The 576,716-nt window shown below is 45.5% G+C and overlaps 2 protein-coding genes across 2 annotated transcripts; one reads left to right on the top strand and one right to left on the bottom strand.

Moving 5' to 3' along the window:
• Positions 1–110,960: 110,960 nt before the first annotated feature.
• Positions 110,961–422,697, bottom strand: IPPK (inositol-pentakisphosphate 2-kinase). The gene is made up of 13 exons (XM_086938932.1): positions 422,482–422,697; positions 370,101–370,148; positions 326,375–326,470; positions 288,156–288,222; positions 269,121–269,242; positions 245,000–245,089; positions 235,673–235,731; positions 225,013–225,085; positions 221,760–222,039; positions 193,887–194,037; positions 160,836–160,941; positions 140,279–140,358; positions 110,961–112,029 (listed from the first exon to the last, which is right to left on the bottom strand). The coding sequence occupies exons 1-13, from the start codon at positions 422,560–422,562 to the stop codon at positions 111,807–111,809; spliced, it is 1,476 nt and encodes a 491-aa protein (XP_086795058.1). The 5' UTR covers positions 422,563–422,697; the 3' UTR covers positions 110,961–111,806.
• Positions 302,379–309,109, top strand: LOC147692738 (uncharacterized). The gene has a single exon (XM_086938931.1). It carries the CDS (start codon positions 305,149–305,151, stop codon positions 306,877–306,879), a length of 1,731 nt encoding a protein of 576 aa, XP_086795057.1. The 5' UTR covers positions 302,379–305,148; the 3' UTR covers positions 306,880–309,109.
• Positions 422,698–576,716: the final 154,019 nt, after the last annotated feature.

The raw sequence follows: 576,716 nt of genomic DNA, 5'->3' as shown, positions 1-576,716 counted from the left end.
TCAAGCCCTCATTCTGTATATTCTGATCTCCGTTTAACATTGAGGAGTCTTTGATCTAAATTTAGCTGCAGTGGAGGCTGTTCCTACTGCAAGTCGATAGTTAGCGTTGGTAGTCTTCACTAGGGCCAGAGAATTAAAGGTCCGCTAGAGGTACCGGCAACTTCACATACGCCGTTCTTGCCATACAGTACAAAGATAACTATTCATTTTGCCCATGAAGCACCAATTTGGGTTCTAATGCCATTAAAATTATTACATGATTCAGTCTAAAACCATAAAAATTATTAAAAGCATACAACATTTCTTAAAAGTCAATTTTTTTTACAATTCTTAAAATGTATGCCCATTCATATATCTTATATAACTGAGAAACAACAGAAGTTTACTAACGCCAAATACAATAAGTTGGTAACTGTCAGATTTTAAGATTCTGAGCTACTCTAAGTAGCTCCTGATGTTCAAATTTCTGCACAAGGGCTTAATCCACGTACTTCTGGGGGTAGCATATGCTGCACAAAAGAATAGAACATGCACAATATCCTTGTTGACACCTAGTGTACACAGTGAGCATTTAGGATCACTTGCCATCAATTGAGACTTTGCCTGTTTAGCTGTAAAAACATTAACTTGTAATATCTCATACCTGAATTTCATATAGAGTGACTTTGCCAACTGCGGTTCAATCTCATCTAAAACGGGCTTTAAGCGCGGGATCAGTTTAAAAGACAGAAATTGGGTAGTCAATTTCCTATCTCGGGATTTCAAGTGACTTTGTGCGTTAAAAATTCCCAATATATAGACCTAATCTCTCTCTTTGAGTCAGGGGTCAGCAGGCTCGGGGTTGCCCAATAGCGGCTAAAACCTCAGTTGTGAGCCATTTACGGATGTGGGCCAACCAGGGAAGAGTGACTAATACATCCAAATGCAGTAACCCCCTCAGGGCCTGCCTGTAAATCTCTAATTCCTCAGTTGTCCAAATTCTAATCCAATAGCCTCCATACAGAAAGGTGTTCTTGTCTTTTTATCCCAATATCGTATATAAGAGGGATCATCGGGGTATTTTTAGGCAAACGTGTAACCATTCTCAAGATTTTATTTTCCCCTTTGGTAAGAGGCTGAATATTTTCTCCTCCCCACAGCTCAGATCCATAGAGTATAGCAGATTGAGCTCTACATTTATAAACTTCTAATGTGGGAGTAATGGCCTTTGATAAGGTACAATGCTATTTCTTCACTATAGGAATAGAGTTCTGCATTAGGATTGTAGTTGACTTATTTATTTGGGACTTTCATGTGATTTTTGAGTCAAGTGCAACACCTAGATATACAAAGTTGGGGACACATTCCAAAAGAACCCCATTCAATACTAAGTTTCAGTGTGGATTGATAGCCATGTATTTGGTTTTATTAGGGTTTATCTCAAGTCCTTTTATCTTACAGTAATTATCAAGGCCATCAAGTAAGTTTTGGAGACCCCTAGGTGTTTGCGACAACAATATTGTATTCTCTGCAAAGGTAAGGGTGAAAATGTGGATACCTCCGAACTTGGGGTAATCGTGCAAAGCTGAGCGTAGGTGCTCTACCGTGTCATTTACGTATAATATGAACAAGGTTGGCACCAGGACGCAGCCCTGGTGCACACCTTTCCTAATCGGGATTTCCTCTGTCAGCTCCTCTCCTGGGCTCCAGCGAAAGTTTGCAGAATTCCCTTCATGAAGCCTTATAATCTGGTCTAGAATCTTCTCTGGGACTCCCTGATTCTATAACAATCTCCATAAAAGATCTCTGGGGATGGAATCAAAAGCTGCCTTCAAATCTATGAAGGCAACATATAGGTATCCATGCTTTATCTTGGTATACTTCCAAGCTATACTAAAAAGGCTGAATACTTGAACAATTGTGCTTATTCTCTGTCTGAAGCCGGCCTGACAAGGCGAGAGGATGTCTTTTTCTTCCATCCAAGCATTTAACGTGGCCAAAATTTGTTTGGCATACACCTTTTGGGTAATGTCTATCAGACTGATGGGCCTGTAGTTCGCTGGATTGTCCCTACTACTCTTTTTGTGGATAGGGACAATCTCAGCCCCCTTTCAGGTTTCTGGGATAGGCTCCCCCCTGGCTATTGCGTTGCACAATTGATTCATGTATGGAGCCCAAACATCTGGGGCGTGTTTCAGAAGGTCACCGGGGATTTTGGTGTCGGTATTTGGTTTCATTAGGGTTTATCTCAAGTGTTTTTAGCTTACAGTAATTATCAAGGCTATCAAGTAAGTTTTGGAGACCCCTAGGTGTTTGCGACAACAATATTGTATCGTCTGCAAAGGTAAGGGTGCAAATGTGGATACCTCCGAGCTTGGGGGAATCGTGCAAAGCTGAGTGTAGGTGCTCTGCCATGTCATTTACGTATAATAGGAACAAGGTTGGTGCCAGGACGCCGCCTGGTGTACACCTTTCCTAATCGGGATTTCCTCTGTCAGCTCCTCTCCTGGGCTCCAGCGAAAGTTTGCAAAATTCCCTTCATGAAGCCTTATAATCTGGTCTAGAATCTTCTCTGGGACTCCTTGATTCTGTAACAATCTCCATAAAAGATCCCCGGGGATGGAATCAAAAGCTGCCTTCAAATCTATGAAGGCAACATATAGGTATCCATGTTTTATCTTGGTATACTTCCAAGCTATACTAAAAAGTCTGAATACTTGATCAATTGTGCTCATTCTCTGCCTGAAGCCGGCCTGACAAGGTGAGAGGATGTCTTTCTCTTCCATCCAAGCATTTAACTTGGCCAGAATTTGTTTGGCATGCACCTTTTGGGTAATGTCTATCGGACTGATGGGCCTATAGTTCGCTGGATTGTCCCTACTAATCTTTTTGTGGATAGAGACAATCTCAGCCCCCTTCCAGGTTTCTTGGATAGGCTCTCCACTGGCTATTGCGTTGCACAATTGATTCATGTATGGAGCCCAAACATCTGGGGTGTGTTTCAGAAGGTCATCTGGGATTTCATCAGGACTGGCTTTAAGGTGGCTATAGCTTGCTCAGCATCCTCTAGGCTGAATTGGAGGTGTGTGATATGTGCTTCAGGCAAGGACACCTCAGTGAGGACTCGTAAGTCTGGGGCGAGTATGTCTGGTGCGGCGTAGAGCATGGAAAAATGGTTATGCCATGTCCCGGGGTTCAAGAAGTGGTCAGTGGTCACCTTATTCACTTTATTCCCATTAGCGAGTAATTTTTAACCCTGGGCGTAGTGTGCGGAGTGGGGCTACGCGGAGCTACGCGAAGTGGGCACAAAACTACGCCCACCCGGGCACCCTGCGTAGCCCCACTACGCGCCGCCCGCCTCCCTCCCGCCCTCCCTAAATACTGTAATAAAAGGATAGAAAGTTTTTAAAAACACTTACCTTGTCCGCCGCGTCCCCGGGGCTCCCTGTCGCCGTCCCTGGATTCGCGCCGTCATTTCGAATACTAATGCGCATGCGCGGGCGCCCGCGCATGCGCATTTCTCGTTAAAACGATCATCACTACGAGATCTAGCATTGCAGCGCACACCAAAAGCAGCTACATACGCAACCCTTAGACAGTACCTTACTGATTGTATATATGATCCAGTACCAGGTGAAGGTTCAATGCTCATATACTCATTACGTTTAAGACGCGTTGCAAACTATTTGAGTATCCTACCGGACATGAAAAATCACTTAGATAAAATATACCACTTCGTTAGAACGGGGGAGGGACCAGGAAGTGTTCACGAGGCCATGGCAAATAGAAAGGTGGAGCTACAACGTATGCTCTTACAGTTTTTGATAAATTGTTTGATCAGGGAGCGAGACCAGGAAGATAAAGGAGTAACTACAGTCATGATAAACTGGAGTGAGAATATAGCTGCTGGTAAACATGAAACGCAGAAGTCAGTGGAAAGTATGTACAGGAAAATTCGTAAAGAAATTCTTGAGTTACACAAGAAAGAACAGGCCGAGAAAGAGGATGATGAAGCCTCAGAGGACGATGAAATAGTAACAGGGGACACCAGTAAAATAAATTACGTAGGTTGGGCAAGACCCTTCGATAGACCCATACGCCTGGATTACAATAGACGTTCTCCCTCTCCAATACCAGAACGATATTCTCTTGAGCATTTATTCCAAGCTACCGTCCAAGCACTGAAAAACAGAGTAGGGAGTAGCGAACTTAGTACTATGCATGAACAGGAACTAGCCCGGTCAGCAGTCCAATGGGCCTGTAATTCTAACATATACAAGGACGATATAGTAGCACAAACATTTTTGAGCCTTCCTCAGGAAGAACAGCGCTTAGCTGGTATTTACATGACCCAGCATCTCATCACTTTGTATGAGAGTCAACATTCCGATCCGGGTCCCTTGTATAAAATACTGGATGATCTACTCCTGGAAAGATGGAGAGACTTAGGTACCGAATTAATTAATGTCATCCTAGATCAACATCATAAGTACTTGACCTTTCTGACCTCACACGTAGTTCCTGCCCCACATCGAGAAAGAAAGACCTTTTTTATAGACCGACAGAATCCCCTACGAGAGGTTCATCCCGTTAGAACTGACGCGGGTGTGCTTCAACGAGTATACGTTTACACACCCTTGACGAAAATGGAATTATTGGAAATGAAAAAATTACTGCCCTGTCACGATAAAGACCCAGCAGGGTTCCACCGTGAATTAAAAGACATGCTCCGTATGGGGGAGTATACATACGCCAATTTAATTAAAATGTTAAAAGTACTGTTGTCAGCAGGTATTTATGAAAAACTCAAAGAGAAAGAGTGGGAAGTGGGAGAGAAAAAGATTAACTGGACAGAATTAGAAAACGAAGATAATACACGAACCCCGGGTACTGGTCTCGGGGATAAGGCTAAAGAATTACCAGAGTTATTGATACAGGTTCTGCCGAGATTATTGACTACTAAAAAGGAAGATTGGGATGCTATTTCAGCCTGCAAACAGAAACAAGAAGACACTAGTGATTTTTATTCTAGATTTGAAAAATGTTTTCTTATTAATAGTGGCCTGAAGACAAGTAGTGAATCGTACCCACATCTTTTTGTGACCAAATTAGTTGAGAATTCCTCACCACAGATTAAAAATAGAGTACTGAAGGTTGAGAGTACTTGGCAAGCTAATAGCCCTTCCCAAATGTTACAAATGTTACAGTATCACCAGAACAGGATTAGAGAAGAACAAGAACACGAAAAGAGACGCATGAAAGACACGAAAATGAAAGTGCTAGTTGCGCAATCAGTTCCAGCCGCGGATGGTCAGAGAAAGGGCGCGGCACCTGTCAAAGGGAACTGCAACTACTGCAAGCAGCCAGGTCACTATATAAATGAATGTGCTGTCCTGAAACACAATATAGCCACAGGCAAGACGAAAGAAAGACCGCGTCCTCCTAGACAGGAACACATCCCACAAAACGCGCAAACTCCACAGAACGCACAACAGACAGTGGCTGTGCCCCAACCCATTGCTGCCACACAACATGTCACGCAACAAATGTACCAGTATGCACAGTCAGATTACCCAGATTATCAACAGTATTCATGAAACAGCCTAGAGAGGGAGGTTGGCTTGCCCCTTATTGAGGTTCCTGTAGATCAAGAAGGTCCCTATGTACATAGTCAGGTTTTAGGGAAAGACAGAAAGTTTCTGATTGATACAGGGGCGAGCAGAACTACCATCAGTCATGACGAGGTTCCAGGGGCACCCCTCTCAGGCTCACAGAATATTTCCCTGGGATTTTCAGGAAAGCCTATTGTTAATGAAGTGTCAAAACCAGTCTCACTAGAAGTTGGTCCATTGTCCGCACTACAGACTTGTTGCTTACGAAATCATGTCCAGAAAACTTGCTTGGTATAAAAACGTTGAAAGAACTAGGAGCAGTGATTTGTTGTTCTCCGGAAGGAGTGAGATTGTTTTTACGTGATTTTAAAGGACATTATGTGTTAAGAGATTTTGATCCCAGACTTCAGAATGTACCACAGCATTTATGGGCGCAAGGTCCGACTGATGTAGGTTACATGCACATTACACCATACCGTGTCACACTCAAGCCAGGAGTTGTACTACCACAAATCCGACAATACAAGTTACCACCTGAGGCTGTAGTTGCCTTACTGAAAATTGTTGACGAACTCATTGCACAAGGGGGGTATGCACCTGTTACAACGCATTTTTTACAACGCACTACCACTACAACGCAGGCATTACAACGCATACCATTACAACGCATTGCGCTGGGGGGCGCTCTAGGATAAGAGGTAAGTTTAATTTACTATCCAACACCTTCCCTAGGGTCCACGGGGACTGGAGTTAGAATAGTAAATTATACTTACCACTATCCAGCACCCCAAAGCGCTATGCGTTGTAATGGTATGCGTTGTGAATACCGCGTTGTAATGGTATGCGGAGTAAAAGTATGCGTTGTAACGTCATACATCCCACAAGGGGTGCTTGTAGAAACTGACTCCAATGTATGTAATTCTCCTATCATTCCGATCCTTAAATGGACTGACCCGAATGCACCACCGGTCTATAGACTGGTGATTGACCTCCGAGAATTGAACAAATGCATAATACCCCAGTACCCAGTGGTCCCAGACATTTCTTCCCTATTGACTGCAATTGATTCCGAAGCAGCGTTCTTCACTGTAGTTGATCTCAAGAACGCCTTCTTTAGTGTCCCAATCCATCCGGAAAGCCAGTACCTCTTCGGATTCTGTTTAAATGGCCGAAGCTTCAAATTTGCAAGGACTCCTCAAGGGTTCACAGAAAGCCCTAGTATTTACAGTCAAGCACTGAAACGACAACTAGACAGTATTCACATGCCTACTGACACTGCACTGCTCCAATACGTTGATGATCTTTTGATCACAGCACGAACAGAACGAGACTGTGAACGTGCATCACTGACAGTCTTATACTTCCTGGCAGAAAAGGGGCACAAAGTGTCCCCTTCGAAGCTACAATTCTGTGCCCAGCAAGTGGTATACCTTGGACACTTGCTGTCCAAGAGGGGTAGACAGTTGACACCTGACCGGATTCAGTTAATTGCACATCTTCCACAGCCCAGAACACAAAAGGAAGTACGGGCCTTCATTGGCCTCACTTCTTACTGCAGACAATGGATTCCCCAGTATGCATATCTAGCCAAACCACTTATACAGTTGACAACGCAGGAGGCAGCGACTTCGACTGTCCTCCCTTGGACTCAGGAACATACACTTGCTTTTGATGAACTGAAGAAAGCTCTATGTCAAGCACCAGTTTTAGCGACACCATGTTACAGCAAACCTTTTACACTTTTTGTCACTGAACGCGATGGCACAGCATTATCTGTTCTCACACAAGATCAAGCAGGAAAACACAAGCCTTGTGCTTACTTTTCTAGTACATTGGATCCAGTGGCCCAGGCTCTGCCTGCGTGCCTAAGATCAGTTGCAGCAACAGCGTTAGCAATCAGACAAAGCGATTCCATAGTGTTAGGACATTCCCTGACAGTACAGGTTCCACGCTCAGTGGAAGTTCTCTTAAACAGGACACAGACACAACACCTGACCATAGCAAGATTGACAGGATATGAATTGACATTGTTCCAGCCACACATAGAGATCAGACGTTGTAACATATTAAATCCTGCTACACTTTTACCCTCAATCACAGCAGACCCTGCACCACATGACTGTGTGGATGTCATTAATACAGTGACGAAGCCAAGACAAGACTTGACATCATTGCATTGCCCGACCCAGACCTGACACTTTATGTGGATGGTTCATGTATGAGAACAAGCACAGGAGAGTTAGTGGCCGCATATGCAGTGACCACCGAAACTGAAGTCATAGAAACACAGCGAATTGATACCTTGTCTGCCCAAGCAGCAGAGCTCATTGCTCTGACCCAAGCCTGTATACGAGCCAAGAACCTGAAAGTAAACATATACACAGACTCACAGTACGCATTCGGAGTCGTTCACGACTTCGGTGTCCTCTGGCAAGAGAGAGGTTTTCTGACCTCCCACGGAGCCAAGATACAGCATGGTCCCCTCATTCAAGCTCTGTTAGACGCAATACACTTGCCTACAGCAATAGCCATCATGAAGTGCAAAGCTCATACTAAAGTCACTGACACTATTTCCCAGGGTAACGACCTGGCAGATCGAACAGCTAAACTTACAGCTCAGACTCATACAACAGACACGACAAAGACTGAAGTACCATCACAGACAAATTGCATGACAGTCAGGGATCCCTCACAAGATGTACTCGACATACAGACACATGTCACTCCAGACGAAATCAAGAAATGGACTGAACAAGGAGGGGTCCAAACCGATCAAGGATGGATGACAAAGGGAAAAGCCACATGGTTTCTCCCCGACTCTATGGTTCAAGCTATCATAAATACAGCACATAGTCCAGCACACTTAGGAGAAAAAGCCATGTTAGACAGTATACAGAATATCTGGTTCAACAAACATTTACGTGCAGCAGCGAAACAGAAAGTGCGTACTTGCATGATCTGTTGTCAGTTCAATCCAGGCAAAGGCATTCCCGTGGAACAAGGTGGATTTCATCCTCCTGACCACCCTTTTGAAGTCCTCCAGATGGATTATATCCAGATGGACAGATGCCGAGGATTCAAGTATGTCCTCGTAGTTGTATGTGCTCTATCCAGATGGACAGAAGCGTACCCAGTCCCAGATTATACTGCTGTGACCACTGCCAAGCAATTGGTCCGTGAATTCTTCCCGCGATACGGCTTGCCCCGTGTCGTGTACTCAGATAATGGACAGCCATTCTCTTCTGAATTAATGAAACATGTATCTCTCCTGTTAGGGTACCAGTGGAAATTCCATTGTGTACGACATCCAGAGGCAGCAGGCCTCGTCGAGAGGCACAATCAGACTCTAAAAACACGACTAGCGAAGGTCTGTGCAGAAAAAGGCGTGGATTGGATGGTAGCCTTGCCGGTTGCCCTCTTTTACATGCGTATGGTAGCTCATTCCAGAACAGGACTATCTCCTTATGAGGTAGTTTTCGGTAGACCGCCAAATATGTGGGGTACGCCTATACTGAGAAAAATAACAGACGCCGACAGTAATATGCTGACAGATTACCTGGCTTCCTTGATGTCTGCACTACTCTCTTGTCGTTCACAGGTTGCCGCCGCTTTCCCAGACAACACCCAGGTTAAAGACCACGCTATCGTCCCTGGTGAGAAATTTTGACCGGTCGAGCCCCCTGGAGCCGCGTTGGAAGTCACCGAAGCTTGTGCTACTGACGACGAGGACGGCCATCAAAGTGGAAGGTCGTAAGGGCTGGATCCATGCCCACCACGTGAAGCGGTTTCATGGACTTGGCTCGGGAAAGGATTCCAAAGACTGTTTTGCGAAGGTTTCTGAGAACAGTACTGATATTGACACTAAACTCCCTTTGCTAGAAAAAACTCTGCAACAGGAGTATCGGTCCAAGCTACGGTCTAGTAAGTCAGACAGCGTTTAATTGTTTAAGTCACCCCCGGGTGAAGCGGTTAGACAGGTTCCTGACATGTATGAGACCATAGACCCAAATAGTGAGAGAGATAGGCGAAACCAAATGAAAGACAAATACTGTAAAAACCTACGCAGCAGGTGCATTATTACTTTGATCATTATGTTTTTTTTAGTATATCAATTATATGTATAAGCTTGACGCTACATGTTTTCTTTCCTCCTCTTGATTCACATGTACATTCTTCTTTCAATGACACTGTAGAGCACACATTCAGTGACCTGCCACCTCACGAACTATCCTATCGGCTAGCACTGCGCAACAACACTTTTATCCGAATGTTACACCATACCAGCAATGTCACAAATTGCTGGGTATGTGGCCGACTCCCACCCTACCAGAAAATGAAGGGAGCTCTGCCTCTTTTTCCTTATCCGTTTTCGCACAATGGTTCGTGCGGAGCATGGTTTGCTTTAATGTCCTCATTAGACAGTAAGTCCACAGTTTCCCAAGGTGATTGGATATGGGAGGACCTGAATACAGGTATGAATAAAGCATGTTTTCCAAACAAGGACGGTCTTCCCCAAAGGACAGGAACCGATCTAGAAAATGAAGTGTATGGATTAGGAAATTTTTCCCTTAACCTCATGATCCTGAATGTCCAGTCTGAGACTAATTCAGATGTACCGTCTATAACCGTCTTACCAGTAAAAGGTGAATTATGCGTTAGGAAAAATGGTTCAGTGCATCTAGGACACAGTGATTGTAATACTGTGGTCGAATTCAGTGATAAAGGAAAGTCTACTTTCAAAACTTCCCGCCATTCCTATTTTATTTGTGGTCAGACAGCTTATGTACGTTTGCCCTTAGACTGGGGTGGAACATGTTATATTGCGTTCCTATTGCCACCAGTTTTTCTAGCCCCATCGGACTATCATCGAGATTCCCGACTCGAACATGTAAGACACAAGAGGGAGATCGAGTCCCCAATTGTCGATCAGACTGAGACAACATTGGAGCAATATACAGATTTCAATAAAGGATTCTTTTTTTCATAGGTCCCATTCAAAATAGTAAATTAATACGTAGATTAACGAGAACTTTGGAAGCAGTAGTGAACGAAACTACTTCTACCTTAGGTAACTTAACCGAGGAGCAGTCTGCTATGAGACTTGTTGTTCTTCAGAACCGCCTTGTTCTTGACGTCATCCTGGCCGATAGGGGCGGAGCTTGTAGAGTGATCGGCTCCAGTTGTTGTGTGTTTATTCCTAATAATGCACCATCCGTGTATGCAGCAATAACAAGGCTCCATAAAATAGCTCACCAGATACATCAGAATCCTGGCACCTGGACTTGGTCCGGTTGGCTCTGGAGTGTGATATCAGCCTGGGGATGGAAAGTATTGTCATTCCTAGGAATAATACTGCTTATATTATTCAGTTGCTGTCTCTGTCTGCAATGTGGCCCAGCGATTTGCGGCTTGTGTGCCACTGCTTGCATTCCCCGTCCACGTTCACGTTCCCGTGCTCGAATGAAAAAAGACGAGCAAATGATGTTATATGAACAAATAGATGGTCTTATAAAAATAGATATATCCTAAAGGGCGCAGTAGGGGACAAGGAGGGAATGAGGAAACAGGAATTTTAGGTAGTCAGTGTGTCCCCCCCTCGCACCCTATCCACGTACCTATACCCCATGTGTGCCCCTGTCATCATCTAATTCCTTTCCCGTGCCTGTCATAATAATGCCCCTGCATTTCCGTCTAATGTTAGCATGCCAGTTATTAGGCCTTCCATGTATGTAGTATGAATTCCGCACTAAGGCCTACGTTTCCAATGCATTTACATGGTGCGCTTTTAAATATCGCAAAGCACACGTTTTTGTGGCCCAGCCGAGCCAGGCCCTGAATTCAGGCTCCGAGCCTCTTCTGTCTCTGAACACTGCAGCTTTGGTATGCATCCCTGACCTCTCCCCTACTCCCTGCCCAGCCGAGAGGTGCCCGGCCTGGCCTGCCTGCCAAGACGGTATTTTTCCTACAGTTATCTGCTCAGCCTCCGCAAAAACACATTCCAGTCTAGTGAAATAGGTAAACATATTCCCGCCTGCAGGCATTGGGCCCAGCCTTCCTGTCTCCATGCACGTGATTTACTGAACCCGTTGCCATAGTATGCCCATGGCCCCGTGCATTACATGAAGAAATATATGCACACACTAGCATTCAGTGATGAACGGCCTCTGCTCGAGAGACCTTTACTTCAGACAATACTTCCTCCAAACATAAGATATCAGATATGTCAAAGGTGCAGGTCGTTCTGACATCCCAGACTCCAGACTCCTCTACTGGTGCTAAAGTCAACCCCCAGTTCTCCCCAGTTACACGTCAATCTCACGTCATGTTCAGTTGCACGCACATGTAGGGTAAAGGTTTTTGCTGACCCTGCAAATTTTCTCTATGCATCCACCCACCTATGACACCTCTATGACTCATCAAGTGCACACCTATGTGTACGCCTCCTTACACGCCTTCTTTTACGCCCATATGTTCTTATCTCTCTCTCTTTTCACTTGTTCCGCCTACTGTATTCATTACAATTGTATGATTTTGCTATATATAATGTGTGATGTTAATAAAACATTAGATATCCCTTCCTGAACCTTAGTGGTGATGGAACCCGATTCTCGTTGACTCGAGTCATCTTAATTAAAGCCCGTATGACTCAGATACCACAGACTCTGCCTCTCATTTTTATGAGCTACTCTTATTGTTATTAATGTGTGGAAAAATAGTCCCGGTAATATTATTTACCACATAGGGAGGGCGGGAGGGAGGCGGGTGGCGGCCGGCTACGCACCGTCTGCGGAGCGCGCGTAGTGCCGCCTGGCTACGCCCGCTACGCAAAATGCGTAGGAGACGGCACTATGCACACTCCGTGCACGGAGTGTAGCTGGCCGCCCACCCTTAGTAATTTTCCAGAGTTTGGATTGGTCTCTAGTTTTTGCAGCTATGATGAGATCACTTCAACTAGCATCCCCCCATTCCCCAAGAGCGATTATTCATACTTTTTTATAGTTAGATCTTTCAGTTCTGATTTGGCATACATCTTTAGATTTTAAAGCCTCAAGCAGTTTACATTTGGTTTTGACACATTCCTCATTGAACCAAGGGTTCGAAGACTCTGGTTGAGATCTTGGTTTGTTAGTACTCCTCTGAGTTTTAGTTAGCTGTGTTTTTATAATCTCAGACATTTTTTGATGAATTTGAGTGAATAATATGAACCGCAGGTGTGACTCTGCTTAGCCCATTAGTAGCTCGCAGAAGTTGTTATATGTGTTTGTGTTAGTGGGGGGCTCAACCTGATCTAATATCTCCGATTGTTACTTACTGATGGATATCTAGTCTCAGACTCCCACCTAGATCTAGACATAATGGGAAGTGATCGCTCTGCCATCTTTTGTCAACCCTAAAATCCTGGATATGGTTCCAATATGCTATGCTTGCCATCACATAATCAATACGGGAGGTGGCATTGCCTATTGTAAAAGTGTTCGAACAACCAATGTCTGAAGGGAACCGCCCATTGCATGCCCTTAGCCCTCTTTCGATTGTAAAGTGCAATGTTTGAGTTTCTGATGTAGAGCACGCCACCTTTTTGTTTATTTCAAGTAGAGGAATTCCCCTGGCCAAGTCTTCCTCATGTAAGATCGTGTTCATTCCAGACATTGGTTCATAACAGCAATTGAAGTCGCCGCCCACAAAGACAGCTCCATTTGGCTTAATACTATCAAGCACTTACTTCAGCTGTCGAATGCCCAGTGCTTCTTTTGTGCACCCCCTCGGTCTTAAGTATATGTTAAAAAAGGTGTATGAGTAACCTATTTTAAAATGTCAACTTTATCCTAATATGTCCTTGGAACCAGAGTTCACTCTCTCTATAGTGGTGTTGAAAGTAATTTTTACCCAAATAATCAGCCCACCCGAAGGTCTTCCTCTCTTCGATGGTATAGCTCCTATATGGAATGTTCCATAGCCTAGTTTGTACAGAGGCTCTACCGCCCAGGTTTCCTGGAAGAGTAACAGGTCAAAGTTATTAACATAGTCCTGCCAGTCTGGATCAGAAAGTTTTTGGTGAAGCCCAGCTATGTACCAGGACAGCATCTTTAAAGTGTTTGGAGCTATATCTATGGAAGGTGTATCGAGGTTTCTACTTTGGGTACTATGTCTATGGTTATCAGTGTTCGTAGAGATTGTTATTGGATCTTGTGGGTGATTTTTATGTAAATAGGCATCGTGTAAAGCATGAGAATCTCGCTCTAGTTGCGGGGGCTTCAAAGATATATGGCTATGTGTGCTTCATTTAGATGAAGTCCCTCTAGTCCCCGCACATAGTCAATCAACTGATTCTAAACTGTGAGTCCCCTCAAGTGCCGACGATAGACTATTTCTCTCTGCTGCTGATGTTTTTGTTACTCTAAAACTCATTTTTTATTTGAAGAGTGAATGTGTTCTTAAATTTATAGTTATCAAATGTTCTACAATGGTTTTAGAACGAAAGGTTAATTTTTTTATCATCTAGATTCCCTGTTTCTTGCCGGAGACGTACAGCTTTTAAAATGTCCGATCTTATTATAGAACTGCATTGGCGTTTCTTTATAATCCAATGCGTAACTATATTTATTAGGGACTCTTCGTCCTCTCTGGTGTCATTATTTGAACTTGGGACATTTGTAAGGAAAAGACTATACGCATTTTCCCTAGGTCTAGTTATGTATTGCGATGATGGATAAGATTCCCTTGAATATTGGCTGCCTATAACCTCCCGGTCTGGTCTGGAATTCTGACACCGCCCTTCCTGTCCCCTACGGTTTGGCCCATTTTGTGCGTGAGTGTCAGAGGGTTTATTATTGTACGCCTCTTGCCTCAAAGACAAGGGCATTCTGGGCCGAGTCTTCAAACTAGTGGGGTAGTTGTGGTAATTAGCTGGTAAGGATTGGCGGAGATTGTTACAAGCTGAAAGGTTCTTAATACAGACAGCCTCCATTGGGGCAGGGGTAGAGAGACAGAGAGGTCTAGATAAGCACCTATCCGCTATTCCTGAAATCTGATTGCAAGTGACTTCCCCCCTTATAGGTTTACTATTCCCTTGTGTTTTGCTCATTTCACTTGAGATAAAGATCGAGTGGCGTCCAACTATTTCCTTGAGGATTTTTATCTCATCTTGTATGATATCTAGTCTTTGGTATAGAGCTGCCATGAGTGCGTAAATATCTGTGTTCTTATTTTGGGTCTCCATTTCCCTACTACTAGTTTTCTCATCTGGAGTATCTCGGGTTTGTATTGCCTGATTTTCCTCTTGACTAACTTCTAGCAATGAGTATCTATTTGAACAGGTTATTGTTGTAACCTCATAGTTTGATAGACTAACTTGGCCGGGTAACACTGGCCTCGACGTGGCAGGGGTAGGACAGACAAGCTTGCTCTGTGTTTGCTTCGGGGAGGATGAGGAAGTATGTGCAACATTCTCACTGTTAGCATGGTTGACTATAATGGGATCAATGGGAGGCATATCGGTGTTTGGCTTCATTTGTTTATTATAAAATGATGATATCTTTTTAGTTCCTTTAGATGTTAAGTCCCTCTCGTCAGCTAAGATTGTTTCCACTTCTTCTATTAAATCATCAATTGTTGCTAGGGTGCAAATATCTGCTGCTGACTTAACTGGCTTACAGAGTTTTGCTAACTTCTTCTTTACCGTCGCAGCTTCCACGGCCTTCCTCTTACCCATTGTCACTGCAGTATGCCCCTAAGATCTAGGTTTGAGTCGACTTCCGACTGAACTACTTAGTCGACCTTTATTGTAAAAGTATATAACTGGGAGTGTCTAGATTATAAATACTGGTCCTCCCAAGTGTAACCATATATTAGAGTCGCGTTATTTCTGGACAGTCTGAACGTGAAATAAAGACAATGTTCAGTTGAAAAGATCCATCCAACTGGTACCCCGTATAGAGATAGCACCTGAACCGGTTGCTGGTTGCGGGGGAACTGTTGCAATACAGTCCCAAATGACCCATATACATTTAGAGAGTGAAATGCTTGATACTTGACTTCAAAGACTGAGTATACAAGGGGGTCAGGAAAAAATGGAGAGACAGGGAGTTCACTTGTATTAACAGCTGGGCAACTGTATCACATTTTATAACTGGGCTTCAGAGTCTGGATTGACCAAGTAGTGAACTAAGTTCACGCGTGCTGTTAGATTCAGTGTATGTCTGCAGATAGCAACAATTGCTTAGGTGGCGAAGTCTTACCAGTGTGGTAAAGTTGTGGACTCCGGACCAAAGAGAAGGGGCCCAGCCCTGCCGCCTCCTGTCTCTGAGGGGCACAGATGGGCCGGCCTTCGCCCGGACATGACCCGTTCGCGTCCCAGGCAGCGGGGGTCGAGCTCACTATATGCGACTCCTGCCGCAATTCGCTCTGGGGCCTGTAGTCCTCAGGAGGGTGAAGGCGTGCTGGTCCGTTGCTTCCCCGGTCGAGAAGTAAAGTGCGGAGTGCTGATAGTAGAGGGAGCAGGAGCAGGATGAAAGAAGTAAAGTGCGGCTTGCCTGGATTTAAAAATGAAGCAGTTCAAGGGTTATAAAGTGAGGTGTGGCGATAATCCCAATTGCTTAGTTCAAAGTTACCCCAAGTGAGTCTCATCGACGCTGTGTGCGTGTGCTTTGTGCAGCGTGATACCTTTGTGAGGATTGCCTTGTTAACATGCACCCAGAGTTAAAGTGAGTTTCAGCGGAGCTGTGCTCGTGTTCTTCATGCAGCCTGAGACCTTTGTGTGGAATACCTGGTGATCGTGCACCCCGAAGCTTAAAGAAGTCTCAGCGATGCTGTGTGCGTGTGCCCTGTGGCAGCCTGAGAGCTTCGTAGCAGTAGCGGCCCGGACCAGCAGCCTTGAAGGAGCTGAGCCGCCGGCCTGAGACCGCCATTGCCCATTCACCAAGATTGCATTGGAGGCCCAAATGGCTGGTCGAGAAGAGTGAGTTTGCGCCCCCCAGGTAATGTGTGTCGACTCCTGGGGCGGGGTGCGGGTGTGGAATTCTAGTTTGTGAGCTAAACATTATCTGCGCCAGCTTGTCACCCACGTACAACGTGCACGATCACCATTTTAGATATCATGGTCTCCCTGTCCACGATCGATCGCCAGCGCGCCCCTCTGACCCAGCAGGCATCCTCCGCGCACCCTGGCTCCCCCTCCCTCCCCCTCATGAGCATAACCCTTCTGCATGACCCTGTCCTTGGGAGTCACGCCAGCGCCTGACCAACACCTCCTCTCCTCCCATGAATGCCCCTCTGTTGATAAACCTTCCCTCCGCACTGGTCTGTCCACACGGCATGAATACCACTCCATTGATGACCCCTCACCCCGTGTCCAGCTGTCCACCAAGGTCCGAGGCCATCGCCTAAGCCGGGGATATCATTTACTGCCCCTTATTGTATGAGGTCACTCTCCTTCAAAGGACCCTCTATTTATCCAGACCTCCCCACCCCCTGTGATATGATCAGGCGCACACATCCTAAGACTCGGCAGAACACTCAGCTGCGTGATGACCCCCTCCTCTTATCAGCAGGTTGAGGACCTCTATTGTGAAGGAATATGGGGGTGGGATTGACACGAGGATTACAGGGATGTCTTTTCCTTTATGCCACAATGTTCTGATTGTAATAAAGAAAGGTCACATGCCATAAACCAGTGTATAAGAGGCCAGGCCTCCGAGAGGCTGTTAGAGCACCTCGAGATGATACCTTGTTGTCTGATCTGATGTGTTCTGCTCCGTCGGAATAAAACTTCTGTTTCCTGCCTTCTGGTCTCCGGCGCCTGCCTCATTGCTTGGTAAATTTGAATGGTACAAGGGCGGTTAGCGCCGGGCAAATCTTGAGAAAGGTCCTAGCCCTACCTTTTTCCACAATTGGCGTCCCAAAGCGTGGGGCCCATCAGCGACACGTGGATCCAGTGGGAGAGGTCCCGATGACAGAGTGAACGACTGCAACGATCGGGAAGAGCTCGTGTCCGATAGACCCTCGTCTGACAGCCGATCATCCGACCTTCACTAGTTCTGAACAGACCTCTCTCGAGTGATCTACGGTCCTGACTGGGAACCATCAGGAGTGCCACGGGCATCACGAAGGAGAGAGGACGATCGGGCGCTGGATCCAGAGGACAGGAAACCGTCCATGCGGTCCGGGTAAGGTCGTGTAAACACGACAAATTGGAAAAAAATATTGTTTTGTTTGGATAATACTAGTATTACGCTTTGTTGAAACCCTCTGGAGATTCACTGTCTGCAAACGGGGAAAAACAAACAGGCTCTCTCTTTGCAAGCAGTGAAGGATAGGTAACGCAGACTTTTGTCCCCGTTGTAATCCGTCGTGCCTATCTTCCTCCCCCACTGTTTCCCGAACTGTCGTTCGTGGATTATTGTCTGGAGATTCTTTGTCTGCAAACAGGGAAGAACAAGGTCTCTCTTTGCAGGTAGAGAAAGAGTGGGTAACGATAACTTTTCGTGCCCACTTATTCTCCCCACTGGATTGTTTGATTGGCCGATTATTCGGTATTGGTTCTTTTGAGGTATTCACGGCCTCCAAACAACGTAGAATAGAAATATTCTGTCTAGTCTTTGTCCGCCGTGATAAAATAGGTAGTGCAGAATTTTGTCCCCGTTGTAATCCGTCATGCCTGTCTTCTCCCCACTGGTTGGTAGCCTGTTTAGCCCGGACCGCTTATTAGAGATGAACCATCCAGCTCCACTGGAGGGCACCCCTAATAAGGACATGTTCACTAAGTATGGACTAGTCGCTATAGCTTACACTAAACTATGGCATAAATATACGAAAAAGAACCCTGAAAGTCAGTGGCCACTGATAGGTTCCTTTAATGAAAATAAAATAAAAACATTAGAAATCGCGCTCCAGAAGAATAAGACCACGCCCACTATGCTCGACAGTATCGGCATGTGGCGCAAAGAAATGGAACAACGAAAAAAAAGAGAAGAAGCAAAAATAGGGAAAGAATTACGAAAGGCAGCCCACCTAGCCGCAAAGCAACTAGAAGAAGAAATAAAAGAAAGAAAGGAAACCACGCGAAACCAAGAATCAGGGTCGACAGGCCAATGTCCTGTTAGGACCCCCTCTGCGCTCTACCCTGAATTGCCCTCCAAACAACGGGCGAACGATGAGTTACTGCTAGGTCCCCCAATCATCTACATGCCCCCTCCATATGCCCCCTGCCGACAAAGCTTTCACGCTCCGAGTGTGAGCGAAAGCGATCTTAGTGCTAGTGCACCAGCCCTCACGGCCTTAGCACCAGCCACATTAACAACCTCATCAGACGACCCCGAGTCTAGCAAACAATCACCAGCCAGACTAAATAGGTTGAGCAAAGATGAGCGGGATGGGATCGACAAAATAGCAAAGACATTAGTAGAACGAAGGGAGAGCGAAGATTATACAATGAGCGTATATAATTCACATGCCGACAGCCACAGACGGCATTTCATCTTGCGATTCAGCTACTACACCCTGAACGTGTATGAAGATAGGTATCAAAGTAAGGGTCCCGCTAAACTAACAACACTGTATAGGAAAATTGATGTTGGAGATGGGACTGAACGTGAGGCGACGGAGCTCTTCATGCAGATGCTTGAGGTCTTCCGCCACCTCACGGAACAGAAACTAGAAGCCAAGGCTACAGTCCCTGAAACGACCTCGGTAGAAGTAGCCAATACTATGATGCCTATCAGAGAAGCGGCCCCTTACTGGATCCCACCACGGGGCCAGGGAACGAGCGATGATATTAATAATGAAAATGCAAAGGGAAGGGTTGTGTACAATTGGGTTTACCAGCCATGGGACCGACAAGATATCCTAACCTTTAAGCAAACCCTGCCCGATTTAAGAAAGAACCCGACAGCATTTTATACCGAATTAGGCACAGCCTTGGGTTCGACGATAATGACTTTAGCAGACATTGACTTGTTCTTCGGGTTATGCCTGCCAGCTGACGTGTGGAAGCAAATCCGGAAGGCTGACCACACGGATCTGTTTGGACATACCTGGGACCAACTCGGTAAATTAGATAGACAACGAGAACCTGGAAGGAAACCAGTGAAAGACATACTAGAACTCCCAGACAAAATAGTTCAGAAATTAAAGACACTGATCCCAGAAAGAAAGGTAGACTGGTCGATAGTCACGGCCTGTCGACAGAAACCGCAGGAAGATGTGTCAGAATACTTCTCCCGATTCGAGACAGTGTTCTCCGACTACAGTGGCCAAGACATGACCACCGCAACCGGACAGCACCTGTTTGTACAAAATTACGTAAAGGGTCTAACGCAAGAGGTCTCCCAAAAGCTGCAGACGAGGGGGGCCTCCAAACCTGCAGCTATCCTTCAGATGGCTCAGTATTACGAGCACCAAAAGAATGAGAATGATAGGGCGTCCGAGAAAAAGAAGAAAGATTTAAAAGAAAGGGTAATGATAGCCCAGATACAAGGTATAACGGTAGGACGGGAACATCAAAGGGGGAACTACCAACCAGCCACTCCCAGAGATCTACCTCCTAAAGATCACACTCCCACACCCCACACTGGACGTAGAGACATTAGCAACGACCAATGCGCCTTCTGCAAAGGGTTCGGCCATTGGAAATACCAGTGTCCGGTTATGCTAGAGATGAATAGAAATAGGGACTCCAGGGATGTGGCAAGTGGTCCAAGAAATGGGGTACAAGGACGAGGGCACGCCAACGGCACCAACAATGACAGATCAGGGAGACTGAACACATTTGACCGTCCCCGGCAGAACCAATATCAGCTGTCCGAAGGTGAACATGCCCCCGACTTTGCATAGGACTGCCAGGGGCAAGGGAGGGATCCAGTCGAGCTCTGTGTTGACCAGCAAGGTCCTTATGTCACCGCTAAGGTCCTGGGTACAGAGTCTCCATTCTTGGTAGACACTGGGGCGACACGTAGTGTGTTATCAAAACGACTGATTCCAAGGGCACCCTTGTCTGGCTCACACATAACGTCGATAGGTTTCGATGGAACGCCCTCCACTAACCCCCTGTCCGTACCTATTTCCTTTGATCTAGAAAACAACACCACTGACACGACATTCCTGCTTTCCTCCAACTCCCCTGACGCCATTATGGGCATTGACTTACTGAAACATTTTCGAGCTACCATTAGGTGTTCCCCAGATGGAATACGAGTCATCCTGTACGACAACCCAGACATGCCCAGATCCCGTCCCCCACGACACATGTGCTCCATAACTGACGCTGACATGTCCTTGCTTGACACCCTGCCTCCGTACCTGTGGGCCAAAAACGACTCTGATGTGGGGCGAATGATGATTGATCCTATCCACATAACTGTACGACAGGACGCTATGCTCCCGAAACTCCCGCAATATCGGATATCACCAGAGGGTGAGAAGGCACTGGTAGCGATCATTCAGTCTCTGGTAGATGCAGGAGTGGTTGAAGAAGTGGTTAGCAACGTCTGCAACAGCCCAATCCTACCTATTGTTAAGAAGCAAGGTGAAGGAGATGAGAAAGCGTACCGCTTCATCATCGACTTACGAGAGATTAATAAAGTGGTTGTACCCCAATATCCCGTAGTCTCTGATATCACCACCATTTTGACCCTCATCCCGTCCACCGCCACCACCTTCACTGTTATCGACCTTAAGAACGCGTTTTTCTCTATCCCCATCCATCCAGACAGCCGTTATCTCTTCGGCTTCACTTTAAAATCCCGCTCGTACCGATTTTGTAGAGCTCCCCAGGGGTACACTGAAAGTCCCAGCATTTACAGCCAGGCCCTCAAAAGACAGCTGGATGCCTTCCAGCTACCAGAGGGAGTGGTGTTGATCCAATATGTCGATGATATCCTTTTGGCGGCCGACACCACCCCGCTTGCAACGACAGCCACCGTCCAACTCCTACACTTTCTTGCAGAAAATGGCCATAAAGTCTCCAAAAAGAAGTTACAGTTCTGCCAGCCACAAGTGACTTACCTAGGCCATCTTCTGTCCAAAGAAGGGAGGAAACTTACCCCTGACCGAATCCAAACCATCCTAGACACCCCCATCCCAAAAACACAAAAACAGGTCCGCTCTTTGGTTGGCCTAACCTCTTTTTGCAGACAGTGGTTGCCTAATTACAGCCTCATTGTGAAACCATTACTTGCCCTGCTGACCAAAGATGTCCCCTCCCCGCTTCCTTGGACCACTGAGTGTCAAGCCTCCTTTAAGGAATTACGGGATGCACTCTGCTCAGCACCCGTCCTCGGAACGCCGGATTACTCCAAACCCTTCTCCCTCTTCACCCACGAAAGGGAGGGATGCGCATTGTCTGTCCTAACTCAATCGATTGGTCCTAAGCAGCGCCCTTGTGCCTACTTCTCCGCCACTCTTGATCCTGTAGCCAGAGCTTTACCTGCCTGCCTTCGAGCAGTAGCTGCCGCTGCTGTCTCTATCCGTCAGAGCGAGGGAATCGTACTTTCCAACTCCCTCACTGTATTAGTGCCCCATGCAGTTGACACCCTTTTGAACCAGACAAAGACCCAACACCTGACTAGCGCACGACTGACAGGGTACGAGTTGACTCTGCTTGCACCCCACATCACACTAAAGAGATGCACGACTTTGAATCCTGCCACCTTGTTACCCCTGCCTGAAAACGACCCCGACGTTCCTCCCATACACGACTGTGTGACCCTCACAGACGAACAGACTAGGAGTAGGGTTGACCTCCGAGACACTGCTTTTCCTGACCCCGATGGAGAGCTATGGGTAGACGGCTCATGCATCAAACTCCCAGATGGCACCACTTCAGCTGCCTATCCAGTAACGACAGCCCGAACAGTAGTTGAGACAGCCTGCATCACACAACGATCTGCCCAGGCAGCAGAGCTGATAGCCCTCACCCGAGCATGCATCATAGCCGCAGGGACCACCGCGAACGTATATACGGACAGCCAGTATGCCTTCGGAGTGGTCGACCATTTTGGGCTCCTGTGGAGGGAGAGGGGATTCCTGACGTCCCACGGCACCCCAATCCTCCACGGAGATTTAGTGTCCGCTCTGATTGAGGCAGTTCTCCTCCCCAAACGATTAGCGGTGATCAAATGTCAGGCACACAAAAGGGTGACAGACTTAGTCGGACAAGGGAATGCATTGGCCGACATCACTGCACGAACCACAGCTGAGAATAGGACGGTGACACGCATATATGTGACCAGGTCACAAGCAGAAAAATGGAGTGACACAAGGGAAATGATCAGAGACATACAGTCGGCCAGCACCCCTCACGAACTGACTAAGTGGGCAAGGGTGGGTTTGAAGGACGAAGAGGGTTGCTGGCGAACGAAGGATGCAAACAAGTGGTTGCTGCCCGACTCATATCTGATCCCCATACTGACAATGGCACATTCCCCCGCACACATAGGATCTGCACCCATGATCGAACTCATTTCCAAAGTCTGGCACAATGACAAAATCCCCGACTCAGCCAGACGCCTAGTTCAGCAGTGCCTTATCTGTCTGCAACACAACCCCGGGAAAGGAACTGTAGTACCCCGGGGAGGGTTTGGGACCCCCAATCACCCCTTTGAGGTCCTTCAGATGGACTACATCCAACTAGAGAGATGCCAAAACCTGAAGTATGTACTAGTCATCGTATGTGCCTTCAGCAAATGGGTGGAGGCCTATCCAACCAGTGACAACACTGCCATGACTACTGCCAAAGTACTACTGAAGGAATTCTTCCCTCGCTATGGCCTTTGTCGAATTTTATGGAGCGACAATGGCCCCCACTTCATAGCTGAGGTTATCCAACTAATCCTAAAGGGGTTGGGGGTGAAGCAACGGTTTCATGCGGTCTTCCACCCCCAATCCGCCGGTCTAGTGGAACGCCATAATGCCACACTGAAGCTGAAACTGGCAAAAATAGTGGCCACCACTGGACTTAACTGGCCGGATGCCCTCCCACTGGCTTTGTTATCGATGCGCTCCACTCCCACCAAACACCATTTGACCCCCTACGAGGTCGTGTTTGGGCGACCGATGAATCTCTGGACTGCTCCCAAACCGACCTCCATTCATGACGTCCCAGACGTCCTACTATCTGATTATTTGTGCAAGTTAACTAAAACGTTGTCTGTCATTCATCAACAGGTGCAGCAAGCCATCCCCGATGCTTCCAGGGGCCCCGGCCATGACATCCAACCGGGAGATTTCGTGTTGATACGAAATTTCCAGCGAACCAAGAGTCTGGAACCTCGGTGGACGGGCCCCTGGCAAGTGCTGATCACCACCCGAACGGCGCTCCGAGTGGAGGGGAAGAAGCACTGGCTGCACGCGCATCATTGCCGGAAGGTCTCTGCAAACCTAACCACGACAGAAAACGTCAGCGCCCAAGAAGAGCTCCTGAGCAAAGACCGACCGATATTGGACTGTTATCCCGATACTGAGGCACTCGAACTCGCAAAATTCTCTGATCCCACTGTGCCATCCAGAGAAGGGTATTTCCTGCGTCGAAAGGAGGGAGTTTCGACTAAGTAGGCCACGGACTAAGTTAAAATCTCAGAACGGTGACCTAAACACAATCAAGGGTTACCGGGAGAGAAGCTAAACGAAGTCTGTGGTTCTGCCCACTACCGAGCCCCTTGAAGGTGATGGAAGCGCCAGATAAGAAGATGATGGAAGCGCCAGATAAGAAGATGATGGAAGCAACAGGAAATACCCAGTATAGAAATCCAAAGACTGACAACTTGCACAAATCAAAGACAATCGCACTCTTCATTGTCTTCCTCTTCTGCCTCCTCCTCATGACCTCCTTCTGGATTCTGGAGGAAAGCACACCGGCTCATGAGGCATTGCTACCTACTGCACGACCGACACCCCTGAAAGAGCATCACCTAATCTCTCTGTCGCCTCAGCTCCGAGAAAGGCGCAGGGAATTTTGGAACAATTCCTTCGTGCAACTGTTGCACCAACACAACCTTGCTGCAAATGCTACGAACTGCTGGATCTGCGGGTTGCTCCCGCATGCTACAGGACACTCCATCCCCTTCATCCCTTCTCCTTTCTCAGTTCACGGCTCCTGCCTCGCCTGGCTGATCCTCATGCAAGAGAGCCACAAGGACAACGCCACCTCCAGCCGGACAGTGTCGCACTTCTACTCTGGGTTCTGGCTGAACAAAACCGAAAAGACCTCTGTTGCTCTGTGTCCTGCGCTCACGGGCGCCACCTTCCTTAAAGACATTCCTGCCAAAGAACGAGTCGAAGTACAGGTGCTCCACAATCCAGCCAGGACCACCTTCTCTCATCTGCAAAAACAAACTACCGCTACTCTGACTGTGGCCCTGTCTGTTATCAATGTCACAGGTCTTGTGTGTCTCGAAGGCCATGGAACGCAGCTGGTGGGTCACAGTGCCTGCCGAATCACCAGAACATTGGACTCAGTTGACCCCCCTTCCTTTGTTGCTTCTCCGAATATGTACTTTGTGTGTGGCACCAAAGCTTACACCTGGCTCCCGAGAGGTTGGAAGGGCGCCTGTTACATTGCCTTCGTTCTTCCACCCACATATGTAGCCCCTGCCAACCATCACCGACAGAGGCGTGCAGATGACATTGGACAAGCCGACTCCACCGGAGCACAGTTCCTAGATGCAGCAAAGGGACTTGTTCCTCTGTGGGGCCCAATGGCAAACAGCCGTGCTATCCGACACCTGACCCAGGCAGTAGAAACAACGATCAACATCACGGCTGGCATCCTCGCCAACAACACTGCGGAACTTCAGGCGGTCCGCCTTGTGACCCTTCAAAATCGTCTTGTCCTAGACGTGGTCCTAGCCGACCGAGGAGGAGCATGCCGCATCATCGGATCCAGCTGCTGCACCTATGTGCCAGACAGCTCGCCTTCAGTCTACAAAGCCATCGAACACCTCCACAGACTTTCCTCAGAGGTTCACCAAGAACAGGAAGGATGGTCGCTTGGGAACTGGTTTTGGGACACTCTGAAGAACTGGGGTTGGAAGTTGTTTTCCTTCGTGCTGATACCTGTTGTGATCTTATGTGGGTGTTGCTTAGGTATCCAATGTCTACCATCTTTGTGCGGCCTTGTTTCCAACTGTATGTGCCCAAAGACTTTGGACTTCCGAAATGAGCACATGAGTCTCCTCTATGAAGTAGAAATACGTGGCCTTATGGGGATCAATCCAAACTGACAAGTTGGTGAGATATGTTAAAAGGGAGGACTGTGGAATTCTAGTTTGTGAGCTAAACATTATCTGCGCCAGCTTGTCACCCACGTACAACGTGCACGATCACCATTTTAGATATCATGGTCTCCCTGTCCACGATCGATCGCCAGCGCGCCCCTCTGACCCAGCAGGCATCCTCCGCGCACCCTGGCTCCCCCTCCCTCCCCCTCATGAGCATAACCCTTCTGCATGACCCTGTCCTTGGGAGTCACGCCAGCGCCTGACCAACACCTCCTCTCCTCCCATGAATGCCCCTCTGTTGATAAACCTTCCCTCCGCACTGGTCTGTCCACACGGCATGAATACCACTCCATTGATGACCCCTCACCCCGTGTCCAGCTGTCCACCCAGGTCCGAGGCCATCGCCTAAGCCGGGGATATCATTTACTGCCCCTTATTGTATGAGGTCACTCTCCTTCAAAGGACCCTCTATTTATCCAGACCTCCCCACCCCCTGTGATATGATCAGGCGCACACATCCTAAGACTCGGCAGAACACTCAGCTGCGTGATGACCCCCTCCTCTTATCAGCAGGTTGAGGACCTCTATTGTGAAGGAATATGGGGGTGGGATTGACACGAGGATTACAGGGATGTCTTTTCCTTTATGCCACAATGTTCTGATTGTAATAAAGAAAGGTCACATGCCATAAACCAGTGTATAAGAGGCCAGGCCTCCGAGAGGCTGTTAGAGCACCTCGAGATGATACCTTGTTGTCTGATCTGATGTGTTCTGCTCCGTCGGAATAAAACTTCTGTTTCCTGCCTTCTGGTCTCCGGCGCCTGCCTCATTGCTTGGTAAATTTGAATGGTACAAGGGCGGTTAGCGCCGGGCAAATCTAGCCCTACCTTTTTCCACACGGGCTCGGAGGGAAACGCTCTCGGCCTCTCTCTCGTTCTGGCTGTGCGAGCCTCTGCTTCAGCTCGAATCGTGGCCCGTATTGCCAAGGGTGTGGCAGTACCGAGGGCCGGAGTGCGGAGCTGCAGTTCTTGTTACACCGTACCCATGTTGGGGCAGCTGTTGACTGCGGCTGACTGCGAGTTAGAAGTGGCGGAGATTCCGCCAAAGGCACCGTGATCGGTGGCGGAGTGTATTATGCATTATTTGATTTCTACATAATGGAGTACCTGATTAGTGTATGACGCATGGCATTATTCCTGCATAACGAACTACCTGATTAGTGTATGATGCATGGTATTATTTCTGCATAACGAACTACCTGATTGTTGTATGACGCATTGCATTGTTTTTGCATAACGAACTAACTGATTAGCGTATTACGGATTGCATTATTCCTGCATAACGAACTACCTGATTAGTGTACTGTGCATTGCCTTATTTCTGACGTGGAACCACGGGTCCCTATTTGGCCTAAGAAACCTACCTCAGCCAACCAGGGATCTCGGGTCTAACAAGAGGTATCATCAAAAAGGGGAGAATCTCACCTTTCCAATGTTACCCTTCCTTAGTGGATCCCTGCTCCAGTAGGGAGGGGTACCATTGGGGGGGCAGATGGAGGCAATAGCCCCCAACCTGTCCCCGGGGGGGCAGAAAGCACACTAGGCACCAGGGATTTTGTTTTGTTTTTATATGTAGGGTGGGGGCTGCAGAGAATGGGCATGCTAATGTCCCCACGGCCAAAAAAAGACTTTCTGCCCACGAAAGGTAGATCAGGGCAATAGCCCATTATATGCCCCCAGCGGGGGGCAAAAAGCTCACTAGGCACCAGGGGCATGTTTATGGGCATGCCAGTAAGAAGCCTTATAGGAAGGGGTCACTCCCTTTTTATAGGTATGCATTTTGGCTGTTTCAGTGACATTTTTATTCTCATCACACCCAAGTGGGGGCAGAAAACCACTAGAAACCAGGGATAGTTTGTGTGTGTGTAAACTAGAGTTTGGCTGACAGTCTGCGTGTACTGAGCTTTGGCTGGCATTTTGCTGGCATTGTGTGTAGACATGCACTTGGCTAATCATGTGGGTGGACTCGCGCTTGATGATGGTGTGTATAGATTGGCACTTGCCTGGTGGTGTGTGTGGAGCGGCGCTTGGCTGGCAGTGTACGTGGACTGGTGCTTGGCTGCAGGGCCGGACTGGCCATAGCGGGCACTGGGCATTTTCCCAGTGGGCCAGAGGGGAATGGGCCAGTTTTCTGGAGGTGGTTTTGTGACTGGGGGCCGGTTTTGCAGTAGTGCTGCAATATCGGACCCCAGTAACAAAAGCGGGAGCAGTGCTTTTTACTAGCACAAAAGGGCCAGTTGAGAAGCAATCTGTCAGAGCTGGTTGCTGTTCCCAGTCTGGCACTGCTTGGCTGGTGTTGTGCGGGGATGACGTTTGGCTGGCAGAGTGTGTGGGTGGTGCTTGGCTGACGTGGTGCTTGGGTGGCGGTGTGCATGGATATTGCTTGGTTGGCTGTGTGCACTGATAACAGCTGGGTGGCGGTGTGCATGGCTTGTGCTTGGCTGGCGGTGTGCATGGATGGCACTTGGCTGGCAGTGTGCATGGATGGCGCTTGGCTGGCGGTGTGCATTGATGGCTCTTGACTGGCAATGTGCTGGATGGTGTTTGGCTGGTGTTGGGCGTGGATGGTGGTTGCAAGGACATTTGTGCCGCCACGTTGATCCCACACAAAAATGTGTGAAAAAAGTGATTTTTTTTCCAGCTAAATTTGAGGTTTGCAGGGGATTCAGGGTAGAAATCGTTGTAGGATCCACGCAAGCCATATCTCCCTAGACTCCCCAGGGTGTCTAGTTTTCTAGTTTTCAGAAACATGTGGGTTTGGTAGGTTTCCCAAGGTGGCTGCCGAGCACGGAGTCAAAAACCCAGGTGCCCCCCTTACAAACCCAGGTCGTTTGTGATAGGTAATTTTAATGTCTCCACAATACATTTTGCGCCCTTGCCTGTCAGGAGTACCTGGCCCACCCACACAAGTGAGGTACCATTTTTATTGGGAGACCGGGGGGAAGGATGGGTGGTAGGAAATTCATGTTAGCCCATTAATCTCACAACTTTCCCAAGCAGAAATGTGCGAAAATTTAGATTTGTTTCAGCTAAATTTGAGGTTTGCAGGGGATTCTGGGTAGTGAAACATTGGGGGATGCAGGCAACCCATACCTCCAAGGACTCCCCATGGTGGCTAGTTTTCAGAAACATGTGGGTTTGGTAGGTTTCAGAAGATGACTGCCGAGCACGGGGCCAAAAACTCAGGTGCCCCCCTTACAAACCCAGGTTGTTTTGTGCTAGGTAATTTTGATGTCTCCACAATATGTTTTGGGCCCTAGCCTGTCACAGGTACTTGTCCCACCTACATAAGTGAGGTACCATTTTTATCAGGAGACCTGTGTGGTAGATATTTGTGTTAGCCCGCTGATCCCACAACTTTCCCACACAGAAACTTGAGAAAAATATGATTTTTTCTGCTAAATTTGAGGTTTGCAGGGGATTCTGGGTAGGAAAACGTTGGGGGATCCATGCAAACCATATCTTGCTGGACTTCCCAGGGTGTCTAGTTTTCAGAAACATGTGGGTTTGGTAGGTTTTCCTAGATGGCCGCTGAGCCCCGGGGCCAAAAACTAAGGTACCCCCCTTGCAAAACCAGGTCTTTTAATGATAGGTAATTTTCATATAATAAATGTTGGGCCCTTGCCTGTCGTGGGTACTTGGCCCACCCACACAAGTGAGGTACTATTTTTAGCAGGAGACCTCGGGAAACACTGGGTGGTGTGAAATGTGTGCCAGCCCGGTGATCCCACAACTTTCCCAATCAGAAATTTGAGAAAGATTTAATTTTTCAGCTAAATTTGAGGTTTGCAGGGGATTCTGGGTAGGAAAAAAGTGGCGGGTCCACGCAAGCCATAGTTCCCTGGACTACCCGGGTATCTCATTTTCAGAAATGTGTGGGTTTAGTAGGTTTCCCTGGATGGCCGCCGAGCCTGGGGCCAAAAACCCAGATCCACCCGCCCAGCAAAACCAGGTCGTTTGTGACAGGTAATTTTGACGTCTCCACAATATGTTTTGGGCCCTGCCCTGCCACGGGCCCTTAGCCCACCCACCCAAGTTGGGCACCAGTTTTATTGGGAGACTTTGGAGAATGCGCGGTGGGTGGAAGTTTGTGGATCCAGGCAGATCCCAGAACTTTCCATCACAGAAATCTGAGGAAAATGTTTTTTATTTTAAAAAGTTTGAGATTTGCAATGGATTCTAAGTAACAGAACCTGGTGAGAGCCACACGAGACACCCCATCCTGGATTCCTCTGGTGTCTAGTTTTCAAAAATGTATAGGTTTACTAGGTTTCCCCGGGTGAAGCCAGAGCTAGGGTTCACAATCCACAGCTAGGCACTTTCCAAAAAAGGGTCAGTGTTCACTGCAAAAATGTGGTCTCCACGTTGTGTTTTGGCCCGTTTCCTGTCGCGGGCACTAGGCCTACCCACACAAGTGAGGTACCATTTTTATTTGGAGACTTTGGGAATGTGGTGTAGGTGGAAGTTTGTGGGTCCATGCAGATTCCAGAACTTTCCATCACAGAAATATGAGGATTTTTTTTTTTCTTACAACGTTTGAAGTTTGCAAGGGATTCTGGGCAACAGAACCTGATGAGAGCCACACATATCACCCCATCCTGGATTTCCCTGGGATTTCTAGTGTTTAAAAATGTATAGGTTTGCTAGGTTTCCCAAGGTGCCGGCTGAGCTAGGGTTCATATTACACAGCTAAGCACTTTGCAAAAAATAGGTTCAGTTTTCACTGTAAAAATGTGGTGTGTCCACGTTGTGTTTTAGCCCGTTTCCTGTTGCGGTCACTAGGCCTACCATTGGGGCATTCTCAGATTGAAGATATGTGGGCTTATGAACTGGGATTGAATCTCCCTCAAAGCAGCGGAAGCGGGAGCGGCAGTACAGACAAACGAGAGGGCCAGGAAGGTTACTAGAGGGCCCAGTCCATGACGATTCAATCCCCGTTCATAAACTCACATATCTTCAATCTGAGAACGCCCCAATTGATGTACGGAAAGTAGACAGTACTTCCTAGGACACTTCCGGCCCTCGCTTTACGGGCCAGCATTGGCGCCCGTCGGCAGACCCAACTCAATCACCGCCCAAATCACCTCGGACAGCTGAAAACCCCGACTTCCATACACAGTCCGCAGAGCCTAAGCTCAGACGACCAGCTGACCGCGCCACTAAACTGATTGTGACAATTTAAAAATCGTGTACACCACCTTTTCCTTGAACAGCCTCAATACCTGTATAAGTGACTCATCCTCCTGATTGGTTAACAAATTGCGGAAGAACTCAATCAACCTGAGAATTTATAGAAGCAAGCCAATCCCCCCTTTGACTCGTCTGGAAACCATGCCAGCAGTATACCCAGGCTGGAGGTTCCACGCAACCACTTGAGTGACCAAAGCACATCCCTCTTCCCCTACTTCATCATTGCTCTGATCCTCAAAAAGAATTTATAGAAGCAAGCCCCCCTTCTTCGACTCGCCTGGAAACCACGCCAGCAGTGTCCCCAGGCTGGAGGTTCCACGCAACCACTTGAGTGACCAAATGACATCCCTCTTACCCTCCTTCATCATTGCTCTGATCCCCAAAGAGATTTCAGACTGCTCACCCTGTCCTGATGATGATCTTAACTTATTAAAAGATCGAAACGTCTTCGACCCCCCCCAACCAAAATCCCTCAATTGTATATAATTTTCTGGATTCCCTTTTGTTCTTTATGTGATACGCACCCTGGCACTTATGTGAGCACCTGAACGTATTCTTGAAATACCAATATGTTGAAAAAGCTAAATAAAAAATATACATGCTGCCCTACAATTTTGCTCCCATATCGATTAAGTGTCTAGTCTACAGCATACGCACTCCTGCCCCCCAAAAACCCTGGTTCACACAGAGATTTATGTAAATGTTCTTGCTTTGTACCTATTTAGGCCACCCCTGAAACATTGTACTCTTTAAATACACTACAACCCCAGGTTCGCTTTTAGGGGTACCCTTGTTCTCCTATGCTACTATCCTTGAAAGATGGGGATTTCAGCTCCACAAACCCTTTGTTGATACTATGTGCAGGGAAAAACAGATGCTTTCTTATTAAGCACTTTTTCCCCTTTTTTGTCACGTTAGACAAAATTTAGCTGTATTTTGGCACATTTTTGGGTCCCCTCCAATGGCATCCACCAACCCTGTGCACCTTTAAAATCCCCATGATGTTGGAAGAAAAGGGTGCTCATTTGGGGTGGGTACCTTATGTGGACAAAAAGTTTCAGAGGCCTAATCATGAATGACCCCAAATAGCCAAAAAAAGGCTTAGCACGGGGGAATGTGGGGGAGAACGGAAGGCCTAGGAGCGAAAGGGCACCTTCTTTTACTAACATAAACGCTGGGCAATGCATCATTGGAGTGTGTTAACTTTACAACTAATAATTTATATAGACTTACATTTACAAAGCATATTTTAAATCACAATCTTTTACAACACATGCTTTACTTTGCACGTGCTTTGCTTTACTTTGCATGTGTTCTAATTGCAAATGCGATGTAAAACAAGGCGTGAAAAATGATCCACAGCAAATGTGTTTCATTGTAGAATTCCTACTCTCAAAGTGTCTAATTAAATCAAATGACTGTTAAAATTTGAGCTGATTTGGAAACCTACAGCTTCTAAACATAAAATGTTTGCCTCAAGAATGGAAGTTGAAATCGGCTCTGTTTCAAAAGGAAAGAGTGTTCATATACAGGCGAGTGAATCCTACAAAACTACAAAAAGAGACGAGTAACAGAACTGAAGCGCACTGAAATAAGGAAAGAAAAGCCCTCTTATTGATTTAGTACTGAAACTCGTCTCATTTTGTATCGTAGAAGAATTTGACTGGCCTTTATGCCAACATCCTTTTCTATTGAAGCAGAGACGATTTAAAAGTTCTGCTGCACGGTTTCTTGATGCCAACATTATATCTTTAGAATCTGTCGGTCTCCAAATCAGGAAGCTTTGCTTTTAGGGTCATTAATTCAACTCAATACTGCCATCTAGTGTTTTTAATTTAATTAGGCACATTGAAAGTTGGAATTCTACAGAAGAACGTTTACGCACCCATTTAATTGCTATGAAACTGTTTGCGTTGTAACTGATCTCCCATTACTAAGCCTGTTTGTGGAGTACTCACCTCTTGCCCCCTCACTACCACCATGAGAAGCATGTGACTGCTCACCCTAGCTATATAGAGAGCCAACTGCAGAAAAGGCGTACTTTGGCTAATTTGCCAAGCCATATTAGGAGGGTCCCCAGCAGTGGTGGCTTCTCCGCTAAGACGGAGGAGCGTCACCCCGCTGCTCAAAAGGAAATAAATAAATTATAATTACGTATCGTTATCATTTTATTTTTCCTATTGAGTCATTGGCTCTTGGGGTGAGGCTGGACCAGTTCAGGGAGAGGAGTGGTTTATGCTCCTTAAGTGCGCATGACAGCCTGGCTGGCCCTCTTGGGCCGGCCAAACAGTCCTGCGCACTCTGCATCTTCCCCACCAGGCTTGCTTTACACAGCCTGGTGAGGGACATGTAAAGCCTCCCATTTCCCGTCTGAGCGTCAATCCACAGTGCTCAGACCACTCTCAACGCTACATTGCAGCATTGTGATTTGCTATGGGGAACCTGGGATACTCATAAACATGACAACATAACCTTTCAATATACGCACACGTCTGTGGGAAGCCAGAGCAACGGGTGGGAGGGGGGTAAATTTAGAATAGGGAATATTAATTTGTAGTTTAAGGAGTAGAACCGATTCATATACTATATATTTGATTAGGTACAATAGCGGTCATTACCCATGATATTTAATATATGTCTTCTCAATGGATGCTAATATATGTAAATGTTTATATGTACAATTACAGTTTGCTTATAGCATAGTAACCGAAGATCAATTACGCATATGCCTTTGCTATTGACCAAATGGCAGCTTTTATAGAGCATAAGAACTGTAATAAAATCAATAACATTGTGTTTAAAAAAAGAAAAGGAGGAGCCTGGGAGCTCTGGAGCCCGGGTGCTTCCTATTGCCGGCGGACACAGGAAGAGGAGGACCGAGGAAGGAGGCGGCAGCTGGTTGGCCCAGGTAAGTGTTTTAAAAATTTTTTAAAAATCTGTCACCACAAGTCTGGGTATGCAGGTAGGGTGTTTATATTTAGACATTTCAGATGGACACCAAAGTCACAACCATCCCTTTACTTACCATCCCTACTCACCTACCATAACTACTTACCTACAATATACCTACCATACGTAACATACTATACATATCACATCTAGGATGACTACAATACCTACAATTACTAACCTACCATAACTAAATCTCCCTCCACCTCGGCAGGTATGGTATCTAGGTTTGGGAGATATGTTAGGCTGAGTATGGACAGCAAAGTAGGTATGGTAAGAGTATTTATGGTATGTTAAGTAGGTTACATATGTTGGTTTCAATAGGTAGATATTTTAGGAAAATTTGGTACAAGGTAGGCTTGGTATGGAAGGCTGGTGTAGATAAAGACAATAGATAGGTATCATATGTTGGGAATGGTGGGTATGTATCGAAAGTATGTTACATTACTTATGAATGGAGCAGTGTCATTTTGGATCCACTCTTGCATGTCACAAATACGCAACATAAACATGCATTTAGAACTTGTTTTCTGTGTGCCCTAACGATAAAAATGTAAAGTGTAGCTCTTGACATCACCATTGAAGAGCATTTACTGTAGAATTAGAGATTGATATATATGCCTGTGTGCCTTAATTCATTAAGCAACATTTACTGTTCAGATGATTGAATACAAACCACTCACATTATTAAAGAGCAGTTACTTTAGAAATGACAATGATTTATGTAATGTGTGCATTGTTTTACATTTGCATTTAAATGTAGTGCGTCATACCTATACACAAGTATTGAGGATTTTACCATATGTCACATGTGATGTGACTGTAATGTACTGATATGTTACATTCATTTGTGTTTGAAAGAGCACATGCATATTAAATGTCCACCATTGATTTAATACTTTAAGTCCCCCTCATTAGGCCTGAATTTCTTCTAGCACAAAATGCTGTTTTCTATTTTCTCCTTGTAGGAACATTCACATGGTTTGTTAGTTTGAGAATAGATACAACACTGTACTGGTGACAGAGATAGAGCCTGAGAAGAAGACCTTGGCATGGAACATGGAGAGCCAGAGTGTTAACTGAAAGTGTCCATTCAACACTGTTGCCACCTGCAGGTGACAAAGAACAGTATGGTTCCCATGTTCCGCCTGGGATATTTGGTGAATGTTGCAGCTTAAAACGTGAGAATGGAAAAGACAATGTAACCCCTGTTGATACAAACAGAGGAGTGTTGCTCTAGAGAGTCTGGTTGGCAAAATCTAGTGTTCACACCATCTGATTTTCTGCCACTTCCCTTTGGAGTTTGAGGGGTTTAGACCTCTATGCTATTTCCCTTTGATTTTTTGCTGAGTGTGGCTTAGGCTAACACTCATTACCCCGACCCAAGAAGACTCTTGACTGACCTTCTAAAATGCTGAGACCTTCCAGCACTTCCCTGCATTTTCCTATTTTCTCGCCTTTCCTGATTTTTAAGAGCTCTTTAAACTAATGAATCATTCTCTCAGTTAGTTTAACTTAGACAATTTTAGATTGAACTCATGTACAGAAGAGAGAACCAGAAACTATTCTCTGAACACCAAATACTGCTATTAATCCTTTGTACTGCTGTGACTGAACTACTTGTTTGCCTTATACTGGTAGGTCTAAACTTGTTTAGGAGGTTGGGGAACCTAGTTGTTATTCTGTATCTTTACAGTATGGTATTGAGATTTGTTTATCTTAGCCTAACTGCTAACTTGTAATAAACCTTCATAACTATAGTCACTGACTCCTGGCCCTTACTGAGTAAACAAATGGGTTACACTGGTAAACTTGATGTTTTATTTATAACCGAGGCGTGGCTGAATGATTCTTGTGCCCCAGTGGTGGAGTATGCTATCCCCAGGGGCTACAAAATCATCTGAGCCGATCGGAAAACCGGGAGAGGCGGTGGAACGTCAGTGGTGTTCAGGGATACCTGGTCCTTTTCCAGTGAGGTCTCTGGTGAATTAGGGGAGAGCAAGGCCTTTCATTTTACCTTTATTTTATTTCCTCATTTTACTTTGGGAGGCACGTTGGTTTCTCGCCCGCCTGGCCCGCCCGGTGCTTTTTTAAAAGCCATGGATGATGCTATCATTCCTTGCGCCCTCCGCTTCTCCAAGATTTTACTCCTGGGGGATTTTAATATCCACCTACATGCACATGAAGCCCCGGACTCTAGAGTCCTCCTGGATTCATTTAACCTGGCTCAGTTGACCCAGTGGGCCAAGATGCCGTCGCACTCGGGGGGCCATTTACTGGATCTAGTTTGTACTAATTTTGATCTGTCTATAGGAACCAGAGCAAGTTACCTGGTCTGACCACCATCTGGTAGGTTTTCATGGTGATTGGGGAAGTCTCCTGGTACTTCTGCCATTCCTTCTGGCACCCGCCCCCAGAAGATTAATCTCCTGGCATTCTCCGAAGCTCTGCTTCAGGCCCGTCCGACACCGGCTCTTGATCTTGCTGGGGCGGTGGATAGCTTTGACTCCTGGATTAGCCGAGGGGTTAGCTCCACAGCCAAACCAGCTGCTAGTGGTAAACAGCGTTTTCCACCTTCGAAGCCTTGGTTTTTGAATGCCCTAAAAGAGCTGAAATTGGGCTGCAAAAAATTGAAGGGCAGCTGGCGTCTGGAGTATTGCCCTTCCGCTAAGTCTGAGCTCCGTACAGCCCAGAGGGAATATTACTCCGCTATTAGGTAAGCGAAAAGTAACTACAATGCTGGGCGTATTTCCAGAGCTAATAACATCAGTAAGGAGATTTTCTCTATTGTTAAGAGCTTCTTATCTCCTTTTGCGGAGCAAATTACGTTATGTGCCTCTGCACAATGGTGCGAGGACTTGTCTTCCTTTTTTATTGATAAAATAGCAAAGATTGAGGATAGCTTGGGACCCCCCCCCCCCCACCCTTAAATGGAGGAGCGCTCATCTGGCACTCCCGCCAATCTTTAGCCCTCCTACCTCCCCGTTTATGCATTTTCTGCTGGTGACTGAGCCTGCTATTTTAGCTATTTTGAAATCGCTGAAATCAGGCTCGCCCACTGACACGTGCCTGGCCCAAGTTTTAGCGGGGGTAGCAGAGGTGGTTTGCTCAGAGGTAGCTGAGATTATCAATCTCTCCCTTCAGTCTGCCACCGTTCCTGCGTGCTGGAAGCAGGCCGAACTTTTACCCCTTCTCAAAAAACCTGCCTTAGATCCCTCTGTTCCATCAAAATATCGTTCCATCTCTCTTTTGCCAGCTTTGGCAAAGGTCTGTGAGAAGGTGGTATTCCGACAGTTGGAGGCGTTCGTGGAAACATCTAGTGCTCTGCACCCTGCTCAATCTGGGTTTAGAGCTTCCTATAGCATGGAGACTGCACTGGTGGAAATGACTGAGGCTATCAGGGAGTGCCTAGATGGAGGCGGCAGGGCGGCTCTGATTATGTTGGACCTCTCTTCCGCCTTCAATACAGTGCCCCATCAACTTTTTTTTGCCCAGCTGTCATCTATTGGCATTGCTGGCCCTGCTCTGGAGTGGGTAGAATCTTTTCTGGACAACCGTACTCAGCAGGTTTGGGTGCCTCCCCCCTCGTCCTCCCTAAGGAGACTTTCAACTGGAGTGCCTCAGGGCTCCACGTTGAGCTCCCTGCTTTTCAATATATATCTGACCCCCCCTGATTTTTTTAGCTGAGAAACTGGGTGCAAAAATTATAGCCTATGCGGATGACACCCAGCTACTATTTACTTGGAGGGGATCGGATCTGGATACCAAGGTCGCTCAGACTTGCCTTTCATCTGTTTTCCGCTGGCTTGCACTTGCGCAACTTAAGTGCAACAAGGAAAAACCGGAAGTACTCCTGTATGGCCAGTTCCCCCGCGCCTTCAGAGAATCGCTGTGGCCTCCCAATGTTCCATGCCCCAGCTCTGTGGGTGATCCAGGAAAGAACTTGGGGGTGTGGTTTGGGGAAGATCTATGGTTTGAAGAACACATTAAAAAACTCACAGGAGTTCGCTTCGGGACTCTCAAGGTCTTACGAAGGTTCTTTCCCCTGCTTCCAAGGGAAGCTAAAGAAATAGTAGGACGCGCCCTCTTCCTCTCCTGCCTTGATTATGCCAATGCTTTGGTTATTGGCATTCCGGGCTATCTGGTTAAGAAACTCCAGATCATACAGAATGCCGTTGCCAGACTCCTGTTTAACATCTCTCGGAGATGTGGTGTCCGGCAGCATTTGCGTGATCTGCATTGGCTACCGGTGGCACAGCGGGTGCAATTTAAGGCCCTCATTCTATCTCACAGTGCCATTCATGGCCAAGGGCCAGCGAATCTTAGCAGGCATTTTGTTTTTTATACGCCGAGTCGCCCTTTACGATCTGCCACTCAGCGGCTGCTGGTCATCCCGCGGTTCCGTAGGGCGAGCCTGGGTGGCCAGTCTCTCTGTTAAAGCAGCAGCTGCCTGGAATGCCCTCCCCCCGTGGAGCTACAACATACACAGAACTTTTGCCTTTTAAAAAAAAAATTACAAACCCATTTCTTTAAAATGGTTATTTAATTTTCCTTGATAACAATTAGAGAGAGAGGGCAAGAGACACTCTCAGTCCCCCAAATTAAATATATCAAACAAAGAAAGAGTGTCATGCGCAAAAAAGTCTGTGTATTAACACTGAGGCAGAGACTGGAAAGAATTCCCTTCTAAGAACACACTGGAAATCTTTTAGGGATTTTTTGGAACCCCTCACGCACCAACCTGGTTGGTGACATGCTTCATCATCCACGAGGTCCGGTTACAGGAAAAGCTAGGTGCCGAACAGGTACCAGGCGTTGCGGGCGGTGTGCCATTATCACCTCCAACTCCTCCCGAGACCTATGGGGCGTGGATCTTTTAAACTACAAACTACACAGGGTCCTCATATCAGAGGTCATTCCCACAACTTGTGGTTTGTTTTCTTGCACTAATTTTAACACTAATATCTTTATTTTAACTTTCACGTCCTGTGGTCAGGGTGGGCCTTAGCGTGCCCATACCGCCGAGGTACACGCAACACGGTCCTGAAGAATGCCCAGTAAATTATACACATAAACGGGCAGAAACATGTCAACCCCACTATAAGTGGAAACTTCCATCATAATTTATGGTAGTTCTCCCACACATATCTTTTAACCATGTCTGACTGACCAGTGAATACATTTTTTGTTTGGTACAGTTTCAGACATTTTTAAATCACATTTCCTTTTTTCACATCACTGTCACGAAAAACCAGCTCCGCAGTAACCTGGCGTTGTAGCACACCAGGGAGGCATTCGGCTTCTCCTGGTAGGCCCGATGATGAAGCATGTCACCAACCAGGTTGGTGAGTGAAGACGTCCAAAAAATCCCTAAAAGATTTCCAGTGTGTTCTTAGAAGGGAATTCTTTCCAGTCTCTGCCTCAGTGTTCATACACAGACTTTTTTGCGCATTACACTCTTTCTTTGTTTGATATATTTAATTTTCCTGCCCATTCTCCCAAAACCTGCGCACGCGCTAGGACACTCTAGAGTATTAGAGTGCGATACAAATCCTTCTATAACATAATTGTTAATAGAAATTGTTTGATTCAATACTAACACCCTTCACCTCTCAAATGGCGAAGAAAAGGTCCATCGGAGGATAAATTGTAAGAGGGTTTGCCCAGAACACTGCACAAGTAGGTAAAGTATGTTGGGTATTGTTAGAAATGGGGATCTCTAGTTGGCAGAGGGAGGTACCTTTGTCCAAATAGGGGCCCTTGCTTCTAGTCAGGGTAAGGGGGATACACTCCTAAAATAAGCCCTACTCACCCCCTTGGTAACTTTGCACGAGCAGACAGTCTTATCTCAGAGGCAGTGTGTAAAGTATTTGTGAACACATGCCGTAATAACACTACAAATGGACACCACACCAGTTTAGAAAAATAAGTAATCTTTATCTAAACCAAAACAAGACCAAATGACAAAAATCCACAATAAAGTATGACAAATATCCTTAAAAAATAGGTTATTCACTCAAATAAAGGTTCTAGCAACAAATAACACCACCTGGAGTTATTACAACGTTGTGACAGATGAAAATCCAAAGAACGGTGCTGACTGCTTGGTGTCGGGCTCGGAGTCAAGCAGACCCACAAAGGACAGTACCTTGGAATTGATGAAAGTAAAGACTGTGCACGGCGTCGGGGAGCTGATGCTTCATTGGTGACGTTGATTCCTTACGGCCCCAGGTGAGGTGATGCCTCTGTTTCTTACTGCAGTGCAGGGGAGGAGAGAAGTTGGTTTCTTACTGTGTCGGGAGGTGACGTCACAAATGGCGGCAGGGCGGCGGTTCCTTAAGACGGTACGATGTTGATGGATTCGGGAATCACCCACATCTAGGATCTGCTCCGCGTTGATGAAGCACCAGCGTCGATGAAGTCGGGACTGCAGTGCAAGTTGGGAAGGTGCGTCATGGATGTCATGAGCGGTATCCTCGGCTTCGATGCAGGCAGGCGGCCTCCATGACTGCTTCGGAGTCGATGCGGCACGGCGTCAGCAAGCATCGGGCCTATGGGGCAAGTTGGGGCGGTGCGCCGTGCTCTTCACGAGCAGTGCCCACGGCTTCGGTGCGGGTTACGGCGTAGCTTGCCGACATCGGTGTTGCAATTTCCTTCTGTAGCAGCTGAAACAGCCGTTCCAGATGCAAGACAGACAGAAGGGATGATGTGTTGTGCGGGGAATGAGATTTTGGTATCAATTTATAATCAATTTAATAATTTATCTCATTCGTCAATTTTGGACCGCTAGTATCTGTCGTTGAGTAAAAGACAACCCCCACATAGGTTTAGTTAAACCCCATTAACTGACGCCACTCTGAAGAACCACTTACAACTGATAAAGTTTAAAAGTTTTATATAAAAGTCAAATTTGAATGCAAATACAATCTTCTCAGTATAACCTCAAAGTATACAAAGAATACAAAATCAATTCCTTAATCAGCAATTTAAAGCTTCGGTGTGAAGTGGTTCCTTTGCGTCATCTACAAAAAGAGAAAAATAATCAAGTTAAATCTGTCCCTACTCTATACTAGGTGACATCCCTATTTCGCAAGTTTCTTCCCTAAAAAGGTGTCAGCAGTTTGACTTCCAAAGAAGTTCAAACTCTCTTAGCCTCTAAAGGTAACTTAAGTTTAAGAAGCAGTACCCTATCTGCCTACCCATCCGCTCTTCTAAGGGTCCTCGGCCTACTGCTCCCTTGCGCTCTGATCTCTCTCAGCGCATCTGCTCAAGGCATCTACCCTTGCCTTTGCTCTGAGCAATTCGCCTCGCTGTTCCTAATCTTCAATTGCTCATTGCTCTTCTTTCTCCTCCTCTCCCCGGGGTGCTGTCCCTAAAATACACAATCACAGTGTGGGTGGAACGCCCCTTGACGCCCACCACGGACTTTCCCCGATGATGTCAGTTTCTGGCTCTTTCCATTGCTTCATCTCTTCGCGTCGTCCGTTAGGTTGACCCTTCTCCTTAGATGTCATCTTCATCTTCTCGTTGGCGACTTTAATTGACACTTTCCAGATCAAAAGTCAAATGAACTTAAACAAGACTTTAACTTACAACTATTTCTTGACCTTACTAGATCCTGTGAATGGTCATTCAAAACAAAGCTCAAATTCCAATCGCCTCCTCTCGTGTTTAGGCAATAAACTTCGTTCGACATTTGTCACCTTAAATCTAACAAATGCTAGACTCTTCGGCTCGCATCTTCAAGTGAAAACTATTCACGACTCCTGTGAGTCCACTAAATTACATACATTGGACTATGCTCCTGCGAACTCTTGGTTAGTCAGGTTATAATCACAAATGACCTAAACCCTTCTAACATTCCTACAATTTCTTCTACACAGTATAACCTTTAACATACATTTATATATGATGGCTTTTAGCAGATACTTTTCCTATATGTGAATACATCTTACATGGAATACAATTACGTAGAATATGAACCTTAATACATAGAACATAACTTTATCCTTCTTCCTTAATCTATATATGCTCTTGCACATTTCTCCATGTTACATTGTCTCGCTGTCTCTACATTTCAAGTTACACACATACATGAATTCTGCTTTGCACGTTCTTCCGTTCGTAAGCATTTCTACACATTTCTACATTAGCCCACTACATATACGAGCTTTCTAGATCTAATACATTCTAAAATGAATACAGTTACATTTATTTCTTATACCATGTTGTCACTTCTGTTGACCTTTATGCTATAAACGTCAACTTCACGTTCGATATACATTTCATTCCTACGTTACACGATATGCTTGTAAATATAGCCTATACATAATTTTTATTCAAATTTACGCTCTCTCAGTCCCCCCTTTGATGACTTTTAGGAGTCATCACTAAATTCAATTTGAATAACACCTTTTAAACCGAACTAGTTACATCTTTTCCTCTTTTCATCATTTCAAGTGCTCTCAAGCTTTTATACTGTTGATCTTGTAAAGCCGCTAATCTCTTTTCCTGTTCTCTCATAGATCTTTGTAACCGGTTCGTCCTATACCATTTATATAGTTTTACTAATCCCAACAATGTGATTATACAAATTAATACTATTAATACAGGTTTTAATATATACCATACTATACTTTTGCCAAGGTTGGCAAACCAACTTCCAACCTTTCCTACTCCGTTACCTACTTTTTCCCAAACATTTATTTTTGTCAAACCTTCTATTTCTTGATGAATCTGTGTAATGTTTTTTATGACCTTCTCAAGTGGTTTTGAATTATCAGGAATATAAGTACAACATTCCTGAACCTTCAAAGCCTTGCAAACTCCGCCTTCTTTTGCTAATATCACATCAAGAGCAAGTCGATTCTGAAGAACCATTGCTCTGATCGATTGCATCTCACCTTCTATTAGCATTAATGACCTTGCAGTACTTGCAGATAATCTATCTACAACTGTAGCTAGTCTCCTGATCTTAACATCGTTAAGTATTAAACCTAACATAGGAAACATCGCTCCAAATACATCTCCTACTACTTCTGCATCTCCTACTTCCCTTTTCATTCTTGTCGAAGCCTTTCTTTCTATGATTGCTAAATCCTTTGCATGATATATTTTGGGGAAGACAATTGCCAAGTAACACGAACCATACCAATTGTCAGGCAGTTTTACATAGGCATTTATCCCGCATACAAAATATACATTAGGAATAGCCTGCATCCCTTTCATAAAATCTTTCGTATAATACTCTAACTTAAAAGCATGCTCGCAATTAACTTCACCTACGAATTCACTCTCATAATATGTCTTGCTTCGAGTTAAACATAACTTTCCTTTCTGCGTTCTATCCAATGCTATTGGACCATTGCTACCTTTCTTTTTATGTGCCTTCTCTTCTTCGGTCCAATCAGTTTTCCACTGTCCTGACATTTTTAGAATCTTCTGCCTTCTGTATCGGTCATCTACTTGTCCTATAAACTTTTTCTCAGTCTCTGACACTTTGCAAGTCAGATTATTTCTACGTGCATATGAAGTATCTAATGTATCCCAAGGAAGAAAGAATTTGGCTAGTCTATCCTCCTTTTTGTAATAGTCCCACTTATTCATTTGTTTATAATTCGGAACTTCAGGCAGTACCGAATCATAATTTGAAAAGTAGTACTCAAATCCTTCTCTACCATAAAATATACTAAGCAGTAAACTACATGTTATCCCATAAGTCAATGGGAGATGATGATATCGGATGCCCTCATCTACAGAAGCCGGCAATTGCATACAAACGTAGCAATCTTTGGCCTCCATGGCATCGATATACTCGTATAACAGTTTAGCATATGCGTTTGACCTAAAGTTTCCCTGTGACTCGTCTACATGTAATCTACGAGCTTCATCTGCCAGTAACGCTTTTTCACGAATAACATTGCTCTCCTCTTTCTTCCCCTCAAGAGCAGGTTTCAAAGTCGTTACAGGCTTTACATCTGCTATTTCTTTATCAGTTTCAGATCCTACTATGTATGATATTGTCACTACTGTAATTATGAGAAATATTACCACTGCTATAAGTGTACCTATTATGCATTTAGCTTTTCTGTTTGGGTTGCCGTTCTCCATGTTGTCAAAAACAGCGCAACTCTTTCTTTTGCGAAAAAGTTTTTCAGTTCAGTCTTTAGTTTGCTTTATTTTCTTCTCAGTTTGTAAAGTGCTCTTTTATCAACAAAAGTCTCTTTTTCGCAACAATGTCTCTATTTTTAACAACAGACAACCCTAACCCTTCTCCGTCTACTAAATGTAATCCCTAATTTTATTCTTCTTTCCACTCGGCGCTAGGTTATCTTCTTCTTTATAGCTTATATACAAAAGTCTTTATGTATCAACAATTATTCTCGTACCTGCAGCTCTTGCAACAAATTCCAACAATTCAAAACGAATGACTTTGTCTTCTTCCTCTGATATTTGATGACCAAATGTTGGAAATTGTAATCTGTTCAACACTAAATCCTTAATCTGACTCAAGTATGGGGGTATAGGAAGTGTGAAAGTCAGTAACCCCTCAGTCTCGAGTCCAGGCGTCAACATCCATATCTCCACTGCCACAAATGGATCGAGATCGATTACTTTCACGCTCTTCACTCTCCCAGATTTCTGTCCCCAAGACATCTGCTAGATAAGTCCACTCTGGGGTGGCGTACCTTCTGCAGGGCACACGTACCCTTCTCGACCTTCGTGGACTCTCAGTTCCTGAGTCTGTCGTTTCTCCCTCCTGATCCGATTCCTCAGCGATCGGGACAAGAGTTCTTTCTTGCTTTTCTTCCGAACTTGGCCTTTTCTTCCTCTCCGGCCAACTGGCTTCGTCACTCCTTGTTCTTCTGCTCCTTGTCCTTGGACCCGTCTCTTGGTCACTCTCAGCTTGTTCGGTATCCGATTCAGTCTCCCAGTTACTTTCTTCTCCTGAGGCGACTTCAGTCTCGCTAGTGTCTTGCCCTTCGTCGACCTGTTCTGACACAGTCTCAGCCTCTTCGATCACCTCCACAGCTTGGCTTTCCCCCTCTGTGGCTTCTCCGTTTTCCGCCGGGTTCTCATCCGAGAGAGGAGCTGTTTCTTCCAGAGGTGTTGGCACTCTTCGGGTGTGTGAGGCGTGTATCCAGTTTGGCAGGCCTCCACACTTCACCGCAGTGTTCGTAACAAGTATGACTTGAAATGGTCCTCGCCAACGCACGTCTAAGCAGTTCTTCCTGACATGCTTTTTCACCAAGACCCAGTCCCCCGGACTCAGGTCATGGCACAAATCTTGTGCTGATGGAACCTCTGCAGCCTGGACCTGGAGGGACACAGAATTAATGGCATCAGATAGTCCCTTGCAGTAGTCCAAGATCAAGTCGTCTGTGATGTTCAACAATGCTGCAGTCGGAACCGATGGCAATCTCATAGCTCTCCCCATTAGCACTTCATGTGGAGAGAGGCCTGTTTTCCTATCAGGTGTGCTACGTATGCTCATAAGAACCACTGGAAGTGCGTCTGGCCAATTCAGGGATGTCGATGAACAAACTTTAGCCAATCTAGACTTGATTGTACTGTTGATTTGCTCTACAATCCCTGAAGCTTCTGGTCGATAACTGCAATGGAGCTTCTGATCGATACTCAAAGCTGAGCACAACATCTTCACTATTTCGCTGTTGAAATGAGTTCCTCTGTCCGATTCCAAAGAGGATGGCACCCCAAACCTCGGTATTAACTCTCTAAGTAACAGTTTTGCTACCGTAAGTGTATCGCATCTACGTGTAGGGTAAGCCTCAACCCATCTAGAAAATATGCAGACAATTACTAAAACGTATCTGAGTCTGTTACATGGAGGCATTTCTATAAAATCAAGCTGCATTCTATTGAAAGGCCCCCCAGACCTCCCAATGTGACTCAATGTAACTGGTGTTCTCTTTCCCACGTTTAGTTGCTGACAGATCGCACATCGCTGACATACTGCTTCTGCCGCTACTCTAAACTTAGGATTAAACCACGTTTGTCTGAATACTCTCACCATGGCATCTCTTCCTATGTGTGCTGATCCATGCAATTTCCTTGCCATTGGACTAACAAGTTCATTTGGTAAAACTGCTCTCCCATCGGCAGAAACCCAAAATGTCATCTCACTTTTCACACAACCCGCTGTTTCCCAACTCTTTTTCTCATCATCTGGTGCATTCTCTTGAACACTCCTTAACTCATCCCACGTATCTACAGTGTCTAACAACATTGTTAATTCAGTTCTTTCTTGGATTCCCCCCACTTTCACATCAGTGTGAGAATATCCTTGCTCTGCGCAATAACGCGCTACCTCATCAGCATAGCGATTGCCCTGCGACACAAAGTCTACATTCTTCGTGTGCGCAGCACATTTGACAACCGCAATAGCTGTCGGGCCTTGCAATGCTTCTAACAAAAGTCTCACGAATTCTCCATTCCTAATGGGAGAACCCGAGGAGGTCATGTAACCTCTTTGAGACCATAACTGCCCGTAATCATGAACTACCCCGAAACCATACTGGCTATCGGTGTATATGGTGACTCGAATTTTGTTACCTGCTAAACAGGCACGCGTCAAAGCAACAATTTCAGCTACCTGAGCGGAGTGTACTCCTTCCAGGCAAGCGGCTTCTACAACTCTGGTAATCGTGCAAACTGCATAAGCTGCTCTCAGCTGACCGATATCCTCTCTTACGCATGAACCATCAACAAAGAAAATTTCATCGGGGTCAGTCAATGGCTCATCTACGATATCTGGCCTCGGTTTGGTGCATAGTTCAGTCACATCAAGGCAGTCATGATCTGCACAATTTTCATCATCCACCTCATTTGGAAGTGGCATCAAAGTTGCAGGATTCAAGACGGAGCATCTTTTTAGGGTCACATTCTCGGCAGCCAGTATGACTTGCTCGTAGCGTGTGAGCCTGCTATTCGTCAGATGCTGAGTCTTAGTCCTGGTCATTAACAATTCCACAGAATGCGGTACGTACACCACTAACTGATGTCCCATCACCACACTTTCAGAACGTTCAATGCTGACACCCGTTGCAGCTACGGATTTGAGACATCCGGGCAACGCTGCGGCTACTGGATCTAATGTAGCCGAAAAGTACTCCACTGGCCTGCGCGCATCTCCATGGATCTGAGCTAAAACCGCTAAAGCGCATCCCTCTCTCTCGCAGCAGTAAAGCAAAAATGGTTTTGTGTAATCAGGCATTCCCAACGCCGGGGCGCGACATAAGTCCTCCCTCAGCTGCAAAAACGCCATCAAACAATCCTTGTCCCATGGTACCGGATCACTCACTCCTTTGTGCGTCAGTTGTAATAAAGGTTTTGCCTTCAGTGAAAAGTTAGCTATCCACTGCCGACAATAACCAACCATGCCTAGAAACATCCTGACCTCTCTTTGTGTTGTAGGCGCGTTCATTTTCATAATCGCCTCTATTCTGTCTGGAGACACCTTCCGTTTCCCCTTTTCAATCCTGTGGCCCAAGTATTGCACTTCAGTCTTACAATATTGCAATTTACTTGGTGACACCTTGTGTCCATTCTCGGCCAAGTGATTTAACAAGGTGATGGTGTCTTCTCTGCAAGCTTCCTCTGTCTCTGACGCAACTAGGAGGTCGTCTATGTACTGGACTAGAACTGAGTTCTTGGGCAGCACTAGACTTTCAAGATTTCTCTTTAATAGCTGGTTAAAGATCGATGGGCTTTCTGTATACCCCTGAGGGATACGACACCATGTTAAAACGCGATCTTCCAGCTTAAAAGCGAAAAGATACTGGCTATCTTCGTCCAAAGGAATCGAAAAGAAAGCCTGGCACAAATCTATCACTGTAAACCATTCAGCTTGAAATCTGAAACAATATCACTGATGGATTCGGTACCACTGGACAACATGAGACAACAATATTATTAATCTTTCGAAGATCCTGCACTATTCTGTATTTTCCACTAGGCTTCTGTAAACCCATAATCGGTGAGTTACATGGACTACCCACGATCTCCTTCAGTATTCGCTGTTTGATCATGGATTCGATCACAGGCTTTATTCCTGCAATCGTCTCTGGTGTCAACTTGTACTGTGGTGTTCTTGGATACTCGGCATTGGGTCTTACCATGATCTTTACTGGTTCTACCCCCTTGATTAATCCTATTTCTTCTCCAGTAAAATCCCACACCTCAGCTGACACTTTCTCCCTCAAGTCCTGTGGAAGTTCCTCCACTGTTAAGGTAGGATATAGTTCCACGCATTCTTGCGAGTTCACAACTTTAAAATCTGCATCCTCATCATTGGTCTGCACTTCTACTCCTTCAGGTGTGCAATGTATTGTGCAATTCAGTTTACACAACAGATCTCTTCCTAGCAAACACACCGGGCTAGAATCACAGATCACAAACTGATGTTCGTCACTGTAATTCCCTATCTTTACTGACACTGGTTCCGTCAGAGGATTCGTCATCCTCTTGTTTGCGACTCCTACCACCTGAATCATTTCTCCTGATATCGGCAGACCTGGGACTACCGCTGATCTCAACGTGGATCTAGTGGCTCCCGTATCCACCAAAAAGGTCGTAGGACATCCAGCTACTTCAGCCTCTACGTATGGTCCCCTCTGATCTACTTCCAGGGCTGCTCCTAAGGTACAATCTTCTTCCCTATTCACTCGTTGCCCTGTAAGAGGATCAACGTAGTAGCATTCTTCTCCTCCTACGAATAATGGCATTTGTCTGTAGGTTTTCCCTCCATTCGTAATTCGAGGCGGTTGAGGAAACGGGGCTCGAGGAGTCTGAGTCCCCCCTTTGATAAACTTTCCCTTCGGGACTGTTGCTCCCTTAACCACGTTGTTCTGTACCTCTTCCTCCTCCTGTTCTAATTCCCCTGTCTCAATATTATACGGACACTCGCGTCTCCAATGTCCCACCTCGTTACACTGATGACACCTGGTTGTCCTTTTCAGTGTTGCGATATCCATTCTCGGTCTCGGTCTTTCTTCCTCATCTCTGCTCTGATTATTCTGTTTCTTTGCTTGCGTTCCTATTCCCTGTTGTCGCTGTCCACCCTTTCCAGCTGCTTGCATCTGTACTAACATCAGCTTTTCCTTAAGCTTCTTTGCCTTCGAGTCTATCTCATCGCTACAGTATCTTGCATACCTCAGAATTTCGTCTAAAGGTTTGTTCTGCCAACAGATCAAGTGCTGTTGAATCATTAGGCTTATGTCTGGTCTCAATCCGAGAACAAACTTCGACACAAACTGTCCTATGTCTTTAGGATCCATTACATCTAACCCACTGTACTGCTTAAATGCTTTCAATAACCTTTCATAGAACTCGTGAACTGTCTCTTTAGGCTCCTGAGTCGTTCGATCTATCTTAACCCAGTCTATGTCTTGCACCGGCACTTTCTCTTTTAGCCATGTTATTACCCTCTCGTATTTTTCCATGACTCTGTCTGACGGACCACCTGTCTGTGCATTCCTCGGAGGCTCACAAGCGGGCCATTCAATACTAAGTTTGCATGCCGTCCACAAATCTCCGGGTACCACGATATCGAACAATGTGTTCAAATCGATCCACAGTACCTTAGAGATCTTCACGAATCTCTCTACCTGCTTGTACCACTCAACGGGATTTTCTCTAAGCTTCGGGAAGGAATTAGTGAATGCCGCTAAATCCCCCCTACTCCATGGTACATGCACATAGTTTCCGTTCGCGATTTCTCGCAACGGGAAAGCTTCCATTCTCATTAGGTCTGTATCCTGAGACTTCACAAGTGTACTCCGTCTAACAGATCCCTTCTTGGACCATCTTTCCTCCCATCTATCCAGATCTCTCCATATCCTAATACACATGACCAATTCCCTTATGTGTACTCTCAGCCCAATCGTTCTGCGCTCATCTAAATCTAGATCCGTGCAATTCAGCCTATGATTGGCCTGCAAAGCCTTAGTTCGTGATATGTCTATCATGTACCTTTCTGCCAATTCAGATAACTTTTCATGAGCTGCTCTCGCTTTCCGAGTAACATCTTTGGATAAAAACAGTATCTCATCTGGTGCGTACAGCTCTAACCTTTCGATTGCCACTGTGCCGTCAATTATTTCATCTAAGTCTGATTTTAAACTCATTACATCTATGCGTCTTGCTTTTATTTCGGCTCTCAGTACGTCAGTCCTAGGTTGTTCTCTCATATCCCTCTCTCCTCCACTATGCGCCCTACGCCTGAGCACAGGTGAGTTATGAGGAATCTTTCTTCCATCTCTTTGTTCCCACCTCTCTAGATCCCAAGCCTTTCCATCTTCCCTTGGGGTGTGGTGGAACAATGCTCCATCCTTCAACCCTACATTCCGTCTTCTCGCCTCGGTTTCTCCAGATACAAGATAAGATCCTCCGTGCTGTTCTAAACCACTGTAACTCGCTTGCTGTCTGGTATCACTCAACAAACGATAAGGTCCTTCATGGCTCTCCATGCTCCCGCGATCTCGTTCGTGATCACCGGATGTATGGCGAGACGTTTCGCGACTACCTGTATTCTCGTGACTTCGTTCTAGATCACCGGACGCATGGCGAGACCCTTCGCGACTCTCCACGTTCCCGTGATTCCAATGTTGCACATTTTCATCCGGAGCATGGTGTGTGCATCTGAAAGTGTTTCGGTATTCCTGCGTCCTTCGTTCTCCTTCACTAAAGGTGACGCGAGGCACTTCCCCACACCCTGCACTCCTGTCATCGCACCTTTGCCTATTGCCGCTAATGGTAGGGCACGTATCTCCTCTGCTTCCTTGACTCCCTCTCTCCCACTCCGGGCTGCTTTCGCCAGCTCCACAATGAGAGAGGACCTGGTTATCCTGGTCTCTCCACTCTGCTCCTGTTTCTAAACTTTTATTCCGAGCCTCTTCGGCAGTATCCCATTCTTTCAGATATTCCCTTAATTCCTTATAGGATTTCGGTTTTGGTCCCCTCAAATCCATTGATCCTCTTTGACCCCCTTGTTCTATCCAGGGACCCGTCGCGGAATCTAATGGGGTACTCCGACTCACTGGTGCTAACCTCTGTCTTTGAGGATTCATCATGTTATTCCTATTCTCCATCTCTGCCCTTTCCCTGTCCCATCGTGCCTGTTCCTCCTGCTGGACCCCCTCTGGGTTGTAAATTGACACTATAGGGCCTATGGTAACAGGTACTTGCAAAGCATCTGGCATTTGGTACGGCCTTGCACATTGCGTCTCTGGTGCCTTCTGGACCACGAACCTTCCCACTACTCTCTGTTCGGAACTAGTTTGAGGTATTTCCTCACTCTTGTTAGCGTCCCACTCTGTTACTGGGATCGATTTATATTCTCCCCATCTAGCTCCGTCCCCTTGCTGTAATATGGGACTTGCGGATTCACCGCTATATGGAGGTGGTCTATCTGTTAACAGCCTCTCTATTAGATCCTCCTCCGTCTCGCTTTCCTCATCTTCTTCTTCTAGAGGTTTCTTTTCTCCCGTTGCTTCTATCATGGTGAACAGTTTGTCTGCTTCTATCTTTTGCACTCTCCACTTCTTAGCTTCTTCATCCCATTTGGCATCCTGCACTGCCTTTACTGATCGTCTCACTCGTTCCTGACGTCTCTTTAAACTCTTCTCGTGTGGTGCTCTAAACCATGCACTAAGAGCTTCAAATTGTGTTGGCCTCGGTAGAGGTCTTGTAGCAAGCATTACCGCTTTCAGTTGGTTCAACACGTCTAGTTTGAATGTTCCGAATCTCGGAAACATCAGTTCCTTTTCCCCTTCAGTTAGCCTGTTCCACTCGGAAATCCATAATATCGAGTGTAAACCGACGTTTACTGCCATATGATAAGCTGGTGTGCCTTCTGGTGGAGCTTCTTCTCCAACATATAAATTTCTTCTATTCCTCCTAAAGATTTTTCTTAACCCTTTAAAGCACTTAATTTTTGGTAATCTACGATTTTCCCTTACTAATTCTCTTCCTTATTTACGTCCTGATGACAACCACCAATCCCTGTGCGACTCTCGCTAATCAGCCTATCCCAACGCTGTTCTACGCCGACTGACCAATCTCAGCGCGATTCTACGCTGACGTCACTTGTTCCCTCTACAGCAGTTTCCTTCGTTTCTCAATTCGTCTCGCGATCTCACATGCGTTTCATTCATACGCCGAAAAATGACTACTTCCGTCCAAGCGATCACTTTTCTCTGACTGTACGGCCACAGTCTAACTGTAATTGCTACCTCAACTGGCGAGACGTCTTTCCTCTTACGGTCGGACGCTTGCCTCAACTGATAGGTTACTTACACACAGTAAACGTACGACCAGCATGCGTTTACTCATACACTCACTCAAACGCTCCCCCTATCATCGGTCTGCGGGCGATCAATGGTACCTCATGACCCCCATTAAATGGTAGACAAATTACTCTGGGTGTTCGATACACCTGAACCACTTAAGCCCTCTGGACATAAGATTTTATCCGGTTGCGCGCGCTCACAACCTTCCCTCAATCACACTACAGGCATTCAACTCCGCTTGACATTACAACACAGGAACAACATAAAACACCGCAATCTTACAACGCATGACCCTTATACTCACTCTCGACCGATTCTGCTGCTTTTCTCTCGACGCACCGTCAGCACCTTCTTCGGCAGGGATTCTTCTTCTGGTCGACGATGATTAGGGACCTTGGGGTAAACTAAACCTGGCCTAGGTCGTCTTCCTCAAGAAGATAACCATCCTCTGCTACCAACTGCGGGGAATGAGATTTTGGTATCAATTTATAATCAATTTAATAATTTATCTTATTCGTCAATTTTGGACCGCTAGTATCTGTCGTTGAGTAAAAGACAACCCCCACATAGGTTTAGTTAAACCCCATTAACTGACGCCACTCTGAAGAACCACTTACAACTGATAAAGTTTAAAAGTTTTATATAAAAGTCAAATTTGAATGCAAATACAATCTTCTCAGTATAACCTCAAAGTATACAAAGAATACAAAATCAATTCCTTAATCAGCAATTTAAAGCTTCGGTGTGAAGTGGTTCCTTTGCGTCATCTACAAAAAGAGAAAAATAATCAAGTTAAATCTGTCCCTACTCTATACTAGGTGACATCCCTATTTCGCAAGTTTCTTCCCTAAAAAGGTGTCAGCAGTTTGACTTCCAAAGAAGTTCAAACTCTCTTAGCCTCTAAAGGTAACTTAAGTTTAAGAAGCAGTACCCTATCTGCCTACCCATCCGCTCTTCTAAGGGTCCTCGGCCTACTGCTCCCTTGCGCTCTGATCTCTCTCAGCGCATCTGCTCAAGGCATCTACCCTTGCCTTTGCTCTGAGCAATTCGCCTCGCTGTTCCTAATCTTCAATTGCTCATTGCTCTTCTCTCTCCTCCTCTCCCCGGGGTGCTGTCCCTAAAATACACAATCACAGTGTGGGTGGAACGCCCCTTGACGCCCACCACGGACTTTCCCCGATGATGTCAGTTTCTGGCTCTTTCCATTGCTTCATCTCTTCGCGTCGTCCGTTAGGTTGACCCTTCTCCTTAGATGTCATCTTCATCTTCTCGTTGGCGACTTTAATTGACACTTTCCAGATCAAAAGTCAAATGAACTTAAACAAGACTTTAACTTACAACTATTTCTTGACCTTACTAGATCCTGTGAATGGTCATTCAAAACAAAGCTCAAATTCCAATCGCCTCCTCTCGTGTTTAGGCAATAAACTTCGTTCGACATTTGTCACCTTAAATCTAACAAATGCTAGACTCTTCGGCTCGCATCTTCAAGTGAAAACTATTCACGACTCCTGTGAGTCCACTAAATTACATACATTGGACTATGCTCCTGCGAACTCTTGGTTAGTCAGGTTATAATCACAAATGACCTAAACCCTTCTAACATTCCTACAATTTCTTCTACACAGTATAACCTTTAACATACATTTATATATGATCGCTTTTAGCAGATACTTTTCCTATATGTGAATACATCTTACATGGAATACAATTACGTAGAATATGAACCTTAATACATAGAACATAACTTTATCCTTCTTCCTTAATCTATATATGCTCTTGCACATTTCTCCATGTTACATTGTCTCGCTGTCTCTACATTTCAAGTTACACACATACATGAATTCTGCTTTGCACGTTCTTCCGTTCGTAAGCATTTCTACACATTTCTACATTAGCCCACTACATATACGAGCTTTCTAGATCTAATACATTCTAAAATGAATACAGTTACATTTATTTCTTATACCATGTTGTCACTTCTGTTGACCTTTATGCTATAAACGTCAACTTCACGTTCGATATACATTTCATTCCTACGTTACACGATATGCTTGTAAATATAGCCTATACATAATTTTTATTCAAATTTGCGCTCTCTCAGTTGTGTCTCTGACACTTCAGAACAGGAGGCAAGCTCAGGTTCAAGCCCTTGGAGATCTTCCTCAAGATGACAAAGCAAACAGCAAAGTCCCTTTCTCCTTTCCATGGCAGCAAGCAGCCACTGCAGGCCAACCCCAGACAGCAAACAGTACAGGGGCAGTATTCCTCCTCAGCTTCTGCGGCTCTTCCCTTTGACACAGGTTTTTCTTGAGTCCCAGAAGTGATCTAAAAGTCTTGGGTCTGGGCCCCTCTTTTTATACCCAAACATCCTTTCTTTCCTGAAGGCAGAGAGTGACTGTACCCAGCCAAAGCCAGTACTGTGGGGCACTTTGCAACCTTCATGGTCAGTGTGAGCCTTGGCTCCAGACACACCACAGGGGGGCAGGCACAGCTCTGTTCAGGTGCAGGTGTTACTCCACCCACCACTCCAAATGCAGACCAGGCCTATTCAGCCCAGCCCTGACTCATCAGACTTCTGGAGCCGCTGCCCCTCTCCAGCCCCTGTCATCCAAAAGCCAGATATGCAATACACAAACCTAGCAGAGGCACACTGGATGGTTAGGCAAGAAAATACCTACTTTCTAAAAGTGGTATTTTTAAACACAGAATGTAAAAATCACCCTCACTAAAAGATGCACTTTAACATTTTGAGTTCAGGCATATTAAACTTTCTTTTTCTACCGTGTTCCCAGCGCCAGTTATGTTTATTAGATGTTATAAACAAACTCCCCATTCTGTCCTATGGGAACAGGTAGCCTTGCAGTAGTGAAAAACGAAATTGGCAGTTCACTATCAGGACATGCCATACACATCAGGGGATGTCCTACCCTTCACATACAATGCACCCTGCCCACAAGGGTATCCTGGGCCTAACTTAGGGGTGACTAATATGTAGAAAGGGAAAGGTTTAGGGACTGGCAAGTGTGTGCACTTGCCAAGTCGACATGTCAGTCCAGACTGCACACGGGCTCTGCAATGGCAGGCCAGTCACATTTTACAGGCTGCTTCTGTGGGTGGCACAATCAGTGCTGCAGCACACTAACAGCATTTGATTTACAGGCCCTGAGCACACGCAGTGCACTATACTAGGGTCTGACAAGAAAATCAAATAAGCCAATCATGGAATCACTAATCCATAACAACAGAAATGTGGGGAGAACTATCCACCCTCTTGGGAGTTCTCTTCACTAAGGCGGAAAAATCTGGACAGACCATCAGCATTGGCATGTTCTGTACCATGGCAGTGTTCCACCATAAAGACCATCCCATGTAGGGAAATGGACCACCTCAACAGCTTTGGATTCTCACCCCTCATCTGCATCAACCATCTGAGGGGCCTGTGGTCTGTCTGAACCCGGAAATGAGTACCAAACAAGTATGGCCTCAGCTTCTTCAGCGCCCAGACCACAGCAAATGCCTTACGCTCAATCACACTCAACCTCTGTTCCTGTGGAAGTAACCTCCTACTAATGAAGGCTACAGGTTGGTCTAGGCTCTCTCATTTAGCTATGAGAGCACCACCCCCACACCATGCTCTGAAGAATCTGTCTGCACAATGAATTCCCTTGAGAAGTTGGGCGACTGAAGCACAGGCGCTTGCACATGGCAGATTTCAGAGCATCAAAAGCCTTCTGGCAGGCGTCAGTCCAATTCACCTTCTTGGGCTGCTTCATGGAAGTCAGCTCTTTCAAGGGGGCAACAATGGTGCCATACCCCTTGACAAATATCCTGTAATACCCTGTGAGACGGAAAAAGGCACTCACCTCTGTCTGAGTCTGTGGGGGCTCCCAAGCCAGAATGGTATCAATCTTGGGCTGTAGGGGTGCCACCTGGCCGCTCAGGCACTTACTCGCCTTGACCGTGAGGCCTGCCCTCTGCAGAGCCTTCAACACTTCCCAGAGGTGGTAGAGATGTTCCTCCCAATTGGCACTGAACACTGCGATGCCATCCAGGTAGGCGGCACTGAAATCCTCCAGTCCAATCAAGACCTGATTGACCAACCTCTGAAAGGTGGCAGGGCATTCTTCAACCCAAAGGGCATCACCTGGAATTGGTAGTGCCCCTCTGGCATGGAGAATGCTGACCTCTCCTTTGTCCCATCAGTTAATGCAATCTGCCAGTACCGAGACGTTAAGTCAAACGTACTGAGGTACCGGGCAGCTCCCAACCGATCTATGAGCTCATCAGCTCTTGGGATGGAATGCACATCAGTCCTGGTGAATTAGTTGAGCCCTCGGTAGTCCACACAGAACCGGAGTTCAGGCGTGGCACCGGGAGCGGCAGCTTTTGGGACCAAGACCTCTGGGCTTGCCCAAGGGCTGTTTGAGGACTCAATCACCCCTAGCTCTAACATCTTGGAGACCTCCTCCTTGATGCAAGCCTTGACCCTGTCAGTCACTCTGTAAATGTTGTATTTTACAGGAGGACTTCCCCCAGTCTCAACATCATAGACACAACACTGAATGACACCAGGGGTCAGGGAGAACAGAGCAGCAAACTGTCCCAACAGTTGGTGACAGTCACTCTGCTGTTCAGGAGTCAGGGAGGGTGAGAGTGTTACACGTCCACTGACCCATCGTGCTCATCTGCAGACAGAAGGTCAGGAAGAGGCTCAGTCTCCTCTTCCATTCCAGCATCTGTTGCTAGGAGCATGGCCACTTTGGACCTCTCCAATTGGGGCTTCAGGCGGTTCACATGCAGGACTCGCAAAGGGTTCCTAGGAGACTGCAAGTCCACCAAGTAGGTGACGTTACTCTAGTGCTCTACCACCTCAAATGGTCCGGTCCACTTATCCTGGAGTGCACAAGGATACACTGGGGCCATGAGCCATACTTTCTGACCAGGCTGAAACTCGATCACAGTGGCATTCTGATCATAGCACTGTTTCATTTCCTCCTGGCTGGCTTATAGGTTCGCCTGAGCAAGTTGCCTGAAGCGCTTCGTCTGGTTTCTGAAGGTCAGCATGTTGCTATATACATCCTGGGGAGGTTTACTGGGAGCTTTCTCCTATCCTTCTTTCACCAGACTCAGAGGCCCACTAACAGAATGGTCGTACAGCAGTTCAAAAGGACTGAACCCTAAGAACTTCTGTGGTACCTCTCTGTAAGCAAATAGAAGGCATGGTATGCCTCATGGGTTCACCAAGACCCATATTCATGCCCTTCAGGGTCCAGTTGAATCTCTCAACCAGCCAATTACCTGGCTGGAATGGAGTGGTGAACTAGTATGTAATACCGCACTCCTGCCACAGGGACTTCATATACTTAGATATGAAGTTGGTACCATAGTTGGACACCACTTCTCTGGGGAACTCCACACGGGAAAAAACCCCCATCAATTCACAACCCGCCACGGGGGCTATCACAGTCCGGCGAGGGATGGCTTCCGGGTGGCATGGTTCACCAAAGACAAGGATGAACCTGTTGCCGATGGCTGTCTTGGGTTCCAGAGGCACCACAATGTCAATACCCACCCTCGCAAAGAGGGTGTTGACCATAGGGAAAGGTTGTAGAGAAGCCTTACACTTCCTCCCTCTCTTGCCACTTGCCTGGCAAGTCTGTCAAGACCTTCAATGAGTATCAGAGTGGTTGCGCATTTGGGACCAGTAAAAGTGGGTGACAAGCCTTTCAAATGTCTTGTCTTGCCCCAAATGTCCTGCCAAAGGCACATCATGAGCCAGACCCAGTAGGAAGGCTCTGAAGATCTGAGGTACCAGCAGCACACAGACTGACCCAGGCTCAGCAACCTTAGGCTTGCTATACAAGAGACCATTCTCCCAGTAAATCCAATGTGACCCAGACTGATCACTAGTTGCCTGGTTTGCAGCCTGCTGCTGCAAACCAACAAGAGAAGGGCACTTCTGCTGCTCCTGGCAGAATTCCTCCCTGGAGGGGCCTCCTTCCTGCTGCCAATGGGTCCGCTCAGGCAGGTACCCCAGTTCAGCCACATGTTCCCCTATAGGGTCCATGGCATCCCCCTCAAGATTTGTCTCCTCCAGGACCATGGGAACTTTGGGTGCAGGTTTCCCACGCCCCCTGCCTCTCCTTTTTCTGGCAAGCACCTGAGCCACTCTTTCAGGCTCCAGGTCCTCTTAAATACCCTTACCGGCTGCCATAGACCGAGTGGTCACACACACCCACTCAGGCAGACCCAACATCTCCAAATGAGACCTCCACCCAAGAAGAGCTCTCCAAATCATTGTCTAGCAGACAGTCAACAGGCATGGCTGGCCTCACAGCTACTTTCAAGGTACCTGAGACCTCCTCCCCACTCAAAGGAAACCTATGCCATTTTGCAGAGGCACTCTGAGTTGTCAGTGGCAACTACTGGGTAGAATGCGTTGTGGACCACCTGCTCTTCAGATACCAGCCGACAACTGACAGCTGTCACACTTGCTCAGAGCCTCCACACAATGGCCATTTATGGTCACACACTACCTGTACTTTTTAGTGTTATCAGGCGGATGAGCTCTGGGGAACATCTCACTGTCTCCTAAAGAGACCAGTGATATTTCAGCGGCACCCCACCCATATTTGGCACCTGCCTCCTACCCCAAGGCTACACTAGCCACCTGGGGCGGTGCACCAGTGGGTGCAGTGATAACATTTGTGGGATACATAGGATCCCATTGGAAGTGGCCCACCTGACCACAAACATAAAAAGACTTGGAACCCCTCTGAACAGGCTCACTTTTCGGGACCCATGGCTTCTTCTCAGTGCTAGCTAGGAACCCTTACATTGGTTCCTTTGTGGATTACTTTGGGGCCCTTTCTGGAACTCCTTCTGTTTACCCTTGCCCCCCTCCCCCCCACTCTTCTGCTGAGGACCCTGCCCACCTTTGGCAGAGTATCCCACACAACCTTTTTGGACCCTGGTGCTGACCCAGCGGTCCGCCTCCACAGCAAGCTTCCTGGGATCAGTCAGCTTACTGTCAATCAGGTGATGGCGTAGTTCTGGAAAACAATTATCTGACATGCTCTCATGCAACCAAATCATAGAGCCCCTGCAAATCAGTCACCCTGCTACCCTTCACCACAACCATCCAGTGTTCTGCAAAAATAGGACACATATTCCACCCAGGTACTTGACTCCAGCTTCCTACAGTTTCTAAATGTGTGCCTATAAAGCTCTGGTGTCAACCCATACCTGGCTATCAAGGCTTCCTTCATGGGGGCATAGGACATCTGATCCTCAGTGGGCAAGTTTAGCAAGGTTTCCCTCCCTTCACAGACAAAGTGGCCCCACAACCCTGCTCCCCAATCTTTATCAGGGACCCAGTGGGACCTCTTTGCTACTTCATAGGCCTTTAACCACTGACCAATGTCCTCATGCTTCATAAAATCCTTAATAACATTCTTTGGGAATGTATCCAAGTCCTTCCCCAGGCACTGATGTTGTGCTACCACCAGAGGGATTGAGCTCTAAACTATTTGCTTTCAGATCCAACTCCCTGAACCCTATCTCATGCTCTAAAAGCATCCTCTTTTCCTCCATGGCCAATTTCTGCTTTTCCAACTCTAACTTCTTATTCTCTATGTTACCCTCCTTCCCCACTCTGAGCTTAGCAAGCTCCCTCTCATGCACCCTATCTCTCACTCTGTCCTCCAACTCCTCTGGAGACAGACCCCTTTGAGAAACACTGCTGCAATCCACGGAAGGTACCCTCCCTCCTAGCAGGTTCAATTGCCCCTCCTGTTGCTCATCCACATTCTCTGCCTCCCCCAGAGGCTCTTCATCCTGCCCACTGGCATTTCTGGATTCCAACCAGGCCCTCAGCGCCTTTTGGTATTCATCCTTCTTGGTGAGGCTTTTCACAGAGACTTTAAATTTCTAGCAGATAGCTTTCAGTAGAGACACAATGTAGGTTTCCACCCTATCTAGACTAGGGCTTGAGTGGTGGTTTTCCTGGTGTTGGCGGGGAGCCATCTGAAGGTTTTCCAGAGAATACAAAGGATGTGAAAAGCAGACAGAGGAGACTAAGTTAATCTGGTGTTTCATGGTGAGTTTGCTGTCAAGGATGATGCCAAGGTTGTGGGTGTGGTCTGTGGGTGTGGATTCAAGTTCAAAGGGCCTCTAGGTGTCGTTCCACAGAGAGATGTTGTTCCCAAAGATCAGCATTTCTGTCTTGTCTATGTGGAGTTTAAGGCAGTTAGTCTTCATTCAGTCAGCGACACTCATCATGCAGTTGTGGAAGTTGATTCTGGTGGTAGAGGGATCTTCTGAAAGAGAGAGGATGAGCTTTAATGAAAGGCCTTGAACTCCACAATGCTCAGATTTGCCCCAATGAATGGAAAACCCTGTGAAGGAATCAGGTTGGACTTTGGCTCATTTATCTTAAACCGCTTAGATGGCTGCCTTCAGCAGCCACTCATCGAGGTACAGGAATACAGGAACTCTTGACCTCCGAAGATGGACAGTGACACTGCATACACTTTCATGAATGCCTGAGGTATGCTGGTGGAGCTGAAGGAGAGCATGACAAACTGGAAATTCTTGTGGTACTCCTTTTGTAGGAAACATCTGTGGGGCTGAAGGACGAATATATGAAAAGACATGTCCTGCGAATCCAAAGACACCATGAAGTCTCCGGGCTCCAAAGCAGAAAGGAAGTGAGCCAATGTGAGGATTCCAAATGTGTCCTTACACAGGAAGGCATTCAGGGGTCAGAGGGTCAAGTCCCTTGTGTTTTTTCAGGACGAAGAAGTAGCAGCAATAATAATCCCCACAGAGCAATGGATAGATGTAGATGCTTTTCCGAAATTCATTCTGCTGTGGGAGGGATATCTGATAAGGAGAGAAAAGGCACAGCATAGCCTTTTTTGAACAATTTGCAAGACCCATCTATTACACATGAAAAATCACCAAATAAGGAGGAAGTGTTCAATCTTGTCCATCCATTGGTTGGCCATGTGATGCTTAGGACAAACTAAGGCGGATTGTTGGCAGGGGTAGCAGGGGGAAAAGGTATTGAAGGACTGATACCCTTGCTGGTCTATGTACAATCTGCAGGTGTCACATCCATGGCCTTAAAAGGACTATGCTGTCAGCTGCATCACTGGCTGTGAAGGCTGTCACTGCCTCTAAGCCAACCCTCTGTAATAACCCCTAAATTATTGGAACTTTAAAGTGTTCCAGAGCAGAGTCTCCCTTCTCTCCAAAGAGGTGCGATCCATCAAAGTACATTGCCATTATCAATGCCTATAAACCCCTGAAGAAAGCGGTAAACTTCATCCACATAGGTCTAGGAAGAATAACACTGGTGTCAATGGCCCTGTCAATGTAGTCTGCGGTTTCCAAGCCGGCAAGTATACCGTACTTTGCCACTCCTGCTGGTTATAAAACGTCTGACCAAGAGACCTTAAAGGTCCTCTGGAACTGCTGGTAAGGTTTCACTGGCCATGTACGAAAAGCATGTGTATATTGGCCTAACAGACTTCACGTATGGATCACAGTTGCACGCTGGCAGAGGAAAACACTTATTTGGCAAAGGAATTAATCACTTTAGATTCTCTATCTAGGGGATTGGCTGGAAAATAACTAGTGTTAACCTTACTACGGGAGGCCTGTACAATTAGAATCTCTGTTGTAGGCTGCTTGGTGAGAAAATCTGGGTCATCTGGGCCAGTTTATGTCGCCTGGACACCTGGTGTTTTTTACATCAAGGTATAAGGTATCATCAGTATAATGAGCATGCCACCCCCTCATCATCATTAGAATTCTGAGGTACACTGTAGCATAGGATCCGAGTCAGACCAAAAAGATAATGAAGACTCTACTGACGGCTGCAACACAGCAAAGGCACTGGGTTAGAGTCAGGCTACAAGACAACTGATTGTGATTTCATAGCGTAATATTGATTGGGCTCAAACTGTAGTTCCGTAGTTTAGCGGTCTGTGTTTCGGTGGTTCCGAACCCGTTCAATAAAGGTAGTCGGAAATAGACTATCTTGGTGTCAGCGGACCACAAATCACGAGTGCGGTGTATACGAGTGTTTTCGCATTAATCGATCAATGAGAACACTACGTATTCAGGGATTTCGTTTGAACCTTTGGGTTCCATTTTGTGAACGGCAGCCATTTTGTGTGGTTGCCCTCACATAGGCCGATGACTACGGCAAAGCGAGTCCTTGGGACACGTACACCTTAGCTGACTTCTGAATGACCTGGCGGAACTGACTCCCTTGCCCGAGGCTGACCTCGCTGAGCCAGTTCCTTGTTAAGCAGCTGGTCAGATAAAGATCAAAGAGCAGGACATGCCGAAGTTTACAGTACACTGCACCCACCTTTCTATCTTGCTCCCAATCTATTTCTGCTCCTTCCTTTACGACATAATCACTGATTTGGTTTGAGGTTTTATGATGGGGTTATCCGGCCTGATCGAACAGGATATGGGAATGTGCTTGGTCATTTCTGGTGGGCTGGACAACGAAAAGTGGGTTTGTCGTTATGCGATACTTTTGAAATGTCATGTTTCCATTGGTTAGTTTGTATGTAATCGATGCTACTTTGGAATGTGATTTTTGGCATAAAAGACCATGCTCCGCTCATTGAATTTGTGCAGTCTCTAGCGAACCACCCGTGTTGTGCATCGTAGATCTCTGTTCCTGGTTGCAGCCAATAAACTTTGGTCTTCGACGTCATCAAGAAGCGTCCCGTGTCTCTGTTTGCCAAGGTAGGGGAACTCGAAGGCATCGGGCGTTTTCCCTGGCGCCGCTAGGTTCTAAAACCTGATCCTTCAGTTGGCGCCCAACGTGGGGTTTCTTCAGCGGTACCGGTCCAAGCCCGAAGATCGTGGAGAGCTTTGTGTGGAAATTCTGGAGGAAGGCCTGCCACTTCATCGACCCCTGTATGTCGTCGTGGTCCGTAAGTCTTTGCTGCGAGGTACCCCGCTTTCCGACGGCTACGAAGGACTGCTGCCCTGACTGTCGCCCTGTCTTGGAGCCGTAGACGATTTGTAGAGCGAGACGATAGACGGGTCTTCTGGTGACGCCATCGACATTTCAGTTAAGTATGAGTGGAGCGTCTCCCAGTCCTTAGTTTGTTTTGGTATCCTTTTGTGGATCGCTTTGATTTGGTACCTGCAGGCCCAAAAGCCAAGGGACTCTTGTATTCACGAGACTATTGTTTTGAGATATCCCTTGAAGTTTGAAGCTAGACTAGTGAGCAAAGATGCCTGGTCTTAGCAGACTTGGAAAGATATTTGGTTGTGGTTGTTCTAGGGATTCCCGGTTAGAGGATTCGTGTCCGGTTCCTCCAATTGGAACTCCTACATATGATATTTACGTGAAGCATGGTGTGGGTCCTATTAGTTATAATGACATTTGGGTAAAATATACGAAGAAAGATGGTGTCCTACAGTGGCCCCGTTACAGTAGCTTTGAAACAGAGATTCTAGATAACCTCGAGGTGAAACTATTCAAGAAGAAAGCCCGGCCGGCAATGTTTGACTCTTTCCGCATATGGCGCAAAGAAGCCAAACAGAAAGAAATTAAGTTAGCGAAGAAGAATAAACGAGAACGGGGTTTGTCAATGGTGCAAGCTGCTATAGCGTATAGGGATAATGAGGAAGAGTAAGTGAGCGAACAGATGCTTAGGGTTAGGAAGTTAGCGGTAGATAAGTGCTACCCAGTTTTGCCGCTTAAAGAACAGGAAGCAAAGGAAGATCTTGCAAAAGATCCTTTAATGTTGCATCTATTGAGTTCGCCACCCCCTTATGCACAGAATGCTACGCCACCACCGCCACCAGTTGTAGTTCCGCAACACCCGGTTGTTGTGCCACCTACGATTCCTCCGCAGCCAGCTCCTCTTCCGTTGGCTACTATTCCTTTGGCACAGCCTCCTCGGGGGCCGCCAACTTTGCCTCCTTCTTCGTCTGCTACTCCTACACCTATCTATAATACTCCTTCTGTTTCGACTTTGGATTCTTCTATTATCGTTCCGTCTTCTCTTATTCTTTCACCTTCTCCTTCTGCTAGACAGAGAATGACTACTGCAGTTTCTGGTTTCTTTTCTCCTTTGTTGGGACAATTGGGTATGTCTCCTGTTAACGAGCGTAGACAATCACGTAGTCAGTTGCCTGATACTGATGAGCGTACAGTTTTGGATCACATGGCGCGTAAATGGATTACGTACACCACACAGTATGATCTTGAGTGTTATGGATGTTTTCCTCCAATGGGAAGCACCAAAGCAACGGTACGTCTTTGAGATGATGTGTGTGTTCCTCCATGAACAATGGGTTGCAGAAGTAGGTAAAGCTCCTAATGAGTTGTATCGTATACGTTCCGAATTTGCGAAAGGGACCGTTGTGAGTCCTCAGGATGTTGGAAGAGCAGTTGCGACCATATTGTCATTCCGTAGCGACAATCCTTCTGAGCGACTGTTTGAGCCTGATTCGTCAGTTAGGAGAGCAGCGCGTCAATATCCGATGCGTGAGGTTCCTCCAGTTTGGAGACCTGGTGATCCAGCTGCTAATCCAGCCATTCCACCATACTTTCAGCATGTTTGGGTACGTGTTCCTTGGAAGCGTGTTGAAGTTTTAGCTATTAAGAAGTCTTTGCCTGATCCGCGCAAAAATCCAGCAGGGTGCTATAAAGAGCTCACTCAGACTGTGGGTTCGTGTATCTGGCAGACATAGACATGTTGTTTGGGAATGTTCCACAGCCCATTTGGAGTAAGATTCGTCATATGGATCACGCGGACGAATTACGTGACACTTGGGTTAATCTTAGAGATGCCGATAATAGACAAGTAGGCGGCGGTAAGCCTGAAGATTTGATTACTGAACTCCCTGGTAAGATTATAACTTATATGAAGACTTTGATGCCTGAAGTGCGTGTAAATTGGGACAAGTTGTCTGCATGTAAGCAGAAGAAAGATGAGACGGTGTCTGACTTTTTCACGCGGTTTGAAGAGACCTTTGTAGATCACAGTGGTCAGGATATGGCTACTGAGGGTGGCCAGAGATTGTTCGTCGACAAATTTGTGCATAACTTGCTTCCCGATTTGTGCTCTAAGTTGAAGGATTCTGAGAGTGCTTGGGCTGTCTCCACATCAGCGCAGATTTTAGCTAAGGCCCAGTACTATGAAAATAGGCACAAAGATGAGATAGAGAAAGCGGATAAGAAGACTAAGGAATTGAAGACTAAGGTTCTTCTACAACAAGCTTATCCACCCCCGTACTAATAATCAATGTGATTATCAGCAGAATCAGCAATATTCGAGAAACTCGCAAAGGAACGAGTCTTCTCAACGTTTTCCGTATGGGCCTAATCAGTGTGCATATTGCAAAGAAGAGGGCCATTTTAAGAATAGTTGTCCGGTTTTGTTACAGCGCACAAATGGTTCTTCTGGTGTGAGAGGTCGAGGTGCTCAACAGGCACCTAGATGTAGAGGTCGAGGACAGAATGGGCGTTCTTTGCCTCCACAGAACTCAATGAATAGTTTTGACCAGCAACAGGGTTCGTCTGGTAGGACAGCTCAATACTATACGGATGATTACTATGTCGAAGGGGAGGCAGTGGATGGTAATGATTGCTAGGACAGCCATGGACAAAGAGAGGGAGTTGTTTCAGTTCCAGTAGATCAGAGTGGATCTTATGTTGAGGTGATTGCATCAGGTGTGTCAGAGCCTTTTCTATTAGATACTGGTGCTACGAAGAGTTCTATTATGCACTCTAAACTCCCTGGCGCACCTTTGTCTGGCTTTGAGAATGTTTCTGTAGGTTTTTCTGGCGCCCCGGTTACAAATCCGATTTCTACTCAGTTGCCTCTTTCTGTTGGTCCTCGTAGATTCGAAGCACCCCTCATCTTGACTACAGGTTGTGGTGAGAACTTGTTGGGATTGGATTTGTTGAAAAGATTGTATGCGACGTTGTATTGTTCTCCGTCAGGAGTACATCTTACGTTGGGTGAGAGAGTGATTTCTCCGATGTATATATCTAAAGACAAACTTCCACTTGAATTGTCTTCTTTACCCGATTCATTGTGGGCTACTGGTCCGAATGATGTAGGCCTCTTGGAGATTCCGCCCTATGTTGTGACCCTAAAGTCGAATGCTAAGTTACCGCGCATTCCACAGTACCGTATCTCGAGTGATGGCGAGCGTGCACTTTTGGCGATAATTTATGATCTGATCGAAAAGGGTGTGATTGAGGAAACGAGAGGTAATGTGTGCAATAGTCCCGTTTTGCCTGTTCTGAAGAGAACTGATTCTTCACAGCCTCCTGTATATAGGTTTGTCATCGATCTTCGCGAAGTGAACAAGATTGTTGTTCCACAGTTTCCCGTTGTGCCCAATATCACCGCTTTGTTGACTTTGATCCCGGCTACAGCTACGTGGTTTTCGGTGATTGACTTGAAGAATGCTTTCTTCAGCATCCCGATTGCCGTGGAGAGTAGAGATATCTTTGGATTCTCTTTAGGAGGACGAAGTTTCCGCTTTAAGCGCGCTCCTCAAGGCTATTGCGAGAGTCCATCGATCTATAGTCAAGCTTTGAAAACACAACTTGATCTGTTGGTGTTACCTGATGGTGCTGCCCTTACTCAATATGTTGACGACTTGCTAGTTGTTGCGGACAATGAAGAGATTTGTAGGGAAGCCACTTTGCCGTTGTTACATCATTTGTCTGATTTTCATCACAAGGTTTCTCTCTCCAAGTTGCAATATTGTCGACAAGAAGTAACCTACGTAGGTCACCTCTTATCGAAGGAGGGAAGGAAACTGACCCCAGAGAGAATTCAAGCTATTGCGAAAATGAGTGTTCCTACAACACAGAGAGAAGTACGTGCGTTTTGGGGTATTACGTCGTACTGTAGACAGTGGATCCCTAATTTTTCTTTGCTAGCGAAACCTTTGATAGCTCTTACTGTTAAGGAGACTCCAAATCCTATTCCTTGGACTGACGAATGTCAGAAGAGCTTCTCAGAATTACGTAATGCGTAGTGTTCGGCTCCTGTGTTGGGTACTCCCACTACAGTAAGCCTTTCACATTGTATATCCATGAGAGAGAGGGATGTGCATTGTCAGTGTTGACTCAGCAGTTCGGCGATAAGCAACGTCCATGTGCGTATTTTTCGTCGACTTTGGATCCGGTAGCTAGAGCGTTGCCGAGTTGCTTGAGAGCAACAGCAGCAGCGGCTGTTTCAATTCGACAGTCTGCTGGTTTGGTTATGGACAACACGTTGATCGTAATGGTTCCACATGCAGTGAATACCTTGTTGAATCGTACCAAGACACAGCACTTAACTAGTGCTCGGTTGTCGGGTTACGAGTTGACCTTGTTAGCGAGTCATGTGCACATTAAACGATGCAACACATTGAATCCAGCTACGTTGTTGACGATTTCAGTTGAGACAGATAATGTTGAAGAACAGCATGATTGTTTTCTTAGAACTGAGGAAGAAACGAAAGGGAGGATAGACCTTAGGGATACTCCTCTTCCAGAGTGTGATGGTACTTTGTGGGTAGATCGTTCGTGCTTTAAGCTTCCGAATGGTGATACGACTGCGGCATATGCTGTTAAGACTTTGCATATGATTGTTGAAGCTGCACGTATCCCACACAATTCAGCGCAAGCAGCAGAGTTGATTGCATTAACGAGAGCATGTGTGTTGGCGAAAGGAAAACGAGTGAATGTGTACACTGACAGTCAGTATGCGTTTGGTGTGGCTCATAGTTTTGGACATTTGTGGCGTGAACGTGGGTTTCTGACTTTGCATGGAACAAAGATCCAGCATGGGCAGTTGGTGAATGAACTTCTTGAATCACTTACTTTGCCGTTACAAGTAGCGATTGTGAGATGCTGTGCCCATAAGAAAGTTACGGATGATGTTGGCCGCGGAAATGCGTTTGCGGATGAAGTTGCGAAAGAAACTGCGAGAAATGTGATGAGCCGAATGTATGTTGTAGGTCCGGCGAGATGGGTTCCAGAGTCAAGTCAAGTCATAAAATTTGTATAGCGCACTACATACCCAGAGGGTTTCAAGGCGCTTAGGAAGGGGAGGAGGATTATTTATTCCAGAGAAAAGTATGTGTGAAGATACGATTGAGAGTGTGAAATCCATCCAAGCTGAAGCTACAGAGAAAGAGTTGAATGAATGGAGAGAAAGTAAGGGTAGATTGGACTCGAATGGTTGTTGGACTGATTTGTCTGAACATCAAAGATGGTTGTTGCCTGACGCGTATGTGCTTCCAGTTGTTACAATGGCTCATGGTATGGCACATATTAGCGTGAAAGGGATTTGCAAGTTGTTGGCTCCAGTTTGGCAGAATACAGGGATTCTCAAATGTGAAGAGAATTTTGTTAAGAACTGTATGGTGTGTTTGATGTACAATCCTGGTAAGGGAACTCCAACCCCAGCTGGTCATTTTGCTCCTCCTACGTATCCGTTCGAGGCTTTGCAGCTAGATTTCATCCACATGGAGAGGTGAAACAACCTGAAATATGTTTTGGTGGTTGTTTGCTCCTTCTCTAGATGGGTGGAAGCTTATCCTTTGAAGGACAATACTGCCTTGTCCACAGCGAAAGCCCTTATTAAGGAATTTTTCCCGAGGTTTGGTTTGCCGAGAATTATCTGGAGTGACAATGGGAGTGAATTTGTGGGTCAAGAGATGAAGAGAGTATGCGAGGGATTAGGTATCCGGCAGAAATTCCACGCTGCAAATCACCCCCAATAAGCTGGTTTAGTCGAGTGCTATAATGGCACTTTGAAATTAAAGTTGGCCAAAATTCAAGTGAGCTCTGGTTTGCAATGGCCAGATGCTTTGCCTTTAGCGCTCTTGTCCACAAGAATGACTGTGCATTCGCGAATGGGTTTGAGTCCGTATGAGGTTGTGTTTGGTCGCCCGGCGAACATTTGGGGCGTACCAAGACCAACAAAGTTCAGTGACCTAGAATACCCTGTGTTGCTTGATTACTTGCACGAACTGACGGCTAAACTGCATGTTTTACACCAACAGGTTTACGATAGCTTGCCACAGGCTTCTGAAGATCCAGGTCACACCATTGAACCCGGGGACTGGATTTTCATCAAGAATTTTCAGCGGAGCAAGAACGATCAGCCCCGCTGGACAGGACCGTATCTAGTTCTCCTGTCTACATGTTCTGCAGTTTGAGTGCAAGGCAAGAAACACTGGATCCACGGCGTACACTGTAAGCGGGCTCCATTGCCCTTACCGTACGACCGGTGGGTCCAGGAAGGACTCCCAGACTCTGAAACAGAAACTGTGCCACGATTTTTGCCATTTAGCGATGCCCGTTTGATTGGAACAAACTCTGAGAAAGAAAGTGACGATCTTTTGCAAGAAGCTGTGCCTCCTCTGAATCGATTGAATAGTACTGAGCCTGAACTCCTATTTAAGGAACAGACATTGCCTGGGAAAGATAGTTATAATTTGCGACCAAGTGTTGTGGGACTAATAAATAAGAAAACAAGTTACTTACCTGTAACTACAGTTATCCAGTATTGGTATCTTTCATAGATTCACATGCCTGAATCATTCCCCGTCGTCGAGGCGGGAGTCCCACGGTAAATTATATATATATAGCAGTGCCTAAAAACCATTAGTAGTAGGCTAGAAAAGGATATAGGCCCAACTAGGCCCAAAACTTAGCAGCCTATCTACCTCATTATGTAAAAAGAACTGAAAATGTAGCCTCAGCCAATCAGCTAACCTCACCCTCTAGAACCTTCCCAGCCCAGGCAGTTCTCCTCAGATTTTCCCAGCACAAGTGAGAAGTAGTATCCTATATAAGAACTGCCCAGCCGGGGAGGAGGGTGGGTGCATGTGAATCTATGAAAGATACCAATACTGGATAACTGTAGTTACAGGTAAGTAACTTGTTTTCTTATCCAGTATTGGGGTATCTTTCATAGATTCACATACCTGAATCAGAGTAACAAGCAGTAACAACCATAACTGTCGGTAGAGGAAGGTGGGAGACAATCCAAACCATATATCCCCACACAACCTGGAAGGTACTAGAGCAATAACATATCTCAATACATATGCAAAATCATGACAATACCTTCATATAATATGTATCTATATATAGAACATTAAAACAGTATATTAGTAAACATTTAGCAATAGAAAAAAAGAAAAAACCATAACAGTCTGACCTCAGTGAAGAAGATGCTGCAACACTGCTTCTCCCACTGACGTATCTCCATGTAGTACCGGCTGCAGGCAATAGTGCTTCGTAAAAGTATGCACACTTTTCCATGTAGCAGCACGGCAGATGTTTTCCAGGGACACCCCTGCAAATAGGGCTGTAGACGCTGACATCATCCTGGTGGAATGCGCCTTAACCGTTCTTGTCAGGGGCTTGTTCGCTTTCTCATGACAGAAGACGATGACAGAGGAAAGCCATCTGGCTATAGTTGCCTTCGTCACTGCCTGACCACGTGTAGCTTGTCCATAAGCCACAAACAGTTGGGTAGATTTGCGTAAATCTTTTGTCTTTTGCAAATAGAATTTGAGGCATCTTTGGACATCTAAGGAATGCAGCATCCTTTCAGCTGGAGTCTTGGGGTCTGGAAAGAAAGTTTTGAGTTTCACCGGTTGGTTGATGTGAAACTGGGTCGGAACTTTGGGAATAAACTTAGGATGCGTTCTAAGTGTCACACAATCTTTTGAAAAATGTAGGAAAGGTTCTGATATAGTAAACGCTTGTATCTCACTTACTCTCCGGGTTGAAGTGAGGGCTAACAGAATAGCCACTTTCCAAGTCAAGAATTTAAGTTCCGATTTATGAATTGGTTCAAAAGGCCTTTTCAGCAATTGAGATAACACAATATTGAGATCCCACTCAGGAGGAGGAGGCCGCACTGGAGGGAAAACTCGAAACAATCCTTTAAGGAACTGTTTAATTAAAGAAGAAGAACACAAGGATGGTTTGTTGTAACTCTTCCTGAATCTGGATATGGCAGCAAGGTGAACTTTGATAGAAGAAAAAGCGAGACCTGATTTGGCTAGAGACAGCAGATAAGGCAGAATCTTCTCTGGAGGAGCCTGTAGTGGATGGACGTCATGCTCTCCGCACCATAAACAGAATCTCTTCCATTTGAAGCGATAGGTTCTGATGGTAGACTGTGCACGAGCCTGAGATAGAACAGCTCTACAGTCTGGAGAAATCTCCAGGTCCTTAAACTCTAAGAAATCAGGAGCCAGGCGTGCAAGTGTAGCGACTGAGGATCTGGATGAAGTATTTGTCCTTCCTCTCTTGTTAGCATTGAGAGCGTCGGTTTGAGGCGCAGTGGAGGTTGATGGGAGAGTATCAGAAGCTCCTGGAACCAATACTGTCTCGGCCAGCGAGGAGCAATTAGGATTAGAGAGCAACGCTCTCTCTTCATTTTCTGTAGAACTTTCGGGATGAGAGGAATCGGTGGGAAAGCATATGCAAAGATTCCGGTCCACCTCATCAACAGGGCATTTCCCCTCGATCCTTGCTGGTGGAACCTGCTGGCAAAGTAAATGCATTTGCTGTTCTGTTGCGTGGCAAACAGGTCTAACGTTGGTGTGCCCCAGAGCTGGAAAATTGTTTCCACTTGGCGTTGTTCGAGTTCCCACTCGTGACATCCTGTGAACGATCTGCTGAGATCGTCGGCCAGAGAATTCTGAATTCCCTGAACATGTTCCGCTCTGAGGGAAATCTTGTGGTGGAGTAACCATTCCCACATTTCCTGCGCTTGAAGAGACAGGGCCAGAGATTTTGTGCCCCCTTGCTTGTTTACGTAAAACATGCTGGTGGTGTTGTCCGTGCACACCAGTACTGCAGAGCCTGCAATTCTTGGCAGGAAGGCTCGCAAGGACAGGAAAATTGCCCTCAACTCGAGGCAGTTGATGTGTTTGTGCTTGTACTGATGGGACCACCGTCCCTGCACTTGAAGGTCCTGGAGATGACCTCCCCAACCCTCCATGGAGGCATCTGTCGTTAGAGTAAATTCCGGTAGGGTCTGAAGAAAAGTGAGCCCCGGAGACAAATTGTTCTTTGCCGCCCACCATAGAAGAGCTTGTTTCATCTTGGGCGTGACCTTGATACGGTCCTCGAAAGATCCGTCTACCTGCCGCCACTGTCGATGCAATTCCTCCTGGAGAGGCCTCATTCTGAGTCGAGCCAGTGGAACTAGATGGAGTGCGGAGGAACACATCCCTAGCAGGGAAACAAACTGTCGGACCGAAAGAGACTTTTTTGACCGTATTTGACTTGCCAGCTTTGTGATCTTGTCCTGACGAATTTGGGTTAAGAAGGCCTTGCATTGAGAAGTGTCTAGTACTGCTCCCAGGAACGTCAGAATTTGTTTGGGTTGAAGTTGAGATTTTTTGGCGTTGAGGGTTAAACCCAGATTCGAGAACATTGACAGAGCACTCTTGACCGATTGCCTTGTTGAAGTCCTTGTTGAACTCTTTATTAACCAATCGTCGAGGTACGGGAACACTTGGATTCCCTGTGACCTCAACGCAGCTGCAACCGGGACTAGAGTCTTGGTAAAAATTCTTGGTGCAGACTTCAGGCCGAAAGGGAGCACCTTGAATTGAAAATGGACACCAGCCACTGTGAATCTCAGATACTTGCGGTGGTTTGGATGAATTGGAATGTGGAAGTAGGCGTCTTCCATATCCAGGGAAGCCATGAAATCTCCCTCCATGAGGCAATTGAGGACATCCATGAGTGTCACCATGCGGAAACTCTGCTTTTTCAGATATTTGTTTAAGTTTCGTAGATCCAAAATTGGACGCCACTCTCCTGAAACCTTTTCCACAAGGAAGAAGCGAGAATAAAACCCCTGATTTTTCTGGGATGTTGGGACTTTCTCTATCGCATTTTTGTGCAGCATTTTCATGGCTTCCATGTATAACAAATGAAGACGAGGAGGGGAGGGACCCCTGGGCGGTAATGTTGGAGGTTTCTGCAAGAACTCCAGAGTGTGTCCGTGTTTGACTATGTCCAGAACCCACTGATCTGAAGTTATCTTCCGCCACTGTTGATAAAAGGCGGAGATCTTGGCGCCCACGGGGAGGGAGGGAAGGGAGGATGGTGTCCGGCAAAACTCACTGGCGTTCATTTGAATCACGTCCCTGGTAGTTAGAACGTCGTTTCCCTCCTTGACGAGAGAAACCCGTTGACGATGACTGCCGATAGGACTGCTGGTAGTACGGCTTATTCTGAGGTTGATACTGGCGGTTTTGCTGATTTTGATAATGTCCTCTTGATGAAAAACCACGGCCTCTTGCTCCTCTGAAAAAACCTCGCTTATACTGTAGTGCACCAAGCGATTTGGCCGTATCAGTATCCGTTTTTATCGCAAGCAATGCTTCATCTATGTGCTTGCCAAACAATAACTCGCCATTATAGGCCATGTCAAGTATTTTGGTCTGGACCTCAGGTCTGAAAGAAGTCGCCTTGAGCCATCCTTGCCGTCTGAGAACTGCCGCTCCGGCCAATTGTCTAAAGGCTGTATTAGATACATCGAGGGCGCAATCGATAATCTCAGAAGCTGCCCGCTCGCCTTCCAAGACAACCTTCCTGACCTCTTCAACACGGTCATCGGGAACCAAATTGATGAACTCCGACAGATCTGACCACATTTGTCTGTCGTACCGTGCTAAAATTGCCAAAGAATTAGCAATCTTGACAGTAGCAGCGGCATTAGCTGAGAACTTCTTCCCAATTGCATCCAATCTTCTGCCCTCTTTGTCTGGAGGCGTAGAAAGTGGTGCAACCGGATTCTTGGATCGTTGTTGAGCCGCTTGTGAAATCACTGAGTCAGGACGCGGATGACCAATCAAACATGAAGGAGTATCCGGTGGTGCTCGGTACTTTTTGTCGACTCTTGGAAGAACCGCCGGGATGGAAGCTGGCGTCTTCATAATATCAATCCCTTCTTTCCAGATATAGTCAATGATAGGGATAGATCTGGACACCCTTCTATACCCTTCTTTGAAATCATGAAGAAAACAGTCGGTTTGTTCAACCGAAACTGTGATTGCGAATCGAGCAGCCGCCCGGTGCATAATGTTATGAAAACCTCCTATGTCTTCTGGCGGAGAATCTGAAGGTTGTGGCAGATTAGGAGAGGGCATAGGAATGACGTAATCATTCCATGGTTCCGTAGGCGTGGAATCCGGAAGTTCCCCATCCTCTCTTTCATCCTCATCTGGAGAGGAGATGTCAACATCCTGACCTCCAGTCCCGGGGTCAACATCCTGCCTTGGAGAGTGTGAAGGATGTGGCGGTGGAGTTACTGGCATGTCCTCTGGTACAGGATTAGGAGTAGGCAGAGTTGGTGGAAACCTCTGACGATAATCGGCCAGCATGGCCTGCAAATCCTTCACTAGAACAGACGGAAGATGAGTCGTGTCTTCTGTGTGTTGTTGCTCCTGATGATAAGGAGTAGCTAAATTTTCCTGATAGTAATGAACCTCATCATCATCCTCATCCTCTTGATATTTTATGTGCAACTGGGAAGGGTGATGGGCCACTCCAAAAGGATCATCATCATTATCATCCTCTTCATTATCCGAATCTGCCTCCACGTAGTTTTCCAAGATATGCGAAGGCAAGAGGGGAGACAAATGAGAGTAACTCTGTCTCTGAAATGATTTCATCTGAAAATGGGTATACTGTACCCTAACCGGAGATGTGGGCAATAAATGCGTGGACGGCACATTCAAAGATGCCAGCGCTGCTGTCGATGGCAAAAGTGAGACAGATGTGTGAGTTGCCGATAGTGTCGTCGACGGTATCGTCATAGGCATTGTAATCATGGATGAAGACTTCTTGGAAGGCGTCCTAGTAGACGGATCCGTCGGCGGACTCCTCGTCGTCGAGCTAGTCGTCGACGGAGCTGAAATCTTCGTCGACGTGTTTGTCGTCGACGGGCCTGTCGTCGACGGGGTCTTCGTCGACGGGCCCTTCGTCGACGGGTCCTTCGTCGACGGGCCCTCCGTCGACGGGGTCTTCGTCGACGGGGTCTTCGTCGACGGGATCTTCGTCGACGGGATCTTCGTCGACGGGGTCTTCGTCGACGGGATAGTGGAAGTCTTCGTCGACGGGAGAGCCGTCGACGAGAGCGTCGACGGAAGCGATGATGAACGCTTCGAAGATGGTGATTTGGTCGTCGACGGCAGACTCGTCGACGACGCGCTTTTCTTTGACGATCTTGTCTCAGAAGAAGAAGCCATGACTGACATCACAGGAGAAGTAATTGCTGAGGTGGTAACAGTACTTGAAGAAGTAGAAGACGTAGAATAGGTGGTAACAGTGAGAGAAGACACTAAAGTGACAGCTTTAGTGCGGACTGTACTCACAGTAGAAGACTCTGTTGACGCAGCACTCCTTGTGGATTCAGAGGGTTTATGAGAGAGCTTAGGTTTTTTCAATCTCTCAGAGGAACACCTCTCTTTGGAACTGGCTCTCTTACTTGAAGTAGAGGCTCTGTCCTCGTCATCTTTGACAGACGACTTCAGCCACAAAAGAACTCTCGCCTCTCTATCCCTTTTGGTCTTAGGAGGGAAGGTTCGACATATCCTGCAATCCTTCACAACATGTGAAGGATGCAAACAATAAATACAGTCCGAGTGCTCGTCGTCCACGTGAACTCTCTTCTTGAAGCATGAAGCACAGGCCTTGAATAAAGCCTTCTTTTCCGACATCTTGAAAGAATTGAAGAAAAACTGAGTAGGCACTAGGGAGACTCCCTTACACACGAAGTGCGGTGAAAATCTGAGGAGAACTGCCTGGGCTGGGAAGGTTCTAGAGGGTGAGGTTAGCTGATTGGCTGAGGCTACATTTTCAGTTCTTTTTACATAATGAGGTAGATAGGCTGCTAAGTTGTGGGCCTAGTTGGGCCTATATCCTTTTCTAGCCTACTACTAATGGTTTTTAGGCACTGCTATTATATATAATTTACCGTGGGACTCCCGCCTCGACGACGGGGAATGATTCAGGCATGTGAATCTATGAAAGATACCCCAATACTGGATAAATAAAGTTTTTATGATTTTTCTGTTTACAGGTTAACTCTCCTCCGAGGATCTACTTATTTTTATTTTTCGAACCGCCATCCGGGTTCAGCTGTAGGGCCGCGGTAGACAAGTCTTTGGAGTGCAAGCCTGAGACACTAGGTCGAAGTTTCTGGTTGGCCTAAGGGAGTTGCCCTGGGTTGACAGAGGCATTCCTTAGCATAGAAAACCCTACCACCACGAGCAGCATATTTAGTTAGGATGGATTTCTTCGAGTTGGAGAGACCTGTAGGAATGATGGGTTTTAGAAATAAGGTATACAAGCTGATCACATGGAAAAGATTTTTAATACTGTGCTTGTTTTTGCTATTAAGCGTAATGATCTTTTTAATTGGTTATGTGACATTCTCTTTTAAAGTGACGTTTATTCCTACTGTGCAACCTACACCTCCACCTACTATTTCTTCTCATTCTTTTCATCCTTTACCTGAACATGAGGTAGTTAGACGACTGGAATTTGCCAATAATTTCTTCATTCAACTTTTGCACCAACACCAGTTAGTCATGAACACGACGAATTGTTGGATTTGTGGTCTAATGCCCCATACGACCGATAAAGGTATTCCGTACTTGGTTTTGCCTTTCAGCCTCAATGGTTCTATTTGGGCTTATAGAACGATGTTCATTTATGCTCATAGCGTCTATTCCCTACGTTCACCGAAGGGAAATCTGAAGAATAGTGCTGTAGCTAGAGGTATAGTCGACATGGTTAAAGGGACTAATGCAGTTGAAACTATTCCGACAGATGAGAAGCAACCATATAGTGGTTGGGACGTTACTGGATATGGAGTTAGTCTGAGTGTTAACCAGCGAGCAAAAAGTTCTCCACCGATTTGGATAGTGCCCCATCAGGGTCGCCATTGTCTGCAGGGTAATGGCAAGAATCCGAGAGCTCAGCTAGGGAAGAGCGTTTGTACCGACACAGACTTCCCCAGCATTTCTAGCCGCTAAGGGTACTTATTTTGTCTGCCATGACAAAGCATATACATGGTTGCCCCCTGACTTTTCGGGCACATGTTTTGTTTCCTTTCTGTTGCCTCCCACTTTTACAGCTGCAGCAGATTACCATAAGATGAGAGTTGCTAGAGGTGTTTTCAGTCAGGAAGACACCGCAGGGCAAGAATTGGGAGATTTCTTTAAGGGTTTTCTGCCGTTCTGGGGACCAATGGCAAACAGCAGGAATATTCGCCAGTTGACGAGAGTGGTTGAGTCCACCATAGTCGAAACTGCCGGTGCCCTTAGTAACTTGACTGCTGAGCTCCAGTCGGATAGACTTATGACACTTCAGAATAGAGTTGCTCTTGATGTCATACTAGCAGACCGAGGTGGAGTATGTAAACTGATCCAATCGAGCTGCTGCGTTTTCATTCCAGACAACGCTCCGTCAGTCTTTCAGGCCATTTCCAAGCTACATAAGATCTCCGATTCTGTCCATATAGACAAAGGAGATTGGTCGTTGATGGGATGGTTATGGGGATTGATATCCACTTGGGTATGGAAGATTCTGATGGTCATTGGGATGGTCTTAGCTATTCTTTTCCTGTTCTGTCTCTGTGTACAGTGTGCTCCTGCTATTTGTGGCCTTTGTGCTACTTTGTGTGCAAGGAGACCTGTCCAGAGAGAGGTACTAAGTACTAGGATGATGCTACAGCAACATATCGATGATCTGATGAATATAGATCCAGATTCAGACTGACATGGGTTTGGGTTTATTGCCTATGTAAGGGCAAAAGGAGGGTCTGTAGTTCCGTAGTTTAGCTGTCTGTGTTTCGGTGGTTCCGAACCCGTTCAATAAAGGTCGTCGGAAATAGACGATCTTGGTGTCAGCGGACCGCAAATCACGAGTGCGGTGTATACGAGTGTTTTCGCATTAATCGATCAATGAGAACACTACGTATTCAGGGATTTCGTTTGAACCTTTGGGTTCCATTTTGTGACGGCTGCCATTTTGTGTGGTTGCCCTCACATAGGCCGATGACTACGGCCAAGCGAGTCCTTGGGACACGTACACCTTAGCTGACTTCTGAATGACCTGGCCGAACTGACTCCCTTGCCCGAGGCTGACCTCGCTGAGCCAGTTCCTTGTTAAGCAGCTGGTCAGATAAAGATCAAAGAGCAGGATATGCCGAAGTTTACAGTGCACTGCACCCACCTTTCTATCTTGCTCCCAATCTATTTCTGCTCCTTCCTTTACGACATAATCACTGATTTGGGTTGAGGTTTTATGATGGGTTTGTCCGGCCTGATCGAACAGGATATGGGAATGTGCTTGGTCATTTCTGGTGGGATGGACAACGAAACGCGGGTTTGTCGTTATGCGATATTTTTGAAATGTCAGCCCTTATCCTCCTGGACCTGTCTGCCGCCTACGACACGGTATGCCACCGCACACTAAGAACACGCCTCCAAGAAGCCGGTATCCAGAAAAAGGCCCTGGTCTGGACCATGTCCTTCCTCTCCGGCAAAACCCAGAGAGTCCGGCTCCAGCCCTTCTGCTCCGAAGCCACCAATATCATCTGCGGCGTACCCCAGGGATCATCTCTCAGCCCGACGCTGTTCAACGTCTACATGGCCCCCCTCGCACAGGTAGCCCGACAGCACGACCTGAACACATTTCCTACAACGACGACACCAAGCTCATCCTCTCCCTCACCAAGGACCCACACACCGCCACGAGGGAATGAAGGTTGTCGCCGAGTGGATGAGGAGCAGCCGCCTGAAACTGAACTCGGACAAAACGGAGGTTCTCATCCTAGGCCCCACCCCCTCCGCGTGGGATGACTACTGGTGGCTGACCGCACTGGGAGCAGCTCCAACGCCCACGGACCACGCACGCAGCCTAGGATTCATTCTCGTCCCTCCCTCTCCATGTCGAAACAGATCAACGCCATCTCCTCCTCCTGCTTCAACACCATCTGCAGCTCCGCAGGATCTACAAATGGATCCTGACCGAAGCAAGAAGAACGGTGACCCAGGCCCTCGTCAGCAGCAGACTGGAGTACGGCAATGTACTCTACGCATGAATCCCGGCCAAACACCTGCAACGACTAAAACGCATCCAGAACGCCTCAGCCCACTGATCCTCAACGTCCCCCGCCACAGCCACATCACCTCCCACCTAAGAGACCTGCACTGGCTCCCTGTCAACAAGAGGATCACCTTCAAACTCCTCACCCAAGCATACAAAGCACTCCACCAGCCTACCTGAACGACAGACTCAACTTCTACACCCCCGCCCGCCAGCTCCGCTCCACCAGCCTCGCTCTTAGCCGCCGTCCCGCGCATCCAACGAGCGACCTCCGGCAGATCCTTCGCCTTCCTCGCCAAGACCTGGAACATCCTCCCCACCCATCTACGACAGACACAAGACCTGCTCACCTTCAGAAGGCTCCTCTTCGAGCAGTAGCGCCCCCCCCCCCACCCCCCCCCCCCCTCCACATATCGCCTTGAGACCCTCACGGGTAAGTAGCGCGCTATATAAGTTTTCGGATTGATTGAAGAAAAAGTGCTTTTTACATCTTCATTTTGCCAATGTTTTGTCAAATTTCCAGCTAAGCCAACCATTGGTGCTAATCCAGTTAGTCAAGTGGGAGAATTACTTTACTTGACACGTCAGCTTGATTAATTTAAAAAGATTAACTCTTCCAATAAAGTATGAGTTATTGTATTTGGTGCAACTGAAATGAGATTGAAAGCTTTCCAGCCTTTGTGTCAGCCCATTGCTTATCATTTCTTGACTTTCTAGTCAACTTTATTTGCTTGCTTCTTACTCAATGGCATTCCTCCTTCTTCTAGTCTTTGTGTTTTTCCCTGCAGCATACATTGTCTAGGATATTTTTGATTGGATGACTTGGATCCTTCCAGGGCTCACATCAGGAAAGGAAAATGCTACTTACCAGTATGCATCTGTTCTTGGCATGTACAGCTGCAGAGTTGCACACCGTTGCATAGATTGCCATCTAGTGTTGGGCCCGGATGTTTGCACTTGTTTTTGTACTGAAAAGTTCTTTGGAAGTAACGAGATAGGGGACTCCTCCTGTGGATAACATTGCGCATGGGCACCGGCTCCATCCTCAGATTGTTTTTCGCCATTAGGGAAATAATGGAGCTTTGCAAGAAAAGGAAGGATGTCCATGTAAGCTGTATCTAATAAAGATAAAACTGGAACAGATAAAGATAGCCGGGGAGGTGGGTAGGTGTGTAACTCTGCAGCTCTACATGCCAAGAACAGATGTATTCTGGTAAGTAGCATTTTCCGTTTGAGGCATTTGAGCGGCAGATTACACACTGTTGCATAGATTATACAGCAGTACCCCCTCTTATCGGTGACCACCAGTATCTGTTGCAGTAGTTTGAGATAGTGTTTTGAGTACATCCTGGCCCACAGTAGCTTGTTGTTTAGTTTGCATATCTACACAATGGTGTTTTGCGAATGTGTGCGGTGTAGACCATGTAGCTGCTTTTCAGATGTCATCTAAGGGAATGTTCCCTAAAAATGCCATTGAAGCCCCTATTTTTCTTGTAGGGTGGGCTTTAGGAGGAACAGATAATGTACGTTTAGCTTTGTGGTAGCAAATTTGTACACATTTGACAATCCATATGGCAATCCCAGATTTTGATATAGGGTTGCCTTTGTGTGGTGGTGAGAGAGAAACGAAAAGTTGTTTAGTCTTATGAAAGGGTTGTGTTCTCTCAATGTAGTATAGTAAAGCTCTTTTTACATCTAAGGTATAAAGAGGTCTTCCTGCGACTGTTTGTGGCTGCGAGAAAAAACGTGCAGTTCTACAGATTGATTGAGGTGGAAGGGAGAGATGACTTTAGGAAGGAATTTAGGATTAGTACGGAGAACGACCTTGTTACGATGCATTTGCAGGAAAGGTTCTTGAATAGTTAGTACTTGTAGTTCACTAACTCTCCATAGAGAAGTAATAGCTACTAGGAACACAACATTCCATGTTAAGAATTGTAGTTCACATTTATGTAAAGGTTCGAAAGGAGGTCCCATTAGCCATGTGAGAACAATGTTTAAATTCCACACTGGTGAAGGTGGTGCTCTGGGAGGAAATATTCTTTTAAGTCCTTCCATAAAGGCTTTTATAGCAGGTACTCTGAAAAGAGATAGATGCTGTCTATTCCGTAGATATGCTAGTATGGCAGCAAGATGCAGTATAATAGACGTGTAGACTAAGTTACATCTTCGGAGGTGTAATAAGTGGCCTATGATGTATTGAATAGACACATCTAGGGGATTGATATTGTTCTGACAATATATTACAAAACGTTTTCACTTGGCTGCATAGCATGCTCTAGTGGTTGGACGTCTAGCTTCTTTTATGACGTTCCTGCAGTCAAGAGGAAGGTTAAGGTAAACCAATTCTAGGATTTCAGGAGCCAGATCGCAAGGTTGAGCTGAGCTGGGTCCGGGTGTCTGATCTCTCCATGGTTCTGGGTTAAGAGGCGTGGAGATAGGTATAGTTTTTGGTGCGGTACTACAGAAAGTTTCAGCAGTGTGGTGTACTGCGGTTGTCTGGACCACGTTGGAGCAACTAGGATGATGGTTAGAGAATGCTGCTGTAGTTTGAGCACTACTAGCGCGGGGATGCCCAAGGGTAACCAGGCGCTATATAAAACTCGCTAATAATAATAATAATAACTAGTGGCATGAGTGGGAGAGGTGGAAAAGCGTACGCAAATCTTCCTGACCAGTTCATCCATATCGCATTGCATTTGGACAGTGGGTGTGGATATCTGGCGGCAAAGCTTGGGCATTTGGCCTTTTTGTGGGTCGCAAAGAGGTCTATCTGAGGTTGTCCCCAAATCTGAAAGAACGTTTGAAGAACTTGCGGATGAAGTTCCCACTCGTGGATCTGTTGTGTTTGACGACTTAACAGATCTGTCATGGTGTTTTGTACCCCTGGAACATGTTGGGCTAAGAGGAATATGTTTTGAGATATAGCCCACCTCCATATGTTCTGTGCTAGCTGAGAGTTGCAGGGAGTGTGTTCTGCCCTGTTTCTGTATGTAATACATGGCTGTCATGTTGTCTGTGCAGACTAATACAGTATTGTTTGATATTTGCTTTTGGAATGCTTTTAAGGCTAGGAATATGGCTAGTAATTCCAGGTGGTTGATATGGAGTAACTTTTGTTGTGGTGTCCACCTGCTTTGCATGGTGTGTTGCAGGAGGTGGGCTCCCCAGCCGGAGAGCGATGCGTCCGCTGTCAAGACTATCTGGCTCTAGGAACGGTTGCCCTTTGGAAAGGTTTTTGGTGTTCCACCACTGCAGAGAGCGACGAGAACGACCGTCCACCAACACTAGATCTGTTAATTGACCTTGAGCCTGGTCCCATTGGCGTGATAAGCACTCTTGGAGAGGACGCATTTGTAGTCTTGCATGGGGCACTATAAAAATGCAAGAGGCCATCATCCCGATGAGCTGCATGAGCACTCTAGCTGGTAGGGATGTTTTTGGGTGAAATTTTGTGAGAAGAGCTTGCGTGTTCGCTATTCTGACAGGAGAGGGATAAGCTAGGGCTGTTAAAGTGTTTATTGTGGCACTGAGGTATTGTTGTATGTGGAACAGTTGTAGATGGGACTTGGTGTGGTTTATTGTGAACCCCAAGTCGTGAAACAGTTGGATAGTGTTGTGAGTGTGTTGTACACACTGGTTGTAGGAGCTGGCTTTTATGATCCAGTCGTCTAGATATGGGAAGACATAAATGTGCTGTCTTCTTAAGTGTGCTGCCCCTACTGCTAGGCACTTGGTGAATACTCTTGGTACTGTTGTGACTCCGAATGGGAGTACTTTGAATTGATAGTGCTGACCGTCTATTAAAAATTTGAGATACTTCCTGTGAGCATTGTGAATAGGAATGTGGAAGTATGCGTCCTTGAGATCTAGAGTAGCAAGGAAGTTGTTTTGTGAAAGAAGAGGAAGGACCTGTTGGAGTGTGACCATGTGAAAATGGTCTGACTATGTATATGTTTAGGGGTCTGAGGTCTAGAACAGGCCTTAGAGAGCCATCCTTCTTTGGGATAGGAAAGTATAGGGAGTAAACTCCCTTGTTTTGTTGGTGCAGAGGAACTGGTTCTATTGCACTTTTTTAGGTCTCGCCTAGCTATCGCGTAAGCGATACTATGCGAGATATTTAGTAAGGGGCTTTTGAAAGTGCTTCCAAAGGATGCAGGCAGATCAGGTACAGTGCATGTCCGCCGGGCGCGTGCACCATTTGTCAGCCTGTGTGATCACTTTCGCGGCCGCTTTGATGTTCTCAGTGAGCTGCGCGGCCACTGAGAACATCAAAGCGGCCGCGAAAGTGATCACCATTTGCCATCGAAGGATTCTGTAAGTCTGCTACAAGCTCTGCAGTTTACCCTAACGTTTTATTTATTTATTTATTTTCAGCTCTCCTTGAAGCAGTGTGGCGTCCCCTCCCCCACATTGCCTATAATGGCTTATAAGTAAATATTAAACAGAAAAGCGATTGAAGTCAGATTAAAAAAAAAAGAACCCTCACCCCCTTCCAGCACCGCAGCGCATCGAATAGTTTTATTTACTTTCAAGGGACCGACATAGTCATGCTTTGTGCTGCACGTTACCATCACAGATATCATGAAATGCACTTTAGCATTACAATTAGAACAGCAAATCTACATGACCAAAAACCCAAAGTGCTGTTGGTGAGAATACCTGGCTATGTGACAGTGAACATTATCAAAACAGGATGGCAATCCTGAAGGTTTGGGTTTAATTTTGCCTTCTTTTTGGAGGACTCGACTGCTGCAACTTGCTACTGGGCTTCTCATTTCACTTGGATACCTCTCCAAAATGTATGTGTTCTATTTTCGAACAATAAATGACGCTGAACATCCTGTGATTCTGGGAAAATCACCTAATCTCCCCGTGCCTAACAAAAATGAATGAGTGTCCTCATGTAATATGTAATCCGCCCTGCACCCCCCTCTCCCTCACGCCCACCACAGCAGAAGACTTTCGATTTCAGCATTATTTTTCCCTTCGCTTTCACGTGATCACTTTTAGGGCCGTGACAACCCGTCCTGAGCCCCCTCCCTCTCCCCTCTTCCTTGCGGCCGCCACAGCAGCTGTAGATACAGCTTAGCAAAAGAATAATTTACAGGAAAGCCTACCTTGGCCATATTTGTTTTACTCGCTTTTGAACTGAAAAGATAACCACCAGGGGCAGTGGTGGAGGAACATTTGATCCACCCCAACCCTTATAGTATAGTTCACCAAAATGTAGGCAGTCAACATCTCTTGGAATCTGAAGTATGCACTTTAGAAACATAACAAATGCATTATTAAATAACGCACAACTGCTTAGAAACTTGAAAGAAGCAATGCACAGGGAAAGAAGAGTTCTATTCAGTGGCAGTGAAAATTCCCTTTGTTTAGTTCCCATCCCCAATATTCATATTTGCGTGCTGCGTTGTACCAGGTTTTTTTTTTCTCAGCAAGCCATTAAATTAAATTGCTGCAGCTGGACTAGCACAATGTCTCCAGTCTCCCAGGCTCTCATACAAGGGGGCTCTCTTTGTGTTTGATGAAAGCTCCATTTGTGCTGCATGGCGTGCTGTTTTTCAGCTAGAAAGAGCGACCTGCAATGCTTCAGTGGCGGCTCCTCCTGCAGCTTTCGTCGCTGGTTCGTGAACTCCACTTCCATCCTCACCGATCCTCCCCGGCCTCTTTATCAAGGGTTGTCAGACTATGCTTGTTTGTTTGGCCACGCATCAGGTAGCTTTCTCATTGCTGTCCTGCCCCCAGGGGCCGCGCTAAACTTTCAACATTATTAACACGGGTGCCATATTTTAGCAGGCGCCCACTTAACTTGCTGATTTTGACAGTGCTTGTTCTTTCAGTGCGCACAACCCGGTGGCTATATTGTGCGAGCGTGGGGTTTGTTTATCTAGAGAGCAGCCGAGGATTACATGAAGGCTGGCTGCAATGTAAATGCATGTTTTATTATCCTTCCCTGAGCTAGTGAACAGAAGTTTGGATTTCTGAAAGATTCTTGGCATTTTATAAGAAATAAAATCAAGGTGTCCTGCAAAATGCTAATAGGTTTTGCACTGAGGATACCACACCGAGGCAGCTCTGTGACACGTGCAGGAGGCAGTGTTTGTGAAGCCAGTAAAAGGCCCTATCATCAGTTTGTATGAACTTTTATAAGTTAAAACGTCCAGGTTTAATGGTTATGCTGTGATATAACAATACGCAACCAACAACCACACACACAACCACCCAACCGCACACACAACCACAACCACCCACATACACACAACCATGCACACATACAACCACACACACATACACACACACACCACACCCATAGCCACACCCACACACACAGCCACACACAACCACACCCATTCTCACACACCACACCCACACACACACAGCCACACACACAACACCACACACACAACCACACACACACACACACACATCCAGCCACACACAACCACAGCCACACACAACCACACACGCAACCACACACGCAACCACACACACAACCACACACCCACAGCCACACACATCACCACAAACACAAACACAACCACACACACACACACACACACACACACACACACCCACACCCACACCCACACACAACCACAAACACAAACACAACCACACATACAACCACACTGTCAGTGCACACTTTCAACAGGCACCATCAGTTGTCAATGCACGCTTTCACCAGGCACACACCACAAGCCATCAGTGCACGCTTTCCACCAGGCACACACACCACCAGACGGCATTGCACACTTTCACCAGGCACACACACCACCAGCCATCAGTGCACAATTTCTACAGGCGCACACACCGCCATCAGTGCACACATCAATTGTTAACGCATCCACAATTACCTATTGTAGCAATCGCAGAATGGTGCACTTTACTTTTACACATGCTCATCTAAAGCGCAGCACGCCACCATTGCTACAGAAATAAATACACATTTTTTAGCCTATCATTTATAGACTTTTGTTGCAATTGGTGTTGCAATATTTAGCAATGCCAATAGCTCAAACTTAATTAATGCGAGACCTATTGCATTGCAAATGCTTGTTCGAGTAGGGATATTACCTCTTGCTTTAGTAGTAATAAATGCTCGTGACATTGGACACTGTCTGGGTGGTATGTTTGGGGGGGGTAGATGTTAGTTCACGACAGTAACTTGATTGAATAATTTGTAGCACCCACCTGTCTGATGTGATGTTGGTCCAGACAGGAAGGAATTGTTGTAGTCTTCCCCCCACTGGAGTGGAATGGTGAGGGGGAAGTTGAGGAAAGTCATTGGGTAGGGGTGGAGGCAGAGCGGGAGTTGTTCGTTTTGCTTCAGCCTTTGCTATTGTTACCCCCGTAACCCCCTCTTTGGTAGCTCCTAGCGAAAGTGGATTGGCTAGGGGTCTTATAAGAAGTGGAGGGGCTATCGGAAGAGTAGCCTCTTGTGTTGCCTCTGTAGGATGAGCGACAAAAGGAATGTCTGGGAGCTTGCGACTGCAAAGCTCCCATACATTTAGCTGTGTCTGCATCCTTTTTCATCTTTTCTAGGGATACATCGAAATTAGGGCCAAATAGGTGTTGCTCATCAAATTGTTGATTGAGGATGGAATTTTGGACTTCAGGTTTGAAACCTGAAATACGTGGGCAGGCATGCCTACGCAATAGGACGCTGGTGTTAATTGCCCTTGAAGCAGTACCTGCATCTAGGGCACAACGGATGGAGGTATTTGTGATAGTTTTACCTTCCTGTATGAGTTCATTGGCCTTATTTTTATATTTGTCTGGGAAATGCTGCATTATGGATTCTAGCTTGTCATAATGTCCCCTGTCATACCTTGCTAACAGCTCTTGAGTATTGGCAATGCGCCATATGTTTGCTGCCTGTGACGCCGTTCGTTTACCAGAAGCGTCCAGGAGTTTAGACTCCTTATCTGGTGGGGGGCCTCACCTGATGTTTGAGAATTGGCCCGTTTCCGTGCATTGGAGACTGCAAGGGAGTCTAGCCGTGAGGGCCCTCTAATATAGGCTGGATCTGTAGGGGTAGCTTTGTATTTTTTCTCAATTCGGGGGTTGAGGACCCGAGCCCTGACTGGATCTTTAAATACCTCTGGTGCATGCTTAATGACCCCTTTAAGCATTGGCAGAATTGAAGTGGACCTTTGTGTGGTGTTGAACGTGTCCATTAAGATATCTTCCTCCACAGTGCCTGTGTGTCGGTCAACCCCATGGTATTGGGCAGTCCTATGGACAAGTAGGTTAAAACCTATAGTGTCCTCTGGGGGGAAGGCCTGGAGGGATATATATCATCATGAGGAACGTAAGGGACGTCAGGGGTGTTATAATCATCCCATGGGTTAGGTGACTTAGAGGGACTAGTGTTCCCTGACGGCTCATCTGCACCCCCACCTGTATGATCAGAATCTGTATCTACATCATCATCTGGAATAGGGGATGGTGTAGGAGAGTGATGTGGTGGGAGAGGTGAGGAGGAGGAGGATGAGGATGAGTAGGGGAGGAGGTAGAGAAGGGATCCTTAATGGAGAGGTAGCAATGTCTCTCTTTTTAGGAGGAGGAGCCGGTGCAGGCGCATCCAGTGGTCTCTTTTTTGAACGAAGAGCCAACTGGTGTGGCTCACTGGTTAGAGGCGGCAGACCCGGAAGCAGAGGACGGCCCAGGACCAGGGTTCAATTCCCGACGCGGCAGGGTCGTGGACCAGGGTCAGCGGACTCGATAATTCTCGCCTCGGGGCCTACTCTAACCAGGGGATCACACTCGGCAACTCTGGGCATTAGCTTGCCTCATCTCCACAACGGCCCCCCACATACGCCGGGGATGCCTGGTTTCACCTTGGAGATACCCAGTAGGGACCATCTTACAGGGAAAGCCAGGACGAGTTCCCCAGCGGTCTACAGCGCGGAGATATCCCATGTGGGGTGATTCAGGCACTTTACAAGACATCATTACATTGCATTACATTACATTACATTACAATTGTCTAGTCTTAGAATCCTTTAGAAGAGTTTTTTGAGTAGGATCTGGTGTAAAAAGATCTTCTGTGGAAGGCAGATCCTTCGGTGTTGAAGACCTCCGTTCCGGAGGCTTTTTCGGCACCGACTCGGTAGCTGTTTTAGGATCTTTTGGCTTAGAACCATGACCTTTTGCAATGTCCTTGGCCGGTGGAACGTGGTGTATTTGTGGCTCTGAGGCTTTTTTCGGCTCCGAAGAATGGGAGTCGGGCCTTTAGGCAGTTTTTTACTTGGCTCGGAGTGCGGTTTCGGCGTCCATGAGCCGGTGCCAGTCTTCGGCGCCGAGTGCTCGGTTGTCAAAGCAGCGGTCGGCGTTGATGAGGAAGAAGGTGGCTTCTTTTTCGGTGTCGGTTGTGTATCAGCACCGGGAGTAGGCTGACTCGAGCCCGAGTCACCGAAAGGCTTGGTGGGCTTCTTTGCCAAGCCCGAAGGCGGGGCATGGGAAGCAGTCTCTCAGTGTGCACCCGGGCCCGAAGGCGAGGGTATGACCGAAGCCTTTTTGGAGGGTATGGAGGCCGACGTGTGTACTTCCAACCCGCTGAGCTGGAGTGATGTCCTCGACGTCTGAGTCGTCGGCATCGGAGTAGCTGGCTCTTTCTTCAGCCCGCTGCTGTTCTGGTACGTTGACGCCATCTTCAAAGATGTCGTTGTGGATCGAAGCTGACGAGCGAGCCATGGACCTCCGAGCTCGTCGGTCCTGAATTGTCTTCTTGGAGCGGAAGGAGGCACAAACTGAACAGTCTCTGGCCTCGTGTTCCGGTGAAAGGCAAAGGTTGCACGCCTCATGGAGATCGGTGTGGGGAAACTTCGACCCACATCGAGGACACTTCTTGAATGGCGTCCTTTGCATGAACCAGAAGATAAGGCCTTCGTCGACGACCGGAATCGATGACTTTGAAATTATCGAGATCACATGGAGATGGGAAGGGCGTTCAAGACAATGCCGTCGGAAACGGGTGAGCGATTGCGTGCCGAACGAAAACTCGGTTCCAAACCGGAGCGCAGTAAATAAATCCGAGCCCGATGGCGGAAAAAAAACAATCGGAGGATGGAGCCGATGCCCATGCACAATGTGATCTGAAGAAGGAGTCACCTATCTCGTGACTTCCAAAGAACTTTTCAGAACAAAAACAAGTGCAAACATCCGGGCCCAACACTAGATGGCGATCTATGCAACAGTGTGTAATCTGCAGCTCATATGCCTCGAACCTACTTTTTTGTTTTCTTTGAGGACTCCATGAAAGAACATGTGCTTTCTTGCTGCCTCTGCATGTGCTGTTTTCCTCCTCACATCCCCACCCCTGCATTCTCGATGTTGATACCTAACCCCTCCAGTTCGTTGGTAAAAGAACAACAGGTACATTTGTGCCACGTCTGACAAAAGAGCAGACTTTATTGGAAAGGTTTTCCTCCACGTTGCATGAAAAGCCCAGGTCTCCCAGACAAAGTCAGCATTTATGATGCTGGTGTACTGGCAAGCTACAGCGCTCATTCAACCTGCCTAAACAGCCTCTCTTTTCTCAGAAGCTCATCTATCTGCTACCGGGCTCCTGCAGGGCACCAAAGTGCCGAAGAATTTGCACCACTAACTCATTTGTAAAGTAAATTGCAAGCATCTTCCTTTAAATTCTGATACTTCCTCAGACAGCTATTCTGTTCTTTTCAGTACACCTTTGCTATTTTTCTGCAGGATCATATACATTTGTTTTTATTCAGTTCAGAATTTTCTGAGTGAAAGTTGGAAAATTAACAATGCAGTTTATGAAAATAGAAAATATCAAATTCAATGTTCAGTTACGAGATACTTTAAGATATGTGTTTGCTTTTCCGCCAGTATTTTAAGAAAAGCTTTTCTTTTACATTTTTAACTATGCTTCACAAGCAATTACTGGCAAAGCCAATAGTTTAATACTGACATTATGAACACTAAAGCGATTGGCTATGCCAGTGTGTTTGCATTGCAGAAGACAAAGTTTCTCTTATGAATCTAATGCTATCCAAATAACAGACATCCTATTATTTGCATTGGCAATGACTGTCCTATTATTATGTAGCGCCACAGACCGGGTGAAAATATGCTCATCTATTACAGAAGATCATATTTCTATCATGTCATAATAGTGGTGTCTATTTTCTGCAATGCAATTCGGTTACATGTAGTGCACTATCAGATGGCCACAGTAGGCCCGTGGCAGAGGTGAGTGGCAGCTACTTGGGGGAGTGGGATAGAATTAAGTTCTGAGAGGGTCTGCCCATCCCCACCCACACATACAAAACAATACTTTAAATATGGAAAGACCCTGAGGCGGGCGCACAGATATCCATCAGCTGGGGCTTATTATTATTATTATTATTATCATATATTTTATAAAGCGCTTGGTTACACCAGCAGGTGTGTCCCCGCGCTAGTTGCTGCTGTTGCTTCCATAAGCGTCTGGATCTGATTAAGAGAGAAATCCTACTTCGAGCACTGAGGTTTGGGGAACAGGACTGTTTTAAGCTCTCTACGGAATGTAAGCTCCGAGGTTTCCAAGCGCAGCCTTTCTGGCAGCTGGTTCCATAACCTAGCAGTCAAGGCTCTAAAAGATTTTCCACCCATTCTTGCTCTTTTTACCTTCGGGACCTGCACCTGCCCGTGCCACAGGATCTTAACTAGCGGATGGGCTCGTACCGCTTAAGATAGTTATGCAGGTACCTGGGGCCTCTCCCATGGAGGATACGATGTCCTATACAGAGGGCCTTAAATGTCACCCGTTCCCTAATAGGGAGCCAGTGGAGAGTTCTCAGAGCTTTTTGTGATGATGCCCTTCTAGGTAGTTGTAGGATCAAACGGGCCGCCGTATTTTGTATACGTTGCAGTCTCGAGAAGCATTTTTCACTGGCCCCTAGATATAGTACATTTCTGTAGTCCAGCCTGGATGTTAACAGGGCATGGACTAGGGTCTAGCGTACAGGCATAGGCATGAGGTCCAGTGTTTTCCTAAGGACCTTAGAGCTCCATCAACCCATCCAAATATACCCTAAAATAAAATTTCTTGTCTGAATATCTAATCCAAAATGTTATTTGTCTTCTATAAAATAAATGCTATCAAAAAGAGAGGCTGGAAGGAGGAGTGCATAGTTATGCCTACAAAATGAAAGACATGGTTTTGCAGGAGTTGACTGCAAGGATGAGATGCAATTGATCAGTAAACTTGGACAGATGGCAGGTTGTGTAGCCCTAAATCGTGGAAAGAACTAGAGCAAAAAGAAAGGCAGACTGAAAGAATCACCTGGACTCTACAGTCCGTGTTTAGATGTGCATGCCTGTTGTGTGACGTTTAGAGCTCCGAGTGAATTTTCCCCGATTCATGCCCTTATATAGGTACAATTCACATTGCCCTTATATAGGCATCGAAATCAATCCCTTATTTAGGCATAGCCCATGCAGACCAAATACAGTTATGGCTACTTCCACCCGTACCAAACGTCTCAATGATTTCTTGGAATATCGGTTTAAGCAGTTAGGGAACTTTCCCTTGCTTGAATATTGATTTGTCCAAGAACTCATGTAAAGAACAACTATTCCCTAGGGGTTCTTTCCTGACGTTATTATGCCCGACTTTACATCAATATATGGCATTCCTAAACAACCTCAAGGTATAAATATACCTTCACTTGCTATGGCAAACTACGGTGTTTCGGAGCAGTTCGACTATCTACTTGCCCGACGCAGCTCGCTACAGCAAGTGCCGAAGGAAGCCGACCCTCTAGCTGATGCACTGATCAAGAGGCTGCCCTTCTCTCGCCACTAATCCAGCTCCAGTGCTTCCAAGCTCCCCTTGCGGGATGTTGGAAAATTGAGTCCTGAGACAGAGATACCAGACCTCCTTCATTCTAAACCAAGGTATGGAGCTGATTAGAACCTAGAGAAACCTTTGGTAGATTCTTGGCAAAAACAACTAAAACCTATGATACACAATACGTACTTCTTCCCGGGTACTAGTCTTAGGTTAGGTACATTGGGCTAGGTGTATTTAGAAGCACCAGTTGAGTATTTTTAGTCCATGTTATTTATGTATGTATTTTTATATGGCTTAGAAACCATACAATGCTTTTACAGTATTTTATAATACTATTCTCGCTGTTTGCATTATACTTTGCAGTCTGCTTCACGAATGTAGCAGTTCAGTTCTCTTGCATGAGAAAGAAGATTGTTCAATAAACCTTTTTATTGAAAACGCCAGTCTCTCTATTTCTCTGTGAACTCTGTTGAAACTAAGCATGCACAATTGACTAGGTGAAATACTTATCTATTCTTTCCGCAAATCTAGAGATATATTTCTTATTCTTGGGAAACAAAGTTGTCATGTTTATGCGGTTGTCGGAAACTAATCCCTTCTTGTGAATTCGAGAAAGATTCTAGTGACCTCTGAGCTAGCTGGCACTCACTATTAAGTTTGGTATATTCGATAGAGACCTAGTCGACCTCAGTCCTACGTATGATCTATAGGATATATTATTCCAATGCTCAGAGCCTATTGGCAGTATAGGAACTACATTACATGGCGCCCAACGTTCGGAGAGGCACTCATTTAAAGCTAGATACTAAAGTAACTCAGTTGTGCTTTTCTCAGAGATCCCTTTTTCCCGGAAAATACTCCAATAGACGTCTGGAGTGGTTAAAAGGATAAAATATCCGCCATAACTGAGTAGGACGAAAATCCTATGTATTAGTTTTTGGTTTGTTCAACGTTGAAGGATACAGTGTTCTAAAATATTGTGCACCTTATCTTTGTTTCCTTGAAACTTGCTCTGCAAACTTTCATTAAACAAAAATGTCACTCGATGACAACACCTAGGCCGGTGGAGCTACAGGCAGCAACGTCGTACAAGCTTTGAACTTTACAGGTTTCCAAGAGACCGATGATGATGCTATAAGCATTCCAGAAACTTTAAGAAAAGCCATCACTATGAAACTTATAAGAAATGGCCTATCATCTAGAGGTGGTAGGGTAGTTTTTGTGATAGAGGCACATGAATATCATCAGACAGAGGTATTCTATTCATGGATAATCTTCCCTGAAGCAAATCCAGGAACAAAAGTGTTTCACTTCTACAAAGAAGAAGAAGCTCCAGAGGAATACATTGCGTTCGAGGAAGTTGAAATTCAACTAACATACCAAGAGCATGCACTCTGGTTTAAAGGCGACCTAAAACATACACATCACATTACCAGGCTCGGTTCACTAGATAGACCAGGAGCAACATGGCTAGCTTTAGCCAACTACAGACCTTACCCTGACATTGAAGCAATGTCAGACGATGAATTACTAAGTAATATACAGAATTTAGTAGAATTATATAGTTAAAGGTCTTTATTAAAAACACTCCTACTCCTCCCAAAAAGAAGTGGGAGAACACTAAAAAAACTTCTAAAGAGAAGCGTTCTCAATCCCGAGGTAGGTCTCCTCAAAAGGAGCCCTCTGAAACGAGGTATAACCTAAGGGGTGAATGTATGACATTGTTCTGTATTCTGTCCATCAACTGTGGTTTTTGGATTTGTCACCCCGAGTGGGATGGGTATGCTCAGACGTGAGTCCCATGCTCTCCACACCACTGGACTCAAGCTGAAGATGACTGGAATGCCAGAAACCGGTCCTCGGAAGCTTGTTTCTGGTCCATGGGGTGCATGGCTTGGCAGTTCGGGCTGGAAGTTTCCCATGAGGCACAGGGTCAGACTGATTTGCATATGGCCATGTCTGAACTGGGGTGGTGTGGAGTGCAAAAAAACGATGGATTTAGGCCCAGATCCCTGTACTGGGGTGAATGTATGACATTGTTCTGCATTCTGTCCATCAACTGTGGTTTTTGCATTTATAACCTAAGGAATAGGCATCATTTGAGAAAGCCTGATAGGTATCATGACACTGATACACGTTCCTCTCGTACCTTTCAGACTTCCTCACAGAAATCCGAAAGAAGAGGACGATCAGAACACAAGGAAGAACGCATGAAGTCCAAAGACGATCAACACGTTCCAAAAAATAAGAAAACAATTCACCAAAAAGAAGGTAGCAGGTCTAAAAATCAGACATGCCGAGGATCTTGAGGACACAACTCAAGAACCGGGAATAGGCTCAAACAATGTTGGACAGCGCAGCAAAAGTCACCATAGCTCACAAGAACTTGAAGGATCATCTGAAGACAGTGGACTTGAATGAGTACATCCAAGTTGAAACTGCAGATACCAGGGTTAGTGTCCCACATAAGTTATATGAAGTAACACTTCGGATGGAGGGAGACATAACTAGAAAGATAAGAGCACTATTTTGGAAGAAGCTCTCTCAGAGTTATGATACTTAGCTGAACAAGGCTGGCCACCTGAATTTGTCAGGGAATGCCCACATGGCGAAAACATAATTATGCAAGCTTTCTCCAATCATATTCCAATTCATAAAAAATATACCTATGCCAGGAAGTGGGCAGTAGCCCAGGCTCCTGCATTATATAAAAATCATGTAGGATGGGATGAGGATTCTCCTCAACATAAAATCCAGTTCAAAAATCAACCTACTGCACAAAGGCAGTACACAGTTAAGCAAGAAGCTAAAAAAACAGGTCAGGGAGATATTAGATCAACTTGAATACCAAGGGGTGATTGAAACATGCACCTCGTCCATGAACAATCCTTTGTTTCCGGTTTCCAAACCAGACAATACACATTGTCTAGTTTTGGATTACAGCCATTTAAACTCCTGTTGCAAAACCGTTGCAGTACAAAATGCACACAGTGCAGCACTAATGAATAACATTGTGTGTAAAAAATATAAAACCACATTAGGTATTTCTAACAGTTTCTTCTGTCAAAACGTTGCACATGAAAGTAGGTATATGACCGCTTTCTCAATCATGGGGACACAACGTCAATTCTGTCGTCTCCCCCAGGGATTCAAGAATAGTCCAGGGTTATTTTCAGCCAGAGTAACAGAGTTACTACAAACCTATGATGATGAGGCATTATCATATGTCGATGACATCTATCTAACAGACGATGACTTGGATAGGCACTTTAACAGGGTGAACACCATCATACTTGGATTCGCCTCTGAAGGGTACAAATACAATTTTAAGAAATCACAAATTGTCCATTTAAACGTCCTTTTTCCTAGGATATGAACTTTCAAGTGAAGGCAAACGCCTAGCAGCAAATTTTCTAGAGAAATGTGCGCTGCTCCAACCTCCAAAAACGCTGAAAAACGTACGGTCAATTCTAGGTTCCCTAAATTTCGGAAGAACATACATTCTAAATTACGCAGAAAGGGTTAAACCTCACTACGAATTAATCAAACCGGATGATTTTAAAACAGTTAATTGGACTCAAAAACACACAGGAATGTTGCGTTCAGTCCAAACGGACATGTTGGCAACAAAACATTTGCAAACACGCGTAAACGTACACAACTTAGTGATCCGAATCATCCCAGGAAGATGCGGATTCACGCACTTAACCTTTAATGAAGGAGAAAAAGTACCAATAGCTTACAAATCTCACTTGTACACACAAGCTCAAATGAAATTTATTTCAACAGTAAAAATTCTGACAATGTTCAAACTGTAGTAGCAAAAGATAGAGCCCTCGCACAGGGTAAGCGCATAATGGTTGTTACTCCTGTACCTGCCTTAGAGGCAGTGACGAAAGCGAACATTCCAAATGCTAAGGCTTTACATCTGAGATGGGTACAAAGGGTTAATTCTCTTGCTGCAACAGACGTTGAATACGTTTTCGACCCTTATTGGAAAACACAAGAATTTCTACAATATGAACAAGAATGTCCTCTGCCTACTGAAATTCTGCCTCTAGAACAGTATGAATGCATCATTTATACTGACGGATCAGCACAGCCCGCTATTGGGGGTAAACAAGCTTATAGTGCTGCGTGCTCCATCGCTAAAGGTTGCTGGTGAGATGGCAAATTCCGACCAATGGTCACTAAAACTCAATCTCTAGGAGATTATACAGTTCAGCGAGCTGAACTACAAGCATTCAAGATGGCGCTTGAAAATACTGACTGCGAATTCCCCACACTTATAGTGTGTGATCCGTATTATTGCGTTCAATCTTACAATGAATACTTGCAGAACTGGATTGAAAATGGTTACAACAATGCAAAAGGTGGCACAATTAAGCATAAGTTGCTTTGGGAACAAGTAGTTCAGTTACGACAAGAACTAAAAAAAGCTCACGTGATCCATACACTGAGTCATCAAGGTGATGACGTTCACGTTGCAGGGAATTAATTGGCTGATGAAGCCGTTAGGGCAGCTGTGCAAACGGCTTCCGTAGCTGAAATCACTCGTTCAAAAACAAAAATAGATGGCGAAATAATGCTAGCTGTCAATGCCACAAGCAAAGGCAGCGGTGCAGCATTACCTCAAAACTATTCACTCAAATATTCATACATAATTGACGCAAACTCAATTACTTTTGCTCGAATCCCTGGAGGGGGGTATAGAGTCATTCCAAACAGGAAGCGTAGAGTAGCTTTGATACACTAAGCACACTTGGGAGAGGGTCTGATACATCAAGGGATCTCTAAATCTATACTAGAATTAAAAGAGACATACTGGTCAGGAATGAATGGTCACATTCACACATTTAAAATTAATTGCCATGACTGCAACAGGGATCGCAGCAGAGAACGCCGCCAGATACCTGACTATAGTGTAGCCTGCCCAATACAGACATCACTGTTAGACAGCGTAAGACTTTCTACATGCAGACGTCCCTATGGACAAATGCGGTCCCACAAATTATAAGACAAGATTCATTTGGATGCGGCCTCAGCGCTCGGCTGATGTTCGAACTGTTATAAAAGATTTGCAAGTCTTTATAGGCACATACGCAGTCGGCACGCTACATTCTGACCAGGGTCCTGCGTTTAGCTCTCGAGCTTACAAGGAGGCCATGGCCAACATGGGCGTTGCATTGAGGTACTCTAGTCCATTCCATCTGGAGGGAAATTCGGTAGTGGAAAGAAAAACCGGGACATAAAGCAATCTATAACAGCTAGGGCACTAGGCTCAGGTGGCGGGTGGGTCAAACATCTAATAAGTGTCCAACGTAGACTTAACAATCTGCCAAGAAGTTCTCTAGGGGGCATCACTCCATATGAAAACCTTTTTGGAACTAGAATGATTGTGCAGGACCTTGATTGTCACACTTCAGTGGTGGAACAAAAACTCTTTGATATCAAAGATCATTAGGCTGTTTTGCAGGACTTAAATGAAATAAGATTCAGACAAAGTAACGTACTCCTGAAGCCAACAACCTCTGAAGAGAAACCCTCCGTTGCAGCAAGACCTGTCTGGATTCTAAATATTGGGGATCTAGTCAGAGAAAAGATCGCGGACAAGAAGGAATTTGGGCCTTCTTACAGACAACCAGTACCTGTCCTAGCCATCCACGGATCAAGAACAGTATTACAGCTGCCCCTTGCTGTTAAAAAAAGAGAACAGGTTTGTGTCCATCGACCTGGTCAAACCACATCGTGTGGCCGATCATAAGTAGTAGGCCAAGTGGACTCTAAAGATGTAGCAGACGCCCAAATCTGGCTACTATCCAAGAAGTTCAAACTGAGAGACTCATCACCTTTGAAGAATCTGCAGTCTCTAAGAAGGACAATGCATCAAAGCCATGGAACTTGTACCTCTTGAGACCCAAATAACAGTTCGTCAAGAAACGCCTGTCTACAGTGAAATAGCAACTGACCATACAAATGTATCAAGTGATCAAGTGGTTCCAGCGATTTCATCAAATCCTGATGCAATCCCTACAATTGACAGAACTGCCTCTGGCTATTTCATCAGCTTTGATACGTTTTCCGAGGATCTAGCGAACCTGAAATGACGCCAGTAAAAAGAACTTTCAAAGAACAAGCAATAGAACTTTTTCATCAATTGGAAAAGACTTATCTGGTTTCACCATGGATTGAACTTTGGATTGTGTTGGGTGTACTTTTTCTTCTACTTTGGTTGACTCTTGTATTTACTTTGGGTATGCTGATAAATGGAAGATATGTTAAAAAGGACACAGCAAGTAAGAACATCAACTTTCTCCTCAAGCAACACAAACCATTTCATCGTGAACAAAGAAGCTTGACAACAGTGACCATTACAGCCGTTCCTATACTAGGTGGTATAGCTTGAGACAGAACTGAATGTGACATTCTTGGTCCAGCGGAGCTGTTGAAGATTCCACACCAATTCAAGATTTCCTTGAGTGACTTTGTTTCATCTAGTTCCTTTTCTGATGATTGGGACTCCGAGACTGTTAATAATATGATGTCAGACTTAGAAATGTCTGCAAAATGTACAAATCATGAATGCTTAGAAGGTTCATCAGGTTATGAACAAATGTGCAGTTATAATCACTATGTCATCATTTCTTGCATAAATCTGCAAATCCTAGAAATGTATTAACTTATTACCAATGGGAACATTGTCCTACGCCCCAAAGGGTAGCTCAAAAACATTTTAAGGCAAATTTCCATACTTTTCAGGGTATAATGTTTCAAATCCAGAATCAAAAATGTCAAAAGGACAGGAATGAAAAGTATGTTGTCAAATACAAAGCAAATTTCTTCTGCGGCCTTTTATGCTCAGCTGTCCACATTAGGTTTTGACTTTTGGAAATACACCATTGAGACAAAAACTGTCTGGGGCACAAAAGACTGGCAAGTGCAGGGGTTGGAAGATTTATTTAGAGCCTGCATCATCTCAGAGCAAATAATGTTTTTTAATGACACTGTTCAGCAAACATCTTGTCTTGGGTTAGCCAAGATAAAAGATTTGAACAAACCGTCCATCCCTATACCTGATGATAATAACACATCAGAGGGGGTGGTCGGCGTACATACTAATTTGCTTCACAACAGAACAGACCCTGATTGGAAAAAATGGTTAATCTGCCCACAGACACAAACACCTGTCAAGATAGATTCCAGAATAAGACACAAGGGTTCACATTCACTAGGCCAGATCCAAGATATGTTCAGATACAGCATCCAGTGATAGTAACAATATACAGTGTAGGGAAACTGTGCCTTGAGTGGCTACATAAATCTACACTGAAGGAAGTAAAACAACACTTATCATTACTTAAAGATGGCGCTGACCTGAGGGACTTCTTACAAGGACCTACAAAACCGCAACATAAACGTTTTATATACACCGGTATCTATGCCATGTATAATGAAGCATGGAAGAGAGACTGCAGAACGCTGATCGTATTAATTTAGAAATCTCTCTCTGTAGTTGGCAATGGGTTAACGGCTCGATCATCCAGGATATATTCTTTGGACTGCATAGTATCCTCTGCCATAGACATAATGGAACAGGACTTGGTCATGTTGCAACATGGTCAGTTGCAATTACGTTCTATCATGCTATTAGGCTGGACGTTACAAAACCTTTGTTCAGGTTATGTGCCTTGGCGTTTAATCAACACAACGTCATTATTTTCTGAATTTAATCTCACAGATAAACAAATCAAATTGGCACAGAGGAGAGCAGACTATACGGTGCTGAGCTTTGAAAAACTGGAAAGATTGCTATTTACAGTCGCTGAAAAACCAGCCATTGAATGGATAATACACAGTACAATAACTCTGCCTGTTACAATTTTCCATTTTCAGCATTGCTTAAAATGTATACCAGCAGGCCTATGTGAAAGGTTGGGTAAAGAATACATCAAGACATCCTGGGAATTACCTTATACACAGATGTTGGAGTGGGGGGAAAGAAGTGTTTCTTAGTGGCAATAATTGTGAAAGCACACTAAGCAGTTCTCTCCTATGTCAGGGTATAAACTTAGATGGGGCCTGCGATGGTTCCTCGAACAATTTATCCTGCAACCTGCAAGGTTCACCAGATGCAGTGATTGATCCCATTTTTAGGCAGCTTTCTAATGGAAGTTACATTATATTGAATGATCACAGCTGCTGTGGCATGTTGCTAGGTTTAGCTTATCTCGTAACTGCGTCAGCCAGTGTCACTTGCTGTATGAAAGTATTGTTTTTAAAAACCAAGACAGACCGGGAGTCGCCGTTATGGCCTTCAGTGAACGTCTCTTCTATACGAATTGATACTTTGAGTAGAATGAAAACCATTGTTTTACAACAAACTGTGCCATTGACTTCGGTCAAAGAAACCTATGATCTGCAAGTCGCAAGGACTTCTGCAGAGATACACACCCTATTAACTACAAACTGCCCTGTACATTTCTCAGAAATGTTAGGTCGTATCTTAAACAGGTCTGATACGAGTGGTATTGTACATGTATTTAGGACAATTTTTTCGGGACTATTAGCACCTTTTGAAGCAGTCTTAGGAACATTTCCAAACTTCGTGCACTCTGTATTTGGTAGACTGCCTCTAATGTTAGGAAACGCAGCAGGGATACTATTTTTGCTCCTTTTAGTCCGATATGGCAAGCCAAATCACCAGCGATACCCAGATCACAGTGGAGAACACTCTTCTGGCGATGAAGTGTTGTGAGCGCATAGTCCAAATTTCGGGATTGACTCGTTTAAGAGAATTAAATACCACATGCTTTATGTCATTCAGACCAATCTGGCAAGATTGCATCTCACCTGTTCTACAATGCCTGCTATGTGGAGAAGAATGCATGTTAGATATATGTCTCACACTCCCATCAGTCATGCCAACGGATGTTGATGCTTTGCTGGACCCGGTAAAGGCCAATGTGCAGTGTTGTCCCCTTCGGCTACCAATTCTGATGGCGGCATTCATTGAGATCTCACTGACGCAAAATGCTGACGGTGTGATACGAGAGGAAAGCCGCAAACAGGTACCATCCAATTTGAACATTGCTAATGCGACAAACGCTGACGGTGATGCTTCGCATCTTTGTGCGATTAATCTTCTTAACGAGGTAATCCAACTTTCACCTACAATAGTAGACAAATTCCTTTCAGACTTAGAAGACTTGAGGTTTTCTCCAAACAATAACACTGACTTTTGATTTGGCACACAGTGTTCTGAGAGACTCCGAATTCGACCTTCGTTTTTTCAAAACAAGTTCCTAGCTTTGGAGCTCTATTTTTTTCTATGATCAAACTTTTGTTTTTCGAAATTTGTATTTTTATTTTTTGGCACAAAGTAATCTGCTCATAGTAGAACTATTCATAGAGAACTAGAATTCTTTGAAAAACTTCCAATAGACAATATTTGACCTTGTCCACATTCAACCAGTTTATATAATCTGCCATAGAATGGTCTCGACTTTTTCTTCTATATTCAAGAGCCATTTCATAAATGTATTTTCGTGATTCATTCGGATAGCACTTTCAAATGTCATCTATATGCTTTGAATCAAACATTGCTTTAAAGGCGTACAGCACAAATGCTTTTTGTGTACAACCAGTACCAATGCATTTTTATGTATTTTAGGTGGGTTTTAACACATCATGTTTAGATATGTTTTAATGTGTTTAAAACTTAGTAATGTCGTACATAATAAAGTGGAGTGGGTGTAGTGTGGCGTTTAGAGCTCCGAGTGAATTTTCCTGATTCAGCCCTTATATAGGTACAATTCACATTGCCCTTATATAAGCATAGAAATCAATCCCTTATTTAGGCATAGCCGCTGACCAAATACAGACATGGCTACTTCCCCCCGTACAAAACATCACAACTATTTCTTGGAAAATCGGCTCAAGAAGTTAGGGAACTTCCCCTTGCTTGAATATTGATTTGTCCAAGAACTCATGTACTTTGCAAAGAACAACTATACCCTAGGGGTTCTTTCATGATGTTATTATGCCCGACTTTACGTCAATCTATGGCATTCCTAAAAATCTTCAAGGTATAAAAATACCTTCATTTACTATGGCAAACTACGATGGTTCGGAGCAGTTCGACTATCTACTTGCCCGACGCAGCTCGCTACAGCAAGTGCCGAAGGAAGCCGAACCTCCAGCTGACGCACTGATCAAGAGACTGCCCTTCTCTCGCCAAGAATCCAGCTCCAGTGTTTCCAAGCTCCCCTTGCGGGGTGTTAGGAAATCGAGTTCTGAGAAAGAGATACCAGACCTCCTTCATTCTAAACCAAGAAATGGAGCAGATTAGAACCTAGGGAAACTTTTGGTAGATTCTTGGCAAAAACAACTAAAACCTATGCTATGCTAAACAATACTTACTTCTTCCCGCGTACTAGTCCTAGGTTAGGTACATTGGGGTAGGCGTATTTAGAAGCACCATTTGAGTATTTTTAGTCAATGTTATTTATGTATGTATTTTTATATGGCTTAGAAACCATACAATACTTTTACACTATTATTTTATAATACTATTCTTGCTGTACAAATTATACTTTGAAGTCTGCTTAACGATTGTAGCAGTTCACTTCTCTTGCATGAAAAAGAAGACTGTTTTATAAACCTTTTTATTGAAAACGCCAATCTCTCTATTTCTCTGCAAACTCTGTTGAAACGAAGCATGCATGATTGACTGAGTGAAATACTTATCTATTGTTTCCGCAACTCTAGAGGTACATTTCTTATTCTTGGGAAACAAAGTGGTCATGTTTAAGCGGTTGTCAGAAACTAATCCCTTCTTGTGAATTTGAGAAAGTTTCTATTGACCTCTGAGCTAGCTGGCACTCACTTTTAAATTTAGTATATTCGATAGAGACCTAGTCGACCTACGTCTAATCTATAGGATATATTATTCCAATGCACAGAGCCTATTGAGAATATAGGAACTATACTACATGCCTTTAGAGTGTACAATATGACTGAAGAACGCTGACTATGTGTGACCTTTCAAGCATTTTACACCTCTTATGGTGGGCTGAGAGGTCTAAAATGGATGTATATGTAGCATACTCTGTGGTGCAGAAGATAGAAGGGGTCAGGGGTATTATGGCTTTTCAAATTCTCAAGTCTCCTCTTTCCAAAGGCAGTCCAAATATACCTTGTGCGTAAGGGGGAAACATCTTTTCTTTTAGGGAACAGCCCTTATATGAATGTGCCGATGGAAGTGATTTGTCCACCATCAGCCGAACCATCCAGGGAGTCAGAAGGTGGGCAAGTGAAGACCATTCCCACCTAAATCGCAGCAGTGAAGAATTTGACTGCATAGTAAAGGTACATCTTACCATCTCTCTCTGACTCATGCATATTATAGATGTTATTCCAAGATTATTTACCTGGCCTGTCAACGCGATTACCCAAGTCTAAAAAATATTGAACACAAAAGTCTTGAAGGGCAACCAGCTTGTATAATAAAGCTGAGGTAAATACACTTTTGAATATTGTGTGCAGTGGCCCTGAAGACCAATGATCAAAGTTTTTAAAAAAAACACAATGCATGAGAATTTCACTTTCTGAAAGGTGTTTGAATAATTAGCAATTTTATAAGTTATCACAGCTTTTCTTGTGTAGGTGTCAGACCTGCCACTCAAATTATAAAGATGACATAGTACCCCCCAAAAAAATACAGCAACTTTGTAAGTTAGAAATACAACAAAACAGCAATAAAATAAACTGCTGCTACCAGTACACAAATAGAGTTCCAAAAAACCAAAAACAAGTTGTCGTCCAATCTAAGATTTGTACACATATGAATGTGAACTTTCCTGCAGACTGATTCTTAAGTCAAACAGGGAACCGTGTTAGCAAATAGAAGAGGAAACAATAACCATTCTTACCTAGTAATTATGGTTAACAACTACATCTTGAAACTGGTAACAAAAAATAAATACCAATGCTCAACAGAGGAAAAAAGCCTCAATTGTCCTTAACAAACAAGTTGCATACCTTTGTTAACGCCTTATCTGGTAGAGACTATCTAGCCTCAGATTCCTTACCTTAGAATTATCCCCAGCCGTCAGGACTGCATTCTGAAATTTTTTTCATGAGCAGTACTCCTGCGTACCGGTATCGTTTTGGGTGCCTATATATGCAACACTAAGATGGGTTGATGTCAGTTACTTTTCACAGCTTTCCGCACTAAAAACATACAGCCACAAAGTACACTGACCACTGGTGTGGAAAACTAGGGCCTTGAAAGGGGAAAACCCTGTCCCTAGAAATCTGTTCACAGAGGGGGAGGATGAGTGGGTCGGTAAGGAATCTGCGGCTAGAGTCTCTACCAGATAACATGTTACCAAAGGTAAACACCTTGTTTATCTGATAGACTTCTAGCTGCAGATTCCTTACCTTAGAATAAATACCCAAGCACTACCACCCCTGATGTGGGTTTGCATACCTTGCATACCTATTTCACACGAGGAAGTCCTGCAGGGGCGTGGGCGCAATAGGTCCATCTCCTATGGACCTGACTGTCCAGGCAGTTGTGTTTGGTAAACATACAGCTGACGTCGCTGCCTGGCTGAAGTCCGGGACCTGAATTCCTCGAGTTAACGCAGTAGATCCAGTTTTAACTCTGGTGGAATGAGCACACAAACCCTCATGGGGTTGCTTTTCAGCCATAGTAGATTTTGATACAGAAAACTATTCATCACAAGATGGTACTTTTCTATATGGCCCGTCCTTTCATTACTCTGGCATACCTCACGAAGAGATGGCCGTCCACCCAGAACTCTTGCCTGCTATCAAGGTAGAACGACAACCCTCTTTTTGGGTCCAGGCGGTGAAGTGGCTCCTCTTCTTTGGAAGGATGAGGAAGAGCCCAAAAAATAGGTGGAGTGATGGATTGGCCTATGTAAAATGCAGTGGCTGCTGCTGTCAAATGAAAGTAGCGAGGCAGCATGAGGGAGAATAACAAACAAATTAAAAAGAGTACTTACCCAGTGGCTGCCACATTGGTGCTCTGTTCCTGTCCCGGAAGTCCATGGGCTGGTACACAGGGTCCCAGCCTCTAGTGAGCTCCCCTACGCCAATTCAGACGCTGCTCTCATGCTGGTATAAATATTACCTAGCATGAGAGAAGCGCCAGGATTGGAAGGAGCAGGCTGGTCTGGTGCTCACTCAGGACCTAGGAGCCTATGCCTGTTCTCCACCCGGCTGTGCAACACAGCTCACATTGGAGAGATCTAAGTGCGAATGTCGGGCTGGCGGTAATAGGACAGCCAGACAAACCGACATGCGCACTTGCAATGCCTATCACTCTGCCTCTCTGCTAAAGCTGCTGTCCAGGAAGCCCCTCCCTGCTAAGACTTGGCTCAGCTGGCAGCCAGCAAGGTGAAAAATAAAATACAAAAAAAACGGGTATATTAGCATTTTATTTTTCAGGATCGACTTTGGACTCTGAGAAGAGGAGCAATGCTCCTCCACCCTAATGGGGGAGGCGCTATTGGTGAAATGGAGTGACCACCTTCAGAAAAAAGGAAGCTCTAATATGCAGCACCAATTTTTCTGGGTAGATTTTAAGAAAAGGAGGCTTAGATGACAAGGCCTGAAGTTCACTGACCCTCGGGGCAGATGTTTTTGCAACCAGGAAGGCTGTCTTGTTGGTAAGGAACCCGAGTGGACAATTGTGCAGAGGCTCAAAGGGAACAAACATAAGGAAAGTGAGGACAAGATTTATGTCCCACTGGGGCATAACAAAGGGAGAAGGTGCTAACAAATATCGTAAACTTTTCAGAAACCTATTCACAATAGGGTATTGGGAGAGGGATGGCTGATCAGGCAACCACAGAAAAGCTGAAATGGCGGAGAGATAGACCTTCAAAGTTCCTAGAGCAGAGCCCTGCTGTGCAAGGGAAAGGGTGAACCTGAGAACGGTTTGGTGAGTTCCCTCCCCTGCTGCTGCAATAGAAGACTTTCCTGAAGTAGGAGCCAGATTTGAGGACCGATGGCCATGCTCCATAGCTCTGGATACCAGACTCTCTGTGCCCAGTCCAGATCCAAAAGGTGACTTGAGCCTTGTTGTTCCTGAAATTCTCGAGAACTCAAGTTAGGAGTGGTATGGGCAAAAAGGCGTCCAGAGCCCCGAGCTCTACTCGAGATGAATAGTCTTTCCAAGCAAGAGCCGCCTTGCAAACTTCAGCAGCTAGAACTGCTGACATTGTGTGCTCTCGTAGGTGGCAAACCGATCTAACCAAGTCTCTCCACGCTGCTGAAAGAGACCTTGCAACAGCTCCGGATGGAGACGTCATTTGTGATCCGTGAGGCATCTTCCGTTGAGTTTGTCTTCTCTGACAATCAGAGAACCCACCAGATGTTGAACCACTGGGGATATGCCCTGTTGTTCAGGCCATGTCCAGAGCTGCAGGGCCTCTTGACTAAGAGTCACCAACTCCACACTGATCTTTTTGTTTCAGTACGACATGGCAGTGGTGTTGTCTGCGAACACTTGCACGAGCCTTTATTGGATGGAGGGTAGAACTGCTTTTAATGACAAGCGGATCTTCTGGTGCTCCAACAGGTTGATGTGGAGTCCTAATCTCCTCCTCTCACGGATTGCTGCCCCATCTAAAAAGTGACATATCTGTCACTTTTGTGAGATCTGGTTGGGGAAGGGAAAGGGGTCTTCCACTGATACAATTGCAGTTTGTTAACCACCACTGAAGATCTTTCACAGTTCCTTCTGAAATCTAGAGCATATATTGGAGAGATTCCCCTGATGCTGCGCCCACTGGAACTTCAGCTCGAACTGCAGAGCCCGCATTTGCCATCAGGTATGTGTCATTAGCAGGACACGGAGCCATGAGGCCCAGCAGCTTCAGACTCTGTATGACTGCAATCCAGGATATAGGCTGGAACAGCAGTATCGTAGCCTGAATATCCTGGACTCGCTGTTCAGGAGAATAGGACCATACCTGCATTATATCCAAAACAGCTTCAATGTAAAGGAGCAACTGAGAGGGAGTCAGGTGCAATTTCGGCATGTTGATGGGGAACCCCAGCGAATCCAGGAGGTCCGCCGTAGTCTGGAGGTGGGAGATGACAACCTGGTGAGAGACATCCTTCAACAGTGCAGAAAGACTGGTACCCCTGATCTCCGCAGAAGAGCTGCAGCCACAGCCGTCACCTTGGTAAGCCCCCCGGGAGCACCAGTGAGGCCAAAGGGAAGCACGGCGAACTTAAAGTGCTTGTGGCCCACCGCGAACCACAGGTAACACCTGTGGGCAGACAGGACAGTAATATGGAAATATGTATCCTGCAAGTCACACGCTACCATCCAGTCTCCTGGGTCCCGGACAGAGAGGACCTCACCAACAGTGAGCATTTTGAACTTCTCCTTCTTGATGAAGAAGTTGAGAGCGCAGGACTAGGATAGGATAAGACAAAGGCGCCCGTCCTCCATGGGCACCAGAAAGTAGCGGCAATAACAACTAAGACCCACTTCGGGTGTCAACACTCTTTCTATGGCTCCTTTGGCCAAAAGAGCCATCACTTCTTGGCAGAGAAGAGAAAGGTGGTCATTGTCGCCTGTCGTAATTACGTGGCAGGGAGGGAGGGGAAGTCTAGAAGTGGAGAGAGTAAGTCCTCCAACAATCAGCAACATCCATCTGTTTGATGTTAAGGGCTGCCAGTGGGGGAGGTGATGGCGAGCTGCTCATGATGGTAAACGGGCAGACCCAGCAGCTGGCTACTGGATCCATGGGGCCGGTAGGAATCGTGTCAAAGGCCACTCAGAGGCTGGAAAGATTGCGGGAAGCAGTTGTTGGGTGGGTAAGGAAGCAGTTGCATGCCCCTTCTGTGGCCATGAAAGGAGAAAAAGGCAGATTTGAGGGCGACAAGCGGCCACAGAAAAGCCCAAGGACATGGCAGTAGCCCCACTGTCCTTAAAGCACTCCACCGTCGAAACAGGCTTGATTGAGAAGAGATGGAAGTCATACAAGGGTACGTCAATGAGTGAGGAATGGATATCCCCAGAAAAGCCAGCAGTACTCAACCAGGCGTGGCGTTGCAGGGCTAATGTCAACAAAACCACTCTTTCTAGTGCGGCGGTGGTGTCTAGTCCACATCTAAGGATTAACTCTGCTGAATCGCTCCCATCTGCAACAGCGAGCGCGTCCCGAGCCTCCTGCCCTAGGCCCATAGGCAGCACCTGCGCAACTGTATATCACAGAGCGTGGGAATAGCGGCCCAAAAGGCATGTAGTGTTCACTGAACACAAAGCCAGGCTACTGGGAGAAAACATTTTCTTGCCTAAATTGTCCAGCCTCTTGGATTCTAGATCCGGGGGGAGAGGGCGGTTGGAAAAGCACAAGGATTTACATGTGAAGTGGAGGATTGGACCACCAAGCTCTCTGAGGGTGGAGTTTCCGTGAGGAATTTTGGGTCCTCTGGAGCAGGGCAGTGGGCAATTGTCCTGTTAACAGGAGCCCCAGTGCTGGGCTTGGAACCGGTCCCACGCAGGACATCAGTATGCACTTCATTAACTGGACAGGACAGCAGTTTGCACTTCAATAAATGGAGAAGCAGGAAGGATGGGGACACTCTGAGCCGAAGCATCAAAACATTAGTCTTGACTGCCACCGAGGGCAAGCTAAGGTCAAGGACTTCAGCAACCCTCCGCACAACCATTGTAAATGAAGCTCCCTCCACTGCAGCCATGGTAGAGAGAGAAAGTAGGCCATTATCTGGAGAAGTATCCTGTTGCTGGCTTTACCCAGATCCTCACACCAGTTCAAGGAGTCATTGGGCTGGTATTCTCAAGGGTCCAGTGAGCCCTCCCATATGTCCCAAATTCCTAGCCCATAAAAATAGAGCTCAGGGTCTAGCCTGGAAGGCATGGCTCCAGTTGGTGCCAGAGCCAGCGTCAGACGACGTTCCTTCAGCTATGTCAGAGTCGGGGATGAGAATGGGGATTGCGTCACAGGAAGCGTCAGTCTTGGGATCAGCGCCGGGTAAGGTTCACATGGCACGACCAGCACCGATCCAGATCCACCTCTGGATCCAAAATTGGCACCGGAGCCGCCAGCGTGGATCCAGTAGGGGCCCCTCCCGAACCCGCAGGGCCCGAAGGCACGCCAGAGGGAATGGGCAACTCAAATAGGAGTTGCATGGCCTCATAAAACTCCTGAATTTGAGCGAGGGCACTCCGGCTCCTGGAAATGCAGGGTGGTGCAGAGTCATCGAAGGCTCTGGCCCAGTCACGTGGCCAGGCCTTGAGAGATGCTCCCTCGTCTTGCCAGCCAATGAACGAGGTGAAGATGAAGCACGCTTCTTTTGGGACCGAGACTTACCTGACTGGCTCTACGACTTGCAGTGTGAAGACTACCTCAGACTCTGCGACCACGCCCGGGATCTTCCTCTCGAGGGTCGATCATCAATCCGCCAGGAGCTTGAGGTATTGCTCCCTCAAAGCTTTTGAGTGCATTGATTGCAGTCGGGACAGGCCTTTGGGTCATGGTCTCGTTCGAAGCACCATAGGCCATGGATTAGTGGCTTGAACTTCGACGCAGTGATTAATTTGTAAAAATGTGCTTGCACTTTAGTCATGTGGCAGCTTGCACCAGCTCATTTATCTGGTTAGCGCTGTCTAATACAGAACCAACTACTAACCACAAACGTGGGGAGAGGATGCGCCATAATGGCCAGAGCTGCCGACTATAGAGCTGGGGAACCAGGTTCAAGTGTTGGTGTTAGTTCAACATCCTGTGATTCTGGTCAAATCACTTCATTTTCTCATGCCTACCATAAACAAATGTGTCCTTAACTGGTGCTCATGAAAGGCGCTAGTGTTGATTATTATGTGCAGGTGCTGAGCACCGGAAACCACCAGCTCAAATTAAGCACTGCTTTGACAACATTTATGCCGCACCAGGAGATAAAACCTCATAAATAATTTAAACGAAACATCAAATAAAAAGCCAATTTAAAAAGTGACTAAAGGGTAGCTCTTCCTGGATCTCGACTAACTGGTGCGGAAATAAAAGAACTGACGTCAACGTGCCTAGGTGGTGCCTATACAGGGACAGCAAACATCATTTCCGGCGTGGACGACACCAAAGCAGTGTGTGCAGGGGTACTGCTCAAAAAGAAATTCCAGATCCAGTTTGACGCCTGTGGATAATTTTATGGTAAAGAATCTGCGGCTAGAAGTCTCTATCAGACTTAATACTTTCCTCCAAAAAATTAAAAAAGTTATTTACTTGTCTAAAAAAAGGTATTCTAAGGGAAGATATAAAGACATCTCAATTCGCAAGATGAACTGGAATCAAAACTCCAGGCAATCATTTTTTTAGAAAAAAGTTCCTAATAGCTTTAGAGATGAATTTTCATTAGCAATAGAAAACACGATTCAAGTAGTAATTTGCGCTGCTGCACGGTTAAATCGTCAGCAACATTATTGGTTTGAACTGTAAATAGATGTTTGTAAAAAAAAAACATGGGGAACAATGTGAAACGGCCTTGCTAGCGCTAATGCTACCTAGAAAGAAATACAGCTTCAAGTCTACCTTTTCAACAAATAAAATCGAAGGATCAACAGATCCAATGGTGGTCAAATCACATCTCTTTACAGAGAAGAAAATGAAAACTAACACACTTTATTCCTCAACGAGCATAATTAATGTTTATTTTCCTGCCACATGCTTGAAGTAACACAAATATAGAAACCCTCTTACTCAGAAAAATGTGTTACATTGTAGATGACGTGATTATTTCGAAGTATTAAAAACAGATTATGGCGTCAGTTTTGCAACTGTTATGTGGCTGGCAGGAATCGGATATAACCCAAGACGCATTACCTTTCAGAGCAAGTGCTGTATAAATAAAACAATCAAGAGCACTTAAAACCCTGATATGCAGTCAAATATAATTTAAGAATAAAGGGCTGATTATTTTGGATGTTTTAACCCACAGCGAGGGTAAACCATGAATGGGACTAACATTCCAGTAGACGACATAAGTTATATCCAGAAATAGACGTTTCTGTACACAACTTCTATTTTCCGAGGTAATAACTGGAATGAATAGGCCAGTGCGACCTACCTGGTACCTAAAGATCAGAAGGCTGAGAAATTCAACCCAGGTGGAAAAAAAGAGACTAAATGCAATCCATGGCATTAACAACCGTGCATACAGAATCATCTTTAAAAAATCGAATCGCAACTTCCCCTTGTGAGCATTCAGTAAACCCTGCTGTTGCAATTCATGGCACACTTGTGTTATAAGAGTTCGCTATACATATTTACAAGTTTCCTGGGCAGTGTCTGAAGATGGTCTGAGGAGTCTCCAATCCTCATGTCCATACAAAGGTACTTCAGTACATCAATTCCTTCAAGCTGAAGCAAAGGAGACCAAACCTCTTGAGCCGATGCCAATATCATTTTGTAAACCATGCAGCAGGATACCCCTCATTTTTAAGAGCATTTCAACTGCACCAGTTCCGTCATACTTTTTGAAGAACTAATGTGCACTCTTCATTTTCCAGTAAGTAATTTGACAGAGGATCTTCTTTGGTCTGTAGGCTTTTCAGGTAATGGTTCACAATCTTGTTGTCGCGCTTGTATTGGTACGGGATGTTGTCGTATGGCTTAAAATCCAGATCCAGGATAGAAACAGAATACATCAACCTCGACTGTGATGCTGTAACCACCGACCTTTGTTCAGAGCTGTGAAGCAAAGCATAAAGACGTATATTAACAAGTAATCTAACATTTCAAGTGAACGCCATCAAAACGGCAGGTCATTATCAGAGATGAATTCCTTAATAGGCATAGATGGAAATCAGCCAGAAGAATAATCTGGTATAATGGGCTATTTACCCATCTTGCATTGTTAATGGCAGATGCTGCCCTTTAGGTTTTTACAACAATGAAAAGGCTGAACTCTGTGGTGGCTGCCTGAGAATGCAATACAGGGGTGGAATATGGTGCAACAGATCCAGTGAGTAAGCCTTTAGGTCGTTTATACTAATGGCATAAATAATGGTGATTTACAATGCAGCTTCAATAGTTCGGAGCTTCAAAGGGCACTAATCAATTAGCCAAACGGGACGTCCCTAAAGTCAGGATACATTACATTAATGGTGGATTTGATATTTGTGGTATAGCATCAGTCCGGGCCAATTTTGGGTCTTATTTTCACAGGCTTACTACAGTCTCATCAGCTCCATTTACTTCCAGTTCCTTTTACCTTCATTTACCTCTGATCACCCATCTACTAATGGACAGAAAAAGCTCCCTTTTTGGTCTCGCTTTTGTGACAGGTTTAGCTGTCCAGCAGACTACTGCTTTATATATATTTTTTTAAATCATACATAACATACATCCTTAGAGGGGTTATTGTTTAACAGGACTTTATCCATTGGCCTGCTGAACTGTCATTCACGTTTTGGACATGTTTGATATTTTATAACTTTGATTTTTAGTTTTCTTTTGGGAACACTAATGCTCAAATCACTAGACCTGAGTTATTGAAGAATAAAAATAAATAATAAAGGCAATAGGACTGGTTAAGTCACTGTGAAATGTAATATCAGATGCCATATGCCAGATCTCCATAGTATGCAAATTTATAACAAAAGCAGTGTGCCTAACTTATTTATTGTGAAAAGCATACGTTAAAGCCAAGGGTCATGAAGCAGTAGAGTGGTTATTATCCTGTGTTATGCCTTTTGATGGGCATTTTGTTACAATGAATCTCATAGATTACCACAGCAGCAAGGCTTTTGCTTACCCCTTCTGACAGACGATGAGGGTAGAAGATTTGCTCTGTGAGAATCTTTGTGTATAAAGATAAATGACGCCATATGCCTGATCTGTTTTTTATAAAAAGTTACAACTAAGGTGGTAAGCTTGAAATATTTAAAGTGAAACGTATAAGTTAAAGCCAGTAGACCCTGTGGGGCCTTTAACTGTCTTAAAGCCTGCAAGCATGTATTTTGTACATGAAATCTCACACATTATTCTATTAGGGAGGGATTGTGGTGGTTCCTTCATATGAGCATCAACCTTGCCACTTATTTATTTTAACAGCCCATCCCTCTTCAATATAGAAAGCAGCACCTCACTACTCTGTCTACTGAACATGGACAATTGGTCCTTTCAGCCTGCCACTCCCCCTCAGCCTTTCCCCAGGCCAGAGCAGAGAGAGTTTCTGCCCGTCTGGGGTTGAGACTGGAGCAGCAAACATTTCCATCAAAGTGCAGAGAGCTCTGCAAGGACCACGGACGAAAATATCAGCATGGTGTAGGGCTGCCCCGTCCAGCCTGAAGCAGGAGGAGGTGCCATGGTGCCTCCGCCCACCTCTGCCCCCACCGTTGCCCACTACGTTAGAGGAAGGGAATGGATTAACACGTTTACTGATCCCACCCTAGTCTGTGACAAGGTGAGCAAACTTGTAGTTGAAGGTGGCGCTGCCCATCTTAATCTTCCTTGCCCCAGCATAGCTACCCGATGCAGCGCTGTTGGGTGGGTGCCCCGTAATAACCCAGGCGTTCTAGCCATGGTCTTGCTCCTGAATCCCAACGTCCTCCCTTTGTCTGCAGGCTCAGGCGCACTCTTCGTTGGAGGTGCTTGGTGACTCTAGGACTAGGAGACAGAGAGGTGTCCTCTACAGCTTTCTGTCTCCTTGGGCATGAAGACTCTCTCAACACCACCATTAGGGACCCCACGTGTAGTTTTATAGTGGCTAAGAGTCCCCATGGTCACTGCTTCCTCTTAATGGACCAGCAGCTGTCACCTGAGGGCATATAACAGTGTGACTCCAGACTGGAAGAACTGTGTGACATGGGTGTTCCTGCTCGAGCCATACCCGGGGATATATTAGTGGGGAAGGGGAGGAGGTAAAATTGAGACTTAAAAGTTAGTTGGTGGGCAAGTGTGGCCGGGGTATGCTTAGTTCACAGGGCCCGGAATGAAGCTGGCACAGTACACCTGAATGCAGGGAAACTTAGCTCAGTGTGTGATGCACTGAGCTGAGTTTCCCTGCATTTAACACAGAGTTAAAGAGTAGCTTGCAGTAGAAGGGAGTCTCTTCTTTCCAGGACCTGCACCAGGCGTGCCTCTTGCTTCCCAGCAAAAGGCACTGCAGGGACATGCTGCTTCGCAACACTGAAGAAACGAGAGACAATGCACGCAATCTGAAGAAGGCACAACACATCTGGCTCGGTTTCAGTCCTTGCCTTTAAACGCACTGCTGCACTTATGCCTATTTTTGGGTCTGGCATTAGCAAAGACCTTTATTATTATTTTTTTTAATCTTTAAAAATACATACATACATAGAGGAGTTTTAGGACAGCGATTTTCACTAATTAGTCCGTTAAATTGTCATCCACATTTTGCTTCTGCACACCACAATATACTGCATGGGACAGTGGGTCAGGCCACTTATTCAATTGACTCTCCTCACTGTGAGTGACAGGATTTTGCTTGTGCGCACATCAGTCATAGAAGTAGACCCTTTCGACATCAGGGGACACGGAACAATGTGTTCTATTTTAACTCATTATTTTTAACGTTTATAAACACAAATTTTACATTTATTTTCTTTTTGTGCAGGCCTGGCTGTTCCCTCTACGCTGCTACCCGTTCCGGCACAAACATCTTTCTGCAAACTCTCATAAAGCAAGCATTGGCAAAGCCAATAGGTTCTCCCTAAGTGAAAGCTATTGACATTGCCAATGTCTCAGCCATATTGTACAGAAGCACGGCTGCTGTTCAGCATAGTTACAAGTTAGTGGAATGGCAAAGAGTGCCATAGAGGACAATGACAGAGGCCAGTGGAGTCAATTGGCGTGGAGTAGAGTGGCAAGGAGCAGCGCAGAGTAGAGAAGAGCAAACCAGATTAGAGCAGAGTGGCACAGAGCAGGGTAGAACAGAGGAGTGGAGTGGCCATGGAGCAGAGTGGCCGCGTAAAGCAGAGTTGCCGCGTAGAGCAGAGCGGCATAGAGTGGCGCACACTACAGTAGTGTGGAGAGGCGTGGCATAGTGTGGAGTGGAGTAGCATGAAATACAGTGGCGTGCCATAGGGTGGATTAGAGTGGCATCGAGGAGAGTGGGGTGGAGTAGAGTGGCGGTGGGTAGAGTGGAGCGGCATTGAGTGTAGTGGCACAGAAAGGCGCAAGAGTGGCGTAGAGGGGAGTGGCATTGAGAGAAGTGGTGTAGAGTGGCATTGAGAGAAGTGGTGTAGAGTGGCATTGAGAGAAGTGGTGTAGAGTGGCATTGAGAGAAGTGGTGTAGAGTGGCATTGAGAGAAGTGGTGTAGAGTGGCATTGAGTGAAGTAATGTAGAGTGGCAGAGTTGAGTGGCGTAGAATGGCAATGAGTGGAGTAGAGTGCAATGAGTGGACTAGAGTGCAATGAGTGGAGTAGAGTGCAATGAGTGGAGTAGAGTGCAATGAGTGGAGTAGAGTGCAATGAGTGGAGTAGAGTGCAATGAGTGGAGTAGAGTGCAATGAGTGGAGTAGAGTGCAATGAGTGGAGTAGAGTGCAATGAGTGGAGTAGAGTGCAATGAGTGGAGTAGAGTGCAATGAGTGGAGTAGAGTGCAATGAGTGGAGTAGAGTGCAATGAGTGGAGTAGAGTGCAATGAGTGGAGTAGAGTGCAATGAGTGGAGTAGAGTGCAATGAGTGGAGTAGAGTGCAATGAGTGGAGTAGAGTGCAATGAGTGGAGTAGAGTGCAATGAGAGGAGTAGAGTGCAATGAGAGGAGTAGAGTGCAATGAGTGGAGTAGAGTGCAATGAGTGGAGTAGAGTGCAATGAGTGGAGTAGAGTGCAATGAGTGGAGTAGAGTGCAATGAGTGGAGTAGAGTGCAATGAGTGGAGTAGAGTGCAATGAGTGGAGTAGAGTGCAATGAGTGGAGTAGAGTGCAATGAGAGGAGTAGAGTGCAATGAGAGGAGTAGAGTGCAATGAGTGGAGTAGAGTGCAATGAGTGGAGTAGAGTGCAATGAGTGGAGTAGAGTGCAATGAGAGGAGTAGAGTGCAATGAGAGGAGTAGAGTGCAATGAGAGGAGTAGAGTGCAATGAGTGGAGTAGAGTGCAATGAGTGGAGTAGAGTGCAATGAGTGGAGTAGAGTGCAATGAGTGGAGTAGAGTGCAATGAGTGGAGTAGAGTGCAATGAGTGGAGTAGAGTGCAATGAGAGGAGTAGAGTGCAATGAGAGGAGTAGAGTGCAATGAGAGGAGTAGAGTGCAATGAGTGGAGTAGAGTGCAATGAGTGGAGTAGAGTGCAATGAGTGGAGTAGAGTGCAATGAGTGGAGTAGAGTGCAATGAGTGGAGTGGAGTGCAATGAGTGGAGTGGAGTGCAATGAGTGGAGTAGAGTGCAATGAGTGGAGTAGAGTGCAATGAGTGGAGTAGAGTGCAATGAGTGGAGTAGAGTGCAATGTGTGGAGTAGAGTGCAATGTGTGGAGTAGAGTGCAATGAGAGGAGTAGAGTGCAATGAGAGGAGTCGAGTGCAATGAGAGGAGTCGAGTGCAATGAGTGGAGTCGAGTGCAATGAGAGGAGTAGAGTGCAATGAGTGGAGTAGAGTGCAATGAGTGGAGTAGAGTGCAATGAGTGGAGTAGAGTGCAATGAGTGGAGTAGAGTGCAATGAGTGGAGTAGAGTGCAATGAGTGGAGTAGAGTGCAATGAGAGGAGTAGAGTGCAATGAGTGGAGTAGAGTGCAATGAGTGGAGTAGAGTGCAATGAGTGGAGTAGAGTGCAATGAGTGGAGTAGAGTGCAATGAGTGGAGTAGAGTGCAATGAGTGGAGTAGAGTGCAATGAGAGGAGTAGAGTGCAATGAGTGGAGTAGAGTGCAATGAGTGGAGTAGAGTGCAATGAGTGGAGTAGAGTGCAATGAGTGGAGTAGAGTGCAATGAGTGGAGTAGAGTGGAATGGACTGGTATAGAGTGGTGTAAATTTGTGTAGATTGTGTGGCATGGAGTGACACAGGCTTGAGTTGCGTGGTGTAAAGTAGCGTGGAGTGGCATAGTTATGCGTGGGTGGCGTAGAGTTCAGTGGGATGGACTGGAGAGGCGTAGAGTGGAATAAAGCACATTGAGTTGAGCGACGTGGTGTGGCATGGAGTGGCGTAGAATGACCTGGCATAAAGTGGAGTAGAGTGGCGTATAGCAGAGTGACATGGAGTAGTGTAAAGTGGAGTACGGTAGCATGAAGTGGCTCAGAGTAGAGTAAAATGGAGTGGCATGGTGTAGAGTGGTGGGGGAGTCAAGTGGCAAAGAGTGGAGTGTTGTGTCGTAGAGTGCATTGAGTGAAGTGGCATGAAGTGTTGTGGAGTGGCATGGAATAGCTTACAGTGGAGTGGAGTGGCACAGAAAAGTACAGAGTGGCATAAAGCATAGTGGCATCAAGTGGTGTATAGTGGAGCGTTTTGTAGTAGAGTGGCATGTGGGAAGTCGCGGACAGTAGGTTGGTGCAGAGTGGGTTGGCGTAGAGTGGAGTGGCCTGGAGTGGTGTAGAGTGGAGTGGATAATTATTTCACGCCTGCACTCTGTAATTCTTTATTTTTTTTACAAAAAGCTGTTGCGTGCTCCAGGGTGTACCCTCCTTCAGGGTACAAGTAATCAATAGAAATGCGTGACCCTTGATTGAGTAACGTCCCCTGGTCACAGCCTGAGCCCCATGGTGAGGGTTGTAGTTTTTCACAAAAGGTTTCTGAAAGCGAGTTCTAGATATTTCAAAACATCTTTATTTTCATTTGTTTTCTTAAAGTTGATTCTTCATAATAAACAATCCAGACTTCAAAATACATTGATGGTTTGTCCAATGCATTTCGGCTAGGTCATAGCCTTCGTCAGGGACATGCTCTACAATTTAAATAATCACAATTAGGAATCCATCAGAGGCCATATGCATCACACATACTATCTAATTCCTATCATTAAACAATCCAATGTTAAAGCTCTAATTTATCATGTGATTGGAGTGAGTTATCCAAAAAACGGAGGTGAATAGACTCTGTGAAACTAATTAGCATTTTAAGAAAACTAATCAGCATTTTAAAAAAAGGCTGTGTAAGTGTCCCTTCACCAACATGCGAGTGGTGAACTGTACACAAAAGTATAAAATAAGTAACAGCATACTGTGTTCAAAACCAGGTGAATGAAAATGACTTCGAGCTGCATTCCTTTCAAAACCGGCATGTCAAAAACATACAAGCTAGTTCATTCGGGGTAATAACTACCTGTGCGCGAAACCAAGTGGCTGAAAAGATTAACAAATGACCGCGAGTGAAATTCATTCCAAACCCGACATGTAAGAAGGGCTTGGTGCACGCTTACCAGTCAAAGGTAACTCCTGTTCCCAAACGCCATTCCCTGGAAGTGCTGTTTACCGACTGTGGTCGGGCGTCTGAATTAAATCACTACGTAAATCTATGGGTATAGAAAGCGGACTGGGTCCGAAAAGGTTGTATAATGCGGCCATGTTAAGCTGGGTTGAGAAACGTGAACATCGATGTTAAATAGAAATACAATCAAATGAAATCAAATCATTAATCGGGCTCTCTGTCTAAAACTGCCGGTCGATGACGTATCCGTGCCCTGTGTTTCTGGCTTGTTCTGTCTACGGCGGGCATACACCTCTGCCCAGGTGTACACCTCCCCGAGTTTATAATCCACAGTGTCCCGTCGTAACTTCCTAATTTTTCTATCATTTACCTCTTGAGTATCTGCATGATTTCGAATAATTGCCACTAATTCCATTTTTCTCACTATGATTATTCTCTGATGAATGTACATGGTTACACATCTATGACATTTTCACATACTGCTGTGCAAAGACTGAAATGTTTTGGCTCATAATTTCACAGAATGCACTGATAACGATACAATTTAATTTTCATTTTCTAATTTTCATTTTGTAATTTTCCCATACAAGGCATACCATAAACTGAACTACGCATCGCAGCATTTTTAGACAGAGAGCCCGATTAATGATTTGATTTGATTTGATTGTATTTCTATTTAACATTGATGTTCACGTTTCTCAACCCAGCTTACCATGGCCGCATTATACAACCTTTTCGGACCCAGTCCGCTTTCTATACCCATAGATTTACGTAGTGATTTAATTCACACGCCCGACCACAGTCGGTAAACAGCACTTCCAGGGAATGGCGTTTGGGAACAGGAGTTACCTTTGACCGGTAAGCGTGCACCAAGCCCTTCTTACATGTCGGGTTTGGAATGAATTTCACTTGCGGTCATTTGTTAATCTTTTCAGCCACTTGGTTTCGCGCACAGGTTGTTATTACCCCGAATGAACTAGCTTGTATGTTTTTGACATGCCGGTTTTGAAAGGAATGCAACTCGAAGTCATTTTCATTCACCTGGTTTTGAACACAGTATGCTGTTACTTATTTTATACTTTTGTGTACAGTTCACCACTCGCATGTTGGTGAAGGGACACTTACACAACCTTTTTTTAAAATGCTGATTAGTTTTCTTAAAATGCTAATTAGTTTCACAGAGTCTATTCACCTCCGTTTTTTGGATAACTCACTCCAATCACATGATAAATTAGAGCTTTAACATTGGATTGTTTAATGATAGGAATTAGATAGTATGTGTGATGCATATGGCCTCTGATGGATTCCTAATTGTGATTATTTAAATTGTAGAGCATGTCCCTGACGAAGGCTATGACCTAGCCGAAATGCATTGGACAAACCATCAATGTATTTTGAAGTCTGGATTGTTTATTATGAAGAATCAACTTTAAGAAAACATATGAAAATAAAGATGTTTTGAAATATCTAGAACTCGCTTTCAGAAACCTTTTGTGAAAAACTACAACCCTCACCATGGGGCTCAGGCTGTGACCAGGGGACGTTACTCAATCAAGGGTCACGCATTTCTGTAGAGTGGAGTGGCACAGTGTGGAGCAGTCTTGTGGAGCGTTGTGTGGCGGAGAATATGCAGAGTGTGGTGGCACAGAGGGTCATGGAAGGGCACAGAGTAGAGTGGTGTAGAGTAGCATAGGGTGGAGTGGTGTAGGGTAGAGTAGAGTGGCACAGAAAGAAGTGGCGGGAAGTGGAGCAGAGTGACACAGAGTAGCACAGATGGATGTAGAGTAGAGTGTCAAGCGGCGCAAAGCAGAGCTGAGCAGCATAGAGTGGAATGGCGTAGAGCAGCATGGATTGGCAGAATAGAGTGGTATAGAGTGAAGTGGCACAGAGCCTAGAGGAGTCAAATACAGTGGAGTGGTGTAGAGTAAATGTAAATGTAAATTGATACTTGTATAGCGCACTACTCACCCGCAAGGGTCTCAAGGCGCTTGTACGAATACCGCTGTGGAACCCATCCTGGCTTTCCCTGTGAGGCGTCCACTCCTGGGCCCCCCCAGGGTGAAGGCCAAGCATCCTTAGCGTTGTGGGGGCCGTTGTGGAGATTAAGCAAGCTATTGCCCAGAGTTGCAGAGTGGGACTCCATGATTGGAATAGGCACCGAGGCGAGAATGATCAGGTCCGTGGAATGTTGAGCCCAAGACCCGCCGAGGCGGGGAATTGAACCCTGGTCCCGGGCTAGACCTCTGCATCAGGTCTGCCGCTCTAACCATTGAGCCACACTTCTGAATGGTGTGGAGTGGTGAAGAGTGGAGTGGTGTAGGATGGAGTGGAATGGCATGCTGTGGCGTGGTATACTGTGGCAGAGTGGAGTAGAGTGGACTGGCACTTTATGGTATGGACTGGAACTGTGGGGCGTGGACTGGCACTGTGTGGCCCGAGAGTGGCATTGTGTGGTGCGGAGTGGAATTGTGTAGATTGGAGTGAAGTGCCAATGTGGGTATGTGTGAGATGTGGAGCTGAGTGCCATTGTGTGGTATAGTAAGCTGACACTGAAATGCCCTATAGCGCTTCAAAGCCTGGTCAGGGCTTATAAGTGCTATATTAATGAATTATAATACAATGCAATAGGTTACCAATTATCTAGACCTACAATCTATGTAAATATTTGATGCCTTTGATCCCATCCAGGAGCTTGTTAGTTTGTGCATGCTTTTGCCAGAACTGGTTTGTCCACCAATAAATGTGTTTTAGATTGGGAGGGGCTGGTGGACGAGGAAGCAACATATACTGTACATAAAGGAGATGGAGCCAAGTGGCGGCAGTGACCGAAATAGTACCTGAATCACTGTGCGATCTGCAGGCGGACACTGATTAAGTTGAATCAATCTGTGCTTGGTCCTTGCTCCACAGAAAGAAAAAGAAGTGATACCTGAAGCACTGGCGAATTAGGAGGTAGCATAGGAGAGTGACAATTATGCCAATGAATGGTGAGCAAAAGGCAGGCTCCAAGCCCTTTATTTCAAACAATACCCCTCGCAAGTGTAGCATATACGCTGTGCGGGCGAAACCTAAAAAGCAGTGATTGTCTTACCATAAACATATGTCCTCTCAACATCTCATGGGTATGGGCTGTGGTGCAATAGTAGAGTTTGAGCCTCATGTGTAAGACCTTGGCTTCAAGCCCGGTAAATGTTGTGTTCATTTGTTTTCCTTAAACATTCTTAAGTGTCTTTCCAAGGAGTCAACGAGCGCGACTAATATGGAGGAACTTCATGTTTTTCTCCTACTTGGTTCGCTAGGCTCTTTTCACAACCTGGTTTCTTTCCTTTGTTATCAGACCCAGCTGATGTACCAGTGTACTGGTGTTTTATAATTAGCTTTTTCTTTCTATGCTCACAGCGCCACCTAGTGGCTTTAAAAAAAAAAAATATTCGCTGTGTGATAATTATAGGTACACATCTTCTTAGGATTTTAACAGGCCAGAACCCCGAATATAAAAGTACAAAAGAAGGAAGAGTTTATCTTCAGTTGGACATTCTGTAAAAAAGCTATGTCGATTTCGATTACAACAATATCACTTTAGAAATCTGTAATTAAAACTTTGTAAATACCACGATTGTTTGTTACGTCGCTATCACAAATTGTGCTTTTAATAGCATTACAGTCAAACCACAAATAGTTGTGCTGTCTCCAATTTTGATAAATGCCAGAAAGAACAGAAAGGATTCATGGGACACTGAATGGCCCAAGTTGTTCTATTACAAAAGTGGTGGAGCGGCGCAGTGACATTTTCTAAAGTTCCGTGGAATAATAACGCTAACAATTGATTTGGTAATTTGAGGTGATGGCTAGCCTCTAAAGATTAAATGTTTTCTAAATTATTTACGTGGATATTTCATGACAGTACTCTTGCACCACTGCAATATTGTTTAAAATAATACACATGAATGTAGACGTTCAGTCCATGTGATTTCTTCTGATCATTCAACACCCTTCTGTATGTTATACGTAACAACTGGGCAGCAATCTAATATTCATATATAACTGGTACTGCAAGGCTGCCTACGCTGATTGGTTGTTGCCAGGTTTGTAAAGATATTCAGCCATATCTATTAACACATAAAGGTACTGGGAAATGTCCCAGTGCCCGGAAGGTTTTAGAGGAATTCTAACCGGAGTATATCCTCCATTCTTAATACATTATTCACAAAAATACTCCAAATGGCCAACCATTGGTCAGAGTTGCTAGTGAACTAGCTGTGCCAGAGAGCGGGGACAAAAGAGGAGAGAAAAAGGAGGGTGGCCTCTCTTGTGGAAGGTTGTTCTAAACACAACCATGTTTATGGGAAAGAACACTTTTTGTTTTAATTACCCTCACACACCCTGGTGGTGTCATGCTTTATTATCGGGTCACCCCGACCACTAGAAGTCAGGGTGGGCTCAACCACAGTCTTGGGAGCTCATTAGATAGATAAAGGCCAGGGGGTTAAAGATTAAAATACCTCAGTCAGACCCCCGGCTTCCCTTTATTCTGGGGTCTGTCTGGGTCATTAAAAAATCTAAAAGACGGGTCTCGTTGGAGTATTATGTTCCTAAGACCCTAGTGCCGACATGTTTCATTCCTGTGTGGCCATAAAGGTCCTGGACTTTCTTCAGGACAAAAGGAATACTGCCTATGTGAGGGAAAATGTGATACGAGGGCAGAGTAGCTACTCCCTGTGGTGTGTGAAATGTTAGTGTGTCTGTTCTCTGCCAACCTCCATCCACTTCGGGAGGGCTGCACGTTACACACAGGACCGGAGAGATAATGTGGGTGGTCTTCAATTTGGATCCTCACCCAGCATCTGAACCTATTTAAGTTCCAGTCCTCGGCTCGTGCCAATAATCCTGGTCAGTGTCAGACATTCCCCAAACATGTTTTGAATGTACGGATAAAGGATCAGTTCTATGGGCGTCTACACCAGTATTATTGGCCGCTATACTGGCCATTGGATTTTGGGAATATTGAAAGTGATTACCCTTTGCAACTCAGCTTGTTTGTGGATATGGAGAATTTGGGTAATAACTTTGGGCTATCCTTTTCTGGAAGATTGTGGGACACTTGAACTGAATAGTCCGACAGTATTTGTTGCTTGTGAACTTAGGCTTCTATTTACTTTGATTGAGCCTTGGGAAATACTGACGCACGTACACCAACGAATCAGACCGGGATTAAGATATTTGAGCCCTGACGAAGTTCCATTCGGAACAAAACGCGTTGGCTAATGTCCAATTTTAAACTACTGCTACAATAAAGGATATATTTTTGGAATATATATGAAGCTCAATAACTTCTTTCTGGTGCACCTTCCTTCTCTTTACGAACCTTTCAAGATCTTATTGATAAAATGCCGACCATTAAAATGACACGCAAACAGGGCAGTTTAAAAATGAAAAAAAAAAACAATAAATGATCCGGCAGTGTGCTCACGACTATCTTCACTAGTGGGGTATATGGTGAGATAGTGCTCATGACCAGGATGTATTTTAAAGGTGTGCAGGGATGGATGCTGTTCCTCTGAAGGAGATCAGAATAGACCAGGAGAAACATGGATGTCAAAGCAACTTTTTTAGATGAGTGGCAGGAAAAGAAAGTCATGCTTCGATATCTTGTGTTTCTTCTTTGACTTGGACTTCACTGACATCTTGGAAGTGTGAAGAGGACCTTTCGCAAGAATGGCCCAAGAACAGGAACAAGTCCATATCCTCTTCTTCGACAGGGGTCTGCACTTACAGGCCTTCTGACAGTGTTCAAAGAGGTAGATATCTGATTCACTGTCCCAGATCGCCTTGCAATTCATTCGGGTGCAGTCCATGCAGGTCCTATAGCTGTGATAAGAGTGGAGGCACCACAGGCATACCTGGTGGGAATCTGTCAAACATCTGCTTGTGGCAGTCCCTACAAGGTTTAAACCCAGTAGTCTTTGGATAAATCATGTTACATTGAACACCGTAGAACATTTTGAGAAACGGAAAATCAAAAAGATGAGAAAAAGTTGAGGGAGGGAGCTCCAGATCCATGTACGAAGGCATGGAAAGAAAGGTACTTACATCAGCGCACAGGATGGCACATATATGTGGCTCTAGCATTACTGCCTACCTACAGATAAATATCACTTTTAAGAGATGTCAGCATTGCTCACATCCAAGCAATGCTGACAAAAATCTCAGGATCCAGACTAGGACTTGAGTGTATTCACAAGGTGAGGAATCAGCAGTTAGAAGTATCCATCAGAATTTAGTTTTGGCCTGGGAAACCAATTCTGTGAAAAGTAAAACCTTCCTGATTTGATTCTATATGCACAAACAGTTTTTGTTGAAGTATCCTTTTGAGACATCACTTTCATTACATGCCTCTTCACATCCACTCTCTAACTGTTGAGTTACATCAGATCCCAGAGGGTTCTGCTGCTGGGTTGGCTTCTCGGGACCAACATTTCTCTTCTTGGTATTTCAGTGTTTTTAATTCAAACCTACAATGTTCCTCTTTTATCCTTAGCAAAAACGAAAACGAGCGCCCTACTAAGAATATACATTTGCACCATAAAAAAAATTTTTAAATCCCCAAAAGAGTCACCTATCACTTTTCTAGATAACCTGCATCTGCTTCTTCAAATGATGGAAGCTACTATCTTCATATAAATTGGCAGCAGGGATAGTGGACAATGCGGCCGTTAAGAAGAGATACACGGTAGCTTCTGCCTATCATCATTTCTATATGAACTTTATCAAATTAGATGCAAGGAGGAAAGAAGTTACTATACTAATGATTTACATGATGAGCCTTTTTCCCTCTGTTACCTATCATTATTGGAGAAGCGATTTGAACCAGTAATCCAGCCATATATTTTTTTCTACTCAATTTTGGGTTATTGAACTGACGCTCATGTGAATATCTAACAGACACTTATCGCAACTTGTATCTTGTTCTGCTATCTAGATCGGACTTGCGAATTGTCCCCTGATATTCTGTCATATCTGCAGTGGTCCTGTTGAGGTAATATAAATTTTATGGTCAAGTTGTGTTCCCTAGCGAGTACCCCACCGACTCCATGTACGAGATTAAAGTGCATGTAACTTCCCTCCTGTGCCAGCTATGAAGACGCAGATACATTTGCGTCCACCGTTAACATGTCTTCTTTCAGACCCACCATGAATGGGTTCAATGGTCCGTTCCTAAGTATGCCTTGCCAACGTCTTTTTAAGGTGCATCCTACACGTTTTTCAGTTCTGCCCAAGTAGGCCTGAATTTCTGCCATCCAGACCTCTCTGTTCTCTGACTCTGAGAGCAAGCAGCCCAGGCTGCCCCCCGTACCCGTGAACTCTGACTTACTTCTAGCGCGGCCCTCCGTGCTCAAGCTCAGCCTGCTGCCTGCCAAGATTGACTATAACCTTCGAGTTATCTGTTTTCCTCCCCGAAGATACATTCCAGCCTGCTAGCTTCAGTAAACATCCTTCCTCAGCTGCAGGGCCAAAGGGCCGACCTGTCTTTATGCAATTAATTCAAGTAATTCATAGCCTCCGTTGCCATGCTTCCATGGAAGGCTCAGGCCCCCACACTTCCTCTTGCAGACACCCAGGCGCTTATACACGCACTCACAGTTAGTATAAAATAGCTTCTGCTCTAGAGACCTTTCCGCCCAGATAGTCTAGTTCCTAAACATCAGATATCAGATATGATAGAAGCACAAGTTGATCTGACATGCCAGACTTCTGTCTCTTTCCGTCAGTGTAAATGTCAAGTCCCCATGCACCCTCCAGTCCCACGTGCATCACACGTCATGCAGCTGCGCGCGCATCCAAACTTCCGATTTCTGCTGACATTGCAACATCTCTAGTTTAGTGCCACCCACATGTGTCACCTACTTGTGACGTTTCTAGAACACACCTCCAGTTACGCCTAGTTTACGCCTTCTGCTTACGTAATTGTACCACGTGCATACTGTTATCTTGTCTTCTCTCAGCTGTTACGCCTCCTATACTGTTTCTAATGTTGTACAATAAGTATATAAGCTATGTACTGTAAATAAAATGTAGCGCTCTATCCCTTCTGACACCCTGTGTGGTGGTCAGAACATGATATTCTGATTCAGACCATTCCTTTTTAAGGAATAAAACCCCTTAGAACTCTAACACCACGGACTCTGTTTTTTTCAACCGAATTGAGTTATTATTGATTAAGTACTTACCTGCATAGAAATTAAGAGAGTAAATTATTTATTTACGTCATTTTGGCGCCCGAATAGGGACCCCTCCCCCACCTTACGCGCCGGTTGGTGCATTGCACACTCTGTCCCCTGCCATCAGCTTGACGGAACCTACGCGTACCGGCAGGATTTCCTGTATCTTCCTCTGGCCCACGGAGGTGACGAAGATTGCGATCAGTACCCAGACGAGGCGGTAAGGAGTGCGGAGGATCCCGACCAGAGCCTAGCCGAAAGAAGCAAGGTCCGAGGTGTCAAGAGGCCCACCAGGTTTCCCAGTTTTCCGAAGTTTTCCGAAGTTTTCCGAAGTTTTCCGAAGTTCCGAGTCGAGCCGAGTCCAGTCCAGTCGAGTTTTCCGAGGCCTTCTGTTTCCGTGCTTCCCGGTGAGTACCATTGCTGGGTCGTATCTGTACGGGTTTGGGTACGCAAGTCCGGTCTGCACTGTTTTTAGGCAGTGTATCTGTACTGTTTAGCAGTATATCTAGTATTCCGAATTTCTGAATCTTTGCACTGCTACGTCAGTGTATCTGTACTGTTGAGCAGTACATCTAGTATAGGGGGTAGTTATCTATGTTTCAAATGTCTTTTTATGTAATCAATGTCGTTGTATGAGAGACTGTTTTTCATGTGTATTATTGTGTTCCTGTTAAACTAGTTGTGTCTAGAACCAAGCAGTTAAGAATCTGACGTTCAGTATTAAGTAAAGCAAAATGCCGTTCCTCAGTAAGTTAAAGCAAATAAGAACCAGAAAAGGGGTACTTGAGGAAGAAATTCCGATCCCCCCTAGGGACACTCCAGGTCATTTTATGTATAATAAACATGGCTTAGATGCCATTCTGTATCTAGAATTATGGACCGATTACACCAAGCATCTAGACGAAAGACACAGATGGCCAGTAAATGGAACATGGGATGCCGAGTGCATCATGAAGGTAGAAGAAGCATTATGGAAAAAGAAAGCCAGACAATCTCAGAAAGACGCCATAGAATTTTGGCGTAAGGAATCACACAAGCGTACTGAAAAAGAACTCCGTAGAGAAGACAGACTTAGAGAATCAGATAAAGCTCAAGAAAATGAGTTAGTTACTGAAGGAATTCGAGTAAAATCAGAACAAATAGAAACGGGTTCCAGGGTTAGGCCTTGGGGACAAAACTAAAGCATTACCAGGTTTGATAATACAGGTCCTGCCCAGATTATTGACAACTAGAAAGGAAGATTGGGACGCCATATCGTCCTGTAAACAGAAACATGATGAAGATACTAGTGACTTTTATTCAAGATTCGAGAAATGTTTCATTATTAATAGTGGCCTGCAGCCAAGTAGCGAGTCGTACCCGCACCTTTTTGTAACAAAGCTAGTCGAGAATTCCCTACCATTAGTTAAAAATAGAGTGTATAAGGTCGAGAGTACATGGCAAGCAAATACGCCATCACAGATGTTACAAATGTTACAATATCATCAGAACAGAATTAGGGAAGAACAAGATCAGGAACAGAAACGCATGAAAGACACGAAAATGAAAATGTTAGTAGCCCAGATGGTCCCATCCGACAGTCACAGAAAGGGTGCGACCCAAACAAGTCACACTGCAGCTCCCGTTAAAGGGACATGCAATTATTGTAAGCAGCCAGGTCACTACGTACATGAATGCCCAGTTCTGAAACATAACATAGCAACAGGTAAAACTAAAGAAAGACCGCATCCACCTAGACAAGACCATAACCAGAATCAGTCTTCACAGAACGAACAGCACATGCAGAATACACAGCCTATGCATGCATCAGCACAGTCAGTACAGACAGTAGCGGTACCACAGCCACAGCCCATTGCCTCAACTCAGCAAGTTTCACAGCAGATGTATCAGTATGCCCAGTCCGCTTACCCCGATTATCCCCGATACACATGAAACAGCCTAGAGAGGGAAGGTGACTTGCCTCTTATTGAGATTCCTGTAGATCAAGAAGGTCCTTATGTACACAGTCAAGTATTGGGAAAAGATAGAAAGTTTTTAATTGACACAGGGGCAAGTCGCACTACAATCAGCCATGATGAAGTCCCAGGGGCACCCCTCTCAGGCTCACAGAATGTTTCCCTTGGTTTTTCAGGACAGCCTATTGTAAATGAGGTATCGCAACCAGTTCCCCTAGCTGTAGGTCCATTATCACGTGTTACAGACCTGTTACTTACGAAATCATGTCCAGAAAATCTGTTAGGAATTAAAACATTAAAGGCTTTAGGAGCTATTATATGCTGTTCCCCGGAGGGAGTTAGACTCTTTCTGCGGGATTTCAAGGGACACTATGTCCTGAGAGAATTTGATGCCAGATTGAAAAATGTACCAGATTACTTGTGGGCAAAAGGCCCAACTGATGTAGGTTGTATGCACATTACACCATACCGTGTCACACTTAAAGCAGGTGTAGTTCTACCCAGAATCAGACAATACAAGTTACCACCCGATGCTGTAGTGGCTTTACTGAAAATCATTGAAGAGCTCATTGCCCAAGGAGTGGTCGTCGAGACCGACTCCAACATCTGTAATTCACCCATCATTCCGATTCTTAAACGTACAGATCCCAATGCACCGCCAGTATACCGGCTGGTGATTGATCTTCGAGAATTAAATAAATGCATTATCCCACAGTATCCTGTGGTCCCCGATATCTCATCCTTACTGACTGCTATTGATTCCGAAGCGACGTTCTTTACTGTAATCGATCTCAAGAACGCCTTCTTTAGTGTACCTATTGACCCAGAGAGCCAATATTTGTTCGGATTCAGTTTAAATGGACGAAGTTTCAAATTTTCACGCGCACCTCAAGGATTCACAGAAAGCCCCAGCATCTATAGTCAAGCACTGAAAAGACAGCTCGATTGTATCACAATGCCAGTTAACACAGCTTTACTGCAATACGTCGATGATCTGCTGATCACCGCACGAAGTGAGCCCGAATGTGAACAAGCATCACTGACAGTTTTACATTTCCTGGCCGACAAGGGACATAAGGTGTCCCCTTCGAAGCTACAATTCTGTGTTCAGCAAGTTGTGTACTTGGGTCACTTGCTGTCCAAAGTGGGGAGACAGCTCACTCCCGATCGCATTCAGTTAATTGTGAACATGCCGCAACCCAAGACACAAAAGGAAGTGCGGGCCTTCATAGGCCTCACCTCGTACTGCAGACAATGGATTCCTCAATATGCATTTCTAGCCAAGCCACTCATTCAGTTAACAACGCAGGAGGCAGCAACTTCGACTGCCCTCCCTTGGACCCAAGAACATACACAGGCTTTTGAAGAATTAAAGAAAGCTTTATGCCAAGCACCAGTTTTAGCGACACCATGTTACAGCAAACCGTTTACACTTTTTGTTACAGAACGTGATGGTACAGCGTTGTCTGTCCTCACTCAAGATCAAGCAGGTTCACATAAGCCTTGTGCTTATTTCTCTAGTACATTGGATTCAGTAGCTCAGGCACTCCCTGCGTGCTTAAAGTCAGTAGCAGCAACAGCACTAGCAATCAGACAAAGCGATTCAATTGTTTTAGGTCATCAGTTAACTGTTCAAGTTCCACATTCTGTAGAGGTTTTGTTAAACAGAACCCAGACTCAACACTTGACTATAGCACGACTGACAGGTTATGAATTAACGCTATTCCAGCCACACATAGAAATTAGACGCTGCAGTATCTTGAACCCAGCAACATTGTTACCTACAAATATGACAGATCCAGCTCAGCATGATTGTATAGAAATCATTAATGCAGTAACAAAGCCGAGACGAGACTTAACAGATGTCCCGCTGACAAATCCAGACCTGACACTTTATGTGGATGGTTCATGCATGAGAACAAGTACAGGAGAATTAGTGGCCGCGTATGCCGTGACCACTGAAACTGAAGTTAAAGAAACACATCGTATTGACACACTGTCTGCTCAAGCAGCAGAGCTCATCGCTCTGACCCGAGCTTGTATTCTAGCCAAGAACAGAAATGTTAACATATACACTGATTCCCGTTATGCCTTCGGAGTTGTACACGACTTCGGAGTCCTCTGGCAAGAGCGAGGTTTCTTGACTTCCCATGGTGCCAAGATTCAGCATGGTCCCCTCATTCAAGCACTGTTAGAAGCAATACATTTGCCCTCGGGCATATCAGTCATGAAGTGTAAAGCACATACTAAGGCCACAGATTCTGTTTCCCAGGGTAACGACCTGGCAGACCAGACAGCAAAACATACAGCATTGACTCACACCCAGACTACTGATGTGACAAAGACACTAGTACCGACACAGTGTATGGCAGTTAGAGATCCCGCCCTAGACGTAATCGATATTCAGACATACGCTACTGCAGATGAAATAAAGAAATGGACTGAACTAGGAGGGATTCAGACAGATCAAGGTTGGATGACGAAGGAAAAATCTAAATGGTTTCTTCCTGACTCAATGGTTCAAAGCATGATAAATACAGCACATAGTCCTGCCCATCTTGGAGAGAAAGCCATGTTAGACAGTTTACAGAACCTCTGGTACAACAAACACTTACGAGCAGCAGCAAAACAGAAAGTGCGTACTTGCATGATCTGTTGTCAGTTCAATCCAGGTAAAAGCGTCCCTGTAGAGCAAGGAGGATTTCATCCTCCCGATCACCCTTTTGAAGTCCTCCAGATGGATTATATCCAGATGGACCGCTGTCGAGGTTTTAAATACGTTCTCGTAGTTGTCTGTGCTCTGTCCCGCTGGACGGAAGCTTACCCAGTATCAGATTACACTGCTCCGACCACTGCCAAGCAGCTGGTTCGTGAATTCTTCCCACGGTACGGTTTGCCTCGTGTCGTGTATTCAGATAACGGACAGCCATTCTCGTCCGAGTTAATGAAACAAGTTTCCTTACTGCTAGGATATCAGTGGAGATTCCATTGTGTCCGACACCCCGAAGCAGCTGGCCTTGTAGAGAGGCATAACCAGACATTAAAGATACGCCTTGCTAAAATATGTCAGGATAAAGGGGTCGACTGGATAGTCGCCCTGCCCGTGGCACTATTCTACATGAGAATGGTCGCCCATTCAAGATCAGGGCTATCTCCGTACGAAGTGGTTTTTGGTAGACCACCGAATATGTGGGGGACGCCCAGTCCGAGAAAAATAACCGATGTTGATAGTAACATGTTGACAGATTACCTTGCCTCCTTGATGTCTGCACTCCAATCATGTCGTTCACAGGTTGCCGCAGCCTTCCCTGACAACACCGATGTAAAGGCGCATGAGGTCCGTCCTGGGGACCTGGTACTCGTCCGGAATTTCGACCGGAAAAGTCCGCTGGAGGCCCGTTGGAAGTCTCCGAAGACCGTTCTGCTTACCACCAGGACCGCCGTGAAACTGGAAGGACGTAAGGGGTGGGTCCACTCGAGTCATATAAAACTCTGTAATGAACTCAAGACCGAATTAAAACAGGACTCTGACTCGCCCACCCCCATCAAGGACTGTGTTAAAGCGAAAGACTTTGCCGTTACCGAACGGGAGAAAACTCCCCAAGAACTCTACCGTATGAAGCTCCGATCTAGCAAGTCAGACAGTTTAATTGTTTAAGTCCTCCCCTAGGTGAATCGGTTAAATAGTTTCTGACATGTATCCCCTAGATCGAGATAGAGAGAGAGAGAGAGAAGCAAAGAAACGTACATACTGTAAATCACTGCGTAGTCACTGTATAGTGACACTGTTAATAATGTTTTTTCTAAGTGTTCTAGTTATCATTGCCAGTTTACTGCTTCCCATATATTGTCCTATCTTCAAGCATGAACAATCTGCTTACAATGTTTCTGCTGAACACTCTTTTAGTGAACTTCCTGCACATGAACTCTCTTACAGATTGGCGCTGCGCAATAACACATTCATTAGTATGTTGCACCATTCCCATCAGACAAATAACGCTACAAACTGCTGGATATGTGGCCGACTCCCTCCCTACCAGAATTACAAGGGAGCTCTGCCTCTCTTTCCGTACCCGTTCACTCACAATGGCTCATGTGGTGCATGGTTTAAAATAATTAATTCCTTAGATCCTGATATTGCTGTTTTCGATGGGAGCTGGGTTTGGGGAAACCTGAACTTAGTTCTGCTTCACGTCTGTCACCCTAACCAGGAGGGACTCCCCATTAGAATAGGAACCGATCTAGAAAATGAAGTGTATGGATTAGGTAATTACACAATTAGTCTTATGATCCTTACTGTAGAATCCGAAACCGAACCAGTACTGCCCGTCATGTCCGTACTACCAGTCACAGGTGAATTATGTGTTAGCAAGAAAGGTTCAGTACACTTAGGTCATAGTAAATGCACTACTGTGGTCGAATTCAGTGATCATGGTAAATCGTCTTTTAAAGCTACCCGTCATTCTTATTTTGTGTGTGGTCATACCGCATACATACGTTTGCCCCCAGACTGGGATGGTACCTGTTATATTGCATTCCTACTGCCACCCGTTTTCCTAGCTCCTCCAGATTATCACAGAAATACCAATCTAGTAAAAAGTAGACTCCGAAGAGATCTCCCGATTGTCGACTATACTGAAACGGCATGGGAGCAATACACAGATTTCAATAAAGGTTTCTTCCCTTACTTAGGTACTGTATCTAATAGTAAGCTGATACGTAGATTAACCAGAACCCTTGAAGCAGTAGTGAATGAAACTGCCTCCGCTCTAGGTAACTTAACAGAGGAGCAGTCTGCTATACGGACTGTTGTCCTTCAAAATCGTCTCGTGATTGACGTCATCTTGGCAGATAGAGGTGGAGCCTGTAAGGTCATCGGGTCAAGTTGCTGTGTTTTCATTCCACAAAACGCACCATCTGTATACAAAGCTATTACTCGTCTTCATAAAATTGCAAGTCTGATACATCAGGATCCAGGCACCTGGACTTGGTCCGGTTGGTTCTGGACAACGTTATCCGCTTGGGGATGGAAGATCCTATCCTTCCTAGGCATTGGTCTAGTTATAGATTTAAGTTGCTGCCTGTGCCTACAATGTGGGCCAGCGATATGTGGACTGTGTGCCACGTCATGTATTGAGCATTCCAGTTGTCTCCTGAACAGTCAAAGAAAGAAAGATGAACATATAATGTTACAAGAACAGACTGATCGATTCATGAGGATTGATATATCATGAAGGGTCCGTAGGGAACAAGGAGGGAATGAGGTAATATAAATTTTATGGTCAAGTTGTGTTCCCTAGCGAGTACCCCACCGACTCCATGTACGAGATTAAAGTGCATGTAACTTCCCTCCTGTGCCAGCTATGAAGACGCAGATACATTTGCGTCCACCGTTAACATGTCTTCTTTCAGACCCACCATGAATGGGTTCAATGGTCCGTTCCTAAGTATGCCTTGCCAACGTCTTTTTAAGGTGCATCCTACACGTTTTTCAGTTCTGCCCAAGTAGGCCTGAATTTCTGCCATCCAGACCTCTCTGTTCTCTGACTCTGAGAGCAAGCAGCCCAGGCTGCCCCCCGTACCCGTGAACTCTGACTTACTTCTAGCGCGGCCCTCCGTGCTCAAGCTCAGCCTGCTGCCTGCCAAGATTGACTATAACCTTCGAGTTATCTGTTTTCCTCCCCGAAGATACATTCCAGCCTGCTAGCTTCAGTAAACATCCTTCCTCAGCTGCAGGGCCAAAGGGCCGACCTGTCTTTATGAATTAATTCAAGTAATTCATAGCCTCCGTTGCCATGCTTCCATGGAAGGCTCAGGCCCCCACACTTCCTCTTGCAGACACCCAGGCGCTTATACACGCACTCACAGTTAGTATAAAATAGCTTCTGCTCTAGAGACCTTTCCGCCCAGATAGTCTAGTTCCTAAACATCAGATATCAGATATGATAGAAGCACAAGTTGATCTGACATGCCAGACTTCTGTCTCTTTCCGTCAGTGTAAATGTCAAGTCCCCATGCACCCTCCAGTCCCACGTGCATCACACGTCATGCAGCTGCGCGCGCATCCAAACTTCCGATTTCTGCTGACATTGCAACATCTCTAGTTTAGTGCCACCCACATGTGTCACCTACTTGTGACGTTTCTAGAACACACCTCCAGTTACGCCTAGTTTACGCCTTCTGCTTACGTAATTGTACCACGTGCATACTGTTATCTTGTCTTCTCTCAGCTGTTACGCCTCCTATACTGTTTCTAATGTTGTACAATAAGTATATAAGCTATGTACTGTAAATAAAATGTAGCGCTCTATCCCTTCTGACACCCTGTGTGGTGGTCAGAACATGATATTCTGATTCAGACCATTCCTTTTTAAGGAATAAAACCCCTTAGAACTCTAACACCACGGACTCTGTTTTTTTCAACCGAATTGAGTTATTATTGATTAAGTACTTACCTGCATAGAAATTAAGAGAGTAAATTATTTATTTACGTCACTGTGGAAGGTGGTGTCTAACACACGCATTCCACCGAAACGCGCGTCGACCCAGTGCGGAGTCTCAAAATATCCCCCATTTGAGACCCGTTATGTTGACAGGAGAAAAACTGTTTTTTCCTGACCATTATCCTCTATCATCTTCAGATATTGTATGTTGATAGTTTGTATTGGAGTGAATGTTTTTGTATGATTGTAGTGACTGCATCGGTATGCAATCAGGAGGACGTTGAGTAATATTATTGTATATGTATTTATTTTTAGGATCTTGTTCGACAATTATCATGGTTATAAAAGAAATGTAACAATGATATAATGTATTGTATAAAGAATGAACTCTTAAAGTAAAAAAAAGTGACTTTTAATTTAAAAAAAAATAATATGTTATAAAACAAAAAAATATTAAAACTGATATCTAAAACAAAATTTTGGTCACTGGTATATCTAAAATACTGTTGGTCAATGAGGGAAATTTGGTGATATTTATGTGTTTTGCTTTCCTCTCTTTTCCCCGACCTTAAAATACTATAGAGGGGGTCCAGTCATCTTTGCAGCTACTATCTTCATAAACACAATTCAAACTGAAATGGCCACAATATGATTCTCCCAGGTAACAATCTTGACATTCTCAAACTGAACCAATACCAGGAATGATTGCAAAAGTCAAACAACCATTTGCAATGCAATAGGTATCCCATTACTTATGGTTTGAGCTATTGGAGTTGCAAATAAGGCAAAACCGATAGCTCAAACGTTCAGTAATGTGAGATCTGTTGCAGCCAGGCCTCCTGTGTATATGTTGGGGTGCTGAATGGTAGAAAAGGGTTGTTGTGAATTAAGATAAAGGGAGAAAAGAGGCTTCTGCAGTCCACTAAAGTAAACGGTATGGTTTGTTCACAAAAATAAACGTACTTGAGAGGCTTCTGCAGCCAACAGAATAATTGTGGAAATGCTAAATGTACGCAGCATATAAAATGAAACGGTATAGATTTTACTAAAGTAACAGAATAGTGTATGGGAGTAAGAATAATTTTTAAAAGAAGTATAAGAAGTCGTAACAAACCGCTAGTACTTGCTTTTATTAAAGAACAATATTAAAAGAAAAGCATAGCAAGCAAGCTTTAAATGGACGCAGCCAGGCCTGCTGTGTGTATGTTGGGTTGCGTGGCTAAGACGGGGTGACAAATACAAGAAATAGGGAATAATGAACTGGGTGCTGGTGGCACAAAAACATGTTTTAAAATGTGTAATTATCTAAACAATGTAATTACTGAAAAGGCATCAGAGGTTGAAATGTTTATAATTTGAAAGAGCACCTAAACCTGTCAAGCGTTTTTTTAAAATCCATCCTGCTGCTACCGAATTTGATATAATCTAAAAGGTAAATAATGACTTTTAAGGCATTAGAGACCAACATCTTTTAAAAACCCATAAGTGGCAGTGAAAAAGCACGCACAAATTTCCTGATGTTGCTCTGACACTAGTTCTGAATATAGTTCGGAGCATATGGTAAAAACTGAAGTTAATTATTTACTATGTTTTGGAGCTAATGTTTTTGTAAGAAAATATATATATATACAGGGGCGGATTGGCAAGGCGGGCATTCGGGAATGGGCCGAAGGGCCGGTGCCTCAGTGCCCTCTGTGGGCCGGTTTTTTTCTCCCCTGTCCCAGTCCACAGAGAGTGGACTAGGAAAGGGGAGAAAAAAAAACGGCCCACGGAGGGCACGAGACAGACAGTGAAAATGAAAGCAGCCGCGCTGTGCGGCCGGACAGCTATTGTCAGCTGTGGCCTCTCCTTCACCCCTGCCCTGCCAAGCAATCAAGCTGAGGCTGGGCTGGGGAGGGGTGATCGTTTGCAAGAATCGGCCTCCCGGGGGGGCCAGGTGTTTCTCAGGCCTTTGAGCCATTTTCACCTCGGCCCCCCTGGGGCCCATGCAGCTCAGAAACGGTGTTAGTCTTAGCACTTCGCCCACAGCCCTTCACATTCAGGGCATAGTGGACGAGGAAGAATGGGTCTTGCTGTGGGGGCCAGGTGATGTTTGGAATTTTTTTTATTGTATTTATTTATTTATGCAATTTTATGTAGCGCGGACTTTACCCGATGGTGTCAGAGCGCTTTTCTAACAAGGAACAGCAATAATACATGAGGAGAAAAATTACAAGTGGACAAATTACAAAAGCAAACGTTAAGTTACATGAATCAAAAGTGACAATAGTGAGCAACCAAAATACATGAGGTAGCAATCGGTACATTACAGGAGGAAAAAGTGATATGTGTGCAGGTTACAAAAGCGTACAAAGTACAAGTAGAGGTATAATACTGCAATAAATGGCAGACACTCCAGCACAAGAACAAACGTTACATAGGCAATGGTGGCACTTGTGCAAGTATCTAAAGCAAACAAAAGTGAGAGGTAGCATACAGTGTGATACCAGAGAAAAGTGACGTGTGCAAGTTACAAAGGGGTACCATACACAGGTACAAGGGTAATACTACAGTAAATGGTAAACACTCAAACTACCTTGGATGACCCAGAAAGCTGTGTTTTGTGCTCCCCTGCCAGGACATTTTCCCGAGGCCTGGAGGGCTGATTAATTTACTTATTGCAGGGGCCTTACCTCTGTTCATGTGCTCCTGAGCTGAAGGTCTGGGGAGGGCTAAGTAGGTTAGTAATAGCAGGGGCTTTGCTGCTTTTCAGGTGCTCCTGTGCTGGAGGGCTGGAATAATTTTGTGACAGAAAGGGGCCTTGCTATTTTTTTTAGTTGCTCAGCATGTAGCCCATTGGCACCTTTGCCCTGTGTCCTGTGCAAGAACAGTATCCTCCCACTTTCATTCCTTGTCTGTGCAAATAGTGTTTCATGAAAGGGCACGCCCTTGAATGTGGGCCACGCCCCTTAAATATGGGCCACGCCTCTTGAATGTGGGCCACTTTTTTCGTCAGTGCCCGGGCCGAATTGTGATCCCAATCCGACCCTGTATATATATTTACAGGAAATAATCAGTTTTTGCAATGTGTGCAGACGAGGGAATGGGCGTTGACAAGGACCCTCTAAATGCAGAGCGATAGCGATAGCGATCGGGGAAATGAGGTTACAACCAGATCAGGCTTCCTCTGGGATGTGACTCTCTTAGGGGCCCACAACCAGGCGTCCTGTATGCCTGCCCTGGGGTGCGAGGGGGTAGAGATGTGTTGTGGTGATTTCTGATAAACGTGTTTGTGAGGCTTCTGCAGCCAAAGCAACAATTAACATATTGGTAAATGCACGCACGCACGGAAAGTGAAGAGTAGCACCAAGATAAAAGTACAAAGCTTCGTATGCTTAAAATCTGCCATTGAAATGTGCAGAAAGTGTTAATAAAAATCAAATAATTTCCCATAGTAAATAAAGCTAGCCCAGGCGTATTGAGTCCGGAGTTCCTGGCAGCCACACAACTCGTCCTGGTGTTTATCTTTAGTGGCGGCCGCCATATTTATAATACATTTCAGGTGATTCCATGCCCCGCTGGAGGACAATAGGGGAAGGGTTGTTGGAATTTTTTTATTCAAATACTGGAGCATTGAAGAAGCAGCTTGCAGGCTCATCACAGCCATACTTCTACCTTATAAATAACACCATCTCACGCAGCGCTGCTACAGCAAACTGCTTAATGGCGCATAGAGAACTATTTACCCAATGCAAGGGCTCAGCACAGCTGTGCTGACAATGTCAAACATACCGCTGCATCGGACTGAGCGCTGAAAATACAGAAGCTAAGCTCGTTGCCTCTCCTCAGTTGCGCTATAATGGCAAAAATTTACAAAAGCAGCGACTCACATGCATCGGGGTCCTGGCAGCCACACAACTCGTTCTGGTGTTGTGGGCTGCTGATCAGCTGCTGCAGGGGAGGAGGAGAGCTGGGCAGATCGGAGCCCGGCACAACGGCTGATCACCATGGCCAGAAGAGGCTTTTGCCCGGCCGCTAACAAAGAAGGGGTAGGAGTGTGAAATGTGCAGCTTGTTTTTAGTGGTTGGAGGTGGAGCAGATGCAGCTTTGAAGCTGCAAATAAAATGAAAGCACAGAGCTTTGAAGCTGCAAATATAATTAAAGTGTAGTGCTTAAAAAAATGGAGGAATGCGAACAATGGTGAAAAAAACGCAGGACATGGTATGTGCATGACTGCGAGTGAAGCAGGCATGCCGAAGAAAGCGTGGCGCCCGGTATGTGCGTGGCTGCGAGGGAAGCAGGCACCATGTTAAAACAAAGCAGTCCCCAAATACATATGGAACTACAGTGTAAGGAAACTGTAGTTATCCGGTGCTCCTGGTTTAAAAATGGAAGTGATGTACCAGGAGCACCAGCCAATAATGAGCCTGGAAGTAAAGGAGACACACGAATGAGAGACACGAATGAACCAATGGGAAGTGGTAGGCGGGATTACACTCAGTACGAGTAATTACAGCAGGTCTTGCAGACAGCGCATGCACGCTGATGCTCGACCTAAAAAGATATGAAAAAGGATGAAGGGTGAAGGGTTTTGTGAGGATTAGATCAACAAAATGCAAAAGGTCTCATTATGGACTCACCCACGAGTCATCATCGTAGGATAGATTTATTTCTTGAGCTGACAGTGGTACAATTCCATATCATACTATTAGTTGCCAGGATAATGTATCATCAGCCTAGGGTGGCTACTGTAGTACATCAATTAAGGAAAGACATGCAAGCTAGTACCTCAACAAAAAAGTCATGTAAATGTCTGGAGTCTTATGTAAAGCTTGTCTACAAACATTTATATCACGTTAAAGTGCTCCCTATTTAGGCAGATCTGGGATAATATACAATGGTTGACTACAAGATTTCATTAGCATCACTTAACACGGTCAGTGGAGTGCAGTCCTCAGTGATGAACAGTCAAAAATAACCATCTTCCCCAGCATGGATTATTAAATATGAATTTTAAACGTTTCCTTACCATTCATCCTGAGGATTCGGAGAAAGAGCAATCATTATGGAGCAATCTTTGGCAGTCATCGCTACTCTATATTGATGAATCTAAAAAACAATGAAGAAACAGTTTTTCAGAAACAAAAAATGAAAAATCTGAAAGATAAACAACATTCTGTAGGGTACACAAGACACATTTCAGACTCTTCTTCAGACCCATTATGTCTCTCTCCTCTGTGAAACAGACTATGGAGTCTCCCATCACACATGCATATGTGGAAATGCATACAGACTAAAATAATCTTGAGCTTCTGAGTAAATGGTTATAGTTGTAATGGATACCTCGTCACACAGATTCCTTACCATACAAATATACTTCAGGCACAAAGACTGTATCCAGGAAATGTTTTCCCTAGTTCTAGCTGCATCAGGTGGCATCACATATGGTTCTGTAGCCCCGGATGGGACATAGGGCTAAATATGGGGCCGTGTGGAGCAGGTCCACATATCTTTTCCGTACTTCTTGATAAATCCTACACAAATCTGACAGCATCTAAGTCAAATGTCACCTCTTAAGGTCTTCAGCTATAAACCCTGCCAAGGGTGTCGCAAGAAGATGTCTTTGTTATCCCCTTAACATTTGCATGCAATGTCTTGGATCTGACCACACCCTTTGAAAGCCTCTGACTCCTGATTGCCCTTACCTCTAAGGCAATCAGGGAGGAAGAAGCCAACTTATTTTTACAAGGGCTCCAAAGCAGTTCCTCTTCTCTCCTTCCGGTATGTCTCCTGACAGATTGATCCTTTAAGGGATACTCCGGCGAAAAGCACCACAAGACAATTCGGAGTCAGGGAAGCACCCTTCCAGACACAAGTATCTTCCTCTTGTTTGGAAGAAATTCAGGTTTTCAAAGAGATGAAACCAGAGTTTCAGGTTCCAACTACACACCTTTCCTAGGCTGGGGCCTCAAAACAGGCCACACTGGATTTAATCAGGACTGCCAGACATCTCTCTGAGCCAATTTCTAAAGCTGAGCCTCTCCTAAGGGCACAGAGATTTGTCTATCTATATCAAAGAGATCTTTGACTCAGACTCGGAAACCTTAGACATGCCCAATATGGTTCGGTGTTTACAGCCTCCTCTCTCTTCATGGCAAATAACCGGACTTAATCTAGGTTTGGAAAATGCTAGGGACCTTAATGTATCTCTAGTGGAAGACATTCCTTACACCTCTAGCCCTTCCTTCTTCAGAGGAAATCTGTTTGTTTACACCTGTGTTGTGGAAAGCAGTGTAGGTTCTAGAAGTGTATTTACCGACTGAGGTCAAATTCAACATTCTGACAAAAACTCTACACTCTTCAGCGGCTTTAAAAACCCTATTACTATTCAATTAAATGTTGTTAGAGCTTGTATTAGCTGCTTGGGAGAAACCCTTCGTGGGCCCGTGGATCAAGCAGCACATGAGCCATAGGCATGCACCATCTGATTTCCAGTTCTGGTCAATGCACCCATCACTAAAACGTTGGGTGGCTTTTTGGTTCACCAGTATCATGGTATCTCGTCCAGATGAGTCTTTGCTTTGGGCATCCTCAGTATTCAGTCCTTCGGTTTCCTTTTCTCCCCACATGAATGGTAAGATTTGGGGAGAAAATAAAATCCCTCGTTTGTCACAAAACACACTCTTTTTTCTATCTCTTTTTTACTCAGCCACGTATGGGGGGGGGCATTTCAAGTCACAAACTGACAAATCTAGGAAGAAGCACAGGAAATAGTTCAAGGTGAATGAAGCCTCCATCATCCACCAGGGACCTGTAAGACCATCAGTTACGTGGTGACAGATGAGAGGAAGGCCCTTCTGAGTCCAGCATCAAATAAGTCCTTCCTGCCCCTCTTTCCAGCAACTTCCATGCCATACATCCCACTAAGTAACAGAAAGGGAGGTCACCCAGGCAGTCACAGTAAACCTCGAAATCCTTTGGTGTGCAGTCAACACCCATCTTATGGTCTTTGAGGGACCTGCAAGGTACCTCGACATTCTCATGACCTAGTTGACCCTGCTCTATTACCATCACAAATGGAAAACATGGCTGTGGCTATCTTGATGCATTCTGGATGGGGGGAGTGGAGATCTCAAAATGCTTAGGCAATCTTTCCTTATCAGCACGAATGCCCTGTCCACTGTAAAAAGACCTGCTGATATCACTTTCTGTGATAACGAAGCAGCCTGCAGGAGTTTTGCAAGTGGAATGTTATAAGCCCTCTCCAAATTAAACAATACATGAGGACTGGCTGGTCTGAAATCCTTTGATCAACTATATAATGAATATAAAACAGGAACTTTTGATATCCTTAGATATTTTCAACTCTGGAGTACCCTGCAGACATTTACAGATCACCATAAAACTATCGGAAAATTTGATTTTTGAGAGAACAGTATTAATCAAATGACTTCAGAAAACTGCCACACACAACATATATAAAACGCTCAGGCAATACGCCTTACTGTCTGGGACCCACATGGAGAAAATGGGAGAGACTTGTAGAGGAATTTGAAGACCCACATTGGAAAGTTGTATAATAGAGAAAAGTCAAAGGTGAACTTAAAAAATTATCCACATATAGTATTTTGCATGAATAAGAATAAGACAGGCTATCAGAAGAATACAAGTGGGCAACTGGCTTAAAGACTACAGTCAGGAAAGGATCGTCTAACATGCTCTGGCTGTAAAAAATATACAGCATTCTGGAGGAAGTGGGAATGGAGCTAAAAGAAGCATTAGATAGACATGTTGGCCTATCAGTGAAATTAACTTTGCTGTTATGGTGGGGGCAAGCGAAGACCCGGCTTGGTAGTTCGGGCTGGACTGTTCCCATAAGGAACAGGGTCAAGACTGATTTTCATATGGCTGTGTCTGAACTGGGGTGGCATAGTGAGCTAAAGAACGAGGATGGATTCAACCCAGTTATGTGACTGGGGGTGAGTGTCCGAAAAGTTTCCGCGCTCCGTCCATCATCTCCTTGAGTTTTCTTTGTTCGCCTGAAGTTAGCAAGGTATCCCCAGACGTGGTTCCCTTGCTCACTTTGCCACTGGATTCAAGCTAGCCTGGCTGATGAAGGATGTTCCCCCAAAACGGTCCCACAATGCTTATTTCCACTCCAGGGAAAACCTGGCATGGCAGTTTGGGCTGGACTGTTCCCATAAGGAACAGGGTCAAGACTGATTTGCATATGGCTAGGTCTGAAATGGGGTGGTGAAGTGAGCTAAAGAACCATGATGGATTCAACCCAGATCTGCGACTGGGGGTGTGTGTCTGAAAAGTTTCAGCATCCCGTACATCATATCCTTGTGTTTGAGCTGTCCGACAGGTGTCCTTGATAGAGAACGTGAAGCCTCGGCTGTGCTGGTGATGAACCTTGTATTGGTATGTGTGTATGTGGGCAGTATATGTTTTTGAGCCAGAATTTCAAAGGTAAAGCTGATAATGTTTTGTGATTAAAAGACTACCTGTCCTGTTTCTACCTTGTGGTAGGGAATGGTCTCTTAAACCTGAGGTAAGGTTAAGAGAGACAATTGTCTCTTAGTCCTCTAAACCTTCATCTTCTGTGACCCGGTCTTATGTCTGAATGGTTCCCACAGTGGTCTGTTCAAATATGATACCTTCATAATCCCCAAATTTCCCTTTTGTTTCCCAGCTCACTTCATTTCTCTCTACTGGATGCAACCTACCAATTTACTTCATTGCGATCTCGTTCAGCCCTTTCTCGCATATCAGTGTTGGTCCAGCTTAAAAGTTAGCTATTCTTTGCATGGCACATAAACTGGATATCAGAATGAAAATATACATAGAAAATGTATGTGCACTTGCACACCATATAGAAACATCAATGAGAAAAAGTATAGTACAGGCAACATAAGAGTGCTTAGATTTTAGAATTAGAAAAACATATCCTGCGAGTGTAACTTGCCTAACAGTTCAATTCGTAAAAGATTTTAAACCACATTGAAACAAAACCTTATAAAAATATCTTTTCTACAATTAAAGAAAAATGAATCTCGACTAAACATTGATGCATTATGAAGCTTCATTTTAAATTGTGTGTATTTTTATGAGGACTACGAATGTATAATGCTTAAGAAACTATTGTCTTTTGTTCTCCTTGTAATGCACCATTGACTTTGAAAAGCTGGTGAAAAATCTATGTGCAGTGAGTCAGAAAGCTTAATTTCTCCACAAATTATCTTCATGATAGGGACTTATACATTCATATAAGTTTCTTGTTTTAGGAAATCTAAGAATAAGTTACATGTATACACTTTGAAAACGTGGTGGTAGGCCACACTTCTAAATTAATTCATGAATTGATTTGTGCCACTTGACTAATGTATTAATTGAAACACACTTGCTTGCATCTAAATAGAAACCTATATATATATATAAATGTATTTCATTTACTGACTTCAGTGCCTTAACTTGACTTTATTCTTTAGGCCTGCACTTTCTCATCATGATGAAAAAGGATCTTACTTCAGCTCACACTAAGGTAACTTTCCTGTACTTTTGGCATGGCATTTTGGAAGGCCCCCGACACAAATTGTAATACCCATATTGATACTACAGTGTGATACAAACCCTTCTACTAGCACATAGGAAGCTTCAGTAATTAATGGTTCTTTGTGGACTAAACTTTGTGCCCAGACGGACAATCAATTCCCATGAACAGTATGGGAAGAATGCCAAGTTGCCACTTTTGCATCTTGTGAGCGGATGATGACTTCCTGAGTACCTGGTGTTAATGATGTGACAGTCAATGTCATCTCCGAACTTGTGGAACTATACTGACGAGTCCTTCCAGAAAGAATGGGGCTACGAGGCTAAGACTGATGCTGTTGCCCAGCCCAGTAGGGTCCAGACCAGGCTGTTGAGCACAGCTGTTGATACTGCTGCTGCAATGTTGATTGAACCTTTTTTTGCCCTTTCTGTCCTGAGTACTCATGCTGGCAGGCTAACTAGCTTCCTAGTTCTCTCTTGCCTTTCCTCTGACCAGACTCTATGCCCACTGAGAGAACTTTGCAAATGTGTCCCTGCCCCTGCTGATGGCAGGAACCCTTTGCCTAGCAGATTTTCCTTGGACTCCTTTGTCGAACCACTTTGCAAATGCCCTGTGAGATTTTAGGTTGAACTTGTTTTCCTAGATATCTCGCTCTACGAACTATGCTTCTTTATTTAATTTGTACCTTTACACTACATCTGTAATTGTACTCAGACTCATTACTGAACCTACTGAATGCTGATTATTGTCTTGATTTCTATTATTGCTTAAGACAACGCTAATTGAAAGAGTAAATGTCTGAGCATTTTAAATTGACTAACGTTCTTTCAACAGAGACTGTGCATACAGTATCTAAATTCTAATGTACAGCAAAGATAAGTCACAGATCGTTTTCAGAACAGCAAGTCATGTTGCATTTGTTCGGTACAACAGTAGCTGAGCTGCTAGTTTGTATGATTTTGGCCTGACTAAATTTCCTTAGAATCCTGGTCGTCATTGGGTAGCTAACAGTTGACACTGTAATTTCCTTCACCCATCAATGCGAAGAGCAAGGTTCATCGGAGGACTAAATGAAGGAAAACAAAATAATATAATACAATTATTGGGCCTAAACGTCTGCTGCAAGTGTCTATTCCCAACACGGTTTCTTGCTCCCAAACCCTCTCCTTAATGTATCTTCCCTGGTTTCTATGACATTTTTAGGTCTCGCCTAGCGTCACAGCGCATGAGCTGCTCGCTCTGCGAGATCTATTGTCATTGGTGTGCTTTCGGAAGTGGGGTGGAAGCTCCACCCATGCTTTTAATTGGCGCGCGTCACAATTAATGCTGAACACTTGCTTTTTATTGCAAGTGAGGCTTGTTTGTTCCCTCCCAGTCTCCTTTTCGGCTCGCCCACCCGGACTGGATATTTGGCTCGCGCACAGCATCTCTTTTGCTCGCACACGGCGTCTCTTCCGCCTTGTTCAACGCACATGGCGCGTTTTTACTTTCAGCAGCAGCACTTTGTTTTATTCACCTTATCCACCCACTGCATAGAAGCTGCCCCTTCCATCTGCTGATAAAAGGCTGAGCCTGTGGTTCGTAAGTAAAGGAAAAAAGGAGACACCGGTCTAGCCATGACACAGGGACCAAGTTCCAAGAATGGCAGCCCTGTGTAGATCATGCGCATGTATCCTACACAGCTGATCCCTCCCAGCTTCCATAGACTATGATGACATGGTGCTAGCATGGCGGCAGCTCCAGGGGAGGAATAAACTTTTTGAGAAGGAGTTGTGTGTTGTCTCAAAAGCAAAATCCCTTATAAGGCTCGGATCGAGTGCCTGCTCCGTGCTTCCGAAAGACGCTAATAGTCTGAAGGTGGGTGACGACAGCCTGGGATGAGCCCGCCTTCAACAACCAGTCGTCAAGGTAGGGGAAGACTGACACCCCTGACCTGCGCAGATTAACTGCGACCATCGCCATCACTTTCGTTAACACCCAAGGGGCGCTGGTAAAGCCGAAGGGGAGCACGGCAAACTGAAAATGCTCCTGGCCTACCGTGAACCGCAGGTAACGCCGGTGGGCCGGCAGGATGGGGATGTGAAAATATACATCCTGCAAGTCCAATGCTTCCATCCTGTCTCCAGGGTCGAGGACAGCCAAGACCTGAGCAAGAGTCCACATCTTGAACTTCTCCTTCCACAGGAAGCGATTGACGTTCCTGAGGTCCAAGAAGGGGTGCAGGCTCACTTTGTCCTTCTTGGGGACCAGAAAGTAGTGGGAATAACAACCTCATACTACTTTTGGGCCAGGAACGTGCTCGATGGCCCCCTTGGCCAGGAGGGCCATGACATCCTGTTGGAGAAGCGCAAAGTGATCCCCAACATGTGGTGGAACTGAGGTGGCATGGCTGGGGAGGGGGGTAGACTTGAAGGGGAGGGAATAACCCTTTCGGACGATTTGCAGCACCCACCTGTCCGAAGTGACAGAACGCCAGTGGGGAAGGTGATGTTGAATACTCTGACTAGGAAGGCTTTGAGGCGGATGCTGCAGGAGCGGAGGTGGACTGACTGGTGCTTGCCCCCCTGTGCCGCCACGGCGGCCTCCATGGACGCGCTGAGGTTGGTTCTGCGCAGGCTTCTGGCTGAACGAACGTGCAGGGGTGCCCCTTCCGTGGCAATAAAAGGAACGAAAGGTAGACGTGGCTGGGTGTGTGCTGGAGAGACCCAAGGACTTGGCCGTAGCCCAAGAGTCCTTGAAACGCTCCAGCGCACTGTCTGCCTTATCGCCAAACAGGCAAGAACATCAAAAGGCATGTCCATGAGGGAACTCTGGACATCCCCCGAAAACCCTGTGGACCTCAGCCAGGCATGGCGACGCAGGGTCATCGGCGTGGAGATCGCTCTCCCCAAAGAATCTGCGGTGTTCGGCCCACACCGAATGGCGAATTTCGCGGCATCCTTCCCCTCCGCAACAGCTTGGGAAAGTACAGCCCGAACCTCCTCCGGGCATTGGGGCAGTGTCTGAGCCACAGTGTCCCGCACAGTGTGAGAGTAGCAGAACAAGAGGCATGCGGTGTTGACTGACCGCAGCCTTCAAGCTGGCAGAGGAAAATAACTTCTTGCCAAACTGCTCCAGCTTCTTAGATTACTCATCGGGCGGGGTGGTAGGGAATGCACTTTGTGAAGTGGAGGCCTGAATGACCAGGATCTTCGGAGTTGGATGATTTGTTAAAAAGGCAGGGTCCCCCAGTGTCAGGCGATGACGTCTGGCCACGTTCTTATCCATTGGAACCCCTGTGGCTGGTCTAGACCGGGTCGGAGCCGCTGGCGGAGGACCCTGCGGCGCCGGAGCCGCCGGCAGAGGACCTTGCTGCGCCGGTGGCGGAGACGGCGGCCAATAAGGGCCCTCAATTGGGACCGCGGTGCCCGAAGACGTGCCGGCGGGAGACCTAGGCCTGAAAAGGCAGTCCATGGCAGCAAGAAACTCTTGCACCTGGGCCGGAGTCGCTGACGGACCCGGATAAGGTGGGTAGGCCGTCAGACTCTCAGGCTCCAACGGAGCCAAGGGGAAAGAACCCCTGGCCACCTCCTCCGCAGACCGACGGGGGACGTCGGAGAGCGTAAACCCTTCTTCATCTTTTTCTTGTGACGTCTCTTACCCGATTACGAGGGTGAAGACTTGAACTTGAGGAGTGATGATGGTGGCTCCGTAATCGGTCCCTCGAGCGACCCCTGGACCTCGAACGGCGCGGAGACTGCTGGGCCTCCAACAGCTTTCGAGACCGCTACCGCAAAGCCTTCGGAGCCATGGCCAGACAGTCGGAACATGACCGGGAGTCATGGTCGCGCTCCAGACAGTAGAAACAAAACCCCCGTTGGGGTCGGCCACCGACATCGTACGGCGGCAGGCCCCGCAGGATTTAAACCCAAGCATCCCTACGTGGCACCAGGAGTCAAGTCTCAAGAAGTAGAGACAAAAGTCTCAAAACCGTTCGTCAAAAAGCGACTAGGGTTCGTGCTCTAACCGGATCTGAGCTTGCTGGCGCGGAAAAAGAAAGAACGGACATCAGCACGCATGGGTGGTGCCTAAGTAGTCTCTGTGACGTGATCTCATCGCTTACGATGCTAGCACCGACGCAGAGCCGCATGACGCCACCTACCGACGCGCAGGGGTACTACTGACGAAAAACTTTCTGGATCCAGTGTGACCCCTGGGTATATTCGAAGGTAAGGAATCTATCACTAACGTGTCACTTTCAGATTTGTGGATGCCACAGCCAAACTAATCAGCCCAAAGTTGTTGGTTAACATCTGGCACTGTTATGGGCTGTGAGTTAAGTCAACTGAGTGTTTTGGTGTTCCACCTATCCGGTCATCCTTGTGAGGTGATAAACTGAGTACCAGTGAGTTGTGTAGCAAAACACATCTATTAATCAGAGCCAAAGATTCTTCGGGTGAATGTGTGCTTTACAAATCCACATTATGCCTTTAAAGCTTGTAGGGAGCACAGATGCAGATGGCAGAGCTAGAAAGATATGTGGACTGCGTTCAAGACCACAAGGTGGCCCATAAGTAATTGTAGCCCATTGCAGCAGGACCTACAGTTTTATAACAAGCGGCCCAATGAAGTGGTTGTTCAGAAATAGGTTCTAGCTTGGGCCCAACTGCAGCTCATCCATGCAGCATCTCCGTTGAAGTTCAACCCAAACAGTTTGCTTTCTCCACTGTAACAATAAGTGCAGAGAGGTTGTTTGGTATCAGTAGCACCAGGTAAAGTAGTCAGTTGCTCGCTATTCTAATGGTGGGCTTTGCTGGGCCCAATGGGTGAGAAAAAGGAAGATTAGAGAAACGTACCCAGTGCATACACATAGATTTTGCAACAACGTAGGCAAATATTAATAAGCTAACTTTTGAATTATCATGAAAGAACCCATTTTCAATATATCTCTTCCAGAATAGGTGCAGGTCATTCAGCGAGCCTCATGCTTAAAACCTCATATTTCTGGAAAGGGTCTCGTCGCCACTTACATTCAATAGTTGGTAAACATCTCCATGCACTCTTGGAACAGATCAAAATGCCTGAGCCATAAGGCTATAACAACCAAGCCAAGAGGTTGAGAGAACGAGGAGTGAAGTAAACCTCTGCATGCATCCCTGCTCAAGAAGTGCCTGATTACCGGAAGTTACCTACAGATACATGGTGTAGCCCTCTGAACCAGGTCCAATATGCCCAAGAGTCTCTGCATGAGCATGAAAGCAAAAGGATTGTAAAGAGTGTGTACAGGAATTCTCCAACCTCAGGCTCACTTTCAAGAGGAAGAGGAAACATGATTCTTATCTCAGGCTGAAGGTCCAGGCCAAATTCAAAGCCTACCCCCTGCCCATAACAGAAATATAGGAAACAACATCCTCGAAGGCTGCAGAAATCTAGGGTGAAAATGAAAAAATTTCCTTTGTGTATGCGCCCTCATACTACAGGACGTTGTACGCATGCCGTGTTGTCTTTTGGGCTAGTCTTGTGCTCTAGGGAACATTTATCATTTCCTACTGTTTTAAGTGGTGGATTAGCTTAAGAGGCCTTAGGTGCAATTATAAGAGTGAGCTAATGGAAGTGGAAAAACACAGTAGTTCAAGTTTCATAAACCAAAACAGTTGAAAAAGTAACATTTCATAACCAGGAACTCTTAAACACCAAGACTGTACTGTTCTCTGCACGAAAAGCCCTGCTGACTTACTCCTGCACATAGATTAGGTCTCGCAAAAAAGTGACAGCAGCACCTGCACGTTTTGTTTAACACAGAGTACATTTTCTGAGCCAACTACCGTCGCCACTTACCAGCACCGGCAGACACTTTAAATGTATTCTGCTAGAGGTACCAGTAAAAAACCTCATTCCTTGACAGGTCTTAATCGTCTGGATGAATTTAATTGAATGTCACACTTGAAAATGACCTTCAGTACATTAGATTTTGGTCCAACTGTTTTTAACAAAATCTGTGTGCTCTTGGTGATTTGGATAAATGTCTGGGCATGAACTGTTGTTAAGTGGTTGTTAAAGCAAACACAAGGAGATGATGGACGGAGTGCTGAAACTTTTCAGACACTCACCCTCAGTCACAGATCTGGGTTGAATCCATAATCGTTTTTTTTGGTCACTTCGCCACCCCAGTTCAGACACAGCTATAAGCAAATCAGTCTTGAGCCTGTGCCTCATGGTAACAGTCAAGCCCGAACTACCAAGCCATGTCTTCCATGGACCAGAAACAAGCATCCTGGGACCGGTTTCGGGGTAACACCCCTCATCAGACAGGCTAGCTTGAATCCAGTGGCAAAGTGAGAAAGGGACCCATGTCAACACCTTGGAGTTCGGTCTCCAAGTTGATCTGTTGCCGAAGACTTAATGATTTAAATCAAGTTCCCAGACACCACACACTTAATGTTCTAATATTACCAAGGTTCTAAAACATGCAATCCGTTTAACTCCTTTGGTCTCTCAGAAATTGATCTAAAATCTAGCAAAACAAAAGGCCATGGGACGGTAGGAATGTGTTCTCAGCACTATACATTTGACGGCACACTTCGAGATGGACAAAATGTCTTCTCGTTCCATTTTAAGCAAGTACATCACAAATGCCTATATTTTCTATGCATTGCAGGGTGTCTAGTGCGGAGTGTATGAAACGGACAGATAAACTTCAAATATTGTAATGCAAATAAAAATAAAAACAGATTAAATTAAGCGATCGCGCAGCACTACACAGCGTGATATTTTACTGTGAATAACAAATGCCTATGTCAGTGGCCACCTGAATGGACATGCAGTGGCTGACAGGGGACGATGGGAGAGGGGGGTCAATCAGGAGTATTAAAAAGGAAAAAGAAAAGTGGGCAGTGCACGCAAACAACATGGGACGGTTAGGCCATACAATACAGCTCAGGTGAGGCGGGAGGGACGGGGCAAGCAATAATGTAGAAGGGGATGGCATAACCAACACAACGTGAGAGGGGGACGGGGCAAGCAACAACGTAGTAATAGGTGGGGCAAGCACCACAATGTGGGAGGGGTGGCTCGACAGGGCAAGCAACAACGCAGTTCGGGGCACAGGGAAAGTAACAACGCAGGGGGAAATAGAGCAAGCAGCAATGCGGGAGTCGACGCAGGGCCAACACAGACAGCAGGAGGAGGGCAGGAGTGGACAAGGAACATGACAGACAAAGGTTGGAAGGCAGGAAGGGGCAAGCGACAGGACTGATAAGAGGGAGAAGGGTGGGAGGGGCAAGCAGCATAAGCTTTTATGGAGTGCTTTTACAATAAGTAAAGAAAAAAGTAGCTCGAAAAGCGTGAGCAGTGGAAGGAGATTGAGCAAGGAAATAGTACTTGGCCCATGTGCCAGGGGAGGGCCAAACACAAGAAGAGGAATCCAAGTCTGCAAGCGCCAACCACAGGGAAGAAAGCAAGTGAGTGACAATGAAGTCAACCAATGGTAAGCAATAAGTGGGCTAGAAGTCCCTTCTAAGTAAACAAAATTTATTGCAAGTCACAGCTAATGCGCTGTGTCAGGCAAGACCTAAAAGAACAGCAACCAAGCTGAGAACCCCGCTTGTAGACCTGTTCACAGGTGCCACTTCCAATTACTTTTACCTACTCAAAAATCCCAGCTCGGTCCTGCAAAGAAGAGAACTTAGGCCTTCGTTCTTCAAGGTAGTATCTCTCCCCTCTCTCCTTCTCTTCACTTTGATTGTTTACACCTCTAGGAATCACTTAGACCATCTGACAGAACTAACTTTTCCAGATGCTGATGTCTGGTAGACCACCACTAAGGGAGACATTGAATAGCATGACAATGAAGACATCAACACTGAGGGCTTTGATGCTGGAGCAGGGGTAGATGTGTTCCTTGATACTGCCGAAGTGGATGGCATTATGAACTTTGGCTTTGAGGAGCAGGTTTCCATAATGTCAAAGCTGAGGGGTGCAGGAGCAGCTACATGGCTTCAGGTGGAATAGGAAAACGGGCCTCTGGAGCCAGAGGAGTAATCAAGGAAGGATAAGGGGAGTCTCTTGCAATAGATTAGGTTACAGGTTTTTGAAAGGGGGACAATCTTGGTAGTTATTTTAGTTTTTTTCTACACTTTATACTTGGGTTCCAGTTCAAAGTATATTAGCCTCAATGCTCTTTCTTTTCTGCTACTCAGACAGATGGAAATGTAACAGACAAACTCTTCATTGTTGTGATCATGTTACTAATTGCACATTGTCTTTCAGAGTGTTTTCAGAAATCAAAAGCCACCACCTTCTTCTTAGGCGCCATTTTCCCAAGGAACGTTTAGCGTGGTAGAGAATGAAGTGGCCAAAAACGCAGAGCCATGTCAAAAACCAACACTGGTGCCATTAAAACTAGGGCCCTGAAAGGGGATGACCTTAACCCTAGATATCGGTTCGCAGAACGGGGAGGATGGGTGGGGCGGTAAGGAATCTAATACTAACTACTGTTTCATACAGATATATCGTTACCGAAGGTAAGTAACTTGTTCATCTGAAAGAAACAGGTTAGTATTAGATTCCTTACCTTAGAATAGATACCCCAGCAATACCAACCCCGGTGGTAGTTCTGCGAACCAATAATCACACCAGAAAGTCCTGGAGGACGGAACGGCCAAAGAAGCCATCCCTCCGGACTTGGCTGTCCAGGCAGTAGTGTCTTGCAAACGTGTGCAATGATGCCCACGTAGCTGCCTGACAGATGTCCTGCAAGGGGACACCCCGGCCCAGGGCAGTGGTAGCTGCCGTGGCCCGAGTGGAATGGGCCCTCAGCCCAACAGGAGGCTCCTTCCTTGCCAAGGAGTAACAAGCCTTGATACACAAGACGACTCACCGAGAGATGGTCCGCTAGTGTACCGCCCGTCCCTTCTTAGCGCCCACGTAACCAACAAAGAGTTGGTCATCCACCCGGAACTGGTGTATGCGATCCAGATAGAATGAGAGCGCACGTTTTAGGTCCAGACGGTGGAGCCGCTCTTCCTCCTTTGAGGGATACGGAGGCGGAAAGAAGGTGGGCAAGGTGATAGACTGCCCGATGTGGAAGGCCGTGACAACCTTGGGCAGGAAAGAGGGCCTAGTCCGCAACACAACCTTGTCCGGATGGACAGAAAGGAAAGGAGGTTTAGAGGAAAGAGCCTGGAGCTCACTCACTCTCCTGGCAGAGGTGATGGCAACCAGGAAAGCAGTCTTCACAGTAAGAAGGCGGATAGGACAGTTGTGAAGTGGCTCAAAGGGGGCGCACATCAGATAAGTAAGAACCAGGTTCAAGTCCCACTGAGGCATCACGAAGGGAACAGGTGGAAACGTGTGTGATGCCTTTCAGAAAACGAGTTACAATAGGGGACTTGAACAAAGATGAAAGGGCAGAAAGGTAGCCCTTGATAGTGCCCAGAGCAGAGCACTGCTGGGCAAGAGAAAGAAGGAAGAGAAGAACCTCAGAAAGAGGGGCAGAGAGAGGATCCACAGCCTTTGCTGTGCACCATGCCACAAATCTGTTCCACCTGCAGGCGTATACCGACTTTGTGGAGGGACGCCTGGCTGCCAGAATGATATTACAGACTTCAGGAGGCAAGTCAAATGGCCTCAATTGTCGACACTCAATCTCCAAGCATGGAGGTGGGGACTGGACAGGTTCGGGTGGAGGACCGTCCCCTGTTGCTGCGACATAAGGTCCTCCTGAAGAGGCAGACGAACCGGGGGATCGACTGACATACTGAGTAGCTCGGGATACCAGTACCTTCGTGCCCAATCCGGAGCCACAAGGATGACTTGGGCCCGGTCGAGTTTGATCTTCTTCAGCACTCTGGGCAGAAGTGGTATAGGCGGAAAGGCGTACAACAGACTGCAACTCCACTTGCGAAGAAAAGCGTCTCCGAGCGAGTGCCGCCTTGGAAATTCCAACGTTCAGAACTGATGACACGCGTTCTCTTCTGTGGCAAATAGATTTAACCAAGGCTCTCCCCACTGCAGAAAGAGACCTTGCGCCACGTCCGAGTTCAGATGCCATTCGTGATCCATCATGCACCGGCGGCTGAGTTCGTCCGCCCTGGCGTTCAGAGAACCTGCCAGGTGTTGAACCACCAGGGTCACGCCCTGATGTTCCAGCCACTGCCAAAGGGGCAGAGCCTCCTGACAGAGGGTCCACGACCCCACCCCGCCCTGTTTGTTGCAGTACCACATGGCGGTGGTGTTGTCCGTGAACACCTGCACTACACTCCCCCGGGCAAAGGGGAGGAATGCCTTCAGTGCAAGTCGAATCGCCCGCAGCTCCAAAAGGTTGATATGGAGCCGGGACTCCGCCGGAGACCAGAGGCCTCCGATCTCCGCCTCCCCCATGTGGCCTCCCCAGCCCTGGAGGGACGAATCCGTCACAACTACGTGCTCCGGTTGAGGAAGGGAGAGGGACCAATCCCGGTCCGCGAGCCACCACTGCAGCTGTCTCGCAGTGCCCTCCGAGATCAGGACATGGTCGGATAGGTTGCCCTGATGCTGGGCCCACTGAAACTTCAGGTCCCACTGCAAAGCCCGCATCCGCCAATGGGCGTGATGCACCAGAAGGATGCAGGAGGCCATCAGCCCCAGAAGCCGCAGCGTCAACCTGACCGAGACTCAGGATAAAGGCTGAAAGATCGGAATCAGAGCCTGTATATCCCGAACCCGCTGTTCACCCGAAACTGCGCCGAGTCGAGAAATGCTCCGATGAAGAGGAGCTTCTGGGAGTGGCACAGGTGTGACTTCGGCACATTGATGGAGAACCCCAGCCGGTGCAGGAGGTCTGCTGTCGTCTGGAGGTGGCTGACGACTGTCTGGGGCGAGCCCGCCTTCAACAACCAGTGACGAGGTAGGGGAAGACTGAAACCCCTAACCTGCGCAGATGAGCTGCGACCACCGCCATCACTTTCGTGAACACCCGTGGGGCGCTGGTAAGGCCGAAGGGGAGCACAGTAAACTGAAAGTGCTCGTGGCCTACCGTGAACCGCAGGTAGCGCCGGTGGGCCGGCAGGACGGAGATGTGGAAATAAGCGTCCTGCAAGTCCAACGCTACCATCCAGTCTCCTGGGTCCAGGGCAGCTAAGACCTGAACCAGAGTCAGCATTTTGAACTTCGCCTTCCGGAGGAAGCCGTTGACGTTCCGTAGGTCCAAGATAGGGCGTAGGCCTCCTTTGCCCTTCTTGGGTACCAGAAAGTAAAGGGAGTAGCAACCACACCCTACTCCTGGCCCAGGAACGCGCTCGATGGCCCCCTTGGCCAAGAGGGCCGTAACTTCCTCCTGCAGAAGCCGCATATGATCCGCCGGTGGTATTGCGGTGGCATGGCTTGAGGGGTCATCTCGAAGGGGAGGGAGTAGCCCCTTCGGACCATTTGCAGCACCCACCTGTCTGATGTGACAGTGCGCCTGTGGGAGTGGTGATGGCAAACCCTGCGTCACATGGGCCTGAAAGCACAGACTAGGAGGGTTTTCAGGCAGATGCTGCGGGGGAAGGTGTGGACTGGCCTCGCCGCTGTCCCCGACCGCCTCCACAGCGATTTCCACGGCCGCCACCTGTAGTTCCGTAGTTTGAGGGTCTGGTTTGGTGGTTCTGAACCCGTTCAATAAAGGTCGTCGGAAATAGACGATTTTGGTGTCAGCGGACCGCAAATCACGAGTGCGGTATGTACGAGTGTTTTCGCATTAATTGATCAATGAGAACACTATGTATTTAGGGATTTCGTTTGAACCTTCGGGTTCCATTTTGTGTGCGGCAGCCATTTTGTGTGGTTGCCCTCACATAGGCCGATGACTACGGCTGAACAAGTCTTTGGGACACGTACACCTTAGCTGACTTCTGAATGACCTGGCCGAACTGACTCCCTTGCCCGAGGCTGACCTCGCTGAGCCAGTTCCTTGTTAAGCAGCTGGTCAGATAAAGATCAAAGAGCAGGACGTGCCGGAGTTTACAGTACACTGCACCCACCTTTCTATCTTGCTTTCAAATCTGTTTCTGTTCCTTCCTTTACGACATGATTACTGATTTGGGTTGAGGTTTTATGATGGGTTTGTCCGGCCTGACCGAACAAGAAATTGGAATTTACTTGGTCATTTCTGGTGGGCTGGACAACGGAAAGTGGGATTGTCGTCATGCGATATGTTTGAAATGTCACAATGTGATTGGCTAGTTTGTATGTAACAGATGCCACCTTTGGAATGTGATTTTGTGGCATAAAAGACCATGCTCCGCTCATTGAATTTGTGCAGTCTCTAGCGAACCACCCGTGTTGTGCTTCGTAGACCTCTGTTCCTGGTTGCAGCCAATAAACTTTGGTCTTTGACGTCATCAAGAAGCGTCCTGTGTCTCGGTTTGCCGAGGCAGGGGAACTCGAAGGCATCGGGCGTTTTCCCTGGCGCCGCTAGGTTCTAAAACCTGGTCCTTCACACCGTGTTGTATGTTAGTCTGCAGTGCGTGGCTGGCAGCACGTGTGGGGGCGCCCCTTCCTTGGCCACGAAAGGAGCGAAAGGCACCAGTTTGCTGGAGCGGGGCCGAGAGGCCCAAGGACTTGGCTGTAGCCCTGGAGTCCTTAAAGCGCTCAAGCGCATGGACTGCCTTGTCGTCAAAGAGGTGACGGCCATCAAACGGCATGTCCATCAGTGTATTCTGGACATCCGTTGAAAAGTTGGCTGACCTCAACCAGGCGTGGCGACGAATCGCAACCGTCGTTGCCATCGCTCTGCCCAGTGAGTCAGTCGTATCCAGCCCACACCAGATGGAGAAACGTGCCGCATCTTGACCCTCCGCAAGGGCTTGGGCGAGTTTAGCCTTGACCACCGCCGGGTATTGTGGCAGCACGTCCGCAACCGTGTCCCACAGAGTGGGTGTAACGGCCCAAGAGGCATGCAGTGTTGGAAGACCGCAGTCCCAAACTAAGGGAGGAGAATATTTTCTTTCCCATAATTCTCATACCTCTTGGATTCCCGATCAGGCGGAGCAGACGGGAATGCGGTCTGGGAGTTAGAGGCCTGGATGACCAGGCTCTCGGGGTGGGGTGGGTGGACAGGAAACAAGGGTCCCCCGGGGCCGGGCGGTGGCGTCTGGCCACGTTCCTATCTACAGGCTGGCCTGTAGCGGGCCTGGACCAAGTGCCCAAAAGAACGTCAGTCAAGGCCTCATTAAACGGCAGCAGAGGCTCAGTTGAGCTTGACTGCGGTTTAAGGACCTCAGTGAGGAGGTTAGTCCTCACGGCCGCGACGGGGAGCTCAAGGCCCAAGGCCTTGGCTGCCCGCGTCAACACCACACCGAAGGTTGCCCCCTCCTCCGAAGCTACTGTAGGAGGTGAGACAAAACCAGTGTCTGGGGAAGTTTGCAGACCACTGGCATCCCCAAGTCCACCTGTCCTCCTGGCACTGACACTCACGTGTCAGAGGGTCCTCAGACCCCTCCCAATACTCATCACCAATCTGCTGATAATCAGGGTTGTCAAAGGACGGGGCCGGTTCATTGAAGTAGAACTACCCAAGCGTCATCGAGAGCGGCGCCCAGCGGCGCCGCTCCAACGCCGGAACCGGGTCGAGGGAGGTATTGGGGACGGCGCCACCCGAGGACGGCGCCGGAGGTGACTCGTGTGGAACCGGCACCGGTGAGGTCGTCAGGTCGACCGGCGACGATCCGGATCCAGAAGCGGATCCAGTGGGGCCCTGCGGCCCGAGACCGAAGGCGCCGGCGGCGTCGGGGCCGAAGCACCCGACGGCGTTGGGGCCGAAGCACCCGACCCGCTAGGGCCCACAGACGGGTCCGCTGGGCCCGAGGCGCCGCGGAACCCGCCAGAGGAGTGAGGGACCTCATGGCCATGAGGAAGCGCTCGATCTCCTCTGGCGTCGCTTGCTGCCCTGGGACCGGAGGGTATGGGGCAGGTCGCGACACCCGAGACTTTGACGGTGTCACCCGAACCCCCGGCCGTATCACGCAAGCGTCGGGGGGGAGTCGGAAGAGCAATGACGTCTCTTCGACTTCTTGTGCTTACCTGTTGACGACTTCGAACCTGAGGAGTGATGTCGACTCCCGGAGCTATGATGGCTCCGCTCACACGACCGGTCCCTCGACCTTCGTCGGGACCTCTCTCAGCACCCAGAAAACCGTCGTACACACCCTTGTCACAAGCAAGCTGGACTATGAGAATACTGCTCATGCCTGGAACAACAAAAAAAGAATTACCAGAAGGCTGCATACCATTCAGAACTTTGGGGCATATGTATCAAATGATACATTGGCGATTCTCAAATAGCGATTTTTAAAGAATCGCTATTTGAGAATCGCAAAACGCCATGTATGTAGGATTTGCAAATCCTACATATTCCTTAATTGCGAATCGCAAATTGCGATTCGCAATTAGGGAATACCTCCCCATTCATTCCTATGGGCCTAGAGGTCCATAGCAATGAATGGGAAAACATTCTCAATTTGCGATTCTCAATAAGATTCGCAAATTGAGAATGCAATTTCAAGGGTGCCAGAGTGTCAAAAGGATACCCTGTTGCACCCCTGAAATGTGCATGTGTGCACATGAGGCACACATACATGCCATAAGGGCATGTATGTGCGCCATATGGCACTTTGAAAAATGCAAAAAAGTGAATTTTTCAAAGAAATCGCAAATTACCACCAACTTGAAGTTGGTGGTAATTTGCGATTTCTTAAGGAGAAATCTCACACCTTGGGTGCTTTTTACATTGCATTTAAGAAATCAAATTTGCGATTCCTTAAATGCTTTCGCAAAATAAGGAATTGCAAATTTAGCGATTCCCTATTTTGCGAGGGCATTTTGGGATGATACATCCCAAAAGGCATTTTCCTGTTTGCAACGGGCCGATTCTGAGATTCGGCCCATTTGTGAACGAGAAATGGGCTTCATACATATGCCCCTTTGTGGCCAGAATCACTCTCAAACTCCCATGCTGCACTCACATCACACCAGTCCTCTAAAGGAGTTCCACTGGATCCCCAAACTAGCACAATTTAAGGCACTACATAACACTGGCCCACCACACCTCCACAATCGCATATGCTTTCACAAACCTTCCAAACACCACCACTCATACGGACTTCTGCATGCACACATCCCACGTATATGGATACCCAGATCCTGAGGTCGAGCCTTATCCTACTTTGCTCCCAATGTCACTAAACATAACAGACTCTTCCTCACTTCTTATATTCCGCAAAAGCTGAAGACCTGGCTTTTCGAGTAGTACCACTAGGCCCCAGGTTTGGCTAGACTCACACCTGTTCAGCGCCAGGATACGCTCTGGGTTGATACTGCACTCTACAAACCTGCATAACATTCATATGTGTCCCCAAAGCACACTGACGTAGAACACAAACGTGGTGGGGCCTCAGAACTGCAAATATTGCCATACAGGGTAGCTATCTTGGGGTAATAATCCACCAATTCTGATTCCCACAAATGTTTACCATCTATCAAACAAAGTTTTTATGGCCCACCGCTTCTCAGTTTTCTCCGCTCCCATCTTAAATCTCCAAAGAATATTTCATCTGTACCCCCTCCCATTACACATTGAGTTCATATCCCCATTCTGCTGACACACAGCTGGAGGCCTCCTTTTTATTTTAGCTTCCAAATCAATCCCCTTCTGTTGCTTGCTTCCAACATTCAACCAGCCTCATTACTCAGCCCCTTTCATTTGGAGTACAATCCTTCCAGCTGAAGTCCAGGACCTTGGACCCCGGCATGAACTCTTGTAAGCACCTTCACTCGAAAAGAGTAAGGGTAAATCCAAACATCACAATTGGGGATGGGGTGCTCTTAGCCTTAACTAAGGGTGTACTCTAAACGAGAAAGACAGGCTAACCTTTTGCAATTGTTGAAAGCTTACTTCCTCTCTCAGTTGACCTACATAATATGCTTCAATGTTACATACATGGACTATAATATAGATATGAAGATAACGGTCAACATGAGGCTAATTCACTCTAAGTAACTAAAAGAAAGCACATTTCCCCCACCAGAAATGCCTTACCTTTGTTGCAGCATATTCTACTGAACTATCATCATCATCAACTGAAATATTTTTTAATCGCTCATAAAAGGTTTCATCATAGGGGCCATCAATCTGCAATGTACTTCTAGGTGGAGAAAAAAATACAAAGGTGTTAGCTGCACAATTTATAAACACATTCATGCTTAAAGTCAAAGTATTGCTACCATATGGCAAATACCTCTTTAAGCTATTAATAAACTGTGCACAGAATTCATTCAATAATGAAAAAGTTCAAAAAATAGAACATTGAATAAAACACAAAGTCAAAGCGATATTATTAAAAAGTAGGTGGTGAAAGTACCCCTAACCATTGAAGAGATACAATGCCGCATGTAAAGACAGCTCATCCATAGGATCCAGTTAGGAGCTAGGATTTATATATTTTTTGTTAAAACAAACAAGGTCTAAAGCCCTTCTAAATCCGGACCAAGAATGAAAACGAAGGCCAGGTTCATTTTGTGAGCATACTTAGTTTAGAGAAATACAACAAATATGGATTGTCATCCACGCGTTGTAGCCAGTATTATTCGACACATCATTTCTGAAGGGAAATACAACTTGCAACACCATCATGAAATGAGAGGAACGTGCCAACTTATTTTTAAAGCAAAAGAGCATCCAACTGAAGTATGCCTGGATAATCCATCTGATAAATCTTAACGGCCATCGAGGTGATAATAGCGATGATTTGATATTTGTGGAAGTAATTGAGTCATTTACTCTAAATTCAGTAATACTAACAATTATATAAACGAAAAGGAGCAAAGCCTGGTCACGATAATATTCAAGTGATGATTTTAAAATCAAAGGGGAAACGGTGAGCCCAAAAATTAGTTCCAATTTTAAGTGTGGCCTAAAGACAGCTTTAGCAGTCTTGCCAGCCTGGTAGTAAAAAAAACAAAAAAGATTAGAAAATACATGTATGTAGGAGGCTTTTAGTCAATTCTCTTTTTCCGTTGGGCTGCTCAAATGTCACTCAAATTATGCTCCCTCAAAGACCAAAGTAGAGAACACTGGGTCAGCTTTGAGGGACTGCATTTTGTATGTGCTCATATATGAATTTACCTAAAAAACAGCCCCCAATGTTAGACATTTGAAGGCACTTTTATTTACCAATGATTGCTAGTACCTGTGTATAGTTGATTGCCATCACTTTGATAAAAAACAAGAAATGTAATACTCATTATCATAAATCGGCTTTGGCATATTTATTTATCCTATGGAAAATTAGCACAATTCATTATACTAGTAAATATTTGCAAAATGTTATGTTTAAGCCTCAGCCCCTCAGTTTTGTGAAGGTCATTTCACACACTTGCTTCTTGTTCGAGAGGCACACAAAGAACCCACTTAAGGAACTGCAGTTACATGAAAGAGTAAGCCATATGATTTGAGAGGGACCTCTACTAATCGCTTGGGGTATTGACTGTTTGTGGAGACTTCAGTTGGCTGGGATTTGCGAGGGACACCTAGTAAGCACTTTAAGTGATCCAGCTTAGTGAAAGAATTTTGTGGATTTTGAATCCGACACGAGAGGGGCCTAGTAAAGACCGGAGGTTCCGTAGGATGTGAATGTCTTGACAACCTCATGGAAAATTTACATATCTATACTACTATAATAAAGGAAGAACTTTCAGCCTTTGAGGCGGGTAAACTCGGGAACCACAGCGCCATTCCACACACCCGATACACCGTTGGAATTGTCAGGGTGTGTAGATGGTTATAGGCTATATACAGGTTTTAAAAAAACGTTATTTAAAAAATTTACAGTAAAAAAAAAAAGTAGCCCCTCCCAAGTAGCGCCAGCCGCGACGTGCGTGCTCATGTCAGGAGCGCGAAGAGGAGCGGCGTCCAGGAGCGCGACGAGGAGCGGCGGACATGGCGTGGGGTGAGGAGCAGCGGACAGGCCAGCGGCGGTGCGAGCAGCAGACAGGCTGGAGGAGAGGCGGCTGAGGTAAGGAAGCGGCGGACATGGCGCGGGGGAGGAGCGGTGACGTGAGGAGCAGCGGACAGGCCAGCGGCAGGGCGAGCAGCGGACAGGCTGGAGCAGCGGCGGCTGAGGTAAGGGGACCCGGGTCGGGGAAGGCGGGGGTCGGGGCAGGCGAAGGACGGGCCGGGTGGGGGCCCGGGCTGCTGGACAATGTCGGGGCGGGCGGGGAAGCCTGTTGCTCCCGGGCAAGGTCGGGACGGGCTGCTAGTATATTAATATTTCTCAGTGGCAATTGCCACTGGGTAGTTCTAGTCAGCTGAACGTTTCCATCGGAAATGCAGTTTTTATTTTGCTTAAAACTTTGGTGCCGTTTGATGAATCCTCATGAAACTTTCCAAAAAACATTCTTCCACCTCAGCTTCTCCCTGGAATCTTTTGGGGTGATCCGTCTAGGAGGGGCAGATAAAATAAGGGAGTCTCAAAACAGGTTTTCCCTCATTCCCGCCACAGCTCATTTTGAAGAGAGGTGGGGTTGGGGGCATTCAGCCCGCGTCTGTTCAAGCCTAGTGGACCCCATCTCCCAGGAATACATTTATTTTAAAAGGAGAGGCGGGCGGTGCACCTTTCTCCTCGAGTCATTATCAGCCTCAGGCACGCCATCTCCCAGACACTGTGGACCCCTGCCTTTACTCTCTCAGACATGGAACAGAACTTTGCTCCTGCAAGGTGGGAGCAGTAAAACAAATACTGCTCCTGCCTGGGCAGGCGCAAAGGTAAGGTGCAAGCTACCGCCTGCACCTAGTGCTGGCATGGGAGTTAGCTGGGGCTACGTGGGCCTTGGGGCTCCCCCACAGCCCCCAACAGTCCCATCAGTGTGGGTGGTACTCAGCACAATTTTTCTTTTTTAAAGGCCCGGCTCTAACCTGGAGAGCAAGTTGGGGCCACAGGGCCTGGTGCTCCTCCCCGAGGCCCTAAAAAAGATTCAGCTGTGGGCACCGTGGCTTCCACTTAAGAAAACAACATGCCAAATCCTGGCGGTACCCAGTATGACTGCCGGGCTGGGACCGCGGAGGCCCTCTGGCTCACCATACAAAATTTAAAACGTGGGTGTCAATATATATATAAAAAAAGTTTAAAAAATGAGCTGCAGGAGCTGATCATTAGTCCTTGAAGGAGTGCCCAATAATGCCCACGAGGACCCTTTATACCTTTTTTTAGCTTGGTGATGTTCCTAGAAGTGGCAGGGGTACCATCAAAGCATGTTTCTAATCTTGTTGGGGGTTTGCTAGGAGTGCAGCAGCCCCCAGCAACATAAAAAAACTGTTAGTATCCTGGGCCATTAAATCCATGACTCCAGGGAGAACTTAACCATATTTTTGTGGTTATTTTAATAATTGCGTTTTATGAGCCGACAATTTTTAAAAGACTCAGAGACAAATAGGCTTTATTTTATTTTTAAAAACATGGCTTTCTTTTAACATTTTTCAGCCCACAAAATCGAACTATAAAAACCATAAAGTTTATTTGAGGAGCAAGAGTTTATATGCCCATTTTTATGATGAATCTCCAACCTCCCAGCTTTGTTAACGACATTTCAAATAGTTGCATCTGAATAGGGGAGTACATCAAATGATGAGTTAAGGCACTGTAGCTTTGTGAAGGTGTTACCAGCTGCATCAAAAATTCATGGAAGAAATGCTAATGTATATATGTGAATAAAATGACCTTTCATTAAATACCTATTGGTTTGCTCAGTTGACATTTGGTATCTTTCTACTACACCCCAAAACATAAGGCAGTGGGATTTAATTAAAACAACTACACTTTATTGACGCACATATATAGGACTACTAAAAAATTGCTTTCTAAAAGTAGGTTTGAAGGCTCTTTAATTTTACCAGTGACTACTGATATATATATATATATATATATATATATATATACTAGATTGTCATCACAAGAGTACCCTAATTATAAAGTCCTGTATTGAAAGTTGAAAAATTGTCTACTCAACATAAAGAAGCTTTAACATATAGATTTATCATATAGAAAACAAGGACAAACAGTTAAATGAAGATAAGTGTATATGTGCATTTTTATGCTGAAGCCACAACCCCCCCACCCCCAGCTCTGTGAAGACAATTTGAAACACCTGAATGACTCAAGAAGGATGCCTAGTAACAATGTGAAGTACTGCAGCATTTTGATAGACTTGTTAAGCAGTTGCTTATGGCTTGCAGAGGTCATCTAGTAATGGTCGGTAAAAGGTACTACAGCTACGCAAAAGGCCAGATCTATTGGCATTGCCAATGTTTGCTCAGATGGATGTCTGAATTGTGAAATTTCCCCTCAAAACTGAAATGTAAAACCAAACTCTGATCCTCTGGCAAATTAGAAGCTAATAAGTCATTCAGACATAGCAAGAAAAACACATTCAAAAGTTATATAACAATATTTAAGTTGCTGGGCAAGGAAAACAATTTAATTCAAGGGTGGGTTTAGGGAGGGTCACTTGATGGTCGACCACTGTTTTTCCCTATAGGCATTGGCACAGAATTTAATTGAACAAGTGGGGAGTTTAACCCGTTGACCGCAGCGCAAATTCTGCCATGGTGCAGGCATATTAATGAGTGGGCGTGTTTCGGGCAGCCCCCGGCCGTCCAACGCATGCGCCCACTGTGACGTCGTACGGCCCCCGGCCGTCCGACGCACGCAACAGGTTAAACTGCTCGTTTGTTGACAGCTTTTAATTTTGTCAACAAAGTAAATCTTTGGAAGAAATTACTGAATTATTATACCTCTCTGGGCCTTCTCTCAGTAATTCGCTCCCTCATTATGTTGAAGCGGGCACAGGTTAAGAGAGACTTCACCGGTCGTTGATAAAGAAGAGGGCAATTAAGAATGGCTTGAAGCAAAACTGCATCTTGGCCACAAAATGATTTGCTCTATATTTAGAACAATAGAAACTTTGGGAACTAAACTCCTTCTCCCTCTCAAAATATATGTGACTCAAGGTCCTTGCTTGCTCTATTCAGGCGACCTTGTACTAATGGATTACAGGTCCTTATGACTCCAGAGGAAACAGGAAGCGTAGTATCTTTGTTGTTTTTGAAATAGTTGGCAGCACATACAGAAAACACAAAAATAATGGTTTTTGATAGCAAACGTCTCCTAGTCTTTTGCAGGTTGCGTACAGGTACAGATAATTTCATACAAATATCTAAGTATGAAGTTTACATCATCGATGTATGGGTTGGAACATCTCCACTTAGTGGCAACAAGGGCCCTGGGTAGCTTGTTGAGGTTTAATTTAAAAATTGTAAGGCTAGAACTGCCTCCACTAATAACAGCTTTTAAAAGCAAGACCCCAACAATAGAGCCATATGGTGCACAATTGCGGTGATGCAATACAAAGGTATCCTGGAGGGGCACAATTGGTAAATTGTTTGAGCCGCCATCCAAATGCTAGGACTCAAGACTCTTGAGTGTGATTAGGATCAACCTCTTGGCAGATTGTGGCGGGCAAAAAAATTGATTAAACTCTGTATACCTTGGGACCGCAAAATAAAATGTAATTAAATTCTAGAAGGAAATTCAAAATAAGGACTAAGCTAAACAAACCTTAAATCAGATACATCACTATAGAAATCAGCATCTTAAACCCGGATGAGTCAGAAACTGGGATGCCGTTTCTTTCCGCCAGGTTCTAAAACAATTTCACTTTAAATCATCACTGGGAAAAGGTAAGAGGTATTTAGAAGCAAAGTCTTTAATGGATCTCACTATATCAGCTTTGGGTAGTGGGAAAAGTTGTTATACAGGAATAACGTGGCAGATTATAGAGGGGGATTTTGCTGCATAACTTGCGACTCTGGCCCAGGTCTACAAGGTTTGGCTTCTCACCCACGGGTGACTGGACGGAGTTCAGTGCACTATTGCTTCAGCAGGGGTGTCCAAGTTTTTGTAGTCCCACAGAACCCTCTGAGCATACCTGCTGGTGAGGTGTCCTTCTTTCTTTGTTACCAACAGTCCTGTGAAGGGGTTAAGAACGCAGTAGTAATTCAAACCCCATTTTGTCCTTTATAATAACACACTCAAGCAGGCCTAAAGAAATTACACTGTATACACATTTAAAAACAGTCTCATCTTGTTGCTTATTACGAGTAATAACCACCATAGATTTAAAACAGCATTTGAGTATGTAGCGAGCAGTGAAAGTAAAAAGAATTGTTCTAGCATAATTAGAACGCATCTATTAAGCTAACACCCTAAAGACTACTTCTATGCACTACACAAGGAGAGCATGGAGTAGCTAAATTGCATCCGGAGCTAAGGTCTTCAAACTTTTTTGCTCTAAGCCCCTCAAATAAAATGTTGTGAATGCCGGGGTCCCCTTCAAACGTTTATGGCAAGGATTGGGGGAGCTGGAGGGGCAGAGATGAGCAAAGGATGCAGGACTTATGAGATCATTTTAGGGAAACCTTATCTGTAGCTTATAATCCACAATAATATTAAAGAGCAAATACAACAAACAAAAACATAAATTGACCAAAACACTCTGCTTCCCATAATTAGGGTTTGTGAGCCCGAGACTCATCCCCAATGCAACTGCACCTGCTTCACTAACAATAGCTGCGGATCCACCATGCCTCATCATTATTCCAATCTTGAAACAGGATCACTGTCCCTTTTTTCCTTTTTTCTTGGGAGGTTTTATATAGCACAAACTGCATTTGAGCACTTTAAATGAGCACCAGGGCAAATAATAATAAAAAAAAAGAATTCTAAAGCTCAGGGAGATTAGGTGATTTTCTCGGAAACACCGAATGTGGAGCCAACACTTGGACTTGAACCGGGTTCCCCAGTTCCAAAGTCAGAAGGTCTCACCATTAGGCCACATCTCCTTCCTTACAGAAAAAAAATGAGATCACATACATTACCCCCCTTTCTGCAGAAAAGGCGCCCTCCTACGTAATGCTAGCAAAGAAAATGAGCCCTAGACCCTTTTTTCTTTAATGAAAGACATAATTTTGATAATGGTCCGCTCAGATCCCTGGACCCCAATGCAGCTGCACCTGCTTCCCTGATGGCTACTGCCTTGCCAAGTGGGCTGTCTCCTCTGTCCTTTGTTAAAAACATGGGCTCCCATCTCGCCCCATCAACCTCACTGCCATATATTTGATGCCAAAAGTAAGGTGTCTCCCCTACTTCAATTTTTCCACCTGTGGACCATTACTTCGACGGCCAAAGCAACACAGGCAGAGCAAGCGTGCACCGGTCCCTAACGCAAGCAAGGAAGAATAGTAAAACAGGCACAGGGTTTAGTTGGCGTCTCATACTACCGAGCCCTGGTGGCACTGCATCTGCAGTACCATTCATACCTACAGCTCTGGGGTGCAGGCTGTATGCTCTGCCCAACCCATTGGGCCATCACTCAAGCAGACACAAACCAAGGGTTGCTTGGCCTGTTATATGCACAGCAAGCGTGGCTAAGGCCCCATTACTAGCGAATGGGCTCACACATTTTTCTTTTTCGTACTACAACAACTAAAACTGGGGGGCAGTGGCCATTCTCACCTCTGGCCCCAGTCCCACAGTACGTGCTGCACTAATAATAGTAATAGTATAAGAGTGTGCACTGCAGCAGTCTGTCAGGAACTCTTGTGATAACCTGGAGGGTAGGCCTCTCTAATTTAGAGGTCAAAATTCATGGGGTTTATATAGGGTTGGTCACTGACTTTTAGCCTACATTGGTAGACTTCCATTAATCCAAGACATAACTGGTATGAGCCAGCATGATGACAGTATGTCAACTCTGACTATATGCTTATTTTACACCTCGGTCAGACCTTGAAATATAGATATTGTGTAGCTTGTAGCAGACCTGTGTCGCTTTATGTGTTAGCAAAGTCATTGTTTAGATGAATTGACACTTTCACTGGTTCTGCAAAAGATAATGACATGCTGAATTTGGACTAAAGGCAGACAGGTTAAATTAACATGCTTAAAATGGGGTCTGACATACGGATTTTATGCCAGTCTGAGATTCTGAAAGGAATAGTGTAAATCCTATATATATTCATTCACAGGTACAGCTTCCCATTTACAGTTGCAAGAGGGGAATGTGTATGCAGGTTAAAAAAAGCAAACAGGTTGTTGGATTGTTTATTTTTTAATATCTCTGCATTGTATATTTTTTAAATGTTTAGTTTTAAAGTATTCGATTCTGACTCACCCGTGTTGTTTATAGCAGAAATGTGTAATGCGGATGAGCAACTGGACTTGAAAGTTATCGTTTATATGTAGAAAAGTTTTTAAGAATGGGTTTTTAGTATTTTTATTATTGGTGATAAAACATTATTCGAGTCAAACATTGATTTACCATGTTGGCCTGAGTTGTGAATGAAATGAAAATAGGACATGGTTTACAATCTAAAAGGTATAATAAAGACCCCCTGATTGCAATTTCCCATTTTACCAGCAGGGCGTGACACAATATGTTCCTTTTAGCACCACTAATATCAGAAAGCTCTGTATCTCACCTTAGGGTTTCTATTTGAAGAGTTAGCCTCTCCTTTTTCATTTCAAAGGGCTCTTTCCAGTTGTTCTATCCACTGCCTGCCTCTTCTCCCTGAGCACAAAATTGGCAGAGTGCCTCTTCTCTCCCAGTACAACTGTCTCTAAGTCATATGCATGTTAACCTAATTTCTATTCATGTATTTCTGCCCAGCGCTCATTTCAAAGATTACAAGTCCGATTTTTATGGAAAGTTTCACCCCTGCAGCACAAAACTCCCCAACCTCCTCTAGCTTAGCTAATAACCCCACCATACATCTGCATGAAATGACATATCCCCCTTTTCCCACTAATGATTACACCTAACTTCTATTATTTAAACTACCACAAAGAAACTGGAGTGAATGCATGAAATGATTTACTTGAGCGCACAAGACTAATCCCAACGATCAACAATAAAACTGTACTAACCACTAATCTTGGGTTCTGAATCAACATGCTGTCTGGCGAAAGTGTTTCAAACCTTCATAGGGGGTAGAAAGTGCTATATAAATGCAAACTAGACTACAATGCAAAATCAAATTAAACACATTTCGCACACACCTAGTAATTTTCCAAGGGTTCCTTCAGTTGATGATGCCACTTTATAAAATTGTTAACTTCCTGCTCAAGATGGCCACTCCATGATCATCATGTTTTCAGTGCCTAATTTAAGACAGGGTTTGCCGTTGAAACAGACGATCCTCATTTTTAGGGACCTGTATTAGGCCGGTCAGCCTTAGGGTCGTCTTCCCCCAAACTATTGCCTTCCGTCTACATTTTTTCTGATCTCGTTATTGCTGGCATTAGGACTCTGCTAAGCAGTACTAAAACTCACGTACTCACTCCTTAAAACATGGTAATACGGACTTATCCCCAATAGGCATATTAAATGTACTGGCAAGTCTCTAGTAAAGTGGTACTACATGGACTCAGAGCCTGCAAATGAAATGATATTAGTGGGCCTACAGCACTGATTGTGCCACCAACTTAAATAGCGCTTTTAACATGTCTCAGGCCTGCCATTGCAGAGCCTGTGTGTGCAGTTTTAAACTGCCATTTCGAACTGGCAAAATGAACCATTTGTCAGGCCCAAACCTTCCTGTTTAGGACTCGCTGAGCCAGCGCGCATGCGACATCAGCGAGACATTTAGCAAGCGGGTTTCAAAAGTGATACCCTCCACAGGCTTGCAGGCGACCAGCTTGCTAGAACGCGCACACAACGTGCACAGCACTTTTTCCCGTCACACGCGCACGTGCGCACAACTCGTGTCACCACTCGCGATAAATTCCCTGCTCACAGCAGTCCCTTGTCCACATGCGAGAGCCAGCCTACCTTGGGGAGAGGGGATTATGGGACAAGCTGTTCTGCTGGCTGGTGTGAGCAGCGCGTGTTCTGCTCTCAATATTCCTATGCTAGGCCACGCGCTTTGTAAATTTAGAGCGTGCCTGGAGCGGAGATCGGTGCACTGAGCACCAAACAGTGACTGATGCTCCCCCCGTGCTTCAACTGGATTTCCTGCATTTCGGCCTTCAAATGGGTTTAAAGTGCACCCAGTCAGACAGTGCATGCTTTAAAACTATTTGTTGTGCGTTTGAATTGGAGGAGTCGTACATTTCACTTGCCTGCCTCCTGCTTTGCTTGTGCTGACCGACCTAGCAGACCATCTGAATGACGGGCTGTAGTCAGCTTCACTTCTGACAGGGCCAGTCTCGGAACCAAAGCCGCCCTGGCAAATTGTCAGACCGAACCCCATATGGAACGGACCGAGCGACAGAGCATGCAAGCCAGACCACTACAAGGGGTATTGTGGCGTCTTCCTCCTCCCAAGAAAATGTGGAAAATAACAGCAAAGATAGGCTATTTTACAATAACTTTTACTGCATGCAAAGTAAGAATGTCAGACGTATCAGTCTGATAAGTAATTACACTAATAGCGATCTAAATATATTTTACTGTACGATTTTTTTTTTATTTAATTACTTTTGTAGAGCTACTCATCTCAATTTAAGGTGTCCACCCACGCATGTTGCATAGAGACAAGAGTCACACACGTGTGGAAATCAATGAACAGGAAATGAGACATAAGGCAATGAGGTTTACAAGCGGTAGGCTCACATTTCATCCAAACTGGCAGGGGTTATATGTTGAGAGTGCTTGATCTGGAGAAAGTCGTGAGAAACACAAGGTCGGTTAGGTCTGAATATGTGACTCATGCAAGCCCTTGCGTTTCACCAAAGTACAGTCTGTATTCTGGGACATTTTGCTTTATGGTTTTACATTATATTCGGAACCTTTGAACCGTGCATGACACGTAATACAGTTTGAACAAATAAAAAAAGACTAGTTCTGACCTATTCAGGGTGACATAGGTTTGTTATATTGCTGGCTGAATGGGAAATGCACACTGGGGCCATCTTGCAGCATGGACGTCATTAGGGGTTGCGACCCCTGGCACTGCATTTGTGGCCTCTGGCTTCACAGGAAGTAAAATCTGTGCCAGGACCACAGGGGAAGCTTGTTCTTCAAAATGTCAATTAGGGACTCCAATCTTCTAGTGTTTTCTGTCATTTTTTTATTACACTAGTAGTGAATAATACTATATTATTCACTGATAGTGTAACAAGCATTGGCATAGCCAATAGGTCTCGCCTTTGGGACCTTATAACTGTTCAGCCATGCACAGCGGATATTGTGCTGCATAACTAAATACATATAAGGTCCCAAAGGCGAGACCTATTGGCTATGCCAATGCTTGTTAATACATGGAAGTCACCCCTAGGGTAGGCCCTGGACAGCCCAAAGGGCAGGGTGCAATGTATTTAAAACATAGGATATGTACTTCTAAGTTTTCTATGATCTGGTAGTGAAAAACTCTTACATTCATTTCTCACTACTGTAAGTCTCATCACTCCCATAGGATAACATTGGAGTAGCCTTATAAGATTTTTTAAGTTTCATTTCCAAATGGGAAGACATAACCAGTTTATGTTTGGTGTCTCTGGAATCACAATTTAAAATACTAACTTATGGTGAAGTTGGCTTTTAAATTGCAATTCCAAAAATGCCACTTTTTGTCCTGGCTCCGCATAAAGGGATGCATACCCCCTGCAGTTAGTCTGGAGGCAGGACAGAGAAGACAGGATGGCTGGGGACTTCAAAAGGAAATCTCTAGAAGTTTCTCTCCAACTTAAAAGGCACAACTGGGTATAAATAGTGTGCCTCAGATACCACCCCTTCAGTACACTTCTAAACCTTTCGATACTCTGTCAGGAAAAAGGACTGCTGTGTTCCTGAAGGACTGCCACTTTGATGGACTGCACTCTTCCAGACGCCTGATTTGCTGTGCTGCCTTGCTGCCCTCTTGCCTGAGTGAAAAGGACTACACCTGCAGCTCTTGAATCCAGATCCCAGAGTGACTCCAAGGGCTTCCTGGCTGGCTTTCTGATCTGAAGCCTCAGGAACATAACAGGCTTTCAACAACCTTGGATGTACACCTGGACTCTGTCATCTGTGCGTCTACCTGGCGAACTGGTGCCACTCCAGCCATGGACCCTTGGAAGTGGGCTTTGTCAGCATCATTGGATCCAGCGGAACCGACACATCTACTCTGCTGCGGAGTGCAACCCCGAGCAGAACTGACGCATCTCAGCTGCTGAATGGATTGGACCCATTGCAAAGACTTATGTCGCTGCCGCAGTCAGCATCACCTTCGGAACTGCCACGCATCCTTGGCACAGGCCTCTGACGCCGGATTCCACATCGCAACTTCACAGCTCCTTGGTACCAACGCATCGCCCAGACTGCGCTAAGCAACCCTGACTCCTGAGTTCGCATCGGAAACTCTTGTCAGTAACCAAGGATTTAAAGTACTCAGTTCAGCTGGCAAGGGTTCTGTCGTGGTCAGCCTAAACTTGTGACTATGTCCCGGTTCGGCATGACCAGGTATCCACAGTTGGTGCTTTATGCCTTTTGGTGCTATTTTCTTTAAAAACTTTCACAATTCAATATCACTAGTTCTACTAATTGGATTTTTGTTGTTTTGGTCTTGTTTTATTTACTAAAAACTACTCTATTTTTCTAACTCAGTTGTGGCCTCCTTGTGTGGTGTGTTTTCACTGTGTTACTGTTGCACAAAGACTTTACACATTGCCACTGAGTTAAGCCTGACATTAATGAGCAAAGCTACCCACCGGTTAAGTACAGGTTACTTTAGAGTTTCTTGTGACTTCACCCTGAGAAGAATTGTGGTTGTTGATTGAGGAAGGTTTCAACCCCCTCAACCAGTACCCAAATTCCTACAACCAGCACATGTTTTTCCTTAAAAGACTTTGATCCAGAGAAAGAGAGAAAAACACATAAGGAGGAAAGGAAGAAAACGACGGAAAAACTGTGAAAAAGAAAAAAAGCATGAATAAAAATAACCGGCAAGGATAAGATAACTAGGCTAAGGTGTGTCTGGTAGCTCATGAAAGAGGCAGGAGGGGGAATCAGGACTTCATAACCATGGCATTCAGCACCCAACTTTATAGCGTAGGGTTGGGGCTTCTGAGCAAAACTTCAGACTCCGGCAGTTATTCTTTTACAAATTAAACACTAAATGTAAATGTAAATTGATACTTGTATAGCGCACTACTCACCCGCAAGGGTCTCAAGGCGCTTGTACGAATACCGCTGTGGAACCCATCCTGGCTTTCCCTGTGAGGCGTCCACTCCTGGGCACCCCCAAGTGGAGGCCAGGCATCCTTAGCGTTGTGGGGCCGTTGTGGAGATAAAGCAAGCTATTGTCCAGAGTTGCAGAGTGGGACTCCATGATTGGAATAGGCACCAAGGTGAGAATTATCAGGTCCGTGGAATTTTGAGCCCAAGACCCGCTGAGGCGGGGAATTGAACCCTGGTCCCGGGCTAGACCTCTGCATCAGGGTCTGCCGCTCTAATCAATGAGCCACACTTCTCCTGTATATATCTGGTGCATGGAACTGCACTCTGTCACAAATGCGTGTGAACAAGATATTATTTGGGATACGAAAACCCCTTAAGTGCCGGCCAGCAACCTGGAACAACTTTGGGCAAGATCGTTCGACGCTCCCACAAATCCAGAAACAGAGGTCCTAGCAGATGGCCAAACCCCTTTTCTCTAGAGAGCTGAAAATTGGGGAAAGAAATGTATTTGAGGTCACCAGCATTCAGTATGCATTACAAGCAGATATATATTACAAAACATGGTGTACAGAGTCCCCTGAACCAACATGCCCATACAGTGCCAGTGGGTAACTGTTAGGTATCACAAGAAGTTATTACAAGTAGCTTCCCTTATCTTTTTGAAGGAAAGAGGATACCTTTTCAAAGCAAATACTGTCTTGGGAGAGTGCCAGGCAAGACATGCACATGATGCCACCATATTCTAGATTTTAAGACCGTTTTTCGATTGGAGTTCACTTTAAACAAAGTTGGGACCAGTGCAGGTATGGCATTTCAGTTTTAGAGTTTCAACGCCAAAATATATTATTTTTATTCACCTTAGATTTGTAAGAAGAATGTTTCCTTCTACAAAGGGTGAAATTATTGAACGGTCTTCTTCTGGTACACTGCAAAGGGCCATATGTAGGTAAATGGCATTTACCGAATCGTAAATACCGAATTTTACCGATTCGGTATTTACAATTCGGTAAATGCCATGTAGGTAATAATCCTTAAACAATTACCGAATCAGTAATATTCGGTAATTACCGAATCAGTATTTACCGATTCGGTAATTGCCATGGATTCCTATGGGCCCTGAGGCCCATAGGAATCAATGGCAATTACCGAATCGGTAAATACCGATTCGGTAAATTTACCGATTTGTCAAGGGGGACAGGGTGTCACTTTGACACCCTGTTGCACCCCTGATTCTGGCATGCGTGCCATGTGACACACATACATGCCCTTAGGGCATGTTTGTGTGCCACACGACACAGGTGTACGTGCACAGATGTGCATGTACACAGAAATTCGTTATTTGCCATGCCATTGTATTTCATGGTAAATAACGAATTTCTCAGGGCCTGAGGCACTGTTTCCAGTGCCACCTACATCCCAAATTAGCGATTCTGCACAGTTACCGAATCGGTAATTTACTGATTCGGTAAATTTTCCGATTCGGTAAATATACAGAATCGCTAAATTTCAGGCCCCCTACATCTGGAAATACAAATACCGGTCGGTAACGGCCGAAATCGGCCGTTACTGACCGGTATTTGTCCACCTACATATGGCCCAAAGTGTTTACACAGTTTGTATTATTAAAGAAAAGCTGGATTATATGAACTAACACACATTCTTTTATCTAAAATGTGTATGAAGAAACCATGAAACTTATGTTGCAAAAATGAAGAATTTAATTTACATAACTATCTTGGAAGTAATTTCCACACAAGCAAACCGTACATGGGGATCGAGGGTTATGGTTATTTTTTGTAGTGAGGGAATAAAGGGCCCGATGTAGGTAAACGCGATTTTCCGATTTTAAAATACCGAGGCGGGCCGAATCGGTATTCTGAAATCGGAAAACGAGATGTAGGAAAAAAAAAACGAATGAATACCGATTCGGTCGGCATCGGTAATGAGATTCGGTAAGTTCCGATTCTGCTCGGTCCGAATCGGAAAGTACCGAATCGGCCAACAACGACTCGGAAATCACCGAATCGGCTACCACCGAATCGGATATTCCCGAATCGGCGAATACCGATTCGGTAATAGCCGAATCGGTAAAATCCGATTCGTCAATCATAGATTCGTAGCCATGAAAACAGACCCATGGCGAAAAAGCCCATAGGAATGCATTGAATGAACAGATTCGGCTTTTACCGAATCGGAAAATACCGAATCGGATTCTACCGATTCGGATAATACCGATTCGGTAAAAGCCGATTCGGCAATAGGCGATTCAGCCAATGAGGTGGCTCCCCCTCCCCCACCCAAACAGGGAGTGGCAACCCTGGCAGGTGCAGCTAATTAAGAAGTTTCTGGAAAGCCTGCCTGAGCCCAACACACACAGTTAGCAGCAGTTGGAGAAGGAGGTTGCAAACTGAACAGGAGAAACTGGCAGATCAGTCTGGAAGCCAGAAGTCCTCCCAGAAGAGGAAGCCCAAGTTCACCACCACCGAACTTCAGGTGCTGGTTGAGGAGGTGGTGAGGGTGCACCGCCAGCTGTTTGGCAAGCTGTCCCTCAACGTGCCAGACAGCACCAAGAGGAGAATCTGGGCCGACATCGCCCAGAAGGTGAATGCTGCGGGTGTCACCCTCAGGTCCATCGAGGAACTGAAGAAAAGGTTTTACGACATCCGCAGCCTCACGAAGAGGAAGCTGGCTGACATTCAAAGGCAGGCTGGACACACTGGAGGAGGCCAGAACCCGGCGCCACCCCTCACCGATCTGGAGGAAATTGTCTCCAGCACCATCGAGAGGGAGAGTATCGTAGGAATCGGGACCCTGGACAGCTCAGCGAGAGCCACAGCTACAGGTAAGAAGCATGCGCATCATGACACACCCTACCAGACACCTCCCCATTAGACACAATGCATAGACAAACACCAGCACTGTACTGTCACCAACATACAAGAGACAAGCATCATGGTACATGTAGTCAGCAGAAGTTAGCCAGATATGTCAGTGCAGAATCACAAGACAGGAAACAGGGTGACACGGTGTAAGGAGATGCAAGGACATGTGGAATGCCATAATTGTACTGACTGTAATACATCGGCACTCAGTTTACAAATGCTTCTTTGTACCTAGGGGCCCCATCAGGCGGAACAACTGTGACAGCAGAGGGAGCAGCAACGTCCAACACTGCCGTCGCAGGGCCGAGCACCAGCCAGGCTGGCCAGGAGGAGGAGGAGGATGAGGAAGGAGACACCCCAGGGCTAGGAATGGAGGGAGACCTGGTCATTGACTTCCAAGCAGTGCACTCCCCAGTACTGGGCAGCACACCCCCCTTGCAATTCTCACCAGACAACTCCCCTACAAGGCAGACCATTCCGCCTACACCAGCTCCTGCCACAACCGTGGCCTTGCCACCTGTCCAACCAGTCCTGGGAGCAGGGGCTCAGGGACCGGCCAGCACCACACCCCCACCAGTGGCACCCCAGCCCACTCAGCAGGCCGGAAGCAGCACTGCCCGACGCCGTGCCACCACCACCACTGCTGCACCAGCACGGGAGGGCAGTGTGTTCCTGGGCCTGGAGGGACAGATGGTTAAAATCCAGCGCCAACAGGCCAGATCCACCATGGCCTGCCAACGCCAGCTCCTGCAGCACAACATGCAGATGGGGGAGTTGGTGAAGGGTTTCCAGGCTGTTGTGGACAGCAACAAGGAGGTGGCAGCAGGGTTAGGCAGGCTGACCACTGCCATCACCCACTCATCTGCCAGACAGGAGCATGAGGTTGCGCGCAGGAGGGATGCCCGGGTGCTCAACCGGGCCATGGCCCGCCTTGCAGCGGCGACCGCACAACTGTGCCATCGCAGCTCCAATCAAGAATCTGTGCTCAGTCAGCATACGGCTGAGCTGACTAGGGGGATGGCCAGGATCACCACGGCCATGGAGGCCATGATAATATCAAACACCGCCTCCAATCCTGCCCTGGACCTGGGTGATGCTGGAGACAGCAGCAGCCGCAGCAGCCCGGCCAGCGCTGCATCAGAGCCACGGAGGAGCACCAGGCGATCCGCTGATGCTGCTGGGCATTCGGAGGGGGCCGAGGGACACCCCAGTGGGTCTGGCAAGCGGGCCAAAAAATAGCCTGGCAAGGGGGGATGAGCAAACCAGAACCCTGGACTTTATTTGATTTTACAATCTCCATTTTTTGATGCACATCAGTGCTGTAACTGTGGTGCATCACTATTAAAATTATTTTTTTTCCAAGCAACATTTAGCTGTCTTTGCATCTGTACTCAGTCAGAAATAGTTCTCAGTGATCTCCTCACGTCTGTATCTGCCATCACTTGGCGTACACACCCCAGCTGGCTGTGTCAGTGGCACAGCTTCGTCGTCGTCATAGTCCTCGTAGTCAGACAACTCCACCTCGGTGCCCTTCTTGACCGCAAGGTTGTGTAACATTGCACATACAGCTATGATCTTGCAGCAGGTGATGGGGGTATACTGCCTTGCACCTCCACTCTTGTGCAGGCATCTGAATCTACTTTTCCAGATGCCAAAGGTCCGTTCAACAACATTCCTTGTGCGTATGTGGGCCCGGTTATACCTCCTTTGGCTGGGTGTGGAGGGGTTGAGGTAGGGGGTGAGTATGAATGAGCGGAGGGCATATGCACTGTCGCCTGGAAGAGAAAGGGGTCACATTAGACACATGCATACATGTATTCCACCTACCTACTATGTGTTATGGGGGTCTGATGATGTGTCTCACCTAGGAGGTATCCTTCTCCAAATTCGCCAGCCATCAGCCGTGCATATATGCCGCTCTGTTGGAATATATAGGAGTCATGGGTACTCCCTGGAAATTTTGCTACCAGGTCTGTGATGGTGCACTTGGCATTGCAGATCACCTGCACGTTGATGGTGTGTGTAGATTTCCGATTGCGGTATATGTATTCGGTGTCCGCTGGTGGGCAAATCGGAATGTGTGTGCCATCTATGCAACCGATGATTTGGGGAAATTGTGCCATGTGGTAGAAGTCAGCTTTAGTTTGTAGCAGTTCTGCGTGGGTTGCAGGGAAAGAGATGTATTGGTCCATCCTGTCTATCATGGCGTCAAGGAATATGTGGAAGAACCTTGACAGGCTGCTCTGGCTCACCCCTCCTGCTGCTGCTACTCCACTTTGATAGCTGCCAGACGCTACCAGGTGTAGGCTGCATAGCACCTGGACGTGCGCAGGGATGGCGTGTGCCCTTGGGGTGTGGTGGTCCAAGTATGGCTTAAGGTCCCTGATGAGCTCAAGTATGGTGTCAGAGTCCAGCCTGTATCTCTGTAGGATCTCAGCCTCAGTGAGCATGAACAGGGTTATCCTCTGTCTGTAGACCTGTTCATTTCTTAGCCATTCCCTCTGTCCTTCCTGCTGTAGCCGTAGCCGCCTCGCAATGACATAGAAAGCTGCCATCCTGCAAGTTGCAATGCATTTTGGGACTGTTTATATGGGTTGGAGTTGGTTACCACCTGATTGCAATCCATGGTAAATACCGAGTGAATTCTACCGATTTTGAGCCGATTTCGGTGTTTCTGTGCCTCCCTACATCTCCCCAACTGTCGGAATCGGGGAATTTCCCGATCGGAGATTCATACGAATCGGCATGTTTTCCGATTCGGCTCATGTCCGAATCGGTATTTGGACCGAATCGGTACATGGACCGAATCGGTGATTTTCCGATTCGGTGTCACTAACGATTCGGTAATGGGACCGAATCGGTGATTTTCCGAATCGGTGTCACTAACGAATCGGTAATTGGACCGAATCGGTGATTTTCCGAATCGGTGTCACTAACGATTCGGTAATTGGACCGAATCGGTGATTTTCCGAATCGGTGTCACTAACGAATCGGTAATTGGACCGAATCGGTATTTGCATCCGAATCGGTGTTTTTCCGATTCGTTACATATCCGATTTTCGGTATGTACGTATCGGATTCTTTCCCATTCGGTACTCATTCCGATTCGGTTTACTGTCCAATTATTACTGTTTTTGGTTCCCTACATCTGGATGGCTGTTTACCGATCGGTAAGGGCCAAAAATCGGTATTTTCGGCCGTTACCGATCGGTAACGCACTACCTACATCGGGGCCAAAGTGCGGCAATAGATAGGGTGACTAGAGGTCCCGGTTCTGAATAAATGTCCCGGTTTTTGGGACAAAAGTAAGGTAATTGCAATTTTAATGAGAATTGGAAAGCATGATCTCCTTACTAGGGCGCTTCAGAAAAATGAAAAAATTAAGAAATTTCCGTCGGGCAGTACAGGGGGAGTTCAGCTGCAAAACTCCTAGCAGAGGGGAGACCGGGTGGAGGGGAAGGTCAGGGAGCATAGGGTGGAGGTCCTGCCACCGATAAGGTTAAGTAAATGTAGCATTATAGATGTATGCCTCTATATATATATACACATTTGTGCCCCTTATGCCACGAGATGCGTTCGACATATTCCATGATCGTTTAACAGATGAGTTAAAAAAAATTCCAGAACACATGCTAATCTAACTCAAAGCTGTATGCCAAGAACAAGGAATATTATGACAAAACATAAAAACAACGATACTGTGATTATTAACAACTCAGACAAAGGGGGGAACATTGTATTATGGGATAAACAAATGTATAGGACAGAGGCATTTCACGATCTTAACAACCAACAGTGTTATCAAATGTGCGATGCAGCATATGTCAGAAAAATGAACAGAGTATAAAAATGACCTCCTGCTTTGGCAAAGAGAAGGCCTCATCTCTAAAGATGAATATAAATATCTATTTAAAGAATATCCAACTTTGCCCACGTTCTATCTCATCCCTAAGGTGCACAAAGGGATTGATCCCATGCCGGGAAGACCAATTATCTCGGCAATCAAAAGTACATTTGAGTGCACCTCTAAATACGGAGATTTTTATCTCCAAGAATATGTTATTAATCTGCCGTCATATTTACGAGACTCGAGTGACACTTTATCTAAACGGAATACATTGAAATGGACAAAGGAGTATCTGTTTTTAACACTTGATATCGCCGCTCTGTATAGTAGCATCAAACATACTGATGGATTGAATGCTGTGGATTTTTATTTAAAGCGCGGATGTATCTCTTCATGTGTAGACATAATCAAATGCTTAAGAAGATGACACATTGGTGCCTCCACAATAATGTTTTTATGTCTGATGGCAAATATTACAGACAGAAACAAGGTGTGGCGATGGGGGCATGCTTCTCCCCCAGCTATGCATGTTTACATGTAGGCTGGTGGGAGGAGCATGTCCTCAAGGTGGACCACAAGGCAATGTATGATAAACATGTGGTAGAAATGTGGCGTTACATTGATGTTTTTATTGGGTGGAAAGGGACTCCGGAAGAAGCCAACAGTTTTGTTGATTTTGTCAATAGAAATGACTTCAACCTCAATTTTACTGTACACATTGACCCCATTACCACCAACTTTTTAGAGATTACAGTTTTTATAGACAAAGGTAATGTGGAAACTTGTCTGTTTAGAAAACCTACGGCGGGCAACACGTTATTACATGCCTCAAGTTTTCATCCTCGCCGTACCATTGCCAGCTTGCCTTATGGCGAATTTTTGAGAATTTGCAGATCAGGAAGCTCCAGTTCAACCATGGATATAGCACAACAGGCTTATCGAGCGAGGGTATGATTCTATTAAGTTAGAGGTTGCCCTGAAGAAAGCCAATCGTAGGGACAGACGAACTGTTGAAACCTGCATCAAGGCCCACTACTGAGGGACGTTTTACACTGGTCAGTGTTGCCGATGCAGTGGGTGAGAGTAGATCAGGGACCGAAGTGTGCAGATTTATTTCCAAATATAGCAGACAATCAAACGCCATCAAGAAAATCTTCAATACACAATGGCCCATTGTTCTCACTGACTTGATTCTCCAGCAAATACTCCCCAGCAAAACTAATTTTACCTACCGCAAAGCACTTCCATGCGTAGCGATCTAGTGAAAATTAGTCTGGAACTTTCCATCAAAAGCAGTTGGCTTTCCTCCAAAAAGGGCTTTAAGTGTAGCACGGGTTGTGAGTGTAAGTTTGGGGTCAATACTTCTTCATACACCACTGCTTTTTCCGATGTCCCCATCAAACTGACAGGACATTTCACTTGTCGCACTGAATACGCAGTGTATGTTCTTAAATGTGTATGCGGACTTCGATATGTAGGGAGTACCAAACTTCAGGTTCATGCACGTATTTTGCAACATTTGAGGGCAACTGTCAATTCAGACCTGACTTACCCAGTAGCGAGACACATCAAACTGGAGCACAATAATAATCTCAGTGTGCTCCAGTATTTTGTGATAGATAGTGTCCCACTGAACAAGCGAGGGGGTAATAGGGAAAGAATTTTGAGACAGAGACAAAATACATTATTGAGCTCGATACCAAATCTCCCAGGGGGTTCAATATTTGAGAAGATCTGCACTACTACTCTAATATATCATCTATGGACAACCAGTCATTTTAACATATAAGCCTTGTTGCACTGACTTTTCATTTATCATACTCCTTTTTTCAAGAATGGGCCCACAATGGTGTCATATTTTCATGTTTTTAGTCTCTGCTGTGGAACTGGTTTTTAGGCATTTTTCCATTTATTTATATTTTTTATGGTTAGATGGTTTTATGCATTTTAATTGGCGTATTTTGCACAGACTTAATAGTGACTCAGTCTGACTGTCTTTTGATTTCTATCACCATTTTGCAATTACGAATTGGGTAACATTTCGGCTTTGTCTGCCCATCTCCATTTCTAACAAGAGGGATCTCTTGAAATTATTAGCTTGGAGGGCTCCCCAGGTGGGGATTCGTAGAATCCAGGAGATTTTGAAGATTATTTAAATTGATCTTGGTTTGAAAAACATATCAATTTATGATGTTCTGAATGAAATAACTAGCTGCTTTCTCTCTTGGAACATCTACTAGCACACTTATTTTTAGCCCAGTTTGGGTTTTAGAAATTTTTCAGCACTTAGCACTTTATTCACTTTCTTTGGGCCGCTAACCGCAGGTAGGGCAAAGTTTGATTAGCAAATGTATTGTGTATACACTTATGATTAAGATGTTAAATGCAATAACTTTATTCTGTGGCAGTGTTACATTGCGTATTGATAATCTTTGTATTTGTACTCTAATTCATAATCACGATTTCGAGTATTTATACAGTAATTATAAAAATAACATCAAAAATTTATTTTTTAGATTCTAACGATTTTGGTAACATGAGGATAGTATTTGCACTGTCATTCACTTTATTGCTTCTGCTGTCAACACAATTTGCTATGCGTATTGCCAGTGCCCTAATGTGAACTTCAAATAGTATTTTTTCTATGTTCACTATTAGTTGGGTGTCGGCCCATCACATGACCATCTGGGTGGGGTTTAAATACTTGTTGTATATCACAATGGCATTTATGTGAGCAAGGCGACTGGGATCGCCGAAACGAGTCTTACAAATTGCACTGATTGAATAATAAAGAACTTTGTATTGCACCAGCAACCAGCCTATGAAAGCGTCTGTTACTCTCCTGACGGTGCCTGCAATAGCATTTGGAGTGTTACCTGATATATATATATATATATATATAAACGAAAGTATGTCTGTTTGTCCTTTATACATTACTACACCATTCATCTGATCGGCATGAAACTTTGGGAAGTTGTTGGGTACACTCCCGCGAAGGTTTCTAACAAAACAAAAAAACAATAAGAAAAATGTGTTAAATATCGCCCCCTCCGCCCCCCCAGGGCCCTCATAATCTTTACAATACTGAACGTTTACAGTTTCCGGTGCGATCCACTTTTGCAATGACCATCAACAAAGCACAAGGACAATCGCTGCAAGTGTGAGGGCTAGATTTGGAGAATCCGTGCTTCTCACATGTACAACTGTATGTGGCCAGCTCACGATTCGGAAAACCTTCTGATTGATTCGTGTACGCACCAGACGGAAAAACAAAACATATAGTGTATCCACAAGCACTCGAATTAATAAACAGAATTAAAACAACACTTTAAAATGTTTTCCTTATTAAAATGAATAAGTTTCAATAAAAATGACACAATGTAAATTGAATGTTATCATAACAAGTTTCATTAAAATTTCCTTTCTTCTGAGATCGCAGCAACGTGCGAAGGGTAATGCATTACTACACCACAACACCATTCATCGGATCGCCATGAAACTTTAGGAAGTTGTTGAGTACACTCCTGCGAAGGTTTCTGTCAAATTAATTGTTTTTAAATCGGCCCCCCAGGGCCCTCATAATCTTTCTAATACTGAAATAGACAGCGAATTTACGAGCATCGTCGACAGTTATGACCCCCAAACGGAAATCGATTGGTCAATCTACATCAGAAGCACGAAAGAAAAAAGGCATTACGAGCTTCAGAAACAGACGAGCAATGGGAAGCAAAATTAGAAGCTGTTCAAATACAAACTGCTCAAGCCCGTAATTCTCAAACGAACGAACAACGAGAATCAAGATTGGAAGCTGATCGAGTACGCACTGCTCAAGCTGGTTCTTCTCAAACGAACAAGCAACGAGAATCAAGATTGGAAACAGATAGATTACGCCCTGCTCAAGCCCGCTCGAATGAAATAGGAGAGCAACGAGAATCAAGATTGGAAAACGATTAATTACGCACTGCTCAAGCCCGCTCGAATGAAACAAGAGATCAACCAGAATCAAGATTGGAAGCCAATCGAGGACGCACTGCTAAAGCCACACTTAGAAATGTTTTTAAAAATAAAATGAATAAGTTTCAATTACAATGACACAATGTAAATGTAATGTTATCATAACGAGTTTCCTTGAATTTTATTTCTTCTGAGATCGCAGCAACGCGCGACGGGTAAGCTAGTATATAACAGTTCTCGCCACAAACAAACACCCTTCCCGGGCAATGACGATGAGTAGACTCGTTGTCTGGTGCCGTTACTTCAGTGCTTTATTGTGCAAAAAAATGCTCGCCCAGCAAATCGGCCATGACCCTTTTCGCCTCTTCACAGAAGCTTGATCACATACGTGTGTATGTATGTATATATATATATATATATATATATATATATATATATATATATATACACACACACATACACACACACACGAGATGAGAAAGTACAAAAATTAATTTAACAAAAATTAAGAGAAAACAGTTGCGAAAAAGTCCAAGTGCTATCTTTAAAATGTTCCTCCATTTTAACAAATTAGGGTAATTTTCAACCTCTGGGATGCAGTCGTAAGGCGGGGTCCATATTCTGAAGATAAGAGATGTGATTTGTGTGCGAAAGAGGAAAGCTGCAAAGTGGACTTACATAATTGTATATAATACGATGTTGCCATCGTGTGGCCACGCTATGAAAGACACATTATTGAAATGCACTATACCAGCCAAATCATTATTGCTTTAACGGCGGTCCCAAATATGGTTTAACAGTTCTGTTGCCGTTACATTTTTATTCTGCTTTGAGAAGCAAATATACACCCGTTGGCTTCTTTAGCTGCTGGACAGAACAGATGAGCGTGACGGCGTTCAAACTGGTAAACGAATTAGTACAATAACTATCACTCCCACGTGTGCAGAAAGTCGGTTAGAGAAAGCTCACCGTGGACAATGGTTCTTTTTTACTGCACCTTACAGTGGGAGGGTATGCCCCCTATATTTTTACTTACTCACTCAGGTTTCACATGGATGCCCAGATTCAGATTGCTTATGTGACATTTTCATAATTTGAGTGTAATTATGAGTGACATTCATCGACTATGAGTGACTTTCTTTCTGAGGAAATAAGACGATGGAAACATAAATATCAGAAATTACACCCATGTGAACAACGAGAAACTCGAAGAAGATCTTAAAACTGATGCAACTCAGCAGAGATGGAAGGGCACTAACCTAGCGCCACGCTGTAATTTCTAAAAATACTTTTTTAATGCTCATGATGATGCGCTCTAAGTTAGTAAATTACATTTGGATTCATTGGAGAAGAGGGACTGCTTTAATGTCACACGTGGTTGAAAGGGCTGGTGATGCATCACCCTACGAGTTTAGCCTAATTCAATAGTGCAAGCAGTAACCTCTGGCTTGTTGGTTAAAAATGCATGCTTCTTCATTAAGTGCAAGCCGAGTTAATAAAGAAGAACCATTTATTATTTTCAGTGCAGGGGTCGCCGTGTATCCAACGAGCCTGGGAGTAACTGCGCTGATATAGTTTGCCATCTCCATGCTGTGCTCGCCGGTTTGCTAGGCCATGTCACATGACGCCTGCTAACATGACACCGTTACAGAGTGTCTGGCCAGCCAGGGATATCTTAAGGATTTTGGGGGCTGTGGGCCAAACATATTTTTGGGGCCCCTGTTTGGATTAGGTTTGAATTTATGAACCAATTTCAACTCTTTCGTGCCGTCTCTGGCCAGGTCACAGACACTGCACAGTTGCACTCGTCTAAATTTGAAATGTATTTACCTCCAATATGTAGGGATAGTGATGCGTTTTTTCAAGATTGTAACACAGCAGCAGCTCATTAATATTACTGCACATAATTTTTGAGAAACAAAATCTGTGACTTCCTCCCATTTCTCTTATATGAGGTCTTGTTTTGATATCAAAGGTCTTGTCTTGTTTTGATATCAAAGAAACTTGTTTAATGGATGCTGCATGAAACAAACACATTTCTCTGCAAACAGTTTGTAGCAGCCTCTCACACATCACCCACATTAAAAAGAGATTGTTTTAAATACCGTTTTTATTTAATGTAAGATTTATTAAGGGTCATCAGGGTAAGACTCTCTGCAGAACCAAGCTGGCTCCAAGAATGGGGGCCCCCTAAAAGCCTGTGTTCATGCCTTCAAACGTCTCTGTGGCCTGCATTTGAGCATCCTTGCAGCCGGGGTCATGGCAGCCCACACGTACAGGATAAACCTACCACAGCACAGAAGGTCTTGTGACAGAGGAACTGCCTGCTGTATAATCCCACCCGGGGGGACACTGCTATCTGAAGGTGCTGTGGTTGTCAGCTGCTGCGCTGGACGAGATGATAACAGTGCATGCACTCTGGTTGATTTTTTTTTTTGATTTTTTTTTTAGAGTTCTAGTGTACATTTTTGGAATTCTATAGGTTTTTCTCTGATGAACATACGTGCACATAGTAAACTTCCATTTGATACATGCCTTTTTCTTTTCTTTTCAGGCATGGGGTTTCAGCTGTCAGTGGCTCTGCAGAAACTCACTTGAAGAAATAGGATAGCACACACACGAGATAAACTCCCATGGAGCTAGAGTGAGGGATGACCCCCCCCCCCCCCCCCTCCGGACATTTCTAGCACCAACTAAACCTAGCCTATATGTGGGTTGCAGTGTGACCTGGCACCATTGTAGTCTGGAGCGTGCAGCATATATCATGCACCTTAGACCGGCATGTAATACTATGATGATGAGGATAATGCATTTAAAATTGTGGAAGTAGCAATGTTGGAGCAGAAATGGACAGTCTCTCCCCCTCCCTGGCCTAACCCTGCCCTCCCCCTTAAGTATTTGTTGTTATAAGTGCTACTGTTATAAACATGGTCGTTTGATCTCCAACCCTGACAGGTGTGGAACAAATATATACACGAATAAGGCACTTGTAATATGTTTATATTTTGAAATGGTATCATGCCTTGATCGACATTATCTGCCTGCTGTATTAGACTTAAATTATCGTGATGTATGGATCTGGATTGTGTATACGCTATTTGTTCATATACCGCTAAACTGCCTTGAATATTTGATTCCTGAAAATGCCTTCTGTTACTACAAATATTGTGTATGCTGGCAACATGTATCACATATATCAAAATGTAATAAACAGATTGGAGCTAGAGTGAGAGGTACCTCGCGCAAAGTGTGGGGTGACCACCATTCAGACCCACACAGGTTGGATGCTGGAGGGCCCCGGGTACGGCCTGGTTTCCTCCGCTGTGAAAGCTATGCATGCACGCACGCGCCAAGAACCAAAGGATTTAAGAGCAGGTGCACACTGAGTCACTTGTGGCCTGCCTGATTATAAGGAGTTGTTCCTGGAGTAAGATCATTTTAAAACTCTTACCATAGAAGACAAGTTTGACTAACTTCTAATTTAAGCCAGTAATAAAACTTACAGCAGCGCCATGATGGTATGTGCCAGGAGCAGGGCGCGACGATTCCTCCCTTCACGGCACGGACTGTGGGCAGCGGTCCAGACCTCCATGACACGTGCAGGCTGCAGCCTGCTGAACTTGAAGCACCACCAGGACAACTTTGGCCGCGGTCTGGGCCATCAAATTACGGCTGCGCGGTGTGAACATCGGCGGGATGCCACTGCTAAACTTAAGCTGACTGGAAGCCTACTATAGGTGTGTGTAGTCAGTTTTTCAGAAATAACTATTGGGCATATCAAATCATGCAGACACACACTGACTCACTCGAGTCCTCACGTGACGTCAGTGAATATGTAAATGTGCTGTAGCAGGAGATGTTACATTGTAGCCAAAGCCCCAAAAGCTAGCCCAGAGCAAGCTGAGCCAGCCCCCCAAGCCTGCTGTAAGCTAGCAGCGCGAACCGCGCGCTGCTCACTCGAGTCCTCACGTGACGTCAGTGAATGTGAAAATGCATTGTCGTAGGAGATGTTACATTATAGCCAAAGCCCCTAAAGCCAGCACAGAGCAAGCTGAGCCAGCCCCCAAGACTGGTGCAAACTAGCAGCGCGAATCGCGTGCTGTGAGCTTTCAGTCAGTGGTGCAAATCAGTGGTGCTAATTAGCAACCAGCACTCCCACTGAACAACTGAGGTGCTATAAATGAGTGACTTTGCATTTCAATGCGGTGATGCAAACCACCACACTGAAATAAGTTAGTCTAACGCCTGATGTGTGGTACTTGGCAGAGCTGATTTCACGGCACCAAGCTTACAATATGGAGCCCTGCACTGGGTGAAACGTGTTTTCTCCCACTGCTTTTGCTGCCCCTGCCACTTCCTCAGACAATGCATGCTTGCTATCGCTTATTGGATCCACGAGAGGTCACCCTTACCTACTTCTTCCGACTGTGGCTAGTTGCACAGTCCTTGGTGGTGACCTGGTCACATGACTGATTTTGAAAATAAACTTGGAAGAACTAAAGGTGGGGTGGGAGTGAGGCAGGAATACCCAATTGTGGTATGTATGCAATTCGATACTTTAAAGACTGGACCATGCCGCCAATTTCATTGCTTAAGAGGACTATTAATATTACAACTGTGAGTTTCTCGTTTCACTGTTTTCTCCCAGCGACACTTTACATTTCTAATCTATTTCTTTTCTTCACAAAGTTTACTTATACTATCTAGTGCCACATTGAAAATATGCACCAGAGTTAAAGCCTACCCACCAGCTAGAGCTAAATGAGAACATTTATAACACACCGGTCTTGTTAATGCCAGGTCTGCAGTAAAGCACAGACGCTTCAATCATGCACTCAAGTCAAGTCATAATACTTTATTTCCAAGAAATAAATTCTTGTAGAAACATTAGACACATATCCCAATTCATAAAAGTAGACAATTTTAAATAGCCTAAAACAAAAATACATAGTTGTATCATTCAACCACCACTTAAACAGTTACAAGCAGAAGAACATTACAATTTCTGTATACCAAGACTCAATACATTCCATAGCCCAAAGTCTTGCATATGCTTAAAACATTTTAGAAAGAATAATAAGAATTTAGCCAATCACAAACAATTTGCTTTACCCCAATAGGCGTTTATAAAGTGCAATGTGCATAGCAGCTTATTACAAGCTCAGGGATCGTTGTTAATCATGCTTCTATTAAGGATATTTTTCCAGTCTTCTAAACATATTCTTATTATGAGATCCTTTCAATACACTTAACATCTCCTTACTAAGTAGAAACACAACTTTGCCAGCCTAGATCTTAAGCTCTAAGAAGGGGGTAATATCACCTAAATCTTTATGATTTTTGCACAAATATTGGCCAATGGCAATAGTTACATCTCGAAATCTGAGGCCATAAATCAGATCTAAACCCATTTCCCTCATGTGAATCCCGTATTTTTTTTTAAATACAGGTTGGAAAACCTTTTTCCTTTCCTCAATGAAGAATCCACAATCCATCAATATGTGGCTCACTGAATATTTCCTACCTCACTTACAGGGGCACTAACCATTATTCTTATCAACTTAAATTTTTAATCGCTTGATATGCCACCCATGGTCAGTTCCAACCTTTAAACGCAAGACTTCATTATGTAGGCGCTTGTCCGGAATATTATATAGGTAAGGGAACAGATTCATGCTCTCCTGTGAGTTTAAGAAAGTAATAAATGAACTCTTAATTTTAAGATAATGCAAATCCTCTCTCCAACTAGTTACTAATGCACTTTGCAAGTGTACTCTTTATCTGGCTGATTCAAACTACTTCCCCTCCTTCGGTGCGCATCTCTGGGGCCTTCAATCACTTTAGCATTCCTGCCATGGGGTTCTTTTTACCAGAGTAAAATTACATTATCTCTGGAAAGATTTGCTTCCATACAGTGTCACCGGAGATCCCAATTTCCAGAGAAAAATAGAAGCACAAAGCTCTGGCACACACCAGGACACTTCTAGCTACAGTTATTAGCTCCCTTCTTACATCTTGAATCTTAGTGGTTTTAGGGAACTCAAGGAGCAATTTTAGAGAATTACCTTCTAGACCTTCCCACAAGACTCGCCTATCCCAAGCCAGCACCTCTGCTCCATAAAGGGCCTGCAGAATTAGCTTACCCTGTATAACTTTACTTAATGGCTCAAAGCTATAGCTACCAAACTTATGGTCAAACCTTTTTAACCCATTCTACACTGTCGATAGAACAGGCCTCCAGGAAGCCATTTGTTTGTCCCACCGCAAATCATCTGAAAAGGTTAGACCCAGATACTTCTATTCTCTAACATGCTCTAATCGTACGTTACCTAGAAACCAAGCTAATTAAATTTTCCTCCGAGCAAAAAACATTTTTTTGTCTAATAAAGATTTATCGTAAAAAAAAATTCAAGACAATAGGCATGGCAGACATGAGTTTTAGCACCTCTGCTGTTTAGTCTGGTCATTGCAGAACTGCCCCAAACATTACGCAATACGCATAGTTATTCTCTAAAGGTTGGAGTTAGGCACATTAGTTGCTCATGTGCGCGGACGATCTGGTGGTGATGGATCTCACGCCTATAGAGATGCACCTGAAACTAAATTGCAGAGCTGTGGTTTTCTCCTTATTATTTGATCATTCTTTTATCTTTTCCCAATGAACCGGAAATTATGTTGATTAATTGACATTTTAATCAGCATATAAGTAATGTGATTAATGACCTTGATGGTTTTTTAGAAAGCAAACAAAATTATACCCTTGAACACAACAAAATTATATAGTATGGTGTGTCAGTGTGGACACTGGTACATTAGAAACAAAGCATGTGAATGGACAGTAATTCATTAAGTGGTTCTAGAGAATAGTGTATTTTAACAATCTTGAGAGATATCCAGCCGACACGTGTTTCGTTGCATGTGGGATTATCCTCCTGCGACTCCTCAGGGCTATAATGGATAAAGATGTCACAGGGGAGGTCGCTCTGCCGGTGATAATTCCGACCCAGCAGGGCCCAACAATATTTTTTGCATTTGTTTAGTGTATTGGCCTTGACCAACACACTTTTTTTGGGGGGTTATAGGGCTCATCCCCTCACCCTTTTTTGCACCACATTCCTACCAAGATTTCCAGACATAATTGCGTCAATTCTTAGCAGTGAGCCCCTTCCTTCTCCCTGAGCTAAAAACCCTTTAGATCAATATTTTTTAGAAAGCTTTTATCAGTCAACAAAATGCATAGTTTATATAATAAGGGTTAGGGATCTAAATATTACCCCGTGCCAACATATTAGCAATAGTCTGTGTGGGCTCAGAAGTCTAAGCAGTGATAATGTAACACATTTTAAGCACACAGTATATAGTGAGGCCCTTAACATAGTTATTTTGAAGTACAACTTATTTTTTTGTGCGATTGGGAATTCAGGAGCGTTAACAGAAACAAACGTGGTATACCTCCCTTGGGTTTGCCAGCCTTTGAAGAAAGGCTGGCTGAGCAAAAGACAGGTAACCATCAATCTGTAAACGTTCTGTCATCGAGGTTGCTTGACAGCAAATAATATCAAAGGTATTGACAAAGCTAAATCAGTCAGGATTTGTAATTTTAGAGCGGGCATCTGCATTTTTCCAGGAAACAACACTAAGTCCATCCTGTACTTTGGAGAAGTTTTGGCCTATGAGCATTTTGCGTTGCCCTGTGATCAAAGAGAACCAAGTGACAGAGGAAAGTGAGCTAAACTGGGAATACCAGGAGTCGAAGGATTAGGATCAGCTACCCCAACAGTTTAGCAAGGAGTTGAAGGCAGTGTGTCCTGCGTTGACAGTCAATCATTCATATCTAACTCTTCCGAATTTTCACTGCGAATGCTCAACCGGACGGTACAGCAGACCCGCATGTTTGTAGGCACTCTAATCCCTCTCATCTGGAGTACTATTGTTTAGTGCAAAGAGTGCCGGGTTATAGAAAAAACTAAGAGAGAGAGAGCCTGTATGCCATGGTGTTTTTTACTCAAATAAGCATAAGAGGTGGGCACCAAGTTATGGATCTTTAAAGTTAATAACTAAACAATCGCCTTCGGATGATTTGTTGGCTCGGCCAATCCACGCTATTCTACGGGCGAAGAGTTGATCATTGCGCAGGTCGCCGTAATAGCTGGACTTCTATGGTAGCCAGTGAGCCGTCTTCCGCTTTAGGGCCTCAGTTTCCTCCATCCAAAAAGAAATTGGTGAGACATTTTCGAGCACAATCACATAAGGAGTGCAGTCAGGAGGAAGCTGCAGGATTTCTGTAAGCATGCAGAGAATCCAACTGTGCTGGTTATTATGATATGGGTTTTTGGCTGCAACCCTTGTGTGTACTTTGCAATTCACACAATCTCTTTTCCCCCCACTAGTCTCCTCTGGATATCTGAGCCTCTGGGTATTGAATCATTAAAGACACTTGCAGTGACACTAAGAAGTTCACGCGGACCGTCAGTGTGGTTCTTATCCATCTCCTTATCTATCTATCTTCTTATCTATCTCCTTTTGAGACCGCCCCTCGCAAGGATGGCTTACTGCCTTTGTGGAGAAGTGTGGCTCAATGGTTAGAGCGGCACACCCTGATGCAGAGGTCTAGCCCGGGACCAGGGTTCAATTCCCCGCCTCGGCGGGTCTTGGGCTCAAAATTCCATGGACCTGATAATTCTCGCCTCGGTGCCTATTCCAATCATGGAGTCCCACTCTGCAACTCTGGGCAATAGCTTGCTTAATCTCCACAACGGCCCCACAACGCTAAGGATGCCTGGCCTCCACCTTGGGGGTTGCCCAGGAGTGGACGCCTCACAGAGAAAGCCAGGATGGGTTCCACAGCGGTATTCGTACAAGCGCCTTGAGACCCTTGCGGGTGAGTAGTGCGCTATACAAGTATCAATTTACATTTAATGTTTCGGTCTTCTACATGTGGAGCCCTCATAGAAACAACATGTTGTGATCCCTGCTAATAGTATGCAAAGACAAAGCTAAACCATAGATACCCTGATACAAATATCCTTGCTCGTGAACTAATATGTAAAACAATATGTGCAACAATGTACCAGGAGGAAAGATGTGCAGATCAGCGTAATTTTTCTCCGATCCAAGTATAATCCAGGAGATGGATTTCTTCAGTTTTTTAGTTGGGGTCTAAATGTCAAGTTGAACACTGTGCAGTGTAAGAACGTACCTTTCTTCTGGAAATTCCTCCAGATACTGCTCAACTCGGTTATATAAAGGGAGTAGTCCTTCGATGTCGAGCAAGTCAAGCATCTGGACTTGAAGGGTTTTGTGCAGGATACATCCCTTTGGCAATCCAGAACACTCTACAGAATGTTTTCCTAAATGAAAGATTAAACTGTGTTAGTCATGATTCAAGATATAACTATTTTCTATTAATTAGTACAAGACACACTAATCTTAGCTCTAAAACAAAGTGAGAAATCATATTCTTGTAACATACGTCAGGAGAGAAGGCTAGGCCCTTTCTTTTATGACATGAAAATGAACGAACTGGATGTGTATGCACAGATATGTTCATAGCAAAGGTCCATCTCTCAACACACCCAAGGGTTTCATGTCTTAGTTTGAATCGCTCTTCAGAGCAATGCATTTTATAGCACATAAGCACTGTTGATGGCTCTAAAGAAAAGGGACAATAGAACTGAGAGGGCTAAAGGGATTTGTTTTACGTTTACTGTACTCCTCCCTCAGCGCTGTCCACAACATTCTTAGAAATAAATCTGGATGGGAGCAACAAATAAAAAAAAAGGAACAAGCATCGGCCATGCCAATGGACCTGACTTTAATGTCCTACATCTGCACTCACAGGAGCACACCCCTCACTCTGCACTCACATAGGACGAGTTTTTTACCTCTGGTGTACTAGGAATAAGAGTGAGAACCAAGAAAGAGCATCCACATGTTCTGGAGTGATGGAACATGGGATTACCCAAGAGAGCATGAGAAGGGAAATAAAAAATGCTAAAGGGGATGTAGGACTGAAGCTACTCTGGACAGGTGCCAGCAACTGTCTTGTGCACCATGCGAAGTGCCTTAAAAAAGATCAGTTTAATCACTCATAACCTTCAAAAGTGTACTGATATTGCATTCATCTCTTATCTCCTGCGGGGGAATTACATGGGAATGTGGAAGTACACATTGTTGGAGTATATTGCAGCAGTTATCCTGTTGGAAGCCCATGTTTGCTCAAAAGCAGGCAGCAAAAGTCTCAGACTTGGAAACTCTCCAAATCATGCTACCTCCACAGCACAAGCTACCAGGTGCTCTTTTAACTAGCTAACTATAAAATAAATCTGTAGACTTAACAGGGCTATAAACTGGCTCTTAGCCTCCAAACACACATAAAGGAATTCTCCATGAAACATCTACTGTCATTAAGGCCAGAGCAAACATCACCTCCTTAATAACAACTTGAAAGTTCAAGAGGGATCTGAAAACTGCCTACATTACACCCACACTAACAGGGACTTTAGTAACCTACCGGGGAAATTACAGAGGAATATCCAACTGACCATTCCTAGGTAAACTAATTGAGAAGGCAGCCTTCTCGCAGTTCTACCACATCAGTGAACCAAAGAAGCTCCTCTGAGATAGCGAAAGATTCAGACAGGGAATGAGAACTTAATCAGTATTAATCTCCGTCTTAGATGATCACAAAAACACAAGGTTCTTAATGGAGTCGCAACACTACTCTTGCTCGACTAATCAACAGTATTCAACATTGTATATTGGCAATCAGTAGTCCAAAGGGTAAATGACACAGGGATCCAAGGTACAGTACATAATTGAAAAAAATATACCTCACTGACAGAGCCCAAAATATCAAACTTCCTCCATTCTGCTTGATACCACTCAACTCTTGCATAGGGATCTCCCAAACCCCCGCAAGCCAAGGGACAACAATTGACCCTCTCCCCTTTTAAAAATATGCCTGTCATTTCACCCCGACATGGTCAACTCCTTCATGTTTACCTGCTACAACTGTGCTACAACCATGTTTCAAGTATGTTACAATTAAGTTACAATTATGCTGATGATACCCAGATCATAAACAGTCTGATTTTAAGTCCTCTTCCCTAACAGACCATTGGATGCTGAAGAATCATCTTAGACAATAAGAGGAAGTGGAACCCACTGCCTGCGTGATGCACTGCTCTGGACACCTGGTGTCTTCAGTAATATTCAACACACTTTATCATTTGTAAATCATATGTTTATGACTGTTCCATCCTTATTAGAACCAACTTCATACAAAATCATAAAATTATATCATTTCCGGAATTATAATACATTCGTATTGGGTTTCAAAAACATCACCATAGTCCATCTACAAAAGCTCTCTATGTTTTAACATAAGTGTATGCATTAATTCATTAACAAAAACTCCCAATGCATTTCGGGTTCTTTTGAACCCTTCTTCAGGGGAATTATATTACTCTCATAACAGACACAATGTTCAAATCTTCATGGTCTTCTTCTGGACCTACAACGCAATATCAAAAGCCATACCTCAGAATGGTCAATGTAAAAACAGTCAATACAATCTATGAAAATCTATTAGGATTTGCACTCCTAGTAAAAAAATGTGAGAAAGTAAAGTACTGTGAAGATGCCATCAATAAATGTGCTGTTCAATTAACCCCATTTACTATCAATCTTATACCAGTGCTCCAAACGCTTATCCTAATGTGCCATTCCTAGACACTACCTTATCACCCTCACTCCCATGAGTGGCATCCGCAAAGTGTATAAAACAAATTCTTCCACGTGAGTGTACGAGTTTTAACCACCAATGAAAACGCGTATACATATCCAAGACTACCGTGCAATCACCATCTATTTACACCATTCAAAAACACTTCCTTACCAACGTTATCCTGCAGAACTCGAAACGTTTGCAAGCTGTGAAAATAAACCATGCGTCTTAATGACGCATACCTGAATGCCAAAAAGTTATTGTGAACCGCAAATACATGTCCAACCTCTTACCCGTACACTGCCCTCGAGTACCTCCACTGTCCAATACGCTCTAATCGTCCACTCAGCTTTGCCTTCGAATTCTGTGAAAAGGCAGTGAAAATCGCATGTTCACTTATCCCCTCCGCTAGCCTGAAAATCTCCTCCAATACTAAATCGTAAACCCCACAAACGCTCACCGTCTTCCATGTCCTGCCCGTATCCAGTTAGAATCCATAATCACGTGTGTGCCTCTGCACCCACTGCCGTTACGGTAACTTCCATATTCCAATTTAAAGGAGCCGACGTGTAATAGTGTTTCCTCCTGCCCGTTCAACTCAATGAAACTTTATTGATACCCTGCTTGTGGACAAGTATTCCAATTTTAACCAACAGAAGGGTGTTCCCATGCGTATGTAGTGAATGTTTCGTATGTAAAAAAATGTTTGTAAAAAAAATGAGCAAAATGCCCCTCATATATTCCATGGGTGTATTAATGTGAAAACATTCTACTCTATGCAGTTTTACAATGGATACACCGGTTCCTATTACGTACCAACGGCGTACTTCGTGTCAAAGTAGATAATCACCTGAAGGCCATTCTCAACCCCTGTGCCATAATCCTTGATGGGGTTCCTATAAATGACTTCCCCCTTCAATCATCTTAAACATAATTCACTCAGGGTAGGAATACTCACCTAGGAAACATGGAAAAATTAAGACCTGCTATGCATTTGGCTCCCAGAGTTAGCACTTCCATCAACCACCCTTAAAACAGTAAAGGAACTCTGTGTTATATTTGCCACCTTCTCACGCCAATGTCAAGGAAATAAACGAGCAGTGATGCTTTCTGTACGATAAGAACGCGTTGATGCAACTTTCTTTTCTTAGGCCTATTGTACAGGATTAAGAAATCAACAGACCTCGTGTCATCCTTTCTGGATTATGTGAAAGGCACCTACATCAAACTTACTAAGGATCTATCTTTGTGCAGTCGAAACTCGAACTCTGCAATCTAAAGAGAAATACCAGATCCAAAACGGCTCCAAACATGTTAATAAAAATAAAACAACTCCCATCATTGGCAGTTCCTTCTCAGTTCAGCCATGCAAACTCTGCAATACACTTCCAAAGAATAAGGATCTATCAACTACGACTTTAAAAAAAAAAAAGAAAATGAAGGTTTAGTAAATGCACAGTCCCACTGAACCAGGGTCTAACTGAGCCTTGTCACCAATGGGCTTAAGATACACAGTTCTCACTTTTTCTCACTCATGAGGAGGTCTTAAGGGATACTCAAACGAAGAGAGTGGGACATAAGAGGGATAAAAATTAATGGTGATGGGGATATACGATGAATTACTTGCTAGTACTTTCCTTTATTAGGTCTCGGCTAGTAACGCGCTGAAAGCGCGTTCTCGCCAGAGAACTATTATCGGCGTCTCAGCAGTCTGAGAACACCGAAGTGAGACAAGACCTGGCCGCGCGCAGCGTTTCCCCATAGGATAACGTGCGCGCGGCCAGGTCTTGTCTCCACAGCATTGCAGGGCTGACCGGATCGCGTCGCGCGCCTCTCTGGAATGCAGGGGGAGTCTGCAGAGAGGCGCACAGCGCTTCAGCAACAAGCCCGGGCTATGGCTCCAGAGTGCTTGTTTTAATTGTAAAAAAAGGCGATTTTTCAAGGTGTAATTGTTTCTTTTTCCATGTGGGACATTAAATTGTTTTTGTTAAAATATATATTGCCAGCTCTGTGGGAAAGAAGCCAAGGATGTGATGCGACATACTTCTTGTAGGTCCACCAGGGCTTTGGTAGAGTTGTAAAGTTTAGGGGAAGCGGGTCTGCTCGATGTTTGAAGGCGTTGACTTGTTTGTGAACTTGCTGTTTTCCACGCGGTCTGTGCTTCAATCAGTGTCCGAAAATTACAGGAGTGTTCTTCACCAGACGACACGCAAGACATCCTTCCTTCCACCTCTGTGTGTGGGGGGAGGTTTAAAAGTAGATTGGTTGTGTTGCTGCGGTGATGCCCACTTGGGGGATCTTCGCCCCCCCTACATTCGCAGAAGTCTATGGGGAGTGAGGTGACCCGCGCTGACTTCCACAATAGCCCCCCCAGTCTGTGTCTGATTTTGGGGGGTTTCAGTAGCTCTAACCTTTTGGGTGGGAAGTGGCACGAGCCGTGCGCGTGCACAGCTCCACGGTGGGTTGAGTAGGAAGCCAAAACCATCACCTTGCCCCTCCCCCCCCCAACCTTTAAGTCTGATATTTGAAGTTTGTTTAGACATTTGGGGGTGCAGCACGGCGTGGCGGGCAGCGCGCCTCCACTCCGGGTGTTTTGGGGTGCCAAGGGAGGCGTCTCTGAGCTCCCTCACAGCCGGTGACTTCCGCGAACCCACTTTTTATTCACTCTTAATATAAGTGCCACGTCTCGCGTTTCCATTCCCACCAAGAGCTTTGCCGTGGCAGCGGTGCCGCCGGGAGCAGGAAGCCGAGGCTACTTCACTTCGACTGCGGAGAGTGTGGGTCGGGGTCGCTGATTTACGAAGCCATCGGACTTCAAATGAGCCGCGCCCGCGAAATCTCATTTACTTCGTGCTGCGTGCGCCTTTAGATATGTGTATGCGATAATGCGACTGCGTGTGTAAATGTCAAGAAATTACCATCTTTGTGCGAGAAGCACGTTTATTTATTGTATGTGTGTGAATACATATTTGTGTGTCTGAACATCTGATGCTGCATACCCTGCATGTGCACTGTTTCCGTGAGAGGACATTTCCAAATATATCCATGTGTGTGTGAGTATTGTATGCTTCAGAGTGCATTCCTACGCACGTCTGAATACGTATAAAATATACAGTTATGTATATAAAAGACGCATTTGTAAGAGTGTTTATGTGAGTCTAAATATGCATGCAACCATATGTGCATGTTATATCCGTGTGTATGATAATATTTACAGGTGTTTTGTGAGTTGAGTGTGAGGGAGGGGAAGGGAGCGTTTATGTGCATAAATATACACACGGGTGTATATATATATATGTATATATATATATATATATATATATATATATATATATGAGCGTGGGTGTGTGCGCACATATATAATATATATTGTGCATTGACACATTATGTATATGTTTGGGATGTGTGGGTTATGTATACGTGCGTGAACGGCATTCCGTGTCAAGTAATTGAATCACATGTAAATAATTATATCTTTGTACGTTAAAATGTCTCTCCGTTCGTGTGTGTAGTCAGCGTTGGTCCACAGAGAGGTGCCAGCGTTGGTCCACAGAGAGGTGCCATCGCAAAGAACACTACTGTACAACCCGATTCTAGCGCCTCCTCGGCCCCTGCTCTGCTAGGCACCTCAGACCGACACGATATTGAAAGCTGCCGCTCCACGGGACACACAATCTGTCCCGCTCTTTCTTGATGGACACACTCTGGGCTCTTCTGTTGTGTTTGAAGTACTGTTACTTTCTAGCCCCTCATTCCTAGTTTTTCTTTTTTTTCTCACGAGAAAAGGGTGAGGTCCAAACGACTTTGGTGGGGGGTGGCAACACGCAGTCAATCTGATAAGTGTTCCGGTGGATACGTCTTCTGGCCTGACCACATTGTGTGATCTTGGGCACACTGTTCCTAGCAAAACCAACACATAAATAAAAATGTTGTCATTTACAATACCAATAGCTCTAACTTTTGCAAAGGCGAGACCGTTGCATTGTAAAATGCTTGTGTATTTACAGCATTTCCATAGCACACCTTCTAAACTGAAAGTTTAGCAAGCCTGCAAGAGTTAAGAAAAGGAATTGTTTCAAACAAAAGGTTGTAGTGACAGAGAAATGTAAATGTATAGGCAGCAGAGAGAGCATGATGAAATTAATTGGAATCATTTTGGAAAATCCCTTCTGCAAGACTCACAAAGCATGAATGCATCGGAAAATAAAGGGATATCCAAGAGTTAAATATATGATGACGGGTACACATTCCCAACGGGACCAAGACTGGTGGAGATTCATAACCATGGCAATCCTCACCGTTTCACTAACGGAACCATAGAATTCACAAATTTTTCGAAGCACAGACAACTCTGCTGAGGGATAAAAAAAAGGCAAATAAACCGAGGATAGCTGACGACCAAGCAGATATAAGCATAAGGTCACACAGCAAAAGAGGCACAATAGGAATGGAAGAGGGTAAATACACTTTGAAGGAGACGACTGCAAACTGGCAAGAGAATCAAATCTACCTCAAGGGACAGGGCAGAAACCGTAACGGCAGGAAAAGCACGAGCACTTGGAAAAGAATTACAATAGTTCAAAGAGCGATGGGAATATAGTGCCATAGATCTACAAAAGACGCCCTGCCAACATGAACCAATGAACAACATAATGAACTGAAGGGGTCAGATAACTTATAGGTAGCACCTCATCCAGAAGACATAACCAAGAATCACCAGAACCCCAGAGGAAAATAGGTAACTGAAGGTTCCGGCCATAGGGTGTTCAACGGGAATTAAAGGAATATCCACTGCACTGGGAATGGGAATGGTGTGGTGTGGTATTATTATGAGAAATCAAAAGGGGCTAGAAATAGGTATGCTTTAGCAGACTGGCAAGAGAACCCCGAGTAGGTTAAGGCTTTCCCCAGCCCAGTAACAACCAGACTTTGAGACGTCGCAAGTCAAGCGTAATGCATAGGAGACATAAAGCTGCCCAAACAGCCCGCAGACAACTGAGGAAAAATCGCAGAATCTCAGAAGGGTAACATGTCTTGCAAGCGAGATTTGCAGGCTTCGGTTTTTCTAGCCTACAAAGCATCCTTGCGCTTTTAGGAAAAGATCTGGGCATCGAAGGTCAAAACGTTTCAGTCCTCTGTGCTAGTGAAATTGCAACAAGCGATGGGTGGTGCAGGACAGGAATAGACTAGGTAAAATCGCTGCAACACTAACTGGTGGGGCCATTTAAAGTCACAGAGGCCTCTCACCTTTCGAACAGGAAGTTGAAAGAGGTCTGTTGGCGAGAATCAAGGATGGCTGATCTACGTTATGTACCAAGTAGAACTTCAGCAAACTATATGCAGGAGTCCTGGGGTAACCAAAGATCGTTCCCACATATATAATACGCACTGACTAATGCTCAGCTACGCATACAATTATTAAAATTTCAGATTGCTCTGGATTTTCGTTACGTGAACTATGGGAAATGTAATGCACTTTTCCTATTCGTTTGAGGGCTAAATTCAAACTTCTAGGGCCCTTCCCAACACAGGTACTGTGATCCTCCCATCGAATTTTGAGTTTTATACCCCACAAGAAGGATCATATCCGCCACTCTTGCACTTGCTAAAACAAAACGAGTGAAAAAAGAAAGAGCCGGGGCTGTTCTTTCACCCATCTAGCAATAGCACACTGGAATTTATTACCTCTAGATCTCCACTGCTCCAATGATTATCTGGTATTTAGAACCAACCCCAAAACTTGGCTTTTTCCAAAATAAGGTTTATTCTACTTCTGCCTTACTCAGTACTTCTGCTTATGTTATAGGGCTTTCTACAGCGCTGTGTTATCCCCTTTGGGATGAGTGTTACACTTTATAAAAACGCAATAATAAAACAAATACATTCTCATAACTGTACCTGTAAAATTACAGTTTTAAAATGTTAATGTTCACCTTTTATTAGACTGTTTGTACGTTTATATATTTCGATGTCGGATCTTAAAACCACTTTAAAATATATATATTATATCCTGTCTTAATGATGCACTTGCACTACTTGTGAACATGGAGTTTTTAGATGTGCCTGTGAATCAGCAAAATTTAAAACAAGCATTTGCAATGTAAATCGGTCTCACCTTTGGGACCTTATATGTATTTAGCTATGCAGCACATTAGCCTGGGTGCCGAAACATCCACTGTTCTTCAACATGGAAGGAAAGTAAGCACCAAACTGCGTGACACACCAGGTATGGGAACGCATGGAGAGAAATATTGCCTTTCAGCAGGAAATGGTATAGTCCAAACCTCTGTTTTTAATATAAATTCAGAGCCTTCGGTAGTCATATCACTGAAAATACAAGATTTGAAAAAAATATTATTGTCTACAGGTGCTCGTGGCAGACAATTTCTATGGACTGGAATCTAGCGAATGCTAAAACGATTCTGGTATTTTACTGACCTCTGCTGGTCTTTTTCTATCAAGACAGGTAAATATAGGCAGTTGAACAGAAATAAAAGTCCCTAAGCAGAAGCAGACAAGTCCTAGGGCTGATATCCAGAGCCCACAAAGTACATACACATATAAGTATATACTAAAGTATATACAAGTGGTCTTGAATGCTCGACTTAAAACAAAAAATATGTATGGTTAGAAAGGCTGTGCGCTGATCCTTGACAACATAGGTTAGCTCCTATGTTGGTCCTTGTGGAAGGAACCACAGATGGGGTAAATATGATTTTATGCGAGATATAGATTAACAGAGCGTTATAATGGAATTTTGTGGGTAGGCTCGGTTACAGACTGTGCAGGGGTCCGGGGGGGGGGGGGGGGGGGGGGGGGGGGGTTTGGAATGAATTTTAACATTGTGGTTGTATGTATTTATTGTTTTATAGACAGTTGTCTAAACAATAATAAAGGTGACTTGCTTGATGCTGTACTAAAGCCCTACAACTTGTAAACTGATTATTACAGGTAAGTACATAACTTTTTCAATTTGCAGCATGTGTCGCTATAAATCCTATGTTTAGCAGACTGAAAAGCTCCCTTCCCCTAATGTGGTTGACCGCGACCAGGAAGGAAAGATGTTTGAAACAATGTTTTAAGGACAGCTTGTCCAACTTGCGATTTCTGGCTGGCTTGTATTTCAACATAAAGTTAGTGGATAGTGATCTACATAGCCACTTTCCAGATGTGTGTTAAAGGGATGTTGGATAGCAAGGTCATGATGGCCTCTTCTTTACGAGGGGAATGCGCTCGAGGCAAATCAACACAAGGGGTATTCCACGTTAAGGTTTTGTATAACAAATCTGGATGCACTTTACAATCTATCTGTCGAGCTCAGACTTTGAAACTGGGTTGCCAAGGGGGGTTGTGCAAAAAGAACGAGTTGGTAAATTTTTCTGACTGATTGCATTTGATCTACATACAATGGTTCTTTGTACGTCCAAACTATGTAATGACATTACCACTGTAGTCTGTGGAAGCGGAACGGAGGAGAGTAAACCAAGAAACTAACTGACATGAAACAAAAAGACACATTTTGGAAAGAAACCAGGGGCCAGATGTAGGTAATCTCAATTTTCCTATTCTTAAATACCGAATCATACCGATTCGGTATTTAAGAATAGGTAAATGGGATGTAGGTAATTTTTCGTTAAAAATTACTGAATCGGTAAGTTTCGGTAATTACCGAATCGGTATTTACCGATTCGGTAATTGCCATTCATTCCTATGGGCCTGGAGGCCCATAGGAATGAATGGCAATTGCTGGATCGGTAAATACCGATTCGGTAAAAGGGGGAAAACATTGAAGGGTGGCAGGGTGTCACTTTGACACCCTGTCGCACCCCTCAATTGTGTATGGGTGCACATGTGGCACACTGCCACATCTCACTGTTGGAAAAGCAAAAAGAAATGCTTTTTCAAAGGTTTTCATTATTTACCACCAACTTGTAGTTGGTGGTAAATAACGAATCCTTAACTGAGGAATGCACCAACTTGAGTGCTCCCTACATCCTGGATTCGGTAACTTACCGAGTCGGTATGTTAAGAATTCGGTATTTTACTGAATCCTTAAATTACCGATTCGGTAAAATACCGAATCCTAAAAAATGCCACCTACATCTAAAAAGCCCAATACCGGTCGGTAACGGCAGAAATTCGGTAATTCCGACCGGTATTGGGCGACCTACATCTAGCCCTAGGTTGGGTCCTAGGGACAATCCGATCCCTGTGCAACTGGTTTTAAGTTTTCTCCACCGATAAAGCCTGCACTTGCTAGATCTGCAAAGGAAAGTGAATACAAGAAAAACCATTTTCCATGACAAAAGTTGCAGGAAGCACAAATTGAGGGGCTCATAAGGAGGTCACATAAGTTAACCCCTTCGACGCTGATGACGAACTGGGCTCGTCATCGCGTAGCCTCCTCGCATGCTGAGGACGAGCCCAGCTCGTCACGCAAAGTGCGTTTTTAAAAAACCCAGCGTGCGAGCGGAATTCCGCTAGCGCGCATGCGGTTAAATGGTGTGGTGCCGTTATGGTAGAGGTAATAACATAGGAGGAATGACCTTTTTATGACTTCCATGAAGGTTTTAATGCCAGTCATTTTGAAAATGGACTTGTATTGTTTAGTTTTGAGGTAGGCAATGAATAATAATCAATAGCAATTTTGTTTTTGTAGTTGCTTGAAGACCACTAAAGCCATAGCATTACCCACGCACACACATTTGAAACAAGCCTCCATCATGTTAACCTGTCTGGTGCACCGCACATTTCAAATAAACATTCAAGCAAATGTTGCCTCGTTCCGAAGACATCGAGAAGAGGAATTTAGAAAACAGTAGAGTCAGCTCTTCCTGGCGAGAATTGCATCAGTTTGCCATGGTCTTCACGCATTCGTCTCACGAGAAGAGCCTGCTGATAAGTGCCTATGTAGGTTGAAATTTACAACGTGCTCTCGCTTCTATCCACTTGCACAGAGAACAGGTGTATAAATGTAGCACCAAATGACATGCTCCAACTGATTGAGGGTGAAGCTCTGGGCTCTTTAAAAGGCAATAGTCTTGCTTATTTTTAATGCCTGTTGTCGGTTTTTGCATTAAACACGTTATACTTCTTCACTCTATGTAAGTTGTACTTTCTTTTACAGAACCTGGTGCATTGTGTGTCAGGAATCGTTAGCTAGGCAAACGCAGGATCTCTGGACCGGACTTCACATTATCACCCTACGTGCCACAGGTGTGGGACGTATTATTTTGCAAGTGTGAGGGGGATGGGGCACAGCTCAGAGCTCAATCTGTAGGTAGAGCTTAAGCACATTGAACAAAATGTAGGTTAAGTCTAACTGCATCTAACATTTTGTTTGCATTGCATGCGTGGTCTTGCATTGTCTGTAGTGCTTTGCACAAAAGGTGTCATATACGCAGGTGACAACAGGATAATAGAATTGTTGGGTCCGTGGAAATGGAGTTTGCCAGAGTCAAAGGTTGTGTGAGTGCAAATCCATGGCTTAGAGCAAGCAGGCTCTGGAAATAGTGTGGGAATGAGAGAAGATAGGCAGAAGTGCCGGGACACAAAGCACATACCATTGAAGGATGAATGTGTAAGAGAAAGATTCCTTCTGATTGAGCCGGCCTGGCTCCTTCTCTAGTCCTTCAAGGTGCACAACTGAAGGTCAGCCAAACACAAGGGGATCCTAGGGTGTGAGTGTAGGATATCTTTCCTCCCCACACGTGATTAGTTAGAAGATAATCGAGGGAACTCCTACCCTGTTTTCAGGTTTCTAGGCTATCTACACTGTACGTGCTGGAGGCACAAGGCTGATTGACCCCTTCTGCTGTCTTCCAAATGACCATGAGCTAAGAAACCGAAATGGGACCCAAAAATTCTTAAACCTCGTGAGCCCAATCATAAGGTACTCCTGCCAAAACTATGTAAAACTAACATGGTAAAGCCAATTGAAAGTTTTTGATACAGTCTGTGGGACTAACTAACAAAGATGAGAACAATTCCTTTCCTAAATACAGTCTCTCGATACAGAAAGAACAGTGTTTGTAAATGAGTTAAAAGACAATAAACTTAAGAGACGAAGAAGAGTGGCCACTCTTTTTGCTATAGTAAGAGTGGGCCCATAAATGTACATGTCTAGGAAGAGTTCAAACTTAAGACATGGCTTGAAACTAAGGAACTGATTGGTCAAGCGTCCTGAGTTGAGGGTGCACTTGTAGCATATTGGTCAGACACAATTGCCCAATAGTTCACTTTCAGAACAGCTTCCTCTGCCTTGCATATTTTATCAGGGTGGTTCCACAATCTAGCCAACCCAAGTGTCTTGCACCAAGTTGCAATGTGCAACACTTTGTGCTTTATCACAATAAACCTCCAGGGCTGCCGTTATTGGTAGCGACTGTCTGCCTGTGGAGTCCCATGGTGGTTTTAGATCTTTGGATTATAAGCAGATGGCTTTTGCTGAGCTGCAATTCCCAGCACAGCTTGTCAGTCAGCTTAACGAATAAGCAATCAAAGCTATGGACCCTCTCACGTGGTTCGTCTGCAACTGTAACAATGCTGCTTATGGTTTTGCCCTTCCAACATACCATAAGTTTGGTTTTGCATTGAGTTCTAGACCCCTTGAAGCAAAAACAAACCATAACTTACCTAATGTGTTCTGAAAAACTATGAGAGTTCTAGACAAGTAAAGAATTATCAGAGAAGAGACAGATTGTTATTTTCTTCAAATTTAGGGAGGGGGGTCGTTCCTGCAGTCTAGAAGTGCATTACACATGTTGTTCATTTACAGAGTAAACAAAGTAGCTGTGAGGACTCACCCCTGGCGTACACCGTGTTGGACAGGAGTTCTACTAGTTAGTTCACACCATGTTTCCCCCAACAGACCTGGGCATAATGGTCTACATGCAGTCTGGTTATCAGTGTTGCTGTGGCCCCCATTTCTATAAGTCCTTTCCACAAATTCTTACGGGGCACAAGATCAAATGATGCTCTTAAGTCAACAAATGCTACATGCTATTTTTGATTTGAATGGTCCACATGTAGAGAAATGTGTTTAATGCTGTCCCAAGAAGTTCGAGTGGTAAGTGTGCTACCCACCAATACCCACATGATTCAGTGTCCCAAGGGAATGCCCTTGCTGACTCTGATGTCAGAAAGGCCACCCTGTTACGGATTGCTGATGCCGCTATGTATGTAGTACAAAATTATTTGTTTACTGTAGTCTTCCGTAAAAGATTTGTCTTTGTTGCAGAAATGAGCCTGCGTTAACGAGGAACAGTATTTGCTCAAGCAGTGGTGTACTGGGACTCCAAATGCGTACGGAGAGATCAGGGTGTGTGTCGTACCAACATTTGTACTCCCAAACCCTGCACAGCTGTATCACGGAGCTGCCCATGTTGGCAGGGATGCAACAACCCACTACACCCTTCTTTAGTTCTATGGCACAAATGGCCTATGCTGGGAAAGCATCAAGACCACCCCTGCAGCTCACCCTCCCTTTTGGGGCCCTCAGTCCAATTCCAAATAGACTTTATCGAGAGGCCTGGGTGCGCTTCATATTCTTAGGTGGTGGTGATTGTATGTTTTCTGGGTGGGTTAAAACTTACCTCTTCGCAAGGGCAGATGCCTTTACAGTTGCAAAGTGCTTTCTTGAGGGAACATATTCCAAAGAAGTTACCTCACAAGCAACCTAGAAGCATACTTCATTCCATCTGCATGTGCAGGAGGGTTGCAAAGCCTTAGGAATAGAGCAAAACCTCCACTGTGCATATTACCACAATCTGCAGCCAAGGTTAAGCGGAACAACGGTAGCCTAAAAAAAATAAAACAGCAAAGATTATGTTCTGAGAACCACGTGAAATGGTCTGATGCCCTGCCCCGAACTTCATAGAAAACTAAGCTGAGCCGTACGAGATAGCTGTTGGATGCCCCATAATGTTACCCTTGAGCACTCCCAAACGTGCTGCCAAGATAGACTTACACCTGAACAATGACGCAGTCCTACAATATTGCAAAAAGCTTGTATGCTCTCTTTATAGTTTCTGTTCAAGCTGCCCTACTTGAATGCCCAAGTGGAGCCTGCTCTACCTTCAAGCCTGGTGACTGGGTCTTCACATGCAGTCATTCGAGGAACAGTTTTCTGCAGCCCCCATCCACCTCGGCGTGCCCCCTACCAAGTGTTAATTATCACAAACACAGCAGGTAAGTGTTGCAGTCTGGGAACGGGAACAGACTCTTCCCAGTGTACGTGTGCTGCATATCTCCGAGGAGACAGCCCATCATTGCCTGCTTCCGGACCTGCATCAAGCCCTAGGCTGGGACACTTGCCGGAAGGTGGTCCTTTTGCGAACCTGCCAGTGGGTCAGATCTCTGGTGCCCACCTCTCATCTACTGCACCTTCACAGTCAACCAAAGCTATGCCCATTACTCCTCATTGTTACTACCTCTGCCGGAGGGAAGGGCAGTTCATATTTTACTGGATCCCTTTATGGGCCTGGCATGTTACCTTAGCCACTGTTTTTAGTCTCTGGCTTTTTGTGGGAAACACATGTTTTGTGGAATGGAAGGTCATCAACACATCTGACTGTACAGAACTTATCCTTGAACAGAGCTGCTGCCCTGTATTTAGAAATAACTCCTAAATGCTGTTGCTTGAAGAATCCTGCTAAACTGACAAGTTACTTACCCTTAGGATTGCTTTTTCTGGTGGACACTATCTAACCACAGATTCCTCAACTTCAGAATATTCCCCAGGAGCCAGACTGGATCCAGAAGCTTTTTCAGCAATACTTCTGCCCACCACAAGTGTGCACCGATGCTCAAATCACATCTTGGCCAATATCAAGGACATGCACCCCTCAATGCCAACACAGTGGTAGCAGCCTTAGCCCTGGTTGAATGGGCTCTCAGTCCCTCTGGAGGTTGCCTTGTGGTCAGTGCACACACCTTAATACAGAGGACTATCTACCTCGACAGAGTTCTCTTCTGCACAACCTTCCATTTCTTCACCCCAGAAAACACCACAAAAAGTTGTTCGTCCACCCGATGTTTACTAGTATGCTCAAACCCCTTTTGCAGTCCAACTGATGGAAAATTCCCTCTTTATAGGGGTGAGGAGGGGCACAGATAACTGGGGGGTGATGGATTGATCAAGGTGAAAAAGAGTCATGACTTTTGCCAAGAATGCTGCATGAGTCCTCAGGACCAGTTAGGCTGTAAAAAAAAAAAAAGGTGGTGCAGGGCGGCTGCACAATTAGTCTGAAGTTCATTCATGAAAAGAACTAAATTGATCACTTTGAGGGAAACAGTCTGTAAAGTCAGAAGACACAATAAGGACAGGTGCATCAGCTTGAAAGGCATACATACGAGACACGTCAGGACCAAGTTAAGGTCCCACTATGTTATCACAAACTGTTTGGGAGGAAATATACATGTCAAACCTTTAACCCCTTCCGTGCGGCCGCGATTTTCCCCGTGTGCGGCCGCCGGCCGAACACGGGCGGGCCATGACGAACCCCAGCCGTCATCAGCACACGAGCACCGTAGTGCATGACGGCTGGGGTTCGTCACCAGCATGGAAGGGGTTAATAAACCTCATCACAGCAGCTGATTTAAACAAGGATGCTTGGTTGGTAAACGCGAAAAGGTTGAAAAGGTTGCCAAATAACCTTGAATAGTGCCCACTGCAAGACCTAGCGAACCAAAGACAAAACAAACAATAAAACATCTGACAGTTGCCTTGTAAAGGGTCTGTCTTGGAAGACTTTACAACAGGGTACAAATCTGTCCCAGTGCTGCTATAAATGAACTTCGTGAAAGGAGACCTGGCAGCAAGGGTGAAATATACAACTTCAGGTGGCAGATTAAACTCAGTCAATCGCAGCTGCTCAAACTCCACGCATGGAGGTTTAGAATGCGTACATTCGGGTGAAAGATGCTGACCTGCTGCTGGAAAAGAAGATCCTCCTAAAGTCATAGCCTCATCAGAGGGCTGATTCTCACGCTCATTAACACACGTGGCAAAAAACAGAGCAGCTGGGATGACTTTGGCTTGGTCAGCCCTGATCTTCTTCAGAACTGTGCGCAAGAGAGGGAGGGGTGGGAAGGGGTAAAGAAATCCTAAATTCCATTCCAGCCAAAATGCATTTCTGACCAGGTGTCAGCAAGGACATGCCAATGTGCACAACCTTTGACACTGCATGTTAGAAAGAGGTAAGAAGGACCTAGCCCCGGTTCTCCTCACTGCCAAAAGATGTCCCGTGCCACTACAGGATGTAGAAGCCATTTAAAATCTGCCAGATGCCGCCAGCTGAGCTTGTCTGCCCTGGCATGCAAGGATCCCACCACGTGGGCATGACTAAGGAAAGGCCCTGATGCTCCAGACAACTCAAAAGAGCAGAGCATCCTGGCACAGGCCAACCTTGCTTGCTGCTGTACCAAATGGTAGTGGTGTTCTCCATGAGAACCTGCACCAGTCTCCCCTTGATGGATGTCAGAAAGGCCTTCACCACCAGATGAATGCCCCACAACTTCAACAAATTTTTAAGGAGCCAGGCTTCTTCCGGAGACTATGGTCTTCTGGTCTCCAACTCAGGCTCAGGGCTGCTCTCAGCAAGATCCGGAACGGAGGCTGAAACATTGGCATCATAGTCCTAATGTCCCGTACCCGTTGTTCCCAACGGGTACAGGAAATTAGGGAAGACCTTGAACTGGACCGTACCTAGGACAGCTCAGATGAAAGCGGACCTCTGCAAAGGAGTCTGGTTCAAACGTGGCTCACTGATTATGAGCCCCAACAATTTTCGCCTTTGTCTGGATGGAGTCCACGACTGACTGTGGCAAGCCGACTTTTAACAGCCAGTTGTTAAGGTAGAAGAAAATGGTTATCTCCAACTTCGGAAAATGGGCGGCGACCACTTTCATGTTCATCAGAGGGGTACAAGTGAAGTGAAGGGGAGCACGACAAACTGAAAATGCTCCTGGCCTACCTTGAAATACATATAACATCTGTTGGGTTGCAGGACAGAGTCCAAGAATATCATCCAGGCGTTGGGGTCATCCAGGGCAGTCAGAATCTAGGGTAGCGTGAGCATTCAGAGGACAAAGATCTAAGATGGGCCAAAAGCCCCATTCTTCTTTAGCACAAGGAAATAGCGAGAGTTCCAAACCTCCCCTATTTCACAGTGCAGAATCCTTTAAAAAGGCTCATTTACAACATAAAACTCACACCTCTTGCAACAGAATGATGAACAGGTGTTTTTCCGAGATTTGGCAGAGCAGGATTATGTTTCTTACCCTGTAAGAATCTGTTTGGGGCATGTAGGGGTGTAGATTTGCATGCTCTCCTTAGTCCTGCCATCTAGTATTGACTTTGTACTTCATCCTTTTCTTCTGGGGAACATGGGTGTCTAATTTCTCCTGGGAGGGAAAACTCATTTTTGGTGTCAGAGAATCCAGTATTCGTCCTGCACCCTAATGGATCTGAATCTTCTGTGGTTGAATGTCCATTTTTACAATGGGCTCGAGCGGAGACATGGGAGCCAATGATGCTCTTTGAGGTTTTCGGATCAGTAGTTTTTGTAACCAAGGCTTTTGGTGTAGACCCATGTTTTTGCTCAGAACCAAAGCGGATGAGGTTGGATGCCGGTTTGAACCCGGAGGTCGATCTTGGTACAAAGAGTTTGATTTCAAAGGTTTGGCCTTGGGATCAGTTTTCTGTGCTGGGCCAGAGGGTGGAGCATCCGAAACAATCTTTTGGATCCAATCACGACCCAAAAGCAGTGGCGGTCTGGCAACCTTTAAATGAGGATGTTTTGAGTCCAGCTTGGCTAATGGAGCAGGGGCAACAGTACTCCTGGGTTGACCCGATTGAAGTCTGCTCATGTCCAGGTTGATTTCCACATCAGAGCCGGCGCTTTCAACAGGTGAGAACCCTCCTTGTTCTTACTTCAAAGAAATTGTCGGCAGTGTCATCCCCCACGACTGCAAGACATTTCCATTCAACGCTCCCTTCGATCCCCAAGGGTGTTCTTCGACTGAAAGGACTTACACACGTCACAGTCAGCCTAACGATGGTCAGGCGAAAGACACAAGTTGCACACACGTTGGTTAGTGTGCAAATATTTCGAATGGCAACGTAAGCAAAATCGAAAGGGTGTGTGTTCCATCAGAGGGGCATCTTAGATGGAAAGGAGAGCACAGAGGAGTAGGCCTCGCCCCAAAGTGCAATCGATCGGATCCCAAACCGTCGAAAATCGAGAACAGCGCAAAAGGGAGAACCGTGATCGAAACAATACCAACGAAGACAGTTAAATGAACTGAAGAATCATACCGAACAGAGATGAAAGAAAGAGCCGAGGCATACAGATCAGAACCCGACGGCGGAGAGAAAACAAAGGAGCCGATGCCCATGGGCAGAATCACTGAGCGGAGTCACTCTGTCTCATGACTCGAAATACTTCTTTAAAGAAAAACAACTTGCACAACCCTGGACCCAACACTAGATGGTAGGAGTATGCAGAGCATGTTTACCTACAGCCATGCATGCCATCGAACAGAAAGCTTACGGCATAGCTGAATAATTTGAAAGACTTGTCTGTTGGACACGATCCATCGCCATCCTGGGAGAAAAGTCCAGGCTCCTTCCTCATACAGGGTGGGTGGCAACCACGGATGTCAAGCTAAGCATCTTAGTGGCTGTTGCCTCAGGGGAGAGAGACTGGGGGACGGGTGTCCTGGTGGCCTGCATGTTGACTCCCAGATACAAGCCCCCGTCCTCTAAAGGGCTTGGGCGATTGCAGGAGAGACTCCGAAGGCTGATGTTGCCTACACGCCAGCCCCCTAGGGTAGCCTCTGAATTTCCTAAACCGGTCAGGAAATTGTTTGGCAGGGGTCAAAATAACCAGAGAGCGTACAGTGGCCCTATTCTCCTTGAAATGTTCAAAGGCAGAATCAGCTTTTTCGCCAAGCAGGAGTGAGGCATCAAAAGGCCCCAGAGAACCCTTTCTAGGGTATCCATGCATGGCGGAGGAGCACCACAATGGTGCAACCACCCTTCTCAGACAATCAGTAGCACCCAGGTCATTGCAAATCACGTGTATGGGCCCATCTTGACCAACTTGAATGTTATGAACTCATCAGTGCACTACCTGTTTTCTCACACCTCGCTGCAGGGATCCACTTGCCAGAATCCCCCACTTGATCTCGCTCCCTCCTAGCGCTTTGCTCTTCCTCACATGGCACACTGGTCTTTGAAAGCAGGCTGGCAATGTGCAGGGGCAGGTGGTTTTGGATGTCCATGGCTATATCCCCTCACCCAGCTGGGAAACTGGCAGACCTTAGCTGTTAGTCCTGGTTAAAGGAATACATTTTTCAGAGCTTTTCCTCCTCACACAGCAGACCAGCAGACTGGCTGCTTGACAGTTGACAATTTGGGGTCCCTAAGCTCCTATTATTATATTATATTGCAGACACCAAATTTAGTTTAGGTCTGCATTTGTTAGACCTCATACCCTTGGGTGGAAGTCACCCAAACGTTTTGCCTTTACCTACCCTGTTTTGCTGAATTTAGTTTTGGTTGGCTTTAGTACTTGGCACTCTTTACCACTGGTAACCAGTGCTAAAGTACTTGTGCTCTCTCCCTTATACTTGGTACAAATGCCTACACCTAATTGGCACATTTAGTTTATTTGCAAATCCCTAGTAAATAGTACCCCATGCTACTAGTGGGCTTTCAGCACTCACTGTACCACCCACCAAAGCAGTCTTTTAAAACCTGTCTCAGGCCTACCACTGCAGGCTGTAGTGCAGTTTTAAACAGCCATTTTGATCTGCCAAAATAAACCTCATGCCAGGCCTAAACCTTCCTTTTTAAAAGATATTTCACCCCTCGGGTAGGCCCGGAGAGTTCATAGGGCAGGGTGCATTGTATTTAGCAAGTGGGACATGTAGGTTTATGTTTTACATGTCTAGGTAGTAAAAAACTCCTAAAGTTATTTTTCACTATAGCAAGGCCTATCATTCCGTTAAGATAACATTAGGTCACCCACTTACACTCAATAAATGATAACTTACACTTTGGAGCAGATAGGAAAATTATGTTTACATTCAAATGAATTGTCAAATTAAAATCTCGTTAGTGGTAAAGTCAGATTTTAAGTCACAATTCTGAAAATGCCACTTTTATAAAGCTGGCATTTCTTGTCCTAATCATTTGTGCCTGGGTCACATGACTAAATAGTTTGGCAGTTGGCCTTGGTGTATTCCTTCCAGACACTGACAAAGGGTGCTAGGTGTTGGGCAGCATAGGTCATCCTTCTAGGGCGGTTGGTGCAGAGCTTTCTCCTGCCCAATTTACATTTCAAAGAACTGCCCACAGCACACTCAGAAAGAGACTTGACACCAGTGTATTGTCACCCTAAACCAATTGTAGCCTGAGATGGGGAAAGAATGAACTTTCCAAAACCAGACGTGGGAGTAGTATAGGGAGTCCCCTCACTTCAAAGGCTGGCACCAGATATAAATATTGTATCTCTTGAACCACTCATCAGATCAGGGCGGGACTGGCCATAGAGGGCACCGGGCAATCCCCGGGTGCGCCGCACGGGTGGGGGGTGATTTGGGGCCCCTGGGGGCTGTTTTTGTTACAGGGCCATTTTTGCAGCATAGCAGCAAAAAGCGGCCCTGTAACAAAAATCGACCGAAAACCGGCCCTGACAAAGAGCTCGGCGGCAACCCCGGGGGAGGGGGCGAGCACTTTGCCAGGGCCAGTTTTGGTTCCCAGTCTGGCATCAGATCACTTCTGGACCTGTGGAAGACTCAAAGGGACTGTTCAACTTCTGTAAGGCCAATCTTTCTGCCTGCGGTGGGAAGAGTGGACCTCCTCTTTGAACCAGGACCACCAGAGTGTCTCCAAGGGCTAGTTTGCTGGTCTCCTGTTCTAAGCAGTAGGTTCAGATCTAGATCCAGAGTCCTAGCTGCAACTGCCCAGCGGACCTGTTTCAACTGGAACAGAGACCTGCTGGCCTCTGCTAGAGGGAGTCCCTGAACCCCAAGAGGGGCATCTGCATGTCCTGGAGCCTTGCTTGGCATCAGAGTGCACTCCTTCGAAAAAAAAAGGAGAAATCCTTACATTTTCGGCTCTTTGCGACCACAAACTGGCCAGTTTGCGATTAGATTATGCCGCCTGGACCAACAGCCAACACAAAGCTCAGGTGAACCCGACCCTTCGAACTACAGCGACCACAGCAACATGAGATCTGCACTAGCGATAAAGCAATCCCAGCCATGGTGATCACCAACGCCAAGCTCCAGCAACGACCATCCATAACGCCTGACAAGATCTACATACTACATCAATGACCATCTGCAATGCCAGGCCTGCTCTTTATACTACACCGACAACCATGCACGGCACTGTCCCGGCTCCTTGCTGCCTCCTACACAGTAAACTGAACTCTCCGCGCCAGGCTTTGAGAACGTAACTTTTTCAGCAGAACTAACTTGGACCCTGTGTCGGACGAAGGTCCATCATGGTCAGCCTGAAGTGAGACTTCCCCCCCAGTCTAGCACGACTAGATGACCACGAGTGGCACTGACTTTTTAGGCACCATACTTACCTAAACTTTGCAATTACACATCTCTGGCTTTTAGTCATCATGGTATCATTTTAGTTCTGAAAATGTACTCAATTTTTCTAAATTGGTTTGGGTTTTTTCTTAACCCCTTCGCTGCTCAGCTCGTCATGCAGTACACTGGTCGTGTGCTCATGATGAGCTGAGCTCGTCATGAACAATGGGAAAAATGTAGAATCAGCACATGAGGAAAATCTCCCTAGCAGCGATGGTGTTAAATACTAATAATAATATAATAATAAGCACATGTATAAAGCGCATGGTTACACTCGGCCAGTGTGTCCCCGCGCTGCGGTGTCACTGCAAGAAAACCACCCGCCGCCTCTTCCCTAGTTATCCTGGGGGAAAAGATAGGTCTTCAAATCTTACCTGAAAAAGCTCTCTCGATCCTCCGTCCGGAGCTGCACAGGGAGTTTGTTCCAGTGCTGGGCAGCCAACAGGCGGAACGAGCGCCCACCCATCCTGGCTCTCTTGGTCGCAGGAACGCACACCAAACCCCTCCCACATGATCTTAGTTGGCGAGTAGGAGCATAGGGGGTGAGTAGCTCCGACAAAAAGGAGAGGGCAGTCCCCTACAGAATGCGGTGGCTAACACACATTGCCTTAAACAGGACTCTCTTCTTGTGCTGTTTTCTCACTTTGTTACTGTGTGTATGCTACACAGAGCTTCTAAGTTAGGTCTGACTACTATTGTGGCATGATACCAGAGGCTTAAGCACAGGTTAATTTAGCGACTTTCGTGGTGCACCATGACGAGGATCGGGGTTGGAGCTTGAGAAGAGTCTACATCTCATCATCACAAAACACATTTCCTACAAAGTCTTTGAAGTTTGGTTGGGGAGCTGCTTCCTTTTGAAGTGCCCACTCCGCTGTAGTGCCCTTCCTGCAGAAAGCAGTCTGTGACAGCAGGAGTGACCCCAAATTTGATATCCCTAAAACACAGCCCATAGCAGTGACCAGATGTTTTCACCTGAATTTCAGCCACAGTGGTATGAGCATCAAACGGTTACTCGAGGGCCCCAGCCCTACTTTTTATGATTCTCCTATCCACTCAATTTCACTGAAGTAAATGTGTGCATGTGCATGTGTGCATGTGTGTGTGCTTTTGTTCCCCCCCAGGTCATACAAATACAACAATCCACAAGTCTGTCTTGTGTATGGGGGCTGAGGGAGGGGGTACTCTTCCTCCTCATGCTCCTCCTCTCAGCCCTGGGTATCTTACAAGGAAACCCAGAGTCATCCATGTATTGTACCATTCACATGCACACATACTCACACCGCAGACATGCAATCACATGCACAGCACTACATACTAACTTGATGTAGGCCAATGGTGAGAAACACACAGCAACAGAACTTTACATGAGTGAGCCAGAAGGTCTCACTCCAGTAACACAGGTAAAAAGGCCTGTTCACCTCTACTGATTACTACACATTACGCTGCTACCACTGCGCTCATGCTAATTAACTCCCAGCAAAGGCAATAGCCTTTGACAACAAAGACGATATAGTTCTTGGAGCGCCCCTTCCAGTCCAAGAAGAATGCAATCTGTCAGACAAGCCAAAGTTCGGGTTCGCCTATGACAACAAAAATCAGCACTGGCAATCCATTGCAGCTGAGGCACTCGGGGCAGGTGTACATGTCCATTACCATGTGAGGGACTTTTCCGTCCCAACGAATACTTCAAACAGCATATTCAGAGGAGTGAACTCAGAAGAGGAATTCTTGCAGCAGAGTGTGGGCAAAAGGCCTCTAGTCAAAAAAGGCAGTAGTGTTTCATGAACATGTTTAGCAAGGCTGATGCTGCAGTCTCACAGGTATCAAGACCTGGCAAATCCCTGGCCAATGCTATCGTAATGGCCTTGGTCCTGGTCAAAATAAGTCAGCCAGTCGGGGTTCCTTGTTTGCCAGAGAGTAGCAGATTTTAATGCAGATGACTAATCACCTGGATGGAGGACTATTCCCCTGGACAGAGTCCTCTTTTGCGCCACCTTGTCTTTCTGTCCTCAGAACTCTAGGCAGGAGAGTAGTAGCTGGAATGTGTATGGGAGAGATGTGCCCCCATGCAGGCAAAATGTATCTCCCAATTACATTTTGGGAAGAACCTCCAGTGCGCAGAAGCTGTGACACTGCTTGTTCTCAATCGTGGGGAACAGATCTAGCCAGGGCATGCCCCCTGTGCCACCTCAGGAGGGAGCAGTCACAAGTAGTCCGCCAGCTGACACCTGCTCTGCTCCTCTACTCTGGTGTTCAGGGACCCCCATAAGGTGGTTGTCTACCAGAAGACCCTATGCTAGTCCAGAGACAGAGGTTCCAGATACTGGACCCCTGCCCTGTGTGTGGCAGTCCCACATATTGGCCATGCTATCCATTAGGATCTTTACCAGCTTTACCCCGATCATCAGTAGAAGGCTTTCGAGGCTTATTATATCATCTAAAGCACTGAAGGTTGATGTGAAGCAGACTCTCCACTGGACAGTAGAGCCTCTGATCACCATCTCTCCCCGATGACCACCCCACTAGTGAACCACAAAGACTGGGTGAGGAAAGCAGAGTGGTCTATTGCAGGTCAGGCTTGCATCCATATGCCACAAAGGAGATATTGAGCTATCTGTCGTTCAACATGGACAGCATTGGAGAGGCAGAAACAGGCTCTGGGACAATTGAAACCTTGGGTTCAATTGCAAGGTCCTTATGTGACATATAGTGTACAGGAGAAGGATGATGCATGACTCTAGGAGCCCAAGCAGCCTCAGAACCATCCTCACTGATACGCAGGACCAAGCCTGAAACGTCAGGATCATATCCTGAATGACCAGGCTCACTTCAGGGGTGGAGAGGCCTTGAATGTTACTGTGTCCATGATAGCCCCTATGAAGAGAATTCTCTGCATAGGGCTCAGGTGGAACTTAAGCTTGTTGAAGGAGAACCCAAGGGAGATAGAAGAGTATGGTCGTAGTTCAGAGGTTGTCTGTGCCAGTCATTGAGGTGCAGGAAGATATGTAACACTGACCTCCGAAGATGAGCAGCGTCCACTGATATCACTTTGGTGAACACAAGAGAGGCAAAGGTAACGCAGAGGAAAGGCCAAAGTACCGCACATCAATAAAGATTCGGACTTCACTATGAACCGCAGGTAACATCTGTGCGACTGCAGGATGGGCAAGTCCCAGGGATATGGCATGACAAAAATCACTCTGGTGCAGGTGCCTAGAAGGCAAATCAAACGAGCTTTGGAGCCGCTGCACCAAAAGTACCTTTGAATCACTCAAAAAGGTCTTGATCCACTGAACGGCAGGTTGTTAAGGGACGCTGGATATCACCTGAAAACCCGGTTGATTGCATCAAGGCATATCTTCTAAGCACTACACTGGTGCCTATAGCATGGCTTATGCAGTCAGTGGGGTCCATACATGCATGCAACATACAGTTTGGTATGTCCTATCAGTCTTGAATCATTTGGGCTAGTGTATACGTAGCGTCCTGCAGAATAAGTGCCCTTAAAGCTCAATTACCTGCCAACTAACAGAGGAAAATCTTTTTGGCCAAAGGCACTATACCTTTCGACTCCTACTTGGCAGGTTTGAAGGAAAAGCCTTCAGGTTTACTTTGCTTGCAGACTCCTGCAACACAAGGCTCCTAGGCACCTGGTGTCTTGTTAAAATGTCAGGATCACCAAGGGCTGCTCTAGGCAATCTGCCCATAGGTCAGCTTCCTGGACAGGCTGACCATGCTTAACTCAAGGTGCCAGGACAGTCAAGTGGCTCATATGAAGTCGGACTGGATTAAGACATTTAGCCAATAAAGTGACTTTGGTTTCCAAAGCAGACAATTACAAGTCTAGTACTTTATTGCTCTTTACAGTACCAAAGCAAAAAATGCACTTTATTCCATTGGTAGACCAGGGGGCAAGTCCCGCTCTATCACAGGGGAGGTATCAAGCCAACAGGAATTCCGAAAGTCTCAATATAGCGCTTCATCAGAGAACAAGAGGGTGCATTTTGTCCACCTGCTCATTCTCATCAGTGACATGAGGGGCATTGGGTATCCTCTACACCACAGGGGAATGGGAAACAGAGAGGGCCTCTACTCTTACTCTCGGATAGTACGGACAACGAGGGAGAGGCAGAGATTGAATGTCTGGACTGCATAAACACTGGTTGCACCTTAGTAATTTCAAAGCATGACCATGGCCCAGCACAGGTCTATGTCGGCTCAAGATCAGAAACTGTGGCAGAAATTAATTTGGCAGTGGGGCCTGCACGAAAGGAGCTGGCGTCGACCCTTGAGCAGAGTAGAAGTCTGGACCAGCATCAATATAAGCCTAGAAATGGCCCGAGAGGGAGGGCCAACTGACAGTCCATGTGGCTCAGTTGGACCCAAAGGCACACCAGAGGGAGTCCAGAAAACTGCAGCGTAGGCCCCTTGAACACTGTTAACTGCTGAGGGGTGGAAGGCAGCCCAGGGAAATCGGGGTGCATTGTGATCAAATGCAGAATCGGCTTGGCGGCAGGTGACACCAGATCCTTCTAATAACACCCTTGTGAAGTCTCGCCAAGCAGGATGGGGGATGAGTCCAACTTGTTTTTGTTTGCATTTACTGCAAATTTTCAATTTACAGGAAGAATTTGTTCAGTATCTACTTGGTGACTGCGACTGAACAGCCTTGTGGCTTTCAGGGAGGACATGACCTTGCCCGCTGTTTCGAACACTAGCTCTTCTTATGCTTGGTGATGTAAAGTTTTGCCTCCCGCTATATTGTCTCTGGCCTTATGTGGGTTCACTTATTGCACGAATCAGAATACAGTTTGAATTCTGATGTTTTTGGGGAGACATCTTCCCTTATACACTGTCTTTGAAACAAAATTTGGAGTTGTAAGAAATCTGACAAACTTGATGTGGAGCTCTGAATCCGTATAGTAGGTAACAGAAAGGAAGAAACTGGTGTCAGCATGCAGGGATAAAGCTTATTTGCAGCTCTGCTTTGTCACTTCTTAGGTGGTATCAGTCACCTTAGAGCCATATGACACCACCTACTGGCGAGCAGGAAGCACTGCTGGAAACCCTCTTGATCCAGTCTGGCGCATGGGACTTTTCGAAAGCTGAGAAATCTGCTGTTAGAGACATCCATAAAACAACGTCCACTAGTATAGAAACGAGGGTGGGGATTATTTCTCCAGGTATACAACGGTAAACTGGTGTTCTTTATCATGACACAGGTTTACTGATGGGATTTTTGTCTATGGGATACAACTCTCGAACTGCACAGTAAACACTTGTCTATTGTGCATCCTTTTAACTAGCAAACAATTATCTGCTAAGAAAGTATGGTATTGGTTCCAGTAACAGACCATAAAGCATTTGATTACTTCATGAGCTTCTCTATATGTTTCCCTCTAAAAGCTTGAAGAAACTTGGGCCTGTATTACAAACTTTTCCAGGGACTGGTGTCCCTCAGTTCTTCCACTGAATATATACTCCATGCAAGGTCATACTGCCAACCAAACCTGGAAGAAAAAAACTAACTTCTAAGTGGAGGCAAAACATGTTCCATACTGCAAATGCAAAACATTGGCTCCTTATAACCATCATCTACCCAGCTCACAATTTCACAGCATGTGCCTAAAGACCACAGACTTTGTACTCTAGCAGCAGTGTAAGATGGAACACAGTATGGCCTAGCAAATGTTACATTTTTCGGTCACATTGTGCAAGAATACTTACCATTTCTCAGCAAGTCCCTACTAAAGTGACTGGCTTCACAGTAGTTCCTTCCTTGTAAAATAGGGATTGGCCTCTTGTCACTTGCCCTGTAGTTCTCTGTAGTGCTTAATAGAGTCATTGTTATAACATTAATTAGTTCCTTAATGACTGTCCTTGTACAGTGCGGTCCACTGATCAGCCCATTGGCTGGGAAAAAAAAAGATTTCAAGTGATGAGAAAGTTCATTCAAGTCAGAGAGACCATTGTGATAATCCCTGCAGCCATAAATTAATTCTCCATTCTACAAGGAAAAAACAACATGCAGGATTTAGTGACATTTTAGAAGAGTCATTTTGCAGTTTTGCATGCTTATCAAACACAATCCTTGATCTAGAAGCAAAGTTAAATGGTTTAAGTAAAATCACAAGTACTTTACAATTCAATTTGGTCATAGATGTTGAAAGCATACACCTCAATATACTGAGTCTCCAAGAATGGAGTCCGGAATTTGCAGAGGGCAATCCCACTGTAATCAATAGAGCAGAAGAATTTTTACACATGAGGAAGGTTTGCAAGCGTGGTGACCACATGTAAGTACGGAAATATATGGCTTGTTGCGAGGACAAAACATTTTCCATTGTAGACAACACCCTCTAAAAGATGAAGAGTCGATAATTGCACTACAACCCGAATGGACCTGCATTTATTTTGGAATTGCTGAAGTTGCTGTTCATGAAGCCTCTGCACTCCCTTGTGCAGATAACCGACTGCCTCAAACGTATATAGGGAGTGTGTGCACTGGTTAAACACAATGAAAATCTTCACTTAAACAAATCTCCATCATGCAGAGACAGGGAACACAGTGAATTTTATCTTGTTTCTGCAACATTTGCAAATCAATCTGAAATGGGCTTGTCTTGGTAAAGAGAGAAATCTGGGGCAGTATGAACAACCTAACTTCTATTAGATTAGTTTCACGCAAGTCAAAACCATGAAAGTAAGTGACTTTACTGAGCCTTTTCAATACATCACTACAATTGATTGGCTATTAGAGTGCTTTGTTAACTTGTTTGTCTCCGGCCCTGAAGACCGAGATGGCACAAGAAAGAAAGTAATGGAGCCAGTACTCAAATAACCATGCTCCAATGCACAATGTGACACTACAAATGTTAGCCTTTACATGCTGTCAGCACTGGAATAATCTAAATGTGTGCTAGAAACATAAATCAGTTTAATGCATTCATTAGTGTCCGTTTCCTCTTTATTCGCTTATGAATGATCTCTTCTCCTGCATTAGTCTAGGCCATTGCAGCAAAGGTGGCCAGGGAGAGTCGCCTGACGGCAAGTGTTCCTGTACAAATATCAAATCCAATCTATACAATCCAATTCAAATATAATCAGCTTTGAAATACATTTTTCAAACCTTGGGCGGAAATATGGCGGCTGGGTGTGATCATGCCACCTGAGCTCAGATGGGCCTGAGGAGCCAGCCTCCCTGATGTTGTGAATGTGCAGTGGCTTAACATTAGCAACTCACACTGCCAAGTCAAAGAGTGCTCAGAAGCCACTGTTTAACATGCTTCATATGACACAAACCAAGGGCTGTACACCAAAGGTAACATACCAGACCTGTGTCCTAAGAACCGCTCCAAGTACTACTTCATCTGTATGGTTGACACGCAGAGTACCCTCCTTGCATCCCTCCCCTCTACAGCGTGGCAAAGACCCACCCAGGTGTGGGTTTGACTGTTTTTGACTGTTTTTGAACCCAATGGAGTCATGCTTCTGAGCAATGCAGACCAGATAGACACCCACACATACCAGGTGTACAGACAAAGGAAGAGAAAAAGATATAAAAATAGATCAGGGAGTGGCTATTACCCAAAAATCACTGGTCCCTGGGGTGTCAATGTTTTATTTCCTGCAGCCCTGCACATAGGTCAAGAGATTTTCACTCACTGAGTTCAGGAGGCAGTGTGGGAAGGGTGACAACTCATCCAAATCAGATGCTGCCAACTAGAAGAGCTCCAAAGATGCTACCCCAGCAACTTCAGGAATTAGCTCCCCCTTGCAAAACGTTTTACTGACTAGGGGGTCCGCTGTGGGCAAGCACAAGCAGGAATGCTGTGAATTAGGGAAAGATAACATCGCAAGAAGGTGCTCCTACAACGAAGGGAATAGCTGATGCTTCTTACAAAGAAGGTTTCTTGTGCTGCATGACTTCCATAAACCTCTGAGCAGGGAGTTGAGCGAAACAGGTAGAAGGAAGTACTCTCAGAAATCGGACGAGGAGGCAGTGTCATAGTATGCAGGTCAAATGCAGTGCGTTGGTGGTAAAGAACATGGAGTAAAGTGAGGCCGGTAGTAAGAGAAGAAGAAAAAAAGTTGCACAAGTTGCAGTGTCTCTGCCCCTGGGACATAGGGAAGTGCAGTCACAAGCAAGTAAGTAAGTTAGTAAGTAAGTAAGTAAGTAAGAGCAGTTTGGCAGGTGAGATTTCCCAAAGCTATTAAGCAGGATCCCCCAACCACTCTAGTCTTAGTCAAACCCATCTAGTAGTATAGCCAACACAGACAGTCAGAGTGGTGCCAATTCAATGAAAACCACTGAGGTAAGAAGAACAGGGGGGGGGGGGGAGAGAGAGAGCACAAACACAGATTTATTATTAGGAAATGTTGCATGTGAAGCATTTGTACAGGGTTGTTCGACTTGTTCTTTTTTGTTTGCATTCACACATTAAGCAGTACCAGGTCTCAACAGTCAAGACTTTAATGCCAAATGATGAAGGTGTTACAGTATTTTACACGTTTTCTATACAGCAACTAAAGTGCTCAGAGTCTTCAATAAGTAAAAGAAGCAGTAATCATAAAATATTGAAACTTTTGGTACCCTGTCAGGCAAAATACAAAGGAGAGGAGTTTTCCTTAAGCCGTCTGTCCTACTCACAGCCTGCTTAAATTCCTTTCCAACATGGCTCACATTATTTCAGTATTCATTCTTCACAATGTCAACAACATGGTGAATAATTGAAGTAATTTAAAAAATACATATTAGGGTGTACGGTATGTAGTCTATGGTAGTATCCACAGAGATTGGGATCAAACATATAATTACATTTTATACACTGGAAAACAATGTCTATTTTACTTTAGATAAGTTACAAGAAACAGTTACAAAATTCTATCACATCAGTTACGTGCTTTACAAGAGAATGTTTTATTCTTTGAAAGTTAATATGCAAACATCGAGGTAAATCAATGTCCAAAAAAATCTTACCTTAAATATTTTTAAATTATTTTGTGCCTCTTGTAGTAAATTTGACAAAGCAAAGTGCATTCTCTGTTTATTTCTGCAATAAAAATACACATTGGTTTTCATTTTGAAGTCTATTTGACAACTTTTCAACAAACGAAGGGAAAAGGAAAGGTTACTTGTATAGTAACTCAAGCTCTCCTACCTTAGGTAATCACCTGTTATTCATGTATACAGAATCCTTCAATACTGAAGGAGAAACTGAGAACATTCTCTTAAAAAGCTTTACATATGCTGCACATATTTCTTTTCCAAATGTGCTTCACCTTAGAACTGGTTTGCACCCTAACAGTTGCTCATACTGCTTGCAGCTGGTCCAAAGGATTTTCAGACAAAGCCGAGTCTAAGATAACAATGTGCGGTGTTACTTTATAAGACAACTTTTACTTACTCCAATATCCGGTTCTCTCAGATTGCCAATGTTTAGGAACATATTAGTAAGGAGATGTAGGCTAGTAGGTGCTGAAAGCATAAACCTAAATTAGGCTTTCTACAAACAGATTGCAAAGAATAGCATGGTCGAGATAAGCTTTCATTCCACATTTAGAGAGTAGTGCACACAAAATGATTGTGGCTACTATGCTTATCTCTATTACTGAAGCATGTTTCTGAAAAATTATCAATACGACCCAGCCTCGGCAGTGTTGCATAGGGTGTCTGGCCAACACTCCAGATAACAGATATCAACGTTAGTCAGGTATGTGGTGATCTAGGCAACTTTACTTTGCATGGATCACCTCGGCTTTTAACTACCTTATGACAGCCCACTTCTGAAAGGCATGTACTGCCTCCCTAAAATGTGGGACAATCACCCACTAGAAAGAATGAAGGACTGCTTTCTTGCTTGCTAAGAACTATCTACACGGGTGGCATGGCCAAGCGCGATCAGAGATGGCCGCGTAGAATGTGAGCTCCGTCATCTGTGAGCCCTAACGACTAACCTGACGGACCATCCGGCAGGCCTGTATGCACCCCAGTGCGCCGGAAAGGTAGGGGAGCCTGGCCTGCCTGCTCCGGTGTCTGTGACGGCTTTGATCGCGGAGCTGCGGCAGCCGTTGGAGGTGGGCCCTGCCTGGGCCTTGAAGCTGGGGCCACAGTGACGGCGCCGGCCCAGTGGAGACGACTTCAGGCCCGCTCTGACGGTGGAGCTGCAGCCGCTGCTCGCCAGCCGTCACCTGAGTAGCCCGGATCGAGGCTTTATGTTGTAGCGGTGGAGGAGCGAACGGCGAGAGGGAGCTGAGGAGGCGGCGGCGGCAGTGCTGGTGCTGCGGGAGTCGACATAACAGCCGCGGTCTTCTACAAGCCGGTCGCGGAGCTGGAGGGGGCGGGCAAATGCCTAATTTGAGACTTTGAATTCCCCTCCCCCCTTGACCTCAGTGAAGACCCGCGAGTTTGTGGAGGACTTGGCCACCACTTACATCAATGCAGGCGGCATACGAAATAGTGCATGGACTCGGCAGTGAGAGGGTGTTATTGGCCCTCCAACGGTGGTGTATTGCAGCGCGTTTGGAAGATAACACAGAGGTGGACCGCAATAGGGTGTAATCCTTTGGTTAGCCTGGTTGATTGATGTGCGAGGAGCTCCCCCCGCCCTCCCACCTTCTTTGCCCCTGAGCCTGGTTGTTTACGCCATTGGAGGTTGATGCTGTGACTTTGGGTGCACCAACGATTGCCCGGCTGGGAGTTGCGGTGTGCTGAGTAGTAAGGGCATGAATTGGCGGCAGACCCCGACACGACCAGCTTAATAGCAAAAGAGACTGAGTCCACTGGCATTGCGCCTGCAGTGGTCCTCCCAGCATGGTGGCACAATAAGAAATGTTGAGACCGCGATAGCTCGCTCCCAGATGGCATATTGAGGGCAGACTTGTTGACGCTGGTCCTCTGTGATACTCCGGGGTTCGAGGCCGAACTGCTGGCCCAGGGCTTGGCGTGCTGGGCAAGGTGTGACTATTGTACAGATCCTGGCTGCTTGCCCTCAACTGAGTTCTGACTCGACCTGTAAAATGGATCGTGGGACAGGCTCTTGGGCCAAAGGCTCGAAAACGGTCCAGGCTAATAAACTGGATCGTTACACGATAACTAAGGAGACCCAACGGGGAAGGCTCTATGAAGAGACGGCGAAAGGAAACCCGAGTGAGGAGGAACCAGAGCTCTCCCTGAAAGACGTCATTGACACTATTACAGGGGTAAAAACCTCCCTGGAGCACAAAATGGACTACATGGCCAGTGATATTAATTTGATTAGGGTTGATATAGGGAAACTCAATGAGAAGGTGAAGCAAGTTGAATTCACAGCTTCCAGCCTAGTGGAGGACGTCTCACAACTACAAAAAGAGGTCCAAGTTACAAAACTCCAGCAGCTCAGTCGACCTCAAACTAGATGATTATGAGGGCCGCCTCTGCCGTAACAACCTCCGCATCTTAGGTGTGCCTGAAAGATCAAAGGGGCAGGCACCCGACCTGTTTGTGGAAGACCTCATCCTCACGCACCTGAAGCCGAAGGGCCTCAGTATGTTACCCGGGAGGCCGTCCCAGACAGGACACTCCCCCGCGGCCTATGCTGGCCCGAGTCCTTAACTACCGAGACAGAGACGCTATCCTCCAGAGCTCGAGGGCCAACGCCCCACTTAGGTATGAAAATGCTACCATCTCCCTTTTCCCAGACTTCAAGCAAAGAGTGCAAAAGCAAAGGAGATCCTTTCTGTCGGTGAAGCGAGATTTAAGGGAAAGGGGCATGAAATACTCAATGTTGTTCCCGGCCCGTCTTAGAGTCGAGGTGGAGGGCCGAGCATGGTTCTTTGATCAGCCAGAGGCGGTAATGGAGTGGCTCGAATATCGGGGAGCTCAGGCCCCTGCGGACCGAGGAGAAGACGGCAAAGCGGACAGTCAGCCACTCTGAAGCAGAGGCCAGTTGAACACTCGACCTGTTTAAAAGGGGGACGTTGGTGGTTGGGGATGGGACACTTATGCTAGGGCAATAGGGGTGCAAGGTGTTAGATAATTTGTTACATTGACATTCTTCAGGACCACCTGTTACATGAGCTGGGGACACGGATCAGAGCTAATAAACTATTACCCCCCCAAGTAGTTCTTTATTCTTTCATTGGAATTTTCAGGGCGACAGGCACTCTGCATTTTTCGGTGGGCAGTTTGGAGCCCAGTGGGCAGGGCAGTGGGGTGGGGGAGTTTTGGGGAGGGCAGGTTGGTTCACCTGTTGGGTGGTTTTTTGATTGTATCAGCACAATATATTTGATCGATAGACAAAATGCGGAGGTTTGTCAACTGTACCATGTAGATGATGGGGGGTAGGGAAGTGAAGATTTTGAGTTGGAACGTTAATGGGCTGGGGGACAAAATTAAACTAAGTGTGGTCCTTCAGTATCTCAAAAGGCAAGCGCCAGGCGTGGCCATGCTTCAGGAGACGCATCTCTTCGGGAACTCATGTAAAGCTCTGCACAGAATAGGGTAAAAATTGGTCGCACACTCAGGGTTCACGTCGGGGTCCAGGGGAGTGGGCATTTTGATCCGCAAGGCGTTCTCTTTGGCAATTGTTTCCACGTGGGAGTATGGAAGTGGCAGATACATTGGAGTCACAGGCTTGTGGGAGGGTCAAAAAATAACCTTCCTATCAGTTTATGTTCCACCAGGGCTACAGGGCATGACATTTGCAGACTTGGGGAAGCTCCTACTTGCTCTCCCTGAGGGGCCTTTAATCCTGGGAGGCGACTTTAACGCAGTTGTCTCTGGTATGATAGACAGGCATCCCCCACGGGAAACGGGGCGGGCGATGCGGTGGCTACCTGACTTCATGGACGCAATGGGCCTGGTTGATGGCTGGAGATTGCTCCACCCTGATCAAAATCAATACACATTCCACTCGGGACGCATAATAGTCTCTCGCGATTAGATTGTCTAGTCCCTGCCGCACAAGCATCCTACATAACAGAAGTCACACACTTGGCCAGGGGCATTTCAGACCATTTTCCGCTGTGGGTCCACGTGGTCATAACTAGAGGTACTGCGGGGAGGGTGGCCCCCATGAATCCGGGGTATCTGGCCCCTGTGAGAGGACTTTAAAACGGTCATTAGGGTCAGGCTCGGTCATGGATTGCGGGCTCAAAAAAGGAGAAGAATAGGGAGGTGGTGGACCTGGAGACTGAAATTGGTGAGCTAGAGGCAGAGTTGGAACTGGGAGTGACACAGGCCAAACTTCATTTTTGAGCCTCAAACAACACGACTGCAAGGCGTTTGTCACTAATAGGGCCAAGGCTCTTGGTAGGGAACAGCAGGGCAGGCTCTATGATCTGGGGAATAAGGCAGGGAAGCTTATTGCATGGCTGTACAAGAGAGACTGGGCTTGCCGCCTCGTCCCAGAGCTCCTAACAGAGGAGGGGGTATCGCTTACTGAACCACAGGACGTAGTGGATAGGTTTGAGGGCCACTTTCAGACGGTTTACACGTCGGTCTCCCCTCATTCGGAGGCAGACTCCCAGCTACTACTCCGAGAAATACAGCTCCCGTGTCTTTCCCCCGAAGATGGGGAAATTATGGATAGTGCGTTAACAACGGATGAGATCGCCCAACCCATCCGTTCCTTGAACTCTGGTAAGGAACTAGGCCCACACGGGCTCCCTCTTGAACTCTAAACTAAAACCGGATAAGTTGGCACCTCACTTGAAAGATATGTTTGTTGAATCTAGAGATAAAGGGGCTCTGCCTAGGGATCAGAGAGTGGCTACGGTGGTCGTAATTCATAAGGAGGGTAAGATTAAAACTAACTGTGCCTCATATAGGCCTATTTCTCTGTTAAACCCTGAACCGAAGATTTTGGCCAAGCTCCTGTCGAATAGACTGGTAAAAGTAGTCAGTGGTCTGGTTCACCCCGACCAATCGGGCTTCATGCCCCATAGAAATACGGCCCTAAATCTGCGCAGATTACACGGGGTGATAGCCAGAGTTCACACTCTACGGGAGCCAGCTGAAATTGCATCGCTTGGTGCAACCATGAAGATTGAATGGCCCTGTTTGGGGCGGTTTTGGCCAAATTTGGATCCGGCCCCGAATTCATCAGATGGGTACATCTGCTTTACACGAAATCGCTCGCCCAAATAGTGGTAAATAACAGAGTTTCAGCACCATTTTCTCTCGGTCAGGACACCCGTCGGGGCTGCCCGCTGTCCCCTCTCCTTTTCTCGTTGGCCTTGGAGCCTCTTGCCACCTGGATTCGTTGGGAACTGACGATCAGGGGCATGCGGTGGTCCCCTGAAAGGGAGGATCAGATTTCTTTATATGCAGATGATATTCTGCTCTACCTGACCGCTCCCCGTAAGGCCCTTATTGTGATCTTCGATGTCCTGGCCTCTTTTGGGAGAAATTCGGGACTCTCAATCAACTGGGGAAAATCCTTGTTGTTTGTATTGAGGGGAGACCCCTTGTCCCTCTGCGAAACTGTCCCATACAAGTCAATACAGAAGGTTTCAAGTATTTGGGAGTTTTTATCTCGCTTGATCCCTCAGTTAGATATGCCCAAAATTTCCTCCCCCCTTTGCAGAGGCTCAGGAGTGATATTGCCAACTGGAGGAAGCTTCCTCTTTCATTTTTTGTATAGGGCAGCCCTCTTTAAAATGATGGCTCTGCCTCGTTTTCTCTACGCCCTGCAGAATACCTTGGATACTGTGCCTGCCGGTTATCAATCATGGCACATATGGTCCAGTTGAGGACCCTGGATATGCCATGGATAAATGGCTTCTTCCCAGGGGTAGGTATAGCTGGGCCTTGTACTCCAGACCGAAGAAACTGGCTTTGACGTGGACAACAATCATACAGTCCGGATCTGGAATGACGCCACGAGTTCCCTGGGTTGGAGAGATAAACTGACCATGGCCACCCTGCTCTGGGACTCCGAGAAGCTAGGTAAGCTCTGGAGGACAAAATGTTTTGATAAGTGGGACCTTATAGGGATCTCCACAGTTAAGGATATCTGGGGGAAGGGGAGGATTAAATTGTTTGAGGAAATGCAGCTGGAATATGAACTAACAAATGCTGAATATTTCCGCTATGCACAGGTCCGGCATTCGTTTCACTCGGCACTGCCTGGGGATGCGGAATCCCCGGAGGCTTCACCTCTGGAGGATAGAATACTGGACGCGACCTTCCTGAAAAAACGATCTCCTTGATATATAAGAAACAAATTAATCATAGAGCGGATCTCCTTGAGGCGCTGAGGGACAAGTGAGTGCAGGATGGGATAGAGCTAGATGACAAAGACTGGCAGACAGCAGTGTCTTCCCTAAGGGAGGTCGCCATTCCAGCTCGCCTGAGGCTGGTTCAGCTTAAGATACTGCATAGGGTCTACATCACGGGACCGCGGCTGGTGCGCATGGGACTGTCTGATACAGGATTATATAGACGGCAATGTGGTCTTACAGGTACCTTTCTACACATCATCTGGGAATGTGAACACATCACCACATATTGGCGCAAGATACACGACACTCTGCATAGGGTGTTGGGGGTCTCTCTGATGCCAGAGGCAAGGAGATACCTCATAAACATATGGGAGCCTACCGACTTAAATACCTCACAGACGCGATGGTCTACTCTGAGCTTCAGGTTAGCTAAAAGAAATATAGCCCAGCTGTGGGGAGCCGAACAACCTCCCACCCTAGAAGTGTGTGAAAACAACTTAGATTGGTGTATGTTTAGGGAAAAACTATGTATCTTGCGAGGGGACGCCCTCGAAAGTGGTCACTGGTATGGGGACCCTGGAATCGTTACAGAGGAGAAATTTGTACACCACCTAGAAATGCTGATTTTGATGACCCTCCCTCCCCGTGAAGTTCCCTTTCGTTTGTGAATATAATTTATCCTGTGAACCCCTGATGTATAATTTGCAACTCTGAAGTAACCTCTGTATTGTAATTTTTTGCTGATGCTTTCTTTAATAAAAAGAATTATATATATAAAAAAAAAAGAACGACCTACACCCATGATGTTTATTATTGTTCGGCATAGTCAATCATGGTTTATAAATGCTCCAACAGGGATGACCATGGTTTACCCTCAAAGTTCACCACAGGGGCTACGCTTGCTTTATAAATGGCCGCCGGTTCTATTTCTGAGATTTACATTACGTCCGTCCCTCATTTATGAGAAGTAAATATCCAGAATGATGTAGTACTTAACCAGCTGGGTCATATAGCCATTACTGTTCTCATCTTACAGATCATGTTCCTGGTGTGTATTGGCCTTACCACCATTTGAAAGGTATTCCCATTACTTTATGGCCATGTGCAGGAGTGGTGCTGTTGATCCCTTTTAGAGGGAATGGAACTAGTGCTGCCTACAAGGTTATGGTCTCTTAATCAGGCGAGTTCTATCAGTGAATACGACAGACGCGGTGTTACATGGAAATTATAAGGAATGTTAAGCTTTTTCCTGGACTTTACATTAATCTTTTGCTTGCATAGAGATCTGGGGCCTGCATTGTTTTGCTCATGTTAACATGCTTTCTGAAGTAATGTGCTCTGCCTTCAACCACACTGTTAAAATTAGTGCTATGGCTGGGGTGATGTTTGCTGTTAATGTAGCTGGGGGAGAAAATATAGCCGACCCTTTAATTAACATATTGGCCTTGGGGATGGGATGGGGTCCCCAAGGCCTCATGGAGGTACAGGAAGGTGGCCGCACATCCTCCTATAAATTACCTTGTACTGCCTCCTGGGAACAGACCCACCTCTTTTATTGTTTTTGTTTATTTTTAAGTGCGAGAGCCTGTGCTTTTAAAAATATATATTTTCAATTACAACGTATTTGAGGGGGTTCCCCCCTCAAATTTGTGATGATTATAAATATAATTTCGAAATAGAATTAAGATCCAATATCGAGTGTTGTAGGCTGGCAGAGGAGCCTATCTACTGGGCGAGGGCATGCTCACAAAAGTATACAAAGACATAGGGCCAGTGGCAAGCACTTGCATATGGAAAGTTCGAGTCCCCACCGTATATCTCTCCACTATAATCTGACTTCCGCAGGTAAACGAAAAAGACTCTGGAGGCCAATTGGGAGAGGGAGTGTGGGTCATACTGCGGCGATGGGAGGCACACAAGTTATCTGGTACTATGTAATCTGACACCTCATACCCAAGACTCCTATTCTGCACTTCTGTTTTAAACTGCTCAATAAAAAAAATTTGAGAAAGAAATAATTTTTGCCTTTGGGACTCTCCCCCATTAGACCTAGGTGAACAGGGTAGCCAAACACTGCCCCCTTATATCTTGTTTTAACCTTTAGGACTCAGTCCCTGAAGTCCTAAAATGACTGTTACTGCATCTTTGTTCATGTGGTGGCAGCAAATGAGTTCTTATCTTAAGATCTAAGGGGTCTGCAAATCCTCAGCGGTGTGAAACATACAAACTTTTCAGAAAATACTAACCAAATTTACACCAAATCACATTCACTGTCTCGACGACTGTGATGCTTCCGCAACTGCTATACTTCTTTATTAACCTCCCCTTGGAACTACCCCGCATCTTCTCCAGCGACCTGGATAAGATACTCGATGAGCCTGTCTGGCACTCTTCTTGGCGTAGGACATCGCTGGCCATGCTGAAGCTGCCATTGAGGCTGGTGACATGGGAGTCTAGAACTCTGATCTTATTACCTCTAGGCCGAGTTGCAGAGGCTATTCTGCTGGATAGCTCGGCTTAGCCCAGCTGGCACATGCTCCCTAAATCCCAAGCTGATGCAGGAACAGCTGCTGAGGGCATTGACCCCTTGATCCTATTCACCCATGATATCCTCCAGGCTGGTGCAGGTGGCCCAGAGAAATCTTGAGAGGCTACCGTATTATTCGGGATTGCTCACCTGGATTTAGAAAGCCTCGGAAACCCACTCCGCGATTTTCCTGGAACCTCATAGGGATACATAGGAAACAAAGCTCGGTAGTGTCCTCAATAACAGGGAATGGTCTAGAGCCCTCGGAGTGTCACGCAAAACATGGTTCAAGTTAATACAGTTCTATATTCTGCACAGAGCGGATGTATGACGTTACAACGCATACTTTTACCACGCATACCATTACAACGCGGTATTTACAACGCATACCGTTACAACGCATAGCGCTTAGAGGTGCTGGATAGTGGTAAGTATAATTTTATATTCCAACTCCAGTCCCCGTGGACACTAGGGAAGGTGTTGGATATAAAATGATACTTATTCCCTATCCTAGAGCGCCCCCAGCGCAATGCGTTGTAATGGTATGCGTGGTAATGCCTGCGTTGTAGTGGTAGTGTGTGGTAAAAACTTCGTTGTAAACGTTGTATACCACACAGAGCATATCATTCCCCAGCAAAGATCCAATCTTTTTGTGGATACCACGTTCTCCTAACCACATTGTGATTCAACAGCGGACAACTTCAAGCACACTCTCTGGGCCTGCCCTGCACTAATAACTTATTGGACAGAGGTGACAAAACTCTTTCCAATGTGACTAAAGTGCCCAGTCTAGACACCTAGGAAGCTGGGGCCATCGGCCTTTACAGGTGCCACAAAAAGCAGAAGATAGCCATCTCCCGATTTCTTGACTTGGCCCTCCTCATAGCCAAATGCACTGTCACAATGTAATGGTAGAGTAGAATTCCCCCATGCAGTGCACAATGGCAGAGGCCAGGTGCCTACACAGGAAGGAGGCCCGGAGCCTCCAACGACATCCAATAGAACCAGCACAGGATGCATTATCAATGGAAAGTTTGCACCCACCTTAATCTGCTGTTATCCCCTTTCCTGCCTCTCTGCAACCAAAATTCTGCTCGAGGTCCATCGCCCTCACCCCCACATTATAAACTTGATCCCCCGCCCCTTCAGTTGATAGCCCATCTCTGCTCTCAACCCTTTCCCCCTACTGCCCCTTCCCAGTTAGCCATTGTCTACATGCCCCCAACATAGGCTGAAAAACTCTGCTGACTTTCCATTGGCGTAACTCTGTAACACTGAAGAACTCTGGGGACAAATGCGGCAAATCTCACCACAGAGCACAGCGCTCTTCGCTGATGTTGGGACATTGTGTCATGTGGGAAACGGTGATTCTCTATGTCAGAGCTGTGCCTATACTTTGTTAATTACAAAACCTCCATAAAATTAGTTTAAAAACAAGATGGTTCTGGAGAGTGTCACCTACAGAAATGTGAATCTTACATCAAATGAACACCCGAATCTCTGTAGAAAGCAGCATGACTTGAGTTCGGGAGGACATTGGAAAGAAGACTAGAAGATAGTCTCTGCTACTTAGAGAAACAGCAAAAGCAATTTGGAAGAAAAACATGTGCCTGGTAATCCGGACCATTCGAGTGCACAATATGTCCTTCCAAGCAGAGAAAGGTGACTACCTAGAGCTAGACAAATACTTTAGCAAACAGACCCATAACCAATTACGACCAGTAGAACAGGAGATCCAACCCACTGAAAAAAAGGAAACAAACTGTAACCATCTAGCCACACATGTTCTATCATAAAGCAAACTCATAAAGCCATACAATCTTTTAAATGTCATTGTAGGCTAAAGAAAAATATGAAGCACAAACTTAGGGGAAAAAATGATCTAAGACAGAATATATAGCATTCTTACCCTGAGAAGAGATCCAACGGACAGTATCTACTTATTCTCTTCCATTTTCCTTTCGCTACCTGTAAACACAACAAACAGAAGTAACATTTACTGGTCATGTTTAGCTGAAGGTTTTCTGCAATGCTACTCTATCCGACTGTGGGTCAGATGTAAATTAAATTAGCATGCAAACTTTGATAAATGTTATTAATAGGAAAGACACCTGCGCTCAAAAGGGTGAACATCTGTATATGGGGGATTCAATGTAACACACAAAAGTATGTGTTACAGGATCTGCAATCAATAAGTCCTAGCCGCACTATGGTAGGGTAGCTTTCATTCACAAACCCACACCCTGGTCCTCAACACATTTCTGTGCTTTCTTTTTATAGTATAAAATATGGAACAATAACTGTATGCAGTAAAAATAATATGCATCACAGTCCGGCTCAAGGTAAAAACTATCACAATAGGCTATCTGGTAACTCGTTCATGGAAAAGAAAGGACAAAACCAGCAAATGTTCTATTAGCTTGCAAGGGGGTCTCCAAATATAATGGATATCATCGTCAATCAAATAAGCAAATCACATCACTGTTCATTCCAACTATCACTTCAGAGTATTTGAAAGCTTTGTGCCTAGCAAACTGATGAAGTGATTTATCATCTATGGCTTATATCTTAAATAATCAGCAGGTTGACAGATAAAATACGGTAAAGCGACTAGCCCCAATGGGATACCGATTGAGCTATACAAGCTAAATGCCAGCAGACTTGCCCCGCATGTCCGTGCCATGTTTTTGGAAAGCAGGGAGAAGGGTCAGCTTCCTTACTATCAAAGAGTGGCCAACATAGTGGTTATCCATAAAGCAGGTAAACCTAAGGCGCAATGCTCCTCGTATAGGCCCATATCACTCCTCAATGCAGAGCCCAAAATATTAGCGAAACTTCTTGCCACTTGACTAGTTAAAGTGATTACGAATCTGATTCACCCGGACCAGTCCGGTTTTATGCTGCGTCGCAACACGGCGCTGAATTTGCGGAGGCTGCACGGTGTTGGTCTCCGTAGACGCCACCATAGCCTTTGATAGAGTGGAGTGGCAGTATCTATTTGCAGTATTGGCAAAGCTGGGCTCTGGCAGTGAGTTTATTAGTTGGGTGCGTCTATTGTATGCCAACCCCCTGTCTAGGGTGGTTGTCAATAACTGTAAGTCTGGTGACTTCCCGCTGGAGAGAGGTACGGGGCAGGGCTGCCCGCTGTCCCCACTACTCTTCGTGCTCACGATGGAACCATTGGCAGCCTGGATCAGATGGGATAGATCAATACGGGGCTTACGATGGTTGCCAGACTGGGAAGATAAAATCTTGATTTATGCAGATGACGTTTTGCTCTATCTTACCAGTCCCAAGGAATCCCTGCATAACTTTATGGATGTACTCGCCATTTACGGTAGTTACTCCGGATTGGCCATAAATTGGGCAAAGTCGGTGCTCTTTGGCCTTGTGGGTGACCCCCCCCCCCCCCCCCCGCCCCCCTCCCCCCCAGTGATCCCGCATTCGTGCCCAATACACATTGAGACAATTGGATTCAAGTATTTAGGAATTCATATCACGCTTGATCCACAATTGCGCTATGCTAATAACTTAGCTTCCCCACTGAACAGGTGTAAGAAAGATGTGGAGCACTGGGGGCACTTCCACTTTCTCTGCTCAGAAGAGCCGCTCTTTTCAAGATGATGGCTCTTCCTCAGTTCTTGTATGCTTTGCAGAATTCAATGGACCCAGTGCCGGCCTCCTATTGTAAGGCAATTGAGGCTCTTCAGCGACAACTCCTGTGGGATGGCAGGGCCCGGATAGCTTTCATTAAACTAACTCTCCCGTGGTATGATGGTGGGATTGGACTCCCAGACTTGAGAAAATACTACTGGGCTTCGCAGTTGGCGGCGGTGAACCATGTGGTCTATGGACTCCCGGGCGATCCAGGCTACGCCATGGACCGGGGTCAGGCCCCGGGTGGGATGATCGATAGAGCTCTGTATTCCAGGCCGGGAAGATTTTCATTGACCAATCCGACCGCGCACTCGGTCCAGGTTTGGCACGCGGCCAATAGATACCTTGGGTGGGAAGGCAAGTTGATGTTGGCCACTCCTCTCTTAAACTCGGAGAGGCTGGGTAGTCTGTAGAACACTAAAGGGTTTGACAAATGGGACCTTATCGGAATTACCCAGATAAAGGATGTGTGGGGGAAGGATTCAGTGCGTACATTTGAGTCTCTCCAACAATCATTTAGGCTACAAGATAATGAACACTACAGGTATCGGCAGGTGAGGCATGCCCTCACCTCCCACGTCCCTAGGAACGCCATACTCCCGGAGGCGTCGCCTCTTGAGGACCGTGTGCTAGATGGGCACATTCCTGAGAAAACTATTTCTTTGATATATAGGAAGCTGGTAAATAACATGGAGAACCCATTGGAGCGAATTAGAGCCCAGTGGAGTGCAGGTGGGTTAGAACTGGATGATGAAGATTGGGTGGAGGCAGTTTCCTCCCCAAAAGTAGTTGCTATCCAGATGCGGTTCCGCCTTGTGCAATTGAAAATTTTGCATAGATCCTATATAACTGGGCCTCGCTTGCTACAAATGGGACGCAGTGGGAGAGACGAGTGCAGGAGAGAGTGTGGAGAAACTGGCACCTTAATACAAATTCTTTGGCATTGTGTGGCGATACAGACATTCTGGACGAAGATTCATGATACACTGAGGGAAGTTTTGGGGGGGGGAGATACGACCAGAAGCCCGATGATGTCTGTTGAATGTGTGGGAACCCACAGATCTTACTGAGTACAAGAAGCAATGGGTGACGCTAGCGTATATGGTTGCAAAACGGAATATAGCTCAGCTCTGGGGGGGCCTGTCAGCCACCCCGAGTCACCAAGTGGGCGGAGGATCTCGACTGGTGCATGTTTAAAGAGAAAACAGTGTATGTGGCCAGGAGTTGCCCGAAGAAGTGGGGGAGGAGATGGGGGGCATGGAACAGTTATCGAGGCGAGATCTGTGAGCCACCTATGCCTAGGTTCCTAGGTTGGAATTGGTAGCACAGGAATCCCCATGATCCCAGTACTGATTTTCGTAACAATTGATTCTGTATTTAGCCATAGAAACCTATTTGATTGAGGATTGTAAGCGCTCAGCTGCGGTCTTTGTTTTTCTTTTTGTAATGTCTTTTTCCTTTGCTTGTTTAATAAAAAGAGTTTAAAAAAAATAATAATCCGCAGGTAATGAGGTTGAAAGAAAGCAAGGCAAATTCAGCCTTCAAATCTTCCCACATCAGTAAACCGAACACCTTTGCACTGGGTAACAATAATGACTCCCATTTACAGTGCTTTGAATGGCAAAAGCATGGCACGAAGTATCATATAAAAAAAAGGTTATTTTTATCATTAAACTGAGTTCACCTGCAACTTCACCTTTGACACAGCAACCAAATGATTGCTTTCATTTCATAGATACATGTGGCCAGATTACTAGCAGTAAAACTGTTACTTATCTAAACAATTTTTTGCAACTAATTCTGCAGATTGACAGGTGGAGCATACTACTGCCATTTAGTGATCAGCCATGGAAAGTTTACTCTATTACAATATATATGCTGTACATGTATGCGCAAATAAGGCAGCCATCTTGTAATGGAGTTTCAAATAATCAAATTCCATTAAAAGATGGACCTCGTACATGTGTGTGCAACTTCTAATCGGGTTTTTAATGCTTATTTAAACTCAATTGCATGATCGTCATTATGCAGTGTGATCATTTAAGGAATGCAAGCCCTTTACAACCACGCCATGCACACACTCTTCCTTGTAAAAGCACCTACTTGGCTGGCAGTTTATGAGGCACCAACCATTACATTGCCCTTCATACCATTCAAACTATTCAGATAAAATCCCACTCTCTATGTCAGTCGAAAACATATGTGGTTCAGTAGATTTGGCCCTCTTACTACACTCTTTCCACACTGACTTGCTAGCTATGACCGTATTTAAGGCAGCACTACTGTTGACAGAATAGATGAATGACTGGGGGCCCCTCACTTGTCACGATTGCTGCTCCAAATTACCGCCAGCCTCTTTTACCTTCACCCTAGGTTTCATCAATGGACTCTTCACCATACTGCCTAACACTCACTGAGGACATTGAGACCTCTATGTTTAGAGGCAAGGTGCAAATTGTCCTCCAAACTGATATATCTCACGAAGCATAAATCATAGGTGAATGGTTCGGAGTTCAGGTATGGATCCTTGGTCAACAGAATCTAAGGGGAATTGGGTGAAACATGGATAATCCTAAGATCCATTTCTGGCTCAGGAAGGGAAGATATAATGCAGGCTTCCTTAACACCAAGGACAGGCAGCAGAAGGCTCAGCAACCTTCAGAATGACTCCTGTCCGCCTCTGGATTGAAGACCAAGATTCAAGGCCCAGGGGACCGTGCAAATTCAGTGACAGGCAAAGCCCTTCAGTGTTTTCGACCTTCTTTTTATGAATCAGATAGTCCCCAGGTCCGTTCCTGATCATGTGGGTCTAGAGGTCTAGTAGATTCTGTGGTGGATTTCATCAAGAGTTGCCCTCTAGAGGTTTTATTTTAATGCAAACCTGGACCTTGAAGTCAGGGCAACAGATTTCCTCCAGTGCATCTATTCTTCTTCCGCCTCCCTTCAGGGTGGAAGAGCAAAACTTTAGTCAGAAGTCATGGAAAATAAAGTACTCATTGTAATTGGGCACTGCAGGGGAACCAATCCAATAATACGTTGCACATTAAAAATCCAGAACCCTAAGCAATCAAGTGGGTTAATATCTTTGCAGGCATGTTACTGTCTTCCAAAACTAAAAGAGTGAGAAGCAAATAATGGACGGCAGTGTAATACTGGATGTTCCATGTCACACACCCAAATAAGATATAGCTTTTGAAGGACTGAAATGGGGCCCGGCGCTTTCCTGACAGTTATTCCAGTTTCCGAAAAGTATTGCTGGGGAAACAGTTATCTGGGGTTAATGTAAACTTCTATCCAAAATCAAGACAAGGGGAAAGCCATTATGATTATCGCTGAAGCAGTGGGCCCAGGGGCTGCTCCAAAGAAAGAAAACCTGAAATGGCCTTGACCCGGATGTTAACTATCTTACACAAAATGCAGTGACATTTAGTACTGAAAACCAGTCACACAGTTGCCATGCATACCACACATTAAGAGACTTGCACAACAGATACTTAGCAGAAATGTAAGATTTCAGCTAAGTGGCACTGAACCCATTTGATTTGTAGGGCAGCTTGACACCTCTCACAGGGGTACAGCTAAAAAGATCCAACCACTAATCAACTACCATCAAGTGTCAGTCTCCCTATATCTTGGTGAGGGGGCAGTACCCATCCTCTAATAAAGGCACACTTTGAGCACACCTGTAGCCATGTACATTGAAGGAATGTCAATGGGAGGCTTAAGGATGTTGACTCAACTGAAGAAAAACATTCAGTCAGCCAGAAAAGTTGAAACAGTGCAGGACAGCACAGTTGTGCCAGCATTGTGACTTAGTTGCCTACAGTCACCACATAGAAGTTATGTTATGTTATGTTATGTTATATGGGTATTTATTACACGCACAACTACTCTTGAGTATCCTGGCGCGAAGCATAACCACAGAGAAGTCGAGAGCTGAACAGCAGAACATAACTTTAGTAGGCTATATTAAAAAGATGCGTCTTAAGGAGCTTCTTAAAGCTGCCAAGATCTCTGGTGTCCCTGAGAGTAAATGGGAGGGAATTCCAGAGGGCAGCGGCTTTGACCGAAAAAGATTGACCGCCCAATCTGGTTCGCCGGAAGCGGGGGACTACCATCCGGCGTTGGGAGGCCGACCTAAGGTGGCGACTTGGGACATGGAAAGTCACTCTTTTCCTGAGATAGGCGGGGCCAGTATCATGAAGGGCTCGATGCGTGAGTACCAGAGCCTTGAATTGGACTCTTTGGGCCACCGGCAGCCAGTGAAGTGTGGCCAGTTGCGATCTTATGCTATTTCGTCTAGAGATACCCAGCAGGAGTCTCGCGGCGCCTTTTTGGATGACCTGTAGTTTATTTACCAGAAAGGAGGGTGATCCCAGATACAAAGCGTTAGCATAATCCAGGCGGGACAATATGAGGGCTCTAGCGACCGTTTCTTTGGCTGGCTGGGGCAATAGAGGAAAGAATCTGCTCAGAGATCTGAGGGTCCCGAAGCAGGCACCCGTCAGTCGCTTGATCTGCTCTGCGAACCTCAAATCTTCGTTGAACCAGATGCCCCGGTTCTTGGCTGGGCCACCTTCAGAGAGGGGACGGGGAAAATCAGGAGGCCAAACCAATTCAGTGAATTGGTTTGGAAATTGACCATATAGTAAAATCTCTGATTTTCCCTCATTGCATTTAAGTTTGGCATGAGCCAACCAGGTGAAGACGGCTGCCAGGCACTTTTGTGCTGCATCCGTTTCTAATGTCGAGTTACCCCAGGTGAACAGGAGCTGGGTGTCATCAGCGTAGGCCATAATTTTAGCACCCAGCTCCTCGGCCAGGTAGATCAGCGGGGTCATATAGATGTTAAAAAGAAGTGGGCTCAATGTTGAGCCCTGTGGGACCCCGGTCTGAACGAGCCTGGCCGAAGAAGAGTACGGGTGCATCCAGACTTGCTGATAGCGGGTGTCCAGAAAAGACTCCAGCCAAGACCACACAGCCCCAGTGATGCCAATATCAGTGAGGCGAGCCAGGAGGAGTTGGTGAGGAACCGTATCAAAGGCGGCAGAGAGGTCCAATAAGATTAGCGCCGCTCTGCCACCCTTGTCCGTGCACTCCCTAATGGCTTCCACCACCTCCACCAAGGCTGTCTCCATGCTAAAGGAGGCCCTAAAGCCCGACTGGGCTGGATGAAGTGCACCAGACTCCTCCACAAAGGCGTTCAGCTGCCGAAAAACAACCTTTTCGCAGACTTTCGCCAGTGCCGGGAGCAAGGAGATGGGGCAGTAATTGGCTGCAGTAGCGGGGTCTGCCGAGGGTTTCTTCAGGAGAGGCAGGAGTTTAGCTTGCTTCCACTGCTTAGGTACCACTGCCGATTGCAAAGACCAATTGATCATAGTAGTGACCTCAGACCCTACACAATCTGCTACTCCCGCCAGAACTCTTGCCAGGCATGGGTCCGAGGGGGAGCCTGATTTAAGAGATTTCAGCAGTGCTAGGATGTCCAATTGATCTACCATAGTGAATTTGGCCAGGCAACTACTAGCAGGGGCACCAGATGTCAGCTCCAAAGGGTGTGAGGCAGCATTACTCAAAGCTAATCCCTCTTCAATAAGCCTGATCTTATTAATAAAGAAGGAAGAAAGCTCCTCACACCATTCAGCAGAAACCGGGATCCTTTTATGCTCTGCTAGAGGTGACAGAAAGCTTTGGACTATAGCGAAGATTTCCTTGTCATTATTATCCGCTTTTAGGATCCTAGTCGCAAAGTAGGCACCTTTCGCAGTCTTGACTGCTGTATAGTACTCTCTTTGGGCTGCACGAAGGTCTGCTTTCGTTTGCGGGGAGTATGCAACCCTCCAGAGCCGCTCAAATTTCTTGCAAGACCTTTTTAGTTCTTTTAACGCTGGCGTATACCAAGGTTGGGAAGGTAGCATGCGTCGGGAAATATTCGGAGCCGGTTTGGAGATGGTCTCTACTCCCAAACTGACCCAGGCGTTAAAGAGATCCTCTTGGCCCTCTAGGTTGGTGGTCCGATCCATTTGGGAGTGCGTGAGGGCTTCAGCCAGTCCAGGAATGTTAATTTTCCGTACTAAGGGGCCTGACTGAGGGGGAGGGTGGTGAAATGGCAGTGCCACATCCCAGGAGAAGATAATCACAGCATGGTCGGACCAGGTAACTGGCTGGGGATCTTTGAGGACCAAGGCAAAGTTGGAACAAACCAGGTCCAACACATGTCCTCGAGAGTGCGTCGGTTTCGAGATCCACTGAGTTAGGTGCGTTATGGCCAAAAGGTCTTGAAGACCCAATGTGTCCGAGGAGCTAGTGGAATCTAAATGTATGTTAAAGTCTCCCAAAAGGAGAAATTTTGGGAAACGTAACACACGGTCCGTCAATGTGTCTCCCAAGGAGCTCAGAAAGGAGCCAATCGGCCCCGGCGGTCTATAGATCAAGGTCCCTCCTACGGTAAAGTGGGGAGAGAGAGTAAAGGAGAAGTCAAGGGCTTCAGCGTCCAGCACACTCAAGAATTTGTCGCAGGAGAAGGCCCATATTTCTCTGAATACTACAGCAGTGCCGCCCCCTCTACCTGAGGTGCGATCGGCTCTAGCCAGGCGATAGCCACGTGGGACTGCCAGTTCTACCACTGGGGCACACGAATCACTTAGCCACGTTTCCGTGACAAACAGAATGTCCAGATTATTGTCTCTAATGAGCTCGAATATATTCTCAGCATGTTTCACCATAGAACGGGCATTGATGAGAGCTGCCTTAATCGGAAGCTCGTTCTGGTTTTTAGAAGATGAATGTGATAGACGTGGGGGAAGGTGGAAATTGCAGACCTTACAGTCCCATATTGTGTCGGAGCTCGGCGAACACCTATGCAGACCCAAATGAGAGCCTGGGTTCAGGGAGAGCAAGGTGTCACGACTATAAGTCAGGGGACTGAAGATGCCTAAGAGAGAAGGGGCAGCCGGACCGGCACTGGGCACGGTCCAGTCGCGGGTGGGCGCAGACGGGCGCAGACGGGCTTACCTTAGGCGCACCTTCGGCGCGCCCGCTGCGCCCCCGCCAGCACATGAAAATAAATAAAAAAGGGTAGCGGGAGGCGCGGGCACCTGTCTCCGCCCTCCGGCTTGCTGGAATGTCCCTGATTGATCCGCCTACCGCCTAGAAGTACGATACTATGAGGCCCAGTAGTCTCTGAAACCAACAGGCAGAGATGATCGTCTTGCCTACAAATATTCCATGTTTTGTTCAAGTGATATTTTTCCCTCAGAGGGAGCTAGAATGGGAGAATGAAAACAGGTATTCTGAAATCCAAATGTACAGATGGGTAACTACTGAACCAGTGGCAGGAAGTTGGGCACCAAATCTATTTGTATCCTAGACCTCCCCACCAAATGTCACTGTGAGAAGACCCACTGAAGATAATGGACTAGAAAAAAACAAAATTCATGAACGATACCTTATTTAACTTACTTTATCCATGTTAATTATTTTTCAAATCAGTATTTTAAAATACTTTAGTCCCCCACCAAGCATGACAGCCTGAATAACAAAAGTTTCATAAGAGTAGGTAGCGCATCCCTAAACTTACCTTGAGACGCTGATACATGCAAAATCGACATACTCTGTGCTTTACTTCCTTGCTCACAGAATTGGCGATGGGAATAAACCCACACTTGGGCTGCAAAATAAAAACAATCTAATATCAGAGCTTCATCTGGTTACAGGGTCTGCTTACTGCCTAGTGTACAGCACAGGAATTCTTCAAAAATAGATTTCTTGATTTCTATTTCACAACTAGAGGACAAATAAGCATTGTGTATAATAATCAGCCATATTTGTTTCCAAGATGGCAGTGAAACAAATAAAAAATAGCTTATGGTCATAACAAACATGCACATTTGCTAGAAACCCATCTGTGAGACAACAACTCAATAGTAGTTCGATATAATGGCCACTTGAAAGTAATGGACTGCCTTTCTCAAAACCCTCACCCCAAACACTTCATAAAACTTTTACAGAATTTAGCAAAGATTTACGCAATCATGTCAAAAGATACAAAATAGACATTTACAAAAGAGAATACCTTCATTAAAAAATTCTGCTGTACGTAAGCAACTTTGCCAGGCATTAGATGCCTGCAGGGGTTTTGGAGTAGCAATGGGGAAATATTTCCCTAAAGTGCTACAACTGCAACCGCAGCCATTGTAGATTGTGTCCTATGATAACATGATAAAATAAAGGTTTTCGTAAACGATCTTTATATGAAACACTTACTGTTTCTATTTTGAGAACCTAAATCATTTGTAGAACAAATTACAGTCTCAAAATGCTGGATCACTAATCTTATGCAAATAAAAGAGCTAACATCCATTTTACCAAAGACTTATCAGCTTAGATAATGGCTTGAATCTAGACAGCTACTCCAGAGAGCAGAGGATGTATTCATTAGGGCCAATTGAACAGTTAATCATAGAGAGATTTTGTGTTGTGGGTACTCAGTGCATCGCATTTTGCACAAACATGGAAAGAGTTGATCAAGCCTGTAGCACCATTCTTTGATCTTCACCCTAGTACTCGAACCCCCGGCAACCTGGATTTGTGGCGATTCACTAATAAGAGGCTTGCACTGGATGGGAAAGTGGGAGGACCTATTTCCCTGTATGCCGACGACATACTTGTATACCTAGCATCTACCAATACTCATTAAGCACATCTTAAACATGGGTACAAATTTTGGGAAATATACGGGCTATACGATTAACTGGGCAAAGTCAATTATTTATATATTGAGAGGCACACTCCCCTCATTACCTAGGTGATGCAAGGCAACAGTCACCACAGAGGGGTTCCGATACCTAGGCATATAAAATACCAATGATCCGGCCTTATTCTAGGATAGAAACCTTTTACCCCCATTACAACGTTTGTTGGGAGATGTTCGACACTGGAGATCCCTTCCACTCTCTTTCCTGGGACGCGCAGCCCTATTCAAGATGATGGCACTCCCTAGATTTTTATATGTACTGCAAAGCGCACTGGTAAGGGGTAGTAAGATGGGGCATCAGACTCTCGAATATACGGAAGTATTACTGGGCATCACAGCTATTGGTGATCAATCAATGCCTATATTGACCCTATGATGAACCAGCATACAGAATGGACAAACTGGTCTTACCAGGCGGTAGATATGAAAGTGTTCTCTACATTGCACCAGAACGAATACCACTTACCGGCCTCACCAAACATACTGTTCAGCTCACGCATGTGGTAAATAAAAGCCTGGTATGGTCAAATAGGATCACACAGGCCCCCCTACTGTGGGATACCGAGCATTGGGACCCTGAGGAACATCAAGGGATTTGACAGATGGGATCTAATAGGTATTACCCGAGTGGGAGACGTGTGTACAAGGAGGTGCTATGCTGCAGAGAGAATATGATCTAGAAGTCACAGAACGGTTCTGATACATACAAATCAGGCATGCTCTGCAGGCAGTAGTAGACGATGAGGAGTGTCAGGAGGCATTGGCCTCATCCCGGGAGATGGCCATTTCTTCGAGACTTAAATTAATACAACTCAAAATATTTCACAGAATATACTTCTCGGGCCACACTCTTGTTAAGATTGGTCGTAGGACAGATCCTACTTGTAGAAGGCACTGAGGGCAAGAAGGCACATTTTACCACATAATTTAGGACTTCATGTACATAAATACTGGGAAGCAGTCATACAGTGTATGGGAGAGACACTGGAGTTTAAATTGGAGCCAGAGCTTAAGCAGTGCCTCCTTAACGTATGGGGGGGCTACAGACTTGAATAGTAAAGAAAAATACCAGGCTACATTGGGAATGACAATTGCAAAACGAAACATAGCGAAATCATGGGGTGCTCCCGAAACACCAACACTTCAGGCATGGATGGAGGATATGGACTAGTGTATGATTTCCGAAAAGACAGTTTATAAACGCCGTGGCTGCCCGAAGAAGTGGGTGCAAATGTGTGGTACATGGAATTCATTTAGGGAGACATATCTACGTTGGCTGGCTCAGGACCCTTCCCAATACGAGGAACTGAAGGGTCGGCATTCCATGGGGAAAAGAAACCTTGCATAATAATTAAAATGATTGTAACTAGGTCTATAGATTCTTTAAATGCTGCTTTCCTATTGCTGATGTCTTGGTTAAGTTATCAATAAAAATAATTTTTAAAAAGCCTGTAGCTTCAAAGAGGGCACACTAATAGGGTTGAATGGCAAGTGATGCTGTTCTATTGCGACTGGCTCGTTTACATATTAGAAATAGCCATCTTGAATACTGAATAAGAAGCCATTTTCAAACAAGGTACACGGAATACTCTTCAAATCAATCAATTCTACTTTCTGAGTTTTCACCATTTACATGAACAGAAGTACAGACGTAAAAGTTTATTTGGCATTTTGTTACCAAATGTCATTATTAACAAAGTTACGAGGATGTTTAGGAACACAGTAGTAAGGAAAACTTTGTTAACTAAAGAGTTCCTTTTGTCTGATAATTCAGGAAAGTAGGGCCAGATCTTGCAGCACCCATAGTCTATTGGTGCATGAAAAGTGTAGTGAGGTTGGGAGGTAAAGTTCTAGTCTGTTGTCAATGGGTGGGATCACATGATCTTAGGACAGCATATAAGGCTGCATGTCTCTACCTTATAGCAGATGTTAGGCTTCACACCGCGCGCTCCCCATGGGGCCCCTTTACGAGTTGACTGCACCTATCTATCCCAATGGTCCAGTAACAGGAGTATCCCAATGGTGCAGTAACAGGAGTAACCCATAGATCCTGGTGACCCAACTGCGTGGGAAGAATTCTGGCGAGTATAGGTTGTACTATCTAACGAAAAAAACGGAAATCCAATAGAACCAAAAAGGGCCTGGCTGAGTCTCTTACATTTTATAGTGTGTACGAGATGAAATTTGGTATCACGCAATAAAACGTGATTTTGTTGTACAGTTTGTCCATTTACAGTTTGTGTGATTTTAATATGAAATACTGCTCACAACATTAAAAAGGCATTTCATGAAAATACAATTGACGTTCTCTCTATCAATCAAAATCGAAAACTAGGGCAAATTAAAACACAAGCTGGAGTGTTTAAGTTTAAGCAATACAATCAGTTTTTCAACAGTCAGTAGACCAATGCAATAAGCTCCTCTGTACACATTTTTGACTGCAGGTAAGCCTTTGTGCAGGTTCGAAATTGTGGGACTTTCCAATAATGATAGATGCTTGTTTCAGAGAGCGATGTGGCACAATTCCTTTTAGAAATGCTCTATGTAACATACCACACAAGGTAAGGAGTGATTCCCAGAGTCACAGTTCTGGAGCTGTTTCCTGATCTCGCTTTGAGATAAAGCCTTATATGCTGCAGTAGCACTGAAAAAAGGTCCTCACAATTAGAGTCAGGCACATTTTGATTTTCCTAGACTAATATCAAAACCATTTAAAAAAACAGCATTGGCACAGCCAATAGGTTTGGCATTGGTTACCAACCTTTTGGCTTTGTTAGGGCTTGTTTTGTTTTGTTATGGTTTTTGCACAACTGGGCTGACTCACTGCCCCACACTGCATGCTGTAGTGGACGGAAAAAAAGTGTGAATAATGAACAAAGAATTATACACTGCAACAGCTGCCCAGACAAGGGCGTTATGGCGCTACGCCAGTGAATGAGGCATACAGCTAGAGTAAATGAATGCAGTCCGAGATATAGGGCGTTTGCATAGTCCAGTCTGGCAGTTATAAACCAATGCATCTTACTTATGTTGGCTGGTAGACTGTTAAGGATTTTATTTATAATGGAGACCGGATGATTGCTCCAAGGGCAGCACATATAAACAGAGCAGGGCTCAATAAAGAGCCCGGCGGGACTCCATGTCAAAGTAATTCAGTTTATGAGGTGAACGGTGGAAGAGAGACTGTTTGCATCAGTACGACAGAAAGCATTCCAGCCATCTGAATGCTAAACGTCATGCACTTATGCTTTGAAGAAGTTCCAACAGAACTGTGTGTGGCACAGTGTCAAATGCAGCTGAAAGGTCAAGCAACATCAAAGGAGCACATTTGACCCTACTCCAAACTGAGTTTGATCAACTCGGAGACACTGGAAGAGCGCTTATCCAGTGATATGACTCAGTTTACAACCAGATTGTGTGCAGTAAAGAAGATCATGTGCTTCCGAATACTAAGAGTACTAGTCATCCACAATGTTTCCACCATCTTAGAGACAGCAGGTAAGAATGAAATAGGCCTGAGTTTGGCCAGTTAAGTGGGGTCATCAGTAGGTTTTTCAACATTCAACAACCAGACTAGCCTGAGCAGGTTTCCAACACTTCAGGAGTGTGTATGTGGGAAAGACAGATTAAACAACGTATTAAGTACTGGCCTGACTGCCAGCAATTCTTTAGCTAAAATGTGGGCTGGACAAAAATCCATCAGCAAGCCAGACCTGCAATAAAGTATATATTGAGCAGAGCGCTGATCGAGTAGCCGACACGCTGCATCACATCCTCTCAGGTCATTCTCTACCGGCCCTTATCAAGGAGGCCTACGTCTTTATATTATTTCTGTGTTCAAATTGAGAGACAATTTCACCAAACTTATTGAATATATTGATACCGCATTAACACCTTCATTTCTTGCCCTGACGAAGTTCATTCCATGAACGAAACGCGTTGGCTGTTGAGTATTTGTCTACGCATTTGGATCTGACAAAATAAAGACTTTTTCTACGAAGACACTGATCAAGCTTCTTTATTAATGCCACATCATTCTGGAAGTGCACCGCTCCATTGTTTCCATATATATTGAGCAGACTCCTCAAGCAAAACGCAGTTGACTCAGCTGATGAGGAACCAGTAGGAGTGACAGAATGGTGAGAAAAGAACAATGAAATCAAGATTGTCAGATGACTCATGAAATTCTTTATGGATTTTGTTGCTTTCATCTTTAAACAACAAACAAAATTCTCACACAGTTTGATCAAAGGCGTAATTACACTACTGCAGACTGCATAGTAAGAAAAGATTCAACTATTTTAAAAACGTCTCCATGCAAATTGGACTCTCTATTAATTTTCTGAGAAAAAAATTAGCCTCTGGTTTTTCTATAGCGATATGGTATTTTTTAAAACAGCTTTATATCTGCCTATCAGAGATTATACAATAGCTTCTCCAAATTCTCTCTAATCTCTTGCAATTGTGTATTTCGGTCATAAGCTCAGCCGAAAACCAGACAGCCAACAGCGTTTGACGTGGAGAAGAACTGAATCTCAAGGAGCAATTTGGTAAATGGCACTCGGAAGCAATTGACTAGATTGCCATCTTGCACCAATGTCCCCCAATGTCCACACTAATAATGCCTGAGAAGAGGCAAACCGCAGTCCGCTTGAGCTTTTACCGATTACTTTTTTCCATAGTCATGTGAATTTAATTAGAATGGTGTTTAAATAAACTCGGAGTGCTGAAAAGAAAAAGGGACAAAAAAATGATCAGACCGTTTAAGAGAATACAGTGATCCTACAGCTAGGGGATTGAAACTGGACAATATAAGATTAATAGAGTAGGAAAAGGAAGGTTTTTGCATAGTACACCCCAGAAATGTTCCTTAGCAGTTTCTGCTGGCTGTAGAACTCTGCCCTTTACCCCCGCTAAACAGTGATAAAGTGCCTGTGCTCCCCCTTTTAACATGATGAAATTGGCGTATTTTTACCTTACCTATAACTCCTTAGAATACGGTAGTAAGTGTACCCAGGATCTGTAAGTTAAAGGTGACTGATGGGCTGCATCACCCATAATGCAATCCACTACTGTCACAGGGCAAACCTAACTGAAGGCCTACCATTGCAGCCAGGCTGTTGCAGTGTTAAACGGTAATTTCAACTTGTCAAAATGACCCCTTTCAATAGGCCTAAACCTTTCTTATACATCATAATAAGTCACTTCCAAGCTTACGGCCAATAACTACTGCCTATAAAGTAGGGTGCATGATAATCTATAAGTAGGACAAGCGAAAATTTCATGTTAAACATGTCCTTGCAGTGAATACGTCAAAAAAGCAATTTTCAATGTAGCAAAGCTGACTGTCCCATAGGAAAATAGTAGATAACTATTTCATTTGATCTTGATAATGTCTGTTAGAAAACTGCTAGAGGTCTAGTTCAAAGACAATTTTTAATAGGTATTCTAAATCCAATTTAATGGTAAAATCTAATTTTTAATAACTTTTACGGAAAAGGTACTTTTAGAAAGTTACCCTTTTCCCTGCCTAAAGGCTCTGGAGGTCCTTTGGCATGAGCTCCAACTGTTACCTACTGCTGAATAGACCACTTTTTGAGGTGTGAAAACTCTTCGTACAGGAGGATAAATGCCTTGTTTGTAGGGAGGTGTTTCTATTCCTCTGGCAGGATGACTATCTAGGCTGTGCCCAGGAATTTGATCAACTTAAAAGAAGCCTGCCCTGTCACAGGCAAAAGTAGGCATACACCTGGGCAGAACATTGTTTGTTCCCCCAGTCAAGCAGGCACCAATCACATGGAAAGGAGCTTCCCCAATAATTCGTTTAGAGTGAGCACAAACAAGGGGTTGCTCATTTTACTAGCCACACCTCTCTGGTGAGAAAGCAAAAGAGACACAAATAATGGACGGAATGCAGATCAAATCAAATATTTACACCCAGTCAACAGATCTGGGTTAAATTAATGGTTCTTTTGCTCACCATGCCACCCCAGTTTAGAGTCAGCCATATGCAAATCAGTTTTGACCCTGCTTCTCATGGAGCAGTCCAGCCTGAACGGCCGAACCAAGTTTTCCCTGGACCAGAAACCAGCATCCTGGGACCAATTTTGGGGTATTACCCGTCATCAGCCAGGCTAGTTTGAATCCAGTGACAAGGTGAGCCCGGGACCCACGTCTGGGAATACTCGGCGCACGTAGGGCGAGAAAGCAAAAGACACACAATTGATTAACAGAATGCAGAACAAATCAAAATATTCACTCCAAATCAAGAGATCTGGGTTAAATCCATAGCTCTTTTACTCCCCATGCCACCCCAGTTTAGACCCAGACACATGCAAATCAGTCTTGGCCCTGCTCATCATGTGAACAGTCTAGCCCAAAAAGCCAAGCCAGGTCCTCCCTGGACTAGACACAAGCATCCTTGGACCCCCTCTTCAGCCTAGCTAGGTGGCATAGTGAGCCGGGACCCTTTAACTAGGGGCTTTAAGCAAAAGAGAAAATTTGCACTGATGCTCTCTACACTGAGCAGTGCTGAGAGCAGGAAGAATGTTGAAGTGCAAAGTCAAATTAAAAAACACTCACCAAACACAACACAGAATAAACATTTTTAAAGTGTGAAAAAATAATCAAGAGCTACTATGAATGACTTAAAGAGGTAAATGAATGAGTAGGTCTAGCTTAAACCCGTATATGTATATTATATACATAGTTTGAGTAGAATCAAAAGGACTTGGCTAATGCCAGGCCTAATGAAACAAAAAAAGCTGCTGCTGTAGTTGAATGCCCAGGCTTCTTTTTGGCATTCCACTCGACTAAGAGTGCAGTACAGAAGAAGAGTCAAAATGTTTGTTCTGGTGGAAGCAGGAAAAGAAGTTTGTGCAGGGAAAAAACAAAGCAGACTGTAGAATCAAGGGTCCCCCTTACCCAGTGACAGGGTTGGCTCTCTGAAAGTGTCAGAGAAGAAAGTGGACTGTACTGCTGCTGACATATTCCTTTACCCTATTTGAATATATAAAAGTGGTCAGGGTCAAATGGGTGTGGACATCAAAAATAGGCAGGAAACTTAAGACACCTAACCTTTTCCACAGTGTTGTCTAGTGGAGCTACTTAAGAAGAGTGGTTAACGATAAATTGCACATTAACAAGAGGTCCTAAGACACGAGGTGATAAAGAAAAGAGGTATGCTTATGGGTTTGCTCACCTTCCTATGCTCAGTTTATTAGATGCTCAATAAGAAGATTAAAACACTAACTCCTGTGCCTTTTCTATACTCCGGCACTTCCAAATTTGTTGGTTTAGATTATATTTTAGTCAAGGTAAGACTATAACCTATCCTGCAGATTGACATACACCCAGTCTAGCGTTATTTCTTGCAGATACCCCAAACCAAAAACATCAAACCAGTCAGTCCATATGTTAAAAGGAGTTCACTGTCCAGAAGCCACCCAACACTTGGAATACTGCCTGCAACCCAGTACATTTGACAATACCACAACCAGCAGCTGTTCCTTCAACATAGGAATGCTGCCCAGGGCAAATGGAACACACTAAGAATGACAGAAGGCTCTTCAACCCAAATCACTGGCCTGTAAGAAGACAACAAAAATTATCTGCAATCTGGGAAAAGGTAAGAAGGGAGCATTGTTCCGAGACCCAGCTCATATGCTCCATGGTGCATCCATGCCAAATAGCCTATGTCCCCATGCAATAAAATTAAATACATTTATAAATTGGCAAGTATAGTGTTTAAACATGCTACTCTGTCATTCACTCTTTTAAAAGGACGCTGACCGGATCATTTATATGCAAATGGTAGTAGGGTTAAGGCCAATCACCTACATATCAAGTACATGTGACCAATTCTGTTAGAGTCCTACCCCCTTGCAGAACTACTTTTCAATAAAGGCCCGCATGTTTTGGCAGTGGATGGAGTGCAGTGACCAAGGTGATGTCTGCACAAGTAACCTATTTTTCAATTAGGTCTTTGTTACAAATCGGTTCTTAAGGGTCTGTTCAAGTAGGGACAACATTCTTAGTTCGTGTAAATCCGATACATAGCCTGAAATAAACTCTGCTCACCCTCTGGTAGCTTGGCACAGACCAGTCAAGCTTAACTGAAGAGGCAATGTGTGCAGTATTTATGCAACACTTATTACAGAAAAACAGTGAGAAGCAGCACACAAAATATAGCTTATTTCAATGAACAAAACACCACAACCACAAAAATTCAATAAGTAGAACCGCAATTATACATTTAAAAAAATTATCTGTAAATATCGTGCTTAAAAGCATACAACATCAACCAGGGCTATCGGGTAGCGCTTGACAGAGTCAAATCCAAAAGTTGAAGCCGACGGTGATGAAGCGTGGGTCGGATACAGGGACCAACCTTGTCCCGCTGAAAAAGTACCTTATTGCGCCATTGATTGGTTCCACTGTTTGGAGCAGAGGGGGCGATGCATCGAGGTTGACCCCTATGGATGTAGGCGATGCGTTTGTTCTGAGCTGCGTAAATCGAGATGCCACACTGTCGGCTTCTTCATATGTAGGCAATGCATTGACGTTGAGCCGCAGAGACGGCAATGCAATGTCTTTGTCTTCTGCGGCGATGCATAAGCATTAAGGGGAGATGAGTCAGTTCCGACCGGAACAACAACGGTAATGTGTGGATTTTGTTAGCTGCAACACAGAAACCCCACTTCTAAGAGAGGACAGGAATGGCACCACTTGGCAGGGCAAGACTCACAGTTGGCAGAGTCCAGATTCAGTAGCAGTGTTGTAAGAAGTCTTTGATATCCCAGAGAATTCAGAACACAAGCCAGCAAGCCCTTGGAGTCACTTTGGTTCTCGGGATGTAGAGATGCTGGTCCAGTCCTTCCCACACCCAGGCACGAAGGGTAGCAGGCAGTAGGGCAGGCACAGCAGAGCAGGAGTCGAGCAGAGTGACAGTCCTTTCAGCAGCACAGTAGTCCTTCCTGGCAGAATGCCTTCAGGTGCAGTAGTGTACTGAGCTGGTAGTGTCTGAGGTCCAGTACTTATAAACAGGTTTGCTTTTGAAGTGGGGGAGACTTCAAAGAGTGGCCTTTCAAGTGCAAAGAGGCATTCCTGCCCTGGATCCAGACTCACTACAGGGGGTATGTAGCGCTCTGTGTGGGGACAGGCACATCCTATTCTGGTGTCCGCTTCCTTTCATTCTTTCCAGGATGGTACATCAATCACACCTAAGTTCCCTTTTTGTGTGGCTGTCTGGAGGGAATGCACTAAGTCCAGCTGTCACTCACCCCAGACAACATATGGTAAAGTTGGATTGTAAGTTGCGAGTCCAGAGACACCAAACTCTAAAAGTCTATTTTCCCTATTGGAATTTACACTTCTAAACTGTAATAAGTTTATCAAAAAATTAACTTATGGGAGAGATCGGCCTTGCAGAAGTGGAAAACTGATTTAGGAGTTTTTCACTACCTGGACATGTAAAATCAAAAAGTACATGTCCAACTTTTTAAATGCACTCCACCTTGGGCTGTACAGGGAATACCTTAGGGGTGACCTACATGTATTAAAATAGAAGTATTGGGCCTGACAAGAGGGTTAACTTGCCAGGTTGACATGGTAGTTTAAAACTACACACAGAGGTTCTGCAGTGGCAGGCCTGGGATATGTTTAAAGATATACTGAAGTGAGTCGCACAATCAGTGCTGCAGGCCCACTAATAGCATTTAATTTACAGACCTGGGGCACATGTAGTGCACTTTACTAGGGGGGCTTATAATAAATTAAACATGCCAATTGTGGCTGCACCAATTACACCATGTTTTAGGTAGAGGAGACATGCACTTTAGCACTGTTTATCAGTGGTAAAGAGCCCAGAGTCCTAAAACCAGCACACATGACGTCAGCAAAACAGGAGGACAATAGGCAACAATTCCAGGGAAACCATATCAAGGATGCCAGGTCTAACAGTTTTCCAAACATTAAGAAAATGCTTGTCAAATTACTTGACCTCACTGGCGCAGTTAGAAATGTGTCAAATTCAGGAATGCAGCACTGAATAAACATGGCAGTTACTTCTAAACTCATTCATTGCATAAGTGTTCAATTAGTACATCCAATATGAAAGGAGTTTCATTCTGAACATAGCAAAACATAGGATTACATGCCAGGTTTTGTGAAATTGAATAAGGGGTCAAAACATCCACAAGAAGATATTTTAACATGTCACCATCTGCAAATTTCACCATTAAGGAACAATGCACCTGTTTTCACAAGGGCATTAAAATACATTCAAGTAGCAGAGACTACAGATGCAGTGGAGGAAGTGTTAAGAGTTAATGAATGATCCACCTTCCTGCTGTCTTGAAGTATTCTTGCTAGTTTTAGTGCCATTAGTCACACAATGTGATAACAGATGACTGCTCTATCCATGCAATGAGTTCGCAAGGAAGAAATTTATTATAGTTGTCACCAGTGTGTTTTACCAGCGATATGTTTTAGCATATATTTGCACATACACTTGTTTTTAGCCATGAGGAAAAGGGGTAGGGTGGAATTTATGAACTCTAGATGGCACTAAGCTTCTACCCATCCCTCCAGAACACTAGCATCTCTGAAGTGCTTTTGGACAAAACTGGTAAGGCTGCTGGAGTTAGAGTGGGGATTGAAAGTGCTGATTATCAACTCAGAAAAAGCTCACCTTCATATTTCCTGCTGCACACATTTCCTCCTCTCTCACCCAACAGAGCTGCATGTCTGATTCTATGTGCAATTTATTAGCATGGCCATACAGCAAAATGGCTCCCCACTGCCCTCTTCAGCTTTTGCCCACAAAGTTTACCCAAAGATGATCTAAACTTTATGCTGCAAGGACAGCCACTTCTGCTGAGGATCTATCAGTTCAAGCAACTTCTGCTGAGGATCTATCAGTAACAAGCAACAAACAGCCAATACGCAGCTGGTGTCACCGTCTACATGAGGATCAAGCTTCTTCACATGGCATTTCTTTTCTTGGCATATGTGAGACTGGTTTACCTGTAGTCTCCCTACTATTAATTGCAAGGTACGTGATAATCATAAATCTCTACTCCGCCACATTTGTGTTTGCTTCCCTGTGGTGGCATGCATGTGCAAGTCTTTGACCCTTTCTTTGAATGAAACAGTTTATTTATAAGTGACTATAGAGCAAACAATGCCTTGCATATCCTAAACTCCGACATCAGCACCAAAAGTTCTAATGTGTTCTTTATGATACCGTCATGTGGAAGGGGAAGATACCCTACCTGTACATGGGGAGGGCGAAGAGATAGCAGACTCTACACTGCCTATGTTGTTTAAAGGAGGAGGAGTGCAGGTTTTGTTTGGCAAACACTCTTTAGCATAACGAAAATTATTTCTAAGTTATAGATACTTTCTTTTTTTTAATTGTCAATACAGAAGTAGGAGATCACAAAAACAAATGAGAAACAGAAGAAAATAATAATAAGCATGCAAGACATACGAGAGCTAAATCGTGATAGTTACTACTTATTCATACTGAAGAACATCGAGCAGTCCATTAAGCAGTTGGGTTGTCTACCCATGGATAGAAAAATAAGTAGCGAAGCCGTGTTGATTTCATTTATCGACAGTACATATTTAAAACAATGAGCCACAAATCAGATTGAATTTGCGCATAGATTGAGCCTCCTTCATCTTTGCTAATGCTTCCTCCATATCATATGTTTGCCTAACTAATATCCACCAATCCATTACTGTGGGAGGTTTTGTTGAGATCCAGTCTTATTCCAATCATTATTTCCATAGTTGTTAGAGGTGTTTTGATTTCTAATTTTTGTGTCAAGATTTGAGACACTTTTTGCCAAAATAGAGAGAGTTATGGACATGTGACAAACGTGTTTTATGTCCGCCGCATGCAGACCGCATTTTGGGCATTTTGTCCGATCACTGAACTGATTGTTAGATGACCACTTTGCTATTCGATCTGGCGTATAGTATAATAAGCAAATTGTACGAAACTGTTGCATGCCTTGGTTAGGTGAGTGTACTGCTCTAACTATTGTGCTTAACCTCATCCGTGCTGCCCCGATTTACCGCCGGTGCTGGGGCCCAATGTTAATGGGTGTGGTCATGACAGAACGGTTCAGTCATGAGCACAGCTCGACCGATGCTCATGAGGGAACCGTTCCGTCATGAGCATCGAAAGGGTTAATGCATATGATATTTTTTGCCCAAAATTGCCCCCCCATAGCTCTAGTTCAACGTTCCGCTATTCTTGAGCAGTCATCCAACCTATAAGCATAGAGATTTTTATATGCTTTACTAATTGAAGATTTTTCATTGGTGTCATGCAAACAATTCCATATAACGGATTCAGCAATATTCTTAAAATGTAGTTGCTTAATAAAATAATGGCGAATCTGCATGTATTTAAATTGCATATTATCTGCTAAGTTGTACAAGGACTGCATTTTCACAAAAGTAGGAAAACCATTGTGGTCATAAAGATCGCCTAAACAAATTACCCCGTGTGTGATCCAGTGTTTACCTAAAGGATCATGAAAGATCTCTGGCAACCCTGGATTACACCAAAGAGGAAATTTTTGCATGTAATAGGGAGTCCTCATATTTCAGTGAAATAGTGCGCCAGATAGCTATGCCATCTCGAGCTGTCTTGAATTTTACTCTTTAAAGTATTTTGGGTCATTGATTCTATACAAAAACTGTCTGCTCTCTTCACCCAACATAAATTTATGAAAGTAAGTACTACTCTCAGGATTGATAAAACTACGTAAACAACCAAAAAAGGCAGACCAAAAATAAGTTTTTTTTAAATCCGATAAATCAAGACCGCCTTGTAAGAAAGGTAATTTTAGTCATTCCAACGCTTTTCTCGCTTTCTGGTAGCCCCAAATAAAGCTGCTGAAAATCCCGTCTAAGCGTTTAAAGAAAGAGATGGTCACTCGCAAGAGGATAGACCTGAACAGATAGACATTTCGGCAAGATCTTCACTTTTATAATATTTATCCGCCCCATTATGCCTATAGGTAGTTTGTGCCAGCTCTTAAGCAATTTGACTGTGTCTTTCAGCAGCGTATCATAGTTTAAGGAGTTGATTCTTTCAATATCTGCTGCCATCTTGACTCCGAGGTATGTAGCAGTTGCACAAGCCCCTTGTATTGGTGAAGTTGGATTAAAATTCAGGAGAACCTGGGTTTTATTTGCGTTTAATATATAACCAGAAGTCAGTCCAAACTCCTGTGCTTCCTTTGTTATAATTTGCAGCGCCCCACCCGGATTCGTTGAAAAGACCGCTATGACATCAGCATATGCGATGACTTTAAGGGAGTTATCCCCTAGCAGAAGAGGGCGAATTAGCTATTGATTCTGGAGAGCTGAGACAAAGGGCTCTATATAGAGAGCAAATAAAAGTGTTGATAAGAGGCGCCCTTGGTGGGTGCCCCGAAGAATCGGAAAAGTGGCGGACTGTAACCCAGCATACATGATTTTAGCACGAGGTTTATCGTACAGAGCTTTAATCTAGGTTAAATATTGCCCTTTAATGCCAAAAGCTTCTAGTATGGTTCACAAGAAGTACCACCCCACTCGGTCGAATGCCTTCTTAGCATCTAGAAGGATCATACAGAGTGGGGTCGATCGCACCTTTGCCACATCGAAAGCAGTGACAGCCATATTTACGTGTGCAGTCGTATCTCTCCCGTGTATAAAGCCATGTTGATGAGGCGAGACCAAACATGGTAGCAGAGGAGATAAACGATTTGATAAGATTTTTGCATCGGGGTTGATGAGTGATATCGGTCTATACGACCCACACTCATCCGCCAGTTTACCTTTTTTAAGAAAGAAAACTATTTGCGTTATCTTCCATGAATCAGGAGCCCTACCTTTTTCACCATTAAGTCTTATAATCGGATTAAATGGTATCAACAATTCCTCAAGAAACATCTTATAGAATTCTAAAGGTACTGTGTGATCGCCTGCTGCTTTACCTGCAGGTAGAGAGCTGATTGCCAATTTTATTTCTTCGACTGTGATGTCTCTTGCTAGAGAGCGAGATATCTCGTCCTCCACCCTTATCAGAGAATCCCCTTGAATATATTTAGAGATTTCCTCCTTTTGAGGCTGATTTTCTGGACTGTACAGCTCTTGATTATAAGCCGCAAACTGTTTAAATATCAGACTTGGACGTTCGTATAGTTTGTTATCGGCACCTCTGATCCTCTTTATAATAGTCTTAGCCCTGTCGTCTGCTACTTTGAAAGCTAGAATTTTACCTATTTTTTCCCCATTCTCATATTGTAGGAGTCGATACTTATTGAGTTTTATTATGCTTCTCTCCCTAAACATCCTCTTCAGGTCTGACCTTAAATTAACCAAAGTATAACTTAGATCTTCAATATTTGGAAGGCCTCTAGTGATTGCCTCAATGTGCTGAATTTCTGTTGAGATTATGGCTGCTATAGTCATTTCCATTGCATTTCTCTGCTCTTTATTTTGCCCCCAGATATACTGCTGGGCGAAGCCCCCAATTGCTGCCTTAAATTTGTCCCATACTATTAATGGAGAGGCTGTAACTACGTTCATTTCGAAGAAATCCTTCAGATACACCCTAGTTTGAGTCAGAAAACCTTCTTCTGTCAGTAAATATCTAGGGAAAGAGAAAGAACTTGGACTTTTATGCTTAGAGGATATCTTAAATAAGAGGCGAATGGGATTGTGATCCGAAGTAACCCTTGTCTGAAGCCCATGCCATGGCAATTCTTGTGTACAATTTGTGAGGAGCAGAATAATAGGTAGAGCCTGCTACACTGGGGTGCAGAGTCCTCCAAACATCTTTAATTAAATGTAGCCGCCCCATCTCCCCAATTGCTGGCCGTGTCCTCCGCATTCTCTGAAAAGACCCTCTCCTTGTAGTATCTATGTGATAGTCCATTATACAATTAAAATCTCCCATTACCAGCCGTTCCCCTTCCCAATTTAATAATTCTAAAGCCACTGCCTCCATTACTGTTGGCTCGTCTGTGTTAGTGCCATACAGTGAACAGAAGACATATTTTTTGTCCTTATCTTCATCTGAGCAATGGCCCAACAACCCCCATTATCAGACAGTGTCTTACAAACTTCTGCTCTAAATCGCTTGTTTTTCAAGATAGCTACTCCTCGGATTGACACTGTTTACGCAGAAAATACTACCACTTCATATCCCAGTTGCCTTAAGAAACCTGTCTTTGTATGAGATGTGTGTTTGAGATAGCATAGCTATCTGAGGATTGTACATTGTTAGTTCTTTGGCTACCAACATTCTCTTAGTCCCACTATTGAGGCCAGCCACGTTCCATGCTATACACCTGATCTCCCCCATGTAGACGGTATTTTTCTATTCCCTTTCCTTGAAGTTGATACGTTGATCTTTTGAATGTTTGCCTGATCGTACTCATTACTTTTATCCCTACAAGAGCATTGATTTTTCCCCCTTTTACCCCCTGACCCCCACCACCACCTACACCTCTGAACCTCCAACCCGCCCACCCATAATCTAACTCTAAGGGAGGAACTTCCCCTTTTCCCCTGCTGCCGTTAGTGTGGAAGCTATCTGGACGCCTGCAGCCACGGCGGCCGCCAAATTCCCCGAGCCCCCTGTATTAATTACCAGAGAGATTAGTTTTCAATCAATAAGAGGGAACAAATAAACAGAAAGAAAGGAAGAAAGTGGCCCGATGAAACAGCTTTATATAAAAAAAAGGAGCATAGCACATGACCCATTTTACACACAGAGAGAGTGAGACGATTAAACAGCTGTAAGAGAGCAGCTCTTCCTCTCTAACCATTTTGAATCCTAACTTCCAGACTCCTAATCTCTTCCCTGCCTTCAGTGGCCCCGTCTTTCTGCCATTTTGACAATATTTCCTTTGCCTCTGACTTGGAGAAGAAAGAATACTTTTGGCCAGCCCTTATAATCTTCAAGCGAGCTGGTTCCTACAAGAAAGCTTGTGCCTTGTTGCTTTTAAAGGATCCATTAACTGTTTCAGCCGCCATCTCCTATCCATAGTAGCCCTACAGTAATCAAAACGGAAAAAGATTGAATGAGACCCCACAGCAACTGGTGTTCGAGGGCCTGCTTTTAAAGAAACTGTTCGTCTCTGCAGATAGTTCCCAAAGTAGATCAGAAACGGCCTCGGATATTGATCATCCTTCGTCGTTGCACCACGGGCAGTCTGTGGTCCCTCTGAATCTGGCAGTCCCAATCCCAGTCTACCAGATCCGGGAAGGCCTTCAGCATCAGTTGCACAATAAATGTTCTAGGATCAGATCCCTCCTGCCCCTCCGGGATGCCAAATAGTTTAAAAGTTTGTCTCCTCTGCCGACTTTCCAATTCTTCAAGCTTAATTTGTACACTGGCTAACTGACCGTTGTGTTGCGTTAAATTTAACACTTTGGCAGTGACCTCCTCAGTTGTGACCACACTCTGCTGCAATTCTGTAATCTCGCCAGCCATTTCCCCAACTTTCCCTGTTACCTCCTTCAAGGAGTGTTGAATGCTAAGATTGTCTGCCCTAATTTGAGCAAAGAGCTCTTGTGTCTCTATTCTCTGCTCTTTTAAGGCTTGCAGTATTAGGGAAAGTATTGGGGTGTCTGTCTCTTCAGAGCATCTTCCTTGTGAATCTTCCCCCGCACTTGAGAGACACGAAATTCGAAGGGAGTCGAGCGAGGCCATGGATAGACCATTTTGAGATTGGTCAGCAGGTTTCTCCGGTGTTATGCATAGCTCTAACTCTGGGTCAGTTTCCGAGTTGCTCGTCCTTCGTCCAGCCACAGCTTTTCCGGTGGCGCTGATAGCATTTGCCGCTTTATCTGCTCTGTCCATCAACCCTACGTCAGATAATCTAGATATGACAGTTTTTATCCCTCCTTTTGATTGCACCCATCTCCGCATAGGGCTGTTTGCAGACACCTGTTGCTTCTTATTAGCAGACCTTACACTTGATGTTCTCTGATTCTTCCTTATATCTTTCGCTTTTGTGTTTTTTGGGCTCTTCCTTTTAGTGTTGCCGGGGAGACAGTTAAAACTTCACTTATTTTAGCCTGGGGTTGCTGCACCATTCGTGCATCAGCTGGGACCTGATTTTGAATTTGGATTTGGCCTTCCTCTTGTAGTGTAACAGAATATTCAACAGTACTATCAGTAGCCGTGGCAATTGTAGCAGTTGTATCGCTAGCAACCTCGATATTGACAGCCCCCTCTACTGCCAAGTTTGTGTTAGGTGTAGGTTGCCCGAAGCCATACTCTCAGTGCCCAGCACATTGCCAGCACATGCCTCTCTAGGCTCCTTCACCTGCTCCCTCTCGTTCACAATTCTGCCATCCTGATGACTAGTTGTGGTAAGATGCCCATTTGAAACTGAGTCTGAGAGCGTCAGATTTTCTCATGTCTCTGCAAGTCTTGTTTTTTTATTTAGCATGTCAACTGTCACAAATGGGCAATTCAGCTCAGTTTATTCTGTGTTATCGCTCATGCCCCCCCCTGTAAGACCTGAGGCGACCACACTATTCTTAGTTACCACACCCTCATATGCCATTTTATCAGTCTCACCAGTCTCATCAGGCATAATCTGTGCCCCAAGCGTTTTGAAAATCATCTTCTTGATTAACAGCCACCAGGGCAGTTTGATCCAAGCCAATCGATTTAGTAATTATCTCGACGAGTTTACTACTAGCCACACTCTCAGTGTATATCTCAGCTTCCAATAAGCTCCACAGATTTCTTTGACTGTAAATACCGAAGCACCGGCTTACCAAGACCCCCAGCCTGTTTAACTCGGTCTATTCTGCTCCTATCAGCCTTACCAGCCTTACCAGCAACCCGCTCGCCTCCTGGCGACTCTGTACTCACTGGCAGTCGGCTTGTAGCTCGGGTCCCTCGAGGTGGATTCTTCTGCGGAGCCATTCCCAGCAGAGCAAACGCTTGTGTCCGTAGGGCTGACCCAAAGCTGAAGCAGTTGAGAGAGCGCTGGGCTGTAAGGCGCATCGCCAGCAGAAGCTCTGGAGAAAGCCTATGTCCGATCCTTGTCAGCGCCTGCATCCGGCACCGTGGGTTGCTGGCAGCGTTTCAGCAAGACGTATAAGGTGAGCCAATCATTATGCTCAATCAGGTGCCAATCCCACAAGCGGATGGCGGTGGCAGCGTCTGCGTATTCTTTGATATTCTGCTTGCTGCTTTTTCCCCTTGCAGCACTCTAACGCTTTCTCCCCGTTGGACTTAGGCAGAGGCCGAATCCACAGGTAGCGGGTGGCGGTGTCTTCAGTGCTTCGAAGTTCTACTCGCCGCCACAAAATTGAGCAGGAGCTCTAAAGAACACCAATCGTTATTCTTGAGCAGATGCGAGATCCCCAGGTGGATGGCGGGGTCTGCGGTACTTCGAGATTTATGGTTGCCGCTTTTACCGCTTCTGCCGTTTTGCCTTTTTTTGCTGCGATTCTTCCCCTCGCAGCCCTCCAGTGCTTTCTCCCCATTAGACTTTCGGCATCAGGAGCTGCGAGCCCTCTACAGCCAAACCGTGCTGCAGCCTCTCAGTTGCGGAATCAGTCCGCCATCTTGCTCCTCCCTGAGTAGTTATAGATACTTTCTACATGTGTTGCAATAATTTCACTGACTCTTTGTGTCATCTTCCTTAGAACAAACTATTAATGCAAAGGTCACATTACATTCATTTGGCTGAAGTCTGTTTATCACAAACTTTTACTGCTGACCAACTAGTGCAAAAAATACAGTCACAGATGGACTAGTGAACTGACAGGCAGGTGAACAATTTGAAAATCTTCAATGATCACAAACTGCAAATGTTGTTTTTACACTGATCAGTCGATAGAAATGTTGGTGCAAACGTGTGCACTACCAGTAATTTCTTAACCATTTTCTACACCAGTGAAAACATTTACATAATATCTCAAAAAAATTAAGTTTCTGTCAAAGTTCAAGATTCCAAATTTACAGAATTGTGCCACATACTTAGTTGATATACCTTTCAAAGGAGTGAGCGAATCACTCTTGCAGGGTTTTTTGAAGAAGTAAGACAAGCTGAGAACTCATGCCTATCATAACAATGTGGGGGAAAAAAATGAAATTCAGGAGTGTGTAAAAGCAAAGTTCATTACTTCTGCACAGAGGCTCTGCTTCTGATATTTGCGTTTCTCGCAGATTTGGTATTTATCATACCAAATGTTTTTTATGTGCAAATCCACTTCTAGTCAGGGGCATCTTTGTTTCTAATACGAATGAGCTAAGTAGCATCATGAATAAGAAACAGATTGGGGTAATTGTGTAATGGTGATTGGTGTCCATTTTACTTACTGAAGCATTTGTTACAAACATACACTGGAACACACCGAGGCAGGCGGCTGCTATTGTAGCCAGGAACAAGTGTTATTGAGATAGGTCACCCGTATCCTGATCTATAGGAAAGTCCTGACTCTTCTCACTCAAAGTGAAGTTATTTCCTTGTTGGTGGTACTTATGTGGCTTGTTTATGTCCAAGTTTCAGAACAAGCGAAATAAATAGTTGCCAGTTGCTGCAACCAAAGGAGCTATGAATATGGATACTTTTGGTTGCTTACGGCCTAGGGACTTTATACTGACGGAATACATGCAGCGGATGGACAATGGCAAACTATGGAATCTTTCATAGGTGAGGGTGGTACTGCTGCCTGATCACTAACAGGTCAGGGCGTTTCTCCTGGGGTAAGCACACTTCTGTGGTATTCTGTAGAACTGGACCAGGGTAGGGCTTTGAAGGTGGTGTCTGGGAGGGGCTCTGCAGATGAAGTCAAGATAGGGCTTTGCCTAGGTGAGAGGTTAGGTAGAAATTAAGGAAGTTTTCAAAGTAGGAATTTTTCAAGAACAAGGTTAGGAATTGCAGTTTTCAGAGAAGGTTTAAATTTGACTTTGATGAGGACCAAAGCAACATGGATGGTGGAAAGAGGGTGGTGGCAAAGCAACAGATACCAAGCAAGACAAGGTGAGGGCAAAGCAAAACAGACAGCAGGCATGAAGGATGGGGGGCAGTACAAAGTAAAACAACACAGGAAGGGTGAGAAAGGAAAGATACAATGAAGGCAAGCAACAATGCAGGGTGTGAGGGGGCAAGCAGTAGAGTTGGACGGGAGGGAGCAAGATGGCCTGCAAACACAACCACTCTTATGGAATGAAGCAACTAAAATAAAAAAAATAGCTCCAAATGTTCGAGCAGAGGAGAGACACTGGGCAAGGAAGCAGTACTTAGGCCATGCTCTTGAGGGGGGACAAACACAAAGAAGAAGAGTAGCCCGCATGCGCTGACCAAAGAGAAGCAAGGACATAAGAGTGCTTATAAAGCCAACCAAGTAAACAAAATGCCATGTGCTACCCAACAGTTCGGCACTAAATCTACTCTACAGAGAAAATGCCTGCGCCATCCCTGGTCCACGCAGAAAGAACATGGGCTATTCTTGGCAAGCAGAGTACATGCATGTATTTATCTCTGCTTGGAAGAAAACAGTCGAGTTATGAGCTATTTCTGGCATGAATAGAAGCTTGAAATGGCATATTCAATTATTCCTGGTTTGCTGAAAACATGTCTGAGTCTTTCCTGGTTTGCAAAGAATGTGCCATGGTCTGCAAGTACTAGTCTGAAGATAATGGGAATGTTTGACATAAGTACACAGGGTTTTTATGTCCAGAATATAAGCTATAAGGGGCGGACAAGGATACCTAAAAGCAATGTAATAACTTTCCACAGGCAATGGTATCTGCCAATAGTAAAAGAGTTAGTGTTTGGTCTGTCCCACTCTGTCTTGAGTTGAGAGACTAAATCAAAAATCCCATATTCCTTTTTGACTTAGATCGTGATCTTATACAAATGTTTGGGTGAGCAGCTTTATTGATTTGATTTATAAATTTATAGAGCTCACGAATGCCCAAGGACGTCTTGGCGCAGAGTTAAATGCAAAAAAAACCACTGGAGCTAGGGGTAACATGGAGTATGACCTTTTGTACCGCTTTTGGCCGCCATAAGTGTGTCCCTTGCTCACTTTGCCACTGGATTCAAGCAAGCCGGGCTGAAGACGGCTGGAATGCCAGAAACCGGTCCTCGGAAGCTTGTTTCCGGTCCAGGAAAGACATGGCTTGGCAGTTCGGGCTGGACTGTTCCCATGAGGCACAGGGTCAGACTGATTTGCATATAGCCATGTCTGAACTGGGGTGGCAGAGTGGGCTAAAGAACGGTGATGGATTAAACCCAGATCTTTTGACTGGGTGTGAGTGTTTGATTGATTGATTCAGATGCTCTGTCCATCACCACCCCCTTTTGTACCGCTTTTGGCCGCCATAAGAGTGGCAGGATATGCTCAGACGTGAGTCCCTTGCTCACTTTGCCACTGGATTCAAGAAAGCCGGGCTGAAGACAGCTGGAATGCCAGAAACCGGTCCTCGGAAGCTTGTTTCCGGTCCAGGGAAGACATGGCTTGGCAGTTCGGGCTGGACTGTTCCCATGAGGCACAGGGTCAGACTGATTTGCATATAGCCATGCCTGAACTGGGGTGGCAGAGTGGGCTAAAGAACGGTGATGGATTAAACCCAGATCTTTTGACTGGGTGCGAGTGTTTAATTGATTCAGATGCTCCGTCCATCACCGCCCCCTTTTGTACCGTAAGATGTGAAGAGCCATGTTTTTACGGCCTTCCTGATTATTAGCAGCGAGGAGCTATTTTTTTATTGAAAGTGGTAGTTGGTTCCAAGTTTTAGCTATTTATTGAACAACCCACACAAAAGCATTTGCCTGCAGGTGCGGATTTATTACAATGGTCTGGAAGAAACTAAAAGCAGATATGATACTTGGAAAACAAAGAGTTTAAACACCTAGTGAACTCCGGGACAGTGAAGTGTATGGCAACAGATCACGACAGCAATGGCCTAGCTTAGCTGACAGCTACTGGTACAGTAGACGAACAATCCAAGCAGTACTCCCAATTTTTTGCTTTATTTCTTTTCTCGTTAAGCCACTTTTCAGAGAGGATTTAAATTTGACTTTGATGAGGGGACACGTATGGGACTCTTGCCCCAGTGCTGTTCCCAATGTGCCAGCGATTCAGTAAGCCTCCATACCCTTGATTTCCTACGCAGCCTATGGAATTTCAAGGGGGGGGGGGGGCATGACTACGAAACATTATGCTCAAGGGGGCGGGGGGCGTCGCATAACAGAGTTTGAAGGCCACTGCTCTACAGGCACCTCTTCATGAATGTTACACTGTTATCTGGCATAACAGAGGGAGAAGCGCATGGATGACAATTCCTCCCAGTCACCTTTCTGGATGAAGAAAGGGTCAAGGGCCAAAACTCAGTCTACTGTTGTCAGACAACAACAGAATGTGGAGGCGGGATTACATCTGTACGCTTTCCTTCACATTGAGAGTACTCATATGGTTAGAGGACAAGCTAAGAAGAAGAGGTTAACTACACAATTATCTGTAGCAGTGGAGACATGGGCCTGTGAGACTATAAGGGGGCCTGTGAACTATAAGGAGGCCTCAATGACACATCAGACGTCAATTTCTGAGAACAAAGAGGTTAGGAGAGAAACTCTTCAAAAACCAAAGAAGCTTTAAAAAAAACACACACACAAGAAAAAAGATGTGAAAAAACAAAGGGATGAAAAAGCAAAGTGCTAACTAAAAGGTTTAAACATTCTTTAAAATGACTTGCTTTGAAAGAGTGGGAAAATGTGGGCTAACTTTTTATTTCTCAATTTAAAAATAAAATAAAAAAGTGACTGGCTATTATACGATGTTTTTGTGGTCAGGTCTAGCTATAAAAGCACTTATCTGGGCAAACATTAATTCCTAACAAAACTTAGTGAATCGAGTTTTACTGTGAAAAAGTATATCACATTAATGTTTTAGTTACCTTAATCTCTATGCAAACAATAGGCCGGTGCTCCACCAAATGGCAAGTTTGTAGTCTAGTTAGATTAGGCAGGCACATAGCATATCCGCTCAAAATGTCCATTGCTTTTTCACATCGGGATTCTGGAAAAAGCGGGAGGAATAAACATAACTTGTTAACAGAACTGAATATGGAGTTGTCTACCTTCCCGTAACTGTAAGCTCTCGTTTACTTTAACAATAATAAACATAATACAGAGAACCAGCTTTTTAAAAAATATATATTTTACTTGTTGTCCACCTTCCAAAACACCCATTTACTCTACAAAAAATACAGTCAATTAAAATAAATATTTCTCAAAATATTTCTGAACACACAAAAGTTTATTTCCAAACCACAGTTGATTAAAAACCACAACAAACTGACAGGTTAAATACCTTGGAGAATATGTGGCCTGGGAGGAAAATTAATGAAAGCACCTAACACTGGAAAGTTAGAAGAAAGCATCACTTTAATAAACTACACACACATTAATACCCAAACCAGAAAAGGGTTGATTGGAAAGTTGTCCATAAATACCAAAAGCAGATTTTTAGGTCGAACATTCGAGACCTCTTATATATACTTTAGTATATACTTATATGTGTATGTACTTTGTGGGCTCTGGAGATCAACCCTAGGACTTGTCTCCTTCCGCTTAGGGACTTTTTTTCTGTTCGACTGCCTCTAATTAACGGTCTTGATAGAAAACGACCAGTAGAGCTCAATAAAATACCATAATTGCTTTCTGCTTGTTCAGTTGCCTCCATTTAATTTTCTTGAAAGAAAGCGACCAACAGAGGGCAGTAAAATGCCAGAATCACCTTAGTATTCTCTAGATTACAGTCCATAGACATTGTCTTCCACGAGCACCCATAGACAATTTTTTTTCAAATCTTGTATTTTCAGTGATATGACCACCGAAGGCCCTGATTTTATATTAAAAACAGAGCTTTGGACTGTACCATTTACAGCTGAAAGGCAATATTTCTCTTCATGTGTTCCATACCTGGCATGTCACGCAGTTTGGTGCTTACTTCCCCTCCATGTTAAAGAACAGTAGATGTTTCAGCACCCAGCCTAATGTGCTGCATAGCTAAATACATATAAGGTCCCAAAGGCGAGACCGATTGCATTGCAAATGCTTGTTTTCTAAACAGGTTAGCATCTTAGTTGCTGTCCTAGGTCAGGGTTAAAAATCCTGCGCCCTCAATTCACAAACCAAAACTTGTAAATATTTGTTACAGGAAAAAAAATCCGCCTTTAATTGTCATGTCTAATGCCATCACTGCATGACAAAGCAAGCTTTATCATGTCGTTATCAGCTGTTGCTGTAGAGAAAATATATTATTATATGAAATACAAACCATCACTGCCGTCAAAGATTAGTAAGTAAGGGCACCATGCTCATGCTCTTGCCCACAAAAGAACAGAAGTTTCTTCGTGGTCTGTGAGTCCACTACTCCTATCATGAGTAAGGAACTAACCCTGTGGGGAGATACTGAGTGACTAGAGAGCGGTTGGATGCAGTCAATAGCTGTTCAACAAGTCACCAATGTAATTGAACAAGAAAACACGATTTGACATAACCTAAAGATATGCATGTGTATATCAGCTGACAATTTGCAAATCTTCAGTTTCACATATTTCTAACAATGCAACAAACAAACACTCCTCTTTAAGTGGTCATTTTGCGGTCGACAGTTAGCCAAGACCATTGATTTGAATAACATTGTATATGTAATATACTGACTTATAGGAGGGCCTTCAGCCAGCTCTTTTCATCCACTGGTGTGTCAGTGTGTTATTCACATGTTTGTTTCGCCCTTCAAGGCATAAAGACTGCGGTAGTTGGTCGGCCACTTCAGCCATTGGGTTACCTCTATGTGAGTGACAGAATTCTGTTCATGCACAATATGCATCTACAGACAAAAAGTAGTCCCTTTACATAGCTTTACAATTTTTTTTAATTATTATTGGTAAAGTCACGCTAGACGTATTGGTTTGCCATAGCTTTTTAGCCAAAACCTTTTGTTTTTGATAAAAGATTTTAATTCAAAAATATAATTACCAAGAGGGGCTTTCAGCAACCCCTCTTCATCCATCTGTCTGTTTAAAAGCCATTCACATTTTGCATTCACCCACAGCACATTACAATATGCCCACCAGGTCAGACTACTTGAGCTATTGGTTCCTTTCACAGTGAGCTGCAGTATTCTTTCCCAGAATCATACTGCCATCCACAGAGAAAGTAGTCTTAATCTGTACCATGGATAGTGTGTGTGTGTGTGTGTGTGTGTGTGTGTGTGTGTGTGTGTGTGTGTGTGTGTGTGTGTGTGTGTGTAGGTGTGTGTGCGTGTGTGCGTGTGTGTGTGTGTGTGGGGGTGTGTGGGTGTGTAGGTGTGTAGGTGTGTGTGTGTGTGTGTAGGTGTGTGTGTGTGTGTGTGTAGGTGTGTGTGTGTGTAGGTGTGTGTGTAGGTGTGTGTGTGTGTAGGTGTGTGTGTGTGTAGGTGTGTGTGTGTAGGTGTGTGTGGGTGTGTAGGTGTGTAGGTGTGTGTGTGTGTGTAGGTGTGTGTGGGTGTGTAGGTGTGTAGGTGTGTGTGTGTGTGTAGGTGTGTGTGTGTAGGTGTGTGTGTGTGTAGGTGTGTGTGTGTGTAGGTGTGTGTGTAGGTGTGTGTGTGTAGGTGTGTGTGTAGGTGTGTGTGTGTGTGTGTAGGTGTGTGTGTGTGTGTGTGTGTGTGTGTGTGTGTGTGTGTGTGTAGGGGTGTGTGTGTGTGTAGGGGTGTGTGTGCGTGTAGGTGTGTGTGGGTGTGTGTGTGTGTGTAGGTGTGTGTAGGTGTGTGTAGATGTGTGTGTGTGTGTGTGTGTGTGTAGATGTGTGTGTGTGTGTGTGTGTGTGTAGATGTGTAGATGTGTGTGTGTGTAGGTGTGTGTGTAGGTGTGTGTGTGTAGGTGTGTATGTGTGTGTCTGTGTGTGTGTGTGTGTAGGTATGTGTATGTAGGTGTGTGTGTGTAGGTGTGTGTCGGCGTTTATGTGTGTGTAGGCGTTTATGTGTGTGTAGGCGTTTATGTGTGTGTAGGCGTTTATGTGTGTGTAGGCGTTTATGTGTGTGTAGGCGTGTGTCGCTGTAGGTGTGTTTTTTATTTTTTTACTTACATTTTTCAGAGGTCTTGGCATCTCCCCAGCACTGCTTGCAATGGCCATATTTTTAAATAGGCTTTTAATCCAATCCAAAACTGCTGCCCTAGAGCGCATGTGTGATTGAGGGCAGCCATCTTTGAAGGTTTTTGTAAATACAGTTTACCAAAACATTCAAAGATGGCCGCCTGTGCATGCACCGGCTTGGCTGGCCATCCTTTAATGCTTTGCAAATCTTTATTATTAAAACGTTTAAAAGTCGGGCGTGGTTAACCCGTGATCGAAGATGGCGTAAAGTTGAGCAAGCGCCGTACATTCTAGGAGCAGACCCCACAATCCGTTCATGATACAGACCAGCAAATCTCCCCCAAGATAGGAGATCACTACGGGAAGAACCGGAGACCATCCTGAGAGGGCCTAGAGACAGCGAACTGGTCCGAGACCAGCTGAAGCGAGGGCCACGGGCGAGGCTCTGGAGCGGCCTTCCGAACTCCGAGGCGCATTGCGGTTCCGGAGGAGGCCGGCTCGGGAGCAGAGAGCCGGAACCGGAGTGCGCCCCACCCACAGCTGTTTCAACGTGGATCCGAGATCGGTCTCCCCCCACCCCTCCCTGCGCTGCTGAGGGAGACCCAGAGAAGGTGATGAGGCGGCGATACGTGCATCCGGCGGTGCGGCGGGGAGAGGCAACCAGAGCACCGGGGCTAGCCAGACCCCTGTAATCAGAGGAGACACTGGGCCGCGAGCATTACTGGCCTGGCCCAGATCCTGACACATCGGGCGGAGCAACGGGGCGAGGTCTGCATCAGGAACAGCGCCTGGGCAGAGGAACTGACGAAGGGTTGGCCCGGACTGCACACACGCGGAGGAGCTTACACTGAGCCGATGCCCCACGGACAACCAGGTGAAGGGGAGCCCCTATTGGTGTAGTGAACTGGGCACAAGCTAATTCCAGGAAGGCACCAAATAGGGGCTAGTACTCTTAGCCCCCCCCCTCCATCACCTAAAGACACTGAGCAGCTACTGGCTTCTATCCCTCCCTCTTTCTGGTCTGATTGAGCCGCGTGGATCCTGTGGAAAACCCAACTGGCATGGTGGGTTCATGGTCAGTTGTGACCCAGAGAAAAACTGTCTATACTGAGCAGGGAGGAGCACCTCCCCCCCCCCCCCCCCTTGAAGAGTTGAAAGGTAAAAACCCAGAGAGGGAAACACTAAAGTCACACTGGACTAGCACTACAAAGAGTGAGGATCCAAGCGGGGACTGAATCTGCAGATAAGGACTAGGCATCTGGAATGAGGAACTAACCAGGCACATTCCAGACAGAAGAAATGGTGAAACCCAGCCTAGCGAGGGAGATGGAGCAGCGGAACCCTCGTTGGGAGCAATATTGGTCGCCATTGTGGATCTTAAGGGTGCAATGGAGCCCAAAATAGATTCAATAATGCTGGAGGTCACTCTGATCAGAGCAGACCTTCTGAAATTATACGAAAAGTCACAACGGCTGAGACCCAAATCCTTCTGCTCCACTCGACATCAAAGTGCCTAGAAACACAAGTACAATCACTGACACACCAGACGAAGATTATGGCTGCTAAAATCGAAGACCAGTAGGGGAGGGTGAATAGAAACAATATTCGAGTGGTGGGGGTCCCGGAGGGAGCAGAGGGTCAGAATGCGGATCTATTTCTAAAAGATCTGATTACTAACACATTGCGACCAAAACGTCTATCTAAATTTTTCACAATCGAAAGGGCCCACCGGGCCCCGGTGCCCCCACCCAAACTGAGGGCAACTCCAACAATATTAGCAAAAATATTCAACTACGAGACGCGATCCTTCTGGTGGCAAGAGCCAAAGGAGAAATACACTTTGAAAACACCCGAATCTGCTTCTTCCCGGACTCCACCCTACAAGTACAAAAACAATGAAGAAGTTTTGAAAGGGTAAAACGAGAACTAAGGAAGGGAGAAATTAAATATATAATCCTCTTCCCAGCAAAGCTCTGCATAATATTGAAAGGTAAAACATGGCACTTCACATCTCCGGAAGAGGCGTGGGAATGGCTGGAGGGGAGCCGCATGGCCACTCGGCGCAGGAGAAAAGGGACGAGACCTCTCAGAAGGCAATCATAGCAAGACAAGGAGGCAACAACACAGTCAGAACAAAGTGAAGCAACAAACCACCTTGAAGGTAGCCGTAATGAAGATGAGACTCATTGAATAAGAAGGATGGGACTACCCGGACAAGAGAAGACCTGCAGCTAGAGTCGAGAGACACAGTACCAAACGGAGGTGTTGACGTTGTCCCGTATTTGTCTACTCAATCTCTGTGGGGCCAGGGCAAGGCCAGATAACCTGTTCAGGACATACCACACTGCTCAGTGAGGGAGACGGATCTGCTAACTCAAGGACAAAGTGAAGAAAAGGGTCATTATAAGTTTTGCCAACTTTTTAGGTACTCTGCGTGGCTATGGCTCCCCCCCCCCCACAAATCGTGTACTTAGAGTAAACAGTTAAAAGGGCGACAGGCTCTGTGCAGTTCGGGAGTTGGGGTATGATTAGCCGATTTAGCAGGGTAGCAAGTAGGGGGAGGGGGATCCATGGTGGAATAGAGAGGTTTCATTGTTGAATTGTTATATATGCTTATTGAAATGCTCACCTGATGCGAACCAGGCAACAGCTTCTCACGGCACACACACCTAATCATAACAGAAGAGGACCACGCCCGGGTGGGAGGTCACGGGAGGGAAACACTACACTTCATGATATCACACGATAGTCAAATGAAGACAATCAGAATATGGGCCTAGAATGTAGAAGGCCCTCAACAGTAGAATTAAACAAACTATAGTGCTGTAGTTCATCAAGAGACACGCCCCAGATGTCATCTTGATGCTGAAAACACATCTCCAAGGCAATCAGGGCATGGCACTGAATCGCTTTGGCTATACATTGCAAGCACTCTCAAGCTATACTATGGGTTCAAGGGGGGTGGGTATTCTTTGCAGAACCTCGCTTCACTTTAGAAAGGACAGGATATGCACAGATACATTGGGAGATTTGTGGCACTGAGTGGTTACTGGTAGGTGTAATGGCTTAATTTCTCCTCGGTACACGTACCACCGGGACTACAGACTCGCACACTAGACACACTGAGATGTAAACTTCTGGAACTCCCAGAGGGAAGCCTAATAATGAGAGGGGGCATGAATAATTTCCGCGGAACTAGATGTGATGGGGGAGGAATCGGCCACGGGTAGAAGAGTGGGAAACTTGGAAAACTTCCTGATAGCACTGGGTCTCAATGATATATGGAGATGGTACCACCCCACAGTACATACACCTGTCAGCAGCTCAAGAGAACCTGTCCAGCCTAGACTACCTGTTCACACAGACCAGGGGTCTGGGTGACTTTACGGAGGCGAAGCACATGGCACGAGGGACCTCCGACCACGCCCCAGTGGAAGTAACCCTAAGAGGCCCAAGAAGGACCCACACTCTGCCCATGAGGATAGATCCCTGGTACCTTAAAGATAAAATATTCTCAACAGATTTTAGGAAGGGAGTCGGGCGCTTCTTCAGTGAGAACCTGGACTCGTGGTTACACTGTGGGAGGCATTCAAAACCGTGCTGAGAGGACAGGCCCAGGACATGATAGGGAAGTCCCGGAAGGAGGTGATGGAGCGATATTTTGGAGGCAGAGATATCCAAACTGGGGAATAGTGTAGTTGAGGGTGCAGCTGGAACCCAGGAATTGCAACACTGGCTAAACTTAAAGCAGAAAGAGCTAAAAAGCCTATTGGAAGATAGCGCAAGCACAGGCTTTGGCCACTCAACACAGACTGTACGAGGTAGGGGACTTGGCAGGCAAACTCCTGGCATGGTTAGACAAGAGACGAGCCAAGAACAGGTGGGTCCCAGAGATTATAGACACAGAGGGGTGACATTACAGTAAGGGAGAAGAGATAGCAGAGACCTTCACCAACTAATTTGAGGAGCTATATTCATCGAAGAAGGGAAGATTGGTGACTGAATGCAAAGATTTCCTACCAAACATACGTTTACCTAAACTGACGGAGACTGACAGGGACATGTTAGAGGGCGATCACATGTTAGAAGAAATAGATATTGCAACTGAGGGACTCAAAATAGGGAAAGCAGCAGGGCCTAACGGCCTACAGGTGGAACTGTTCAAATGCACATGAAGCACGATAGCAGAACAGCTACTGACCATGTTCGCTGACGCAAGGGAGGAGGGTTCTCCTCCCCGTAACCAAAGGACGGCACTGATAAAGGGCATTCCTAAAGAAGGGAAATCACCAACAAATAGCAGCTCACACTGCCCGATCTCTCTACTCAATTACGAAGTGAAAGTATTAGCTAAGATCCTCTCCATGCTGCTCTGCAGGGTGATCACCTCCCTGATACACCCAGACCAATCCGGATATATGCCCCTTAGACTTAGACGGAACTTAAGGTGACTCTTTCGGGTTCTCCACATAACTGGAAGGGAGTCAACAGAACCCGCGCGCTGCTGTCCCTGGATGCTAGGATGGTCTTTGACAGTGTGGAATGGGATTACCTCCTTGCAGTAATAGGGCACCTTGGGGTTGGGCTTAAGTGCGTCAGCTGGGTGAAGTTGCTCTACCACCTACCCTTGGCAAGAGTACGAGTTAACAACTAAGTGTCCAGGGAGTTTTCCCTACAGAAAGGAAAAAGGCAGGGTTGCCCCCTCTTAGCACTACTATTCACCATGGCTCTGGAACCAACTGCAGCATGGACCAAACAGAACCCTCTGGTTTGGGGCATTCCAGAGGGAGGGGAGTGGGAAAAACGCATTTCCGGTTATGGGGATGACATTTTACTGTACTTCCATAAGCCACGACAATCAGTAGACTGAGAACTCCAAGGAGATTACTCAGGTTACCAGATTAACTGGGACAAACCCCTCCTATTTCCATTTACGGGTTGCAGCCCCAACCTAACCTCTAGATGCAAAGTCTACACAGAAACCCAGAGTTTCAAATATTTGGGAATCAAGGTGACCAGAGAACCACAATAATTCCACTGTCTTAATCGAACACCACAACTGGATAGATTCATAAGATGTGAAACAGTGGAGTTTGCTTTCCCTTACTCTTATGGGTGGAGCAGCCCTATACAAAATGACACTGCCCGGCTTTTATATACCCTACGAAATACATCTTATGAAGTTCCCCACACCTTCTTCCAGAGGGTGGAGGCCGAGCTGCGCTCCCTGCTTTGGTGCAGGGAAGCCCCACGTATAGCGCTCCGGAAGTTACAGAGAGGAGTATATGAAGGAGCTTTAGCCATCCCAGATATCAAAAGTTACTACTGGGCCACACCGTTAGTCACAATTAATGACTGGATGTTTTGGGACCGAACTGACCCAGCATGGAGGGTAGATAAGGCAGCGATACGAGGGGAGAGGTGTTTCCTGTTACTTTATGATAAGGAGGTCAAGAGTGCTCCCTACCCACACCCACATGGTCATTACAGTATTGAGCATGGTCAAAAACACTTAGGTTGGGAGGGAAGACTGACACAGAGGACCCCACTTTGGAACAGTGCTGGACTCCCGCAGGTCAAAAAGCTGGAGAATGTTTGTAAGTGGTGCCTGATGGATTTGGAAAAACTCAGGGACGTGTGGAGAGACCAAGCCTACATTAAATTCAAAACACTACAACAAGAATACGAAATGAGAAAGGGTGAGTGGTTAAAATACCTTCAGCTAGGACATGCCCTTAGGAAGAACATCACCGAAGGTGAAAACCTAGTAGAAGACTCCCCCTTTGAAGACCGAGTACTCACAGACCCACTAACCTGCAAAACAATCTCTCATATATACAAACAAATAATAAATAACTCAACTGATATTCTGGGCCCTTTAAGGACCACATGGGAGGGTGGCAAGGGAAATCTAGACGAGGAACGGGTGGAGTCGCTGTAGAGCCATAGGGAGATCGGAATACAAGCTAGGTTCAGATTAATACAACTCAAAATTCTCTACAGAGCGTATTATACCAAAACATTGTTACACCGCATAGGACGCGCGAGTACAAACCACTGCAAGGCAGGATGTGGCCAGGAAGGATCATGGTCAAGGTAGTGGATCAACCAGTCCCAATCAAACCCAAGTGGTTCCTTATACAAATTGTAGGAGAGGAGACATGGCCACGATACACGAAAATCTGTCTATCCCTGGCAACAGTGGTACCAAAGCAAAATGTGGTGAGATGCTGGAGGCGGTCACTGTACCAAAAATAAAGGATAGGAAGTCTGACCTAGACTGGTGTTGCTCGGCTGAAAATAACATACTTGAGCAGGGGCTGCCCAAAAAAATGGGAGAAAATCCGGAGTAAATGGCAAAGGTATAGACTAGACCATGGTGGGGGAATGGACTGCTGCCCACATAACATTGCGCACATTGCTCCTACTGGTACACTGCGGGGATGCGGCTTGCGTGGAGGGGGACTGCGACACAACTAAACAGGACCGTGGGTGGGGGGGGGGGGGGGGGGGGGGGGGGGGTTTGAATGAAGAAGCACAACTGTTGATCGACAAAATGTATACTTATGTCATGGTGTTTTCACTAAACGCAGTGCCGGGATTTCCGGGGTATAATGCTCCTTAAATGTATTGTGAATTGAGCATCTACCCATAAAAAAAGTTTAAAAAAAAAAACTTTTAAAAGTCAATCACCTGTTCATGTGCATACGTATGCAAGCACAAGTGTCTGTTTTTAATGTTTCTGAATAAAAGTTCTAACAAACACATTAAAAAATCGTTATTGACAAAGCCAATAGGCTAGCAGCCAATGCCACCCCATGCTTGTTCATGCTTCCTGCTTGCACAATCATTCTCTTGAACTTATTCAGAGATTTAAAAATTCCATTCTTTGAAAGACTGCCAAAACGTGCTATGCTCCATTCAGTTAATTTGGCCTGCGACTTTCGCAAGGCTTGTGCATTGTGCCCAGTCTTCCAATCTGTAGGCATGCGTTGGAATGTAGGATCTGTAACTAGCAGGCAAGCAAAGCATTCTGTGAGGACGGAGATGCATTTTGTCCCTGTGGCAACTGCAGTCTGTTCAGATTCAGAGTTGTAACTCCTGCTCCTATAGTGTTGCAATCTTTTTTAAGCCCAGCTAGAACGCCCCAGCTCCGAAAGAACCTGCTCAATCAAATTTATAGCTGACCACGTTCAATCAGAGGCAAGGTTTGGAGCTGTTCCTTAACAACCTACTCGTCCAGGCTTAAATGCAGCCCGAGGGGCAGGGAGTTCCCATATAGTTTAGCTGCTAGGAGCCGGAATGAGCACGCTCCTGCTCGAGCTCTTCTGATCCTGGGCACATGTGCAAGCCTTAGGTTGACCGATCTAATGGCCTCTAGCAGGGCTGTATCAAATTCCTAGAAAACCAGGACCTGTGTTGTGGAAAGCGTGGAAGAGAAGATAGAGAGTTTTGATTGTATACATTGTTCCACTGCTAGCCAGTGAAGAGCCATTAAATGAGAAGAGACTGGCTGATATCTGGGAACACGTAATAACAAGAGGGCAGACACATTCTAGCTGGTCTGCAATCACTTCTGCAAATTCTGTGCCAGGCCCAGATATAAATAATTTGAGGAGTGGGTGCGAGAGCATCAACCTAGTGCTAGAGCAACCTCAACTTAGCCAGTTCTATAGCGTCAACAACACAGCATGTCCTACATCAACGCACAGCAAATACCACTGCGTTAGGCCTGGGTGGTAAATTCAGTTCCGCTCGCGGAATTTAGTTAATTTCACGTTCCGCGTAGAACGCGGAATTGCCAAAAATTCCACGATCCGCGGCTTCACAGAATTTTTTGCTTCTTCGCGCTTTCAAAATGCGTGCTTGCAAGACATTTCTCCCCGAGCATGCAATCAGCGTTCGCAAACAGGAAAAAAGCATTGCGAATAGGCAGAACAAGCAAGTCTACGTGTTCGCTGAACTTTTACGTGCTTGTGGAGATTTTTTTACATTTCGCGGAACTTTGCATAGCGCGACTCCGCAAATTCCACCCACCCCTACACAGCTGCATCAACGTAACCAGTGGTACAGCAAATATTACAGTATCGTAAACACAGCCTGTCTAGTAACATACAACAAATACTACAGCACCACCAACACAGCCAACAGTTCATTAAAAATACAGTGAACACGACATCAGCATCATAGCGACTGCTCCATCGAAGCACAGCGAATCCTACAGCACCATCAACACAGCCAGTGCTACATAAGCAACACAGTGAACACTACAGCATCGTAAACACAGCCTGTGCTGCATTAGCATATAACAAATACCACAGCATCATCAACATAGCAAGCACTTCATCAACTGTGAATATTGAGAAAGTCAGTATCAATGTGAATACCGATACATTCATGAATAAAAACGAAGTTGCATCTTTATTGACGAATTTGCCTGGCGTGAACTACACGTCAACTCTGACTCAGGAATACATAGTCAGGCAGGTGCTGAAATCGTGGCCTGAGGTCACTGATTGACAGGTCACAGGTGGGGTGGTAAATAGCCGTCAGACAAATGCACAAACAGAAAATTCCAGATCAATCCCACAGATTCCACAATGGTCCAGAGAGATTGGCCCCAATAAGGCACACATGGCCGGAGGGGTGCGCACGTTCCCAAAACACCATAAAGTCAGTTGGCACATGAAGTTAGGAACAAATAGCCATTCAGGACACATCACACACAGTGATCACGTGCTCCCCAGGCCAGACATCTGGACACGTTACCCACTGGCCCCATTGTGTCCACGCAAGGTCGAGGCTCACCTGTATTCCTCATTGAATACATTAATTTATGACTCCAAAGACAGCGATTAACATTCCTTACTAAAAAGGATCGCCGGAACGGTTTATGGCATTCAAAGAAATGTATAAAACCCATGTTAAATCAATTGTAAGTTGAGACAGTCTTCAGACCCTATGCCTGTGGTTGATCTACTGGCTGCACGGTTTAATTAAATGAACTGGTCCTGTTCTGCCAAACGCCTTTTGTCTCTTGATTTTTTTCAAGGTATTTCATGTTCAAGTACCATTTTGTCGAGCCACCATTGGTGCCGATTGGTACCTCTGTATATTATTTAGTGCAAGAGTTTTCATCAACTTGCTTGTTGATTTATTTTCTTATATAAATTTTATGCAAAATATACTTCTAAATATTCAGTTCTTTATAAAATAAGTGCCCACGACTCAATCACAACATGAAGAGATATACAGAAACACAGGTGTATATAAAAAGAATTCTATCTTTCAAAGTTCATAAAGGGTACTACACATTTAGACACACAATGTAGCAAGAGGATAACATAGACACTTGATAGGTCCTTCAATGCCACAATTGTTTACACTTTTCCTCACATAGATTATTTTCAGAAAAAGTGTTAAAGTCAATCAATCAATCAGTGGATTTGTAGAGCGCACTACTTACCCGCGAGGGTCTCAAGGCACTGGGGAAGGAGTAGCTGCTAGTGGTCGAAGAGCCAGCTCTTGAATAGTCTCCTGAAGGTCTGCGGGTCTTCAGTTTGTCGTAGCAAGAGAGGGAGGGTGTTCCAGGTCTTGGCGGCGCGGTGGGAGAAGGACCTGCCCCCGGAAGTGGTTCTGTGGATGCGTGGGACTGTGGCCAGAGACAGGTCGGCGGAGCGGAGTTTCCTGTTGGGTACGTAGAATGAGAGTCGGCTGTTGAGGTAGGCTGGGCCGGTGTTGTGGAGTGCCTTGTGTGCGTGGGTCAGGAGTTTGAAGGAGATTCTTCTGTCGACGGGGAGCCAGTGCAGGCTTCTCAGGTGGGGGGTGATGTGGTCTCGGCGCAGGACGTCGAGGATGAGGCGTGCAGAGGTGTTCTGGATTCTTTGAAGTCTGTTGATGAGCTTGGACGGGGCTCCGGCGTAGAGGGCGTTTCCGTAGTAGAGTCTGCTGCCGACGCGGGCATGGGTGACGGTTTTCCGTGTGTCTGTCGGGATTCATCTGTAGATCTTGCGGAGCATGCGGAGGGTGTAGAAGCAGGTGGAGGAGACTGCGTTGACTTGGTTGGTCATGCTGAGTTTCGAGTCGAGGATGAATCCTAGGTTGCGTGTGTGTGGTCAGTTGGTGGCGGGGGGAGCCCAGTGATGCGGGCCACCAGGAGTTGTCCCAGGCTGAGGGGTTGGGCCAGAGGATGAGGATCTCCATCTTGTCCGTGTTCAGTTTGAGCCGGCTTTCTTCCATCCAGTCTGCAACGGCCTTCATACCACGGTGGAGGATGGATTTGGCGGTGAGGGGGTCCTTGGTGAGGGAGAGGATCAGCTGGGTGTCGTCGGCGTAGGAGATTATGTTGAGGAATTTTTGTCTGGCGATGCGTACAAGAGGTGCCATGTAGATGTTGAATAGCGTCGGGCTGAGGGAGGATCCTTGCGGGACGCCGCAGACGGTCTTTGTGATCCCGGAGTGGAACGGGGGGGGAGGCGGACTCTTTGTTTATTTATTTATGGAATTTTTAATGCGCAGCTAATACCCAAGGGTGTCTAGGCGCAGTATGATGCTTTAGGATACAGTGATCAGCACACAAACTTATTGGTTAAAGAGCCAAGTCTTCAATGCCCTACGAAAACAAATGAGAGTGGGGGCAGTTTTGATATGTGAAGGGAGAGAGTTCCACAGTCTGGGAGTTGCTACCAAGAATCGTCTGTCTCCCCAGGTGGCGGTTCTTGTTCGGGGAACAGATAGTAGACAGCTAGCTGCTGATCTTAGGTTCCTTATAGGGATGTATAGCTGAAATGCCTCTCTTAAAAACTTCGGGCCAGTATGATGAATGGCCTTATAGGCAATACATAAGGCCTTAAATTTGATCCTGCTCTCCACTCTTAGCCAATGAAGATGGCGTATAGCTGCCGAGATGGACTGGCGCCTTGGAATGTTGAGAAGGATTCTGGCTGCCATATTTTGAGCAGATTGGAGCTTGTTCAGGATATATTTATGAGTGTTGAGAAAGAGGGCATTTCTGTAATCAAGCTTGGAAAACACCAAGGTGGTAATTAGGGTTTTTCCGGCTGATGCTGGTAAGTACGGTAGCAGCTTTTTTATCTTTTTCAACGTAAAAAAGGCAGCTGAGACAACCTTATTTACATGATGTTTGAAGGACAGATGTTTATCAAAGATCACTCCAAGATTCCTGACCTTTGCGACTGGGACCGGAGGAGGACCCATCTGAGTAGGCCACCAAATCGGGGACCATTCTGGAGAGATGTTACCAAAGGTCATAACCTCCGTTTTCTCCGCATTCAGTTTTAGGCAATTACTGTGCATCCATGCTTGTACCTCCAGTATCCCCTCCTGAAAATTAGCTGCCACCACTGGGCCGTTCTTATGCACCGCCAGCACAAGTTGGGTGTCATCAGCGTAAGTAGTTAGGCGCATCCCATGAGATTTTATGACCCTTGCCAAGTCTGCAACATAAATGTTAAAAAGCGCAGGGCTTAACGACGATCCTTGGGGGACCCCGCATGGCAGTTTAGAAGTCGGTGAATAATAATTGCCCAGTTTAACTGCCTGTTTGCGGTTAGCTAAAAAAGAAGCTATAAGATCTTTGGCCAGATTGTTAATCCCCAGGGCTGTGACACGGTCGACCAAGATGGCATGGTCGACCGTGTCAAAGGCCGCCGAGAGATCCAACAGAATGAGCACTGCTGCTCCTCCCGAATCCAAGATGTTTCTAATTTCATCGGAGGCCTTTATCAGCGCTGTTTCGGTTCCGTGTCCCCTCCGGAAACCGAACTGCGTATCATCCAAGAGTTCGTGTTGTTCAATGAACTCTGAGAGCTGCTGGGTCATGATGGCCTCTACGATTTTAGCGGGAAAGGGAAGGCAAGCAATGGGTCTGTAATTGGCCGTAACAGTGGGGTCTAAGGAAGGCTTTTTGAGCAAAGGTTTAACAATGGCCTTCTTCCAGATCTCCGGGTAAACGCCTGTATTGAAAATGGCATTACAAATGGTGGTGAGCGGCGAAGAGATGGTATTGTAGAGTTGATTCATTATATCAGGAGGGCATGGATCAAGCGGAGAACCCGATTTGATCTTGGCAGCTAGTATGCTGACCTGATCTTGTGTCACTAGCTTGAAACCAGAAAAAGAAGGATGGGTCACAGCCAAATGGGAGGATGGATCAGTCCTACCATCCGCCAGTAGCTGTGGGAAAATGAAATAAATGTCCATTACCTTGGTGGTGAAGAAATTAGCCAGCGAATTACAGAATTCCTGAGAATGCTCAGTTTGGGTTCTATCGGAGAGGAAGGAGGTGGTCCAGTCCAGGGCCTTGTTTCTGATCCTCATATAGCCATGTCTGAACTGGGGTGGCAGAGTGGGCTAAAGAACGGTGATGGATTAAACCCAGATCTTTTGACTGGGTGTGAGTGTTTGATTGGCTCAGATGCTCCGTCCATTACCACCCCCTTTTGTACCATTGTTTCTGATCCTGGCGTTGTAGAGGCGTGTGCGCAGTGTGTGGTGGCAGACGGTGTTGAAGGTGGCGGAGAGGTCCAGGAGGATGAGGGCTGCATTCTCACCGTTGTCGAGTAGGGTACTGATGCCGTCTGTGGCGGCGATGAGGGCGGTCTTGGTGCTGTTCTCGCGGAAGCCTGACTGGGAGGGGTAGAGGATGCTGTTGTTCTCCAGGTAGCGGGTGAGTTGGGTGTTGACGATCTTCTCGCTTACCTTAGCTGGGAACGGAAGCAGCGAGATGAGCCGGAAGTTCTTGAGGTCGCTCGGATCCGCCTTGGGTTTTTTCAGTAGAGCGTTGATCTCGGCGTGCTTCCAGCTCTCAGGGAAGGTCGCGGTCTCGAAGGAGAGGTTGATGATGTTACACCGGTGGGGTGCGATGGAGCTGTCGGCTTTGTTGACGATGTGGTGGGGAAGAGGGTCGGATGGGGCGCCTGAATGGATGGTGCTCATGGTCTTGATACGGTCCTCGGTGTTCACGTTGGTCCATGTGGTGAGGAGGTTGTGATCGGCTGGGTTCGGTGGGTGTGGTGGTGTCAGCAGGGATTATCCGAGGGTTGAAGCTGTCGTGTATGTCGGTGATCTTGCGGTGGAAGAAGGCAGAGAGGGCGTTGCACTGGACTTGTGAAGGCGGGATGTAGTTGGTGCAGGAGCTGGGGTTTGAGAGTTCCTTCACAATGTTGAAGAGCTCCTTGCTGTTGTGTGTGTTGTTGTCTAGACGGTCTTTGAAGGAGGCCTTCTTGGTGGTCCTGATGAGGTGGTGATGGTTGCGGATGGCATCTTTGTGGGCTGCGCGGCTGTCGGGCGTCTTCTCGTTGTGCCAGATGTTTTCCCGTCTCCGACAGGTGCGCTTGGAGGCTAGGAGTTCCGGGGTGAACCAGCTGGCTCTCAGGCTGGTGTCTCTGTAGGTGTGCTGTCTCAATGGGGCTAAGGTGTTGGTGCAGTCTTCCATCCAGAGTCTGAGGGTGCGGGCCCCCTCCTCGGGGTCGGTGGGGTTGGTCGGTGGGTTGAGTGCGAGGTGTGTTTGTAGTAGTTCCTTGGTGACTTTGCCCCAGCGACATCGGGGGATCTGTGTGGTGCGGTGATGTGTGACAGGTTTTCGGAAGGTGAAATGGATGCAGTGGTGGTCGGTCCAGGTAAGTTCGGAAGCGTGGTTGAAGGCAACGTGGGGGCTGGAGGAGAAGATGGCATTGAGCGTGTGGCCGGCGATGTGGGTCGGTATTGTGACGATCTGCTTCAGTCCGAGGGTAGCGAGGTTGTCAATCAGGGTGGAGGAGTTGCTGTTGTTGTTGTTTTCCAGGTGGTAATTCAGGTCGCCAAGGAGGATGTAGTCGGTGGAGGTCAGCCCGTGCGTGCTGATGAAGTCTGCGATGGAGTTGTAGAATTGGGGACGGGGTCCGGGTGGTCTGTAGACGAGGGTGCCTCTTAGGGTGGTCTTGGGGTCCGTGTGGATCTGGAAGTGCATGTGTTCGGTAGTGCTGAGGGTGTCGACGGTGTTTGTAGAGACCTTGATGGTGTTCTTGTGGATGATGGCGATTCCTCCTCCGACTCCGTTGGTGCGGTCTCTGCAGGTGATCTTGTATTAGTCGGGGATGGCCACTGCTATGTCTGGGGAGGAGGCCTCGTTCATCCAGGTCTCGGTCAGGAAGGCGATGTCTGGTGCGGTGGTGTTGAGTAGGTCCCAGAGCTCGACGGCATGATTGCGTACGGAGCGGGTGTTGAGCAGGATACATCGGAGCTGGTTGGGTTCCGTCGTGGCGGGTATCTCGGCGTCTTTGGTGCAGGAGAAGCTGCAGTTCCGAACGGCAGGTGAAGGGGCAGTGGGTGCGTTTGGGGGCGGCCTTGTGGCAGCTGATGGGCCGTCCATGGTTGAGTGCGATGAGTGTGTTGGCATTGTACCGGATGCGGGCTTCATGGATGGTGCGCACCAGCAGCGCGCCCACTGCACGCGCTGCCATTTATGGGGAGGTGGGGAGGGAGGTTCAGCTGGGAAGCGGGAAGGGTAGCGAATGAGCGCCGGGGGGGCGGGGAGGCAGCAGCGGGAAACGGAGAGGAGCAGGGCGCGAGGGAGGGGGGAGCGGGCACAGTCAGACAGCAAGGCGGGGTACAGAAGACAAAAGGGGCACGCAGCCAGGCGGGGTGCAAAAGGAAAAAGGGCACAATCGTACAACAGGGCAGGGGTGCAGGAGAAAGGACGCAGAGTCACACAGCTGGGCAGGGGGGCAGGGAAAAACCGGGCAGAGTGGAAACAGCGACGAAGCAGGCCTCGGGGGCAGCGCAGAAAGAGGCAACCAGGCGGAAGCAGCAGACAGCAAACCAGGCGGCAGAACGGCGGTGGAGCTGCAGCGGGGGGGAGCGACCTACCTGGGCAAGGTGAAGGGTCGCTCTCCTTACCGTGCAGCGGCCGCCATTTATGGGGAGGTGGGGAAGGAGGCTCAGCTGGGAGGCGGGAAGGGTAGCGAATGAGCACCCAGGGGGGGCTGGGCCGCAGGGGAGGCAGCGGAGGGAAACGGAGAGGAGCGGGCGCGAGGGAGGGGGGAGCGGGAACAGTCAGACAGCCAGGCGGGGTACAGAAGAAAAAAGAAGCACGCAGCCAGGCAGGGTGCAAAAGGAAAAAGGGCACAATCGTATAACAGGGCAGGGGTGCAGGAGAAAGGACGCTTAGTCACACAGCTGGGCAGGCAAAAACCGGGCAGAGCGGAAACAGCGTCGAAGCAGGCCTCGGGGGCAGCGCAGAAACGGCAACCAGGCGGAAGCAGCAGAAAGCAAACCAGGCGGCAGAACGGCGGTGGAGCTGCAGCAGGAGGGAGCGACCTACCTGGGCAAGGTCAAGGGACCGTTTCGGTCTCTAAGCATTCGTCCATGAGACCATCTTCAGGACTATTGTGTATAATACAGTTGACCCCTGAGAATTACTTCACACGACCCAGAAATCCGGTACCGTTATCGTTGTCAACTTCTATATATAGGCGAGGGTAATCGTTATTCAGTGCCTGAAATTTTAATAATCCCAGGAAAGATAGTAGGGCTATCTGGAACTTTTTTCCTCTGTAAATGGAGTTTTTCAATAACTTCTCCAAAGAGTGTTTAAATTATGTAGATTCAATCTGGTATTTCGGTAATCATGCGAAAGAATGGCAGTCTATCCTCTGATCTGTAGGATCCAGGAGCAATGCCGAACACCTTGACATTTCCTAAAATATTTTATTTCTTCATTGGACTAACTCTAGAATCGTCCTACAAGATGTAAGAAGAATGTAGAACCTATCAGCAGGAGGCTAGTAGTGTTGAATAAAAAGTGTCAACGGAGTGTGTCTGCATGAACAATTTTATTTGATGGCTCTTACCTGGTCTTTCAGACTGGATCTTCAAACAGAGTCGTTTCAAAAAATCCAAAGGTAGCTGGACAACCTCCTATAATAAAGGATATTCTATGCATTAATACATTAATACATAATAGTCTAACAGATGCAAATCATGCCATCTTCATAAATTGTTAAATATGAAAATGAAACAGATAAAAGAATGGCGAAGAGCAAGGCATAGTTTCAGCTCAGAGTGAAGAACAATATTAAAATTATCTGAAATTCTTCAACCCTTAATCCTTATTTGTGAGCTATTAGCACTATGTTTTGAATTTCCACATTAGAAGCGGAACAGTAGGAGGAGAACAAAGGTCTGCTGGAAACTAAATAGAACAGAGAATTTAACAGATTATTAAGGAACTGCAAACTCGTCAGTTTCTATTGTTGGTCCTTATTACTACTAGCACATGAATACCAATGGGCCCAGTAAAGAGTTACCAAACCCATGGATTTACAAAGTCAGTGGGAACGCCGCTGATGAGTTGTATTTCACCCAGGAATGTCACCCTGCTGCAAGCAGGCGAAGTCTCCTTTTGGAATAGCGAGGAAAAATTTGGAAATCTGCACAGCCAGGCGGTTTTCTGTACGTTATTTTTCAAAAACATATCATAATTCCTGTTAATTCATCTCTTCCGAAATTACTAGGGCCTCTGGTAACAGTAATTTTCATGGAGGAAAATAACTGGGATTTTTATGGGCCACGTCAAGAGGGACTTATTCTTCAAAATTGAAAAAATTTAAAGGTCCCACCTCTCTAATAAGTAAATACGATGGTTCCCCAGATATACAAACAGTTATAAGAACGAAGGCTTGAAGAATTGCCCACTTTTCAATTCCTAGGTAATCAAAACATTAGATTCAAATGAAATATGTTTTGTGGATCACGGTGTATGACCCAAGCTCCAATATGAATATTTTCCTTTAACCCACTGTATATATCTATTCATACCATTGAAATACACTGCCAAATCCAATGAGAGTTTACTTAAAATGTGATTTGGATGCCTGGTGTGGTTGAAAGTTGAACCATATAACCTCATTGGTGCCCGCTCCTAAACCAGCCATGAAATCCTTAATAATATCCTGGATTAGATTAGGTCATTCAGTTTTTACCTCAACAGTTGTGACATACCGAGTCCCCTTACTGTCTTATTAAGCTGCAAAGTAAAAGAGATTATGGTCACTGAGCTGCAGTGACAGCAAAGAGGGGGTCACATGATATACTACCTATATGCGATAAGTGAGGAGCTTAATGAAAGCTCAGTTGTATGGGGCTAAGGTGGTGAACAGACGAACAATCTCACCCGCTGGGGCATCGGGTAGAGAAAGTCCATACCCTTTACAAAAAAGAAGCCTATTACCCAGATATTATGCAGTAGTTCCAGGGATCACACAATTCACAAAGCTACGCAAAAGAAATTCTGTGTCCCAACTTGGGCTAAACTCAGTCCGCCTCTCCTTCTGCCAGTGAAGAAGAGACGGACTGATCGCCGTAACTGAGCTCCATCAGATTGTGCTGGAATCAAATATGACAGAAAAGTGGGACCACCTGTAGGTTGTGACGTCTACAGGTCCCAGTTTGTGGAGTAGTGAGTGCTGGAGAGGATCTTCTGGTTTTCTGAAATGGACATGTCGTCCAGGGTGATCCACAAGTGCTAATGCTATAGATGGAAGTTCTAACAGATGGAGGAAAGCAGAGCACACTTAAGGCCCGGTGTTATGCTTTAAGATACAATTTCACTTTATAGAAAGGTTAAGAACGTCTCTAGATAAAGGGATGATAATTTACAGCATGCAATTGACACCAAGTATAAAATAATCACAGAATGGATATGATCAGGAGTAGAAATAGGCTGACATTATAAAATCATTGTTAACCATATCATTCAGACTGGCGAGGAAAGACATAGATGGTAGTGTTCCAAAACGCAATTAACAACTGGCAAATGAAGAAAAGGGATACAATATTATTTATTTTGTAAATATTATTTATTTGCTGTGATCTTGTAGGGTAAGTACGGGAAAATGGGTGGCATACCGATCTAGTAATAAATGGTTGGCTTTTCTGGTCAAACCCAGCATGTTAAACAAATGATGGAGAAGGAAGTAGTTTAAATGTATCGACCCAAAATGGGACACCAAGCCCATGAGGAGAGTGCTGTCTGCTCGAGGTATGGGGTGAATATATACTTTGGCCTTGATTGAAAAAAGTCTGCACTGGATGAAAAGAGGACAGGGGGCTGGCTAGTATTTCTTGCATATCTGCTGATGGGGGAATGTCCTCTGTGTAATACAGTCTTGTTCCTCTGCAATGAGTGCCCAACTGACTGGATCTAGTTTTTTGAGTTTTTTTATGCGAGGAGAGTGGCTGGGAAAGAAAGAGAAAACGCGCAGGACTGTACCTTGACATGAGTCAGGTCCTGGAGACCCACATAAAATGTGCCCTCACTGCATACATGTAGCATGCATGGTGGCAGCAGCATACCATGTTCTGTGAATCAGTAGATGTAACCCGAAATAATTATTGTGTCACAGGAGTGGAGGCCTACTGGCCCACTCATGCAAAGCTCCTTTGCCACATGCTAACGTTGCTAACGGCTCTCTCTATCTCAAGGTGCAATTGTATGCAAGTGACCCAGTGGAATCCAGGCCAGTAGGCTTCATGTATCTGTGCATAAGATGGAAGTGAGGTTGTTTTCCCAGGCAGCGGAAGTGTATTAAGGACATTCCTGGAGCTGGAGGGAGAAGATTAGACACTGAAATGAGGAAAAAGGAACAGGGCTCCATTTGGAAATTTAATTAGGTTATTTCCCTGTAAAACGCTAATGATTACTCTTTCTGAGCACAGACAGAAGATGGCTGGTGTGAATGGTGGGAGATGGTGGGTGTCAATGGTGGGAACTCTGTGTCAGCTGTTCAGAGTCTGAAAGGCTTTATAGGGCAGGCCAACCTTTTGTCTCTCACTGTTCTGAATTGTTGTTCATAACTAGGAGAAGAAAGCTTACACCTCTGTGTGCCTCTGTTGCGTTGCTCCTCACTGGGGAACAACCCTGCTATGAGGAACATCACTCTACAAAAAAGGTTGTGTCAAGAGGACAGCCTGGAGAGGATACATGAAAGGAGAACCAACTAATGTTGATTCTGAGGGTACAGCCAGAAACTCTACATGCCCTCTGTTTGATCAGTTTAAAGTGGGAGCTGCTGACCCACTTGCTGACCCTATTCCAAGCTCTGTTTGACCAGAGTACAGAGGACTGCTGTGTAACGAGAGCTGACCGCCAGCTTCCCAGAGAGGACGTTACCTGGAGTCTAATCTGGAAGGAAGAGCAGTCTTCCTGTCCTGAAGCACCAGGAGGCGGACCAGCCTCATAAGAAGAGGGAAAGAGTTGGTCAAACCTCCAGGTAGTGTTGACTACTAGGGCCAGCAGACACCGCTAACTCCGGAGCAGAAGGCTTTTGCCCAAAGACTCCAGAGGGAGCAACCGGCGTGCTCCTAGATCAAAACATCAATGTCATTGTATGAAGGGGCTTTACCTAGGCACTGTCGAAGTATGCAGAAGTATACTGCGCCACTTCCCGGGTTGCAAGTCGGGAAGTTGCACAAGCTGGTTCTAGTCGGGAAGAATAGCTGAAGAGGTGCAGGCAGAGCTGCTATCCCATTGCAGGAAATTGTGTAGGAGCTGAAGCAGCGTCCGAGAAGTGCCTTCGGCAGCCCATGACACCTCTCTCTGCGCATATTACCTTGTGCTCGGAAGAGGACCTGCTAATGACAGGAGACCACCGGTGGAGCCAGAATCTGCATACCAGTCAGACTCCAGGCAGTGGCCTCCACAGCTGCTGCTTCCATTAACAGAATTAGGGTTCTGAAACACTCACAGCTGGCGAGTCTACCTCCAGTATAAGGGCCAGACACATGCTGCAGGTCTTGACCCTGACTGATGAGAGTAAAGGATTCACATACTGGGACCAATAATGTAGAACTGAGTGCACAAACTCTGTTGAGAAGGGCAGCACAGTACAGGTGCATGAAACATGCCCCAACATATCTTATGGCAAGATGTGGGAAGGTGAGAGAAAGGGTTCTTCAGCCCTGGATACTGTGGCCCGCATCAGTGGATATTCATTCCTGCATATAATAGTGTGTCATACTTTATTATTGAGTTTACTAAAGTACTTTCTTTTTTTAATAAAAAAGTTAGTACTGGATTGGACTATCAATTATTGCGCTGCTGGTTGGATTTTGAGAGTCTGACTTTGATGCACACCCACACCATCTCCCTACGAATCCTGGGACTGCTTCCCATTGCTACCACTGAGTTAAGTGCCGAAGGAATTGGGCTTGGCTCAGTTTGCAGACCCACAACGGTTAGAGACAAACGACCCCAGCACCAATGGCTGAGGCCCAGTAATCCTCATCTGCCCCAATCCACACCCCAAACTGGGCCTGACAATAGTACACATTCATTAGGAAGTGTTCATTTTGTACTGCTTTCTCTCTCAACAACATTCTCCATTAATGAGAAGCACATACACCGCATGACTGTTTCAGAAGACTCAGATAGTATGGGGTGGGGTGGACGGGAGGCGCACGACGCGGCGACCTAAGATGGGCGCGTCCTGAGGAGCTCCTCGCCGACGTGCAGTGCTCGTGAAAAAAGGACAGGTTCTGCGGCGGTGTTTCGCGGCCAAAACGGCCGATTCCGCAATCGGAAGCACCCCTCCACCTGTGGGCAGGCTTTCAACCTCAAGTATGGCGTTTTGAGCAATTTATCTGCTTAACTGTTCCTACCTCACTAGCGACCGCCATTTTGTTTTCCTTTTTTTTTCTTCACACTGTGTTTTTTTTTTCTATTGATGCTGTTTCAGCCGACACCTCATGGCCTTATGGCCACTCTTTATGTTGGACCTCTCGCCGGTTTCCTGAACTTGTTATACCAAATTTGAAGCGCTAAATGTACCTCTGCTTTGTTCCTTGCAATTACCTCAGGCACACATTTGCGATGTAATTTCCATCCCTTCCTGAGTTGCTCTTCAAGGTTTTCTTGCTTTCTCTTCAGCTATGGGGAGATAGTTCTGCATTTATTTCTTGCTAAGCACTTTCAGCAATTCAGATTTTTTATTTCTTTTTTATCCGCTCTTTATTCCAACGTCTGCTGCCTTATTCTCAGTCAGTATACGGTCCGACTTGCTATGGTTCTGTATTAACTCATTCCTCGTCATTATACCTTGGTGCTGTTGGTGATTGTCTCCCTTCACGCCACTTACCTGTGCTTTTTTGGTATTTTCTGTCACGATGAAACCCTCACATACCTCTAAGGCTCATGGCGCTGCTTCTAGGGCACGTAAAGACCCTGCAGCTACTGCTAAACGTCTTAAAAAAGACCCTCCATCTCCATCAAAATCTCCACTTCCTGTTACGTTGGAGGATATTATGGGGGAACTACGTCTTATTCGTCCATTCATGACAGATACCACCACAACCCTTCAGAGACTTGATGATAAATGGTCCAGCTTGGATATGAGACTGTCGGATGTGGAACAAAAAGTCAGTGATGCTCAGGACGTTGTACCCAAGGTTGCTAGTCTTACCAAGGAGGTTGACCAACTCAAAAAAACCTAAGAGGATTTGGAAAATCGCAATTGGCGCAACAACCTGCGTATTTATGGTATTCCGGAGGGTTCCGAAGGGTCTGACATCATCCAGTTTTTGAAGACTCAAGTCCTTCCTATTACCGGTCTTCCTAAACACTTAGATGTCAATATTCAAAAGGCTCATCACCTAGGACCAAGGAACTCTTCTTCTACTTCTAAACCCAGAGGTATCATTGTATATTTCCTTCTTTATTCAGACCTTATGACTATTCTCCACTCTGCCAAACAACATAAGCAGATGCTCTGGTCCGGTCATAAAGTATTCCTCACTCAAGATGTTTCCAAGCCAACTGCTGCTCGACGGAAGGAGTTCCTGGACCTGAGACCTGCACTTTGATCGATAAACGTCCGATATGGCCTAATCCATCCTTGCTTTTTCAAAGTGACTTATAAGGAAAGGACTTTCAGCTTCGATGATCCTGGGGACCTTCGAAGTTTATCCGCACTCCTAAGGATGAACACATGGAACTCAGTAAACCTTAATTTTTCTGTTTCATGTTTGTTGTTTTGTAATGTTCTGTATTTTGCTTCTAGATGTAACAATGCTCCTTGTTCTCTCTCTCTTGTCCCACTCTCTCTCTTGTCCCACAAGTCCCCCCTCTGCAATTGTTGTTGTATATTTCATTTTCGTGCTGCCCCGATGTTTGTACTGTGCAACCCGTTTTGCTGCCATCCCTTCCCACCTGTTTGGTAAGTCCCCTTTATTTCTTCTATTTGGTTACATTGTGCCTTCGGACCTCTTTATATTCTCTTTTTCCGTCATATTTGTGGTCTATGTGACCTAATTTTTGTCTTTGTCTCCTGCTCGTGCGGTCGTCTTGCTCTTTGCTGCTCCCCCTCCCAATCCATTGTCTCCTGTTCGAATGTCCTTTACGACTAAAGCCTCTTGGCTTTTTGTCATCTTTCTCTCACTTTACCTCTTGGGGGATTTTGTCCCCCACTCTTCACCTTTTCTCTTTTCCTCCTCTCTTCTTTTTTTCTTCTTTTTTTCCTCTTCTTTCTTTTCCCTAGTCTTTCCCCTTCTTATCATTCTCTTCTCTTTCCTTCAGGCAATTCTCATCCTTTCCACTTTTTCCATGTTCTTTCCCCTTTACAATTCTTTTCCGTGTCATTTTATTGTGTTTTAAATTGGCATACTCTCCACTTATCTTTATTTCTTTTCCATGGTGGTTAATGATCTTACGGTCTCTTCAGCTAGGTTTTCTTTCCAATAGCTATTTTTCTCCTCGCCTTATATTCTACTTTGATTTAATTTTGCTAATCTACATTTCTTCTTTTCCATTTGTTCGCCTATTTTCTTGTGCCCTCCAGAAATGAACGGTCTTCACGTCATTTCTTGGAATGTTAAGGGACTCCGCAACCCTGTTAAGAAGCAGCGGGTCCTATCTCATTTAGCAAGATTAAAATGTCAAGTTGCTTTACTACAAGAAACTTGTCTTACGCTTAAAGATTTGCCTTCATTGCGCAAACAATGGGTGGGTGAGATTTTTTGTTCCCCATCTGTGAATAACAAAAATGGGGTTATTATTTTCTTTCACAGATCGTTATCTATCCAGTTAAACAATGAGTTGTTTGATACTAATGGTAGATGGTTGTTTTTAGATGCAATGGTTAATAATACGAACTTATCATTTTGTAATGTTTATGGTCCCACCGGTGTTGATTTAACTTTTTGGAATGATTTTTCTTTGCTCCTTTCCTCACACTCAACTGCTGATTTAATTGTTGGTGGTGATTGTAACCAACTCATGGATCCTTTTTTGGATCGTAAATCTCAAACCAGATATGTTCCCAATAAGATGCAGAAATCCTTCTACAAAGCTATATCTTCCAGAGGCCTAATTGTTTCCTGGAGGATCTCCCCTCCTGACATTAGAATTTTCCTTTTTTTCCCCTGTTCATGCATCCCACTCCCGTATTGATTATATTTTTCTCACTCAACACACTTTCCAATTTATGACTAATTTTGAAATTGGCTCTATCCTATTCTCAGATCATGCCCCAGTTATCCTTCATATTGATTACCCCTCACCTACTCTAAGTTCTCGACGCTGGCGCTTTAGGAATTCCCTTCTTCTTGATTCCCAATTTAACTAGCAATTTACCCTTATTATGGAGGAATTTTTTCAAAACAACCTAAATTCTACTTCTCAATTTCATTACATTTGGGATGCTTTCAAAGCAGCTGCTAGGGTCTTTATTATTGATTTTGTCTCTTGCAAGAAGAAAAAAGCCCTATCTCAATCATCCCTTATTCTTAAGCAAATAAAGGAGTTAGAACATCTTTTTTTACCTCCAACTCTTCAGATGCACTTTCCTCCCTTATAAAAGCTAAAACGCAATTCAATAAACATTCATAGGATTCTGCCTGCAACAATCTTCTCAAATGCAATGCAAAAATGTATGGAGGGCGCAACAAAGCTGGTAAATCTCTTGCGAATTCTCAAAATCAAGAAACAGAAATCCAAAAAAGCTGTTATTACCGACACTCATGGGATTCGTCATTCCACTGATGACAAGATCCTTGATTGCTTTGTTCAATATTATTCCTCCCTATATACCCCTGAATCTTCACCTCCCTCTGCTCAAATTGATTCATTTTTTTAAACCATTCCAAAATCTCTGGATGCTCAAGTTGATCTTTCTCCTCTTGTTGCTCCCATCTCTGAAAAAGAGATCCTCCATGCTATTACTCTTTTACCTAAAGATAAATCACCAGGCCCTGATGGCTTTACTATTCGCTTCTAACTCCACTTTAAGACTATCCTATTACCTCACCTCTTTTCGTTGATCACTATTTTTCTTTCTATGGGGGAATCTAAGGGCTCTTTTACACAAGCAATGTTATGTTTACTTCCCAAGAAAGATAAAGATCCTTCCCTTTGTAAAAATTATCGGCCCATCTCATTAATCAACACTGATTGCAAAATATATGCAAAAATGTTAGCTATTCGATTAAACACTGTTATTCCTGATCTCGTCCATATTTATCAATCTGGTTTTGTTAAAGGTAGATCCATCACTGATAATTCAAGGACCCTTCTTAATATTGTTCATCTTGCGTCTACACTGAATTCTCCACTTGCTTCTATTACCCTTGATGCTGAGAAAGCATTTGAGAGAGTTGGTTGGGATTATATTTTTGGTGCTCTCAGATGGCATGATTTCAGTCCCCATATTATTAATCTCATTATTTTGTTATACTCGTCTCCCTCTACCTCTATTTGGGTTAATGGTGTTCAATCTGCTTATTTTCCCTTACATAGAGGCACTAGACAAGGTTGTCTCCTATCTCCCCTTCTCTTTATTTTAGCATTAGAACCTTTTCTCGAACAAATTTGACGCTCTACATCCTACACTGGTTTTGTATACAAGAACAATGATATCAAATTCACTGCTTATGCAGATGATATTTTACTTTACATCTCTAACCAAGACACCTCTTTACCTGCTCTTTTTTCTCTCTTAAATGATTATTCTGCAGTTTCTGGTTATACGTTGAATATAGATAAATCTGAAATTTTGCCTCTCAACAAGTTTTGCCTCCCACATATGTTCCACAGTTCTGATTTTGAATGGAATCCTAAGCATATCAAATGCGTGGGTATCCTTTATACTAATTCCATCAAACAGACTATCAAAATTAATCACAAAGATATTCTTGCAAAGCTTCCTTCACTTATAGACCGTGGTCTCCATTATTTTTATCTTGGTGGGGCAGATTGGCAACCATTAAGATGATGTTTCTTCCTATTGTTAACTTTTACCTCTCAATGCTTCCCATTTCTCTTCCTATCTACTTTTTTACATTCATCAATCGCATTCTTACTAAGTTCCTATGGAACAATCGCAAATCTAGGATCTCTCTTTCTCGCCTTCAACAACCTAAGAATCAAGGTGGAGTCAACTTCCCCAATCTTGTTTGCTTTCATTCTGCCTTTACTCTAAAACAAATATGGCCTTTAACAGATTCCTCCCCTCTCCTGGTTATGGCTTGGAGTACAAAAGAATTGGCTCAACTTTCTCTTTTTTCTTTTCTTACAGCTATCCATTTGTCTCAACCTCCCAAGCGATATCTTACACATATTTTTAAACATTCCAAAGCACTTGCTCTGTCATAATTTCGCTCTTCTTTTTCACAAGCACAATTTCACTCCCTTACTCAGTTATGGTATAATCAATTCTTAAAGATTATTAATAAAGCATTATTTTGGAAAGAATGGATCGATAAAGGTATTATACTTTATGATCAACTTCTCACTGATGATTCTTTGATGGACTTTTCCACAGTTCGCTCAACCTACAATTTGTCTAATGCATATTTCTCTCAATATCCCTCACTTAAACTTGCCCTAGATACCCTCATATCTCAACACAGCTCCTTACCCGAATTTGACCCGCCAGACTTTCCCTCACTAGATTTCACTATCCCTCTCAAAGCTTCTGCTATTTATAAGATTATTTCCCGTACTGCCCTGGAACGACCTAAATCTAAACTTGAGCTCATTTAGGAAAATGCAGGAATTTTCCCTTCCAATTTGGGATTCTATTTGGTCTAAACTTCACACTGTGTCTCATTCAGCTAGTACCACACAGACTTTATATTTTTTTTATTATCGACTTTTTTTTACTCCAGATTTATTTAAATGTAATACCTCTGAAAATAAGCATTGTTGGTCTTGTTCTTATGCTGAAAGTGATTTATTTCATATGTTCTTTAATTGTCCTTTGGTTAAATCCTTATGGTATCATATATGGTCTAAGCTAAATGATATTTTATGTTCTAACCACCCTTTTGATATTGTTCATATTTTCCTAGGTAGTTCTTCCCCCATTTGGAATGTTTCTCGCAATGTTAGTAACTTTATTGATTTGTTCATAGCCATTTCTTTGCAGGTAATCACAACTAATTGGAAGGACACCTCGAAAATTTCATACAGTGCTTGGTGGAATTTATTGGGTCATCATCATAGACTTGATCATGCTTTTGCCACCACAACTCCCCTTCTGATCAAAAAAGATTTGTTGTGGCTACCTTTAACCGATTTCCTTTCCAGACAAGTTTCCTAATCCCCTCTTGTAGTTTATGACTCTCTTGCCTCCCCCCTTTTCTTCCCCTCCCTCTCTTTCTTCCCCCCCCCCCTCCCTCCCACTTTCTCAAAAATAAATTTAAAAAGCATTTTCCCTTTGTATAACCTACTATTAATCCCTTTTTGGGATTTCTTTTGACTCTAGCAGTATATTATGCAGTTTTTGTATTGTTTTGTTTCCTTTTTCTTATTGCTCCTTTATTGTAATGATGTTCTACATGGTAGATTTCATTCAACAAAGCTTTCTAAACTTAAAAAAAAATAAAAGATAGCATGGGGTGGGCAACAGCTGCTAAAAAAGGCCGCTGACATAGCACACTTGGCAATATATGGAACATTCCATTATAAGCTACCAAAATTGAAGTACAAGAACAAAGTGAAAAGTACCACAAATTTAGAAACCAAGCAGTGGCAAGACAATGGAATTGATAGGAGCAAGAGAAGCATGATGCAATCCACCTCAATATTGAGAGAAAGAGAACTGGCAAATGTATGCGCAAGGGAAAACAAAACACGGCCACGTAGGATTCACAGTTGCGTTCATTTTAATAGAAGCACAATTCTTTAGTTCATCTGCTGCAAAAGCAGTTGCCAGTCCTACAACAAGGTGTTATCGCAGCCAAACAATCTGAGTGGAAGACTGTTTGGGGTTTGGAATAATTCTCAAGTTCTATTATTATTTGACCCTTTTCTAAATTCACAGTAATGTCTATTCCTGTAAGAGTAAAGTTTGTAACGTTGGATTGTTCGAGCAACATGCCCCAAGCAATTGAAAAGGACGACTTCGTATGAGACAAGACCGGAACATCCTGAATCAGAAATTCATTGTTTTCCACTTTTTTTCATGCTCGCACATACAAAAATGTTCTTATGCTCCTCTTCTTAATAGGAGGAATGGGATAACAACTAAAAGCTATATAATCTTGTACACTCAAATTTATTTTTTAAATTTAAAAGTAGTGAGTGTCATATTCAAACACTTACAACAATGACTCGGATACACACAATGCTAAAACAATTGATTACACTTAATTTTCTGTTGCACTTTTAGGGTGAAATAAAACGACAGAAAAGACAACCATCACAACTTCAATCAAGCTGTAATTTGATACCATGTTTTCAAAAAGAGGGATGATGGCATCATTTTCCCGTGAAATGCAACAGAAAATGATTACAGGTTGTTCCCAAATGCCTTTATTTAAGATATAAATATTCTTACAGACTATTTTAAAGAGGAGAAAGAACTGCAAATTAATGAAGGCATTATAATACATTCCTTGAATGCCCACGTGAGGGGGTTCAAGATCTCAATATGAAGAGCACTAGATTATGTACTACTAACCTAATTCAAAAATTAAAGTTAAAGTAACGTAATAGTCAGGGCCACTGTAAATATGTGGCAGGCGAGGGTCAAATTATGCAGCAGGTTTGAGGAAATTATGTGGCAAGAAAAGGCAGATGATGCGGCATAATGTGCCACATTTTGTAATAGTATTACTTCATTAGTTCATCATTTTTAAATTTTGCTTGAGCTGTGCTTGTAAAATCTATTGTATTCAATATATCTTAAAAGGGACTTACATTCTAACTTCACTTTTTTTTGGTCCTTGGGCTTGCCACTTTACTTTTCCCCGTTTCTATTGGTTGAGGCGTTCTATTTCCTGTTTTTCCATGTGTGTTTCTCAGTTTCCCATCGGCAAAGTACAGTGTTCATCTGCTCGGAGCATGTTAGCCCGCTCTTTTTTGGGGGGGTCCAGCGCTCTTTTGTGGGTCTGCGTTAACATACATAGGTAGGACATCCACGCACGTATTTAGCATTCAATTTATTGTTTCAAGCATTCTTAATAGATGTTCTTATCATCGATATAAAAAACGTGTTAACTGCTTGCACCTTGCAGTCTACAACGAGACGGCTTCCGAAACCAGACACAAGACAGCTCTGGACGTCAGATTTTCCCTTTCCATGGAGTCCATTTGGTTTTTTTAATGGTTAAGTAACACGTGATTACAGCACAGGCCAAAAAAACAGGAAACGCTTGCCCACGGGCCTGCATTAAAAGTCAGACTGTTGGCATGCCACATTAGGCAAAAATACTCCCTGAAAACCATGGAATTTACCAGCCAAAAACAAGGTCACCTCTAAGCTAACAATGCGATGCTTAGTTTTAACGTGTGTCACTACTCGTATGCACTGACGCAGCAATGTTTGTCCCGCAGGCGCCGCAGCGCTATTACTGAAATTAAATTACATTTTGGACCCGCAGTATTCTTACTGGTTTACTGTAAATATTACACCGGTCTGGATTTGTTTAGCTGATATTGGGAGGGTTTAATTTGCACCCCGACAGAGAAAGTTTCTCAGCAAAACTCCGTTCGATCATCATCTTAAATTAGTCTTGAATTCTAAGAAACCCTGGATATTTTCTGTGAAGCTTTACGGTTGCTAGTAAAAGAAGCGTTCTTATCCGACAGGCCTGGAAAGAAGATGTTGTCTTACTTTATTGCAGAGCATTATTATAACATTATTTAGCTTTCAGACAGCATTACAAAATTGTACAAACATTCCTTAAGTTGGCAGTTTGCGATATTTATGATAAAGTGGGAGGTTAAATTATCGATGCACCTCCTCCAAAATCGTAAAAGATATTTTTGGCTGATGTATCACAAGAAATAAATGTGACAAATCTGACGTTTGTTTAAATAAAAAATGCCACGAAAACATGTCTAACTACGTTATAATGCGAAGAAAGAAGGTGAATGGATACTCATGAACCTTTCTTGAGCAAGTACACGACACCAGAGGTCAAGAAGAGGATACAGTGGAACCTTCGAGAACAGCTTCCTCAGGTAATCTTTAACAGGCGTGTGCCATAGGGAAAGTGAGTGCTTGGTGTATGGTTGGGGGGAACTTCATATGTTGTAATTGCATTTACAAAGGCTGCTGCGCTTAGCGCTCACTGCTTTTCAGCTGGTATGTGTGTTTATTTCGACAAAGTGTGCACAATAAACACCTTCCCCCACCTTTTTCGATTCTCGTGGATCAGTCCTTTCTGGTTTGCGAAATGTGAGTGAGCACGTCATGCCTCACTGTCCTTGTTCGGTCTTTGAAGTTACTACAGTGATCCTGTCCCTTTTATGTGCGTGCATTTCACCCGAAAATGAAAAGGGGGGGCTCTTGGCCCCCCCGCCCGCATGGCGGCGCGGCGATCGCCCCCTCCCTTTGTGCCCCTCGGTGGTGGGGCGTGCCCTCCTGGGCGCTCCCCACCACCGATTGGTTGGTGCCCTCCCTGACCCGGATACCATGGTAGGATGTCCGGGTCAGGGGCGGGCGTGCCGGGAGGGGCTGGGTGGGGGCGTAGCCACCCCCACCCAGCCCCTTGGGGATAAAGAAGCAGGGAGCGCCCAGGAGACCCTCTTCTCCCTGGACGCTCCTCCACCGCGTGTTGTGCCCCGTGCTCGGGGCTTCTTGTTTTTTGATCGTGTTGTTTATTTTCCAGGTTGCAGCAGCGGTCGGCGGAACTCGGTGTTGTTTATTTTCCAGGTTGCAGGGAATCTTAGCCGGCATCGCAATCGCGTCCATCGGAGAATTGTGGAGGAGCACAGGTCACCGGTAGAGGGAGCAGCGGCGAACCGGGTCACAGGTTACACAAGGCAGTCTCCGGAGCCTGAGGTATTTTACGAGGGTGGGCGCCACATCGGGGATCAGCTGGCCGGTGCATATTAATGAGCCGGCATACAGGAAGTGTTTTTCGCGCCACCAGTGCAACAGTCTTTTGTGTCTTTCTGATCGGGGGACAAGTGTTAGCGCGGGAAGGTGGCTTTATACAGTGTTCAGAGCGCCTCATTATCTCTTTCCTTTTCGCGCGCCCAGCACCACAACCCGTATAGCTAATCGGGCTGTATTGGTTCAGTTCTAACGGAGAGAAGAAGCGAAGCAGGGTCGACCAGGGCAGGGCCTGGAGGGGAGACCCTAGGGGAATTTATGCAATTTGGTCAGTGGCGTTAACTTTGTGGTTGAAGGGTTACCGTCTGCTTTTGTATATTAATTTGCACTCTGTTTCTTTCACCACGCTCGGGCTGGGTGGTGCAGCTTACACGGAGGGAAGCGAAGCAGGGTCGACCAGGGCAGGACCTGGATGGGAGACCTTTAGTTTAAATTGGAATTTCGTGTAAATCATTCGACAGTTCAAAAGAAAGATTGTTAATTTGATTTAATTTTTAATTGTTTAATTTTGAATACATGTGTATGATTCGAATTTAATTATTACAACTTTGGGGGTCGAATTTGTAAATAGTAAACAAGGGTTCTTGCAGTCAGAGTGAGTGTTTGCCTCTAATTTATTCCAACTTTGCAACCAGAGTGAGTGTTTAATTGGGCCTCCTTCTAATTTATTGCAACAAATTGGGCCCCCGCCTTTGTAAAAGTAAATCTGGGGTGTACTTTCAAATTGTAAGACATAAAGATTACTTCTACCTCATACTCCCAGATATTGACATATTCTCTATTACAGGCGCTTAAGGAGAACATAGCTGCAATTTAGTTGATCAGCTCTAAGCGGTGGACGCAGGACGCGGGTGCGGACGCAGGACTGGTCGGTAAGAGGAGAACGGGGGGCTAGCATTTCATCGCTCCTGGTTGCCGCCGGGTGGGTCTACACTAGGTTTACTCACCCCTGACATAGCCGGATAAGCCGGTGGTGTTGCGGCCGCCGTTGCATGGTGCTTACAGCCCCCTGGACATCCTCCATCTGGTGAAGGTACAAAGCGCGAGTACGCACAATTGTATCATTAGGAGTGTAGGCAGTCCTTGGTGGTTTTGAACATGCCAGGGCCAAGGGGTGGTAAAGGAGGGTCCAGGATGGAGGTTATGATGCAGACCATGATGCTTGAAATGAGCAACATTAACAAGCGATTGGGGAAAATTGATGAATTAGAGGCTCGCTTTAATGAGAGGTTTGATGAGGCTCCTGGCCCATCGGGTAGGCCTGTTCGCCAGAGGACGGCCCCCTTGCCAAGGGGGGATTTTGTTACCCCGCCTAAGAGGTCTAGGGCCAAGAAGCCCAGGTACACTGCGCCCCCCCCCCCAGAGCCGTTAGTTCCGGTACCTATTATACCTGTTCCTGCGGCTCCAGCGCCTCTGGCACCTACGCCAATTGTTCCTATTCCTGCAGCGCCAGCCCCTGTCAATCCGCCGGCGCTCCCCCCTGCCGGGCCTGCCCCTTCACCCGTGGCGCCCATCCCACTTACGGCTTTACCGCCACCGGCAGCGCCCTTGCCTCCTACACCTCTGCCGCCGGTTATGCCCCCGGTGGCGCCGGCAGTCCCAGCAGGTAATTTAGACCCAATCCCCCCTGAACTGGTATCTCAGATAACGGCCTTGATGCCGTGGCTACAGAAGGGGGGGGTGTTACCGGCTTCGTCAGATCATGCCGCAGAAGCGGCAAAATTGGTGGAAAAGATTAAATCTGCAGCGGTGGCTGACAGTACTGCAGTGCCCTCATCTTCTTCCCTCGCAGGTTCCAGTCCCGCCCAACCGAACGGAGATGGTGGGCAGCCGGCCCAGGTGCCTGGAAATGGTAAGGAGGTGGCGCTGCCTCTCTTGTGAGATGGTTCTATACCCTCCAGGAGTGAGAATTTAGCACAACATGTGTCACAGACTGTGAAGGAGATGATTTGGGCTGATAAATATGTGTACATTTATTCATTACTGCTTGATAATAGGGAAATGGAGCATGCAAAGACGCTAAAGGAGTGGATGCATCCAAGTGAATGGAGGGCACAGTGTTCTAGATTTAGGGTGGAAGAAACTCTGCTTAACTGGATCAGGGCTTTCGCAGTGTTCACAGCTATCAAGGCTGAACGACCCCCCAATGTGCAGGCGCCATTAGCGTGCTATCAGAGCAGGATTGTGGGGTGGAGTGAACAGTACTCTGGGGATGCGTGGAAAGGGTATGATGTCAATTTCAGGAAAGCCTTGGAATTTAATCCATCACTGACATGGCACAAGGTTGACTCTATGTCATGGCATCAGCAATTCTCAGAGAGCTCGCCCCCCCATCAGTCCACCAGTGCAGTCAAGGTTTTTTCCGCCAGACCTCAACAGCCCTTTCGGCCACCCCAAGCGGGTGAGGTCCCGGGTAGGAATAGGGGCGGCGGGTCAGAGAAGAAAGGGGTGTGCTGGGATTTTAATAGGCGCACCTGCACAAGGGCCCCGGGCACCTGTAGATTTAAACATGCATGCGGGGCCTGTGGTCACCCCTCACACCCAGAAGCATCTTGCAGGTCCAAGCAGGGCAACCATGGTCAGAGGGGAAGAGGAAAGCCAGTGTAGTACAAACAAGTTGGGTACCCCCACGCCTGTAGATGTTCTGGCAATGATCCTATGGTTAAATAGATATCCGGACCACACAGCAGCCACACTACTTCAGGAAGGTTTCTCCCAAGGCTTTAGGATCCCGGCAGGGGGGTACACAGGTAGCGCCCATTGCAAGAATCAATTGTCAGTGAAACTCAACCCTACAGTGGTGGCGGCAAAAATTACCAAAGAACTGTCTCTGGACAGGATATCTGGCCCATTTGTGAGGGTGCCCGTCCCCAATTTTGTGTGTTCACCACTAGGAGTAGTTCCCAAAAAAGAGAAGGGCCAGTTTAGACTGATCCACAACCTGTCGGCGCCCAGAGGAGCGTCTTTGAATGATGCGATTGATGAAGGGATTTGTAGTGTAAAATATGCCTCATTTGACCATGCGGTGGACCTGTTGCGTGCCCTGGGGCCAGGGGCCCTGATGGCAAAGTCAGACATAGAATCTGCTTTCCGTCTCCTCCCAGTCCACCCAGCTGATCATCATCTCCTAGGTTTCACTTTTGAAGACAAGTTTTACATGGATAAATGCATGCCCATGGGCTGTTCCATATCATGTGCATATTTCGAGACGTTTAGCTCTTTTCTAGAATGGGTCATGAGACAGGCGACGGGCCACCAGCTGGTCATGCATTACCTGGATGATTTTCTCTTCTTAGGTGCGGCGGGCTCTCAGGAGTGTGCCTGGGCACTGCAGGAATTTTGCGTGCTCATGCGGGCTTTTGGGGTCCCGCTAGCGCCGGGGAAGATGTTTGGGCCATCCACCTGCTTGGAATTTCTCGGTATCGAAATTGACTCAGTGGAAGGATGCTTCAGGTTGCCCCAGGACAAAGTGTCTAGGTTTAGAGCAGCGCTGCGACAATGCTTACGCAAACACAAGGTTTCCTTGCAACAATTACAGGAGGTGGTGGGGCAACTGAACTTCGCTCTGCGGGTTATCCCTATGGCACGCCCGTTCTCACGCTCCATTGCCCAGGCAATGAAGGGACTACGGGAGAAACATCACCGCACGAGGTTGTCATCTGAGGTTCGCCAGGATATGCTCATATGGATGGCGTTCCTGGAGGATTTCAATGGCAGGGTAGTGTGGCCCGGTCCTCCCACCACATCAGCAGAGTTGGGTTTATGGACAGACGCGGCTGGTAGTGTGGGCTTTGGCGCCATCCTGGGGAACAAGTGGGTCGCCCAACGATGGCCGGAAGAATGGAGAGCATGGGGTTTGACCACCAATATTGGCTTCCTTGAACTCTTCCCAATCTGGGTGGCATTGAAGGTCTGGCCCGAACACCTATGTAATCAATCAGTGGTGTTCTGGTCAGATAACATGACCGTGGTGGAGTGCATAAACCAACAGGGGGCGCGCTGTCCTTTCATACTGCGCCTGATAAAGGAGATTGTGTTGCAATGCTTGAAAATGAATGTGGTCTTCAAAGCCAAGCATGTCCCTGGCATTCTCAATAATGCAGCTGACTCCCTCTCTCGCTTTAAAATGCAGGTTTTCAGGGAACATCTTCCTGCAGCAGACCCCTCTCCGGCTCACTTCCCGGCAGTACTTTGGCAGATTGGTGCCCCAGATTACAGGACCTCGTGGTTGCTAGCTTAGCCCCCAGGACCAAGACAGCTTACGAAGGGGCGTTTTTGTCTTACCGTACTTTCTTGGGGCAGGAATGGGAGGTTAGGTGGGCACAGGAGGACAGCTTTGCGGCCTACTTAGAAGGGATGCACAGGGAGGGTCGCTCCGTAGCGGCTGCGAGCAGGCATAGGGCGGCGGTCTCCTTCTTTGCGCAGGCTAAGGGCATGCGAGACCCCACTAACACCTTTATGGTGCGCAAGGCCTTGAGGGGTTGGCGCCGTTTACAGGGTCACCCTGCTGATAAAAGAAGGCCCATTGGGCTAGCACGGCTGACATCTTTATTGGTGGCACTGCACAATGTCTGTAGCTCGGAGTGGGAGGTACTTCTGTTCAAAGCTGCATTTTCCCTGGCTTTCTATGGGGCTCTGAGAATTGGTGAGTTGGTAGCAGCGTCCAAACATGATCAGCAGGGCGGCCTACAAGGGGCCTGTGTAAAGATCAGGGAGAATACCATGTGGGTGACAATTCAGAAATCCAAAACCAACCAGGAGTCACGGGGTCACACCATAGTGCTCCACCGAGCCCGTGCCAATCCTTGCTGCCCGGTTGCTCATGTGGAAATCTTCCATAAACAGCGAGGGGGCATGGCGGGAGGTGCACTGTTGTGTCACGCCGACGGTATGCCCTTGACCAGGTACCAGTTTAGAAGGGTCTTGGAGCTGACGATCAGACAGGCAGGTCTGGACCCCAAGGAATTTGGCACTCACTCATTTAGGATTGGGGCAGCAACTGAGGCAGTGGCAAGGGGCCTCCCGGTTAAAAATGTGAAGGAAATTGGGAGATGGTCCTCTGAATGTTATAAACGATATGTGCGAATTGACATGTTGTGACAGGATGGTGCTCACACCCGGTTTGTTTTTGGTTTTTTGCAGTTTCTCAAACCTGTGACGCAGGGGAGGAACTCTCCACCGGGCATCAACGATCTACGCCATCACGGAACAAGCATCGGGATCAACACAAGAAAATGGTTTGGATCGTGGGTCACTCGTATGTGAGGCGTGCTGAATGTGTTTTTCTTTCAGGAGACCGTAGAAAAAGGGCCGCGCAAAAGGGATTTGACATTTCATTCTTCGGGAGAGGGGGTCTATGTCTCACCCAGTTCAGGGACTTCTTCCAGGGACTCTTAGCTCAACAGCCCGCCCCCCGTCAGTGGTGATACTTCACCTGGGGGAGAATGATTTGGCCAAATTGGGGAGACGCATCCTTATTGAGGAGATCATCTCCACTGCGGGGTGGGTGGCCAGGACTTGCCCGGGTTGCACGGTAGTATGGTCGCAACTTATCCCTCGGTGGCAGTGGCGAGGGGGGGACTCGGTTAGGGCGTTGAATCACTCGGTAAAGAGGATCAACACGCAATTGGACAAACTTTTTCGGGCCCCCCGGTTGCAGACGATTCCACATGGGTGTATCTGGGGCGAACAGTATTACCTAGGGGACGGAGTACACTTGACTGAGGCGGGGAATGTTTTGTGGTCTAACAATCTCTGGGCCTGGTTAGAGGGTTTTGCTAAACAAGATTGCTGATTTGGGTCTAGGTAGGGGGAGGCCAGATCGTCGGTTAACAATGCTGGCCTGTGGCGGTAAGGTCATGACCGGTGAGCAGCTATTTTAAGGTCTGAGGGGGCGGGCATCATCCATGGGAGGTTCCCGTCCAGGGGGAGGGGCCATTGGCCACTCCAAGAACTCCAGGGGCAAGGTAACTGGTGCTTCAAAGGGGCGCGGGTTGGAGTAGTCACGCTTTCCTTAGGCTGGTAGCCACCCCGCGCGCGCATACTTATGACGTCACCGGATGGCGCAGAGTAAGGGCCCTCCTTTAGTGGGTAAATGGAGTTCACGGCGTAGACCGGGTAATTACCAGGACCGGCTGCGCATGCGCACATCTCTAGGTAAGGCGCAGCTAGTAGGACCCGACACCGGTTAGCGACCTTGCCATATGGCCAGAAATGTAGTATACAAAAAATCAAGATGAGGATGTTAGCTTCGGTTAGGAAACAATCTGTATTAGAGTTTCTGTTAAGGTTAGCCTCTCAAACTTGTTTACAATATTGTATCTAATGTCCAGCTGATTTTTGTATAAATTGTTGATCATGCAATTAAAAACCTTTTTAATTTCATATCTTAATAAATACGGCCGGGAGGTCCTGCGACCTCCCGCCTTCCAAAGATAACCAGGTCTCATGTTCATGTGTCAGGTGTTGGTGTGGTCAGATGGGGGGGGGGCGGCAGCCAGTCGCTGACCATGTGAAAAGGGGGGGCTCTTGGCCCCCCCGCCCGCATGGCGGCGCGGCGATCGCCCCCTCCCTTTGTGCCCCTCGGTGGTGGGGCGTGCCCTCCTGGGCGCGCCCCACCACCGATTGGTTGGTGCCCTCCCTGACCCGGATACCATGGTAGGATGTCCGGGTCAGGGGCGGGCGTGCCGGGAGGGGCTGGGTGGGGGCGTAGCCACCCCCACCCAGCCCCTTGGGGATAAAGAAGCGGGGAGCGCCCAGGAGACCCTCTTCTCCCTGGACGCTCCTCCACAGCGTGTTGTGCCCCGCGCTCGGGGCTTCTTGTTTTTCCCACCCACCATCCCTGAAACTAAATGATTGATGTCGTCTTAGTCTAGTTTAAGCGTAATCTGTAGGTGCTTGTTGAGATCCTTGATATGCATAAGTGATCTGTGTCTGGTTTGTATATTATGCTGGTGATGCTTTCTTTAGGAATTTTTTCCCCTTTTTAGTGAACTGTGATGAAACATGTTATGATATTGCAATTGTGCTTAGGACTTTTTTCCCTTTGTAGCTTTAAATTGATGTTTTGATGTGTTAGCTAGAGTAGTTGTCATTAGAATTTTTCTCCTAGGTCGTCGTATTTATTAGGTTTGGGGCATGCGGTAAGGTCATGACCGGTGAGCAGCTATTTTAAGGTCTGAGGGGGCGGGCATCATCCATGGGAGGTTCCCGTCCAGGGGGAGGGGCCATTGGCCACTCCAAGAACTCCAGGGGCAAGGTAACTGGTGCTTCAAAGGGGCGTGGGTTGGAGTAGTCACGCTTTCCGTAGGCTGGTAGCCACCCCGCGCGCGCATACTTATGACGTCACCGGATGGCGCAGAGTAAGGGCCCTCCTTTAGTGGGTAAATGGAGTTCACGGCGTAGACCGGGTAATTACCAGGACCGGCTGCGCATGCGCACATCTCTAGGTAAGGCGCAGCTAGTAGGACCTGACACCGGTTAGCGACCTTGCCATATGGCCAGAAATGTAGTATACAAAAATCAAGATGAGGATGTTAGCTTCGGTTAGGAAACAATCTGTATTAGAGTTTCTGTTAAGGTTAGCCTCTCAAACTTGTTGACAATATTGTATCTAATGTCCTGCTGATTTTTGTATAAATTGTTGATCATGCAATTAAAAACCTTTTTAATTTCATATCTTAATAAATACGTCCGGGAGGTCCTGCGACCTCCCGCCTTCCAAAGATAACCAGGTCTCATGTTCATGTGTCAGGTGTTGGTGTGGTCAGATGGGGGGGGGCGGCAGCCAGTCGCTGACCATGCCCATTGAACCCTTTCACGGAGTTTCAGTAACTTATATTGCACACCTGCTCACCAAGCTACAACTTATAACAAAAACAGCTTATTATTAATCACATTGGTGAAACAATGCATTTACCAATGCTTGTTAAACTTGGTAATACTCTCTGGACTTTGGTTGCACACCACTAGTACCAGTTTAAGATCCAACTATAGCAATAAGCAACAAAAAGTTGACCAGTTCAGCTGGGCAAAGGACCTTCCATTGCGCGGCAACATGTGTTGTTGCATTTTTAGTAACTTTTGTAACGTTTGAGCTAGACATAATTTTTTTCACTGAAAAACCAAAAGTTAATGTAACCCTATAGTTAGGTGAATAGGTAATTGAAAACTTTAACATTTTTAACAATAAAAAAAAACTACAGAAATTCACCAGACATAGTTAGCAGACCTAACTCACACTTGTGCCCCTGCCATACACTGCTTATGACCTCACATATCACATCACACATGACATGTTCCCTGACATAATTTATGACATCACTGATGATATTTCAAATGACATCATTATTTACGTTCGTATTGAACGTTTCACCCAACTATAAAGTTACTTCAACCTTTGTTTTTTATCAGTGAATTTCTATTTTTTTTTTTTTTTGTAAACGTTAAGTAATATTTAATTACCATCTGCAACTGTAACACCCCACCGCGCACAGCCACTGGCCTGGTGTGTGACCAAACCCCCCATGCATTCAACCCCACGCTGCACATGGCCAATGGTAGGGTTAGTAGGGGTTCGGCCACAAGGGTTGGCCAACACTACACTTCACACGTCCTTCAGCTATGTACAGCGGGGGAAGGGGTTGGCCTCAGGGCCTGGCACTGGGAACCCCATGCCCCAAGAGCCTGTTTATTATTATTATGATTATTATTATTTTTTTTAAAGGTGAGAGGAGCCACTTAACCCCCCCTCCTCAAACAATATTGTAGCCCTGTAGACCCCAGGGTCATATATATATTTTAAAGGGGAGGGGGTTGCGTGGACCCACTGCCGGAGCCTCATTATGCCCTGGGGACCCCATATCTCTGAGCAATAGGGACTTTTTGAGTTTCTTTTGCTTGGACCAAGTACACAAAGACGAAAGGGGGAGAAAGGATCAAAAAACTACACATCCTGGAGTCTAAGTATATAGTTTAGGGACTCCTTACATTTGCACCCTGCATATTAGAACAATAGCAACCATAATATCCCCTTTCCCTTCTTTCTAACAAACATTCTTAGTTATTAAAATTAGGCACCATACTTTAGTCTTGGAATGACATGCTATACAGCTAACTTTAGAAATGAACAATTAGCGTTAGTTATATTGAATTATATTAGAATGATGCCTAGGCAAGATATGATATGAGGGCCTGATGAAATTAACTGTCACGCTCTATATTATTGCGACATGATTGAAAAAGCCCATTCAGGGCGTTACTATGAAGTGAATATTTTTAAGCCAATATGATTTTTTCATGCATAAATTAAGATATGTCTTAACAGCGAGATGAGATATATTGAAAGATAGCATCAAATGCCCACTGAGGGCGTAATTTGATCTATTGGGTATTTGCTCTATGTCATTTGAGGTCATGTGATTGAACACGTTTATAAATACACCACTATTGGTGTCCTCTAAGTAGCAATGCCCCATAAATATGATTCTTTAGAATTTTAAAGATACCTTTTCCACATGTATTTTACATAGAAATGACTATGCACAATAGGTGAATAACCTTTGGATTGTACATATTCATAAAATATGATTGTTTTGTAAAAATGTTTGTTATTATTTTATAAGTTTACTGCATTTTAATAGATGGCCGCCATGATTCCTGGGAAATGGAGTAAGGCCAAGAAACAGTCTTTGATACCGTCTTTGATACTCATGTGGATCTCATGACACCTTATGGGTTTGCATTAAAACACGGTAATTGCGTTTGGTCACCGACATCGAGAAAGGTTTCTACGCCGAAACGAGTTTGTTGGTGCGGGGGTCCGCACATTAAAGAATTGTGAAAAACATCAACCTGTGAGTGCGTCCATTTTTGGCCTGAATCATGCAGAAGTGGAAGAACATATATCACAAGACATCGAAATAACAATAAAAGGGAATCTTTTATAAATTAAGACCAGAGTCCTTGTGTTGGTATCCAGGGGAAACGGAAAACTAGAGTTGGTGTTTATATATATATATATATATATATATATATATATATATATATATATATATACATACACACACACACACACACACATTCAGTTAAAACCGAATATAACCAAGAACATACCACCAATGGGAATAGCTGATTTTCAACAGAAAATTTTCAACGCTGGAACTTTTACGCCTTTACTGCCCTCTGGCACAGTGCATCATCTATCTCTAAGCACTTTTCTATGATGGATGCTCCTGCTAGGACCTATGCCCTTTCGTGAGCTACTTAGTATGGCTTTTTGACCATTGACAAAGTTCCTGTACTCTCTAAACCTACTTCCAGTCACCTTATAAGGATTCAGCTCACTGTTCATTGCACATTACTATGTAGGCTTTTACACAGCTTAACTATGAGAAGGGCCTCTGTGCAGGACAATAGGTACCATCTAAATGTCATCCTACTACACCGACAGCGGGAAGAAACTATACTTTCTGAAAGCTCACACATCAAGAGTGTAGAAATTCTTCTGTCAGTCAGTCAAAATACTCTTTATTCGATTTTTGTTAAAATCATAAAAGACATAAAGCAAACACAAATACAAATACAATTTTTTTTTTTTTTAAATACATCACTCGATCTCATTACAAAAAGTTTTCTGCTTAATGATTACATTTCATCAGATTGTTACACAAAAGTACAAATCTATTTACAAGTATTAAAAATTTTCCTTTAAGAACAAATTTGAGTTAAAACAGGTCTATCTGGGGTAGTCTTTTTTTCCTAGATCTAAATGCAGCAGTTAAATAGCAAGCAACACTAAACATGGTGTAGGTATCTGCTAACATTTGGAGGAAGATTAAGGCTGGCCTTATTTGAGTAAAGCCCGCCGCTTTCAAAACAGGGAATAAATATTTCTTCCTTTCACTACTATAAAAGTCACAAAAGAATATAAAATGAAGGGTATCTTGAACTGAAAATTGATCACATCCGCATGGCGGACCATCATCAGGTTTTGACCACACCGGAAAATTTCCTAGAGAGTAATGGATTAGGTTCATCCTGAATTTAGTTAGTAGGAGTCTATGAAGAGGATTAGTCACAATTTTTAAATAGGGTTCCATGGTGGGCGAAGTTGTTAAAACAATATGTGCCCTCACCATGGATTTCCTCAATTCCATTTCTTCTCTATCCATACGAACCCTCTCCAGAAACATCTGCTTAATCAATCTGACATCTTCCCTCCTGATGCTTGATGGGTCATTAAAAAGTTCCGGTCTCCCCAGCATTAGTAATGTAGATTTAATATATTTTAGCCAGGGAATTCTCATGGCGTTATCCCTTGCAATGACGTCCTTAAGAATGGCATGGTTTAGCGTCAGCTCGGGGTTCAACCATGTTTTGGCCCAGAAAAGGAGGGGGGCTAATTTTAGTTTATCAGAGATATATGGTAAACCTATTTCCTCATGGATAGAGAAAGTGGGTGTGGAATCGGGGACAGATAAAATGTTCCTAATGATACCATTTTCTACCCTCTGTATTTTTGCCGCCTCTGCATAACCCCAAATCGCAGATCCGTACATAGCGATTGGAACGCACTTACTGTTGTATATTTTAATCACCGCCTCCATTGGTTTGGCTCCCAGTCTTTTTGTAAAGGCCAGCAGGGCTGATGAGGATCGTGCTAAGCTAAGACTTTTTGCTTTGATCTGGGGGACCCAGGACCCTCTTTGATCAAAAAGGACTCCCAGGTAGGGAAAGACTGGAACCCTAGAGAGAATCTCCCCTTTGCAAATAAAAGTTTTGTTCTGCAACATATTTACTTTACGACCAATAATCATAGTGTGGGACTTGGAGACGTTGATTTTCAAGTCTAGGTTCTCCATAAAGGAACCAAAACGGTCCAGAAGAATCTGTAGGCTAATCCCTGTTCGTGCTATCAGGACGGCGTCGTCCGCGTATAGGAGGGCTGGGATCTGAGCTCCTCCTACACGGGGAACATCAGCCAAATTCTTCTGCTTCAGCTTCATGGCTTCCGGTTCAAAGCATAATCTCTTTTAAAATACTGAGACTATGGTTCAGCTCATGGTATTTTGAAATGTAAAATATGTAAATATCAAGCAGCACTTTGCATATTTTGAAATGTAAAATATGCAAATATCAACCAGCTCTTTGCATCCGGTCTTCTGCCTCTCTTCTTTTGCAGCCTTGTTTTAAAAAATCCAAATAAAATGCCAGAGCTTTCACGGTGCTGGCTCCACATATCTGGAACTATATTTAAGGTAAACAAGCTAAGCAGAGCCTGTTCTTTGCCCCACGATGGAAGGTGCACTAGAACAGTGAATGTAGGCCAGATCTAGTGTCTTAGGCAATTCTCACACAAATCTTGCAAAAACACACTTCACGGCTTTTAAATAAACAATGGCTCACATGTGTTGAATAAATATATGGTTAGTGGGCCTCGTGCTGGCATTCAAATAAACACAAAATACCCAAGACATGGCCTAAAAATGTAAAATAAACGTTATTAAAGGTGGGAACAGCACAGGCAAACGCCAAAGGCATCTTGCAAGTCATACTGTTTAATTACTACCTCATCAGGGGCTGGTTTGTGTAATAGCAGCATTTGCGGTTACCAAAGGCCCTAAAAGCTTTTAGTATGCATATTAATTCTTTAGCAGACATCTCCCATATGACCAGGTAGACCGGGAACAAGCCCCAGAAAAGACACCAATACCAAAGTTATTAGACCAGTCATTTTTTGATATCCCAAGACAAAGAACAGAACTGTGTGACCCAGACTCTTGGCTAAGAGAGCACTGAGCCTAAATACATATGTAATGTCTTATGTAGAAAATCTTCATTCAGTCGATATTCATCATTGCTCTGAAGAATACAGCAGCAGGAAGGTATGAAAGGCTCAGCATTAACCATGTATGTGCTGCAATCAAATGTTAATGAGGTCCAATCATGTCCCTATCCATCCACATACTGCACAGGGGATGGGACTAGAGTGCTAGAAAGAGGTGCTTGAGTGCTGGGAAATGACCGGCAGGAAGATAAGAAAACATAATGAAAAGTTACTTGTAAGAGTAGATGTAAGGACAATGTACAGAGAAGGAAATCAGGAGCATAAAAAACAAATAATGGATAATAGGGATGAACAATAGCAAGGAAGGAAATAAAAGGCAAATTTGGAAAAACTCCATGTATATCCATGTCTGAGACGCTTAGGTTAAGTATATTTTACAAGCCAATGCCCCCACCACCCGTGTGTGTGTGTCTGCAGATTCCGGCCAGGACTATTGGAGAGTGTGATCTTTGACCAGTGTCCATGATAGGAAGAGAGGGCGGCTGCCCAGGTTCACACACTTACCTCACTATTATGGTCTCTATATTCGCTGCTAGAAGGGGTGCGGGAGGTGCAGCACCCCTAAAATAACCATGCTGGAGTTCAGAACGTGAATAAACAAAAAAGACCCCTTTAAATTTTGTTTTTATCTTGTCGTATTTGCTGTGGATTCAAAGACAGAGGTCAAATGTCAGGCAATGTTTTCTGACAAATTACTGCTTTTTCTTTTAACAATTAAATTGGTGTTTCCTTTTTTTTCGTTGACTGTAAAATTAAATGATTTTTTAATGTGAACTATAACAAACTTGCTGGAGTGTGAAAAGAAAGGCTTAACTTGTCATTTCTTGACTAATTTAAATACCTGTTAATGGACTGTAACAATATTTCAAAATGTATCAGCAATTAGATAAGCACAAATTAAGAAATTTTCTTTATAATTCTGAAGTGTGGTGGACAAAAGATTTAAACATTAAAACAAATCAAGACACTTGTGTGAGGTGCAAATGATTATATTCGCTGAAACCCAATTTCCACACACTGTCGTTTGCACACTATAGTATTTTATCAGTAAAACTATGTGTGAGTAGAAATGTGGTTGCCATTTCTTTAAATGACAATGCACTAAAACACCGAGCTTTAGTAATATATTTGTAACAGTGTGCTTCAAAGTGCACTACCAGCAACATACACCCTCACCACTCTCCTGCTGAATGGCAATGTCTCATTTGTTACACTTGTTCTTTGTGATATTTGGATGATTTCACAATACCAAACACTTCAGTGATTTTGGCACTCTGAAAATTGCTACAACACCATGTGTGGCAGTGAGACACAAATTGATTCTCTCTTTCTTGCTCTGTTGGGCCTCACAGAGCTAGGTCATAGCTCCTAGACCAGAGGAGGAATCCCACGCTCCCCTGGGATTCACATCTATTTCCTTGCCATGTACAGCCCAACTGTGGGAGAGCTGGTTAGGGTCCCTGCCTCTAAACCCGTGGTCGTAGAGCTTGAGGTCCACGGGAATGGGGAACTGCTCTCATGGTCCTTCCAGCAATAGACAGTGGCTGTAAGGCCCAGGTGACGTGGCGCCCCCTCCCCTAGGGCTCCCAGGGCTAAACCATGGCTGGTGTGCCCCCATTTCTAGGTCTGATCGAGTTGGGTAATAGCCGCGAGCCCCAAGAAAGGGGGCTTTTGTCCCCTGAGTGTTACTGCGCCCCCTCTCTAGTGGGCCTTGTAACACTAGACCATAACTGTGAGGCATATAGGAGAGGGGCTCACTTCCACTGTGCCAGAATTAGACCACCTTTAGGAGTATCATTGGTCACTGGCCTGTCCCTTGACCAGTGCTTAATGTGAGCCAGTGGTTTCTGGTGCTCGGCACCAGCACTTTATTGCTGGGGTTGTGTAATATTTGGTACCCCCATCTATCATGAGGCACTTAATTGCCTGAGCCTACACTTATGAGCACAAAAACAGTTGTTTGATAATTCAATATACATTATAAACAACTAATACCTGCCTCCCATGCCATTCTTAATCCTTTGGCGGCCTCAAACAGTCTGAATTGTCACACTTGTAGCAGTATGATGGTTAGTAGTTTTGCAAGTACAGTAGGAATGAGTGGTGCAACCTGCAGTGGCCTCTTGACGAGGGCCATGGCACTTATTTTTTTCTTTTCAAATTAAGCAGTGGCACTGACACCGCTGTTTGGCAAAGAGCAGCAGGTGTTAGGCAAAAGGTTTAGCAACACTAGATGCCCCAAGCCCTGCACGAAAAATCACTGCACAGTTTTCAGTAACTTTGTTAAGTATCGCTGCACAATGTACCCAAAAACATGTTGTCAAATCACCACCAATCTGCTGGCATCAGCCGCATTTCTGGTTAAAAACCCATAAAACCAAATTCTATTTCAGGACCAGAGGCTCTGATAATTGCTTCTCTTTCTTTTACTGCAAAAATACAGCAGCCAATGAAAAACGTGTTACCATAACAAAATATACATTTTCCACGGTATCCTGCTCACAACCACCAATCATGGTTGAGCAGACCATATAATCATAGGCATCGCCATTTTAGGAGCCTCTTTCTTTGCTGCTCGCAGACAAGATAAATGACTCATTATTTATGCTTATACAACATTGATTTATGTGTACTGTTGAAATGTTTAATCAATAATGTTATGGTATGTCCTGGATCCTTGACGGCGCCCCACTCGTTACGGGACAACGATCCTCGTTAAGTAATATACTGCATTCGGGATTCCGTTTGAATTCCCCTGGTCGCGCTGGACAACAAGTTTTGTTCTGCAATATCCAGCATTCAGGATCCAGTATTGTTCGCTGTGGTCGCGCTACTGAAGCAGACCATATTGCAGCTCAATGCGCCATTGAGCTGATGCCTTCCCTAATAGGGCCCCTTGCACTTGAGCCTGGGGAAACGTGTAGCACGATTGGGCTATCTCTTGGGCGTTTTTGGGCTAAGCGCTGTTCTCTTTCTATTTTTAGCCTCCTAGATCTGCATTATTTGAACACAGAGCTCCACATTGCTAATTAGATTTGCAGCGTGGAGTTGACGCCGGCTCTGGCTGAAATAATCAGAGCTGCCCGCTGAGCTCTATGCACACTCTTGGAATCCTTTGGTTCTGGACCCCTTGTCTCCCCTGGGACTGTAATAACTGGAGTACAGCTCTGCAAAGGAGCCAGTGACTTTCTCCCTGGTGCACTTGGGTTTTGCTCCCCCTTGATCGGTCCTTTTGGGATAGACTTGACACCGTGTTAAATACTAGTATTTTTTTAGAATGGACGATTGGGCCCCCTTTGAGGAGGAAGAGTATAATTATTACTAAGAACAACCAAAGGGGCCCTACTGGGAAGATAATTTGGTTGAGCTCTGATGCCTCTGTCCCGCAGTCAGTCAACAGGGCAATTGAGACTGCTGCTCCCATTACAGTAAACCAGGCTCTGGCTGCCGCCCTCATACCTATTACGGCTCAATTGGAGAGTTTTGCTAGGCGTCATGGTTTTCAAAACCCTGTGACACCGAGCCCTATACCTGGTTCTCCAAATGCAACCCATAAACTGTGAGCCAAGTCTTTTGAATGGCCTCCTGCTGACGATCTGGCTAACCTCACTCAGGGCCTTCTGGGTGATTATGGGTACACAGCTCCGTCAACTTCCACAGGTGCACAATCCAAGCGCAAGGGTGGTAAAGATACCAATACATATACTACAACTATCAACTCAACTAATTCGGCGAAGAAGACTCATGCAGCCAGGCTACAAGTTTCAGCTTGAACTCCCTCGAAATTCCTTTACCTTTAACCCTCAAGACATTGTCCACTCACTTTTGTCCGATTGGGCTCCTACCACCAGAGGTGTCCGAGAACCTCCACGAGAATCTTCAAATAGGACTTGATAAGGAGGTCCACAACAGTTTTCAAGCAGAATGCCCCAGGCCAGATATTCCAGACAAGGTTGCGAAAAGACCCCGAAAATCAATCCTAGCATGTTGACTTTCCTAAAGCAGTTTGCTAAAGATCCAAAGAAGGGCATTGCGCCTGGTGTGGTTGTCAAGACAAGCTGCTAGATTTAGCTGAGTCCCTGACAAAGATTTTGGAGATGGCCTTCGTGGCCAAGGAAACTGACTCCGATGTTGACCCCGATATATTCACTGACTGGACTCAACGGGTTATGTGCTTATTGGGGAACGCTAATTGTGCTGTGTCGATGGAAAGGCGCAAATCCCTCCTTATGTGAGTGGACTTAACTGAACTCACTTCGCTGAGGCAGATCTGAGGGTCACCTATTTGGAGATAAGCTGGTCAAGGATGTTTCCAAGTATGTAGGTACCTTTACTTCTTTGGATAAGACCCAATCCAATATCAAAAGAGTTTTTTCAAGCTTGCTTTTTAAATAGGGGTGGGCTAGGCAGGGGCCACTCGCCAGGCCATTACTATTATCAAGGCCCTTCCAGAGGTGGATACAGTTGTGGTAGAGGAGAGTGACAAGACTCTACTAGGGGAGGCATTTTACTCCACCAGACAACGATTCTCCCAGCAACACTTCAACAGAGGCGGTAACAGAGCGGGATTCTAAACCCAAAGTTCTGCAAGTATGACCTCTTGACACCTCAGTAATTTCGTTGGGGGGGTCATGTTCCATTCTTTCTCCACAATTGAAGGACGCTTACACAAGATACAAGGGTCCTGCAGACTTGTCTGGATTTTCACTTAGAGTTCTATCAGATTCCTCAGCAAGTGTCATTCCCTCAGCAGTAACATTTTTCCCTACATGAGTGCGTTTTTATAGATGCAGAAATTGGGGACCAGCTGCAGAAGCGGGCAGTGGCATATTGAGACAACAGCGCCAGTTGTTTCTGCAGCAACGCCATCCAGGTTCGGAAAAGGCGAGGTGGACACAGGTTGATTCTAAATTTGAGAGATTTCAAACATTTCATCATGTACAAGCATTTCAAGATGAAGTGTATCCATCTTTTAGCGGATCTGTTGCGGAAGGGGATTGGATGTTCCGGCTAGACCTCAAGGATGCGTATATAACCATTCCAATCTTCCCTCCTACCAGCAATTTCTTCAAATCCGTTAGAGAGGCAGGTGGTTGGAATATTCAGTCCTTCGGGCTTTCTTTTGCGCCGTGGTGTTTCGCCAAGCTGATGAAGCCAGTGATAGCAGAGAGTAGAGTGGGGTGGAATGGAGCTCTGTGGTGTAGTGAGAGGTTGCGCAGTGTGGGTGGAGTTGCTTGGCATGCAGAGTCTGAGTAGATTGGCATAGTGTGGCTTGCGTGAACTGAAGTGGCATAGAGTGCAGTTGAGTGGCATTGTGTGGGGTAGCGTGGTATACAGTAGGGTACAGTGGAATGGCATAGTGAGGAGGAGTGTCGAGTGTCATGGCGTGGAATGCAGTGGTGTCGAGTGGCGTAGAGTGATGCGGCATAGAATTAAGTGGAGCAGCATAGAATGGAGCGGTTAGTACAGTTATGCGAGTAAGCAAAAAACAAGAAACCAAACTAAAAATCAACGCAAAGCTATGAGGCAAAATGAGGATGAAGGACTGAAAAGCAACTAAAATAGGAATGCATCAGCAAGCGTCAAGAAGGTGTGCATGTTTTGTTAGTATGGCATTTATACATTATACCCATTGCAGGCAAGACCTAAAAACTAATCAAATTCAGGGCTGAGCCACTCGCAACAACTTTGGCAGGGGGACAGGTCTCCTCTGAGTCCTTAAATTGGCTGTGAGGGGACCTGCTGAAGGTGGAAAATCTGGGCCCAAAGTAAGAACTTAAGAAAAAATAGTTCCCGTCAATCTCACTTACCCAAGAAACTCAAAGTTCTCAAAAGTAAAATTTGTCAAAGTACCATCCATGTTCTTCACAGATAAACAATGAAAGCAATATGAAGGGACAGGCGCTTGAACTTCCACTTTTCCAGTGTGCGATCTTCTAGTAGACAAACTCCAAAGGCATTGATCAACCATGCCTTAAAATGCACCAATGTACTAATCTTTACACCACCCCCAGTACCTCGATGGCCCACAACAGCTTTCCTGGTGCTGAATGAAATACCACCCTGAATTTGCCCTCCAGAGTTGTACGTTATGTGATCATGGTCTTGTGTATTTTGTGTTCCCTTCCGGACAATCCCTACTGCAATTTCAAGGCAATCTTTAACTCTCCCATCTCAGCCCAGCATCCTCCCCGACTTGCACATCTGCACAAACACCCAGTTGACACTAGAGGCAGAGTACAAGCCTGGGGGGGGACCGAGTCTGCATCCCTCTATACCCCCTCTCCCATTATTTTTTAGACCGGGGACTCCTTCCCTTTCACTCAAGAACTGAGGCTTAGAGGTGCTGGCAGTATCACATTTTGCCCCAACACTGGTCACGTGTGTGTTCTAAACACTATAATGCATTGCATTCCTTAGCAATATGGTGGCAAGATGTTTCTAAAATGTCATACCACTAGTAGCATCTTCTCTTTGTAGGTAAGATGGCATAGGAGGGGGATATATTTAACTTAACTGTGAATGACCAAAAAAAGCACATCATTAATTCGTATAGCTCTTATTGATGCAAAAATGCAGGTGCCTTGGTGTTTGAAGCTGAAGAAAGAAGGCAGCTGTAAGAAGACAACAGTAAATCAGTAGCCTTTAAATGAAATGTGCTGGTGTATTTTTATATATGGGTTAAAGCAGTTTAAAATGCAACTGCAAAGTGCTGTGCATCTATTAAAAAAGAGGGTTATCGAGTCCTACGTTATCTATATGTAGAAAACTGAGGAAAGTTATACAAATTAAAACGAAAATCAAAAATGTTCCATTTTTGTGCTATCACATTTTTGTTTTTATGTAGCACAAATGCCCTAAGAAGGTCACTTTGGAGTGCTGATAAAATGAACACATGGCCGAAAAATATGGCACAAGCCATATCAGTTACTTTAATGTATCACAAATAAATGCCTTAGACTTCCTTGCCAAATTTCAGACTTGATTACCTTTTTCAATATGAAGGAAGACTATAGCCACATTATTTACTGGGATTGCACCATACTGAAGTAGAAATGCAGTGCATGCCTTGTTGGTGCTCTACAATTCTATTACTACAGACAATTTTCTTGATCTGCATCAACGATCTACAACCTGAACAAACTGACAGCATTTGAGGTGCTTCTTGTGTCGGACGTATCACAACACAAAAAGAGGATGGAAGGAATACTGAACCTTGTCAAACATACACCCCCCATTCACAGATCTGGATTAAATCCATTGCTTTTTTTGCTCACCATGCCGCCCCAGTTTGGACCCAGCCATATGTAGATCAGTCTTGACCCTGCTTTCCATGGGAACAGTTCAGCCCAAACAGCCAGGCCGGGTCCTCCCTGGACCGGAAAACAAGCATCCTGGGATCGCTTTTGGGGAATCACTCCTCATCAGCAAGGCTAGCATGAATCCAGCAGCATAGCGTCGCATGGGACCCACATCTGGGCATACACTTCCCACGTACGACAACTATAGCAACACAAAAAGTTGATGGATGGAATGCTGACATTGACAAAATGTCACCCCTAGTCACAGATCTGGGTTAACTCCATCATTTGTTTGCTCACCACACCACCCTAGTTTGGACCCTGCCATATGCAAATCAGTCTTGACCCTGCTTCCCATAGGAACAGACCACACCGAACTGCCAGGGCAGTCCTCCCTGGACCAGAAAACATGCATCCTGGGACCGCTTTCAGGGTATCACCCCCTCATCAGCCAGGCTAGCTTGAATCCAGTGGCATAATAATCACAAGACACACGTCTGGGCATACCTGTCCGACTTGGGGCGAGTCAAAACATTACAAGATGCCATCTATATCAGTCCTGTGTTTTCTTTTCTTTGTAATTAATTTTGATCAGATGAATATGTCTGAGTAACTCTAGTTTACTTCTACGATACATAAAAAGATACCACTTTTGAAGGAGTCCCACAGGACAATTCTTCTATTAATACAAAACTACCCTGGTCCACGTGGGCAGATAGGGTTGTCATTGTTATTTAAACACACACCCTGAGGTGAAACCAAGGTAATGAGCAGCTCTCTCCTCTGTGATCACTAAAAACCGGTTTAAGGAGTAGCTTTTCTTTCACTGGGTTTGGTGCCAGCATGACTGGAGACAAAGAGTGGCGGCCTTTCCAGGTGTCACCTAACATTTACTTGCGACATTGCAGGGCCCTTTGAAGAAAATTAGGTCCTTGGGCCCACCACACTTGTCTCCCTGCCAGGGAAAGAAAAAAAAAAGCCCCCTATTCCAAGGCCATTGTCCCTGCTCCGGGAACAGTTTTCATTTCTTTCATAGCTAATTCATACCACGTACAGGCTGGGTAGTAAAAAGACTGCTAATACAACTTAGCCTCCAGCGGTTTCCAGCAGAGTAAAACTTTCTAAAAGTTACAATTCCGAAATATTTAATGAAAATACGACTTGACCATTAAAATGGATTTTTATTAAATATAAAAATTAGTCACTGACTGGAGACTGTCGCTGGTACACAAAAATAATTATAGATTGAAGAACAATCTAAACTTTGGCTTTTCATATATACCAGTTACAACATCGTTTTGGGCCTAGTCACTGTGGGTGGAATGTGCCATTTCGAATGTCACACATGTTCCATTCGTAAATATTAAGCACTCTCCATTGTAGGCAGCAAGGTGTGCTTAGTGGGGACTTATTTCATTTTTAAAATCACGATTTCCGACCTGCTAAAAGGATGATTTTGACAGTTCTGTGAAGCAGGGATAAAGCTGCTGCTGTCAGGCTACATTGGATGGGCATGAAGCGCTAAGAAATGGGTGGGTGTGGATGAAGGAGAACGCAGAGGTATGAATGAATGTGCAGAGGACAATAGGGCTTGCTGAGCAAACTAAATCACAATTGGGGGAGGGTGAAAGCAGAGCTGGGTGCGAATAAATGCAATCATGTTTGGGTAATAATGAATGCTTCCAACCATGCCTAAGTGAGAATGACAATGGAGATGAAATGTGTGGATGTCAATGCAAGCACGCTGATAGATGGGGCTTACAAATGGACAGAAAAAAAGGGATTTGGTTGTCCTAATTCTTGCGTGAGATACCTTCAATTGAGAGTAGTACGTTGGTATGGCAGTGTGGGCTTTTTGCTGACCCTTTAAATCGGTCTTTGACACACCTTCAGGTTTTTGTTCAGCAGCGTATTAGGATTGTGTAATAGTTAACTTCAGGGGCGCCGACTTCGCTTAATGCCTTAGTACCCAAGACGGGTCTACAAAAAAGAACTAAAGGGTGGTTCTCATCAGGGGGCTCGCTTTACAGTGTCAGTGATGGTAGGGGTTTTTTTTATTATAGAAAAGATTTAGTCAATGTATGAATGTATGATCAAGAACGTTTATAAAATGGAAGTGCTGGGTCAAATAAGGGTTATGGGCCCAGAATGTCAGTATGGTAGAAACAACATCAGCAAAGAAAATAAAAGAGTGAATACGCACAAAACATGGGAGCTTTGAATATTTAAATAGGACTGTAATGAATAGCAGCTGTAAAGCTTGCAAATACGGACCTCTCCCACTGGACAAAATACACTTCGTCACAGATAGGTAGACATAGAATAGTTGTCCTAGTGAAGATGCCTGACCGACCTAGATTTAATATGTGGAGTAACAAATAGATAGCTTAAACAGAGTTTCATCCCCTGATGTTTGCATTTAGTGCAAGGTTAACATGAAGACAGGTAAACTATGAAACTCAACATAATTTGAATACACCTATACTGTGAGTGTAGACTAGAGGGATCAGCATTTACAGGAAGGCACCATCACAAGGCATATATCCAGCAAAAGAGAGGCTACACACCAGAGAGGCGGGGGAGGGTGGCCTTGGGGTGGAGGGGGTAATAGGGTATAATAATAAATGTATATTAAAATACCTGAACCTACGCTTCCAGGTCGTGATTTGGTATATGTGCGTAAACTAGTTATCTTTTTTGCTTACGCTTATCGAAAAGAAAATGTGTTAAGTTGAAGACCGCTGAGTCAGATCCAGTGGTGAGAGCAGTTCTATCAAAGAAGAGTTTGCTTTAAGCGGTGATCACGAGTTGAAGACTAACATGTTGTTTCAAATAAGTACCAGCTGTTGCACTGTCCCAAGAGGTATAGAAATGTGTCTAATGTCTCCGTTTGATTTTACCAGGTTGTACAGAAACTGGTGTCAGTCTTTAGTAAAATAAAGGGAACCTTGAAATAAAAGTAGTGGAGGTTAGTTTTAGAGAACTATTAAATAAGAGTCTCTTCCATTAGCATTCGTCTTTGATATCCCTCAGGTAGTTATAATATCAAGTTGAAAGAGCTCGAGACAGAAAAGAACATGTGGAGCATTCAGAAAATGATGTTTGAAAGTACCTAAAATACTAGTCTTACCATTTCTGCTCAATTGTCTGAGTTAATGGCAATACAGACGAACGTGTTTATGTATATATATTTTCAGAGAGATCTTCTTCTCCTTCAGGAGAAGGATATGAAATGTTGCTTAGTTTGCTTCATTTGCATACGTTTAGCAGTGCATCTCATACCGCCTACAGCATCTTTAACACAAGAGTTATGGACTCAAATTTAGCCGTTAGTGAAACGATGAACATGTGAAATCCTCTCGAGGGGTAAATTGTACTTGCGAAATTAATTTGCCATTTTTTCACGAATATGAATCACCAAAAATAGGCAATAATTCAAATAGAAAAATGTGGAAAAAAGCAGCTTTCCGCAATTTGTTTATTTTTTTTTGCTTCCACATCGCGGTAAACAGAATATTCATGAAAGCAGACTCAAATATACTTGCACACATTGTACCGAGTTGCTAGAAAAATGTTACAATAATTACCCCATAATGAACGTAGTTCTCTCCCAAATATAACTTCATGATGTGTTTGCCAAACTCCACTATGTTCTTCAAGTGGTGAAATATTTCCTCTGGTGTCTGAAAGACAAAGGACACAGGTCATGAACCATAAATTGACAGCACAAATGTGAGGTCTTATCTATCGTTTAATGTATAAATCCGTTTTTTTCATTGGAAGATGAAATGAAACAATTTAAAACAGAACAATTTCACCTTTACGGCTGTGAAAGATATCAAAAGGATATATTCTTTCTCGAACCATTTTGTATATTGTTATATTAATGGTCCATAGAGTTATGCGTCACTTATGTTTGCCGTATCTTAAACACTTTCACCAAAAACTGCCTCAAACGCTATTGCAAGAAAGACGTAAAATAGACATTACCAACACCATTAGAAAACAAGCATTTACAATGCAATCGTCTCGGCATTATTAAAGGTAGAGCTGTTGGCATTGCTCAGGACTTTTTAAAAAAAATTATAAATAAATGGTATTGTCATTTACATTGCCAATAGCACAATCAGGGGGGCAGAGGCAAGAAAAATGGCACAAATAGGGGAGCAGAGGCAAGAAAAATGGCCCAATCAGGGGAGCAGAGGCAAGAAAAACTAGTGCAATCAGGGGGCAGAAGGCAAGAAAACGAGCACAATCAGGGGGGCAGAGGCAAGAAAAATGGCACAATTAGGGGAGCAGAGGCAAGAAAAATGGCACAATCCGGGAAGCAGAGGCAAGAAAAATGGCACAATCAGAGGAGCAGAGGCAAGAAAAATGGCACAATCAGGGGAGCAGAGGCAAGAAAAACTAGCGCAATCAGAGGGCAGAAGGCAAGAAAAAAACGAGTGCAATCAGGGGGCAGAAGGCAAGAAAATCAAGTGCAATCAGGGGGCAGAAGGCAAGAAAAACGAATGCAATCAGGGGGCAGAAGGCAAGAAAACGAGCACTAATAGGGTGTCAGAGGCAAGAGAAACGGCACAAACAGGGTGGCAGAGGCAAGAAAAACAGTGGCAGAGGCAAAAAACGGCACAAACAGGGTGGCAGAGGCAAGAAAAACGGCACAAACAGGGTGGCAGAGGCAAGAAAAAAGAGAGCAATCAGAGGGCAGAAGGCAAGAAAAAAAACGAGTGCAATCAGGGTAACATCTCAGGGTAATTAGACCTTGGATCAGTGAGAGGCAACTCCCATTCAAGCATGTGTACTCCCTAAGATGATCATTATACCAAAGAGCAGTCCCTGCAGCATTCAGCCACTCATCCGCCTAAGTATCTCAGGGTTATTGCACCACACTGTAGTAAGAGCAATAATACACTATTTATCCTACCTGACACAGTATCTTGTTTCACCACAGAGCTGCGACAACCGCCGTTCACTCTACCAAAGATCGCCTGGGGCTTTTCGAGGTGCTGTTCGCGGCCCCTCCGTTTCGTGGTGGGAGTGCCCGGAAGGCCCTCTGGTTGGCATAGCAACTAGGCTTCCCACTCACAGATGTCTCGCGCTTAAGTCCCTACAGGTGTCACTGGCCCAGAGTGTAAAAAACTATGTGGCTTTCGAATAAATATGGACATGCTTCCTTTAACGGAAATTAGACCTAGCAACACGGCGCATTCAGGATTAATGTATGCCAGATAATTACCATATATACTGCCGAAGGGGAGGACACATTAACATTTCCTGGTCTTTCAGTTCCATGCACTCAATGGTAGAGCAGCTAAACACTAGAAGGGAAAGCAGGATGCTTTTCTGCAATTTTAGAAGGCTCTATTCCTCAGGCAATAAAAACCTGGACGCCATAAGCCTCTTACCTTATTGACCAGGCACACCCTACAGACCCAGCAGATAAGAAAAACATGCTGAAGGTACCGATCTTCCAGCAAGAAGTTCTGAACGCGATTAAATCACTTAAACCAAATTAGGCTCCAAACCCAGATGGCCTCACAAGACATTTACAGAGAATTTGCAGTTACTAGTGCAAACCCTAACACTCAATAACTTTTCTGGAAACTGGGACAGTGTCCCCCTCCATGAGATAAGTCGCTGTGGTGGTGATTTATGCGGGGGCATAAAATCTGCATATTTGCAGAGGCCTTACTGCCACTTACAGACCCGGAGACCTCTCTACTGGTAAGTACTCTGGGAATGCTGGAGGGCCTTCAAAATAGTATCCGGTTTCAATATAAATATAGATAAATCTGAGATCTTGAACATTTCCCTTCGCAAGATCTAGAGCAGTATTTGAAAGAACTATCCAATGCGGTGAGTGCTCCGATCCCGGACTGTGGTCCCTGCTGCGGCCCGCATTTGTGGAGGCCTGCGGCCCTGCCCGATTCATTTCTGCGCGCGACACTACCTGCGAGGTGCGTGGAGATTTGCAGTCTGGGTGAACTCCGCTACCTGCATGTACAGTACCAATTGCAACATAACCGGTACATGCGCACCTGTTCACAACTGACACGCGGTTTCTGGGTCTCTTTTTGTCATTTTTAACTACAGCCCGCTGGCCATTATAATACTCGCCTGTACTGCCCGCGACGGACCGCAGCTGTAGGTGACCGCAGAGGCCAAGGTCACTTCATACGTCGCGCTATAAGACAGCCTTTGGGGTCTGTGGCTGCGCTTGCTCCCTGAAACCATCATTGCCCACTCATGCCACCTGTGACGGAGCCAGCGGCCAGCTGGAGCGCTGTGCAGCTGAGCTAAAGGAGCTTGAAAGCAGAGGCGGGGAGACGCTCCTGCCCCAGGAAAGTGCCACTCTATGAAAGGCGGGAACGAGGACAGCGAAAGCGGCCGACCTCATCAGCGGGAGGGGGCGGGAACAAAGACACGGACAGCGGGAGGGGGGCGGGAAAAAGACACGAACGGCGGGAACGAGGACAGCGAGAGCGGCTGACCTCATCAGCGGGAGGGGGGCGGGAACAAAGACACGGACAGCGGGAGGGGGGCGGGAAAAAGACACGAACGGCGGGAACGAAGACCGTGAGAGCGGCCGACCTCATCTTAACGAGCAGCAAAATGGCGGCCGCAAAGCTCCAAACATTTTCGGATTAGGGGGCGTGTTTTGGCGTTCTGAGTGACGGATGACGTCACAGGTGGAAAGAACGCAAAAAACACGCCCCCGAATCCGAAAGAGACGGGACATGATTGGAGTGACGCCCCTCTCCTCCAATGGCTGGCCTCCGTTTAGGAAGCCAGCCAATGGAGGAGAGAGGCGGGTTCAAGCCCCGTACTAAAAAACATTAAATCTCCGACCGGAGATTGCGCAAGCGCAGCCTTTCGGTCCTCGACCTAAAAAAGCGTGTCCTAGGACAAATGAAATGTTTGTCATCTCGAGAAGCATTAGGCAGGCTTGTAAATAATGGTGGCCAATCAGTGCTGTAGTTGAGAGCGGTGGTTGAAGGTTGGGCCACACCGGCACTCATTTTTGGAGACCAGCAATAATTTTTCCCCAACGGCTTTTGGAATGGAGAGAAAACCACAAAGGGGGGTGGGGAGATTAAGGGGGGGGAGGGATTAAGGGGAAGAGAACGACGGAAAAGCAGTGACAAAGGGGAAAACGCAGGGGTGAAAAGTAACCTGAAGGAGTAGGATAAAGAGGCCAGGGAGTATTTGGAGAAGTATTAAAGAGGCGTAAGGTGGAATCATGACTATGAAGCTGTGGTATTTGAAACTCGATCAATATCTCTGGCTGTGGACACAGGTACTTATTCTTTTACAACATTTAAGCATCAGGGCCAATATACTCCATGCAGAGATTTATAGGTCTCTGTGACCAACTCCAAATGTGCATAACCTCACTAAAAACTATAGAAACGTTTGCATACTATAAGAATACCACATTCCTAGCATCCAAATAACAGCCCCACATAAATAAACATTATTGGATTAGTCCAAAGGAAGGCAATGTATTTAGGCATTTCTGTGGCCCAAACGTTTCAAATATGTCTTGGATCAACAATTCTAGTTAGACTGTTGAAAATGGGCGCAATTCTTAAGTACCCGGAAACCTCTTGACAATAAAACTGCATCTTACCACTTTCTAAGAGGACATATTCAGGATGCTTAGTTTGTACACAATTCACATAGACATAGGACAAAATATAATATTTAGTGGCAGCTCGAGTTTAATCTAGCCTGCTCCAAGAAGGATCTTTGAACTTACTAGCAGGATAGTTGTTTTATCAGGATACATCAGACTGTTTATATATGTGTGCATTCTTATAAAGAGCACTCACCCCCAAGTATTAGCAAAATGATACTTGAAAAACAATAGAAGACGAGCTTTAACTTACATCAAACTAAAGAAAAGAAAAACAATTTAACACTTCAACAAGCACAAACCAATGACAGCGCCAAATTAGTTTGGTTAGGTCCAGAATGGGCCATGATGATTCTATAAGCTGAAAATTATAGAGTGCAAGGCACAAATAAAGGAGTGGGAAATTCTAGGGACTAAAGGCAAAAGAACACGAAAGAAAGAAGAGAAATGTAAAACCATGGGGAGCTTAGAGGGAAAGAGCTTAGAGGAGATTATGCACTTTTTTAACAAACGGTGATAAGGTGGTTTTCAAAGCAGAGAGTTTCTATTTTTTTCCAAAAAATGAATAGAGATTCAGACTGTCGAAGTTTCATTGAGAGCACTGTTGTTTGATCATGAGGTATTCAGTTTTTTCAGGCTTTAGTTTCAGTAGCTTTTATGCCATTCAGTCCTGAATCTCCTGCATGCATGACTTTAGGGTAGGTATGTTCCGCGTTGATGAAGCCCTCAGGCAGATCTGGGTATCATCTGCATACTGATGAATGGCGCACCAGATCTTTCATTAAGAATACTCAATGGTTGCATGTAAAGATTAAATGGATTTTTTTGGAGGCTCCATATGTCACAAGTGCAAGCGTAGATTGTTATGTGGGAATCTAGGACCCTAGAGTAACTTTTCCCGATTCATGCCCATATATAGGTATAAACCATCCAGTCCTTATATAGGCATAAAGAATCATTGCCTTATTTAGTTATAGCCGGCGCAGCCCTAATATGGCATGGCTACTTCCACTAAACTCAGAGAATCCACATTATTTTCATGGTAAAACCAGCCCTCAGCAGTCAGGAACCTCCCCCTGCTTGAATACTGATTTATCCAAGAAATCATTGAGTTTTCAAGGAACTAAGGCACTAGTGACGATATTATGTCCAATCTTACGTCAGACTCAGCACCTTCAGGGGTATAAATATGCCTACATTTGCCCAGTCAAACACACTGTGGTTCTGGAGCAGATCGACTAACTACTTGCCCGACGCCCTGCTGATGCAAGTGCTGAAGGAAGCCGACCCTCCAACTGACGCACTGAAAAGACGCTGTCTTTTCTCCTGCAGAGAAATTCAGCTCTAGTGTTTCCAGAGTACACTTGCGGGTTGCTGGGAGATCGAGTCCAGAGAGAGAGATACCAGACCTCTATCATTCTAAATCGAAGGTACGGAGCGGATTAGATCCCTAGAGAATTCTTGAACAGATTCTTGGCAGAGAAATACTAAAACTAAAATTACTCCTCCCTCGTACTAGGCTTAGGTTAGGTACACTGGGGTAGGCGTTCGTTAGAAGCACCAGTTGAGTACTTTTAGCCATCATTTTATCACTGTATATATTTTATGCATTTTATGTATTCTATGTTTTTGGCTTAGAAACCATATCATGCTTTTACAGTACTATTTTAAAATACTATTCGTACTATATGCCTCGTACCTCTTAACTAGCATTTCAATTGTAGCAGGGCATTTCTTATGCTTAAGAAATAAGACTGTTCAATAAATACTTTTATTGAAAACGAACGTCTCTGGTGAAACGAAGCATGCACGATTGACTTAGTGAAATAGCAGTCTATTGTTTCTGCGACTCTAGAGATACGTTTCATTCTTGGGAAACAAAGTTGTCATGTTATATGGTTGTCAGAGACTAATCCCTTCTTGTTTATTCGAGAAAGTTTCTAGTGACCTCTGAGCTAGCTGGCACTCACAATTAAGTGTAATATATTCGGTAGAGACCTAGTCGACCTCAGTCCTACGTCTAAACTACAGTATATATTATTCCAATGCGCAGAGCCTATTGGGAATATAGGAACTACACTACAAGATGACAGACTACCAATTCTTATTATTTGTTTTCCATTGGTTAGGTAAGAACGGAACCATCCGAGGATCTCACCTTCGATGCTCATGTGGGTCTCCAAGAGGTGAAGGAGCCGCTAGTGATTATGAAAGCGACAGATTAAATCCAGAAGGACAAGAATACATGCTGATCTGTTGTCTAACATACACAGGATAGCTTCCAAGATTTTTATGGCTGCATTTTCAGGATTACAGTCAGTCCTAAAGCATTTTTGCTAGGGACGCAAGGAGATTGTTAACTCCAATGTGCTTGTTAAAAGTGAATGTCATACATTTCTCTATGGCTTTTTCACTAGCCAGAAGAGGTTGATCAAAGGTAGTCAGTTGTGATTTCAAGCAGATTTTGTTCTTAACACCTTCGCTGCGGCGGCAATTCCGCCGCAGCGCTAGGGGGGCCCGGGGGCCGAGCAGCACTTGCATGCTCGTGACGGAGCCGCTCCGTCACGAGCCGCGGTTGAGCTGTGCTCGTGACGGAGCGGTTCCGTCATGGCCCCGCTCGCTCAATAGAACGCGCCGCGCAGGCGCGAAATCAGCGCCACGCAGGCGGTGGCAGGGCCATGACGGAACCGCTCCTTCATGAGCACAGCTCAGCCGATGCTCATGACGGAGCGGCTCCGTCATGAGCATGGGAGGGGTTAAACAGAGAAGTTTTTTTCAATTTTTTTTAAAAGTATGGGAAGACTGTTCCACACAGTCAGGCTGACCACTGGGAATAAAAGCCCGGCATCTATTTTTCCAGAAAAAGTGACCTGAATCTGTGTCTCATCATGAGAGAGATACTTACTAGGGTCAAGTCAACAAAGAATATTTCAAAGATTTTTCATGTACATTGAGCAATATAGGCAACATCAAGCCCATGAAGTATCCCAAAAGGGAAAAGTAACTCAAATGACATTAAAATTAAAATGTACCTGCTGACTCACTTCCAGAATGTTGTGTTCTTCTATTGGTGATGTGAGTGTTTTCTGGCCCCTCCCTTTGCTAATCACGAGTCTGTAAGAGGGCAGTCGTAGGTGTATAGTGCGGTTTGTGTAGAGGTGGTTGAGCCACTGAAAGCTAGAGCCAAACTCGACCTTAAAGCCTGGCTCTGACTCAGCTTGAGGTCCTGTTGATGCTTGAGCCCAAAAGGGAGTCAAGCTTTAGTGTGGATTCTGCCTGCCACCCACCCTCTACCCAGGATGTGGCGTTAGGGCCAGAGCTGCTGACTGGGGAAACTGTGATTGAGTCTCAGCATCAGCTAAACATTCTGTGAGTCTGGGCAAATCACTTAAGTTACCCATGCCTTTAAACAAAAAAAAACTAAGGCGACCTTGTGTAATGTAACAGGTGCTCATGTAAAACACTAAAATACCTTAGGTCGAATTCACACTATACAAAAACGGCAGAAAAATGCACAAAGAAAAAAACAGCGTTAAAAGAAAGAGAAATAGATACCCATTTTGTGGCTGATTTGTACTAAGGGAAACCAGAAAACATGGATAAATCGCAACTTTCCAACTTAAAATATTAACTTAAGATGACACAGTTTATTTAACCAAAACTCCTTTTCCTTCCTTATCATAATTGAAAGCACTATCAAATATGTGAGTGCAGAATGCCAGTTGTACAAAAAAAATGTGTGCGATTTAACAGACTATAATGTTGATCTATAATAATCTGGCAAAACACACAAGATGATGGGCGGAATGTTGCACAATGGCAAAACATTCACCCCCAGTCACAGATCTGGGTTTAATCCATCATTATTTTGCTCACCAAGCCACCCCAGTTCAGACATGGCCATATGCAAATCAGTCTTGACCCTGTGCCTCATGGGAACAGTCCAGACCGAACTGCCAAGCCATGTCTTCCCTGGACCGGAATCAAGCATCCTAGGACCGGTTTCTGGCTATCAGCCGTCTTCAGCCAGGATAGCTTGACTCCAGTGGCGTAGTGAGCACGGGACCCACGTCTGGGCATACCCTTTCCACATAGGGTGAACAGCATAACACACAAGATGATGGACGGAATGTTGCACAATGGCAAAACATTCACCCCCAGTCACAGATCTGGGTTTAATCCATCGTTATTTTGCTCACCAAGCCACCCCAGTTCCGACATGGCCATATGCAAATCAGTCTTGACCCTGTGCCTCATGGGAACAGTCCAGACCGAACTGCCAAGCCATGACTTCCCTGGACCGAAATCAAGTATCCTAGGACCGGTTTCTGGCTATCAGCCGTCTTCAGCCAGGATAGCTTGACTCCAGTGGCGTAGTGAGCACGGGACTCACGTCTGAGCATACCCGTCCCACTCAGGGCGACAAATGCAAAAACAACAGTTGATGGACAGAATGCAGAACAATGTCATACATTCACCCCAGTACAGAGATCTGGGCCTAAATCCATCGTTTTTTTGCTCACCACACCACTTCAGTTCAGTTCAGACATGGCCATATGCAAATCAGCCTTGACCCTGTGCCACGTGGGAACAGTTCAGCCCGAACTGCCAAGCCATGTCTTCCCTGGACCGGAATCAAGCATCCTGGGACTGGTTTCTGGCTATCAGCCGTCTTCAGCAAGGTTAGCTTGACTCCAGTGGCGTGGAGAGCACGGGTCTCACGTCTGAGCACACCAATCCCACTCGGGGTGACAAATGCAAAAACAACAGTTGATGGAGTCAAGCTATCCTGGCTAAATGCGGCTCATAAAATCCACTGGGTGTGCAGGGGAAAGTTAAGGAGGAGGCCCTCAGCAGGGGGTAACACTGGTTGCAACACAGCCCCTGCAGTGCCGGGGGAGGGAGGTATCCAAGCAATCTATCTAAAGCCTGCGAATATATATCAGTTACGGGGGCCCGGACTACATTCGCCTGGGGGTGGTGGTCATCATCTTCGTTATGCCACTGGCCCTCCCGCGCAATCACCTAAATCCCTTGTTAACCCCTCCCTTTACTTCTGCCTTATAACCCAGCGCCCTTAACTCCTGCCAGGGGGCATCATGCGGTGGAAGAATAAACAAGGCTATCTCCTCCTTGACACAACCCCCACCTCTCCCCACAATCCATCTTCCAATTTCATCCACACCGTCGGCTTCCTATCCCTGACCGGTCTCCCGCTTTACATTTATGCATGGTGCCCGAGTCTCCTTCTAGTTCATTCCCCAGCATTGCATTTTCCATATTGACCTCGCCTTCGTGCCCTAAAACCGCATTCTCTGATATTCTCATTCCCTTGGTCTCTTGGGGACCCTTTGAGCTCATGATGCACGTGCGCTGTCTTCTTCCCGTTTCCCTTAATCCCTCCTTGATGGGGGGGTCGTCAATCACTCAGTTGCGAAACTGAGAAACTAGCCGACTCTTACTTCCAATCTGAGCGCGCGAGGCGCCGCCTGCTCTCAGAATCAGTCAGTGAAGAAGCGCAGCTAATTTGTGTGTTCAGGATTATTCTTGCGCTTTATCTCGTCTCAGAGGAACTCAGTAAGAAGCAGCACTTATTATTGGTCCGGGCGGGCACGCGTTCAAAGTACTTCAGGAGGCGCGGAGCCAAGTGCAAGATGTTATTGGAAAGTAAGGCAAATATTCTGCGTCCGCTCAGTCACTTCATAACGTTAGCTACATCGACTTAGCTCATTGCGAGCCAGCCTCCTCCACATGGTGTGTGTGCTCTTGGGAGGAGCACATAAGCGAACCGGCAGCTTAGTCATGACGACAAAATGCAAACAAAATAGCGTCGGACTGTCCACTGTCCCGACGGGCACGCGCATGCAGTTTGCTTTGGACAAATGGCTAGAGCAGCCACCTTTGTCCATGCAGACGTGTGCATGTAAGCCCTCTGGAGAATTGATCGCAAAAGGCACTCGCATGGCGAGAGCAGCGCATGCGCTGCTTTCGCCAGGCGAGACCTAAAAATGTGAGCATTTAAGAAACAGTGTAAAACCTTTAAGGGCAACATGTAAAATAAATCAGGAGCAGCATTCTTAAAGAAAGTACAAAAAACTGTACCAGCAGCTCTATGATCCAGCACTGGTATAGATTTCAGACTGTCAGGATTTCGCAATAGTTTACACAAGTAATTTTGGAAACCATGCTCTTAGAGCACTACTGTGAACTCCATTTTTAAGCAAATACAAACGTATATATTTTGTCATTTGAAAATCTGCACAAGAAATGCAAAGTCACATGTTAAAAACATTTTCTTCTTTTTTTTTTTTTCAACAAAAAGTATTTTACACCATGAAGAAAAGTCACTTCTTCTCACCGCCCCTTTTTAGGATGCGCTTTGTTCCCATCATAGAAAAAGTTTAATTCCTGCCCTTGTCAGAAGTAAATTCCCTACCTTTAAAGGGAATCGAGAGACTTGGTGAATAATAACCTTAAACTTCTATGTGTGTGGGTGGGCACAAACTCACTGGGCATTCCAGCCCTGGAACTACCACTTCCCACCTATCAGCCTCTGTGAGTAAATGTGTTCACATGAAAATCTTAATGCAAGTATATAATTTTATACATGCAAAATCATATTTTGCATGTGTAAACCAAAGTTATATGCGTAAATAGCTTTGAGAATTGGGTTTTGAGCATTTTGACTGATAGTATCTGGCAGAGTTCTTCCAGCTGTAAAATGTAATCAGGTCATTGATCCAGCATTTCATACATACTCCTAATTAAAGCAAGGCACGGTAAAATGAAGTAATCTAAATAAGAATAAAACATTGTAGTCAAGTAGAGAAGGTGAAACAGTGAGCGTCTGGTTGATCCTCAGTTGTCAATGAACCACAAAAATATTCTGGGTTTGTTTACAAGTTTACAATAAAATTTTGTGAAAATACCCTGCACCTGGCGATCGAGACTGATGCAATGTCACCTGTATTGCAAAGGGCGATTATAGGTAGTCCACCCCCTAGATACTCTCTATCTATCCACAGCAAACTGCACACTCTGGGCAAGGACCAAGCTAGGCAGACGAGAGGGCCAGGACGCTCTATGTTCTCCTTTGCTCCCACTCCGCCAGCACTCACGAATTCCGGCCACAAATGAACCAAAGGCTTTATCCCAGCTGTGTGACAGGGGCCTTGTAAAATGAGGAGAACCATACATAAATAAGAGGGTTCTGATCCGGGGCGACTTCGCCGGTGCCACACAGCGCACCCCTTTAGATGCCTTCCTATATTATAAACTAAAGAATGCCTTATGGGCACACTTTTAATTTTTTTTACTTTTTGTTTTTTATGAGTTCCCCACACAATAGGTGCCTTGCAGAGCACTGGACACACACTTGACGGCCACCTCGACGACAGCTGGTAAGTAAACTTTATCGAGCAGCGTTAGAGTACACGCCTGTGACAGCACAATCTGCATGCATAAAATGGGAAAGGGATTTGCAGCATGAGATCTCAGAGAAAATGTGGTCTTTTAGCTGAACCCAAACCGGCATGATATCCCCAAGCAGTAGGTTTTGCATCATGCACTATAAAATTCTCCACGAGCATGGCACACCCCCAGATATTTCCAAAAACATGGCCAGAGGGAAGCTACAAATTGAGCTAGATGAGGTCAACCAGGGCTTAACTTTTTGCACTAAGCATGGTCCTGTCAAGCGGTCTATGCATATTAGGAGGAGGTACTGAAGGCACTCTCCACCATTGCAGCTTATGAAAAGTCTAGAGAGGCAAGAGACACTGTACTGGTGTGGGTATGGAACATTCCGGCGTCCTACCGCCAGCAAACTGCTCCAGTCCTAATGCAGGCGCATAGACTGGTAGCTTGCTATTGGGGCATAGGATGATCACCAAAGTACAAAAACTAGATTCAATCACTTATTTACTGCAACAAACAATCTGAATTATATGTCACTATTCTTCCCCTTCATCCTGGCTTAGACATATTTGGTGCCCCTCAAAACCTTCCTAATTACGACAGCCCAATGATACACATGACTAAGTGGCGGAGCGCCCTGCAACAAGCTGTGGAGTGCAGCGCTGTGAAAGCCCCAATGAAGGCTTGATACCCACTGCCATATACAGGCTACTGATTGGTGGTTTGGGGGAACGACTACAGGGGAACATTCACTGACTCCCATCTCACCCATGTGACGAAGGTACAGATTTACTGCTTGTGACTAATGATTATGGTCCAGTGGTCCTTTCTGTATGCCTGGTCTGTTAATGCGGTTACCCTCTCTTGTAACCTGGCTTTATGTTTCGGTTTTCCTAGTATCAATAAAACCTTAAAACAAAACTAAATGAACGTGACAACATTCACACCTTTATCGAAGGGAATCCTAAAGGAAAATTGATATATTCCAAAACTCGCGGGTACTGCAGATTGAACAGTCCCTCTTCAAAATATTGTGTAATTTGAAGGACTTTTTTGCCACACTAGGCCAAAACCATCACAATCCAAAAACGGTGTCACACTAAGCTGGGGCCCTCCTCCTATAGTTGGCCATTTTCCATGTTGTCATTGTAATGTTTATGAACTGACAATGAGGGTCAAAGAGACTGATGTTGGTTTCAACACAATGTACCACCACCACCTAAAGTTAAAAAAAAAAAAAAATAAATAAACTGGTGTCTAGTGTATTTATTTTTTATGCAGGTTCCCAATCTAATCTAATTAGTAGATTGGGATCCCGAATACCGAACAACATACCTGATGTTTGATATACATTGCGATTAGGGAAGACGGACATGTGCTGGACTACAATCCCTTTCGGTCCCCTTGTTGTGGGATAAATATTGTCAAAAGACACCAATCAGTTGAGAAAATGGAGCAGACTAGTACACAAGTGCATCTTCATCCATAAAATAACCCTGAGCTGTGCCACAGAGTTATTTAAACATGAGGCACGCAACTTTGAAGCAGATTCCAATTCAAACAGGCAGCCATTAAAAAATGGTAATGGAATCAAACTTATAGAGGGCAAACATCAAGCTGCCAGACATATTCTGAACGTATTGTAGTTGACTGAAGTTGATTCTTAAGAAGAGTGAGCCAACCAATAATGTTGGGCAATCCAGAGGAACAAAAGACAACACTTTCTTGAATAATCTAATCATGCAAAGGCCACCGAGAACTACTGCTTCCATCTGGTGATTCATCTTCAGAGTCCCAACCCACAGTACACCAACATCGCTGGTCCTTTCAGGACATACTACTTGGTGACCGAGTAACTATGGAGGAGCAGGTTTAGTATCCTTAAGGCTGAGGTGGCATGTTGGACAAAGCAGCAGTATCTAATCTCTGAACCCGTCCTGTTACAATCTCCTTCCAACTATCTAAGAAGCAGTGTCCTGTATGTTATCCACTATTGTTGGAAACAGATCATGAATGCCTAAGAAATGCAAACAAACCTTCATATAAAGTAATCACAGCTTCATGTCTCTACAGAGTCACACCAGTAAATTCAAGAATATGCTAAACAATGACAACACACAACAGAACCAGCTAATTCAGGGTTTTACACAAAGGCCCTTCCCAACTCTTTCCAGGTGGGTCTTGCAATTTGTACCAGTCAGCTACTTGGGTGAAACCTAAACAACCACAATAACCTTTCATTATCCAACATAGAATTCCTGATTAAATTAATTAGAAAGCGTTTACAATCCCAAAGGACTGATGTCTAGTTTGTCTAAGAACTTTCTTGCAACAGTTTAGTGTCAAGTATGGTTGTCCTTTTATGTGGCTCATTTTAGTCCTCATGATCACCTTTTTTTCCTGCAATCAATGGTAAAAGGGCCTAGTATCAGTGTAGTTGGAAATATGGGTGAGACTGGAGATCAATGGTCCGATTTGATGGGTACGGGTAAGAAATTAAACTCCTTATATGGGACACCAATGGGTTTAGGTCCAAGTGGAGGCAGAATATGGTAGTATAAAATTTGGAAGACAGCTTAGCTCATATAATGATTCTGCCAGAGACCCATTTGACGACAATAGAGAGCAAGGCGCTATTCTAAAAGCAAAAATAGATGGGACAGTATGCGCTCTCCAATCAAGTCGAATACTTCAAGGGGGTTGCAATTATTATAAGGAAAGGGGATGGAGTAGGTCTGGTGGGTTACAAATGGACTGCTCTGGCAGATGGGTAGTAGGGTGGATGAAGTGCTACAACTACAGTTTGTTATGTGCCAGTTTGTATGGCCTGAACTCAGAAAACCCATCTCATCTTTCAACCCTGCAGTGTGACCTACTAGAGGTACCCTTTCCAATGATCCTGGGATGCGATTTTAATACACTATTGGATGTTAATTTTGACAGATCTGCCTGGAGAGATAGTATCAATATCCCAACGAGTAGGCAGGCCCTGAAAGGTGGTTCAGGGTATGGGTTTGGTAGATGTGTGGCGACGTAGAAAATCAGATTCCTGAATCTTGGGAGAAAGCCACCTTGGTATTAATATTGAAGCTGACTAATGATCCTAAGCAGGCAAATTTATATTGGCCGATTTCATTATTAAACGCCAATTACAAAGTGTTTACCAGTATTCTCGCAAGCAGGATGGCCCTTTTGACTCACCAATTAATACACCCAGAACAGGAGGGCTTTTTTCCAAGCAACAGATCCATGAGCTTACACAACAGCTTACTGGTACAATCGATCTTGCTGTTGCTTATTCCGCTCCTTTGGCTGCCTTCAACAGAGTCTGTTGGGGGTAGTTGTGGGTGGCGTTGAAGTTGCAGAAGTTCCGTTTGAACTTTATCTCCACCCTGCAAAGGCTGTACGGAGCCCCATCAGCCCGAATTCTCCTCAATCGGGCGCTGACTAAGAGCTTTAATATTTACAGAGGTACCAGGCAGGGCTCCTGCTCCTTTTTAGGTCGAGCGACCTATCTCAATGCCCATGGGCATTGAGAGCGGGAGCTCGATATAAAGTGGCTTATACAGAGCTTACCTAGATCGGGCGATTCCATGAAGTGCCCGTGAAAGCTCGCTCAATGCGCATGTGCATTGCCATAAAAAGCGCGTGCACAGACACCAACCTCCCTCCCACAGTCATCCCCCAGCGTGCGCTGTGCCAACAAGCCTTTGAAGTGAAGCTTCAAAGGCTTCACACGTTTCTCGCATTTCTCCTCCCTCCCTCGCCTCCCTCGCCCTTCAGCGTGCCTTTTCCCAATGTCCATTTATTTATTATTTTTGTTGCTTTCCCTTTGCTCGACTAATAGCACGGCGTCTGTGAAGCGGACGCCTTACTTCATGTTTTGGACGGCATTTATATTACTGCCGCCTTATCTTTCCTTTCCATCGCTGCCTCTATATTTCTGGCTTTCTCCCTCCCTCCTTGCGATAGGAGCCCTCCTCCCACCCTCCGAGCACAAACGCAGTTTACACAACCATTCATTGACATGTGAGGTGACATTGTAATTGAAAACAATTTAGAATATGCATTTTCATGCCTATGTAGACAATATCAGCGTCATCTACCACAAAAGAAGAGTTATTTGAGAGAAAAAGTGTGCAGTTTAAAAAAATATATATTAGCGTGTTGCAATACTTTATTTTTACTTCAATGTATTAACTAGAAGCAGGGCCTGGTTTTATATAAAATAGCCGGGCGCCAAGTCTCTGCTGTGCTACCTCAGTGCTGTGGCTATCCTGCCGGGTGATCACTGTGTTTTAAAAAAATCCTAATGGGTAAACTATAGATTTCACGTAAATCTGTTACTGATGCAGCATCGCGCTACTGAAGGACAACCTAGTGCACTTTCGAAAACACATGCACCAACCAGTTCAGAGTTGTTTGGGATTTTGCAAACAGAACAAGTAATGACCCCGCCAGCCAAACTTCGACCAGAGTATGGATGTCATTCTTTCGGGCTGTGTGTTTATTCTTTTGTGCTGCTTTTTAGACTTGCGGACTTTCAAGACCTATTGATGATTTCATTTTACACCGCCTTATTTGTAATGGGAAGGATGGTGCGCAAAGCTTGTTTGTCAAATCCTGCATTACTCTACGTGCGTGCGTGTGAGGGCCCAGAACAGAGAAAGGGTACATGCTTGGAGAGTTTCCCTACTCCGTTACCCTGCTAATGAATCCATTTATGTCCTCGGAGGGTTTCGGACGGGGCAGAGGTCAGTGGTGGCACAGAAGCAGAGTTTCACCAGCTGAGGCTTGCATGTAGCCGCTACCACAGCCTCGGTGTCGGGACCTTATAACACGAGCCCGGTCACGGGCTCCTCTCCTCTCTTAGCCTCTGCTCGGAGGTCGTCTGATAAACTCCCCACCCGCGCACCCCTGTCACTTGACCTCTGTTAACAGCCTGGTGCGAAACGACCACCTTCCTGGTTTAGAGACAAATCCCGTCTCGCCCCGTGCGTCCGACCTTCATCGTGTTAACAAAGGTGCACAAAGTCCAGCGCCGCAGCGTTTTTAAGATTGCTAAAAAGTCAGAACGCATCTGCTAGTCGCCCTGGCCGCCCACTTCAATCAGTTTTCAACAAGGAGTAGTTTAGTGTGTGGACGTATTCAAACACAGCCTGCCCTCTCATAAAAGTATTGTGCATGATATGTGAAACATATCACATGGGGCTACTTACTGGCACTATCTGCAGTTCGACACAAGATTTAATCACACCAGAGGAAGTAAATGAGGTGCCGCTCCAAATTCCATGAGCAGGTTTCAAAAGAAGCTCTCAGATTGCAGCTTGGCTCATTAGCACAATAAACCTGCAGATGAAACTGTTCAGCTTCTTTTGAAACAAGCTCGTGTAGAAAAGAGTGGGGATAATTATTTGTTTTATCTCTGTGCGCAGAGTGACGTCTTTCAGCTTCACCATTTCAAGAGATAAACAAGCGCTCAGTTTCATCTGTGTATGACCTGCCGGGATCTAGGCAGAATCCTAGCATGTCGTCCTAAACATTCATCTTTCCAATGTTGGTACATTGTTCAGGGCTCTTCACTGAATAAGAGAAATGTTGAATAAATATGTTTTATGTGAAGAACTTTGGATTACACGATAGTAATGTAGTTGAGCTCCTCCTGTGTGGCAGCATATATCCCGGTTGGTGCAGACTTTGACTGTCGTCATCTGTGCATGCCATGCATCACCTCTCAGGTTTTCCCCATCTGACTCTCTCCCTCACACACATGTTTGCACCGCCCCCTGTGACGTCACGTCTCACTCTGCAGACCTGCATGGCCAGGCTCCTTTGCTCTTTAAAACTTGTCCTTGCTGAAGTTGCATCTGCCAACACCTGCTGAAAGGGGTGCGCACTCCGAGCAAAGGTATCACTTCATCGCCACTGTTTGCAGCAAATGGACACTTTTTAAAAAATCCAACCCTGCTCTCTAGAGATGTGGCCTAACGACCAGAGCTGCCATCTAAGTCACGTAAATACAAAACATGTTGCATTCCAAATGCTATAGGTGTCACCTTCGCGAAAGTTATAACTATTGGCATTGTAAATGACAAAGCTATCAATTTAGCAATTTTCAAAACCAAGTAATAAATAAAATATTTGTCATTTACAAGACCAATAGTTCCAACTTTTCTAATGCGAGACCTATTGCATTTCCAATGCTTGTTTAGGTTGAGGCTAGGTGTTAACTTTTACAGAAAACATTTTAAAGTTGCATTTGCATATTTGATTTTGGGTAAGCAAACTCAATTATATTGCCCCAATTTTATAAGATGTTGTAGGGAAGGGTGAGCTTAAGCACCTCTGGGGATAATGAGGTTTGAGCAGCACAAGACAATATTGGAATAGCTCACTCAGAACGCCTGGATGTTTTGGTAGTGTATGTGAAATTTGGATCCAAATGCAAATTTAGCATTGTTTCTCAAAATATATTTAGAGTAGAACCTCTCCCCAACCCCACAAACACTTTATTACACCTTGTGCATACATGAATTTGAAATATTTTCCAGCTAATGTGTACTGTGTTGACGACAAAGCTCAGAAATTCAGGGCACAGACTTAACTGTGTCCGAGCTTAACAAAACATGCCCTAACTGAGAGATACATTGAGTTAATGTGCGCACTGAAGACGCCAAGAAGAAACGCACAGGCTTGTGCTCGGGCGTGGCACGGAAAACAACACTATGGTACTTCCCCAGGTGCTGCCAGCATCTTCACAGCTCTCCCTTGTAATGGAGAGCAGAACGAGCGATCTTTTTTTGGAAGATAAAGTCAAAGTTAAGTGGCTATTGTTAGGTGCGGGTGGCTCGACCGACACATCGACGCCTCCCCCTGAGGGTGCTCATGCGGGACAGACGCTCTGATGATCAGCCACCCACAGGGCGAGGAGCCCAGGCTACCTTGACAGTTATTCAACAGTGCATCAGTAAAGATGCGTCCTTGGCATATGAAGGCAAGGTGTACACTGTTCTTTACCTAATACTGACAGCTAGGAGAGTGTCGCCCAATGAAATGAGTGAAATACAAACTGTCCCGCTCGTGTACCCACGTGCGTCATAATTAAGGCTCCCTGTTTTCCGTTTTTACTGAGTTTTACAGATAAATACGGACAGAAAACAATTTCTTTTCTTGTCTGTATTTATTTTTAAATGTGGATAAAAACGGAAATTGGTTTGGATTGATAGGTAAAGGGGTTAAAAAAGAAAGGAATTATGGTGAAGAGGTTTAAGCAGCAGTAGATATGCACAAGGCTGATTCTGAAATGTGCATATTTTCGTATAAGTGCATTGATTTATCTTCTGTGGGTGTTCATATCACTGAAATCTGGCGGGCATTCAACCACAACTGCATATTTATTGGTTAAATAAATGTGGAAATATACCAGTTTCTGGTTTATTTTTTCACAAAACCCATGTGGCTCACAGGTTAGAGGCGGCAGACCCAAGAGCAGAGGACGGCCCGGGACCAGGGTTCGATTCCCGGCGCGGCAGGTTTCTGGACCAGGGTCAGCGGACTCGATAATTCTCTCGCCTCGGTGCCCACTCTGGTCAGCGATCAACTCTGGGCATTAGCTTGCCTCATCTTCACTAACGGCCCCACCAGACCGCCGGGGATGCCTGGTCTCACCCTGGAGATACCCATTAAGGGACCATCTCTCAGGAAAGCCAGGAAGGGTTTCGCAGCGGTCGAAGCGCGAAGATACTCCCCCGGGAGTGATTCTAGCGCTATATAAACACGCAAATTAAATTAAATAATAAATATGGATGAATACAGATAAAGTTGACAAAAAATAAATATGGATAAATACAGACATAAAGATCAACAAAATAAATACCGTAAAATCGGGAGTCCTAGTCCTAGTTCACGACGTGCTTAATTTGAGCCGGTGGTTGCCGGTGAGGGGCACCGGCACTTGTATTTAGGGACCGGCACTTATTGTTCCCATATCAGATATTTATGGGGTGTAAGAGAAGGAAAACACAGCTCGGAATGATAGGAAGAGAAAGACGGCAAAACAGTCATAAAAAGAAAGCGGGAGCCTGCAGGTGTGAGAAGGAGGGCCAGGGAGTGCCTGGTAGTAGGTTAAAGGTACCTGAGTATTTCCAGTGCCGACTCTTAATTGTACCGGCTTCGCAGAGCTTTGAGCCCCGGCACAGATTGTTTCTCACACATTAAGCACTGGAAGCGATTAAAAAGAAGGTATTGGTATATAGTCAGCGGTTACAGAAGGGTCACGTTTTGAATGCGCCCCTTGAATGCCATCTATTCACGAAACGTTAATGCACATAAAACTTTCTTTCTCTCAATCGGGACAGACTGCAGTCAGCAGTAGGCGCTTAGCTCACTGAGCTATTTCACTATCAATGAATGTGTCCTTGTGTAACGTAACTGGTGTGGATGTAAAGCGCTCCAATGCCTTAATATCGAGGTTGCGCTATATAAAACTGTAAAAAACATGACCGACCACTGGCTGTTACCCACAGATTACATTCTCAGCAGCGTAGTTTATTTAGCTCACTGAGCTATTTTACTGGCAATGACCGATCAATGTTTGTTACCCGCAGTACACAGATTACATTCTCAGCGGGGTCAAGTCAACTTTTCGGTAGCATTCTTAAACCCAATTTAAAGTAATGGATACGCACTTATTAAAAAGAACCAGTAGTACTGCGCTGAGGATCACACTGGTGTCTGTTGGCTGCCGGGACATCAAATGCCTGCATTATGTGTAGTCTGGTTTCTCTGAGCTCTGTGCTGCCTCGGGGTCCTGCACTGCTGCGCCCTCAGTGTGCTGTGAACACTAATTGTGGAGTAGCGCCAAGAAGTGCAGAGGGCGTCCAGGGGTCACAGACAGGACCTGGCCAGCTGGCACACGAGTGGCGACGTCTCACCAGCTGAGTCACAGCGCCCCATTCTGAGCTGCCCGCTGAGGGGGCTTCGAAATAGGGGGTTATTTTTACACATCCTGTCTGTCTGGCGCCGCGTGGGATCTGTTTTGCTTCTCTGCGCCCGTCGTTTCCACGTAGGAAAGAGTCGCAGGATGTAAGCCTTGCACCCCGCCACAAAGCGATGCGCCGTCCGTACAGCGCTCCGAGGAGACTGAGGGTTCACTCTAAAATGGGAGGATTAGAAACTACTTCCAAAGGGTCTCTTCGGCGTTAAGATGTTGATATTTTTATGAACAGTGACCATAAGAGGATTAGCTCACTGAGGCTCGGTATTGTGACGCTATGCACAAGTTAACGTGAATTTTGCAAATGTAGTTTGATGAAATCACTAAAGTTCATTAACGAATGAAGATGAAGGTGGTGCAGAGGTGTAACAATTAGAAGAGGCCTGTGGGCAGAAGTGGGATAAGGGAGGGGGTGGCCAATGGTGAGCACTTTCGCAGCCGCTTTGATGTTCTCAGTGGCCACGCGGCTCACGGAGAACATCAAAGCGGCCGCGAAAGGGCTCCCAAAGGCTGCAGGCTGACAAATGGTGCGCGCGACCGGCGCACATGCACTGTACCCGATCCGCCTGCAGACTTTGGGAGCACTTTTGAAAGCTCCTACTTAATATCTCGCCAAAGCATCGCTAACGCGATGGCTTAGGCAAGACCTACAAAATGAACATGAAGCAAGGTACCAGACCGTGAAGATGCATTTTCCAGCTAATACCCTGCACTGCGCCCCCTTCACGGCCGGGTGCTGCACTTCATGTTAATTTTTTTTAATGTTGTACATTCGCACACCGGCTGTACGTGACAGAGACAGCTTTATCGATAACAACTGGAGACTCGTATGGCACTTATGTCACTTCCGGTCGTGTTAGTGGAGCAGGAGAGTGTCTGGTGGTGCAAAGGAGAGTAAGACAAGCACCTGGGACAGGTGAGTAATGAGGGTGTGCTTGGGCCAGGGTAGAGAGCGACACCAATTTTCAGAGACTGGTCGCAGGACCCCTTGCCTGGGTGGTAAGAGGTTATTACGGTAGTTTCTGCCCCCCTTTACAGCCCTAACGCTTGCTCATACTCCACTGGAGAAGCACTCTTTCCTGCCTTGCGAATTTGGATCACCCACATGCACAGAGTCGTGTTGCCTATAATGCCTTTACAGCAGCGACAACCAGCAGAGGCACACTTCACACCAATATTGTCGCCTACCTCAGATTTGTAGTTAGGAGGGGGACCCTCTGTCCCACACACGCTCTGCAGACAAAGGGGGCAGGCGAGAAGATAGACAGACGCCTTCTGCAAAATGTATTATGCTCCTATCTACAACACCACCATGCATATTGTCGCTTGGTAATCCAAACTCGGAGCAATGAACGGCGGGGCGTGTGATGTGATGTGGGTTTTCTTTCTGGTAATGATGGGTTTCATATAATCTGTCTCCATGCTCGGCCCTCCACTGTTGCCTCTTGTTTAATCAGGCAGCAGGTCTTATTCACAGGCCAAAATCTACTTTCAGTTCGGTGATGTATTTATTCCTTTTTAGTGCAAGGAAAGACATCATTCAATCTTGCTGACCAACTTAATGATCTGCATAAAGCCGGAAAAATTAGCCAAATATACTTTTAGGGAATATTTTTCAGATAAGTATTCCTGTAGATTAAAATAAGTTACATTGTTACATCAGGGACATAATATGCATTCAATGCAAACGTAATGTAATTATAGATTTTCAGAAGATAAATACGTTAGTACTGAGTGACTACATTCTGGCTTATAAATTACATTAATAAATGGTGCATTTTTAAAGTTTACTGTAAAAATCTAGGACCTGTACTTTCGGCGGTAAAATGGCCACTTCATAGACCGAAAGATTTCCATTCTAAAAGTGATTATACTATTTTACAAGAAATGTGATAGTAGTTTTCTTGGGGTGGGTGGTGGAAAGGGCAATGGCGTCCAGAGGTTCCTGGGACCCAGTTTTTTCAATCGAGGTAATTACGTTCTTGTGTCCAAGGACTGCCGTACTATTGTCACACCAAACTGAAAACCAAGCACACCCCGTTAGCAGTTGATGGAAGAGCGGTCTAAGGCTACCTCAGGGTCTGAACACAGAACTCAATAAAACGCATAATTCCACTCAAAAACCATTGTCAAGTTAGTGCTTTTATATTTATAAAATTAAAGTATTTTAATGCGCACAAAGTTAATAACAAATATATCAACAGTACAGAGTTGGCAGAAATAGTATAAAGAACAGAAATTACAAGGACGGGCCTTGATTCACAAAGGTAAACTTACACTTTTGTGCACGTTTACTATTTTTGGGATATTCACTAACTACGAGTTTAATGTTACTAATAGTAATTTTATGCCTGAGCAGAGCAATCAGTCAGCGAAGAGAACTCTGCACATAAAAAGTTTGGCTAGGCCTATCTTTCTATGAGCAGAGTCTCTGCAGTCATAACATTTCTATTAGTAAAAGTAAACTCCTAGTTTGTGAATACCAAAATTAAGAAAACTTACACAACAGTGCAAGTTTACCTTTGTGTATCAGGCCCACAGAATTTTACAATTCCAGGTAAGAGGGCCTTGCAGACCACCAATTAAATTGAAGCCTGCAGACTTCAGCACATCAGCGCACAGTCAAAATTAAGCCATACTGCCTTTGGCAATAAATAAGACATGATAAATCATAATTCATGAAACTTACCAAAAACATTTTTGCACAAATATCAAAAGCCAGACCTCATTACTTTGACTACTTTTTATATTAATGTACCTTCAATAAACAGTTCACCAAATATGTATGTCACAGTGAACAAGTGCTTCTACAATTGAACCCAGTTATCTATTAGACAACTCAAAAACACAAATGGGTTCCATGCATTCCTGGGGAACACAAAACCTTAACCCTGGGAGTGATTGCCTTTTTCCTAAATCAGTCCAGAGGTTACCAATTCAGTTCCCCAGGTATCCTATGCTACTAACTTCCCAAAACAAGCATTTGCGATGTAATATGTCTTGCATTTGTGGAAGTTTTAGATATTAACATTGTAAATGACAATATTTTTATTTAGGTTTTAAAAACAAACACATAAATAAAATACATTGTCCATTACAATGCCAATAGCTCAAACTCTCGCAAATGTGAGACCTATTGCATTGCAAATGCTTATGATTTTTATATGGTTCATTAGCCCAAATGCTATGGGGAGATCAGCAAGTAATTCCATTTGAATTACAGTGGTTCAGTACTGAGATAGCCCTTTATGCCGACGACGATTGGATGGCAGACCCAGATAGAACAATTCCCAGAGTGGAGGAATTAGCAAAGGAGTTTGGGTCCTTCTCCAGATATTCCATCAAGAAAGGTAAATCAGATAATATGTGTTGGAATATAACTGGCCAGCAGGGAGGCACAAAGTCAGAGTTTAGATATCTGAAACCTATATATTTCCTTCATCTCTTGGAGGTAATTCCAGTTTATACAGATCAAAGGGAGAGAGAGGACTAGATAGGCTAGTCCGGATCCCCTGGGTTATATATGTAAATCAATAGGGACTAGCTAATTTTAGGGAGAGTATAAGAGACTCAAGTACGTCAGACAATATAGGTAAGGAAAAACGCTGTTTTCCTTATAAAGCCCTCACCCACCGACCTAGTCGGTGGCATGCTTCATCATCGGGCCCACCACAGTGGCACCGAATGTGCCCCGGGTGTGCTTCAACGCCAGGTGACTGCGGAGCTGGTATATTGCTGAGTGTGCAGTGAAGGAGTGAGATCAGTGAAGTTTAAAATGCTATACAAGAGATCCCAGCACCCGAGGGTTAGCAAATTTTAATAGACTGGGTCTCTGTTAGCAGGTTAAAAAGGCAAAAGGACGTAAGTAGGAGTGTTATGATGACCTCCAGCGTCCAGTGTGGTCTACATGTTTCAGCCAGTGCCTTTATATTCTAAGCTGGCTTTCCTCAGGACCAATAGGATAAGTGAAAAGGTGCAAAATAAATTATAATAAACTATATTAAGTGGTTGTGTTATTTTCTTTATTATGTGTTGCGCACGCTAAGGCACTGTAACTGTTAGAGGGGGATTCCCTCAAGCTTTGTCTGTGTTTTCTGGTACAAAGCCTCATGGGTCGCCTGGCAGAGAAAGAGACCGAGTAGTTCGGTCTGGTTCCTCCTTGGACCTATTCGTCCTTCCGCGGCACCCTCGGGTGCTGGGATCTCTTGTATAGCATTTTAAACTTCACTGATCTCACTCCTTCACTGCACACTCAGCAATATACCAGCTCCGCAGTCACCTGGCGTTGAAGCACACCCGGGGCACATTCGGTGCCACTGTGGTGGGCCCGATGATGAAGCATGCCACCGACTAGGTCGGTGGGTGAGGGCTTTATAAGGAAAACAGCGTTTTTCCTTACCTATATTGTCTGACGTACTTGAGTCTCTTATACTCTCCCTAAAATTAGCTAGTCCCTATTGATTTACATATAATTCCAGTTTATAGCCAGGTGAGGGTTGTTAAAGAATCGGTATGTAGCTCAATAAATGGAGGAACCTGCCACTTACTATATATGTGGGCAGGTCAATCTGATTAAAATGAGCATCTTACCTAAATTGACATACCTTTTCAATTATATTCTACTTCCCTTCCCTGAATCACGAATTGGTAAGATCCAGGGGAAAATAACTTTATGGGCCTATGGGGCAGCAAGACTGGCATGGAAGAAACGGAGGTGTATGTTGGAAAAAGGAGGCTTGGCATTACCTGATCTGGGGAAGTATTGTGATGATTTTCAGTTCAAGAACTATAGAATGTTGTTAGGGACAGAAGATATTAACACGTAGGGTGGTTGTTAACAGCTATGACAAAGGATCTGGGGAATCAAAGCCTGCTGCACAGTTATGAGATCCAAAATATTTTTAAAAAGTTAGGCTAAAGGTACTAAATGCAGCTATTAGGCTTTGGTACAAAATAAGCATTAAATACTACTCCACTTTCTCCCCTTTCTGGGACACCCTGGGTACACCTGAATGCCTACAAGATAGCTCGAGACTTCCTTTGAGGGATGTTGGTATAACAGGGTGGGGGATCTCTTAACTGTCCAGGGTCTTGTAACTAGGGAGACATTGATGAGTAGGACCAAGGTTCGGCTTTCAAGGTTCAAATATGTGCAATTTCTCTCGTGATATACTAGCGAGAAGCAGGAAATTGGAGGCCTCTGGAAGATTGAGAGCAGGCTACAGAATGCAAAGACTATAAAGAAAGAGGTATTCATTTGGTACTGGATGACAATGAAAGTTGGTTGCAGGCTCAGTTTTCCATTGGGAAGGTAGAATGCCAGGGTAGGACCTCCAACATTTGTGGCAAGCCTCTCTCAAGCTTTTACACCGAGTTTTTAGACCAGCTTATTTAAAAAGGAAATCACTTTTTTACGCTTAACATGATCTTTTGGCCTCCCCAAAAGATTGTGAGATTTGCAGAAAAAAAAAATCAGATCCAGAGATGTAGAAGATGTGGCCATCTTGAGGCAAACAACAAACATCTGTTCCTTTCTTGCCCCTTGCTTATGAAGTTCTGGGATGATGTGAGCAAGGTTTTGGCAGGGTTTTTTCGATCTGCTATCGTGGTCAAACCTGTACTGGTCTTATCTAGGACAGACACCGCAATTTGTAATTCCCTGGACGTTGCACTGTGGTCTCTTCTGTTGCTTCTTGCTAGAAGGGAAATCTGCAAGAATTTACTCAATCCGTACACCCTCCATGGAAACGTGGTTATAGGCCGTCTACTGGACTTATACATTGGATATCAGCAATGTAAATTGAGGAGATGTTACCATTTGGGACTGTTTCTTGAGATAGGAAGGAAACATAAAGTACTCCTATGATTACACCGGGGTGCCAGTAAAATGACAATCCTTTGTAGCTCATCTCTATGGTTGTGGCTGCCACTGGCACTAGGCTTGAGGTCGGTCTTAACCCGTTGAGTGCTTCGAACGTCCAACGGTCGTCGCGTGCACTACCTTGCTAGTGCTGCGCACGACCGTTGGACGTCCGAATCCCGTTAGCGCAATCGAACGTCCGCACTGGGGCGGAATGTTTGCGCGCGCTTAACGGGTTAAATGAGTTATTTCCAGAAGCAATTGCTTGCTCAGGTAAATAAAATACAAAAACACCTTTCCTTATCCAACAAAGAATTCTCAATTAAATGAAATTAGAAATTGCTTGCAATCCCAAAGGAATGATGCCCAGTTTGACCAAAACATGGTGTGCAACAGGTTAGTGTTAAGCAGGGTTGGTTTTGTTATATGGCTCCTTCTTCCAAATTGATCATTGCTTTCAAATCGGTTGGCAGTAGCTTTAGTGAGAACCCAGTGCTTCTAGACAAACACACATTACTAACTCCCTCTAACAGGCCAAGATCCTCTACTGGGTGCCCCTTTATAAACAACACAACCAAAGCAAACACATTAGGCTTTTATACAGTGCATGGACACGAAGAATACATGATACACCAAACAAAAGGACTTGTTAGGTACCACTTTGGATCTTCTGAGGTTTAGCATCTTTCACAAAATCTCTGTAGTCTTTAGAATAGATATATCTATGTAGTCTTTAGAATAGAAACTGTGGGGAATTGATGTAAAATCTGTGGGTGTAGTCTTGGCACGGCTGTACCAGGAGGACAGAGGCCTGAATCTTGAGGAAGCCTAGATAAGGTAACATGGAGAACAAGACTCTCTTGCAGCACTAGGAATAGGCTGTAGTAAATGCCAACTCCCAACGTTTTCTTTTTCTTTTTTAACTCAGGCTGATGTTATCAGAGATGCTTCAAGCTCCCACAGCCAGTTGGTTGTGGTCTCCCAGTTTCCACAGAAGAGAACCCCTGTTTTTAACAAGTGGAGTCCCGGAGGATCAACCTCCATACGTTCACAGTTCTGAGAAATTAACTAGAATAGGTCGAACAAATGTTCAAGTTTGAGGATGATCTGCATGGTTCTGACGGGTTAGAGTAAAGGAGCTGCTGAGGTCTAGCAGAGGGTGTACTGAAGAGGAGTGGCGAGAGAATGGAACATTGTGGGTGCCAGAGATGGTGCAATAAAAAGTGGAAAGTTTGAGTGGGAGCATGACACTTGATCTTTCAGAAAGGACGGACAGTCTATAATTGTCTTGGAGCCTCTGCACTATCGCAAGAGGTGGAACATAGTGTGTCTACTGAGCATTTCAAAGACATAATAAACATGTTAAACCATTAGGGCTAGGACTTGATGCCTTTCATGCTATAAAAAAGCTTTCAAAATGGTGCTGGCAGCCAGAGAGGTATTGAAACTGATAATGTAAAATGTGTTCACAATTATTAATCATTTTGAGATTTGTAAAATGTTATTGATATTGGTGCAACACAGATAACAAGTGTTAGATAGTAGCTTCAAAGATGCCCCTGGCTGGATTCCCATGTGTTCTTATTTAACAGTTTGATATCTTGCCAATAGACAATGCACACACTTCTTTGTATACATTAAAAATACAACTTATTTATTTAAAAAAACTTCCATCCAACATACATTTGTTCCTTCACAACTCTATACATATCCTCTGTACTACACTAATCGTAATAACAAACCTATTCTAAAAAACAAAAACATGAATATACCAATGGTAAAACAAACACTATCCTTATTAATTATACAAAATGTATTTTTTTTAGGTGCAAAAATATGGATTAAAGCAGCACTTCAACTTCTTTTATAAAGGGGAAATTCAGTTGAAGACAAAATGTGAATCCACCAACAGGAGAGTTACCAATAATAAAAAGGTCGGTATTATTTGTACCAGATACAGTTGATAATATACAAAATATAATTCTAGCAGCACTTCAACTTCTTTTCTAGAAGGTAAATACAATACTGGAGACAATGAGCAGATCATAAGTGCAAAGTATTCTAAAAACCACTAACAGAAATGTACCTATTTTACATAGTGAATTATGTATGCAAGATAGAGTTCTTTTTGTGCAAAATATGGGTTTTGCAGCTGGGAAAGGGCCAATGATATACCGACATCGCTGTTATTTGTGCAAAATATGTTTATTTGGGTGCAGTAATTTGTGTGGGAAATAACATTTTAGCAGCGAGATGTCAGAACCAAATAAAATTATAAAGAGTGGCTACCTTAAAGGTCCATCAGGTTCTTGCTTCATATCTTATTACATGGTATACCATTAATAGGTCAAGACTATTTTACAGGACTCACAAGTCCTAGATAGTTGGATCAGCACATTCCATAAAATACATCCAATACTATGAGCTACCCAGAATAGCTACCCATTCAGCAACTACAGAGAAACGTTTCCCGACGGCGAAACACAAATTCATAATATTACACTTTACTGTCATTCCCTTGCTAATACGACGGACCTGTACATTTCTAAATACAGGGAGTAGCAGACTTCTTCTAAATATGTCAAAGTAAGTGCAAAATACAAATTATATATGGAAAAGACAAAGGAGCATTTTGACAGAAGGAGCAAATGCAACTTTACGCCCCTCTCGCTGAAGATACCCAAAGGGTACTCATACAATAACTCAAGGGCAGGTCGAGTTTTGCTTTTTAGGTCTCGCCCTGGAATTCGCATCCGAAGGATGCGTCCAGGGCGGAGACTTATAGTCGGCTGACACGGGGGAATGAGGGACACAAAACTGTGACGAGCGTGGATTGAGCTGCGTGCACGCGCGTCAACATTCACGCATGCGCACATCACAGCCACACGCATACACAGCACTCACGCATGCGCACATACACACGCATACACAGGCACACCCCCGTCACCTACACGCATACACAGAGACCCCTCCACACACACCAGCCCCTCTCCTCTCGGCTCCACACACACGCACACGCATTTACACTTACACAGACACGCAGGCACCCAGACAGGCAACCCCCCCCCCTCACACACACGCATACACACAGACTCCAGGACACATACACATACACACACACATGCACGCTCACACACATACACAGTCCGCCGCCGCGCGCGCGCACACAGATGCCCCCCGCCCCCCCCCAACAAGGCGACGCCCCACTCACCGGCATCCTCAGTGCAGCGGCTCCCACCGGCAGCAAGACTCTTCTTCCCTTCTTCGGCACCGGGGCGCAGGGTAGGCTCCTGCCTGCTCCGGTGCGCCAAACAATCGCGGCTCTTCCGTGGGAGGCGGGGTAGGCTCCCGCCCTCCTACTTCCGGTTGTCCCGCCCGGCCTGCCTGACTTCCTGGTAGAAGACACGGAATGTTCATGGCAAACAGACAGACAAAAAGTGTCTTAAGAATCTTTCGTGCGCCGGTAAAGTCATCGCGGTGCTGACCAGCAGAGGGAATGCACAAGGTAAGCGGCTCGCAAGGAGGTGGTGGGGGTGTGAGGCGAGGGACGTGATCTCGCTTAATTTAGTTTCGAGTAGAGCCCCCTGCCTCCCTCAACCGTGCCCCCTCCCCCGCTTGAAGGGGCCTGTACTATGCCCCTGGTGCCCATTTGGTTTGTATTGTAAGTTCGCAACTCATTATATAACACACGTTAGAGTTGCTCCCTGAGCCTATTCTTCAGGACATTGACACAGTTTAATTCCCTCACAGGTGGCCCGTGTGTGTGTTAATGTGTGTATATGACGTTGCACCTGTAGTTGTGAATGTACGCACGTCTGACTGGCGCGGAGGTGTGCATGCATACGTGTGCATCTATCTCTGGATGCGGGCAAGAGCAGAAATGTCCTCTCTCTATGTGTGCTTCAGTGGCCAGCCACTACTGCCTCTCCAAAGGACTTGCGGATTGCCTTGTGTTGCGATCAAACTCACTTCCGGATTTCAGTAACGCTAGGTGTTACCTGCGCATTATCAGGCAAGGCCTTTCAAGGGATGAGCTCCGGAGCTCATCTTTCTAACAACACGATCCGGCTGGAGCAGCGGGGACGGCTGAGGTGCTGAGAGGACTCGGTGCATCAGAACACTGATGCTGCAATGCAGGTTTTCTCTGAGCACTTACAGTCACTGTCACAACCGGCTTTCGTTTTCACTGTTAACAGCACATATTTCTTTTACAAGTGGGATTAAAGGAGGTAGGCAGAGGACCGTGTTCAACAAAAAGAGGGGACACGTATTGCATGCAATCCTCCAGAATTGGCACCGCTTTTACAATATACGCGCTGCTGTGATTTGAGGCCCTGTTGAACAGCTCCAACATTCACCAGACATCATTTCCTTCATGTAGAGACATGAAGAATGGCGGAGAGGGAGTTTTGAATATGAGGGACTATGTTAATGTAAAAAGGGCATAAAGTACACCCTGCCGTAATTCTGGTGCAGAGTGACTGCAAATCCTCCAGTGAGCCCACACTGAAGGCCAAGATTTGTCTGTGAGATACGGGAGACTCAGGGGCCCTCTTCAAATTCTGCCTGTGGGCCCCCTCCATTTTGCATTGCGTCATAGAGTGTAATGTGCTGTAGGGCACAAGGCGGCTGTCTGCTGCACATGGTACCTTTGTATATTTTCTTGTCTAGAACCAGATATTCCTTAATACTTCCCGGAAAATCTGTTCTTCTCGGAGGAGCTAGTGTGTCACCGAACAGGATGTGACACAGGGGTATCGGAGCTAGGGGAGTCAGAAACGCTAACATCATGGAAGGGCCTTTAATGGTGCAGGTTTGATGATGGAATACCTTTCTGCTCTTACATTATTTAAGGAAATGTGCTCCCTGTGCTTTCCAGTGAGGAGTGTTGAGTGTCCGGTGTAGTACAGAAAAATGGACATGCATCCTCGGATCAGATTGTGGCAGCTAGACATGCAGCAGAAGTTCGTTGTCACTCGCTTCCATTTCTGCACATTCAAGCACCTTGGACCGGAAAACGTACGCTTGTCCCTAATGTAACAAGCGCGAGGCCAGGTGCTGCAGCAACATTACAGTACTCCATTGCCGTGGGCCCAGAGCCATGAACTAGGTTTAAACCTTCTCTAATCTCAGTTCCTTCGTTAATCAGATGCACCGACCAGAGCCGTAGCCTCCATTAGCGCAGCAGGAGCATTGGTGCCGGGGTTCAGAGGCTCTATGTAGACACCCAAACACACACACACGGAGTGACAGTGAGTGCGAAGTGACAGTGAGTGCGGAGTGACAGTGAGTGCAGAGTGACAGTGAGTGCAGAGTGACAGTGAGTGCAGAGTGACAGTGAGTGCAGAGTGACAGTGAGTGCAGAGTGACAGTGAGTGCAGAGTGACAGTGAGTGCAGAGTGCGTGCAGAGTGACAGTGAGTGCAGAGTGACAGTGAGTGCAGAGTGACAGTGAGTGCAGAGTGACAGTGAGTGCAAAGTGACAGTGAGTGCAGAGTGACAGTGAGTGCAGAGTGCGTGCAGAGTGACAGTGAGTGCAGAGTGAGTGCAGAGTGACAGTGAGTGCAGAGTGACAGTGAGTGCAGAGTGACAGTGAGTGCAGAGTGACAGTGAGTGCAGAGTGACAGTGAGTGCGGAGTGACAGTGAGTGCAGAGTGCGTGCAGAAACAGTGAGTGCAGAGTGCGTGCAGAGTGACAGTGAGTGCAGAGTGACAGTGAGTGCAGAGTGACAGTGAGTGCAGAGTGACAGTGAGTGCAGAGTGACAGTGAGTGCAGAGTGCGTGCAGAGTGACAGTGAGTGCAGAGTGACAGTGAGTGCAGAGTGAGTGCAGAGTGACAGTGAGTGCAGAGTGACAGTGAGTGCAGAGTGCGTGCAGAAACAGTGAGTGCAGAGTGCGTGCAGAGTGACAGTGAGTGCAGAGTGACAGTGAGTGCGGAGTGACAGTGAGTGCGGAGTGACAGTGAGTGCAGAGTGACAGTGAGTGCGGAGTGACAGTGAGTGCGGAGTGACAGTGAGTGCGGAGTGACAGTGAGTGCAGAGTGACAGTGAGTGCGGAGTGACAGTGAGTGCGAAGTGACAGTGAGTGCGGAGTGACAGTGAGTGCAGAGTGACAGTGAGTGCAGAGTGACAGTGAGTGCAGAGTGACAGTGAGTGCAGAGTGACAGTGAGTGCAGAGTGACAGTGAGTGCAGAGTGCGTGCAGAGTGACAGTGAGTGCAGAGTGACAGTGAGTGCAGAGTGACAGTGAGTGCAGAGTGCGTGCAGAGTGACAGTGAGTGCAGAGTGACAGTGAGTGCAGAGTGACAGTGAGTGCAGAGTGACAGTGAGTGCAGAGTGACAGTGAGTGCAGAGTGACAGTGAGTGCAGAGTGCGTGCAGAGTGACAGTGAGTGCAGAGTGACAGTGAGTGCAGAGTGACAGTGAGTGCAGAGTGACAGTGAGTGCAGAGTGAGTGCAGAGTGACAGTGAGTGCAGAGTGACAGTGAGTGCAGAGTGCGTGCAGAGTGACAGTGAGTGCAGAGTGACAGTGAGTGCAGAGTGACAGTGAGTGCAGAGTGACAGTGAGTGCAGAGTGACAGTGAGTGCAGAGTGACAGTGAGTGCAGAGTGAGTGCAGAGTGACAGTGAGTGCAGAGTGAGTGCAGAGTGACAGTGAGTGCAGAGTGACAGTGAGTGCAGAGTGACAGTGAGTGCAGAGTGACAGTGAGTGCAGAGTGACAGTGAGTGCAGAGTGCGTGCAGAGTGACAGTGCGTGCAGAGTGACAGTGAGTGCAGAGTGACAGTGAGTGCAGAGTGACAGTGAGTGCAGAGTGACAGTGAGTGCAGAGTGACAGTGAGTGCAGAGTGAGTGCAGAGTGACAGTGAGTGCAGAGTGAGTGCAGAGTGACAGTGAGTGCAGAGTGAGTGCAGAGTGACAGTGAGTGCAGAGTGACAGTGAGTGCAGAGTGACAGTGAGTGCAGAGTGCGTGCAGAGTGACAGTGAGTGCAGAGTGACAGTGAGTGCAGAGTGACAGTGAGTGCAGAGTGACAGTGAGTGCAGAGTGCGTGCAGAGTGACAGTGCGTGCAGAGTGACAGTGCGTGCAGAGTGACAGTGCGTGCAGAGTGACAGTGCGTGCAGAGTGACAGTGCGTGCAGAGTGACAGTGCGTGCAGAGTGACAGTGAGTACAGTCACTCAGCACCACCACATTATCAGTCAGAACCACCACAGCATCACTCAGAACCACCACAGCACCACTCAGCACCACCACAGCATCACTCAGCATCACTCAGCACCACCACAGCACCACCATAGCACCACTCAGCACCACCACTGCATCACTCAGCATCACCACAGCCCCATTCAGCACCACCACAGCATCACTCAGCACCACCACAGCACAAATATGTTCTCTCAATGTTTCAAGCTTTATTACAAATGTCACAAAAAGATGTTAATATTTCACTTCTGTTCTTGGATTTTGTTACAATAAAATACACTGAACATAATCTTCACAAAAGTTATTTACAAAAGTTTAAGCTATTGCCATTATAAATTACAATCACTTTTATTAAGTATTAAAAAAAATTAAAAGCCATTGTTATTTGTAATATCAATACATCTAAGTCACGTAAATACAAATGTTGCATTACAAATGCTATAGGTGTCACATTTGCGAAAGTTATAACTACTGGCATTGTAAATGACAAAGCTATTAATTTAGCTATTTTCAAAACCAACACATAAATGAACGTTTGGTGAATTTCCATTAAAATATTTGACTTTTTTACTAAGATATTATTATACTGTTTTATGCAAACAAAATTTAGATACTGCATAAATAACTTTAATAAAACATATTTTATATGAAGCTTTTTATGTAAAAAAAAAATATAGCATAAAGCAAAAAACAATTGCCATTTACAATGCTAATAGCTCAAACTTAAATAATGCGAGACCTATTGCATTGCAAATGCTTGTTATACAATGGGACCCAAAATACCACCTTTCCAGGTTTCTAGTAGATCATGACGATATAATATTGCTCCAAACACCGGATTCAGAACTTTAACCCACAAACTAGGATTACATCGGATGAAAGTCCATCGAGACCTTGAACGCTACAGCTTTTCAGACCTTTTATATAAGCCTCAATACTACTTACTGAGGGGAACAATAAACTCTGCCATCCCATTCTCTGGTAGCCCAGGAAACATACTCCCCATTACTCCCCTATTTTCTTCGCTCAGCTTTTACAACTGTGATATATACCCAAACAATGCTTCTTCAGGTACCAGCACGGCTACAATTTTTGTTTTAGACAGCCCAAGGTCACTACTAGCCATGTTCCAGAAGGTCTTTAGGGTTTCAGAACATGGGGAGACAACTGCCGTTGTCCATGCTTTCTCCTTCCACCTTATTAGCCTTAATTATTTTCTATAAGTTTTCCTGTGTGTTTTAATAGGCATTCCGTATTAACCCCACCTATCCTATATGCCACCCTTATGTTCTTATTTAATGTAGACTGCCCACGCCTTGTCAGGAAGATATATACCCTTCCTAACACGACCACTATTAGAACTCGCTATTGCCATATCCCTTAGGGAAATAGTTACATTCTCAAAATCATGTACTATTTACAGAGCTGATTGTTCTGAGATCTCAAGAGCTCCATCATACCATTTATGGTTTGAGATTTTTGTTTTGCTGACCGCAATAATCTGCAACCATTTCTGCAGTATATTAGCCAACTATGCTGCCAATGCGCTCTTAAATCAGCGCCACTATACAACAAGAGCATGAGTGGTTTATAGTCGCTACCTGCTAGATCGCCTATTACTAGGACCTTTACTATGCGAACATTTTCAGAGGAAATTATTACATTCACAGTATGGACACCCTCCCATTATCAAAGGAGAGCTGGGCCGGCTGGTCGCCTACACATATATCATTAATAATGGTCATGTTCAAGCTGTCTAATGGTGTAACTAATGTTCAAGCTGTCTAACTGTGTAACTAATTGTCTGCCAATCCCATTTCCCCGCTGGCGCAGTAATACTGGACATGGAATCCCCAAAGCATTTTCTTTCTTCAATTGAAAATCGTCCTTTAAAGGGTCTGGGGGAATCTTTGCATTGAATTTTCCCATCAATAGAATGGCACATCAGGAAAAAAAAGGTTAACCTCATCCATTAGAACTGCTGGCTATTTCTGTTGTTTTTCATGCCTTTTTTTCGGGGGGCGTATTAACCAGTATTAAATCTGGGAAACAGTTTTTCGCCATTTTTTCTTGCTTTTTTAGTGACTGACCGGGGACTGACATTGTAAAAAACTGGTAAATTCCTTGAATAGGATGACCCCAATAATTTCATATTTTACAGCCATCATAATAGCTAAACCACCCAGAGGGCATCAAACTGCCCAGAGGGCATCAAACTGCCCTTCAAGAGCTTTTGTACTAAAAACTGTAATCGCTCCATCCCACATCCTCCAATTCCCAGGTCTCTTGCAATGCAATAATCATAACCTTTTTATCTTCTATAACAGACACAAGGTTCCCTCTCAGACCACCAATATTTAATGACAAAATTAACCCCAGCTTCATCAGAATCTGCAGAATAGTGGTGTTGAAACCCCCTTTTTTGCATTAATTGTTCCCTCAATCCAATTCCAGTTGTTATCATGCTGTTCTGATAGTTCTTCACGGTTGGTAAACATTTGCTTCCCTTTCTCTCTTTTAGCAATGAAAATCCTGCCAGACTCAGCAACCTTGTGCGACAAGGTTGCTGAGTCTGGTGGGATTTTCATTGTGAAAATATTCACCAATTGGAGGACCTAATCCACTTCCTCATAGGGGTTAACTACAATTCCCCTACTCCACATTTGCTCAGCCTCTCACTGAAAGGACTCACTCCATCAAATGTGGGATATGCAGTCTTGATTCGGATGGGATGAATGCACTGCTTGTATTTATTTTTTGGCTCTCTGAGTTCCTTAATTTAGTTGGTGCACTAGAAGGTAATACCGAGGGTCCAACGGCATTCAGTATACTGACAACGTCGTGGATCTAAAGATACTCTAGAACCATCCCTTCATAGGCACTCAAATCATTGTCTCCTTGTTTTAAGCAGACTTCCACTCTGTAATTTAATTCATTCAACCGAGATGGCAATGTTTGACATTATGATGAAAATGCCAATAATCATGTAAACGAAAAAAGAAAATGATATGAACCACATTTAACGATTACAAATAAAATGATCATTGAATGAATTAAATTACAGAGTGGAAGTCTGCTTAAAACAAGGAGACAATGATTTGAGTGCCTATGAAGGGATGGTTCTAGAGTATCTTTAGATCCACGACGTTGTCAGGATATGCAGTCTTGCCATGTATGGCCACTGGTATATCATGGCCCCACATCACAGACTTATGAACTGGGTCATATCTACTCACCATTACTGATTCAGTCGGATTAAGGGCCGTTGATTGAGAATCAGACCTAAGTCAGAAGTTGATTGGGCTGCAGGGATGTCATAGTGCAGGTCCATCGTAGGGAATTTGTCCATTCTTAAACTTTTCTTGTTTATCCCGCGTAATTCCTTTTTACCTTTCTTTTTTCCTTTCTTTTGCTGGGCTTAGCTGCAGATTCCTCAACATTGGATGCCAGGTTTTCACTCTTAGGATTTTTTTTAAATGGGAAGACTTCCCTACTTTTCCCTAAATCAGGGACATGGGGCCTGACGACCTTTCCCTCCCCCATGACGCCTCTGCTGGACAATCCGGCGTTCCCCCCTGGCAGTTCCCCGAGCTCATTCCCGCAATGGCGACAATCCGAATGTCGCTCCGCGGGCCACCTATTCGACACGGAGGGCTTCATGACATGGGACGTCGTGATAGCAAACTACTCACTGGATAAGCCACTCCGCTATCAGTACTTCCAGCTTAGGCACTGGCTGACACACGCCGATGTGGCGCCTTTGGCTGGCCGCCCCCTCACCCCCTATGAGCGTTGGATTGTGACCAAGACGTCAGACACAAGGTCCATCACGGAATTATATCAGATGCTGTCCCCACCCCCCCCTACGGAGAAATCTGCTGGGCAGAGGCGCTGGGAGAGGGAACTGGGGCGCACTCTTTCGGCTAAAGAATGGCGAGACGTGTACCACCGTGCTCACCACACGGCCAGGAATACCGCTAGCAGGGAGGCGGCGGTCAAGATCGCCTACTACTGGCACTTGACCCCTGAGCGTCTACACCAGGGGAATCCGAGCAAAGACCCTAAATGTTGGAGAGGGTGCGGGCACACGGGGACCATGCTACACATCCTGTGGGACTGTACTGAGGTACAGGAATATTGGACGGCGGTACTCAAGGACATAGACACTCACTTTGACACCGACATTCCACGGTTCCCAGCTTATGCTGTTCTTGGGCTGCCGAACGACCTGACGTTCCCCCTCAAGTCCATGAGGGGAAAACAGATGGGACTGGCAATGGGGGCAGCGACGCAGCACATCTTGTCACTATGGGGGTCCACTAGGCAGCCCACACACACGGGGTGGTTACATCGGTTATGGTACATCATGGGGATGGAAAGGATACAGGCCTCGCTTACTCAGTCCTCCGAAACCTTCAGAGAAACCTGGCGACCACTCATCTCTCTACTCTCCCAGGAATTCACGGAGCTCACATGCCCGAGGTATCTCCGGGTCCTGAAATTGGCGGAGGGGTTTAGAGATGAAAAGACCAGAGCGGAACACAAAGTCTAGCCTATACACCGTACAACCACCTTTAGGCGCTACAAGGAACACACCGGGCGGGAGGAGGGAGGTTGGGGGGGGTTTGGGGGTTGTTGGAGGGGTGGGATACTGTTGGGGTTGGGTGGGAGGGAGGGCCTGTTGGGGGGTTGGTGGAAAAGAGTTCGGATGGCTGCAGGGGGGCGTGTCCCCCCGCCACGCAAGCATACTCGGGCACCCGGACTTGCCTCACTTCATGGACACACAATGGGGTGCGCTGCAGGGTCGGGGACGGGCGCCACGACATAGCCCTTTGTTTCTTCAAATATTGTATGTATGACATTGCTTTGTGGAACTCAATAAAAATATATTTGATCAAACAAAAAATCAGGGACATGGCTAGGCATTGCCTCCCCGTTGTTAATAACCTCTGGGACTGTAAGAACGTCTTTAAAGAGGGCTTCCAAATGGGATAAGTCTACTGACAGGTCAGACTGCCTAGACCCATCTACTTGAACACCTACCTCAATAAAGCTAGATATAGAGCTTTTGATACTAATCAAACTACCATCACCAACTGGTTTTAAGGGTATGCTCTGAACTATCTGTAGACTTCACCAACAAAAACGAAATAGATGACAAAATAAGCTCAAGGTTTTGGAATGACTTAGAAAAACGCACAAAGTTCTATGAAATGTTATTAGGTGGATTCGAAGTCTGGGCACACTGAAATATTTGATAAAACAACATTTGTAATACTTGGGGTACTAAAAAGCATTTCCATAAAATTTTTCTGTAATAAAGGTGTTCCAGGCGGTAATTCCATACATTTTTACCACCCCAAAAACTGGGTTAAAGGATGAAATATCGGGTAGTGTTTAGTCCAAGACAATAGTAGACTGTGAGGCTAATTGACCCTCCTTAGCATTACAAACTAGTTAACAACCCCTAGATGGGCTTATTTTTTACTTAATTTTTTAACTAGAATGTGTTGCTTGATCTATTTGATCTTGTTGTTGTTTTGAGATCTGGGGCCCATGAAAGTCCTCTACTGACACAGCCGGGTGAGTTTTAACAGCTTTCAGTGCTACATTCAATGTTGTCTGCACCACTGAGCTGTAGGTAGAGTTCTCTTAAGATTGTTTTTGAAAATAATTAGGTATTATTCCCTGCCCTTTGAGAGATCCTAAATGACTCTTTATTTCTTAGAGGATTAGATTTTGTTTTTTGTCATAGACTGGTAGATAGTACTCTTACCGATCTGAGTTTTCTTGCCAGCATAATTCCAGACATCTGCAGCACACGACTGATGTGAAGTAGTCCGCACTGGGTCTTATGCAGCAGTTCGATTCGGAAAATGTAGCTGAATGCCATATAAGCTCTGGAAACTCCAGTTACATGGTCACACTAGGATATCTAACTGGGAAGCAGTGCAGTGAGCGAGCAGTAATGGTTTTCTAAAATGCCTTATAGCATCCACTACTTAGAGAAGGTAGTTGGTGGGTTCTAGTCGCTCTGACTGGCTAGAGGAGCGCCGGTTGACAGTAGACCAGGGTAGCAGCAAACACCGAGAGGCGCACAGGCCTCATGCAGCTGTTTGTGTGTCATGCCGTGCCCACTCTGACTCACCTCACCCCGCCATGCCAAGCAAAACCGAGCCACAGGAGCGCCCGGGAGCGGGGGTAACAAGATCAGCACAAAGAGCCATCCTTGGGTAGCAACAGTCAGACAAGTAAGTGGATGGAAGTGTAGGAGATAAAGATTATACCAAAATTCTCAGAGGCCTCCAAGGTTTCCTCTCCTTCTCGTTCGCGTCTTCCTCTGCGCCATTTCTCGGTTTCCAAAAGTGATGCATCAGGCTCTCTGTCAGGACTAGCACGTCTCATTTTGCAGATGACTCCTTAGGACAATCTTCTTTGCAGGATTAATATACACTGGAGATTTTAAAAGTTGGTCTGTGACGCAAGCTTTTAATGAAGAGATGGTGACTTGATTACAATGTCATGCAAAGTCTGAAACAAATGTCAGTGTAATTAGTGTTGGCAAAGTCAATAGGTCTCGACTATGCAATTAATTAGCTTAGTCAATGTTTTTGCCATGTTGCACAGCAGCACGTCTGTAGGTTTTAAGAAAAAAAGTGCTTGGATGTGACCAGCACTGGCTACCTTATAACGCTCTTTTTCATAAATTTCTAGCAGAAGGGTGGGTCATGAAGCATTTTAAAGGGAGGGTGTAGGTGCCTCCAGGCACCAATAAAGAAAAAAAGGCCATAACACAGGTTTTTTAATAAAAAATCTTTTTTTTTTTTTAACTTTCTGCAACATGGCTAAAGCAATAACAAAGTCAAAAGGTCATGCAGGCGAGCCCTACTGGCTTTGCTAATGCTGATTTTCTTTCTAGTGGGATGGAAAGGTGGGTGGCACAAGCAACAACACAGGATTAGGAGAGTGGGAGAGGGCCAGCAACAATGCGAGACCGGGGAGGGAGGGAGATGGCAAGCAACAACAAGGGATCTGTAGGGTGGAAGAGAGCAAGTAGGAGTGAATGATCAGGAGGGTGGGAATGGACAAGGAACAGGGTGTAGGGGGTGGGGGAAGCAACAAGATGAATAGGGTGGGGGGGAAGCAACAACATGGAATGAGGTGGGACAGCAAGAAACATGGAGGATGGCAAGTAACAACATGGAGTGGCCCAAGAGGGGGAAAGTGCAACACAAAGTGGTACAGGAAAGTAGGAGGGGACAAGCAACAACACAGACTGAGGGCGAAGCAACACCATTGAGCAGGGTGGAGGAGGCAATCAACAACGTGGAGAGGGGAGGGAGGGTTTGAAGGTGAAAGGTACCAACACGGAGAGGGGTGGGAGGGGGCAAGTAACAGAATGGATAGGGATAGCATGGGCGAAACAACAACACCAAACGGAACAAAGGGTAGGAGAAAGCAAACCACAACACAGAGAGGGATGTAAGGGGGCAATCAACAACAGAGAGAGGGAAATCGACAATAGAGAGAAGGAAATCACCAACACAGAGAGAGAGGTGGGAGGGAGCAAGCAATGACACATCTCAGAAGGAGGGGCAGCAAGGAGGGCGTAAATGGCTCCTGAACCCATTAAATAAAAACTTTCAACCATGCTGTACATCAGCAGTCCTCATGTGCAAAATTATTGACAAAGATGGGTAATCAAGACCTACTGACATTGCCAATGATGTGTTTTTTCAGGCAAGATGGGAGAGGGCAGGCAACAACATATGATCAGGAGGCTGGAAGGGAAACCAGCAACATCGTAGGATCAGGAGGGTGAGAGTGGGACAAGCAACAACGGAGGATCAGGAGGAGGACAAGAAACAACACAGGAACGAGAGGGTGGGAGGAAAGGGGGGCAAGAAACATGCAAGAGTGGGCAGTGGAAGTGGGGACAAGCCACGTGGATAGTGAGAGTGGGTTGGGCACAAGAGGGAGCAGGCAATGCGCGAGGGCAAGCAATGGGATGGAGCGGGTGGGAGGGGGCGAACAACAACACTGATGGGGCAAGCAACAAAATGGAGTGGGACAGGAAGGTGGGAGTGAGCAAGCAACAAACACAGAACGAAGGGGCAAGCAACAACGCAGAGAGGGACGGGAGGGTGGAAGTGGGCAAGCAACAACACAGAGCAGGGCAATAGAAGAGCAGTCAACAACACCACAGAAGGACGGATGGATGGGTAGAGGGGGTCAAGTACAACACCACGTACAGGGATGTTAGGGTGGGGAAGTAAGCAATAACACAGAGTTTTACGGGTAGGAGGGCATGAGGGAGACGATCTGTAAACATTAGCACTCTTATTGAGTGCTTCAAATTAAAAAAAAGCTTCAAAACAACGATTAGTGGGAGAACACAAGTACTTGGGCCATGCTCCAGGGGAGGGACAAAAACATGAAGCCAACAAGGGCAGACCAAAATGAAGAAAGGAAATAAGAGTAATGATGAATCGAACCAATTGTAAGCAATTGGCAGGTTCTAAACCAACTGTAATCTAAAAAAACCTCTGGCAAGTGACAGTGCAGGCAATGTCTCAGATAAGACCTAAAAAGGCCACACATGACCTCTGTTCCACCCGTTCCAGCTGTTAAGCAGCACAGGTCAGTTGGAAGTCTGCCACTTTTCTCCTTCTCAGGTCAACTTCAAGAGAAAGGCAGTTTTCTTCGTTACTACAAAGCTCTACATATTTGGCTTAAATTCTATAATGGGAAATTAGGAGCAATTACTACTTACCTGATATTACTGAAGGAATTGAACCCTGCCAGGGCCACCACTATGCCTGGGTCACCACTCTGCCAACATAAACTCAATGGTATAGCAATTAGGCACTACTATTGTACATACTAGTGGAGAATAGGGTCAGTGAGAATCACTACTGGCACAAAAATACAACTGCAGGAAGAGGTGTTCTTCTGATGTTTCCAGTAGCTAAACAAAAACAGCCAGGGGTACAAATGTAAAGTTGGCAGTCAAAAATATGCCGCTCCTAATCAGGGCAGACACCTCAATAAAGTGAGGCAAGATTACCTAGTCACAGTTCCAAATTACTGAAAAAGCCTGGAAAATAACATTTTTAAGTGTAAAGAAGAACTCAAGCAGACTCGTCCCTTTCCTGTTCGCAATCTATTCAAGCTTCACAGGCAGAGAGAGGTCCACAGTACAAACCATTCCCTGAGTGAGAGGCTGGTGATCTTTTAAAATCAGTTCGGAGCAGCAAGAGTAATGTACTAATACTGTTAAACTAGTAAAGTGAATTTTAAGTCGGTACAGTAGAATTTACCACCAGGAGGTATTCTTCCCTACAGCAAAGGGTGGCATTTGCTGACAAGAAGTCAAACCTCAGACGGGATTACATGGAAATTGACTGGAGCAATGTTGGGGCAGCTAGCTACATTTCAGGGGCAATCGGGCGAAGGAATAAACTTCAATTATAGTGCTGTCTCTCTTCTCATTTTTTAAGTATTTTATGTAAAATGGATTTTTTAAATGAAGGTTTTTGCTGTGTGACAAACTTATTAATATATTTATGAACATCAAGGGCGTTTTTTGATGGGAGCGCGTATTGTTGGGCGGCAAATTGATTTTTTGTAAATGGAATATGAATTGTATTCAATGTTTGTCTTATTTATAATGTGTTATAGGTAGCATGTAATGTGATCTGTGCTTTGTTGGTTTTACATTTTAACCGAATAAAGTAAACTTTTACTTGACTTGACTGGAGCAATGCATCAGCACAGGCTGTGATCCAAGCAAGAATGATGCTGCCTGTGAAGGTGGTGACCATCATTAATTACATTTTTGAGATGCAGTTTTGAGCTTTAACAAGCACTAATCCCATTTGCCTCAAGGTAGAAATGAGTACATGTGTATAACTTTATTACATGGCTTATAAACAAAATGTAGGACATGAAGAGATCGGAACATGTGCCCACAGTTCAATTGGAACGATTTACTTCATGTCGTAAAATATACTTTTACTCCACTGTGACGGGTTATTAAACATACAATCCAAACAGCGAGTTAAACAGTTGTGTTTTCAATAACAAAATAGTCTGAAAATACAAAAACAACAGAGCGATCTTGATATTTGAACTGCTATGCAAACAAGATAACAGCCATAGAATCTATATACACTGCAACAAGGAGTGAAGTAGAATTTATTCCACCTTACCATGCTCCGACCAGGGGCAAACTTCAAAAACCGCAGCACCACACAACGCTATGAAAGAAAGAAAAAAGACACAGGTGAGAGTCCTGGCTGCATTAACCGTTCAATTAAATTAAATGTTATAATCGTGTGACAGGTTAGTAAAAACAAAATGACCCAAGCACTGGCGAGTAGATTTACAGCACAGAGGTTATATATTAAAGCATCCAGATTATAAGAAGCAACCCTAGAAACTAACTGCAAACACTGTGTTGATAACTCGGGTCAGTTTCCTAAAAGTATTGTATATCAAGTATTCCATATCATATCATGCATTTACCTTCTATTATCATCACAATGTTTGTTTAAACGGTCGATAACGACGCTGATTAGGAAGAATGAAATCAGTCCAATGCGGTCAGAGAAATAGGAAGAGTGGTGCGATGAATCAACAGAGAACTGGGCGCTAGTGTGGGAGGGACAGCAGAAGCAGAAACGGGTACAACTACGAGTCGGGGGAAGAGAAGGGAGAACCAGCAGCCAATACGTGGAAGGAACTCTGATAAGACGTCTGCCACGCATGTTTCAGAATAATCCGAAAATTGCATTATTTAGTCATCATAAAAGTTTTGTTTTTGTTCATTTATGTTGCTTTGTTGTGGTTGAAACACTTTCAGTGAAGTTAGATTTACTTGTTCGCCAAGATTAGTAGAATCTAAAGGAAACCGCTTATTATTTCACTTTAAATGTGCGTTTTGATGTCTTCATCTAGTAAAACTTTAGCTACTCAACGAGGAACGCATAGGCAAAGCTGATCCGGTTTTAACCAATTTGTGATTCTTATAAATAAGTGATAGAGGAAAGATTTCAATGATAGATTTTCCGTCACAGTGATCCACTTCACGGTATGGTTGGTCAAATCTTATGGGGAACTCCCATTTCAATCTTTGATGGCCACTGACGCCCAGATGCTAACTCATTTTCGTAATCAGGTGCAGACAGTGAGTACACTACATGTGCAGGTAGCCTAGTCTTACTTTTATCACCCAAGACTGGTGGACGTCCAATCTCTATGGTGTACTGTTTCTGTGCATAGCTTGTTTATCCTCTTTCTATGGTGGGTGTCTGTAGATCAGGGGTCTTCAAACTGTGGGGCGCGACCCCGAGGGGGGCCGTGGAGCGATGCAAAGGGGGTCACGCCTTCACAGTGTCACTTCTGCCCTGGCCTCCAGGGCTTCAGCCCTCCTCCTTCCCCATCCTGTGTCTCAGCCCGGGCTGCTGCAGTGCAGCTCGCGCTCCTGGGGCCTCGGCTGGGCAGTGTCTGGAGTCTTATCTCTGGCCAGAGTTTTTCACAGGTCTTTAAAGACCATTAGCATATTTACATGCCTTTGTTAACTGATTACCAAAGCTTAGTTTGTTTATGGTTCCAGTACCCCCTGGGTCGCACTCTGCCTATTCCTTACATTTGTATTTTTACACTTACTGCTGTAGTGTGAGAATGCATTTAATGAAAAGAAATATAAAGTTGGGTTGCCAAAAGAAACATGCCTGCTATGTGTTGTTTAAAGATCCTGCAGAGACCTGCGCTTGACACTAAATTGAGTTATAAATAAAGTATGTATTAATTAGTTATGTGACTTTTCTGTCTTTATTCTCTTTAATTATTAGTCATGGATCATTGAGGCATCCCTAGAACACAATTAAAAGTGCTTTCTATGTATATTTGCTGTTCTAAGTATTCACAGATAAGTGCAAAAAATACAGCTGTTGGTGACTGCTTATTTCTGGGCCATCAAAATAATGAGCTGGTAACCCTAATCATTAGACTGGAAGTTTGTTGCAGGATCAGCACATTATTTATTTCCTCCACCCTCGAACCCTGATTAATGCCATCATAGCAATAGTTTAACTTATATCTGAAACCCTACGCTTCAAGTTTCTGGGAATGCACCCCGCTTTCAGACTACTCACTTCTCATTCTCGCCTTCACTTTCACGTTCACCCTGCACTCCCAGCGATCACAATGCACTCATAGCGATCACCATGCACTCACACTGATCACAATGCACTCTCACTGATCACCATGCACTCACAGCAATCACAATGCACTCACACTGATCACCATGCACTCACACTGATCACCATGCACTCACACTGATCACCATGCACTCACACTGATCACCATGCACTCACACCATTCACCCGCTCACCCTGCACTCACAGTGATCACAATGCACTCACACTGATCACAATGCACTCACATCATTCACCCGCTCACCCTGCACTCACACCAATCACCATGCACTCACACCATTCACCCGCTCACCCTGCACTCAGTGATCACAATGCACTCACACTGATCACAGTGCACTCACACTGATCACCGTGCACTCACAGTGATCACCATGCACTCACACTGACCACCCACTCACCCTGCACCTACAGTGATCACAATGCACTCACACTGATCACAATGCACTCACATCATTCACCCGCTCACCCTGCACTCACAGTGATCACCATGCACTCACACCATTCACCCGCTCACCCTGCACTCACAGTGATCATAATGCACTCACACTGATCACAATGCACTCACACTGATCACAATGCACTCACACTGATCACAATGCACTCACACTGATCACAATGCACTCACACTGATCACCATGCACTCACAACATTCACCCACTCACCCTGCACTCACAGTGATCATAATGTACTCACAGTGATCACAATGCACTCACACTGATCACCGTGCACTCACAACATTCACCCGCTCACCCTGCTCTCACAGAGATCACTCTGCACTAAAAGTTCGCTTGCATTGTTCACTCTATACCTCACCCTGCAGTCACACGAGCACACTTCTCACCCTGCACTCATGTGCCACTTCACTCACCTGTCCCCCCCCCCTTACTGCTCAATCTGTAGCTCACTCAAACAAGGCCATCACTAACCATGCACTAATTCGTCCCACTCTGCACTTACAGCCGAACCCAAATTCATATGGTCACCTCACTCACCCTGCATTCACTCCTTTTACCCTACTCTCAAACTGTTGCATTGCTCACCGTGCAGTCACATGGGCACTCTTGTCACCCACACAGTGCAGAAGGTTAAAGTGCCTGGTACAAAGAAGATGTACTATGCACATCACAGAACTGAGTGAGAGTAAACTATGAGTAGCGCTGTAAAAAAGTGAAATGCTTGTCAGACAGGTGTTATAGAGAGATGAGGTGTATTGTTGGTGAGTGGTAGTGAAGGAATTCATGGAGAAGGTGGAAAGACTGTTGCACCGTGTGCGACCAGTGCTTGGACAAGCCCTGGCTGGGAGTGTTACACCCCCCCCCCGAAGTTCGGGTCTAGTGGATCCCCTGCTTCTGCCTATTATTTACATTTGTAGTGCGCTACTGTTACCAAAAGGAGTCCTGGGGCTAATAACCATCTGCCTGCATTGTGAGAAAGGGATCCGGGTTTGGGAGAGGAGAGAAGAGTGGGATGGAAGGAAGGGGGTGAGAGGAAAGGGGCATGGGTAAACTCTGCACAAGACCGCCACGGTTTGAATGCACCCTTGCTGCTCCCCGCCATGGCCAGGTGAGCTTCTAATGTGGCAGCGTGTATTCCTGCGGATTGGGAGGCCCTTCACAGAGGTTGACTAGACATCTTTCTGATGTTAATTGCATGTATTTTGGTTAAACTGGTACTGATGGGGTGAAATCTTTCCTCAGTATTACTGTGGTTAAAAATTCTAAATAATAAAGCAATGCTACCGCAAAATACGCAGCATCACAGAACATTATTTACATTTTCTACTCACACAATTTAGTCAAGCCTGTCGCATAATTTGGTCCTCACCTTCCTCATAACCTAGAGGTTTAGAAATTTTTGTCAGGAGGGGGTCCTTACGCTTGAAAATGTTGACAGGGGGGTCTCGGCATCCAAAAGTTTGAAGACCTCTGCTGTAGATGCATGCCTTACTAAACCTGGGCCCATTTTGCTTAGCATTTTCTGGACCCAAACACAACTTTCACATGCAAATAAAATCAGATTCTGAATGTAAATTCCCTAGAGGAAATTTAGATTGGGTAATGCAGAAATTACTGTATTTGCTAAATTAAGATTAGGTTGAGATTGTGGACATTTCTCGGTGGGCTGTCCTATAAAATTAGATAAATATCCACCAGCTCATACATTTTCGGGTATTCACTTACTTCTTATAGAAAGAGCATGTTTTGGACTCCCACTTGGGCTAGACACTGATGGTGATCCCAATGGATTGGTCTGACACAAAACATGGTTACATTTTTCAATAGGCCTAGTAAAATTGATCACACAAAAAAATAATGCAACACAACTTCCTATCGTTTTATTTATGAAATAGAAGGACAATCTGCTGATAAACTGGCAACGGTTAATCATAGGACGTTTGGTAACTGGTTTCATGCCAGTAGTCTCTAACGGTACAACTGTCTTTGTAGATCAGTGTGCACAATTAAAAACCTTAAGGCGAAACAAGGTCAATAAACCACCAGCCTGGCCCAAGGAGGAACTCAGGACACTAAGTTCCGGAGTAACAAAAATGAATGTGTATGGCAAAAGAACCATGTGAGGCTTTCTAAGTAAAACCATGTCAAAACTGCCTACAAAGTGGCCAACAAAAAGCCAAAAATGTATACTGTGCTGCACAGTCTTCTAAATCACAGTGTCCTTTGAGCATCAACTAATTGGGACGATATCATTCAAGAGCATTTTCTGGCTAAAATAAAGCAGATCGGAGATATATTTCCAGTTACTGATGCCACAGTGGAGGATTACTTGAATCTGGCTTCTAATAAGCAGGAATTTACCACCTTCTCCTTCCAGGAGATTTCTTTAGATTGCAAACTATGAGTGGCTACTTAAGGCAAGCGTTTTTCCAAGTCATTCTGATGGAGTCATGGGTAATGCCTCTTTTGAAAAACATCAAGCTTCAATCTGGTGGATTTGAAACACTAGTGTACTATCTTAAATACATCCACTTGTTCCTTAAGAGATTGGAGAAGGCAGCTACAGTACACCTTTAGGAGTACGTTGAGCTCAAAGGTAGTCCAAGGAAAGGATAAACAGCCAGTCTTAAAATGCCCTAAGTAATGCCCGTTCAACTATTTTGAATATTGCAGACTATCGTGACTGAGCAATAGTGATGCATCAATAGCACTGGGTACCCCTGACCACTTAAGCAAGGATTCTGGGTGTGTCACAGGCAGCCGCGGCCGGTAAGCGCGGTGGGGCCTGCTGGGTGGGATTTCGAGAGACGACCACGAGGGAAAATGATTTCTTTATTTATCCTTGTGGTTGCCTCTCGAAATCTCGACTTTTAAAGGCAATGTTAACAACTTGCAATGTCTTTGGAATTCTGCAGAGAGGGTAGGCCATGATTTACCGAAGACGGCTCGCTTCTCTGCTGCTGATAAAGAACAGCATCAACTATTGGTGGTGTCTCAAATTATATTTAAGAAAAGTTACCTTTCAAAGCAAAGCTTTTTATGATAAAGTCTTTCAATACCTGAAATAAATATGCTCTTGACTGCCCACAGAAAGCAATAGGGCAACCATGTACTGTTACCTACCAAGATAGTTAGGAAAAAAGCTTTTTGACAGCACGCGGTGAAACATTTACAACAATCATTCCAACTTAGGGAAGTGCCAAGTATCGATTTGTTTGGATACTCTCATACTACCTGGCGAGCTTTAGTGCCTAGTTGCACTTAAACTTTTTTAGCACTTCACAAACTAACTGCTGTTCTCTCCTTGGAAACACGCATAAATGCTTCTCCATCAAAGGAAGGAGCAAGAGTGCACTTAAGGGTGAAGATGGGGAGAAAACAAACCAATTCTCAATGGAGTGTAACAGAAGGGGAAAGAGACATAAAAAAATACAATGATAAGAAATATATATTTTAAAAAGCAGAACATCAACACACATACATAACACTATTTTCCACATGCAGGAGGAAATCCACAACCATCATCATCATCATAACTATTTCGATTTAAAATCACAAAAGTTTTGTAAGATATAAAATACAGTAGGCCATAGGAACACCACATCATGATTTCAAGCACAAAAACTTGTAAAACATCAAGTTAAAAATTATGATTTGATAAAACAATGAATACAGTATAAGAACTATAAAACGTACCCAGATAGTACGACCCAATTAAGCACAAAAAATGGATTTTTACATAAGCAACTTAACTTTAAAGAAGTGCATCAGATTTTTCTAGGGACGACATGATCAAGATAAAAACGTGAACTGCCCTGATCTTTTTGCAGTCCATCGAATGGACCAAACCCCGCCCAGAAATGTTGAGATTGCAATCACAATTCAGTCTTCCAATGTTGATTTCAGTATGCTAAAGGCCTCGCTGCTAGACCTAGTCCCCAGACTTTCAAAAATAGGTTTTAACCAGCAACGTCTAGATGAACTGTAGGCTGGGCAACAAAAGAGGATGTGTTCGAGAGTTTCAGACCATTCTGGACAGAAGTGGCATTTACTCGAGTTTGCATTGGAATTACACCACTTAGAAGTAAAAACATTAGTCGGTAAGACACCCACCCTAAACTGGTGGAATAGTTTCCTATCACGTACTGTGGTAATAAGATCCCAATACATCTCATACTTGGGTTCATGCTTGATGTCAATGAAAGCTCTGGACAGGGATGGGCTTGAAGAAGCTGTGAGCCGTTGTATATTAATCATTTTCCAATAGGCTACCTTAAGCTCTAGTTTGCTTGGAAAAGTGCTACCTACAGGGTTGCTCCATAGGTTACTCATTCCCAAGTCAAATAGAATACTTTTAACATGACTAAACTACACAATGTGCCTGTTAACATCTAAATCCCTAAATTCTAGTAGGACCATTGCATAGTTTACTAACTCAGGAGTCACCCAGAGCTTTCTCCAGTATGGTACATATAATGTGCCACCTGCCGTATGGTGTTGCATCCCAGGTCAAGAAGCAGGGGCGCCAAAGGAGTGGATTGGGGTAGGCCAATTAGTGATCTTAGGAATTTATTCTAACCCACCACTAAAGAATCCAAGTTGGCATGGCCCCATAACTCAGCCCCGTATAGGATAGAGGCACCAGTTTTGATGTTATAGATGGTTAGCACAGGGGCAACCAATGATGTACTCCAGAAAATCTACAATTGTCTGATTTCCTGCAGTTCGATATTGTTGGTGAATCCTTAAAACAAATAAAATTGAAGAACAGTCCCAAACCTTGGCCATTTTGTCAATGGGGTCCCCCTGGTTTAAGGTGTATTTCTATATGTGTAACACTTTCTCACTATACTACATATTACTGCCTGTACAGTATCTACTAGTCCTGGTTCTACTGTGTTTTCGGGTTCGTGCATGATTAAATCATTCAATTTCCGGGACTTTGGGCTGCTGGAAAGCCAAATACATGCTCATAATTCTACTGCTCAGATATGGATGGAAGATAATAATTTAGTAGTTTGATCAACAGACATTTAGCGAACAAATTGATTAGAAGAACACACAACAGTAAGCTGTGCTAGTTTTATTTGCAGCAGCACACAATTACCAGATACAGGCAAATTTTTTCGAGGCTATACAGGCATTACCATGATATCAAAGTATTAGGCCCTAACTCATAACACTAATGGTCAATTTAGCCACATTTGTGACAAAATATTGTTTTAGTCATGAACCCCAATTCAAGGACCGGTTGCTAGAGCCAAATCATTTTGGCGATTTCTTTCTGGGCAATAGAAAAGTTCCGACTAAGTCAATAAACGTATTTTGAAATATTAAAAGGCTGGTGGAGCTGCCAAAAGGATATCTATCACATCTGTCAAACAGCCAGGGAGGTCAAGTCATAATGAGCGAAGAAGAATAAATGGTGTCTGTATGAATTTTTTATTGATTGCCATTTGGCTGTCAGCTGCAGTTTTGTCATCAGCAGCAGGAGCAGAAATATTAATACTGATTGGAGCTGCCATACTTAAATTCTGCTCAATATTTACACAAGTGTTTAGTTTTAAGAGGTTTCATATTGTACTCCCACAACATCTGAAGGAAAGGTAGACGGGGAAATACGACGTTCTAGCATTAACTTTATTTCAGAAAGCCTTCGGCTATCATTAAGTACAGTCTAACCTGGAATCGCTCATCACGACATTATTCAAACATCTGAAATGTTTGGCTATAGGATGGACTTTATCTAGGATACTGACATAATTTTACCGGAACGCTTCACCTTACTGACAGACCCCTTATGTTACTTTGGATAGGGGAAAATGGAGGTAACTTCCCTTCTGGGCATTTTTCCAACGGGGGTTTGACAGAGTTAGCTGAGAAGTCAAGTCTCACAAATGGGTTGTTCTATGCAGGCAATCTGGGTGTAACATAAGGGTTATAGCATAGACTAGGACATAAGAGCTCCAATAGCGCAGCACACTTTTTACAGCAGAAATGTACAACAGACGGGTCAAGGTTTGAGTGAAATTCATGTAACTGCCTCACAGAAGTCAGCTAATTATCTCTCTCCCACTTTACTGGGTCCACTACATTCTGTGGGATTCAATAATAGACTTGGTCAACGCGTTTCGGTGGAAGCACATGTTGCATGTATCACTTGGGTCCAAATGGATGTTACTGTATATATAATTTTTATGTACGTAGAAGGGCACTTTACCGAGTAAAAAAGAAAAACTTTTTCATATATATATTTCTTTTGTAGCTACTCCTGGGTTAGAGATCCCTATGCAATATTCTGACGGGTCCTGAAGAAGGGGGTGTCTAATATCGCTTATTCCACCGAAACGCGTTGACCAAGTCTATTATTGAATCCTACGGAATGTAGTGAATCCATTGTGATCAATAGATGAACAACTGAAACGTGTTAACTCGTACAGATGGAGAGTATTGTTGGAATAGTGTGTATGTAGTATGTATGTATGTATGATGTTGGTTGCATGTTTTCTCTACCCAGATGTGTATGTCAATTATTAGAGTTTTTATGTGCAAATAACTTTGTAATATTGTTATTTTGTAACAGAACTGTTTGACTTACAAAATAATTGTTTCATATAAAGCAAATAGTGTAATTAAAAAAAAACAGAATAAGATTTTATAACAACCATAAAGGACTACATAAAGATGAATAAATAAAATGAAAAAAGAAAGTGAAAAGAAATAATTGGTTTGTCGGTATTTATTAGTGCCTAATGTGGAATCTTTTACATGGATCCTTAAAATAAATGGGTCGTGAGGGAGAGTTCTTATAGTTCTGTTTGTTTTTCCCCTCTTCTCCCGGACACAGAAAGTAATTATTTCAGAGGGGGTCCCCCTTTTTTCTCTCCAACACGGTTGATGTAACAACACTGTTAATGTAACAACATGGTAGATGTAACAACGCGGTCGGTGTAACAACCGCGTTGTGATGGTATTGCGGTGTAAAAACCTCATAGTAAAGGTTGTTTCCTGTTCAAAACAACAGCAGGGGAGGTGGCAGCGGGAGGCGGGGGCGCTGATTGAAACAACGGATACCAGGTTGGGGGAGGTTAAAAACAATGGGTGAGCACAGCTACAAAATAAACATGCGCTCCTCAAAAGACCTTGTTTAGTAGCTCCAGAAACAAAGAAAGTGGCTGAAGCCTTCAAAAGGAAGAATTATTAGGTCCACACTCCACAGGAGAAGACAAAACGCATGAGGAGAGATAAAAAGAAACGTACAGAAAATGGTATGCAGTGACCAATAAAAAGCAAGGAATTTAGAGTCACAAGCAAGCCAATAAATGGTAAGTAAAAGAAGGACTGTAAGCCCCTTTTAAGATGTTTTTATTATTATTTACAAGAGATAACACAAGTACAGCACAGGCAAAACCTAAAAACGGTTTTAAACTTTCGAAACCTGATCATCTGTAACATGTGGCAGAGCTAACTCTAAAATCTTGGACTATTTAGCATTTTTCATATTGCCTTAGAAGCATATTTCTAAGGTACAACCTGAGATGGATTTGAATATCAGGGCAGATAAATGGCACATGGTGCAGACCCTGAACGGAAAGAGTACAGAAGGGACAAAGAAATCTTCATATTTAAATCCCTCCCACTTGCCAGTATTACATTTTTAACTCCATGGCTGCTAAGGCAATTTCCCTCCTGTGCTGGGAATTGCTATTTTACTTGTTTTATGACGAGCTGGGCTCGTCATCAGTGTACGAGGAGGCTACACCATGACGAGCCCAGCTCGTCATGAGCGTGGAAGGGGTTAAATGTAATCCACCACTATTCAAATGTAAACATAGCCGTCCTACAGGATGACCGATTAACATACATAATATGGCTGCATTCTTTGCATAACAGCAGATTTGCATAGAAGTGGAAGTCAGTAATTATCACACAATGAGAGCTAATCTAATCTATAACCTATCACTCACACCTCTCCAAATAATATTTGGGTAAAGCAAGTAATTATGTCATAAAGACATTGCATCAACAGTAAAATTCGCATTTTTAAATGCAGATATAATATTGATTTGTAAAAGAAGCGCATATGCAAAATCTGCACCAAGTCTTTTTCTGCCACAGTCTCTCAGAGATTTTTGTGGTTTATGTAGAATACCTATCCGGTTGTGGCCCCCAGAGCTTTAGGTTGCATGCTAATCAAAGCAAGTTCAAGAAATATTCTTTGGACGTAAAAGTCCTTCCTCGTGGGTAACAAGGATTTCAAAGCGTTTCTTTTAGTTTCACTTATAAAAGAGGACATCTCAAAAGTTATACATTTAATGCTAAACAGAAGAGACGGAGGAATCTTAGTGTGTTATAGGCCCTTAGTAAAACGTTCAGATGTCTAATTGCAGCTGCGTTATAAAGATTATGCAATCCATCTCAATGTGACAGGGACTGCAAATTTGCTTTTGAATAATGGGTGGTGGGGTTGCTAGCTCAAGCTCAAGTAGTCTGGTAGAAAAAATATTATTGTGGATTTACCAACAACTTACAGTGGGCTTACAGAAGGCCAACTGCTATACATTGGTGGGCTTTATTGTTACATTAATTTGCTTGCTGAGTTGCTCCCAAATAGATGGCTTGCCTTGCCAGTCTTGTGTTTCTTTGTCCCATGGACCAGAGCTTCCTCACCATCCTTTGGCTTGGTTGATATTTATCTTTTATAGCCTGCTTTTAGAGAACTACTTTCTTCATAAGACTCCACGAGAGTATCATCACACGAACTGTGCTATTTTTACCCTTCCTCAGCCAACTCTACATTGCTTAATCCTCAAGAGCTCCTGTTGTCCCCTCGCCCTACTCACCCATCCGTGGTCTTTTTTTTCTGTCAACGACACATGCATGGGCACCTTCATGGTGTCATTACGCTGTTTCTTTTTTTTAATTTTGTATTGGGACATGATGTACAGGATGGGACAATAATTCCCAAAGGCGATTCCTACTAGTTTTGCCAATTATATAGGGGGGAGTAATCGGTTTCACTTCCTAGAACTGTAGATGCGGCCACTATTCAAATATTCTTTAAAAAAGAAAATAAAAGTGGCCTAGGAACTTCCCAACAATAAACCACTTCCTTTTTAGTTTCTAAGAAAAGTAGCTCTTCCTAGCATTCAAGAACCTCTAATAAACTTTAGACTATTAAAATGGCGTAACCACACCAACTGCAGGATTCCGGCAGATTATATTTAATCCTTGACGTTCAATCAATGAGCTTGTTGGAAATCCTGCAGTTTATCCACGCTCTGAGCCAAATCATAAAAAATGATTATACAGTCAAGTCAGGATGATCTTTATTCGGTTTCAAATTTTAAAACCATAAAAGCACATGTAAAAATTGATAACAACAGTCCTCACAGGGACATACCAGGCTAAATAATAACCTAGGCTAAAAATAAATCAGGGATACAAAAACTCCAATACACACAAACAGTACCAGATAAAAAGGAATCGCTCTGGTTAACACAATAAACCACATCTCCTAAAAATATTTGATAATCGGACGGATGAGCGAGACAATGCCAAGTGCGTGGTGCCATAGATAACTTATGGGAGACAAAGTGGGACACTAATTGACACTGTTAGTTCCCTGGCTATGAGATCTGCCAATGCCAGGGTTATTGGCGATTTGAAGTTGCATCTTGAAAACCCCCATGATTCAGAATTGGGTAACTTCACTGCTGACCTAGCGGCTTGTCAGCTGCTCCAACTGGTTCAAGGCCCCACCCACTCTGCTGGCCATTTGCAAGATCCAGTCTTCTCTAACCTTACCTATTTCACAGTCTGATCCCCATGACACCCTCAGGGGTAGAGCCCCCTCGGAGGGTGCTCCAGAAATTCTCTCTCAAACGCCCCTGGCAAACATTTAATTTTGACCATTTCCACGCCCTCCTCTCTATAAACATACCCAGCTTGCCTGATGATCCGGATGCTGCTGATAAAGCGCTATCAGACTGGATCCTCCGCCCTTTGGCCATACTTATTTCTGTTAAACGGTCTAAGTGCTGTAACACCAAATCTAGTTCTTGGTATAATGACAAGCTCGCTACTAGGCGTAAAGCTTGTAAGAGGTTGGAGCGATCGTGGAGACGAGATTATGACCCAATCCTGAAAGGGTTTTATCAGGAGGCCACCAAGAAAGATCATAGTGATTTTCAGAAAGAATGGGCAGCCTACTTTGAAGACGAGATCAGGAGCAGCAGTAACCCCACCAAGAGTATTTTTTCTCATATTTAAAGATCTTAAATCGGTTGGGGTATCTGCAGTGCCCTCTATCACGTCAGATGAGTATTGTGAGGCTCTCGCCACCTTCTTTGTCAACAAGGTGGAAAGCACCTTCCCTTAAGTGGATATGTGCTCTGACCCTGTGGGTAGACTCCTTCCCACTCACACACTTGCCGCCTTCCCGCCGATCTCCCAGAATGTGCTACGCTCATTATGCAGCAAGGTTAAATCTAGCTCTCCTGCTGATCCCATGAAGCCTGATCAATTTATGAAACTGCTACCTGTGCTTACACCTCTGGGCCAGGTGATTAACATGTCCCTGTCTATGGCAGTTGTCCCTAGGACTTGGAAGCAGGCCAGGGTTTTTCCCCTGTTAAAAAAAAAAAAACTACCCTCAATACAGCTAAACCTGAGAACTTTCGTGCTCTCTCTCTCCTGCCGTGGGCATCTAAGATCTCTGAGGCATACATAAATTCCATCTTGACAGGTTTTTGTAAGAGAATAACAAATTTGACCCCTCCCAGAATGGCTTCTGTCCGGGTCACAGCACAGTCTGCCCTCCTAGTGGTGACCGAACATCTGAGGGTAGAACTGGATGATGGACGTACTTCAGCACTGATCTTATTGGATCTCTGTGCCGGGTTTGACATGGTCTCTCACCAGATCTTGCTGCAAAGGTTGGAGGAGGTAGGCATTGTGGGCCCTGCACTGGACTGGTTGGCCTCTTTTCTTTCTGAGAGGACCTTCCAGGTAACGGCCCAACCCCCTTTCACCTCCATGGTTCATACTATTAAACAGGGTATGCTGAAGGGCTCAGCTCTGAGCCCAACGCTTTTCAACCCGTATGTCCAACTTTTAGCAGCAGTGACCAGGAGTAGAGGGCTTACAGTAGTATCATATGCAGATGACACGCAGTTGGTAGTTGTACTGTCCGATGACTGTGTGCAGGATGTTCAAAAGTCAGAGAGATCTTGCTGCTGTGGCTGAGTGGATGACTGCCAACTGCCTCCAGCTCAATGCCAGCAAGTCTGAGGTTTTGCTGGTAGGGAAAGATCCTGAGCTGTGGAGTGAACGCTAGGGGCCTGCTACCCTGGGTTGTGCACCCGCCCCCATACAGGTGGTGAAACATCTAGGTGTCTGGGTCGACTCTGCTCTCAGCTTCCAAGCCCAAACTAAGAAAGTTGCAGGGGTATACTATAGGGACTCAAACCGCTGTTGGGTTTTTTCGATCCACCCATCAGGCAGGTTATTGTCCATGCCTCCGTTTTGTTGAGACTGGATTACGCCAGCTCGCTCTACCTGGGGGCCAACAGGACTGAGATTTTGAGACTGCACAGGGTCTAAAATGCAGCTGCCAGAACTCTCCTTGGCCTTCCTAGAACCTGCTCCATCACCTGCGCAATTCGTCGGCTACACTGGTTGCCAGTGGCCAGACAAGTGGAGTTTAAGTCTCTCTGCATTGCTTTTAAGATCTTGAATTTTTCCTCTCCTGGCATCTTGGCCAACCAGCTGTCATCATATATCCCCAATGACGATAGACTTTGGCTCTTGCTTTGACCCCTTGGGTGGTGAAGAGAAGGTGGAAGTGGCCGAACCGGAACCTGGTCAGTAGAAATTGTCATATGAGTTTGCGAACCCCAGTAAGTACGGTTTCACAATCAGGGTGGTTCTTAACATGATAAAGCAACGTACACAGGGCTTCAAGAGCTCCTTCTCTTTCCTGGCCATTGTCTGCTGCGTGAGGAATGCTGCCTTTATCTGGCTGAAATCCCTCTTATTGGTCAGGGTTAGTGAAAAGATCTCCCTTCCCTATACTCGTTAAACTATCCTCAATGTATTTGAGGCACAGCACTTGGGTGGCATGATCAAGGGCCAGACAGTCCTTTAAAATCACTTTGTTTGAGGAGGTCAACTTGCTAGCCTAAAGGGGGGCCCCCGAGAAACGGCTAAGAGCCATCTCAAAAACTTGTTTCAGCAATTTGAAGGTCATCTGTGGTAGTGCACCCTCAGATTTCACTGCCATATAGAGCTTCGGAGAGACATGTGGCCCTGAGAAACTTTAACAGAGCCCCCACCCGTCTTTTTCCAAATCTAGAGGTGAAGTTAAAAATAGCTGCAGTCTCCTGTGTAAGGTCATTTTTCTTGCGAGTTAATTGGGGCTCCCATTTCATTTTGGCATCAAACAATATCCCCAAGTATGAGAAAATGCTCGTCCTTGGGACCTGGGTAGACCCTACCTTGAAAGTATATGGCCTTCTTGAGCTGGCACCTACTTGCATGATATAAGACTTTGAGTTATTAACCTTTAGGTTCTACTCCCCCATGAGTTGGACAAAAGAATTTAAAAGCGTTTGCAGACCCCATTCGGTCCTGGCCATCAAGAAGGCATTGTCTGCGTACAGCAGAACCAGAAGGCTATGCCTTCCCATCAGAGGATAATCCACCTTGGTTTCCAGAAGAGTCTTATCCAAATTATTGATGTAAACATTAAATAAGAAAGGGGCCAGAATGTAACCCTGACGGACCCCTCCCTGAATGGAAAACAGGCACGAGACCTTCTGGTCACCAGAGTATCGCACAGCCGCCTTCGTATCGCTATGAAGATCTTGTAAAAAGAGAACTATGACCCTGTCCACCCCCAGGGAAAGCAAGGTCTGCCACAGCTTGCTTCTGTTCACAAAGCTGAATGCAGAGGAGAGGTCCATAAAGGCTAATAAGATGGTGCCAGAGCAGAGGACTGCATACTTGTTCAAGATCATAAAAAGGTTCAGGCAACTCATTCGTTGAGGTCCTGGGAAATGTACCAGTGTTACAGCCCAGTGCTGTATGCTCTAATATCGCAAGTACTCGGTAGCGCTAGCCTGCTAGTTTGCTAGTTTGCTAATTTGTTTAACAATTTAAAATCGTAGCGCTTTCATTGCCGAAGTACGCTTTATTTGTATTTTGAATATCGCTGCGCTGCCTGTGATATTGATTGCTGCCTGATATTGATTGCTGCCACTGCCATTTGCTTCGCGCTCACGCTGTTTGTGCCCCAATGCTGTAGCGCTTTAGGCTCGCTGCCATTTTCTTGTTGTTGTTGTGCCTCACCCACCGGATCTCCACCCCGCTCCCGCCTCCCAGCTGACCCTCCCTCCCACTAACACAGTTAGGCCCGCTCCCCCCGCTGTAGCGCTGTGACCGTCCTGTTCCTAACAGAAGCGGTCGCTCCTCACGCTGCTCCCTGCTCTGCCTGCCACCTGGACTGCTGTGTGATACCTCGCCTCGCTCCCACATTTAAATCTGACTGCTCGAATATCGCAAGTACTCGGTAGCGCTAGCCTGCTAGTTTGCTAGTTTGCTAATTTGTTTAACAATTTATAATCGTAGCGCTTTCATTGCCGAAGTACGCTTTATTTGTATTTTGAATATCGCTGCGCTGCCTGTGATATTGATTGCTGCCTGATATTGATTGCTGCCACTGCCATTTGCTTCGCGTTCATGCTGTTTGTGCCCCAATGCTGTAGCGCTTTTGGCTCGCTGCCATTTTCTTGTTGTTGTTGTGCCTCACCCACCGGATCTCCACCCCGCTCCCGCCTCCCAGCTGACCCTCCCTCGCCCCTCCCCCTCCACCATCCACATATGACAGATGCTACTGCGCGCAGCGTTCACGCGCAGCGATCGCGCCCCATGCGCGCCGAAGGTGCGCCAAAGGTAAGCTCGTCTACGCCAGTTCGCGCCTGGACCGCGCCCAGTGCCAGACCCCCTGGTCCTCGCGGCCCTCGCTATACCCACCCCACTCGCTTATCGTATGACGCTGCTACTCTCCTTGCCCTTAACCCAGGTGGCACCCCACAATGCTGCGTAGCTACCCCAGAACACACTAATGGACCATTCGCCTGCCACTACTGCAAGTTCGCCTGCATCAGGACCCACGCCAAATCCCCCTCCTCCAAACACAACTCCGACTCTAACCACCTGAAATGCATCCTGCTGAACACCCGATCGGTACACAAACACGCCACTGAACTCTGGAACCTACTCGACACTTCATCGCCGGACGTCGCCTTCCTTACAGAAACCTGGATGAACGCCTCATCAGCGCCCGACATCGCCATAAAAATCCCGGACACTTACAAGATCATCCGAAAAGACCGCACCAACCAAAAAGGAGGAGGCATCGACATCGCCCATAAGAACACCATCCGAATCACGACCAGCTCAGACGATAACCTCGCGACCGCCGAACACCTTCACTTCCAGATCCACACCGACCCCAGGACCACACTTAGAGGCACCCTCATCTACAGACCACCAGGAACCCGCACACAATTCAACGATTACATCACTGACTTCATCAGCCCACATGCCCTCACCTCCGAGAACTACATTTTACTGGGAGACCTCAACTTCCACCTGGAAAAGAAAAACGACAGTAACACCACCACCCTCCTAGACAACCTGGCCAACCTCGGACTCAAACAACTTGTTGACACCCCCACCCACTTAGCCGGACACACACTCGACCCTATCTTCACCTCCAGCAAACACATCTCCTTCGATCACACCACAGCTCTCCACTCGACGGACCACAGCAGCGTTCACTTCAGCTACAAAAAGACCACGTCCCACATCCCACCACAACCTATTCCTAGAAGAAACTGGAACAAAATCACCACCGACCAACTCTTCACATCACTTAACCAAAACCCCCCCGCCATATCATCGGACCCAAACCAAGGTGCCACCAAACTCACACAATGGATCACCCACAGCGCTGACGAATTAGCACCCTTGAAAAACCACCAGATCAAACAAGGTAGCAAAAAGGCCACCTGGTTCAACGATGACCTTAAGAAATCCAAGAAGTTATGTCGTACCCTCGAGAAAACCTGGAGAAAAAACCCAACCACTGACAACTTGACCACCTTCAAAGATGCCACCCGCAAACACCACCAATTGATCCGATCCACCAAGAAATCAGCTTTCAAGGATCGACTCGACAACAACGCCCAAAACAGCAAAGAACTATTCAACATCGTCAAAGAATTTACCAACCCCACCGCCGGCACCAACGACATCACTCCCTCCCAAGACCTCTGCGACTCTCTTTCCTCTTTCTTCCACAACAAAATCGCCGACATTCGTAACAGCTTTGAAAACCGGTCCAAAGAACAACCCACACCACCCACCTCTCACAACCTTTGCGCCTGGAACCCAATCACTACTGAAGACACCATCCGTCTGATGAACTCCATCCACTCAGGCTCACCAACTGACCCATGCCCCCACCACATCTTCAACAAAGCAGACTCCATCATCGCACCCCATCTCCGCGATGTCATCAACTGCTCCTTCAACTCCTCTACCTTCCCAGAAAGCTGGAAACATGCCGAACTCAGCGCCCTTCTGAAGAAACCACAGCGGACCCCTCTGAACTCAAGAACTACCGCCCATCTCACTCCTCCCCGGCCAAAGTCATTGAGAAAGCCGTTAATAATCAGCTCGCCGCCTTCCTCGAATCCAACAATTCCCTCGACCCCTCACAGTCCGGCTTCCGAGCCAAACACAGCACCGAAACCGCCCTCATCGCAGCCACAGACGACATCCGAACACTACTGGACAACGGAGAAACAGTTGCCCTCATCCTACTTGACCTCTCCGCCGCCTTCGACACAGTATGTCATAACACACTCATACAATGCCTCAACAACGCCGGACTACAAGGAAAAGCTTTGGATTGGATCATCTCGTTCCTAGCCGGAAGAACCCAGAGAGTCCGCCTCCCCCTATTCAAATCAGAGGCCACCGAAGTCATTTGTGGTGTACCACAAGGATCTTCACTCAGCCCCACCCTCTTCAACGTATACATGAGTTCCCTCGCATCCATTGAGCGCCAACACAACATCAACATCATCTCCTACGCAGACGACACCCAGCTGATCCTCTCCCTCACCGAAGACCCTAACACCGCCAAAACCAATCTACACGAAGGAATGAAAGAAGTAGCCGAATGGATGAAGAACAGCTGTTTAAAACTTAACTCGGACAAAACGGAAGTCCTCATCTTAGGATCATCCCCCTCTGCCTGAGACGACTCATGGTGGCCACCGGCCCTGGGCACAGCACCCATACCTACAGATCACGCACGTAACCTGGGCTTCATCCTAGACTCCTCCCTCTCGATGACCAGACAAGTCAACGCCGTCTCATCTTCATGCTTCAACATACTACGCATGCTTAAAAAAATCTTCCGCTGGATCCCCACCGAAACAAGAAAGACAGTCACCCACGCCCTGGTCACCAGCCGACTGCACTATGGAAATAACCTATATGCCGGGACCACAGCCAAACTACAGAAAAAAACTCCAACGCATCCAAAACGCCTCAGCCAGACTCATACTGGACATCCCCCGCCATGCTCACATCTCCGGTCACCTGAGGGATCTCCACTGGCTCCCCGTCAACAAGAGAATAACGTTCCGTCTCCTCACCCACGCACACAAGGCCCTTTACGACCTAGGACCCGAATGCCTCAACACACGACTGTCCTTCTACACACCCACCCGCCAACTACGATCATCCAATCAAGCCCTCGCCGCAATTACGCGCATCCACAGATCCACCATGGGAGGAAGATCCTTCTCCTACTTAGCGGCCAAAACCTGGAATTCTCTCCCCACTCACCTATGACTCACACAGAACCACCTCTCCTTCAGAAAACAACTAAAAACCTGGCTATTCGAAAAGTAATGCACCCACCCTCCCTCAAGCGCCTTGAGACCCTCTGGGTGAGTAGTGCGCTATACAAATTCCTGAACTTGAACTTGAACTTGCCACCGAAGACTTTCGTGTTGCATTGGATTAAACAGTCAATCAAGAGTTTCACTAGTATGATGGATTATGACAAAATGAGCTCTTCAGAAATCTGAGGTTGTAGAAAACTGCCCTTTCTGCATGGCTGCCCCTATCTATTTGCCAAATACCCGATGCAATTTGACTGAGTGTGTCCTAGGTACCTGCCAATCATGTTCCCAGTGCCTGTGTTCTTTCTCTAACCTGTGCCTTTGTTTCCAAAATTGCCACAACTCTGGCCTACCTGTAAGTCCCTTGTAAGTGGTACCTATGGAACCAAGGGCATGGTAGCGAGGGAAAGGCATCTGAGGGTTGCAGCATGTATTATGCCACCCTCAGAGACCGCTCACCACAAACATTCACCACTGCCATTGCAGCCTGCGTGTTGTGGTGCAGCTAAAAGTGAAGAGTCGACATGGCACTCATGCATGTGTGCCATGCCTGCTCAGCACTGCATGAGGCCTAGGTAAGTCACCCTTGAGGCAGGGTGCTCTATTACCTCACATGAGGACCTATCTAAATGAGCAGATAGGTCCTTATAATATCAAAGGCCATTCTTAGATGATATAAGTCCCCAGTAAAGCCATTCTGAGTATATGGTCTAGAAACTGGTCAATATGAGATTCCTAGCACCATAATGGCTTTACTGAATACTGGGATATTTGAAATCAAACATCTCAGAATAATAACCTTGCTCAGATTTCAATGTCAGATGTATTATTACGTGCACTCAAGGGTACCTTCTAGAGGGTACCCCTGAACCAAACCAACCACTGATGGGGTCCTGGTGGTGAACACCAGCTTGCCACAACGAGACAGGTTTCTGGACCCCTGGGGTGGGAGCCTTTGCTCCTAGGGCCCAGAAACAAAGCCTTTCCTGGGAGGTGTTCACACCTCCGCCAGGTCAGGAAGAGCCATCTGTGGCAGGGGAGTTGAAGTACTTGCCGCTACACAACGCAACCCCCAGCCTCTCCTACTACCAGGAACAGACCCCCTTCCTGTCCCTTTTTGGCAGGAAGGCAGACAGGAAGTTTTAGCAAGCCCAGGAGGTGTGCCCACCTCTGCAAACTCCTCCCCTCGGGTTGGGGGGGGGGGGGGTGAGGTGAAGCCCACTTCTCAGTGCCCGTCATCTTGTTGATGGGGGCACCACCCAATCAGAGTTAGGGAATGTGCTCACTCCCCCACGTGTAGTGAGCACACCAAGGGTGCAGTCACCTAAGGTCAGTAGCCCACTGGCTACTACCTAGAGACCCCTAAAACGCCCCTAAATAAAGTATTTAGGGGGCAGTCCTAAACCCAAAGTTGAGTTCCTGATGACCCAAGGTGCTTGGCAGAGAAGACGACGCTGCAGACGAGGAACACAGCAACAAGTGCTTTGGCCACAGCTCTACCGCCTGCCTGCTCCTTCAACGAGACCTGCAGCACAACGACTTCCAACCGAAAATCAGCGACCTCCAGAAAACCCAGGAAGACAGATCTTCTTCAAAAAAGACCCAGACTCCAGCAGACAGCGGCTCTGTCTACACCAGAAGCTCCAGGACCCTGCAAACCATGAGAAACTCACCTGCCTGGTTGACCTCTGCACCCAACGTCCACGACATAAGTCCAGGTGGTCCACCGGGTCCAGAGGAGGTTTCCCAGAAGCCCGGAGCTCGAATCCAATGAGTGGCAACTCCAAGCCCCAGTGGTGACACCTGCAGCCTCAACACCCAGCCCCTCCACCGCGACCAGACCGATGTCAAAAGGCACCCTGAGTCGTGGTGACCAGATCCCAAAGCACCCAGACGTCAAGGGACATGCCTACTAACCAGCCCAGCGTTTGCTTCCTCCCAGAAGAGTTCCTGGACCGAGCCTGCAACCGAAGTCCGAAGACGACACTCTCCATAGGATTGCATTGGGCTCCCAACACTGTCTAAGCATCCTGCACCCAGCCGCTCCTGTGCCACTGGTGGTAGTATTGGTGCTAACTTGGGACCCCCTTTATCCTCACCTTAACCCTATGAGCTTGTCTCCTAAACCGAGTGGCCTGTACTTGAGCAGCCACCAACTGAGGTGCCCAATAGCCTCATTTGCTAACCTTAGCACCTTGCACTCGGCGGGTCTAGTGCCGCTGGTGGTGCATCTGGAGTGCTAACCTGAACCTTGGTTCTACCCTCTCAAACTCTGTTACCAAAACCGTTAACTTACCTGAAAACTTAACACTGCTTTTTCCTTCACAGGATTGCCCTGAACGAGTTTTTCTGCTAAAGTACTAAGTGTCACTGTTAATTGTCATGCATATCAAAAGTGTATCGATTCATACAAAAGTATTACATTGCTTCCCCTAAAGTAGTGCAGTATCACTTTTAAACTTTCACTGTAAAAGTAACTTAAAAGTAAAAAAAGTACTTACCAAGTATTCCAGAAAGTAATCTGAAGTAATTACAAGTATTCAAAAGAGTTTGCAAAGTGTTTCCTATTCTGCAAAGTAACTTGTATGCTTATACAAATCCAGTACACACCGTATTTTGAAACGTATTAATGATTGAAGTATCTTTGACATGCTACTAAGTAAATCTTGGTCCTAGTAATAAATATAACAAAGTAACAACGTATACAAACAATTGGTCTAGATTCAGTCTTTGAATGTGTGACATCATTTCTTGCCTGAGTGTGTGCAACAAATGCTTAACACTACCCTCTGATAAGCCTGACTGCTCAAACACACTACCACAAAAGAGAATAAGGTATTATCTACTTTAACCGCTGCTATAACTCTGGGGATCCACTGGACTCTGTGCACACTATAAATTACTTTGCACTGTATATACAGAGCCAGCTTCTTACAGAGGAGTTTTACACCCACCCCCAAGCGGAAGCAGGATAGGACGGCAGTGAGCCTCAAAGGCTTCCTGCCTTTTGTTATGCTGCCCAGGACCTCTCCAGCTAGTGGAGATGCCCGCTTCCCCCCGACCAAGCTCCGGCCTTTGGCAGCAAGGTCGGCGGGAAAATTAGTAAGCAGGAGAGGCGTGTCCCCTCTCAGCCAGGACCATCCATAAGGTGCCCGGAGCTGAAGTGACCCCCTCCTTTGAAAATCCTCCTTCTCGTTTTGGAGCATTCTAGACAATAGGGCGAGGGGTATGCCCCCTCCCCACAGAGAGCTGACATACAAAGGATTTAGCCACCCTTAAGGTAAGTAGGCCATTGGCTACTACCTTCTAATCCCTGTAACGTCCCTAAATTCAGTATTTAGGGGCACCCTTGAACCTTAATACTGAGATTACCGAAGTCCTACAAAGAAGAGGACAAAGAAAAGCCAATCTCTACACGACAATGATCTCTAGTGACTGCCGTGGTCCCAGACCCGCCTGCCTGGCTGCGAACAGACCAGCGACCTCCAAAACCCTGGGCGACTGCCTGCCTTCAGCAAACACTCCTGATCTCTTGTGGACAGCAGACCTGTCCAGAAACCAAGTTTCAAGACAAACGCTCTGCCTGTAGAACCACAAAGTCGACCACCTCCGCACCCAATGCTCAGATGCCAGGGGACACTCCTGCTTTTGGAGCCCCTGGGCCTTGGGGAGATCTACCGGTGTCCCAACGCTCCAGCACATCATAACTTACCTGCGCAGCTGTATGTTTCCATCGATCCGCCTTCTGGCGTGAGCCTGCAGCTTTTTCCCACATGAGAGATACCCAATTGGTTTGCATTGGGCACCCGGCGCTGTGTTGGCACTCTGCACTCGGCTGCCCCTGTGCCGCTGGAGGTCTAAGTTTGGTGCTGCGGCCCTCCCTCTGCCTACTCTAACCCCCGGACACTGGGTTCCAAAACCATGCTGCATACCTGCAAGTGCAAAAAGATTATTTGATTGACAGAATGCAGAACAATGTCATACATTCACCCCGATATTGAGATCTAGGCATAAATCCATAGTTTTTTTGCTCAACATGCCGTTCGAGTTTGAACCCAGCCATATGCAAACCAGTCTTGACCCTTCGCCCAATGGGAACAGTCCAGCCCGAACTGCCAGGCCAGGTTCTCCCTGGACCTGATACAAGCATCCTGGGACTGATTTGTGGGTTTGACACAGGGTCAAGGCTGATTTGCATATGGCTGGGTCCAAACTGGGGTGGCGTAGTAGGCAAATGAACAATGGATTTAACCCAAATCTCTTGACTGGGGGAGAATGTTTGAATCATTCAGCATTCCGTCCATCATTTGTTGCAGTTACGCATACCTGCAAGTAGCACCACTTCGATTGCCCCTTTTCTACATTGGATAACATTGCCACCAGATAACAAGTTTGATCTCTGCAACCGGCCGCCCCAGTGCCGCTGGTGGTGCACTGAAGTCACTTATTTGAACCTTGCTACTGATTCTTCATCCAAAAGTTAAATTTCATAAATAGTTTCCTTACATGCAAATTGCTGATTGTGTTTCCTCACATAGGATAACATTGTATTGTTTGAAAAAAGCACTAAGTCTCCACTTGTGATATTGAAAAACAGTGATATTGCTAAATTTATTTTACTGCAACGAAGTATCTTTGGTTTTATAAAATAAATATGCTAAAAGTGATATTTTTACAACAATTAGACTAGGATTTAGTCATTGAGTGTGAGTGTAATCAATTCTTGCCTGAGTGTGTACAACAAATGCTTAACACTGCCCTCTGGTAAGCCTAACTACTCACACCAGCTTCCTACACCCTTCACTAACCCAACAGCTACAAAAAAAAAAAAAAGAACAGTTGCAACATGTCAAAACTTTAAGTAGCTTTATAAATTACTCTGCAATTCCCACATCTGTATTCAAAAACAAAACTCCATACAGTTTAACTGGACATTCTCCACTAGTCCAACAAATGAGGGGAACATCTGAAAAAAAAAACACACACAATTTGGCAACAAATGAGGATCATCAAGTTTATCCAGGATGCAAGGTCTGGTCTTCACGCCTCCTTGCCACTCTTTCCCACCTCCCTAGCTAAAGCCCCTTTCATGAAAATGTAATTCTTCTTTGGTTTTCTGGCTGTTTCTAGTCACCATGTGGTGCCATCTCTATCCCTGATCAGAACGGGAGCAACCTTGACTTGTAAAGTCACTCAAACTTCTGTCACACCACACACACGGCCTAATCAACACCCTCGTTAAAAGCACTCATGGCAGGCTTTGTAGACTAAATTTTAATTTGCTTTGCTTATCCACTGGTTTGAAAATGAGACAGTCACATAGGTATAAATGATTACAAACTACATGAATTTAAAAAATGAAGTTTTTTTTGGTATTGAGTGCCAAACCTACTATTCAAATGATTCTGTCGGACTGTGATCATCCACAGGTAGACAGCATATGATTTGTAACACTGGATCATGCATGCTGATTATCTAGAGAAAGGGTCGAACTAGACTATAAGGCAGTGGTTCCCAAACGTTTTTGACCCGTGGCTCCCCTGACCCACTGGCCATAGGCTGTGGCTCCCCACTTAGACACTTTTCCTTGATGGTGGAGAGATGCAAGCCCGGCCCCAGGAGCACCTCCATCCCTCTCTCCGAAAACAGCTGGGATGCACCTCCATGGATGCAGGTTGCAGGCCCTTCCCTCCAGTTCCCACTAGACACTGTGTGCTAGCAGCGCTCCGACAGCATCTCACAGATGAGGCATCCACCCTTGGCCTCACTGCAGAATGTCTGTAGGGCACGTGGAGCAGCAGTCACCCTGGGCCCACTCTTGCTTCTCCACCAAAGCTCATTCATCAAGCAGCAGCACCCACTCTTTATCCCAGTGCGGAGGGATACCACCCCTTGCCCGGCACTCTGTCTCCCCTCAAGGCTCATCAGTCCATCCAGAGAAGGAGGTGACCATGCTGGAACTGCCGCCCCATGCACACTCCATTCCTCGCACAGTGCCGGCAGCACAATTCCACAGCAGGAGAGGCGCACCCTGTGCCTGCTGTCCCTCTCTATCCCAACTCCTCAGCGTTCCAACTATGCGCTGGAGGTGAAGGTTCGCACCCCAGGCCTCCCATATCTCTTCCCCGAGCAAAGGTGCACAACTCAGACCCATTCAGCCCCCTCCACCAGCCACCCCTCCAGTGTGTCAGGTAAGTGTGTTGAAAATTACAAAAAACAAATTGATGGACAGAATGTAGATCAATGTCTTACATTCACCCCAGTACAAGGATCTGGGCCTAAATCCATCGTTTTTTGCACTCCACACCACCCTGGGTTAGATAATGGCTTTATGCAAATCAGCTCTGACCCTGTGCCCCATGGGAACAGTCCAGTCCGAACTACACATCCATATCTTTCCCAGACCAGAATCAAGCATCCGAGGACCGGACCGGTTTCGAGGTAACACCTCTCATCAGCCCGGCTAGCTTGACTCCAGTGGTGTGGAGGCTCTGGGACCCACGTCTGAGCTACCCCAGTACACTCAGGGAGAAAATTACAAAAAACAAATTGATGGACAGAATGTAGATCAATGTCTTACATTCACCCCAGTACAAGGATCTGGGTAAGTGTGTTGGCATTCAGAATCTACTGCCCATCAGTGTGCCAGCTCCATGCCTCAGAGTGGAAGTCCATTCCCAGGATCTCCGCCCCCTCCACCCCAGGCCCCTCAGCATTCCAGCTCCACGCCTCGAGGTGGAGGCCCGCACCATTGCGCCTACCGTCCCCCTCACCAAATGCCCCCCACTGCACCCATCCAGGAGTGGAGGTGTCCGGCCCCCTCTCCCTCCCCCCGGGGTAGTCAATGGCTCGAGGCCAGGTGGAGCCAGTTTCTCAGCAGCAACACTGGCTCCCGGAGACACAGCCATGAGAGACCCATAAAAGAGGTCACACCAACCGCTGCCGCCTTCTCTCCCTTGCAGGAGACTGCAAGAGCCCCAGGCGCGCAGTAGAAATCTCGAGACCTCCCCAAGTGTTGCAACGACCGCGTGAAAACAATGCCATCTGTATTACAAACAGCAAACCCAATCTACTGCCGCAGGGAAAAGCCGTCAAGCAGTCCCTTCACAACAACTGGTACGGTCCACAGAATACCAGTAAGACGCAGCAGTTCCCAAACTGGTGCACATCTATTCGCGGCGCCCCAAACAAGTGTTGATGGCGCACCGGGGTGCCGCGTTGCACAGATTGGGAACCACTGCTATAAGGCAATCAGGCGGTGCCTGATGGGCTAGTCTGACAGGTCAGAGTAGGGGGCGGTTTTTTTTTGCAGTTTGTGGGTCTGTTTACGGCAAGGTGGGGCGTTTTTTCCTATTAATTTCTCTGATAATACTACAAACAAGCATTGCTTGCATTAGCACAAATGTATGCAGTCTCCTCTATCTGGCAAAATTCCCATAGTACGCATCTTTACAAGTTCAAAAACATTTGCAAATGTGGTGCACTTTTTTTTTTTTTTTTAACTTCCTGGTTCGCTAATGACAGAAACTTTCACTTTGGTGCCTGTGCCTATTTTTTGTCCCAGTCTGACACTAGCTACAGAAGGAGGGTAGCGGGGGGGGGGGGGGGGGGGAGCCACATACATTAAGCGTGCACAAAACTCCCAAAGTAGGTTTGTTCTTAAGCCTAAAACCACATGTCTTTTACATATCCAGGACTGATCATTACTGAAGACCACATAACTAACATAGGTCAGTTGTACATTGTTTACGCGTTTTTCTGTTTTCAATGCGTTTATACCGTGAACTATACCACCAATAGGCATTCATGTTGTTTTGTGTAATATACAAATTCTAAGTTTCTTCTGCACAGTTATATAGATGAGAGCCGAAGAAAGACAAGCACATCAGATTCTATACACCTAGTTTAAATGGTTAATAGGTTAGGGTCAGGCGCGCAACGCCCATAGGGCTCAAAGGGGTTCAACCCTCCTCGTTGTGTGTGTCTGCCCAGGCTGAGACAGCTTCCCGGGCACACACACAGACAGTTTTTGAGCTGCTGTAGATTTAACAGATAATATAGCCCCACACTAAGTTGTGGGCGAATGCCAGTGCAACTGTTGTGTGATCAGTGCACTGGCACGGTGAAGAAACACCCTGGTGAGTCCACAGAACAGTAATCAAAAGAGGGACTGAAAAAGGGCTTTTGGTAAGGTCCAGCATACATGCCCAGGTAAATCAAACAAGAAATGTTATTCTGTTCCTAAGTGAGTCAGCAGGGATTATGGTGGAGACAAGTACATGTAGGATAATGTAGTCCAATATTAAAGAGTTGGCTGGATGAGGAATCCTCCCTTCGGAACTAGGGCCCTCACACACCCAGCTAGGTGTCATGCTTCATTATTGGGTCTGCTCCTCGTCGGGTCGGCGCTGCAATACCAGACAGGCACCCGATGAGGGGCTCTTTAGCGGAGATTTTTTGTTCCTTGTCATTTGGTGAGGTGTGGGTGAGGGGCCTAGAAAGGTGTAGATGTGGTGTAAGGAAGGTGAAGGCTAAAACAAGTTGAGTAGTCCAAAAAACTATTTTAATAGGATGGCTCCCACCTGATTAAAAGGAGAAAGAGTGGCGACGTATCTGAAAATAATGGTTCAAGATCCTAGCGCTCTACTCTAATGGGGTCAACATGTTTTTTTGCCTGAAACGTCCTAAGGATCAGACAGCTATTCATCAGGACCATGTGCAAATTATCTACACACCGTGGTAGTTGTGGACCAATCTACCTACCACGTCAAAAGGTAAGGTACCTTAAAAGTGGAAATCTAAAAGACAATAAAAGCATACATTAACATACACATATGTGTTAATGCATACTTTGTAACAATGTAGCTCTCTCTGAATAAAACCAAAAAGAGTGACCTTAAGTGTGCACACAAGTGATCAAGTGACATGTAACACATGTTATGTCAAACATGAATTATATTAAAAAGTTGTTTATCTAAGCAAAAAGCAGTAGCTCCCAGAGGTCAATCAGACTCACCATAAGGCTCTAAAAGCCATGCCTCAACAGTGTCCGGCGGGGCAGTGACACCTCTAGGTACAGCGTCCTAAAGGAAAGCATCCATGAGGTCTTTAGGTTAACATCATGTATCAGTTGGTATCCCACCCTAGATCGTGAGCCCGTCACGGGTGGAAATCAGGGACCCAGGGGCAATTGTGAGCTACCTAAAACTTACCAATGTAATCACCGATGCAAGGTCCCTGTTGGCCATGAGCGCAGAAGAGTAAGCTCACGCCAGTCCTGCCGTACCGCCACCTCGCGATAGCGAGGTGGCATGTAGGACGAGTACTGCGGAAACCTGCCTCTGTGCCTATATGTGGCACAATGATAAAGATGTACTTAGAAAAGGCAGCGTGCGTCTGGAACTGAAGACAGCTGCCGCGTCGGCCACTGCAATTCACCCCAGTGGCATAGCTATAGAAATCAGGAGGATAACTTCGCCGACACACGTAAGAGACACCAGCACTCACCTCAACTCAGCGTCACTGCACTGGACAACCTACTCCTGCCGCTGGAACCGGGTGGTAAAGAGCAGCGCCGGAAAGGCACTGTTATACACACAGGATCCCTGCAGTGGGCGGGGGCAGAGTCGGAAGTGATGCGAATAGACCGCTAGCCTGTCTCCAGGTGAGGACAAGAAGTAACTAAATGGACCAGGACGGTGGCCATCTTGGAATGGTCGCGGAGATCCTGATGTTCAGGACTCAGGTAGGTGAAGGCATTAACAGACACAGTTCCATTGTCTTAAGGGCCGCAATGGATTTAAGGACATGTGGCCGAGAATGATCGTGCAGTTGATCGAAGGTCAGTAATGCCATATTGAAGTTAATTGTAGTGTCGTAACTACTTCACAGTACATATTGGCATAAAGTTAGTAAACCAGTATCAGACTTGTCTCAGGGGTTGGTATAACGTCAGTGTATAATATCAGTGCTCATCTTGGGTCCAACAAAGTTTTTAATTGAGACGTCACTACTATTTAACAGTGCACATTGTCATAGAGATGGTAAACCTGTATCACACCTGTGTCAGAGGTTGGTATAACAACAGTGTATAATGTCAATGATGATCTTAGGTACAACTGAGTGTTTCCAACTTTTAGACAACTAAAAGTGTCAGCCCAGAGCCCCCCAAGGGATTTTATTGTTCAATCCACATTGGTCAGTGGATAGACGATGTATCCATCTTTGTTATATCCTGAATAATGCTCTTTGTGTAATGTGAGGGTGGGCTTCGAGTACCACCCACCGAATGGTATCTGGTAGGTGACCCAAGTCTTTGAAATGTGCACACATCTTGGTAGACAGTTGTTGGCACCAAATGTTATTTTTGTGTTCTGTGATCCTTGTGACTGCTCTCATGGTCATGCCTATAGAGCTCATTCGGCATGGGTAAGTGATCATATAAATACACTGAGTTGTATTGTAGTTTGTGTGTTTTGTGAGACGCCAAGTAAAGGTATCAGAGAATTCAATCTCCTTGGTTGGTGAGGTTTGGCGACACACCGAACAGGAGCTGCAGGGATAATGTCCCTGTACTGGTGGAAGGTCCCAAAGGGGTCTCTGATCAATGGTCTTAGGGAATCTTAGGTCGCGTGTTCACAAGAATATCTTTCAGATTCCTTGGGCGTTTTTAAGCGAATCTTGGTGTGGGTAAATGTAATGACCCGGTACTCAAGATGCCCCAGTGATTTTTATGATGTTTCTCATGTGCCCAGAGCATGGGTTGAAGGAAGTGACACATGTAAGCGTGGCTTCTGGTTCTTTAGGAACCACCACCAATAGGGCCCGACTGTGATTATTTCTGGCCCTTTTAATGGATGTCATGATGTGGTGCTGTGGGTAGTCTCTTTGTCTTAGTTTGTTGGCCAGGATTTTGGCTTCAGTCTTATAATCGGTGATGGAACTGCAATTCCAACAAATACATAGGAATTGCCCAAAAGGTAAGTTGTCTTTGAGGGCTCGCGGATGGTGACTGCTGTAAAGTAGAAAACTGTTCCTGTCGGTGGGCTTTCTGTAAAGTGTTGTACTCAATTGGCTATTTGCTAGTATAATCCTGAGATCCAGGAAAGGTACACTAGTGTCAGATATGGTTTTAGTAAATTTTAGATACTTGTTCTAGCTGTTAATCTAATGACGGAAGTTTTCACAGGAGACCCAGTCACCTTTCCAAAAGATGAAAATGTCGTCTATGAACCTATTCCATAGTTTCAAGTTACCAGAGTATGGATTATCAGGATGCAAGATGACCCTCTCCTCGAATGCCGCCATGTAGAGGCAAACCACACTTGGGGCAAATGTACTGCCCATAGATTTACCTTAGGGCTGATGGTAAATCTGCCTTTTAAACTCAAAAACGTTTTCAATGAGTGCCAAGGTGACGCATTCCATGATAAATGGAATTGGTGTAGGTGAGTTCCATACCCCCCTTCTGTAGGGCTGCCTCAATGACCTCCAGGGTAGCCCCTTGGGGGATGTTGGTGTATAAAGGCCTTGACGTCCAGTGTGACCAAAAGATCAATGTCGGCAGGGTCTTGCATCCCTTCTATGATGCAAAGGATGTCCGTGGTATCACGTACAAAGGACGGAGTTTGTCTCACCAAGGGTTGTAAAAAATGATCACTAAACTTAGACAACAGTTCGAGTAGTGAACCTATGCCAGAGACAATTGGTCACCCAGGGAGGGATGTGGTACCTTTATGGATCTTAGGCAGGCAGTAAAAGTATGGAGTTCTTGGTTCCTTAGCAATGAGAAAATCTGCCTCCTTTCTAGTGATCCACCCATTAGTTTCTGCTGCAAAACCACGGCCGAGATCTTAGTGGTCAATCTCGTTGTCAGGTTTTCAGATAAAGAGGTGTAATACCTTGTATTGTCAAGTTGACATTGACATTCCAGGTCGTAGTCAATCGTGGACATAATCACCGTAGCCCCACCTTTATTAGCCTGCTTGATAGTGATTCTGGTATCATCTGCGAGCGATTTTGCTGCAGCTGATTCGGCTGATTATAGGTTATGGAAGGTGGCTTGATTAGTGATTGAAGCCAGGTCTTTGAGAACTGCTTGCCCAAAAGTAAGAGGTTCTGGAGGGACCATGCTGTTGTTGGGAGTGAACGTCGAAGGATTCCGTAGCCCAGTATCATCCAAAGCTGGTTGTGGTTTGTCTTGAAAGAAAGCTTTCAGACAGATTTTGCAGAAAAAATTCTGTAACCCACACTGGTCCCTGAACCTGTCAATTTTAGGAGTGGGGACATACCTCAACCCCTTCTCAAGAACTGCTTTTTCAGTCAAAGTCAATATCCTGTGAGATAGATTAACCACTAATTCCTATTTCCCCTGGTCTTGCTCCTCCTCTCTACATTGTGTGTTGGTTGCTCTTGCCACTGCACTTGTTTTGGCATCCCTCTTTTTTGCCCTTTTCCTCTGCCCCAACCTCTGCCTAAAAAAGGTGGGTTATTCCCAGGGAAGTATTGTGGTGGGTCTTGTGGGTACATTGAGAATTGCCAAAATGGCGGTCCAGGGTAGGTGGGTCCATTGCAGTACTCGAAGCCCACTCTCACATTACACAAAGAGCATTATTCAGGATAGAACAAAGATGGATACATCGTCTATCCACTGACCAACGTGGACTGAACGATGAAATACCTTGGGGGGCTCTGGGCTGACACTTTTACTTGTCTAAAGGTTGGAAACACTCTGTTGTACCCAAGATGATCACTGACATCATACACTATTATTATACCAAGCCCTGAAATAGTAGTGACTTCGCAATTAAAAACTTTGTTGGACCCAAGATGAGCACTGATATTATACACTGAGGTTGTTCCAGCCCCTGAGAAAGGTGTAACACTGGTTTACTACCTTTATGCCAATATGTACTGTGAAGTAGTTACTACACTACAATTAACTTTAACGTGGCATTACTGACCTTCGATCAACTGCACGATCACCCTCGGCCACATGTCCTTAAATCCATTGCGGCCCCTAAGACAATGGAACTGTGTCTGTTAATACCTTCACCTACCTGAGTTCTGAACATCAGGATCCCCGCGACCATTCCAAGATGGCCCCCGTCCTGGTCCATTTAGTTACTTCTTGTCCTCACCTGGAGACAGGGTAGGGGTCTATTCGCACCGATACTGACGCTGCGCCCGCCCATTGTAGGGATCCGGTGAGTATAACAGTGCCTTTCCGGCGCAGCTCTTTACTACCCGGTTCTGGCGGCAGGGGTAGGTCGTCCAGTGCAGTGATGCTGAGTTGAAGTGATTGCTCTTGTCTCTTACGTGTGTCGGCGAAGTTATCCTCCTGATTTTTTTAGCTACGTCACTGGTGAATTGCAGTGGCACGGCATCTGTCTGCAGTTCCAGACGCACGCGGCCTTTTCTAAGTGCATCTTTACCGTTGGGCGACATATAGGCAAAGAGGCAGGTTTCCGCAGTACTTGTCCTACCTGCTACCTCACTATTGTGAGGTGGCAGGACTGGCGGTAGCTTCCTCGGCGCTCATGGCCAACGGGGACCGTCCCTCGGTGATTACATTGGTACGTTCTAGGTAGCTCACAATTGACCCTGGGTCCATAATTCCCACCCGTGACGGGCTCACAATGTAGGGTGGGATGTCAACTGATACTTGATGATGTCAACCTAACGACCTCATTGATGCTTTCCTTTAGGACACTGTACCTAGAGGTGTCACAGCCCCGACTGACACTGTTGAGGCATGGCTATTAGAGCCTTATGGTGAGTCTGAATGACTGCTTTTTGCTTAGATAAACAACATTTTAATATAATTCATGTTTATGACGACATCACGTGTTACTTGTCACTTGATCACTTGTGTACACATTTTGGGTTACTATTTTTGGTTATATTCAGAGAGAGCTGCATTGTTACAAAGAATGCGTAATCACATATGTCTATATTAATGTATGCTTCTATTTTCTTTTAGATTTCCCTCAACACTTTCAAGGTACTTTACCTTTTGACGTGGTAGGTAGATTGGTCCACAACTACCACGGTGTGTAGATCGTTTATTCATGGTCCTGATGAATTGCCGTCTGATCCTTAGGACGTTCAGGCAAGAAACAGGTTGACCCCATTAGAGTAGAGCGCTAGGAGTGGAGAAGTGTGGCTCACCGGTTAGAGGAGACAGTCCATGATGCAGAGGTCAGACCCGGGACCAGGGTTCAATCCCCGACGTGGCAGGGCCTTGAGCTCAAAATGTCCACGGACTCGATAATTCTCGCCTCGGCGCCTACTCGAATCATGGGTTCACACTCTGCAACTCTGGGCAATAGCTTGCTTAATCTCCACTACGGCCCACCGCAATGGGATGCCTGGTCTTCACCTTGGGGATGCCAAGTAGGGGTAATCTCGCAGGGAAAGGCCAGGACGGGTTCCCAAAGCAAGCGCCTTGATAACTTACGGTGAAAGGCGCTATATAAGAACGTACAATTTACGATTCAGGATCTTGAACCCTTATTTTCAGATAAGTCGCCACTCTTTTCTCCTTTTAATCAGGTGGGAGCCATCCTATTAAAATAGTTTTTTGGACTACCCAACCTGTTTTAGCCCTCACCTTCCTTACCCCACAGCTACACTTTTCTAGGCCCCTCCCCCACACCTCACCAAACGGCAAGGAACAAAAGCTCTCCGCTAAAGAGACCCTCATTGGGTGCCCGTCAGGTATTGCAGCGCCGACCCGACGAGGAGCAGACCCAATGATGAAGCATGACACCTAGCTGGCTGGGTGTACGAGGGCCCTAGTTCTGAAGGGAGGATTCCCCCTCCTCCTTACTCTTTAATATAGAACTACATTATCCTACATATACTTCTCTCTACTATAATCCCTGCTGACCCATTTAGGAACTGGATACCATTTCTTGTTTGAGTGCACAGAACAGCCATTTCCCATCACAATATGTTTTGAGATGTAGTGTGAACATACATTACATTACACCTCAAATGACTGGGAGGTTTTTGCATTTGCTTGGGAGTAAGTAACGGGATACCATGTGCGTATCAAAATCCAGGCATAAGTTCTCTTCTAATTAAACTTTATTTGCCATGTACAAACTCCTAATGCTATCTTACTGCGTGTCATGAATCAGCGTCTGTGTTTAGTTGTGGTAGCCATGTGGCAGCAGACAAAGCAGTTTTGGTACAGGCTTCATTAGAAGTGAGAGCCAATTGTGGTGGTCATCATTTGCTAGCTACCAACTGGCAAACCATAGAATGTCCAATCTCAAGCAGAATTTCAACAGCATATAATGGTACTGATATGCCTTAAAGGCTTAAGTGCATATCCAGCGGTGATAAATCAAACCATCAACTATTATTAAAAGAATGGAAAAAATTGCAGAAGAGGTCGGGGGAGCAAACTATGCTTTGAACCAAGCCAGACGAAGGCGCAGAAAAGACCTCTACTTCACCTGCTATTTTGATTAATTTACAAGTAAATGCACTTAATTGAATCAAATAATCTGAATAGCCTGTGGACGTTTCAGCAGGTCACATGTGTTAGCTGAGGTTTACCTGCCGGTAGGGAAAAAATTGCTAGCAAAGCTTGTCTTTTTAGATGGAATGGACACCGCAAACCTTGCCAGTTAATAGAGGATCATACACAATCAAAGAAGTACTAAAAAACAGGAATCGCCGAGCATGTAGTGTCAAGAAGGCAAACTTGCATAACTAAGCCAAAACAGTACCGCAACAGAGCAGGAAAATTTCAACACGAACCGGAAGACATAACGGGTTTATTTTACCAGTCAATAAAAGTTGAAAGTCTTAGAGAAGGCGAATTGTGAAAAGGGTTTCATATAAACAGTGAGCGGCTCAGCTGAAGCGTTGTGACACACTTAGCAGCACATCATGCCACAGAAACACCTCGAATTAAACAGCAGCTAGTGCTCTTGCAGGTCAGGAACCAGAGGGAGGCAAGGTAATAAAGAAGGCTCAGTCTGCATAGCACCACGTTGGTATACAGGAAGGACCACGCAAAAAGAAAAGAGTGATTGTCAAAAGGAGACACCAAAACCTTGCTTGTTAAAATAGCCAATCGTTGCAATTCATTCCATACTCAGAAATCTTCCAAATCGGTACAATGCTTTACATTCATCAATTAAACGTAAATATGCTTCTTGACTGATTGAAAAATGTTTGCTTATGTGCAAGGGGTGAGCGATCAATAGATCAATAAGGGCCTAGATGGAACAGTGGGTAGATGGACGGAACACGAAGTGGCTGGAAGGTTGAATGAGTAACCAAGTGCATTTATAGTTAGATAAATGAGGGAGTGAGTTCTTTGAGGAAATGGATGAATGAATAATTCGGTGGGGAAAATGAAAGAATCGACAGAAAACGTGTGGTAGCAAGCATTACACAGGAACAAGATATGTTGATCTCATCTGAACAGTTGTAGCCACTTCAGAAAATTCAGCATTAGAGTCCTTCTGATTTATATTCTGTTTTAAGTGTTCAGACCAGAGCATTGTTGTATAGCTTGAGAGAAGCTAATGGCTGTCCTACAACGGGTACTATTCAATCTGTCCACTACCCAACCTACTTTATCACCGAAAAGTTCCATTCAGAATACAACTTTACCATGCCTAAACTACAACTCTTACTACAACTACACTTTAAGTCAGATACGGGGCAAAGGTCTGTTACTCTGCAGTACAGAAGCTGGAGGTTCTGCTCTTCAACATGTGAAGACAATGGCACAACAGTGGCCACAGTTTTCTCTTTGTTGAAAAGGCATTCGAAAGGATGGCGATGCAGTTCTTGTGGATTTTTGTGCTCAATTGAGGGTTTGCAGAGCAGTGAGTTTCTACACGTAAGAAATCGGTATCCAGCCCCTACGGCTCCCAATCTGGTGTATGATGGGATAACAGAAGTATTCCTTAATTAAACTGACACGAGTGCAAAGTGCCCACTGTCACAGTCTATCTTTGCACTCTATTTAGATCCATTCCAACACCAATTGCTTAATTATCCCACTGTGTCATCTCCCTTATACCATGAAGGAATGATTTCAGTATTTTGTTGATGATTCACTTTATTTTCAAACTAGAGGCAGCCATATCGACCACTGAAACCATAGTGGTAGTGGCTTGTGTGGTGGCTGGTTAATATTTCTCATCATGGGAAGTGCATTCAAAGAATAGTGTTGCTAGAGTATTTGTAATGTCCATCTTTCTGTGTCATTTCAGGACAATAAATATATGTTCCATTACAAAAAAGATATTTTGAAGAAATGTGCCCGATATTTCAGCATCACTTGGGCTATGGAAACGAAATACAAGCTGAGCAATAAATGGCTGAAACTCCTATATAAAAACAGGGAAAAGTCTTGAGCCTTGCAGGCCCCCAATTCAATTTCTGGGTAGCGGAAGCACACGTTTTATTGGATGCAATGAACACACAGACACTTTTCATCCATCCGTTTGTAGAATGGCTTTATGGCTTTTTCTAGACCGATTCAATGGACTTTTGAAATTTCATCAGCTGTTCTTTGTTGTGTTTTTTTAATAAACCGCATGACTAAAGTTTGTGAGGTCCATGAAACAAATCTGGCATGACATCGCCCACGCTTTTAACACTCCGGCTGTTTCAGGAAGTGCTCTCATTTGGGTTAAAAATACCTCTAATTGTGTAAATGTGATTCAATTATAAAGAAGCAGTGTAAGCTGGAGATCAGGTCACTGACTGACCTTTAACAAGATTCACGGCTTTGAAAGTTTAATATCGAATTATTTGTTATTTTCTGGCAGGACTTCTTTAAATATTTCCAATTGAGATCTTATGTAGTTTTTGCTATTGAGAAAAATACGTAGCATGAAGAACATGGTGTGGTAGCGTTGTTCCATGCAACTAATTTCTGGTTACTATCAAATTCTTCTTAGCCAGGTTGGTAATGACTTGAAGTAACCGTGAGAAGCAGACAGAAGAGGTTGGTCATCTAGCACCGATTAGGAAAGGTTGCCCTAGCCTTGCTACTTTTGTGGCAATATCTTCATTGGGTCCACCTCAAATACTAACATACTATTTGCAGACTTAATCTTTCCAATAATACGACTGTCAAACAGTATATTCAAGAAATACAAGTTTGTACTAAATGAGGCTCGAACGAGGCAAATAGGCTCGCTTTACCTTGGGTTATGACCACAATATGTCATCTAACCTACAGCATCTCGTTTTCTTTAGTCTAGCAGTTACCAAAAATCTGGCAAGGGCTTAAATAGAATACACTACTCCCTCGAACCGTATTTCAAGGAACTATCACTACTAACTTGACGACATAGCAGTCTTAGGTTTGATCACATATGAAAAACAATATCTGATGTTTTAAATGAAAAGGTGAGCTAACGGTTCTCCTTTGCCCATTACATTTATTTTACTATTTTGTTTGAGCGTCCCCAATTTCATTATTGTTTTGGTATTGTTATTCCCATCCTATATATGCCACCTTTACATCGTGTGGATGTTTCAGAGTGAGATTAAAAAGTAAAAAAACAATAAAAACGTTACAAGCTAAAACTTTCTTTGTTCTCATTAAGAGGGGTAAATTGTCAACAGACCTCATTGCTTTACACAAGACTGCACTCACAAAACTGCCATGAATGGTGTGCAAACCTGAAAAGGGACATATTTTTCCCGCCAAATCCAAGTTGACTATCTGCTGTTCATTGCTCAAAATGTGTGTATATCTATGATTTAATCGAACCTTAATCTAACGTGTATATAATGTCAATTAATTACTTTTCCAACGTATTTTGTATTTCCCAGCAGTTTCAATTGTAACGTAAAAAGTTATGTAAATTGGAAATATAATTGAAATGTAACATGGAGAAAATTTCACAAACACCAAAAATTCTGTCTTCGGGCAGTGTGACTCAATTGTTCTTACATGAAAGCAAATAAAACTCAACAAAAAAGTTTAACACATCCTTTTCAACGTTTAAAAAGAATAAAAGCAGATTTTTTAATTCTTTTTTTTACAGAAAAATTGTTTGTATCAGTCTGGCGGTAGTAGTTCAAGGCTATGTTCTGCAGAAGGTTTTACACATTTTATCATTTATTTCCTTAGCATGAAAAAACAAGCTTTGGCAAAGCCAAACTATCTTACTTATAATACCGGTTTGTTTGTGTGGTATTATTGATGGGCGAGTGGGTATGCGCGTGCATGAGGATTACAAGATTGCTCAAACTCTACAATGCTTGTTAAATAAAGGTTTATTATACAATTTATAGCTCAAACACATATCCCAACACAACAAAGTTGTAGAAAAGTGTCCCGATTACTGCATCATCAATGCTCACATATGTACTATCTCAATCTTACATACGAAATGTTTTTGCAGCATCATGGGCATTCTACTCACTGATGCACCACCAACCCCATGAAATAAATGATTAGCTGTGCAGTTTGCTTGTCATCCATTTCACAGCATCCATACCCACTGGCAGGCTGAAAGTGGTTGTGTTTCCACTTGCACTTCAAAAGTCACTATTTGGTCCACTTACCATTCTCTCTACTATACTTGAGCTGCAAATCTGCTAGAAGGTGCTGGGACTGCAATTCTGCTTCCCATCACCCATGGCCCCACTACAAACATCATGCCCGATTGACTGAAAGCAGTCCTGGGATATAAGGCCGGGTCAGGGTCACGGATCACGAAGGCAATGCTAACCTACTAACAGTTTTTTCTAGCCCTACACTGAATCTCTGGCTTCCCAGGCAATGAAGGAATCCAATTGTCTGAGCCCACAATGTACATATATTTTTTAAGAACACAAAATGTATCAACATAGCTGCACTCGCCCATCCTTGGCCACAAGAGATGCATCTAGTACTACCTCACTTACAAAAGCCAGAACACTGGCAAACCTGATGAGATCCGCTGCTCGCAAGAAGCTGAGAGCATAAGCATTGTTGAAGACTGACCTCTCACTGTTACACAAGCATTGACAACTGACAATACTAAGAGCTCTGCATCATGAGAGAGGACAGCTTAGAGTCTCCAGCCCGGTTATGTCCAGCGGAATTAAACTACAGGCGATTCCCTACCTAAAGAAAGAGAAGTTGCCTTAATAAAGAGCAGCATTACCTGGGCAGAGCACAGCATGAGCACTGGCCCTCTGTCCAGTAAGAAGGTGCAGTACATTCTGTCTCCAAAGTGAAGAGGAGACAGCAGAGGAAGGAGTAGTGAGGAGTGAAATAGGCAACTACCAGTTGTCCAGGGGTAATGCTCCAATGTCATTTTGCAACTTCTGCCCCTCCTGCGAGACATGCGACTACCAGAAAAGCTTCAGAACCAATACACACGGTGAGCTCAGATAGGGCACAGAAAAACGGAGCTGCCACTGAACCACAGTCCATGTTACCATAACAGCTCTGGCCCAACCTCCAGTCAGCTGCTCTGCTCAACCATGAGCAGCAACCACAAGAGCTGTCGACCAAGAAGCCAGTTGGGGCCATAAAGCCGATGAAAGCAGCACTGCAGTGTAGAGCACTGGATCCTGTGCTGCTCCACAGCCTGGCTGCTATATTCACTGCAGCAATAGTCATGATGTCATATTGAGATTGATAAGAAATGGATAGCACTTTGCCAACCACAGATACATGCCCACCGGTCCCTTTATCAGCACTCTGGTCCATGGCTATTGTTCACAGCTGCTCAGTGCTGCTGCTTTTGATACCATGTTCCAGAATTCTTCCAAAGTGAGAGCAGCCGGAGCTCGCTTAAGTAAGTCCTCTTCCACCATTCTTTTAAATCAGCTGGAGCGGAGGTTTAATAGGAGCAGGGGTGCAATCTAAGGAGGGACTAAATTGTCTCTATCTTCAAGTACAAAACATTTAAGACCAAAAACATACATCCATGACATACCTTGGCTGGTCCCAAGAAGTAAAGGACATCCCAACAAGCAAATGCCTAAACGGGATTCTCCCTAACAAACCAATGGCTGAAGTGGTGACTGTTGTATATTTATACTTACATCAATATGACTACCTGGTGTCTGTAGTCCTTTCTTAGTGCAGTTGGTCTGGTCAGCTGTGGGGTTTTACTGCTCTGCTGTCTTATCTTCTATCTAACTTAATAAATATACCTTGATAACCTGAAGACGTGTCCTGCTACCTACTTAATTCTATTTACAACAGTGACCCAAAGCAATGTTCTGTTTCTACAGTACGTTGAGAAGGGGTCTCTCACACAACCAAAGCTGTCTGTAGCCAGCCCTAAAAATACAGAGGGCACTTCCGTAAAGGATTGGCCTTCTAGGGATTTTACAAAACAGAGTAGGTGTTCTGCATCATAAGGACACCAGGCAACTTAAGTTATGAGGTGGAGTCAGTACTGTGCACAGCCTTGCCTATTTTCAGTATGCAGAAAATGTAAAAAATGTGCACTTTGTCGGAAACCGAGCAGGGCTGGGTGAGATATTTTTGTCAGGAAGATATGAAAACGGGAGCTGAAGGAATTTAGAAACCAGACAAAACAGATATCTTAAAACAAAAAGAAAAAAACACAACTAATAGCATAGCTACAAGCAAAAAACAAAAAGACTGCTGACAAGCCATAAGGTATAACATGCATTCCATACATCGGTCTGCTCTCATATTTCTCGCCTTTCCATCTTCCTTGCTTAACCAGAACTAGAGATTTCTTATTGCACAATTTCTCTTTTTATTAACCTGACTGTATACATACGACTCCGACCCTATTCTCTAATTCTACTGTAAAAAATGGGGTTATCAGTTCCAAAGAATGTACGTCCAGTGCGACTAAAGGTGCACAATGGTCTCCTTTCTGGGAACCAATTCCCCCGTTTTAGAACCAGACTCTCTCAGAGTAGGTAAGCAGAGCAGTCCAAGGACTTCTCTGGGGAGGCAGTGTGGGCTAGTAATCTCCGTTTGCTGGCATGCAACAACACTAAATAAAATGTTGTCCAGTCGGTGCTGTTTCTTCGAAAAAAGGAAAAGAACATATATTACATATGCACTACTAAATATATATCAGAAAGATTAGGTACTTTTGGTGTCAGCCCTGAATCACATTTAACATCTAGTGCGTTACGAACCCTATGATCACAATACCCCTCCCAGCTATAGCAAATGAAACATCATGCTATAAAGGAGTGCCATAACATAGAAGGCAAGCCTATTAGCTTTTTCAAAGGGGTCGCCACATTATAAGAAAAATAATTACTAGCTAGACGTTATGCCCAAACCAATGCAATCAATAACCATATTTAAATGCAATTGTTATCATTAGCCCTTTCGCTGCGGGGGTTAATGCCCCGCTGTGCTGGGGGGGGAGGGGGGCGCGCACAGCGTCCGCATGCTCATGACGAGCTGAGCTAGTCATGAGCTACTGCGCTCCTGTGCTCATGACGAGCTCAGCTCGTCACAGGTGCATTGGCTCTATGGAACATTCAGCACAGCGGGGGAATTATCCCCGCGTGTGAGCGTTCCACGGGCCATGACGAGCTGAGCTCGTCATGAGCATCGGAGCGCCGTGGCTCATGACGAGCTCAGCTCGTCATGAGCAGTCAAGAGGCTAATAAAAGCAATGCAATGTTTCTCAATAATCATTACAATAAAATACCTTGAATAAAGCATTGCAAATCAAAACAACATGTCAGAGTCTTTTTTTACAATCATACAATTTCAGCCCCCAGAAAGATAGAGAAATGTAGTAAAAGTAGATGGGGAGGGTTGTGCCGTTCCACTTGCAGCCCCAAATCACGTGGCAAAAGTTTTGTGATGCCCCTGCCCCTTTTTGGGCCACCACTAAGCATGGGGAATATTGAAATTACCCTATGCAAGACATAATGGGGCACTCCAGCCAGAGTAAGTGAATACTTAATGAGTGGGTTGCATTCTGCTCATTTCTGTAAGCGGTGTTGCACCTCAACAGGCTTTTTATATTTCTTTTAATTCCAGGTGCCCATGCTCACAAGGCACGAAGCTACAGGTATGGCAGTGGGTGCATCTCGGGAAGCCCAGTTCCAGCTTCCTGACAGGACCAACCCTGTATCCCTCCCCCTCCCAGCCTCATCCCTGTGTAATGGGAGCCCCCAAGCATGCCCGCTCCCCCATGGATTGAAATCTGCACCAGACCTTTGCCCACCCACCCTACGGGTTTTCTTCAAAGTACAGCAGAGGCAAACACGCTCTGCTTCTCTGCCTCAGGTTCAAAAGGTGAAATCTTCAAACAGCCATATCTCAGCTGCATTCCATGATCTTCAATTCACTTTATGCCAGGTGGCGAACTCTAGCCATCGGTACCATTTTCTACAGCTCTCCTGGTCTCTAACATGCCGCCATTGGGAATGAGCTGGTTTTAACGGCTCCCTTCTCCTCTCCTATCTCGAAGTGCTCCTCTTCGGAAGGTGGAGGCTTCATGCACAGCCCCTCTACCACTAGCCAACAGTGCACCATCTGGCAACACTCCTATGCCCCAAAGCCTCAAGGTTGTCTTGCATGGCACTTGGGTGACAGTGGGGTCCAGATCTTCCCCAAACTTGTCCTCAGGGGGCACAAGGGGACCAGTGCCACTGGCCCTGGAGAAATCCATCTAGTCCTGGGAGTCAGATCCAGATTATGTAGCAGGGAATCGGGTAGCTTCTCCTTCCAGTTGTCCGTGATTCTGTGGCTGTCACTTTCCAGGTCTAGGGTCTTATTCCCAGTCTCTCCCTTGACACCACGGAGCAATCCTAGAATACCACATCATCCCTGTACCCCTGTCCCATCACTTCTGCACAGCATTCTGGGGCAATCTAAAAATGGCACTGTCAAGTTTTCTCTGTGAAGAGCTTCTCTGAGGGGCTCAACTCCATCCCTAGCTGACATCACTGCCAGATACCTTCCCACTAAAACCTCAAAGGGGAGTTCCTCCTAGGCTAGCTCCAGATGTCTGGGTTTCCTTCTCTGTTCAGTGGGCCTGATTTGACCCAGACCAGGTGCAGTGTGACATCTAATTACCAGATGCAGATTATTTCTTCCCCATCCCTTCCTTCACAGGAACGGCGTAAATCACTGATAACTGCTTCCTTTTTGTGGGGAGCCCATTGTTCCATCTGCCGAGGAGCAGGGTAATTAACTTGACCCAGGAGGGGGACAAAGGGCCTGGAATCGGATTATGAGATGAGCTAGAGAAATATGAAAATTTTTGATGACCCATGACATATACAAATGTTACTGGGACCTTCATATTCAAACTCATCTTGCATTTTTTAACCTACTTTGATACCTCACTGGACTATGTAGACCTAAGTGGCACAAAACTTAAGGCAGATTTCATGTATGTGTATAAATCAATGAAGCACTACATATAGTTTTAGTAAGCCCTACTGATCTATCTATTAATAGCCACTAATTTTAGACGGCCTGCCCCCATGTCAGCACCTATCCTGGCAGAGTTCCTTCTGCGCCAGGCTAACTGTGAGCAATAGCGGACCTGTGCATGACAGGAGTCTCACCCGCAGTCCGCGTATGTACACGTGTAACCAGCCTATGGTCCCTTATCATAACTGCACCGCAGTGGCCTTCTCCAAAAACGTGGCACTCAACATGCTCAGTCCAATTACCATGAAAATACCACGGGTGAGGTCCAGGTTTTGACAGTCACCCATGGTAAAGGTTCAAAAAATGGGTGATCAAAAGTGGAAACTCCAGGAGGACTACATGGGCAGAACCATTTTGCTACACCTACCTCATAATTTGCAATACTTGTGGCAGTTTCTTCCAATAGGCCTAAGATTTAATGGATTTACAATATGCATTACTTTCTCTTCTGAATATCTTAATGCTCAATGCCAGGCACTGGACGGGAAATTTCTCTAGCGTGCAAGACAACAAACCCTATAAGACCTACAAAGCTTGGACCCTTCCAATGGTCAGACCGGACAATACAACAGAATAAATCTCACATAACCTCACATGACAGTTAACAGAAATAGCAGAATCTTAAATAAAATAGAAACCAAGGACAAGTTATACTCTTGCACACTGCATTATTTAGGACACTAGCACTGAAGGAACCACAAACCCTGGTCTGAAGGATTTCAATAAAGTCTACCTACATGCACCCAAAAACAACAACACCCCGAAATACTTTCAGTAAGGCACCAGTTAGCATTCACCTCCATTGCAGGACTTATCACATACCTAAGATTGTATCTACTATGTCCAACTTAATTAAGTCATTGTTAATAAGCACTTCTACAGTGCACAATGTGAACCGCAAAGGGCACAATCAAACCGCAGAGTGAGTACTTTTACAATACAATCTGAAATACTGAATAACTAATTATGTTGCACACAATGGCATACAAATAGCAATGGTTTGCAGCAGAAGGGGATACTTGACACTTACCTCGTGAAATCCTTGGTTGGGAATGTTTGCAGAGCATTCTGGGTGACAAAATGTAGTTGGCTCCTTGCAAGCCACCAAAAAGGCCCAACCAACGCAGCCATCGCCAATGCTAAATTGAGAAGATTGTTGATCCCCAGAATGACATGGTCACACGATTAGCTTGTTACTGTTCTGTACAATATGCCCACCTGCAAATGTGGAGTAATGTGTGTCTATAAAGGGGAGAAGTAGAAATGTAGGGCAGGATTTCAACTGATATTTGATTTTTGCAGAAGTAGATTCAAAAAATAGTAATGCTGTATTACTTTGGTGATCAGACTGCATTCCACACATGTAAACCTATTCTCCAATTTCACTTGCCCAACCCTTTTTACATTTTCTGTTTTATGGATTCGGTTATTAGTTTGCTTGGGAAAATCTTCACTGTTCTACACAAATCAGCCTTTTCGGAAATCAGAAGTTTTACTATTTTTCAGAAACATTTAAGCTTCCGTGTTCACACCGTGTTTCATACTTATTGTTACCCACAAACGATAAGCAAGTGGATATTACAGAGAAGAAACACATTGACCATATCTTACAAGTGCAAACATTCTAGTGAGTTTTTTTCCCCATGCTGTCGGTGTCATTAGGCTGGGAATAGGGCGATTTTTGCACCGTTTTTATGGATGCCGCTTTTTAGAAGAAATCAAAATCATGTACAGCAGTTTTCTTTTTTGGGAAAAAGGCTTACTTTGGCTATATTTGCAAACCCTTACCGTGTAACAAACAAATACTTGTGTATTTACAATCCCTAAAAGGATTTTAATGTGGCCGGCATAGCAGTTGTGGGGTGGGGGGGGGGGGGGGGGGGGGAGTTATGAAATCTTAAATTCAAACAGTTCCTAATGTAAGGAAGAGGAATTAGCATAAAAAAAGGGGAAAGGATTAGCTGCCAAGTTGTTATAGAACAATTTTGCTTATTTTTGTTCACCTTGTTCCTCTCGAATGTTTCCATATGCAGTGTTTTCATCTCACTTTAGGCATGAAACGGCCCATGCAAATAAAAATCACTGCAGAGGGATACAAGAAGATATGAGACTTGCCTTTGTTCGGCAATGTACGACGTAACAAATTATGTACTTCAATGAAGAATATTATTTTTCTATTTTTTCCTAACATTACACCGAAGAAACACAGTATATTCTAAGACAGATATTGTACAGGAGTCAAAAATCAATATTTGCAGTAGGACACTGGCTGCTGAACCAATCACAAAGCCAGCAATGCCGTTTCGTGTAACAGACTACACGTTACCTCCCTTAGCCTGAGAAAATGGAATGCCTTGACATTTAAAAAGACAAACCTAAAAGAATCTTGTAACTAATGTAGTCTTCCCAACCCCTTTATTATCTGGAGGTTCAATATGACTGCATACACCAATTACCAGCTTCGAAGAGACTGGATACCCCTTATTTTATTGTTACACGACTCTCCACTGGAACACCCACCTACCTTGCCTGTCTTTTCTCCATTAGGGGTACAAAGCCGATATGAAAAGACTTGATCACAGGGAAGGAGCAGGAGGTAAAACAGCAAATTATGAATATAAAGGGATACAGATACAAGGTCTATAGTCACCCTGAAAATCTATGCTGTATGGCCTAAAAATGTATGCTCATTGGTCATACGAGCCTGAATTTATGTGCACTATTCAGGGAGATACGACTTTTACAGATGATCTACACCTGATAATATTTTGAAAGAAGGCTGGACTGCTAAGTACCCCGGACACCCCCGACCCCCCCAAAAATAGCAAGCACAGTCTCTACAGGTGCCGATTTTTCAACCTAAAATAACCCTTATTCAATCAACTCACATCCCGGCCTCATCCAGACTGTTGCCGGAAACATCTAAAAAATAATTCTCCATCAGGTGATCACTTAGTATTTACCAAGGATATTCCTTTCTGAATGGCACGAAGACATCTGAACACATGTTCAGAACATGGTGCAACTGTCCAATTATAAAAAGGCAAAAAGCAGACTGCTTGACCTTTCACGGTACCACCAGATACACAGGAAAACGTGTACCAAAGACAAACCGGACCACAGTGGCTAAGGGTCATGATCACAAAACAGCCTCTGAGAAAACTAATATTACAGAAGCAGACCCCAACTGAAATTGTATAACAAGAATCATGTTAAGAAATTACAGAGGCGGTATTTGCATCACTGTAGTTAAGGTTGACAACACTCACTAAGACAAGCTGTTTTTACTTCACTAATAACTTTGGCGTTCTTGGCCAACCCCCAGCAAAGCTTCCACATAGCACTCACTTAGGGGCATATTACCAAGCAATAGCGATAATTATCGCTATTGCTTGGTTAGAGACAAAAATGTATCGCCGACCTGCGGCGATTTTTATAGCAGATAAACCTTGGTATTACCAAGGTTTATCTCAAATGCGATAAAAATCGGCCGCAATGCATGAATATCGCTGAAAAGTCAGCGATATTCATGCATTACCGAGCTAATGCTCTTACCCATGTTATCCACCTCCCATTGGATAACATGGCTAAGAACTGCTCAGGGCAGGTGTTAGCTTTTGGAGATATTCGCGCTTAGCCTGAATATCTCCAAAAGTTGGTAATAGGAGATAGCGATGTTAGCGACTGTTTCCAGTCGCTAACATCTTGGCACGCCCACTTTGCATGTCATTAGTGATAAATTTGTCTGACATGCAAAGCGGGGCCCAAGATGGTCGCTATCTCCTACTAGCTGTCGCTAACTGGTGTTAGCGACAGCTAGGTAATAGGGAGATAATTTTATATCTGCTTTCTTGGCTTATAAAGCCAAAAAAGCGGAGATAAACCCCCTTGATAATATGCCCCTCAGATCTTGTCAAATATACTGTAGAATGGTTGGAATGCACATAGTTAAATGAGGGGAACTCGTATATCTTTTTCATTGAAATACCGGCAGGAAACCCTCTTTTCGCTGGTTTAGAGCATTTTTAATTCAGTCATTTCAGTGATATTAAAGAAACTGCCACTTTACATAGGACATGCGCCAGTTATGTATTTATATATCTTATTAGATGCGTGTGATCAGAACATGTTTTAAAATGGGAGTCTTCTTTCTGATTGGGTAATATTGTATAATGTTCAGTGGAACTGAACACAGCGCCCAATCAGAATATAAATTGTGCTTGATGTTGCCACAACATTTGCTAAAATACGCTAACTTGTTGGCTCATAGGCACGTGCGCTTCAGCATCGCATAATTACCAACAGCATGCAACAACCAACCCATTCCCACAGTTGAACACATGTTCTATAACGAAAGCCTGGTTATTTCGCTAGTCGCTATGTAAATGACTGCAATCACAACATTTCCTCCATTTTGAAATAAAGTTATCTGAATATTGAAATTGATAATGATAAACAGATAGCAATCTGTGGATGGACACCATAATAAAACACTGGTTGCATGCTCTTATGAGCCATAAAGCAATATTGCTTTATGGGTCATTAGAGCAATGGCACTTAACAGACCAACCAATGCCACTAGGAGAAAGGGATATAGTCTACAAAAACCCTTGAAATCAATTTGCACAAACCATAGATAGGTTTAGTTAGGGATGAGAGAAGGCGGAGTAATTGAGCAACATAATTGCAGCAACACTGTGTCGACTAAAAGCTAAAAAGAATGGAAATTCCCCAGTAAAAGTACAGGAACGAACTTAACTCCCTGCCTCACCACGAACAGTAACAAACCTTTGGGCATATTATCAAGGGGGTTTATCTCCGCTTTTTTGGCTTTAAAAGCCAAGAAAGCGGAGATAAAATTATCTCCCTATTACCTAGCTGTCGCCAACACCAGTTAGCGACAGCTAGTAGGAGATAGCGACCATCTTGGGCCCCGCTTTGCATGTCAGTGATATTTATCACTAATGACATGCAAAGTGGGCGTGCCAAGATGTTAGCGACTGGAAACAGTCGCTAACATCGCTATCTCCTATTACCAACTTTTGGAGATATTCGCGCTAAGCGCCAATATCTCCAAAAGCTAACACCTGCCCCTGACCAGTTCTTAGCCATGTTATCCAACGGTAGGTGGATAACATGGCTAAGAGCATTAGCTCGGTAATGCATGAATATCGCTGACTTTTCAGCGATATTCATGCATTTCGGCCGATTTTTATCGCTTAGGAGATAAACCTTGGTAATAGCAAGGTTCCTAAGCAATAAAAATCGCCGCAGCTCTGCGATAAAAATATCGCCGCTAAACCAACATAGCGATAATTATCGCTAGTTGTTGGTAATATGCCCCCAAGTTACATCAATGAAGTCACTGGTGATACTACAGGATAGATGAAACCACACTTTAAGAGGCAAAAGAACTGGGACATTAACATATAATCCCAAACATAAAACGATGCAGTATCATGCAAAGTGTGTCCATAAACCAATAGAGTCACAGCATGATTTAGAAAACAACACCTTTAACCAAGTGGCAGCCATTCTTGAATGCCTGGGAGAGTTACTATCAATCACAAATGATAAACAACATCTGATCTACAATGTGTGACAAGTATGGTTGGCTGTCCTTCTGTGTCTGTACTCAAGCACCGATAGTGGGCAGACTACAAGGGGAAAGGGACATTTTACGACCTGGGCTTTTGTCAGTTTAAATATAACCCAAGTGCCTCACAAACTCTTCCTCCTTTCCAATGAAAGAGAGCAGTGTACATTACAGCAAGTCTTTCTAAGTCAAGTCAGAATACACAGTCATCCAGGTACCCCGAGTGCCAGATATAAAGTCAGAATCGCCAAATACTACATACACTTATCTAGTGTTTGACAATGTCAAATCCCTGGAAGGAGCTTACAATCTCATGCAGCAGTAACATCATTTTAAGATGATGCCCTCTAATATTACGTTATTCATCACTTTATGCTATGTTGTTGTAAAAACGTTATTTCGGGCATTCAGGCCATAAAAGTGCATAGAGAAGAATACCCACAATTTACATAAAATGTACAAGTATTTACACTTCCATAATACATACACTCTTTAAAAATACATATATACAAATTCTGTTTCCTGAAAGGAGCAAAATAATCCTTTTACGCCACTCTAAAATGAACATAGGATGTCATCAAATAATTCCTCCCCTAATATTACTTTAAATGACCTCGCCTAATGTGCCACATGGCATTTAAAAACCGCGATACTGCAAATACTATTGGAGGGTCAGTGTCATATTTTAAAACTCTAAAAGCGTCTGTACAATGTGTAAAACCTAAATTTTTACATATTTGGATTATCCAACGTTTGCAAGATGACGCATAGGCTGGACAGAATAACAATACATGCAAATCAGTTTCAGCCGTTGTTTTACAACTGGGACACATACTTGAGTTCTCGGGAGCCCACTTAACTGGTGCATGCAGCCAAAGGTAAGTTCCCCAATCTAAATTGCATGTACAATTTCCTAGCCATGGGTGGCTGAATTGCATCTAAAAAGGGTTCCTTCATGTACACCTCTCACTTGTAAGAACTCCATTGTCGGCCTGCCCTCTTGCACTCTCGTGTAGAGACAGCAGATTGAATTGCCTAAAATGTTCTACGAGATCCGCCCTAGATATCGTGGGGCAGGATAACTCAGGGGACAACCATAGCTCCAACCTCCCCAGCCTGTTCGAAAGACTCCTAATATGCTATGTAATTACAGAATCCACAGGGTGAATAAGCCTGTGCTATTTGGAAGTCTTTACTTCCCCTAAGAATATTTATTCCAGGATATGTAGGTATATCATAGATCTTGCAGGATATGAGACCAGTATATGGTTTATTTGATTGAAATAATTATTTGAATTGCTACGGTATTTCATAAAATATATATTGTATTTCCTCATTATAGTAATAATCACAGTCTTTCAAAACTGGTCAGTGATACTGATTTGCTTTGCAATATTATTTGTTTCAACACATGTAAATAATGAAATGTTGCCAAGTAAAAAAAAAAAATCAATGGAATTACAGGAAAGGCAGTGGTGGTAGAACGGTGTTATCTATAAGTTTGTTTTGAAAACAAAAACGAAAATCAAAAGTAACAAATACATGGGCTGTGAAAGCAATATGTACCATACATGCGCTGTAAAGCAGCGCAACCAAGGGAAAAGGGAAACACTACACAGGAAGCAGCGTTTTCGTAGACAATGTTTGTGTATTATCTCGGGCACTAGAGGCTGACGGAAAGTGCCAGGAGAGACACCATATTAAATATAACACAAGGACTACATGAATGTAGATTGTGAGGTTTAAGTCTTGAAGTGTTACAAATCTCAAAGCAAGGTGTCATAAAGCAGATCCATGCCACATGTAAACAAATATATAATAATAAGGGTGTAGATGGAGCGCAGTCTACACAGACACAATAAGGGGACAGAAGAACAAGTGTCCCACTGCGTAAGAAAGTGCATGCATCAAATTAAAGAGGTTGAAAGAAAGATGCGTAAAGGGGAAACGATTTTTTTTTAACAAGGGTTATGTACCCGAAGAGGATGATACATTTGAGAGAATGAGGATTGAGATATCTATATGAAATCAATTTATGATAGTTGGGCTTGGATGTATAAAAACTTTAAACTGACCAATAAGGCGTGTAATAAAGTGCCCAATACGTTTTTAACCGATTTTCATAAAATACAGAGCAGGTGAAGCCATGAAGCACAACTCAGTGGGACAGGAATACGTGCGGTGGTGGATCATGGAATACTAGAGTTAGAGAAAAATAAGACAACCAGTACACTGTTTTTCTTCAGTGTTATGTAGGAGACAAGGCATGGAGACGGGATTGGGATAAAGCTGAACGAGGACATATAGATGCTTAAATGATCAAATGAGGCGAGGAATTTGCCAGCCTAATAGGGTAACTATTCCAGTTTTCTGGCAAGTACTCTAAGGTCCCACCAGTTCCAGCAGTCTTTGCTTTTTTCGCTTGGGGTGTAAATTTAAAGGAAGTGACTACCAAAATCACGAATCTCCCTTCTAAAGGTGAAATGCTGGAACGCTTTCGGTTATGGGGATAAAAACAAAGCGTGGGACCAAAATGAGTTGGCGATAAGTGGGCGCCCTGTTAAAAACGAGTCGGCGATAAGTGGGCGCCCTGTTAACCCTCACCAAATCAGACAATATAGGGACAGTTGCTGAGGCGAATGAGGAGTGAGAGCAAAATCACCAAAGGGGATATCCACACTCCCAAGTTCCACGGGTCGAAGTCCATTTCGTGGACATGAGCCATCAAAGTTTGGAGACGTCCAGGGGATGCCACACAAAGCTGAGGGGGAGAGAGGATGTAGTGTACTCGCTTGACGTTAAACAGAGCAGTTGAGGAAGCATGTAACATAGAAGACTACACTGCAGAGCATCGTGCCTCGGCCAGATGAATGCCTCTTCCTTGTTTCCTCAGCCACCAGGATCACCCTCCGACTCCCCAGAGTGCATTTAAGGACGGGGAGCAGAGCCTCACCTGAACGTGGGACACCACCAGACTCTTATTGCCCTCTCCGTGGTACTTCCATTCATTCTCGTCCATCTTCTCGCCTTCCATGATCCGGTGTAGTGCTTCTATTTGTTCCGGAGAGATGAGACGCTCTCTGTCCCCTCCGAGATACAACTGTCACTGGCGGGAGGACAGACACAGATGTCCTGCCGGACAGGCAGGTTTGACGTATAAAACAAGCACAATGTCCCATGAATAGAAGCCCAAAACAAGCCCAAATAGTTCAAAAGAAATATCCTAAACAAGCCCAGCCCCACACGAGAACGATGGGCGATAATAAAAGTCGAATAAATATTTGCTTTCCTATATTTGATACGCACATAAGCACGCATAGTAACTTCAGCCAGTGCCAGTGGCATACGCTAACTATGACGTCCTGATTTTTCATCACTTAGTGTGAGTGCACTAAACAGAAATACTGTCGCTACCCTCTGGTCGAGACTTACATTTTCATGCTGACTGAAAGCGTGTAATGCCCACTGTTATGCTTAAAATGCATTTGAAAGCGATTCTTTAACGTTGCGAAGCATTTCTGTCCCCCTTTTCCCGTCCCACCGCTGATCCCAGGTATTTCACTGAATGAAAGCCCATTCGAAAATGGCGATTGCTTTAAGCTATCAACGTTGTAAGGAAGCGTTTTCATTGTAGCTTATCTCCGGGATGTGCCAGGAGCTACTTCATGTAGAATAGTATCCTGACCTCCACTTTTCTATGCAGTGCTATCTCTTTAAATCAGCGGGGTAATGGCTGCTTATAGTAGTTTGTTTGTTTATTTTTTTGTTTGTTGTTTTACAGAACACAATCTGGGCCAACCCTTAGAGATCGGAAGTTACCCAGTTCCATGAGTGCGTAGCTCATCCGGGCCAACTCGTTGCTTGGTATAATTTGTAGTCCAGTTGAACCCGTTATAAGTGAGGCCAGGGCTTTAGGTGGGCCGGGTCTCACCGGTGCTGATCAGCGGCAGTTTTTTAAAGGAGGCCTCGAAACGGTTCTTTATCGAGCTCCTATTAGTCCCATGCGCAGGCGGTCCGTTTTTTCACGGACTGCAGTGACAGCGGGCACTTCATTATGCCAGGTGAGCATTGTAGGGGAATGGGAATCCTTTTAAAGAAAGCAATTTCCTCTCTGGATTTCCCTTCTGTTTTTGAATCTCAGGAGCAGCAACATTGTGGTGGTGTCACCAGGGCTGTAAGTGGAAGCTTTTTCAATATTATATACACGCCATAGTTGCTGCTTATTTATCTTATGCAACTAACAACCATTGACAAAGCCAATAGTCCTGACTTCTTGTAGGTATGGTGGTACTTGTTGTATAACATATCTGGATGCAATGACAGAAACAGCAAAATACAAGTCGGTGGCGTACTATGCTAAACAAAGATTTTTAGTTTACCAGTTTTTTAAGCCACATCCTTAATTACATAGGCCACGCCCTTTTGAGAGACCCTCTAGTTTTTCGTGCCACTTAAAGCCCTGAGTGAGGCTCCCGGTGTTTTGGTATTTATTTTCTCACGTTTCGTCTGTACGTGTCCATTTTTTGGGGACATTGTATCCGTACTGATCCATATTTGCTTTGGGTTTTGTAAATAGATTAAGCTGGAAATAGAGTGTGTCCGCATTTACTTAACCAATAAATGCACACTGCTATTGGCCTGGAAGTTCTAACTATCAGCATTTAGAACTGCTAAAAAGAAAACAAAAGAAAATCTGTTTATAACTATTAATCCTGACAGGAAAGTAGATCATTTTCTGTCTGTATTTGCAAAAATCAGTAAAACAGAAGCTACCGACTTTAGTTCGGAACTGGGGAACCAAGGTCTTGGTGTCAGCTCCACATCTTTTGATTCTGGGCAAATCACTTATTCTCCTTGTGCATAAAAAGAAGTGAATATGCCCTTTTATAACGTAACTGGTGCTCATATAAAATGCACCAATACCTTCAGGCTGAGTTCGCGATGTATAAAAAAAATACCGTAGAACTACACGTCCATGAAGTCAAACAAAAATTCTTCTGCTTGATGAGCTACTTACTTATGGAACTGAGAAACATTAAAGCGCTGCAACAGGGTTTCAGAACGCTGTATAGAGCACCAACACTGAGCAGAGGTAAACAATCTGTGGATTGGTAGCTCAACAGAGCAGATTATTTACAGTAATGCAATTGGCGTTAATTGCAACTGTCAAGAAGATAGCAATTTAAGGAATGTATACGATAGTACAGAGAGAAAATGTATGAGTTCTGAGAAATACACAGTTACCAGCGAGCATTTAGTACATGTTCATTGGTTTGGATGGATGACGTTAATCGTACAAACAGTGACCTGAAGCAGCAATACTAGCAGTGGCTTGAAAGGGTAAGAGAAGCAGCAGAAGACCCAGCATTAAGGACTGAATAGAATAACATTGGTGCTGCTGGGCAGTGGATCACTAGAGGTAAGTTGTTTTTAATTATTGGAAGGAGAGTTGACCTGGAAGAAACAGAAACAGTTTTTCTAACTGTACAGCAATGGTCATGAGTTGGAGAAAATTTCGAGCACCGTAGAAATTTATGAGTAGTGTGTGGTGTGTGTATATAATTAGTGAGAAACACAAGGTGGTCAACAGCATGAAGTATAGGTTCAGCATCATCAAGAAATAAAAAAATACTATTAGGCATACAAGCAGCAACTTACTAAGAGCACTAAAAGCAATAGAAGACCTAATATGACAATCTAAATGACAGTGGCCTGTCCTAGGGAGGGTGCAGTAGTCAGGAGTATTTAGTGCAAATTTTGTTGCAAATTCATGGAGTTATGCCAAAGAAGGATCTGTGAAGCGCCCTACTTCTGTTTAAAAAAAGGAGCTATAATAAGTGATCCTATCTTCTACACGAAAAGACGAGCTCAATGGAGGAAAGCCCTATATTCACTTCTCTTGATCATCACATGTAGGAAAACTCCTCATGGTCTTAGACTCTCTGTATCCCCCTCACGTGTTTACAGAGCAGAAGCAACCATCTCCCTTTATAACAATGGTAATAGCCTCATACAATCATCAGACTGCAACCTAGAAGCAGCTATCTCTGAGGCACAAAGCTTCGGAAGTCACACCATCATGCAATTATAGGCATGATTTCCGAATATACCATTGTGGACACTACTAGCATCCTTTAGAGACTCCCCATAGCTCAATCAATGACTCTCCTGAAGCCCAAACACCCTAACCTGGCTACCAACTCTACCCTTATTACCCCAGTGCTCCCACTCGGCCAGCCTTTGAGCTCCCCACCCCCTCCCCTCGAGCTTAACTCCATCCCTGGCTAGTCTTCACTTCCGCTGGTTCTCCCATGCCAACAGTTTTCTAACACCACATTCCTGAGCACACCCCCTCCCTCTAGTCCCTTGTTACAAGACTAAAAAACCCGCTCCCACACCGTACTAGAATCTAAACTTGAAGAGCTCACACTAGACCTTCCACAACTCAAGGCAGACTTACAAAGCCTACTAAACATCACTTCAGAGCAGTCCAACAACCTGTGGCCTAACATGACTCAGAGGATCAATAGTCACAACTACGTCCAACCCACTAACTACTGCACTAGGCTTCCAGCACACCCCCTAACCACCATGATCTCACTAATCCAGGCTTCTCCCCACCCAAGATGGAGAAGTTCACCCTACCCTAATGCCCCCACTCGGCCCATTAGACTGAAAGATCCACTGTCAAACTGTGATATTTACTCCCTCCTTCTCTCATATGGTCCAACTAACTCTGTTAACACAGACAATCTGTATCAAATCGAAAAAAATAATATGGAACCTTACAGAGAACCTAGGCTCAACCCAAGATCCATAAACAAGCACAACAGCATGCAAGTTACCCCCACAGAATCTTCCCTAGCTGACACCAAACCTCACTTGAAATGCATGCTACTCAACTGCAGATTGGCAGCAAGACACGCTGTGGGCATCGCTGACCACATTCTCACACATAAACCTGACCTCTTAATACTGACTGAAACTTGCTAAGCGGCTCCTCTGCACCTATCCTTGACATACATGTCCTCCCTAGCCACAACGTCACTTGATTAGATCAATCTAGTGGACCAGGTGGTGGTATCACCTGCATTCACCATAGCAATCCCTCAGTGAAATGGTCAAAATCCGCTGCTCCATCTTCATACGAATACCTATGCATCGATATTGCATGTAACAACAGGCCACTATGTACATTTCACAATCTACCACCCACCAGAAGAATTTGTTCTCTTTCATAGAACACATTATGGAAATCCTCTCAACCAATGCAGGTCAACACTGCACCCAGATCTTCCTTGGAGATTTCAACCTGCACTAGAATGACCCGAATGACTCTGCAGTCAACAGCCTTAAAACCTTCTTAGCTGACCTCAACCTGATCCAAATATGCAACAGCCCTACACACAACAAGGGAGCGACCTTAGATCTAATCATTGCTAAGGTCAATTCTATTCAACTTGAACTTATTGTCCCTTGTGACTGGACTGACCACCATCTCATCACCTTCCTCATCACAAAATCTGTGAGAACTATTAATGCTCAACTAAAGAAACCCAAACCTTGGAAAAGAAGATTAAGAAACATTAACCTGAATGAACTAACATCTCTCAGCAATAACATATTGCCTCCTCCTGTGGACATGTCAGATGTCCATGATCTTATAGATCACTATAACAGCTTTATGATGAACATTTTTGACTCAATTGCTACCCTACAGTTAAAAAGAATGTCGACCAAAAACTCCAAACCATGATTTAATGGTAGTCTAAATGCAGAAAAATGCAATCTGAGATTTGCTGAATGATCGTAGAGATCCTCTCCATCCCTCAAACATCCTAAGCATCTGAGATCAGTGAGGAACATCTATAACAAACACATTAAAAGTGCTAAAGGAAATTACTTCAGAAACCAACCAGATCAAGCCAGAAACCGACCCAAAAAACTGTTTAAGCTCATCAAGCTTCAGTTACATAGCCAACCCAACCCTTCCCCAGATGGATCTAGTCTACAGCCAAACTGCGAGGATATTACCACCTTCTTTCTTGAAAAGGAGTAAAAGTCTGAATATTACTTGCAGTCTGCATTGGGTGTCTGCCGATCATACCACTTATCAGTCTTCCCCCCTGACTGCTGCCCCCCCAGGCCCCATTGTTCACACTCTAAAAACAATGCTTCGTGGAACTTATTCAAAACCTTTGATGAAAACACCATTCTTAAAATTCTTGCAGCAACCCTCAAACCACTTCAGGGACCCTCTGCCATCAAATTTCTTCAGTGAGATCAATCATCTGTACTCCCACTCTAGACCAAGATAGTTAATGCCCCACTACTTCAAGGCTCTATTTCTGAAAGTCTGGGCAGGTTACCCCTATCCTGAAAAAACCTACTGCTGCTCACGCAGACCTGAACAACTTCGATCCAATGTCCAACATTCCGACTCTGGTGAAGCTCCTCGAAACATATATCTACGTCCAACTATGTAACTACATTGAACAATTTCAACTGGTATACCGATTCCGATCCGGCTTCTACCAGGGTCACAGCACCGAATACGCTTTAACACACATAGTGGATGACGCATTAAAAATGCTGCATCAGAGCGAATCTTGCCTTCTGATCCTTCTTGACTTCTAGTCAGCTCTTAATACGGTTAAACATGACCGTCTTCTAGATGTATTAGAACATGGGCTGGGGCATTCGGGGTCAGTCCTAAAATGGGCTGCCTCGTTTCTCCACAATAGAACTCAAAGATTCAAGGTTAACCACTCCCTGTCCAATTTCACACCAATCACTTTAGGGGTACCACAGGGGTCCAGGCCCTCATCCACTCTCTTCAATTTGTTCATGGAGCCGTCAACTGAAATTCTGAAACTATCCAACATCTATTACGACATGTATGCCAATGATGCCCAACTGTACTTGAAAGTCTCCTCCCCTGAGGACATCCGGTCCCGTTACACAACACTACAAAAAATCCCAAACTGACTGACCTACAACCACCTCAAATTATACACTCTCAGAACGAAATTCCTCCTTACTGCCCCTCCCAAACAGTCATCCACTGTCAAAGAATGGGCGAAGCAACTAACAGCTTTTAATTGCATACCACACATTATAGATCCCACGAGCTCACTAGGAATAATGCTAGACAAAACTTGAACATGCAGAAGCCCATCAGTGTTGTCACCAAAGGAGTAAACTTCCAAATGAACATCTTAGGGAAAATAAAACCTTTCCTCCCCCTTAATGACCACAAGTCTGCAATGCAAGCCCTTGTGATTTCCAAGGTGGACTACAGTAGTGCAACCCTCTGCGGCCTACTACGATAGGTCCACTAAGGGTCTCTCTTAACTCTGCGGCAAGGCTCGTCACAGGATCTAAAAGAAACAACCACATCCCTCCCGATCTGAAATCCCTAAACTGGCTCCCATTTGAACCACGGATGCAGCTCAAAATTGCCTGCATGACACATAAAGTCCAACACTGCAACACCCTGATTTACCTCTCTCAAAACCTAGAGCTTTCTGGTGGCTGTAGATCCTTTAGAAGTTCCAGCACCTTACTGTTGAAACCATAGAAATTCTACAAAAAGAACACTTACAACCGAGCCTTCTCGGGTATCGCCCAGTGAATTTGGAACTCCACTTCCCCTGAAATCAGACTGAAATCCTCAACGGCATCATTCAAAAAGGTAGTTAAAGTGCTATTTATGAACACATTTCTGCTCAGAACCTCTACTCTCCAGGCCAGATGTGGCACGTCGTCCTCACTCTTTTCTGTTACTCTACTGTTATGACTGTGTTTTGTTCTGTTGGTTGAGTTCTTACATCCTGTACCTTTCGCATCCACTTTGTTGTTCGCTTTACATGCCCTTCTTTCCTGATCAGTTATAAAGTGATCTGATACCCCCAGGAGTCATATTTGCGATATGTAAAACTTTTAAAATAAATAAGAGAAATCTGTTGACTTTGCAACACAGAGAGTGGGAGCTTCCAGGAAAGGAAATATTCTTTGTGAGATATTTTGGAGTTTGGGGATTCAGCATTTTAAAAGCAAGGCAGACATTTCTTATTGTGCATAATTCCTCAGTTGGGATTAATGTAAAGTAAACAAATGCAAGGTTAATATGTTCCTGCTTTTTGACTTGGTGAGAAATTTGGAAGTTGCATGTAGCACTGCTCCTAGTGGAGCTAGTATATTTCTTTGGTAACCCAATGAGTAGGAAGGAGTCATAGTCAAGATAAGAGATGACTACAGCAGTAAATGGCAAACTAGGTGCTACAGAAATCTGTTTTCTCTTCCTGTTGCCACCCCATCCTCTCAAATTCGATTAGAATTCAAACTAAGCAAACAATCCATCACGCAGAAAACTAATTTTTTGGGATACTGAGCGAAGATCAAGGCAGCCCCCTGTCACAGGGATTCTGCTCCTACACAGAACTGTGCATAGAGACTTGGAACCTCAGTGAATTAGGGTGTGCCAAAAACTCACCTTAGTATCCAAAATCCCCTACCAGACTAGCATTCAGTGTCTCATTGGTTCTTCCATACCCCCAATGATTAGACAACCCAGAACATGAACTTAAAATACCTCAGGTAACGTGGAACACATGAACACTCTTTCGTTATACTATCAAACCAGTCGAAAACGAGGAGTAAATGAAGACACATGCAAGTTTGAAATATTTATTTCTGGTGCTGTGTTCTCAAGCGCAGTATCTTAGCTAATACAAGCAAACATATTGTAAGCAACAAGGTTATTAGCATAGTTACTATTCCATAGAATACAAAGGGAGAAAGCATGTTAAAATGCTAAAGGGAAGAAGGCTAAGTTACACCTCAGTCTTACCCTCCCTTGCTAGTATATTATATTATATCTACAGAAGGTCTCTTTGGTTTTACAAGGACGGCCCCATATCTCTGGTCCTAGTAGAAAGGTATCACATCATTTTCTACACCAGCTCTATGCATGCGAATGTTCTCCAAGTGTGTGTGCATGCTTTGCGCAGTGCATTATTAAACGCGCCAAAATCAGAGGTGGCCACAGCTGCATATGTGTTATGTCTAGGACGTGCGCTGATCAGACCGAACAACAGCCACTGTGTTGAAATAACCTTGAAGGCCTCAGCATTCACTGTTCAGACATAGCTTACCAAGCAAAGCTGATACAATAGAAAAACATATTATTCTGGTGTGAAGCCAAACATTCTGCTAGACTCTAAACATTTATAATATTATGTGCCGTGTGCAAAAGCAGCAGAAAGGAAAAATGGTGTTTAAACTTCTAATAAGCTCATGCTAACTTAACACAGTGTAAAGGCAAAGCCCATCTCCATGACACCCTCCCTTGATCCGAGCACAGATAAGATAAGACAAAATAATAGAAGGGGCACATTTTGGAATGCAGAGTTCAAGAACAATAGTCAGAACCAATATCAAATTTGCACAAGGGTTTTTTCTCTTTTTTTTTTTTCCAAGTGTGAACAAAAACCTTATTGTCTGAGAATAGTTCAACCTTAAAAATTGTAGCCATTGGACATAGTGAAGTCAATAGGCCTGGGTAGAGAAAAAAATTGATAAAAAGTAAAAAATATCCGATGTCCAATAAGTGACGTCGGTCACGGAAGAAAGAGACGACGACACATCTCATTCCAACAATGAATATGTAAAATATGCAGCAAAGGCCTCCAACAGGAAGTCACTGTTCCCATCTGAAAACATTTTGGCCATCCAATTTAATAAAGGGAAAGAACATACGTGTTCTTCAATTACCGGAGCCTCTAGCACCATCAGAGGATAACTCGGTGAGTTTTCAATGAAGCTGTGTGCCAAGAAATCTTGCGCCGCTGCGAACACATTCCACAGGCCCAGAACTCCATGCATCGCTGCAAAGGCCATAATCCCTCCGCCAGAACAAAGCAATTCATGAGCAACTAAGGGGCTCATAAGCTGATCATAATCCGCATCAGGAGACACCGTATTGCAGAGACACAAATCCAGGGCCCAGTTGAAATCGCAACTCAGGCAATGAAAGACAGGCTGGACGCATGTAAAGTAGGAAAATCGAAACGATAATCCATAAGCCGCCCTCAAAGTAGCAAGAGGCAGTGCTCCATAGTACTCAAGGATTCGGTTGCGAAGCAGCCCCAGCCGTGACAGCTCTTCTTGAGATACACAGGATGTGCATCCATTTTGAAACAAACAAAACAGTAAAAGCACGCCTGTAGCCAGAGCCAGCAGTAAAGGAAATCCACCAAATAGGCTGGAAAAAATAGAATGAAAAAATGCCGGGAGCACACCAAACATAGTTTGAAAAGAAGTCACAAGGCCACTGCTTACAACTTTAAAAAAGTGTGCCAGCCCTGTGGTGGAGGATGCATTAAAGATAGTGTGAATTAACTCACCGAAATGCAAGGGCAAATCAGTATTCAATAAAGCATGCACTTCTGTGCGGGTGTTTGCCATGTGAAGGACGAATGTCTCACAAGCAGATGTGAGGGCAACTTCCTTCTGGGACAATAGAGCTCCTATGCGACTCATCCTACTGAACTCTGCTTTCAAGGTCGGAATCTTGGGCCAGATGGAAACATCAAGCTTCCCATGTCGAGGAGGATACATTATATTTTTACAGCAAACCACACGTTCACTGACGGTAACCACATAAGCAATTCCCGCTGCTAACCCACAACAGTCCTCATTTTTTAAAAGTAAATAACTCCAGTTTGCCAGTAATGTGAATGTGGGGACGATAGCAGGGACCGGTGTACCTTTCAAAATGCAGGCTAAATTTGGCTCATTCTGATAACAAGAGCCATGTAATTGGAAATGTCTACACATCAATGAGTGAACTGGTGTTTCAGTGCAATCTTCACCATTTAAATAAACTTCCTTACCCTCCCTAAGGCATCTATAGGTAAATGGAAGCGACCAAGCCTTATGGAGATAAGCACTGCCTAGAGGCTCATATCTACCAATGGCAAAGTACTTCATACACGCCTCGAACTGGAACAGAGGAAACGGGAGAGTTATTAACCCATGGATAAGCCACGTTGCTGAGTTGGCTTCAGCCACTGAAAACGGTAAAGGTTCCAACCTCTCAATGTGTAACATAGAAAAAGATGCATCTTTCATTGACAGTAAACGTTTCTTGTCAGTCAAATTAAACGGGGCAAACAATGATGACGTGTTCATGCAGTGCCAGGGTACTTTTCCAGCTTTTAAGGTCTGCAAGGTCCATGCAAACAGCATAATAGAACGCAATTGATTTTGACCATGGTACAAAACAGACACTTCATCCTGCACAACATCAACAACAGATGATACAATATTGTCTAACGTGTAAATGCGGGAAGAGAGCGTGTTTATGCTATTATCTACAACTGCCAGCACTTTCTCTAAATTAGCCTGGTCTATAGCTCTAATGCGGGTAGCCGCCTCAATCTGGGACGTTTTCCAGACTTCGTTGTAAATAGCATATATCCATCTTTTAGATCTGCCGTTAGCCGGGCCCTTTATGAAATCATTCAGATCAACATCGTCAGTCAGTTTAGATAAATGCAGCTTAACTGACGCCAAGGTGGAATGTTTGAGCCAATTTTGACATAATTTGCCTACAGAATAGGTAGTCACAGAATGGCCACTTTCAAAACGGGGATCCACCCTGACCTGTGTAAAGCCATGAGCCAAACCCAGAAAACGATGCTGGCAAGTGTCTGCACTTCTGTGCCAGAGCAACCAACCCTCGGGATCCAAACTGGATATGTTAAAGGAAGAATTTAGCAACAGAGTTTGTAATGCTCTGATCGAAAATTTAGTGGCATTATTCCAACCGGAATATTCTTCAAAATCTGGGAAAGAAGGAGCATTTAATTTTTTAGTAGTAGCCAATCCAAAGTAAGTTGTCTGTGAAATTGTCGAATTCAAGAACAACATATGGTTCGGGATGAGGCATGCACGGTGCAAAGCCTCAGTGCTTTGCACTTGCCAGCTCTTAGAACCCCACCGTGGGTGTAAAGCTTTAGAATTAGGTACACTGGCCTTTGTCACTGCCCCTAGTGTAGGATACGGGGTAACAACCAACATGCGTTTTCCCTGCGACAGTGCACGTTCCTTAAGAATCGCCATTTGCACTGCTGTCAAAACTTTTTCCACAGAGGAAAACCGCATTTCTGCCGAAGTGTACAAGTGTGACTTGTAAGCAATAGGTACTGTGTCTCCTTCGTTAAAAGTAAGGTATGTGAAACCCACCGCCCCAGGGATGATCCTTATCACCAGGTTGGTGTGGTTATCAAGAATCAGTAAGAATTTAGATTCTAGAAGATCAGCCTGCAAAGAATGCAAAATGGCTGAATGTTCAGGCAGCTAGCACGGTTTGGTAAAAGGAGGTTGTATCAAAGCATACAAAGGCTTGATACACTGGGCATTTTCGGGATTGTAAGTACGCCCAAAATTTAAAAATCCCAGCAAGGGGGGCGTGGCCAAGATGGCGGCCTGAGCAGACGCGACATTCAGAGGCTCCTCGTCCCAAACCCCCATTGATCGCACAGAATGCTGTAATTCGCCCCAAACACGCTATACCGGCAGCCGATCCTGAGCAGAGTACTTGCTGGGGGCCCAAAAGCACTCGTGGGCGCCGGTCCCAAGGGGCGGATCGCCATTCGGCGGAGAAACCGTCTTCAGCCGGGGACGGGTACGCAGCGGCCGGCCCACGGAGCGACGGAGGCTCGGAGGACTCGCCTTGGCGGTTTGCTAGACACCACGCAACACCGGAGCGGATCTCCACCCACACGAAGGAGGGCGAGAGCTGACGAGCGGAGCATCAACCGCCGGGGCAGGGGGCAGGCTCCCGGCCTGGAAGGCGGAGTCACACGGCCGGGAGCATCACCTGAGGCCCCGGCTTGGGCCTATTCGGCGGAAATATCGGCAACCTCCGCGAGGAGCAGGCGACCCCACGCATCGAGGTGAGAGGCGAGCCGGTGGGGTGCCAGACGGTCGGGACTCGGGGGGCAGCTAATCGAGCCGCCGGCGGGAGGCGGACAAAGGCCTACAACGCAAAGGCCCTCCACAGCGCAGCCACGCGGCCGAGATCATTCAGGCCCCGGGATTGAGAAGGGCAGCACTTGGGGCCCCGGAGGGGGCCTGACCAGCAGGAACAGACGAGGCCGCAGGGGGAGGCAGCCGTGTACGCATGAGGCGGTACGGAGCACCCGGAAGGTGCGCCTGGGGACAGCACCTCGGGGGGCAGACAATCGAGCCCCTGGCGCGGGTCAGACCAGGGCCCATGCACGGCGGCCACTCACTATCGGGCCTTTTGTCAGGTGGGCGACACCACAAGGCAGGCCTAGCCAGAACAGCAACTGCGAACTCACGCACACACCCGGACAGCAGGAGGCGTAGGATAGCGTGACCGCAGGCCCACTACCGGTGCGCACACGAGGCCGGCCAGAACGGGCTGCCCATTTCATAGATCCGCCAAAATCTAGGGCATCACCGAGGGACCCAGTGGCCGCGAGTGGGGGGATCGGCCTCCAAAAGACCGAGAACATGTGCACCGCAAATCTCAGAGGGGGACGCACCATCCCGGAAATGCTGGATAAAGGATCGTTGAAAGGGGAAAAGAGCCCGGACAAACCGACATCAACGGCTCAACCTAACGAGAAGGATCACGAGGTTATGACGTTGAATAGGCCTGGGACCATGTTCAACAGTTGGGGATTCACAGTTGGGGTTGGGGGGGAAGGGGGGGCGGGAGGGAGCAGGACTAAGGGCACTTCAGGGGGGAACAGAGTTGGGGTTCGGGGGGTAATGAAGATTGGGGGTGGGCTCCGGTGTGTTCAATTCACTAAGGCAGCGGGAGCTTGGGGTGGCTCTGGACCAGGACGGCTGACGAGTCTATTCAGGTTCTTACCTTAAATGTTAAAGGGCTCAAGAACCCAATCAACAGAAGGGCAGTACTCTCCTATCTGGAGAACTCCGGGGCGGCTATATGCCTTCTCCAGGAGACGCACTTGCTGGCCAAAGACTGGCATCGCATGAAATTCAGGGCTTTCCCTACTCAGTTTTACTCCTGCACCACAGAAAAGAAAGCAGGGGTAGCCCTTCTCTTCGCTAGACACTTCAAAAGCCGGGTGGGGGGCAAAGTGGCAGAAATCAAAGGCAGACTATTAGCCCATACTGTTTTTATTGGGAACTTGTCGATCACGGTGGGTTCCGTTACGCTCCCAACACCAACCAAGAGACATTTCTTAAAGGAGCACTATCGGAGGTCATGAGCACGGACTCGAGGCACACCCTGATAGGCGGGGACATAAACCTGGTTTTGGATAATGAAAGGGATAGGTCAGGACAGAGGTTCGGCTATTCCGGAGCTCTCTCTACTGAGGGGAAGCGCTGGCTCGCTAGCAGGGGGTTCCTGGACACATGGAGGGAGATCCATCACACAGCCCCGGGGTACACCTTTTACTCACATGTGCACCGTACATATGCCAGAATAGCCCACTTTCTCGGTTCTACCGATCTGGCCCCCATGGTACAAGATTTGGAGGTTGCCCCGGCGGCCCTGTCAGACCATGATGCAGTAATGCTTCACCTGCAGGTCCCACGTATGCAGTCACATAAGGGTATATGGCGACTCAGAGAGAACCTGCTTTCCCGAAAGGGGTCACACAGCAACTTTCCCAGAGCATCGAGGGTTATTTAAGCCAGAACGACACGGGGGATGTGGCCATGACAGCAGTCTGGGGGGCACTCAAGGCGGTCATCAGAGGGGAGCTAATAGCGATCTCAGCTGCGGACAATAGGGAACGGAAGGAACGACGCCAGTTTGTGAGGAAGGTTCAAACTGCTGCCATAACATTAGGTTCCAACGTGACAAAAATTCCGTATGGAAATCACCTGGGAATAACGGACCAGTGAGGTCTGCCTGCCGTGCTGTTTGCCGCTGCAGGCGACCCAGCCACCGCTGAGCCGCCCGCACTCGTCTTTCCCGCCGCTGCCTACCTGCGGCCCTGCCCCCCGCCAGCCGATTGGTCCCCCCGCTCCCGCCACCCAGCGGACCCTCTCTCCCTGCTCCCTTCTTAAGGGGACACCTCTCCTGCCTTCGGGAGCGACCACTGTGCCTTGTCTGGCCGGGGCGCCCCCCACGCTCCTCCTGCTACTGCCTGCTTGCCGTGCTGTTTGCCGCTGCAGGCGACCCAGCCGCCGCTGAGCCGCCCGCACTCGTCTTTCCCGCCGCTGCCTACCTGCGGCCCCGCCCCCGCCAGCCGATTGGCCCCCCCCACTCCCGCCACCCAGCGGATCCTCCCTCCCGGCTCCCTTCTTATGACGCCCCCACAAACGCGCAGCGGTCACGCGCAGCGGGTGCGCAGATTGTGCGCCGAGGGCGCGCCAAGGGCAAGCCCGTCTGCGCCCGTCCGCGCCTGGCCCGCACCCAGCGCCAGGACCCCTGGTCCCCACCGCCGATGCAAGACCACACGACAGACCTACGACGCCGCCACTCTCAACGCACTCAATGCCGGCCGGAACCCTGCCTGCTACCGAGCCACCCCGAGACGCACTCACGGACCCTTCGCCTGCCAAGCCTGCCGATTCACCTGCTACCTGACCTGCACCGCCCCCACCAAGTCCAGCACCAGCAGCAACCACCTGAAGTGCATCCTGCTCAACACCCGCTCCGTCCACAGGCACGCCGTGGAACTCTGGGACCTGCTCGACGCGACAGCACCGGACGTCGCCTTCTTCACCGAAACCTGGATGAACGCCTTCTCAGCGCCCGACATCGCCATAGCCATCCCGGACGGATACAAGATCACCCGGAAGGGTCGCGTCAACCAGACGGGAGGAGGCATCGCCATCGTACACAAGAACACCATCCGCATCTCGACTAACTCCGACGAAACCTTCACCGCCGCCGAACACCTGCAGATACACACTGACCCCAAGACCACCCTCCGAGGCACCCTCATCTACAGACCACCGGGACCACGCACACAATTCAGCGAAGACATCGCAGACTTCATCAGCCCGCACGCCCTTCCCTCCTAGGGGACCTCAAGTTCCACCTGGAGAACAACAACGACAGAAACACCACCGCACTGCTGGACCACCTCGCCAACCTCGGACTCAAGCAACTGGTGAACACCCCCACCCACTACGCCGGCCACACGCTTGACCCCGTCTTCTCATCCAGCAAGCACATCTCCTTCAGCCACGGCACCGGACTCCACTGGACCGACCACAGCTGCGTCCACTTCAGCTTCAGAAGAACAACGACCCACCACCACCCGCAACAGGTCCCCCGCCAAAGCTGGAGCAAGATCACTGCCGAGCAGCTCACTGCCTCCCTCAGCCAGAACACTCCCACCAGCACAACGGACCCCAACGAAGCAGCCAGCAACCTCACCAAGTGGCTGACCGCCTGCGCCGATGACCTCGCACCACTAAAGAACCCTCCCAGCAGACCCGGCAGCAAGAAAACCCCCTGGTTCACCGACGAACTCAGGGAATCCAAGAAGAACTGCCGCACCCTTGAGAAAGCCTGGCGGCTCAACCAGACCACAGACAACAGGACTGCCCTCAAGCACGCCACCCGCAAACACCATCAGATGATCCGCGCCACCAAGAAGACGGCACTCAAGGAACGACTGGACAAAAACGCCCACGACAGCAAGGAACTCTTCAGCATCGTCAAAGAGTTCTCCAACCCAGGGCCGGAAACAACGACATCACTCCCTCGCAAGACCTCTGCAACTCACTCACCTCATTCTTCCACCGCAAGATCGCCGACATACACAACAGCTTCAACGCACAGACCACGCACCCTACCACCAAACCAACGCCCGCCACCACCACCCTCTGCAACTGGACCCCGATCAACACCGAAGACACCACCCGCAGATGATCTCCATCCACTCCGGATCACCAACCGACCCGTGCCCACACCACGTCTTCAACAAAGCCGACGCCATCATCGCAGCCCATCTACGAGACACCATCAACTCCTCCTTCCACACCGCCACCTTCCCGGAGAGCTGGAAGCACGCCGAGCTGACCGCCCTCCTGAAGAAACCAACGGCGGACCCCACCGACCTAAAGAACTACCGTCCCATCTCGCTCCTTCCTTTTTCCGGCCAAAGTCATCGAGAAGACCGTCAACAAACAGCTTGCCGACTTCCTCGAGACGAACGGATCCCTCGACCCCTCGCAGTCCGGGTTTCGGACCAACCACAGCACCGAGACCGCCCTAATCGCAGCCACCGACGACATCGGAACCCTGATCGACAACAGGGAAACAGCGGCCCTCATCCTCCTGGACCTCTCTGCGGCGTTCAACACTGTCTGCCACCGCACCCTAGTGAAGCGCCTCAGCAACATCGGAATCTGAGAGAAAGCGCTGGAGTGGATCATCTTGTTCCTCACCGGAAGAACCCAGAGAGTCCGCCTCCCTCCGTTCAGATCCGAGGCCACCGAAGTCATCTGCGGCGTACCACAAGGATCTTCACTCAGTCCAACCCTCTTCAACGTCTACATGAGCCCCCTCGCAACCATCGCACGCCAACACAACCTCAACATCATCTCCTACGCCAACGACACCCAGCTCATCCTCTCCCTCACCAACGACCCCACCACCGCCAGAGCCAACCTACACGAAGGGAAGACGTCGCCGACTGGATGAGGAACAGCCGCCTTAAATTGAACTCAGACAAGACGGAAGTCCTCATCCTGGGATCATCACCCTCCGCCTGGGACGACTCCTGGTGGCCCCCGACCCTGGGCACCGCTCCCAAACCAACGGACCACGCACGCAACCTGGGCTTCATCCTGGACTCCTCCCTGTCAATGACCAGATAAGTCAACGCCGAGTCATCCTCGTGCTTCAACACCCTGCGCATGCTCCGCAAGATCTTCAGATGGATCCCCACTGAAACCAGGAAGACCGTCACCCAGGCACTCGTCACCAGCCGACTGGACTACGGGAACACCCTCTACGCCGGAACCACAGCCAAACTTCAAAAAAGACTCCAACGCATCCAGAACGCCTCTGCATGACTCATCCTGGACATCCCTCGACACAGCCACATCACCGGTCACCTGAGAGACCTGCACTGGCTCCCCGTCAGCAAGAGAATCACGTTCAGACTCCTCACCCACGCACACAAGGCTCTCCACGACCTGGGCCCCAAGTACCTCAACGACCGCATGACCTTCTACACGCCCACCTGCCAGCTACGATCGACCAGCCACGTACTCGCCACCGTACCACGCATCCGCAGAGCCACCGCCGGAGGAAGATCCTTCTCCTACCTGGCAGCCAAGACTTGGAACTCCCTCCCCACCCATCTTCGGCCAACCCAAGACCATCTCTCCTTCAGGAAGCAGCTCAAGACCTGGCTGTTCGAGCAGTAACATACCCCTCTCCCCCAGTGCCTTGAGACCCTCCCGGGTGAGTAGCGTGCTTTACAAATGCCGTGATTGATTGATTGATTGACAGCACAGGTGCTGGAGTTGGAGAGGGTGCACAGCCGGACGGGGGCCCCTAGGATCTGGCGCAAGTTGAAGGCAGCCAGAGCGCAGCTTGCGCGCCTCGAGCTAGATCGGGCGGAATATGCAGCATTGCGCCTCAAGCACACGTACTACATGGGGGGGATAAGACAGGCCACCTGCTGGCCAGTAAACTTAAAGCGAAAATCGTCCGGTCTAAGATCCCAGTCATTCGCGAGGAAGGTGGTGGGGAACTCCGAGAGGACGCCCGCATTGCGGAGTTGTTCAGGGCATTCTATGCCAAACTTTACAAAGCTGATCCAGCCTCAGATGCTGAGGCGGGGACTGCGTACCTAGACGAAGCTAATGTAACTACCCTTAATGAGGCGAACTCCATGGCTCTGGATGCCCCCATACGATTGGAAGAAATGATTTCGGCCATTGCACGTCTCAAACCGCTTAAGGCGCCGGGCCCGGACGGGTTCTCCACGGGCTTTTATAAATCCTTCTGCCCCCTCCTAGGTCTCATACTGACAAAACTATTCAACTCTTTTCAAGGCCCGGGATCGATCCCACAAGAGATGCTGGAGGTGGACATTATAGTCCTGCTGAAACCGGGCAAAGACACGTCCTGGTGCATGGCCTATCGGCCGATCTCACTCCTCAATCTTGACTTAAAGCACTTTACGGGGATTCTAGCCGCGAGACTGGGCCCCTGTCTTCCAGGTATAATAGAACCGGATCAGGCAGGCTTTATACCCTCCCGTCAATGCACAGACAACACCAAGCGCCTGATGCACGTTATTGGTAAAGCACACTATAACGGTCCGGACGCGGCTCTTCTATCAGTCGACGCCGAAAAAGCGTTCGACAGAGTGGACTGGATCCATCTAGACAGGACGATGGTGAGATTTGGCATGGGTGATAGGTTCAGGGCTTGGGTGGCGAGCTGCTATGCGTCGCCCCGAGCAACGATCAAGGTGAACGGGACTAGCTCTAAACCGTTCGACATCCGACGAGGCACGAGGCAGGGCTGCCCGCTCTCGCTGCTGCTATTCGCCCTCTATATCGAACCTTTCGCCCAACACGTACGGGACAACCAGGCCATCAAGGGCATTACATTCGGGGGTGAAGAACAAACTATAAGCTTGTACGTGGATGACATTCTAGTTGCCGTAGACAACCCTAGGGTCTCGATACCAGCATTTTTAGAGGAAATGGAGCGGTTCGGGAAGGTATCGGGCTTTAAAATGAATGTCGGGAAATCAGTGATTCTTCCTCTGGGGTGTAACACCCGCCAGGCCAACAGAGGATCGGTCCAACTGGGAGGAGTTATCCACGCAAATGGAGCTACCATACCTGGGGATTGAATTGACGCCCACAACAGCCCAGACTGTTGAACTAAACTACACCAAGCTTCTCACGCGCATCCGAGGGGATATTCTGAGATGACGACAACAGCCGCTCTCCTGGCTGGGACGGTTGGCCGCTGTTAAAATGTCCTTACTGCCAAAAGTGCTATACCTATTCCAGACCATCCCGGTCACCCCTCCGATAGGTATGATTAAAAAATTACAAGACACTATTCAGCAATACATTTGGCCTGGTAAACGTCCTAGGATGCGGCGCAACCTGATCGCGCGGGTTCCAGCGGAGGGAGGGCTAGGCGTACCCGACTTGCAGCAATACTTCCAGGCAGCACAGCTGCGATATCTCTTAGAATGGTCCAGGCCAACTTCGGAGAAACATTGGCTGTTCCAAGACAGGGCGATGGTGGGAATGCAGCTATGGAGAGTCCCATTCCTGGCGCGCTCAGACAGGCCGGTATACATTAAAAAGTCTCCCATCACCAGAACGCTCCTCCAGGTATGGGACGCGGTGGTGGTATCCAGAGACCTTACACCCTTTCCGTCACCGATGACGCCCCTGCTTGACAACCCGGCGTTCCCGCCTGAGATGGTTCTTGGGTCCTTCCCGCAGTGGCGACAGACAGAGTGTCGCTCGGCCAGGCACTTATTCGATCTACAGGGCTTTATGACACTGGACGCTATAAAGGATGGGTATGCCATAGATAAGCCGCAAAACTTCCAATATATTCAGTTACGGCACTGGCTTACTCACAAAGATACAATCCCACATGTGGGCCGTTTTCTCACACCATACGAGAAGTGGCTCTTAACCAAATCCACAGATAAACGGGCGATTACGGAACTGTATAAGCTGCTGCCCCCCCCCCCCCCACACCCACTCCCCCCCCCCGCCAGTGACTAGATCTGCGGGGCAGAAACGATGGGAGCGAGAGCTGGGACGCACGCTTTCGGATAAGGAATGGCAGGACATCTTCTACCGGGCACACCACACGGCTTGCAACGTAGCCAGTCAGGAATCGGCGGTCAAGGTGGCCTATTATTGGCACTTGACCCCGGAGAGATTGCACCAGAGTAACCCTAGTCGGGATCCCATGTGCTGGGGGGGATGCGGGCACACAGGGACCATGCTTCACCTTCTATGGGAATGTCCAGGGGTACAGAAATACTGGGAGGTGGTACTCCGGGATATAGACCTATATTTTAAGACAGAGATTCCCCGCTTCCCCGCGTATGCAATCCTAGGCCTGCCTAACAAACTCACCTTTCCACTCAAGTCAATACGGGGGAAACAAATGGGGCTGGCGATAGGGGCAGCGACACAACACATCCTCTCACTTTGGGGCACTTCTCGGAAACCCACACGCACAGGATGGCTCCACCGGCTATGGTATATAATGGGGATGGAGCGCATACAAGCCTCTCCTTCACTAACATCAGACACCTTTAGAGAAACATGGTCACCATTGGTCTCCCTGTTATCCCACAAATTCCATGAGCTTACATGCCCCAAATATCTCAAAGTCCTCAGACTGGTGGATGAGTTTCATAAACCACCGGGAGACAAGAAACAGAAGAAATGATAGGATCCAGTTGAATTCCGAGTGACTACCCAGCGGAACACACCGAAGGGGCGGGCAGGGGGAGGGGGGACGTTCAAGGGGGGGGGGGGGGGCAGTTGGGGTTAGGGTGGACCTTGAGGGGGGGTTGGTTACAGGAGCTCTACGGTGCATCATCTTGATGGGTATTACCCTAACCAGCATACATGGACACAAGGCATTTATCCCCGGGGATCAGATTTCTGACGCTGGGTCCAACACAGGGGGCTAAAGAAGCATTTTTGGTTGTGATTGTCCTAATATTGCAATGTTTTGTCTCAATGAAAATAAAAATAAATTTGATCAAAAATCCCAGCAAGGACTGTTACTTTTTCGGAGTTGTAGGAGTGCGCAACTGTGCGCATTTCTCCAAGAAGTGAGGAGCCAATCCTCGACCTTCATTGTTGAGCTCATAGCCCAGGAACAACACTGTGTACTCTGCAATGTGAGATTTTGCAAAGTTGAATTTGTACCCGAAGACCGCAAAGTAACAAATTATGCGGTCAACGCAACACAGATGCGCCCAAATTTCGTCATCTCTGAGATAGATGTCATCCACCTACGAACAAGCATCTGGGTCGACCCTCTCCAAGAGAGAGACTATACAGGCAGCAAACACACCTGGACTATTTTTATAGCCCATCGCCAGGCATTTAAATTGGCGCTGTTTGCCGCCACAGGTAAAACTGGTCCATTGGGAACTCAGACCATCCAAATTGTGGGCAAAAAAAACGTTAGATTTGTCAAGTGTGGTTTTAAACCGTTTACGCACAAGACCATCCACCAAAGCAGAGCCATGGGTATTCTGTACTGCACAGGTAAGGCAATGCGAATTTAAATGCCGGTAATGCAATACCAAACGGTACGAACCGTCAGGCTTGGTCACAGTAAAAAGAGGGTTATTCATCTGTGACCCACAAGTTTCAATTACACCTTGATATTCCAATTGTTCAAGGAATTCCGCAACGGAAGCCTTAGCTTCACGTCGGATGGAATATTGAGGTTGAGGCTGTGGCAGAGACCGCAAGGAAATCTCGTGTTGTGGGGAAAATTTATTCCAACCACAATGCGTACGGTACAGAGCCGGCGCAAGGGCCTTAGCCCACTCTTCTGCAAAATTCAGCGCATGCTCCTTCGAGACCGTGTGCGCGAAATTAGGGAGGATCACCTCCTCCCCTCTCCGAGCCACGAGAACAAAAGGTGGGGGCCTGTCAGCCTCCACTAACAATATGTCATAGGTAGTTGTAAGATTTTCCCAAAGTACCCCTTTTATGGTACGTTGTATGTCACCTTCAATTAAAAGGACTATTTCATAAAGTCTATCAGGGGGAGCCACTCTGGTATCAGCTGTCTCCACAACAACATATCGGTCAGTCGCTGTCACCTTCAGTAGTGGACGCAGGGCCTCTCGCACTATGGTAATCTCCTGCGCGCTGTCCAACAACGTCAGCGCCCATGTCTGATTCCGAAGCTGTGTTCTCACTATCTGTGGCATATCTCGCTGTTAAAGCGGCAACCTTCTTCTTTTGAAACTGGGGTCTTTTCGGTGTAGACTCGTCCTGCTTGCCTTTAACGTCTTTCGGTCGTGGCTGGTTGCGTCCCTGCTGGCCACCCCAACCTCTGCAGCCTCCTCCACCACCGGTCGATGAGGCCGATGAGTCCTGTAAAGAACAAGGAGAGCGTTGTTCAGAATCCTGAAAACGATCAGGTGATTTTATCGTCGCGCGATCGCGCAAGTCATAAACGCGTTCTGTAGATGTAGGCACTGGAGATGCAAGACTTGACCCCTGTTTCTGTTGCTGTTGTTTACCCTGTTTTTTATTTTTTGGCCAATTTTTCTTTTTAACCTTGGGCTGTTCATCTGTTTCTGACTTTTGCCCTTGGGGTTGCTTTTTCTACTTACTAGAGAAAGGCTTGACACCCAAACTATTACGGCCCACGGTCTTATAAGCCGCCGTAATTATTCTCGGTAACTGTCTGGGTTTATCGGCATCGGGAACAGCCTGCAACGCATTAGACACCTGAAAGCTCACAGCATCTCCCTTGACATTCGCAAGTACGAGATCAGAAACTACGTCAAAAGTGCAGCAGAGCCTCATTCCCAATTCAAGCGCTGCCTCAGGTCCTTGCTCAAACTGAACACGTTTAATGACCGAGGGAAGGACGGTCATGGACGGATGGCCGAAGCACCTTGTATATACTGCCGCAAAAATCTTACCCCAAGACTCACAGTCACCAACCTCCGGTATGAAGTCTTTAGGCAAACTAATTGTTAGAGTCGTGTTAGGAAATACTGCTTCCAGCTGGTCAAATTTCTCGGCAAGCCAGAAAGGCATATCATCCTTATCCTGGGGACGCTTGCCCATCACTGCGTTGACCATCACAGGATTAAGCTTCATTCCGCTCGGTCCGGCTCGAAGCGCCGCAACACCTGGGGCCCCGCCGGGAGATTGCGGGTAATGTATTGTACTAACGACCTAATAATGCTAATCGTGACTTTATGTAGGCGTCTTAGATCAGCAAGGGGACACGCTCCCGCTTGAGGATGCGGTGTAAATCCAGCCAAAACAGGCCAAGTAGCACCTGGAATGGACAAAGGACCTAATCTTGTTATTGTTAAAGAGTGGGGTAGGGAGCCATTAAACCAAACTCAGTGCTGCCAAGCATTAATTGGAACTTCCTGTGTCCTATACAGAACATATTCGCCGGGCACGGCTGTGTGAGTATTTGTGTTGAACACACCAGCATTTGCGTTCACAGCAGGAAAGGTCACCCACGAGTAGAAAATCTCAAAAGGGTAAGCCACTTCCGCACTCACAACCATGATAACTGCCATGCCCTCTAATCCAACGTTATAAGCTTGCAAATGATTGCGAACCGCAATACGACTATGCTGCGGTATGTCAACGTCAGCCATAACAACACAGTAATAAAGTGGTACAATGAAGAACCTATGTAGCACAACTGGGTAGAAATTCAAAAAGGAAACCATTTGAAAAGATTCAAGCTTGAAAAGATCTATATAATTATAGGTAGGTTTGTCCGACACCACTGTTATCCAGAAACAATAGCGAAGGGGTTAGGGACTAACAGCTAGATTCATCAAAGAGCCGTATTGCGAGTTCTTAATAGCGATTATTAAGGAATCGCTATTAAGGACTTGCAAAACGGGATTCATGTAGGAATCGCTAAATAAATTGCGATTCCTACACAATCCTTATTTGCGATTAGCAAATTGCTAATCGCAAATAAGGATTAACTCCCCATTCATTCCTATGGGCCTAAAGGCCCATAGGAATGAATGGGGAGTATTCCTTATTTGCGATTAGCAATTTTCTAATCGCAAATAAGATAGCGATTTCAAGGGTGCCAGGGGTGTCCAAAGGACACACTGTTGCACCCCTGAAAGGCAAATTTACACAGGTGTTGCGCACACACATGTCCAAAGGACATGTGTGTGTGTAACATGCAACAGAGAAAAATGCACTAAAGTGCATTTTTATATTTTTTCGCTATTTACCACGAAGTCAGACTTTGTGGTAAATAGCGGCCAAATATTGCGAATTCGCAATTTAAAATTGGTTAATGAATTGCATTTAAGGAATCTCTAATAGAGATTCCTTAAATGCAATTCCTCGCAAATATGCGATTTTGCAAATAGCGATTTTTGCATTTGGGATGATGAATCTCAAATGCAAAAATTGCGCTCGCAAAGGGCCAGATTCTCAGAATCTGGCCCTTTGCGAGCGCAATTTCCTTTCATGAATCTAGCGGTAAATGAAGTACAACTCAAGTGTCATGTAATAAGACCACCAACAGTTGGGCGCCAGGTCGCAGGGATTCTGCTCCTACACAGAACTGTGCATAGAGACTTGGAACCTCAGTGAATTAGGGTGTGCCAAAAACTCACCTTAGTATCCAAAATCCCCTACCAGACTAGCAATCAGTGTCTCATTGGTTCTTCCATACCCCCAATGATTAGACAAGCCAGAACATGAACTTAGAATACCTCAGGTAACGTGGAACACATGAACACTCTTTCGTTATACTATCATACCAGCCCAAAACGAGGAGTAAATGAAGACACGTGCAAGTTTGAAATATTTATTTCTAGTTCTCAAGCACAGTATCTTAGCTAATACAAGCAAACATATTATAAGCAACAAGGTTATCAGCATAGTTACTATTCCATAGAATACAAAGGGAGAAAGCATGTTAAAATGCTAAAGGAAAGAAGGCTAAATTACACCCCAGTCTTACCCTCCCTTGCTAGTATATTATATTATATCTACAGAAGGTCTCTTTGGGTTTACAAGGATGGGCCCATACCTCTGGTCCTAGTAGAAAGGTATCACATCATTTTCTACACCAGCTCTGCATGCAAATGTTCTCCAAGTGTGTGTGCATGCTTTGCATTATTAAATGCGCAAAAATCAGAGGTGGCCACAGCTGCATATGTGTTATGTCTAGGACATGCGCTGATCAGACCGAACAACAGCCACTGTGTTGAAATAACCTTGAAGGCCTCAGCACTCACTGTTCAGACATAGCTTACCAAGCAAAGCTGATACAATAGAAAAACATATTATTCTCGTGTGAAGCAAAACATTCTGTTAGACTCTAAACATTTATAATATTATGTGCCGTGTGCAAAAGCAGCAGAAAGGAAAAATGGCGTTTAAAGTTCTAATAAGCTCATGCTAACTTAAAACAGTGTAAAGTCAAAGCCCATCTCCATGACACCCCAAAGGATCCCTAAAAGAACTGATATGGCTTGGCATTCAGAAAAATAAACTCCAATGGGAACCCTGTTTAAGAACAGCAACTGAACTTTTAGGAGCCCAAAGCATATTTGAACAAAATCTTCTCCTGAAGCTGACAGTCGAAATGCTAGCCAAAAACGCAAAAATAAAATCGAGGGAAGAAGACCTGCAAGAGCAAGCCCGAACGGCCCTCGCGGATCTCTTTGCAACGTGCTACCAAAACCAGAGAAAAGTGTTATACCTATTGTTAGAACTGGGGGTCTCTAGTTGGCTGAGGTAGGTACCTTAGGCCAAATAGGGACCCTTGCTTCTAAGTCAGGGAAAGGACACCTTCTCAGATAGTTCCTGCTCACCCACTCGGAAGCTTGGCACGAGCAGCCAGGCTTATCTCCAACACAAATGTGTAAATCAACCCTGCTCTCAGTAATCCAATGATGACACCACAAATGGACTCCACACGAGTTTCATAAGAGACAAGTATATGTTTATATTAAAAGATATACGATGTGACCACACGATAAAAATCCAACATATGCATATTTATAATATTTCACCTGGCCGGTTATTAGGCCAGCAAGCCCTTGTAGGTTCTTACAGTATTAATGAGCAGTTCTAGATGATCCAATGCAGTGCTATGCAGTTTGTAATGCAAGAATTAGGCATTTCGCAATGTAAAAATAATGCAGTTCGTTATGCAACAATCAGTCAGGTCGTTATGCAAAAATAATGCAATGCGTAATGCAACAATCAGGCAGTTTGTTATGCAAAATAATGCAATGCGTAATGCAACAAGCAGGTAGTTTGTTATGCAGAATTAATGCAATGCATAATGCAACAAGCAGGCAGTTCGTTATGCAGAAATAATGCAATGCGTAATGCACAATCAGGTTGTTCGTAATAAAAAAATATGTAATGCATAATGCAACAATCAGGCAGTTCGTAATACCAAAATAATGTACTCCGGCACCGGTAACGGTGCTCTAGCCGGTCGTTATGCCACTCCTGCTGACTCGCTGTCAGCTGCGGCCAAAATATTCACCCCAATACGGGTATGGTGTAAAGCAAAGTGTAGCTCCACACTCCGGCCCCGGAACTGCCGCTGCTTGGCAAGTACGGGCCGCAATACAGACTTTAGCTGAGGCTCGCTCTGCACAGTGAGGAAAGGCTCAGAGCGTTTCTCTCGTAGCCTGCACTCCACCCCAGGTGCGACTGTCAGGAATCCCCGGCCGCCGGTAAATCACTGCCTGCAATGCGTATCTATCTGGAACATGAACGAAAACTACATTTCCCATGTTTCCTAGCGCGGCGCGTCAGAATGACGATGCGCGACCAGGAAACGGGATATCATGGCGTTAGCAGTAGACACATTGCCGATTATTCGTTCCTGGCGTGCATGCAGGAGGTTCGTGTGACCTGTTCTTTGTTTGTGCTTGTTCAGGTGGGCTGAAGGAAGCTCACGCTGGATTGATTTTGGATCCGCTGGATTATCAGGTGGGGCTTAGGAAGCGCCCGTCCCGGTTTGCTGATCTTCCGAGTTTGGAACCCTGTTCTGCACCGCATTTGTGGATTAATCGGAGGGGCTTAGGAAGCGCCCACTTCGCATTTAGCGAGTTCCAGCTACAGGTTTTCCCCGAGCAAGGGGGGTTCTCATTCTGTGCTGTACTTTGTACTACTGTTTCCATTGGTTTCCAACTCGGCTGAGTTCGGAGGTCTGGTCGGATACTGAAGCCAAGTATCCGTGTACTTTAGGGGAGGAGTGGTCCTGCTGTTTCCCTGCAGAGACGTATCTGCCGGGGAGTTAAGCCCTTCTCCTCATTTTTGATTTCGCTGGGCAATAGTTATGTTTCTGTCATTTCTTCCTGGATAATACCCTAATTGACTCCCGTGTTGGTTGAGAAACTCTTAGGGTGTTTTGAGTACCAGCTGGTACTATCTTTCACTGTACAATCGGAGGGGAAATATTATTTTCTTTACTCAGTGACAGACAATGTGAATCCCCATTGGCATTCAGGTTCCCTTCCAGTCTTCAGTGGGTAGGTGGTGAATGTTCTTCCTTACATCTAGTGCTTTTGATACCCTATGCATAGTGGTGGGAAGGAAGGGGCATATTTATGGTCTTCTTTATATATTTAAGCAGGAAAGCCTGGGAATTGAGAAGAAGCCTGTTCTGTCACTCTTCGTTCCACATCACCTGTAGAACTCTTCAGGTGGGTGTCAAACATAACGCTTTTTGGTAGAGAGTAGTTAGGTATAGAGTGACTCTCTCATTGATTCCCTGCTTTATATATTTACAGGTCTCCATCTCCAGTTGCCCAGCTGTTCCCCTCCGGACTACCTTATTTTTTCCCCCGCTTGATCTCCTTAATAGTCTGAGTTACAAAAAGCCAGACTTGGGACGATCTAGAGGTGGGCCCCTGTTTAGCATCAATCCAATCCTGAGGAGCAACGACGTAAGGCCTGACAGAATAATCGGCCCACGAGTTCTTCTCCTCCTGGTTGGGTTGAATAAAGGGATGGCCACCTTAGATGATGTCCTGGCTGCACTAGCCTGGGTGCAAACAGAACTAGCCACCTCTCGACAAGAGACTGCCGCATTGCAGGCTCGGTTTGATGCCTCGCAGCGTAACCCTTTTGATGCAGGGGCCACTGCCCCTCAACCTGCCTCAGTAGTAGTGGAAATGCCTTCCCCTGTTCCTTTAGCCCCCCCTGAGCGGTTTTTGGGTGATAGAAAAAAGGTACAAGTATTCATGACCCAGGTTTTGTTGCACTTCACTTGTAAACCTAAGTGTTTCCTAACTAACCAAGCCAGGGTTTCTTTTCTGATTTCTTACCTGGGTGGAGAGGCAGCTCAGTGGGCGGTTCCCATAGTGAAGAATAATGACGCCATTCTTTATGATTGGGACCTATTTAGGACTGAGTTCGAAAAGACCTTTGACAGGAGAGCTGAAACCTTTTCAGCAGATAAAGAATTACTTGTGCTTAAACAGGGCTCTTCCGATTTAGTCACCTACCTGAACCACTTTAGGAGATTAATAGCGGAAACCGATTGGCCTGAAGCAAAACAAATGGTTCTGTTCTACCAGGGACTCACAGAAAACCTTAAAGATGTCATCGCCCAAGTCGAACCCCAACCTACGACATGTGCTGCCTTTATTGATTTAGCCTTACGCCTAGACCATCGTCTACGGGAACGAAAAGGAGAACAAAGCAGAAAGGACCGACCACTACTCTTGGGTGAAAAAACCGTCACGGGGGAGAAGTCGGAAGGAAAAACAGAACCTATGGAGATCGGAGTGGTACGGGCATCCCTAACCCCGAGTGAACGAGAACATCGCCGTAAGTTTGGGCTTTGCCTCTATTGTGGAAAGAAAGGACACTTCTTACGGGAATGCCCTGTGAAACCTAAGGGAGGTCGTTATCGTTCAGGACAGGTGGCAGGGTCTACAGTGGAAAAGGGGTCGGAAAACTCCAACGCTTGAGTTTATCAGAAGGGAAACTTGAGCACTCATTTCATCCCTTCAGTAACAGAAGAAGACTACGTAGAAAACCGCCTGTTCTTCTTGACCTTGGAGTTGTGGATAGACAACACTCCCAAGAACATTCGAGCAATGATAGACTCTGGTGCCACTGGCTGTTTTATGGATCTAGCGGAAGCCCGGCGTTTGGGGGTAATTCCTGTTACCAAATCTGTTCCTGAGGCCGTTTTTGCGGTGGACGGACATGAACTGGAATCTGGCCCAATCAACCAACATACGCCAGAATATGAGATGTGGTATGGGAACTATCATACCGAAAACATATCATTTAACCTCATTCATGCCCCTACATACGGGGTTATTTTGGGACTTCCATGGCTGAAAAAACATGAGCCCACCATCAGCTGGACGGATCAGTCCTTGCAATTCCACTCCGCTTATTGTCAAGACCATTGCCTTAGAGAGAATTTGCGGCCTTCCATGTCTTCAGCCGCTACTCATTACATTTCCACAGCCGCTGAGAAAGAAGTAACGCTACCTCGTTGCTATCAGAAGTATGAAGAAGTATTCAGTAAAGTAAAGGCGGAAGTTCTCCCCCCGCATCGTGAATACGACTGCCGTATTGATTTGACGCCGGGGTCTGTGGTTCCTTGTGGTAGAATCTACGCTTTGTCACAACCCGAAACTGCACATCTCAGGGAATACTTGGATGACCTTCTTAAATTGGGTTTCATTCGTCCCTCCAGATCACCAGCAGCTTCCCCGCTTTTTTTTATCCCGAAAGCAAACGGGGAGCTCCGTTGCTGCATCGATTACAGGGCTTTAAATGCCATCACGATAAAAAATCAGTACCCGCTCCCCTTGATACCGGTGTTATTGGAGCAAGTGAGATCCGCCACTATTTACACCAAATTGGACCTAAGAGGAGCCTATCATTTAGTGAGAGTGCGAAGTGGCGACGAGTGGAAGACCGCTTTTAAAACACGGTACGGGCTTTTTGAGTACCTGGTGATGCCCTTCGGGCTTTGTAATGCCCCAGCCTCTTTTCAATTTTTTTTGAATGAGGTGTTGAGAGACTTTTTGGACATCTTCGTAGTCGTCTACATTGATGACATCCTGATTTACTCCAATGGGGAGATGGAACATCAAAACCATGTATGTCAAGTCCTTCACGCCTTACAACAGAACCATCTATATTGTAAGTTAACGAAGTGTGAGTTCCATGTCACCACTGTTGAATTCCTTGGAGTTATGCTCACTCCTTCAGGGCAAATTATGGCTGAAAGAAAAGTGCGGGCAATCGTGGAGTGGCCAAGACCTCACAACATCAAAGACATTCAAAGACTCCTTGGTTTTGCGAACTTCTATAGGAGGTTCATTGCTCACTTCTCGGACATGGTAACTCCGCTTATTAAGCTCACTAGGAAGAACACTCCTTTTGTGTGGGGTTTGACAGAACAGACAGCTTTTGAACAATTGAAAAACGCTTTCACTACTGCTCCTGTGCTAACCCATGCCGATCCGAAACTCCCGTTTGTAGTTGAAGCAGACGCTTCCGAACTAGCTGTCGGTGCAGTGCTCTCCCAAAGGAATGAGAGTACCGGTCATCTCCATCCCATTGCCTTCATGTCTCGAAAACTGAACACCGCGGAGCGTAATTACACCATTGCGGAAAAAGAACTGCTTGCAATCAAGGACGCCTTCGCAGAATGGAGGCATTGGTTGATGGGAGCCTCTCAGCAAATCACGGTGTACACAGACCACCGTAACTTACAGTTTATGCGAGCTGCTCGTCACCTTACTCCTAGACAACTACGCTGGATGCTGTTTTTTGCTGAATTCCACTTCATGGTAACATTTCGTCCGGGTTGTGACAACCGGAAGGCCGATGCTCTCTCGCGTCAAGAAAACAGCCCAGCCATGGAGGTCTTACCAGAGAAAAGCATCATTGATCCCAAGAAGGTGGTAGGAGTGATACACACCGAGGAGTTCCTTCACAAAGTCAAAAAGGGTATGCAAACCTTTATCTGGAAGACATGGATCCGCCTACATCCTGAGTGGAAAATCCGACAAGGTTTGCCAAGAAAGGGCTCACAGCTGCTCCTGCCCACGTTAGCGTTAAGACAACAGGCTTTTCATTGGTGTCATGATCTGCCATGTGCAGGTCACACAGGAGGGAAGAAAACTTTGGAGAAAATGCTACGCACGTATTGGTGGCCTACCATCCGTCCTGATGTCTTTGCATGGGTGCAGAGATGTGACACTTGTTCTCAGGCCAAGAGTGACCATCGTCCAACACAAGGACTTCTGCAAAGCATGCCCACTCCTGTGGGTCCTTGGGAGAGCTTTTCTGTGGACTTTGTGGTGGGTCTCCCTAAAGATCAGGGGATGACAGCTATATTGGTAGTTGTGGACTATTTGACTAAACTGGGTCATTTCATTGCATGTAAAGGGGTCCCAACTGCCAGCCAACTTGCTCATCTATTGCTCCTTCATGTGGTCAGGTTACATGGATTACCGAAGGTAATAGTTTCGGACAGGGGAGCCCAGTTCACCGCTAAGTTTTGGAAAGTATGGTGTAACAGGTTAGGCATAGCATCTTCCTTATCCACAAGCTTTCATCCCCAGACAGACGGACAAACCGAAAGGTTGAATCAAACACTCAAGCAATACTTGAGATGTTTTGTTGATACTACTACTGAGGCATGGGTTGACTGGTTATGGACTGCTGAGGTATCATATAATGATGCTGCGCACTCTTCTACTTCCTACACCCCGTTTTTCTGCACATATGGGTTTCACCCTAGGTTCGCCCCTTTGAGTGTCCCATCCTCCGAAGTCCCAATCCCTCAGTTACAGACTAGGTTAGTTCAGTTGCGGAAAACCGTACTACTAGCGAGGAGAAATCTTGAAAAGGCTAAACTGAAATACAAAGCACAGGCTGATAAACATCGTAGGCCCTGTCCTCTTTACAACAAGGGAGATTGGGTGTGGTTGTCCACTAGAAACATTCGCTTTCGCAAATATAGTGTCTTCAACCCTAGGTTTATTGGCCCTTACCAGGTGCTTCGTCACATCAACCCTGTAGCCGTGAAACTGCGCCTTCCGGGACATTTCAGGATTCATCCTGTATTCCATGTGTCGCTGCTCAAACCCGCGAAGGGTCCTCGAACTAAAACCCCTGAACCTGTGAGGGTGCAGCAAGATGTTGAGTACGAGGTGAGGGGCATCATGGACTCCCGCAAGGTGAGGGGTCAGCTCCAATATCTGGTGGCCTGGAAGGGGTATGGGCCTGAGGAGAACTCTTGGGAACCTGCTGGTGCCGTTCATGCCCCTAGGCTGGTGAAGAAATTCCATCTGTCTCATCCTGGTAAACCTGGAGGCAGTCAGTGAATCTTGTGAAGGGGGGGTGTTCTGTCAGGAATCCCCGGCCGCCGGTAAATCACTGCCTGCAATGCGTATCTATCTGGAACATGAACGAAAACTACATTTCCCATGTTTCCTAGCGCGGCGCGTCAGAATGACGATGCGCGACCAGGAAACGGGATATCATGGCATTAGCAGTAGACACATTGCCGATTATTCGTTCCTGGCGTGCATGCAGGAGGTTCGTGTGACCTGTTCTTTGTTTGTGCTTGTTCAGGTGGGCTGAAGGAAGCTCAAGCTGGATTGATTTTGGATCCGCTGGATTATCAGGTGGGGCTTAGGAAGCGCCCGTCCCGGTTTGCTGATCTTCCGAGTTTGGAACCCTGTTCTGCACCGCATTTGTGGATTAATCGGAGGGGCTTAGGAAGCGCCCACTTCGCGTTTAGCGAGTTCCAGCTACAGGTTTTCCCCGAGCAAGGGGGGTTCTCATTCTGTGCTGTACTTTGTACTACTGTTTCCATTGGTTTCCAACTCGGCTGAGTTCGGAGGTCTGGTTGGATACTGAAGCCAAGTATCCGTGTACTTTAGGGGAGGAGTGGTCCTGCTGTTTCCCTGCAGAGACGTATCTGCCGGGGAGTTAAGCCCTTCTCCTCATTTTTGATTTCGCTGGGCAATAGTTATGTTTCTGTCATTTCTTCCTGGATAATACCCTAATTGACTCCCGTGTTGGTTGAGAAACTCTTAGGGTGTTTTGAGTACCGGCTGGTACTATCTTTCACTTTACAATCGGAGGGGAAATATTATTTTCTTTACTCAGTGACAGACAATGTGAATCCCCATTGGCATTCAGGTTCCCTTCCAGTCTTCAGTGGGTAGGTGGTGAATGTTCTTCCTTACATCTAGTGCTTTTGATACCCTATGCATAGTGGTGGGAAGGAAGGGGCATATGTATGGTCTTCTTTATATATTTAAGCAGGAAAGCCTGGGAATTGAGAAGAAGCCTGTTCTGTCACTCTTCGTTCCACATCACCTGTAGAACTCTTCAGGTGGGTGTCAAACATAACGCTTTTTGGTAGAGAGTAGTTAGGCATAGAGTGACTCTCCCATTGATTCCCTGCTTTATATATTTACAGGTCTCCATCTCCAGTTGCCCAGCTGTTCCCCTCCGGACTACCTTATTTTTTCCCCCGCTTGATCTCCTTAATAGTCTGAGTTACAAAAAGCCAGACTTGGGACGATCTAGAGGTGGGCCCCTGTTTAGCATCAATCCAATCCTGAGGAGCAACGACGTAAGGCCTGACAGCGACATACGCACGCTCGCTGAGCGTTACCTGGGGGGTGCGATCTCACACCCTTCTCCTCTCCTCGCGACTTGGCCTTCAATGCGACTTCGTTGATCTTGGGCAGTGGAAACCCGACGGGGTTGGTTCGAGGTCCCTTGGCAAAGACAGGCTAGGACCAGCAGCACAGCTCCTCTGGGGATGCTGGTCCGGGCCACTGACAATGACGCAGGTCTCAGGCTGCAACAGGGTACACACACACAGCGTCGCTGAGACTCACTTAAGCTGCGGGTGCCCACGATCATCAGGCAATCCTCACAAAGGTCTCGGGCTGCACAAAGCACACGCACACAGCGTTGCTGAGACTCACTGGAGCTTCGGGTGTACACGATCACAGGGCAGTCCTCCCAAAGGTCTCAGGCTGCACAAACCACATGCACACAGTGTCACTGAGACTCACTTGGACTCCGGGTGCACACGATCACAGGACAATCCTCATGAAGGTCTCAGTCTGCACGAAGCACATGCACACGGTGTCTCTGAGACTCACTTGGACTCCAGGTGCCCACGATCACAGGGCATTCCTCATGAAGGTCTCAGGATGCACAAAGCACACACAAACAGCGTCGCTGAGACTCACTTGGACTCCAGGTGCACACGATCCCAGGGCAATTCTCACGAAGGTCTCAGGCTCCACAAAGCACACACACACGACGTTGCTGAGACTCACTTGGACTCCAGGTGCACACAATCACAGGGCAATCCTCACGAAGGTCTCAGGCTGCACAAAGCACACGCACACAGCGTCGCTGAGATTCACTTGGATTCCGGGTGCACACGATCATGGAGCAGTTCTTACGAAGGTCTCGGGCAAAAAAAGCACACGCACACAGCGTCACTGAGACACCTCTAGAAACTTTTATGTTCCTGAGTTTTCACAACAGGGAGCCAGCTTTCCTCGGACCCTAGGGGACAAATTACCTCAGGACACAGCTCACAGCAAAGCTGTTTTAAGCAGGGGGACACAGCACACAGCAAAGTTCCTTAGACTCTCCTTGGTTAAAGCAGCAAACGGCAAGCCAGCCCCAGAACACACAGCAAGGGTCAGTCCTTTCCTTCAGTCTCTTCAGCTGTTTCTTCCTTGGCAGAGGTTCCTCTTGACCACAAAGTAGTTTCAATCCTTTTCAGTCTTGATCAATCCAATGTTCAGGGACTTCAGCTCTCATAGTTATACCCCTAAATGTATTTGAAGTCTTTGTGTTCAGGGGGGTCACTGACCACTGTCCAAACCAGGTCTGGGTGTCTCCCTGCCAGTGACACCTTCTTCCTTTGATAGTGGGGGTCTGGATCCTTAATCACTCAGTAGAAGGTTGGAGCCAATGTTTTATGGTGGCAACCCAGGCCTCTTCACCTCCAGGGGCTACTCCTCCCCCTACACTCCAGACGCAGGTCAGCCTGTTGCTGTCTCATCTCCCCCCATGGGTCATGACATTCCCCAGATCCTATCACATTTAAATCCAGACAGTCAATCCACAACCAGGCAGAGACACACAGAAATGTTCGGACACAAGAAACCAGCCACTTCTAAAAGTGGGGTTTCTAAACACGCAATGCAAAAACCGCCTTCACAAAAAGATGTGTTATTAAATTGTGAGTTCAGGCATACCAAACGTCAGCTCTCCATCTTAAGCCTATGGGAAGATAGGCTGGAAGCATATTACACAGCCTTCCCATTCTGTCCTATGGGCAAGATGGCCTTTCAAAAGTGAAAAACGAAATGGAGAGTATTTCACTGTCAGGACATGGTACACACATCTGGACATGTTCTACCTATCACATACACTGCACCCTGCCCAGGGGGGCACCCTTGACCTACCATAGGGGTGTCTGAGGTGCATAAAAAGGGATGGGTAAGGCCTGGCAAGTGGGTGCACTTGTCAGGACAACAAGGCAGTTCAACAAACTGTGCGCAGACACTGCAGTGGCAGGCCAGAGTTCTCTTTTTAAGGCTACTGGTGTGGGTGGCACAATTAGTGCTGCAGGCCAACTAGTAGCATTTGCATTACCAGCCCTGGCACACATAGTGCACTTTACTAGGGACTTTACTAGTGAAACAAATATAACAATCATGGACAACCAATTACCATTATACTTTACACAGGGAGCACTTGCACGTTGACACTGATGAGCAGTGGCAAAGTGCCCAAAGCATCTAAGTTGGCAACACCATGTCAGAAAAAGGTCTAGGGGGGGAGGCAAAAAGTTTAGGAAACTTTAGCCAAAAAGGGCCAAGGCCAACACCTATCTAGCCCTAAGAAACTAGTGCTCAAAAAAGAGCTCATGAGGATGCGATGTGGCCTAATCACCCTAAAAGCATAAACATGTGAGCGATTAAAAAGTTTTTCCGATCATCATTGTCGATTGTGTAATTTTAGACAGGAAGCCCGCTATTGTCATTTTGGTGTTGTGGGTGCGCCCAGCGGCGCATGCTGCCTCTTTGCATCTGGTACACCCTGGATTAGCACTGCAGCCCGTTAGATGTTTCACATAACATTTTAGGAATACCGCAGTTCCCAGGTGGAGGCTGCAGCTTCCTATGCCTTTTGGGGGACACTTGCACTTACCTTTTGCATGGTATTATCCTGTAGGTCATCTCCTTTGGGGCCATCTTGTTACCTGTTCTCCTTCTCTCCTTCTCAGTCGTGCTCCCAGAGCCTTGGCGATAGGTTGTTCCACCTTCCTAACATGGCGGTATTCCTATTCCGCTATTCACTCCTTTCTCTATTCAAGATGGCAACAGTCTTTTTCCTGTTTTTTCACTTCCTGTTCCTGTCTTGTCACTTCCTGTCCCTGTTTTTTACTTTATGTTCTTGGGTATAAAAGGGGCAGAATCTTTTCCTTCCTTGCATTGCAACACTCCCTGTTCCTGTTGGTGTGTCCTTGCTCTTGTTGGTTCCCTGCTCCAGTTTTTGGTCCTTTCCTTCATTCGACGCTCTTCTTCCCTTGGCACCTCCTGCTCCAGTTGAGTTCCTGTTTATCTCCTGCTCAATCTTAGGCTCCTGGTTTGTCTGTGTTTCCTGGCTCATATCTTCTCTGTCATTTCTGGAGTCTCTTTGTCATCAGAAGTTTTTCCCTATGGGGTGTTTTCCTCTTGTGACTCCTTCTGCAGGTCACTGGCTGCTTAGGCTTTTCACGGCCGGTGTCACCGTGGCTAACGGAAGAGGTCGCCCATATCTCGGACAAACCAGGACCTACAAGAGCCGAAGTCAAGAACCGTTCCACCATCCTAAGACCAGTAAGAAAGACTCAAAGCTGTTGAATTCATGCACTACGGACAGTTAATAGAGGCAGCTGCCAACTGGTCCCTAAGCTAAAGTCCAACTGTCGCTCTGTTCCTACTGAGCACCCATTCCTAGGCCTACTGTTTAGTTGCCACATTCTGGCTAGGACCAGCGGGCACCAGGCTATGTTGGCCCTTGCGTTGCAGCCTTGTCCAGTTTTATTATTATCCTCTTTTTAGTAAGCCATGTTAAAATGTTATACCTTTCCCATAGAAAACCTCCCAAAGTAAGTAAGTCCAGATAGCTGGAATACCAGTAAAGATTATGTTTCTTTAGGAAGTTTGATCTGACGTATACATATATGGTTTGACTAATTGTGACATCACTTGATTTTACGTTGTTTTAATTGTTTAGGCGTTCTATGATATATTGTAATGGTTTTAAATAACTAGAAACAATAAAAATCTATCTATCTATCTATCTATCTATCTATCTATCTATCTATCTATCTATGTCAACTGTCAGTTTAAAACCCTTTGAAGGAGAGAATATGTTTTAATTTCTAAAGTTTTTGGAGGCAGATCGTGGCTTATTTAGCCATAGCTTGGATGTGACTTTGGAGATTAAGTTCAGAGTTAAGCAGAAAGTTTTATTTGATTTTCCTCTGTCTATTTGTAGATATTCTGAAGTGAAATTGTTTATTTTGGGCACGTAATCAAGGGAGCTAAATTTGGAACAAATATTGGTGTTCTCTGCTTATTGGTGGTGGAACACACCAAGATCTCTTAGTCTCATTGGTTCAACATAGAAGCTGACGAGAATGGGTGCTGCAATGGAGATCTGAGGGACAGCATGTGGGGCGGGGTTGGATCAGAGAAGGTGTTGCCAGTTTTGATCAGTTGAGTGCATTCTCAGAGCCATGAGGTAAAATCACCGACAGACAGTTCCCCCTAGACCCATCCTATTTTTCAAGACTCAAGGAGAATTTGATTGTGAACTGTATCAAAAATCACAGCAAAATCCAGTAAGATATGGAGGCAAAGGTGCAGAGAAGATCATTACAACTGTTGCAGATTCAGGACTGTGAACTGCCCTGAAAACTGGTTGAAATAGACCCAACAGGTCATTGTCTTACTTAGGTGTATTAAGTTGGGAGAGTACCCTTTTCTAAATAACTTTGTCCAGAAAGGGAAGACTTTAGATGAGGCGTTAATTTGGAATATTAAACGAGAGAAGATTAGGTTTAGTAAGTAAGGGTTTCACATGAGCACCATTAAGGCAGTTTGTTACAACACAGTTTAAAACGGATGAGTTGGTGAAGACAAGCAAATGAGAAAGAAGGGATGCTTGATGGTGCCGCTACTGCAGGGGGGCTTCAACCCCCACAACACACTTACCCTTTGCAAGCCCAGGAAGAGGGTCGGGACGCTGTTTGAGCACTTAATAGTGAATGGGGACCCACAGGCGGAGGGCGCTTGCCTGTGGCACTGCTGCAAGGGGGCTACAACCTCCACTACACACATGCCCTTTGCGAATCCAGGAGGAGGGGCTGGACACTGTATAACCGCATGGTTTGAGACATGCCCGGGCGAAGACCAGGAAAGGAGCTGGCACGTCTGTCACCAGACGAGGGTGAGCTTATCTTCCACTCGTTCTCCCGCCAGAGCGTGGTGCATATAATCCCAAGTCAGGATAAGTAGGCGGCCTGAATATATTATTACCTTGCCAAGTTTTACTAAGCTTATACTAATGGAGAAGAAAAAGCCGAACCAGCCAACAGTGGAAGGGGCAAGAGACTTTTTTTACCTCCTCAATTACCTCATACCTGTTGTCATCTATGGGGAGCAGAGACTCATTAAAGGACCTATAACCGAGCCACACAAATGACTGCCCCAATCTCTATAAAAAAAAAGCCAATTGAAGAGGAACCTGACATTGATTCAGAGAATACCATAAAAGTTCACCTACAGGCACCCCCCAGAGCCGTTGCCAAGACCAATAATCTTTGTCTCAGCTACAAATTGCTTGCTGACATGTTGCTTGACACCCCTGACGAAACTCGCCCCAATACTTTCAGACCCCCTCCTTTAAAAGAGAAGCAAGGAGACGGAAAATATCCAGGGGCCCATCAAAAAAAGGCATACACTAAGGAATCCATTGATGAGAATGAGGGAGACAGAAGCCTTAAACCCAATAGTAAATCTCTAAACCCTCCCAGTTTGGATGCTCTCGCCCCTCAGACTCAGTTAATGGATCTTTGTAAATATTTTTTTAGTAAGATGGAGGTCGTACTGGGGGATTTTCAAAAAGAAGTACTTGGATAAATCAAATCTCTGAATGATAAACTTTGAGCTTTGTCAGATGTTTATAATAAACGCCAGATGAAGAGCGCTCCTAAATCTCTGAGTGGCCCACTGGGACCCAAAAACTCCTTTGTAATCTTGTCAACCCCTAGCCTGCCTGTACCAACGCTTTTAGATAAATGGAACTGGAAGTCAACTATTGACAGTTTTCGTAGCCACCGACCCTCGGGTCATCAGCCGCTAAATTGTGAGGATGGGCCGCCTTGCATCATCTACAACTGCCACCTGAATTTGCCCCTTATGTCATTGTAATGGAAGACATTCTTACATTAGAGGAAATGTTTATTAAGATTGTCTCGCTTTAAAACAAAAATTGTGTTACTGGTGCAAGAAAAACTCTGGTTGGCCCATTAATGTAGAGGATGATGTACTTATGGTACGGTGAGTCAAGTGATTAGGACACTCACCAAAAACTTTGAAGGGAGACTGCGTTGTCAATTTTAGACACCCAAGTGGCTGGTGAGTTCTCTGCTACATCCTCTTTCCTACCTAGCCAATATACAAGGTAAGGTTCGTGCCCTTCCCTTTGGATATTTTTACAGGCCACCTCTCCAAATATCCCAAGGAGTTGTAATCACCTACCACAGCTCAGTCCCAAATTTGGTTGGACAGTCAATTCAATTCAATAACTTTATTCGGTCTAAATAACAATAGGCCATACAAGTACATTCTTCTAACCATCTCTTAGCATAGAACTTTTTCGTCCTCCTGTCTGAATTTTCTTTAAACGAGTGGCTGGATCCATCAGCCTACTGTAGCCAGAACCTTTCCTTGTTTACATCCACGCTAGATAAAACTATCAGACATAATGGAATTGCCAACTTAGTTGACAGCCCATTAGGATGAGAGAGGAGCGATGGTTTTTACATTCTGTGTTGGAACATAGCTGGTATATACGTAAAGCTATCAAATAAAGATTGGGTGTTGCTGGTAAAAGACATCGATGTAATTTGTTGTCAAGAGACTTGGGCAATTGAGAATTTCCATGTGGATGGTTACCATTCCTTTTGTACAACATCTATCTCATCTTTATCCAGCAAGTCGAAAATTGGCCTTGCAGTGTTGGTTTTTTCTGAAATGCCCTGATATCAAAGTTGAAATGTTATTCAATACCCTTTGGTTTAAAATCTTATACTTGTGTTTGCCAAGTTTCTTTGATATATTGTTAATTCATTTTTATTATATTTTTTTTCACTAGTTAGGTTACTAATGTAATTGATGACCAAGATGGTTTTCTCTTAGATTCTCACCGGAAAAGCTCAGGATATATACCCATGATATGGGCCGGAGATTTTATTATTAAAAGGTGACAACATGGTGGAAAACATGTCTGTAATATAATAGATTGGGAAGGGTGGGATACCTCGCATTTTATCTATACTCCTTAGGGGGAGGCCTTGAACCCACTCATAAATAAAAGCAATTTATCATTTTCTCCTTATTTTTTCAAGAGAGAACCGATTACCCTCCCACAAATATAGGTAATGGGAGGGGCAGTACCATTGACTTTATAATACTTTCTCCTGATTTTGCACTTTTTTCAAATTCTCAGGTCCTGCCAATATGCACAAACAGCCATAGTCCCTTAATAATTAGTTTTGATAACTTCATACATAAGAATAAAGAGACAGTTAAATATCAAATTTGAGATACTGTCCTAATAAAGGATTACGAATCTAGTCCAATTGATCCTACAAATTTGTTATCGAAGTCATAAATGGTAGGTAACAAAGAAAAGTTTGATAGCTGACTATCAGAAGATGCTGGTCCAAGGGAAGTACTGAGTAGTTTTGAGGGATCTGCCATTCGATCGGCTGTATGCTCACATCCAACAAACCCCATAGGAATAGCCCCATCCATAGATGATTCAATTCCACTTGCTCAGCTTCCCACAGGCACCTTAGATCCTTAACTAAAGCTTCACCCTGTAACTTAGAGTATATTAGCATTGCTAGACACTCCTATAAGATGATCTTGGAGCAGCGCAGGGGGGGAATAAGCAGGGCAGCCTGGGGAGACATGGAAGTAGCAATGCAATGTAGGGACCATAAAGCTTTTTGGGAAGTTGTCAACCAGCTGTACTTTACTGAACCCAATAAACCCATAAATGGAATGCCATATCTCTGCTGAACAGTGGATAACTCACTTTTTGAAGGTATTTGGTTCAGATAATGTTTTCCGTCTCAGATAGATCCTCCAGAATCGCTGGCTTTTCATCTTGAGGTGCTATTAGTCTAAGTAACACAATTGATAGCCAAGATGTGTTTAAATCCATTTTAAGAAGCCCCGTAGGCAGAATTTCTGGACCGGATGGCATCCCCACTGATGTTTTTAGGCAGAATCTCCCTTTCTGGGCACCTTTATTAACGAATGTGCTTTGGGCTGCAATAAAAGGTAATTTGCCGAAATCATGGAGGGAATCCATAATTGTCCCAATTTAAAAAAAGGGTATTAGAAATCAGCTAACCTGCTATCAGCCCGTAGCCCTGTTGGATTCTTCCTCCAAATTGCTAGAAGAGGTTATTCTTCAGAAACTCGAGGATTGGGATAAACATAGCAATATTTGTTCTGAAGTCCAGTAAGTCTTCCAACCTGGAATAGGAACAGTTAAGCAAGCCCTAAATCTATCCCTGATAAGTTCTGTACATATGGCTTTTATGGACCTCTCCTGTGCATTTGGCATGGTGAATAGGGAGAAGCTATGGGATTTGATGAGGAAAATGGGCATTGATAATTCTCTACGGGACCTACTCAAACGTTTGCATTAGGGGACGGTTGTGAAAGTCCACTATGGTCAAGTTGGGGAATATACCTAAATCAGCATCAGGTCTAATCAAGGTGTTAGGCAGGGATATAGTTTAGCTCCTTTTTTATTTTTATTTTCCTTCAACGACCTGGACTGTGAGGTAGTCCAAAGAAGGAAGGATCTGCCCATGGCTGGGAACCGTCCTGTCCCATCCTTTTATAGGTGAACGATGCTGTCCTCCTTGCCCGTACAGCAAATGGTCTCCACATTTTACAGGATTCTTTTAGTAGTTTTATGAATATCCTTAGTGTAAAAGTGAACCATCAGAAATCTTATGTTATGACCAGTGACCCCAAAAACTCAAAATCAAAAAACTATGTGATAGATGGGTCCATAGTTGCCAAGGTGTACCTTTTTCAATTATCTTGGTATCATATTTGACTCTAACCCAAAGTGGGAGGACCACTTAAATCAAAGACCTCAGAAATATTCAGGGGCTTCTGAAGCAATAATTAGGTTCACAGAAAAACTGGGTCATAAGCCTATTACAGAAATGATCATGCTTTCTAAAAGGAAACGTCTTTCCGTTGGTTCTTATGGGGCGGAAGTATGGGGCTATATTGATCCAGGGAATTTGCAAATTCTAGAAAATAGATTTTTATAGACAACAGGATGTGGAGCACACCGCTGACCTCTCAGGCAAGGTTCGCCCCTGGCATTCTGGTAAATGCAGTCTCTTGTAGCTCGCTCCGATATTTTCGAGTATTTCGCCAAGGTTGGTGCAGATAGTGCTGATCTCTAGGCATGTGTTTCTGGTTTATTAACCGTCATCAGTAGAGAATAAAGTCTTTATTTTGGGGTTTGCTGAGTAGGCTGCCAAACATTATATCAGGTCCGGTACCTCCCACTGGCGCACAGGTGCGTCATCCCCGAGCTTGTCAGCTCAATGACTCACGGGAGTACTTTAAATAGACAACAGGATGTGGGAGCACACCACTGACCTCTCAGGCAAGGTTCGCCCCTGGCATTCTGGCAAATGCAGTCTCTTGAAGCTCGCTCCGATATTTTCGAGTATTTCGCCTAGGTTGGCGCAGATAGTGCTGATCTCTAGACATGTGTTTCTGGTTTATTAACCGTCATCAGTAGAGAATACAGTCTTTATTTTGGGGTTTGCTGAGTAGGCTGCCAAACATTATATCAGGTCCGGTACCTCTCACTGGCGTACAGGTGCTTTATCAATGAGCTTGTCAGCTCAATGACTCACGGGAGTACTTTAAATAGACAACAGGATGTGGGAGCACACCGCTGACTTCTCAGGCAAGTTTCTCCCCTGGCATTCTGGTAAATGCAGTCTCTTGTAGCTTTCTCCGATATTTTCGAGTATTTCGCCAAGGTTGGCGCAGATAGTGCTGATCTCTAGACATGTGTTTCTGGTTTATTAACCGTCATCAATAGAGAATACAGTCTTTATTTTGGGGTTTGCTGAGTAGGCTGCCAAACATTATATCATGTCTGGTACCTCTCACTGGCGCACAGGTGCTTTATCCATGAGCTCGCCAGCTCAATGACTCACAGGAGTACTTTAAATAGACAACAGGATGTGGGAGCACACCGCTGACCTCTCAGGCAAGGTTCACCCCTGGCATTCTGGTAAATGCAGTCTCTTGTAGCTCGCTCTGATATTTTCGAGTATTTCGCCAAGGTTGGTGCAGATAGTGCTGTCTACTGCATTTACCAGGATGCAAAGGGGCAAACTGTGCTGGGACTGTGAGGCAGTGTGCTCCCAACCCCCATTCCAATAGATTTTTGTGTAGGCTGTTATCAATTCCTAAGAGCACCGTGAGTCACATTCTCCACTCGGAACTAGGTCTAACCTATATCTAAGACTCTGTTAGACTTGCACTCTCACTTCTTCGGATAAAGATTTGGAACACCCCCAGGCAAAATTCTCATGATTGATACTTGGGGATTGTATTACTTTGGGCCATATGGATAAGATCCCCTGATTATCCAATGTCGAATATGTTTTACATGATTTGGGGATCCCAAATTGTTTCTGTTACCCCGAAACTATTGGTAACAACCTCAAACCACATGTAAAAAAAATAGTTTTTAGGCAAAGGTGTGAACTTTAGGTGTCTAGTACACAAAGAATGGATACTGTTATCAAATATTCCATGATTTTGATGCCAACAGGGTTAGAGCCATATTTCGGGTGAATCACTAAAATTGAATATAGATTTTATCTCACTCTTTTATTTAGTGATTTTATCACTGTGCACTTTTTAGCAGCCTTCCCAAGCAAGGATCTTGGTTTCCTTTTTTGCCATGCTGATCATGTCACAAAATGTCACCTCAGTCCACTGTACTTTTTATGTTACTTTGCAAGCTTTATAGCCTACCCAGGTCACAATTTCTGCTTCCAATTTTACAGGCTGAAAATCTAAGGTCCTATAAGTTAGGATTTCAATTTTTGCAGCATCTTGAGACTTATTCTACTTGGTGTGTTGTTGTCAGTTTCATCCACTGGGCATTAAGAATAAGGGATAAGTATGCCTCATTTTTTAAAACAAACTTTAAGGGATAAGTATGCCTCATAGAGTTACCTAATGTACTGTTATGAGTGTTATCCTTTTGTACATATACTTGACTTGGAACAGGATAATGAAGCAGGTCTAATATCGCCAAGTGCAGCAGCAGCACTGTCAGACCTGGATATTTATCAAACAGTAAGAACCAATTTGAAACCAAGATCGTATTTATGCCGATACTACCTAAAGATGGTCTCGATCTTTTCTCTGATTATGTTATAAAAGACCTTAAAGAACTATCACTTTTGAGCACTAGGGAGTTTGTGACACAAGATCGAAACCACAGATTGAAATATAACCACCTCATGGAAAAAATCAAAGCAAGATCAGACATTGTTGGTGAGGTGGTCGGAAAAGGGGGGCAACATTGTCCTATGTCCACTAGAAATGTATAACAGAGGCACGTTCACAAGTTCAAGATCAGGAATGCCACACGAGAATCAGTCCTACTCACACTGTAGGAATACAACAAAAATACCACAACAAGCTATATTGATGGAAAGGGATGGGATTGTTGAACAAGCAAGAATTTGAGTTCCTAAAAAATGACAATCCGGTGACTCCACAATTATATTTAATCCCAGAAATTCACAAAAATGACAAAGAACCCCGGGATATCCCAGTACTCATCTTCCTTCTCAGTTACCATCTCAATACATTGAGAGGGTTGAAGTGAGGCATTCAAATCACCCACTGCTGGTATTTTGGTTTTCTGTTGGAACTGGGCGATCAGCTCAACCAATAGAACTACCGTCAGTGAATCACTACAAGATGTGGACAGTGGCATAGACTTTCAATATTATCAAGTTCAAGCCAGTCGGAAATTTAAACACTATACCCATTATATCAGGGGAATCAATATTCAATAACTTGTGGGTGCAGGCCATATCAGTCTTGACAAAAATCATCATGCCTGGAGGTTCCTTTTGTGCCAGTGCACCCCCAGATGCAATGTAATCACAGGGCTGAATTATAACAGAAATTGAATGAGAGCTTAATGTAGCCTCCTCCATTAAAGCTGTAAATCTATTTGTGCATGGAACATTCGCAACAATGGTAATCTTAGGAGACAGTAGTCTGCTACCATTGAGCGCTCCTCAATTGCATCACATGTTCTCTTCTTGAACTTTGCTGCTACCTTGGATGTAGCTTTTGCAGATGGTCACTCCCTTTAGCAAGGTCAGTGTTTAGGTCTCTGGCTTTGAAAAGTGCCATCAGAGGCTTTTGCTGACCTCCAGCTTGCATTCACAAGCGCTTGCACTTGCACAGCTGTCATCTATGTTTTTATTGCTGTAATCAGGCTCCTCTGCTTGCACTACCCCCTCCCTTTTCCCCCTCCCTCCTGGTCAGCTACATTTGTGTCTTCTATGGCTATGAATGCTCCTCTGCTCGCACTCCCCTTCCCTTCTCCCCCTCCCTCTTCGTCAGTTTCATTTGTGTCTCCTATCCTGTCAATGCTCCTCTGCTCGCACATCCTTCTCCCTTCTCCCCCTCCCTCTTCGTCAGTTTATATTGTGTCTTCAATAGCTGTGAATGCTCCTGCTATCACCAGGCACACACACCATCAGTCGTCAGTGCATGCTTTCACCAGGTACACACACCACCAGCCATCAGTGCACGCTTCCACCAGGCACACACACCACCAGCCGTCAGTGCACGCTTCCACCAGGCACACACACCACCAGCCGTCAGTGCACGCTTTCACCAGGCACACACACTACCAGCTGTCAGCACACGCTTCCACCAGGCACACACACCACCAGCCGTCAGTGCACGCTTCCACCGGGCACACAAACCACCAGCCGTCAGTGCACGCTTTCACCAGGCACACACACTATCAGCCATCAGTGCACGCTTCCATCAGGCACACACACCATCCGCCATCAGTGCACACTTCCACCAGGCACACACACTACCAGCAGTCGCTGCACACTTCCACCAGGCACACACCCCACCAGCAGTCAGTGCACACTTCCACCAGGCACACACACCACCACCTGTCAGTGCACGCTTCCACCGGGCACACACACCACCAGCCGTCAGTACACGCTTTCACCAGGCACACACACTACCAGCCGTCAGTACACGCTTCCACCAGGCACACACACCATCAGCCATCAGTGCACACTTCCACCAGGCACACACCACCAGCCGTCAGTGTACGCTTTCACTAGGCACACACACACACCACCAGCCGTCAGTGCACACTTTCACCAGGCACCCACACCACCAGCCGTCGGTGCACACTCTCACCAGGCACACACACCATCAGCCGTCAGTGCACACTTCCACCAGGCACACACACCCACAGCCGTCAGTGCACGCTTCCACCAGGCACACACACCACCAGCCGTCGGTGCAGCAGGCAGGCTCTTCTCAGAGTTTCTTGGTAAATATGTGTTCGATGCCTGGGAGAGAGTGGGTTGAGTTTCCTTAAACCATACTGAGTATGCAGGTGCAGTGCATGAACTCCTGTGTGAGTGAGTCATGCTGCCTGGGGCTCACTCACTCCACACTTGTAAATTGCGCCTGCACCAGGCTTTTTCTCATTTGCAAAGTTTAACGCATGCGCACAGCTAGGCAGCCCCCACACTGCTTCCTACAACCAGAATGGAAACAACATTCAGAGCAATGAAAACAAGTTCATTTGATGCAAAGAACTGTTAACAAAAACCAAGTCCAGCTATTGTAGATTTGGCAACTTAAAAACAGCAACAAAAAACAAACAAGCATTGGCATAGCCAATAGGTCTTGCTTTTTGGACCCTATAAGAATTTAGTTATGCAGCAGAATATTCTTGTTGCAACAACATCAACTGTTGCATGGCTATACACTTATAAGGTCCCAAATGTTAGACCGATTGGCTATGCCAATGCTTGTTAATATTGTCTTGACCTCTTTTATCAAATGGTCGATATTTTACAGGGTAGAGTATTTCCCTGTTATAGAGCTTAGAGAAGTGTCCTTGTAAGTGGGTTTCTTAGACTTCTTGACATTTACTTTTACTAGTTCAGATACCTTACGCTACCCCAATTTCAACCACCCTAACTACTAGACCAATCTTAAAGTCTTAGTCCAGAATGTTTTAGGATTAACTCCGCAATGTGAATAAAGGAAAAATTCACTTACTAGTCAGTCAGTTGTCTCAGCAGATGGAAACATTAAGAGAAGGGACCTCACCCTGCCTCTTCCAGTCAATGGCGGGTGTCCCACATTGCGGGTGCAGGCAAGCGCTTATAAGCACGATGTGAAATGCGCCTCCAGGCGTGGTCTTTAAAGTGTCACAGGAGGAGAGATGCAGTCTGGGGCATGCATTCCGACTGAGGCCATCGGGTAGCAGCAGTGAAGCGCTTATAAGTACTATGTAAAATTCGCCTCGAGGTGTGATCTAAGCAGTGTTACAGGACGAGAGAAGCAGTCTGGTCCATGCAGTCTTGCTGAGGCCCTCAGGCAGCAGCAATGAAGATCCCCTCACTTAAGTGCTAAGGACTCGATGGTCTCATCCTTAAACCAGCCAGCCTTAATGGTGCTCAGGACGAGACCATCTCGGCCTTAGCACTTAAGGGGTTAAACTTCTGAATTAGACCTGTCAGACCTCGAGGCAGGCGGGGGCTACTGGGCTGCAACCATGAGGGGTGAGGCCTTTTACTGGTGTTGACTGTAAGGAAGATAATTGCCAATGGAAGTAATTCAAGAGGTTTATTGACAACCTCTATAGACTCTACAGGTTCAATGATATGTGCATCTAATATCTTATCCAGTTCTTGTTTTACTTCATCTCGCACAATAAATGGACTGTTTTGTGTTTTTATGAGTTTTGGAGATAGCATCATGTTTCAACTTAATGGAGTGAGAAAATCCTTTCAATTTTCCTACTTTTCTGTTAAATACATTAGGAAATTCTTCCAAGACCCATTTCTTTGTATCTTCAGATTCACAAGCTACTAAAACCTGTTCTAGATTGTTAGGGTCCAAAATAATGTTCAGTTTGCGTTGGTCTTTCCATCCAAGGACGGAAGGTCCATCCTTGGCTACGTATAGTTTGCACAAAGCAGTTCTGCCCTTGAATCTGAAAATTAGTTGTCTAAAACCAATAATATAAATGTTCTCACCTGTGTAGCTTTCAGGATTAATGTCTGGTGATTCTAAATGGTTTCCAATGGTGGAACAGAAATGGTGTAACCACACATTTTCAGCAATAATAGTATAAGGCCAGCCAGAGTCTGCTGCCACTTGTAATGATAGACCTCCAAAAGAAACCCAACATAAGGTTTACTGTCACCCACCTCGCCAGAAATTTTCAAGACAACATTCTTTTTCGTGTCACTTTTGAATTTGATGTCATCATCACAATCATCCGAGGAAGATTCCTCAGTATCACTCTCATGCAAGCAACATTTTACGTCTGCATGCTTTGGCAAAATGACCGATTAATCCACACTCTAAGCATTTGGCAGGACGTGCAGGGCATTTGTAATACTGTGCAGAGTGTGAGCTGCTACCACAACGATAACAGGAATAGTTATGCTGTTTTTTTTTCAAAGAACTATCATTTTTCTTAACATAATTTTTATCAAACTTTTTTTTGTATGTTTGAGAGGACTTGCCCTGACATTTTGAAATTTGTTAACAGAGTCGCTATTTTTTTTTTATCAGATGATAACGTAACTTTAGCGCAACGCTCCGATAACTCAGCTTTTTTGACAATAGTAATAATATCTTTCAAGTTTGAATCACCTTCCACCCACAATCTATCTTGGATAGCCTTATTTTTTGCATACATTACTATCTGGTCTCTAATGAGTCCATCATGAAGATTACCAAATTTGCATGTAATGGAAAGTTTTTTTAAGGCTGATACATAATCCTCAATGGATTCGTGTTTTTCCTGTGTCCTTTGAAAGAATGCGTGGCGCATGTCGGCAACGCACACTGTGGGTGAATAGTGTTCATCTAGATTCAATACGGCAACTTTAAATACATCTATATCACCAGGTCTATCTTTTTGTTGTTATTCTCCAAAAATACGAAGACCTTCTGGACCCAGACAGTACATTAAAATAATTTTTTTTCATTCATTACGTTCCACTACAATCTTCAAGGTTTGCAATATAGTTAAATAAATACTCCTTCCATTCAATCCACTAAATAATGGGTTCTCCAGGAGAAGGTAACAATTCTTTGGGGGTACTTAAATGAAATGCAGAATCACCTCGTGGGTTTGCTTCTCTTCGAGAAGATGATGTTGGAGTGGTCATTATGTAGAGATACTTTTATAAACCGAAGTAATGTAACAGGAAAATAAAAGGACGAAATGCATTTACTGTCCGATTGATTTCTTTTTAAATAGAACAAATAGAACCACTGGTGTACGTCTTGTTTAACCACTTGTGTGCTCCCGTCGGCTCACTACCTCGCTAGTGCTGCCGTCGGCCAACGGTCGACCGAGCCCCACCCACCTAATAGAATGCCTGCAACGCGGCGGAAAAACCGCCGCGGTAAAGGCGATAAACCAAATGAAACTTCTCTACTGGGCGAAGTTCCGTCCTCCGTAAACACTGAAATTGACTAAAGAGTCACATTTCTAAGATGGCGTTACGTTAGGGTCATGACCAGCGTGGTGACATCGACGCGCTAAACCACGTACTGCATACCCTAAGGACGCGATGAAGAGAACTTGACGGAGAATGCTGTATGCTGCTCGAGCCCCAGCAACGTTGAACTCAAAGGTAAACCATGTGCGTGTGGGCGGTTAACTGTTGGGTTTGCACGGATAGATAATGTATTAAAAATGTTACACAAAAAAAATAATTTTCTCCTGTGTGTCCCAAGATCGTCCGCTTACCCGAGAGAATAGATAGAAGTAAAAGCTTGTCCGGTGATCTCTGTAGAAATCCAATTGCCGTAAACCTCCAACACCGTAGCTGACTTTGATCCACTGGAAACGGTTCAGCGAGAGTCCCCGAGGTTGCCACTCCGCGTTGCCAAATATGTAATGAAGATAATTGCCAATGGAAGTAATTCAAGAAGTTTATTGACAACCTCTGACAGCATAGATGTTGAGGTGTGAGCACGTCCACTGCCACACCGTGTCTGTCCTATACATTTTATTTTATCACCACCAGAATACAGAGTCAACTAAGCATTCCAGACTCTCCAATCTATTAAAGACCCATTACTACATAGACCTCTTCCAGCTTTACTATGGCAGTGCAAAATGGACTAAGTACAACATTTTCCACACCTGACTCTCAGTAGTAATGTAGGCAAGCAGCCATTGGCTTTTCAGGGAGGTTAGTGTTGGATTACCGAGGCTCAACTATCAATAGCACTCATTCGCGTCCCGCCAGTGTGCAGGTTCGCCTGCACACGGGCGCGACGCGAACGAATGGAGGACTTGCAGAACGATATGAAATTAATGCATTGTGGTAGAACTGCATAGAAAGTGATATCTTGGAATTTAAAAACTGTCCAACCGCGATACTGATTGGCATAAAAATTACTTTGGGAGTTTACATGACATGGATTCGAGATATTTGGACACACAATTTGATCGACAGTGAAATTTCTAATTTATTGTGAAGCAATGAACTTTTTTTAAAACAAACAGTACCGATTGAAGACAAGACTCCTGCGAGGTACTGAACGTCGTCGAAAACTCTAAGCCCTGACGAAGCCGCAGGTTAAACGCAACCACGGCGAAACGCGTTGGCAAAGGGAGTGGAACTTGACGAAAATAAAGACAAGCACTGACAAAGCCCTACCATTTATCTATTTTTTGCTTTGTGTTCTTATGATTTGCAACCACTTAATAGTTATATGTATCTGTGTGCTCCGAAACTATCATTGTTTAAGAATCTCAATATTTATTGAGTATAGGGGAGTAGGGTGTTCTCTTCCCAGAACTTTGGATGCACCAGCTGATTTAGTTTGAAAGGAGATAATAGTGTATACTACGATATGAGCGCCAACTAACCCCATACCCCCACAAGCTTTTCGCTTCGGTGAGTAGTCTGGGTGGCAGATGCCAGGTGCCATCTTCGGCACAGAGTGCATTGAAGCAACCTTGATTCTTCATGAGGCACCACCTGGGTACAACCCCTGGGTGCATCTAGGCTCACCTAGTTTTCAGGACAGGTCGCTACCAAACAGCACATTTGGCAGTGCCACTGTCATACTTTCTCCTCTTACAGGGCATACAGTCCACCAGCAGGAGCTTATCCCAGCTTCAGTTGAACCCACCACACAGGCACATCACTCTAGTGTCCTGGCAGGTCTGACAGGGATATTTGATGATTTAACTGATCCAACAGTACTAGAATGTCTTTAGTTCCCTTGCTAACGATGTCTCTGTCTGATGGCCCTTGTGCCATAGTCAATTACAGCAGTCCCTTTCATGATCTTTTCCTCCTGCAGGATTGGAGCTTCCCCCTCACTCTCACAGGTAGGATGTCTTGGCAACCTGGAAAGTCAGTATTTCCTCCTTCAAATCAGACTCCTGGCAATCTTCCCTTCACTTGGGTGAGTTGCCTGTCAGTGTAACACCAGCTCATGGCTGCATAGTGGTCCCTGATAACTCCGTTCTCAGGTAAAGACACCTCAAAATGAACAACTAAGGATCTTAAGCACCCAGGTTTATATCGATTTCTCAGATGGAGGATGTGTATTCCAGGTCTTATTCCTTGGATCCAGTTTTAATCTGTTCTAGACCTTCCAGGCCTAGCTTGTGTCTGCAAGGATGTGGTGCCCAGGAAGACAGTGTCCAGGTGGAAGGTCCACTACAGAAGTACAAAGAGATGAGACGAGGCTGCACATTTACAGCCACGTGTATCAGGAAGGGCCCTGCCACTTCTACGAAAAGGCTGTCTCCTCTTTCCTCACCATATCATCTGGTACTTTCCCTCCCATCTAGAAAATGCCAGTAATACACATTTGTTCTCCGGAGAAAGCAACCTGTCCTCCATCTTGTACTCTGGTCCTGGCAGTGGGTTTCCAAAATGGAACTCACAAGCTTGTATCACTCATGTCGGCATACTGCTAACTCTAGCACACACACACACACGCACACATGTGCATGGAATGTCAGTCACATTCCAGATTCTGGATCCATCGTGAGCTGCTGAACCTCTTAGATGAACGGGCCAGTAGGTGCACATTCATGTCTCACAAGTAATGAGGCCTGACACTATAATTCATTAACACTGTATGCCGATACCATTGTGCTCCATGCATGAAACCAGTGACAGGGAAGTATTACCCTGCAGCGACAGCTCCTCCGCTAAGGTGGAGGAGCGTCACCCCACACAAAAAATAAAATGATAATATAAATAAAAATAAAATTATAATAACATAACGATATTATCATATTTTTACGATACTGGCACAGTTTTGTTTAATGTCACAGCCTTGGTGGAGAACATGCCCAGGTTCACACGGCCTCTCTGAGTGCCAAACCACGTTGCTCAGACCAATCACGATGCTGCTGTCAGCAGCATCATGATTGGCTGGGAGAAACTGGGAGTCTGGGTGCTTCCTGTTCCTGTTCAATGGAAGAAGAATGGAGGAGAGGTGGCAGTCAGGTAAGTGCAATTTTCTCTCCTTGCTTTAACTCCCCCCTACCGCTTGCACCCCCTCGCCCACCGCACCACCACGGCCCCATAGCAGCCACCTCTGGTACGCTGCCACTGCAAGAGTTCACCACTCACGTTTCAGAACCAATCATTCTAATCAGTTCGGGCCTAGGTCAATGCACACACTTGTATTAGTGTGTGGCATGACCAAAAATCAAAAATACAAGATCTCATATATGCACTTCGGGCATGCAGGGGACATGGCTGTGCATCATGCAGTAGATGTTCATGTCCCAAAAAGACCTTTATACAGTCTTCCCATATACACTCCCACCTCATCCTATTGACACAAGCCATTGGATTATTAAAAAGCACAGGGTCCTAACTGCCACTACATGGATCTCCCCTGACTACCTTGCCTTTAGTTAAGCCTAATATTCCCCCACCCATAAGGTTCCATCTGTCAACCAGAGCCTTCTGTCAGTCATCTGGGTAAGCCCCTCACTCCTTCAAACAACTCTCAATATATTAAACCTCTAGAAGGCAAGGCTGGACTGTTGGTCCACATTTCCCCCAAACACTATAAGTATGTAAAATTCTGCTTGTGTTTTTTATGATTGTACTACTGAATAACAATCCTTTAGAGTATTGTGGTACTAGAATATCGAGGGACAACATATCGAAAAGTAAATGCATATAGGGACATATAGATTTACTATTTTTGACTCCACATATGCATGTCTTGAAAATGTATGTACCACGTATGTACATATATGTGAAGTTAATTAAAGACAATCTAGACTTACCCATCAATATCTTTTTTTCTTTTTATTGTGTTCCATTGATATCCTGGGGTCAATATGCACACTGTGCACACCTTTTCATATTAGCTCGAGTTGGGTAAAACCCACTTTGGACACAGCTCACACTTGTTTTGTTAGATTGCTTTCTGCAGACTGAAGGCAAGGGTTTGGGCACATCTCAGTGTTCACTTCCAGTAGCCAAGTTTGCCAAAGAAGCAGTTTTCTTTCTCTTTGCATCGTATGAAGAATGTTGGTTTGGAAAGCATATTTGGTTCTGGCTCCCAACATCCACCAATGCCATACACAGGCATTGCCACACGTGATCTTAACAGTCCTGTACATACTCAAAAACACCTAATCGGGCACTTATCTTTTCAAAATAGTGCAACAGACATTAGGTATGTGCAACCATTTTACCTACTTAAGGACATTTAAGTCAATGGCATTCCACATCTGCCATTTTAGTCACAGTACTTTTGGAGCACTCCAAAGGCATCACAAATCCTTAGCCCCACAAAAAACTTGTAATTGTACACACAAACTACATACATTATGATTTAGCTAAAACATACTACACCATTTTAGAACTTGTATTTCAGTCACTCTAATCACAGTCACACAACCATGTGTACATTGAGCATTGATCGCTCTTAGTCAAGTTTAAAACATGTCACTTGTTTTCTTGGGTACATTTTATGAAATACATTAACATCACATAAAGGGGCATATTTAATATTTTTAAAACCAAATACCAGTTTCCCCCCCCTTATTTGACAACATAAGCGGTGTTAGGTAAACAAGAGAGTATCTGGCTCTCACCTTTGTGCAAGAAAATGTGGTCACAGTCTTTGCTGCTACAACTCACATTAGTCCTTAGTGTGAGTGATTATGTTAATACTTCAGGTCAATTTCTCTTTAGTACCACCACTTCACATATTTAAAAATTACCATGAGGGTTTGATATTTTCCAGCAAAATGCTCTTGATAGGAAAAGAACAGCCGTACATGTAGTTACGGTCCTTAACTGTAGTAAATTGCTTCAAATAATTAATGTAACATTTACTCAAGTAAAGTAATATCTTTATCCGCCATACATTTGAGAGAATTTGCCTTCATGCAGCCCTATAATCAAAACATCTATTTGGTGTGCGTCCTATTGAATACACACAGTTTTATGTGTAACCTGGTTGGCATCTTGACTGGTTCCATCTCATGTGCTGCAATATATCGACCCTCTTTCTGCTGGAAGCTCGAGCTGTTGAGTTGGAATGTTGCACATTCACCAGAAGGACATTTTATTAACAGTGGATGGAGGCCTAATGGCACTTAATGGGCAGCATGGATTATGTTTTGCCAAGCTTAATTTTAGTGAGATATCAACCACAATATTGGTTGTCCAGGTCTCAGTCTTTTAAGAATATGATTGCTGCAAAAATCTAATTCTAATTTAATTTAGGATCCTTCTATGTAGTGGTTCGTGCCCATCTATCTCAGCAAGAACTTTCTTCTGGCCCCTTTGTTCCTATTGGTCCTGTCCGCAGGTACCCAGAACATGGCTTGGGATGCTACACTGAGTTCTCTTGTTCTATAGAAAATGGTCTGAACAGGAAATGTACGAGATCTTCCTCAAACCTTTTCAGCCTTTGTAAGATTCACATTCCCATTAAATGGTCTAGCTGTCATGGACTAAACAGTCAGGATTGTGAGAAAAGCCTGCATAAAAAGTCAGAGGACTGTAGGTCATATCTTAGTCTACAGGTCTGGCACTTGTAGAATTTCAGATCACTGGAAGGGGAGGAGAAAACATTTTGTTCCTGTTTTTTTCCTAAACAGGAAGCAGACAACATCATGGCAAATAGACTCAGGATAGTCTTTCCAAAGAAATATTGCTTTTGTCTGTCCCAATTTCTGAGCGTTTATCAAAGGTATGGTCTATGACAGATTTCTCCCTTTGTTTCAAGTTAGAATGTTGTTCTTCTGTTCACTGTAAGATATTCTGATATTTCAGCCAACAGATGGATGTTCTTTCATTCTGTTGAGTCAAGGTTCATCTGTACACCTTCATTTGCTCCCATATCAGGGACATATTTGTTAGTGCTCTTACGACCTTACAATTTTTGTTTTCATTGGTTTGTCAAATATTATTTCCTTTGGTTCTCCTGATCGACCCTCTCAGTATCTCTTCCTGTCTCCTACAATGTGACCTTATTTATGAGGGCCGTTATGCAGATAGAGAGGTAAAGCTTCAGCATAGAAGGATGGTCGCGACCATTCGCATTGAGAAACTGCAGCTCTAGTAAAAAATCTACTCGAGCAGCAGAAAGAAGCAGCTTGGTGTGGTTCACGCTGATTTTACAACACAGAACAATCTCCTAAGACTACTCCGTGATAAATCTTTATTGCTTGATTACTTAAAATCATTGCAATCACAACAACTTCACATCGCAATCATAATAACTAGATTAATCATTAAAAATTAATTTACAGAAACATCTTCCCAGCACATAATATAAAAGCTATCCGATATATGCAATTTTAAAACTTATCAAAAGAATAGAATCCATTCACATAACATCAATAATTACAGATTTATATTGCACATTTTATATTTTAAAGGTGACGTAGAGCACAGCATACTATTTCCCTATACAAATGCAAAAAATACCTAAAAACAAAATTTTCTCATGTACGTTTCATGCACAAGTTACATGTCAAAGTACTAATGTACATTCATTGCCTTAACCATCATATTAAAGCAATAATAAAGTGCATAATTTTACTATAATGTGCTAATATGCAATTATTGAACTAACCATCACATTAAGTCAAATATAAAGTGTGTCCATTTACAATAGCAGTGGCACGTCTGTTTTTAGGATGTCACGTTATCACCCTTATAACATTATTATTAACTGATAAAACTTATATGCCAGATAATACTGGAGATCCACCTTATTGTCTCAAACATTTTTTCCACTGCCAATAAAAATTTTACGAAATGACACAATAACGGAATAGATTCACCAGATAAAGACATGACTAATGCCTGACGAGCAGATCTAACCCCGCTCTCCAACAAATAAGGTCTCAAAACTGTACGTCGAAGCTTAATCAACTTAGGGCACACACACACTATATGGACTAGAGTTTCCTGTGGCCAACCACAAAGTCTACAATTAGAGTCCGGCCACTGCCTAATTCACAATTGCGTGCCCTCCTTTGTTGGGTTTAATCCCATACGTAGCCTTAAAAACATATTTTTGAACTTCACTGAGAAAAAACATTCAAATGCTGCTGAATACGTGGTGATTGGTATGAATTAATCACATACCATGCATAATTTTACTCTGCTACATCAATTTTGTCTAGTTTAAACTATTAATTTTTAATAAGCTTTATAAAATTAACTTATAATTGGGCATTTTCAGATCTTTCAGTGCAATTTACAGACCGATGTCTCTTATGGAAGTTAAAATATAAGATCTCCATTGAGCCATATAGACAGACCTGTCTATTTCTCGCCAACAAATGTACCCTAAGGATGATGGGTCTGATGTAGACAATACGTCCATGCATTTTTCCTGCTTGACACACTGATTTAGCAATCCCAACGGTTGCTTTAAAAACCTTAACCACCAATAGGTCAAGTATTTTCAAATCTTTCCCTCAAGTAATAGGAGAACCATTTATGAGATTTGGTTGTAATTTGGCTTTAATTACTTTAAGAATAAAATCATATGATTGGCAGTTCAATGACTTTTTAAGACATTTAAAAGCATGGATCAGAGTCACAGCCTTAGCCCTTAGATCCTTAAGATGAAATTTAAAAGTCACACGATTGTCAAACACCACCCCAAGGTATCTGTATGTCTTAACAGTATCAATTGTACCTGTTCTTGCCTTCCAAGAACTATCTACTGGCGACCGCCAGTAGATAATATATAAATATATATATATATATATATATATATATATATATATATATATATATATATATATATATATATATATATATATTTTGCCTTGGTCATGCTGGAAACGCTGAATACCATTACAGCATATATACTGAATAAACAGTCTGACATAAACAAAGGATTTAATCCACCACCCAGTGCATTCTCGGGTGCCATCTTTGTATAGTCAAATCATGCATTACAAATAAAGTTGTATGCATATCAATTCATTCTAATAGTTTTTGGCACTCGATGACCTTATGAATCATTTTTGCAGCCTTAAGATCTATTTACATTACAATATTACGTAAATTAGCCACTTTATAAATTGCATATAATATGTAAAAACTGAACTGGTATGACCGCAATAAATGTGTCTTTTCACCATATAATGATAGTAGATTTGTTAAAATTAAACCACATCTCCATCCCATGACAATTGTACACGATCTACTGTCTCAATAATGACAATCTTGCACATTAAGCATGCGCGGTCCGCATGTAGGTCCGTATGTACGTAGAATTTCAAAGCAGTCCTGCCCAAGTGGGCGTACTCGTATACCGTTCAAATTCCCACAATGTTGATTCGTAATCACAGCAATTATATAAGCAAAAACAGAGGGGGGTAGTGGAAAAAAATATTCATATAAGAAATGTTAATCCACGTACAATATTTTTCCCCTAGTGGGCATGCTAATAGTTAGACATTTTTTGGAAGAACCACAAAAAAGTGCCAAGTCCAGTAAAGTCAAAACCCAAATGGCATTTCTAAGTAATGCAACTCAACCATCATATCGATGACCAGCCAGAATAAGTGAAGTACACACACCTATAAAAAATCAAATATAAAAACTGAATATAATCAGGAAATGGAAGACACTTCAGCTATACAGTTTAACAAAAACATTCAAGAATTCATATTCTTTACAAATACAGATGAACTGCTAATTCACTTGAATTTAAGCCTAATGGAATCATGGTTTGTAATTCAACAATGTATCTAGACTCAAGTTGTCTAAGGCTCAATACTCTGGTGCCACCTCGTACACTCTCAGGTACTGTATCAATCCCCACCATCTTTATTAATTTCTCATTTTGTAGGTGGTGATCAAAGAAATGCCTTGCCACCGGGTATTGTTTGTTGTTATGCCTGATTGCCCTTACATATTCCAACACACGCTTCTTGGCATGATGGATGGTGCTGCCTATGTAGGCCTTATGGCACGGGCATATTAAGGCCTAAACACAATGTGTTGTATTGCATATCAGAGTTTTACGGATGTCAATACTAGAAATCGAAAGCCTTGTGCAATCATTTCTTTTGCTGCAGGCTTTACAATTCCTGCAGCAACGAAACCCTGGACGGGTAGACAAATTCCCCTGATTGTTTGCAGTTACCAAATTTGGACTGAGTTCATCCCTCAAGGATCTATTTCTTTTGAATGTAATTTGGGGACAGCTGTTAAGATATATTTTTAGATTATTGTCTGTTAACAAGACATGCCAGTATTTTTGCAATATCCGTCGGACATCTTGCGTAAGTCGTAATAAACCTCAAGGTTTCAGATTCACTGGGTTTCTTGACTGGGTACAATAGCTGATTATAAGTGACTAAATCAACTCTTTTATATACATCAAGTACAGTTTTGCGACTATACCCTCTTTCCCTAAATCTTTGGCACATGATCTCTTTCTCCATGAGATGGCTGGCATCCAGGCTACAATTGCATTTCGCACACAAAAGCTGTCCATAAAGAATGCTGTAGACTAGTTTCAGAGGATGGGCACTGGATGCACTGAGAATGCTGTTGCCCGCTGTTTGTTTGCGGAACAATCGAGTTTGTATCATCTGATTTGTTACCTCTACCGCTACCAAGAAACTCTATTTCTGTTTTACTGATGTGTTCAGTAAAGATCAAGTTACACTCATTATCATTGAGTTTTATAACAAACTCTTTCGCAGACTCCGGATCACCATTCCAAATAAAAAAGATGTTCATCAATATATCGGAGCCACAGGACACAGTTGGAAAATTCTTCCAGTTGGGAAGCCACCTGCTCCTCCCAAAAGCCCATAAATAAGTTGGCAAAACTGGGGGCGAAGCAGGTGCCCATGGCTGTGCCCTGTGACTGCCGATAGATGACATCATCAAATAGGAAAAAGTTATTTGTGAGGCAAAATTCCACAATATCTATAATCATGTCGGAGTGGAAAAACAATGAGTTGGATCGAGTTTCGAGATAGTGTCTGATAGCCTGCTGCCCTAGTTCTTTCTGCATACTGGTATACAGACTGCCAACATCCAATGCAACCAGAGTGCAATTGGTATCCCAATGGATTCCATCAAAAAATCGGTAGTATCACGTAGATAAGATTGTAATCATACCCCAAATGGTCGCAAATAGTGGTCAATGAGACGGGATGTATTTTCCAGTAAGGAACTTCTAGACGAAACAATAGGTCTCCCTGGTGGGTGCTCTGGATCTTTGTGTAGTTTAGGCAGTAGGTATAATATGGGGAGTTTGGGATGTGGACATTTAAGATAGTTAAAATCCTCCCACTCAGGCAGTCCCCTCTCCCTCCATTCCACCAATATCTCACCATATCTTGTATTGGATCTGGCTACAGCACCTCTATCTGAAACCGAGTAGCATATTTCATCGGTCAGTTGTCTCAGACCTTCATTAAGGTAGGCTAGTTTATCTAACACAACAACATTGCCCCCTTTATCTGACTGCCTAATTACAATCAATGTATCTGCTTTTAGGCTGTCCAAAGCACAAATTTGATTAACCTTTAAGTTCTTCTTATACCCCGGAATTTTCTGATATCTAATTTTCTTGAGATCCCCCAAGACTCCCCTCTCAAACACTTCAATTGCATCACATTCAATGTTGGGAAGTTAGACAGATTTTGGTTTGAATCCACTACCTGGATTCACACCCAGTTCTATGTCCTGATGTTGCAAATTCAAAATAGCACAAGAAATCAGTAAAACTAAGTCGCAAAACATGAACAAAATTGGCGAAATGTGCAAAGTATCCGCGGATCCAGCTGTGGAAAAAAAACAAAGCGCGGGCTCCTGCACTTCGCTAATATTTAGCCCCCGGGTGGGCCAAGTCCCGGGGGCAATATTTTTATCTGGGCCCCCCCCAGACCCGGGGACCACCACCCTGGGGCTTTTCTAAAATATGTGCGGGGCCTGACAGCCATCCCAGGGGCTTCAAAAATAAATGGGTGGGGGGCTCAAAGGCCCCCCCAAGCCCCGAGGACCGCCACCCCCTAGGGTGACGGACCCCCCGCCCCGGGGACCACCACCTCCCCAGGGCTTTGTAATGTTGGGAGGGGGGCCGCGTGGCCCCCCTCCTGGAGCCTGTAATGGCCCTGGGGACCGCCACCCCCCAGAGCCGGCTCCTGCAGTGTCCCGGTCTGCCCACCCCCAGGACACTGCCCACCCTGCCATAACAAACTGCTTAGGTTTTTGGAAGAGAGAGCAGGAAACCTGCTCTCTCTTCCAAAAACCAAAGACGATTGCTTTTCCACACAGGGAGCTGCACCTAGCAGCTCCCCAGGTGGAAAAGCAGTGCCGCCTCCCGAAGGACGCGGGGAGCCAGCGGGACCGTGGGGGATTGGGGACCCCCCATGGTCCCCAACGGAGAGGGCCAGCCCCGGGGGATGGGGCCCCCTCCTTAAAAAACAAACGCCGGCCCCGGGGGATGTGGTCCCCAGGGCCATAAGTGGCCTGAGGAGGGGGGCAAAGCAGCCCCCCCTCCAAAACATTTAAAAAAATGGCCATGCCCCGTGGATGGGGTCCCCGGGGCCAATTATAGGGGTCCCCATCCAAATTTTTTTATTAAAAAAATAAAAATAGGGGGCCAAAAAATTAGGAAAAGAAGGGGGGCCGCACAGCCCCCCTTCTTAAAATAAAATAAAAAAGTCTGACATCGCGCCGAAGGCCCCGCCCCCTCCCTGCAGCACTCTGCAAACGTGCCCCCTGGCACTTTTGCAGATGGGGAACTAATTCCCCTTCAATACTGGGGGTCCCTGGGGCCAACTAGCCCTCCAAAAAAACCTCCTGTGTGCGCCAGGGTGCTGTGTTGCAGAGAGGTGTTCTGAGGCCACGCCCCTTTTTACACCTCTCTGCAACGTAGCTCTGTGGTGCCTAATGGAGGTACATGGTGGGCTAGTTGCACCCCAGGGAACCTCAGGATTCAAGAGGAGTTAATCCCCCAACTTAATACGTGCCACGGGGCATGTTTGCACAGTGGTGAAGTGAGGGGGCGGGGCCTGAGGTGACATATGTGCAATCACGCCCCATGGTCTGGTTTAAGATGGGGAATTAATTCCTCTTCAATCCTGAGGGTCCCTGGGGGCCAACTGGTCCACCATCTACCTCAATCTGAACCTAACTATAATGGGGGCTCTCTACCCCTTCAAGGAATGTATTTCCTTGAAGGCGCCTAAAGCAGCTTCGGCTTGGGAGAGGGCAGTTCCTACAATATGCTCGTCTTGCCGCTTTTATTAGGAGTATATGGACCTCATTACCCACTGCACTAGCTGTGTTGCACACCTTTCAGAGTTTGTTAGAGCTGAGGGAAGATGTTACTTAGTTTCCCTATTTTACAAAGCTATGACGGTTGAACAGACTTGTGCGCCCTCTCCTGCACGGGCTGCCTAGAATGAAGACCTGGGGATACACCTCAAGGATGCGCAATGGGAGAGAATGAGTGTGTTTGTGAAATCAGTTTTGACTAATGCCAGATTCAAACATATATATTTGCATTATCTACATTTTACATACATAACACTGGTGCGCTCGTATAAAATGGATCCCTATAAATCAACCACCTTCCCCCATTGCCAGCAACCCAGAGCCACTTTTTTACATTTGGGATGAAACTGTGTACCAGTGCAGGCATTCTGGAGTAGAGTGTTAGCTTGAGTGTCCATACTGTGTTCACTGGACCCCGCTGTATGTTTGCTGGGTGACATCCATACGACAAAGGGTCAGAAAATTACTTTCAGGTTTTTACATTTACTGCTGCTGTTGGCTGAAAGCTGTGTGGCAGTCACTTGGATGAGGCAGGTGAGCCCCAGTTTCAAGTGTTGGGTGCACGATGCTGCTGAATTGTCGTGGCAAAGGAAGTGCAGCTGACAAAGTGTATGCAGGATGATAAGGTGGAGGACAACCTTAGGGTGTGGGTGAGTTAATTGCTGAGTTTTAAGATCCTAAGGGTTCCAAACAGGTCTCATCGGATGCAAAGAGGTGTTCCCCGATACCCTTGACACTTGAATGTTATCCAGGGCGTAATCCTAGTGTGGTTGCTTTCACTCACCCGAAATGGGCTCAGACATCCGCTGCCCGAAAATGAACGTCTTACGTATACTATTTCATTGCAGATATGCTGATGCCATGTACGTATGACCTCTATGTGAACCAGTTGTTGATGGTATTATTGCATTCACACTACTATTGTTCTCATAAAGTGTGACCACTTAATAAAGAATTTTTATTTTTTTTAAAAAGCTGTGGTACAGAGCAGACAGCCTTAACTTAGGAAAATAGTGGAGTATTTAGTAGTATCAAAACAATTAAAATGTGAGAACACAACACAATGAAAATCCCACAACCAATTTCAAACATAGAAAAATGTGAGAAGCAAAAGGACTACAAAGTGGGCAAAATCCAATTAGGGTGTTATGATTTTTTTTTCTTTTCTGTCCTTAGTATTCCCTCACTTAAGTTACACATGCCATCAATCAATCAAAAGTAAATATGTGTGATTAATAGAAATTACGGCAACAATTCTTTCAAATTCATACAGGACATGGTTAAAACAGTCATCGAGGTAAGGGAGTAAATAAAAGCATAGAGGCTCAGATTTCATTAAGAATTCAGGTGGTCTAAAATTAACCTCCAAATCCTTACACCAAATTTGCGTTTAGTTGACCCTTTCAGTATAAGCTATACCCAAGATTAAAAATGGCGTGCTCTCCAAATTTTGAAGGACGGGGGTTCCTTCTGTAGCCAAAAAGAGGCTATGCACAACGGAGCCACCGCATTTGCAATAAAAATCAAATATCTGCTGTGCTGCGTCGCCCAATTAGTCAGAGACTCATCTAACAGTCACAGTAAAATCACTGTGGATGTAATGATAATTGCTGCACCGATTATATTGTCTTAAATTAGGACACATAAAAAACATACGGAGAATATCAGCTTGATCGGCCGCACAGCAAAAACATTTACCATCATGTATCCCGCCCCATTTAAGCATTTTGGCTGGAGTATAATCGAGATTAAAAATGTTTTTAAAATGTTGTGCATTCAAATTAGAAGAAATCAAAATCTTCTCCACCATAGCAATAGATTTTGCTGCCTTGGCTCAATCTAACATTCCATTTAAGGTTTTGAGCCTCCAAATCATCCATCTGAGTTTCCACACGGCGGTTATAAAGGCTACCAATCCCATCTCTCCGTCTAATTGCCTCAATCAAATCATTTTGGACTAATGTGGCCTGATTTTTAGCTTTCGCTACAGAAAATCCTGGATCTGTAAAAACTTGAAAAAATCTGTTTTTGGCAGAGTATTTTCCTGCCAAAGTGAAGAATGGGAAAATATCATCTTTATCAAAGAAATACCCTACTATCGCCATCCCCTTTCATTTCCATCTAGCCATAATGATATCCCAAAAAATAGAAGGTAATGCTAATGATGCAGAAGTGGGTGTATAATAACAAATCTCATTGAGCTGGAGGCATCAGCGAACCTGTTTCCAGGTTTTCTAAGCAGCCAGAAGAACTTTCAATCGAGTCGTCTGATAATAACTTGGTTCAACCATCTTAAATAAACACCTCTCTGCCTCCGATCCCAGCAGCATGTGATATACAGATGGAGCCACTGCCGCATTACTGTTCTCTTCACCTATAAATAAGATCTACATGTGTTGTTAGAGACATGCCCATTAATAAAATGTAAAATTGGGGACTACCCAGACCCCCGATTTCTGGGTAGAGTCATAAAATTCATTGGGGTCTCCTCTGGACCCAAATAAATCTTCTACAGTTCGACTGCAATTTCTACAACTGAGCTCTACTAAGCTCCAGTGGTACAGCCCAAAATAATAAAGCACTTTACGTAGTACATTCATCTACAAGACATTGCACCTTCCGACCACCGACAGGTTTAAACACTCAATTCTGTCGAGCTTATTTTTAATTCTAGCCAGCAAAGGACCCAAGTTGGCAGCTACTAATTTGTCCAAGCAAGTTCTAATTTTAATACCGAGGTACACTACTTCCTCAGTGATCCTTGGGATGTTAAAGAGAGTTTGCTTTGTGCAGATAATCAAAAATGGATTAATATATAAAGCAAACAATAAAGAAGAACATGGGAATCCCTGCCTCGTTCCCCTTAAAATGAAAGCTGGCTCTACATCTAAACCCATCGCGCAGATTCAGACAGTAGGTGTTCTATGCATGACCCTTATTGAATTAATTACGCCTGGCATAAAACCTTGCAGAAGCAGACTCATCTACAAAAACTTCCAGGACACACAGTCAAATGCCTTTTTGGCAACGAGTAGCATCAATCCCAACGGAACTTGGTGTACATTAGCCAAATCAAATAAGGTAACCACCCTGCTAATATGATTGATCGTGCCTTTTTCCGGGATGAAACCGTGTTGTAGAGACTAGACCGACGGAGTGATAACCCTAGCTAAACGCATTGCCAGGATCTTTGCGTAGATTTTATCATTAGAATTCAACAAGGAAATGGGTCTATACGACCCCGGTAATATGGATGGTTTAAATCTTTTTTTCTAAAGATATTTATGGAATCCCAGGAAAGTGGAGCCTGCCCTTTCTGTGCCTCCTGAAAAGTTATAAACATATCTGTTTCTAACTCTTGGAAAAAGGTTTTATAAAATATGAGAGGCAATTCGTCAGGACCGGCAGCGTTACCTAAAGCTTCTGCAAGCTCATCTAGTGTAATGGGAGCTACCAAATCAGGGGCGTAACAAACACCCCCGTAGCCCCCGCAGTGCGAGGGGCCCCCAGTCTTCAGTAGGTGAAGGGGGCCCCTCGGCTCTTCGGCAGAGAGCTGTGTGTCTCACTCTCTAAAGCAGCTGGGTGTGCAGTCTGCTCTGAGCTCCTGCGCTGACCCTGGACTGAAGAGAAACAAAGTAACAAGTTACATTGTTTCTCTTCAGTCCGAGCGCGCCAGGCCCAGAAAAAGGATGGGGGTGGGGGCCCTCAGATCTACAGGCCTGGGATGTGCATTTAGAGGAATCTTTGTAAATAGGCGATCAGGGACATCTTAAAAAATCTGGGGGCCCAGGACCAAACGGATTTTATGGCCCCTGTTCAGAACAGTTTTGAATTTATGATCCTGTTTCAGCTCTATTATGTCATCTTTGGCCAGGTCACTGAAAATGCACAGACTCACTCATCTAAATTCTAAATGTGTTTATTTCTAAAATTCAGGGACAGTGATGTGTGTTTTCAATATTGTAACACAGCAGCAGCTCACTAATATTACTGCAAATAATCTCTTGAGACCCCCTCCCATTTTTCATACATGGGGTTTGGTTTTGATCTAAAAGAAAAATATTTATGGAAGTTTGATGAAACCTAAACACGACATTTGTCTGCAAAATGCCAGTAATAGACTCTCACACATCACCCACATTAAAAATAAATTAAAGGTAAACTGTATTTAGAAGAATTTGTTTATTTTTCAATAAAATCTTTTTTTTTTAAATCAAAAAAAAAAAAAAAAATGTGTCAAAGTCATCAGGGCAAGACTCTGCAGAACAGAACTGGCTCTGTAAGGGGGCCACCTGAAAGGCTGGGACCCTGTGCCAGAGCCCACTTTGCCCATGCATTAAAATGTCTCTGCCAGTGATCTTTCTGCGTAGGGTGGAGGAGAGAGGAGGGAGGGGGTTTGGGGGACCACTTTTAGGGATTGAGCTAGGTGTAATTTCGCTGTAGCTCATTCGTGGCATCTATCGGATACTCGGCTGTAGCCTTGTAAACATGGAAGCATATAATGTTGGATTAAAACAACACAAAAAAATATTGCATTGATTGTTAAACTTAATAGTCAGGACGGCTAGAGTTATGTTGAAGTGGAAGACTGATTAGGCGGAAGGGTTCACTCCGTTCTGCATCAAGATAGGGCAAGTTATTCTGCACAATGCCGGGCATTCTGCTGAAGTATTATTTTGCAATATTACCGCTTTAGTTCTGTCTACAGAGTTGCAGACAGAAGGGGCCCATCAAGTGCTTCACCCCTGCTGCAGTTCCTGAAGCAAGGTGTGGGACGGGAGATGGCTCACTATACTCCTGTACATAGGCACACCAAAAAAATGGAAGTCATGAGTCATGCATGAAGCACAGTGCCACTGTGACATGGTGTTATTTTCAGGGCTTTAAGTGGGATGAAGAAACTCTCTCCAAAAGGGGTGTTCAATGTAACTAAGGGCATGGCTTAACACCACTAAGCTAAAAATATGTGCTTAGCATAGTGTACCACCTGACTGGCAATTTGCTGCTTCTTTCATTGCATCCAGATATATAACACAACTAGTAGAGTTACACCTACAACCCAGAACTATTGGCTTTGTCGATGGTTGTCAGTTTTATAAAATAACAAAGCAGCAACCGTGGCTTTGTTGAATATAACACTGAAAATGCGTCTCTTTTAAAATGATGAGACAGTGGAAGACCCATTACCCTTTTTTTTAAACTTGTTTCATCGCCTTCTTTTCGTAAACCTTATTCTCGTGTAGCAGCATTGGCGTTTTTGTGCATTTCTTCCACCTGACTGAATGCTCTGCCCTAGACCGAGACTGCAGGAGGCTCACCGCATGCATTAAGAGAACAGACTGTCCCCATTGTCATTTTGTATGTGGCCAGAAGCCCCATACAGAATGACAATGGGTGGATGGGGCTTGTCTTGCGGTCAGTGCGCTCAGAGGATAAGTGCGTGGCGGCCCCATCAGGGAGGTGAGGTTTCTGGCCAGGGAACAGTGATGTTCCCCAATGCCCAAAACTACAGACAAAAGGCGTCCGTAAAAGGGATCATCACGGACAACAGATGTGAGATCCAAATTATGGACGGTCAGTGAAATTTACGGGCGGTTGGTCACCCTAGCTCTAGTTGAGTAAAGCAGATCACGTTTCTCTGAAAGAAGTATATGCATTCCCTTTTTTTTTACAGAGCACAATACGCAAAGCCAACCTGGTAAATGTATATAGATTTATTTTATTTCTTTATTTATTTATTTAGCTGTTTTATAACGCGCTCTGTTACTCCAGAGTATCCTGGTAATTGTTTTGTAAAACAAAAGCACACAGTGGGTCTGCTTTTAGTTATTTAGGCTCTGGTCTGCTTTTAGTTATTTAGGCTCTCTCAATACAAAGAAGGGTGTTTGATGTGTTTCTTCACTAGCTCTGATATATTGTGCCATTTTGGTTATATTCCTAATTAATATTGTAACTGCACGAGATTGTACCGACTCTGTTTAGGGAAATTAATAGCATCCTCAAAAATGCAACATGTTATTGGCTCGAAGATCAGGACTGTCTGGAGTTTGTCAAACCTGGTATAGCTGACTTGGTTGGGTGTCACATAATTTATTTTTGAAAAGTTTTTATTATTGCAAAGTTTTGCTCTTTTCTCAATATCTATCAGATAGATATACAATCTCCTCTTCATCAGGCCCTTATGCTGGTATTGATGTATAGTAAGTTTACTAGATAGGCCAGGTCACCAGGAGCACCCTATTCAGGGCCATCTATTCCTTTTAGAATGCATTTTAATTTGGAATCTATCTATTTGGCCAGAATAGAGAAATAAAGGCTTTATATTTTAAGGATCATATAATGTATTAATCTTTGCAATCAAGACAACCGAGGAAAGTTTTTCAGAGCATACATTGCCAGGATGAATATATTTATTTAAAAAAACAGAAAGCATCTGCCACAAGAACGAGAAGTTTCTGAAAGTAAACAGTTCTTATTGGCATCCTGTTTGCCTTCTGCTCTTCATTTTAATCTACCTGCCATGGGTCGCAAGTGGAGTGCCATGGGTCGCAAGGGGAGTGCCATTGGTAGCAAGGTGTTGCAGGTGCGATCCCTGGCGACTTCTAAATGATAGTCCATAACTTCATCCCTCCTCTTGGTACTTTTCATTGGCTTCTGCCTCTGCTGCAGTGCCTCACTAGGAGCCCCTGCCTCGCAGCTAGCACTGACTACTGTAGAAGAGCACAAGCCACCAACCTCTGGAGGGGCTAGGATGACTAGGTGTTCTGGATTCGCCAGGACCGTCAGGTTTTTCACCAGCAGTCCCATTAGATTTCGACAATTGTAGCACGTCCTGGTTTTCAGAGAGGGTCGACTAAACACATAGGGAGGCAAGTTTTTATGTGTTTCATGGGCAGTATGGCGGGTTGCTGGCTTGAGAGCTCTTGACTGGCACAGAGAATGGGGGGCCCCCATCCATGTACTTTGCAGGGAGGCCCCCTCAAGTTTTGTTACGCCACTGTTCCAAATGACGCAATGCTCGCGACTAAGACTCTTCATACACAAATCCTGTATCAGTGCATAATACCCTGAGTTCCCATATTGTACGCCCTATGTATATAAATCTTTGTAAAAAGTCTTGAGCACTGTGAGAATCTCAGGAAGTGTCTCAAATGACCTACCTGAAGAATCTTCAGTGGAGGCTATCAGACCCTCAACTTCCTTACGCCTAATCCGTTTTGCCAAACATTTTCCTGTAGCCTAACCATATTTGTAACATTCCGTTCTATATAAGTGACATTTACGGGTATTCTTCTTAGACCAGTGTAGATTAATCCTGGTCCTACAGTGGGCAACCTTAGTTTGTATCGAGGTGATCATCAAGTTACCCTGCAGAAATTGTACAAGATTTTGCTCAGCCTTTCTAGGATCATCGTATACGCCCTGAATCAGGAGCTTATATTGTCTCTGGGTATGAAGATCAAAACTAAGGACTTTCCCCCTGAGACCTGCCTTTAGGGCATTGCATAGCACTACACAAGCAGCAATATTACGATTGATTTCCAGGAATTGTAGTATCCACTGCCTGATATGACTGACAAGTGAAGGATCTAACAAAAGTTTCCTGTCAAAAGAGAAGGACCTTCTGGGCTTGGAAAAGCCGTCAACCGGGATATCGAGCAACAAGGGACTGTGATCAGACGATACTCTAGGATAGATCTGTATTTGAAGCTCTGCTGCATTTGTCATAGATATAAAAAAAATCTAATCTAACAAGTTTATTATGTGGGCATGAATAGTATGTAAAACCAGGGTCGGAAGCCTAGTTTTAGACAAAACATCTATTAAACAGTGATCAGATAAAAGCTGTTGTAATGCCCTAAATACCATAGGCTTTCTCCCCGTGTACCTGCTACTGCCTATTTGTGTCACAGACCATCTAAATGGATATTAAAATCCCCACATAAAACCAGTGGTGTAGGCCAAGATGCAAGTTCTGTGTTGAGGAAAGCCAGGATCTGTGCTTCATCAGTATTAGATCTATAAACCGAGCATATTACAAACTTAGTAGAGTCAGGAACGCATTCCACAATCACCCAGCACCGGTACTAATCTACAAGTGTACTGCCAGCTGTATAATTGGTTTGCTTTGCCAGGATGGCCACACCTCGGGTTGTAGTACCCTGCTGCGTACAAGCCAATAAAGTGTATCCCAGTCCCAACATTATTCTGTGCTTACCTTAAGGGATTTGTGTCTCTTGAACACAGACCACATCAGGTTATATTACGCTTAGCTCCTGAGCGACACAAACATTAAAGGAGCATACACAGAGCCTAGTAGAGATCACTCCATCTCCAATCTAAACAGACGTGGACCCTACCTACTGAATAATTTGACCTAATTAACATAAGAGGCCTAATGAAACTAACCTCCTCCAACCTTCCCCAAACATGGCTTATTTTTTCCTTCCCCACCCCCAATGAAATCCCTCTATCCTCTAACCCTGTGACCCCACCACCACCCTTACAGTTCCCCCTGACCCACCCTGCTACTTTGTAGAATTGACTAGCCAGAGGATGGGATGACTCCTGGTCACTCTCTAACCAATAAAGGGAGAGCTTCCCACATTTGCAGCACATCCTATTTATCTCACTGGAAACTACCCCCATGTTAATATTCTGAGGCAAATCCAGCAAGGCAGAATCTATCTAAACATGAAAGGATTTGTGTGCCATCCAAGGCTATGTTTAGGGAAATGAGTATTCCCCTCCTGTTCAAATCCAACAAACTGGTTATGGGACCAACACCTCCTCCTACTAGCCTGATACCAAGCTGTTGACGGATAGCCTAAGAAACAAAAGGCTTCCCTTCTTCAGGTCTCCCCTTATACTTAACTAATAATAGGCAGACCTCAGGGTAGCCCCTTTCAAGGTCATGAAATTACTACACCCAACCTAACTATACTTACTGGGCTGAAAGCAGTCACATTCTTTAACCCCTGGTCTCCCTGTCAAAAGGCCTAAGTTGTTGTTCCTGATCAGGGAGCAATTTGAACAGCCCATTAAGGGGAAGCACTGACATGGTCCAGCTGCTGCCTAATGGTGATTAGCTTACTGGAAGTTCAGGCAGGTAAAGTGTAATGTTTTAAAAGTCACTATTCCTAAATATTTACTAAAAATCCAACTTCAACAATGAATTTGTTTTTTTTATCAAGGTTGAAGACTTATTATTTTATGTGAAGCTTAGTGTTTCTCATAGGGCAGCTACAACCATAACAGTAAAACATTGTTATGATGGCTAGCCATTGTAGGAACATGCCAACAAAAAATCCTGCATTTACCAGTCTAAACTAGACTCCCTACTATGTGAGCTACAAGAGCTACTAAGGGGAAACATATTTAAAATTGAAAAGCAGGGTTCTGTCAAATGATTATTTTGACTGGCTCACCAAGCTGCAGAAGTCTGTCTAAACAGGTTAGTCTGAAACCATGTTTACTTTGTCACTGTAGTGGATGGCATAATAAGTACTGCAGTCAACTGGTGACATTGAACTTTCCATGGAGCTGTTGTATTTTCCTTCACCATACATTATTATAAGTTAAATATGGCAATTGGAGAGTTGCTAATTTTCCATGTTTTAGGGTCAGAGCACATACACTCGGCCCTCAACAACAGTGCTCCAGTGTGCAGAGTTAGGAAAACAGCAATATCTGGCAGTAAAAAATGAGGGTGACCATGCAAAAGAGGCACTTTCACACAATAAGTAAGTCTAAGTTCACAGCTAACAGTTGCTCTTCAAACACTTCAGCAACGGCTACAGATGACAGTGTTCTTAATAATAACATAAATGTATACTGAATATAGATTGGAAATAGATGAATTTATTACTGAACAAATGCTTGATTGTATGTTTTAACTGAAACCTGGGCCAATAAAACATCTATACCTAAATTTCTTTAGCTATCCCGGTAGCGTATGAAATATGCCACATTGATCATCCTGCACAAACTGGTTGTTAAGTAGAAATCATTTTGAGAGGTTATCTAAATGTAACCAAACAGACTCTTTTATGGACACAAAGCACCTTCCCCAATCGATCTTTTAATTCTAAAACTTACTTTTCAGGTGTCCTGATTTATTATCGTCCTAGTGCAGTCCTATGTTTTGGTATTAATAGTACTAATTGTAATATTCCCACTAGAGTAAAAACCCCATACCTGTTCTATTAGGTGAAATTAACATTTGGGATAATTTGCCAACAAGGCCAACCACAAAATATCTAGTGCAATCTATTCTTTGAGCCTACTAAAGTTATAACTCTAGAAGAAAATCCTGGGTAATATCCCTCTTTAAAAGAAACCCTGCTCATCCTTCAACTTTGAGCAATTGTAGCCCACTGTCTGTTCTCCTATCTGCAGCTACAGTATGAGAAGTCAACAGGCAGTTCTCAATATTTATCCAGAAAACCTCTCTCTTTGATGCAACACAAGCACAATGGTGGCCACATCATGGCACTGTAGTGGCATTATTGGCTGCTCTCAGTGAGTTGAAGTGATTCTCCATCGGGGGTACTACTGCTTTTATTCTGCTAGACTTGTCACCGCTCTCATACAATGCTGATTTCCAGGTTGTGGGACACAAGAAAGAGCTTAGGCAGTCCATATGCAGCCATTTATTTCATCCTCAAAAAAGATTTTTGGGGGGTTTCTCACTGAGCCACACTCTGTTCAATCTATATATGCCCTGGTTAGCCAGACTAATCATGCTTTCCTGCCTTGTGTTCGTGTGTTATGCCCACAACACACATTGGTTCAGCTAAATAGTGGTCAGCAAACATCCAGAACCAGTTTCTGAAACTGCCTCAGGGCCATGGCTTCTTGGATGAGGAAACACTGTTTAAAGCTGAAATCAGATAAGTCTAAAGTTCTGTTTGTGGGCAGAGTTGCTTCTATTTGGTATTCTGCTCTGTGGAAGTTTGGGTGGCTGCCCAATCCATGTGCTGTTGGTTCATAATGCAGGGTTTGTTTTCAATCAGAATTTGTGCTTGGAAAGTCAAATCTCCAAGTTCACATCTGCCTGTTTTGACCATCTTAAAAGACAGAAAAAAATCCTTTATTTTATACATTTTGACTAACTTTTTCTGTCCATTCCGATGATAGTCAGCTGTTGTCGTGACTACATTAATGCATTACAGTGGTCTTCTTAAGTGCTCTTCAAAACACTGACAACAAGAAATGCTGGGAAAGACCGACTTGCTTCACTGACATGAAGAGAACCCATTTTGCACCATCTTATACACTTTCAATGACGGCCTATTAACAAATAGATCCAGTCGAGGACCCACACAATTTGTCATAAGAGGCTCAATTCTCAAACGCCCCTCTTTATCTCCAATCTTTTCACTCTTTCCCAATATAACTGTGAGTAATTGGCAATTGGTTGAGGGGATAAAACTCTTCTCAAGCAACAACCACAATCCTTGTCTTGGTTACCCACCAACGTAACTAAATTAACCTATGCTTAATCCTGTGGTAGCTTGGCACAACACAGTATGACTTAACTTGGAGGCAATATGTAAAGAATGTATGCTGCACACAAAATGTAATGAAGTGAAAACACAACACAAGAAAAATTCCAACCCAATTTAGAAACATAGAGTATCTTTTACTAAATGTAATCATTCCACAATGACAAAAATTCAATTCGTAGAACCGGAGATATTCCGTTTTAAAGTTTTAAGATAAAATAGTCCCAAAAAGCACAAAGCCCCACTCAAGGTGATCTGGTCACGCTTGTCCGAGGGAAAGTCACAAGTTTAAGCCAATCTCAATGGATCGTGAGTTGGGTACAAGGACCAGGCTAGTCCCACTGAAAAGCTAAATATAAGTATGGCTCAAAGAGTTCCGTTTGTATTGGAGGAGGCTGAGCATTGCAGACTGTCATCGCTGTAGTGCAAAGAGCAGGTCGGGCGTTGCAGACGGTCATTGCTGAGGTGTGAAGAGCCAGTCAAGTGTTGCATGCCGCAAAAAGTCATTTCTGTAGCTTTGTACTGGCTGTCATTGCAGTAGCGCGAAGTGCAGGATCTTGCGTTGCTGGCAGTCGCTGTCGATGTAAAGCGCAGGTCTCACTGGAGCTTCGCGTTGGCCATCAGAGTTGTGATGGGACATGACCCTTTTACAGTCACAAGCAACCCAAACTTCAGGAATTCCACCTTCTCTTCAGGAGCATTACACTATGATGCCAGCCAAGGGTCCAGGACCTATTGAGGCACCTCTTGGGGATCAGGGCTCATGCCAGGTTAGGCCTATAAGTCTCAGCCAGCTCCAGTTGCAGCTCCAGACAGGTCCATTTGCTTCAGGTCAGTTGGGCAGTTGCAGTAAGGCCTATGAAACGTGTGTCCCTGTTGCTCACTCAGGAGGTCAGCCAAGTGACCTTTAGAGTCACTCTGGATAGCATAGGATAGAGGCACGGAGGTTCAGTCTTTCTTCTCAATCAGAAAGGCAGTCCTTCAAACAGAAGGGCAGTCCTTGTTCTGTAACTTCCACAGGTCCAGAAGTATTCTGAGAAGTCACTCTGAAGGTCTAATGTTTATAACTTGTGCCAGTCTTTGCGAGGGGGAACTCACTGTCTTTCTCCCATATCAGGTTCTAGAAAGTTCTTCCCAATCCTGTCAAGGCTTCAAACTGTCTGGGAGTTGACAAAAGGCAGGCAGGCTTGGTGTTGGGTTGCTTTGCATGTGCAGGAGGCAAAGCCCTTTGAAGTGTAAGCGGTACTGGGTACAGCTCCTCCCAGTCCTCCTGCTAGGATGGCCCATCCTGTTCACACCTAAGCCCCCTTTAGGTCACTATCTGGAAGCACTAAACAAACCCCAAAGGCAGAGCCCTTCACAGTAATATGACCCAAAATACTGGAAAAAGTCACAAACGGTTGGGACAAGAAAATGGCAACTTTCTAAACGTGTCATTTTTTAGAACTGTAACTTAGAATCTGACTTCACTATTGAAGATGATTCCCAATTTCAATGTTTTTGAGTGTAAACATCATATCTCTACCTGCTCCGAATCTAAAGTTAGCACTTAATATATGTAATAAGGTAGCCCAGTGTTAGTCAGTCGGATATTTAGGGCATACAACAGTAAACAACTACTTTAGGGTTTTTTCCTCTACCAGGACATGTAAAACTTATGTAAGCATGCCCTACCTTTTAATGCAATGCACCTTGCCCTATGATACTCTAGGGCCTACCTTAGGGGTGATGTATTAGTTTTAAAAGGAAAGTTTAGGCCTGGTATAAGGTTTACTTTGTCAGATTGAAATGGCAATTTAAAGCTTCCACTACAGACTGCAGTGGCAGGCCTAAGACATATTTTTAAAAGGCTACTTCAGTAGGTGACACAATGAGTGCGGCAGGCCCACTAGTACCATTTAATGTACTGGCCCTGGGTACTTGTAGTGCAATTTATTATGGGTGTACCTGTAAATTAAATGTACCAAGAAGTTGTAGGCCAATTTTACCATATTTGAAGGTGAGAGCACAAACACTTTAGCACTAATTAGCAGTAGGAAAATGCACAGTCCTAAAGCCAGCAAAAACAAATTCAGAAAAATAGAAGGGGTGAAGGTGAAAGGTTTGGGGGAATACTGCACCAAGGATGTCAGGTCTAACAACATAGGAAATTGAGAATTCCTATCTGAACTAAAGAACACAGCAAGAGTTTTGATTCCAAAAGAGAGAACCGATTCCGCAGTTTGTGGAAACTATTAGCCTGTCACAGTGGTTAATAGTACTCATACGATCTTAAATTGATTCTGGGTAATGTGTCTGAGTGTCTCTATAGTTGAGATTTAGGGTGAATACTTTAATGGCATTCCTAAGAATAGAGGGCAGTCAAAACAATGCATGGTTGATCTCTCAAAGAACAGAATCAAACCTCAGGGAATTTTCAACACCAAAAGTGACAAGCAGGGCAGTGTTGGAGTACATTAACTTTGGTGAACGCTTTTATGGCACTCTAAATGTTTTGAGAATAGCATCTACTGCAAGGGTGGTCATCAACTAATCTTTGATCCCACGGTGTTTGGAGTACAAAGCCAAAGCTGCCTTTTGTCACCCTTCTTCTTTGATATCTCACTGGAACCCCTTTCGAGGTTACTAATGACGTTTCAGAACTAGGTTTGGTACTCATGAATATAAAAAATCAATATATGCTGTTGATAAGATAACATTTACGATACATTTGGATTCTTCAGTTTGCAGATTGTTTTCTCAAAAAGGGGATCTTGGGTGAATTGTTGACTATGATCTTGAATACCCTCTCGGGATCTTCGGACTTTGGTGGGTGTTTTAAGTGCAATCAGGACTTCTACATATTGTTTTGCTTTCAAACAGATAAGACAGCTACATGTAATTTCTGGCTTCCAGACTTAAATCATTAACACTAATTTTTTTAAACTATTTTTATTTGCATTTTTAAACCATATAAACATATAGAGCATGTCACATAAGATCGCCCACCATACCCTACCCCACTTCCACCCACCGCCCACCCTCCCCAGAATCTCACATAAAAGAACACTACACATGGATACAATGATGTGCCACCTATCGTTGCATTTCACGTAGCCTTCCATAATCCCCCCCACATGTATCAGAACCGCAGGGTGGTCTGACCTCTCTCATTCACAGTCCCCTGTCTAGACCATAATACCGCCTCCATTTCCCCCACACTCTATGGAACTTCTTGGGGCAACCTCTAGCTTTGTACGTGACCCTCTCCGCTACCATGTCGATATCCATGCCTCTTCTCCATTCATCTAGTCGCAGGGTGTGGGAACGCCCCATGCCCGAGCCACATCCCTCTTAGCCACCACCAAGGCCAGCGTGAGGAAAATTAAGAGTGGGCGAATCAGATCCACCAAATTTGTTATTCCCAACAGAACCAGTTTAGGCTCCACCGAGAGGGCCGTTTCCAGTATGTCGCTTAATTCCCTTAATATCTTGGCCCAGTAATCCTGGATAACACAGCAGTCCCAGATGGTATGATAAAAGTCTCCCACCACACACTCACAGCGCAGACAATTGGGGTCACTGGCCCACCCCATCCAGTGCAGTTGATGTCTATCGCAATAGACCCTGTGGAGGATTTTAAATTGTATGAGTCGAAACCGTGACTTAATCGCAAGTTCCTTAGGGTGCATCATGGCTGTCTCTCAATCAATCTTTTCCATCTTCCCCAGATTTAGTTCCCACATCTCTTTCAGTTTCACCAGTCCATCCGGCATATTATTAATCAAAGTTTTATAGGTCAGGGAAACTAGCTTAGTCAGGCGTGCTCCTGCAACAGACAGACCTCCAGTGGTGCATTTTCCGGCAGTGGACCCGAGAGTGCCCCCTCCGCCCTCCATGCATGACGTGCCTGCGCGTATTTCAAGTACTGGGTGTGATGTAAACCATACTCCACCCTCAGCGCCTGGAAGGACTTCAGAGCTCCTCTTTTAAGCAGGTCTCCCAGAACAGAGATACCAATGTCGTCCCATCTATTAAACCCTTTTAATTTATGCAGTTCCTTTAGCCATGTACAATGCCATATCGGGGTTTGTTTCATCGGTTTGTGTGCCCACCCAATCCTTCTTGTCGCCCTCTCCCACACCTCCACAGTCACACGCGTTGCTGAGAGTAGTCTCTCTCTTCACCTACCCCCATAAATGTAGTGCAGACACATATGTTATGTTAAAATTTGTTAGAGTGCAAAACAGCTGCCCCAGCAACGGGGCGTCCCGGCGCTGAACCATGAAAAGCACCTGAGGGGAGAGGGTGAAACAACAGGGAGATTAAATCAGAGGGAATAGATGAGTTTTAATTGCCTTGCGAAAGGCAGTCAGATTGGTCATGACGCGAATATGCAGTGGCAGGGAGTTCCAAAGTTTCGCCCCTAGAACCTTGAAAGAGCGGCCACCCATTCTGCTAAGCCTAGTTCGAGGGACGGACACAAGGTGCTGTCCTAAAGAGCGCAGGGTGCGCTGGGGAGTGTAGCGCCATTGTCCCCCTCTCCAGTCTATATGTGGGGTGGTCCAATGGGGCATCGAGCTAGTCATTTATTGGCGATAAATGTTCCGCCCAATAGTATGCCTCAATGTTTTGTAAGGAAATCCCCCCATTGTATTGGTTCCTCTGCATTGTCTCTAGGGCAATCCGGGGTTGTTTCCCAAACCAAAGCAACTACCGAAGCGCTTAGTTTATCTCTTTAAAAACTTGTTGGGGGAGGGGGAAATACTCGCTCTGTAGGGTGTACAAGAACCGTAGCACGGTTATCATCTTGAACATTGCTGCACGTCCTAAAATCGTAAGGGGGAGGGTCTTCCATCTGGTCGCGTCACTAGCGAAATTTGCGAGGACACGCCGAATATTTCTCTGATACGAGATTGTGCTGTCCTACGTCACATAAATCCCCAGAAGTGTGAACCCCTCGCCTGTTGCCCGAAGCGCACCAGGCAGGGTAAGCCCCATGTTCTCTCTGTACAGGACCGACTTATGCCCGTTTATCGTGTATCCAGAGTGGGAGCCGTAGCGGCCCAGCATGGTGAATAGTCGTGGTATCGAATCCTCTGGATGGGTGACATATAGGAGGATATCATCTGCGGATAGCGATATTCTTTCCTCAACTGCATCTCCCCGGTCAGTTTTAAACCCTGTTATCCCTCTGTCAAGTCGTATCTCACACGCCACAACTTCTATTGTAAGGGCAAACAATAGCGGTGACAGAGAGCACCCTTGCCGGGTCCCTCTCCGTATGGGAAAGTCCGCTGATAACACCCCGTTGACCTTAACCCTCGCTCTTGGGTCAGTGTAAAGAAGGTTCACCCAATTCCTAAACTTACGTCCAAAGCCAAACTTAAGCAGTACTCCCTCCAGGAAAGGCCAATGTACTGCATCAAATGCTTTTTCAGAGTCCAGAGACAGAAACACATGGGGCTCCCGACCGTCACACACCTTCATCAGCCAGTTATGGGTGCTCCTCAGATTCAGCCTGGTAGCCCTATCTGGCATAAAGCCGGTCTGATCCAAATGAACCAGACCTGGAATCACGCTTCCCAGGCGCAGCACTAGAATCGTCGCCAGGAGTTTAACCTCCACGTTCAGAAGTGAGATGGGGTGATAAGACGCGCACTCCTCTGGCTGCTTACCCTGTTTATAAATTGGTATAATTGTGGCCATACGTAGGTCTGGCGGCAGTGTACCCTCCTGAACCGCCCCCAAGAACAGGGCCAGCAGGTGATTAGTGAGCAGGTCCGCCGCTTTTTAAAATAATTCTGCAGGGAATCCGTTTGGGACCTGGAGCTTTCCCCGGTCGAAGTCTAGCTAAGGCCTCCCTAATAAGCATGGGCGGAAAATCCGTTTCGCTCGCGGATTTTCGGTAAATTCGCAATCCGCGAGATTTGCGAATCTCCCGCAAAATCCGCAAATCCGCGAGCAGCGTATTTTGCTCGCACTGTTCGCGTGAGTTCGCGGCTTCCCAGTACAACTTCGCACCCCGCGAATAAGTGCAAAATTGCAGAAATACGATCTTAGCAAAACTGAAACTACTTACCAGGTTCAAAAGTTCAGGCTCATCATTAGTAGCCATTTCCTGTAGTGCTTCCTGAGGGGCCCCTCCAGAGTTCAGTTGCCAGTTGCAACTATTATGTGACCCTGCTCTGAACCTCAGAATAGTTACACATATGCCACAAAGGTCCTGAATTACAGCTAAGGGAGACAAGCAGGAGCCAGGCTGGAAGTTCAAATCCATTAATCAGCCCCTAATTCATTATTGTCAGTTGGGGCAGGGCAGGTGTTGTAACTAATTTTGCAACAATGAAAGCACTTAGCAAGTGCAAAAGATCACTAATCAGGAAGCACTAAGGAAGCAGGTGCCAGCTAAAAAAATATTCTGTGACACATTAATCAGCCCCAAATTAATTCAGGTCACTTGAGGCAGGGAAGGTGTGCTTGCGTTGCCACAATAATGTACACTGACTGGACAACCAGAGGGTGCTGTGATGAAACAGAGGGTGGCATGGGTGGGCCAGAGGGTGGCATGAGTAGTCAGAGAGTGGCAGTGGTGACAGAGAGTGGCAGTGATGAAGAAGAGTGTCCCAAACAGGCTGGACACGTAGAAACAACAAGTTCGCGAAACTTGCGACCCGACAGGTAAGTTCGCAATTTGCGACATTGTACAAAACCCTCGCGAACTGGCAGAAACCCGCGCAAACACAAAAGAAAAAATTTCGCGAGAATTCGCGGATTTTGCGGATTGCGAGTTCGCAAATCCGCAAAATTCGCGAACGCGAGATTCGCAAAATTCGCCCATGCTTACTCCCTAACCTCTGCGGCTGTAATCTCTACCTCCAGACTCGCCTGATACTCCTCCGCTAAGATGGGGGTCTCAATGCTGTCCAAGTACTTGCCTACCTCTGCAGTCGAGCCTAGGTCTCTGGCCTTGTAGAACTCCTCATAATAGGCAGCAAAAGCCTGCGCTATCTGGACATCCGTCCGCCAAGTATTGCCCTGGGCATTTGACACCTGCTCCACCCATCTCGCATCCTGCTTTTTACGACTCAACCACGCGAAGAGTTTTCCAGACTTATCCCCCACATCATACAATCTATGCAAGGTCACTCGCGCCTGTGTTTTGGCTTCATCTGTTGCCAGTCCCTTGCAGTGTTGCTGTGCATCCACTAGTAGTCTAAGAGACTGCGTGGTATGGTCTACCACGTGTAGCCGCTCAAGTTCCAAAATACGCGATTCCCGGTTGCGTAATTCGCCCTGCTCGCTCCTTCTCTCCCATGCTAACCTGTTCTGGGCTCTATCCCGCATGACTGCCTTAAAAGCTTTCCATAGAATCACACCTGACTGTACCGGTCCTAGGTTTTCCATAAAGTACACCTTCACATCCGCCCTAATTCCCCGCAGCAAGTCCTTATTCTGGAGGTCCCACGCCGTCAGTCGCCAGCTCCTGCCCCCTTTTCTGTGTCTCGTCCCTATTGTTACCAAAAGCGGGGAGTGGTCCGAAATGCCCCGTGCTTGATATTTGGCCTTATCGTCAATGCTAAGAATGTGGCGGGGAAGGAAGACATAGTCCAATCTGGAATACACCTTGTGGGCCCCTGAAAATAAGGCGTCCGTCAGTCCTAACGCGTCAACGGTCCTTACCAAAGGGGTCAAAATCAAAGGATCTGTCCGATCCCTCGACCTGTCCAGTGGGGCGTGCATAACATCATTAAAATCCCCTCCCACCACATGTAGTGTGTCTGGTGTATTCAACAGAATATTAGCAACCCCCGCTAGAGTTCTAGCCTGGAGTTTTGATGGTGCGCAAACAGAAATTATTGTGATCTTCTGGCGTCTCCATATTCCCGTAATCCCCACATAAGTACCTTGTGGGTCCGTCCATGTTCGTGTCACTGCAAAAGGGTGGGACTTCTTAATCAATATGGTGACCCCTCTAGAGCCCGAAGTGTACCCTGCGTGGGCCAGAACCATGTACGAGCCCCTGGCCAGGAACCCGCATTGTGTACCGTGAAAATGGGTCTCCTGCAGCAGGACTATGTCTGGGGCTGCCCGTCTGACAAAGGACATAACCAACCCCCTTTTTATCTTATTGCCCAGGACATTCACATTCCAAGTAAGGATTTTGGCACTACCTCTATATTGCATGGGTGTTCCGCTGCCTCCTCTGTACAGATCCGGATGTGGGGTATGGGGTAACCGCCACAGTTCGGCTGTCGTGTCTCTGCCCCAATCTCTGCGGTTTTGGCGATCCTCTCAGGCTTACCACGGGTCTCTCCACACCCGGTGTCTCCTGAGCACCAGACACTTGTCTTGACAGAGGAGGGCGCTCCTCCAACCACTGCCAAGCCTCTTCCTGATTTTGAAAGAAGTATGTTTTCTCTTTGTACATCACTTTCAGCTTCGCAGGGAATAGGAGCATGTACTGGATGCAGAGTTTTCTCCGTTTAGCCTTAACAGAGTCAAAGGAGCGTCTCTGCCTCTGCACTTCCTGGCTGTAGTCCGGAAAAATCATTATGTGGGCATTTTCTAGGCGGATTTCCCCAAGTTTCCTAGCCTCCTACAAAATCATATCTCTGTACAAGAAATTCAGAAAGCGAGCAATGACTGGCCGAGGCCTCGCTGCCTCCGGTGGCTTCGCCAGCAACGCACGATGTGCCCTTTCTATCACGAAACAAGTTGAGAATTTATCCTTAGGGAAAGTGCGTAGAAGCCAGGAATGCAGTAACTCCGCCATGTTTGCACCCTCAATTCCCTCTCTAATGCCCAAAAAAGCGGAAGTTGTTTCGTCTTGCCCTGTTTTCCGCATCATCCACCTTCCACCGAAGCTGCTTATGAGAGGACTGAAGGTCCGCCATACGTTTCTTCAAGTCCTGTATGGTATCTTCGGCCTCCCCTATTCTGGTCTCCGAAGCCATCACTCGTTCTGCCAGATTTCAGAGGTCCTGTCGAAGGAGCATCACCTCCGTGCCCACCTCTCCAATTTTAGCTTCCAGGGCCGCACAAGACGCTTGTATGGCAACCATCAGTAGGGCTGTGTCCTAACAAGCACCGGAAGGGTCACCCTCCGGGGAGGGGGGGGGGGGCGCCGAGGTATAGCGATCCAGTGTTCCCTGTATTGGGGGCTTAGGTTCAATATTTTTCTTGCCCATGATGATCTATTTGCTGGTCACACACCCACAGGGACCACTCTGTCCAGGCACCACTCTATATCTCTCCGCTTCTCACCACAGTTCAAAGCCCTCTCCGGGCGGACCCCTCAGCCCTGGCCCTCCAACAGGTGCCGCACTGATCTCCCCTCCCGGGCACCAAGGATAGTCTAAGGTTGTGCCCCTCTCCAAGCCAAGGAGGGGGGGCAGACAGGGAGCTCCGTACCCCCAGCCGGTGAACCCCCACAAGGACCACCAGGGATCACTGCCAGTAGTACCCAGGAGACCGTGCCAAACTCTCTGCACCTCGTGGAGTCCGCCCCAAGCAGGATACCAAATGTTCCAGGGGGATTCAGTGCCCCCCAGTTGAGCTCACCCACCTCGGCAGTCCCGCACAGCTCCTGTCGGTGCTCCCGCCGCCGGAGGGATATGTAGCTTGAGCCCCCGAACCAACAGCACCTGAGAACCCCCAGAGGCCTCCTCTCTCCAAGAGCCTCCACACTACAGTGACAGAGGAGCGAAGGGGGGAGGAGGAGGGGAAACGGGCCGCTCCAGGTCTCAAAGCAGGTCCGCAGTGATGGTGACCTCCCCCTTGCCGCCGCACCGGCCTTCCGGCTCCCTCACACCACCGCCACAGCTCCACGGGTCCCTCCCGACTCACTCAGCTCGCTGGATCCAGGCTGACTCCCCGGCCCTCGCCCAAGCAGTCAGACGTGGCGGGTGCTACACTCAGTGTCCAGTCAGGGCCATCTACGTCTGTGTTGCTCTCCCCTGGGCCTGCCCTCGCCTTCTTGCGTGGTGGTCTCCCTTAGGGGGGGCAATATTGGCCACCGCTCTGTGCAGCGCCCTCCGATGTCTCCCAAGAGCGGCCGGAGGCCTCCTCTCGCCACAGTCTTTCTCACCACAGGGACGGGGAAGCAAGGGAGGAGGGGGGAAAGATGGGCCACTTCAGGTCTTTAATTTAGAGGCTGCCGGGATGTCGGCCTCCTCCCGTCCCGCCTCGCTGGCCCTCCAGGATCCCCGCACTCGCTCTGCGGTTCAGGGGGTTCCTTTGTCTCGCACAGTGCTCAGGGCCCAGCCCGCTTCTCCACTCTCCGTTCGGGTAGGCAGACGGAGCGGGAGCCCCACGCCTCTGCCAGTCACTGCCTCAGTTCCTCCAGGGTTCCCACTGTCCGCGCCGCTCTCCCCGGGGCCAGCCCGCACCCTTCAACGTGTCAGGCTGCACTTGGGCCTATAGGCCAAATCCAGCGTCCGCTCCTCCTCCGGATCAATCACCGGCTCCCCGGGACCGATGTAGCGTCCCGCCGGAGCCTCAGACCACCTCCGCGATCCTAACCAGGCAGGAGGGAAACACCACTCCAGGTCCGATACTCTCGGCAATCAGCGGTGCCACCTGCTGTGCCGCAACCTCTCTCAGGGCCCCAGCGGTGCCATCTTGGGTTGCACTCCAAGGCCTCCGGTCCGATCTTCCCCGCCTCGGAAACAGGGACGCCTCCACTCTCAAGCAACCGTCGTTGTCGTCCGGGGGAGCAGGGACCCCCGTGGATGGCAACACTTTAGGTTTCAGGACTGCAGACCGCCTTAAAGGTCGTTGGATCAAGGTAAGTAGCCGGAGCTGCGTCGGCACACGTCCTACTCGGCTATGTTGCTGGCCACGCCCAAATAATTACAATTTTTAACTTACAGAAGAACTTCAAGGATTTCAAAGTTGCACATTGTCCCACTTGAAAGAGCCCCACAAAATGTTCTACACAGAAGAACCTGTAAATGTATGTAACCATCATCTTTGTACATCCCTTTCTTTTCAAATGCACTGTTGCCAAAGGAGAGCACCATGCAGCACTTCCATACAAAGCCCAGAATAAACAAACATAATACATACATTAATAAAGAGTACTTACCTAAGGTCAAATCCCCACAGAAGGAACTGAAGGGAGTGAAATCTGTGAGGCAGATACTGAAATGAAAAACTGTTTTAAGATTAAGTCACAACTAAAGGCTGACTCAGGTAGTTCTTGTGCCTCTTTCTCCATATCTCCTATTTTCACGATTATAGGCTCATCTAGTTCTTCGGCAATTGAAAAAATCACACTTTGAAGCCCTGTGTGCTTCAGAAAGTCAAAGGGCATCACATAGAGTTTTAAATTTATTTTTTATTGTATTTATTGAAGTTTTATAACATGTTATATACACATCTCCAATGCCATCAGTGCTGTAACATAGGCTAAGCAAAACTTAAAAATTAAAAGAAACAAAACAAAAAACATAAGAGAACCACTCCTGTGACTGTAAAATCATACATTAACCGTGTTCGCAAGTTGTACATACATTGGCGTCCATGCATGACTATTGACAAGAAGCAACCTCAAGAAAGAGTACCTGCCTCATAAATCCATACCCTTAACTCCAATTTGATCAGCTGCTGGAAACCCAACTTCAACCTTCACCAGGAATCCGCAAGGTGTAAGTATGCTCAAAGAACGAAGGTGAGAATGAGATACAATAAGGAACAAGCTCCAGTTCTGAGATACTCATGCACATTGCAATATTCAGTGGCCTAGTAACCAACCTAATCCCTGCATCCACAGTCAGTTCCCCCCGAACCATGATTCTCACACTTATGGCAGTAATCTATTTGGGGTCCTCCGATATCTTTCCTGCTAACTATTTTTGATAAAGTCCCCAAAAATTCTTGGGACGGTTCTGGGGAGGAAGTAATTTGCTGTATAGCTCAGTATCTGTATTGCAATAGACGCATCACCTACATAATTCGTGGAAGTAATTAGTTCTGTAGATACTGAAAGAATATATTATATCCAGGCCTAGTTACATAATTGTTCCAACAGATATGTTCTTCCAATGACAAAATATATTGTCTTTTCTTTTCTCTCTTTGGGTATGTGATGTATTTGTGTATCAACTGTACAACATGAATTTGAGTCTTTAGGAAATATTTCATAACTGTATATGAATTTGAGACGGATGGCTATTGTAATTGTTTTTATGATTTCTTTTATAATATGTTTGTGATATGTGAACTTGTTTTTTTTTTTTTAATTTTTGAAAACCTTTATTGCACAGTATCAAGAGACAAATACGGGCCTACAACCATCCGGCCAGCCTCGCCAACTTATGGAGCACAGCAGCAAACAATACGGCATCTCAGTAGTACTGTAAACAAACTACAATCGACCTAGGGCATACTGGAGGATCGGACTACTGGGAAACAGGAGAAGTGAAGGTTTATTTTAAAAGTTTTTTTTTTAATGAAGAATATTAAACCGTAAAGACTAGAAAGGATCAAGGACCAAACATATCATCCTAAACTGAAGTGGGCGATGCGCAGCAATTAAGTCCAGCAAGCACTGAGATCCAATCAAAATGGCGGCACACAGACATTACACAAGGATTGATCATCGCAGAATACATGGTGTGCCGGTTGCGACCCACCCCCTTACTACTAACGCCATTGACCCAAAGAAGAAAGAGAAAGAAAAAGAATGTCGAAATAAAGAGAAAAAATAAGGCCCATAGAAATCAAACGGATGAAATAAACCCCCCCCCCTACCCCCCATCCTACACGCATGCAGAGGCTACGGCCTACCCCCCCCTAGCAGTGTGCCTGTCGCCCAAAAAGAGTGCCCGAAATGAAGAAGAAAGGAAAGAAAGAAGAAAGAAAAAGGAAACACGTATTACCGGAGGAGGGCCGATCATATGTATCCGTAACAACCATCATGAACATTATCGGCCGCCTCACCCCCGACCCCTAATCGAAACACAGCCAACGTCCAGCTCCCCCGTCTGTCCCTAACAGTCTTGGCAATGCAGTCCGCAGTGAGTAAGAAGGGAAAAAGCAACATCAACCTTGTCCCTTGCGGTCCAGTGTTCCAGTGAGGTATAATAGTGGAAAAGCCTTGTGGAACAGGAGAAGCAGCCGGGATGACCACTGCGAAACAAGGCACCGTCCATCAATATCCACCCCTTGCAGAGCCATTTGAACCGCAAGTGTACCAAACGAAGCAGCGCACAGCAGTAATCCTCCAGATGTGAACAACCAAAGCGTAAGCAACATGCCCAGAATAAGAGTGCCAGATACTCCACCAGTTCTCAAAGGAGGCACCAAACATGGCGTCCAGGGGCGACTCCCTAGCGTCGGTGCAAGGTCAGGAAGCATACTTTCCTCAACTGTTGTGGCAGGCAATGTCGCGATGGTGAACGGCTCTCTCACCTTCGGCGCCTCCATGCAGCTCTGGAAGGGCAGCTCGCAACAGTCGAACCCAGGGTGTGGCGAAGTGCTCTGCGCGCGAACACCAACTCGGCCAGTCGAGAAGTGCGGGGGCAAGATGGCGTCTAGTCGGCCCCCCAGGTCCCGGGCACCGCAACACAGGGCAGCTCGCAAGTCGTCCAGGGCACTCAAGACATCTCCGATGTGGAAGGGCGTCTCGGGAGAGAATGATGGTGCAGCTCCCTGAACCCGGGGCTCACAGGCGAGGTGCAATCCCCGTGCCCAGCCGCCAGCATACATTCCCAGCAGCCGATCACCGCACCGGTGCTCCGGCGAGTGCAGCAAGGGCGAGGGGACCGGGGTAGCACCCTTCATTCGAACGCCATGCACAGTGGCAGGACAGCGGCGATCGTAGCAAGTGCCCGCAACATTTACCAGCTCTGAGCACTCCATCCAAAATGGCCCCCCTCAAGTCGCTGGATGATGATAGTCTGACGGAGGTATCCGGGGAAGCAGATACAATTGTTGCAATGGGGCGATGGAGCAGTGGAAGCGTGGGCAGCCGATGAAGAAGTGTTGCGCTGCTGCGGAGGATCCCGATCAGCTGCCGCGTCCCGCCGGCCGTCTCTGTCCCGCTCTCAATGGCCGCTGGTATCTGGAGCAAAACGGCCGCCTCCGAGAACAAAGGATCGTCCCCGTCGGCAAACACCAGCAAGAGAGCAAGGACGTTCAGACACTTCTACCGCAGGAAGACCGACGGGGAGCACATCGCTGGAACCGGCGTCGCTTCCCAAGTCCGATACCGCCTCACGAAGACAGGATAGCTAACAGGAGGAAGAGCGGCTCGGTAGGGAAGCGGATGGGTCGGCGGAGCCGAGGGTTCAGGCTGCCATCACGGTTGCCAGCTAGGCTCCTCCGTGAACTTGTTTTTTAATAATAATAAAATATATATCTTGGTGATATAACGAAAACTGCTGGATTTTAAGATTTTTCTTTAGTTCTATTACATGGCCCTTTAAATTTGATCCTTTGGAATTTGTGACTCTAATATAAGTAAAGTGCTGCTGTAACAATAACCAAGGGATATCTTGTTTCCACTTGTCAGTAGTACCCTATTCCCTTGATGTGGCATAAGGGGTCTCTCTCTTTCTTCATATATGCAATAGAGCATATCCCTTCACCATTCTGCTAGGGTAGGAGGAGGGCCTCGCACCCAGCGCATAGCATTTCTGCGCTTTGCTATCAGTAACCCCATCTCTGTTAGTCGTCGAATATCTTTATTTATCCATTTCGAGTAACCTAGTAGAGGTTCCAGTACATGAGTCCCACTCTGCAACTCTGGGCAATAGCTTGCTTAATCTCCACAACGGCCCCAACAGCGCTAGGATGCCTGGCTTCACCTCCGGGGTGCCCAGGAGTCGGCACTTCACAGGGAAAAGCCAGGAAGGGTTCCTCAGCGGTATTCGTACAAGCGCCGAGAGGCCTCCGGGTAGTTGTGCGCTATAGAAGTACCTCTACATTTACATATTTGTGTTCCTGCAATATCGCTCAATTCCTGGAATATCAGGCTCCAGTAATTAGCAACATCCGGGCATAGCCAGGCTAGGTGTAGAAAATCAGCTGGACTGACTCTGCATCTATCACACTCTGCTGTTTCCCGCAAGCCATATCTATGCAGGCAGGCAGGTGTATAATAGACTTTTTGTAAAAATTGCCTCGCAGAAGTAGCTCCAGGTGTCATCGTCAAGAGCCATATCTAAGTCAGATTGCCATTCTAATCGCAATTTAGTGTAGAAGTTCTTGCAGTAGCCATGTACTGCACTGTAGATGTTAGATACCAGCCTAGAGGGAACCTCAGATCGCAACATTGATGAGAAGGGAATAACCTCAGGCGACTCTGCCAATCTCCAAGGAGCTCCCGCAGGGTATGTCGCACTCTATGGAAGTGGAATCGCACCAGCAGTGTGACCTCCTGATTTTCAGTCCAGTCTCTACCCATTTATGCACCTTTCCCTCTAGGACGAGGTCTCCAATTTTAGTTATATTAATAGACTTTAAAGCCTTAACCACTTCCCGGTCTACACTAATGGGCAACCAGTAGCACCACTCTATTGTGTTTATCAGGGAATATGGTATAGTGCTCGCCTGCCTCTTCACCAGGTCGGACCACGCAGGTACTGTGACATTAACTGAGTCCAAGATACCCGCATGACGCTCTGGAGCGTGGAATAAACGGTAGGGGAGTGCGGAAGAGGCAGCAACCATCCTCTCTATGAGCAATTGTGGGGATCCAACTGCTGATGTATCCAATGGTAGGCGTGCAAACTTTGTTCTACCCTATAATAAAGTTCCAAATCTGGGGCCCCTAGGCCGCTCAGAGCGTAGGGAAGGGTGAGAACCATCCACTGCACCCGCCGCTGTTTTCCCTCCCATACCAATTTCGTCAGCATTGTTCTTATGGATTTAAAGAAATGTACCATAAGGACCATAGGTATGTTTGAGAACAGAAACAAGAACCTAGGGAGTACCACCGTTTTCATCAGTAAAATGCGACCAAGTAAAGACAGAGGAAGGTGAGCCCAATGTTCCACATCCCCCTCAAGTTTGGTGATTGCCCTGCCATAGTTCTCCCTGAAGACTATCTCTGGGTCTGTATGGATCTGGATGCCCAGCTAGCACACCGGGTCACTTGACCAAGTCAAAGGGAAGTCCAATTCAAAGGGAGAAGTGAACTCAGTCAATGGAAATATTATGGACTTGTTCCAATACATTTTTAGTCCAAAGAGTTCCCCGAAGTGGACAACTTCTCTAAGCACAGGAGATAAATTAGTCTCAGGATTTCTAATATATAGGAGAGTGTCATTTGCGTATGATGATATTATTAAATTATAATTAGGGAATTGGATTCCTCGTTGCCATGGTATTCCCTAAGTGCGCAGGCAAGGGGTTCTGCAACAATTGCATATAGGAGTGGGGATAGCGGTCACACTTGCCTAGCGCCTCTGGAGATTTTGATAGGAGCAGTGACCATGTTCCCAAACCTTATTCTGGCAGTAGGAGAGGTATACAGGACAGCCACCAATTTAATACCATTTTTGCCAACGCCCATTCTTCTCAACACAGTACTCATAAATGCCCATTCAACGGAGTCAAAAGCTTTTTCCACGTCCAAGAAAATTGCGGAAGCCTTGTTGTCAGGATTGATGTGTTGTACAGCTCCGTAGAAGGTGCATAGATTATATATTAGGTTGCGCCCTGGGACGAAACCCACCTGTGACATGCTGGCCAGCTTCGGAACCAGCGGAGCAAGGTAGTTTGTGAGTACCTTGGCATATAGTTTGGTATCAATATTCAACAGCTACAATGGACGGAAAGAGGAGCACTCATCAGGAGGCTTACTAGGTTTCAAAATAGTGACTATCAAAGCTTCTCTCATCGTAGGGAGCATCTCACCAGCTTCGCTAATTTCTGTGAACAGTGTCGACAAGTGGGGGACTATGAGGTCTCTAAATTCTTTGAAAAAGGCAACTGTGAGACCATCCTGCCCAGCCAGGGGCCTTGTGTATCTAGCAGGCCTCCAGTTGTCTCATCAGATGTTCAAGTTGCTCATTGGCTAGCCAGGGCAGCTTAATATATTCGAGGTAGTCTAGAATATTTCTCTCATCTGCAGTTGTACGAGAGCGATAAAATTCAGAATAATACTGCCCAAATTGATCAGCGATACTTTCAGGGTCTTTCAGTGTCCTCCCCACCTCCGTACGAATTGCAGTGACTGCAGAGGCCTCGCTCCTGTGCTGCATCAGCACTGCTAATATTGCTCCAGGGCGCTCCCCCACCCCATACACTATAGACTCTGCATATTTACCCATATGTTTGACTTCTCCTAAAGTCTTTTTTTTCATTTCTGTTGTACTAGTTTCCTCCCCACGCAGTACTTCCAGTTCTAGGTCAGCCAGGCATTTTTCTAAGCTATTCAAGCGGCCTCTAATAGGGCGAAGTACCCCTGGGTGCTTGGAAATTACAATGCCCTGAATATATACTTTGAAAGTTTCCCAGACTGTGGAAAATCTAGGTACTTAGCCAATATTATTCATAAAAAAGTCCACTATAGCTTCGGATATGTCGGCTTTAAAGGCGCTATCCATCAGTGAGTAGAGGGGAAATCTCCATGTGAACGGGGCTGGTTTCTTCAGCGGACAAAGAACCACGAGTAGTATTGGTGAATGATCTGATGGTGTTTGTGGGTGTACCGTGCACTCCCTAACCATTGGCTGTAATGTTCTCGCTAGGAGCCAATAATATATTCTTGTGTGCAGCTCATGCAGGGCTGAATAATGAGTGTAACCTCCTTGACCTGGTGAACGAATGCGCCAAACGTCTACCAACTCCAAGCGCACCATTAGCATCTGCAATAAGTTTCGCGGAAGCCGATGCGCACCGAGCCCCCTGAACGGTCCAGGGCCGGGTCAACGTTGCAGTTGAAATCCCCCTTCCACTGTGAGCATTAATGCGGTATTAATGTGTGGACAAGTTAATAGGGTCTGGTAAAACTGTGGATTGTCGTGGTTTGGCCTATATAAATTAACCACCAGCAAGTCTAGGCTTTTCCCGCTGCATCTGGAAATAGTGTATAATCCCTCAGCGTCTGCAACAACAGTTTCCAATACAATTCCCGATTTCGGGTTGACCCATGTGAGTACCCCCTAGCATGCATCGAAAAGCCAGCTGCATGAAAAGGTCCCTGCTGTGTTCTCTGCGTAAGGATTTTACTATCTACCGGGAGGTGGGTTTCCTGTAGGAGAGCGATATCTATAGAATGCGGTTTGAAGTTTGCAATAAAGCACCGTACTTTGTGTTAATCATTGAGACCTCTGACAGTCCAGGTGAGGAATCGCACCTTGTTAGTTTCTCCCTGCACATTCCTTAAAGAATCCAAGTGCCTCAGTTTGTCTAGCTCAGTCATACCTAGATTGGACAATAGCCTATCGCCCCTATTACAGTTTTTATGTACAATACAATCTCTTTGGTTCAAAAAATAAACAAATGTGAACCTCCACCCCCACCCACGCCATGCCATTCCCAACTTGTCGTGGACGACATATCCCCCCTCCTAATGCCCAAACAAAAATGCCATAGCGCCATAACTTGGAGAACACACAGGGGCAGATGTTACCCCTCCACCAACTCTCACGCCACCGCAGAAGAGTGAGGTTTTGTAATTCTCGAGTTTGACTCCATTTTGTTCTGTGCCACCATTTTGTGTTGCCCTCACGTAGGCCTGTGAAAGTAGCCTGGCGAACAAAGTGGCCTGGCCTTCTTAGTTCATATATACATTAACTAGGTTTCGTTTTGACTCTGAAATGAACTGTAAGAAACTGACCTCTTCACCTGAAACTGACCTCGCAAAGCCAATTTTCCTGATCGATCTTCGTCTGAGATTGCCAATCAATGTTCAGCACATCGTTAACTTTAGTTTCCTTGCACATGCCTTATCTTGTTCAGCATCTGTTACAGTTTCTTTTTTCATGTTTCTTCATTACATGGGTTATGATTTCAATTATAGGTTTGTCCGGCTTGTGGAGATTGAATTTGGGACATTCCTAATAATTAACGTTTGGGTTGGGATACTGTAAATTGAGTTTTTGTTATGTGATACTTTGTTTGAAAATGTACCTTATTGGCTAGAATTTTGTGCAGTGGGTGTACATTTATAATGTGAATATTGGGTATAAAAGGAGACGTCTCGCCTTAGTAAAATGAGCAGTCTCCTGAGAATTTACACCGTGGAGTATTTCTAGGATCACTGTTACTAGCTGCAGCTAATAAACTTGGTCTCTGGTGCCATCCAGAAGTATTCTGTGTCTCTGTATACCAAGACAGGTGAACTCGAAGATCTTAGGAGTGCCCCTGACGCCGCTGGGTTAAACCCCGGTTCTTCAACTGGTGCCCAACGTGGGGCGACTTCAGCGGTATTGGTCCAAGCCCGAAGATTATGAGGAACCCCGTGAGGAAATTCTGGAGGACGGCCACCACTTCATCGACCCCTGCATGTCGACGTGGACCGAAGGTTTTTTTCTGCGAGGCTTCCCCTTTCCGACGGCTGCAAAGGACTGCTGCCCTGACTGTCGCCCTGTCTTGGACCCTCTTGTGATGATTTGTAAGGCGAGACGTTAGACGGTCTTCTGGTGGCGTGACAGGCATTTTGGTTAAGTATAAGTGGGTCGCTCCCATGACTTTGTTTTGTTTCTTGGTTTTGGTTTGGCCATTGCAATAGTCGAAGCCGAGGGGTTCGTATATTTGCGAGTGTATCATTTTTGATAACCCCTTGAAGTTTGAAGCAAGACTAGTGAGCTAAAAGATGCCTGGTTTTAGCAAATTTAGGAAATGGTTTTGTTGTAGTTGTAATAGGGATTCCCGATTGGAGGACTCGTGTCCGATACCTCCGGTTGGATCTCCAACTTATGAGCTCTATTCAAAGCATGGTGTAGGTCCCATTACCTTTAATGAAGTATGGGTCCGTTATACAAGGAAAGATGGTGTTTTACGATGGCCCCAACATGGTAGTTTTGAATCAGATGTTTTAGATAACCCAGAAGTTGCTCTATTTAAGAAGAAAGCCCGGCCGGTAATGTTTGACTCTTTCCGCCTTTGGCGTAGGGAAGCCAAACAGCGAGAAATTAAGCAAGCTAAGAGAGATAGGAAGGAAAGGAATATATCGGTAATGCAAGCTGCTAGGCAGTTTAAGGAAGATGAAGAAGATCGTGCGATTGAAGTGTCAGATAGACAACATTGCATGGCCATTGACAAATGTTACCCGGCTTTGTCACTCCCCCTTTCAAATGTGACTGAAGACCCTGAAAAGGATCCTTTGATGTCACATTTACTGAGATTACCACCCCCTTATGTGCAGTGTGCTACTGCACCTCCATTACCTCCAGTTGTTGCATCCCTTGTTGTCGTTCAACGCCCTGTTGTTGTTCAGCCACCCGTTGCTTCCCAGGTGGTTCTTCCTCCCCCGGCACAGCCCCCTCCAGGGCCGCCAGCCTTGCCACCAGCCTTGCCTCAAACTCCTTTGCCTTACACTCCTTTATCTTCGACTTCTCTTATTTCTGTCCCTACGTCTCTGTCGCCTCAAAACACTTTGTCTCCTGTCCTCATGTCAACTTCTTCTCCTTCTGCTCGGCAACGAATGACTGAGACTGTCACTAGTCTTCTCTTTTGTCTCCTTTCTTTGGGTCACTGAATATGACCCCTGTTTCTGAACGTAAGTAGTCAGCTCCCTGGTCCCGAAGAGCGGGCAGTGTTAGATCTCCTTGCTCGTAGATGGGTTTCGAATACCTCCAAGTACAGTCCACAAGAGGTTATGGATATCTTCCTACAGTGGGAGGCACCAAAACAAAGGTATGTTTTTGATGTCATGTGTACCTTCCTTCGTCAGGAGTGGGAAGATAATGAGTTGGGTTCAATTCCACTGGAATTGCTTAATGTTCAGTCTGAATTTACTAAAGGGACGGTAGTGGGTTCCGATGTTGAGGAAGCGGTAGAGACACTACTCATTTTTAGGTCTAGACTTCCACCTCAGTCATTGTTCGAACCTGATCCTTCTGTTAGGAGAAAAGTGAAGCAGTATCCTATGAGAGAGGTTCCCCCTGTATGGAGAGAGGCAGTTGTGGCTGATGCCGCTCATGGTATTGGGTCTGCACCGGCTCATTTTCAGCGAGTGTGGGTGCATGTCCCTTGGAAGAGAGCTGAGGTCCTGGCTCTTAAGCAGACCTTGCCTGACCCCCGTAAAAATCCTGCTGGGTATTACAAGGAGTTGTCTCAGACAGTTGATGCGTGTGTTATGAATTTAGCTGACATAGATATGTTGATGGGTAATGTAGTTCCTCAACCCTTGTGGGTGAAGATCCGTCACGAGGATCACGCACTAGAGTTAGGAGATACGTGGGTTAATATTACTGCTGCAGATGGTCGGCAGGTAGGAGGTGCCAAACCTGAACCCTTAGTTGCAGAACTACCTGGTAGGATTATTAATTTAATGAAAACTATGATGCCTCCTCTGCGGGTGAATTGGGACAAGTTAGCAGCATGCAGACAAAAGAAAGACGAGAGTGTGTCTGATTTCTTCATTAGGTTTGAGGAAACATTCATTGATCATAGTGGTCAGGACATGAGTACAGAAGGTGGTCAGAGGTTGTTTGTAGATAAGTTTGTTTTTAATTTACTTCCTGAACTTTCTAATAAGTTGAGGGACTCTGAGAGTTCATGGGCTGTTTCTTCTTCGGCCCAGATATTGGCTACTACACAATACTATGAGAATAGAGATAAAGATGAGAAGGATAAGGTAGAGAAGAAGACAAGCAAATTAAAAACTAAAGTTCTTCTGCAGCAGGCTTATCCGCCTCGCCCTAATCAGCGTCAGTTTCAGCAACCTTCCCAGTTTCAGCAACCCCCACAGTTTCAGAAACTGTTGCAGAAGTCTGAGTCTTTTGCTTCGCGACTACCGCTAGGCCCTAATCAGTGTGCTTACTGTAAAGAAGAAGGTCACTTCAAGAATAGTTGCCCGATCTTGCTACAGAGGGAAAATGGTATGTCTGGTCTGAGAGGTCGTGGTGGTTTCCAACAAGTACCTAGGGGTAGGGGACGTGGTACGTTTCCCCAGAATGAACGTTCCTTTTCCCCTCAGAATTCTATGAATTATTTTGACCAACAGAATGTTCCGACCGTCCAGTCCGCTCTGTACTACACTGATGATTATTATGTTGGAAGTGAGAGTGCTGGTTTTAATGATGGTTAGGACAGCCATGGACAAAGGGAGGGAGTAGTGTCAGTTCCAGTAGACCAGAGTGGACCTTATGTTGAAGTGACTACATCAGGTGTAGCAGAACCTTTTCTTTTGGGTACTGGTGCAGCAAAGAGTTCTATCATGCACTCTAAACTCCCTGGCGCACCTTTGTCTGGCTTGACCAATGTTTCAGTAAGATTTTCTGGCGCCCCAGTTCGTATCCCGGTTTCTTGTCCTTTGCCCCTTTCTATTGGTCCCTGTGAATTGGAGGCTCCCCTTATTCTAACGACTGGCTGTGGCGAGAATCTGTTGGGTTTGGACTTGTTGAAAAGATCGCATGAGACATTACATTGTTCTCCTTCGGGAGTACATCTTACAGTGGGTAAGAAAGTGATTTCCCCGATGTATCTGTCTAAGGATCGCCATCCACTGGAACTGCGTTCTCACCCTGATACAGGTCCCAATGATGTTGGTCTCTTGCAGATTTCACCTTACATTGTTACCCTTAAGTCAAATGCTAAATTACCTCGCATTCCTCAGTACAAAATTTCCAGTGATGGCGAAAGAGCTCTTTTAGCGATTATCTATCACTTGGTTGAGAAAGGTGTGGTTGAAGAAACGAGAGGTAATGTGTGTAACAGTCCTGTTATGCCTGTCCTTAAGCGTACTGACTCTTCTCAGCCACCTGTGTATCGGTTTGTGATCGACCTTCAAGAGGTCAATAAGATCGTTGTGCCACAGTTTCCTGTTGTCCCGGACATTACTGCTTTATTGACTATGATCCCTGCCTCAGCTGCTTGGTTTTCTGTTATTGATCTGAAGAACGCTTTCTTCAGTATTCCGATTGCTGAGGAAAGTAGGGATATTTTTGGCTTCTCTTTAGGAGGCCGCAGTTTCCGGTTTAAGCGCGGTGCTCAAGGTTATTGTGAGAGTCCCTCCATTTATAGTCAGGCTTTGAAAACTCAGCTTGATACTCTTGCATTGCCTTCTGGTGCTACTCTTATCGTGTATGTTGATGATCTGTTGGTTGCTGCTGATGATGAAGAGGTTTGTAAATAAGTTACTCTTTCTTTGTTGCGACACCTGTCTGACCTTCATCATAAAGTGTCACCTTCGAAATTGCAGTATTGCCGCCAAGAAGTGACCTACTTCGGTCATCTCTTGTCGAAGGAGGGAAGACGATTGACCCCAGAGCGTATTCAAGCGATTGCCCAAATGACTGTGCCATGCACACAGAGAAAGGTGCGTGCCTTCTTAGGTATCACCTCATATTGTAGACAGTGGATTCCAAATTTTTCTTTGCTGGCAAAACCTTTGTTGGCACTTACTCTTAAGGACACACCACACCCTCTTCCTTGGTCTGACGAATGTCAGAAGAGTTTTTCTGAATTTTGTGATGCATTGTGTTCTGCTCCGGTGTTGGGTACCCCCGACTACAGTAAACCTTTAACACTTTATGTACACGAGAGAGAAGGTTGTGCATTGTCAGTGTTAATGCAACAATTTGGAGACAAGCAGCGCCCATGTGCGTATTTTTCAGCTACTTTAGATCCGGTAGCTAGGGCGTTGGCTAGTTGTCTAAGAGCTACAGCGGCAGTGGCTGTTTCTATCCGACAGTCTGCTGGTTTGGTATTGGATAATACATTGATTGTGATGGTCCCACATGCAGTGGATACCCTATTGAATAGAACGAAGACTCAACATCTTACCAGTGCGCGTTTGTCAGGTTATGAGTTGACGCTTTTGGCTAGCCATGTGCACATCAAGCGGTGCAACACATTGAATCCAGCTACATTGTTGCCGATTTTTGTAGAGATAGATGCTCAGGAACAGCATGTATCTTGAGAGAGGGTACCCCACTGACACCAGGGAACAGGGTACAGAGACAGTAAGTCAAAAGGAAATCCCTGGGAACCACTCGTTATTCTTTCATACCACTAAGGATAAACACACAAGCCTGAATAGGGAAGGCAAATTTGCCACACTATAGAAAATATATATTAATTTCCACAACCAAATGGATCGTTTACAATCTATTTTTAATAAAAAACCATATACATAAAACACATAAGCGCTTGAATATCACAAATTCAATTTCAAAGAAATATTCTTTGAAAGCATAAAGTAAGAAACAATTAATCACAGTATTTCATCACAATGTACAAAGAAAAAATTTAAAGTTAAAAACAAAGGAAAATACATATAAGGCATCTCAGAAAAATATACATGAAAGCGGTAAACAAGAACCTGTCAGAAAACAACCCCTAGTTTAAATGTGGCTACTTGGTCTCTTTGCCACTATTAGTCACTGGATCCAAAGGCCTACAGTTTTTTCATCAATATAAACAACAATAACAATAATACATGTACAACAGTTGTTTACTGGGCCCTGATTGGATTCTCTGTATATAAGAAAAATGCGTTGACGCGTTTCGGTGCAAAACAAGTGATATTGTGGCACCTTCTTCAGGACTTCTTTGATCGGGGTTTTCTCGCTTGAATAAGTGGTGAATTACACCCTCTCTGCAAATATATGGAGAGAAAAGTGTCACTTCCTCAAAGTATAGATTGGCAACCTCTCACGGATTAGGGTTTCTCTAACAGATTAAGGTTTCTCTAATCACATACTGTACATTGATGTCTCTCACACTTTCCCATGTTGATAATACAGTTGTTCTGGTACATATGAGTTAACCTTATAGTTAATACTTCCTGGTTTCGATGGCATATGCCTAGAATTCCATTAACCCTCTATTTTAGGCTATTCGTCACATTTGCCTATGTCGGCGTCTAACTTCCCTCCGAGTCCATTTTGATATGGAAATTATTATGGGCAAGGGGGGGACTTCTATAGAACTCTTTCATTCAAATCCGGACATTCAGTGCACGTTCTTACCCCTTCTATTTCAGGGAAAGTCCAGGTTGGTACATCTATGGTGTTTGGTAGACTTCTTCCGAATTACTTCTCAGAGTCCTAATGTGGTATATCAAGAGATATTGGTATATATTTAGACATACTGATCTATAAAAATGGGTCTCTACTGGTGGACCATGGCTGGTTAAATAGTTTACCTTTCTTTTCTAAGAAAGCGCTCTTTGCAATGGGTTCGCTTCTCCTGTTGTTCCAATCTTTTAAGTTGTTAGGCTGAATATCTATATGGGCAGAGAACAGGATATTTACTATATAACTGCCTTCTTTTAGAGTGGGGACTGTACTTTAATTTTAGCAGAATACCCCTTTAGTCATCTTACCTTAAAATTTTATAAAACTCTCCTTGAACGGGCATAGGGTTAGTGATCTCCTTGAGAAAACTGGATACGTTCTATTGGGGCAAACAGATACAGAAGTATGTTTAAATAATGGCCCGGACATACTGCCTCAATCTCTTCTCTATTCTCATTCTCTGCAGGATTTGATGTTTTTTATATTCCACCTTCTGTCTATGTATCTATGGGTTTTTTTTCCCCCCATTTTTTTCCCCATTTGTTATCGCTTATTTTATTATCTATTGCTCCATCATGATTTTATCGGTAACAATGCACGTGATTCTCTACTATTTCTATGTTATGGCTTTTACTGCAGTAGTTCCATCATCCTACCTACTTCTGTCCTTATCACAAATGAAGGGAGAGAATGTACGCTCTCTCTACGTACTCTAATGTAGGCAAGTGTGATAAGACATTAATGGGTGTCAATAGGACCTACTCCTATCTTGCAAGTGACTACAGGTCTGCTAGGTGGGGGAGATGAAGGTTAATATATGCCAATGAACCCTCCCTTACAGAAGGACCCTTTCCCTCGGTATCCTCTATAATCACAAAGATTACTCTACACGCTGTTTTTGGTCTATCCCTAGGTACTTGCTCTCTCTGCACTCACTAGCTGGTCGGGAGTCTCTTACCTCGTATTTCCTGGAGCCGCGATTATGCCTCGTTCCAACACTCACTGAAGTGTTGCTCGTGGCCGCCTCTTTTTTATACCGGCTTACTCGGGGAAGATTAGTCTCACCTGGAGAGCCGTAGCCGTTTCCATAGCGCCTGACTTCAGTTACTGGAGGCGCCATCTTGGAACGGAGTGATTATAATGCTGTCCTATCTATACTTCTTTACAAATAGCTTTATGGGTAGGCAAAGTTTGTGGTCATGTTCAAATATTATTTGCTTCCTTTTGGTTACTATTTTAAAACGGTTATTATCTTTTGTTATGTATTTGTTATACATCTTAAGATCGGCTCGATAATATATTTTCTTGCAAAGGCGCCTTCATACTAAATCACGGCGGCTTTACACTGATATGCCATCCTTGAGTAACCATTTATTACACCTTCGTGACGACTTCATCATTGGGGCTATAACTGATCTTTTTTAACACAGGGTGTGGTGGCTCGTCCTTTCTAAACTTTTAAGCTGGGAGGTTTGTGAGATAAGTTCCCAGCATACTTTTCCTGCTACGGTTGCACATGTCTATTGGTGCACTAAGAATTTTCTGCAAAGAGGAGATGTCCTGCGCAGGACCATTCTTTATATTACTTATCTTTCTAGTTCTGGGAAACATATTGACTATATGTCTCCCTACTTTGTCTCAGGAACAGCATGACTGTTTTCTCCGGACAGAGGAGGAAACGAAGGGTAGAGTTGATCTGAAAGACACTCCTCTTTCGAATCCTGGTGGCACCCTATGGGTAGATGGTTCGTGCTTTAAGCTTCCGAATGGAGAGATGACTGCAGCATATGCTGTCACAACTTTGCACGCGATTGTTGAAACAGCACGTATTGCACAGAATTCAGCGCAAGCAGCGGAGTTGATAGCATTGACTAGAGCGTGTGTGTTGTCAAAAGGAAAGAGAGTGAATGTTTATACTGATAGCCAATACGCATTTGGCGTGGCTCACAGTTTTGGTCGCTTGTGGAAAGAGAGAGGATTTCTTACTTCCCATGGTACAAAAATTCAGCATGGACAATTAGTGAGTGAACTTCTTGAATCACTTACTTTGCCGACCCAAATTGCAAAAGTGAAGTGTAGTGTGCATAAGAAGGTTACGGATGATGTGGGTCGAGGGAATGCGTTTGCAGATGAAGTAACGAGAGAAACGGCGAAAGATGTGACAAGTCGGATGTATGTTGCAGGTCCAGCCAGATGGGTTGTGGAAGGAGGAATGTGTGAAGATACAACAGAAAGTGTGAAGATGATTCAGGCAGAAGCTACTGAGAAAGAATTGAGAAAGTGGAGAGAGAGTATGGGAATGTTGGATTCAACAGGCTGTTGGGTTGAGTTGTTAGAGCACCAGCGATGGTTGTTGCCGGAGGCATATGTGCTTCCAGTGGTTACTATGGCTCATGGGTTGGCCCACATTAGTTCAAAAGGGATATGTACGTTTTTGGCTCCGGTATGGCAGAATGGTGGAATTCCTAGATGTGCTGAGAATTTGGTTAAACACTGCATGATTTGCTTGATGCATAATCCTGGAAAGGGAACCCCAACTCCAGCGGGTCATTTTGCTCCTCCAACGTATCCGTTCGAGGTGCTGCAGATAGACTACATTCATATGGAAAGATGCAATAACTTGAAGTATGTCCTTGTGGTTGTTTGTGCCTTTTCCAGATGGATAGAGACCTACCCCCTAAAGGATAATACTGCCTTGTCTACAGCCAAGGTTTTTTCTCAAAGAATTCTTTCCCAGATATGGCTTGCCGAGGATGGTATGGAGTGATAATGGAAGTGAATTTGTGGGTCAGATTATGAAGAAAGTATGTGCGGGTCGGGGTATTAAACAGAAATTTCACGCTGTGAATCACCCCCAGTCAGCAGGCCTGGTCGAGTGCTATAATGGCACTCTGAAGCTGAAGTTGGCCAAGGTGCAAGCGAGCTCTGGTCTTACATGGCCCGATGCCTTACCATTGGCACTTTTGTCCACGAGAACGACAGTACATTCTCGCGTGGGACTTAGCCCATACGAGATTGTTTTTGGACGTCCGGCGAATGTCTGGGGTGTGCTGAGGCCTAAGAAGTACAGTGATATCGAGTACCCTATGTTGGTTGACTACTTACATGATTTGACTGCTAAATTGCGTGTTCTTCACCAACAGGTCCATGACACTTTGCCTTCAGTTTCTGTAGACGCATGCCACACGATTCAACCTGGCAACTGGATTCTAACCAGGAATTTCCAGAGGTCAAAGAACTTGGAACCAAGATGGACCGGTCTGTACCAAGTCCTGTTATCAACTCGGACTGCTATTAAGGTGTTCGGCAAGAAAAACTGGGTACATGGTACCCATTGCAAGAAGATACCTTTGCCCTTACCGTACGATAAGTGGGTCCGGGAAGGTGTTGCCGATTCCGAGAGTGAAAGGGTTCCGAGATTTGTACCTTTTAGCACATCTGGAGTGGACTCAGTCAGAACGTGCGGATGATGAAGTCTTGCATCATCCGCACGTCGTGTTTGAGACTTGATACTACGCACCCAGAGACACTCTTTCAGGATCAAACTGTGCCTGGCAAAGAACGCTACAACTTAAGGTCTAAAAAGGACAAATAAAATCTGAATTCTTTTGTGAATTACACTCTTTCAGACAAGAGACTATTTTTCTTTTTCTTTTTCGAACCACCATCCGGGTTCAGCTGCAGGGTCGCGGTATAAGACTTAAGTATCACGTTAGCTTGTGTGGGTTGGACTGTCTATGCTACACAACAGACATCTGCACCCACCTCCCAACCTATGCTTTCGTTCACTACTGTTTCTATGCACCAGTTTTATACGTTGCCTGAACATGAACAGACAAGGAGATCAGAATTTGTCAACAACTCGTTGATACAGTTGTTGCATCAGCATCAGTTAGTAGTAAATACCACTAATTGTTGGGTTTGTGGTCTTATGCTTCATACGACCGAAAAAGGTATGCCATATTTGGTTTTGCCTTTTTCTTTTAATGGGTCTGTGTGGGCTTTTCAGACCATGTTTATCTATGCAAATGAGGTACGCCCCTTACGTTCCCTTAAAGATAACTCGAGCAATAGTGCCTTGATAAGGGGAATAGTAGCTATGATCCAAGATATTGATGCATATAATGCTATCCCTAAGGATGAGGTGCAGGCTTACATTGGTTGGAACGTGACTGGATATAGTACCAGCTTGACAGAGAAGGAGAGATGAAAAAGGTCTCCCCCTATTTGGATTGTACCCCACCGAGGCCATTTTTGTTTGCAAGGTAATGGTCGGAATCCGAAAGCTCAGATAGGTAAGAGTGTGTGTGGTCAAACCTCTGTCTATTCATCTCGGACTTCTCCTCCGTTTGTGGCAGCTAAAGGCACATATTTTGTTTGTCATGACCGAGCCTACACATGGTTGCCACCTGATTTTTCAGGAACGTGTTATGTGGCATTTCTGCTTCCCCCTACATACACTACTGCTTCAGACTATCATAGAACGATATATGGTAGAGGTGTCTTCAATCAGGAAGATACTGCAGCACACGAAGTAGGAGATTTCTTCAAGGCCTTCCTGCCCTTTGGGGGTCCTATGATCAATAGTAGGCATATTCGACAGCTTGTCCGCGTTGCTGAAGCTACTATTAATGAGACAGCAGGTGCTCTTAGTAATGTTACAGCTGAGCTTCAAGCGGACCGCCTTATGACTTTGCAGAACCGTATGGTATTAAACATCATACTTGCAGATCGAGGAGGAGTATGTAAATTGATTGGATCCAGTTGCTGTGTTTACATACCAGATAATGCCCCTACAGTGTACCAAGCCATCTCTAGGTTGTATAAAATCTCTGAGTCTATCCATGTAGACGAAGGAGACTGGTCATTGACGGGATGGTTTGGGGGACTGCTGTCCAAATGGGGATGGAAGACTCTGACACTCCTTGGTATGGTTTTAACCATCCATTTCTCTTGTTGTCTTTGCATCCAGTGTGGTCCCGCCATTTGTAGTCTTTGTGCTACTATGTGGGTTCAGAGACCTGTCCCGAGAGAAGTAGAGAATAATAAGATGACGCTACAGCAACACCTTGATGACCTAATGAATATCGATATAGACCTAGATTCAGATTAACATGAGTCTTAGGTTATTGCCTACGTAATGGCAAAAGGAGTGTCTGAGGTTTTGTAACTCTCGAGTCTGACTCCATTTTGTTCTGTGCCACCATTTTGTGTTGCCCTCACGTAGGCCTGTGAAGGTAGCCTGGCGAACAAAGTGGCCTGGCCTTCTTAGTTCATGTATACATTAACTAGGTTTCTTTTTGACTCTAAAATGAACTGTAAGAAACTGACCTCTTCACCTGAAACTGACCTCGCAAAGCCAATTTCCCTGATCGATCTTTGTCTGAGATTGCCATTCAATGTTCAGGACATCATTAACTTTAGTTTCCTTGCACATGCCTTATCTTGTTCAGCATCTGTTTTTTTTTCATGTTTCTTCATTACATGGGTTATGCTTTCAAATATAGGTTTGTCCGGCTTGTGGAGATTGAATTTGGGACATTCCTAATAATTAACTTTTGGGTTGGGATACTGTAAATTGAGTTTTTGTTATGTGATACTTTGTTTGAAAATGTACATTATTGGCTAGAATTTTGTGCAGTGGGTGTACATTTATAATCTGAATATTGGGTATAAAAGGAGACGTCTCGCCTTAGTAAAATGAGCAGTCTCCTGAGAATTTACACTGTGATGTATTTCTAGGATTACTGTTACTAGCTGCAGCTAATAAACTTGGTCTCTGATGCCATCCAGACGTATTCCGTGTCTCTGTATACCAAGACAGGTGAACTCGAAGATCTTAGGCGTGCCCCTGACGCCGCTGGGTTAAACCCCGGTTCTTCAAGAGTGAAAATTAAAGCCATCAAGGACCATATGGTGCATCTTGCCTTCCCCAGCATTGTAGCACACTACCGTCATAGGGCCGAGTTCAATATCCATCCCTTTACCCGGCAAATATTTCACATATTAGCCTCTAGGTTGCATGCACCCAATGTTCCAGACAAAAATAACCAGCACCCCTCTCAACTCTTTTATCCATTGGGAGGCAAAATCGAAGATACAAAGGCACCATAAAAATTCAAGGGCCACTGAATGGAATGCCCGCAAACATGCTAGCAATTAGCAATTACCAAAAACACTTTATATCCTGGATCGCACCCGATACCTGTATAGCAGTGTAGGCGTTTTGCTCATTGGGAGGTGGCCATCCAGTCAGCCCACCGCTGTCTGCAGGTCAAGATCCTTCCACCCCCTCAAACCTTCATTTTCACACAGTATAACAATTGGCAAATAGAGCAGTGGTGATTGAAAATCCCCCCTCCCCCATTTATTTTGGCACTGATGATAGCTTATTGTCTGTCCAAGTCTCTAGTCCTGTTCATCCAGGTTGCCCCAGGCAGCTTCCATCAATTGCTCAGTGTCGCCCTTATGCTGCTGGTTTTTGGAGGAGTCCTTTAGGGCTTTCTGTAGGGATTTTGGGTCTAAGAAAATCTTTGAAACTCCATTCAACGTGACCCTGAGTCTGGCAGGGTAGAGCATGGCGTACTCTAGATTTTGTGCTCATACTGTGCGTTTCAAAGGTGTGAACTGCCTCCTTGCCTCTTGGACCTTGAAGATAAAGTCAGCGAAAAGCAAGATGGATGAGCCCTCATATTGCAGGTCCCATATTTCCCTTGCATTTTTAAGTGCAGCATCCCTGTCCATGTAGTTCAGGAGCTTGGCAATAATCAGGCGTGGTGGCATACCGAGGGAGCAGTGGGCACGCTCGATCATGAACATGAAGGAAAACAAAGTGCTGGCCCAGTATTGTCACTAAGAGGTTTTCTGTGATTATCTCCATATTACCTGTGGAGGAGGATTCTAGAAGGCAAGTAATTTGAAGATTATCTCTTCTAGACCTGGCTTCCAAGTCTTTTGCCTTGACCTGCAGTTGTGCCAAGGCCTCATTGAGTTGTTTTTGTGCTGCACCAGTTTCCAAATGGGCTTCCTCAACCTCGAACACGCGCTGTTCCACCATATCAAGCCGTTCAGCATGCTTATCCAAGCTCTTGGACATACAGTCCATACAAAACGCCAAAGAGTCAATTTTTCTATCAATTCTGCTTAGCCTCAATTGCATGGCGGTTAGGATTTGACGCAAATCTCCAGGTGCATCCTCAGGCACGTCGCACTGCTCAGGGGAGGGCTGAGGGTCACCCATTTTGCTGGCCCGCGTTTACATCTGTTCAAATTGTAACTTGGATTGGACCTTGTCCACCTTCCCCATCGTTGAGGAGATCACGTCGGCCGTCACCCACAAGCTGTCTCCACAGGAGGTTCACACACAAAAATCAACTGATGCTGACTAAGGTCAGGGCAAACCAGAAAGACTACATCACCCCACACTTTACTAGGATGTGTAGTGTTTTAAACAATGGGGGTAGGGCAGAGCAATGCTTCCCTACGATCTGCCCAGGACGTCAAGCCACTTCAGCACAGACAGCGCCCTCAGCAATGCCTGCATTCAATCAGCGCCATCCCGCACAGAAGACAAACAAGGGAAGGAAATCCAAGCATGTGGTAAAGTTGGCCCCTATGCCAGATGCCCATTTGTAGCAGGAAAGGTGCCTATTTACATGATGTCTGTTGCTCTAGAGGGGGCGACATGAATATCAGTGGGGCAATCGCTGACGTAGCTCAGCTGATGCTCCAGGAGGAACCACCGCCACGGTGATGTCGCCTGTCTCTCTCCGGCCGTTTCTAGGCCTCTCTCTCTCCCTCTCTCTCTCTATCTCTCTCTCAGGCACTTTGCAGCATTCTCTGCTTACCAGCTGTAGGATACTCGTCTCTGTGCTGGACTTGGGCTGGGGTGAACATCTCTACCCCCTCTCCAGCCGGCTCCATCTACCGTCAGGGAAGTCGCCGGGCAGTGATCAGGCCATGCAGCAGCGTCCGCCAGGCAACTCCCGACCCTACCGCAGGCCTCAACCATGCTGTGGGCCAGGTAGCGAGGAGACCAGCTTGGAGTGGACCCAGGCCACCGGAGCACCAGGCAGCACCTGCACTCCCCTGGAGCGTCATCTGGCACATATCCGACCAGGTTGAGGGTCCGAGGGGGCCCCCCGCCAAGGAGTAGTTTACGGGCGTCTCACTCAGCAGGTCGTCGGGTCTCAAGCGTGGGCAGGGTGGCCTCCCCCATGCTTCCTGCTCTACGGTGCCTTTGCACGGTCGTCCAGGGCAGTATGGCACGTATCAGTTCAGCAGCGCACCCCCAACAAAGACAGCCCAGTTAGGTGCTTAGATGGCAGCAAGATGCCTGGATAAGTGTTGGATTATGTTGATGGCTTGCAGGAGCTCTGCCACTGCATTGCCATCATGCGAGCCGGCAAGCTCCACCACGACATCACATAGAGTTGTATGACACAACTATCTTGACCTCCCTTCCTCTCCAAATATGTGTTTCTGAAAAAGATCAGGATTTGGTAAACCATGTCCCTGTTAAAAAAAAACTCAGAAGAGTCAATGTTAAGATGCCCATACATGTAGTTTTATTTCTCAGGAATTTAATTCAAGGTAGAAATTAAAGATATCTGACCAATAATAACCTCTTGCCATCTTAATAATTTAGTTCTATATAACTATTAAAAAGCGACAAGCATTCCTTCCATGAGAAACACCATATGGCCAAGGGGATGAAATGACTGTAAAAATACTAACCCCCATAGTTCCAAAGTATCTTCAAGTACATCTGTCAAGCAAAGAAACTGAAATACACATGCTTTCTGTTTTTTCTTTTCCTAGTACATGCCCTTAGCCGGCCAGATGGTTTGGGATGTGTACTATTTTTATCTTTTCAAACGTACTCATTTGTTATGCAAACGCTGGAAACTGAACTGCAAAGAACACAAGCTCTCTAAAAGAGCAAGAGGGGAGGTGCAGCCACATAGAACGTCCGATATAGCTTTCAAAAAAGAGGAAGCAACAGCAAATCTTTATGATGTCCAGGTGCCAGTCACAAAACTTGCAAACATAAGTACACAAAACATAAACAACAATATGGCGGAACCGTAGGCACTCAACAAGAAAGAGTAATGCATCCACCTAGGTAGGTCAATCCACTTTTTACAATGTTTTTAGGTGGTCGTTGTGCTAATCAAGTATCAAAGAGGCCCATGACAGGGGGCGTGGCCAACAGCATGGCCGAATAAGTCGCACACCAGTGACGCCGCGGCAAGCCAACTTAATCCAACTGACATATAGGCATCCTGAGGTCCCTCAACTGCCGCCACAGATCACCGGAAAGTCCCGGGGGGCCGTGGACGTGGACGAGGCTGCAACGGGAGGTTCGCAGAACCTCTTGAGATGGCAATGAGCGGCGGATCCCTGGAGGCGGGCGGAGGCGGCCTCAAGATGGCGGCGAACTGAGGGTCGGGTCGGAGCCGCGAGACGTACACCCGGAGACTGCCAGACCAGACAGAAGATCCGAGATACCAGGGCATACCACCGGGGAGGCAGAGTATCTCCGCCCCCCCCCCCCCGGGACGAAGCATAGTGAGGCTGAGGAGCTGTGGGATCCGAGGGGAGGGCCTGCTCCCAGGAGGGAAGGCCCAGTGGTCGGAAGGTACGGGCACAGCTCAGTGGAACATCCGCCTGCCCTGACTGGATCGCGGGACGCCTGGGATACCGGCCCGTACCCCACAAAAGGGAGTGACTTACAGCGAGAGGGACGCCGGGGCAGAAGTGGCTCATTCCCCACACCGTCAAAGGCCCCCCGCACACACAACAGACCCGGACCCCTGAGAAGCTGCCCGTCCGAGGCGAGGCCTGTGGTTCGGCACTGCGGGAGTCGGAGGCCTATGGGGGGCACCAGCAGACACCAGTAAGTGGGGCCCGGCCGGGGAGAGGCGTAGTGGGGGCGGCGTTTTTCCGTGGCAGGGACCCAAGCCATCATCTCCTGGGGGTGCCGCCCACTGGCCCTTGGCCCCACCCCCGCCTTGGACATACGGCTGGTTGGACCACCGGACGGCCACACGCACTGGCCCTGCGGGGGGAGCATCTGAGGCCTTGCGGTGCCTGGAGTCACATGCGTCTAGATTGATGAAGTGAAGCTGGGCCGACAGTGACAAGGGGGCACAGAAGACCGGACCCTTGAACCCCGCATTTGGAAGGTGGAGAAGACTCTATCTAGCCATCACTGACCCTGTAGCCACCCCGGACAGACAAGATGGACAAGAAAGAAGCGGCCCCCAAGGCCCCTCGCCAGGGCACACTGGACCGTTATCCGTCGGCTCCCACCACAGCACCAACAGGCGTGGAGGCCATGAGTCCATGCTCGGACACAGCTCTCCTGATGGGGGCCTTCCAGGCATCTAGAGAAGACATACAGACATCTCAGGCGGCGTTGGAGGTCAAGATCGGGGAAGTGGGCTCCAAGGTGACGCTCCTACGCCAGGACTTTCGCAACCTCACGGAGAGGGTGACCATGGCAGAAACACGATTGGGGAAAGCAGAGGACACTATCCACTCGTTGCAGAAGGACATGCAGGAGCTCAAGGCCTCACATAAACAGCTACAGTGGAAGGTGGATGATGCGGAAAATAGGGCCCGGCGCAACAACCTCCGCTTTGTGGGCTTTAGGGAAGGAATCGAAGGGTCCAATATGGTGGAGTTCCTGCGCACATGGCTGTTGCACACCTTGCCTAAGGTGACATTTTCCAACTGCTTCATAATAGAGAGGGCACATCGGGCGCTCCTAGCAAAGCCACTGGTAGGAGAGAGACCACGCCCGATCATCTCCCGTCTTTTTAACGTTGCAGACCCCGATGAGATCCTTCGCGAAGCCCGGAAGTTGGGTCAGATCCGTCTGGAGAATGCACAGATTATGATCTTCCCCGACTATAGCCAAGAAGTTCAGAAACAGAAACGCTCCTTCGATGCAGTAAAAGCAAAGCTGAGAGATCTTCGGAACCAATACATGCTGCTCTTCCCGGCCAAACTCAAAGTCATCTTTAAAGAAAAGACGCACTTTTTCACCCGCCCGGAAGATGCGTGGCAATGGCTGGAGGAGCGCCCACCGCTTCGACGGCGTGAGGGAGAGATGAAAGGGGCGGTGGAGAGGGAGACCAATGCCAGGACTCAGTGGGAGACACTGAAGACATATAGACAGCGGAGAACACATAGCTCTAGGCGGGTGAAGGCGACGCCCTACCCTACACAGAATCCGACGAGCACACAATAACATGGAGCCAATACTTTCACCACCGGAGATCAGGCGGTTGCTAGGTTTCGCTGCCTGGCTGGGAATGCACGATCCGAAGGGGAAGAAGACACCGGGGTGCCACCTCGGGAGGCGAGGACGTAGAAGATCAGTCGATACATCCTCTGGTAGCGGCTATCAATGAACTGGACCAAGAGGTGGTTACAGAGGTGCAGTCCTTTCAGGGGGACCCCCCAGACTCTAACGCATGAACTAAGAGGGACCAGAGATGGGCGAGATACTGGCTCAGCAAAGGGGCACGCAAGTTGTTTTTCACACCCTATATTCACTGTGCTCATAGTTCTCAACTAGAATGTTTAGGGCAGTGGGTTTTTAATGGAAAAGTTGTTGTTTTTTGCACTTGCTGGATAATTTGTTTGAAGTGAGTTTGTAGGGGGTGAACTAGGGGAGGGCGACAGACCTTCTCCGCCTGTGAGTCCTCTATCCCATCCCTGATGAGGAGGGGACTGCGAGGGGAGGGAGGTAGGGTGGGGGGGAAGGGAGTTTCATGGGCTTTAACGTCGGGACTGGTTGGGGGCTGGAGGTGGATGTGTTGGGAGGGCAGGGAGGGATGGAAAGTTGGGGGGAGGGAGAGGGACATGTCAGAAAGATCACACACACCTGCTCCCAGGACGCTCCATTTAGCACTGAGATTATGCACCACATACCAGGACTTCCGACAAGATGGCAGCTAACCATATAGAGACACAGCAGGAACTGGAGGGGCTCAAGATTTTAACATGGAACGTGAATGGTCTAGGAAGTAAGATTAAGCGAGGCCTAGTGAATGCATATGTGAAAATTATTATTATTATTATTATTAATGGAGTTTTGTTAAGCGCATACTACCCGGAGGCCTCGTAGCGCTAAAAAAGGGTGGGCCCGGACATAATCCTATTACAAGAAACACACCTTCAGGGCACTAAATGCAGCTTTCTAGCCAGAGGGCAGTACAAAGTTCTCGCACATGCGAAGTTTACTACAGACTCGAGGGGAGTGGCCATATTAATAAGAAGGCTCCACCATTCCAGGTTGCGCGAGTATGGTCATACCGTCAGGGTGTCGTAAATATTTAATTTACCATCTTAATTTCTATGCAGGTAAGTACTTAATCAATAATAACTCAATCGGAAAGAAAGAAAACAGAGTCCGTGGTGTTAGAGTTCTTAGGGTTTTTATTCCTTAAAAAGGAATCGTTCCGGAACTGGATATCATGTTCCTGCAACCACACAGGGTTCAGGAAGGGATAGAGCAATGTTTTATTGACAATACATAGCTTATATACTCAATTTACATCATAGAAAGCAGTATAGTAGGCGTAACAGCTGAGAGAAGACAAGATAACAGCATCCACGTGTTACTAGTACGTAATCAGAAGGCGTGGACTAGGCGTAACTGGAGGTGTGCTCTAGAAATGTCACAGGTAGGTGTCACATGTGGGTGGCACTTAAACAGAAATGTTGCAATGTCAGCAGAAATCGGAGGCTTGGATGCGCGCGCAGCAGCATGACGTGTGATTGGCGTGAAACTGGAGGGTGCAGGGGGCTTGACATTTACACTGACGGAAAGAGACAGAAGTCTGGCATGTCAGATCAACTTGTGCTTCTATCATATCTGATATCTGATGTTTTAGGAACTGAGCTATCTGGGCGGAAAGGTCTCTGGGGCAGAAACTATTCTATACTGACTGTGAGTGCGTGTATAAGCGCCTGAGTGTCTGCATGAGAAGCGTGGGGGCATGGGCCTTCCATGGGAGCATGGTAACAGAGGCTATGAATTACTTGCACGGAGACAGGCCGGCCCTTCGGCTCTGCAGCTGGGGAATGTTTACTGAAACTAGTAGGCAGGAATGTATTTTCGGGGAGCGGAACAGATAACTCGAAGGTTGTAGTCAGTCTTGGCAGGCAGCAGGCTAAGCTAAGCGTGGTGGGCTGCGCTGGAAGTAAGGCAGAGTTCACAGGTACGGGGGCAGCCTGGGCTGAGGCTTTCAGAGTCAGAAGGAAGAAAGAGGCTCGATGGCAGAAATTCAGGGCCTACTTTGCCAGAGCTGAAAAACATGTAAGGTACACTACAAAAAGACGTTGGCATAGCATACTTAGGAACGGACTATTCAACCCATTCAGGGTGGGTCTGAAAGAGGACATGTTAACGTTGGACGCAAATGTATTTGCGTCTTCATAGCTGGCACAGGAGGGAAGTTACATGCACTTTAACTCGTACATGGAGACGGTGGGGTACACGGTAGGGAACATAACTTGACCAAAAATTTATATTTCCTCAAGGGGACATTTGTGGAAGTAAGGTGCACCTGGAGACGGCAGGAATACACAATTGTCTCGGCATATGCCCCTCCTAAACTGCAGGCAGCTACACTGAAAGGGGTAACAGATATTCTCCTTGATTCCTCAGATACCCTACAGATACTAGGGGGGACTTCAATGACGTGCTGGTCCCGACGCAAGACAGATCGGGGGACAGGTCTAGAGACCAGACCCAGACCTTGCTTTCTAGGACGATTACTACCCTGGGACTGACGGATGTCTGGAGATGGCTAAACCCAGACGTAAGGGCCTACTCATTTTTTTCGGGTGCCCACAGGGTCTACTATATACTGGACTATATTTTTCTTGCCCGGCATCTTCTGACGAGTGACGACTTAGCTGAATACAGAGCCAGTGGGATCTCGGACCATTCCCCGCTCCTGGTGCAGGTAGGGAGGAGGAAGGTAGGGAGAAACGGATCCTGGAGGCTGACAGCCTGGGTCCTGCAAAACCAGGCCATCTTGAAGGGCCTAAGGGCCGATGTAAAAGTCTACGTAGCCGAAAATAAGGGGTCGGTTTCGTCAAAAGTGGTTTTCTGGGAGGCCTTTAAGGCGGTCCTGAGGGATAGGGCACAAAATAGATTGGTGGAGGAGACCCGGAAAGTCCAGAGAGACACTGTGGCGTTAGAGAACCAGATTCTTGAACTGGAAAAGGAACACCAACTTATTGGAACCCCGAAATCCATTCGGAAATTGTTAGATGTTCAATGTCAATATAGAGAAACGCAGGCGCTAGCGACGCTGCCCCGTTTGTATGATGTGGGAGACAAGTCGAGAAAGTTGCTGGCTTGGCTTAGCAGGAAGGAAAGAGATGCCCGGTGGGTGGAGCAGGTTCGAGACGCCCAAGAGAACCTGACGAGATCAGACGCTTAGATTGCTGAGGCCTTTGCTATGCACTACAAACAATTTTATGAAGCTCGAGCCTTAGGGACGTGAGATGAGGCCCTGCAATACATGACGCACTTGGACCTCCCGGTGCTGGCTGCCACAGACCTTTGTGACCTGGAGGCCGTAATCACACTGTACGAAATTAAGACCGCCCTAACTAAACTGCGGGCAGGAAAGTCCCCTGGCCCGAACGGGTTCCCGGCAGAGATTTCTAAGCGAACGGCGATCTGGTGGCCCGCCATCTACTGGGACTCTTTGAAGGGGTGGCTCAGGAGGGGGAACTGCCTCTGGATCTCCGCATGGCAACGATAATCCCGATTTACAAGGAAGGTAAACCACCGGAAGAATGTTCATCGTACCGCCCTATCTCCCTCTTAAATATAGAGGTGAAGCTATTGGCGACCATTTTGGCCCTTAGATTGCGGAAAGTGATTCCAGAACTAGTACATCTGGATCAAACAGGGTTCTTGCCGGGGCAGGCCACTAGATTTAACCTCAGATGGACCCACAACTGGCTACAGGAGGTGGGCGGTAGACGGGACCCCTACTGGTTTCTATCTCTGGACGCCGAGAAGGCATTTGATGCCGTCCATTGGCCTTTTCTGGAGGGAGTCCTGGAGCGGCTGGGTTTTGGTCCCAACTTCAGAATGTGGGTCTAATTGCTATACACGGACCCTAGAACTAAGGGTAAAGTAAATGGGATTTTATCCTGGGACTTCCCGGTAAGACGGGGGACTAGGCAGGGGTGCTCGTGAGTGCAATTCAGCAAAATGCGGACATTAGAGGTTTCCAAATAGGGTCAACGGATACCGCTGAAGAAAAAATATCCCTCTATGCGGATGACGTCCTTCTATACATAACGCACCCAGAAACTATGGTACCGGCACTATTCTCAGAGCTGGAAAGGTACGGAGCCCACGCAGGACACCAGATAAACTGGCATAAGTCCGTCTTATATGATCCTAAGGGGCAGGAGCACTGGATAGGCCTCCCGGAGAGGCTGCAGACAACTGGAGAGGGATTTACTTATCTTGGTGTGTTTGTGACGCTCGATAGCGGCCGCTCATAGGACAAGAACATAAGACAGATAGTACATCATTTTATAGGCAATGCGAACAGATGGCGCCTGCTCCCCCTCACGAACCTGGGATGTGCGGCCATGTTTAAAATGATAACGCTGCCCAAACTCCTTTATGCCTTTCAGAATGAGTACTACCCCCTCCCTCGTAGGGTGTTTATGGAAATCTACGCGGAACTACGAACCTTTCTCTGGTTGGGTAAGCACCCGAGGGTAGCACTGACGATCCTACAACAGCACCAGTACAGTGGAGGGATCTCACTCCCCAGTGTTGAGGCCTACTATTGTGTGGAACACTTGGCGCCCGTTAATGATTGGCTCCATGCCCCGGTCCTGCACCCCTCATATGCACTGGAGAGGCACACAATGGCTAATCGCCCATATAACTACTATCTCTATGGGGGAAAAGGGAGGGGCTGCCGGCTACTAGGCTTACCTTGACGGTTTGGAACAGTGCAACCAAGACCGTAGGCTGGGAAAAAAGGCCCACTAGACAGACGCCCATATGGCAATGTGCTTGGCCGCAGGAACTGAATAAATTGAAAGGGTTCCAGAGATGGGACGACATAGGGATCTCGACACTAGGCGATGTGACTGCAAAAGGGGAACTAAAATCTTTTCAAGCATTAAGGGCGGAATTTGACCTGCACCATTCCCAGTACTTTAAATATGTGCAACTGAGGCATGCCTGACGGGCGGAAGGGATCCCAGTGGGCACACTCCTTGAATATGCACCTTTAGAGGGCCGCCTCCTACAGGAACAAATTCCAGAGCGGGCGGTGTCCCTCACATATAGGACACTTATGAATAACATGCCTGAGTACCTGGGTACACTTAGAGGCAGATGGGAAGGGGATGTGGGAGAAACGGATACGGTAGACTGGGACACAGATTTAATGCATCCCAGGGAGGTAGCTATCAAATCCCGGTTGAGGCTCATCCAATTTAACATCCTTCATAGGACCTATTTTGATAGGGTGCGCTTACATAAAATGGGAATAGCTGGAGACCAATACTGCAAGAGATGTGGCCGAGAGGAGGGGAATTTCTACCATATAATTTGGTCATGCCCGATAATCCAAGCCTACTGGACAGAGGTCCTCATTGATTTGGGGGAGGTGCTAGAGACTCCCCTGCCCCTAGACCCTAAACTGGTCCTGTTGGGTATGACCAAGGATGTGGATCTCGCACGTATATACATGGCAGTCGAAAGGGTCACTTACAAGGCTAGGGGTGCCCTAAGAAATTTGGCAGAGTCTGGAGTAAGTGGCGGAACTATCATGGACTCGATGGGGGTCTATGAAAGGGGATATGGAGAGAAGGTGTGACAATGGGCATAGGCACTCCGGACGGTAGCCTACTATGGCGATACAGGCTTGGGCTCGAGACTGTTCTGGCGAAGATACTTCCTTTGAATGATACTATATTGTTTTTACTGGTGATGCTCAGTGGGAGGGGGGTTGGGGGGAAGGGTGTGATGACCAATGATGACATGATTGTAATGTGGTTACTTAATAAAATGCAAATAAAAATGTTTTAAAAAAACAGGCCCATGACAAGTGGATAACCTTACATTGATTTACTCTGCGCTCAGATATACAAATTAGAGAACATTCTCCCTTAGTGTGTTACTGCAGGGCGATAGAAATCCTTTTAATAAACATTACCAAAGCCACCTGACAGCGTCAAAAGAAGTCACACTCCTGCAGGTTATTGAGCGTGTTTTTAATTTTTGTTTGTGCACCTTGCTAAACAATATTATGCATTTATTTTCATCAAACTACATGCTAATCTAGCTTTCTCGCCTGCGGCTGGCATTTACCATGGCTGAAGGCAGACCACAGCCAGATTTAGATGAGCATGCAACATGCCAGCAGCGTGGACATGCAGCAACCTCTATTCTTTAAATTTGGTCAATATGTCTATATCTCAGTTTCATCCCATGTGGGCAGAAGCCAAATATTGCTCTCCAATAGGATTATTTGTAGTGTTCTTTATAGAGCAACTACAGTGATTGCTGGTAAAAGTAGTTACCCAGTTTTACATGGTGGTAGTCTCATTGATTACATTATGTCCTTGCACCTTAGTTGTTTTTTTTATTAAAAAAAATTCAGAAAAACAGTATCCAATCACATCTCATTATTTTATTAAAGTGCTATTGCTGGAAAGTCAAATACGCTCTAGGTTTTGTTTGGATTGGTGGTGATTTCAGTTGTTGTTGGGCCCACAAAATATATCTGCAGCATTCAGGGAGACTACAAATGCACCAAATACATAAGGACAAATGTCATAACTATGATGAATTGTGGTGTGGAGATATGCACATAGGCCGCAGCTGAGTCTGGGCCTGATTTAGATCTTGGTGGATCTGGTCCTGCCGTCACTTTTTCACCAGTCCGCCCGCCTACTCGGTGGTCCAGCCACTCTATTTAGACGGTAGTAGGTCCATAGACGGAACACCGCCCGAGTGCCACAGATTCCGACAGGAATTTTCACCCGCGTTGTCAGCATCATAGGCAGAAGGGGTTGTTGGCGGGAGTCCAGCCAAGATTACTGCTGGGCCAATTACGAAGTGCCTTTCCGTCAAGGAAACTATGGCAGGGATACCTCCAACTTTGAGTTAACTGAAAATGTAGGAAATGAGGTAGAAACAAACCTTTTTTCCTGTTTCCCACTTCCATTTCCACCTTCAACGCCATTGACCAGGTCCTCCCTTTGCTGCTGCTGCATGACCATGATGTTAATCAACTCTGTTGTCACCGACATCTAAGGTAAGCTTCTTTTACACTTGTCTTACTATGAATAGTGTGTTGACAATTGTTTTAGTCTTGTATATTTTTACATTGCTCTTCGATGCATTTTTTTAATGTGTAATGCATTAGTGCACATTTTATAACTTATCAAGGTAAAATGAACACATCTGAATTGACTTTTCAAAAAAAAATTATGTTGTTGTGGTGGTTGTGGTTGTTGTGCTTGTGGTGCCTGTGAGTGTGCATTCAATAGTGAGTGTGTATTGCTTGTGTGCTATTGAATATGTAAGAAAAGGGGCATAACACATTGCCTACATATATTTAAGAAGCAATCACAACATATAATTGTATTGACACATAAGTCAGTAGTACTTACCAATCTCCACTCCACCAGGGAATCACTGCGTCAGCAAACCACAGCTAGGACCACGCCAGTACAATCGGGACATCTAAATAGGCTTGATACAAACCCACTGACCTGACAGCGACTCAGTATTGTTAGCCAGCAGAGGAGTCCATCACCTCGACGACGGTGCGCTGCTTACGCGACTTGAAACAGTCTGTCAATGCGGACATGGTTCAGCAAGCACACATCTAGTACGGTGGGCGGGATGCCATCAGCTTGGCGGAGTACTTGGATACTCCACCGCAGAGACCTAAATCAGGCCCTTAGTTTTAATACCCCTCAATCAAGGCAACCATACTAAGACCTACATTCATTTTTAAATATGTGTGTATATTGAAGACTATCATAAAATATCCCAGTACATTGACCAACATTACAATCACTAGGTTTCCAGTTCTTCTCAAGATATTAGTATGCAGTAGTACAGTTATCAGTGTTTTAGGTGAGATGAAAAAGGTGGAGGGCCCCTAAAATGGGTGTATCTTGAGAAGCCTTTGCACGAGGGGTGGCATACGTAATTAATACATGTGAAATAGCAATGTGTGTGTGACAAATGCATACATGGGGTCTCACTAAACAAAGCATAATCACAATCAGCAGGATATTGTATTTAACAGTTTACATATCCCCTTTCTTCAACTACTTAAACTTGACATGGTAAGTTTAAAAGTAAGTAGCAATTCATTGGCGATCACGATGAGGTGGAAGTCACCCAAGCCACCTGATCCCGAACTATGGAAAACGGAAGTGACACGTTGGGGCAAAGCGGAGGGTGAAGCTCTGCAGCGTGAAGAACGCAGGGGCCTCAGGAAAACGCCGATTTCACTGGACTGGTTTGCCATACTGGGGATGTTCGAAGCAGGGGGAGATGGGAAGTCTGTTGATTCGATACCTCTGCATTGAACTGTGTCCTACCTTACTGGGCATCCATGTACCGTACCCAAAAGTGGTGCACTGGACAATGATACAGGATATCCCGTGATGTTATTGCTGATGTCCCTGACAGACTGTATAGAATAATACTTCTGCAAAGAATGGACCTATGGGTTCAGCCAAGTACGATATGGTTTATAAACGCATATAGTAGGAGTGTCGGGGGGGATTTTTGTGGGCGGAGGGTGGGAATTTTCCAGTTCATAAGGGGTTTGTTCACTTATTCAGAAATACAACAAAACACAAAATGTATAATGTAACTGCTGTTATCATGTCTACAGGAGCACGCCTCATTCTGGTTTAGACATACAATAATAATTCTGTACTGTTGCTCTAATCACTCTGCTAATAAACAGATTTTCAAAAAAAAAGTAGCAATTCATTAGTTATGTAATTGAAATAATTATTTGGGGCTTGGAACACCAATGGTAAACAACAGTACCCATCTGTCACTTAGTCCCTGTGTACCAAAATGAATATCTGGTGACATTGTGTTGCAGCACTCCCAAGCTAGAGCCAGAGAAATGTTTTTTTTCTTCAGTCAGTGAATGACATAAGTAGAGGGCCACATAGATTCATGATTCAGTGTCCCTTCTTTTGATTTGCTAGTGCCCAGCCCTAGCAGGCCCTGGCACATGTATGGCACTGCCAACAGTACGAGCACTTAGGACTTGTCGGCTTCAGATACTGGCTCCAATGGACAGCTATATAACAACAAACAATGTGCATTTGTTTAATTCAATTAATAATCATGTAAAAGGAGACTCATTCTCTTCCTTGTGGTGAAATACAGGTGGGGCAATTAAGAGGGGCCACAACCCCTTCAAATAAGGAAGGATTAATGCTACCATCCTATGGCTGGTGACACAGGGGTCAATGGAACGCTAACTATGTGCACCAACAATGTTTGTGCCTTTTTCATTCCTGCCCCGATTGTGACCTGAGCGGCCTATGACTAGCTGCACACTGGTCACAAGAGTGATAAAAGAGTGCAAAATAGTGAACATAAAGTGGATATAAATTCTATGTGTGTTAATTCAAACAAGACGAATATGGTGCAGTTTGTCTTGTAGGGCACTCCCCATTGTAGTTGAGTACTACTGATCAGAAACTAAGAGGGGCGCTGATAGATTTTTAAGGCTGCACTAATAGGATCTGGAAGAAACAGATCTTAGACCATGAGAAAAAAGAAACTAGAAACATTTTAGGCTAACAATGGATCAACAAGTAGAGGTTTGCGACCTGGCATTTTGGCTTTAGCACCACTATAACAAAATATTTTGTAAGTAGTATAGAAGGACACTCCTGGAATTTAGGAGAGGAGTGCATCACATTTTGCATCTACATGCAAAACAGGCATCTGTTTGATTTCCTAAGGGTGCAAAGAAGGGTACAATGATAATGTTAAATCTAGAATGCTGTTGCTGCTCCATGATTGGCTGGTTAACTGTTGTTGATTGAGTATCTATTGTGAGATTTTCTAAAATACTGCATTTGCAGTCAATCCCATGAGTGCAGAATGTAACATTGTCCCAGTCAAAATATCAGACAAACTAGATTTTCACTATTTGTTTTAATCAGCAGTGATTGTTATAACAACACAGCACATCTAAGACTGTTTGCGTTAACAGTTTACATAGCAGGGTATTGCAAAACGTAATTATTATAAAAACTTTGTAACCTATTAGACCATATTGAGTCACTGGTTTGGCTGAAAAGAAGCCTTTTGCCAATCAGTTTATATAATAATTATTAATCAAGTACACAGTTTGTGGCACCCAGCAGCTGACAACCAATTAGCTGGATAGAAACCTACTCCAAACGTCTTAGCATATTGTGGTTTTGGTTTATTTGGATTGTGGGAACTAGTGTCACTGATTGGTTTACCAGTTCTTATCAGGGCCTGAAGCCGAGCTGTGCCTCCCTTGGGTTAGCATGTACAAATTGCAGCTGAGGAACCACTGTTGCACACAAACCTCTGGTTCTACAGCAAGAACTTGGCAAACTTATGTCTCCCGTATCCCTCCGCAATGTGTGCATAGAAAACAGTTGTTCAAATATTGGGCACAGAAGCCTTTCTGTACATTGACAGTGGTGTAGAATGTGATCATGATCAGCCGCAGCCCTTCCATATGGGCAATGGCGCCATGCAGCCCACCTTTTTCTCCGCAAGAAGAGTATCTGTCATGCTGAACAAAGGTCAGCCTGACAGACACTGTACTTGTTCAGGTCAGGCAACTAGGAAGTAGACATGAGCTAAATGTGCAGGCTCCTGGCTGCCCGAGCGGAACTTTGCCAGGACGAGGATTTCACAGCCCTGTGGGCAGGAGCTCCTCAGCCTGGGAACAGTGTATCGAGGACTTTCCCCTCGTGATGAGGGAGAAGTGTCTCTGAATGCCTCGGACCTGGGCACTTCAGCTTTAAGCCCTGAAATGCCCAGGACTGAGTGTCAATCAGTGACACCTCTTCACAGAGTGGAGTGGGGTCAGCAATCTCACTGACTCCATCCCAAGCTGTGACGAGAGAGAAACTTCTGCATTTCCTCATTGGTTGACCTTAGGTCAGCCAGTGAAGGATGCAGCAGTTCCAACCCTCCAGGGACCTCTGAGGCTTCCCGCTCTACAGTGAATCTAAGTTTTATGTTTTTGTTTATGCTTAGTGCCTGCCTGTGTGTTTGTATGAATGTATGTGTATTTGTTAGTGAGTGTTGTGAATGTGTGTGTGTGTGTGTGTGTGTGTGTGTGTGTGTGTGTGTGTGTGTGTGTGTGTGTGTGTGTGCATGTGCGAATTCATATATGCGTGTGTGGCCCCTGCCAACTCCATGGTAACATTACCAAACGCCACTGATCATGATACATACAACCTCATTATCAGGGTCATAGCTATCAGTGGTGCAGCAGGTGCAGTGGCTCTAGGGCCCCTAGACCGAAGGTGCCATCGAACCATAAACAGTGCAATCATTTGCTACCTAGGCTTGGTGAAGGGGGTCCATTTCACTTGCTTGCATGAGGGCTCTGAAACCCTTGCTACAACACTGCATGGGTACTACCACCTCTCACACTGCCCCAAAGCAGTGAGGTGAGACCTTGCAGGTGCTAACTGAAAATGGGGACAGGGTGGAGGCTTACTTAAATCTATTTCCCTGTTTTTCATAGTGGTCTTTCAGACCTTACTTTGAGTTTGCGATTGTGACCCTTCTTATTCGAATATCTTCTGCAAACTATGATCTGTTGTCAACCATGAACCTCATTCACTTGCAGCCATGATCCACAATCAACGCAGAAACAGAAGCCTTTCAGGTACAAAAATAATAACAGCAAACCGCAGTGCTGTGTCCAGCTCGAGACTTCAGCAGAGTGCTGAATAGCTTGGACACTCGATACATTATATTTAAAAGGGAAGTGGGAGAAAGATTCATTGTTTCAAGTTATTTAAACCAACCCACGCTTCAGGAAGTGAAAGAATCTCTCTCCAGGAATTTACCACAGGGAATCGCACGCTGCCATGACTAAATAAACTCCACAATGATTTGAGTTTGAAGCCAATAGGTTTTTGTGTTTCTTCGCAGTGTTGTTAAATCAGCGAAAGGGACGGGCACAGGGAAGCCTGGTACAAAAGTTTCAAGATTCGAGACATTTTTTTGTATTAAATATACAGAGATAACTGTCGAAGAAAACTCCATCTCGCGTTTTCGGTTGAGTCTGAAGGTACTGATTGAAAACATCAATAGTCTATGCATCATGGAGATTTCCAATAAAGGGCGTTCCTATACGTTGGCAATGTGGCTAGGCTTCCTAGCACAAGGCAACATGTGGATCAATGCAACTACTGCAAGGGGATACCTTTATATTAGCAATGGAGCTAAGCCTCCCAATGCTCAAATATATACACCCTACAAACACACATACGTTTCGTATTGATCACATAACAAAATTCTCACCAAGAGAACAAACAGGTGCCTAGCGGATCTCATGAGAATTAGTGTTTTTCGTGTGTAACAAAATTGCCAACAGTATCAGCTGAGCAAGCAGGTTTTTAAACTATCACATCTTGGGGCATATTATCAAGGACAGGCGATACATTATCGCCGCTTTTATCGGCAGGAAACTGTCGATAAAGCGGCGATAATGGCCTTGATAATATGCTCTATGAATTCCAATCGAAGCCCATGTTAGATGTGAATAATATGCCCCTTGAGTGGCAGAATATAGCACATCTAAGGCTTGGAGATGGGCTCATCCGGTAGGCTAGGCTAGAGTGTGCAGAGAAACATGGCTGCAGCAGGTTAGAGTCATGCTAAAACAGGGCACAAATGAGTTTAAATTCTTTCACAGTATGTAACCACTTTCTAAATGATGAAACATTGTGCTAACACTTCCTTTCCTTATATTGTGGCGTGGTTGTGGCAGTGGTTGCGGTTGTGACTAGTAGTACTCGCGTCGGCACTGGTTATATGTCGAAGAGCATAGCATTGGGCGACAAGCTGAGAGGCAACCTTGACTCATATTATTCAAAGTGTTTTACTTGATTGCACCACTTTGGTGTATTTTTTACTGGCAGTCTGTGCATCAACATTTGCGCTGTGCTTACCACCTCAAATCGTCATGACAGGTTGAACAATTTGAGGGAACTTCAAAAACAAAATATCAAATATATGTGTAGAAACTGGTTTAAATAGCCTGAGGCTTTACCCTTATCCTTTGTCAATAACAAGCCATCCCTGATCAAAGAATTGAGTTGAGCCGCGCAAAATATTGATGGGAAGGTTTATGATTCTGTTGTGACTTGAACTGTTGCTATGCACCCCTTCCTTAGTTACCAGTTCCCTGCTGCTCATCCAGTGTGAGTGTGATGTCACTGAACCTTGATGAGGTTGTTGTGTGGATGAAAGTCAGTTGAAGAGAGTGGGCTGAGCAGCAAGGATGCTGCTCCTGGTAGGGCGTCTTCTACTGCCATCTTACTTAAATTACCTTTCACTAAGACCTATCTTGAACAATAAACCTTCTTCTTATAACCTACATGCCCGCTCCCTGGATTCATGATTACAAGTGCCTATCATCCTTTATAACAGATTACTTTGTCCACCCCTGGAGTGTCTCCAACTTTGCTAGATTTACACCTGCCTGATGTCTTGACTTTAAAATACTGCAAACAACTAATATGCTGTCTTAAAACTTCCAATCTCAGGTACAAGAACCATTGCCAATCCATCCGGTGCCTGCCACGATCTGTAACCCAGGTACATCTGAAAATCCATCATCGGAAACCATGGTGGTTAGGAGCCCATTAAGACATGCTGATCAACAACAGCGCTGTAAAGTGCATAGCACTGCCAGCCTGGATCCACGCATCACATTGCGAGTGGACTACAGAAACAAATGAAACCCAACCCGCCAATGGGAAAAGTATTTCTCCACATCTGCTCAACAGAGGGTAATTGAAGATGCAGACCATCTACTGCCCATGGCAACTGTGTCGTAACCTGAATTATAATCATCTGGTTACTCTCTGTTACTTTCTCCCTAGCTGTTCAGCCAGTGTGAATGTGATGCATGGAATGTTGGTGTGATGGTCTTGAATGGAATGTTTGGGTGCCTGGATGCTTGAGTGTGACAGTTGGAGTATGGGGTGAGCAGCAGGGAGACTGTTCCCAGCGTTGCTGCATCTCTACACCCAACCAGGGCCTGCTCTAGGGCGGTGCAACCGGTGCTACCGCACCGGGTGCTGACTTTGGGTGGGGGCACCCTATTTACATGTATATTATTGTTTTACAATCACCTTCTGTGGCGTTCCTGGCCTCCAGACATTTTCAGGCAACTATATACATGCCAAGATAACTTCCGTGATTAATGTTTTTCATGGAACGAGATGAGTTTTGTCTATTGGAAGTTTTGACTCGTCCGATGGTAGTGCAGAGGGTTAATATTCCTGCTGCAAAGAACATGTACCATTCAGATTACAAAGTGCATACAATTGAAATAGGTCAGTGGGTTACTGCTTTTTCCTGAGAGATCCCCTTGTTACTTGCAATTCATACATTATAATCCTAACATAGAACAGTGAGCTATTAACTGCCATCAAAGAGCTGCATGTAAACCGCAAAGTATATTTCAAAGTGTTATGATTTTTTCCCCATGTCTTTCATCATCTTAATGTTGCATAAAAGGTTCATTTGTATAGAAATCAAATCTGATGATTAAAGAGAACCCCAATCATTGTGTTAAGTTTTAAATTCTGAGTTTGTGGTTCTCCAGACCAAGCACGGTTAAACTGTACTACCTACCAGTATGGATGAAGTGATGTGACTCCTACACCTTGTAATCCTCTGCCTTATGTAAAATTTTCTATACACTGATTTACACATGTATGAGTGATTGTCTCTGTGTAGTGTATAATGTAAAGTGCTCTGACACCCTGCACTAATATGAGTGGCAGTAGCTCTATAAAACTAATTAAACGCATTTGGAGAGAGTGGATATAGAGACTGAAGGGGCACTAGTGAAGAGTGGTAGTGATGGAATCTGTGGTGGAGGTGGTCATTGGGGGGTACCAACAACCATTGTCGCACTGGGCGCAACCACCAGCGCTAAAGAACTCAACTACCTGTAACTGAACTTAAATTTACATCAAACTACGTCTTGGCTACGGACCTCATCACTACAAACTGCCTGTGGCTTTGGTTATGGACAGCATCCCAGCTACCTAATCCTTCAATGGGTCTGCCTGGCCTTCTTTGCAGTATGCCTGTTTGGTTGGTTCATCGTGTGGCTGTTTCAGGAGGAGAGACACGCTGATCTGGAAAAGTCAACAGAATAAAGCTCTCTTTCCTTCACATAAGTAGGAGATAAGTCTACATAGACAACACTGTCTCTGAAAGTATTGGATCAATACAAACAGTATAATAATTTTTCCATTTGTTGGCTTTGTTCTAACAGCCAAAAGTGTAAGGCTTGGCACTCCGCAGGATTCACGTGCAGCAACAATGCTCCACCTCCGGACCCTCCGAACACCCTGAAGTATAAACACAGGGTGTTCAGACGATACGGCGAGGGAAAAACCCCAAAAGGGGAAAAAACCCAAAAGAATAAAGAGGAGAAGGAAGGGGCAGCAGGGATAAAGAAACTGAAAGACAAAAATACACAGATTAGTACACGGCTAAACCCTATTCTCATAAAGTCTTACTAACACACACCCACATGTATTCACCTGAATGTAATTGGCACTAAACCTCCCTTTTGCTGTAACTCCCGTCTTCCTCCCTGATCAACACAAAAGAACAGAGTTATAATCAAACCTATATTGAGAAACCTAAAGCCTAAAGGTAACAGACATACACATACCCACTGTGATAGCGTATGAGCTTGGAACACGGACCCAAATAACGTAAAATGAAAAGGCACTTCCTGTGCTTGGATGAATGCTGTAGTTTATACTATGGTTCGTATTACACAGCAACTTATAAGTTCCTCCGATATATATCAAATCCCCCACAGAATACCCAAACACGGTAGTGTGTAGTTTCCTCACTACTACACTCCGCTTTGGTAATTGCTTTGTCAAACAGTAATATATGCCACTGAACCATATGCCAAGAGTTCGTAACGGCAGTGCGGAGGTCCAACAATACCCCCCTACACTCCGCTACTTGAAAACTGCACAGCTTTAATTACCCAAATACGGCAGTGTGTAGTTCCATCACTACCACACTCCGCTTTGGTATTTGCCTTTTCAGGTGACCACACAATGCACTGTTACCCTCTGTCTTAAGTTCGTGACGGCAGTGCGAAGGTCCTTCAATACCCCCCTGCACTCCGCCACTGGAAGGGAATGAGTCCTATAATCCTATGCTCTCCTTCCCAAGAAGCTTGTTCCCGGAGAGCGTAGCGCTGGGTAACAACAAAGTCTTCCCTTGCAGCCGTGAGGAACAATACCACAATCAACAGACTCGGTTTCCGTGAAAACGAGAAACCCTTAAAGTACAGCAAGCGCAGCACGCTAGCCAGCGCGCTTAAACCGGCACCCGCCTGACCTGAACAAAGACCAGCCGGTCAGACGACAACCTCCAGCCACGAACAGGAGCAGTAGTCGAGGAGCAGCCGCGTCCTCGAGACCAACAAAGAATCACTGGCACCGGCGTTCCTGGGCGGCCGGCAGATATCCGGAAGCCGCCGGGAACTCTGGGTAATGTAGTTCCGCGCCCAGGACCGCCGGTAACTGTAGTTCCATGCAGGCGCGTCTGTCTAGATCCCGACAGTACGCCCTCCTCCCAAGCGCCTCCTAGGCCCCGGCTTGGCGGGGTTTTTTACATGAAATGTTCTCACAGCTCTGGGAGCATGGACATTGTGCACGGGTTCCCAGGAATCCTCTTCCTCCCCGTAACCTTTCCAGGACACCAAGTACCATAAAACACCCCTGCGATACTTGGAGTCTTTTATAGATCTCACCTCATATTCCAGATTCCCATCCTTGGCCAGCACCGGAGGTGCCGTTCTGCGTGAGGTAAGAGCCTTTTTTAGCAACTGGACATGAAAAACGGGGTGGATTCGTAACGTGTTTGGCAACTTCAATTTGTACGCCACAGGATTAATGCGGCGCACCACAGGATATGGTCCAATGAAGCGCGGATGAAACACGCTTCGGAGCTTGAAACGTATATATTTGGTTGAGAGCCACACTTTATCTCCTACCTCGAATTGAGGACCGGGTATTCTATGTTTGTCCTCCCACCTTTTGTATGTTTCTTTGGCCTTTAGCAGATGTTTTTGCACTGCGCAGTGTATTTTCCTCATCAGTATCACCCGCTCCTTCACCGAGGGCTGATCGTTCACCTCTTCTGGTATATCGATCGGCAAAGTACGTACATCATACCCATAATTGGCTTTGAATGGGGACATACCTATGGAGCTATGCCAAGCGTTGTTGTATGCCATCTCCGCCATCCACAACAGCTCCACCCAAGACCCATGAGCCTCCTTAGAGTAACACCGCAAGTACTTCTTTAGAGTCTGATTTAGACGTTCAGTCTGTCCATCGGTTTGTGGGTGGAAGCTAGTAGATAGTGCTGCTTCTATGCCCAAGGCACTACACCATGCTCTCCAAAAACGAGCGATGAATTGCGGTCCCCTATCGGATACAATGACTCTTGGAATGCCATGTAAACGAAAAATTTGTGATGCCATTATCTGTGCTGTTTGACTAGCTGTGGGGAGGTTCACACAAGGTACGAAATGGCCCATTTTTGTCGAGTTGTCCACAACCACCAGCGCTGCGGTATTCCCTTGATCTTTTGGGAGGCCCGTGATGAAATCCAAACTAATGTTTGACCATGGGCGATCAGGCGTGGGCATTGGCATTAACAACCCTTTCTTTCTTGATGTTTCCCCCTTGCTTCTAGCACAGACGTCACAGCTGCCTACCCATTGAGTGGTGTCCTTCACTAGAGTTTCCCACCAGAAATGCCTTCTAAGTAAATCCACGGTCTTTGTGATCCCTGGGTGTCCAGCCGCAGGCGCTTCATGACACCAACTGAATGCCTTCTTCCTTATCTCCAAATTAGGCAGAAACAAGCACTCTCCCTGGAAGGGTAAACCATGCCTAATCTTCCTGCCTGGTTTGGCGGAAGCCCAACGAACCCAACATTCCATGGACCTAGAGTCTTTGATGTCCTCCAGAAACCTCTCGGCTCTTACTACACAAACCACCTTCGTGGAAGGAAGTATGGACTGTTCCTCTGCATTGTGTGTGGTAGTGATTCCCTGTCTAGAAAGAGCATCCGCTTTTCGATTCTCCGAGCCAGGACGAAATGTCACAACAAAGTTATACTCGGAAAAGAACAACATCCACCTCATCTGCCGTTGTGTAAGGTGCCTAGCTGCGGACATGTACTGGAGATTCCTGTGATCTGTGTACACAGTTACTGCCTGTCTTGCTCCCCACAGGTACGGCCTCCACTCCTGGAAAGCCTTTTTTATCGCCAGAAGCTCTTTTTCTGCGATTGAATAATTGACCTCAGCAGGACTCAGTTTTTTCGACAAGTAGGCCACAGGATGAAGCTGACCTGTTTGTACATCTCTCTGAGACAAGATTGCCCCTATGGCTTCATCTGAGGCGTCTGCTTCAACAATGAATGGATGTTCCAAAACTGGATGGGCCAACACAGGAGCTGTAGTAAAAGCCCTTTTTAATGCCTGGAAAGCGAGCTCAGCCTCCACTGTCCACTCAAAAGACCTCCCTTTCCGTAATAGCCTAGTGATAGGGACAGTGGTTTGGGAGAAATGTACGATAAACCTGCGGTAATAGTTGGCAAACCCCAAAAAGCTCTGTACCTCTTTTACATTCTTGGGGGCTGGCCAATCCCTCACCGCCTGTACTTTCCTCTCTGACATCTGTAATCCTTCAGGACTTAGATTCACACCCAAAAATTCTACTTCATGCACCCCGAACTCACATTTACTCAGCTTCACATACAGATGGTGTTCTCTCAACTTATCCAGAACCTTGCAGACATGAATGTTGTGGCATGAAACATCCTGAGAGTAGATCAAGATGTCGTCTATGTACATCACCACGAATTGATCCACGTATTCCTTTAGCACATCGTTAATAAAAAACTGAAAAGCTGCAGGGGCGTTACAAAGCCCAAAAGGCATCACTAGGTATTCATATAACCCAAACCGTGTTTTGAACGCCGTCTTCCACTCATCCCCTTCTCTTACTCTAACCAGGTGATAGGCCCCACGTAAATCTAAACGGGTGTAAATCCTGGCCTCTCTCACCTGGTCGAGCAAGACTGAAATGAGCGGAAGAGGGTATCGATTACGTATGGTGTTCTTATTCAATGCTCTGTAGTCCACACACGCTCTCAAGTCCCCGTTGGCTTTTGATATAAAGAAAAGAGGGGAAGCTGCGGGAGAGCGAGAGGGGCGAATAAAACCCAATCGAGAATAATGTTCAATATACTGCTTCAAATGGGAGGTCTCAGGCACCGACAAAGCATACACCCTACATGATGGTAATGATGCCCCCTCCACCAAATCAATTCGACAATCGTATTCTCGATGAGGGGGCAGAGTTTCTGCCTTCACCTCACTGAACACATCACTGTAAGAAGCATATACTAACGGTAGCTTGACATCCTTTTCCGCAGCAGTGGCAGCCAAAAACGGTGTGGCTAACACGGTGACATTAGCAGACATACAAGGAGTTAAATGGTCCCTACAGGTCTCTGGTTCGAACGTAATAGTTTTTTCCTGCCAATTCACCACAGGGTTATGCTTATGCAGCCATGGCATGCCCAAAATAATCTCGTACTGAGGGGCATCGATGATATTTAATGTTAACACCTCAGAATGCACACACCCATGCGTCACCATTGACAGCCCCAAATCACCAGTTCTCTCCGTTATCTGACCTGAGGTTAAAGGCTGCCCATCCACTGCCAACACATCTTCGGGCGTCTCCCTAGGAACTCGAGGCAATTCTAGACGTCTTACCAGACCTTCATCTACAAAATTACCAGTCGCTCCTGAATCCACCATCACCATTACCTGACACCTCTCTAACTCGTATTCTAGCGTCATCACCACCACCAGGTGAGGCTCTGTTTCCTCATCACCCGAAGAGGACAGGGAGGTAAGTTTCCATGCTTGTTCTCCATCCCCTCCCGATAAGCGGTCCTCCTTCTGCTCGGTATCTGATACAGTTTTAGACACCGCAACTTTCTTAAATCTACTGAAAGTACCTGACGCTTTTGGTTTAGAAGGACATTCCCGGACATAATGCCCCTTCTTACCACAGTACATACATAAGCCCTGTACCCTTCTGGCTTCTCTCTCTTCTCTGGACAATGGTGCTCTAAGAGCCCCTATTTCCATTGGTTCAGGCGTAGCGTCCGTACCCCCAGATGCTTTCTTAGGGTTCCTTTCAACAAAGTACGCTCCTCTTTCCCACCGTCTTCTGTTACTACCCCTGTCCGTTAATCTACTGTCTAACCTTAACACCAGGTTTACCATGTCCTCAAAGGTATTGGGCTGAGGATCCACCTGCGCTACAACATCCTTTAAATCATCATGTAACCCCTGATAAAACAAAGATAGTTTTTTCTCCTCTGGCCATGATGCTTCTACCACCAGCCTATTGAAGGCCGTTAGGTATGTTATCAACTCTCCTCTACCTTGTCTTAGTGTCAACAACTCACGATCAGCACAGAAAGTGGTAGCTCTTCGGTCAAAGACCCTTTCAAATTCCTTTTTGAACTCTGCCCAATTAGATAAAAGAGCATCATCACGTTTCACCAAGGGTACCACCCAATCAGCTGCATCCCCAATTAAATAAGAAATTAAAAATGCCACTCTTGAATGATTAGTGGGGAACGAGGACGGTTTACAGGAAAAATGCATGAGCACCTGTGTCATAAACACATGCACCTTACGTGGATCCCCTGAAAACCGTTCAGGAGTAGCCAAGGGAATGGGTTGCGGTACAGTAACCTGAACGTTAGAAGAAGATGCGGAAGCGTTGAATGGGTTACCACTCAAACGCTCCACCTTCTCACGCAAAGCTGCGGTCTCAGCCTTGGAGGAGGCCAGCTCCTGTTGTACCAAAACCAAGGCTTGTAACACATCCTCCATGGACGCCATTGTGGCTACATATGAATCGGGCAGAGTGTATTTCGTGGGCCAGTGATTCTGTAAGGCTTGGCACTCCGCAGGATTCACGTGCAGCAACAATGCTCCACCTCCGGACCCTCCGAACACCCTGAAGTATAAACACAGGGTGTTCAGACGATACGGCGAGGGAAAAACCCCAAAAGGAGAAAAAACCCAAAAGAATAAAGAGGAGAAGGAAGGGGCAGCAGGGATAAAGAAACTGAAAGACAAAAATACACAGATTAGTACACGGCTAAACCCTATTCTCATAAAGTCTTACTAACACACACCCACATGTATTCACCTGAATGTAATTGGCACTAAACCTCCCTTTTGCTGTAACTCCCGTCTTCCTCCCTGATCAACACAAAAGAACAGAGTTATAATCAAACCTATATTGAGAAACCTAAAGCCTAAAGGTAACAGACATACACATACCCACTGTGATAGCGTATGAGCTTGGAACACGGACCCAAATAACGTAAAATGAAAAGGCACTTCCTGTGCTTGGATGAATGCTGTAGTTTATACTATGGTTCGTATTACACAGCAACTTATAAGTTCCTCCGATATATATCAAATCCCCCACAGAATACCCAAACACGGTAGTGTGTAGTTTCATCACTACTACACTCCGCTTTGGTAATTGCTTTGTCAAACAGTAATATATGCCACTGAACCATATGCCAAGAGTTCGTAACGGCAGTGCGGAGGTCCAACAATACCCCCCTACACTCCGCTACTTGAAAACTGCACAGCTTTAATTACCCAAATACGGCAGTGTGTAGTTCCATCACTACCACACTCCGCTTTGGTATTTGCCTTTTCAGGTGACCACACAATGCACTGTTACCCTCTGTCTTAAGTTCGTGACGGCAGTGCGAAGGTCCTTCAATACCCCCCTGCACTCCGCCACTGGAAGGGAATGAGTCCTATAATCCTATGCTCTCCTTCCCAAGAAGCTTGTTCCCGGAGAGCGTAGCGCTGGGTAACAACAAAGTCTTCCCTTGCAGCCGTGAGGAACAATACCACAATCAACAGACTCGGTTTCCGTGAAAACGAGAAACCCTCAAAGTACAGCAAGCGCAGCACGCTAGCCAGCGCGCTTAAACCGGCACCCGCCTGACCTGAACAAAGACCAGCCGGTCAGACGACAACCTCCAGCCACGAACAGGAGCAGTAGTCGAGGAGCAGCCGCGTCCTCGAGACCAACAAAGAATCACTGGCACCGGCGTTCCTGGGCGGCCGGCAGATATCCGGAAGCCGCCGGGAACTCTGGGTAATGTAGTTCCGCGCCCAGGACCGCCGGTAACTGTAGTTCCATGCAGGCGCGTCTGTCTAGATCCCGACAAAAAGACTCAAATGAGCATTGTGGCCATAATCCAGATCCTATTTGAGTTTGAAGAACAATGACCTGGTTTACCTCTGCAGGTGCACTTTACTCCTTAGTGTGATAACTTAGCTACTCCTGTGAACAGGGATAATTTGAATATGACACTCCCTGGCAAGCATGTACTTCCTTCAGCTTTTCACTTGGCTGCTAGAACTAAAGGATTGGTTGTGAGAAAGAAGATGGCAGCATCTATGTAGGGCACAGTAGTTGAAGGTAACTCTGGGACAGCACAAACATTCCATTTCTTTTACTTTGGTCACCCACATTAAAATACTGAGATTTGTCTTTTCGTCTGGAGTGTAGCTCACTCAGAGTAGTGTGACTGAATAAACTGTGTCTCAGCATGCTTTGTGGTACTAGATCCTACTTGTGACTACCCAAGGACTGGTCTGGTTCACTGGCAATGTAGTGTCAGCTATTAGGCATTTAAGCATAACCCCTTCTACTTTACACCAGAAAAATTAGCAATTTTGGAGACCGCAAGATTCTTTGCAATAATATTTACAGACCCTGGAATATGCCTGTCTATTAACAAAAACCCTAGTTAGAGTACTAGAGGCTGGGGACTATTTCAATGCAAATGCTTTTGCAAGTATAACTACACAATGGAAAGCCCCAAAACAATCATTTTGTAGAGCAGAATAGCTCCCAATGTCATACTGGCTGCACAGAGCAGTGTCGGTGCTATTGTAGGAGTTGAGTTGTGTGTATACCTGATCATTCAGTGGAAATACACCAACAAATTACCGAACTTTGAAATAGTGTTGAAGACCTAGGTACTCTGATAATGGTTTCGAATGATGGGATCTTTGATTTTTGTGATGAGGATGATTTGGAGGCCAGAAGAGAGGTTAAGGGTAGCAGGGTTTTACTTTATGAACACTAGTACGCTAATATGTTGGGTTATACAGCAGAAGAGCAGAAAAGAGGAAATTGTAAAAGCAATGCAGCTTTCCTGCTACAATACTAATTATTGAAACATGTTAAAGCCATGTTTTTGTGACAAGGCTACAAACTGTTAACTCGATGTTCTTGCTTCATGTCAGAGACACAATGCCCCCCTTGCATTGAAGCATGGTTTTTAGACACATTTGACACATTTGAAGGTTGTTTGCTCTTGTTCTCATGAACTCACCCTGCACCTGCTTCTTATGTATCAAAACCTCTTAGAGATGTGACCCATTATAGAAACGTCTGTAAAAGGCTATAAATATATATTTCTTCTTACCTCAGAGACCTCTGTTTCTTTGCTGATTCTGGGGAATCAAATTGCTCCATTCACAGCTCTTTGTAACAAATACATTTTCAGGCAGAACCGATACCTGAAGTTAATGTTTTCTTCCACAATCAATCAATTCTTATTAATGTAATTTATTGTGTGTCGTAAATGTTTTATGATCACTTGAATTTGTTATTGAAATGTACAGTAGATTCTAATGGCTGTTTTTAATGGCGCAGAAACCACCTACGCAGGCGGGCAACGTCTGTGAGGGACAGAACTTTGCCCTTATGCTGCCTGCTCTTTCTGCCTGTTCTGAGAGCGAGATTCGTGGACAGCTGCTACCATGCGCTACGTCTCCTATTAGGGAGGAAGGATTGCATTGCTAACACCCTTGTGGATGTGGATGTTTGAAGGAAGCTTGCAAGGTATAAACACTTTATTTAGATATATGAAAACATATCTTTAAAAGATTCTTCCAGCACATTAATACAATTTTACAGCTTAAAAGAGATTAAGAAAAGAAGAAAATAAAAACAAAATAAAATTTGGCCTTCTTATCAGTGCTTACTGCAGCGTGTCAATTTAGAAATTAGCACTCCCGGACAATGCAGATGAGGTTAAAGTACATATTATTCTGCACAGTTGTCCAATTTTTCTAAAAGACTATAAACATGCTGAACGAATTTGGCCAATTTTATATTTAAAACAGTGTTCTCTAAGGACAGAGCAGCAATAATGGCGTGTCTGCAAGTCCAAACTCCCAGCCTGTTCCATTCTGGCCTGAGTAGGCGTCTGCGTTGGAGAATAAAGAAAGGGCATGTACAAAGCACGTGCAAAAAAGTTTTGTTTGCTGACCCACACCCTCTGCACGTTTGATCAACCCTTTTTTGATGCCATACAGGGAGATTTTGAAGGAAGCGCCAGTCTCCCAGTCTTAGGGCGATCAGGCATCGCTTTAGATGATAAGAGAATGTTATCGAAAGGTAATTAGCCGGAGATAGTCGTTTATAGGAGTTGGCTACTGCCCAAGCATGGCTACGTTTCGCAAGGAGAGCTTTGTCCGTAATCAGGGATTTCAGTCTTATAACTTTTTTAATTGTATTTTTGAAAGCAGTCTGGCTTGGGTTAAGGGCCCAAAGATCCGCAGCAGACATTTGTTGTATGTAGTCATTTAGGAGGCGGCCGAATGATCCCCCCGGATTGCTCACACTGATTTCGTTCCAGACCAGGAGTTCCAGGGTACCAGCTTCTGCCTGTCTTAGTTTGTGGATCAGGTTAAGATATGAGCCAACGTTAGAGGATTCATAATTAATTAAGCCCAACTCTAGTCTGACCTGTGCTGGCGAGGAGGAACTCGGCAGGTGAAGCAATTTCTTGTAGAGTTTGGTTGTCAGTTTATTTAAGGAATTATTCATTTTTCCCTTAAAGATCTCTATGCCATACGAAAGTGTGGGCCCGATCTTTGCTCTAAGCACTTCCAGTAAAGGCAAGACCGTGGGGCCTGAGAGTCTCCTCGATAGCTTAGCCAAGGATACCATTAACGCTGTAGCCTTGGCTGCAATCACAGTACTCTGTTTGGTGAAACTGCCCCTGGAGTCCAAATGGACCCCTAAGTATTTGTACGATTGGCCGATTGAGATGCTTTCTTTGTTTATTGTCCAGCCTCCACCGCTGTAGCGTTTTTTGCCAAACGGAACAACCATAGTTTTTTTCATGTCAATTTCTAGCTGGTTGTTGACCGAGTATTGCATAAAGGCGTCCAGGAGTCTCTGTGGCCCCACTCTGGTGAGACTGAACAGTGCCAGGTCATCGGCATATAAGAGATTGCATAATGCCGTGCCTCCTACTTTTGGTGGATGGCTAATTACTTTCTCTAAAGAGCTTGATAGGTCAGCAATGAATAGATTGAAGAGAAGGGAAGCCAGCACGCATCCCTGTTTAACACCACGAAAGGTCCAGATTTTCCGGGAGAGATGCGCGCCAGACCCTAACTACACTCGAACCCATGTGTTGGAATACAGTAGGATGATGGGATTCAGGATATTGTCTGGGATTCCCCACTGCCTCAGTTTTTGCCACAGAGCAGCCCTAGGCACCCTGTCAAATGCTGCTTTAAAGTCGACAAAGCAGCAGAAAATCGACCTGGAGTTTGTAAGGGCTTTGTCAATGATGGTGGAGATTGCCAATAGGTTTGTCATTGTTCCTGATTTGGCAACGAACCCTGTCTGATTCAAAGGAATCAGATTTTTGTCCTTTGCCCATTGTCTGAGATCCTCCAAAATGAGGCCTGCAAAGTGCTTTGCCTCTATATCCAGCAAGGCAATTAATCTGTAGTTGTTCGGGTTGCCTCGTACTCCAGCTTTATAGATGGGATGGATAATAGCACTTCTCCAAGAATCCGGTATGGTTTGATAGCTCAGGGTGTAATTAAAGAGATTTGATAGCACCTTGGACCAGAAAGGGACGTCAGACTTGAATAGCCTTTGCGGCAGGCCATTCGGGCCTGGTGCTCCGTCTTGTCTCCCTTTCGTCAGTGCTTTGACTACTCTTTCTTCAGACAATTCCTCAGGTGAGGTAAGCCCCTGCATTTGATCGGGTGGAAGGTTCGATGTTATGCCCGTGCCAATTTCAGAAACCCATGTTAATCCAGGACGGTCAGGGTTATCTTGTGCCTGGAAATGCTCTGTTAAGTACGAGATCCAGTCTGCTTCCTGGATGTTCGCTGATCCAAAGGATGTTATATTTCGATCGATGTTGTTGACAAGTGACCAAAATGTCTTTGAGTTCTGTTGCTTACTTTCCCATACCAGTTTAACACAGAATTGTATAACTACACAATGGAAAGCCCCAAAACAATCATTTTGTAGAGCAGAATAGCTCTCAATTTCATACTGGCTGCAAAGAGCAGTGTCGGTGCTATTGTAGGAGTTGAGTTGTGTGTATACCTGATAATTCAGTGGAAATACACCAACAAATTACCGAAATTTGAAATAGTGTTGAAGACCTAGGTACTCTGATAATGGTTTTGAATGATGGGATCTTTGATGTTTGTGATGAGGATGATTTGGAGGCCAGAAAAGAGGTTAAGGATAGGAGGGTTTTACTTTATGAACACTGGTATGCTAATATATTGGGTTATACTGCAGAAGAGCAGAAAAGAGGAAATTGTAAAAGCAATGCAGCTTTCCTGCTATAATACTAATTAATGAAACATGTTAAAGCCATGTTTTTGTGACAATGCTAAAAACTGTTAACTCGATGTTCTTGCCTCATGTCAGAGACACAATGCCCCCCTTCCATTGAAGCATGGTTTTTAGACACATGCTCATATGTTGACACATTTGAAGGTTGTTTGCTCTTGTTCTCATGAACTCACCCTGCACCTGCTTCTTATGTATCAAAACCTCTTAGAGATGTGACCCATTATAGAAACGTCTGTAAAAGGCTATAAATATATATTTCTTCTTGCCTCAGAGACCTCTGTTTCTTACCTACGCAGGCGGGCAACGTCTGTGAGGGACAGAACTTTGCCCTTATGCTGCCTGCTCTTTCTGCCTGTTCTGAGAGCGAGATTCGTGGACAGCTGCTACCATGCGCTACGTCTCCTATTAGGGAGGAAGGATTGAATTGCTAACACCCTTGTGGATGTGGATGTTTGAAGGAAGCTTGCACTGCTGATTTCCTTTTTGATTCTACTTTTGTAGGTTCACAGGAATCTTGCGCCTCAGATGTCTACATGGTAGCTCTCTATGTGGCTTACAGAAGCTTGTGAAAACATGTTTCGCTATAAAAGAGCCAAAACAAAACAAGCCACTTAACGGATTTGGTGTTTTCCTCCACTCTGCCCCTGGTGCGGACAGAGAGTCCACTAGGCCACATGAGATTATATTTGATGGGGAGAAGCGACCCCCCAGCAATGGGCTACTACCCCCCCCCCCCCCCCAGAAACTCTTACCTTCAATATGCCCCCCAGGGGGCAGACATCCCACTAGAGACAAGGTATTTTTTCTGGCAAAATGGGTAAGGCAGAATCCAAGGAATTGGGCCTAGCCACTACCCACCCAAATAACTCCCAGCAGTCTTTCTGCCCTCAAACAGGCCACATAGGATAATGTGAAAAGCCCACTAAACCACCAGGGATTGTACTTGGAGGGAGTAGTGGCCCCCTGAAATGGGCTAATGTGCTGATGCTATCCGAACCCCCAGGCCCAAATGTCTTTCTGCCCACTTGTCACCTCCAATCTGCCCCCGTGGAGGGGGGGGGGAGCCAGCTAAACACCAAGGATGCTTTTTGATTTGTGGAGAAGGTGGGTGGGGGTGACCGGCCTAGGTATTGGGCCTAATCCTACCCCTCAAATGATCTGCAATAGTCTTTCTGCCCCCCCGGGAAGATAAGAGATCTTTAACTCCAGTCTGCCCCGGTGGGAGGGTAGAAAGCCCACAACAACATCGAGTTTTATTTTATTGCTACAAAGTATGGGAGTGGCCTGCACACCCGCCTACACATGGCCCAATATGACGCCGACAGACTTCCTGCCCCCTTGTGGACTAAAGCATTCCCATCCTTTTGGCAATTCTGAATAGCTTCACTTTACCGACTAACGCCAGCTGCCACCTGGGGAAACCTACAAAAAACAGACATTTCTGAAAACTAGACATCCAGTAGAATCCAGGGTTGTATTCCTCGTGTGGATCCCACAAAGTTTTCTTAATTTCTTAAACACAATGCTCTGCAAACCTCAAACTTTGCCTAGAATTGCACTTGTACCATGCATTTCTGTGACAGAAACGTCCGCAATCAACAAAATTCCTTCCACCCAGCATTCCTCCACTTGCCCTGATTAACATGCTACCCGAGTTGTGTGACTTGGCCAAGCGCCCCTGATAGAACCACATCAAACCAGATTCAATGAGAGCCGTTCATCACACTCCTACTGACCTTGGTTTGCTGCTTGCATTTCGCCTGCACTAGGCCCAGCCACACAAGTGAGGTAGCATTTTTATTGGGACAAGTGGGAGAATGCTGGGTGGTAAGAAGATGCTGCATCGCACTGAGGCAGATAACGAACTGAGCCCAGGAGGAAGGATGCTGCTGCAGTGTGTGTTTTACTTTTGCAGAGAATACTGCCTTCACAGCTCTGTGCTAACCACAGCTTGTGCTGTCAACAAGGTATGTACTGCCAACATAGCACATAGACGTAGGCTCTAGTGTGTCACACTTTTAGATGATATTTTTATGTTAGAAATGTTCATTTTATTATCATTGTCCGCAATGTGCATTCTTGCTGCTTTTATGATATATTCTGTGGTTATTTTAGATGTGCTGAGAAACAGGTTTGCCCTGTTGAAATAAATACTTTTAGGGAAAAGTGTTGATTCCTCTTGGTGCCATTTGTGTGTGTGATTTACCCCCACATGCATCAAACTCCCGTTTTGCGTTTCCAAATTTGCGATTTTTACCGAATCGCAAATATGGATTCGCAAAACGGGATGCATCACAGAAAGTGCATAATTTTTGCAATGCGGTAAAAATCGCAATTTTTACCGAATCGCAAATATTATGCGACTTCAAAATTGCGAATTCGCTATTCCCATTGATTCCTATGGGCCAAAAGGCCCATAGGAATCAATGGAAATTGCGAATTCGCAATTTTGAATTCGCATAATGTTGATGCATTCCATGGGTGCAGGGGGGGTCCAAAGGACCCCCCCCTGCACCCCTGAAATGTTTTTTTAGATGGATGTTTCACACACACATGTCCTAAGGACATGTGTGTCTGTAACATGACATTGTTTAAAATGTGAATTTGACCATTTTAAACATTTTTCGCAATTTACCACGAGGTTCAACCTCGTGGTAAATTGCACTTGCAATCTTCAAGATCGCAATTTTTAAAAGAATGATGCATTGCATTTAAGGAATCGCAAAATTGCGATTCCTTAAATGCAATCGCATTTTTGAAAATCGTAAAATTAGCGATTTTCATGAAAAAGCAATGATGCATCCCAAAAAGCATTTTTGGAATCGCAAACGGCCGATTTTAAGGAATCGCACCGTTTGCGATTCCAAAAAGGCTTGATGCATGTGGGCAATTGTGAAGAGAGAAATAGGTTTGTTTCCAGTACCACAGTGTCCCATATACCAGTTTAGGGATTGTTAGTAACCCAAAAGCAATGATTACACTTCAACAATGTATTGGGTGCGGTTCTGTGGGGCTACAATAACCTGTGTTGCACATTCAGCCCATGGGTGGGAAAGTAAACCTTGTAGGGTTACGCAAGAATGGTAGTTATCGCAACACTACACACATTTACTTCTGAGTAACAAACGTACATTTGAGGAGATATCATCGTAGAAAACATAGGATGTGGCAATTTACACTCGTGGGATGGTGAATTGCATTTTGTTGTAAGTACAAAGTAATACTATACTACTGCTTTATGTACTACAAAATTCAGTTTGACATTTGGGCCCTTTGACGGAAAAGTTATTAGTAGTAACTTTAACCTCGTATATTTAGTCTTGGGTGTCTCCAACTATGGGTTTCAAGTGGAGGAGACATGTAAGTCTATACTTAGGTGTTAATCTGCACTCAGAAATGGTGAGTAACAAAAGTACAGATTTACAACTAGGAGCAAGAGTAAATGTACATATGATTACATCAACTTGCTAAAATTTACCATTGTTTGGTAATTTATACATTCAACTAAATATAGCCAGTTTGTTCTGATTAATCTTAGTTGTGTATAATATTAACTGCTAAATTGAAATTATTTTTGCTTAGACATGACTATCATTGAGACCCTTTCATTGATAATGGTGACATCTGAATATTTCCCAGGTTCAGGACTTGTTAAAGGGGGGTAAGCGGTGGCCACCCCCATTCCAATGAGGACAAGGTCAGCATTTCCGACTTAAAGGCTTGTCCCCATATGCAAGTATGGGCCAGTTGCTCTGGTCCTCTGTGGCATGTCATGGACACACGTGGCCTGCGGTGTAGGCATAACAACTTCTTTTATGGCACTTAGATGCATGCGCCAAAACGATTTAACAACTGAGGCCAACATTTGCTGGGAACCACTTTTCTTGTGTCATATGCAGGACAACAGGACATTCACAAAACAGTCGAGGATTATAGTGATAGGTTGGCTATACTGCCAATACATGCAGCTCAGGGAAAGAGCAAGCTTGTTTTCCCTTGCTGGGCATGAATCTTCTCCTTTGACAAACATGGGGGCTGCACAATCAGCTGGTGGACTTTGGAGGAGTGACATCCTTGGATTATTGAACGTATGATATTGGCATCCATGACAGGCAATGAGTAGGGGTCTGCCAGATGTTGAAGCCTGGCAGAAAAACATCAATGGATTCATTTTCCTTTTACTGCTCAGTCTCCACATTTCAGCTCTCAAAGTCTGTACTGAGTCTCGAAAACTTGAAAACATAGTACCTTTACCCCACAACATAGTATAATAAAACAGACTTCTTTATTGCAGAGTTGTCTTTGTTCATTGTGACAAGAACATGTTTTTAAGCCTCTCAAACCACATTGTGCAACTTGGCCTGACTGATGATGGTGCGTCATGTGTATTTAACAGTTTGATAGGGAGAAGTCTAGCAAATGGGGTGGTTGGAGCAGGAAGAGGAGAAGATTGATTAAGAAGGATTCAAGGTTTGTGGCAGAATAAGTTCTGTATCTTGTCACCAGTTATCAAGAGCGGGTGTGGCTCATGAGCACTGAAACATGCAAGCCAACGCTTGTGTATTTACCAGAGTACTAACTGGTCTTGAAAGGAAGACAACTGGATGTTATTTTACTTGGATCATACTTGTGCTAAGTCTTAGTGAGCACATTCACCATTTTCTTAAAATGAGTGTTAGCTGGCAAAATCATTAGTATCTTATAAGTCTTGAATATGTCTTTGGAATCGGAAGGAACCAAATAAAGAGAGAATTTTTTCATGGTTTTGTTTTACCAACGGAACACATAAAATTGGTGCACATCACATGACTACCTGTTGGTTCTAATATCGCTGTGCTCCATGAGATATGGTGATTTTAAAAGTTGTTTTAAACCATTAATATTGGTGCCATTGAAAATATAAAGAAAATAAACTGCATAAGCTTTGCTGTGCCTCAGCAGAAAAAAAAGAAAATTTGCAGAAAGAAAGTTATTATCGCGCATTGTGATATGCACAGTGTAGGAAGCTGGCTCTCTATATAGTGTACTAAAAAGAAGTACACTGGGCTGAGAGTCCAACAGGTCCCCAATTGGTTAACAAAGGCTAAAGTAGATAATACTAATGCTCTTTTTTGTGGTAATGTGGGCGAGCAGTAAGGCTTATCAGAGGGTAGTTCTAAGCATTTGTTGTACTCACAGAGGCAATATTTGAGACACACACTCAAAGATTACATCCAAGACTAATTTAGAAAAAAACACTTATTTTTTGTATATATTTCAAAATCAAGAACTTTGTTTCAAGGTAACTGGACACTCATGGTTGGTGTTTGGTGCAGGGTATCTGGTACCCCAGGGGCTGGTACGGCACAGCTCCGGTTGGTCCTGGTGTCTTCACACTCGGTGAGGGAAAAGATCTGACCTTCCAGAGCAAGGGTAGCTTCTCCTGGTCGTCTGTGGCATCGGCTGGGCCAGGGAGCTGCAAGGCGGAGGACCGAACTCTGTGGGTGCCTGCGGTCTGCAGGGGAGTAGCTCCTCTACTCCAAGGGTAACTTTTGGTGTTTGTTGAAGTGCTGGCAGGCTACCCAAGACTTTGGTAGCTCTCCAACTCACAGCAGGATGAGTCACTCTGTCGCAACTGTCGAGAGAGGGCTTAGAACGGCAGGGTTTTACACCAAAGTCCAAAGTTCTGATGTAGTTCTTGCCTTCTTCTGTTGGTCCATGGAATCTGAGTACTTGGGTTTAGGTGTGCCACTTAAATACTCAATTTAGGGCCATTATGGGGAATGACAGTTAGTAACCAAAGGGCTACCTATCATTAGGGTGTCTACACCTTTTGTGTCACCACTTGCTATGGGAAGGCTAATTCAATCCAAAACAATATGGAGGAATCTGAAAAGTGGGGTCCACATCAGCTGGCCTGCCCGAGGGGTGGTGCTGGCTGACTGTGGGCACACCTCCTAATCTTACTGATTTTCTTGCTGCACAAAAGTGGGGTAAGGTCAGTGGGGTGGTAACTCCACTATCTGGAGAGGCCTGGGGTCGCATAACAAAAGCGTCAGACCTTTGAAGCTTCCCGCTCTGGAATGACCCATCCTGCCTGGAGGAGGTGTGAACACCTCCGTCCAGAGCAGGCTTTGTTCCTGTCCTCTGAGAGCGAAAACGCTCACATCAGGAGGCCAGAAACCTGTCTATGGTGGCTGACTGGTCAAGGACACTTGCAATCTGTAGGTTTTCAGGGGTACCTCTAAGGTGCCCTCTGTCTGCATTTATTAATAAATCCAGCACAGGCATCTGTGTGGATTTGTTAACATCAGGTGTTTGGTATCAAACACCTTGGACTACAGTAAAGCTATCATGTAGCTTGGGAACATGTAATGACAAGTCTCTAGTGCATGTATTCATTATGGCTTCCCTGTGCACTGGTAATATCTAAGGGTGAACTTAGATATCAGTGGGATATATCCACGCTTGCAGACATGTGTAGAGCACCCTGCCTTAGGGCTGTAAGGCCTGCCCTAGGGTTATATTATAAATGCCACATTTAGTGCTGACAGGCATGGAACACAGGGATGTCGACTCTGCTTTTCTCTGCACCAAGGCACGCAGACTGCAACGGCAGCTTACATGAGCTTGGTCAGGGTTCCCTTAGGGTGCCACAATTTGTGCTGCAGCCCTTAGGGACCTTCTTTAGGTCCAGTGCCCTAAGTACCAGGGACACCATTTCCTAGGGGCTTAATTGGATCCTAAATTGGTGCCAATTGTGGGGTAATTGTATAATTTAGGGAAAGACCACTGGTGCTGGGACCTGGTTGGCAGGAATCCAGCACACTTTCAGTCACAATTGCACCAGATCCCAGGCAAAAAGAGGGGGTAACTGTTAGACCTGTCTGACATTTTGCGTAGTCCCTCCAATCTATTATTTATTTTGTCCCCTTTTTGCCCCTCATACCTTTATTAATTTTTGTGTCCACTAGTTTTTTCAAGGTGTTGGTCAAGGGGATAGGTGTTCTTTCACCCTCATAGTTTTTCACCTCAGGCCTAGAGGCCTTTCCTGACAGGAATATAGTTGGAGTCACAAAATGGTGGCTACCAACTGTCCCAACTGACAAACCTAGAATCTGTCCCATAGGATAGAGTAGGGCATTCCAGAACCTTCGGGTCCCTTCTGGACCTCTGAGGGTCAGCCTTTGAAAGGTGGAATGCTGGTCAGCCATTTTGTCTGACCAGAGAGAGCCAGCTGGAGGGCAGGCTGTAGCAGAAGGTGGGGGTAGGATAGTCAAAGGGTTGACCTATTGATTCACCACCCTTCCTCCCTTGGGTTACTTGACTTGTCCCCGCTACATGGGATTCCTGGAGACCCTGGGCGCCTGACCAACCTCAAGTTTGGAAGATAGGGGTGTGAGAAGGAGAAGGAGACTGCGGCGCTGTGGAGCGCAGTCCTCTGCCCAGTGGAAGAGACTTTGGGAGAGTGTCCCTCATTCCCTGTCACCAGCCTCCGTCCGGTACTGAGTGATAAGAGGACCTTGATAGGGATAGGAGAGAGGAGCTGATGTGTGAGGAGATCTTGCGCTGTTTCCCATCTCCCTGGGTATTAGAGAAGGCTAATGCCCTTGTGTCCCTGAGGGCCCTTCCCGTATGTGCAGTCGGCAAAACCCCTGGTTCCCTCGTGAACTGGAGAAAGGAGAGGGGTGCCGGTTTTCTTGTGGCAACGCCGTCTCAGCCGTGTGTGGGACCCCGGGGGCTCCGGTCGCGTTGCTGTGTTAGCGCCACTGTTTTGAGGAGAAGGTGAGGGCTAGACACTGACAAAAGGCGCCATTGCGCATGCCCCAAGTAGATGCAGATGTCCCTGGAAGGAGGGGCCTGGGAGTGAGCAGGCCCGTGAAAGAGACGCTGCTAGTGTCAGGTGATCAGGGCCGACTCCCGCCTTGTGCCGCTAATCTCCTGCACATGCGCGGTTGCACCGCTGTGAGAGAAACGACCTGGACCGGCGGAAGGAAGAACGTCGAGGAAGCGGGCAGGAAGCAGGTACCGGCGCTTCACCGCTCCTGGAACCCCTTTCCCTGCTTGAGCTCCAACACGGAGGAGCGGCATTGAGCAGAGGAGAAGGGGCGGGGGCCCGTCACGAGTGCCTGTGAAGTTGGTGTTGTTTTTCCCCACGCCAGGCAGAATCACCGGCCCATGAGAAGGGGGCCCAACACTAAAGAAGTAAGGAATTTGAGTGGGGGACGTGGGAGGCCATAGAGTCTCCTTCAAAGGAACTCAGACTACCACTTGGCTACCTGAGGATTAGGATGGCCCTGGGGAAGGCGATCCAGCGGCTTAAAGGAAACTAATAAGTCTTAATCTTTAAAGCAGGATGTTCCTCTTTGGTGACTGAATGATTTGATAACAATTTTCCTCCCTTATGTTTGTCAACTCTGGTGAGGAGCTTATTTGGAGCCATTAGAGTGAGGAAGGCTCACCAAATCTTCTGGTGGAAAGGGGGTAAAAGAGTAAATCTTATCTAGCGAAGTGCAGACCCTGCCTCATTTGAACTATTGTATTGTGATAAGAAGTATAGAGCATTTCACAGAAGTTGTGTCTCATCAAGTTTGAAGTCCAATGTAATGCACTGTTGATGTTGGATAACATTATAATTTAGCAACTGGGAAAGTATTAATATTATTGTTATGTCAAACTGTAAAGTGCTAAGCTGTGATTTCTAAGAACAAAAAGAGCAAAGGATATTTTTATAAACAAGCTCGTATTTTTCCAACATTGGTGTAGCGTCCTTTTTGAGTGAAATTGCGTTAATTTACTGCTGGGTGGTTTGCAACCTTCACACATGTGCCTCTAGTGAATGTGTCTTACCCTAGGCCAGGCTACCCTAGGTGACCTGACATCCCAGGTTCCAACAGTAACCATGTCAAAAGGGTCACTTTCGTACACACAGTGTAAGCCTGGAGCAGCATCAGGAGTGTGTCTGATGAAGGTGAAACCAAACACGGAGCAGGAACTCAAGGAGGAAATACCTGTGTGATTTACATTTCACGGAACATGTGGCAGGCTTATTAAAACCATTTATGCAAACCTTTGCTTTTTAAAGCAAATATGAAGTTGCATCTTTTGGGAGACTGACAAAAAATGCAGCAGCAGCTGTTGCTGCTGTATTGAAACAGAATATCCCAGTTGCTGCAGAATCTGGAAATAAAATAAGGTGAAATTGTGAAACCGTGCTTTTTAGAAAACGCAGACACAGCTGTGGAATCCGTTTTTGAATTTGAGTGTTTAATGTATTTGAAATCTAGCCTATAATAACATAAGCGAGTTTTCATGCATCCTTCCATTTTGAATATGACATCGTAGTACGCCACGTGATCACCAATGCTGTTGTTTTCCTTGATCTAATAAAGAATTGTGAGCTTTACAATGAAAGACTGACTTTTTCCTAGTCACACTGGATACAATGTACCTAACAAAGCACAACCTGGATGTCCCAGGTTGAATTCCATAGAATGTACAACTCACAGTACCTGAAAAGAATCTGAGGACGTCTTGTTAATATGGAGAAAGTCGATGTAAATGTGAATAACGATACATTCATGTATAAAAACAAAATGCAATCTTTATTGACAAATTCACCCTTTGTGAACTCCACATCAACCCTGATTCAGAAATATGTGGTTAGGCAGGCCCTGAGACCCAGGCCCGAGGTTGCTGATTTGACAGATCACAGGTAGGGTAGCACATAGCCAGCATACAAACATGCGGACAGGAAATCACATATCAAGCCTATAGATAGATGCAGCAACACCACAATAGTCCAGGGAGACTGGCTCCTAAAAGGAAACATGCCCGGAGGGTTGCGCGCGTTCCCAACACACGATAAAGTCAAATGCCACATGAAGTTAGGAACACTTAGCCAATCAGGACAGCACACACAGTACACACAGTGATCACACGCTTCCCAGGGTGGGCATCTGTATATGTTACCCACTGGCTGCATTGTGTACATGCAGTGTTGAGGCCCATCTAAATTCCTCTTCTAATACCGTAATGTATGGCTCCAAAGACAGAGGTACACATTCCTTACCAAACAAGGATCGCCAGAAACATTTTATTACATTCAATGAACTGTATAAAAAGTCTGTGTTACGCTGTTTGTAAATTGAGAGAGTCCTCACACCCCATGCCTGTGACTATGCTGCCAGCCACATTGTTTAATTAAACAAACTGTTCCTGTTTTGCCAAACGCTTCTTGTCTCTTTTTTTCAAGGTATTTTTCATGTTCAAGCAACAGTCTGAATCGAATCTGTAGTTAAGGTGGTGGGAGGAGTACTATTGCAAATATTATCATCATGGGCAGAGGAGCACAATGGGGGCGTGGCTAAGCGCGCAATGGCGGAGGACGCGCTTGGGTAGAGCTCCGGGTTAAGCTCCCCTTCCCCGAGCCGATTATCCACTAAAATTCATCGCGGCCGCCGGAAATTGCAGGCGGACATCCACGGAGACCATCTCGGCAGTCTGGCCGACTTTCAATCCGGGGCTCCGACGGGCCGGACCCCGACCTATCCTAAGACCCTCCTGCGAGCCTGGAGGCCTCCCGGCCGGCGGTGTGGCCACGAGAGACCGAGGCTTGGGCCCAGCACATAGGCCCCAACCCACACTTCCCGAGGGCCGCTAGCGGACTGCTGCTGCACTGGGAGCGACCACCGGGGGCTCGACAGTTGCCCTGCCCTGCCGCTGCTGCCCCGACCAGCGGACAACGAGAGCCCGGCGCCCCCATCGCGGCCCCAACAAGACTGCTGCCGGCGCACCTGGAGTAGCCAAGGAGCGAAGACTGACCCGGTGAGGAGCGGGAGTGACGGGAGGCCCACCCCCGGGGCGCCGCGCGGCACCAGGCGCCACCCGGTGAGTTCAAGGCGCGCAAACAGGCGCAGGAGACCCAGAGCGGAGAGGCCGCCCCCCAGCCTGCCGCCGCGGGCCTGAGCCCCCGGCCCGACTGGCGCTCCACAGCTGGTGACAAAGCGGATACCCCCCCCCCTGCAGCGAGGACACCCGGGGAGACCCTTGTGGATCCCCCCCCCCCGCAGAGGCGGTGACTGTTCAGGGGGTAGCGAGACACGCGTGCAGGGGGGAATAAACCAGGAAAAAGTGGCCGACCGAACACGAGGCACTCAGACTCCCTGGACTCCCGCTGTGCCTGGGGCTGCGTGGCGGTGCTGAGCCGCGGGAAGGAGGGAACCAGCCTGACCCCCCCCGCGAAGACGACGGCCATGATTGAGGGGGGAACCCTGGACCAACGGACCCCCGGCCCAGGAGGGGTGTGATCTCAGAGGTGCCACCGGAGTGGCGGAGGCAAAGACTCTGCTGGACGTGCGCCCCGCACATGTCAGGAGGGGTGCGGACCCGCACCGGGACTGGTGGGGCCCCGCTAAAGGGGAAAACGGACAAGCTGCTCAATAAAATGGCCGCCGAACAATTGGCCACGAGGCTAGACAGTGTGCTGGCGGCCGTAGAGCGAATGGAACAGTCGCTTCAGCAGACCAGAACCTCCCTGGAGTCCAAGATCGATGGCGTTGCTGTGGACCTGACCCTCCTGCGGGACGACAACAGGAAACTGTCCGACCGGACCAAGGTCCTGGAGGGCGCGGTGAAGGAGATCGAGCCCAAAGTCACCCAAACGGACAGGCAAGTGCGGGATCTCCTGAACAGAGTAGAGTTCCTGGAAGACAGGGCCGAGGATGTGGAAGGGAGGGCGAGACGCAACAACATCAGGCTCGTAGGCGTCCCGGAAAAATGGGAAGGGAACCACCCCGCGCAGCATGTGGAAGACTGGCTACGGGCCCTGTTGCCTGAGGGCACACTATTGCCCCACTTTGTCGTGGAACGCGCGCACCGAGTGCCGACCAGGCCCTACACAACTGACGCCAACCCAAGACCACTGCTCTTCAGGATACTGAACTACAGGGACCGGGACACGGTGCTATGGGAAACGAGGCGAATGGGTGAAATACGCATAGACAATGCGTCGATTATGTTTTTCCCCGACTACACCATCCAGGTGCAACGCCAAAGACATGACTTCATGGAAGTTAAGAGGAGGCTACGCACCGCAGGCCTCAAATACTCCCTGCTCTTCCCTGCAAAGCTGAGAGTGGTGGCGGGGGACAACACTTACTTCTTCGGATCCCCTGGGGAGGTCAGCGAGTGGCTGGACGGAGGCACAGACACGGCACCCAAACACCCTCGTTGAGGCGAGGCGAGGTCCAGGCAACGCGGCCCATGGCGCCGCCGGAGACACAGAACTCAACAGTCCCAGCGGACGGAGGAGGGGTCGCGACACTCCCCCCCGTTGGACCAGATGATCCAGGAACAACGCGATGCGCTCCGGAAGGTTTCCCAGCTCAGCAACCCGCCCTCACAGGAAACGAACCTCGAGGAAGGCCAGCAGACAGTGCCCAGCGATGAAGACAAAGCCATTTATGGGATCCCGAACTCACAGCTCTCTGTGGACCTGCCAGTCGTCACGCCGCAAACCTCAGACCTGATCCACTAACCCCACAGGAGAAATCTGGAAAGTATCCGTCAAGACGGGGGGGGAAGCGGCAAAGGCCAACAGGACGCTGAGGCGCAGCTGACGCCAGGCGCAGCCGGGGGCGCACTTTCCTCCCCCCTGCCTACCGAATGGACAGTGGACCTCAGGAACAGTGAGTACTGCCTAAGTGGCACGGGTGGCCGGCGGGGTTGGTGTTGGTGGGGTTACCTCTCGGCCTGTATTCATCCTTCACCGTCTGCAGGTACGGCTCAGGGAGGGAGGGGCGCCCTTCCTGACTGGGACTAAGAGCTCACATCACACCGCATCCCTTCCCCCCCGCTGGCCGGGTCTCGCACAAGCGGGGCCCGCACGAACAGAATGGCATCGTATGCCGGAACGCAGCCGGTGGCCAGCGTCTGCTTGTAACTTGAGGCTCGGGGATGGAACTGAAATCCCTTAATTGACTCAACATCCTCTTTGCCTCAACTGTGCTTATGCGCACTGCCCCTTAAACTGGAACGGTTGTCCCTCTCAATTGGGATAATGGACGGTGGCCCGTTTCGCCACTGCCCTTTTGGTATTTTAGTGGGATTCACCCACAGTTGGTTACTGTTGTTCATTGTTTTTCCCCTACCTAATGTCTTCCTGAACAATGTTAAGTGCACTAAGGGGGGTGGAAACGGGTATGATGAGAATAGCGATGGAAGGGCCCCTGGTGGAGTTGCTGTTTGTAAGAACGATGGGGAGGAGTACACACCGCTAATATGACTGCGATTAAGATATGCACTTGGAATATCAGAGGTATGCACACACCCGCACGCAGATACCAAATATACTCCTACCTGAAAAGACAGCAAATACAGATTGCACTCCTGCAGGAGACACACCTATGTGGGGCGGAAGTGGCAGCACTGCGGCGCAGGTGGAGGGGTCAATTATACGCCACTGAATACTCCTCGTTTGCCCGTGGGACACTACTGTGGGTCAGGCCGGGCACCCCCTTCACAATGTCGGAAGTGCTCACGGACCAGGGGGGGAGATATGTCCTAGTGAAGGGTCGCATGGACGGGCAGCCAGTAGTCCTGGCGTCCATTTACTCTCCAAATACAGACCAGGGAAGCTTCCTGACACACCTTTCGGAAAAACTGGCGCCCTGGCACGGTGTCCCCTGGGTACTGGGAGGTGACTACAACACAGTGCTGGACCCTGTACTGGACCGTTCGACCCCGCCCAGGCCAGATGCCACATTCTTAGGGGCTGCGAAGGCACTCACAAGATGGGCGGCGCAGTGGGACCTGAAAGATGCATGGCGCACGCACAACCCAGACACCAGGGTATACTCTTACTACTCGGGGGCACACGCGCTACATGTCCGCCTAGACAGGTACATGGTGTCAACGGAAATGCTACCGCACATTACTGAGTCCCAATACCTCGGCCGGACACACTCAGACCACAACCCACACACGCTGGCAGTAGCTTGGGAACGCCCACACCCACCCATCCCCACATGGCGACTGCAACCTGCTCTGCTACTCAACGCCCCCTTTAGAGACTCCCTGCAGGCCAGAGTAGCACAATACTTCACCGACAACTCGGGCACAGCGTCCTCTCCGAGCGTGGAATGGGACGCCTTTAAAGTGGTGATACGGGGTCATTGCCTGGGTACACAGGGAAGTATACAGAAGAAATTAGAGGCGGACCTGTGCAGGGTGGAAGCGGACTTACTCCGTTGGGAGCGGGAGGCGGTGGTCGGCGCGGGGGACCGGCTGCGGGAGGCCCGTGAGGAGCATGCAGCGCTACTAGAAAGACTGAGGCACGTTAATTTTGCGGCCCACTCCGCGCGAGTGCACCAACACAGCGACAAGCCGGGGAGACTACTGGCTTGGCTGGTCAAACAGGAGTCCTGCACAGAACCAGTGTCCGCTATCCGGACAGCTGAAGGGGAGATAGTGTACACGCAAGGCAAGATACATCAGGCGTTTGTGGGACACTACCAGGCCCTGTACAAGTCACAACTGAGGGTCTCCGCGGCCACCATCGCGGATTACCTTGCAGACATTCAACTGCCTTCCCTGACGGACGCGCAACAGGGGGATCTAGGAGAACCATTCACTCAAGAGGAAATGCGCGAGGCCATTTTCGCACTGTCCAATGGCAAGTCTCCCGGCCCAGATGGCCTGCCCGCCGAATTCTTCAAGGCCTGCTCGGACACACTGATCCCGGAGATGCTCAAGCTGTATGTAAATGCGATTGAGGACTCGGCGCTCCCAGACTCTCTAAACGAGGCGAACCTGGTCTCGCTGTTGAAGCCAGGTAGGGATGGCACGTGCATGGGGTCCTACAGGCCTCTAGCCATGTTGAACACGGACTACAAAATCTTCACCTCCCTGTTAGCCCGCCGCCTGGCCTTGGAGGTCCCGGCCCTGGTACATGCAGACCAAAACGGGTTCATGCCGGCAAGGAGCACTTCCCGTAACCTGCGTCGCCTCTTCCGGGTTCAGGAAGCGGCCACAATACACTGGCCAAGATCGGGGTGCCTCGTCTTGGACCTAGAGAAGGCCTTTGACTCGGTGGAGTGGCCGTTCCTAGGAGCGGTGTTGGACAAACTTGGCGTAGGGGATGCCTTTGCGGAAATGGTCGGGCTGCTTTACCAGAGACCTAGCGTCCGAGTGCGGACGGGCAGGCTGCTGTCGGAGACGGTGCGGGTACGCAGAGGCACCAGACAAGGTTGCCCCCTGTCACCCCTCCTCTTCTCTCTAGCCATCGAGCCCCTGGCAGCTCTACTGCGGGACAAGGGAGCGGAATGGGGGATCCCGCTGGCTGATGGGATGCACACGGTCTCGCTATATGCGGACGACCTATTACTTTATGTGCGAGACCTCACCGCGGTGCCCGCCACACTGTCGGACATTTTCCGGACCTTCGAGGAGGTGTCGGGCCTCAGGGTCAATTGGACCAAGTCCGGAGTATACGCATTTAGCCCGGACCTGGAGGAATGCGACGTGCACCTTGGAGGGGCTCGGCTTGCTTGGTACCCGACTACGTTCAAGTACCTCGGGCTACACATTTATAGAGACCCGCAGAACATACTGGAGGGCAATCTGGTGCGCGCTATCTCCTCGCTGCGGGCCCAGATGAACTTCTGGAAGACCTTGCCACTGAATGTGCCCAGCAGGATTGCACTGTCTAAAATGATAGCGCTACCCAGGCTGCTCTACCACTTTGCGAATATCCCACTGTATGTCCCCACGAGGATCTTCCGCGAACTGGAATCGATGCTGCGCAGCTTAATCTGGAACACGGGGCGCCCACGAGTGGCCCTGGCGAAGTTGTACTCCCCGACAGCGGAGGGAGGGCTGGCGGTCCCTAATATGGAGTTGTACTACCTGGCAGCGCAACTGCAATGGGTGACATACTGGCTCAGCGACTCACACCTCGACGACACCGCCAACGCAGATTACCAGTGGACACACCCACAGTTGTGCGCCCTGTTCCATCCACTGACCAAGGGACCTCGCCCTCTCCCCCTGCACATGGCCGTAGCCCGTAAATGCTTCATTCGCTGCCTGAAGCTGACACAGAGTGTCAGGCCGTATGCCCCTGCCCTTCCCCTGATGGGCACCCCCCGGAGGAGTGGGATGGTGACACCACGTAACATGGAGCTCTGGTTTGCCACCGGAGTGGAGACAATGGGCGACCTGTACGTGGACGGGGCCCTGCTTCCCTTTGCGGAGCTGTCGGAGGGCACGGGTCTGCCGGCAGGGCAATTCCTGCTCCACGCGTCAGTGGTAAGGGCATATACGGAGTCCTGGGGGGATATCCAAGAGGAGCCACCGCTCCATCACTTAATCCAATACCTGCAGGTTATGGGCAGAGGCTCGCACATTATACACTGGCTGGCGCAGGCACTACTCATACACACCCAGAGACCCACACAACCGATCAGGGACAAATGGGCAGCCCACCGAGGGAGGGATTGGACAGATAAAGAATGGAAACTGGTCCTGGCCAGCCCCGTGAACGTCCCACGTAACTCCCGCTTCCGTACCATTCAGTTGTATATACTGCACCAGGCGTATTTATCGCCAGACAGAATAAACAAATACTTTGCAACCGACACTGCCGCCTGTCCCAGATGCGACCTGCTGGGTGCGGACATCCTGCATATGCTCTGGAACTGCCCATCTCTGTCCACATACTGGGGGGAGGTGACATCACTCCTGACACACAGCACAGGCCCGGGACTACCTGACACATGGGAGGCATGCGTTCTTGGGTTATACAAAAGGACTAAACAAAATAAAACGCAAGCCCGGTTCTGGGATCTAGGCCTTATCACAGCCAAGCGCCTGCTCACTCGGCACTGGAAGAGAAGGGAACCGCCGACCCCCGCACACTGGTATGCATCCTTTACTAATTGGGCCAGAGCAGAGGGCACGGCGCTGCGCGGAGAGGAGATAGCGGGTTTGAGACAGTTCCCGATCGCACACATCTGGGAAGACATCCTGGGGTCCCTACAGGAGGAGGGCGAGGCCAGGGGGCTCACGCAGAGACAGCTGAGACGGGCAGGCGCCCCAGGAGCGACGGCACCATAGGCAGGGCTGCGCGCCGCGCCCCCCCCCCTCTGAGAGTGACACCGGCCCCCTGACATGCAAGCCGCAGACACAACCTGCCACACACAAGAGGGCTCTCTAACATATACTGACCCAACTCTTACCCTCAGCACCATAACCCTGACACCGTCCCCACGAG

This window comes from Lissotriton vulgaris, chromosome 9 (genome assembly GCF_964263255.1).
Source record: "Lissotriton vulgaris chromosome 9, aLisVul1.2, whole genome shotgun sequence".
In the NCBI taxonomy this organism is placed as follows: Eukaryota; Metazoa; Chordata; class Amphibia; order Caudata; family Salamandridae; genus Lissotriton; species Lissotriton vulgaris.
This window is presented reverse-complemented; position numbering and strand designations above follow the sequence as displayed.

Bases quoted from the DNA above. Each gene is read 5' to 3' on its own strand.
- LOC147692738 (XM_086938931.1), top strand. From the start codon at position 305,149: ATGCATGCGGGGCCTGTGGTCACCCCTCACACCCAGAAGCATCTTGCA.
- IPPK (XM_086938932.1), bottom strand. From the start codon at position 422,562: ATGGAAGGCGAGAAGATGGACGAGAATGAATGGAAGTACCACGGAGAG. The intron at 140,359-160,835 runs GTAAGGCATTTC...ATTGTTTTTTAG, and splicing joins TAGAATATGCTGCAACAAAG to ATTCATCAATATAGAGTAGC. The intron at 112,030-140,278 runs GTAAGGAAACGT...TTTGCTTCACAG, and splicing joins CCGAATCCTCAGGATGAATG to CTCTGAACAAAGGTCGGTGG.